General features: G+C 38.0%; 5 protein-coding genes and 1 long non-coding RNA gene across 13 annotated transcripts; 5 read left to right on the top strand and 1 right to left on the bottom strand.

Annotated features, from left to right (window-relative positions):
- Positions 1 to 5,371: 5,371 nt before the first annotated feature.
- LOC5571895 (1-phosphatidylinositol 4,5-bisphosphate phosphodiesterase) lies at positions 5,372 to 370,724 on the top strand. 4 transcript variants are annotated; one of them, XR_002501399.1, is made up of 14 exons: positions 5,372 to 6,517; positions 219,332 to 219,549; positions 241,440 to 241,499; positions 263,771 to 263,908; positions 283,196 to 283,275; positions 354,245 to 354,321; positions 354,387 to 354,546; positions 354,606 to 354,772; positions 354,842 to 355,146; positions 355,206 to 355,370; positions 355,436 to 356,841; positions 356,899 to 357,259; positions 357,321 to 357,850; positions 369,935 to 370,724. XR_002501399.1 is itself a non-coding variant. In XM_001653754.2 (14 exons), exons 2-14 carry the CDS (start codon positions 219,379 to 219,381, stop codon positions 370,001 to 370,003), a joined length of 3,249 nt encoding a protein of 1,082 aa, XP_001653804.1. In that variant the 5' UTR covers positions 5,372 to 6,517; positions 219,332 to 219,378; the 3' UTR covers positions 370,004 to 370,724. The 4 variants fall into 4 exon arrangements, 3 of the variants coding, with proteins under 3 accessions (XP_001653804.1, XP_021706110.1, XP_021706111.1); XM_001653754.2 differs by lacking the exon at positions 283,196 to 283,275 and adding an exon at positions 327,235 to 327,314 and having other exon boundaries at positions 357,321 to 357,410; XM_021850418.1 differs by having other exon boundaries at positions 5,373 to 6,517; positions 357,321 to 357,410.
- On the top strand, positions 24,623 to 26,534 carry LOC5571893 (microfibril-associated glycoprotein 4). The gene is made up of 4 exons (XM_001653753.2): positions 24,623 to 25,384; positions 25,458 to 25,556; positions 25,623 to 26,225; positions 26,288 to 26,534. The coding sequence occupies exons 1-4, from the start codon at positions 25,257 to 25,259 to the stop codon at positions 26,400 to 26,402; spliced, it is 945 nt and encodes a 314-aa protein (XP_001653803.1). The 5' UTR covers positions 24,623 to 25,256; the 3' UTR covers positions 26,403 to 26,534.
- A 12,077-nt stretch (positions 370,725 to 382,801) lies between the features above and the next one.
- Positions 382,802 to 383,406, bottom strand: LOC5571889 (39S ribosomal protein L33, mitochondrial). Its single transcript, XM_001653757.2, has 3 exons — positions 383,247 to 383,406; positions 382,969 to 383,072; positions 382,802 to 382,900 (listed from the first exon to the last, which is right to left on the bottom strand). The coding sequence occupies exons 1-3, from the start codon at positions 383,285 to 383,287 to the stop codon at positions 382,848 to 382,850; spliced, it is 198 nt and encodes a 65-aa protein (XP_001653807.1). The 5' UTR covers positions 383,288 to 383,406; the 3' UTR covers positions 382,802 to 382,847.
- A 59-nt stretch (positions 383,407 to 383,465) lies between these two features.
- On the top strand, positions 383,466 to 387,816 carry LOC5571894 (bifunctional lysine-specific demethylase and histidyl-hydroxylase NO66). The gene is made up of 3 exons (XM_001653758.2): positions 383,466 to 383,593; positions 383,655 to 383,902; positions 386,082 to 387,816. Exons 2-3 carry the CDS (start codon positions 383,660 to 383,662, stop codon positions 387,744 to 387,746), a joined length of 1,908 nt encoding a protein of 635 aa, XP_001653808.2. The 5' UTR covers positions 383,466 to 383,593; positions 383,655 to 383,659; the 3' UTR covers positions 387,747 to 387,816.
- A 7,507-nt stretch (positions 387,817 to 395,323) lies between these two features.
- On the top strand, positions 395,324 to 453,843 carry LOC5571896. Of its 5 annotated transcripts, none has more exons than XM_021855396.1 (11): positions 395,324 to 395,500; positions 402,599 to 403,233; positions 403,297 to 403,555; positions 430,532 to 431,397; positions 431,457 to 431,590; positions 431,658 to 431,733; positions 431,802 to 431,896; positions 431,962 to 432,123; positions 432,183 to 432,348; positions 452,777 to 452,878; positions 452,942 to 453,843. In XM_021855396.1, exons 2-11 carry the CDS (start codon positions 403,119 to 403,121, stop codon positions 453,424 to 453,426), a joined length of 2,460 nt encoding a protein of 819 aa, XP_021711088.1. In that variant the 5' UTR covers positions 395,324 to 395,500; positions 402,599 to 403,118; the 3' UTR covers positions 453,427 to 453,843. The 5 variants fall into 5 exon arrangements, with proteins under 5 accessions (XP_021711088.1, XP_021711086.1, XP_021711089.1 ...); XM_021855394.1 differs by having other exon boundaries at positions 395,324 to 395,496; XM_021855397.1 differs by having other exon boundaries at positions 395,324 to 395,496; positions 402,602 to 403,233.
- Positions 453,844 to 456,184: 2,341 nt separating this feature from the next.
- Positions 456,185 to 462,265, top strand: LOC110678766. The gene is made up of 3 exons (XR_002501923.1): positions 456,185 to 456,226; positions 461,977 to 462,036; positions 462,097 to 462,265. It is a non-coding gene; the product is annotated as an uncharacterized LOC110678766 (long non-coding RNA).
- The last annotated feature ends 9,077 nt before the right edge of the window (positions 462,266 to 471,342 follow it).

Genomic DNA, 471,342 nt, shown 5'->3' on the forward strand with positions numbered 1-471,342 from the left:
AGACGCTTTGTTTTCGGGACGCCGGGAGTTGTTTTTCGTTTCGCGAGTTTTGCTGGGCAGTGTTTCGGAGAGCCAGAACAAGACGGTTCGTTTTCGGGACGCCGAAAAGTTTTATGGTTCGCGTTTTGTGAATGCGAAAAGATATCCGTGTTAAATCGAGGATGGATTACCAACTGGTGAGCTCGTTTCATGCTTATAATGAAACATATTTTCATGAAAACGTTACTTTATTTAATGTTCAAACAAACTTTGTATGGTTCGTCACTACAAGTGTCGGCATTATGTCTGTTTTATATAATTTCAATATACATATATTTTCTCTCTTTAACATTACTAAAAATATCTTTTGAATGGTTCGACATTATGGATGTTGACGTATATTTTAAAACTCCTATCAAAAACTTTTCATCTCGAGACATCGTTCCTCTTTCATATTATTTAAAATATATACATATATATTTTTCTTTTTGCCATTACTAAAAACATCTTTTGAATGGTTCGACATAATGGATGTTGACGTATATTTTAAATCTTCTACCGGAAACTTCTCGAGACAAAATGCAAAACTAGCTTTAAGTTTAAGTTGTATTTTTCCTCCTTATCCATGGATCGCATCACTGACCAATGGTGACTCTCAGATCTTTTCCTCCCTCACTAATAAACACCCACCCCGTGGTGATTGTGGAGATGCAGAGGTATTCTCGGTCTCTAGAAGCAACAATCATTACACATTGTAGGTTTTCGCATGGCCGTCGGAAATTACCGAGCGAACGGTGTTTTGTGAGCTTTTTTTCTCGATTATTCGTAGTGCTGTTTGTTCGAAATCTGTTTAAACAGCAGACGGACAAGTGCAGTGGATGCAGAAAGTTGCAACTATTTTTTGCACGTAAGATGCGGTTTTCCGAATATTGTAGGTGGGCACCAGCCAATCATATCTCATGGGAGATCCGTGTTTTGTTTCGTAGTCTGAGGATTTTTAAGTGTTCTATCGGTGAAATTCAAGCGTGTGTTAGAATAAGGGCGTAAGTCGCATGATCGATTTCTCTTCGTCGTTCCTCTCTTCTGTGAATAAAGGTGACAAGATGCGGGTTTGTTGGCATTTTGTCACTTCAGGACGCTAGGCAGTAATGCAATCTTGCCTCCTGAGGTGAAAAACTGCTGACAAACTTGCGTCTTGTCGTCTTTATTAACGGAAGAGAGGATCGATGAAGAGAAAACGATCATGCAACTTACGCCCTTATTCTAGCTCACGTTTGAATTGTTCTAACACCTAGGCTGCCGTGAATCGCAAGTCAGTCCCATCTGCATTTTCGTCAAAATTGTGTTGAGCTCAGTTTTCAACATATATTCAAATGCTCTATCAGCTACGCTAATGAGATAATATGGTTTGTTCAGAAAAATTAGGAAAAAACAGCAAATTGTCCCATAATAAAAAGTAACGGCATATCAGTCCCACTACAGATTTCCGCACCGTATAACAAACAAATGAACCGTGCTATAAGCAGTTTGTTTCTCATTAAATAGTTCAAAACCTTGCAGTTAAAGCGAAATTAAACTATCGTGTGAACCGCTATTCAATAAGCACCCAAGTTGTTTTGCCATGACTCAAATATTTCCCGCAATGAAATAGCCTCTACCGAAGTAAAATCTAAATGGATTTCAATTTTTTTTTTTTTAACGAAAATAGAGATTTATGTTATGGTTTCATACTGCGAGGAGAACTTATTAGAGAAACATGGTTTTTCTATGTAAATATTGAAGCGTTCAATAATTGGCGGACCGCTAGCAGCTGCAGCCTAATTTATTGGCTAAAGAGTAAACGCCGCGAGGTATGCAATGCCCATTGTTACAAAATATAAACAAAACTGACAGAACAAAATGCAGTTTTGCACTCCTACTGGCTTTTTACTTGGTAAAATCATTATTTGATCGAATTATCAAGCAAAATCATCGTATTTTGTTAAATTTATAGTTAAGAATGTTGTATCACGCCGTCTTCAATTACACTAGCGAGTCAACTCCACGCAAAAAGAAAAAATAAAGATGTGTGCAATAATTGGGTTAAAACTGTGCAATAATAGGATGCGGATGTTTTCGAAGTGTGCAACAATTGGGTTTTGGCGTGGGTTGTTGATAGGGTTACCGTTAGGTTATTTTGCAAGTTTTTTTGAACTTAAAGAAATATCAAACGAAAGAGCTTTTACGATTGCTGGTACCGTTGAAAATGTTCTCAAAAAGCACAATTTGCAATTTTAGTGCAGATTTTACCTGTGTTGGGCGTATTACCACTACGGCCATTTGGTTGATCTTTCAATGAAGTTTATATTTATAAAAATCAAGGCCGACACTACAAAATCAAACCAGACAAATGCTAGGCTCGCATTTCACGACTTCTTGAAAGATCGTTAACAAATGTCTCTCAGAATCTAGTAGATAAAACTGTCGGTTTTCAGTTAAGGTCTGCTAGATATCTATCAAAAACATTGATTGATTTTTTGTAAGAATGTTATAAAATTCTAGCGAGATCTTTAGCGAATTATCACGAGATTTAATGAAATCTTAAAGGAGACTTCTTTGTAAAACTTCTAAGAAGATTCTTTAAAGATTATTTATGATAAATTGCTGGCGAGATTGTTGCAGAGTTTCCTGGACTTGATGTTTTGATCCTTTTTACGCATTTGCGGGCAGACAGAATGAGCAAACGTTTAAACAGATTGATTTCCATCGACATTACTATACTTTTTGAAAAGATATGTTTTGGTGCAAACATTGGCCAAAACGATCACATAGAATACCGTTTCATGGATGTCGAGTAGATTTTCTGTTCCTCAAATGTGGCATTTTTGCTTATTTATTTCGCCAAATGGTGCCTGTTGACCACGATATTTTCAAGGATATGAACGTTGAGTTAGCACAACTGAAATATTATTCACGATGTAAAGTTTTTAAAAATCAATACAAATACAAGTCTTCAAAATTAAAAATTGAAAAAAAAATCTTTGTAATCGGTGCTGTTAGGACTATTTATTTAAAGAATTTGAGACAAAATATAATTAGCGCAGAAAAAAATGAAAATTTCAAAATGTCCTGATTTTGAATTTTCAGAATATGGTCACCCTAGTTGTTGAATGTGGAAAAAAGACAATCAAATCAAATAAAAAGCACAAAAATCTATAGGAAATCAGTTTGCCGAATATATTTTCTAGTTTTGAGCAGAATTTAGTTTAAGTTTAAGGGTTTCTGCCAGATTTGACAATCAAATTACAGACGCTGCTTCCTTAACCGTGCAATAATTGGCAATTTACCCTAATATAAGCTGAACTGCGTCGCGGTCACCAATCGTAAGCTCATGTTTTTTTGCGGAGAAAACAGCTTCAAGTGAATAAAAACCCCTAATTTCATTGATGAAGAGCTACCGATTGTGGGGATGTGGCGCGGATGCTAGTCTTCGGCAAGAGAAGGAATGCAATGTGCTCGCGATAAAACTAATTCATTATTGAAGTATGCTGTTTCAAACATACCCAGTGAACCACGTATCGTATACGAATGTGCATCCAAAATCACATATTCGTGCGTCAAAAATCAAAATCGCACAACATTCCAAATGAGGCGTTATCAATGTCAACACAAGTTGTATATAAATCCCCAATGCAATTCATAAACGACAATCTATGTTGACAGCAAAACATGTCGTATATAGTGCAACTTAGAATCGCGTGAAGTTGTATAAACTGACAGATCATATATCAATCTAGAAAGCGTCATATGAAATCGCAATAGCTTAGCAAAAATTGTCACCCAAACTTGGTATCTGCTGACGATGGGCCTCAAAGAACAACAAAGCAAATGTCGCTGTGCATGAAACATGCATACATATTGGCATATAATCACTCTTCAGATATAAAACCTCTGATGGTACAGTGGTAAGGTGTCCGATTCCATATCCAAAGGTCCCGTGTTTGAGACTTGTTGAGAACTTTGTTTTTATTTGCATCCAAATTTTATGGCATCGTATATCTGGTCGCAGAAAGTCTGAAAAAGTCGTGCCAAGTACATATATAGCCTCCACTTTGGTAGGTATATAGCCTTTTCATGCATTCTATAGGATTGAAATGATTCATATAGAATGATGTATAACAAAAGTTATACCAACCAAAATGTTGACTGGGTATAGGGTGAGGGCCTTGTTTATGTCGGCTGGTTGGATAGTTAGGAGAAGAAGGTTTCTGAGTTATGTTGTCTGCTTCCTAAAATTTCTTTCCCGTTATCGATGCCTGCAAAGACATGAGCTGAGAGTTCACCATCTAAAGATTGTAACGAATTAATTAGGGAAAATATAGTGCAACGTTTAGCATATTTTTGCATGCTCATCCTATTGAACCTTTTTATGAGTTTATCCAAAAGCTGTGAACGGTTTGTCATTACAAATAACGGCGTTGCACTATTGCTTCTTTTATATTTTTACATAAACTATTGTATAGTCTGCCATCAAATATGACGGAACATTTTTGATTCGAGTAATTTTATAACACTTTACAGGTACAGGTTGCATGGATCACATTACTCACCAAGGTAAATCCTGAACATGTAACTTTTTATCCCTTACCACTAAATCTCTCTCCTGTGACAATCATGGTGATCTCGGTCTCTAGTAACAATGGTTGTCACACCAATATTCCTTCCCTTCCCCGATTACCGTAAGGTCGTGGCCAGCGTCGTTATTGACTTTTTGAAAATTGAACTCTCGAATTGTGCACATTGAAAATGGTTCGCTAGTCCCGAGCCCCATTCATTAATTCTCTGTGCGATTTCGATTGGTCTGGTAAATCACGGAGTAGCAACTACGAATTGTACGAACATCTATACTTATGCTTATGCTATGTGCGTATCCACCATCGTCTCAAAGTTCTGGGCAATGATATCAATATCGTCGGCAAGATCAAGTAACTGAAAAAAAACTTCCTGAAAATCGTACCACTTGTGTCTATCCCCGCTCTTCATATAACACCTTCTAAATCAATTTTGAACAGTAAACACGGAAGACAATCGCCTTGCCGTAATCCTCTGCAGAATTCAAATGGGCTCGAGAGTGTCCATGATACTCGGACTACGTACATCATTTGCTCCATCGTCGGCTTGATCAATCTTGTCAGTCCCGTAAACCGTATTCCTGAATAATCTGCCATAGCAGAAAACGAACATGGCCAATATATGGGTTGATATTTTCAAACTCATTTTTCTCGCTTGCACATCCAGTAACATGGGACACTTTTGCGTATAACGACAGGCACAACCTCCTGATAGCCGTAGTCGTCGTGGTCGTCTCGTCGTCGGTCGGCATTGGAGAGTGCTGCTTAGTGTGCCGTTTTATCGCTCACTGTTTTAGTAGGCAGCTCCGTATCGTAGCCAGTATACTTGAGCCCTGACGCGAAAGTCAAACCGGAGTTGTTGAGTTGTATCCGTAGTGGTCCCGTCTCGCGGTGTCAGAATCGAATCAGCCTGGGCCCGTGCAACTTGGTGTACTTACCGATATCTAACCTGCTGCTGACCCAGCGAAGAAGAGCCAAGAAAAAAGCCCCTGTCCAAAGTGGTCCGGCGGAAACCACTCCGGGAGTGATCCTCGATTATTCGAACAGCAAGCCTTGAATGGCCTACTGAAATCCACATATCGAATTTGGGGAATTTGTCGCGAAAATGTCGGTGCAGCAGAAAGGTGATGCAAATTCGGTGGCGACTAGCCTACTAGATACCCCTTTGTCGAGGTTTGCTTCTGAACGCGGAATGTAAAACTTCAGGTGTTGCGGTTTTGTGATTTGCAAGTGCATTCATTATCCAGGTGTGTCGATCGAGCATCGGAAAGTTACGTTCAATAGCGAATAAACGGGTGGATCGTGAAAATTTTGCAAGCCTAATTGCGGAGCCAAAGGAAGAAGGGTGGTGTATTTTCCCAATCGCGAAAATTTTTGGGAAGTGTGAGTTTTCCTTCGTCAGTCGGGAAGCAACACTGCTCCAAGTTCACTAGAGAATCTTACAGAGGTGGTGTGGTCTATGTCTGTGTTTGTGTGGTAGAAGTGCGTGCGGGAAAACCTGAGAAGAAAGCATAGAGGAAGGAAAACTTCAAGTCAAGAGGCGATTTTCAGGGTGTTCGTTTTCCACCGTGTGACCCGTGTAGCCGTGTGTGTAAGTGGAAATTTCGTCGGTTGCAGTAGTCATCCTGTGAGAGCAAGCAGGAGAGAACGAAAATCCCCGAAAGAACTTAATTGAAAATTGATTCATTATTGTTATTATTGGTGGGTTGGAATTTAAACACCACATCATTGCTTTCCACCACCCAACGCCTACTACTGCTACCGGTTGCCTCTGTCAGCCTACAAGAGGGAGTTCAACGTCACCCTGAGGCGTTGCCTGCTTGGGTGCCGAACGGAACGCGGAGGAAAATAATTCCCAATCAGATTCGGCGAAGCCAGCCAGAAAATTTCTTTCTCTCCTGAACGCACGCTATTTAAGCAATTTCAAGGTAAGTTAACAAATATTTACTCTCGTTGATTCTGTGTTTCCTCATCCATGCACACAGCGTCTTCTGTATAAGGTCGTCGTCGTCGTCAGGGGGAGAGGGAGGAGGGTGGCGCGAGAAATGAAACAGAGTCAAACAGCAAATCCGAAAAGAGAGAAAAAACAGAAGAAGGTAAACAAATTTTGCCGGCATCGTTCGTTTTGCTCTTGCTCAAGTCCGTTTTCGCGCCTACTCTGTTATCTTTAGTTGTGAGGCTAAATTCATCGTGCGCGCGGGGGCATATCGGTACAAATAAACAATCGAAAAAAATATATTGCCAACGCGCTGATTAGAGGGCTGTGCAATATACCATAAGCGTACGCAGAAGAGATCAGGGAGGGCCGATGCCCCTTTGGTTAGCCCAAAAAATTAACAAAAACAGTTTTGGGTTCTGACAAAAAAAAAATGTGCTCAACCGGAAAATTGATTTTCCGTAAATTATAAGTTTAAATTAATAGATCGAAAAAATAGTTTGTTTGGAATAAATGAATGTACCATCAGTGCAAAAGTATCCGCTCATGTTCCAGTAGTCCGCTCACACTGAAAAAAGATAAGTTTGCAATAAGTTAACTCGAAAACTACAGCCGCTATACTGTTCAAATCGACAAATTGAATCATACTGTAAACATTGTTTTGTTTATTTACTCAAATTACCTTACTTTTTAAGCTCGTGAGCGGGCTACTGGAACATGAGCGGGTACTGGTACGTTGACGGTATACATAACCAACTCTGTTTTATGAAGTATTCTAATAACCAAAACGGCTGCTATGAAAAACATAGATAGCTCCACCATAGTCTTGTGTGTTTGATGGAACAGCAATTCTGTCACAATGCCATATACTGGGTGGTTTCGAAGCGGTGAGTGCCAAAAAAGTTACCTTCAATGATCCATTGAACAAAATGTTTAAATATTCGCGTAGCGGCGTCGGTGCAGTAGTGGTAAGCATTAATGCCTCTCATCCCAATCGGTCGGGTATCAATTCCAGTCGATGCCGTCGGGGAAAGGGAAGTAAAGCTGTTGATCTCGGCTTATGTATTGATTCCCAGGTCTGTGTGAATGTCTTGTAGGGCGTCTGTGTTTAGACTAAGTACCAGAAAAGACGGACATAACACTGCCAATTGGTGTCCGTTGACCAAGAAAAAAAATAGGAAGCAATATTTGCGTATTGCCCTAGGTACAGTCACAATGCCTAGTTTTGGTACAAAAACTGAAATGTCTCACAATGCGAGTGTTTGCTGTGGTCATTCCTAGGTTATTTCGGTGGTCCAGAAGAACCAAAGTGGTGACTCATCAATAATTGAACTAGAAGAGTTACAGGTATTCAAAATCATGAAGAATGAGCCTAGTTTTGGTACAAAAACCTAAATATCGCACAACACGGGTATCTCCGGTGGCCATTCCTGGGTTATTTCGTGAAGAGGTAAATCGTAGGAGCAGTTGATTATATCCCCACCTTGGTTACCAACAAGTTGTTTATACGTTATCAACTATTGAAAAACTTAGTCAGTAACACGGTGTACTATATTTAAGAAGGTGATATATTCCGAAAACTGACAGCTACTTGACGAAGTTATTCCTATCTACCTCGAACAAATTTGCGAAAAAAATGATCTAGTGGTCCGGAAGGTATATGATTAGGGTGGGGCTTATTTCCAAAAATCTTCCGTAGCCAGGATTTACAAAGTGGAAAATGATCATCGGTCCCAAAATAACATCCTGTGAAAAAAATGAGAATTTTCGGCGAAGGTTTAGAGGTGGCGCAAAGGGCGTAAGTGCAGTTTTCCCATTTTAGAGAACTCTGAAAAATTTTGATATGGTTTTCAGTTTGTTTTGGTGATTTTAGGGCCATTAAGGGCAAAAAATCACCTCAAAATTGTGATATCTCCACTCCTTTAGATGATATTTGACGAAATATATTTTATGCATGCGATTTTTGGCCTTTGAATAGGTTACGCTGACTGATTACTATGGACCCGAATAAGCATATGAATAGCTGGGGAGGATTCGTATGCTAGAAGAATGGAACAAAGAGCAAAGAAGAATGAGAGAAAGAACAAAGAACACAGAAGAATGTAAGGTGGAGTGGGTTAAACAGGTAGGAGGGTGTAACTAATGATATTAAAATTAAAATGACTTGCGGAACCTCGGTTGGATGTATGAGATGTGACTATATGCAAGTTTAACACTAATTTAGCATTTTAGAATATTCGGTTGATATAACTCCAGCAATTGTTCCTATAATCTGAAAGAAATTGCAGAGGGTGTCCTAAATCCATACAGGCTCAAAATCCTAACACTTCATACAAATAGAAGGCGTTTCATATGAAGTGGAAGGGTTTAGATTCATTTCTTAGGTATACGGATTTAGATCCCGCTTATCGTTATTAGGTAAATCCATAAACGATTTCTGCTCTCTAGTAATAATACTTCCTTTTAGAATTCCCACTGGAATTTCTTGATTATGATGCCATTTCAGCAATTAATTACGTTTGGGCTTCCAATACTTCACTTTCGCCACAACACCTTCAACATAACTTCGGACAAACGAAAATGCAGTAGAAGTTTAATAAATTGTTTTACACCTGTATTCAAAATCGATGTATATAAACAACATCAGAAGGAAAAAATCAGTAGTCAAAATTCAAATTAGTGCACGAGCTTCTAAAGGGTGCAAGAGATAAAGCACTTCAGATAGAAAACCTCTCGAATAAAACCAAAATTAAGTCTTCACAGTTCTGAAATATGTTTTTTAGGAATTGCGACAGAGCTACATGAAAGAATATTTACAGGATGTCCTATGTATATATAAATGCTTACATAAATTTCTTATGAATTTAATAAATACTGCGTGAGGCTGAATTTCCAGGATGTATATTTTACAACGGTCTCTTTCGATAAATTGCTATCAACATTCAAGAAAAAAAAAACAACCGAACGATCATTGAACTAAAGCAGTAGAGTGTATTTATGGACATGCATTTATCTATATCTACCAGCAGAATAATGTTGAATCTTCGCATGGATTTGAGGACATTTTAGCCGTTACTACAATTTTTCCATAAAGAGTAATCTAAAATCGTTTGCATGGGTCGAAAACTAGAGATGGGTAAAAAATTGGTGCTCTTCCCCAACTTGAAGAAAAAAATATTTCGAAATATTTCTGAAGTAGGTAATATTAAAAAAAAATCAATATAATCATTGTTTTCTACTGGAACTTTTCTCCATTGCATAAAATCGAGATTTTTCCAGATTTCTCAGTTACACTCAAGATATTACTAGTTTCACCCTTCCACCTGTTTAACACATCCCACCTTACACTCTTCTGTGTTCTTTGTTCTTTCTCTCATCCTTCTTTGCTCTTTGTTCCATTCTACTAGCATAGGAATCCTCCTCAGCTATTCATATGCTTATTCGGGTTCATAGTAATCAGTTAGCGTAACCTATTGAAAGGCCAAAAATCGCATGCATAAAATATATTTCGTTAAATATCATCTAAAGTAGTGGAGATATCGCAATTATGAGGTGATTTTTTGCCCTTAATGGCCCTAAAATCACCAAAACAAGCTGAAAAGCATACCAAAATTTTACAGAGTTCACTAAAACGGGAAAACTGCACATACGCCCTTTGCGCCACCTCTAAACCTTCACCAAAAATTCTCATTTTTTCACAGGATGTTATTTTGGGACCTGTCGTAACTACTTTTCTTTTCGAAATCAAATTTCACTTTTCGCCATTACTTAATTTATGCTGCTGTCGAAAAACCTCGACATCGAACAAAGCACGTCCGATCATGTAAACTTTCGTCAACAGAATGATCTTCCCGTGCCGTCGTAGTACCTTCGACGTTTTTTTTTTTGTTCGTTTTTCTCTCGTATTTATTAGAGTCAATCTTCCGAAGCTAATCTGATTGCTCTCCGACGCGAGGAGGTCGCAGTATAAACGGTCTCTTTTTCCACTACATTCTCGACATTCGCTCTCGCTGACGAAGCGAACTTCATCAACACATCCGCGCATGCGTTCTCACATAAGCCTCCTCAGTACGTTGTAGTTCATACGCTCTCTTTTGCTACGTTTCTCTCGTTGATCGCTTACCATACTTAACATTGTGACATTGCTAATCATCCAAGGCCGAACCACCGGATAATTTCGCGCCAAAACTCTCACTCTTTACTCGTCATGCCATCCGTATTGACCCGAATACAATACCAATGCCCAAATAATATACAAACGCTCTCTGTAATATTTTTCAACAAACGACCCCAAGTTATTCCTTTCGCTCTGTCCTGGACGTTTTAGCATGCTTCGATTTATTTTCACACACGCTAAAATTTGCTAATCATGTGTTGTTACTGTGAGTTATTGCTTCATGTTTACCAACAAACATTTATCTACTACAGGACCGATGATCATTTGCCACTTTGTAAATCCTGACTACGGAAGATTTTTGGAAATAAGCCCCACCCTAGTATATGGTACGTTAGGAGTGACGTCACATGTTTACAATCAAACTTAATATTTACATCAGTGAAGAGCCTGCCTTGTTAATTTTTATGCCGTGGTCAGTAATAAATCAACCTTGCTATAAAACGCACGTTTCTCTACAAAGGTTATGGGCCCAGTTACGTTTGGCCGGTGAAACAAGTATCGAATATTTTTTCAAGATTGATAAGTGCGTTACAAGTCTACGAAGAAGTTACAAGGATGTCGAGTGCTGCCAAGGTTGGAATTGTACAGTTTGCTGGCGAGGGATACGACGTATGGAAGCTCCGAGTAGGAACGCAAATGTCAGCTCACGGAGTCAAAGGGATGCTCACGAAGGATGCACCCACGGATGAAGCACAACGACAAGCTTTTCAAGAAAAGGATGAAAAGGCAAAGGCTCTTCTGGTGGCGTACATTGCTGATTCGCATCTAGAATACGTGTGTGACAAGAATATTGCGAAATAGATGTGGAGTTCCCTAGCGAATACGTTTGCGAAGAAAAGTCTTGCAACGCAAACCTATATTCGAAGATCCCTGGCCACGCTTAAGATGGAAGAAGGAACACCGCTAATGGACCATTTCCGCCGCTTCGATGAGTTGATCCGTCAGTTAAAAGGAGCTGGAGCTACCGTATCGGAGTTGGATGCTGTAAGTCAGTTGTTCATTTCACTGCCATCGTCGTATGATGTTGTCACCACGGCTATGGAGAATCTTGGAGATGCTCAGTTGAAACTGGACACTGTAAAGGCACGATTATTGGCTGAAGAGCTGAAACGATAGGGAAGAGAGAATGGTTCAATCGTTATTGGTGTTTCGGACGGATCAGGAAGTGCGTTTGCAGCGAAGCCGGTGAAAAACAAGCAAAGAAGTAAGTTTCAAGACACGTGTTTCGTCTGTGGTGAAGTAGGACACAAAAAGTTCTCTTGTCCGAAGAACAAGAATCGGCATGGTAAGGCTCAAGTTGCAACCGCACCGCTGGATAGAGAAATTGCGCTTGTACTGTCCCAAGAACAAAAAGATGAACTGAAGAAAGAATCGAGCATTGAATGGATTCTGGACTCGGGAGCAAGTCGTCACATGACATCAAATGAAGACTATTTTCAAGAGCTTTGCGTATTCGATGAGCCGTTGGTGACTGAGAGCGCGAAAGAAGGTGAGAAGTTGATTGCCACATAAGAAGGTACGGTGAAAGGAAAGGTTGTCGTCGATGGAAACGGATTGACATTGTCTTTGGGCAAAGTGCTATGCGTAAGAAAGTCAAGTTCAATTTGCTGTCGTTGTCCCGTTTGCGGACAGATGGAGTAAAAGTAGATTTCAAACCAGATCGAGCAGTATTGTCCAAAAATGGAGCACCTATAGCTGTGGCGATGTTACGTGGAAGTCTGTTTGATTTGAAGATGTTCAGTGTAACACTAAGTTCGACAATGCTAGCGAGAGGTAAGCAAGATGACCTGCAGCTGTGGCATAAACGGTTCAGACATTTAAGCTTCAAGAACGTACGACGCCTGAAGCATGATGAAATGGTTGAAGGACTTGGTGAAAGTGGATTTTGCGAGTGTTGTGCTGAAAGCAAAATGATCCTGTTACCATTCAGTAGACCAAGCACAACAATACCACTTGAGCGGGTTCATACGGATGTCTGTGGCCAAATCACACCGAGGTCAGTAGATGGGTACCGGTTCGTTGTGTCGTTTATCGACGATTATACCCATTTTGCTGTAGTCTATTTGATGACGCGGAAATGTCAAGTCTTAGAGTACTTGAAGGTGTATGAAGCGATGGCGACGGCGAAGTTTGGATACAAGATTGCAAACTTCAGATTTTTCGAGCGAGCAACATGCATACACAGCAAGGTGTTCAAGTGGAATCGACCGTTGGCTACACCCCTCAACATAATGGAGTTGCAGAGAGATTCAACCGAACAATTGTAGAGAAAATGAGAGCAGAATTCGGTGCACCAAAACCTAAGTGGGGAGAAGCGGTATTGAATGCGGTTTACACGACAAATCGAAGCCCAAATGAAGCCCTGAAAGGAAATAGCACCCCAGCTGAACGATGGCACGGCGAGAAACCAGATGTAAGTAAGCTACGAATATTCGGTTGTTATACGAGACGTGAAATTTGATGAGTCAAGTTTCCCATTCAAGACACCAGAGGAAGAAGAGTTTGCGAAACTAGTAATTCCAGAAGTTATCCACAACCCTCAGCCAGACGATGTAGAAAGACTATAAGCAGTTGAACCTGGTAATGCTACAGATACAGATGACATTGAAGAAGACCATACTGATGTTGAAGGTGCATCGACGCTCCTACCACAATTGAAGAATGGGAACAACTGTGAGGAGAATGTTCCGAGGTCCAGTGGTCGGGAGCACAGGACTCGAGGTTGGTTTGCTGATTTCATCGCTCCTTATAGAGGTCTTTCTGCTGCTAATGAATTTCAACAGGTACCTAAAAGCTACGCAGAGGTCAATGGTCATCCGCACGAGACTAAATGGAGGAAGGCTATTCATGACGAGCTAAGGTCCTTGGAGAAAAATCAAATCTGGGCGATAGTGAAGTGCTCTGAAGCCGTGAAACCAGTACCAAGTAAAGCGAAGTATGCACTTCAACAGAAAAGTAATCGCCTATCTCGATGCGTGGGAAATTTCTTGCAAGAAATGCTCAAGAAAAGCATTTTTCTTTGATCGCAGTACGCAGTTGAAACGAAATGTCAATTCAAATGGAGCTCGCTGTAGGAAATTTCTTGACCATTTCTTGGGCAGAAATATTTACTTTTCTTGAGCCGAACAGCATACCTAGCTTAAATGGGTTTTTACACTGAAGACTGATGCAGATGGAAACCCTGAACTTTACAAGGCTCGCTTGGTTGCCAAAGGATACCTGCAGCGGAAGCATGTTGACTATGAGGAAACATTACTATAGTTGTTTTATGGCAGGATCAAAGTAAGCTTACTGGTATTGAAAATATTTGACGGTGATATCAAAACGTCAAAAGGATCCATTCTTGATTTTACAAATTAAAAAAAAAACATTTCTTCATCTGAATTTAATTATTTCTTTTTTTATATTTTACGTCAAAACGTTGCATAATAGCAACTTGCACGGCATACATATTTAACAATAATTAATCATGTACACCATGAGCAACTTGGAGAATAAATTTCTGTTTACTAGGAAGAATTTACATGGATATGCGAATGGGACTAAAGAAAGTTGCTGCAATGATTTATTTGGAGTGACTTTCCACGGATTTTTAACGGTCTGTTTCTTTAGTGCAGAGTTTAGAGGACAAAGGTTTAGAAAGTGTTTGATTTCTCTCCTGAACATGGATATTAAAAAGACGCTTATGTCGCAGTCATGTCGATTGCGGGTCACTTTCTTTCAACGATGGTGCTCTGCTGTTTTTTTCTTTAACTAAGCCTTACTGTGGGGAACACCTACACAATTCCCCCCCTCTCTTTCTCAAAATGATCCTATAATCAACCTTATAATTTTGCATAGACTTCTCGCTTCTAAATGATGATTCCAATAATGTTCTGATTGGGCATAAATTTAAGCTTCGTCATAGCATAACCAATCATGTACTGGCTTATAAAGTACGTTCATCACGACGCTTATAAGTTTTTGTACATTTCAAAACGCATTTTCCTAGTATTTGTTTAAAAATGGATAATTTGTTTTTGAATAGATTTTCGCTGGCTCCTATTATTCGCAGAGTCCATGAGAAATTTACAAACGGCTATCTCAAAGAAAAGACGAGCAGAATTGTGGACGGAACCGTATTAGCTCCGTTGAACACCATTTAATGTAAACATCGGTGTAGACGCTTCAACTCAAATGAACAATGTTATTTAGTATTATTTCGAAAATTCCTACAACTGTGAAGATTATAGTTGTTTCTAATGCTGTATTTACTCGTTCCAAACTTCTAACATTGCTCCACATTGTTCTCCTCGGATTTCTAAAAAGAATTGCAGTAATTTAAAGAAAATGTTTAAAATCAGATATTGAAGCTCCCTAGCTGAAACAAAATGTAAATAGTAAAAATTCTTGACAGTTCAATCAACAAACTTAAGCCACAGTCTACTAAGATCGAGCTATAAAACTTATAGGCAAGAAATATCAAATTCCCCCTGTACTTTTATGGCTAGCGTAAAAAGTTGGATAGCGGTCCATCCAAGGGGTGGATCACTTCTGATGCATCTGATAAATTTCATATATTCAAATGCATTTAAATGCACACCCAGCAAATTTGCAGTTCATGGCTTGCTCCAATGTTTATTTGCTATCCTTGTCTTGGCATTTTGACATAAATAAACTCATTCTTCGAAGCGCTCAAGAAGAAAAGCTTCTGCACTCCTTAAACAAATCACTGCCAATGATACCTCGTGTTCTAACCGGTCTTGATAATCCTTCGTCCCGACTGATAGAGGGTGGTGCAACCCACTTATTCGGAACCAGTGCGAAGGTGCTATTTTTCGATGCTGATCGTAGTAAAGGAACTCCCAAAAACCTTACTGCAGACCGGCAGCTGTGTTGGCGTTTCAACGAAGCTTCAGACGAGCTCCAACTAATTCCTTTGCCATATCTGGAGCGTATCTGGATGCTCCACTTTCGGAATTGGGTACTTAGTATAGATTTTCAGAAAGAACTACACACAGTTTCTAATGCTTTTCCGCGACGACAGTGGTTTTGTTATTTGGAAATGATATTTGCAAAGTGGCATATCACTATCGAAAACCCTTATCTGTTCAGGAAGAAAACAGATCCGATGAGGATTTTATATTAATGTACACTGTTGAGATGAAAGTAGGTATCTAATTTATCAAAATATCCACAAAATAATGTTACGGTTAGCCCCCTGTCACACTTCTTGGATGGGATCTTCAAATAGTTTGTAGGAATGGTCAGAATGAGCCAATTCCCCCTCTCTTGGAGCGTGATATTATTTATGCATGGCTCTTTCTTCGGATTTTGATTGTAGAGCTCGATACAGAGTTTTATGTATCAAACCAAATAATTTCACCTTGCCGTTAGCAAAGTGTGACTTATTTAGACTGCCGTATGCATATCAAAGGTTCCAGGGTCCCCGAGAAGAAGTTTTCTAGACTATTTATTTCTACCAAGCCATCATTCTCCTCTTCTCTCCGTTAAGCTCATTGTTCCTGTATTAAATATACCATCCATGAAATCATATATGAAGTGGTTGGAATACTGATATGCTCCATCAATTCAGTTGGTGCTGCTCAAAGCCTCGGAGGACCGCTTAGTGGCATCGATTAGACCTCGAATAATTAAATAAAAATTTTATCGTATATGATCATCTTGATATGCTGAAAGGAATAAGGTTGATTAGTACAAAAATATTGGAAATGATATATCGGAAACATAAGAATTATGAGAATTGGTTTATCGGAAACAAAGCATTTGAAACATGCACAACAAACAAGGTCTCGTTGCTATAGCACTATGGACCGATGCACGAGTTCACTATCTGACGTTTGAGCGGTGCCGTGTTATTTACGTGACCATGGCAACTAATGAATTCGGCACCGCTCAAACGTCAAATTAGTGAACTCGTGCATTGGTCCATAGTACACCAGGGCTAATTTGATCTCAATGTTGAAAAAATGCATTTGATGCAAATGAATGTACATTTGATGTGCATTGAACAAGTGATCCACCCCTTGGGTCCATCGCAATCTGAAAATTCACCAAATGAATGTAAAAACAGCGTTTCTAAATGGCGTTCTTCAAGAAATAGTATACATGCGAGTTTCAGAGGGGGTAAAAGGCCAGCCAAATGAAGTTTGCATATTGAAGAAATCTTTTAATGGCCTCAAACAATCACCTCGCTGCTGGAATGGTCGATTCAACAAAGCTCTTATCAACATGGGATTTGTTCGTTCTCGGCATGACTATTGTGTATACGTTCGTGGAACGAGCAGGCAGATAGTCTACATCGTGATTTACGTGGACGATTTACTTTTAATAGCAGCCGATGTTCGAATAATAGATTAAATCAAGATTTGTTTGAAGGAAGAATTTGAGATGCCAGATATGAACAAACTTCACCATTTTCTGGGCATCAAGATCAAACGAGACGAAGGTGGTATGTATCTTTTACAAGAAGCCCTTATCCGAAAAATACTTACTGCGTTTCGGGATGGAGAACTGTAGACCAGCAAGTACGCCCGCTGAAACGAAATTACAGCTACGCCCGATGAGTGAAATTGGGAATTATCCATATCGTGAACTGATTGGCAGCTTGATGTTCTTGATGCTCGGGTCCAGACCAGACTTGTGCTATATTGTCGGATATTCAGCAAGGTTTCAAGATGCTTCAAGAGATGAGCACTGGAAACATGCTAAACGAGTTCTACGCTACCTTCAAGCTACCAAGAGTACGAAGGTGACCTTCAGGAGAAACTCGCAAGAACCGCCAGTCTAGATTTTCGTTGACGCTGACTACGCTAGTGATGAACTAGATCGCAAATGTGTGTCTAGATTTTTGATCAAGGCATTTGGCTGTACAGTCCTGCAGTGCTGGGAATGGTAATAGTAGTAGGCTTGAATTTCGCGAAAATCACGTGGCTCTCTCACTACAGCAGTTTAAAATCGTGAATCTCATCAAGTAGCCTATATTGGGTACATGAATTTCACTAACTCAGTAGTGTCATTGAAGGCTCTAAATGCAGGAAATGCAGCGGGAAATAGAACATTTTTCTACAGTAATTTTGGGTTGCCCTTAGCAACGGGTGTTTTGCAATATTCAAGGCTCTTTGCCTACAGCAGCGATGGGCGTGAGTTTCACTGGCTTCGCTGACTGTGATTGGCTTTGTTTGACTACTGTAGAGTGAATTTCAGATTTTTTCCCAACCCTGCTGTCCTGTGGTCATCAAAGAAGCAGCCCGCAGTGCCAATGTCGTCCACGGAGGCTGAATACATTGCGATGAGTTGTGCAGTTAGTGAAACAATTTGGCTTTGTGGATTTTTAATTGACTTGCGAGAATCAAGTTTATACCCTGTTCAAATCTTCGAGGACAATCAGGGGACTATTGCTATGGCAGAGAAAGGGAAAACAAAACGTGTGAAGCATATCGATGTCAAGTTTCACTTTATCCGAGAAGCGTTGCAGAAGGAAAAGTAAAGCTTGTCTACGTGCTAACTAAAAAGCAGGAAGCGGAAATTCTTACAAAGTCCCTTCAAGCTTCTAATTTCAATGCGTTACGGACGATGATTTGATTGGAGACCATCAACTGAGAGGGGGTGAAGAGGTAAATCGTAGGAGCAGTTGATTATTTCCCCATCTTGGTTACCAACAAGTTGTTTATACGTTATAAACTATTGAAAAACTTAGTCAGTAATAAACCAACCTTGCTATAGAACGCACGTATTTCTCTAAATTCAATGATAACAATGAGCCAGAGTGGGCATTCATCTATAATTGAACTAGAAGAGTCACAGATATTCAAAATCATGAAGATTGAGCCGTCGTATGCCTACTTTTGGTGCTAAAACTTTGTGGTCCCATATCACGGGTTTCCCGGTGGCCATTCCGGTGCTCCAAAAGGACCACAATAACCTTCCATACATTCCTTTGGCAAAATACATCCGAACATAAGAAATCGTAAAGAATTGGGCACAATTCATTTGGTTTTGGGGCATAAATCCGAGTAAATTCACCGGATTGTCCAGATTGGCCACCTTCCGGGAGTCCAGGAACCAGTTCCGCATGGACCATGGAAACCCTGGACTGATTTTTTCAGGGGATGTGCGCCGGTAATTGGTTTCTTATCACAGAAAAATTGTATGCCATCAAATATCCATCAACCGAATAGTACCGATGTGAATTACATATTCAAAATTGCGATGGAAACTTACTTTTCGGATATTCCGGGTTTCTGGAACAGGGTATGAATAACTTAGTGATCTGAGAATCTCTATTTACAGACCACGTGAATACCTGTTCAACAATATGAGGATGGTTCAGATTACTTGTTTAATTACAAAACTACTGGTCGTCAAAGTAAGGGTCCTTAAAGGGACTTTTTTCAGATGTAGCAGGTTCCCGGTGGCCGCAGTGACCAAATCTGGATCTTCGGGAGGGTTTCTGAAATTAGACATGTTTGCCCTTCTTTTAAGTCCAACAGAACTAAATTCGATCAACACACTGATTTTTGCGAGCTGTTTGAATTTTAGGGTCGTATTGTAACTTTTTTTATGGAAGCTCCCCTAGGGGTCATTCAAAACTTTTGTTTCCGCAAAAACAAAATTTCCCGCAAAAAAAAATAATTGTCAGAAAATGTCAAATTGCTAGGTTATTTCAATCAAAAGTTACATTGATTTGAATTTTGAAATGCGGCTCCTTACTAAGGTTAAGCAAAAGTTTTGTATGAACAGTAGGGCGATTCAAATTTTAAAAATGGCTGAAAATCCAAATTTCCCATATACTTCTTAGAATGAGTTTTTACTATGAGATAATAAGTTTGTACGTACATTATAGTACTAGCGTGTTTGGAACATATCTCAAAATTTCTCCGTAGTAATTTCCATATAAACCTACATTGTCTTTGGGCCACCTTTAAATCAATATTTTTTTCAGCATTGGTATAAAGCTTGCTAAAACAATCAAAAGTAATAATCGTAATCCTTTGAGCACTGTAACTCGCGTCGAGCAAACAATTTTTCTAAGAGAAACTAATGTACCAGAGGTCATTTCTATTCTAAATGATCTTAATGTCAGGAAAAGCTGTGGACCAGATAACCTTCCCTCCAGTATCATTAAATATAATACTAACAAGTTTTCACATATCTTCATGGAACTCTTCAATCAAATACTTATACAAGGTAAATATCCAGATTGTTTAAAAGTTGCTAAAGTTACACCTATTTTCAAATCCGATGACAAATCTGATCCTTGTAATTATCGTCCTATTTCAACGTTGTCCGTATTTAGTGAAGTTTTTGAAAAGTTGCTTGTCAGCAGAATTACAGATTTTTTGAACAAATATAATGTGTTATATAAATTCCAATATGGATTTAGAAAAGACTGCAGTACGTCTACTGCCATTGTAGAGCTTGTTGATTTTTTGATCAGAAAAATTGATAATAAATTCACTGTTGGTGGCTTATTCATCGACCTGAAAAAAGCATTTGACACGTTGAATCATTATATTCTTTTACAAAAACTGGAATGTTATGGCATACGAGGGTTGGCATATGAGATAATTCGAACCTACTTGTGTGATCGGCAACAATTCGTAATGTTACAAGATGCGCAAAGTTCTCTACAAACTGTTAACATTGGGGTTCCACAAGGAAGTAACATTGGGCCACTTTTGTTTCTCTTATACATAAACGATATTGGAAACTTGCCACTGAAGGGCACTCCAAGGCTGTTTGCTGATGACACAGCACTGTTTTATCCTCATTTTGAAACTTCATGCATTAAAGATTTTATCAATCACGACATGCTTTTGCTTATAAGATATTTCGATACAAATTTACTCTCCCTTAATTTGTTAAAAACAAAATACATTTTGTTTCATTGACCGAGGAAAAAAATTGTATCACACAACAACCCTATTGTGGGAACAACGGCGATTGAAAAAGTAAAAAATTTCAAATAACTTGGTCTGATATTAGATGCCACCCTTTCCTGGAAAGAGCATATAGAGCATCTTCGAAATAAAATTGCTTCCCTTTGTGGTCTAATGCATCGCGTGAAAACATTTGTACCGAAGCATACACTGTTAAGTTTTTATTACAGTTGTATCCACTCACATCTGTTGTACCTCATTATTGTTTGCGGTCATGCAAGCAAATCAAATCTTCAAAAAATTCAAGTTTTGCAGATTAGATGCCTCAAAATCATTTTTCATTTACCGCAACTATTTTCCACTGTTCAGCTCTACTCCAACGTTTCGCAGAACATCCTTCCTTTACGTGGCTTATGTAAGTTACAAACATGCTTGTTTCTTCTTCTTCTTCTTGGCATTAACGTCCCCACTGGGACAGAGCCTGCTTCTCAGCTTAGTGTTCTTATGAGCACTTCCACAGTTATTAACTGAGAGCTTTCTATGCCAAAGTTGCCATTTTCACATTCGTATATCGTGTGGCAGGTACGATTATACTCTATGCCCAGGGAAGTCAAGGAAATTTCCATTACGAAAAAATCCTGGACCGACCGGGAATTGAACCCAGACACCTTCAGCATGGCTTTGCTTTGTAGCCGCGGACTCTAACCACTCGGCTAAGGAAGGCCCCAAACATGCTTGTTTATGTATGATATATTGAAAAAAACAAATATGCATCAGAACCTCAGCTTCACTGTTTCTAATCATGAACACAATACTCGTTACGCAAATAACTTATTGCGCTCACGAGCCAGTACTTGTCTAGGCCTAATGAGAATTTCTTTCTTCGGACCATCCGAATATAATGCACTTCCTGAAAGTTTAAAAACTCTGAATAATCGATCGTTGTTCAAAACCAGTTTAAAACGTCACTACAAATCCAGTATAAGTGATTTTTTGTAGAACCGTATCAGTTGCCACTCTGTCGTCTTTTATTTACAATCTGTCGTGTTTTCACATATTTAATCAATATTAAAATAAATTCTCCTAATTTAGTTTTAAATATCATGAAATAGGGCTCCCTTAAAAGGAATGTTTATTCCACTGGGAAACCCCCTATATATTCATAGTGTATAAATGCCTCATCACTGTTCATCCATTCAATGTAAACTGTTTAAATGTTACGTGTTTAATGTTGTGTTTTTTTTTGGTAAAATATAAATAATACAATAGATGCGTCCACTACCAGGGGGCTCCGAAAATGAGTCTCTTGGTGTGGGGCTGAGACGAAACTCGCAAAGACGGTCTTCTTTTTCTGTGATTGCTGAGTTTTTTTCTTATTCCACTTTGTGTTTATACCAATTATGCGTAAGCCGTTCAAATCCTCAAAGATATCATTAATCTGCTGTTTAGATTTATCAGCAACTTTGGGAAAAACTGCTCCGCTGACTGAGGTTTTCAATAACAATTTTCAAACAACACTTTTCACTTTTTCAGCCATAAAAACGGTGGGCTGCATTTGACGTTTCGTGAGAGGGGAATCAGGGCTGCATATGACGTTGATATTTTTCCTCTTCGCGAGTCTCTCTCAGGTGTGGGGGATCACCAACTAGAAAGCTGAAAATTTCACAGCACACTATTTTTTATGGTAAGGATGGTAAGGAACATATGGGAGATTGGATTCTCAAACATTTTTAAATTTTGAATCGCCATAAAAGCAGTTAACCATACAGTTAAGCGTCAACAAGTATCTTTTTTTAAGAAACTTATGAATAATGTCTTTGAAGACGTTCGAAAAAGCTACGCCCATGCTGTGGTTGCACTGTGTTTACACTTTTAAGAAAATTGTTCCCTCCACTTTCGTTGCCAACTTTGCTGAGTGATTTAAATTATTCGACCTGTCCAGAAATAGCGATAGTTTGCTTGGAGTCGAGCTCGACATTCGGCGGTGTGCGTGCGATTGATTCATTCCATTTCAATTAATCGGCTCGATTTATGGAACCGGTTTCCGGTTGTTAGTAGCTGCTCTGGTGCCAATAGTGGGAGTGCACTGGCTGAGAAGTAAAATTCGAGAAAACCACGCAAAATGGGAGAAAAGTGGCGGTGGGATGCTTGAAAGTATCAAAACAGCCGTTAAAAATCGTTTGAAGGGCAGATGTTTTATTATGGTCGTTCCGTAGAGCAAATAAGCGGAGATTCGTTGAAACGATCGTAAATTAATTTATCGTGATAAAATGTTTTCCGTATCGTACTTCAAAACATGAGACCTGAAAATCTGGTGATGTACATCGTCATTTGGAAGGGTGTAACGTAAATTCAAGCACAAGCCGAGTGAATAGGGTCCTAGAACCCTGTCTCAATTTTAGTACCAAATGTTTAAGCTTAGGGCAAAATCACATGTTTACTCAATTTTCTAATGATTTTCGTTTGTTTAACTCCCAGTTAAGACGTAAAGCCAAGAAAATATGAAAACAACACGACAACATAAAACAGTGTGGCAAGGATCAATGCCTCCAAATGTAACTAAATTCTGAGAAATCGGCTCTCTTTTTTTCTTTGACTTGCTGTAAATAAATGGAATATGGTTGTAGTAAGCTTACGGCCTTGCCTTATAGTCTGATGCATAGGTTCCCAAACTTTTCGGATACGCGACCCACCTTGGCTTTAAGTGTCTTGCTCGCGACTCACTAGGTTAAAATCGAAAAGGAATGGGTTTTGTAGGTCATGGGCTACTTTGTCGAACACTTTGGATCAAAAAGCAAGCATGCTATTACTGAGCCAGCTACCAACCCATGAAAGTGGCGTAAAAATTTGAACAAAAGGAGCTAAATTGTATGCCAAAGCAGCTGCCAACATATTAAAATATTGTCACCAAGACCTTCGTAACCTTCGTAACGTAACCTGCAAAATGAAAACAAACAAATTTGAAGTATATATGTCAAATGTAATTGATTTTTCTATTTTTCTGGATTCAAATTTTAAAGTCATCTATGATATATCATCTTGCATCAAATTTAGAAACTAAACATAGCAACCAGTATCACTGGACAAATAATAATATATGACGAAACAAGTTTACACATTCAGTATTTAATACGTAACTTCAAAACTTGTTTATTGTTTCAAGACTTTTGCGGTCTTATTTTTTATTTAATTTGCTGTCTGAGAAGTTCAGTAAATTGAACGCTTATACTTAAAAATACACTGAATTTCTGATTCGCCGTGGAAACTCCAAAACATCCATCTCAAACAAATTCAGCAAAACAATACAGCTAATGGTGCTAAAGATGGCAATCTATTATACTCAAATTTCCTTAAAATCGTCTTTCATTCACTGTCTACGTTTCAGAAAAGTCTTGGATGTAAATGGCACTGACTCAATGCCTGATCGATCATTGAATCAATTTGCTGAATTTAATAAATGAAACAACTTTAAGAAATCGGCTGTCAAAAATCAAGGACACTATAAAAAAGCTGGAAAACGTATGGAATTAAATATATTTTTCGCGACCCACCAGAAATCAGCTCACGACCCCCAGGGGGTCGCAACGCACAGTTCGGGAAACTATGGTCTAATGTGTAATAGAGGCAAATATGAATCACCTTATCTATACGTTCAGACGAGACCACACTGGTTTTCCCAATGTCCCGAGCAGATAGAATTGATAAAGGCAAACGACAAAACGCATATTGCACTGCATTCTAATATCTTGGCTCGTTATTGGTTTGCAATAGTGAGAGGACTTCTATGTATTAGTGTAAAGAAAAAGGTTAGGAAATTCCCAAAAAAATCAAGAAAGCTGGAGACAACACAACTATTTCATAAGTATAAAAACTTGATGTAAAATTTGCATAGCTGGGGTTGTTATTCAATGTTGTAACAATGTAGTTTGTTACTGTTTTGATATTCTATAAATACTCAATCACATAGAGTAGAAGCACCGGTTTTGGCCATACGCTAGTTGTAGTCATAGTGGATTATACATCGGTTTAGCCAATCAACATGAAACCTTTTGTGTTCAGTAGATAACATTCTCATGATAGAGCTACATTCATTTACTCGTCCGAATTAACTACAACATTAGAAAAATAATTCATATTCCTTATAATTTCAACTTTCATACACCTAATCTGACCAGGGTACTCGTTATTTGGCCACTCTCATAAGAAATAAATGAAATTGGCCAATTCAAGAACTGAAGCTAAATCTCTGGCCGAAGCTGGTTCTGGAGGTTTATATTGGCCAACGAGGTTTTCGAAGCGAAAAAATGGTTTCAACTCAGTTCTGATATTTTTCGCACATAATATTGATTGAAAGCTTGCCTTTGACATGTCTGTAGTATAAGAAGGGCTTCCCACATAAATTTCAAATATATTTTCTCTTTGGCTGGCCAAAATTGGTGCCTTTACCCTATTGTTTTCCTAAACGAATTTTCATTCAATTTTGTTGATTGACTACTTTGGTCTTTCGAAAGATTATAGAATTATAAAAAAATATATATGGTACGGCTACTGTATTTCCAAGATATGGTAAACGTTTGTCACCCTTTTCTGATCGGGAATTCAGTACCATTGTGTTTCGACAGTCGATATTTAAGCAAGAACTACGCATACACGATTTCAGTCCATTTGAAAACATGGCAAAGTTACTTGTTCTGCTAGTGTTAGCAATACTCGGTGCTGTGGCCAACAGTGCCAGTAATGAAAGATGTTCAGGATTCGGTTATGAACTTCTAATGGCAAAGTTGAAGTTCATGGAAGAGAAGTAAGCACTCAACGGCTGCACTAAGATATCGATTCAGTTGAACTAACCGTTCTATCGGCGTTTCGTTATGTAGATTACTTGAACTCCAATCCAATGGGGGATCGAAAAAGGAAGGAAAATTCCGGCTACACAATCGAGACCTCAAAGAACGGAATCTTCCGCAGCAAATCAGGTGAATGTGTGACTTAGTAGTTATGTGATTGTTTTTTTTTAATAAACAAAAATCCCATACACTCAGGAGCGTATTGGATCTGCAAACGGATACTTTGTACGCTGCCTTCATGACGAGCCTGCGGAAACTGCCATCCAACACTACCAAACTGTGGCATGCGTATTTGGAAGGAAAGCTCCTGAAGTCGTGCCAGCAGTCTAGAAAGAAAGTTTCAGGACGCTTTTGGTTGAGTGACCATGGATTCGAAGTCCACTGTGAACTAGCTCAGTACGGTGGTGGCTGGACTGTGATTCAGAACAGATTCGACGGATCGGTGAACTTCTCCAGGGGTTGGGACGACTACAAGGAAGGCTTTGGCGATCTGGACGGCGAGTTTTGGTTGGGACTGGATAAGATCTACCAACTGACCTCAACAAAGAAGTGCGAACTTTTGGTTCACCTGGAAGACTTTGATGGATTGGCTAAATTTGCTCACTACGTTCGGTTCGCCATCGGCAGTGAAGATGACAAATACAAGTTGGCTAAATTGGGTAGATACAATGGGACCGCCGGAAATGCCTTAGTTGGACATAAAGGATTTTCGTTCAGTACTGCTGACTCAGAGTTTGTTGGTGCGCATTGTTCTAGAACTGAACCATCTGGATGGTGGTATCCCAGATGCTATTTTTGGTAAGAAACTGGAAGTATTAGTTCATTCTTCTCGGGTAACTTTCTACATTATTTTTTTTCAGCAATTTGAATGGATTATACCGGAATGTGAAAGACGTAGATGCAATGACGTGGTATAGTTTCCATAGTTATTATCGTGGACTGCGTGTTTCAAAGATGATGATTCGAGAGATTTAAATTAAGTTCAGATTTAATAATGATGCTAAGTTGCTACCTGTAATGTAAACGAAGACTATTATAGACGGATTTCACGCCAACTCGACACGCGATTGGCAGCACCCTTTCAGAATTCAATGAAACTTTCTGGATGTCAAAAGTATGTTAAACTAAGATACTTTGCATATTTTGTATTTTCAAAATCGATCTAGACTAACATTTGAAAAGGGTCAAAGTTTTTTTTTACTTTTTTTATAAACCCATATAACTCGAAAACGGTAAGACCTACAAAAAAATGTTGTATGGGGGACTGTCGTGAAATTTCCTGAAGTTTTAGAAAAAAATATTGAAAAAATAAAAAAACATTTTCTACACCGAAAAAACAATGATTCAAAACTTTAAAGTCGATTTAAAAAAACGGCCATTTCAGATTTTGATCATCCTTAAGGTGATTATAAAACGAAGCCAAATTTTGAATTTTTAAAGTGCACAAGACGAGAGAATCTGACAACAGTTCGCGTAGAAAACCAATCAAATTGCTTGTTTGCTGGTGGGGACCAATGGGATAGATTTTCTACGCGGAGCACTGTTTCGTTCTCAAGTCTTGTGCTCTTGAAAATTTGAGGTTTGGCTTCGTTCTATAATCACCTTAAGCAAAAAGTTTCGTAATTAAATTTACTAAAAGTCGTCCATACATTGCAAATTGGGCATATTTTGGGGAAAAAAGTTTTTCTAACAACGATTTTTTTAACCCGTATAGGCCTGAGTGAAAGCAAATATCCTAAAACCCTCACCGCTCAGCGAATTCTTAATGGATTCCAATGATTTTTTGTCAGTATACTGGCACACATATCTAGTTTCCAGAAGTGGACAGAGGAACGCGGGAATATTCTTGTGGCCGGAGTTATTCCGGTGGATCACTGGGTCAGGTCGGGTGAGAAGGGTACTGTGCGTTTGTGCCCCTGGAGGTAGGCAAATTTCAAGTCACAGATTTTTGCCGGATTCGGTTATAATGTGGCCACTACATGACGGAATTTTAAGAAAATTGCATCAGTGTAAACCTTTTGAGAAACGTTTGAATTGGATAACTATGAGTATTGCATACGATAAATCCTACAAATGATCATTTTTGGGTCCCGGGGCGCCTCAAACTTACGATTAAGTGGCCAATTTGTATCTGAACATCTGTGCCAAGCTTATGGGAATGCATTTTAGTGCACAATTGTGTTTGATTTCTACTTCTCGAGAATTGAAACGAATTAGTATCCAACAAATCTATAGCCGGGTTTTCCAGGCATTATGTCCGAATGGCCACATCCGGTATATTTTAAACGGTGCAAAACTCTTCATTTATAATGTTGAATGTCAGATCTTAATGATTTATGCAAATTAAAATGATTGTCATTACAAATAAATAAAGGTAACATGGCATGTCCCAAAAAATAGCCCTTTTTTACCTGACTTGACCCAGTGACCCACCGGAATAACTCCGACCACAGGAATATTTCCGAGTTCCTCTGGCCACTTATAGAAACTAGATATGTGGGCCAGTGAACTGACAAAAAATCCGTTGAGAGTTCTCTGAGCGGTGAGGGTTTCAGAATTTTCGCTTTCACTCAGGCCTATACGGGTTAAGTCCAAAATTTTTTTTTGATTTTTTTTTATTTCGCTTTAAATAGTCTAGTTTGCTTATATTTTGAAGTGATAAATGAGTTTTAATCACAAAATAGATTATATTTGTTTTATTGGGAGTAGTTAAAAGAAATAAAACGGAATTATACAGAGTTTTTTTTTTTTTTAATTAAATACAATTGATCTCGCACCAAACCGCTTATGAGAAAATGAACTCCGTCTAACAATCCGATGGGTTTTAATGGTTGGAAAGATATAAAATAAATAAATAAAAAAGAAAGATATAAAATAAATAAATTCAGTCGACAGCTATCGTTCGTAGCGTACGGTTGTGCTTTTCAACCTGCCTGAATAGAGTGCGAGTCTATTGTTTCAATACAGTAGTGATATAGTAGAGCGGTGCCTGTAGGTAACAATTGTGACTCGGTGCTCCCCAAACTACGGGGCCAATTTCAACGTTGCGAAAAGTTTGTTGGGACTAGCGGGGCCCAAAGCGTAACTGCCTGCTGTGGAAGTGCAAGTCATCATATCATCACCAACGATCATCCGAAGTGTGCAAATAGGATACACCACATCAAAAGGTCATCCCGTTCGCTAGCATGGCGCTAGCGAACGGTTTCCCACCCCTTCTGGGGGATCCTGGGGGACCTGGAGGAGGAGGAGGAGGTACAGGTCCATCAAATAAAATCAATGGTGAGTACACTGGACGTTTACTACCAAGCTTTATGGACCATGCTGGAACGTCGGGAGGGTTACGGTTCTTGAAGATGGAGGCGGTTTCCGGCTCGCTTCCACAGGATCCGTTTCTTTTGCGTCTATCCGTGGAGAAATTTATCAATGGACCAATCGACGGCGCGTACAAGGAGAACAAAGGAATAGCATATGTCCTCAAGGTCCGGAGCAAGGCGCAGGCTGACAGCTTGCGTCGCATGACGAAATTGGCCGACGGAACATCGATTCGAATCAACGAACACGATACTTTGAACCAGCGAAAATGCGTGGTGTCTAACTACGACACCATTGGTCTTACGGAGGAGTACTTGCAAAGTCAATTATCTGCGCAAGGTGTTAAGGAAGTCCGCAGGATCAAACGCAAAAACGCAATTGGGGAGCTGGAAAACACACCAACGGTGATTCTCACAATATGTGGTACGGTAATCCCCCCGCACATTGACTTCGGTTGGAATCGATGTAAAACGCGCAATTTTTACCCTGCTCCCATGCTTTGTTTCCGTTGCTGGGAGTACGGGCATACGGGCAAGCGATGTCGAGAGCCTCATCGCATATGTGGGAAATGCAGCAAGGTGCATCCGGAGGACAGGATCGTAACCACAGCTCCAGATTTAACTGAAGAACCAACAGTATCAGCTGGCAGTAGTAACCCGCAATCCGCTATTGAACGCAATCGAACGCCATGTCTTGAAGCTGCTTTCTGCAAGATCTGCCAGAGCGACGATCATTCAGTGTCGAGTAGAAAATGCCCCGCGTACGTTAGAGAATGCGAAATTCAGCACATTCGTGTGGACATGGGCATATCATACCCCCAGGCCCGCCGTGAATATGAATCCCGTCAATCTGCTAGTAGTTGCAGTACCGCATATACCGGAGTAGTTAATGCCAGTAAAGACAAGGAAATTGCCGATTTAACAGCGAAGGTCCAGAAACTGCAGTCTGACACAAAGATGAAAGAGCGACGAATAGAAGAGATGGAACGCCAACTCCAAAACAGAGGTGTCGGAGATAGACTGGAGACAGTGCAGCAAAACGGAACAATTGAAGATTTGATCCGGAAAGTGACAGCTCTTACGGCCACCGTGGAGAAACTAGAGGAAGCATTAGTGAAAAAGGACGAGACTATAAAAAGGCAGAAGAAAGAAATAGCGCTATTCCGAGCCATGGAAACTAAGTCTGAATGCTCTAACGTCACCATTCCTGAAACACAGTCGTCAACGGAGACAGAGTCGATTATTCCAGGTACCGTCGAACAAGAAACAACCGAACAAGTTGCCGAATGGGTCAAATGTAACTCTAAAAAACAGTCAGAAGAAAACTGCCAAAAATCCTCGAAAAATAAAGACAACAGCCCCGCTGTGAATTCGATGACGGACTTGCATGGAACGCGGAATTTGAATACACCACACGCCTTAAACCTCCCAAAGAGAAATCGCGAAGAAGAATCTAGTGGAGACTCATTATCCATCAAAGCCCCAGCCATCAAGCGAAGTATTAGAGCTCGCAAGATGAAGGGAAACCAAAAGTAATCCGATCCTTCGAAACGCTCAGTCGCTCTATGAACAGTCCAACCTTAAACAGCCTCTTGATAGTCCTCATAAAACCTTCACCTCCGACGAAGAAAACGAATGCTCAACAAGCAAAGAATTGACTGAGCGATACGAGACACAACCTGACAAAAACGTTGCGACTTTTGAAAAAGAAAGACACCACGACAGCAATACTAATACGAACAATCAGCTACTTCCCGACCAAACGAACCACAGCACTGGTGAAACAATGCCAAGACGATACCCACTGCGTACTCGTCGTAAGCCCCTGCGTCTCAGATACCCCATCCGTGAAACAAAAATTCCTAAATACTTTCCCCCCCTTGGTGAAGAAGTTTCCAATGCCCAGCGATATGATGTACTACATAAGACCCGCTATGGACCATCTGCGTCTATTATACCAGGTACGTCTAGACTTACTCACAAAAAAACCAATGCCCCATCGTTTTTGCCAGCTGCAGATCCCGAATGGAATTCTTTCCCTGACGAGACTGTATGCTATACCCAGATTACAGAACATGCTCCTTTGCAAGTATCAGACTGCTGTTCAAGGGATGCGTTGGAAGGACACAGTAGTAGAATCTCATCCGGCTCAAGCTCGCATAGTCGAACAGTCTTAGCAATACAATGGAATATTAACGGGTTTTTCAATAACTTGGCTGACTTAGAACTGCTAGTTAATAACTTGAAGCCTGTTGTCCTAGCCCTACAAGAAATACACAAAGCGTCTGTATCTTCAATGAATAATAAGCTAAGGAAGGGATACAACTGGATAGCAAAATCCGGTAACAATATATACCATTCGGTCGCGCTGGGTATTTCGTCCGAACTCAAATTTACTGAAATCCCCTTAGACACCGATCTTCCTATTGTTGCAGCAAGACTAGATTGGCCCTTTTCGGCATCGGTAGTATCCTTTTACCTACCGAATGGAAATATTCCAAATCTAGAAAATCAGCTAAGAAATGTAATACAATCAATCCCTACACCGATCATTATGCTAGGTGATTGCAATGGGCATCATCAAGCATGGGGAAGTCATGATTCAAATGCTCGTGGTTCACTTGTAGCTGAACTAGCCAGTTCATGCGAACTTTCGATTCTAAATGACGGTTCACCCACCTTTATCAGAGGTCTAGCTGAGACTGCTATAGATATCTCTCTTATTTCGACTGGAATACTAAACCGAATTCATTGGACGGCAGGCACTGATCCGTTGGGAAGCGACCATGTACCCATAACCTTGTATCTGGACACAGCAACTCCAGAAACGTCTCGTCGACCTAGATGGTTATATGAAAAGGCCAATTGGGCTGAATTTCAATCTTCTTTTGAAGCTGCGATTGAAAATTCCAAGCCAAATTCGATAAATGAGCTTACTGATTTGATTATTGAAGTCGCTACAGCTACAATTCCTAAGACGAGTAGTACACCTGGTCGCCGAGCCCTTCCTTGGTGGTCGGACGAAGTGAAGGCGGTGGTGAAAGCTCGTAGAAAAGCTCTTCGAGCTTTTAAGAGGCTGCCTTCTAGTCACCCTGAAAAAGAAGCAGCAAGCCAGCGATACCGTGAAACCAGAAATCAATGTCGACAAACAATTAGGGAATCAAAGGAAAAATCGTGGTCCGAGTTTTTGAACGGTATTAACGAACATCAATCCACCACAGAACTGTGGAGTCGCGTAAATAGAATCCATGGAAAAAGACGGGTGAAGGGCATGGCTCTAAAAACAAATGGAATAATGACCAGGGATCCGGCATTGATTGTAGACGCGCTTGCTGACCATTTTTATGAACTTTCTTCCATTAAAAGATATCCTGAAACATTTCTGAAAAAACATCCTTCACCTGATAAGGCGATAAAGAATTTTATGGTTCCACCTGGAATGGGTCAATGTTTTAACCTTCCTTTCACAAAGACGGAATTGGATTTTGCCCTCCAAAAGGCATCAGGGAAGTCGGCGGGTCCCGATGAAATAGGCTACTCGATGCTTAAACATCTTCCAACAGAAGGAAGAATAGTGTTACTGAATGCAATAAATAAAGAGTGGATAGACGGTACCCTTCCCGATGGCTGGAGGCATGGTTTTGTAGTGCCTTTACCCAAAACCTGTGGTCCAGCAAATGACGTCAAAAGCTACCGACCAATTGTGCTCACGAGTTGCACTGCAAAACTTATGGAACGAATGGTCAACAGGCGACTCGTTGAATATTTAGAAACCAATCGTAAGCTTGACCGAAGACAACATGCATTCAGACCAGGCCAAGGTACAGGAACATACCTGGCTACGCTTGGACAAGTCCTCAACGATGCTCTATCACGGAACGAACATATAGAAATCGCATAATTAGATTTATCAAAGGCTTACAATCGAGCCTGGACTCCAGGCATACTACGACAGCTAGCTCAGTGGGGTATCACGGGAAACATGCTGACATTCATAAAAAATTTCCTGAATGAACGTACCTTCCAGGTAATGGTGGGCAATAGTAAATCAAAATTAGTAGCAGAGGAAACCGGTGTACCACAAGGCTCTGTTTTGGCGGTAACCCTGTTTCTTGTGGCAATAAATGGGGTTTTCAAAGTTCTCCCCAAAGGAATTTATATATTCGTCTATGCGGACGATATTCTTTTGGTAGTTTGTGGAAAATACCCAAAAGCTACTAGGAGAAAACTTCAATCAGCAACAAACGCAATCGGTAAATGGGCTGACCTCTCTGGTTTTGATATTGCATCTGAAAAATGCGCCAGACTTCATATTTGCTCCAGCAACCACATCCCTCCCCGAAAACCAATCACAATCCATGGGAAACCAATCCCAACGAAGAAAACATTGAAAATCCTTGGAGTAACACTAGATCGTAACTTCTGCTTCAAAGAACATTTCGAAACAACCAAGAAAAAATGCAAAAATCGACTAAATCTCCTAAAGGTTATTACCAACAGATGTACCAAAAACGACAGAATGACCCGAATAAGAGTTGCGGACGCGATTTTATGCAGTCGGCTCACCTACGGCATTGAAATAACCTACCGGGCTTCGGACCGTCTCATCCAACAACTAGCGCCAGTATATAACAATGCCATAAGAACTATAGCGGGGTTGCTGCCATCAACGCCGGCCGATGCTGCCGTTGTGGAATCCGGTGTCCTTCCCTTCAGATATAAAATAACCATTGCCATCTGCAATAGGGCAGTTAGTTTTCTGGAACACACCAAAGATGACGGATCGGTGGCTTTCATTGCCAGTGAAGCCAACCGAATCCTGGATTCTGTGGCCGGTGTCACACTCCCCCCGGTGGTAGGACTCCACCGCAACGGACCAAGGAGTTGGCAGGCCAATCTTCCTAAAATTGACAAAAGATTGAAGAATCATTTCCGCAAGGGTAATAACCCAATCGAGGCACGAGCGCTGTTTTTTGAACAACTGAGAAGCCGATACTCAAATACTGAAATCAGATATTCTGATGGCTCTAAGGCTGTGGGTAAATTAGGAATTGGTGTGTGTGGCACAGGACTGCGCGAACACCGCAGTCTGGCCGATCAATGTTCCGTATTTTCAGCCGAAGCTGCAGCTTTGTTTGTAGCAGCGTCTAAACCGAGTGATAGACCGGTTCTGATTGCCACTGACTCGGCTAGTACTCTGCTTGCACTGGAATCTCCTAGAACCAAACACCCATGGATTCAGGCAACCCAAGTACTTATCGATGACGAAACTAAGAATATAACTTTTACTTGGGTTCCGAGTCACATCGGCATACCCGGTAACGAAGATGCGGACAAACTAGCAAATATGGGGAGATCGAGCCGTCGTCTCACACGCAAAGTTCCTGGATCAGACGCAAAGCTTTGGGTAAAAAACACCGTTCAAGACGCATGGGAAAGAGAGTGGAGAACGAACCGCCTTCTTTTCATCCGAAAAGTTAAGGGAACAACCAGAATCTGGGACGACAGACCGGACAGAAGGGAACAGGTTGTGCTATCTCGACTCCGCACAGGGCATACGAGGTTATCACACGACTACACTGGAGGCCTTCCTTTTCGGCGAACCTGCGAGACATGCGCGGTTCATAACACTGTGGAACATATAATCTGCGAATGTCCCACCCTGGAACAACTCAGAACGCGCTACCAACTAGGTAGCATCCGAAATGCTCTCAACAACGATAAGGCAGGTGAGACCAGCTTAATATGTTTTTTAAAAGATGCAGGCTTATTTTCACAAATTTAATCCCAAAACAAACAGCAACACACCTCACCGGATGTGGGTTCCATTTGGAACCTACATCTGGCAGCCACGAAACAAACCAACAACCAGCGAAAACAGACCTATGGCATGAAAATGGACAGCGATAAGGAACCAAAGATACCCACGACACAGATGAGGATTTATTTTAGTTTAACGCCAGATAAATCAAGTTATGACTGTCTCTTTCTATGCGAAGGTCCTTCTGATCTTCTTATCTCTATTTGTACCATTATATAATAAGTTTATTTCATTCAAACAAACTCTGTACATACACATTATTCGCGAGGTTGAATCCTTCAGGTTCCTCCTCCTTTTTTATTTTTTTGTCGAGGTGAACCAGCCACGGGCTGAAAGCCTCGTTAATAAAGACAATAATAATAATAATAATAATAAATAAATAAATAAAATCACATAATTTTGCAGCTTCTATAACGCGCTTAACGTAGGAAGTGTCGGATTCTTCTGAATTTTGTGCCAAAGAACGAAGTTTTTGTCGTTGCATCAAGCTACGTGAACCAAAGTAGTTATCTAATCGCTTGATTGCATTAGAATACGGGTTAGTGATATCGTTAGGCAAATCGTCCATGTTAGAAGTTGCACTCAATATATCTAGCAATTTTGGACCGGCTTTGATTTTGAAAATACTCATCTTAATATGTTCTTCAGTAACACCAACCAAATTCATCGATGCTTCCAAAAGATCCTTCCATTGCTCGAATGATTTTTTATCAATATCTTCCTCGCCAGCAACAGGCTTACATTTCGATACATTCAATGAAGCAAACGATAAATTGTTCATTGAAGTCTGTAATGCTGATTCATCTAATCTGGACTTATTTTCTTGCATGGTTGAGTGCCTTAATTCCATTTCCTGTTGATTATCAAACAGTGATAATTCCGAACAGACTTCGCTATTTGTGTTGACTTGCTTTAATTTTTTTGAGAAAAGAGCATTACGTTTCTTTTCCGTCATCAATGCATTCTTCAGAGGCCTTATTTTCTGTTTAGCAGCAACCATTTTTTTCTACAAAAAGCCAAAACAAAATCGAATAGGAAACCGTCGGTCGACATTGGTTTTACAACTTTATTCCAAATTTTTCATTCACACAAAATTTGTCAAAAACTATTATCGCAACAAATGGTATCACATATTTAGAATCCATTTTGAATTACAAACCAATCAGATATTGATGCATTGTTGAGTCCAAACCCGCTCAGAGGTTTTAGGAAGAATTCGTAAATAGACTTCATACAACCCACGCAGAGGTTTGATAGTCCATTCCTTGCTGTGCGCTTGAACAAGCCAGTTCAGTTTTTGGCAGTCGGTAGTTTTTTGGTTTTTTTCTTCCACCGCCCGTGTGGTTTTTACCAGTGCAGTATTGTACCGTAGTGCTTTAAACCGCGCATCGTGAAGGAAGCGAACCAGATTGACAAGGGTCAACTGGTATCGTGCCACAATAAAACATTGTCACCTTCATCCCCCGGTGATTGGTTCCCCCGTATAAATCAGCAGTGAGAACGGCGATACGTTTTTTCTGCCTACCTACAGTGTAGAAGACCAGCTGCTGTGCGGTTATCGAACGGGAACGGATAAGTATCTATTGTATAGATCTAAAGAATTGCTTTCGCATCTCCGAACAAATAGCGTTGAGTTCAAGGTTGTTTTTCGCTTCACTTCTGTCTCTCTCCCGGTGCAAGTTTTGCTCGTATAGGGGAGGCGTGTACAAAATAGTCCACTAATTGGTTAAGTTTTTTTTCTCGTTTTTTTTTTATTATTATTATTAGTATTTTTGTTGTTGCCCGTACAGGGGAAGTGTGTACAAAATAGTCCACTGATAGGTTATTTTTTTTCTGCATATATTTTGTTTTTGTTTTTTTTTTCTTATTTGGTTGCGGTTGATTTTTATCCCGCATGGACGAATCGGATGGAGGCGATACGCCTCCTAAAGATCTCGTTGCTCGAACGCGGTTTTATCAACCGTCTTCGGCTGGGCCTTGGGTTGTCTATTTCCGGCGCAAAAACAAGATTTTGAATGTGCTCTCGATTTCTAGAGAGCTGACGCGTAAATATCCTGGGACCGTTATTCACCAAGTGAAGCAATCCAAGCTGCGTGTAACTGCACCTAGTTACAAAGCAGCGAATGAGATTGCTCAGCATGAGGCTTTTACTGTGGAATATTATGTGTATATTTTGGCCAGAGAGGTTGAGGTGGAAGGGAAAATTATCGACGCGAGTCTGACCTGTGAAGACATTAAGACAGGCAAAGGCGTTTTTGAGAACCTGTCCATTCCTGATGTGGCTATACTGGATTGTAAACAATTACAATCAGCTTCCATGGAAGGAAATAAGAAAGTGTTTTCACCGTCAGCCTCGTTTCGAGTGACTTTCCCTGGTTCCGTCCTCCCAAAATTTGTTTGCATCGATAGTGTTTTTTACCCAGTGCGTCTTTACGTGCCGAAGGTATTCAATTGTACCAACTGCAAGCAGCTTGGTCATAGTGCTAGCTTTTGCGACAACAAGTTCCGTTGTGGCAAATGCAACCAAGCTCACTTGGAAGATGGTTGCACACAGGAAGCTGAAAAATGCAGCTACTGTCGTGAGGATCTTCATGACTTGCAGAAATGCCCGGCATACAAAAGGCGCATTCGAAATGAGAGTCGCTCCATTGTGAAGCGCTCCAAGAAGACGTATGCGGAAATGGTGAAAGCTTTGAATCCGCCTGCAAAAGAGTCTTCATCAGCCATCCCAGTTGGTAACTCTTTTCAAGAGTTGTCTTCCGATGAAGCGAACGACGACGAAACCGATGGGGGAGATTCTTCGGAGGTACACGCACCCGGAAAAAGGAAGTCTCCATCTTCTCCGGGACTGCGCCGTAAGGTATTGAAATCTTCCCTCAGAAGTTTGCCTAATTCCAAAGGAGGTGGGGCAAATTTGAAAATCCCGAAGAAACAGGTCTTTGATGCTTCCGTTCCGTGTTGCAGCAAAGATCTGCCGCCCCCGCCTCCACAGATAAAATACACTTCGAAAAGAAGCTCTAGACAAGAAAGCAAAAGAAATGCTACTGAAGTCCCTCGCTCTTCCTCGAAAACCCCCCGGGCTAAGCGAGGAGTGATAACTTTTACGGCCCTTGTGGATCGCATATGTAATGCTCTCGGAGTTTCAGACTCATTCAGAGGCATACTCGACCTTTTTCTCCCCGCAATAGAAGAATATCTCAGGGAATTGACTATCTCGTGGCCCCTCCTTGCTTCGATCATATCTTTCGATGGCTAATTCATCAAGTGAGGTACAAGATATGATCACTGTGCTACAGTGGAACTGTCATAGTCTAAAACCTAAATTAGACACATTTAAGTTTTTGCTTCACAATTCCGATTGTGATATATTTGCACTCTGTGAAACATGGCTTTCTTCTGAAGATGATCTTAACTTCTACGACTTTAACATTATACGCCAGGATCGAGATGATAATTACGGGGGTGTGCTTTTAGGGATCAAAAAGTGCCATTCATTCTACAGAATCCCCATCCCGACTCATCCAGGCATAGAAATCGTTGCTTGCCAAATAAACGTAAAGGGTAAAGATCTTTGCGTAGCTTCTGTTTATATTCCTCCAAGAGTTTCAATAAACCGCCGTCATCTTTGGAATGCAGTCTCCATGCTTTCATCTCCAGTTTTAATACTGGGTGATATGAACTCACATGGTACTGGATGGGGCGAATCTTATGACGATTATAGAGCGGCTATTTTCTATGACTTATGCGACGATTTCAACTTGAACATTTTGAACACAGGTGAAGTGACACGTATTTCATCCGACGGCAAAGAAAGCCGTCTTGACCTGTCTTTGGGATCAAGTTCATTATCATTCGATTGCATGTGGAAGGTGATCGATGACCCCCATGGTAGTGATCACTTGCCCATAATAACTTCTATCAGAAATAATTTTGAAAGGTCAGAACAGTCAATTCAGGTTCCTTTTGACCTCACTAGGAATATCGATTGGCAAAAATTTGCATCAGCGGTAACTTTTGGTATCGAATCATTCAACACTCTGCCACCGTTGGATGAGTATCGATTCCTAACAGAATTGATTTATAAAAGTGCATTAGAATCCCAAAAGCAACGAGTTCCAAGTGCATCCTTCAAAAGACGACCAGCCACACCTGGTTGGGATGATGAATGCACTCAGTTGTATCGAGAAAAATCTAATGCCTTCAAAGCTTTTCGTAGATATGGTACCTCAGAACTTTATTTAGAGTACTCGAAGCTCGAAAAGAGACTGAAGAATCTTATTAAAGCGAAGAAGCGTAGCTATTGGCGACGTTTCATCGATGGCCTCTCACGAGAAACTTCAATGACGACGCTTTGAAGAGTGGCTCGCAACATGCGAAACCGCTCATCCTCAAATGAGAGTGACGAATACTCCAATCGTTGGATATTCAACTTCGCAAAAAAGGTCTGTCCAGACTCAGTTCCAGCTCATCCGCCTTTTTGGGAAACTCCAAGAGACGATTCTTTGGACAGACCATTCACTATGCTGGAATTCTCTATGGCTCTTCTTTCATCAAACAACTCCTCTCCGGGACGCGATATGATTAAGTTCAATCTTCTTAAAAATCTCCCTGATATCGCTAAAAGACGGTTGCTTGACCTGTTCAACTCATTCATGGAACACAACATTGTTCCACCTGAATGGAGACAGGTCAAAGTAATAGCTATTCAAAAGCCTGGGAAACCAGCGTCTGATCATAATTCGTACCGCCCGATCGCAATGTTATCATGTTTAAGGAAATTGTTAGAAAAAATGATCCTATCCCGACTCGATCACTGGGTCGAATCAAACAACATGCTTTCCAGTACACAATTTGGCTTTCGCAAGGGCAAAGGAACAAACGATTGTCTAGCGTTGCTTTCATCAGATATTCAACTAGCCTTTGCTGACAAGGAGCAATTGGCTTCGGTTTTCTTGGACATTAAGGGCGCTTTTGATTCAGTTTCCATAGAAATATTGTCAGAAAGCCTGCACAATAGTGGACTACCTGGAATGTTGAATAATTTCTTGTACAATTTGTTGTCAGAAAAACACATGAGCTTCACTCTCGGTCAACTGACAACTTCCAGAATTAGCTATATGGGTCTTCCCCAAGGCTCATGTCTAAGTCCCTTGCTTTATAATTTTTATGTTAAAGATATTGACAACTGTTTGGAAGAACCATGCACGCTTAGACAACTTGCAGATGATGCTGTGGTCTCTATGAAGGGCCCACGAGCAGAAATTCTGCAAAGACCATTGCAAAATTCCCTTGATAATCTATCCAATTGGGCTAGAAGCTTAGGGATCGAGTTTGCTCCGCAAAAAACTCAACTGGTTGTATTTTCTAGGAAGCGGAATCCTGCCCAACTAAAGCTTAAGCTTTTGGGAACAGACATCGACCAGTCTTTGACTTCAAAATACCTTGGGGTCTGGTTTGATTCAAAAGGCACTTGGCGAACTCATATTAAGCATTTAACGGAAAAATGCCAACAAAGGATCAATTTTCTACGAACAATTACCGGGTGCTCACCCGGAAGACCTCATAAAACTCTATAAAACAACTATTTTATCTGTTCTAGAGTATGGCTCTTTCTGTTTTCTCTCAGCAGCAAACTGCCACCTGATTAAATTGGAACGAATTCAATATCGTTGTTTGCGTATTGCCTTAGGGTGTATGCACTCAACACATAATGCGAGCCTAGAGATTCTGGCAGGGGTTTTACCGCTACAGAACCGATTCTGGGAGCTCTCGCTAAGAATACTTATTAAGTGTGGAGTGAGCAACACACTCGTTATCGAAAATTTCGAAGAATTGCTCAAACTGAATGCTCAGTCAAAATTCATGAGAGTTTATCTCTACTACATGTCATCTGACATTAGCCTTCCATGTTATAACCCCCCACGTGTACGCTTCACCAATGACAGTTCCTCTGTTGAATTTGATCTGTCCATGAAACAAGCTATTCATGCAATTCCAGATCAACTTCGATGTATTACTATCCCACGTATTTTTAACGCAAAGTACCAGAATGTCGATTCCTACAGGAGATATTTCACTGACGGGTCCCGTATAAATGGATCCACTGGTTTCGGTGTCTTCAATGAAAACTCTTCCGCCTTCCGAAAACTTCAGGAACCTTGCACGGTTTATGTTGCTGAGCTGGCAGCAATCAACTTCGCTTTGGGGGTGATCTCAAACATGCCCGCAGACCACTTCTTCATCTTCTCGGATAGCCTCAGTTCTATTGAGGCACTCCGATCGATGAAACCTGTAAAGCATGCATCTTACTTTCTTACAAAAATAAGAGAGCAGATGTGTGCACTGGTCGAAAGATCATATAAGATTACCTTTGTATGGGTCCCCTCACATTGCCTAATTTATGGCAATGAGAAGGCGGACTCTCTCGCAAAGGTGGGCGCTGAGGAAGGTGAGATTTATGATAGACGAATTTCACACGATGAATTTTTTCATTTAGTACGTCAAAGTTCTCTTCACGGTTGGCAAAGCGATTGGCTAAATGGCCAACTGGGACGGTGGTTACATTCCTAGAGTTTCCTTGCGAGCCTGGTGGAAAGGTTTGGACGTAAGTCGAGATTTCATTCGCGTGATGTCAAGACTTATGTCCAACCATTACTCGCTAGATGCACATCTACACAGGATTAACTCGCGCTGAGCAATATTTGTAATAGGTGTGGTTCCGGTTATGACGACATCGATCACGTAGTTTGGCAGTGCCCGGATATGGACGCCTCCAGAGCGCAACTTTTGGATACCCTTGCGGCCCGAGGTAGACAACCCTATGTTCCAGTTAGAGATGTGTTGGGCACCCGCGGTTTCATTTATATGGTCGCAATTTACGATTTCCTTCGCTTGTCTTGTATAAAAGTTTAATTCTCTTGCGTTCTCTTCTCCAGTTTTTTTTTTCTCTTCTGTGTTGTCCCTTTTGTGTTGGATTGAGGATCCTGGCCATCCGGCAGACGAATACCGGCAAGAAATTGGTACCAACACCATGACACGATAATAGAGCTACCACGCTATACCTCCCGGATGAGGTGCAGGGAACCCTAAACCCAATCCTTACCATGTCCTTCCCTTTCAAAATTGTGACCATTAACCTCGAGCTGCCACGAGTACCCTGGCTCCATCCCATACTAACTTTGACAATGAAAAAGTAAACAAATTGTAAATAATACAAAAATGAACTTCGGCTCCGTAAAGCGTTACACGCATTTGAGCCCCAAATAAACGAACTAGTTAAAAAAAGAGGTTTGATAGTGAACCATTCATTGAGTCCTTGAGTCCTCATCCACCTACGCAGAGGTTGATGCAGTATTGAGTCCAAACCCGCTCAGAGGTTTTATAATGAACCCGATTGGGAACTTAAAATGTAACTTTATAACCCACGCAGTGGTTTAATAATTGAGTCCTTGAAGCCTATCAACCCACGCAGAGGTTGATGATTGAGTCCAATATAGAGTCCAAACCCACACAGAGGTTGATGATTGAGTCCACTCAGAGGTTTTATGATGTATCCGTTAGGAAATTTCAAATGTGACTATATAATCCACGCAGAGATAACGAGACATTAATTGAGTTCTAGCTTCATCTAATGAACCCACCCAAAGGTTGAAAACATAATCACGAATGAATATTTGAGATTTTACCAAGAGCAATTCAATAAGTTAAATATGAAGAACTACATTTGATTTCCTATTTTGTAAAAAAAATATATGTCTAAGCTCCTTTTCAAATTCAAAATATGCCACAAACGTATCACTGCCCAGTGTATTATGATACCACTTGCTTTAACATAATAATACTTTTTATCACAATGACAAACTTTTTCATTTTTTTCTTTGCAAATTTTAAACAAAATTATGGTAAATCTTTAATTACTTTAACTTTTCTTTCGTTTGAATTTCGTTCCAATAATCATAACTTGGTTGAAAAAAAAAATCGTGCAACCACGCTACTGTAGTAACTACAAACAGTTGGTTTCCACCCAAACATGTCACCCAAAGTTGTCATGGAAAAGACAACTGATCACTAATTTTGCATCTTTTCAAAACAAAATTGAAAACAAGATCGAAAATTTCTTTAAAACAATATTTTGCAGTTACCTTACACTCGCGTGAAGAAAAATCAGTTTTACTCACTTTTTTTTGAACTTTGACTGCGCCAATGTGGTGACCTCCCATGGTTTTACTGGCAAACGGTCAACAAATAGATTGCGACGGATCTTGACGAACGGACAGGCAAACCGTTTGACTGGACTACGGTGAGATTTTACCAAACTTCAGATGCTCGTCAGCAACGTGGACGGAACTTGATTAACGGTTGGACAACGATCGGACTTCAGACGACAGGTAGCGACAGGAACGAACTTCAGACGACAAAGAGGAACTGAAATGAATCTTGATGACGGGACAAACGGACAAAATTATGAAATGAGAACCACGAGTTTTCGTGCTTTCTCTCCAAGATCTCTGTGAGAACGATTTATTACATTTCGTTTCCTATACTCGACTCCTAAGATCATCTTTCTTTTCCGCGATTGCTGTGATCAATTATAAATTGTTCAATAGCCATTAATTATATTCCCTACAGTCATCATTATGGGTTTGCCGTTATTTCCACTCTGCACAAGCAACGGAATACGGCTCGGATGTATCTTTTTTGTTCAAAATCGAGCTATTTATCTTCCAAAAACCTTTTCCCTTAGATATAATGTCGGTTTGGTTCACCCTAATTTTCATCAAAATTCCACAGTGGTCAGAAAAAGCCACCAGAACCGTACAAAAATCGCAAATATTACTGATAAAAGAAGCATGAGTATAAAATCTATCAATCCGCGAGGCTGAATTGTTTCTGTGAAACGTGAATTAGTTTTTTCTCAGCGATAGCGCAACATCTTTCCATCCACACATATCTACTAACTGTCTTAGGCCCGTGCAATATTTGTTTGTCTCACCCACACAATCAAATCCATTCAATATGCATTTCAAATCTCCGCCCACAACATTCGTGGAGGCGCCTGGTTTGTTAAGATGTACAGTAGACTGATGCAAACTTTGAAGTTTTTGCTCTCCCTATGCTTAAACGATGTCAATTAGGATAAAAATCATTCTCACAAAATTTGAACTGATTTGGAATAAATTTGGTTGTGCACACGCCATTTGAAGTTTATATGGAAATTACTATGGAAAAGACAAACCTTTTGTGTTCAGCCCTCTAACTGCTCGTAATAATAATCTATGGAAAATTGAACATACTCTTCTCATGTGAAACCCTTTCCAGCTACAACTTTACCAAAAACCACATTTTTCTTGGACGCAAGGATAAATTGTTATCATTGATAACAATTTATCCTGACGTCCTATCAGAATGTGGTCTTCGGCAAAGTTGTAGCTGGGAAGATTTCACATGAGAAAAGTTTGTTCACTTTTCCATAAAATATTATGACGAACAGATAGAGGGCTGAACACAAAAGGTTGGCGTTTTCCATAGTAATCTCCATATAAACATATACTGCCGTTATACGCATAATTGTCCCATGTTCCAAAATATGCAATTGAGAAAAACGCGTTTAAAGATTTTAACACATTTAGGCCTGGTATCGACCAGGTGTCTGGTAAATTAAATTAAAATCTTTACAGTAGTATAAAGAATAGCGTGTTCATTAGAGTCAAGAGTTTGTGTTATGGGAAAAATGTTAATTTAGCTACTAAATTCATAGTGGGACTGTTATGCCTAGAAATACGGGGTTTTTGGTGTATTTCTACGCATAACAGATAGTAGTGATCATTAATGTGCTAAGCATACTGCTGTAAATGACCGTTCCTACCCAAGCAGCACAGATTGTTTCAACTCAAGAATAAAATAATCTCTTGAAACTAATCCAGGTTGTCAATGGTTGAAAATATGACTTTCAATTACACTGAATAGCAACGCAAAAAGCGCAAGAGGTGGAGTCTGTTTGCAACATATTTAAGTTATATCGAAATTGCTTATTTGTGGCAAAATACTTGAGAGAAAAAAAAAATGAAAACAAAAATATGAACGAGAACCAAACTTCCGACCTCAAGATCACCAAACTTCTCCTCTACTTACTACTCCACCAGCTCTTCGAACAAGTGCTTCGCCAATGCACTATAAAAGCGACCACATGGCCCATTAATCAAAGCTTATTGCTTATAACTTTACTGCACCCTTCGGAATACAAGTTCATACTGTCGAAATTAGACCACGCCTGATATAATCTTTACTTTTTGCAAAAACTTCCGCGCAACATATGAGAAAAACCATTCAAACAAACAAACTGTTGCTAGACCATGTTTTCGTTGTTAGATGATACATAAGGTGCAACTCAACCATATTGCAACTCGATTCAAACAAACAAACTTCTAGCTGTCATACACGTAGTTTAGTGCAACTTGATCGCAACTGGGATGAATCTTCTTGAGTTGTGGGTATGGAAACGAAAATTGAATGCAAGTTGCGGATGCTTTAAATGAAAGTAAGTTGAAACATAACTTTAAAACCGGCATTTAGGGAGAAGTTTCAAGAGTTTGTTTGAAAAGTTGCTGGAAACATCTTGACAAACTTGACTTCATTGCTATTTGCAAAGGACATTTGCAGCAAATCTTGTCGTTTCAAAAATGTTGAACGTCAAACAAGAAGTGAAATGCATGTTCATTGGAACGAAAATGAAACTTTATGAGCCTTGATATTGATATGCAACCGAACTAGAACCATGTAAGTTACAGATGCTTTTATTGATACGCGATTGAAACCATTTTTGAAAAGCATCTCTTTGGAAGATGTTTCGTGTGCTACTTGGGTATGTATATATGTACCGAATGTAGAGGACGTATATCCTCAAGACTATGTTAAGGCACCTAATGAAGGCTCAAGTGGCATGTGCCAAACGGAGCCACGTGTAGGGAAGTGAAGAAACACGATTTTATAGTTTGAGATGGAAAGCAAAGTTTTCTGTTTGTGTGATAATGAGAAAATGTATGAGTTAGTGAAAGAAAGGGTGGATGAGTAAGTTAGAGAGTTTATATGATGTAATAAATTCCATTCCAAATCATTGCAAATTAAGTTTAAGAACCGCCAACATATTTGCCACTTGCACCGAAGAACCAGTTATCCAGAATAACCAGGTCATCCAAAACCTCTTAAACTATTCTTCTTTTGACTTGATTTGCAAATTCATGAAGTTTGGGAACTAAGTTTCAGAACCGACAATTTAGTGGCCATATCTCCCAGCAAACCAGGAATTCGGAACAATCCGACATGTGGTGAAGTCATTCAAATACATCTGAACCATCTTTAGTGAAAATTGATATGTCGCAATCCAGGTTTCAGATTCGCCAATATGATGGCCTCTTCCACCAGTGAACCGGTATTCGGAACAACCCAGCATGTGGCAAAGTCATCCAAATGATGGTCGAACCATTTTTATTTAGACTTGGTTTGCTTAATCAAGAAGTTGATTTGTCGCAAGCCATGGACTCGTTTTTTTTTTGCTTTTTTATTGAGGGATTTTCTACCGTAGGCAGGTTCATCCCCAGTCTAATAAGCAGGACGAGTCAGAAGGACTCGCCTGAAAAAACTACAAAGTATTTTGAATTAATTTTAGGCTCTTAACACAGTTATTACTTAATCGTGGGACATTTAAAAAGACAATAGCCACATATTAAAAGATTGCATCACAACAATTAAGGGTAGTCACGGGACTACCAAAACATGAATTGAAATAAAAGTTCAGAACGGACGATATCCGAGGTGTTTGAAAATCACGAAGTAAATTAAAGCAAGGTTTGCTGCAAAACACTGACTCAGGATGTCAAGGAAAACTAAATTTTAAAGTACAGTCCGGCTTCTTTGATGAAAGATATTATCGATGCAGTCGAGGTTGGGTCGTCTCCGAGAGCGTCTCGGATGCTGCCTGAAATCCCAGACTATGTGTTCAACTGTGTTGTTTGTTTCGCAGACCTCGCAGATTCGGTGAAAACGTGTCCCTTCAAGATCGTGGGAGACCCTCGTATGGCCGGTTCTCAGCCGGGAGATGACTTTCTGGTCCTTCATTGACTTGGTATCTGTCCAAGCATCGACACTTCCTTTAATTTTCCGCAAGTAAGGCCCTCGCGCGTTAGTCCACTCAGCCTGCCATGCCAGGTGCATCGTTGAATTTACCCAACGTCGAATATCGGCCAGGGGTACTGTTGTTGTATACCGGCGGCCGGAAAAGCCGGAACCTGCAAGGTGATCGGCTCTACTATTACCGGGAACGCCACAGTGCCCTGGAACCCACATAATAGTAACCCCGGGCGGTGCGTGTCGGATTATCCCCTGAATCCACGGATGGCGGGGAGCTTCCGATTGGAGAGCGAAGAAGCAACTTGCTGAGTCGGTGATTATGACGATCGGGCGGGGAGTTGGCTTGGTAGCAGCGTAAAATATAACCGCTGCTTCCGCGGAAAATATTGAACACTGTTTGGGAAGGCCTAAGCTTACTGCGAGCTCGTCATCCGCAATGCCTATTCCAACTCCTTGAGTTGAGAGGGAACCATCTGTATAACGCCGCTGATGTGTCGTATAATCGGACCGTAGGAGCTCGGCGACGGATTGTCGCAACCGTGTTGATGAGTCTCCTGCCCTGAAGTTGTCCTTTATTCTGCCGTCGAATTTTAGAGAAGAGTGGCGCCAGTCACGGCCACCATACCAGTGGATCTTGGCGACAGGAGGGAGCGTCACGCCAGCTATGCTGTCAAGCAGGATGTCGGCCTCTTCTAGGAGGCGGGTTCTGTCGTTTCCAGCGGTCCTCTCCGTAACAGCGGCTGCTTTCGTACAAAGTGTAGCAGTGATCAAGTAGCGGAAGGGAAGTAGGCCAGCCTCGACGCAGGCTGCGTCGGCTGGAGTGGACGGTAGAAGACCCGAAACTATTCGTATGTAGCGGTTATAAATGGGAGACAGTGTTTCAATCAATCTGTTCACCGCAAGGAAAGTGGTTTCTAGACCATAAAACAGTCGACTGTCAATGAGAGCGGCGGCGACACGGAACCGGATACCTCGGTTGTTGCTGCGGTGCGGTCTCGAGAGAGATTTCAGTAGGTTCAGGCGGCTACGACAGTTGGCTCTGACTGCTTCACAGTGGGGCTTGAAGGTCAGGTCGTGGTCGAAGATGACTCCAAGGACTTTTGCTGTCTTACGAACAGGTATAGCTTGGTTGTTGATGTCGAGCATATGTGGCATCGAATGCTCTTTGGAGCCGACATGGAGAAACCAACGGAGGCAGCCCATTTGACTACTCAAGAGACGGCTGCTTGGGCTTTTCTGCGTCGGCAATTGTCGGTCCAGACACTACTAATAGAATATCGTACGCGTATACAAATATTTGGACTCCAGGAGGGAGATCCTCGAAAACGCCATCCATCATGATCAGGAACAGGGTTACCGATATGACGGATCCCTGCGGAACACCGGTTTCCTCCTTAAAGGATGCAGACTTTGTGTCTCCAATGGCTACCCTGAAGCAACGGTTAGTCAGAAAGTTTCGGATAAAATGCAGAATATGACCGGTAAGGCCCCAGCTGACCAGCTTTTCTAGTACGAAAGGCGTCCAAGTCCGGTTAAAGGCTTTCGAGATGTCCAACGAGATCATCTCGGTGTGATGGTTCTTATGCTTCGCTTCTTGCAAGACCTCGCCAAGGGCCGCAAAGTAGGTATTGGTTCCATACCCCGGCCTGAAGGCGTGTTGCCGGTGGTCGAGTAGACCATGTTGCTGTAGGTAGTGCGTTAGTCGGCGATTTACCATTCTCTCGATTACCTTTGAAAGGCAGCAAGTGAGGGAGATTGGCCGGTAGCTTGCTGTTTCCTGCATTTGATTTCCGGGTTTCGGGATAGGAACGACGAGACTTTCCCGCCACTCAAGTGGGTAAGTGTTACCGGTCCACAGGTTGTTAATCAGCTCTAGCAGTACTAGTTTACCTGATCCGTCGAGCCTCTTCAACATAGGGTAGCCAATGTCATCAGGACCGGCGGACTTTCCTTTACTTCGGCTTAGAGCGTATTGCAGTTCGTCTACCAAGAATGGTTTGTTGATGGAAAGTTGGATGTTGCTCTCAGGTACGTTGAAGTTTACTATGTCATCGGTCGTAACACCAGATCGTCGGATAAACTCCGGATCGTAGCTGTCGAAGGCAGCAAGGTTAGCGAAATATTTGCCAAGACCGTTCGCTATAGCCGTTGGTTCCGCAGTTCCGATTCGTTTGCCGCTAAGGGCATTAACTTTGGCCCACAGATCGGCTGTTGTTTGAGTAGCGTTAATGCTGTCGAGAAAGTCTTCCCAACAAGCTCTTTTGGCGTCCCGTATAACTTGCCGGCATTCGTTGCGCTGAAAACGATATCTGACAATCGTCGCATCTCGATAAGGATGGTCAGGCTCCATTCTTTTGACAGCACGAAGGGCTTTTCTGCGCGTTTTGATAGCTTTTTTAACCTCTGGAGACCACCAACGGAGTGCCTTCCGGCCAGGCTTATTGCTTGTTTTCGGGATTGAAACAATTGCCGCTTGGGCGAGGACGGTGGAGAACTCGGATATGCTACTCGGCTGTTGGGTGCAGAAAGATGCATTTATGCTGTTATTGTATGCAGCCCAGTCTGCCTGGTCATACAACCAGCGGGATCGTCTAGTTATGGTGGGAGCCTCAGCGGCTACAGAGATTTGTATAGGATGGTGATCGCTTCCGTAAGGGTCTGCATTAACATTCCAACGGAATCGCTGGACCTCCGACCGGGTAACGGCTGAAACGTCGATTGCCGTTGAATAAAACCTTTGAAATACGTGGGAGAGCCGTTATTAAGGATAGCGATGTCATTGTTCTCCAGGAGGTCAAGCAAACTATTGCCTCTAGCGTCAGAGCGAGAGCAACCCCAGGCAGGGTGGTGTGCGTTGAGGTCACCGACGATCATTCTTGGTTCCGGGAGTTGATGAATGCAATTTTCTACCTCCCTACGTAGGTCAGGGACATTACCACATGGTAGGTAGACGCAAGCTACAGTTATTGGAAGACTTCCCTGGAGCTTAACTCCGACTACTGGTAGTTGGGAATCGATGTTGAGAATGGCGAACGGAATCGATTTTAGCACTCCGAGAGCGACGGAGCGGCGGATATTGCCCATTCACTTCATAGTCCACATGTATTTGCCACCAAGGGAGCGGTTGAGCTGTTCGATTGTAACACGATTGGTCTCCTGTAGAGCCAGGATCCAAGGTGGGTCGTTGCTTGTCAGGATCTCAAGGTCACTTAGGTTGTTGAAGAAGCCATTGATGTTCCACTGTAAGCAGAATTTTGCCGGCTTTGGTAATGCTGGAATGGAGTAGCTTCTATTGGCGTATGGAGTTTGGTAACGGATGTTGTCGTTGCTCGAACAAGACAGAGCCCCACATAAGGCAGGTCCAGGAGTTGAACCCACCAGATGCAAAGGTGTCCCGACGGCGTGAAAAAATGGGTTGGCAAGAGGCGATAGTCGACTTGTTCTGTCATCCGGATAGGACTGGTTGTTGGGGCTGAGTGATTGGACGATTCCTTGCGTTAATATAGCTTCACTTCCCACGTCGTCCATAGGGGTAGCGGGTAGAGCCCGGCGCGTCCCTAGAGCTTGCAAGTCTTGACTTCCCACGTCGTCCAGGGTTGCAGGCGTAGGTGCCAGACTTCCCTCTTCCAGGTCTCCCCCCAGCGCCGGGGGTTTTCTTCAGTTCCGGTGTGGGAGACGTCCGCACTAACGGGGCCTCGGCCACCAGGGGATATAGCTGGGCAGCGGTGATAGTTTTGCAGGAGCTCTTCATCTGAATCACTTCCAAGACGCCGAAGTCGGCCCAGCGATTCCGGTTGGGGTAAAACTTCCGGTAAGCTGGCGCCCCGACTGTCAGGGAAAATGAACAGACTATTGCGGTCGGCCAGATGCCGGGGTCGACCCGGCGATTCCGATTGGGACAAAGCTTCCGGTTCGCCGGCGCCCCGACGACCTGAAACCATTTGTTCTGCGCTGCGCTGTTGATTGGAGGACTCGTGACGGGACGGCGAGGTATGGATGGTTATCTTGTTTAGTTGCCACCCCAACTAAACAAGGTGTGAAAAGGAAGTAGGGTTGATGGTCTTACCGTGACTTGGGAATGGTCCCTAAGCTATCCGAGGGGCTTTTGAATTTGGATTTTTTCTGCTGTTGTGAGAGAGATTCTTTGCGAGATAGCGTGCTAATAGTTCGCTTATTCCGCGTCTTCATCGAATTGGAGTTTATCTTAGCAGCTTCAGCGGCCGAAATCCTAGAAAGGGTAGTTTTAGGAGTATGTGGCGAAAGCACGGATTTCTCCGGTCGGGGGGAGAAGAACTCATCGTTTAGACTGAGTTCCGCAGGGGTATTGTCGGAATCAGCAAAAACGGTTTCCAGTAGCGGATCGTTTTGTTGATTTGTTAGTTCTAATTTAGTCACTACCGCGGATACGTCAGTGCACAGTGGTCCAGGAATCAGTTTTACGCGGAAAGATGCATTTTGAGCTTTAGAATGAAACATTAGACAAAAATGGTCTTCTACAAAGTTGTTTGTATTAGTTAGGCCCTTTGTTTGGTGTTATTGAAAATTAGGGTGGACCACATTTTCATAGAAATTGTGTAACTAACTTTCTTATTTGTAGAAATTATATTATACATGCTTCAGCAAAGTTGTAGACCATTCAATTTCAAGCAACTTTGCCAAAAAAAAGTTTTTTTGTATCTCTTAAATTGACCGATTCAGAGCTTTTTTCCTGCAGTGACATAGGGTGGTCCGAACAAAACTGGTTTTCTGGCTCTAGAGTTTTCAATTCAAATTTCTCATCAAAGTAGTCTATGAAACACTTTTAGAGCTTTAAAAAATGCGTAATTTGGTGAGTGAAGAAACTCGCTATCTCTTTCCGTTTGGGAGTTATTGTTGTTTTGAATTGAAAACTCTAGAGCCAGAAAACCAGTTTTATTCGGACCACCCTATGTCACTGCAGGAAAAAAGCTCTGAATCGGTCAATTTAAGAGATAAAAAAAAACTTTTTTTGGCAAAGTTGCTTGAAATTGAATGGTCTACAACTTTGCTGAAGCATGTATAATATAATTTCTACAAATAAGAAAGTTAGTTACACAATTTCTATGAAAATGTGGTCCACCCTAATTTTCAATAACACCAAACAAAGGGCCTAACTAATACAAACAACTTTGTAGAAGACCATTTTTGTCTAATGTTTCATTCTAAAGCTCAAAATGCATCTTTCCGCGTAAAACTGATTCCTGGACCATAGTGCAGTGGTAGCGGCTATAGGAGAATTGGAGGCATTGGAAGGTGGCACTGGGGTTGCTGTTACGGGGGCAGTGGTTGATGGCACAGAGGTTGCTAATACAGAATGGATAGTTGGTGTCACAGAGGTTGTTGTTGATGAGGCGGTCGAAACGGATATGTTGGCATCTGGCATTACAGCCTTCAGGAAGACAGAGATTTGGTCCGTTAATAGTTGAATTTGCTTCGCTTTTGACTGGCGACGACTGCTTTCAGGGATTCGATCTCGTGAGTGATGGACGCCGGAGGAGTTGGCCGGGTTGCAAGAACTGCGCGGAGATCGGCAATTTCCGCGTCTTTCGAAGCAAGAACAGCGGTTAGCTGGTCGATTCTTTCATTTGTCTGTTGGAGTGCATCATTGGAAGGAGGCCCTACAACTTTGACGAAAGATTTCCCACTACGGTTCTGTTCAACTATTCTACGGGCTGCTGGGTATGAGATGCCTTGGTCAACTTTCACTCGTTGAATGGAATTCTCAAATTGCCAGAGGGGGCAGGAACGGCTAGATATCTGGTGCTCATTACTGTTGCACGTCTTACAAAACTGGTCAAGACTGCATTCCTTGTTCTCAGTTATCGGGTGATCTTTGGAACAAGTCCCACAAATTGCCGACTTGGCCTGACAGCGCAACTTAGTGTGCCCGAATAACCAGCAGTTGAAGCACTGCATGGGGCTCGGGTAATACGGTCGCGTCCGGCAACGAACATAGCCAAATTCGATTACTTCCGGTCGATTTGTACCGCGACACGTAAGCACAATCGCCGGTGTGTTTTCACGAGTCTGTCCGTTCTTTCTTGTAATTCTTCTAACTTCCTTTATTCCCTGCTCTTTGAGTTCTTCAAGAAGCTCATCATCGGGCATATCGATGACATCTCGACAGCTGACGACGCACCTAACTGAATTCAGGGTCGGGTGTTCAGTAACCGTGACCGCTGTTCCATCGTTGAGACTCTTCATGGTCAGCAACTGGTTGAACTGCCGTAGGTTCCTCACCTTTAGTGCATATGTTGCCTTGTTAGCCTCGGAAAAGGCACCTTCTATTTTTCCACCGACGTACTTCTCCACCGATCGCCTAATATGGAATGGCCTGTTAGGTAAAGGGCCATTGACTCCTGAAATCCTCAGCAGATGTAGTTCTCCATACATTCCTTCCGGGTCCATGAATGTCGGCAGAGTCGCGCCAACAAACGTACCATCAACCCTACCTAAATTGGAAATACTCGTGGAATCATCCCCCCAAGATGTGGGGGGTGGTCCACAAGAACTCGCCGCCATGGCGGCTCAAAAAAATACCGCCACCACCAACTAACCTGCGCTTTTTGATGCTCCTCGTTGAAAAAATAGACAGCGGCTTACACACGAACAATCACTCGAAAAGTCACTTGCCGGTTTTATTTACGGCTCACTCGCGCACGACTCAAGTGTCTCTAGCCTCGAAACCCCTTTGCGTGGGGGAGGAAATAACTTTCCGTACTTTTCGTTCGAAAACACTTATTTTCCAAAATTTGGAGTGGGACAACTTTGTCCACGTGCTTCATAAGTACGCTTACAAACAAGCTAAAACAATAAAAATCACTTGCAAAAAACTAAAGCGACACGCCCGCACGTCTACTTTAGTTGAAGATACAAGCCAAAACTGGGGAGAGAGCCATGGACTCGAAATTAAAGTGGTTACTGATTCTTCAAGTGGGGTTACTTCAGTGCTCCCCGCGATGAATTCAAAATTACGGTATATTTCTAATTCGAATCGAAAACCGAGGTTCCAAAAACTAGAAGAATTTTGTGATTGACCCTGAAAATCCAACTAAAATTAATTGAAAAACAGATGGGAAATAATATTTTGATATAGAAAATTTCATTCAAAATTGACATTGGGCTCGCATGAATGATGAATGCATCCCGATAATACAAACACATAAAACAGGTTGTGTTCCACATGGGATGTAAAGCCAACGTAAGAAGATATTCAAAACGATTTTCCCAAACTCCAGCTAAACAAAAACTGCCTACTGAATATTTTGTTCGAGATCAGCGCAGCGAATTGTATAGTGTGACAGTTATTCGTAGAAATACAGTAGTGGGACAGTTATGCGTGGAAATTCATCAATGGGACAAATTGACTTGGCTTGCTTTTCATTGAGTTTCCGAACAAAGTTAATTTTTGGTAAATGTTTTCTAAAACTATACGTAAAAATAAACTGTTTGATGAAAAAAAGCCAAAATGCACAAAAAGTAACATGGGACAATTATGCGTATAACGGCAGTATAGGGGAGCTAAAATTTCAAAATTTGCATCACTCTAATGTGCAGTCAGATCATTCAAAAATAAGGAGTCTCGTTCTTACTTGCGATTTGTTCCCGAATATGCATAAACGTTTACATATTTAACGTTATTAACTACTATTGATGTTATTCTATTACCGATATCAAGCAATGGCTGCGCAATATCGAAAGAAGTTCTCACAAGTAAAGCAGTTCCGGAGCCGTTTTCATCAACGTTAACAACCGCATGATGAGACGGAACAAAGGAAAAGTTCGCGTATCGCACTTCTTGTAAAAACAAGATGTCGATATCATTGATATTAATAAAATAAGCAAAAACTTATTGACAGTTGTCATACTGCTATTCAAATTAACCTACATTAAGAATAAAGTTCATGTTGTCTTTCAAATACTATTATCACTCAATGATTCAACAGAAATTTCCTCCATCTCTTCCTCATTTGTCCCTTCGACTGGATCCTCTTTGCTTGCTTGCTCACCTGACATAGAAAGTTTTATCTGCTTCGTTTTGCTCCGCGTTATGCGGTCGAGCGCATCGCTCACGTTAGCGATCGTGTTGCTCGATTTGAGCTGCTGCTTCCAGTCTGTGTTTGAATTGTCCGAGTCAGACAACTGATTTGTACTCTGCCCTTTGTTTCTTGCACTTTTTGATGAACCCTTTCCGCTTCCCTTCGCTTACTCTTTTACCACCGACCCGGCGTTTCCATCTCCATCGACGATCGCTTTTTCCCCTCAGCCATTTCTACAATTCTGTTTTCACTTATCCACTTCAAACCAGAAACCTATATAATAATTCAGCTGAGCTGAAAAACGTGCTCAATATTTCTCACCGCGCGCTATTTATATGCGTCCGTTCTATACCGAGTCACCGCACAAACTACGATTCAACGGATATGTTTGATTTTTAAACAGCCAATATCTCAAAAACTAGACTTGCTATGATATTTTTGAAAACGGCAATGGATTCAGCAACCCTTATCTAAGTACCTAATTAGCGGTATATTGGTGCTTGAGACAAAAACGTGTGCAGTGTAAGCAAAGACAAATTAGTGTAACTGTGGATGTGCTAAATGAATAGTAAGCTGAGAAGCTGGTTCTGTCCCAGTGAGGACGTAATGCCAAGAACATTAAAAAGCGTCTAAGAGGTTTGTATTTTGGGCTATAAATACTCAGTGTTTGAATAATCTGTACGTAGTTTCAAGAATTTGTTTGAATAGATTTCACAAAACGAGTTACTCAAGATTCTCAGATCTGGCATCGCTGAGGAAAAGTATACTTGCCGTTCGTCTTAATCGCAGTGCACCCGCGCGATCAATACGTTCCGCTATAAACTGAAGACGATGATGGGGACGGTGTAGCGGCAGGGCATCGGAAACCCAGGCGAAAGGCACGTTGAAGTACTAAACATGCTCGTTAGCGCCAGTGCCAGCAAAGTGTGAACTATTAGAATAAAACGACGTTCTCCCACATGATTTACACGGAGAGGTAGCTGGGTTAGGGATGGGAAGGACGAATCCATCTCCAACGACGAGGATGATGACGATGATGCACAGATGCCTAGTTTTCTAAGGAGCTGGCTAAAACTCGATTTCCAAGCATGTTTTGCATGAAAAAACAAAGTCAAACAGACAATTAGGAACTCATGCAAACATTTTCAAAAAAAAATCTTTTCTTCATGGTTCGATCCTTGATAGGTGCACATGTCCGAAAAAACCTCATTATTTGCTTTAAAATTCAACTATTTCATCTTCATCTAATTTGGTGGAGCCTTACTTAGCCGAATGGTCAAAGTCCGCAGCTACAAGGCAAAGCTATGCTGAAGTTGTATGTGTTCGATTCCCAGTCGGTCCACGATCTTTTCGTAATGGAAATTTCCTTGACTTCCCTGGGCATAAAGTATCATCGTACCTGCCACATGATATATGAATGAGAAAATGGCAACTTTGGCAAAAAAAGCTCTCAGTTAATAATCATGGAAGCGCTCACTGAACACTAAGCTAAGAAGGAGGCTTTGTCCCAGTGAAGGTAATTCATTTTTTCGTAGATTCAGCATTCCCGAATGTAATTTCATCTGTCGTTAATCATATTTAATTAAAAACATTTTTTTTAATTTATTCAATTATAAAAGTTTTATTTTTAATAATGAGGGGCTAAAATGCCTAACAGAATCTTACATTTGATGTTTGGTAAAAAAATATTCCTTGAAAATTTAAAGCCCAAAACAGCTGAAAACATGTTCCGCAACACCAGCCATGATCAAAACTAGTAAAATATTAAGAATGCGTGAAATTTGCCACGATTTGTTCAATCTGGACCACTGTGTGCGCCGGATGACGGTGGTGAAATGCGATAAGTGCGCGTGAACAACTTTTTGTGTGGTTTTTCTTCGGAGCGATGGCGGTTGGGCCCGGGTTATAAATAATTGCCAGAGTATCGATTTGAGTGGCTTGAAATTGAAATTCCATTACTTTTCCTCACTCCCACCCTCGGCTTTTGATGGTGGTTAAGTTCAAGAGCGAGTAGTAGGCCGCGATCAGCCAACAGCAACCCCTTGAGCACGTTCCGAAATTGGTCGATATTGTTTCACTTGGATTTGTCTGGGATTGCTTGGATAGATGGGCGTAGCTAGGATTTCTATTCGAACGATCTCCAATTTTTCACAAAACGGAAATTTCCTAAACTTTCGCTATATGGACGCTATATGGTGGATGAAAAAACACAATTTTCATGATATTTAGACAAATTGAGAATATTTTGCCATAATCACTTGTTCGGATGTCCCAACTACAATCAAAGAAGTCAGAGTATTTATAAATGACCTCATCTTGCTTGAAAATATTTGAAGGAAAACGAATATTATTTGATGTGGATGCCAACAATCAAAGCTAATTGTGGTAACTGAACTGAAACTGAACTGAAACTGAACTGAAACTGAACTGAAACTGAACTGAAACTGAACTGAAACTGAACTGAAACTGAACTGAAACTGAACTGAAACTGAACTGAAACTGAACTGAAACTGAACTGAAACTGAACTGAAACTGAACTGAGACTGAACTGAAACTGAACTGAAACTGAACTGAAACTGAACTGAAACTGAACTGAAACTGAACTGAAACTGAACTGAAACTGAACTGAAACTGAACTGAAACTGAACTGAAACTGAACTGAAACTGAACTGAAACTGAACTGAAACTGAACTGCAACTGAACTGCAACTGAACTGCAACTGAACTGATACTGAACTGAAACTGAACTGAAACTGAACTGAAACTGAACTGAAACTGAACTGAAACTGAACTGAAACTGAAACTGAACTGAAACTGAACTGAAACTGAACTGGACGATGCATCGTCACAATCAAATCATAAATTGAAGTACCGCCGTGCGGGGTGACATTGGGCCTAGGGGGTAACATTGACCGCCTCGATGCATCTCATAATTAGAGGGAAAGTCAAAAAACTAATCTATGACCATCTATTGGCTATTTATAAAGTATTCTTTAAGTTTGACACATTGTTTTCATTGTTCTGGCATTAGCTTGCTGTAAAAATATTGGCCCAAAGTTAGATAGCATATATTTTTTCAAAACAAATCCAATTTAATATAAAAAATAAGACGAACACTAATTTTGTTTAACGATTTTCGATAGAATGAGAAGATCTTTTAGAACTCTCTCTCTCTCTGTTTTCCAGAACTCAGTTGAAATTCTCATTATGCTTCATATCTTAATTTTGTACAGTTCATTCATGTCCAGGTGTGCTTCCACATCAATGTGTCCAATTCAAGTAGTTGAAGGTATTTTTGATCAAAAAACTCGTAACTGTACATGTTTTCTCGTATATCACACAGTACTATAATTTGGATACTTTGTATCAAAAATTAAATCTAAGTTTTTGATAGATATACAGCATATTTTGTTATATTTATGTTGTCATACAACTTTTTGTTATCTTTTAGTTTTTTAACAAACTCCTGCATCAAGTTTGTAACAACCTATGTTCGATGAAATCTTTACATTATTATAACATACGCTGATATAATTTTGTTAAGTACCCATAGTCAGGTTGCTTTGCAAATCTAGTGCGAACATTTGTCCTACGACAATTGCAAAAAATGACTCCTTCTAAAAGTACTTAATTTTTTACGCCAAATAAAAAGCAGTCACTCAAAAATTTAAAAGAGTTTCCAAGCTTTTTATAAACTTATACCATCAAACATTCTCATTGAACATTTTTTCAGTATGCTATTCTATTCTATTCTAAGCGCTTGCACAGCCAATATTGAAAATCATCCTGGAAAGCCTATAAAGTGCTTTCCCAGATCATCTTCCGCCGTCTATCGCCACTGGCAAGCAGATTTGTGGGAAGTTATCAAGCCTGTTTTGTCGCGAGCCAAAAAGGTTGAAAACCCCTGCGCTAGAAGATGTTATGAAACGGGCGGGCTTCAACAATAGAAATATAACTAGTAGAACGCTAATGGCGCTGTTCTCACAAAACTGAATTAGGTTATTATCACCTTTAACTGTATCTTTTCATTGTTTGTTCGATGCCATGTTGTAGTGGATGATTTTAAAATTTATTTGACACTTTGAGGACCGGTACTCAAGCTGTCAATGCGTGGCAAACTAGATGTTGGTAACACGAACAGTAGCGACATTAGCATTCTTAGGTTAATGCTTCTACTGCTTCCACATGCAGGGCACGTGGACATTGTCGGAAGAACGTTCTAGGTGGTTTCTGAACAGTATACCAGGCTGAAACGTGAAGCTGATCGGGTTGGATTGAAGGTAAATACGTCGAAGACGAAATATCTGCTGGCTGGAGGAACCGAGCGCGATAGAGCTCTCATTGGCAGATGCGTGATGATCGACGGAAATTCACGGTGATTCCCAAACGCCCACGATTTTCTCAACATTTAGGATAGGATGTCCGTTCCGCACTACTCATCCAAACTTGTGTTTTGGGCACTACTTAATCAACAAATAAACTTGCTCAATTTTTAAATTTATAGACACTTTTTCCAAAAACTACACAAGCAGTTTCACCTGCCGAAACATAAAAACCAGCAGAGACGAGAAATACGTGACAGATCCATTTTAAACTCATCCGTTCGCGCGCGCTGCCTACTGCGATCATCCATTGAATACTTTTTCAGTATAAGGTCAAAACCGATTGAAAACGACTGAAACCACAAATTTATCTATAACTTCGTATATTGTTTGTGTTTAGCAGACTCAATAAGGCGCCAAATCCACACAGTGTTGCCTGTGTTTATATCTCTTTGCTGAAAAGGATCCACTGTGAACTATTGCCCCTAATTATTCTATCGTATTGAATTGTTTTCTGGAGCAGTGAGTTCCTGGAGTCCTGTACTAATTTAACTTTGTGATGAGTGCTTAGGGTACCATTAGGAATAAATCTTAGACATGACTTATCGAAAAACCTCTGATGGTATCGAGGAGAACTGTCTGAAGATAATTCTGCAGGTACCACTGTTGGAAGTCATATATGTAGTGCCTCAAAGTATTTGGTTCAAATTTCAGGAAGAATAATAAATACGCGAAAAGAAACATTTCAAATTTCAGAAAAATACTTGGAAAAAACCTTAGGAATTTCGAAAAAATCTCTGCCTGTAGAAATGCTTGTAGGTGTTTTTGTGAACTTCCTGGTAGACTGCTTCAACGATTTCCATACAAATTTTTCAAGAATCCTCGAAAGAATTTATGGTGGATTATTTATACATATTCTCGAAATCCCTAAAAGATTTTCTTGTAAAATGCTTTGACATATTGAAGAGCTTCTCTCTCAAATTAATAATTAGGGTAAATTTCATAAAAAAAAAACATTTATGTAAAAGCGCTTTGCGACATCGTAACGTGTTTTTTTATTAATCTTTGGTAGAAGCTTTATTTTCAATTGTACAGTAGGAAATTGGTCAAAACCGTTTTGTTTGAACGGTTATTAGCCATTATGATAATAAATCACTGGAGTACCGTAAAACGGGGTAACTTTGATAGATTTTTCGAAGAAAACTTCAATATTTATGCATGCTATTTCAAAGAATTACAATTTATATTTTTAAAACAAGTACTGATACGCTAGCTATCGATTGCACTTGATAGATTGCCAAAAGATTTATTCTGAATGGATATATAATTTTTCATATAATCGATAGTCGGTTTTCTGTTTTGGGGTAACTTTGATAATGGAGCATAAATCGAAAAAATTGAATGAATTACGTTACATTTGTAGGGCATTGCATACTTCTAGGCGTTTAACGTTATATGCACGGAGAAATATTTTTACCTATTTTTTGAGATTACTTTACCTAAAATTAAGTATATCGATTATAGTTTCAACCCAAAATCTCTCGGTTTACTCTTTCTCCCACACGAATGTTGTCAAAAATAGAGAGAGCTGCATCTACCCAATGGGGGTACTTTGGCCCAATAAGCCAAATTTGGGTAAATGCAACTTTTTTTAGGTTTGGGTCGAAAGAACTCAATTTTGCGTTAAATCAACCCAAAATTGAGTATATTTTTCTAATGGAATTAAAGCCAAACTACCTAGTGGGGACCTTGGAAATTTAGCCAAAATTGAGCTCAACTACGGAATTGCGCACAAACAACCCAAAATTGAGTTGAATTCCGTCTCCGTGTGGAAATTTTTGACTTAGATTACAAAAATGGTCCCAGTTTGTAAAAATGGGTTTCGCTAAGAGATTTGAGAGCGAATTCATGTTCCACTATAGCTAGGCTGTCATGGATAAGTGACGAGCTCATTATGACATGATCAAATAATGATCGTAGAACAGATTGTTTGTAAGCGTTGCAGAAATGCTAAAATCTTGTAAATTTTTAATATTTGCATATAAATCATCAAAAGCACTTGATTCCAACGAAAATTGCTATGACATGAAGTGTCATACTAATACTCTTTACTTTTGCATTCGTTTTTCTTAACTGATTAACAGAAACTTCGTTATTTCGTTTAATATGTTGTGGGTCTCGCACTATCAAAGTTACCCGCATTACCAAAGTTACACCGTTTTACGGATTGTACCCCGTTTGGCATAAAGTCGTTTCGCATAAGGTCGTTTGGCATAAAGCCGTTTGGCATAAAGTCGTTTGACATAATGGTCGTTTGGCATAATGGCCGTTTGGCATAATGATTGAGTTAGAATGAATATCGGCATTTTCGAAGCTTTTACCGAGATCAACACCACTGAGCCCATAGAATTTTTTTTTTTTTGGACTTTTCTCAATAAGCGAGGTAGTCGTTCAGAGATAATCCAAGCTATGAATGTCAAAAATTGGAGTGACATTAGAGAGCATAACTAAATAAAACTCGTGGCGGGTCTGGTGGAAGATCTTTTCGGAATAATAATTTTCTTCACATACCAGAACATAAAATATCGTTGAGTTGTTGCGATATACATATTTTAAAATAGTAAATTGGCAAATAAAGTTTGCAGTTATCAATAAAGAGAACGCACATACTTTGCTGCAGATCAAGCTCTGTCCCAGTTTGTACGTAACACTTGATAAATATTACTTGGTAGAAGAAGGAAAAATTTATTTGCAAAATATTAAAAGCTCTTATCCAAAGATCTACTATTGCAGCATAATGCAAAATAGCCTATATACAAGAGCAGATTATTTTTCGTTTAAAATGTTTAAGGCTCTAACACTAAATATCTTCTCACAACATAACTCAAATGAACAACACATTTTTGAAAGAAAATATATGTGGCAAAACTTTTGAAAGATTCAATATAAATTTTAAATTTGAAAGTGTATACCAAAAACACTGTCTATTATCGAAAGGAGGGAAAATTTGTGATTGAAATAATACTTTTCTAGCATATCTTGAAAGGAGATCTTCTGTTTGCAAAAAATATGTTGAATATTTACAGGTTTCAAAGTAATTATTATTCTAACAGCACATCTTGCAAGAATTGCGAAATATATAAATAGTGAACATTTAGCTTGACTAGATAATAAAATTTAAAACAGTATAAATATAAAGAAAAGCCTATTTTTAGAAGAAGGCAAAATTTATGATTGAATCAATAGAAGATTGAATCAAAAACTATTGCGGCATAATAAAACGAAAAGACATAAAAAATGCGTTAAGAGTCATAGCTCTTGTCCTACTTTTACCCGAATGTCGTTTCTCTGAATGTCGGTTCCCCGAAGCAGGTATTCTGTCATTCTTGGCTATACACATTAGAGTGGTTCAAAAAATCGTTTTTGCTCCACACCGCTCATTCGATTCTAGATCAAATTCTGAATGTCCTCCCAAAATTTGAGCACATTTGGATGAAAACTGAGACTGCACAAGCCCTTTAAAGTTTATATGGGAATTACTATAGGAAAAGCAACCAGTTCATTCGATCGGTCAATGTGTTTCCCCACTTGCTCTTGGGGATTAGAACTATGTTGATACTGTGAGATAGAATAATCAGCTACAACTTTGCCGAAGACCGTTTTTAAATCGGATGCCCCAGTAATTAGTTATTGATTTTTGAATGAGTTGTAAAACTTTGGCTTTAATTATTGGGCTGTTTTGCAGGCATCACTGGATATATGCAGTAAAACATAGTAGCCATGATTTGTGCGTGCTATCTTTCGCGCCAGGTGCAGCAATGTTGCCTGTTCAGAAGTTAAATGAGCACTGCTGAAGAATTGGTGACTGGATCCGATTTGATAACGGTCTTCGACAAAGTTGTAGCTGATGAATGTATCTCACAGTATCAACGTATTTCTAATCCCCAAGAGCACATGGGCAAACACTATGAGCGCTTGAATGAATTGGTTGCTTTTCTCATAGTAATTCCCATATAAACTTTGAAGGGCTTGTGCAGTCTCAGTTTTCATCCAAATGAGCTTAAATTTTGGGAGGACATTCAGAATTTGATCTAGAATCGAATGAGCGGTGTGGAGCAAAAACGATTTTTTGAACCACTCTAATACACATGTTGGCAAAAATATTGAGGACGGTAAAACTCGAAAGAACCGCCAATTAAATAAAGAAGGGTGCATATCAGATGGCCAGTTCGTTCACCACCCTGAAATGTTAAAAGTTACGACAAGTATCAGTGCCACAACATTTTCGGGGAATTGGACTTTTTGTTGAAGCGGGATATTCGGGGAACTGGTATTCGGGATACTGGCGTTCGGGGTAACGACATTCGGGGAACCGACATTACGGGAAAAGTAGTACAACCCATCAAAGTAACTGCAGTAATCGATTTATCTTTTCGCTGATAACTGTTATCAATTGCCGCCATTTTGCCAGTTGGCAACAACAAAATATCTAAAAAATAAAGAAATCTTATAAGAACAGCCTATGTATAAAAGAAGGTGAAATTTATTTCAATATCAAATCAACAGTTTTTATGCCTATAATTTGATTACATCATATTTAAACAAATCCAATGTTTGAAAGAAGGGTAGATTAGTGCTAAATATATCAAAATCTTCAGTGCAAAAAATTAAAGCGGAACTCAAAAGAAGAATTAATATTTGACAGAACGGTAATTTCTGCATAAATTATAAAATATTATTTACAATAACTTCCCAAAAATGCTTTAGTTTATTCAAGAGCATATGATCCACAACAAGCCTGATGTCATCAGAAAGATTCAATAGAAAAGTAAAAACGTATCTCATCTTAAGAAATTCTTGGTTTCAGACTCATTATGCCAAACGACTATTATGCCAAACGACCATTATGCCAAACGACTTTATGTCAAACGACTTTATGCCAAATGACCTACCACCGTTTTACGGTACCTAAAAGTAAATGAGAACCGAATTTAGTACTATACCATTTACTTCCACTTGAGTTTATATCCTTTGACAGATACGCGTATTTCGACCTCAACTGTACATTGAAGACGGCCTTATAGTTGAGGTCAAAATACGCGTATCTGTCAAACGATACAACTCAAGTGGATTAAAATGGTACAGTAATTCAGATTTCATCTACTTAAAATATTAGCCTTTGTAACAAATCTATTTATTTTGAATTTATTTTCCGGGCTCTTGTCCCCTTCTGGCTACGCTCATGCTTGGATTGTTACCGTAAAAGAAAGGCACGACCCACTAGATGACGTTTGAGCGATCAATTTTTGAAGAAAGCTTCTTCCTATACCAACGTGTCTGTTTCACACACGATTACTTGGATGCTAAAAGAATTTCGGGTGTCACTGACACGTTGCCTCATCTCAAATTAGAGTGTATGTCAAGGGGTGTGACATCGTGTTCCAGTTTCGACAGGTCTCCCGATTGACACTAGCGTGTACTCTTCTTTGCAGACATTCTCAAGAATTGAACATTCTATGCCCTTCCGCAAATCCTTCGCCACCGCCGCTGGGACATGAATCAACCATTTGGATCAAAAGTATTAATATGGCATAAACCTATGTAGATATGCTCCTTGAGACAGGCCAAACAGGCGCAAACATGTCGGAATCCAGAAATACACTAAATGATTTATTTATTTTGTTCTCCCATGTCTGCCCGATGTGGCAAAGTGGTTTTCGAGAGTTTTCTTGCTTGGGTAAGATGTTTTGGTTTGACTGAGTGAACGCTGGTTGGCGGGTGTGGAATAGACTTTGATGGGAATATTTTCTGGTAGGTAATCAATTTTTGGCGTCGCCGATGATCTACGTAACAATTTTTTTTGGGAGACGAGTTATACTCCAGTCTGGTTATAATGACGCACTTATTCAAAATTGTGGTTGATCCAATGCTGAGAAAATTATCCATGTTTTTTCAAGTAAAAAATTAGTAAACTATGTTCAAAAAACTATTTAAGCTAAAATGCCTACAAAGCTACCATTGTCTTTCAAATGAGCCATAGAGAGTTTCAATTACTTGTGTATGTTTTAGAGGGGGTTGTACCAAACTTTCGTACGAAAGTGTTCGTATTATACATATTAATTCTACATTTAGGCTATTCCAGCCTGTGGAATCATAATGTTTTAAATGGTTTGACGTTTACTGTTATGCAATGATAGACATGATTAATTAGGCTAAAAAAAAACAACGACAAAATATATCGAAAAGTTATGTCAATTTTTCGAAGGCTTTCCCCGTATCGTTAACGTACGAAAACATTTCTGCGGTTGTTCATTTCGAAGAACGGTACGGTTCGAGGGATTGGAGGAACAGATTGTTGTCACTTCCATGAAGTTCTGCTGAAATCAACCCGGCCGGTATGTTTGACGTCGGTAGAGAATTTTACTTTTTTAATTCCAATAATGGGGTTCAGGTTTCTCAAACACGGACCTGACAGGGTGACCAAATGGGATTTGTGATCAATTTCTAAAACAATTTTGCAAATTTCACAAGGTAGTTGTCACTAGATGAAGTCAAACATCATCTGTTGAAATCTCTGATCCCCAAAGGATGGTAACCCTATCCGACATAGAATACTTACACAGTGAAACAGAAAAAAAAATCACGCATTTCCGTCGAAACCCACGTGACGTCGACGGGGCATTAAAGTAAATTAAAACGTCGCGCGCTCGTGTGTCTCTCGCTGCGAACGGAACGAGCGAAAGTCTCGACCTGTCTGTCACAGGTTATGCAAAACAATTTTCATTCGAGTGAATGGATCAATTTCTAATTTCCCCGTGGAGGTTCCGGAGAAATTCATTGCTCCACATGATTACGCTCTCGAACCAGATTATACCCTATGCGTGCGTGCGCTGCGGAGCTGCTTTCATTTGTATGTAAACTTGGCTCAATTTATGTAGATTGTGCTGTGCAGGGCTTCGTGGAGATTTTTGTTTGTTGCTGCAAAACAACGCGGGCCGTGGACGTATTTCGGGATACAGAGGACGAAATCAAGCTGAACTTCAAACATACCATAGCGATGGTTTCCAAGATGCTTCAAAGGAACGAAAAGAAGCGTCAACTATTGGTGAGCTCGTTTTATACCATTTTTACTGTTTACAAATTTTTTTAGTTCAGTCGATTTTTCAAGAATTGACGCATTCTTGGACGATTCTAATAAACGATTTGGTCCAAACTTAAAACCAAGTCACAAGTTGCAGAATATACCCTAAGATTAATCCAAAAATAGTTCTTTGAAAATTAATCATGCCAAACGTTCAACCAGGAATTTCTCAGGGATCCCTTCGATAAATTCCACAAAATACCACTAGAAATTTCTCCAGAGATTCCTTCGCTCTTTTTTCCGATTATTCGTATTCTGATAGCTTCAAGAAATTTCTCAAGGATTGTTCCATGAACACTAGGGTGCCAATGGAATGTATGGGAAAATTTTTGCCATCGAATTTCAAAAAATGGTAGCGCTCAAAAGTTTTGTCTCCTCGAAAAAAGTGCCCATGCAAAATCTGAGCTCAATCGGACTTCATTAAGTGGGCCCCCAAAGCGGTCAAAGTTTGGTTTTTTTTTGACCTATGAAAAATCTCCAAAGGGGGAGGGTACATGAAATTTCCGAAATCAAATTTTTTATTTTGATGCCAGATGTCTTAGAAATGCAAGAAACGTCGAAAAAATCGATCTTTTGGGACTTAGTAAATTTTTGAGTTGGGGGAGTGAATTGAATTTGAAATGAACGATTTGAATTCAATTGCTTAGAAATTCAAGGCAATAGTATTGAAACATATCCTATATCATTGTTGGCCACTGAAAGCATATGATATGTGATATTTCATTAGGGTGGTTCATTTACTTTCCATTAGGGTGGTCCTTTTTGTTAAAAAATAAAAAAAATAAAAAATAGAATTTTAATTGAATATTGAAGACAATAGTATTGGAACATCTCTCACATTATCGTAAGCCATTTTCTACATTTAATATGTGGTATTTTATTAGGGTGGTTCACTTATTATCCATTACGGTGGGCCTTTCTGTCGAAAAATCATAATTTGAATGGAATATTAAAAACAATAGTATTTTATCACCTCTTTCATCATTGTAGGCCATTTCCTTCGTTAGATTCGTGATATTTCATTGGGAAGGCTCACTTATATTCCATTACGGTGGTCCTTTAAAAAAAATTGAGAATTTGAATAGAATAGTAAATACAAGAGTAATTAAATATCTCCTATGTCATCGTAGGCCACTGTTAACATATAATATGTGATATTTCATTTGGGGCTATTGTCCTCCGTTTTGCATAATGGTGATCATTTAATTTGTAAATCAAAAAAAATATTCTCAACAGATCTAACAAATCAACTTTGTTTGTATAGTTTTGAATCATGATTCTTCATTGGCATGCAACTCTTCGTTAAGATATTTTCATTAAGGTTTTCTTTTGAATAGTTAAAATAAAACGTTCCAATAACAATAATCAGTGAATTCAATAAAGCACAACTATAACTGCCATAATCAAAATACAGATAAAAAAGGAATGAAATATTTTTTGATGTATTCAATAGCTTGATGGGCGACGATGAAGGGCAACAAAAGTGTTTAGTTTATATTTTCAAAAGAGATTCTCAGCCTTGGGCACCTTCATTCCCGAAACAAAAGCACGTTGCCTTCTGCTTGCTATAGTACACGCGATTCGGTTGTGACAACGTAGGCAATTCCAGTTTTAACAATCAGTTCTCGTTTATTTTTCGAAGATGTAACAAAGTTCCTTATAGAAATTTCGTCGGAATTTCATATGGGTTTTTTCGTTGGAGTTTTCAACGGAATTTTCTTTGGAGTTTCCTTTGGACTTTTAATCGGAATTTCCTTCGAAATTCCTTTTAAAAATTTTTATTGGACTTTTCTACGACATTTCCTTTGAAATTTTCTACGGAATTTTCATCAAAATTGGAAATTTATCCTGAATTTGCTTCGGAATATCCTGTGGAATTTTCTTCGGTATCTTTAGAAGTGCCATTTTGAATTTTTTGTGGTATTTCCTTCAAAATTTCCTATGAAGTGTCCTTCGGAATTTCGTTCTGAACTTTTCATTGGAATTTTCTTCGAAATTTACATAGAGTTCCTTTTTGAGTCTCCCTCGAAATTTGCTTTGGAATTATCTTTGGAGTTTCCTTCCGAATTTCTTCTAGAGTTTGATTTGGAATTTCCTGTGTAATTATCTTTGGAGCTTCCTTCAGAATTGTATTCGAAATATTATTTGGAATTTCTTTCGAAGCATTGGAATTTACTTTGGAATTTCCTTCGAAATTTTCTTCAGAGCTTTCTTCGGAATTTCATTTGGGATTTCTTTTGGACCTTTGAAATTTTGTGCGGAATATTCTTAGAAATTTCCTTTACAATTTTCTTTGGAATTTCTACAGAGTTTTCTTGAGAATTTCTTTACAAATTTGCTTTGGATATTCCATAGAAAATTCCTTAGAAATTTTCTACGAAATTTCCTTTTAACTTCCTTTTTTCATTGCTATTTGCTTCGGGATTTGCTTTGGAATTTTCTTAGAAATTCCCTTTTTAATATGCTTTGGATATTTTTCAGAATTGTCGTCGGAATGTCTTTTGGAATGCTTCAGAATTTCTTTTAGAATTTTATTCAGTTTTTTTTTTTAATTTTTTTTGGGATTTTCCTTATATTTTGAAAGTTTCCATCGAAGTTTCCTTTGGAATTTCTTTTGGAGCTGTGATTTTTTCTTCGAAATTTCCTTAGAAATTCCTTTTTGAATTTCATTCGGAATTTGCTTTGAATTTTTTTATGGAATTTCCTATGGAGTTTTCGGAATTTTCTTTGGAATTTTCCACAAAATTTTCTTCGGAATTTCCTTTGGATTTTTTACGGAATTTCCTTTGGAATTTTCTACGCAATTTTCGTCAGAATTTCCTCTGAAATTTACTTCGGAAATTCCGTTGGAATTTTTTTTAGTTTCCTTCGGAATTTACTTTGGAATTTCCGTCGAAATTTCCTTAGGAGTATCCTTTAAAATTCCTTTGCAGTTTTCTCTGAGGCTACTTATCAAATTTTCTTCAGAATTTCCTTTGGAATTCCTTTATTACTTCCTTCAAAATTCTCTTTGCAATTTCTTTCAGAATTTCGTTTGAAGTTTACTTCCAAATTTGTTATAGAGTTTCCTCGGAATTTCCTTTGGAATAACCTTTGGAATTTCCTATGGAGATTTCGGAAATTTATTTAGAAGTTTTGATTGGAATTTTTTACGAAATTTTCCTTTAGACTGTTTTACGTAATTTTCATCGGAATTTCCGTTGAATTTTCTCGGAATTTACTTTAGAATTTCCTTCAAATTGTTTTTTTTTTGGAATTTTCTTAGGAGTATCCTTTAATCCTTTGTATTCTTCGGAACTTCATATCTCATATACTTCAGAATTTCCTTTGGAATTTCTTCATGAATTTCTTTCAGTAAGTTGCTTCAGGAAGTTATTTTGGATTTCTTTGGAATTACTATCGGAATTTCCTTCTTCAGTTCTTCAAAATTTTCTTCGGCGTTTCCTTTGGAATTTCTTTCGGAATTTCTTCTGGAAATACCTTCGAAATTTCCTTTGGAATTCGCTTCGGAAGTTCCTTTGAAATTTCTTATGGAATTTCCTTTGCAATTTCTTTTAGAGCTGGCTCCGTAATTTCATTTGGAATTTTCTGCGCAATTTTCGTCCGAGTTTTCTTTGGAATTTGCTTTGGAACATCCTTCAAAAATCGATTTGGATTTATTTTTATGGAATTTCCTTTGGAATTTCTTTTGGAGCTACCTTCGGGATTTGATTTGGAATGTTCTACGTTATTTCCATCGAAATTTACTTTGCAATTTGCTTCGAAATTTCTTCTAGAGTTTCCTTCGGAATTCCTTTTGGAGCTTCATGCTAAATTTGATTCGGAATTTCTTTTGAAGCTTTGAAATTATTTCAAATTTTTCTTCGGAAGTACCTCTATAATTTTCGTTTCCTCTGGAATTTCCTTCGGTATTTCCTTCGGAATTTTATCTGGAAATTCCTTCGGTATTTTCTTAGGAATTTTCTCTGGAATTTCCTTCGGAATATCCTCTGGAATTTCCTTCGGAATTTCCTCTGGAATTTCATTCGGAATTTCCTTAGGAATTTCCTTCCGTATTTCCCTTAGATTTTCTTCGAAATTATCTCTGAAATTTCCTTTGGAATTTCCTCTGGAATTTCTTTCGGGATTTTCTCTGGAATTTCCTTCCGAATTTTCCCTGGAATTTCCTTCAGAATTTTCTTTAGAATTTCCTTCGGAATTTTCTCTGAAATTTCCTGCGGAATTTCCTCTAGAATTTCCTGCGAAATTTCCTCTGAAATTTCCTGAGAAATTTCATCTGGAACTTCCTTCGGAATTTTCTCTGGAATTTCTTTCGGAATTTCCACTGGAATTTTCTTCAGAATTTCCACTGGAATTTCCTTCGTAATTCCCTCTGGAATTTCCGTTGGAATTTCGTTTGGAATTTCCTTCGGTATTTCCTCTAGAATTTCCTTCAGAATTTTCTCTGGAATTTCCTTCGGAATTTGCAAAACTAAATTGGAAAGGTCACTGAGGCTTAATGCTTGATCTCTGAGATGAGTGCATCTGAAATCACGAAGTTGCGTGAAAATCACGCAAAACTTTTCAAAAGGACCTTTCTAACAATGAGAGGCTTTCTAGAAAACTCTTTTATTGTTAACTTAGTTACCTTTATATTTTTCGTCGAACATCACGCAAATATTATGTAGTAGTCCACAGCCCCTGGGCTAGTTCATCTCGGAAGCAATGGCTTTACTTCCCTTCCGAAGGAAGTCGTCATTATAACTTTGAAGTCATAAGTGACTATCTCGGGGATGTGATTCGATCCCTGGTCGAGACCAGACCCATTCCGTAGGAGAGGTTTAGAGTGGAAAATTTATGAAGAAATCCTTTGAGTATTCAATGAAGGTATCTCAGTATACATTTTTAGAGAAATCCCTGGTGAATTTTCTAGAAGACAACAGTGGATGAATTCTTGAAGCAATGCCCAAAGAGAATTTCTCGGAATACCTATAAAATCCCGGATGATACTCTAGAGCATCGATTGCTGAAGGAATACCTGTAAGAAATTCCTTGGAGAAGTTTATTGGAATCGTCGCATATTTATTCACTGAACGAACCCTTCAAAGCATGTTTTGAAAAACACTTGCAGGAATCTAATAGATGAAATTCTTTCCGAATCCTTCCCAGTAAGCCAGAGGTCTCAACAGAAAACTTTAAAGAAATATCAGGAGACATCTCTAGAAGAATTCCTGGAAAAAACAGGAGAACTTTTTCTAAAGAACTTCCTGATGGCATTTCAGAAGGAATCCAAGGATGAATCTGCGTAAGAATCCCTGAACGAATTTCTGCAGGAATTCATCCAGAACCTCCGTCTCTGATAGAGCTCTTGGAGGAATCCATGGTAAAATTTTTGGAGGAGTCCTTGGTGACACTCTTGAAGAAATCTCTGTAGAACATTCTTGGAATAATCTGTGCTGATATTTCTTAAGAAATCTCTTTTGGGAATTTTGCAGGTGTAGCTTATGAAATTCTCGAAGGAAATATATTCACTTGTTCCTGGAGGAACTTCAGGTGGAACTCTTGAATAAATTTCTGGTAGAATTTCCACATGAATCTCTAGTGATATTCTGAAATTATTGGAGAAATCTCTGATAGAATTCTCAATGGGATTTCTGGACAAATTGTTAGTAAAATAATTGTTGAAATCTCTGGAAAAAAAATTACTGGATGAATACCTGCTGGAATCACTTGGAGGAATATAATTAGTGATTTATGGAGAAATTCCTAATGGACTTCTTGAGCATTCTATACAAGGGTAATTCTAGAAGAAATCTCAGGTAAGGAAATTCCTATAAAATTTCTTGGAGGAATCCCTGACAGAATTCCTGAAGAAAATTTATTGGAGAAATACCTGATAGAATCCTTGGAGAAGTTCTTAATTTTTAATAGAATTTCTGGATGAATTCCAGTTAAAATTCTCGAAGAAATTCCTGTTTTTATTGGAAAAATATTTGGAGGAATTCCTGGTAAAATTCCTGAAACAAAAACCTTGATGGAATTCTTGGAGTAATCTCTGATAGCGTCCTTATAGAATCCCTGGCAAAATCCCTATTAGAATTCATAATCATTCATTCATATCAGGGATGCCTGATAGAATCCTTCCAAGAATTCCTGGTTAAATTCCTAATACAGTTATTGAATGTATTCCTGTTAGAAATCATAGAGAAATTGTAGGATTTTTTTTATTGAATCACTGAAGAAATACCTGGCAGAAATATTGGAAGAATCTCTGATAGCATCCTTGTCATCCATTCTCACAAAAATCTCTAGAGCAATCCTTGCGGAGAGAATCCATGATATAATTCTTGGGGAACATTTCTGAAATACTTCCAGTTGGTATTTCTTAAGGAATCACTTTTGAAAATTTAGCGGGAATCGCTGTTGAAATTCGTGAAGGAAATTTATTCACTCATTCCTGATGGAATTCCAAGTAAAACTCTCCTCCAGTATTTTTTTCATTATTTTTTCAGGAATGTTCCGGAAGATCCCTCTATAGATTATTTCCAAAATTCCTTAATATTTTTTCTACAGGGTTTCTATAGAGATTCCTTCTGGAATTTCTTCCAAAAATTTTTCAGGGATTCTTCCAGAGATTTCTTAAGAAATTCATCCAGAAAGTCCTTCATCAATTCTTCTAAAGACTCCCTCAAGAATTCTTCGAGAGGATTTCCTTCAGAGATTCCATTGCGAATTCCTTCAGAGATATCTTTAGTGACTTCTTTCGAGAATTCTTTAAGTGGTATAGAGGATTATAGCAGGAATATTACCACGAATTCCTTCAAAAATATCACCTCTTATCTTTCAGGAATACATAATAATTCATAAATTTGTCGGGGAGGTCTCTAGGAGAATGGCTGAATACATTTTAGGACCCCTGAAGGAATATCTAAAGACATCCCTGGATAAACTCATGCAAGAATTCAAACATGAAGCAGACATTTTTAAGGACTCCATTCCATCAGGAAGTTCTTCGAGGATTCAATCAGAAAATGCTTCGTGGATTCCTGAAAGAATCAATGGAGAGATTTCTGAAGGAATCCCAGGAATAAATTGCTAAATAAATCCCTAAAGAAATCCCCGAAGGAATTCTTGAAGAAATTTCTGATGAAATTGCTGAGGAGCTGGAGAACTCCTTAAGGGTTTCTTAAAGCAATTCCTGAGATTTCTTAGGCGAATTTTAAAGGAAACGGGAACAGTTCCAAGAATTCCTCCAGGGATTTCGTTATGAATTCCACCCAGAATTCCAACAGAGATTGCTTCAGGAATTTCTTCAGATATCATCTAAGCACTTCCTGGATGAATCCAAAAAGATGTTACTGGAAGGATTCCTCTAGGAATTCCTTCAGCGAGTTTTTGAAGGAAAATCTGAAGTAGTTCACCGAGCGAGAAAAGGCGCTTAAGCCTAGGCTTTTGAGCCAGTGCACAAGGAAGAAATACCTGTGTCCCATTCCAAGAAAAGGAGAATCAACACATGGGGTGCGCATTAACATTCTTAGCAACGCCACTCCCAACGATTTTATATATGATAAAAAATCCTCGGGCTGTTTGGTGGAATGCCTATAAGTAGATGAAAAACCGGATTTAATACTATACCATTGAATTCCACTAGAGTTTGTATCCTTTGACAGATACGCGTTAATCGACCTCAACTATAACTTCTGCATACAACGTATTCCTCTTAAATCGAAAGTTTTGCAGCTAGAATTTTTCAAATAAATTGCATGCCAAAACTCATAGGCCATTTATGTAACAATGGAATACATATTCTAGCGAACTGAAAAAAAAACGACTGAATATCTGTAGTGAAAGTGAGAAGACAAAAGTCATGGAGCTATTTTATTTTATTGTTTTTTTTTTTACCTGAGAAATTCAAGCAAAGATTTCTTCATGAATGTTCTCAGTAATTTGTGTACTAGTTTCGACAACAATATTCTGAAAAAAAAAAAAATATTTGGGTTATACTTGCCATTATGTCAGATTTTTTTCCGGATTCCTCCAGATTATTTTCAGATAATTTTTCGAAAATTCTACCACAACTTTTTTAAAGCTCTTCTAGAAGTTTTTGCAGAACTTTCGCATTGTACATGCATGTGTAAACAAAGTGCGGAATTAAAAGGTACAAGGTACTCCATCTACTTATAAGTCTCTCTATTGAGATTCTGCTCAGAGGATTCGAATACATTAATAAGATGTGTAAACATATTAAATGAGAAATTACTTCAGGAATTCCTTCTGAACCATTTTAAAAATAATTCCACAAACTCTCCCAAAATTTGCGTCTATAATTATTGCAAAATAAATATTTATATTTTTAAAAGTTTCTTTAGTAATATCCACAAAAGAACTTCATTTTTTTTTCAAAGATCTTCAATATCACCAAACAATCTTCTATGAATCTCTTCAAGGAGTATCTCTAAAAGTAGCTCACGAATATTTTGAAAACTTCTTCAAGAATATCTTCAATGTTTCCTCGGGAATTTCCCCAAAAGTTTACTTTGCAATATTTTCAAATGTTACTGCAAAAATTACAATAACTCCTTCATAAATTCTCTTGAAAGTTACTGAGATGATTTCTCCGAGAATTCCAAATTTTGATATATTCTCAAATAGATCATTCAGGAATTCCACCAATCCGTCTCTCAGAAATTTCTACAATAGTCCCTTCACAGTATTCTTCAAATAACTTTTGTTTTTTTTAAGCTACTATAGAATTGAATAAAAAATTTCCTTCGGAATTTTTTTTTCCGAAATTCTTTCATGAATTTCTCCGAACAAATCTTCAACTATTTCGCCAATAGTTCCTTTAAGAGGAAAAAAACCGTCATCGTTCTACAAATTTTCAAAACTAGTTTTTTGCTCAAAATCAAAGCAATGTTCATGAAAATCTATCATTGCATTGCACTTGCTATCCAATCCAAACCAATGGATAAATTTTCGTAAAGATTTCTTTAAATTTGAACAAAAAAACTTTTTTTTTTCTAATTCTCTATGGATTTTTTTTTTTTTCAGAAGTTTGAGAGGGTTTTCCAACAATTATTCAGAAAATTCCTCATAGTTTCCTTTAGAATTTACTACAAATGCTTCTTCGGGAATTGAAAAAAAAAACAATAATTACTTTACAAAGCTCTTCCAAAATTTCTCCTGATGAGCTTTAACCCTTAAAAGCCCGGGACTTTCCTTGAATTTTTCAATGGCCACATTTCAAAGGCTAGTAGATCAATTAATTTGAAATAAATTAAAAAAAAGGCACAGACACCGTTTTTAGCCATTTAGCTGCACAGACTGTACACTTAACACAAGACAACGGACAAACATGCTCCCATGGTACAGCCGACAAACATATCTGACGAAAAGTTTCAATGGTTGCAGCGGAAATCGAACCCACACCCCATGACATGATGCGCTCATTGCCTGACGACACTAACCGCACGGCCACGAAGCCCACCTAGAGTGAATACGGTTAACTGGTCTTACAATCCTTGGGTAAGACTTGACCCTCCCCCTTTTCTAGGTAACGGAAAAGCATGGACACGATGGGTCCAAAATTGGTCTCAAACTGATACATCAACAGCTAGAAAGTTAGTGTCTTCGATACAGTTGTTCAACAGAGCAAGGGCTACCTGGTGGTGAAAAATGTGGTTGAGAATTCATTCGCTAGGTGGCGCTAGTGATGAAATTTATTCAATCATCTGTATCTCAAATTTTGACATATAGAATGACATTACCCCACATTCCAACAATATATTGGAAGATAATTGCAAATTCGGGGAAATAGCATTCGGGGTAATGGGGTAGAATCAACTAAGATAAGATTGAAGATCTCTGTTTATTAGCCCCATCTAATGGAAGAATTCCAAATCAGATTCTTCAACACTGGATAGCCCTTGATCCAGTGGCGTAGCTAGGGTTTTGGGGGCCCGGTGCGGAGGTAGATTTGGGGGCCCCTCAAATTAAGGTTTTCAAAATATGTCTTATTAGCTTACACATACCTACATTTTTTTTGACCAAATATTAATAATACTTTAATATTAAAAAACAAGTGAATTAAAGGTCAACATATATTCTGCTAGTAAAAATAAACCCATTCGAGGACTTAACCAGGATTTCTGTCAGGAAGTAGATTTTGATGTAATGTCTTGTAGAATCAAAAAATATCTATGAAGCAATTGTTGCAGAAGTTCCTACAAATTTCTGTTTTAAAGGATCTTTGAAGACATTCTTGGATAACTTTCTGTATGATGTTATGATGCTTACGGTTATACCTAGACGAACGCTTTGAAGGCTCGTGGAAAAATATCTTCATTCAAAGCAATATAGCTGATGAAATCACTCTATTTTAGTATTGCGCAAATAATTGAATTTTGTTTGTGGTTTTTTATGCAGATCTAGGAGGCAATCAAGATGAAATGTTTGATATTATTAATGATATTATTTTATGAGAATCTGTGAAACTAATAGAGGCATCATGTTATAAAATTTTGGAATATACCTTAAAAACGTGCAGGAATTCTTCTGAAGTAAAAATATTTTCCTGGAACTCTGTCAAAATTCCTGAAGTTTATGGATTCTTTTTTATTTTTGAGAAATTCCTTATAACAGAAGTCTTGTAAGAATATATAACAAAATCTTGAATAAACTGGTAGAATCGCTTAGAAGTTTCTGGGAATATTACTGCTTTTATGGAGATGAACCAGCCGTGTGCTGAAAATCTCCCTAATAAAGATAATAATAATAATAATACTGCTTTTATCACTTCAAGAACTCATTGTTGTAATGGATGAATCCATGAAGAGCTCCCTGGAAAAAATGAGAGACGTATCTAGAAGGATTTCCAATTATCTAAGGTATTCAAACTTCTCAAATAAATACCAGAAAAAAAATCCTTAAATAAATTTCAGAAAGTGTTTGAAATAAATAAAACAAAGAAACCCTGAAGCTAGTGGTAAAGGAATACTTAGAAAAATCACGGGATTTATTGGCCAACGGTACGCCAAGAAATCCCTCTAGTGGTTTTCAGAGGCCTCCTCAGTGGAATTTGTGGTTAAAACCTTGATAAATTCCTAGTATGATTTCTGTAGGAGTTCTTGAACGATCCTTGAGAAAATCCGGGTATATATTTTCGGTTTTTCTCTGGCAATTTCGTTCAACATCCCTTAATGAATTAACAACCATATAGGAACGCCAGATAGATTATTACTAGCAATATTATAGTGTATTTTTTTTTCAAAAATATTTAAAAAATCCTACTGACATTGCTTAGAATATTCTGTACAGTTTCTACATGAAAGCACTAGAAAAAGTTCCCTGATATGTTGCTTATGTTTATTCCAAAAAAATAAACAATTTCTGCAAAAATTACTGCAAGAATTCCAAAATGAATAATTGGAAATATTTTCTCGTTTTTTCAACGTAATAACGTAAAGGAATCTCTGGATACGTTTAATAAAAAATAAAAATAAATCTATGTCATAATTTTAAATATTTTTTAAAGAAATGTCCTGATGAATTATTCAAGGATATTGGGCATATTAGCAAAGTAATTGGGCATGTTTGTAGTTCCCTACCAAAATTTCAAGCCGATTGCTCATAGGGTAACAAAGTTACAGCATGCCAAAGATGAGAATTTTGTGTGAAAATCGGCTTTCACTACTAGTATTCTGAACCAGGGATAGGGTGCGACTCAAAACTCTTTCGGTGCAGCACGCGCCGCCGGGAGACAGCACGTTCAATTTGAAAGAGACGTGCTATTGCAATATGAATTGTGTTGCACCCATTCTTTTTTGTGTGCTAAAACTCCCATGTGCCGTTGCTGAAAATCTCTCTGAGCATTAGGCAAGGTTCTCTCAAATAACATCACTTTGCTTTGATGATAGAGTACGGATGGACGCCACTCTCAAACGAACCACACAAACGTTTGTTTACTTCAAATCATACACGATTTTGCCTCACATATACTTTGATAATTTCGACGACTTCGGTACACTTTTCGTGTTGACTAGGAGTTTTGACAATTTCCTGGAAAAACGATTGCTTTGATTAGATTCAATATACCTATCTGACAAAATTTTCGCGTTATCGTTTTGTTTATTGCAGTGCTGGAAAGCGTCAATGTAAATGGAGGGTGTTGCGAGACTTTTACATAGATGCTTCTCTCAATGTCACCGGACGGCGAGACAATGACAGAAGTTTCCCTCAAATTCTCTTTCATTTTTCCGTCTCTACGACTTGTGACTGAATTGTAAACAACACAATTTCTAGTTCATTAGCTGGTATACTGTTATTAAAATCGCTGGAATCATGAAAGGTTATCCATTTTACTTATCGAACACATTTGCTTCCCAAAATTCTCCAACACGAGATAGAAATTTTAAAAGCAAGACAACATTACGATTGCTTTCGTGAGAGCCCCGTCATTGCGACCTGACGGAGTGAGCACATGAAATATAGTTTCGCCTAGTGACAGTGAGAAGACTGTTTTCGTCAGTGTCGCAAGCCGGTCATGATTCTTAACAACCCTGGTTTATTGTCGTTTTTGCTTTTATGAACTGGGTCGGTGATCAACACATAAACAAACCAACAAGCAAATTGTAGTTCGGTCGAACCTGAATCAGGTTGGTATTGAAACTGTGATTTAGAACGGGTTGCGCCAGTTTCAACGTAGGTTTAAAATCGAATTCGACATATGTTATTGCTGTGTGCGTTTGAAACGCAAATATCAAATGCGGGAAGACCAAACGCGGTAAGATTTTTTTTTTTGCAAGGAAGGCGAAGTCGAGAATTGCATTTCCATGGAAGTGTCAAGAGTTTTGTTGGTTTTTTACACCCCCCTCTTCCGAGGGAAGATTTGTTGTATGAAATTAAAAATAATTTGTCTGGCACAGGGTTCTAAATTTTCGTATCAATGATGCGATATCTACGATTTATCGCACGTATGGAGAATGCTTTTTTGCTTCCTCAAGTGAATATTATTTTTTCGCTCACACTTATTTTACCGAGTTACGATGGAGAATAACCGAAAATCATTCCACTATAGGGATAATTTCTTTATCACTCCATCACCAACTCCTCCTGAGGATTATCACTATGTTATAAAAACTGGTGCCGCCGACGGGATTCTAACCTACAACATAGCTAAAAACGACCGCGGATGTGTGCACGCTAACCATGCTACCACATTAACTTGACGAAAGCAGTGATAATTTGATGCATAAAAGCGCCTGCTGCTTGTGGAGATGAATACATGAAAAGTTCTACATGGAGAGAAAGAGAAAATAATATTCTCACAGCTGCGGAGTTGTGCCATAATCAATTTTCGCTATGTTTTTTAGACGGATCCAATCGAAATCCATTCTCGTGGAAGCTTGGTCTGGCATGTAACAAGCAACTTCCTCCCCCCTCCGCATGACTCACCCTACACATAACTCTTTATTTAATTAATGAACGGCCTCTAATAACAAAATAATTTCCGTACATTGTAAGAAATATCCTACGTCCTTCTTTCAAATTCACGTCGGGCCCGTTCACAAATTTCATAACGCTGAAGGCGGGCTTGGTTGGCCTTAAGATGTTACAGCTCATACAAAATTCAAAAAATATTCATACAAAATGCGTTAAAGGGGGTGGGTGGGTGTCAAAAATGGCCATTTTTGGCGTTATGAGATTTGTGAATGAACCCTTAAATGATTTTGAAGTGTAGAGCAAGCAAAATATGATACGACACCGCCGTTAGTCACATTTGTCCTCGATTATGTTTTCAATGCAAAGCACCAAACAAAGCACATTGTGCTTTACTCCATGCGTTTCAAAGAGTAGAGCTGGAGTTATCTTTTGCCTCTCACACAGTTGCGGCAATACTCGCACCTTCTTTTGTGTCACTCAACAAAAACAGGAGACGCACGCAAAAGTCGGGTACAGCACATGCATATTTTGCACCGCTCCGAGTTTTCTGCCATTCTCTGTTCTGAACACAACTGTACATAAAGGTCCCGTTTAGCTATTAGAAGACTCGGATTTCTCATGCGTGCTACCCATTGAACAACAACAAGGGAAATAACTTACAATACAAATATTCGTGGAGGCCCCTAAAATTCATTTCATTTAATTAGTTAACATCTAAACAGATAACACTGAATCAACAATTTCACGCCACAAAACTCGGTTCGTGGCCGCATCTCTATATCCTCGGTTCTGCCTCACGCTCGCCAAATCGATACGCACTTGATCCGCCCACCTAACTCGCTGCGCTCCACGCCTTCTTGTACCAACCGAATCCGAAGCGAACACCATCTCCGCAGGGTTGCTGTCCGGCATTATTGCAACATGCCCTGCCCATCGTATCTTTCCAGCTTTGGCCACCTTCTGGATACTGGGTTCGCCGTAGAGTTGGGCGAGCTCGTGGTTCATCCTTCGCCGCCACACACCGTTTTCCTGCACACCGCCAAAGATCGTCCTAAGCACCCGACGTTCGAAGACTCCAAGTGCTTGCAAGTCCTCCTCGAGCATCGTCCACGTTTCATGACCGTAGAGAACCGGCCTTATGAGCGTTTTGTACATGGTACATTTGGTGCGGGTGTGAATCTTTTTTGACCTCAGCTTCTTGTGGAGGCCATAGTAGGCCCGACTTCCACTGATGATGCGCCTCCGTATTTCACGGCTAACGTTATTGTCAGCCGTCAGCAAGGATCCAAGGTAGACGAACTCGTCGACCACCTCGAACGTATCCCCGTCTATCGTAACACTGCTACCTAGGCGAGCCCTGTCGCGCTCGGCCCCACCAGCTAGCATGTACTTTGTCTTGGACGCATTTACCACCAGTCCAACTTTCGCTGCCTCGCTTTTAAGGTGGGTGTACAGGTCTGCCACCTTTTCAAATGTTCGGCCGACAATGTCCATATCATCCGCGAAGCATACAATTTGTCCGGATCTCGCAAAAATCGTACCCCGGCTGTTGAGCCCGGCTCTCCGCATAACACCTTCTAGCACAATATCAAAAAAAAAAACAGGCACGAAAGTCCATCACCTTGTCGTAGTCCCCGGCGGGATCCAAACGAACTGGAATGTTCGCCTCAAACCTTCACACAATTTTGCAGAAGCCCCTAAAATGTGGGATGGATTTAGAGTGGGCTGAGGGCCCCGGGAGGACCGTGCCTGTGGGCCCCACATTTTAGGGGCCCACAGTCACGGTCCTCCCGGGGCCCTCAGCCCACTCTAAATCTATCTCTAAAATATTAAAAATAAGGCATAATCAAGGGGCCCCTGAACATCGCAGATCCAAGTCATCTTCGAAACTTATGCTTTTCATGCTCATTTTCTTTTTGGGATCTTACAAATTGTCAGTTTCTCACAAGCTATGTCGAACTTTTAATGCTATGAGATATCCGTACTGCGATTTTGGGGCCCCTAGAAGCTCGGGGCCCGGTGCGGACCGCACCCACCGCACCTCCCTAGCTACGCTACTGCCTTGATCTGCTAAATATCTTTGCCGAAGACACCACATTCTAGCTGATAAAGATCTCAAGATACAGACAATAAAAGAAAATTTATTATTAACGCCACCTAGCGGATAAATTCTCATTCAGACTCTTCACCGTCAGATGGCCCTTGTTCTGTTGAACAGCTTCGCCGAATACACCAACCTTCTAACTAATAAAGATCTTGGGATACAGACAATTGAAGGCAATTTGTCACTAGCACTACCTAGCGGATAAATTCTCAATTAGATCCTTCTCCGTCCGATAGCCTCCAATCTGCTGAACATCTTTGCCGAAGACACCAACCTTCTAGCTCACCTGGATGTTGAGATATTCGATTGAGGCCATTTTTTTATTCCTTGTATCCACGCTTTTTTCCGTTCCGGGCGAGGGGTCAGGGGGGATGTCTCATCCAATTGTAAGATTAACTGACCGCATTTGCTTCAAAATTTATTTCAAAATATTTGATCTACTAATCTTTGAACTGTGGACATTTAAAATTTCAAGGTTCGTTTCGGGCTTTTAAGGATTGAAGAATAACTGAAAAACTATTTCAAATACTCCTCCAAAACCTGTTTCAGAAATCTTGTTTCAGGTATTTTTTTTTATTTAATTTTTAATGTTCTTAGAACTTTCTTAACCTTCCTAATGCATTAAGAAAAAGTTACACATTATGCATTAAGGGTCAAAAATGACCCATGACTTTAAAACGCTCTCAAAAAGATTGTACGACATTTCCCAGAATGACATTCCCCAGAATGACATTCCCCAGAACGCCATTCCCCAGAATGAGACATTCCCCAGAAAACCATTCCCCAGAATGAGACATTCCCCAGAAAAAAATAATAAGAGATTTTTGGGCTGTTAAAATCGAGGTAAATTGTGAATAGTAAATAGTGAATACATTTAACTGAAAAACTGGAACCGTTTGGACGATTTTTATATATTTTGACGTTTTTCTCCTTACAAACTTCAAACTCGTTTAGCCCCTCCTTACAGTTGAAGGGTTCTGTTCAAATTTTTACAGTAGTTTATTGCAGGGATGATAAAAGTACTGGAGCAAACATTTACCGCCTCTACATTTACATCTTCCTACACGACCATCAAAATCCAAAGCAAACCATGACGGTTCAAAACAAAAAATGTCACGGCTCTTCAAAAAATGTAATCTTCTTCTTCCTAACGTTTTTCAACCCCGAATGCGAAATGACTCGAGCACAGTGGTGACACGATTTTTTCGGTTTTCGGGGTTTTGCATTTTTGCTCGATAAAGGCAGTATGAAATTGAACTTGTTTATATGTAACGTAACGGAATGATTGTGGTCTTTCTGTTAGAGCTAATAGATTTCAATTAGTTGAAAACACAAGCGAAATATTAGCGATTGAATGATTTAACACTTTTTTCAATCATTCTGCTTGGAATGGCTGCCCGAAAATGGTCATAGTGGAGAGACAAAAACAGTCAAGCAGTGTGTGAACCGTTGGCAGCGCAACGCCTGATGGTATTGATGCTGCTGCTGCTTTGTGTTTTGGTGGAATGGCAGAATCGATGAACTGTGGTGAATTGTGGTCACAGTTCCCAATACTGGTTTATTGTATCTAACTAATATGGGCCACCCTAGTGCATACATACTACGATATTTTGTAGCTATTAAGTTTTGCTGTAAAAAGAAATTATAAAAGACAAGAGAAATTTTCTAGTGTAATTGTGATTCATTAATCTACATAAATACGAAGACAATAAACCTAGGAAGAACAGCATAAGTTCAAAAGAAGGGAGAATATGCTATGAAAGCCAAAAATATTTTGTACATATGAAGAATATTAGACTAATATAAATCACCCTTCAAAAATACAGTTAGAAAGAACAGCCAATTGCGAAAGAAGGAAGAATAACTATGAAAACAAATCAAATATCCAATATTGGGTCAAATTAGATCATAAAACATAGTCAGAGCAGCTTATTTTAAACGGTTGTGCTACTTTTTTCCGAATGTCAGTTCCCCGAATTTCGTTTCCACGAACGCCAGTTCCCATAATGTCAGTGCCCCGAACACTTTGTTTCCCGAAAGGTTTTTAGCTCTCATACTGCCCATAACTGCATGTATGTAACATTCGACAAAAGTAGGCATTGAGTAAATGGAATACCAAGTGTGCATTTTATGGCAGTATGGGACGAAACTAAAATTGCCAAGAACTCAAAAGTGCCAAGAGTGATTTGAGTATGTTGATTGAAAATATTTATCATTTGATGACTTTCCCCGGTATTAACTCGAAATTGTCAAAAATTTCGACTGTGACAGACATGCAGTTATGGGCAGTATAATTGTCATGCCTTGAAGGTGAACGAACCTGTCATCTGATATGCACCCTTCTTTGCTTGATTTGCGGTTCTTTCGAGTTTCACCATCATCAGTATTTTTGGCTAGATGTACTTACATATTTAGTCGAGGATAACCTTATAATCTATATTATCTTCTTTTAATTGCTCATCATTCTTTCAAGTTCAGCACCCAGTCCCGAAAGACTATTCTATATAGAACTGCATTACTTTTTGGGGAAACGAGTCATTCGGGTGCCTTTTGGAGAAATGGGTCATTCGGTGAACTGGCATTCGGGGAAATGATGTTCAGGGAAACGACAATTGCGCAATTATGTTAGGCAAATGTAAAATTGTTAAACAGTATTTTTCCCATACGACTTTGGTTGGTGAACCACGTACTCATTTATTTTGGATTTTCGCACCCCCTCCTACCCCCTTCTTTCGTCTTTTGTCCGAACAAACATTTTGAAATTTGTATGGGCCGTGGTCTTTGGCCAAACCATGCACCCCCATAGATGACCAAGTGGTTTATAAACGGTCCCTTAGATGGTTTGCCTAAGAAAAGGGAAGCAAACAATCTCCTTTTAAAATGTTTTTTGGACTCCATTCCGGTTTTATTTGCTTGAGATCCATAATAATGATTTTGACCAAATACACTGGTAAAAATGTGTTCCTGAACCCACGAAAATTATTCACAAAATCATGAATATGCAAATTCATAGCACTCTTTTCCATATAAAATCAGACCATGGACATGGATATTCATGATTCCAGGGACAGATTTTTTCCGTGTAATATATTGGGTGAATTGACGCCTGTGTCCGATATTCGAAGCTTCTGGGAACTCGAATAAATTCAGTAGGTACATTTTTTCAACGACAAAATAAAACTAATATTATCGTTCTCCACCCTTCTAATACGTATAAAAACGATTCTGGGGAATGTCCTATTCTGGGGAATGTCCCATTCTGGGGAATGGATTTCTGGGGAACGTCATTCTGGGGAATGTCGTTCTGGGGTTTGGCTTTCTGGGAAATGTCCTACAACCCTCAAAAATCCAATTTTGAACCGATTTTGGTTCTTTTAGCTTTCTATGAACGATATAGAACTCAAGAATGAAACCCTGGAAATTGTTTGTCAGTATGGCCATTCTGGGCACAAGGGCACAAGGGAACCTGGAACCTGGACGATGATCAGCCGCCCCTGACATGTGGAACAGACGCTGTTGTGAGCCGCTCCTAACATGGTGTACAGACGCTCAAGGTTTGCAGAAGCAAACCTCCCCTTCCCTGTCAGCATACGACCAAAGTTCCCACCGGGGGTTGGTTACACGATCTTCCCTAAGGTTACTCGTACCCCGGCCAGTACCGCGAGAAGGTAGGGATAGGAGTTGCTGGGAAAGAGGCTAAGGACCGCACAGAGGGGTCTATTTTATTCCTTCAGGTACGCGAGGTACCAATGGTACGCCATGCCCAGCCATTTACCAACCCAGCAAATTTATGCAAAAAAAAAAATTAAACGTTTTTTGTAAGATCTAATGATGCTTTTTGATGTGCAATATTCAAAATGGCGGCGACATGACGCGACAAGAGTTGTTTTTCATGTTCAAAATCATCAAAATTACTAAAGTATAATATTGGATAGTATTAAAACTTCAACCAATTATATTTTTTTTTCCATCCTCGTGCTCGATAAAAGTATTGAACCATAAGCATAACTTTGGGGAAATATTGCATTTTTTAAATAAAATTGTGTAAGTAGATGAAAAAACCGAATTTAGTACTATACCATTTAATTCCACTAGAGTTTGTATCCTTTGACAGATACGTATTTTGACCTCAACTAAATTCGGTTTTTTCATCTACTTATAGGTATTCTACTAAACAGCTCGAAGATTTATTAAAATTGTGTACTTTATTTTATTGTTACCTTATCAATTTTTTGACTTCGGCCTTTTTGCGTCATAAAAGTCAAAGAAATTTAAATTTTAGTTCAATTAATGTATAATATAATACATGAGGTGTATTTTAAAATGATAAAAAAACATAAAAATCTAAAAAAAAGTTTTTGGTGGTTTTGGCTGCCTTTTTATATGGAGCCCGACCATTGCGCAATGACCACGGCAAATGCAATTTTTAAAATTTTTGTGTGGCAAAAGACCACGATGGGAAAAGGGGCAGTGTCTGGTAATTCGAAAAACATGACCTCGTGGTTTATGAACAGCTCCATATCTCTAAACGTTGTTTCGGAAGTTTATCGAAATGATTCATAAATATTTCTTCCACAGTTTCTGCAGGAATATCATCAATAAAATCTTTGTGAATGTCTGCAAAAGTGCCCTTATAAGTTTTTAGAAAGGTTACTTTAGGTTACTGTTTGAAACGTTCCGTGTAGAACAACTCCAAAAGTTTCCTCTGAAACATATCTCAGGATTTTTTGTAGAAATTCCTTCTGGAATTCGTCTAAAAATGTCAAACAAAATTCCTTCAAGAAACTCTCTGAAAGCTTGTTCTGAATTTATTTTATTCAGAAATTTTGCCGTAAGTTCTTCTAGAAATTTCTAAAAATAAATTTACGAGCATTTCTACGGAAGTTCTTTTAGGTTAACTCTAAATTCTACAAATTCGTCTTCATATTTTTTTCATATTTCTCAGAAATATCGAAATAAGTTTAAGGAGGATGCTTATGTTTGGTACACCGCCTATGAACCAAAATTTGACTGTTGGGATACCTTATTGTTTTACCTTCGTATGCGTTACGACGATCCCAATCGAGATCGATTCATTAAGGAAGAATTGCGAAATAGAAAACTCGAATGGCTCTCGAAAGAATTGAATCGTTGGAACATCTAGCACAACTTTGCTATAAATTTGACGCTCTGGAAGGAAATCTCTACCATCCTCGAGGTCCAAATAGACCTCCAGTGGTCAATGAGATTGATTATGAGGAACCTGATATTGCAGGTCATGCATCGGAACCTGAAGAGTGGGAAATCGCGGCTCTTCAAGCACGTCGGGGACAAACTGATCGTTCGATAGATCAATCTACTCGCAGAACTGAGGAAAGCGACCGTTCCTGCCCTCTGTGTTGGAATTGTCGAAAAGTAGGACATTTATGGCGGGGATGTGACAAAAAGGAAGGCTATTTTCTGTCACATGTGTGGACATCCTGAAACCACGGCGTTTCGTTGCCCACAGCAGCATGAAGTCAGACCAACCTTCGACCCTAAGTCAAAAAACGAGTACATAAGGAGTTTATCGGGAACCGATCTCCTTCAACTCCTACCGACACGGTTCCCCTGAATGCTTTTACACAATTCAACCAGACCTACTTGATCCAGACTTGTTTCAGGCGCTGCCCTCATCTTACCGTATCCATACTAGATGTAGAAGTTGAAGGGTTGGCGGACACTGGGGCAATTGTGTCGATTATTAGTTCAACCCGTTTGATTGATCGCCTTGGTTTAAAAATCCTTAATTGCAATATGAACATTTTAACGGCGGATCGCAAATCTTATACATGCCTAGGCTACGTCAATGTTCCTTATCGATACCAAAATAAAACAAAAATAAAGCCGACATTGGTGATGCCGGAGATTTCAAAGGTTTTAATCTTAGGAATTGATTTCTTGAGAGCTTTCGATTTTCATCTTGTTTGCAACTCGGACCAAAACCTGTCCCATAAGTCGTTTGTCGAAGCATCGGAACCAAATTCCTCCCTCAATTACGTCCAGAATTATTTTGGAGATGACGAGGATCAAGTATGCTTTTAAATGACTCCGTCTATCGAACCCGGTTCATCCAAAGAGGTTCCGGAGTTGGATGAAAGTCTAGGGATGCCTACCGTCGAAATTCCTACGAAAATTATTGAGCATCCTGACGAAATTGAAACGGGACATAATTCAACGGCAGAACAGCATTGGCGTAGGAACAGGGCCCCCCCCCAGAACGATCCAGGCCCCCTCCAGATTTTTGGATGCTGATAAATAAAATAAATATAAAAAAAGAACAATTTATATGATTTTAACGTAAATAAACATTTTCTGATCAATTGACATGACTCTTATTATTCAAAAATAACTCTTCATTAGTTACGTTCTTTTATTTTGTACAACAATAGTGGGAATGATTCTACCCCATTACCCCGAATTCCATTACCCCGAATGACATTAACCAGAACGCCATCACCCCGAATTTCAAAACCCCGAACGACCCATCACCCCGAATGACATTACCCCGAATTCCTATATCGTGGGGAAATGTCATCAAAACCATCATGTGAAGATAATTGTAAATTCGGGGAAATTTCATTCGGGGTGATGGAATTCGGGGTGGTGGCATTCGGGGTAATGGGGTAGAATCAGTGGGAATACCTCGCTAGTCGTACACAGCATCAGCATGGCGGTTCTGACTTCGGTAAATCGCACGACCACCCAAGGATTAACCGTTCGGCTGTCGCTCGATTGGTTACCACTAGAACCAGCTTATTGTTGTGTGAAAAGCGTTATGTTTCAATTGCAAAAAATACCATACCTAAGCTTACTATTCTATTTCTGCCTGCACGTCTTATACTTGTCTATAGCTGTAGCTAGATAGAATAAGTTTCTAGGGATGATCGAAGAAAATCAAGAATTGTAAAATTTAAAGTACGCAACTTTGCGTAAAATCATGGTTCTATACTCTATAGGATGCCCGACTCGAGGTTTCCAGTGATGATGATTACCCTTATATGAATTGACTGAAGAAATCCACATTAATTGAAAAAATAAACAAAATTACTAAAGGAATTTCTTAGACAGTAGTTAACGGGAGTTTTGGTGAAAATTCATAACAAATGTTTTCGAGGAATTTCAACCTTCAGATAAGATGGCAAAAAATCAAACTGGTGTGAATAAGTATAACAAAATAGACCATTGTTTTTATTCCAGCAGGTATTTCTTTCTTTTATTTTGCTTAAATTTTTCAAGATAATTTAACTAGTTTCCTATAAATTTGTAGCAAAATGTCTAAAGCCACCCTTCGATATTCCTGTAAGAATTTTAGTATAACCGAATTCTATAAGGAATGTCAAAAGGTGGCTTCACAGCTTTTGCTACAATTCTCTTGGAAATTATTCAAATAATATTGTGAGATTTGTTCATACTGTCAATGTGAATTCATCCAGGAGGACAACCGTTCCTTCTATGTGTACTTTTTATTCTTAAATTGGTTTCGAAGCATGTTTCCGGATTGAACTATGAAAAGTTCATAGTTTTCACTGGGGTAGCGAATACTGGACCACTTGCACCAGTATTTGCCATGATTTTAATTTCGGTTCCTGAATTCGCCACCTACGTTGATTTTTTATGGAGGATGACGAATCAGGAACACCATGGCGAAAAATAGGCGCAAAGGAGCAAAAATTTAAAGGAAAATGATTTTTTTTCTATAATTTTCTGAGAAAATTTTGCAGTTTACAAAAATGTTTCCGTATCATCTTGAAGCAATTTAGCGAACACTAAACAATTGGCAATCATATATGTCGTAAAACGGTATATAATCTGGGGTGGCGAATAACTGGTACATGGCGAATACCGGTACACCTTCCCTAGATGGTTGCGCGAAGTTCATCATAAGTTCTTTAAAAATATTCCCGAAATACATTGCAAATTGCGTCAGAAATTCTTGCAAGAATTATCTACGAGAAGTGTTTTTAAAATGTCGCTTGCCTTCGAATGTACAGAGGAATTTTGTTGAAAAGTCCCAGTAACACTTTTGCTGCACAAATTAGCATAAAAACTGTGGAAAAATATTAAATAAAGTATTTTGTAGAAAGCTTCTTTAAAACATTTCTTTAGAAATAGTTTAATCAATTATTGACAGCATCCATATTCTGAGATTGAATTCTTGTTCAATATTAAGTCGGAATTCTTAAAGGCTTTCTGGTGGGGTCAGGCAAGGAATTCTGATAGTTTTCAAGGATAATTTTTAATGAAGCTTCCGATGGAACTTCTTGGAAACCTTGTTTTTTTTTCAATTTGTTAGAGAGGTTTTATTTCATTTATATCATTCACATCTAGAGAAAAGATTATGAATAATCACTAAATTTTCGTTGTTCCGGTGTCCCTCTGTTGTTTCTCCTAGCTTCAACATTTTGTTGTTTCTTCTTCCTACGTTAAAAAAAAATTCATATTTTAAAAAGTAACGCTTAACAGAATCTAATGATAAAAGTTAAATTCTAGAACTTTTGAAAAATTGCAAAAGTTGTATACTTATGGTTCCTGAAAGTCAGATCTTGGTGAAGGCCCATAAAGAATTTCTCTACATTTTTTTAAGGACATATAGGAAGGAATCCCAGTCATGGCTGGAAAAATGGCTTCCTCACACATACAAACACATTTGACGGTGGTTAACATTTATTTCTCAAATTATTTCACTTACCTACAATTAATCGATCCCAAATTGCTAAAGGAACATCAGACTGCTTTTATCTTTCAATTTTCATAGTTTGGTAACTAGTAATTAGTCAAAATTACACAATTCGTGCTAATTTTCAACACGAGCGGCGAACGTTGCTACGTTTGTATACGCTTATCCACCCGCGAACGGAGGACACTTTTCGCACAATTGTATCACTTTCGGTGCACGTAGGACATCGTACACAGTTTACTTTCAAGACTTGTATATGGAAGAACACCTTCCAGTTGATTTCTTAAGGAATCAACTTAAAACTTTGCAGAACCGTGCTTAAAACAATCACCCGACCACAATTTTTCGCTTTTTTCCTTTTTATAATTTTGGGTCGGTTGATCGCTTGCAGTGCTGTCAGGACTGTTGATGTTTAAAAACAACATCAAGCAATATTATTTAGTCGAAGTGAAAAATACTCAAACTGAGGCAATGATAACTGGCAACAATATCTTATTAATTATAACTTCACTATTACCAACAGTTACGAGAATATTTCTTGAGTACCACTACTTTCACACAGAAATTCACGGATTCAACGGAGTTTCACCTTAAGTAATGTATAGTTCACTCCAAGATTCAGTATTCCACCAATATTTTCGCCTTAACCCGTATAGGCCTGAGTGAAAGAAAAAATACTAAAACTCTCACCGCTCAACGAATACTGAACGGATTTTAATTATTTTTTGTCAGTATACTCGTACACATATCTAGTATCTAAAAGTGGTCAAAGAAACTCGGGAATGTTCCTGTGGTCGGAGTTATTGCGGTGGATCACTGGGTCAGGTCGGGTGATAAGGGTTTTGTGCTTCTGTGCCCCTAGAGGTAGGCAAATTTCAAGTCACAGATAATTTCCAGAATCGGATATAATGTAGCCACTATATCAAGGAGTTTTAAGAAAAACGCATCAGCGTAAGCCTTAAGATAATCGATTAAATTGAAGAATTATGTCAACTACATTTGATTGATCCTACAAATGACCATTTTCGGGTCCTCGCGATGCCTCAAATTTATGATAAAGTGCACAATTTGTATCTTAACATCTGTGTCAAGATTATGTGAACGCATTTTAGTGAACTATTATGTTCGATCTATACTTTTAGAGATTTGAAACGGTTTTATACCTAACAAATCTAGAGCAGGTTCTTCAGGACATTAAGCCCGAATGGCCGCATCTGGTACACTCTAAACGGTGCAAAACTATTCATTTGTAATGTTGAATATCAGATCTTAATGAATAATGCAAAAATAAAATGAATGACATTGGAAATAAATAAAGATAACTTGGCATGTCCCAAAAATCGTGTTTTTCTACCCGACTTGACCCAGTGACCCACCGCAATAACTCCGGCTACAAATGTACTCCCGAGTTCCTCCGGCCATTTCTAGAAACTAGATATGTAGGCCAGTATACTGACAAAAAATTATTTGAATCCGTTAAGTATTCGCTGAGTGGTAAAGGTTTTAGTATTTTTGCTTTCACTCAGGCCTATACGAGTTAAACTTCTACAGTATAATAATTTAGAACATTCTCACAAAAAAGTTAAATTAAATCAAAGTAAAAAGTATTGAAATGAAACATTTTTTTTTGTAGTAAATCCTTAAAAACACTTAAGATTTTTTGCGAGGTATATTGATAGGAATTTCAGTGAAAATTTTCAAAATTTCCACGTAGATTTCTTGAAATTTCTTACAAGAATTTTTTTTATCAAATTTAATTCTGGTTAAAATTACCGAACCATTTTTGAGAAGTTCTTCCAAAAATTTTGTCTGAATGTGTACCTGATTTAAATTAGATATGAATATGGAGTGATTCGTGAAGTTATTTCTAAAGATTTCTCTAAAAAATATTGAGTAATTTTTAGAGCTGAAATGGAGAGTAGATTTCTAGATGTTATTTATGGAAGAATCGCACATTAATTCGGAAAAAATACAGGTTAATTTCTAGAACCTAAAAGAATACGTGATGGATTTTCTGGATATTTTTTTGAGAAGTTCAAGAATGCGAAATCCTTAAGCAAATTCGTTGGAAAGTTTCTAAAAAATTTTCTCCAAGAGAATCACTAGTGCTAATTTAAAGAATCTCTGGAAAATTATTGGATGAATCTCTTTTTTATAGAAGGACACAGTAATATAATTCTCTGAAGAAATCCCTCATAAACTTACTCGGGTAACTTCTGAGTATTTTCACGGATTTTAGAAAAGATCTAAAAAAACACTTAGAAAATTTTCTGCGAAAAAATGTATAATTGTAGTGAGATTCCTAGAATTTCTCGAAGAAACTCTCAGTAATTCCGGAAAGTCATTTACAAATTATTTTGAGCAACTAGATGATATTTTAGACTAACAATTACAGTTTATATGTAATAAGCAGAGTCTTCTTGGAGAAATTTTAAAAGAATTTCTAAAGCGTCTCGGTGAAGATCCTTCGAGATTTGTTTTGGAAAACTCAGAAAGCCTAAAGTAACATCTGGAAAAATATTGAACAATAACTATTAATCCCGGAAATGATTTCCCGTGGGAATCACAGGAGGAACTCAGTGAAAACTTCTTTATCTGGAGTTCTCGGAGATAGCAGTGAAAACGTACGGAAATAATTCATGAAGTAATCCTTGTGGGAATTCTCAGAGGAATCCTTTGAAACACATGGTTGAATATCTAGAAATTTTGTTGAAGAATCACAAGGAATATTCATCTTAAGTTCTTTAAGAAGACCTCTTGAAATTTTTTTTTTTTACTGGATTAGAAAAAGAAAGAGTATTTTTCGTAGTTTAAATATAAATTTACAAATATCACTGATGTGCAGTGATATCAGACAAAATAACAAAGAAGTAAAATCTATACAAACTATGTAAATTGTGAACATTGATTATTGCGAACGACGTTACTTCTATGAAAAAAATAATAATTTGCTAGGCCCCCCCTAGGCCTCTTCCAGAAAAAAATCCTAGCTACGCCAATGCAGAACAGCAAGCTAAATTGTTCCTTGCTATTCAGTATCTACCAATGACTAAGGAGGGAAATTTAGGGCGAACTCATTTACTGAAACATACAATTGAATTGCTTCCAGGAGCAACGCCTAAACGAGTTCCTTCTTACCGATGGTCACTTGCCGTAGAAAAGGTAATTGATGATGAAATGGATCGATTATTGCGCCTAAATGTGATCGAGGAATGTGAAAGTTCCGCAGACTTCATCAACCCTTTGCTGCCCATAGAAAAACCTACCGGGAAATGACAGATCTGTTTGGATTCCCGTCGGTTAAATTCATTAACGAAAACGGCCTTTAGAACCAATAAAGGTTTATATAGGTTCAAAGTCATGCATTTCGGGCTGACCAATGCGCCAGCCACCATGGCTCGCCTGATGGTAAAGGTTTTGGGGCATGATTTGGAACCATTCGTTCACATTTATTTGGACGATAGTATAATCACGTCAGAAACGCTGGAGGAACACCTTCGCTTAATCCAGCTGGTAGGAGAACGATTAAACAAAGCAGGATTGACAATCAATATTTTGAAACCTAAGTTCTGTCAGACTAGCATTCGGTATCTTGGGTACGTATTATCCGAGGAGGGCCTGTCAATGGACGTGGTCAAAATCCAGCCAATTTTAGATTATCCGGCACCTCGTACTGTCAAGGAAGTTAGACGCTTACTTGGTCTTGCCGGATTTAATCAAAAATTCATCCAAAACTATTCCGACATCACAGTGCCCATCACAGACCTACTAAAAAAAAGGGACGTAATAAGTTCGTATGGACCGTTGAAGCGGAAGAGGCGCTTAAAAAACTTAAAGAAGCTTTAGTTTCGGCCCCCATACTAGCCAATCCCGATTTTTCCCAAACTTTCATAATTGAAACCGACAGCTCGGATCAGGCAATCGGATCAGTGCTAGTCCAGATACAGAATGGAGTGCGAAAATGTATAGCATACTATTCGAAAAAACTGTCGAGCACTCAGCGAAAGTATAGTGCTACTGAACGAGAATGCCTCGCTGTCTTGCTCAGTATCGAGAACTTTCGCCACTTTGTCGAAGGGCATAGATTCATAGTTCAGACCGATGCAATGAGTCTGACCTTTTTGCAGACAATGAGCATCGAATCAAAAAGCCTGCGTATTGCTCGTTGGGCCCTAAAGTTGTCCAAATATGATGTTGTCTTGCAATACAAAAAAGGATCTGAAAATATACCTGCAGACGCTTTAAGTCGTAGCGTGTATACGATAGACTCAAAACTGGCAGATCCGTATGTCGAAGGCCTGAAATACCAAATAGAGAAAAATCCAGAACAATTCCGGGACTTTAAAATCGTCGATGGAAGGATTTTTAAGTTTATTGTGAACTCCACTGTACCCGATGATCCTTTTTTCAGGTGGAAGGAAGTTCTTCCCTTCTCAGAAAGACCACTCATAATCGAGAAAATTCATAGTAATGCACACTTAGGTTTTCACAAAACTTTGGAGAAGGTCCGTGAGCGATATTATTGGCCACGCATGGCGACTCAGATCAAGCAATTCTGTGCCAGCTGTATAGTATGCAAAGAATCTAAAGTCCCAAATTTAAACGCACGGCCACCCTGTGGCAAACCTAAGTTGTGTAGTCGTCCATGGGAATTAATTTCAATCGACTTCCTTGGCCCCTATCCAAAGACTAGGAAGGGAAATGTTTGGATATTAGTAGGGACAATGGAAATTCGCAATTTCGCGGAAGCCGCGAAATCCGCGAAATTTGGACTTCGGCGCGAAATTTGTTAAATTTAGTTAATTCATATGAAAATCGCAGTAAATTTCAGTTTTTTTTTCCTATGAAAATGATTAATTTATTTTGAAGTCAAGGTTGAACCAATAATTTTTGTACCACTTAGTTTTAAATTGCACTTCTTCAAATTTGCTTATTTAGGATTTAATTTGAAATCAAGTTTAAAACTTATTATTATCAGAGAGCGAGCAATGGCGCTTAAACCAAGGCTCCAGAGCCAGGACATTGGAAAGAAATGTCCCTGTCCCATCCTAGGAGAATAACAATGGAATGTGCAATAACTTTCTTAGCATCGGCACTCCCAACGATTTTACCTATAACCCTGAATTGAAACGGTTGGTATGGTTGTCCCCGTTTCTTCTTTCATTGAATTGAAGATTTTTTGTTTATCAGTTTATTCATACGTGAATAACCAAATCGTCACGATTTCTTTAATTACCTTCAACCCCAAAGTCTGCATAGTGGGCCTGGCCATTTTAATATTTGTATCATATCGCTGATATTCTGCAAATATTAATGCTGACAAGAAAATACCTGACTTTATTTAGGTATTTCCAGGATGATTTTCAATATTGGCTGTGCAAGCGCTTGGATTAGATTAGATTAGATTAATCTGTAAATAAAAATTATAATTACTAAAACTTTGCTTAGTTTACACATTTAAAATATATTTTCTCTGAAAACATGCTTTTTAGTGTGAATTTTGACCCAAAGTATGAGACCGTGACAAAGCCGCGTAATTTTGGTTTTATCGCCTAAGCCACCCGCGAAATTTAAAGAATTTTGCCGCGAATTTCCATTGTCCCTAGATATTAGTGATCTGCGACTTCTTCTCGAAGTTTGTAGTAGTACAGTGCATGAAAGCTGCCACAGCGCCAGGCCTATGCGCAGTTATGGAAAACTTAGTATTTAATCTCTTTGGGGCACCCTCGGTATGCATTAAGGATAATGCGAAAGTATTTCAATCCGAGATGTTTCAAAAACTTTTGGCTCAGTATGGAGTAACGCAGTGAAATCTCGCGATTTACCACCCGAGCCCAAATCCTGCGGAACGCGTAAACCGTGTCATCGTGACAGCTATTCGATGTGCACTAAACCGCCAAACAGACCACCGAAATTGGGACGAATCCGTCCACAAAATTACGGCAGCGATTAGAACAAGCGTGCACGAAAGCACCGGTTTCACACCGTATTTTGTGAATTTCGGTCGCAATATGATAAGCACCGGAACTGAATACCACACTTTCAGCCCAGGTGATATTGTGTACAAGCGTGATATGCACCTGTCAGATAAAAATAAGCAAGTCGAGTCTAGTACACGACACTGAAGACGGCCTTACAGTTGAGGTCGTAATACGCGTATCTGTCAAAGGATACAAACTATAGTGGAATTAAATGGTATAGTACTAAATTCGGTTTTTTCATCTACTTAAAAATAAGCACTTTGTCGGAAAATTTGGCACTAAATACAGTCGTGCAAAAGTTCAAACTGCTTTAGGCACAAATACATATATCCTGGAAGATGAGAAAGGTCATCGGATTCCCGGCACATTTCATGGGACTTTTCTTAAAAACGGCTTAAAAGATTTGAGACTAAGATTACCAGATTTTTTTGTATGTAAGCACTGCTTTACGTCTACCGGGTATCGCACACACTATCAGTAAACCAAGAAAAAAAACACAAATTTGTGGTGATACGGTTTAGTCACGTCCTAGAGTTCTAACTCGGTCGTTGACCTCGATAGATTTGCATTCAGTTGCGCAGATCACCAGCTATGAAAGTTCATAAGCCAACATGCACGAACAAAACAAGCAAAAATGGCAAAATTGAAATACTCATTGAGGTGCACAGGCAAATGGTCCAGCGGTTGAAATGTCCTATGGTTTCCTCCCGTTTAGGGTTACCATATTACCTCTCACCGAAAAGAGTACATTTTGTTAAACTCTGTAAAAGAGTACTAAAGAGTACACTAGTCTGAAAAATTGAAAATGCACTTTGTATTATTGTGTTTGTCCAAACTCTTGTTTTCACTATTTTTATTTGTTTTCAATTTTAAAATGGAAGCATTAATTTTATTGACGATCAAAAGTTAGATTTCAGAAAAATAATAGAAATAATTAGTTATTATGACTTTTTCTCGTCTGAATTGGTCTGAATAAAGCAAACAATTGTCAGATTCAAATTTATAGCCACTTTTCCTAAATTGTATTCAAATTTTAATTTGTCAGGAAGACACTATTTTTAACTTTTCATTTTAAATTTAATCGACTTTTTGTTATATCATAATCTTCCCAAAATAGTTTTTTAGTATCTAGCAAGAAAGTTCTTCACAAAATGTGGAACAATATTTGTTTATAAAGGCAACTGGAAGTGATATGAATGATTTCCAAACTTTAAATCTGAAAAGAAACTCAAGCATTGTCTTCAATTTAAGTTTTGCTTGTTAAAGACTTATTGAAAACTATACAAAAGTTGTAGCAAACATGGTTTGAATAAATCACATTAATATTTTTAACTGAAAATTACAGTTTTATCATTATTTTATTATTTCAATATTTAGTAACAAAAATGAGCATACTTCAAAATTTTCGTCAGTAATATATAAAAAAGAGTACACTTGGGCCCATTTAGCAAAAAAGAATAGTACACAAATTTTTAAGGCAAAAATGAGTACATGTACTCTAAAAAGAGTACGTCTGGTAACCCTTCTCCCGTTGTTGAATAAACTCAGTTTCTCACGAATAGGAGTCAGCCTAAAGTCTGCTCAGCCAGACAAAGGTCGTTGACCCAGCGTTGCGAAGCAAAACTTTCACAATAGAGCAGACCTCCTTTGTTCTCAAGGGAGAATCTTGGATCATTATATTGTTCTTTCTGTAATATAGTCACTTTGAAATTTTATTATTTGTCCACGTAAACCACAATTTTCTCGTAATTCTTCATATGCACTAGGTCCGTAGTAATACAGAATAGTTTTCCACACTCTATTATAGCCGTAGTTCATCCAGCAAATTTGTTCAATAGTCCAGTGTACTTACCGCAATAGCATTCTCACAACCATCTCCGTCGAAGTTACTTTTCCATCTGACACTTCTTGTCAGCACTCACGTGAAACTCACCCCATGATAGTTACTATGTTGTCAGAAAGGCACGATCAGGGCGCGAATGAGACCGGTACGGGCGTCGATAATTCGGTTCGAGTGGGATATCTTTAGAAGTTAGTTTCCAATTTCTTAATCGGTTTCCTGATATTTCAGGAGTAATTCGGATTAGGATAACGTCAGTTTTCAGATATTTCTGAAGTCATAAGTGATAAAAAGTGAAGAATGTGTGAAGAGCATGAATCAGATCAGTCAGGTATTCGGAAGGAAAGAACATAGATGGAACAGTACGACATAGTGGATCAAAGGGAAACATTTTTTTCAATAATTTGCATAATTTGTAATTCCAACCTTAATGTCTTCAAATATTCAGTATAGATAATTTTGAATTAACTCAACCAAACTTAACTACATCCAATACAATTGTTCGTGTGTCTATAGTTAAAATGTACCTATTTTACCAATTATAACTAATAAAAATTTTGAAATTTTATTTAAAATTTCAAAATTTTTATTCTTTTTAGCATGCGCGAGAATGTAACGACTTTTGTCCAATGTACATGAAATTCCTTAGGAATTCCACGTAAAATGCAACTGACAGCATGTGGCGGTGCCATCTTTCAAGAAAAAGGGAGAACTTCTACACTCGCGTTACTAAAAGCTTGGCACCACTCAAAGTTCTTCCACATTTCCAAATCAGGTTGCGAAACGGATCAAGAGCATGAGTGTCAGCGAAATGAGATGGCTCACTCCCGAGTGATGTGGATCACGATTGGGTTCGCGGCTTAAGACAAAAGGGAATGCGAAAAAGAGCATCCCTGGATCGGGTTACGCGGCATCTGATGATTGGTCAGTTTTTATCTGCATTGCAGATACTGCTACCTAAATGCGAACAATAGGTGTTTACCAAAAACCTCCAATTCGTTTTGCTAGGCCTAGATGAGGCAAACAATATTTGAAAGCGACAATCTTTTTAGTGAAGCCAAGCAGTCAACACGTTCCTTGAAAAAAGTTAGATCAGTGATCATTAAAGTTTTGAATTATCATCGGTGCCTAATAATTGGAAACTGTGAGGTGAGACTTGTTAGTCAAATGTGCCAGATAATTTTATAGTGCTAGTTTTAAAACAGTTTCAGAATTCCGATAGCATCTACGGAGTAGTAGATTACATTGTGTAAGCAATTAGATCAAAAAACATAGGTAAGCGTGAATGAGAATTCGGTGATTTGACCACGGCCAGAAGCGATCGCCGTCGTTTGCTCACATTCAAACTCTCATCCCATCCGAGGTGACGACGCCGCGTGAACCCACTGTGCAACATCCCCTTGTTGCGTACCTGTCGCCTGTGACACCGTCGCCTATCATCTTGTCGCCGGCAGTGCGACGCATCCGTCGCACGCCACCGATTGAAACCACCTCATTACCACAACAAAATTTGCACCGAAACTGTAAGTCTAGATAATAAGGATAGATAGATCTTTGAGCTCAAAGTAGGGACCTCTATGTACGTATATGAATCCAAACAACGTTTGAAGGTCCAAATATAACGCTTGCTTCGCTAGATTGTTTGAAACTTTCAAAATTAAATTATTCTATTTTAATTACGGAATCTTTTTTTTTTTTATTTTCTATTCGGTTGAGCTTCCGTTTGGGTTTGTTGACGAATACGAAGTGTTTGAGCCACTAGATAAACTCGCCCTTAGACAGAGTCTTAAGCCGGACTTGAGAAAGCGTCAGCAGTCTATCTAACCCGAGAGTGGCGCTTAAGCTGCTGTACGTTGTGTGCGCGACACAATCATTACACGATGTCATAGAGAAACAGCAATCTCGTTCCAGAATACCAATTAATTAATAATAATAATTACTATTAATAATGAAACCTAGCTACAGCGCTACGATAGCCTACTTTACCACCTTCCATAAAAAAAAAATAAAAACTTCGAACTGTATTGCATTCGCTTCAACTCTTCTCGTTATCTTCGATGTGATCCTACCGATCTCAGATGTAGGTACACGTACAGACAGCAAGTGTCATTCCGTTCCTGTCGCATGTAGATGATGTACACAAAACAACTTCGCATCTGCAAAAAAAAACTAGCGCTATTTTTAAAACCCATTTGCCTGGATATGTTTCTGATCTCATTCCCATCGGTGCAGAGCGGTTTTGTTGCACATCACATAACCTACCTCTGCTGTGTTTTTCATTATCTGGCAAACTGATAGATAGATAGGGGCACTACGGGCGATCAGGTGGTCAAAAATCGAAAAAACTTGCTTAGATAAGGACTTTTTTTTTGTTGATCACTCCATAATTATCCATAATTAATATTTCTAATAAGATATTACTGAAATATAAAATCAAAATCTTATGTAGTTTTTTTTAAAACAGTATGCCAAAATTTAAGTTTTCAAGAAATTTAATAAATTGAAAGCAAACACAAGGTGTTTCTTTGAAGAAACATACTGCATTATCGTTATATTTTATACACATCTTTATAAACTGTTCCAAAGCTCATTAAAAAGGCTTTCTTAGGAAAATAAAATTAATTAAAATTGTCGTGCTTGAGTGCTGGTAAATGCAAGGACTACACTGAACAAAATATACTTGATTTTTTTTGTCGAAACTTTACACCTCCAGTACTTTTTGTCCCAAATTGGCCCAGGCTTAAATTTGTTACTTTTAGATGAAAACAAAAGGATCGTGCACAATTTAGCTGTACATATTTGCTGTTTTATCATTTATGGCTTATTAACTTTCGCAATCGAATCTGGATCGCTAAACGTATATGTATGTCATAAGAAAGTAAAAATATTTTTGGCAGCCAGACTATATAGAAACTGCCCATAGTGAGATGGCTAGTTGGTACAACACTATACAGAAACGGCCTCCGCAAGTCGCTGCCGGCTGTCGTCCTCCTGTTCAAACAAGGGGCAAAAATGAAAACCAGGAAAAAACCGAACGCAAACAGTGTCCCAGCCTTTTTTTTTGTGTGTGGTGCCTACATTGAGGCGCTCCAGTGGCCCAACCCAAGACCCCATACCCTATGCACTGACTGCTGACTGCCCGCAAACTATTTACGGATATAACCTTGGGTCGCGTGGTTGCATCTCACAGTCGGCAGGTGGCACCACTTTTGCCGCTTGTCCGCATGGCCTACTTGGATGCGCTTCAATTGACCGCATAATAGGGAATAAAAAACCAGTACAAAACGGGCTACTGCGCTATATCTAACTTTGTATCGTTTGCTGAGAGGCAGTGAAACTGTTGCTACGGAATTATAAATGATGATCAATGTAACTAGGAGGGGGACTTCCTGAAGCTAGATGCAATATAGACGAATCAGGAAAAAAGTCGTTACTCGAACAACGTGATTACGATGACTTTTATGTATCGAAAGATTATGAAAGTTATACTATCATTATTAACTATCTAGATCATTTCTGTCACCTATAATTCTGAAAGGAGAATTCGAATCGCTCGGCAATGCTTTTTATTCCACAAAACCTTTAATTAGGCTCAAGCGCCGTCTATCACACAGAGTCCAAATCCCACCAAATCAGAAACATTTTAATCGTTAATTCAACATCAGTCAGTAGTCTTTTTTTTTCTAATTGACAACTACTGTTCTAGTAAAAGTATTCTAACACAATTAAACCATGTTCACCTTTGAATGCAATATTTCTTGCACTCGCATCGCACACATCCCCAATCCACCTACTATCGAATCACATTTCATAAGCCGTTTTTCTCATCCCCCGGAAGCATCGTTACCCCGAACAGCTTCAGGCAAGCCACAAAGTGAAAAAGGATCAGCATCCGGATTTTTCTCCGAGTCGACCCCGTATTTTCCGCTGGCGGCCTGAGTGCGGTGTCATTATACTCGAAAAGCGGGCTGATCCGTTATCATTCACCATCTGGGTGGGTTGGGACCTTGGAAAAGAAGGAACCTTGGCCCATTTTCTCTTTCCACTTTGTTGCCTCCATAAACCTATTTGATGTATTGATGCATCGTAAATGGGACCATCGCGCCGGAAGATTCACGTTTGTGATAACGATGGAGTGCTAAAGGCAATATTTTGTGGGAAAAATTGAATTTTTCATAAATGGATGCCATTAGCTCCTAGGTTGTTCCGATTAGGGAGCTGTATTCAATAAATTACTTTCATTCACGGGACATTGCAATAGTTAGGTATTGCAGTATTTTCAATTTCAGGAACTACCGCAAGCAAAATTTGATGACGTATTGAAAAAAATAATATAAAACGAGCTCACCAATTATCATCTTATAAAAGCTTATCATTAAATCAATCGATACTGCCGAGTACACGACACTGAAGACGGCCTTACAGTTAATATCAAAATACATTTGTCTGTTAAAGGATATAAATCCTACTTAGAATTAAATGGTAAAGTACTAAATTATTATTTTTTGTTTACTTACAGGTATTGCACTGAACAGCTTGAAAATTTATTACAATTGTTTTATTCATCAAAGGTAATTTTACACTGCATTTAAAGTGTGCAGAACTTAAGCACAATTCACACTAATTAATGAGTTCTAGAGTAGAGGCTATACTGGTACACGAGGTTGGTTCCAAAAATCTGTTTTGTTTTCAAATAAGTTACATATGAAACCCGAATATTGTTTATATCATATCAATGCACTAGACCACTTTGCATTTAGATGCATTTAGAGCTTTAGAATGAAACTTACATATTCTACAAAGTTGTTCTAATTGATTGAAACAATACCGTCGGGCGGACTTGCAATACTTTTCAACTTCAATTAACCAAAACTATGATATCTTAACGTCATCTAGTCACTTATGCTGTAAAAGTTATAGTGCTAATTCCTTCGGAAGAAAAGCCCTTGGTTCCATAATTAACTAGCCCAGGCTAAAAATCTCGATAATAATGATAGAAAAAAAAAACACTTGGAAAAGGGGCATCATGTCATTTTTTGCCGGGTGTTTGTAGTTGTTTGATGAATTACTGTCAACTCTCCTTAACTCGATATTGAAGAGACCTTACAATTTTTACAAACACATTCAAAATAGTAATTTTAACGTAAAAAATACGAAAGTTTTAACCAGGGACGAAAATACTCAATCTACCCTTGCCTGCATCCATACCTTATGGGTAGAATCTTCGTTGAATTTTATTTGTTTTAATCCTCACCTTGACAACACAACAAAGATTGGCAAAGCGCTTGCTCAAGATTGTCAGTTTCCTTTCGACTTGCTGCTACTCAACCGCTTTGTGATAATCGGAAACAAAAAATGATATTCATTCCAACCAGTTTGACTTTTTTACATTCCGCTTCGGGAAGTTGTAATTTTTGCACGAGGCACACTAAACACGCGTCAATATAATCGATTCCGTGCATCGGATCGTTCATTACCCGCATAGTAGCATATTTTTAAATTAATATGAACCTTATTGATAATCAATTTTCTAAAACTGACACTCTTCGGCTTCTGATAATCTAAAACAACGACGACATACATCGTTGTTTGTTTTGCTCATCTACTTTTGTGCCATCTTCATTGGTACAATCATATTGGTGGTGGTGCAGTTGCTTTGATGGTGGCATAAATGTCAGTGAATTGAGTATAGTGAGCATGATTTTTTTCGTCCCTGGTTTTAACATACAGTCGGGTCTCCTATTAAACGCATTCCTATAACGTGCACTCCTATTACACTCACTCCTAAAAGACACACCAGAACGTTATAGGAGACCCAGCGCTTATGGGATTTCATCACTTTGGGGGTGTCGTTGAATATCTCGTATGCCAAAAGAGATAGCACAGTACTGTCTTCGGCGAAGTTTCAGTGCTAAGTACGATCTACCTTTAGGAGTTGAGAATCATCCTTTTAGTTGAGAACTAGGCCGGTAGGGGCGCTTTTTGGGATTTGTGCTATATGAACCATGAGGGATAAGAATGCAAAATTTTGTAACATATGATATCTCTAGATTCTGATGTTTTGGAAGGTTGGTGTCTTCGGAAGAGTTGTTCAGTAGCTCAAGGGCTGACATGCGGTGGTCATTCTGATACGGAATTTCGCCACTAGGCGGCGCTAGTGAGCAAAGAATTTTTGTTTCGCGCATAGCTCAGTAGCCTGACCACATAGAAAGATGGCGACTTCGACAAAGTTGCTCAGTATCACAAGGGCTAACATTATTTGAGCCGAAAGTTTCGAAATTTTGCCACTAGGCGGCGCTAGTGAGCATGAAATTTATATTTTGCGGATAGCTCAGTAGCCTGACCAAAGTTGTTAAGTATGACACTAGGCTATCGATTTTCCTCGCATTGTCACGTTTAAGTAAAAGTGTCTAGAGAAAAATACATACATTATTTTTTACAATCGGATAAAAGTGTGGCTAGTATTTTAGTATTTTCGACGAATTGGGAGAAATTTTGATCAATTATTTGATATGAGAAAAAGTGAGGATCCGTTTACTACTCAAATGTGTGATCATTAGCTATTTATATGAACCAAAGAAAATATATGTATGTTTATTTTTATTTCGTAGTTGCATAGGCTCCACATTTTCCAAGATATGGATTGGATAGAAATGAAGTTGGGTTGGAATGTCAGTCATTACTAATAAATTGGGAAATCCATTCGCTAGCAATCTTAAAGAGATAACCAGGGGTGGCCATATCTCTTTAGTTACACGACACTCTTGTTTGAATATTTTTAAAATATAAACCCTCTTTTTCAAAACGATAATTGAATCCTATAAAAAACTTTATATATATATATATATATATATATATATATATATATATATATATATATATATATATATATATATATATATATATATATATATATATATATATATATATATATATATATATATATATATATATATATATATATATATATATATATATATATATATATATATATATATATATATATATATATATATATATATATATAAAATCTCGAAACTCTCGGCTCAAATAATGTTTGTCCTTGGGATACTGAGCAACTTTTCCGAAGACGTCTTTTTTCTAAATGATCAGGCTACTGAGTAATCCGCAAAGCAAAAATTCAATGCTCACTAACGCCGGATGGCGGCAAAATCTCGAAATTTTGGCTCAAATAATGTTAGCCCTTGTGCAACTTTACCGAAGACGCATTCTTTTTAAGTGGTCAGGTTACGGAGATATGCGCAAAACTAAAATTCTTTGCTCATTAGCGCCGCCTTGTGGCAAAATTTCGAAATTATCGACTCAAAAAATGTTAGCCCTTGTGATACTAAGCAACTTTGTCAAAGTCGCCATCTTTCTATGTGGTCAGGCTACTGAGCTATGCGCGAAACAAAAATTCTTTGCTCACTAGCGCCGCCTAGTGGCAAAATGTCGAAATTTTCGGCTCAAATAATGTTAGTCCTTGTGATACTGAGCCGAAGACGCCGTCTTCCTAAGTGGTCAGGCTACTGAGCTATCCGCACAACAAAAATTCTTTGCTCACTAGCGCCGCCTAGTGGCAAAATTTTGAAACATTCGGCTCAAATAATGTTAGCCCTTGTGATACTGAGCAACTTTGCCGAAGACGCCATCTTCCTAATCGGTGAGGCTACGGAGCTGCGCGAAACAAAAATTCTTTGCTCACTAGCGCCGCCTAGTGGCAATATGTCGAAATTATCGACTCAAATAATGGTAGCCCTTGTGATACTGAGCAACTTTGCCAAAGACGCCATCTTTCTAAGTGGTCAGACTACTGAGCCATATGCAAAACAAAAATTCCATGCTAACTAGCGCCGCATAGTTGCAAAATTTCGAAACATTCGACTCAAATAATGTTAGCCTTGTGATACTGAGCAACTATGTCGAAGTCGCCATCTTCCTAAGCGGTCAGGCTACGGAGCTTCGCGAAACAAAAATTCTTTGCTCACTAGCGCCGCCTTGTGGCAAAATGTCGAAATTTTCGGCTCAAATAATGTTAACCCTTGTGATACTGAGCAACTTTGCCGAAGACGCCATCTTCCTAAGCGGTCAGGCTACGGAGCTGCGCGAAACAAAAATTCTTTGCTCACTAGCGCCGCCTAGTGGCAAAATGTCGAAATTTTCGGCTCAAATAATGTTAGTCCTTGTGATACTGAGCCGAAGACGCCGTCTTCCTAAGTGGTCAGGCTACTGAGCTATCCGCACAACAAAAATTCTTTGCTCACTAGCGCCGCCTAGTGGCAAAATTTTGAAACATTCGGCTCAAATAATGTTAGCCCTTGTGATACTGAGCAACTTTGCCGAAGACGCCATCTTCCTAATCGGTGAGGCTACGGAGCTGCGCGAAACAAAAATTCTTTGCTCACTAGCGCCGCCTAGTGGCAATATGTCGAAATTTTCGGCTCAAATAATGTTAGCCCTTGTGATACTGAGCAACTTTGCCGAAGACGCCGTCTTCCTAAGTGGTCAGGCTACTGAGCTATCCGCACAACAAAAATTCTTTGCTCACTAGCGCCACCTAGTGGCAAAATTTTGAAACATTCGGCTCAAATAATGTTAGCCCTTGTGATACTGAGCAACTTTGCCAAAGACGCCATTTTTGTAAGTGGTCAGGCTACGGAGCTATGCGCGAAAGAAAAATTCTTTGCTCACTAGCGCCGCCTAGTGGCAAAATGTCGAAATTTTCGGCTCCAATAATGTTAGCCCTTGTGATACTGAGCAACTTTACCGAAGACGCCATCTTCCTAAGCGGTCAGGCTACGGAGCTGCGCGAAACAAAAATTCTTTGCTCACTAGCGCCGCCTAGTGGCAAAATGTCGAAATTTTCGGCTCAAATAATGTTAGTCCTTGTGATACTGAGCAACTTTGCCGACGCCATCTTTCTAAGTGGTCAGGCAACTGAGCTATGCGCAAAACAAAAATTCCATGCCCACTAGCGCCGCCTTGTGGCGTAATTCCGTATCAGAATGACCACTGCATGTCAGCCCTTGAGCTACTGAACAACTCTTCCGAAGACATCAACCTTCCAAAACATCAGGATCTAGAGATATTATATGTTGCAAAATTTTGCATTCTTATCCCTCATGGTTCATATAGTACAAATCAGAAAAAGGGCCCCTACCAGCCTAGTTCTCAACTAAAAGGATGATTCTCAACTCCTAAAGGTAGATCGTACTTAGCACTGAAACTTCGCCGAAGACAGTACTGTGCTATCTCTTTTGGCATACGAGATATTCAATGACACCCCCAAAGTGATGAAATCCCATAAGCCCTGGGTCTCCTATAACGCAGATTCCTATTACGCCCCCATCCATGATCAAGTATGAAGATATCTTATACTCCTTCTTGATGCTTATGTCCATTATTTACGTCGGAGAACCACTGAATGCAGCAAAACAAGTACGACGGTGAGCCTCATTGACTCATAATGGCTGATATTTCCATACAGATGTGATTTTAGTGCTGAAAATCGCCTCTAAAATAAAATAAAAATCAAGGGGTCCCATTTCGGGGTAAAATTGATCACTTGTCAGTTATTGTTAGTTGCGAAAACAACTTTACTTAAAATACACCGGGGCAAGTTGAAACGGGTGGGGCAAAATGAAATGCAAAGTTCTTAACAATGCAAGATTTATGGAAATAATAACAATCCAGCTTTTTACGCTTGCATGCTATAAAATTTTAATCACCCCTTTCTGACATCTCTTGCCAACACTATAATTGTTTTATGGCAGGATCAAAGTAAGCTTACTGGTATTGAAAATATTTGACGGTGATATCAAAACGTCAAAAGGATCCATTCTTGATTTTACAAATTTAAAAAACATCTCTTGCCAACACTATAATTGTTTTATGGCAGGATCAAAGTAAGCTTACTGGTATTGAAAATATTTGACGGTGATATCAAAACGTCAAAAGGATCCATTCTTGATTTTACAAATTTAAAAAACACTTCTTCATCTAAATTTAATTATTTCTTTTTTATATTTTAGGTCAAAACGTTGCATAATAGCAACTTGCACGGCATACATATTTAACAATAATTAATCATGTACACCATGAGCAACTTGGAGAATAAATTTCTGTTTACTATGAAAAATTTACATGGATATGCGAATGGGACTAAAAACAAGTTGCTGCAATGATTTATTTGGAGTGACTTTCCACGGATTTTTAACGGTCTGTTTCTTTAGTGCAGAGTTAGAGGACAAAGGTTTAGAAAGTGTTTGATTTCTCGCCTGAACATGGATATTAAAGAGTCGCAGTCATGCTGCTGTTTTTTTTTTAACTAAGCCTTACTGTGGGAATCACCTACACAATTCCCTCCCTCTCTTTCTCACAATGATCTTATAATAAACCTTATAATTTTGTATAGACGTCTCGCTTCTAAATGATGATTCCAATAATGTTCTGATTGGGCATAAATTTAAGCTTCGTCATAGCATAACCAATCATGTACTGGCTTATAAAGTACATTCATCACGACGCTTATAGGGTAAAAGCACCGGTTTTGGCCAGCCTAAGAGAAAATGTCAATAAAAATTAAATGGGAAGCCATATTTTTTAAAATGATTTTTTTCATAAGGCACTCTGTGTTCGTGGCCACTACTGTGCCGGAATCAGTAGATCTGTAGCTACTTCTTTACCGATACAGATCTATTTTCAACTTATCTATATTTATATCTTACTTTCACTCTCTCCTACTCTTTTACTCTCACACTGAGCAGGTAGGAGAAAGCTCTGCTGTTAGTGAGGCTAGCTGCCAGCGAAGAGGGTCAGTTTGTCTCAGTCACCATCTGATACTGTCACGGTCCTCCGTGAGGCTTCTTCTGGTGGCTGGACGGGTTTTTTGTGGAGGGGCTGAGGATCGAACCCGTGACCTTCCGCTTATGAAGCGAAAGCGTAACCTCAAGGCTACAGACCCCCCTAGGGAAGCCATATTTATACTAGAAATATGTCAAATGCAAGCTTTTATTCCATATTATGTGTGTAAAATATCAAAACTGAGCTAAAACCATATTTTAGCTTTGAAAATCCCATTGGTCAATATAGGCCAACGGAACCAGTTTCGGCCAGAGATTTAACTTCGGTTCCTAAATTTGCCAATTGCATTGATTTCTCATGAGAGTGGCCAAATTAGGAGTGCCCTGGCCAAATTAGGTGTATGGGAGTTAAAATTATAAGGAAAATGAATTGTTTTTCTTATGTTTTGAATCAATTTCGTCGAGTAAATGAATGTAGCTCTATCATATGAATGTGATCTACTGAACACAAAAGGTTTCATGCTGATTGCTTATGTCAAACGGTGTATAATCCACTATGGCTACAACAGGCGTATGGCCAAAACCGGTGCTGCTACCCTACGTTTTTGTACATTTCAAAACGCATTTTCCTAGTATTTGTTTAATAATGGATAATTTGTTTTTGAATAGATTTTTGCTGGCTCCTTTTATACGCAGAGTCCATGAGAAATTTACAAACGGCTATCTCAAAGAAAAGACGAGCAGAATTGAACACTATTTAATGTAAACATCGGTGTAGACGCTTCAACTCAAATGAACAATGTTATTTAGTATTATTTCGAAAATTCCTACAACTGTGACGATTATTGTTGTCTCTAATGCTGTATTCACTCGTTCCAAACTTCTAACATTGCTCCACATTGTTCTCCTCGGATTCCTAAAAAGAATTGCAGTTATCTAAAGAAAATGTTTAAAATCAGATATTGAAGATCCCTAGCTACACGAAACAAATGTAAATAATAAAAATTCTTGACAGTTCAATCAACAATCTTAAGCCACAGCCTACTAAGATCGAGCTATAAAACTTATAGGCAAGAAATATCAAATTCAATTCACCCCCTGTACTTTTATGGCTAGCGTAAAATGCTGGATTAAATTTCAAGAATACTGCACTGCACTGTGACGTCACGCATCAATTTTGACAGGTAAGGACTGTCCACTTTATAGGACACCTTGTGCATGCTGTATCTTTCTTATTAATCAATGAAATTTCAATCGGTTTTTTGCACATCGTTCGACTAGTATTGTACAATGTTGTGATAATAAAAATTCTCCATAATAATTAAATTGCACACGAATATGTAACAACGATTAGATCGGTCGATTTTTTGAGGTTATCCAAATCAATAATTGTAATAAATTGGCTGGAAAATTCTATAATTTATATTTTCTATTTTCAAAAAAGGCTCACTGTACGGCAAATCCTCCAGAAATGCCGTGAATACCAAGTCCCAACGCATCACTTGTTCATCGATTTCAAAGCGGCTTATGATAGCATCGACCGCGAAGAGCTATGGAAAATAATGGACGAGTACAGCTTTCCCGGGAAGCTCACAAGACTAATAAGAGCAACGATGGACGGTGTGCAGAATAGCGTGAAGATTTCGGGCGAACATTCCAGTTCGTTCGAATCCCGCCGGGGACTTCGACAGGGTGATGGACTTTCGTGCCTGCTGTTCAACATCGCGCTAGAAGGTGTCATGCGGAGAGCCGGGTTCAATAACCGAGGTACGATTTTCACAAGATCCAGCCAATTTGTTTGCTTCGCGGATGATAAGGATATTGTCGGCAGAACATTTAGAACGGTGGCAGACCTGTACACCCGCCTGAAACGTGAAGCGACAAAAGTCGGCCTGATGGTGAATGCGTCAAAAACAAAGTACATGCTGATAGGCGGAACCGAGCGCGACAGAGCCCGCCTGGGAAGCAGTGTTACGATAGACGGGGATACTTTTGAGGTGGTTGATGAGTTCGTCTACCTCGGATCCTTGTTAACGGCTGATAACAACGTTAGTCGTGAAATACGGAGACGCATCATCAGTGGAAGTCACCCTCGCACCAAATGTACCATGTACAAAACGCTTATAAGACCGGTGGTCCTCTATGGACATGAAGCATGGACCATGCTGGAAGAGGACCTGCAAGCACTTGGAGTGTTCGAACGAAGGGTGCTTAGGACGATCTTTGGCGGAGTACAGGAAAACGGTGTGTGGCGGCGGAGAATGAACCACGAGCTCGCTAGGCTCTTCGGCGAACCCAGTATCCAGAAGGTTGCGAAAGCCGGAAGGGTGCGCTGGGCAGGGCATGTTGCAAGACTACCGGACAACAATCCTGCAAAGATGGTGTTCGCGTCGAATCCGGTTGGCACAAGAAGGCGAGGAGCACAGCGAGCGAGGTGGCTTGATCAGGTGCAACAAGATCTGGAGAACGTGGACCAAAATCGAAGTTGGAGAGACACAGCCATGGATCGAGTAAATTGGCGTAACATCGTTAACGAGGTTTTATCAAATTAATTGATGTAATACCAATTAAATAATAAATAATTTTCAAAAAAGGCTTGTTCTTTGAAAGCATCATCAATCAGAAGCCTGATGGAAAAAATCAAGTTATTTTTGGAGCAACTATTTTACAGATATAATAAAATCAATTTTCCCGTATATTTTTAAAGATTTTTTTTAATTTGATGGGAATTGATATGAGTAGAATTTTTTGTGTAAAAGTACGTCCTAACGGAAGTCCTAATATAGTATTAATATGAAAAATAACTTACGCCTTCATAGAGTTACTTAGTAAGTCCCCACGTCACATTCAAAGCACAACAGAAACACAATTGTTTTATTCTTAGAAGACCTATCAAACTACATTGACAATCATCAAAATTGGCAACACTGCTGTAATAAAATCGATTTTATTTTCCACATATTATTTTCATAATATGTTATTCTGAGATTACCAATTGAAAAATTCGGAGAAAACTGTTTACAATTTGCTGTAGATCGATAAATATGCGTACATGATTTTAAAAGTATGAGACTTTTTAGTAAAACTACCATAAACAGTAAAATTTATACTTAAGACTGTAGTTTAATCTCACGATTTAGCTTTTGTTTATACCAGTGGCGCGGGAAGTGGGTAGGACAGGTAGGACATGTACTACCCACAAAAATACCTGGGTAGGACAGTCAAAGGATTGTCCTACCCACGATTTAGCAAAAAAAAACTAGATCAGCAGAAAGCTTGAAAATAAATTCTACTAGGTATTTATCATCGGTTCCTTAGACATATCTACAGCCAACCGTAAATGTTCTGAAATAAATTGCCATGAGCGTTCCTGGAAGTAATTCTTGAGAAGTTTCTGAAACATCCATAGTGAATTATCAGAAGATTATTGAAGAATTTTTGAATGAAGTTATAAATTAATCGCATCGTCGAGCACGAGTGTGATGGTGCTAGCGATTTCTGAAAGTGCGATCACTCTTGACTTGATGTTATCTATCAAATTATTACTGAATTTCTTAACGATTTGTAAGGCAATTCCTATAGAACTTCCACAGTTAGATCTTGAAAAATGATTTCATCAAACTCCCTCTGAGATTTGTGGAATAAGTCATAAAAATATTTAGAGCAGATTATGACGATTTTCTGAGTGTTTTTTTTTTCTTTGTTTTGCAGGATTGTTGATGATATTCCAATGAAATATATGAAGGAGTTTCTGGACGATGAAACATTCTTCAAAAGACTTCAGTTTCTTACGAAACCTTTGGATTTTAACCACTTAAGGGGAATTCCGGGGCAAAAAAAACTCCATAAATTAACAGAATTTTGGCTGTTCGTCAATTTGCTATCGAGGAAATTAGAACAATCTGGCTGGTTGTAAAGACAAGCAGTGTGGTCTACTCTTGTCTAATTTGTTTAATAAAATAGATTTGAAAAGGATATTATAGGCTGATTATAGGTTTTTTTTTAGAAACTTTGTCCTTTTTTATGCAAGTCTCTAAAGTCTCTTTTTAACAAAAAAAAAAGTGATATCAAAAGTCTCATTTTTCCTAAAACTGCTTGCATTGAATTCTGAAGCAAAATTGTACAGGCTGCAGAGAAACCTTCAGAGACTTTAACGGGTTCAACAAGCTCTTCAGTCTCAGATTCCCCTAGGAATAGCTTCAGGAATTATCCTACAGGAATCTCTTCCGAAATTTTTCTAGATATTTATTTACCGATTCTCCCAGAAATTATTTCAACGATTTCCCAAAGGATACTTAGAAGAATTTCCACCGAATTTGCTCCAAAGCTACTACCTCCAGTAATTTATTCAGGTATTACCTTGATTTTCTTTTCCAAAACAAGCCTAGAATTTCCACCAGATATTTTTTCACTAATCTTTCAACTGCATTCTCCAGTTGTTCCTCAAGGCGATCTTTCTAAGATATCTACACAATTTCTCCTGAGGAAATCCCCAAAAGGTTTATTTCAAAGTATCTGAAAAACTGGTCTACCCCGTTTGGCATAATGCCGTTTGAAACACAGTCGTTTGGCTTAATAGTCATTTGGCATAACAGTCGTTTGGCATAGTAGTCGTTTGGCATAATTTGAAAAAGGAAGATACTGCAGTGGTACAGTAATATGCTGTACCATAAGATGCATCATAAAATTCCATGTTCCTTTTTTTCAAATGACATGGAATAACTTAGGCGTTGGATATATTTTTGTTAAAAATGCGCCATAATATCCCGGACTTAATGACTCCGGAAGTCATGTATGATGCAATTCCAAAAGAGCTTTAATGGATATTGGTTTCCTTGAAAAATGATGATTAGAAGTATGTCCTATCCCTAACTGACAACGGAATGTACGATCGTGAGCAGTTTATTGCTTAATGGAAGGAATTTGATCAAATTCAATGTTTTTCACAATTATGCCAAACGGCTATTATGCCAAATGACGATTATGCCAAACGACCGTTATGCCAAATGGCATTATTTCAAACAGCTATTATGCCAAACGACTGTATGCCAAACGGCATTATGCCATATGGCATTATGCCAAACGGGGTAGACCCCTGAAAAACAATAGCTAACGGGTTTTTCAAGAAATCTTGCAAGAATTCATCCTTCTGTTCATGAGGATTCTTTCAAAAATTCATCCCAGAAATCCAAAGTTCCTTGAAGGGTACTTAAAAAAACACAATTATTTTTCTAGAAATTTATCCAGCATTTCATCTAAAACTCCTGCAGTTTTTTTTTTCCAAACACCAGCTAATACTACAACAATTTTCTCAATAATTCCTCCGAACATTCCTACACAAACTTCTATAGAGATTCTATACAATGTTTTTCGATTACAAAATCCCGCGAAAGGCTATCTCAAGATTCGATTGATTTTGTTTTAAGATTATTTTAGCAAATTATCTAGGAAATCTGCTGAAACTTTCTCAAGAGTCCAGGCGTTATATTAAAGATCATTGTTCTTTAAGAGTGCCCTTGAAACTGTGAGTGCCACTAGTTTTGGATGAAACATTGGATAAAATCTTAAAGGAGTTGGAACTTTCTTGAAAAATTCCACAAAGAATTTTTGAAGGCATTCTGATGAGTCTTTGGGGAAATTCCATTTCTGTTATTCTCTTGGGTAAATGCAGGTAGAATTCTTGAGGTATCCAACACAAAATTCTTGAAGAAATTCCCTAGTAAAACTCCTTTAGAAAATTTCGTAAAGTAATATCTGAACATTTTATCTAAATGAATTTCAGATGAAATTCTAGGAGAAAATCAAGTAATTCAAAAAAAGTTAGATTTTCAAGTGTCTGTGTTCAAACTCTTATCTCCTGCTCCTAATAGGTTTCGATTTTTTGGGTTGGATCCTGTTTGGTCTCTTTTCAGCCTCTTTCTGGTTCTTTTGGTAACGAAGAAAAACTAGTTTTGAGAAAATATACTTTCAATACAATTTTCCATTCTATACAAATTGTATCAGAGTCAGAAAAGCTTGATTTCTAAGAATCATGTTATTTCTTCTGTTAAGCTGGAAAGTCACTTGAAACCATTGTAAGAATGCTTGAAAACAGAAGAATTTCCTCAACTCACTCAAAACCGACCAAAATGTAACTAACACCTCTTTGCGTTTGAGCCCTTCAAAAAATGAAAATTCCAGTCTAGGATTCCATAGAATTAAAATTTTTCTTAGCTTCAATGTGCACAAAATATTTGCCAACGTTTGTCCTACCCATGGTTTCGAACGTGGACGCGCCTCTGGTTTATACTAATATAGTTTCTTTAGTAATCCAAACTAGTTTTGAACACGCTTTTTACTTTTCTCTTTTGCTGGGAGTGAATGGATGGTGTATCAGCAAATTTGGTCATAAATGGGTAAATCACTAAAGTTACCTAGTGTCATAGAATGGTGGAATATAATTGATATTTTTAAAGCTTTACCTTTAGTAGAATAGTAAAGGATACAAACATACAATTTGTTCATAAAAATAAGGATTTTTGTTTTGCGAAAAATAATGTTAAACTTTGACGGACAGCTTTTTTTAAGAGTTTTTGGAAAAACTATTTAGCTCTTCAACCAAAAGCATTTTCAAAGATTTTATATTTTCATAGCATTTTAGAATAATAGGTCAACGATACACAGAAAACCGATTACGATTTTATCAATAAATAAAAAAGATATAGCATAAACAAAGTGTCCACTTTATAAAATGAACAGTCCTTACTGGTCCTGTTGTTTACATTTTGGACTTCTTTCAAATCATTCTTAATTTCGTGAAAGTTTGCTGCGAGGAGAGGTCAAATCCACTGCAGATACCCACGGATCGTATTATTCTATCATCCTACCGTGGAAAATCGTCACCATCAACATTCTGGTGATAGAAATGAGAAGATGAAAAAATGATGGAAAAAACGACTCCGAAGTCCGAAACGTAAACAACAGGACCAGCAGCTATCAAATAAGTGAGGTTAGGCTCGTCATATGCAGCGCTCTATGCCGCAGAAAACGCCTAAATGTAGGAAATTTTCAAAGGTATCTTCTGCTATCTATCAAAAATTCAATTATTTTATCAAAATGAGTGAATTGGTACGAATTTAGATGATAAAATCTGTTTTGGGGATAGTTTTCAAGCATCCTTACAAACTTCCAGGTTGACATCATGTCCAAATGCTTGTTTAAAACTAGAAGTTTATAGATGTCTGCCAATGCGACAGCGAACACGATTAAGGAATTTAACATTATTTTCATAGAAATAAACTTCCTTTAACACAAAAAACTACGCAACATGCAATTCGACAATAGTTGAGACAAACAACGTTCGTTTACTATAAGTTCCATTGGGTTTTTCACCCTACCGATCAATTTGACCCGAACTTACGGTATCATTCTATACTGTTATAGGACAAAGTTTGTATAACATCGTTACAAATACAAAATTTGTAATACAGTCAACTCTCCCTTACTCGATGTTTCGTATCTCAATATCGAGTTAGAGAACCACTGTAAAAGTTGGTTTTCATAGCTACCTCGATGGTCCCTTGGATCGCGTTTGCACTGCTTTTGTGTTCTGTAATTCAATGCCAGCCGTAACTCGACGGTCCATTGAAGGGACGAATTATGAAGAGTTGACTGTAAATCCTTATTATTGCTGATATAAAGCTTCACATTTTCTGTATATGAAAGGATTCAATCCATATTTTGAATTAGGTCTTGTTTTCATGTGTACATGCAAACAGGCATAAATCAACTGGATTCGTCGAAGTGATTGGTAATAGTGACTTGACCTCTGGAACCTTCCACTACAGAAATCAAATATAGAATAACAAAGTAAGACACATGTAAAGGCATCCATTGCAAAGGAAAGGTGTCATCCAGTTCCAAATGACAGGTGATATGTGATGTGGAAGGGGGAATGGTAACGTGCGACACGTGAGACTTGCCATCAGAGAAGCCTTGTAAGGCTTAACACGTCATGTGGCCGAATTGTAGGCAGCGGAAACCACACTTTCCACATTGTTTCGGTGTTTCGATTCTCCACTTTCCTGACTTTCTGTAACGCTGAAGCTCAAGAGCCAGAAAAACAACTTCTATTACTGGAATGTACAATTGCATTTCTTGTGGTGTTCCAAAGGCACGTTTGTGGGATGAAATGCCTTAAACACCGAAAAACTGCAAACTTTCACCATCCATTTTTATAGATTACAAATTTTCAGTTTCACCAGACTAAGGATGATATATTTTCAAATATACTTAAATATATTTGAGTTTTCGTTACGAATAGATGGGTTTTTACTCCATTCTCAAAAAGGCATAATCTCATTCGCCCGAACCTTTCGCAACTGTCTTGAAAACCAAATGTCCCGAACATCAGATACTATGCGATGTTGCAAGTGGGTTTAACATTCTTCCTTCATAGGAGTATGTCTGTCCTCCCACTCCTGTTCTGTATCACGTAAAGCTAACAGCACAGGTAATATGCTTAAAAGGGAAGCCCTTTGAGGAAACATGCAAAAATAAAAACGACCAATCCACTGACAAAAACTATGGGACGGTCGACTAGTCTTTGGCAGACAGTTTCTTGTTGCCTTCCGTATCGAACGGACGGACGGACCGACACATTCAATCGTGGCAGGCTTTGGGCGTTTGTTAAAGTTTTTCCCCGTTTTCCTCGAGTCCTCAAGACTCACAGCCTACTATAAGGGTGGGCAGGACATTTATCGCGTGATTCGAAGCACTTTCGCAACCGTGCAGACAGAGAAAAGGACATTGTTGCACACATCAATCGTGTATCGCGTGTTGGAGTAGTGGATTGTGGAAACAGTTTCCGGATTTTCAATCTTAGCGCAAGGATTTGTCGTCTTACGTTGAAAGGTTGGTACTCCCGCAAAAGAACCATGCGTCTCCATCCGCCATCGTTTGATCGGCCGCTTACGAGTGTAAAGTTTTGAATAAGCAATCAAGTGAACCCGGCGGGAGGACACTATATCGGCACAAACATTTCGAAGGGGCGTAACTGCTCTTGTAGACAACAGCTTGTTACTACATTGTGGATCATGTTCAAGCTCACCCTTTTCCCGAGAGGGGTTTGATTGCGTAAGAAAATTTGAAGAAAGAGGTTGCTTAAAAAAGCAGTTACGCCCTTCTGAAAAGTTGGTGCCGATATGATGACCTGATGAGCGCCTCATTGCACAGTCAGTGTTTGACCTAGATATCTGCCGGGAGATGATGGTGTTTGCCTGGTGTGCTTGATTAAAATTTACTGGTCAACCGAGACATGAATCGATCATTTACGTCCATTACATCGCCCGTCCGTGTCACAGCTATTGGGAGGGCAAGGTGGGAGATGAGGAGGAGGTTGAATCTACAGTAAGAAGAATGGTCCCCTAATGGATAACAGGGACTTTACGTGGCATTCAAAGTGGCTTACACAACATGTGAAATTCAAAGTGCACGAGAGTGAAATTGCCGTTGGAGCCAACAGCCCCGGGGGAAATTGGATAGTTTTGCCCTAATTGGAATTACGTGATGATAGGATACAACACACAGCTCAGGGGCTTTATCGAACTTTACCGGTGTGGATGCTTCCACAACGAGGTTCGGGTGCTGAACTATTGATTTTGCTCCAATGTCGATCAAATTATACCGTATACTACTTGTCAAGCATAAAAGTTTTAATGACTTGGAACTGTTGCATCGAAAGTTAACTCTGTCGCAACTTGATACTTAAAAGACCGTCGAAAGCGAGAAGTGATGATGTCAATGAGTACTAGATTGTGAAATCCTCCAAATGTTGGCATGTAATGTTGTGATGTAATCTAGCAACCTCTAAAAACAGCGTATTCTTACTCAGATCTTTAATCTTGAACCTTGGTCAGCCAAATCTTCATATGGTTCTTTTTTTTTGTGCTGAATTTCTACTTGGCGGTTTCTTGGAAGTATTTGTGACAGAATACTTTCGGAAGCTTATGTCGTAGCTCCTGAATTTAAGGTGATTATAAAAGAAAGCCAAACTTTAAATTTTCAAGTACACAAGACTGGAGCATCTGACAACAGTTCGCGTAGAAAATCAATCAAATTGCTGGCTTGCTGGTAGTGACCAATGGGATAAATTTTCAACGCGGAGCACTGTTTGGTTCTCAAGGCTTGTGCTCTTGAAAATTCGAGGTGTGGCTTCGTTCTATAATCTCTGAAATTATGCGTCAACTTGGTCTGTATTTTTTGATATTTTTCGCACTGTTTAACAGTCCCAGGCAGTATTGAGTGATTTTCAAAAGCGAAAAAGGGGATTTTTTTTATTATCGTACAAATTGGGCCGAAGGGTCTCAGATTTTCATGAAACTTTTTCCACAGGCAAGGCTCATGGATATATGATTAAAAAAAAATTGAGAAAAATTCAGGGTCGCCTATTTTTCCGGAAAACTCAGGTGGATATTTTTTGTTTTCCCTTGACACTACTTACTTTGAAAAATCATAACTCAAGAACGAAGCATCGAAGAAACAAAGTTTTTATATGAAAATTTAAGCAAATTTTATCAAAAATCCAAAAAAATATGAACTGGAAAAAGTTTTCCACAAAATTTTTCACCGTTGGGGCAATTCGTGAAGAAAAGCCGGAAAAACTATGCCCGAACTCGTGGAAAATTTTCAAAAAAATATTTTCGAGAAGGTAATTTTATAAGCTTTAATAATAGAAATTTTTGGAATGCACTTTTTTTTTCGTTTTTGAGTTATGGCCAATTTTGTGAAAAATGTCCAGATGTGCCATATAAGACTTTTCTTTGAAAAATCATAACTCAAGAACGAAACATTGTAGAAACAAAGTTTTTATATGAAAACTTAAGCAAATTTTCTTAAAAATCCAAAAAAAATATGAACTGGAAAAAGTTTTCCACAAAATTTTCCACCGTTAGGGAAATTCATAAAGAAAAGCTGGAAAATCTATGCCCGAACTCGCGGAAAATTTTTATTAAAATATTTTTGAGAAAAAAACTTTATAAACTTCATTTCTAGTAACTTTTAGGATGTACTTTTTTTTGTTCCTGAGTTATGGTCAATTTTGTAAAAAATGCAAAGATTTGCCATACATGCCTTTTCGTTTAAAAATCATGACTCAAGACTCATCATGACTTGTCGAACCGGTAATGGAGCACTTCACGCAAATTTTCATCTTTTCCGTAATCCACCGAACTCCATTCGAATGAAGCTTACTGATGAGGCCTTGGCTGATTGATCGTAGATTTGTCCTTACTGATTTGTGGCCGTCCAGTCCAAAGGGGTTACAGCATAAAGAATTGTATTCGTAATATTCAGGGCTGGTAGCATGAAGTGGTACCGAAAAACGTTATTTTAGTGACCAGATTTGAGAAATAAGTGACTAAAAAGTGACTTTCGATTCTCGAAAAAGTGACTAAAAGTGACTTAAAACCGTAGTCAGTTTTATTTCAATTCTGTTACACTGTTTTACGATCGATATTCAATATGTTAGGGTATATTATATATGATCTAATGCAGGTAGTAGGTCTAGTTGAGTACAATATTTGGAAATTTTTATTGTACTTCCAAAATTTCAATATATTGCCTACAATTTTTTCAAACAGAAAAAATAACATATAGGGGAATTAGGGGCATAATGGACACGTTAAGCAAATGTTCGTTTTAAGACCATTAAATGGCAATGTTTTTAATTTACCCCCGGCTAGTTTTCAAGTTTGATGTTAGTACGACGTGCCACATTCATTCATAGTGATAAAAATCATATTATATGTCAGAAAAGCAAGATAGAAAATTGGGTCGTAAACAAGGCTGGTAAAAAGGTATCGGGGCGAAATGAACACCTGCATCAAATTTAGTTATTCCAAAATATTCAATGACTGTCAATCATTCCGATATGGAAAAGGGCTCTCCCTCAATCATAATAGCTAAAAAGAACCTTTCTGGGTTCGTTACTTTGCTCAAAAATTAGATTCTTCCACGGTCTTGCTCATATGCCAATTTGAAACTGAGAAAAATTATAAGTCAAATTTTGAAGAACAATTGAAGCAAAAAATAAACTTTTATACCGTCAAACATTTCAAATGCAATACAGATTTCATGCAGTGAATGAACTTTTGATGACGTATACGTATTATCAGATATTGAGAGGGTGTCCATTTCGCCCCGTATGTTCATTATGCCCCTAATCCCCCTACGTGAATAATATTTTTAACAGATTTTCAATCGTTTCAAAAAATTATCCAAGTATTTTATTTTGTAAATTTTAATAAGAATTAGGAACATTTGTGAAAACAATTTTTTTGTCTTTTCACATTTACATCCAAACTCCCAAAAAATTACATCTTAAAATTCATTGAATTTATTTTAAACTGTGTAGATCCCAAAACTTTTCTTTGACTTCAAGTCGATAAGAATTTAAGATTCAGTCTAGAAAAATTCCGTTCAAATGTAATATTCACAGAAGAATTTCATATTTAGCTTTATTAGATTCTACTTTAACGCTTCAACCTAATAAGATAAATATTTTGTGTAACTAGATCAAGATTACGGAAAATGTAATAGGGTGCAAAGCTACTTGGGCACTTTCATGATTCATTTTGTAGGGTTTTTTTTCTCGGCAGAATTATCTAAAACTTTGCTTTTTAGAAGCACTTCAATACGACGCATATTATGGCCAATTATGACCTCAGTAGCTTAAAAAAAAACTTACTACTAAAGGACGATTTCTTCACCTTCGCTTAAGCCGTAAACCACGTTTACCAATACGATTAAACCTGGTTTAAGACCTAAGCGGTGGTGAAGTAACCACTTATAAGTGAATCAAAAGTGCCAAGAATAGGATCCGGCTCTTTACTTGGGCATTAGTCAATATTTCAAATAAAAAATTATCATAAAAGATCGGATATGAATGAAATACTGCTTAAAACCAATGTATTAAAGATGCTTCCTTTGAACACCCACTAAAAGAGAACACATGGTTGACATAATCCTGAGTGTCATTGAAATGTTCCATCAGTATGTTTAATGGGAGGTACGTTTGGCCGAATGTACAATTAGCATAAAGACGATAGGCTTAATAGGCTGTTTTTCTGAGTTATGCTATTTTAGTAATTATTAGCACTAAGCTTTTACTGACACGAATGCACCTGTTCGGTGTAAAGTGTCGTTAATAAAACAAACAACAACAAACTAAGCTTTTAATATTTAAATCAAAATTACGTAGACACTTTCATGATTCACTTGCCTTTTTGGGTTATAGTTGGTCGAATTGTAATAAACTCCCAGACAACCAGAAGTCGCATAACATAACGAACAAAGTCGTTCATTTGTGCAAATTGCATCGCACCCGCACTACATGGTGTGCGAAATCGTTTGACAGACAAGTTTCCTCGCATAAAATGCTTTTTTCATGGGTTCATATGTACATTTCGTTTCGTCCCGCATACACTTACAAAGTAAGTCAGATCAATCCGTTGCAGCTGTCAAATCAACTTTGTTATGACAAATTTAGTCGCATAAGAGTACAGATTAGTTCGCAATAAATTCTACACACTCGCATTGCATGCTACTTTTTATCATATAAAATATGCACGTATATCGCCTCCACTTTTGTACGTATAAGGTCTTTTCGCGACATCTTATACATGAAAATTTGCGCATATAAGCATCGCATAACGCAAAAGGTGATTTCGTTATATGTACATTCTGGTTGTGTGGGCTATGCAACGGAAATACTTAAACGCGCATATTATTGTCAAATAAGATCTCTTTGCCATTAAAAAAAAAAAAACATCCTGCTGTAGTGAATCAAAAAAAGCCAAGAAGAGGATCCGACACCAATCATTTCTTTGAAGAAAGCATGCATGATTTCATGAACGATTCAATGAAAACGATAAATTCTTCGAAGCATTTCGGAATTAACATTCTTATTTATTAACCCATGAATATATGTTTTGGTATCATTCTCAAAAAACTTCGAAAGAGGTTCTGAAAAAAATATGTTTAGAATCAATTGCTTCTAAACATAATTTTTTTAAGAACCTCTTTCGAAGTTCGAAATACATTCCTAAATAGATGCTTAAAAACATGCATAATAAAAAAGCAGTGCACTGAAATTTTGCTACGCGGTACCACATAAGAAACCCACGTATTTCAAAAAACGATGAAAAAAAAACTAATTGTAAGTCAAAATTTTTATTTCCCTGTTAAAACAATGTCGAGGTCTTTTTTACGTATAGTTTTTTTTCTCTAATAACGCGGTACGTCTACCGACGTAAAAAAACCATAGTGTATACTCTAGCTAACATCTATCCGGCCATTTTTAAAGGTTTGGTTAGCAAATAAAATCTGTGCTTAGAAGTATTATAAGTTTACATATTTAAAGTGTTTGACAATAGAAGACATACATCTAATTATCCACCACCAAGTTTAGAAAATAGAACAATAAAAGAGAATGTACGAGATATTAAAAAATAATACTAAATATTTAAATCTTAAGTTTTATTACAATGAACTAATAATAACTATAAAATAACTTAGATATTTCAATAAATTACGTGGAACTCTATTAAAGATTAACTTTTTTCCAAGCTTTTTTCACAAGAAAACCATGGACCATAATTTGATACTGACAAGAAGTTGTTCTGGTGACGACTTTAAATTTAGCCAAAAGGCTAATTCATAATTTTCTCCCAAAAATTTAGTTCAAAATAGTTGAAAAAAGTGACTTTTTGATGAAAAAAGTGACTTAAGTTGAAATGGCATCAAAAAAGAGACTTTAAAGTGACTGGCCTAAAAAAAGTGACCAAGTCACTAAAAAGTGACTCGCTACCAGCCTTGCAGTAATATTGAACTTTGTCCATTTCAACAGCTTCGGGAAAACTTTTTTCACTTTCCAAAAAATAATAACGAGGAATATACAGCTGATAGACAACACTTGCACTTTCTCACTGCTCTTTGTTAGTTTTTGGTAAACTTATGATTCTCAAGCCATTTCAACGCTTTAAACTTGAATTGGTAAATACCTATTTGTCATATTGTCTACCCATTTATTTAACTGTCAATTTTGTAGTTACCTAACAGGAAAAACTTGCCTACATTCTGATTGAAGAAAACTTTGTTTCTATGTAGTTTCGTTCTTAAGAAATTTTGTTTATGAACTTATAAATTTGTAAATATATGGTTCAAGCTCATCCTAGCAATATTTGATCATGTTTTAGGAACGAAAAATGAGCGTATTGAAAAATATTGTAGGATTGGATCTTATTGATCGCTCTTTTCAAATATACTCTGTTTGAAAGCTGGAATCGCTATTCGGGTTTTCAGTATTTGTTTTCATAAACAGTGAAAAATGTCCTGGGAAACTGATTCCATTTCAAAAATTTCATATTTTTGAGATAATTTGAATCCGGTTCGACAAGTCATGATGAGTCTTGAGTCATGATTTTTAAACGAAAAGGCATGTATGGCAAATCTTTGCATTTTTTTTACAAAATTGACCATAGATCAGGAACTAAAGAAAAGTACATCCTAAAAGTTACCAGAATTGAAGATTATAAAGTTTCTTTCTTAAAAATATTTTATTAAAAAATTTCCGCGAGTTCGGGCATAGATTTTCCAGCTTTTCTTTATGAATTTCCCCGACGGTGGAAAATTTTGTGTAAAACTTCTTCCAGTTCATATTTTTTTTGGATTTCTGAGAAAATTTGATTAAATTTTCATATAAAAACTTTGTTTCTACAATGTTTCGTTCTTGAGTTATGATTTTTCAAAGAAAAGTCTTATATGGCACATCTGGACATTTTTCACAAAATTTGCCATAACTCAAAAACGAAAAAAAAGTGCATTCCAAAAATTTCAGTGATTAAAGCTTATAAAATTACCTTCTCGAAAATATTTTTTTGAAAATTTTCCACGAGTTCGGGCATAGTTTTTCCGGCTTTTCTTTACAAATTTTCCCAACGGTGGAAAATTTTGTGGAAAACTTTTTCCAGTTCATATTTTTTTTGGATTTCTGAGAAAATTTGCTTAAATTTTCATATAAAAATTTTGTTTCTACGATGCTTCGTTCTTGAGTTATGATTTTTCAAAGTAAGTAGTGTCAAGGGAAAACAAAAAAATTCCACCTGAGTTTTCCGGAAAAATAGGCGACCCTGAATTTTTCTCAATTTTTTTTATTCATATATCCATGAGCCCTGCCTGTGGAAAAAGTTTCATGAAAATCTGAGACCCTTCGGCCCAAACCCGTACGGTAACAAAAATAAAATCCCCCAAAACGACATTTTTACAACGGAAACCATCGAATGATCCTTCCAAGGGTTTTTCAAAGTCATTTTCCCTATGCCTCTCTCTTCCGTATTAACAGCATATAGCAAGAACTTTATTTATAAGGCAGCTTCAGTAATCAACAAGGAAAGCTTATTACTTGTTGTACATTATTCACGGCTTACTACGTTTGATGTGTTAATAATACATGGCAAGTGAGGGGGAAGCCATTTGTACATCCCTAATCCCGCAGGTTGTCTTCTCCGGCGAAGAAACGTGCTAATTTTCTATACGCAGGAAGCACACACAGTACCGCAGAATGGGGTAAAATTGATCACGAAGTCATTAAAAAGTAATGAGATATTTTATCCTGTAAAGAAAATCATCCTGAAGAAGAAATTCGGCCTATGTAAGTTGAAAAATGGAGAATGATTTTTCAGCAATGCAAAATTGGAAACTTTCGAAAAGTAACGTCTGAGTGAAAAACAATTTTCATTGCTCTCGGAAGTTTTTAAAACCACAATAAAAAAAAAAGCAATAAAGCAATAAAACAGTACATCTCAGTGCTACTTTTTTTTCTAATTGAGAGCCACGAACTTTACCACACTACCAATTTATCGTGTTGAATTTTGAAGTTTGTCGTCTTTAAATTGAATTGTTATATTATTATTATAGTTATCTCCGAAACAAACCATGAATATAGTTCATTTGACATATATTAGAACAAACCATGTCTTTCGTTCTTCGTGTTTCTGAGATATCTGCAAAATCAATGTTTCATGCTAACTTGTGCCACCTGGTGGCAATATATACAATCTTTTGTCTACAAAAATAATAGCCCTGTAGCTACTAAACAACTTTGCAAAGAAGCAATCTTGTTAAGGCTCCACAGAAATCCGCAAAACAAAAATTTCATGCTCACTAGCGCCGCCTAGTAGCAAAATTTTGAAACTTTTGTCTCAAATTATGTTAGCCCTTGTGATACTGAACAACTTTGCAGAAGACGCCATCGACGGATTTCACGCCAACTCGACACGCGATTGGCAGCACCCCTTCAGAATTCAATGAAACTTTCTGGATGTCAAAAGTATGTGAAACTAAGAAACTTTGCGTACTTTGTTTTTTCAAAATCGATCTAGACTAACATTTGGAAAGGGTCAAAGTTTTTTTTACTTTTTTTTTTATAAACCCGTATAACTCAAAAACGGTAAGACCTACAAAAAAGTGTTGTATGAGGAACTGTCGTGAAATTTCCTGACGTTTTAGACAAAAATATTAAAAAAATAAAAACACATTTTCTACACTGAAAAAAAAATATTCAAAACTTTAAAGTCGACTTAAAAAAACGGCCTTCAGATTTTGATCATCCTTAAGCACAAAGTTTCGCAATTAAATTTACTAAAAGTCGTCCATACATTGCAAATTGGGCATATTTTAAAGAAAAAAGTTTTTAAGTCCCAAAGTTTTTTTTTCACTTTTTTTATAAACCCGTATAACTCGAAAACAGCAAGACCTACAAAAAAGTGTTGTATGGGGGACTGTCGTGAAATTTCCTGAAGTTGGAGAAAAAAATATTGAAAAAAATGAAAACACATTTTCTACACTGAAAAAATAAATATTCAAAACTTTAAAGTCGATTTAAAAAAAAAAGGCCATTTCAGATTTTGATCGTCCTTAAGCAAAAAGTTTCGTAATTAAATTTACTAAAAGTCGTCCATACATTGCAAACTGGGCATATTTTAGAGAAAAAAGTTTTTCTAACTTCAAATTTTTTAAGTCCAAAACTGATTTTTTTTTTCAAAGATTTTGTTTTAAACTGTCAAATATGATCGTGTATTCAAGTGATAAATGAGTTTGAATCAGAAAATAGATTGTATTTTTTATTGAGAATAGTTAAAAAAACGGAATTATACAGTGATTATGTTTTTCAAATGCAGGCAATCAATGGACTTCGCCTCTGCCTATGAGGAAATCAACTCCGTCTAACAATCCGACAGATTTTTATGGTTCGAAAGGTATCACAACAGTATTGCAAACATTGAAAAGTAACAACCTTATCCATATCCCATTAAAATCTCTTCTAGAAAAAGTGTTGTGAAAAAAAACTTACTAAACGTACCTGCCTTAAACGCCAGATGAATAAGAAATAATGAATATGTTTGTATTGTTATCTACCTAAAAAAAGTTGATAAGCTCATAACTCATGATTTTATTTGCAAATAACAGTCTTCTTTTCTACGAAACAAAAAAGACAAAAAAGAGTCAAGGACGAAGGTTAAATACTGGTAATGAGCAACTTTTCTGAAAATTCTAACGCTGCTCAAGGATATCACTGGAATACTTCCCAAGCAGTGATACACCAATTCTAGATTTACCATAAAAAGATAATAAATTGGAAAATGTTAGTTTTATTATAATATCAGACCCATGACACAGTAGCAGTTCAGCTATTTATTTCAAAATTGATAAATTTTTTTAAACAAATCAAAAGTTATTTTTAAGTCAGATGGAGCTGCAGCTCATTATAAAAATAAAAAAAAATTCCAGCTTATGTAATTTCAAGCAAATACTTGGATTGGAAGCAGAGTGGCACTTTTTGCCACATCCCACGGCAAAGGCCCCGGTGACGCTATGGTGGCACTCTCAAGCGAATGGCAAAAAGAGCAAGCCTTGCAAAATACTATGGAAACACAATCGCAACTCCGCGAGAACTATTCGACTGGGCAGTGAAACAAACTGATACATGTATCACCAAATTAAATTTCTGTTATAAATCTAATGAACAATATGTTAAAATGTCAGAGGAATTGGTGGAATTGTTTGATAAGGTTAAAACTGTCCCTGGTTTTCTGCCTATTAGTGATACACAAATTGCAGCCAAACGGTATACCAATTCAGAGGATGAACCAAAAATATTCAAATTATTCAGTAAAGCCCAAAAATAATGTAAAAATTCATGTGCAGATATTACGTTTTAGGATATATAGCAATAATAAAAATAAAAACAAACCACGACTTTTTTCATGAGCATAATATTTCCAGACACCTGTTAAGATTGGCTTTGACCAAATAAGAAATTAAATATTATTGTGATATCTTTCCAACCATAAAAAAAACCATCGGAATTTTAGAAGGAGTTGATTTTCTCATAAGCGGTATGGTGCGAGATCAATTGAATTTAATTAAAAAAAAACTCTGTATAATTCCGTTTTATTTTTTCTAACTACTCCCAATAAAACAAATATAATCTATTTTGTGATTAAAACTCATTTATCACTTGAAAATATGATCAGACTAGACTATTTAAAGCGATATGAAAATTAAATAAAAAATTCATTTTGGACTTAAAAATTCGATGCTAGAAAAAAAATTTTCTCTTAAATATGCCCAATTTGCAATGTATGGACGACTTTTAGTAAATTTAATTACGAAACTTTTTGCTTAAGGATGATCAAAATCTGAAGTGGCCGTTTTTTTAAATCGACTTTAAAGTTTTGAATATTTTTTTTTTCAGTGTAGAAAATGTGTTTTTATTTTTTTAATATTTTTTTCTTAAACGTCAGGAAATTTCACGACAGTCCTCCATACAACACTTTTTTGTAGGTCTTACCGTTTTCAAGTTATACGGGTTTATAAAAAAAGTAAAAAAAAAACTTTGACCCTTTCCAAATGTTAGTCTAGATCGATTTTGAAAAAAACAAAGTATGTTAAGTATCTTAGTTTCACATAGTCTTCACACCCAGAAAGTTTCATTGAGTTCTGAAGGGGTGCTGCCAATCCTTTTGTCGAGTTGACGTGAAATCCGTCCTTTCTACGGAGCTAGGCGCAAAATAAAAATTCCATGCCCACTAGTGTCGCCTGGTGCCGTCATTCCGTATCAGATTGACCACCGCATGCCAGCCCTTGAGCTACTGAACAACTCTTCCGAAAACACCAACCTTCCAAAGCATCAGGATCTAGGGATATCATATGTTACAAAATTTTGCATTGTTGTCCTTCATGGTTCATATAGTGCAAATCAGAAAAAGCGCCCCTAGCGACCAAATTCTAAACTAAAAGGAAGATGCCCAACTCCTAAAGGTAGATTGTGCTTAGCACTGAAACTACGCCGACGACAGTACTGTGCTATCTCTTTTGGCATACGAGGTATTCAACAACACCCCCAAAGTGATTAAATCCCATAAAACCTGGGTCTCCCTGTACTTTAAAGCGTTTTAAGCTTATATTTCATTTTGATTATTATGCACATTAATTTTCTACAATTCTTCCAAAATTGACTGATAGCTTGAGTAATTTGATTTTAAATTTTGAAGCTATACTACTGGGGTCCAAATAATCATTGGCTGTATGAACAAAAACAAACAATCCTGAGATTGATTTGACAATTTTTTTGCTGGGTTTTTACAGAATATAACAAAATGTTTGCAAAAAGTAGCAGAATTTCAAGGTTCTGTCTAAACTCAAAGCACGATCCATAAATACTTCTTAACAACCTTCGTCAAGATTTTGAAAACACTATTTGCAGGATTTTATTATAATCTGACAGTATCCTTTCCGAATTTCAGATAAAAATAATTATTAATATTTTTATAAAATTATTGACATTATTCTCGTCGAATCAACAATGTAACATAGATTTTGACGTAATCGTGCTCATAACTCTAAGATTCCGAGGCAAAAATGTTAACGAAATTAGAGATGAATTTCTACAGAATAGTATGCAGACTGTTCGTCAGAAATGACCTCTGTTACATCTTAATGAAACAAAAAATAATTCATTTATTTTTAATAGATTTTGCAAAAAAAATTGGAGTTATTAATTTTTTGTAGTACAAAAATTTGTCTCGCCGCAAAAAAAAATGTTTCTGAGATTAGACCCGCGACCTGAAAAAGTTGGGCGGAGCTGTAAAATTCCTAGGAGAATCAGTAAATAATTTCCTATCGTAAAAACTCCTAGGGAGCTTTCTGAAGGATTTGTTACCACATAAAATGATTGAAGAAAACTGTAGCCACACAGTGGTCCTTAGGATAATTGATTATGTGGGCCACTGGTCGTAAGGTTTGTGAGGATTATTTTTAACGACTTTCTATTGCAAATATCTTTTTATAATGCTAGTTTGAGATTTCTGGGCTGAGCAATTCCACCGAACATGACGAATTTATTTTTTAATTTAATTTTTGTATTTTTTGAATCGCCTGAAAATTTGCATACAGATTCTTTATGACCAAAAATGCCATTTTGTACCTTCAGACCGCCATTTTGAACCTCGCTTTATTTTTGAGAAGGACGTATCGGAAAATGCATAGCAAATCTTTTAAAACTGTAACTCGAAAACGGTTTGTCCGATCGATTTGAGATCTTCTACAAAGTTGTAGGTATTGCTTAGGACTATATGGAGAAAAATATGCACGGTAAAAAAAAGTTACAGATTAGTTTTAATTTCAAAAACAAAATTTTAAAATCAATTTTCTCCAGAAACGCAGTTTCGATTTTATTTTTATTTTTGGATATGTTTTAGGGGACAACTTATGTGATTTATTGCACAATGTTTCAAAATGGAAGAATTGTGGACAAAAAAGATATGATTTTTTTTTTTAAATACAGATTTTGAAAAAAAAATCGAAATAGAGGAAAACAATAATTTTTTATGTGATTATTTGAAAGTACAGAAAAATTGCAATCGAAAAGTACTTAAGTAAATTTTTTCTAGGTTGCATCAATTTCGAGATATACTCATACAGTGGGATTCCGTTTTTGGCATGCTCCGTTTTTGGCATGCTCCATTTTTGGCACCCCCCGATTTTGGCAAAAAAATGAATCCGTTTTTGGCAACATTTTTGAAAACCATTAAAATATGTAAATTTTTGTAAATATTTTTGTGTCTGTTGCTTGAGTCATTTGAATAACAGGTCAACTCCACACCGATAACATACCAGAGCTCAATTTTCATCGATATTCCCCCAAATCTTACCAACTACTAAGGGCTCCCGTGTGCGCGTATTATCTTCGGGATGGTTCACAAGATTTCATGAGGTCAATAATCTCCACTAGAATCTCAACTAGAGACCAATTTCTTTTCTTAGGCATTCATACTGAGTGACCAGCCCACTTGAGTTTGCCAGTAGGTGATACACTAAACAATACTTTTCTTCATATTTGGAACAGGTTGTTTGAGCACAAGCACAGCACAAGAGTAACAAATATTTTATGACTCACTCAGTGTTACAATCTAAAATAAGTCTCAACTTTTAGGTTCACTGTTTTTATTATTATGGATTTACATACATTGCGTATGTAAAAAAAAATACAAACACAGATATAAATACAGAAAAACGTCGTTTATCATAACTTTTAAGGAATTTCATTAAATATATTGCGTTATTCTAGAGATTTGCAGAAGTGTCAATATATAATCCATAAATAGAATGGATATTTTATTACATTCTATATATTTTTAAGGTGGAATCACCGGCACCATGCGAACACAGTTCAAACTACACTTTATTCTCAAAAATATCATTGAAGCGTGCGATAAAACTGATTGACAGTGTTTTAACTTTTTTTTTTCTGTGGTATTGGTATGTATATTGATCTTTCTGCGTCAACTATTTCGAGCTACATTCCCTCTTTGTTAGAGATTCTGTGAGACGTTTGATTTGTAAAGAGACGATCCAGAATTCTATATAAGATTTTTAATAAAGGATACGAGTCTGAACATAAATAAAATGTTCCTTACGAGCTGGGTCTATGAGAATCCTTTGGGTATTCAGGATTCCTGGGGGATATCTGCAGATTACTAGTGGATACTGAGGGTTTCTGGTGGGATCCTGAGAATATTTATTTGGTTATTAGGGATTAAATCCAAAATCTGGTTATTCCTAATAAACTCTTAAGATTGCTAGGGCGTCCTATAATTTTCTTGCGGGATAATGTGGATTTCTAGTGATATTTTGTGTATTTCTGGTGGCTCCATCCCATTACCCCGAACGCCATTACCCCGAACGCCACTACCCCGAATGAGCCATTACCCCGAATAGTTTGAGATACAGTACAGTATCTTGTTTTGCGTGCAAAAATGCGTCTCTAATGAAGGCTGGTAATTAATGGCATGTAAAATTCGTCGGTAAATATCTTGATGGCAACTTTATTCTTCTCATTCTTTCTGAGACAGTGCCTGTTTATCAGCTCAGTGGGCACCTTCGCAATTCAAGGGTTCATTCACAAATTTCATTTCGCCAACAATTGCCATTTTTAACACCTACCCACCCTACTTTTTTTTTTGTATGGAAACTCTACATATTGTGAATGGGCTGTAACATTTTGAGGAAAACCACCCACAAGCTTTTTTGCTCCCTTCAGCGTTACGAAATTTGTGAATGAGCTTTAATAAAATAGGCCTTTTATTGACTGAAAGGAATTCGAATCCATAACCATCAATATGGTGTTGCTTAACAGATTCGTAATCACCGGTTATCGGACTTGTTGGTGGTGTTCATATTTCAATTTTGTTTTTGAACAAATATTTTTCTTTCTTATGAATATAGGTTGTGTCATAGCATCACGTTGTTACAGTGATCATTCACGTCATAGCTGCAAACATTTCACCAGAAATTTACCCTTCTTTTTTAAATAGGCTGTTCTTTTACGTTTTTGTTGGATAAGCTAGTCACTAATATTTCCATAAAGAACAGCTTTTTATAAAGGAATATATCTTGAAGGCATTCACTAAAGTGATTCCTGCTATAATTCTAATCGGAAATTTTCCCTTTCTTTTATCTTCTTGTATTAAAACAGACAGGTCTCTTATGAATTTACTCACCACTTTTCTGCCATCATCATTTCTTCATTATCTTGAATAAAAAAAATTGTTGTGGTTATCCCACAGAAATTCAAATTAATGATCCCACAAATCAACAAAAGTTCTTACTGTAGCGTCAATCAGAGGCCGCCGATTTTTCTAACATGTACAAGTGTACAAGTGCCGGGTTCCATAGAACAACACTTGCAGCGACTATCTCAGGGTGAACTTCCATTACCATCGTTTACAAAACAAAATCTTTAAGAAGAGCTTAATCTTAATGCCCGACACCTATAAAAATGAGTAAAAGAAGTGACTACCGAGTCCAATAAGAGACTTTACTACATCCTAATTTTGTGCATATTATAGCTATCCTTCTCATAATAAATTCACCCTTCTTTTCGAAATAGGCTGTTCTTCAGAGCATTGCAATGTGGCTGTGTGAATCTTCCCAAAATTAGAGGACAAAACTTAGTGTGTAAAAATTATTTGCTGAACAACTAGCTGCTTTTTTATCTTCTTATATTTAAAAAATACATTTTTGAGCCAAACTCGTGAAATACTCAAAAGGAATCGTACAATTATCTCCCCACTCTCTAACTAGAATATGTCTCAAAATGTTATCCATTCGGGGTAATGGCGTTCGGGGTAGTGATCCATTCGGGGTAGTGGCGTTCGGGGTAATGACCCATTCGGGGTAATGGCTTTCGGGGTAATGGCGTTCGGGGTAGTGGCATTCGGGGTAGTGGCGTTCGGGGTAGTGTCATAGAATCATTTCTGGTACAATCTTGGTGATTTTGAAACGGTTTCCAGAGGAATTTAAGGAGTGCTAGCCTAATAATAATATACTTTTGAAAATTTTCACCGGAGACTTGAAAATTTTCAGCAATATCCCAGCGGAATCCAAAGATGCTATTTCCTAGCAAAATCCGGTAGTCAATCATTCATAATGAAATGCTATACCACAGACAAACAGACGTAACACTGACGAAATTTCCCTCGACCACTCATTTAACAATCATTTCAAAATCGTTATGTTACAAATGTCACAACTAGAGGCACGCGCATCGTTTTTCTTCGCGTTTGACGTTTCACACTACCGCCATCTGCCGGTCTTGTTGCACGAAACACCTTTTTGTGTTACGTCTGTTTGTCTGTGGCTATACTTTATGCGCAACATAGATTGAAGGGGCAAGTCTTAACCTACTGAATTTGGTCAAATTTACCGCTAAAGTCTAAAAGTTAAACTGATTTTTAATGTTCATCAAACACAGCGCTTTTGTTTTGTAAAAACGTCTTTGTAAGAACACCGTATTACATTCATTTTTTTCATATTCTTACACAGTTTTAAGAAAATGTCGAGTTCTTGAATAAAGGTCACTTATGCGATTATTGATTGTACGAGGCCCAGTCATACAAATAGGTTCCAAAAAAATATTGAAGATTTTTAGGAGTAAAAAGTATGTAAAACGTTTGCCATAATATATATTACGGGGCTATAGATTCAGAGCATAGTACAACCCTACGAAAAACTGCTTCGAAAAGAACCGTTCAGAAGTCTCGATGCCATATGATTCCATAAGGATCATGTAATAACATTCTAATGATGGTTTTCAAAACCAATAGTTGAAAATGAAATTTAAAATATGGGTTCCGATTTTGGCACGGTTCCGTTTTTGGCAACTGAAAATTTCGACTTTGTTGCCAAAAACGGAATCCCACTGTATTTATATAAAATTTTCAAATAAAAAAAAAGTAATATAGGCAAAAGTGATGAAAACCCTTGTGGAGCCTGTTTAGTAGAATGCCTGTAAATATACAAAAAGATGAGTAGTACTGTTCCTTTTAATTCTACTATTGTATCCTTCGACAGATACGCGTATTTCAACCTCAACTGTAAAGCCGTCTTCAGTGTTGTGTACTTGACTTGACTTGGTTTGTGTTGTTGAAATCAAAACAAAATATTTCTGGAATGGAGAAACACGAAATATGTTTGAAAAGGGCCTATTTTTCTTTTTTATTTGAAAATTTTATATAAGTATGAGTATACCTCGAAATTGATGCAACCTAGAAAAATTTTACTTAAGTACTCTTCCAATGCATTTTCTGTACTATCAAATAAATACATAAAAAATATTGTTTTCCTTTATTTCGATTTTTTTCAAAATTTGTAATATTTTATAAAATTATAACTTTTTTGTCCATAATTCTTCCATTATGAAACATTGTGCAATAAATCACATAAGTTGTCCCCTAAAACATGTACAATAATAATAAAAATCACAGATGCATTTTCATAGAAAATCGATTTTATTTTTTTAATAAAAAAATCTGTCATTATTTTTTACCGTGCATACTTTTTTTTCCAAATAGTCCTAAACAATACCTACAACAATTGCAAAATATATCCAAAAATTAAAAACATCAATGTTGAAGAACTATTGGCTTCAAATTTTCATTTGAAAATTTCGTTTGTATTTTTTACCGTGCACTCTTTTTTCAATACTTAAGCATAAATGTTTTGATCATACGATAAACGATTTAGCTACGATTCGCTCAATCAAAATATTTTTTTTTCTGGAATGGAGAAACACGACATATGCTTGAAAAGGGCCTATTTTTCTTTTTTTATTTGAAAATTTTATATAAATATGAGTATATCTCGAAATTGATGCAACCTAGAAAAAATTTACTCAAGTACTTTTCGATTGCAATTTTTCTGTACTTTCAAATAATCACATAAAAATTATTGTTATCCTCTATTTCGATTTTTTTTCAAAATCTGTAATTTTTTAAAAAAATCATAACTTTTTTATCCATAATTCTTCTATTTTGAAACATTGTGCAATAAATCACATAAGTTGTCCCCTAAAACATATCTAAAAATAAAAAAAATCAAAACTGCGTTTCTGGAGAAAATCGATTGTAAAATTTGTTTTTGAAATAAAAAATAATCTGTAACTTTTTTTTACCGTGCATATTTTTCTCCATATAGTCCTAAGCAATACCTACAACTTTGTAGAAGATCTCAAATCGATCGGACAAGCCGTTTTCGAGTTATAGTTTTTTAAAGATTTGCCATGCATTTTCCGATACGGCCTTCTCAAAAATAAGGCGAGGTTCAAAATGGCGGTCTGAAAGTGCATAATGGCATTTTTGGTCATAAAGAATCTGTATGCAAATTTTCAGGCGATTCAAAATGTTTGCGAAACGGCGTGGAACCGCTCGGCTGGAACATCATGATCATAACGATTCATGAATATTTGATGGCATCAAATATCTGGATTCACACGGCTTTCATCTTTGAACTTGGAAAATCGTTCAATATTAGCAACAAAGTCATAACTTAAACATTTCTATATTATCTTGAATACTAGTACTGATTTTAAGGTCCTACGTTCAGCTTGAACGTTTAAATTACTGCGTAACAAAGGCATTTTTAGATACCATTTCCAAAAATAATTTTCGGTTATTTCGGAAAAGTTCTAAATGAATCTAAAGAGGAATTTCTCAAATCATAATGCGGCTTTTTCAGAGCTATTTTTGGCAATACTCGTGGATGATTTGATGACGAATCTCTCTCGATGGAATACTTAAACAATTGCATGGAGTAACTGCTTAAGAAAATCTTGTAGAATGCCCTTGAAACATTTCTGATAAAATTCCTCAAGGAATCTCTTTTTCACATAAATTATTAGAGTATTTTTAAGAACTGTTATGGGAATTTTAAAGGAAATTCCTGATAGAATCCTTGGAATTATTTTGGAAGGAATTCTTAGTTTTATTCATATAATAAATACAAAATAAAACCATGGAAAATTGTGCTGGCCAAATTAATCAAAAATTCTGAAACAATATCTGGAGGTAGCTAGAAACTTGGATGAGGACGATAAAACCAGGGCAGGCAATCGTCAGATTCGTCACGACGAAATATAAAAAGACATCGTCATCCAGTACAATATTATTCACACAGTTGCAAACCGGAATATTTGACACGCGAAAAACGGATTTTCTCCAAACGTATGCTTCGGAGCTATGTCGGACAAGGTGCGCTGGGTAGTCCACCAGATCCGCTGTCCAGCGCACTATGCCCGACATTAGGTTCAACGCATAGATTTTGAGAAATGATTCTGGCTTCCAACTGGAGTCACGATAACTCTGACAGGTCGTCGTCTCGTCATCGACGAAAGAATGCACGACGAACGTTAAGGGTTCATTCAAATATTACGTAACGCAAAATTTGCCAATTTTGGACCCCCTCCCTCCCCTACGTAACAGCTTTTGTATGGAAATTTTTAAATTTTTGTATGAACCGTAACACTATGTCAGACCCCCTCCCTCCCCCTGTTGCGTTACGTAATATTTGAACAATCCCTAATCCAAAATCGTCAACGAACCACTTTGTCTTCATTCCGTTCGCTCCCCTTTCTCAAACAAAGGAGGTGTTTATTGTATATTCGCTTGCTATGCACAAAACGGCGAATGCCATCCCAGAATTGCTTGTATTGGCAATTTAACCCGTACTCCTCAAGCTTCAATAATAGCTCTGTTGGTAAGCGCGTGAAGTTGACGTTTCAGAGCTCGTTTGTTCAATTCCGGACACGTTTTGTTGTTTTGTTTTTGTTTTATTTTTTTCAAAAAAGACTCATAATCTATCGACGCCACGGTTCATATTTTTAGTCGGCTCAGAGCTCCCGAACGAAGATTCGACCATAACAAAGGAGGCTTCTTTGTTCGTCATAACGCCGAGACTTTGTGGTGGACAACTGCAGCAAATCGTCATCCAACGCTGGTTGAGTGACGATGACGATTCTTTTTTTTAGTTTCGCCGACGACTTTTTCCATTTGACGGTGACGAATGCCTGCCCTGGATAAAACCCTTGCAGATATTGATGGACAAATCTTAGCATAATTTACTGGATGAAATTTCAGGAATCGTTTCCGGGAACTTCTCGGGAAGAATTCTCAATGGAAGCCGTAGAGGTTATCATGGAGAGATTCTTAGAAATAACCTTCAAATAATATCTCTAAGAATTCTTGTAGAAACTTCCAAAATAATAAATGGATGATTGTCCGGCGTGAAAATCCAAAATTGGCGGCGTGTTGCCGATCGGCGTATGGCGCGCCGCCGATACCACATTCGGCGTCGGCGGCGGCGGCGTGGCGGTGCACAGGTCTAAGTCCAGGCCCTTCGATTCAAGTGAAGAAACAAAGAGCGCCGTATCAGTTGTTCCGAATTTTGAGGATTTAGGCAAAAGATCTTGAACTCCATTCCATTAGGGGAATCAAGGTTTCCTTCCAAATCACACATAAAGCAGACTGTCGCGTTTTTCCGGAAACTTTTGTAAATCGCGGACTTCTTCTCAAACATCTTGATGAGCATATAATTTTTAACTTGACAAAGCTGAACGTTTGTTCAAAGTTGTCCTCAAAGGTATCTCAAGTGGCTATAAATTACCTTAAGAGATCAAAAATGGAATATATGATTTACTTCGATTTTGTGCAGTCCAAGTAATCATTATGAAAAAGAAACCCCAACCTGGCATTCGTCGGACATGGCTTCCCCAGGAATGTTATTTAGTTTTGTTTAACAACTGTGATCTGAACAATACTGAAGCTTAACCCTCTAATACCCAACCCCGCCTTTAGACGGGGTACACTTTGGAATTTTGTGTATTTTTTCGTAGCTCGGAAATCAAAATGATTTTATTTTTGGCTTAAACCTTGACTCATAACAAGCATATGAGTAAAGTTTTTTATGACTTTTGAAACTTTTTTGTATTTTTGAAAATTGTTTGAAAAATTGTATTCTTATATAACCTACAAATGCCCGGAGTTTATTTAACGTGTAATATACAAAATCGTACCTTTTATATTTTTCTACTATTAACCTATAACAGAAGAAGAGCTTGATGGTATTAAAATAATTTCAAACCTGTTTTTCCGTTAATTACACGGAAAACAAAAATATTTTCAGAAAAATATTTAAAATTTATTATTTTTAAAGGTACCGTAAAAATTTGAATTTTTATTATTGCCAAAAATCAGTAACTAGAAAAGGCTTCAAGAAAAAATTAAAAGGGATAGGGATGTTCAAAAATAAAAATTATAAAAATCAAAAACCAAAATTCAAAGATTTGCGAATATAAATAAATCATTGCCCAGAACGTGTTTGGAACGATTTTAGATAACTAAAAATGATATATAGATCGAAAATAAAAATTTGGGTATTAGAGGGTTAAGAAAAAGCAAGACTTATGTGCGATGTCCGTGTGACATGGGAACATTTCCGGAAATCTGGAGGAAATTTCCAAAACTCCACTCAGTGCCGCCAGTCCCAAACATTGCCGCATCGATGCCAAATGCATGATTTACGGAAGTTCTTCTCATGCTAAGGACGTCTGTCATGTGAATGAAGATACCAAAAAGTTTGTATGCGCAAATTGCGGGGGTCATCATAAGTCTAACTTTTGGGATTGCCCTTCGCGCAAACGAATCGTTGAGTCTCGTACTAGGCAGATGAATGGCAACGTTTTTCGTAGCCGGAATTCCCCACGCAGAATCTCCAACAATTCTCATTTTTTCAGTAAACGATCGCTTGCTCAATAATCGTACCCATCAGGTACCCCCATGCTTATGCCACTGCTGGTAAGTTCTATCCTATCTCTTCATCAACGGAAAAACTCAATATTAAATCATCAAAAAATGCAAATACTACTAGTAACATGTCCCCCTCCTGATTTTGATATTCAGCAGGGTGTCTATCTATCCGGGAACAACCCGGGAGAAATACGGGAAGCACCCGGGAAATTACTCAAGAACTCACCGGGAAAAAAACACTAGAAATTTTTGCCAAGAGATGCACGACTGCTAGAGAAATAGTTAACGGTTTTTGGTATGTGTTTAGCCAAAAAATCAATGGTTACAAAAAAAAAGATTTGTGGCAATTTTTTTCACAATTGTCACCGCTTTCTTTTGAAACGTTTTGTGAATTTCTGACTGAAAATATTAAGTACAGCCAAACCTCTTTTTACGCAACTAACTGGAGGAGCGCAAAAATATTTGGATCAAAAGGGAGCGTTATTTGGAATTTGGAGCGTAAAAAGAATTAGCCGCTAGAAAAAGCATTTCGTCTGTTCTCAAGGGGTTTTGCGAAGAGGTGGAGTTTATCCGTGGTTCTTCTCAAGGGTATCAAGAGGGATGACGGAAACCATAGTTCGACGCCATTTTGTAATCGAAGATGGCGTCTTCCGGTTCTCAAAAATTACTTTAATCCCATGAAGTATTGGTATTTTTTTTTTTTTCAAAACTTCGTTTAACACGTATTTTTTATGAGAAAATGAATCTAAAATTGATATTATTCACTTAGCAGATATTTTCAGTCACTCTTACATATTTTTTTCAATATTTTTCCCTGTTTAGTCTTTTTGTTTTTTTTTTATATATATATTGTTTTATTATTACGTTTCTATTGGAGTATTCTTTAAAGAAATTATCTCCGGAAAAAATCTTAGGATCGATTCTTGATCACTCTGAGAAACTCTGAAAGAAATCCATAGATGAGATCTTTCAGAAATCTATAACGAAGTTTATGTTGAGCAGTTCATGAACATTCATTGCCGGCAGTTATGGAATTTCACGAGTTTTATTATGAAAAATTCATTGTAAAATTCTAAACACAAATCCATTATAAATCTTGGAGGAATATAAGAATACATTTCCCACGAATTCTTTAATACAATGAGTATGATAGTTCATGAAGAACTTAGTTGAAAAACTTTTTCAAAATCAGAACTCTTCTAGAGAGATGAGTTGTTCTCTAAAAGGGGCCGCTGGAACAGTTAATGAAAAATTGCTGGAATAATTAATGAATCTCTGGACAGAAACACCTGCAGAAACTCTGGGAAAAAATTGTTGGTATCGTTGGCTGAATGATCTGAATAATTCATAGCAGACTTCATTTTATGTTCTGGACAAATTGTTTGCTGATATCTTGATCCTTGATCTAAGGCACAGTAGAATTTAAAGATGTATTAAGAAAACTGTTGAAGAATCTAGAATCCACTGGAAAGAGCTCTTGGACATAAAGAAATTCCTGAAGGAATATTTGGACCATTTCTAGGTTGAACTCAATGAGAATCTGAACTGCTGCGGCAAATGAAATTTAATATTGCAATTTTAGGGAAAACTTTTATGGTTCACCGAAAAGCTACCGCAGCAGTCACATCACTGAATTGCTCTGGGAAATCATCAGTAGGTTTCAATGATACCTTGGATACCGTCTTGATGATTTTTGTTTATTGCTATTTTTCATAGCGTTTTCTCTTTCAAGCATACTATGATTAAACTGTTTGCTTCAATGATATAATGATTTCGAAGCCTGCAGTAGAACTTTGACAGCTGCGGTAGAACTCTGCGGCTACCGTAAACCGGAAAATTTTCTTATCAACCGTAATATGTTGTTAACAAAATGTTGATAAAAGCTTAATTTAGTTTTAACAAATAAGGATAATAGTTTTTTTTTTAACACAGAACCCCTAGATATAATAAATGAATGCAAGTAGGAGATATCGATTACCAATGCGATTATATCATCAAAAATCACATATCAATCGCCCCCCACCTCACGGTATGTTCCAAAACGGAGCAAACAGCGCTTTTATCGCAACAACAGCAGCTCTGACATATCCAACACACAGACTGGGCCCTCCAAGGCACTCACTCTCAACGTGAAACTCCAGAGGCGAGATTTTTGCTTCCCGAGGCTCATCGTCATGATTACCATTAATCATAGAAGCCCGTGAGTTAAGTAGGCGTTGCGTAGGATGCGATGATGTTGGGAAGAGGGTGGATTTGGAGGCAATGTAACAAAAGCCAGGAATAACAAACTCCACAATTTCCGGAGCGTGGAGCCGTGGAAAGAAAAATACGGATTTCGAACCAGAACAATAAGCACCGTTCTGGCGTAAAATAAATATCCCGAGGGAGAGCGCAATCATAATCGCCAACAGGACCTAGCTAAGGATTTGCTTCTTGCGCCATTTTCCATCGGATTGTATGTTTAACTTTGATTTCAGTTTTTCGCTGGAGGAACTAGATTGAGCTGTGGAGCTTCAGCTTCTAGTAGAATGAAAAAGGCAGAGTGAGCTTTTTGCTAGATAAAAATGAAATATGTACCCGTCTTCGTCCTCGTCGTTGGTTGGTTGGGCGGGTAGTTTTAATAAGATATTTCACAACTTTTCAACACTCGTCAGCTTGTTGGTAAGGAGGATGAAGACGGGGGTGGAAATGTGTTGACAAAAACGAAACGTTGATGTAGCAAAAAAGTAGGCGGAAAATGACTTTCAACATGTACCTTCATGGCAAAACACAGATGCAAAGTAGGCTTTGCGTGTAACGTGTCAAATTGTCAAGTTATGGTTGCCCGTTGGCTGATGAGGTTAGCATGCACGGTGCCCCGACAGACCGTTATTATATAAAAAATTGTCCATCAAATCTGAGTACAGGGCTCGATTCTGCACATCTGGACCATTTTTTTTTTTAAATCCCTAGGAGGAATCTCAAGAAATCTTGATTTGAAGTTTTTGACTAAAAATTTCGTTATAATAGCACTGAAAAAACCTACAAATGCGCATGACTTTGATGTTGGTAACAATTTAGGAATCTTGCAATATGGTTCGAATGTATGCTATACTTACCTTGGAGTGCGACAAGTAAAATAGCAAAAAAAATGTCCAGCGTATTTTTTTTTTGCTATGTAGGGTGCCGGTACCAATGGTTGTAATCTGAGACGAGACTCGCGGAGACGGTCTTCTTTTTCTGCAATTGCTAAGTTTTTTTCTTATTCCACTCAGTGTGTACATCAATCTTGCGCAAGCCGTTCAAGCTCTCACATGATCATCTCAGCAAAAAACTATTGCGTTTGCATCACACCAAAGTATAATCGGCATTTAGTTTATAAATAACTAGTCTTGTGTTTAGATTTATCAGCATTTTTGGAAAAACTGTTCCGCTGGCTGAGGGTTTTAATAATAGTTTATTTTGAATACAATACTTTTCACTTTTTCAGCCATAAAAACAATGGTGCATTTGACGTTTCGTGACAGCGGAATCTGGGCTGCTCTCAGGTTGTAATGTACCAGTAATAACATGAATATTTTTCTAAAAATGAATGCCTCTAGTTTAGTAACAGAATTATAAGTAGTAGAACGCTAGTGGCGTTATCACAAAACATAATTATTTTATTAATACCTTGAGATTTTGATTGTTTAATTAGTGCCATGCTGTAGAGAATGTTTGGTTAAAACATTTGATTTGACACTTATAGACCCGGTACTCAAGCTGTCAGAACGTGGCAAACTAGATGTTGGTCACTCGAACAGTCGCGATATTAGCATTCTAAGGCTAATGCTTCTACTAGTTTAGTCGATTTGCCTAATTTCAGCTTTTTATCTTTTCAAAAAGTTATATAAACAATGAAGTTTGTGCAAAAAATTGCTCTCTTACACCAATAGTTGTCATCGTGTTCCAGTAGTGGATCAACTGGAGGCAGTTCTTTAAACTAATGTATAAATACAAAAAGTATAATTCCGCCAAAAATTTTCATATATTTCAATTTCTCTTGGACTTCTTCTGATTGCTTGTTTTGTTTTAAATTTTAAATTGCTACTATTATCTTGATCTGTAAAATACAAATCAAAATTATTAACACACCGTTGAGTTCACACATTTGAAATGCATTTTCACTGAGAATATGTACTTTAGTGCCAATTTTTTACCAAAAGTATGGTACCGTGAAAAAACTGATAAATTTTAGTTGCATCACCTTCGTCACCCGTGAAATTGAGAGAATTTTATTGCGAATTTCCATTGTCCCTCCTCACAACTTATTATACTGCCATCCTCTGCATATTTATCTCACAGTCGCTCAGGTTTGTAGAGAACATGGCACAAGAGGGCATAGAGGGCAAATCTATTAAAATATTTTTACAAACATATATATATATATCCCTTTCGGGACGAACCAGCACAATTGTGCTGTTCGGCACCCTTGACATCGAATGACTATTTCAGCCAATAAATCATTGTTTTACTAAACTTTTTCGATTTCGATTATTGAATTATCATTGATACTTGTAATCAACAGCTTTTGTTTACATCGTGTTTAGAAAACACCAGCTCAGGGTAAACAAAAAGTAAACAAACACCGTAAGAATTGAAAAAGTTTTATCTGTCGCAACTTTTCAACTATTCGTTATTTCTAGGTATGCACAAATACGAATCGAGAGTGAAAGAGTCATTCTTTGAAATGGTGAAGACCAAATGAGAATTGATTCACACAGCAAATATTTCTGGAGGGACAAAGTGGGACTAGCACAATTGTGCTGGTGCCGGCACTTACCCGGTCGATGTTCGTTGTAGACTACCAATTTTCATTTTCAGTATTTCGATCGAATTAAGTGGCTGAATCTGGTTCTAATGTCTACAATAGTGCATAATATTGCATTAAAACATGAATGAGTGATTTCATACGAATCATAAGGATGATGTACCGTTCGAAAACTATGTAACAGAAACTCATAGCTTTGGTTTAAAAACTTTTATTTTTTATACGTCCATATTTGAAATAGATTGGGAATCACATTTAAAGTTTTAAATCTCCTTTAGCAAAGTTTAAGACAAAGTAAAAGTTGAGGGGAACGTTAAAAAATTACGTCATTCATTTGAGGGAGTAGAGGTGTATGAAAGTGTGACAGTGCATGTGGGCAAAAGCGTGATAGTGGACATGGGGAGGATTTAGATTGACTTAAAAACAATGGACGTAATTTTTGAATTTCCCCTTGCTTTGATAATCGATCAATACCATGTTGACGCCATCATAATCCATTTTGGTGTTCTACAATGTATGCCGGTTCAATTTCTGCCATAATATTAATGAAATTTGACAACTGAAACTGAACACCTTTACTTACTATTTGCTTCCAAACCACAGAGTCCTTTGAATGGCATACTATTGATGTATGCAGCCCATGCTAGTCTCCCGAGCAACACACATGTTATAATAGTGCATTATCAACTTATATATGACTAATTTTGGTCATATATCTGTTGATAATACACAATTATAACATGTGTGTTGCTGGGGCTTTTTCTTCTTCTTATTCTTGGCATTACATCCTCACTGGGACAGAGCCTGCTTCTCAGCTTAGCGTTTAATGAGCACTTCCATAGTTATTACCTGAGAGCTTCCATTGCCAAAGTTGCCATTTTCACACACTTAAAATAAATCGCAGTATCCTGTGAAATAAATCACCGAAATTGAACTGTAAACAACAAAATTATTGAAATCTATTATTTTACCGGAAAAAATCCGTGAGACAAACAAAACTGTAACCCTGTGACATACTAACGAACAGTTCGGTAACAGCATTATTTCCACCGAACTTCTGTGAAATCGTGTGACAGTCGCTCTGGCAGGCATGAGCTTCCTTTTGTTGCAGTTTTTGCACATCACCAACAAGCAGTGTAAGTTGGCTTAGTGGTAGCAAGGCTACTTCCTGATCGGTAGGTCGGGAGTTCGATCTCCGGTCTGAGCCATTTTATTATTTTTCTTTATGATCTCGTTCAAAGATTTTACAGATTGTTCGGTGATTTTTCACCGAAACTTCAGCTGTTGAGATTACGGTGAAATTTCACCGTAATCCGTAATTTTTTTTTAAGTGTGCACATTCGTATATTATGTGGCAAGTACGATGAAACTCTATGCCCAGGGAAGTTAAAAAAATTTCCATTACGAAAAGATCCTGGACTGACCGGGAATCGAACCCAGACACCTTCAGCATGGCTTTGCTTTTTAGTCGTGGACTCTAACCACTCGGCTAAGGAAGGCCCCTGCTGGTATTACTCGCAAATATGTTGTTTATGATGTATGAAATGCGTTTGAAATAGTCTACTTAACTATTAAACAATGTATGAAGTTATGGAGTCTAGATTATCCGCTCATATAAAAAATATCGTTTCATTCCTTTTACGTTTAAAAATATATTGTCTAAATCTGGAATTTTGAGACTTAGATAAGCTGATATATTAAAAATGAAAATCTGTACTTTATTGCCGTGCGTATAGTGTTGCAAAGTAACTAGCAGTATCGATCAAAGAAGTTTAGGTTCAATTCCCGCTGCAGTATTTTTTTCGTCAGATACGTATTACGATTGTGCCATTTGGCGTTGCATGCTAGTCCGTTGATTCGTGTGATGCTTTCTTTAAAGGCCATAATCGTACATAATGCTTTCCAGGAAACTTTCCACGGTAGGATTGACAGCTAAAAATGTACATGCAATCGAAACGAAAGGGAAAACAAAACTTACGAGTATGGTCGAGCTTTACATTTTCCTTAGTAATCTAACGGTCACACCGATTGCGAAACTTTAAAAGCACATGGAAAATCAAAAAGTCTACTGTTTGCAGCTGTCTAGCTGTAAGAAAAATGCTTAGATAATTCAACGGTTAGGTAGAAGATTCTAAGATTCAGATTGATGCCGGTTGTATTACAGGCCAGAGCAAAACTGCCGATCAAAGGGATCCTTTGGCGTGAAATTTGAGAATGAAATTGTGAGGGCCGCTTTTCTCCCCCTGATAAACAAAAAAAAAACCTGACTACGCCCATGTCCCTCGCCCCCTTTAAAAGCTATGTAGGTCGTAAACGTAGTTCTTAAGCAAATATTGACATGTTAAAATTTGAAAAAACAGAAACAAAATATATGTCCCGATTTTGTCAGGTTCCCCATTTTATCAGCCTAAAATTCATCGGGGGCTGACAAAATCGGGTCTCTACTGTATTACAATGACTTAAATTCCATTTTAAGCAAATATGTAAAAAATAAAATAAAATAAATTTGATATTGGGAGCCAGATAGCCATACGGTATACACGCAGATACTAAGTAAGATCATGCTGAGGGTCGTAGGTTAGAGTCCAGCCGGTCGAGCATCTTTTCGTAAAGGGAATTTTCTCGACATTCCGGAGCGTAGAGTATGATCGTGCCTGTCACACGATATAGACATGAAACATTGGTCGATTGACAAAGATAGCTGTTAGTTAATATCTGTGGAAGTGCTCATGAGAAGTTGAGAAGCAGGCTTCTTTAGCGTCAGAAAGAAGAAGAAGAAATTTTATGGTAATTATTTGCACTTAAAAACGTCCAAGCTGTCGGGCACATATGACGTAAATTTACATGAATTTTCAGGAAAGCTGCTTACGCAGACTGAATATTTTGACGTTTCCTTTTTAGCTCTAGGAATAAAATGAATGATTCCAGTTATTTAAAATAAATTAGTTCCATGTTACCAACCTTAACAAAAACATCGTTCAAGCATCATTTGAAGGAGGGCTATGTGATTTCAAAAGTGATAGTGTATATGTTAGGTAAAGTGAGTGAAAGAGGTTGGAGGGAGTCTCTAAAAAAATAATTTAATTTTCGAGTCTAGTACAAGACTCTGACAACGGCCTTATAGTGGAGGTCGAGTTATGCGTAACTGTCAAAGGATACAAACTGCAGTGGAATAAAATGATATAGTTCTCAATTCGGTTTTCATTTATTTATAGGTATTCCACTAAACAATTCGAAGGTTTATTATTATTTTCAATTTTAATTTTTATTGCATAATTATTTTTGAGGAAAAATCCCACATAATTTAGGAGGATATAAACAAACATAGCAAAACAAAGACGATTTGATTGAGCCAATTAGTTTTCAAGTTATTCACACATGTATTTTTACCCAATTTTATATGACGTAGACTAGTTCTTGAATAATCTCGATAAACGTCATCGTCACGTGATGCTTTGAATCTTAGAGAGAATATGAAGTATTTTTATCTCTCGTACATTGTTCTCGTTCCATTTATAAAAAAATCATATTAATTAAAATACATTATTTTTTAAAATTTCAATGTGCATTAAAAAAACATAATTATTTCTGAATTTTTGGGTCATCCTATCTCACGAAAGAGCACCCTAATGACGAAATAAAAAAATACGGGTCCAATTTTTTTTTAAAAGGCATGACTTAAACAACTTTCTAAAACAATAAAAAAAATATTATTTTTTTCGAACATCGACCGCCTTGGGGACGGACCAGCACAATTGTGCTGGTCTGAATTTGACCCTAAAAAGTTCATGGAGTGATAGAATAACCAAAATAAAGAATGTTTTGTTCTACGAGATGATGAGTTTATAAGGTAAATTTTAAAATAATTACTCAAATATGGTCCGTCCCGAAAGGGATATGTTAAATCAAATTTAAATAATGTAAAGTTGCATCCAAGTGCAACATTACTGCAGTATTCCTAAAATTGTAAATAGCTTAAATATAATTTGAAAGTTTAATGCTTTCTCTCATCAAAACTTATGAAAAAAGGCAAAAAACTTGGAGATTGTTATTGATATGAAAAATTGAATTATGAAACGTGTTATAGATCAATGTTATGGAAAATACAAAAAAAATGGCATATTTATTGTTCGAAACATGTTGATTTTACGGATTTATGTGGCATAAACATGGTTTTGCAGCATATGAGTATATAAAAATGATAAATTTACCTGAATTTACGCTAAACCATCTCCATAGAAAGCCACAAGAATCCACCTAGAATGCTTAGGATCTTGCTTAAGAAATTAATATAAATATGCCGCTAGGAATTGTGGGAATATCGCTTAGAGTTTTAAGATTGCGCTGTAATATTGCTAAAAATAGTCAAGTCTTCGATTTTAATGTCTTAAAAGTATGTTACTGCTAGCTATCCCTAAATTCTACTGAGAACCTAATCAGAATCATCAGGATTTTGCAAAAAAAAAACTTATAATCCCCAGTATACCGCTATAGAATCTTGGAAGCTCCATTTTGCATTTGAACGCGTTCAGTTTGCGTTCCAGTTCAAACTTTTGAACGAGGGATCAAGTGGGCTTGTACAATGAGCAGTTCAAAAAAAATGAACCCGTGCGAGCTGAAAACTGTCGTCAGGACAGGTCAGGACATATACACGACATATTTCAATGCGGAAGTTTTGCAAAGATCCTAGGAAACCTTTATGGTTCCATACATTTGTAATGATATGAGTTCAATATGTTCTGATATATTTTTTTATGGTTTTCAGCTTCATTGTGCATTTTGAAGCGAAGTTCATGAGTAGGTGCAGAATCTTGTACGAGAGTTCAACGCTTACTAGGTTCTCGTGCAAAATTGGAACGCGTTCAGTTCATTTTTGGCTCGCGTTCTGATCAAAATGCATTACTGCCTAAGAGTTTTCTAGGAACCGCCTGAACTTACGTCATTGGCGTAGGAACAGGGGGGGCCAGGGGGCCTGGCCCTCTTCAGGATCATCCAGGCTCCCCCAGAATTTTTGATAATAATAAAAATTAAAATAAAAAAATAACAACATAACACGAACCAAAAACTTTTGAATCAATGTACATGGCTCTTGTTATTGACAAAAATCTCTTCTGTAAGTAGATACGTTATTTTAGAGAAAACCTCGCTTGTCTTACACAACATCAGCGTGGCGGTTCTGACTTCGGTGAATCGCGCGACAACCGAAAGCTTAATCGTCCGGCTGTCGATCGATTAGTTACTGTTGGAAGTAGCTTCTTATTGTATGAAGAATATATATTATTAAGATTACAAATACAAGAACATTAACTTCAACTCGTAAAATGTCCGAAAAACTAGACAAAACTACTAAAGAAATTTTTTAGACAATACATAGCGGGAATTTTTGTTGAAAAATGAGGCTTAACCTTCAAGGAATTTCGGAATGGCCAAGTTTACTTCAGATAAATGGCAGTGATTTAACCTGGTGCGAAAAAAATGTAACAAAATCGACCATAGTGTTTTATTCCAACGATAAATTCTTTTCGATTCAATGTTTGAAGTTTTTTCACAAGAATAAATTTATTGCTCAACTCAATTTAAAATAAAAAAAAACTTATTATTTCATCGATTATTTGAATGATTTTCAGCAGATTTGTAACAAAATTTTGTCTTAAACCTTTTCGATATTCTCAATAGAATTTAAGTATAATCAAAATCCTCAAGGAATATTGAAAGGTGGCCTCAGAAGTTTTGCAAATCTCTTGAAACTTAGTCAAATAATATTGTGGGACATGTTCACACTTTCAAAGCTTCAATTCCTCCTGGTGGACATATGTCTACTTTTTTTTGCTTTTTTCAGGTTTATTCAAAAATTTGAAAGAGAGATGTTTTTGAAATGTCTCTTGCCTTCGAATCTTCAGAGGAAATTTGTTGAAAACCCCCAGAAAAACCTTTGCTTTCGAAATTAGCATAGCGGTAAAGGAATCTGTAGAGAAACGTGTACCGAAATAACTGGGAAGAGGGAAACGATTTATTAAGATATTCATAAAGACATTTGTATTGGTCTTCCTTAAAACACTTCTCTAGAAATAATGTTACCAATTATTGTCAGAATCCATATTCTTGGTTTGAATTTTTGTGCGATACGAGGGCAGAATTTCTAGAGGCTTTCTGGCAGGATTCTAGAAAACCAGCGGTCAAGGAAGGATAGATTTCAAGGATAAATTCTCAAAAAGATTCTGATGGAACTTCTTGAGGAAATTGTTTTATTTGTAAATTCATTACAGAGGTTTAACAGTCATGTAATTTATCTTTAGAGAAAAGATTATAAATTATTTTTCTTTGTTATCTTTTGTTCCTTCGCATGACGCTTTGAGGAACCTTGTACAAAAAGCTTTCCATACTTCAAAAAGCATCATTTTCAAGAATTTAAAAATAAGCTAAATTATAGCAGTTTTGAAAAATTACCGAATTCTAATAGTATGGTTCCTGTTTTTTGAAAGTCCATCCGGAATTCCTCAACAATTTTGCAAAGTAATGCAAGAGTTTCTCCTAAGATTTAAATTCATTAACATCTTACACTACTAATATAATCTCAATACATCTTTGGTAATGTTCTTAAAAAAAACCGGCAATATTTTCGCGTTGAACTTCTACAGTACTACAAAATAATCGATAATAGACACTTTGAAAAATTTTGTTTGAAATTTCCAAAGGTATGGTTCTTTCTACATCAATATGTTCATGAAACTTCAACAAATTTACCAACAAAATTCTCTTAATTTTTTTTTACATGTGTTTCCCTGGAATTTCCAGGGAAATCTGGTATGGAGTGATTCGTAGAGGAATTTGTAAAGCAATCCCTAAAAATATTAATAATTTCCTGGAGTAGTTTTTGAACCAAAAAATAAAGAGTGTATACATTTTTAAAAAATATTTACGGAAGAATTCTGAGATTACCATTGGGCTTTTTTTTAAGATGTTCAAGAATGAATTGCGAAATCTTAGTGAATTTGATGGAAAATTTCTTCAAAAATTCCCAAAAAAAATCGTTAGAGTGATTTAAAATTCACTGGAAAATACTTAGATAAATCTCTGGTAAATTTTTCGCGAGAATCTTAGGAAACAATAGTGAAGTTTTCTAAGAAATCCCTGAACAAATTACTCCGGAAATCTTTGAGTATTTTCACAGAAGAGTTTTCGAAAGAACTATTGAAAGTTTTCAGCTAGAAATTTTATAGGAAAGTTAGAATTCTATAAATATTTCTTAGTCAGGGGTTTCGAGAGGGTTTTGAAGGAATGCGGGATGTTGCTCATTGATGGTAGAGAATTCTAAAAAATAATTATCTGTGAAAAAACGCCGATAGATCTGCGGAAAACTTCTTTGAGAAACACGTTCCCCATCGAATTCCTTTTAATTACTCATGAAAAACTTGTGGAATTTTACAAGGAATCTTTGGATTAACACCTGGAAGAATCATTTGTTTTTGCAGGAAGTCCGGATATTTTTTCTGCGATTTTTTCAAACACTCCTGTAGAGAATCTTTAGCATGAAGTTCTAAACCAAAGTTGGATAAACTTTTGGCAAACTCTTTGAAGAATTCGGGGAATGAACCCTTGCTTGGTGATATTGATGACATTTTTCGTGAGACTTCTAGAATTTGGTATACTATTTTGTTTGGAGAAATCGTCAGTAATTCCTGAAAATCATTAACAAATTATTTTTTTCGGGAATCTATCCCGACTTTTTGAAAAAGGCGCTCGTTTACCCTATTTTCAAAGGTGGTGACCCTAAAAATCCCAGCAACTATCGGCCTATATCTGTTCTTCCTGCTATCAACAAAGTATTCGAGAAGCTTCTGTCTGCGCGTCTCCAAAGTTTTTTGGATAGTACTGCTCTACTCAATCCCAAACAATTTGGATTCAGACATGGATCTTCAACAGAAGTAGCTGTTTTGGAGTTAGTCGACGATATTGCGAATTGTATGGATAAAAAATCGGCAGCTGGGGTAGTGTTCTTAGATCTCTCAAAGGCCTTTGATACGATTAACCATTCGATTTTTAAAAAAAAACTAGACGCATATGGCATACGTGGCGTTGCTAATGATCTGTTGCGAAGTTATCTGCTGAATCGTCAACAAAAAGTAAGAGTCTCCGGGATTAGCAGTGAGTACCGTAGCAGTAACTGTGGAGTGCCTCAGGGCAGCAATCTTGGACCTCTGCTGTTTCTTAAAGGACACCCTAGACCGTTCGCCGATGATACTGCAATCATGTATAAGAGCAACTCCGTAACAGAACTATTTGCAGACATGCCAAACGATTTGCGTCTGGTAACGGCATATCTAGAGAACAATTTACTATCATTAAATCTGCACAAAACAAAATTAATGGTCTTTGGAGCTAGAAAGAACCATGCTGCACCTCATCCAACATTGACAGTAAATGGCGTAACGATTGAAGAAGTTTCGTATTATAAATACTTGAGCATCTACATTGACAACAAGCTACGTTGGGATTGCCATATACGGAATACTGTTGATAACTGTGCATCGTTGTGTGGAATTCTAAGAAAGCTGTCGAAATATGTGCCATAACATGTTCAACTAAAAATATATTTCGCTTTTATCCATAGTCGGTATCAATATGGTATAACGACTTGGGGTACAACCTTCAACACATACCTTAAAGACATCCAAGTTCAGCAAAACAGATGTGTTAAAGCAATATTCAAATTGGATTACCTGCACCCAACAAATCAGCTTTACAGCACCACTGAACATAATATTCTGCCAATACAAGGACTGTACATCATGCGAACAGCCACGATAATGTTTAATATCCTAAACAATCTCAATCTGCATCATAACTGGAACTTTAATGCTGCTGCACATAACCATCAGACTCGATATGCTCATTTGCTGCAGAGAACTGGTTTTAGAACGGAAGTTGGAAGAAGAAGATTTCAAAATTTTGGGCCGGCAACACACAATCGATTACCAGAAGAAATCAAGAGTGCTCCAACGATTCAACAATTCAGGCGTAACCTTATATTTTATATAAAATCTAATATTGATCAATTCATTGTTCGATAGTATTTATGTAGAACTTTCTCTAAACTGAATTCAATAATGTAACTCGACTAATTTAAATAGCTATTTCAATAAGCTCTAACGTCCCTTTTAAGGAACACTAGTTCGATAGGGATTGTAAGTATTATTCTTATTGCTTTGTAGCATGATCATAAATAATAAATAAATAAAATAAATAATAAAATAAAATGAACAACTGGAGGATACTTTAAAATAACAATTGATATAAAGTAGATTGTAACAAGTACGTAGAGGACCTTCCAGTCGAAAATATTAAAAGAATTTCTAACGAATTTCTGGTGGAATATTTCAACAGATTTTTACGCAATTCGATAGAGATTCTTCGACAAATTTTATGGTGATCAAAAAGTCTGGGAATAATTTTCTTTGGGAATCCCAGGCAAACTCAGTGAAAACTGGTAAAGGAGTCATGGAGAAAGCACTGAAAAGTACGAAAATAATTCATGAAGAAATTCCCGTAGGAATTCACAGAGGAATCTTTTCAAAGCACATGGTTGAATACCTGAAAAAATCGTGGAAGCATCACAAAGGACATTCCTTGAGAGTTTTTTTTTGTTAGGATTCTTAAAGGATTTTTAACTGGATTATAGCAATAATGAATCTTTTCTTTAGCGAAAATTGAAATTTACAAATATAAATGATGTACCACGAAATGAGAAAAATAAATAAAACAATACAAATCTGTTAAAATCGCGAAATTTGTAAAATCTTGTTTATTGCGACCGACATTACTTCTGTAAAACAAGTATTTGCTAGGCCCCCTCCAGAAAAATCCTAGCTACTCCAATGATTTACGTAGGGGAAAAGCACTAATTTTCGACCTACAAGAATTCTGTGCTAATTTTGGGATTTCCATACAAAGTAGGCCTAAATCGTATGAATGGGTTGTAAACTAGTGCTTGGTCGAAAATTGGTGCTTTTCCCCTAGCATCCACAATAACAAAATATACATTCTCTGGATCCCACAGGAAACTCCAAATGTCAACTAAGAAACCCCAGATCCCGCTCAGTATCCTTAGGAATCCACTGTAAATTCTCAGAAGTCCACTAGAAACACCTAGGATCCCGTAAAAATCTCTAGAATCCATGATGATAATAAATCTCCGAGCTGTTTAGTAGAATACCTATAAGTAGATGAAAAAACGAATTTAGTACTATACCATTTAATTCCACTAGAGTTTGTCCCCTTTGACAGATACGCGTATTTCGACCTCAACTGTAAGGCCGTCTTCAGTGTCGTGTACTAGACTCGACTTATCTCTAGTGGAATTAAATGGTATAGTACTAAATTCATTTTTTCATCTACTTCTAGAATCCAGTTTGGAAACTGCTAGACTCAGTTAAGGATGACCAAGATTTCTTGATTGTTTTATACGGTTCGTATCGTCAATAAAAATTTCTTGATCTGGCATACTGCGTGCCTAGACTGAGTACCATTGCTATAGAATGTTGGAACGTCTTAAAAAAATCTAACGCCATAAAGAATCTCAACTAAAGAGGAAACAAACATCTACATTATATCTACATTATACATCCATATTACAGCTAAATTGTATTTATCACATGCTTTAGTTATTTTATCAAAAATAATGTATAGTTTGTACCTGTGATTGCATTTGTTAACGTTAAAACGGCATATTTTATCGCTAAAAATAATGTGAATTCAAAATTATTTTCATCGACACATTGAAAACACAAAGATTATCGTACATTGCAACTGGCCATCATTTGATTTCAATAAAATTTACACATAATTTATACGATCATGTAAATTTAATTATTCTCAATTGAGAATTAAATGCAGTAAAAAGTGTAACCAATCTTACTATCCCCAGTACGATCCACTATATTTATTTTTACAGTGCATAGAACTCAGAACATTTTATTAAGTAATTGATAGGGGAAGTGGAGGAAAAATGAACAGGGGTTGTAAAATGAACACCGTGCCTTTTACCAAGAAAAAACAATTGAATGAATTTTTATCACGCACGGATGATTTAGAGCAAAAATTGAAGTGTTCAGGTTGATAGCGAGGTCAACTAAAGTGAAAATATGAACGAAATCTAAGATGAAAATTTGCATCGTTTATTGCTAGCGATAAAAATGCGTGAAAATTTGGCCGTTTCAGTTTGAATCCGTGTCGCTGCTATAGATTATATCCCTATGTTTGATGTTGAGCGATAGAACTATACAAATTCCTCGTTTTTCTATCAGAAATATCCTAAAGGTGTTCATTTTACCACCCCTTCCCCTACATTTTGTTTTACTGACTTCCGTTTTGGTCTGTACGATTTCGCTTATATCATCACATAAGAATTTTTTAACGCATTTTAGGTGTCGAAATAAGTTGCACAACGCACTCAGAAAGAAGCCGGTGGGTCATCTATATCTCTAGCTACTGTCAAATGTCAAATGACTATGTTTCTCTTAAATGTGTCATTGACTTTTTGTTGCTCTTGTATCAGTGTTTGTGCTTAGTTCAAACGGGTTGTTCCAAATCTGAAGAACGAAAGAATGATATTTATAAAGTGTATCAATTGCCGACAGACTCAAGTGGGCTGGTTACACAGTGTGCATGTCTGAGAACAAATGTTGGAACGATAGTCGAAATGCTTATTAATGGCTTTAATGTAGTTTTTAATGGGTTTAAAAAATGAAGATCAATGGCTTCATAAAATGTAGCAAAAACAAGACCATTCCGAAGCAAACATTCGCGTGTGGGATCCCTAGTGATTGGTAGGATTTGATGATATATCGACTGAGATGAAGCTCTGGAATGCAATGGACGTGAAACTGACCTGCTGTTTGAATAATTAAAACAAAAAAAAAAACGATGATGTTTACAAAAAAAAATCATAATTTTGATGGAAATTAGAAGTGTTGCCAAAACCGGATCCATTTTGTTGTCCTACCTGATCAACGACGGTTGTATTCTATGTCTATGCATTAGGTGTACAGCTTGCTGATTTGAAAGGCTACATATTCACTTAGAAACTGATTGCCTCAATGATTCATAAATGCAAAATTCTTAGAAAATGTGTACTGCCATGCGACCTAGCAGAGTGTTGGACAAGTGTGTCATAGAGGCAAGTTGGACCACTTTTTATAACAAGTATAAGTATAAGATAAATTGCGAATAGATTTTCCTTATGTACGATGCATCGTGCAACTTTTCAAATGTGTAAGTTAAAGTGGCATTCAAGCGAAACAAAATATTAAGTTTTACTTACAAAATTCAAAATTCTGTGTGGTTGAAATTGGTTTTACAGCAATTGTGCAACCTCTTCGGTAATAAAAAAGCGTTGGAGTAAAACTTTCATAATGCGAGCTTCAGCAACAGAATAATAAAAGTAAACCAGGATGAGGCATCAGAACATGTACACTTAGCTCAAACTGCCGAATCTTGGCTCACTTTAACCGAGATTTGCACAGCCGAGTAGTCGGCAAACAAATTTCATAAGATTTCAGGATCCAAAAGCCGAGTATAGGGTATCCGTCTTATTATGAAGAACTTAAGCATGGTATTGACATTTAAATCATATTTCACTGTCCAAAACATAAATATTATAGCATTTTGCAATGTGAAGTGTTGAAACTATCCTTTATCTGGAGTATAGTGAAGTAAAAAGTAAATTTTGGAATCAAACATACATTTTTTTAACATAAATCTGAAGCTCTTCCTCTGTTTTTGCGATATACCAAAAATCATATATTTTATTACATTCAGTATACATTCAACGCCACACAATGTTCGACTATTGAAATTATGCTCCATCCATGTTAATCACACTGTACGGTACTGTCAGTTTGTGTGACTTTTGACGTATCTAAAAAGAAAAGTAATCCGTTACATTATATCACGATTCGAAAACAAATCAACAGAGTCGAAAGATTTTCTGCCGGTTCCGTCTCCACTTCCTTCGTAGCTGGACAATGTTAAAGTAAATAGACAAGGTACTTCCATCTGAGACCACTAGTCGCTATATAAGAAATGAATCTGTTGATCTAAGTATAATTTACAATTCTGATGCTTTTAAAAATATTTTCCACTAGCTTTCACCAAAAAAAAAAAAAAAGATTACTTCCCTGCGATCATCTGGTATCTTAGTTTTCCAACGCATTTTTGGCATATGTTCCGATATTCAACCAGTTTACTTGATTTTTCGGTAAAACACTGTGTTTATTTGCAATATATTTGCAAATAAAAGAAACTACAGGGTTAAAATAAACAGAAATCTTTTGTTTGACTGAATAAATGTATAAATGACCCAAAAATGTGTCACAAAATAATATCCTAATAATTTAATTAATGTTGTAAGCAATTACATTTAAAATGACTATTGAAATATTGAATTTTTGGATCACATCCAAAGATACCGCAATAATAGCCAAAAAGCTATTTTTATTGTCCTATTATTGCGGTATATGAAAAATATAGAACTTTTATTCAAAATTTAAGATCTATCTTGTAACTACATCTATACTGAACTGATATACCCACTGCATATATATGTTTTGGTTCTAAACTTAAAAATTCACGCTTATGAGAACTCGCCCGTAGATAGAGGGACTGGTTAAAAATTTAGGCTTTTCTTGATGCATCATTCAAAACTGTTCTTCAACCGATCAAAACCGTTTAATTTTAAAAGCATTTATCTTGGGAATACTATAAGCTTTCATCATCATCAATAATTTCCATAGAAAATACAGTTTTCGATTAATAATGAGGGTTTAATTCTTATACCGTAATACTGGGCAAGTAACCCTACGTATATTGTGATGCGTAATTTAGCAATCTGAGCATTTGTTATCTGAATCGTGGTTAAAATTGAAAAACCGGAATTTGCACAGCCGAGCTCGTGAAAACAGAACCAAGTGTGTGATAAACCTGGTTATAACGCAATCCCTTGTGATGGTAATCTTAAATAAATGTCTTAAATTGGCTCTATAGGTAGTATACAGAAAGTATGGGCACGACTTTACCATACTGCTATTTTAAGATTAGTGCAGTTGAAAATCTGATTTTCAAACATTTTATTCTTGCACTTATCAAGAGCAGAATATGAATTTTGAGCGATTTTTTAGCTACCTGTTTGATGATGGAAACTCCTCTTATCAGTTTTGCACAAATTGCGTTTTATCTGAGCGACTTTGTTGCACGAAACGTGTGCTAAGTCAAAGAGTACTACTTGATACTTGATAGACAACAATTCCTTGCTATTGCGTTGAATCTACGCCGAATGAAGAAGCCTTCTCCATTGGACCCGGTCCTGGGCCAATCGCTTCCAGTCGCCCTGAACGTTAAGCGACCTTAAATCCTCCTCAACTGCAAAAATCCATCTGGTGCGCGGCCTTCCACGGAGGCGACGGCCTCTCCCTGGTTCTCTGCTGAATATTTGTTTAGCTTGACATTCCTCCGACATGCGAGCTACATGCCCAGCCCACCGCAGCCTGCCGTGTTTTATACGCTTAACCCTCTAATACCCAACCCCGCCTTTAGACGGGGTACACTTTGGAATTTTGTGTATTTTTTCGTTGCTCGGAAATCAAAATGATTTTATTTTTGGCTTATACCTTGACTCATAACACGCATATAAGAAAAGTTTTTTATGACTTTTGAAACTTGTTTGTATATTTAGAAATTGTTTGAAAAATTGCATTCTTATATAACCTATAAATGCCTGGGCTTCATTAAACGTGTAATATAAAAAATCGTACCTTTTATATTTTTCTACGATTAACCTATCACAAAAGAAGAGCCTGGTGGTTTTAAAATCATTTCAAACCTGTTTTTCCGTTAGTTACACGGAAAATAAAATACGCTCCGAAAAAAAATTAAAAATTTAATATTTTTAAAAATACCGTAACAATTTAAATTTTTATTATTGCCAAAAATCAACAACTAGAAAAGGCGAATCCAGTGTGGCAGCTCATGCGTTAGATTCCAACCACGAAATAGATTGGAAAAGTGCGAAGCTCATCAAAAGTATACGAAAAGCCTCGCACTAAAACGCATGGGAATCAATGTTCATCAGCAATAACCTAGGGCCGCTGATGAATGAAGACGATCCTCCGATCGTTTCGTGTCTGTTCGAGCTGGTGAATACGACACTTCAGTAGCAGTTTTTCTCTTCGGACGTGTACGAACAACGTACAAAACGCAATTAGTCGGACATTGTCCCGTAGATGGGCCACATCGCGCCCGAAACCGGTCGGCAGAAAGGTAATTTTTAAGTTTTCTTGACAATAGTAAGAACTATAAGTGTTATGTCTTGTCTCGCGTCGCGTTTCGTGAACTAGAAAAGGCTTCAAGAAAAAATGAAAAAAGCTGGGGATGTTCAAAAATAAAAATTATAAAAATCAAAAACCAAAACTTAAAAATTTGCGAATAAAAATAAATAAATACCCAAAACATGTTTAGAACGATTTTAGATAACGAAAAATAATACTTAAATCGAAAATAAAAATTTGGGTATTAGAGGGTTAACAATATCCATTTCATTTGTAGACTTGGTATAACTCGTGATTCATGCGACGCTGCCAGATGCCATTGTCCAATTCACCGCCGAGTATTGTTCGCAGCACTTTACGTTCAAAGACCCCAAAAGCTCTCCGGTCGACCTCTTTCAACGTCCAAGATTCGTGGCCGTATAGAGCTACCGGAACAATTAGAGTCTTGTACAACGCGAGTTTGGTCTTCGTCTGTAAGCTGCGGGACTTCAGCTGGTTACGAAGTCCGTAAAAAGCCCGACTCGCAGCTGCAATACGCCTTTTAACCTCGCGGGTAACATCATTATCGCAAGTCACTAGAGTTCCAAGGTACACAAATTCTTCAACTATTTCAAAAATATCACCACCTCACAAGTCAAAGAGTACCGACAAAAAAATCTGAAAAAATATATTTATTATTTCTGATTCGATTATTTATCAGACTATCATTTATGATATTGTAAATTAAAAACTTAAATATATGAAATTTGAATAGAAACATAAAACCGGATTTCAGCAGTGGTCGATTTTTAAAAGGGTCAAAGCTAAGTCCTTATACATTTGTTAAAACATGTGAAAATCTAACATTTTTGTAGCCTATCCCTAAGTAAGGACTGTTCATTAGACCTGTTCATATTTAAAAAAATGTCTGGAAATCTACCGGTCAAGCAGTATTCGGAATTCTCATGCTAAGAACAAACTCTGGTCAAATTTTCAGCTCATTTGATAAGGATTTCAGTATGCTTCAAGTTGAAAATGTGTTTTTGGGCTTATTTCAAGGTTTGAAAAATCATAACTAGCATGTGGAAAATCAAAACCACTTGCTATTACCACTATTTGAAAGCTAATTCTATTCTGTTAAAGTTTGTCGAACACGCTAACAAGATTAAATTGAGTTTTAACATTGTTTGATCCAAATTTGTACTCCGCAGTATCCAGAAATTACAGTTTTCTCAATATACATGGTATATAAAACATGCATTGGTATTATTTTTTCAGGCCCTAGTCAACGGGAATCGAACATAATACATTTATGAATTCATTGACCATCAACAGATTACATGTTGCTAAAGGCAATAAATTACAATAAATGCCCAAAGATCGAGCACCGCATCGCAACCTGATGATAGTTAAATCATGCATGACCAGTGAATCAATTGTCACCCAACACGCAACAACAAAGACATTGTCATCTCCTGTTCTTGTTGCAACAATTTCATTCCGCAACATCAGTTTATCATCACTTGAACAGAATATGACAATGATCGATCATCACCTGCTCAGCAATTTTCTGGGCTTCGCAATGCGATTTTCGAGAACTTTCTCCGTGTTAGTGAATTTTGACACATTCTCTAACAGATACATAAAATAAATTTGGTTTAGTATTTAAAATAACTGATTAATCGCGAGTTAAAAAAGTTGCAACAATGTTGCGCCCTGTGATTGTCATGACAATATTGCTTCTGATTATATCCTTGTCCGCAAAAGTTAGGACAAACGGTTGTGAGTGAGCCTGATTTGTTGTTTGTTTTTCGTCTGTTTTGATGACAATTTGATTCACTGTGCATGACACATGTACCGGAAACGAATGAATTGAACAAGTTAGCATTGCTTTTTCTTTCCGAGTGATGATTGTTTTGATCGCATTTCACTGATATTTTAGAACGATTTGAAAACAATCATCATCATCGACTGAGAAAAGGCAGTGCTAACGTGTTCATTTTTTGTATTCATTGAAGCTCACAGTAATGCTCTTGGCTCACCCACAGTGGATTTACAAATGTGCTTCATAATTACCTATTTTTTACAATTTATTTTCGTAAGATAAATGGTTACTTTGAACGGGATTGACTTTGAGATATGCATTGTCATCATGTCTGGAAATTAAAAATCCGAAATTTTCATGCAGGCATGCTGTTCAGTGAAAACAATTCCCGAAAAAAGAGATTTTCAAGAACCTCGAGATACAAACCTCAACCAAACTATGTTAAAACTTGCTCCAATCATAAAATTGTGTTCGACAAAAGTTCGTAGAATTGAATAATCTACTATGTAGAAGTATTTCCGATAAATTTTGATGCTTCGTTCGGTAGTTATGATTTTTTAAAGCTTGAAAATAGCCCAAAAACACATAATTGATTTGAAGCACAACTAAATTTACTCTAAATTGAGTGAAATTTTGGCCAGAAGTTCATTTCACAATGAAAAATCAAAGTATTGGTTGACTGGGGAGTTTCCAGACATTTTTGAAAATATGAATAGGTCTACTGTTCATTTTATAAAGTGGACACCTTGTGCATGCTGTATCTTTCTTATTAATCAATGAAATTTCAATCGGTTTTTTGCACATCGTTCGACTAGTATTGTACAATGTTGTGATAATAAAAATTCTCCAAAATAATTAAATTTCACACGAATATGGAACAACGATTAGATCGGTCGATTTTTTGAGGTTATCAAAATCAATGATTGTAAGAAATTGGCTGGAAAATTCGATAATTTATATTTTCTATTTTCAAAAAAGGCTTGTTCTTCGAAAGCATCATCAATCAGAAGCCTGATGTAAAAAATCAAGTTATTTTTGGAGCAACAATTTTACAGATATAATAAAATCAATTTCCCCGTATATTTTTAAAGATTTTTTTTTTAAATTTGATGGGAATTGATATGAGTAGAATTTTTTGTGTAAAAGTACGTCCTGACGGAAGTCCTAATATAGTATTAATATGAAAAATAACTTACGCCTTCATAGAGTTACTTAGTAAGTCCCCACGTCACATTCAAAGCACAACAGAAACACAATTGTTTTATTCTTAGAAGACCTATCAAAGTACATTGACAATCATCAAAATTGGCAACATTGCTGTAATAAAATCGATTTTATTTTCCACATATTATTTTCAAATTATGTTATTCTGAGATTACCAATTGAAAAATTCAGAGAAAACTGTTTACAATTTGCTGTAGATCGATAAATATGCGTACATGATTTTAAAAATATGAGACTTTTTAGTAAAACTACCATAAACAGTAACATTTAAACTTAAGACTGTAGTTTAATCTCACGATTTAGCTTTCGTTTATACTAATATAGTTTCTTTAGTAACCCAAACTAGTTTTGAACACGCTTTTTACTTTTCTCTTTTGCTGGGAGTGAAAGGATGGTGTATCAGCAAATTTGGCCATAAATGGGTAAATCACTAAAGTTACCTAATGTCATAGAATGGTGGAATATAATTGATATTTTTAAAGCTTTACCTTTAGTAGAATAGTAAAGGATACAAACATACAATTTGTTCATAAAAATAAGGATTTTTTTTTTGCGAAAAATAATGTTAAACTTTGACGGACAGCTTTTTTTAAGAGTTTTTGGAAAAACTATTTAGCTCTTCAACCAAAAGCATTTTCAAAGATTTTATATTTTCATAGCATTTTAGAATAATAGGTCAACGATACACAGAAAACCGATTACGATTTTATCAATAAATAAAAAAGATATAGCATAAACAAAGTGTCCACTTTATAAAATGAACAGTCCTTATGAATGTTTCACATAAGTAAACTTGAAACAAACAATTTTTATTTATATTGAAAATATCTTAAAATCTATAATTTCATGAAGATATCTTATGTGGAGAGAAAAACTAGCGATTTTTTAGAATTTTACCATTTTGTATATGAACTCACCACATCGAAGGATTTTGATAGAAACATTCATTACTATTTAAGTTCCAGCAAAACACAAAAGTGGGCCTGTGCTGGCTAGATAAGAATTGATTTTTTTTTAAACAAAAATTTTCAATAAAAATGTTATTTTATCAAACTAAATTTTCATATGAAGTATTTAAAATGTCCCAAGAAAAAATACAAAAATGTAGAAAATTGTGTTTGTTTGAAAAAATATTGTGATTCTCGTTATCAAAGTCGTGCCCATACTTTCTGGGACGCCCTATAAAACTCAACTTTGTAAGTGATTTAAATACAAAATAAAGAAGTTGTTATTGCACTTATAGTTTCATTTAATATTTTTTCGTATTGCCGCACACCAGTGCTGAAAAATACGTTATTTTGGATCATATATGAGAAGCTTTAAACAAGCACTTATAGAATTTCTTTTCAGTTATAAGAAATACAGAGCTTATGAGAAGATGTGACAGTAACAATATGATGCTACATTGATGGGTTTGATTAGCTTTGGACAAAGTTAGAGAATAAATTGCTCAAGGTAACACACTTGCCCCAAATTCCGCTAACACTGGTAAGTGAATTGTTCTTAGCATCTAATAATTATGTAGTTACTACTTTGTACCGTACGAACTGGCATGCGAACAACAACCATCGACAACCGTATCGAAGCTACTAAATCTAAGTAGTGACATATGGGGGGGGCGCTCAACAAGGTAATCTCAAGTGTTATTCGTCGCGCTTTTAATTAGTCCGACTGACTGAATGACGACCACTAGCATCTGCGTGAGCTCGCGTGCCTCATCTAGGTAGGCCATTCCCAAAATGGCACGCGATTGGACGGGTTCCGTTTTGGCTAGGTAAGGCATGTGGCACTCAGCAGGCGTTGTTAAATCTCTGTCTTAACAAGCGATTAAACGCGCCAAATTCAATCCAACGACCAAACTGCCTATAAAAGCATAACTGTCCCACATGGATTTTTAAACCAACACCGGTTTTTATCGCATCATAGATGTTTAAATATAATCTTTCTTTTGCATATACAAATTGATACACTTTGTTTGAAATTGTTGGACAAAAATAGGAAGTTTGTGTAGTCCCATGTGGAACAATAACGGCTGAAGTCTATATATGAATTTTCAACCCAAAAAACAACTACAAAACGAGAATTGGGTACAAGTTTAGATTTTTACAATAAGTTATCTGTGCGGTAATGCCTACTTTTTCCATATGGGACAGTTATACTTTTATGTACACCAAAGGGGGTGACACTAACGGAGGTCGAAGCCAGTCAATTAAAGTGCCTTTTTAAAGCGCTAGCAAAAGCAACACGTTTTACGATGGCATCTGGGTTCCCTGTTAAGGAAGTGGCCATTTGCACTGGATGGGTGCAAATTGCTGCGATAACGTCCCTGGAAAAAAGCAATCAAACGATAAGCCTTTTTCGATTGGGAGGTGAAAGGTTGGCTCGCTGGTTATGACGAAGCCAAAGCTTTCCGTTTACAGGAGAAGCTCATTTTATGACGCTAAATCACTTTCCCCCGGGTTAGTTTCGATAACATTGAGTGCCGACGTGGAAAAATTTATATCCCTCTGATAGTGTCAATGAATTTGCCGTACAAATTGCTGGGGGGAAGAGGACTCACGGTAGCAGCGCGAAAAATAATAAAACTTCCGAAACAACCCTCATCAAGTGGCGATCGGACAGCTGTTACATCCATCGAAAGCAATATCCAACATGTGGCGGTGGCGGAGCGAATGGTTGTTGTTTTTTAGTTATTGGCAGCACCTCTATCTCGCACTTTTGTTTCGCGCGCCTGATGGTGTTCCCCATTTGCTTGAGTGTAGAAAATGCGGCACTGTTGGGGTTGGTCGGGTGAAATTGTAGCAGAGCACCAGTCGGGAAATGGCTATGTTAGCCCATAATGGGCGTTAAATTTAGCTTGCTTTGTTGGCAATTTTTCCTCTTCGTGGTTTTCACTGGTTGAGTTGAAATGTCAATTTTAATTGATTTATTATTTTATTTTTGTCCCTCTCGTACTGCAAGGTGTACAAGAGAGCTGTATGTTGAACATTGTTCACTTTAAAAACGTATTACCGTTACATGGTATTTGTCCTTCACAGTGTACCGTTTGGGACCGAAATCCGTACACCTAAGCACTAAGCCAAATAAAAACCTCTGTTAAAAATATTTGAATTTGTAAAAGGCAATTGATCACTCTTTTTATATGTCTTTCGCATCTTTAAAAACATAATTAATCCCAAAATGAGTCTGAAGTTGGGTAGAAACCTTAAATTTTAGGATCTAAAATCACTTGTCTAGGATCGAAATCCTTACACTCTAATGAGGTTGAATCAAAATCCGTAGAGTAAAGTGGGGCAAAAGTTCGAGTGGGGCAAGAGTTTCTTTTTAAGATTTCTAGCTCAAATCAAATCAAAACTTAGAAATGTCATGGTGGTTCGAATGCTATTCAAGTAAGAGACTTTCTCTCCAAATATCATAAAAATCGATTGAGATTTGGAAAAGTTATGGCTGTTTGTTGTTTTTCGACGTAAATATTGTAATATTTGGTCAAACTTTCGATGTATGGAATCAAATGAAGATAAAATATTTTTCAATATTTTAAGTAAGGGCGTTTCTAGGCCTACCATAAGGATGCTTTGACGTGTATTAGTTTTTCCATAAATAGTTGGGATCAATTTTTGGCCCATAGCGGGGCAAAAGTTCGAATATGCGGGGTAAAAGTTCGACCCATGTATAAACCCACGGAAAAAATTTCGAATTGCCTGAAATCCACATATTATCTTCAAATTTAGTGAAATTTGCCTGATCGTGCGAAAAATGTCACAAAAATTTTACATTTTCATTTAGTTTTGCGAAAAACTGCTATTTTTTGGGTGTATTACAATTAACCCTGTTTTGGGCATTTTTTGATGAAAATTTAGTGTGTATTTTTCGGCAAACATAAGTTTACGGCTGGTATAAAGTATGCCTGGCATAAAAGTATTGATATTTTGTGTTTTAGCCAACGAACTTTTGCCCCACACTAGATTCGAACTTTTGCCCCACCGGTGGGGCAAAAGTTCGTTTAAGACAATCAATTTTGAAACAGTTATAACTAAAAATGGGTAAATATTTTGACACAAGTTTGTTCAGCAAAGTTATAGCCAATATGTTGAAGGTTCGCTGTATGGTATTTGTTTTGTTTCATCTGCTATTATTTTCCTGGAAATTTTGATTATACCACTAAGGTCGAACTTTTGCCCCACCTTACTCTACACCCGTGATTCAAAACCCGTACGGCTGCCCAAAATTCAAAACTTAAAGACGTCAATTTTATCTTAGTCTTTTCATTACAAGTGAGCATCAAACTTCATCCAGCAGCATATTCAGAACCATTAGAAGCCCTGACCACTCTATAGTAGGTTCCAGATGCCCTGGAGGAAGTGGTCAATTAGAAACATATTTGAAACCATATCAATATGGGCATCGAACTTCAAGATTTCAAGTCAATCTTTGTATGACTGATCATATTTTCCGGAACCAGTTTTACGGAAATGGTCATATATCTGAGGATTTTTAACAAATCTGAATGCATTCACAGACATTAAACTTCCGATTAGTTCTAGTTTCAAGAAAAACTGCAAACATCTATCGCACAAAAATACAAGCGACAGAAAAAAAATTAATTTGGACATGATCTCGGAATATTCGGAACATCTCCGGTTTCCTAATGCCAATTTGCATGGCCAAGCAAGTTCCTGAAACTAGATCAAATTTGCCATCGACTGCTTCTGGATGCATCCAACTTCATCCATTTTTCATGAAGTTGAAAGCATTTGAGTATAGGCAAAATGTTGCCTATCTCAATCATTTTGCCTATACTTGCTCCAAACTGACTTGCGAAAATTGACTCGCAATAAGTCAAAATTTTTTGTCATTGGTGACTTTAATGCTAAACATCGGTTATGGAATAATTCTCAAAGTAATTCCAACGGCAGAATTTTATTTGATGAGTGCTCTTCAGGATATTTCTCAATTCAATACCCTGATAGCCCTACATGTTTTTCCTCTTCTAGAAATCCATCTACGATTGACTTGGTCTTAACCGACACTAGTCATCTTTGTAGCCAATTAGTTACTCATGCTGATTTTAATTCTGATCATGTCCCTGTTACATTTCAAATATCGCATGGAGCGATTCTCAATCCTATCAGCTCCACTTTCAATTATTTTTGAGACGACTGGAATATATATGGAACGTATGTTGACTCTAATCTTGCTGTTAACATTTCTTTAGAAACTAAACTTGATATTGACAATGCTCTTGAAACTTTTACAAATTCCATTGTTGAAGCCAGGAGCATTGCAATTCCAAAATGTGAAGTAAAATTTGAATCCGTGATTATAGAAGATGATCTTAACCTTCCGCGGATGTTAAGAAAAACAACTTAATAAGATACTGGGGTCATTATGACCCAGAAATGTATACCCCTATAAATCAGCGAAATATCAACCGAATAATGAAATTTATGCCGCATTCGAAAGATATACTCCTCAAGATTCTTATCACTACCTGGAATAGCGGTTCTGGATCCAGTGGCCACCGGGAATCGGCTACGAAGGGGACCATGTTGGCCACGTGGAATTTCAGTACATTCAGTCCAGAAATCTGCAGTCATCACTAAATTGTATAAGATGCAGGCCATATAGGAATGTACTTTCTTCAACAAACTTGCTTCGGGGACCAAGAACTTCCACATGGGATACAATTTAGTTCAGAACTCGACCACCGCGTGGCGCTAGCGTCGATATGAACTTCCGGTAGGGGCTAATTATGCGATAACTCGAGATTGCGAGCACATAGAAGGATGCTGTCTTCGGCAAAGTTGCTCAGGAGGATAAGCACTTCCACATGAGATACAATTTAGTTCAGAACTCGACCACCGCGTGGCGCTAGCGTCGATATGAACTTCCGGTAGAGGCTAATTATGCGATAACTCGAGATTGCGAGCACATAGAAGGATGCTGTCTTCGGCAAAGTTGCTCAAAAGGATAAGCACTTCCTCATGAGATACAATTTAGTTCAGAACTCGACCACCACGTGGCGCCAGCGTCGATATGAACTTCCGGTAGGGGCTAATTATGTGATAACTCGAGATTGCGAGCACATAGAAGGATGCTGTCTTCGGCAAAGTTGCTCAGGAGGATAAGCACTTCCACATGAGATACAATTTAGTTCAGAACTCGACCACCGCGTGGCGCTAGCGTCGATATGAACTTCCGGTAGAGGCTAATTATGCGATAACTCGAGATTGCGAGCACATAGAAGGATGCTGTCTTCGGCAAAGTTGCTCAAAAGGATAAGCACTTCCTCATGAGATACAATTTAGTTCAGAACTCGACCACCACGTGGCGCCAGCGTCGATATGAACTTCCGGTAGGGGCTAATTATGTGATAACTCGAGATTGCGAGCACATAGAAGGATGCTGTCTTCGGCAAAGTTGCTCAAAAGGATAAGCACTTCCTCATGAGATACAATTTAGTTCAGAACTCGACCACCACGTGGCGCCAGCGTCGATATGAACTTCCGGTAGGGGCTAATTATGTGATAACTCGAGATTGCGAGCACATAGAAGGATGCTGTCTTCGGCAAAGTTGCTCAGGAGGATAAGCACTTCCACATGAGATACAATTTAGTTCAGAACTCGACCACTGAGTGGCGCTAGCGTCGATATGAACTTCCGGTAGAGGCTAATTATGCGATAACTCGAGATTGCGAGCACATAGAAGGATGCTGTCTTCGGCAAAGTTGCTCAAAAGGATAAGCACTTCCTCATGAGATACAATTTAGTTCAGAACTCGACCACCACGTGGCGCCAGCTTCGATATGAACTTCCGGTAGGGGCTAATTATGTGATAACTCGAGATTGCGAGCACATAGAAGGATGCTGTCTTCGGCAAAGTTGCTCAAAAGGATAAGCACTTCCTCATGAGATACAATTTAGTTCAGAACTCGACCACCACGTGGCGCCAGCGTCGATATGAACTTCCGGTAGGGGCTAATTATGTGATAACTCGAGATTGCGAGCACATAGAAGGATGCTGTCTTCGGCAAAGTTGCTCAGGAGGATAAGCACTTCCACATGAGATACAATTTAGTTCAGAACTCGACCACCGCGTGGCGCTAGCGTCGATATGAACTTCCGGTAGAGGCTAATTATGCGATAACTCGAGATTGCGAGCACATAGAAGGATGCTGTCTTCGGCAAAGTTGCTCAAAAGGATAAGCACTTCCTCATGAGATACAATTTAGTTCAGAACTCGACCACCACGTGGCGCCAGCGTCGATATGAACTTCCGGTAGGGGCTAATTATGTGATAACTCGAGATTGCGAGCACATAGAAGGATGCTGTCTTCGGCAAAGTTGCTCAAAAGGATAAGCACTTCCTCATGAGATACAATTTAGTTCAGAACTCGACCACCACGTGGCGCCAGCGTCGATATGAACTTCCGGTAGGGGCTAATTATGTGATAACTCGAGATTGCGAGCACATAGAAGGATGCTGTCTTCGGCAAAGTTGCTCAGGAGGATAAGCACTTCCACATGAGATACAATTTAGTTCAGAACTCGACCACTGAGTGGCGCTAGCGTCGATATGAACTTCCGGTAGAGGCTAATTATGCGATAACTCGAGATTGCGAGCACATAGAAGGATGCTGTCTTCGGCAAAGTTGCTCAAAAGGATAAGCACTTCCTCATGAGATACAATTTAGTTCAGAACTCGACCACCACGTGGCGCCAGCTTCGATATGAACTTCCGGTAGGGGCTAATTATGTGATAACTCGAGATTGCGAGCACATAGAAGGATGCTGTCTTCGGCAAAGTTGCTCAAAAGGATAAGCACTTCCTCATGAGATACAATTTAGTTCAGAACTCGACCACCACGTGGCGCCAGCGTCGATATGAACTTCCGGTAGGGGCTAATTATGTGATAACTCGAGATTGCGAGCACATAGAAGGATGCTGTCTTCGGCAAAGTTGCTCAGGAGGATAAGCACTTCCACATGAGATACAATTTAGTTCAGAACTCGACCACCGCGTGGCGCTAGCGTCGATATGAACTTCCGGTAGAGGCTAATTATGCGATAACTCGAGATTGCGAGCACATAGAAGGATGCTGTCTTCGGCAAAGTTGCTCAAAAGGATAAGCACTTCCTCATGAGATACAATTTAGTTCAGAACTCGACCACCACGTGGCGCCAGCGTCGATATGAACTTCCGGTAGGGGCTAATTATGTGATAACTCGAGATTGCGAGCACATAGAAGGATGCTGTCTTCGGCAAAGTTGCTCAGGAGGATAAGCACTTCCACATGAGATACAATTTAGTTCAGAACTCGACCACTGAGTGGCGCTAGCGTCGATATGAACTTCCGGTAGAGGCTAATTATGCGATAACTCGAGATTGCGAGCACATAGAAGGATGCTGTCTTCGGCAAAGTTGCTCAGGAGGATAAGCACTTCCACATGAGATACAATTTAGTTCAGAACTCGACCACTGAGTGGCGCTAGCGTCGATATGAACTTCCGGTAGGGGCTAATTATGTGATAACTCGAGATTGCGAGCACATAGAAGGATGCTGTCTTCGGCAAAGTTGCTCAAAAGGATAAGCACTTCCTCATGAGATACAATTTAGTTCAGAACTCGACCACCACGTGGCGCCAGCGTCGATATGAACTTCCGGTAGGGGCTAATTATGTGATAACTCGAGATTGCGAGCACATAGAAGGATGCTGTCTTCGGCAAAGTTGCTCAAAAGGATAAGCACTTCCTCATGAGATACAATTTAGTTCAGAACTCGACCACCACGTGGCGCCAGCGTCGATATGAACTTCCGGTAGGGGCTAATTATGTGATAACTCGAGATTGCGAGCACATAGAAGGATGCTGTCTTCGGCAAAGTTGCTCAGGAGGATAAGCACTTCCACATGAGATACAATTTAGTTCAGAACTCGACCACCGCGTGGCGCTAGCGTCGATATGAACTTCCGGTAGAGGCTAATTATGCGATAACTCGAGATTGCGAGCACATAGAAGGATGCTGTCTTCGGCAAAGTTGCTCAAAAGGATAAGCACTTCCTCATGAGATACAATTTAGTTCAGAACTCGACCACCACGTGGCGCCAGCGTCGATATGAACTTCCGGTAGGGGCTAATTATGTGATAACTCGAGATTGCGAGCACATAGAAGGATGCTGTCTTCGGCAAAGTTGCTCAGGAGGATAAGCACTTCCACATGAGATACAATTTAGTTCAGAACTCGACCACCGCGTGGCGCTAGCGTCGATATGAACTTCCGGTAGAGGCTAATTATGCGATAACTCGAGATTGCGAGCACATAGAAGGATGCTGTCTTCGGCAAAGTTGCTCAGGAGGATAAGCACTTCCACATGAGATACAATTTAGTTCAGAACTCGACCACTGAGTGGCGCTAGCGTCGATATGAACTTCCGGTAGAGGCTAATTATGCGATAACTCGAGATTGCGAGCACATAGAAGGATGCTGTCTTCGGCAAAGTTGCTCAGGAGGATAAGCACTTCCACATGAGATACAATTTAGTTCAGAACTCGACCACTGAGTGGCGCTAGCGTCGATATGAACTTCCGGTAGGGGCTAATTATGTGATAACTCGAGATTGCGAGCACATAGAAGGATGCTGTCTTCGGCAAAGTTGCTCAAAAGGATAAGCACTTCCTCATGAGATACAATTTAGTTCAGAACTCGACCACCACGTGGCGCCAGCTTCGATATGAACTTCCGGTAGGGGCTAATTATGTGATAACTCGAGATTGCGAGCACATAGAAGGATGCTGTCTTCGGCAAAGTTGCTCAAAAGGATAAGCACTTCCTCATGAGATACAATTTAGTTCAGAACTCGACCACCACGTGGCGCCAGCGTCGATATGAACTTCCGGTAGGGGCTAATTATGTGATAACTCGAGATTGCGAGCACATAGAAGGATGCTGTCTTCGGCAAAGTTGCTCAGGAGGATAAGCACTTCCACATGAGATACAATTTAGTTCAGAACTCGACCACCGCGTGGCGCTAGCGTCGATATGAACTTCCGGTAGAGGCTAATTATGCGATAACTCGAGATTGCGAGCACATAGAAGGATGCTGTCTTCGGCAAAGTTGCTCAAAAGGATAAGCACTTCCTCATGAGATACAATTTAGTTCAGAACTCGACCACCACGTGGCGCCAGCGTCGATATGAACTTCCGGTAGGGGCTAATTATGTGATAACTCGAGATTGCGAGCACATAGAAGGATGCTGTCTTCGGCAAAGTTGCTCAGGAGGATAAGCACTTCCACATGAGATACAATTTAGTTCAGAACTCGACCACTGAGTGGCGCTAGCGTCGATATGAACTTCCGGTAGAGGCTAATTATGCGATAACTCGAGATTGCGAGCACATAGAAGGATGCTGTCTTCGGCAAAGTTGCTCAGGAGGATAAGCACTTCCACATGAGATACAATTTAGTTCAGAACTCGACCACTGAGTGGCGCTAGCGTCGATATGAACTTCCGGTAGGGGCTAATTATGTGATAACTCGAGATTGCGAGCACATAGAAGGATGCTGTCTTCGGCAAAGTTGCTCAAAAGGATAAGCACTTCCTCATGAGATACAATTTAGTTCAGAACTCGACCACCACGTGGCGCCAGCTTCGATATGAACTTCCGGTAGGGGCTAATTATGTGATAACTCGAGATTGCGAGCACATAGAAGGATGCTGTCTTCGGCAAAGTTGCTCAGGAGGATAAGCACTTCCACATGAGATACAATTTAGTTCAGAACTCGACCACCGCGTGGCGCTAGCGTCGATATGAACTTCCGGTAGAGGCTAATTATGCGATAACTCGAGATTGCGAGCACATAGAAGGATGCTGTCTTCGGCAAAGTTGCTCAGGAGGATAAGCACTTCCACATGAGATACAATTTAGTTCAGAACTCGACCACCGCGTGGCGCTAGCGTCGATATGAACTTCCGGTAGAGGCTAATTATGCGATAACTCGAGATTGCGAGCACATAGAAGGATGCTGTCTTCGGCAAAGTTGCTCAGGAGGATAAGCACTTCCACATGAGATACAATTTAGTTCAGAACTCGACCACTGAGTGGCGCTAGCGTCGATATGAACTTCCGGTAGAGGCTAATTATGCGATAACTCGAGATTGCGAGCACATAGAAGGATGCTGTCTTCGGCAAAGTTGCTCAGGAGGATAAGCACTTCCACATGAGATACAATTTAGTTCAGAACTCGACCGCTGCGTGACGTTGGCGTTGCTATGAACTTCCGGTATTGGCTAATTATGCGATAACTCGAGATTGTGAGCACATAGAAGGATGCAGTCTTCAGCAAAAGTTGCTCAGGAGAATAAGCACTTCCTTATGAGATACAATTTAGTTCAGAACTCGACCACCGCGTGGCGCTAGCGTCGATATGGACTTCCGGTAGAGGCTAATTATGCGATAACTCGAGAATGCGAGCACATAGAAGGATGCAGTCTTCGGCAAAGTTGCTCAGATGGATAAGCACTTCCACATGAGATACAATTTAGTTCAGAACTCGACCACTGAGTGGCGCTAGCGTCGATATGAACTTCCGGTAGGGGCTAATTATGTGATAACTCGAGATTGCACGCACATAGAAAGATGCAGTCTTCGGCAAAGTTGTTCAGGAGGATAAGGACTTCCAAATGAGATAAAATTTAGTTTAGAACTCGACCACCGCGTGGCGCTAGCGTCGATATGAACTTCCGGTAGGGGCTAATTATGCGATAACTCGAGATAGCGAGCACATAGAAGGATGTAGTCTTCGGCAAAGTTGCTCAGGAGGATAAGCACTTCCACATGAGATACAATTTAGTTCAGAACTCGACCACCGCGTGGCGCTAGCGTCGATATGAACTTCCGGTAGAGGCTAATTATGCGATAACTCGAGATTGCGAGCACATAGAAGGATGCTGTCTTCGGCAAAGTTGCTCAGGAGGATAAGCACTTCCACATGAGATACAATTTAGTTCAGAACTCGACCACCGCGTGGCGCTAGCGTCGATATGAACTTCCGGTAGAGGCTAATTATGCGATAACTCGAGATTGCGAGCACATAGAAGGATGCTGTCTTCGGCAAAGTTGCTCAAAAGGATAAGCACTTCCTCATGAGATACAATTTAGTTCAGAACTCGACCACCACGTGGCGCCAGCGTCGATATGAACTTCCGGTAGGGGCTAATTATGTGATAACTCGAGATTGCGAGCACATAGAAGGATGCTGTCTTCGGCAAAGTTGCTCAGGAGGATAAGCACTTCCACATGAGATACAATTTAGTTCAGAACTCGACCACCGCGTGGCGCTAGCGTCGATATGAACTTCCGGTAGAGGCTAATTATGCGATAACTCGAGATTGCGAGCACATAGAAGGATGCTGTCTTCGGCAAAGTTGCTCAGGAGGATAAGCACTTCCACATGAGATACAATTTAGTTCAGAACTCGACCACTGAGTGGCGCTAGCGTCGATATGAACTTCCGGTAGAGGCTAATTATGCGATAACTCGAGATTGCGAGCACATAGAAGGATGCTGTCTTCGGCAAAGTTGCTCAGGAGGATAAGCACTTCCACATGAGATACAATTTAGTTCAGAACTCGACCGCTGCGTGACGTTGGCGTTGCTATGAACTTCCGGTATTGGCTAATTATGCGATAACTCGAGATTGTGAGCACATAGAAGGATGCAGTCTTCAGCAAAAGTTGCTCAGGAGAATAAGCACTTCCTTATGAGATACAATTTAGTTCAGAACTCGACCACCGCGTGGCGCTAGCGTCGATATGGACTTCCGGTAGAGGCTAATTATGCGATAACTCGAGAATGCGAGCACATAGAAGGATGCAGTCTTCGGCAAAGTTGCTCAGATGGATAAGCACTTCCACATGAGATACAATTTAGTTCAGAACTCGACCACTGAGTGGCGCTAGCGTCGATATGAACTTCCGGTAGGGGCTAATTATGTGATAACTCGAGATTGCACGCACATAGAAAGATGCAGTCTTCGGCAAAGTTGTTCAGGAGGATAAGGACTTCCAAATGAGATAAAATTTAGTTTAGAACTCGACCACCGCGTGGCGCTAGCGTCGATATGAACTTCCGGTAGGGGCTAATTATGCGATAACTCGAGATAGCGAGCACATAGAAGGATGTAGTCTTCGGCAAAGTTGCTCAGGAGGATAAGAACTTCCACATGAGATACAATTTAGTTCAGAACTCGACCACCGCGTGGCGCTAGCGTCGATATGAACTTCCGGTAGAGGCTAATTATGCGATAACTCGAGATTGCGAGCACATAGAAGGATGCTGTCTTCGGCAAAGTTGCTCAAAAGGATAAGCACTTCCTCATGAGATACAATTTAGTTCAGAACTCGACCACCACGTGGCGCCAGCGTCGATATGAACTTCCGGTAGGGGCTAATTATGCGATAACTCGAGATAGCGAGCACATAGAAGGATGTAGTCTTCGGCAAAGTTGCTCAGGAGGATAAGAACTTCCACATGAGATACAATTTAGTTCAGAACTCGACCACCGCGTGGCGCTAGCGTCGATATGAACTTCCGGTAGGGGCTAATTATGTGATAACTCGAGATTGCGAGCACATAGAAGGATGCTGTCTTCGGCAAAGTTGCTCAGGAGGATAAGCACTTCCACATGAGATACAATTTAGTTCAGAACTCGACCACCGCGTGGCGCTAGCGTCGATATGAACTTCCGGTAGAGGCTAATTATGCGATAACTCGAGATTGCGAGCACATAGAAGGATGCTGTCTTCGGCAAAGTTGCTCAAAAGGATAAGCACTTCCTCATGAGATACAATTTAGTTCAGAACTCGACCACCGCGTGGCGCTAGCGTCGATATGAACTTCCGGTAGGGGCTATTTATGTGATAACTCGAGATTGCGAGCACATAGAAGGATGCTGTTTTCGGCAAAGTTGCTCAGGAGGATAAGCACTTCCACATGAGATACAATTTAGTTCAGAACTCGACCACCACGTGGCGCCAGCGTCGATATGAACTTCCGGTAGGGGCTAATTATGCGATAACTCGAGATAGCGAGCACATAGAAGGATGTAGTCTTCGGCAAAGTTGCTCAGGAGGATAAGAACTTCCACATGAGATACAATTTAGTTCAGAACTCGACCACCGCGTGGCGCTAGCGTCGATATGAACTTCCGGTAGGGGCTAATTATGTGATAACTCGAGATTGCGAGCACATAGAAGGATGCTGTCTTGGGCAAAGTTGCTCAGGAGGATAAGGACTTTCACATGAGATACAATTTAGTTCAGAACTCGACCACCGCGTGGCGCTAGCGTCGATATGAACTTCCGGTAGAGGCTAATTATGCGATAACTCGAGATTGCGAGCACATAGAAGGATGCTGTCTTCGGCAAAGTTGCTCAGGAGGATAAGCACTTCCACATGAGATACAATTTAGTTCAGAACTCGACCACTGAGTAGCGCTAGCGTCGATATGAACTTCCGGTAGGGGCTAATTATGTGATAACTCGAGATTGCGAGCACATAGAAGGATGCTGTCTTGGGCAAAGTTGCTCAGGAGGATAAGGACTTTCACATGAGATACAATTTAGTTCAGAACTCGACCACCGCGTGGCGCCAGCGTCGATATGAACTTCCGGTAGGGGCTAATTATGTGATAACTCGAGATTGCGAGCACATAGAAGGATGCTGTTTTCGGCAAAGTTGCTCAGGAGGATAAGCACTTCCACATGAGATACAATTTAGTTCAGAACTCGACCACTGAGTAGCGCTAGCGTCGATATGAACTTCCGGTAGGGGCTAATTATGTGATAACTCGAGATTGCGAGCACATAGAAGGATGCTGTCTTGGGCAAAGTTGCTCAGGAGGATAAGGACTTTCACATGAGATACAATTTAGTTCAGAACTCGACCACCGCGTGGCGCTAGCGTCGATATGAACTTCCGGTAGAGGCTAATTATGCGATAACTCGAGATTGCGAGCACATAGAAGGATGCTGTCTTCGGCAAAGTTGCTCAGGAGGATAAGCACTTCCACATGAGATACAATTTAGTTCAGAACTCGACCACTGAGTAGCGCTAGCGTCGATATGAACTTCCGGTAGGGGCTAATTATGTGATAACTCGAGATTGCGAGCACATAGAAGGATGCTGTCTTGGGCAAAGTTGCTCAGGAGGATAAGGACTTTCACATGAGATACAATTTAGTTCAGAACTCGACCACCACGTGGCGCCAGCGTCGATATGAACTTCCGGTAGGGGCTAATTATGTGATAACTCGAGATTGCGAGCACATAGAAGGATGCTGTCTTCGGCAAAGTTGCTCAGGAGGATAAGCACTTCCACATGAGATACAATTTAGTTCAGAACTCGACCACTGAGTGGCGCTAGCGTCGATATGAACTTCCGGTAGAGGCTAATTATGCGATAACTCGAGATTGCGAGCACATAGAAGGATGCTGTCTTCGGCAAAGTTGCTCAGGAGGATAAGCACTTCCACATGAGATACAATTTAGTTCAGAACTCGACCACTGAGTGGCGCTAGCGTCGATATGAACTTCCGGTAGGGGCTAATTATGCGATAACTCGAGATTGCGAGCACATAGAAGGATGCTGTCTTCGGCAAAGTTGCTCAAAAGGATAAGCACTTCCTCATGAGATACAATTTAGTTCAGAACTCGACCACCACGTGGCGCCAGCGTCGATATGAACTTCCGGTAGGGGCTAATTATGCGATAACTCGAGATAGCGAGCACATAGAAGGATGTAGTCTTCGGCAAAGTTGCTCAGGAGGATAAGAACTTCCACATAAGATACAATTTAGTTCAGAACTCGACCACCGCGTGGTGCTAGCGTCGATATGAACTTCCGGTAGAGGCTAATTATGCGATAACTCGAGATTGCGAGCACATAGAAGGATGCTGTCTTCGGCAAAGTTGCTCAAAAGGATAAGCACTTCCTCATGAGATACAATTTAGTTCAGAACTCGACCACCGCGTGGCGCTAGCGTCGATATGAACTTCCGGTAGGGGCTAATTATGTGATAACTCGAGATTGCGAGCACATAGAAGGATGCTGTTTTCGGCAAAGTTGCTCAAAAGGATAAGCACTTCCTCATGAGATACAATTTAGTTCAGAACTCGACCACCACGTGGCGCCAGCGTCGATATGAACTTCCGGTAGGGGCTAATTATGCGATAACTCGAGATAGCGAGCACATAGAAGGATGTAGTCTTCGGCAAAGTTGCTCAGGAGGATAAGAACTTCCACATAAGATACAATTTAGTTCAGAACTCGACCACCACGTGGCGCTAGCGTCGATATGAACTTCCGGTAGAGGCTAATTATGCGATAACTCGAGATTGCGAGCACATAGAAGGATGCTGTCTTCGGCAAAGTTGCTCAGGAGGATAAGCACTTCCACATGAGATACAATTTAGTTCAGAACTCGACCACTGAGTGGCGCTAGCGTCGATATGAACTTCCGGTAGGGGCTAATTATGCGATAACTCGAGATTGCGAGCACATAGAAGGATGTAGTCTTCGGCAAAGTTGCTCAGGAGGATAAGAACTTCCACATAAGATACAATTTAGTTCAGAACTCGACCACCACGTGGCGCTAGCGTCGATATGAACTTCCGGTAGAGGCTAATTATGCGATAACTCGAGATTGCGAGCACATAGAAGGATGCTGTCTTCGGCAAAGTTGCTCAAAAGGATAAGCACTTCCTCATGAGATACAATTTAGTTCAGAACTCGACCACCACGTGGCGCCAGCGTCGATATGAACTTCCGGTAGGGGCTAATTATGCGATAACTCGAGATAGCGAGCACATAGAAGGATGTAGTCTTCGGCAAAGTTGCTCAGGAGGATAAGAACTTCCACATAAGATACAATTTAGTTCAGAACTCGACCACCACGTGGCGCTAGCGTCGATATGAACTTCCGGTAGGGGCTAATTATGTGATAACTCGAGATTGCGAGCACATAGAAGGATGCTGTTTTCGGCAAAGTTGCTCAAAAGGATAAGCACTTCCTCATGAGATACAATTTAGTTCAGAACTCGACCACCACGTGGCGCTAGCGTCGATATGAACTTCCGGTAGAGGCTAATTATGCGATAACTCGAGATTGCGAGCACATAGAAGGATGCTGTCTTCGGCAAAGTTGCTCAGGAGGATAAGCACTTCCTCATGAGATACAATTTAGTTCAGAACTCGACCACCACGTGGCGCCAGCGTCGATATGAACTTCCGGTAGGGGCTAATTATGCGATAACTCGAGATTGCGAGCACATAGAAGGATGTAGTCTTCGGCAAAGTTGCTCAGGAGGATAAGAACTTCCACATAAGATACAATTTAGTTCAGAACTCGACCACCACGTGGCGCTAGCGTCGATATGAACTTCCGGTAGAGGCTAATTATGCGATAACTCGAGATTGCGAGCACATAGAAGGATGCTGTCTTCGGCAAAGTTGCTCAAAAGGATAAGCACTTCCTCATGAGATACAATTTAGTTCAGAACTCGACCACCACGTGGCGCCAGCGTCGATATGAACTTCCGGTAGGGGCTAATTATGCGATAACTCGAGATAGCGAGCACATAGAAGGATGTAGTCTTCGGCAAAGTTGCTCAGGAGGATAAGAACTTCCACATAAGATACAATTTAGTTCAGAACTCGACCACCACGTGGCGCTAGCGTCGATATGAACTTCCGGTAGAGGCTAATTATGCGATAACTCGAGATTGCGAGCACATAGAAGGATGCTGTCTTCGGCAAAGTTGCTCAAAAGGATAAGCACTTCCTCATGAGATACAATTTAGTTCAGAACTCGACCACCGCGTGGCGCTAGCGTCGATATGAACTTCCGGTAGGGGCTAATTATGTGATAACTCGAGATTGCGAGCACATAGAAGGATGCTGTTTTCGGCAAAGTTGCTCAAAAGGATAAGCACTTCCTCATGAGATACAATTTAGTTCAGAACTCGACCACCACGTGGCGCTAGCGTCGATATGAACTTCCGGTAGAGGCTAATTATGCGATAACTCGAGATTGCGAGCACATAGAAGGATGCTGTCTTCGGCAAAGTTGCTCAGGAGGATAAGCACTTCCACATGAGATACAATTTAGTTCAGAACTCGACCACTGAGTGGCGCTAGCGTCGATATGAACTTCCGGTAGGGGCTAATTATGTGATAACTCGAGATTGCGAGCACATAGAAGGATGCTGTTTTCGGCAAAGTTGCTCAAAAGGATAAGCACTTCCTCATGAGATACAATTTAGTTCAGAACTCGACCACCGCGTGGCGCTAGCGTCGATATGAACTTCCGGTAGGGGCTAATTATGTGATAACTCGAGATTGCGAGCACATAGAAGGATGCTGTTTTCGGCAAAGTTGCTCAAAAGGATAAGCACTTCCTCATGAGATACAATTTAGTTCAGAACTCGACCACCGCGTGGCGCTAGCGTCGATATGAACTTCCGGTAGGGGCTAATTATGTGATAACTCGAGATTGCGAGCACATAGAAGGATGCTGTTTTCGGCAAAGTTGCTCAAAAGGATAAGCACTTCCTCATGAGATACAATTTAGTTCAGAACTCGACCACCGCGTGGCGCTAGCGTCGATATGAACTTCCGGTAGGGGCTAATTATGTGATAACTCGAGATTGCGAGCACATAGAAGGATGCTGTCTTGGGCAAAGTTGCTCAGGAGGATAAGGACTTTCACATGAGATACAATTTAGTTCAGAACTCGACCGCTGCGTGACGTTGGCGTTGCTATGAACTTCCGGTAGAGGCTAATTATGCGATAACTCGAGATTGCGAGCACATAGAAGGATGCTGTCTTCGGCAAAGTTGCTCAGGAGGATAAGCACTTCCACATAAGATACAATTTAGTTCAGAACTCGACCACCGCGTGGCGCCAGCGTCGATATGAACTTCCGGTAGAGGCTAATTATGCGATAACTCGAGAATGCGAGCACATAGAAGGATGCAGTCTTCGGCAAAGTTGCTCAGAAGGATAAGCACTTCCACATGAGATACAATTTAGTTCAGAACTCGACCACTGAGTGGCGCTAGCGTCGATATGAACTTCCGGTAGGGGCTAATTATGTGATAACTCGAGATTGCACGCACATAGAAAGATGCAGTCTTCGGCAAAGTTGTTCAGGAGGATAAGGACTTCCAAATGAGATAAAATTTAGTTTAGAACTCGACCACCGCGTGGCGCTAGCGTCTATATGGACTTTCGGTAGAAATTACACAAATATTGTCCGTGCATCAGAATCGTAGTCCCTACTTCTTCAAACTAGAGAATCAAATGAATGAAGGATTATGAAACAAATAGTTCAATTCGACTTCATATTTTTCCTTGTCTCGATCATTGTCAGATCATTCTCTGCAACTGGGAAAACCGAGACTTGTCACTTTCAACAAGGTTTAAAATGTAACAAGGACTAATACGTGTTCCTTTCATTACTCGAACTTCCTGTTCTCTTCGTTTGAAGCAGTCAGGACTAGGGTTCACTGGTATATCTTTTCTCCATAACGCACCACAAAACTGTGACGTACCCGCGTACCCATAATTTAGAAGGATGCTGTCTTCCACAAAGTTGCTCGACCACCCGGTGGATTTGACGTCTATTTGTATATCCGATAGAGGTTAATTATTAGAGGGGGGTTTCACATTTTTTGAGCCCGAACACGACCCGTACCCGACTTACTTTATTTTTTTTAAACCCGGACCCGACCCTTTCTCAGACCTGACCCGAACCTGAAAAAAAATCCGCTGTTCAAATCCGAATCTGACTCGAAACCTAAACATTTTTTGTAAGAAAAGACCGAGTTTTAAAAATAGATAAATTTGTGATGCATAAGGAAGCTTTCTGGTTGTTACTCTTACCATAACTCTTACTAAAGTCCACCTAAATCTGAATTTTTACAAGCCCGATTCCGACGTACTCGAAAAAAAATTTCTAGCCTTCAAATCCGACTCGAACCATTCGAGTTCGGGTTTGAAAACCCGAGACCCGACTTATAGAAGGATGCTGTCTGTGGTAAAATTGTTTGAGAGAATAAGGAATTAGTCATGAACATACGTTCAAAATTTAACCAGCATGTGGTGCTGGCGTCTATATGTATTTCCAGAAGGAACTCGTTTTTGATGGTTTTATCTTCGGCAAAGTTGTTCAGTTTTTTTTTTAATTCTGCGTAGTAAATTCCGCGTGACGCTCGTCATTATATTGCTCTTATATGATATGAACTACACGATCCGACATGAAATATATGTTACGATATAAACTACAGTCGACTCTCTATAACTCGATATTCAAGGGACCATCGACTTATAGAATTATGGTATAGTAGAATATACCGACACAAAATCGAAGGAACAAATTTCTGTATTTACAATATTTTTATTATCATTTTTGTAAGAAAGCAATATTATTTTGTTGATAGTATTTTACAAACTATTATTTGAAAACATTTTTCGAAGCTCGAAAAATCACGTTATTTTTACTGACAATAGTTTTTATCATTTTCATGTCATTACAACTTGTAAGTATTTATTCACTTTCAAACAAAAATTAGATCACGTTTCCCCAAAAAATAAAAAAAATAAAATAGATATCGAGTTATGGAGAGAAATTCACATCTCACGTAACATCAACTTGTGGAGATATCGAGTTACAGAAATATCGACTTATGGAGAGCACAATGTATGGAAATTTGAAGAAACCGGAAAATCCACCTAGTTATAGAGTATATCGGGTTATAGAATATTGAGTTGTGGAGAGTCGATTGTATGTACAGTAATACCTCGATATAACGTAACTCGATTTTTATTTTCGTTACGTTATATCGAGGTTACGTTATATCGAAGCTAAATATTTTTTTTCTAAGTTTCGTTCAAAATGTATATTTTATGATAAAATAAATCTAAAATTGATACTATTCATCTAGCATGTATTTTCAGTTCTTCTTACATATTTTTTCAATATTTATTCCTATTTTTTTTTTTGTTAGTTTTTTATATATTTTTATTTTTTTATTTTAATTATTACGTTTCAATTAGAGTAATCCTTAAAGAAATGTACGCCTGAAAAATCTTTGGATGGATTCTTGAACATTCGGAGAAACTCCAAGAGAAATTCATAGATGAGATCTTTTAGGAATCTTTAAAAAAAAGTCATGGTAAGCAACATTTATTGCAGGCAATTATGGAACTTCAAGAGATTTATTATTAGAAATTTATGGTAAAATTCTAAAACAAAAATTATTCAGCACAATGGATGAGAGTATTCATGACGAAATTGATGTAAAACTTCACCCAAAAGCAGAACTATCCTTGAGAGATTTTCCAACATAAAGTTTCTAAACGAATACCTGTTGGGATTATTCTGGTATTCAAGGAGAATTCTTTGAGGGATCAAGGGAAATTGTTCAGATTTTGGAGGAATTTCTGCATAAATTTTTGTGATAAAAAAAATCCGTTAAAAAATCTTTAAATACGAATACTTAAATATCTTGGAGAACTCACTGAGAAAATCAGAAAGAACTTTCTTAAGCAAAACCTTAAGAAGCCTGAAAACTGAAATGAGTAGCAGGCTTTGTTCCAGTGGGAATGTAAATTCCACAAAGATAAAGAAAAATTATGTTTACAAATGTACAGCAATGCCAAATGTTTATTGTAGTTCATGAATTATGTTTACAATTAAAAATAGACAAATAAATGGGAACCAAAAAAAAAAGTTACGTTATATCGAGGTTAAAGTTACGTTATAAAGAGGTTACGTTATATCGAGGTTACGTTATATCGAGGTACGACTGTAATATAAAATGAGCTCTATGATATGATATGAACTATATTGTAGTCACTTCTAAAATTCCAACAAGAGTTCAGATACAGATAACGTCATGAAGTTGCAAAAAAAATAAATTCTAGTTTTCTTTAGAAGTTGTTGCAGTAACTGTGCACTTGAGTTTTTAATTGGATCCGGAAGAATCTTATAACTTTGTACCTTCTGGATTTCTTCCAAAAAGTTATCTGGATCTCAAGACGTAGTTCACATCGGAGTTATTCAAAGGATATAGTCCAGTAACCTTAAATGATTTGCATGATGGGTTCTACAGTTATTTACCGAGAGCTCATCCGATGGAATACAAACCCATGCCCTTCTGTCCTCATCCTCTCGAAATATCTCCAGAGACTCCCCCAAAGATTTTTCCAGGAAATCTTTCGAAGATTCCTTCAAGCATTTTACTAGAAAATAATCCAATCTATTCTGTACCTTAATCTCTACAATGATTTCTTCTGGGGTTCCCTAGGACTTTTGCCAGAGATTCTTTCAGGAAGAACTTTTGTTCGCCATGCATGGAATAGCTTCCTCCAGGGAGTTGACATGGAATTTTTACAAGGATTCCTACAAGAAAAAAATATGTATAAGGATTTCTTTAGAGATTTCGCAAAGGTTTCCAGCAGAAATGTCTTAAGTGATTCCTTCGTAGATTCCTCCAGAAAAATCTTTATTGGGATTATTTCAGGATTTTTTTTCAAGGATTCGTTTCAGGAATACTTCGAAATTTCTCCGGAGATTTCTCCAGGGATTTTTTAAGTTATTTCTTCTGGTATTCCTCTATCAAATTTTCCACAGATTTTTGCAAGGATTTCTCTAGGAAAGTGTCTTCAAGGATTCTTGCACAGATATCTTCAAGGCTTGCTCCAGGAATTCCTCCAAGAGTAACACTTAAAACAATCCCAGTCAACATTTTGGTTGGTATATTTTTTGCTATACATCATTTTATATGAATCAAATTACTCGTATAAAATGCATGAAAACGCTATATACACACCAAAGTGGAGGCCATATACGCACTTCCCACGACTTTTTCAGATTTTCCATGGTCAGCAATACGATGCCACAAAATTCCAATAAAAATAAAAAAAAAAGTTTCCAGCGAGACTCGAACACAGGACCTTTGGATTCCTTACCCGTTACCATACCACTACACCAAAGACCGCTTCATGAATAAAGAGTGATTATTTGCCAACATGAAAGGAAGTTTGCTACACAGCACACACGCTTTGTTGTTATTTGAAGCCCACCGCCAGAAGAGACCAACCTCTCGGGTGGCAAATTTTGCTAAGTTATTACGATTTCATTTGATGATTGTCTGCATTGATATATGATCTGTCAGTTTATACAACTTGACGCGATTCTAGATTATACTATTTACGGCATGATTTGTTGTCAACAAAGTTTGTCGACAATGAATCGTAGTGGAGAATCATATACAATTTGTGTTCACATTTATTCGTTTTGATTTGGCATATTAAGCGATTCTGATTTTTGACGTATGAATATGAGATTTTTAGCGCACATTCTTATACGATACGTGGTTCACTGGGATTTATTCAAGGATTACTAAAGATGTTTCTCTAGTGATATCTTCAGATTTTTTTCCGATAATTCCTCCACGGATACATACAAAAATATCCCCAAGCAGTTCTCTCGAGATTCGTTCAGAAATTATTCCGGGATTCCTCCAGGGATGATTCTACGAGGAAATTCTACAAGGATTCCACATGGAATTTCTGCAGGTGTTCTAAAACTCATGAATTCCTCAAGGAAATTACATGAAACGCCTCAAGAATTTCTCAAGATAATCTTCCAGGGATTCCCCAAGAATTTCTCCAGAGATTCGTACTGGGTCTTCAATAATACTCCATGGATTCCCCCAAGAGTTCTTCTTGAAATTTCTTTAGAGATTCTCCCATTAATTCCTGCTAGAATATTATCAGAACTTATGCTAAAAATTTCTCCATAGATTTCATTAAAATAATCTCTACATATCCTACAGTTAAATCACTACAACTTTTTTTTTTGAAAATCTATTCATGGATTTCTTTAGATATTTCTCCTTGGATTTTTCGAGAAATTTTTCTATTTAAATATTCTTATAAGGATTCTTTCAGGGATTTATCCAACAAAAATCTATAGGGGTTTTTCCAGCAAAAAATCTACAGGGATTTTTTCCAGGGATTTCTCTAGCGATTCCACCAGCAAAATTTCTACATCGATTCTTCCTGGGATACCTCCATTCATCAGTGATTCCTCCAAAGATGTCTCCAAGAGTCCTTCATGGATGCCTACACTGCCCATAACTGCATATTTGTCACATTCGACATTTTTGACAATTTGAAGTTAATACCATGGAGAGTCATTAAATGATAAATACTTTCGATCAACTTACTGAAATATGTGAGATTGTTCTAGAAAATTCGAAAAAAATACTAAGTTGTTTTGTCACATTGGTAAATATAATCGCATAACAGAAACATTGAGATTATAAATGAGCCTCGTAATGTAACGGCAATGAAATTTCTACCAGAATCATTTTCTGACTATTCACCTAGTATGCGATATGAGTTGTACAAAATATCAGCCTCAAATAAACACTTTTGAGTTCCTGGTAATTTTTAAAAATTTTAGTTTCCTCCCATACTGCCATGAAATGTACTCTTGGTATTCCATTTACTCAATGCCTACTTTTGTCGAATGTTAAAAATATGCAGTTATGGGCAGTACAGGAGTCTATCCAAAGACTCCTACAGAGATTTCTCTATGCAAATCTTTACAGGAATTCCTGCAGAAATTTCTCCAGCTTTTTCTTCAGGAATTTCTCCAAGGATCGCTTCAGAAAAATCACTACATGGTTTCCTGTAGATATCGTTTCAGGAATGAACTGGTAGAGATTTGACTGTCTATATAAATGAAATATGAGTTTCGTCTACGCAGTCTTCATTATAAATATAACGTTGAAAAAATAAAGATTGCGTAACTGAAAAGCATATATGATGTTCCGGGGATTCTTGTAAGGAATTCCTCCAGAGCATTCCTCGAGAATCCATTCTTGGGCTCTTGCAAGAATTTCTCCAGCGATCCCTATAAGAACTCATAAAATAATTTCTTGTAAAATCCCAAATTGAATGGGAGAATCTCTGGAATAATTCGTTATAGAATTCCTGGAGCGGTCTCTGGAGGAAATCTTAGAACTAAATCCTAGAGGAATCTTGAGAGGACTGGATGTCTGGAGAATTCACTGTGGAAATATTTTAAGTAATCCTTGAAGAAATGTTACTTAGAGAAACCTCTGACATTCTGCAAAAATCTCTGTAGAGATCTTCTTGGAGGAATCCTTAGGGGAATCTCTTATTTTTTATAAGAGGAATGTCAGGAGAAATCGCTTGAAGAATCTTTGGAAAAATCGCTGGAGAAGTGCTTGAAATCTATGCAGTAATTCCTGGAAAAGTTCCCTGAGGATGGATTAATTCCCGGAGAAATCTATCTGGAGTGAATTCTTCAGTTTTTGCAATTCCCTCACATGTCTTTTTTTTATTGAATCCTTCTACGATCTGATTTTAAAATTGTTTTCGGTATTTCTCAAGTTATTATTTTTGGATTTGACGGAATAATAGTCTGATTTTTTTTTCTAAAGGATAATTTTGAATTTTCTCAAGAGGATTTTTTAAAAACACTTCAAAGTACTTTTTAGTAATGCGTCCCAATGAAGCTATTTTTTGAATTCCTCCAGTTGTTCTTTCTAGTATTAGTCCATTAGATATTTCCAACATTCGTTCGAGTTAATGTATGAATTCCTCCACGGTCATTTATTAAATTGTTCCAGAAATCTACTGAAGGTCTCCTCGAAGTTCTACATGAGTCTAATTTGATTCTTCTAATCCTTTATTATATAATTCTACGAGAAATTTGGATTTTTGAGATTTTTTCATTGGTTTTTGCGAATTGCTGATTTCTTTTAAAAATCTTTTTTCAAGATAATCTGACGAAGTTTTTCTGAGTTCTTCCTGCCAAAATTGTTATCATACAAAACCTTTATGCAAATTCTTGTTGAAATTTCTGCAGAAGCTGATTCTAAAGAAATGTCCAGAAGTTAACGGAGAAGAATGTTTTATGTTGGCGTTACTATCCTGTTAATTATTTTTACTTACGCAAAAATAATTGATTCTGAATCAAATCAACTACTTCAGCACTAAATTTTACGTTAAATCAAATTCACACACTCTATTGATTTTACAGTGATACCTCCATGAGTCGATGTTCCATGACTCGATATCGACTCATGAGACCATAGTAAAAACAAACTTTCATGGTTACAATGATGGTCCCTAGATCCAGCTATCCAAAGGAATGCTGTTCCATGACTCGATATTTCCATGAGTTGATAGTCCCTTCAATATGAACTCATGGAGGTTTAACTGTACTATAAACTTTAAATTATCTCAATAATAATATTGATAATTATCACTATCCGAACACATTCACATCTTTATACTTCAAGTCATGCTCGCAAATCTACTAACTCTAACTTGCGAAGAATAGTGTAGGTGATTAGATAATCACAACTCAAGCAGAAGATTACGTTCAAATTAAATTTTATGACGTGCACTTTTTTAAGAACGGGTAAGAAAATGTTGGAAGTTTCTTATGAAATGTGCTCAAGAGTTTCTCTCGGAATTCTATCTCTTATTTCTTCTAGGGAAACGCCACAGAATTTTTTTCGGGGACATCCTTTTAAATTATTTCCTAGGAGAGACACCCCAGTACTTCTCAAAGCGTAAGTTTATCAATTTATTTATTTATCCAATGGTTTTAAAAATTACTCCTTAAATTACTGTTTAGGTCTTTTTGGAGTTTGTCACGAATTTCTTTCAGCAATTTATTTCTATGTTTTCATAAAAAATTAGCTACGTGGTGGTCGAGTTCTGAACTAAATTGTATCTCATGTGGAAGTCCTTATCCTCCTGAGCAACTTTGTCGAAGACAGCATCCTTCTATGTGCTCGCAATCTCGAGTTATCGCATAATTAGCCCCTACCGGAAGTTCATAGCAATGCCAACGCCACGCAGCAGTCGAGTTCTGAACTAAATTGTATCTCATGATGAAGTCCTTATCCTCCTGAGCAACTTTGCCGAAGACAGCATCCATCTATGTGCCCGCAATCTCGAGTTATCGCATAATTAGCCCCTACCGGAAGTTCAAATCGACGCTAGCGCCACGCAGCGGTCGAGTTCTGAACTAAATTGTATCTCATGTGGAAGTCCTTATCCTCCTGAGCAACTTTGTCGAAGACAGCATCCTTCTATGTGCTCGCAATCTCGTGGTATCGCATAATTAGCCCTTACCGGAAGTTCATATCGACGCTAGTGCCACGCAGCGGTCGAGTTCTGAACTAAATTGTATCTTATGTGGAAGTGCTTGTCCTCCTGAGCAACTTTGCCGAAGACAGCATCCATCTATGTGCTCGCAATCTCGAGTTATCGCATAATTAGCACCTACCGGAAGTTCATATCGACGCTAGCGCCACGCAGCGGTCGAGTTCTGAACTAAATTGTATCTTATGTGGAAGTCCTCATCCTCCTGAGCAACTTTGCCGACGACAGCATCCTTCTATGTGTTCGCAATCTCGTGTTATCGCATAATTAGCCCCTACCGGAAGTTCATAGCAACGCCAACGCCACGCAGCGGTCGAGTTCTGAACTATATTGTATCTTATGTGGAAGTGCTTGTCCTCCTGAGCAACTTTGCCGAAGACAGCATTCTTCTATGTGCTCGCAATCTCGAGTTATCGCATAATTAGCCCCTACCGGAAGTTCATAGCAATGCCAACGCCACGCAGCAGTCGAGTTCTGAACTAAATTGTATCTCATGAGGAAGTCCTTATCCTCCTGAGCAACTTTGCCGAAGACAGCATCCATCTATGTGCCCGCAATCTCGAGTTATCGCATAATTAGCCCCTACCGGAAGTTCAAATCGACGCTAGCGCCACGCAGCGGTCGAGTTCTGAACTAAATTGTATCTCATGTGGAAGTCCTTATCCTCCTGAGCAACTTTGCCGAAGACAGCATCCTTCTATGTGCTCGCAATCTCGTGGTATCGCATAATTAGCCCTTACCGGAAGTTCATATCGACGCTAGTGCCACGCGGTGGTCGAGCTCTGAACTAAATTGTATCTCATGTGGAAGTCCTTATCCTCCTGAGCAACTTTGTCGAAGACAGCATCCTTCTATGTGCTCGCAATCTCGAGTTATCGCATAATTAGCACCTACCGGAAGTTCATATCGACGCTAGCGCCACGCAGCGGTCGAGTTCTGAACTAAATTGTATCTTATGTGGAAGTGCTTGTCCTCCTGAGCAACTTTGCCGAAGACAGCATCCTTCTATGTGTTCGCAATCTCGTGTTATCGCATAATTAGCCCCTACCGGAAGTTCATAGCAACGCCAACGCCACGCAGCAGTCGAGTTCTGAACTAAATTGTATCTCATGAGGAAGTCCTTATCCTCCTGAGCAACTTTGCCGAAGACAGCATCCATCTATGTGCCCGCAATCTCGAGTTATCGCATAATTAGCCCCTACCGGAAGTTCAAATCGACGCTAGCGCCACGCAGCGGTCGAGTTCTGAACTAAATTGTATCTTATGTGGAAGTGCTTGTCCTCCTGAGCAACTTTGCCGAAGACAGCATTCTTCTATGTGCTCGCAATCTCGAGTTATCGCATAATTAGCCCCTACCGGAAGTTCATAGCAATGCCAACGCCACGCAGCAGTCGAGTTCTGAACTAAATTGTATCTCATGAGGAAGTCCTTATCCTCCTGAGCAACTTTGCCGAAGACAGCATCCATCTATGTGCCCGCAATCTCGAGTTATCGCATAATTAGCCCCTACCGGAAGTTCAAATCGACGCTAGCGCCACGCAGCGGTCGAGTTCTGAACTAAATTGTATCTCATGTGGAAGTCCTTATCCTCCTGAGCAACTTTGTCAAAGACAGCATCCTTCTATGTGCTCGCAATCTCGTGGTATCGCATAATTAGCCCTTACCGGAAGTTCATATCGACGCTAGCGCCACGCAGCGGTCGAGTTCTGAACTAAATTGTATCTTATGTGGAAGTCCTTATCCTCCTGAGCAACTTTGCCGAAGACAGCATCCTTCTATGTGCTCGCAATCTCGAGTTATCACATAATTAGCCTCCACCGGAAGTTTGTATCGACGCTAGCGCCACGCGGTGGTCAAGTTCTGAACTAAATTGTATCCCATGTGGAAGTTCTTGGTCCCCGAAGCAAGTTTGCTGAAGAAAGTACATTCCTATATGGCCTGCATCTTATACAATTTAGTGATGACTGCAGATTTCTGGACTGAATGTACTGAAATTCCACGTGGCCAACATGGTCCCCTTCGTAGCCGATTCCCGGTGGCCACTGGATCCGGAACCGGTATTCCAGGTAGTGATAAGATTCTTGAGGAGTATATCTTTCGAAAGCGGCATAAATTTCATTATTCGATTGATATTTCGCTGATTTATAGGGGTATACATTTCTGGGTCATAATGACCCCAGTATCTTATTAAGTTGTTTTTTTGTGGCGCCATCTTAGAATCACCTTAAGAAAAAATTTTTTTGGTCTTGCGCTTCGTTTCCACAAAATATTAAAAGTCAGGGAATTTCAGAAAGATCCGTTTGATAACAACAGAGATATTGCAGGTTGAAATTCGATTTTGGGTCATTATGACCCCAGTATCTAACTAAGGTTAAACTCTTGATCCGTCTTAAAAACGTGAGGAGAAGGCAATTTCAACGCACTCGCGATCCTGCTATGAAAATTATATGGCAGGATTTGCAGAAAGAAATCAAGAAACGTTTTGCTCAATTGAGAAACAAAAATTTTGAAAATAAAATTTCTCAATTGGACCCTGGCTCTAAGCCCTTTTGGAAATTATCGAAAATCTTGAAAAAACCTCAGATGCCAATACCGGCATTGAAAGAGGAAAACAAATTATTACTAACTAATTGCGAAAAAGCTCAAAAACTTGCTATGCAGTTTGAAAGTGCGCACAATTTTAATTTAGAACTTACTAGTCCAATTGAAAATCAAGTTACTCAGGAGTTCGAAAATATTCTCAATCAAGAGAACGTTTTCGAAAATGCCTGGGAGACTGATTTGGAAGAAGTGAGAACTATTATTAAAAAATTCAAAAATATGAAAGCTCCTGGCGATGATGGAATTTTCTACATCCTCATCAAGAAACTTCTAGAAAGTAGTTTATCATTTTTAGTTGATATATTTAACAAATGTTTTCAATTAGCATATTTTCCTGACAAATGGAAAAATGCTAAGGTTGTTCCAATTTTTAAACCAGACAAAAAACCTGCAGGAGCTTCTAGCTATCGTCCAATCAGTTTGCTATCCTCCATCAGTAAACTTTTTGAAAAGGTTTTTTTGAACAGAATGATGGCCCACATCAACGAAAATTCAATTTTTGCCAATGAACAGTTCGGATTCCGCCATGGACATTCGACCACTCATCAACTTTTACATGTAACAAATTTGATCCGTTCCAACAAATCTGAAGGCTACTCTACTGGTCTTGCTCTTCTAGACATAGAAAAAGCATTCGACAGTGTTTGGCATGAAGATTTAATCGTAAAATTTATAAACTTTTATTTTCCAACATACATTGTTAGAATAATTCAAAGTTATCTGTCAAATCGTACACTTCAGGTTAATTATCAGAACTCCAGATCTGAAAGACTTCCTGTAAGAGCTGGTGTTCCTCAAGGCAGCATTTTGGGACCAATATTATACAATATTTTCACATCTGACTTATCTGAGTTACCTCAGGGACAGTAGCGCAACCAGGATTTGGCTTTAGGGGGGGTTTTGTGAACTTAAAGATAATGTGTTTTCGGAAAAATAAAACGGATATACAACATTTCGGGCGTAAAAATTTAAGATTATTGCGAGATAACCATAAAAAACGTAACACCATATGCAAACTTACAGCATTGCAGAGATTGAAGCATTTCCATATTGTAGACGAAAATTTGTGATTTCCAGCTTAGCAACGGAACCACCATGTCCCATAATAGGGGAAGACGGGGTAAGACCGCCCGCCTAAGCAATTAAATTCATATGTCGAAATCAAGAATCCATAAATCCTTTTTCGATGTAGCATGTCGTTTTTTAAAGTATTAGGCATGTTAAAAAATATCACAGGTGTTGTTTTCGTAAAAAAATATTTTTTTCTTGAGGTTTGAAAAAGTGATGTCTTATCACGATTATTTTTAGCGACGGGGTAAAAGCATCGTGGTGGTCGCTTCGTACACAATTTTGCTAAAAAATATATCAGTTCCCTGTGATTCTAGAAAGTGTAATGTTTTATTAATTCTACATTGATTAACGTGAACATTGAATCATTTTTCGGGTTAATTTATTTACAAAAACTTAGTTATATACTTGTTATCATCTTGAGACACCCATATTTTTGAAAAATATGCGGATTTGACTTGTATTTTTAACAAAATTGATTTCATTTTACTTGAATAGTAATCTACAACGTAGTTATAACTTTTAAATGTTTAAGACATTTTATTTGGTATAAATTAGGGGTGGCGGTCGTACCTAATCAACAGTGGTCGGTTTTACCCCGCTTGTGCAATTTTCACATTTAGCGCCTTAATACTTATAATTCATATTTCACTTAACTAATGCATATTTCACATTTTTGTTTAAGTATGGACGGGTAATTTGTTATGTTTGTACAAAAAAAACCCTCCCTGAATCCTTGAGATAGCATCTGTTAAATTTAGATCAAATTCAATATCAAAAAGCAGAAACTTTGTTTTTGACATTTGTTATGAAAAATTTAATATCACCCTTAATGGTTGGGTATGACAAAAATCTTGTGTTTATGGAAAGTGCTTGGTAAAATTTCAAGAAAACCGCCATTTCCATGCCAAACTGAAGGTGGTCCGTCTTACCCCGAAGGGCGTTCTTACCCCGTCTTCTCCTATTTCCTAGGATTTTTATTTGCAATCATTAAAAACTAAAGAATCGCTTCTACGGAAATTCACGTGCTCACGTGCTCAGTATAAGACCAAACTTCGGCAAAATGCTAAGCCAACTAAAAGATTTTTCAAATCATCGAATTTAATATCAAACAGCGTTTTAAAGGGCAAAACAAACTTCTCTTCAAAGTTCTGTAGCTAATTTATCAGTAAAAGCAAGAAAAAACTACGTTTTTTAAATCTTAAAAGGTTTTCAAATTAGAGAGCCACAACTTGAAACAACATAAATGTTAATAAAACTTACTGCTTCGGAGTGGATTTCAGTGTTGGGTTTCATAAATATATTTAAATTTTCTTATGATAAATTATTGCTCTGGGGGGGGGTTTTGACCCCCAAAACCCCCTTGGTTGCGCCACTGCTCAGGGATGTCAAAAATCTTTGTTTGCGGATGACACAGGCCTCTCCGCCGAGACGACTAAACTTGGCAACAATTATCTGATGATTGATTTTATCAAAAGCTGCTGAGAAATCCGTATAGATGGAATCTACTTGATGACCTTTTTGAAGCTCTTTTGCAATGAATGATGTATACGCTACTAAGTTGGTATTCGTTGAACGCTTCGGCATGAAACCATGTTGGTGTTCCGATATGAAATGAAGGCAATTGTGCAGCAAAAAGTTGTGAACCACTTTTTCGAACAACTTAGACACAGCGCAAAGAGCAGATATACCGCGATAATTTTTGACATCACGTTTGTTGCCTTTTTTGAACACCGGAAAGACGAACGATTTTTTCCAACATTCCGGGAATGATCCTGCTTGTAGAGATAGGTTGAACACTTGTGATAGGGGCACGGATAGAATGCTTGAGCAATTCTTCAAAACTATTGCAGGAATACCATCCGGACCACAGCTAGTTGACGCCTTCAAAGCAGAGCAATTCTTGCAGACAAATTCTGAATTAACGAATGGGTGATCACCAACTGGAGGATAAACGGGAACATTGTTCGCTGCTAAGAAAACCTGTTGTTCGTCCAGATACTCCGATGTAAAGACGCTCGAAAACTGACTAAGAAAGAGATTGCAGATGCCTTCTGTAGACGATTCCTCAACGCTGTCTTTGAACATGGCCGTTGGGAGACCAGATTCCTTCCGCTGTTCGTTGACGTGGTTCCAAAATGCCTTGGGATTATGACGCAGTTTCTGTTGAATTTTCCGTTGATGCGAAAGATACAGGTTCTCATTTAGTCGTTTGTAGCGAACATTGGCGGCATGATACTCTAGCTTACAGCTCAGGGTTTTAAACTTCGAATACTTGCGTAAGGTAGACCGTTTCAACCTTTTCAACTGCTTCAAACGGTAATTACTCCAAGGTGGATTTGTAGGAGGTCTATGGATACGCTTAGGAACAAATTGGTCTATAGCATAAAGAACTATGTTGGAGAATGTTGCGACTGATAATTCGAGATCCTGATTAATAACATCCAGCCAGTTAATATTGGAGAAAAAGGTGTTCATACCAGAATAATCACCATGTTTAAAATCGTTGTAAAGCGATTCGACTGGTTCTACGAAAACACAGGGCGTTGCACCTATTACTTCGATCAGCAGGGACGGGTGATGTGTTGTTGGTTTAACAAGACAAGAAGGGGCCTCGATCAATGAGAAACGCACGTCTCCATCAATGCTCCCAAAGCATAAATCCAGTATTCGGTTGTTGTGATTTACAACGTAATTCAACTGAGAAACCCGTGCCATGTTTAAACTATCAATGAGCGTAGCATCTGATGATCTAATTGAAGAGCTAGTAACATCCGGATAGAGATAATTCGATGTGCTGAATTTCCAACGAATGCCGGGTATGTTGAAGTCCCCAAGTATCAGTAAACTGTCCTTAATTTTCATCTTATCAGTGATCCAATTAAACGCGCTAACATGTTGATCAATTACATTCATATCGTGAGAGCGGTCTGGAGGAATGTAAAGGACACAAATGAACAACGTGTTAGTTTGAAAACTGATAGCAACCCATAATTGTTCGATAGTTTCTGAATTCGGAACTGATAACTGCCTAGGTTTAAAGCTGGCTTTTACTGCTAATAATACTCCTCCACCTGAGTTTTTCAAGCTATTTTGAGGATTGCGATCCAAACGAAAAACGCTGTAAGTATCGCTGAAAATCTGACTGGATATCGTATCACTATTCAACCATGTTTCAGTGAAAGCGTACGCGTCGTAGCTAGAGTCCGAACACGCGAGGCGATAATCACAAACGCGAGTGTTGATTCCACCGACGTTTTGGTAATAGACAAGCAGACTACACTTCTTATCGTTAAAACCGTTCCGAGCATTGATGGTTGGTAATATGATGTTGTGGTCGTTGGATGATGATTCACAGACCGCCCTGTCCGTTTGATCAATGCAGGTTGCAGTTTCGTGGTGTTGCTGGAAATTTGGATATCTCATCATATTTTGTGCAGCATCCTTCCCTGCTTCGGCGGGACATATACCACTGTATAACTCACCTGATGACACAGGAAGTGCAGCAAAGTGGTACGCTGTTGAGACATCAGCCGATTTGGCAAACGGATGGATATGATGCTCACCATATGGGTTGATATACGCGATAGGATGTTCGGTAGACTGCAAGTTTAATACTCGATTCAGGTTTTGAGTAGTATCTTCCCCTGCTTCGGCGGGACATATACCACTGAAAAACTTACCTGGTGACACAGGAAGTGCGGCAAAGTGGTATGCTCCAGGGTCATCAGATGACGAAAACTCGCCAAAATGTTGATCAGAATGATCCCCAGATCGGATGAAACGGGTGGTAAACTCTTCAGAAACTTGGAGACATGGTTGAAAGTAGAGATCCTCGGTTCCATTGATGGAAGTGGCAAGATTCCCAATGAGCTGCAAATTAATTTCACGACTTAAATTTGGTGCAGCATCATTCCTCGCTTCAGCGCGACATATACCACTGTCAAACTTACCTGGTGAAACAGGAAGTGCCGCTAAGTGGCACGCACTTGGGTTGTCAGCGGACGAGAATTCGATAAACGGTTGATCATCAATACGGCGGTAGTTGGAGACATGAAGTGGCTGTAAATTTGAAACGCGAACTAAATTTGGTGCAGCATTCTTGCCCGCTTCGGCGAGACATATACCACTGTATAACTCACCTGGCGAAACAGGAAGTTTGGCAGAGTGGTACGCTCTTGAAAGATCAGCCGAGGCAAAATCCGCGAATGGTTGGACGCGTTGGGTGTCAGTGGAGTTTGTGATGTTTGTGGAATTTTCATTGGACTGAAATTTTTTAACTTGATTCAGGATGTGTGTAGCATCGTCCCTTGCTTCGGCGGGACATATACCACTGTAAAACTTACTCGATAAAACAGGGAGCTTGTCTGCGTGGTATGATCGATGGTCGGAGGAATTCCTGGATAACGTGAGTTGTGGAAGATTCGTAGTTTCTCTATTTATTGAATTACTGGAAGACGTGTTGCAGAACCGTTTTTTGGATTGGGCTCAAAAGTACGTACAGTAATTCCTTCCGGCCAATACCAGGGATCACCGACCACATTCGAGACAGTCTTACTGACAGTCACTTTAAACGACACGAAAGAAAGATCTTCGGCGTTCCTACCCCTAGGTACCAGTTTGACCACGTTCACTAAAGATGTGTGGACATTGGAAATTTCTCTGACATAACGTTTTACTTCTTCCTCGTTTTGATCAGGTGCGAAAGGAGTGACGTAGAAGGACTCCAGTTCGTGGGAATCGGATGTGATGTTGGCGACTTTCAACGATGGAGCTTCAGGTCGAGTCCTAGACACTCCATTCTGCGATCTATCAGAATTCGTCACCGACATCCTATCACCGGGAAGTACGGAAGGATTGGTGATTCTATCCGTATGTCGACGAGAAAATCGGTCATTTTGAGCAAACGTTTGCTTGTTGGTAGCGGCAGGAGTGGAAACAGTGATACGAGGTGAATTTTCACTACTTCCTGAGCCACTGGACGGGTTTGCGATAATTTGCACTCGTTTATTCGCACCGACGACAAACTTATCTGGTAGGACTGCAATAGAGCCATTCACTTCATCCAGCACCTCAAAAAATGAAGTATTTTCGCAAGACCTCGAACGATTTATCGGGTCATCAGTCGTATCGTCTAATGTCATCTCATCAATTTGTTGCAAAAAGTTTGACTGATGAAGGAGTCCGTTGACGATTTAGATTGTTGCTTTGGTCCAAATATCGTACTATTAATTTTACGCAGATTTTCTCCGTAGCTGGCTAGACGCGTGTCCATGGAATTTGTGCGGATAAGCAACTCGCGTAGAGCCTTCATAATAGTTTTATCCCGATCGTACACAGCCGGCTCGAAATTTAGACGGCAGGATTCGCAGAACCAATATAGTCCAATTTTTGCCGTCCACGCGGTATATTGGGATTTACTCATCCCTACACAAGTGAAATGGTAAAGCCGGCCACATGTTCCATTGCAATTTATTACTCTACCCGATTCCATAAGGGTTGAACAAGCATGACAGGCTTCCATCGTCGCAAACGTTTCGATACGACTCCGCAAACGCCTTTTGGTAGACTATTCCAAGTCAGGGATTTGCAACTTGTATGAAACTATGCTACCACTTGTATCCAATACAGCCGAGTAGCTTCCAAATATTGCCGCCAGATATCGCTTTCAAAAAAAAAAATCGAGCGAGTGGGAGTGTGTTATAGTAAACAATAACAACTCAGATCACGAAATAAACACTTGCACGGCGTTGTAATGGGAGAACAATCACTACACACTTAAAAAGACTACTACTGTACGCCGGAATCACCAGTCACTGATAATTTTCGACATAAATTGCACGACAAAAACATACAAAATCGAGCACCGAAAAATAGCAAGAGCGGAAAGGTAACAGTGTTGCCAGTTGACCCTATTGCCTATTGCCACGATTAATGCGTTATATGTTTAGGTTAAGTTAGGTTAAGTATATTCAAAACTTTTTTTCTCTCTTATAAGCAGGTGAAATCAACTCACCTGTAAAAAAAACTGAACTGCTACGGCTAATGAAATGTAATATGTTGTTAACAAAATGTTAATAAAATCGTAGATTTGTGTTACCGTTAAACGGGGTAACTTGCAACAATTTTCAACTTCAGAGCTATATGGATGAAAAATTTGAGGATACAGATGAGATTAAAACCATCTGGTACCCTTATCGCTACGTAAAGAATACTACGCGATATTAATTTTGTCAGTATTTGGTTTTCTGGGATCAGGAGAGACGAAAAATATACATTTTTAATGCTACCCCTGATGAGGGGTAACATGCAACACACAGTGCTACCTAAAGTAAACTATTAAAAGCTTAACTTATATCGTGTTATTAAGATCATTGAATAATTTTCTGCAGTAAAAGCATGAAAATAAACATAAACAGGCTACTCTACTCTTAGAGAACTAATTGTTTTTGATTAAATTATGAGCAATAAATAAATTCCATTGAAAACTCTATAGGCATTGTATAGGGTGTGCACACAGCGAAATTTTAGCGTACCATAAGTCTTGAAGTTATTGAAAAGCCATTGAAACGTTTTAATGCAACTTTTCTACAAATGTAATGGTATTTTAGGTTATACTTCACATAACTTATTTTGATACATATTTAAATCAAATCAACCTATCACAAAGCGTCTTAAAATGGTGTCTGTTGGTGTTTTGACATAACTTTCATCATATTTCATGCAGTCAATTCCCAGTGGCTGATCTGCAAGCTAATTTTTATACAGATTTTTCAAAATTATTCATTATTTTCATGAATAAAATAAAACTAAATCTAATAATAATGTTGTTTATGTAAATTTCCTTATATTTAGTATCAAACGTGTATTAAATAGATTGAGCTGCTAAAATTTCAATGCAACTCAACAAATGTATGTTCAATTTTGCCTTTTCATATGTCTTCGATGACAAGAGGCAACATATGTCAAACAATTGAGATCAAAATTGCTGTTGCAAGCTACCCCATTAGGGTAGTCAAAAACGTTTTTGAATTTTTATAGTGTTTATGTATCAAAATATCTAAATTTTTATATTGTCAATTTGTACACTACTAAGTACTGTAACTAATAGTAAATACCTCGAATGACATATTTCTACCGTTTGTGTTGTACGAGGAACGTTTTTCAGCATAAGTTTCATACAATCCAACGTTTAATATGATTTTCACCTCCAGCAAACCACCCAAAAAAGAAACAATACCCAAACCATCGCCAAATTCTTCTGTTGTATATCTAAGATCAATAAACGGCGGAATAAATTATTATAGTTTCACTCAAAGCTAAACGAAACGAAAATTCGGTAACATGTCGAATTGTTGCATGTTTCACCCCTGTTGCAAGTTACCCCGTTTGACGGTATCAAATTAGGATGATAGTGTTGTCGAATAACACAGATATAAAAAATAATGAATGTAATGTTTGGAATGATACTAATAAAGAGAGAATCATTTTGCTTATCCCCTGAATTACCGTTCTGATTCAAATTCCGGACAGCTTTAAATTCCGGACACTTAACTTTGTATGGGAAAGGTTTCAATTGAAATGTTTCAAAATATTCCGTTCAAAAATTCCCAATTTAGAGGCTCGTTTTAATATGATTTATCCATAGCAACCCATGAAAATTTACAATGCTCAACTAGTTTTGACGTTTTTCTAAAGGCTGGCAGTGTTTATTTTACAATACAACTTTTCCAACTTTGCTTTTCACGAGCTGTCCGGAATTTGAATCAAAGCGTCCGGAATAGAAAGCAAAAGTGATGTGGTGTCCGGAATAAGAATCATGAAGAGGGCACACATTTCTATTTATTGAAATTAATTGAAATTGTGAAATTCAAATCTTCACCTACCATTCGAAAGGTGAGTGGCCTGATAGCATGATAACGCTAAGGAATCGTAAAGATTGATTTAATTTATATACTTTTAGGTGGCATACACTTCAAAGAGGCCTTAAGTGTCCGTAATATGAATCAAAACGGTACCGCATCTCTGTTTTCAAAACACCTAAAGCATTCGCAGCTTTCGGGAATTATTGATTATTGTACACTGCTTCAACGCTTTATCTTAAATCATCATCGTTATATTTCAGCTTCACACTATCATATTTATTGACTACAACGTGATGAAATATGTTAAAGTTTTGCACTGTACGGATTAAGATTCTCTCTCAAACAGTTATTGTACTTTTCTGAACAAGCATTTTCTCCTGCGGAATTACAAATACTCACTATAAGAAGTTATCATGATCAACAGTTGATTCAGAAAAAGAGCGAACTTGACTATTAACATGTTGGAAACTATTCTCACTCTTCTTAGCAAATCACTAAGAAAGCACACAAACCAATCATCACAAATATGAGCGATTACATTTTGATTTTTTTTTCTTCTTTTCTCTGGCGTTACCCGAAAGCTATTAACTGAGAGCTTTCTTTGCCTGTGTATGTCGTGTTGCAGGTACGAAGATACTATGTGCCCTGAGAATCGAGAAAATTTCCTTTACGAAAAGATCCTCGACCAGCGTGAATCGAACCCATGACCCTCAGCATGGTCATGCTGTATAGCTGCGCGTTTACCGCTAAATATGCTACCGATAGATGAGTGAAAATTTGTGACAGTCCTGTGTGAACAGTATTATAGCCTACGTGATTAAAAACTCTGAGTCGATACTACACGTGGATGATTGTCCATGTGGGTTGTCTTATGTTTCCAGATATAATTAAACTAGAACGGCATTTTTTTTTGTAATTGCAAAAAATGTTGTATGCAACGCGTTGCAAAACTCGATTTTTTCAGCACTCGTCATATTTATCCAAGTCGGCAAGCTTCGTGCTGAAAAAACCATCATTTTGCAACTTGTTGCTTAAATAACTATATTGTAATTAGATGTGTAATTTTAAAACTGTATATTTATTCATTTTAGTATTCAAATAATGAAAAATCAATCAAATGTACGGATTTCGGTCCCACACGGTATTCTGTGCTTTTTCTTGTTTGATGGCTCTCTTTTTTACTGCTGTTGTTTTCCGCGTCAGACAGCTACGAGGAAGATATAGAGGTGATAGTGTTGTCTAACACAGAACACCTAAATATAAGAAATGAATGAAATGTTTGAAATGGTACAGATGAAGGAATTAAAAAAAAAAGAAAATTCGATAGCTCGACCTACCATTTCTGCAGGTTCAGAAAATGAAGAACTATAGACAACTAAGCTTCCAGGCGAGATAGCATACTTACCTACAAGGAGGTATTTATAGTCGCCAAACAACATACCTTCACATTCTATTACGCAACGATTTAACCGACCAACCTATTGCCCTAACCGGATGAACTCTAGCCTGTCAGTGGCGAGTAATGGCACCTCCGCCAAATGCCAGTCACCACCAAGGGGTAATGAGACAACTATTTATGGGGGTAATTATTTTCTATTGCCGGATGGAGCGCGGCCCCTCCGTTCGTTCATCAAGCAAGCACACATTTTCCCACCGTTCCCGAGAATACAGATTCGCGTCCCCCTCGAGGGTTTTGGCTATTTGCGTAATCGGTTGCCTGATGAGTTTACTTTTGCTTCCCATTAGGGTAGGTGCTTGAAAGAATCGTGGCAATAACAGTCGGAATAAGAAATTGAAGAATCGCTTCTTGCTGCAGCGATTGTTTTCTTGAATGTTTGATGATTCATTTGTATCACTTATCAGCTGTTCGTGGTGACTTGCGACCACATCAAGCGACGAACCTCCCATTTCCTCAAATCTTTATTCGCAATGAATAAAACGTGCCGCAGCCATGTGCACGTCTACCATGGCGCGCTTGAATGAAAAACGTGGAAAAATTTCCGGAAACTTTTCTCATTTTCAACTTGCACAACGGATCTCGCTATGATGGGTAATGATGGTGATGATGGCTGTGATGATGTTACTCGAGGGCTTTCCCCGTGACCAGTTGGGAGATTTATGAATGCAAATAGCGCATCCTTTCTTGGGCCAAGACTGAGTGGAGCTGGGAGAGCTGCCAGGTGGAATAAGTATAATAGATTCGACTTCACGTTAATGCTAAGTAGTGTTTTGACAACCATGTTGATTTTGAAGCTTACAATTTCAATGTACTGAAACTGAGCCCTCATGATAAATATTATATCGGAAAAGTATCACTAAATGCGCTTATATGCAGAAAGTATGCTGATCCTTTTCCAGCAATGTTAGTGCACAACTAACTGGTTTTCATTAAGTAGATGAAAAACCGAATTTAGTACTATACCATTTAATTCCACTAGAGTTTGTATCCTTTGACAGATACGCGTATTTCGACCTCCACTGTATGGTCGTCTTGAGTGTTGTGTACCGGACTCGACTTCTTTCATTACTTCAAAATTGTATTTGGTTAAAATCTATACTTATTGGGGCAATTGGAAAACTAACATTTTTAGCGTGAAATTTATGAAAAAGTAAACATCACCAACAAAATCATAATAATAAACCAAAATTAGGCACCAGTTGTGGTTTCTGAAGTGGAAATGATTATAAGGATACACTGTCTGCTTACCAGTTTAAAGGTTTGTTTTTCTCGGACATTACAAAGTTGCTGTTTCAACGACTTTGAAAAGACGTCAGAAATCACAATCAATATTGGCATTAAATTAAATTGAAGTGTTATCAACGATAATTACTATTAAAATGACAAAAAAAATAACAGCTAATAGAGTTTTTGTAATGGTAGAAAGGAGCAAGATTGAAGTGCATAATTACCTACAATTGATTCAAAATTTTGCAAAATAAGAAGCATTGCAAGTGGAAATGCATCTTCGATGTATCACCCGGCATATTTGACAAGTATGACTACATTTCGCTCAAGTTAGTTTTTGTGCTGTTCCAAAACATACAAAACGAAATGACGAATATTTATATATTGTCTACAACGAAAAAAAGAAATAGTTTAGTCTGGATGCACCACATGGATTCAGTAGTTATTGGTACGACAGAAGACGTAAAAAGTCAGCCAAAGGAGAAGCGATACTTTTGAGGAGCTTCTGTTGTGATCTGTGTTGGATTCAGCTTGGAAGGAAAAACACCAGAGCGAAATATCCCAGTTGTTACTAGAGTTTAACAGAAAAAATATGTTAAAATTATGCTTTAGGATATCACGCAAATACATAAGCCTGTTCAAGAATCTGAAAAAAAAAATATTTTTTTGAGAATTCTTTCAGAAATTTATTTTCAGAAATTTACTTTCAGAAATCACCAGGCTCGGTATTTTATGAGTATTTTGTGGAATTCTCTAAAACAATATGTTAGAATGTTGTCCAACATTTTGTGAGAGCCCTGCTCAAATTTTCCGTGAAAATCATATACTCAAAATCCTTATGAAAATTTTGCCACAGATTCTGTGAAAAATGTGCATGATTTTTGTGCAAATCTTTCCCTGCATATATTTTCCTGTATTGTGGGAAATTCTTGCTCGGCGTTCTGTGAGAATTCAGCCTTTGCACTATGGGCCAGAAATCAAAATTTCGCAACAGAAGTCCAAAAACATTTAAAAAAAAAATGAATTATTGAGATGAATTTAACATTATTGAGAACATGTGTGAACGTATACCAACTATCTTATTTGGTTAATTACATTATTTGATTGCACTTAATGAAGGTCAATATTGTCTAAACTAAAAACTTGAATTTCAGCCTATCATAAAAAAATATGGATTGAGGGGGAAAATGGCAAGAAAAATGTTTGTGTGTACATTTTTGGAAATCATATTAAGTGCATTTTACATGTCTGGTATAAAAAAAATGTTAATTATTAATTTTGGAATTGATTTTACAATGATTTTACCTGTAATATTTACAATATTTTTACTAGTTCACCTTAAAATTTAAGATATTCCACCGTATTCGGCTTGCAACCAGTTTGAGGTGAAAGCCTAGACTCCACTCTTTCATGTGCTACCAAAAGTTTTTGCATATAGGGAAAGTGTACCAGTTATGACCATAGTGGTTCCCTATTTGGCCATATGTGATATTCTGATAGCTTTAAGATTTTAAAATTCTTTGAATGTTTTAACATCAAGATATATCTTAAATCTTACTATTAAAACACACAAAAATTTCCAAAAATTAAAGACGTTTAAGTAATCAAGTATGGCGAAATAGGGAACCATTATGTCCATAACTGGTACACCTACCCTATTTGCGGATGGCCGAGATACATCGATTCAAGTACATGCGATAATTTAGTCGATTTTTCAACCCCCTAGTTCTGCTGTTCATACAATCAACAAATTAAATAAGTTTGATTGGTATAAAACATTTAAAGCAGTCATGATCTACTACTTTTGAGCAAGTTTTCGTTCATGGTGACATTCATAAAGCTAGGTTGAATCGGTTAAAAAATTATTAAAAAAAATATATTTTTTCTATTTTTTTTTTCGGGGTTGTGATTTATATAGTATGATAAGGCCAAAACAGAGCAATCTTTCTGAAGTTCCTACTATAGAATGCGTGGTTTTTGGACTACATCCATTTATAGATTACATACTTTTGAAGAAATATGAAACGAATGAAATTGTTATGTGCCTATGTTTTTGTACAAATCGTAATGGATCCAATTGATTATAGACATTTAGTAAAAATGTTCTAAAAAAGTCATTCAAACTCTGCTGGTTATTTTTCAACCGGGATTCAATCATTGGTATAACATTTTACGAAATTTATAAAAATCGAGTAGAAACCAGAGTTGCTTATTATCAATTATATCAGCTGATGGCTGATGCTGTAAAACTATCGATATCACTTGCGAGCTATCAATATCACTTTGATTTGACAACCAACAGCAGTGATGCGACATCGCACTCTAGATCATCATCACTTCAGAATGAGTGATCACGTGGTAATTATCCATGCTATTAATGTTTTTCAGTGACCAACACATTGTTTCAAACTACCTGTAGCACTGTCAAAAATATCGTACTGATAAATTGCCATTTTATGTGCTTAATTAAAGGCTAAACTTAGCCCATCAGTGATATCCATAGTCGATCGCCATCAATGCACTGGTGATGGAGTAGACAGCATGATGTTGATGTGATATAGATTGATCCGAATTGTATCGCAGTCGGCCTGTACAAATCAGCAAATTTTAAGCGTTGATAGTGACAGCGAGCAACTCTGGTATAAACATCGAAAATTTTTGCTCGTATTTAAATTTGATGGTTCACTAAGAGGGAATGATATTTCCAAATAAATTATAAAATAAATAAGCAATCTCCTATACTATCTTCCTTAACTACGTTGTAATATAAGAGGAATATAAGAGAAATACAGTTTAAAAGGGTAAAAGAAAATAAAAAGACGGCATCAAATGGCCAGGTCAACGGTCATCAATGAAGAATATTAAAAAAAATCATTTTAATCCTTTCAAATGGCTGCCAGAAATATCGGAAACTTAATCGTAATGTTGTCGAGAGAATGTTAGTAGTTTAATTATATGAACTATTCAATTATGCATAAACGAATCATCTAAATTCTTTGAAAGAAAATGAAGATTAAGAACTTTACTAAATTTATTTCAATTTAAAATCAATTAAATACAGATCTGGACAAAATATCATGATTCTCCTTTAATAGTTTGCTGCTTGTAATCATATAATGGATTCCAGAAGCTGGTGTAAACCAGCTACTCTGATGTTTTAACACATCTAGTAAGGCCTCCATTACAGCTAATATATATATATATATATATATATATATATATATATATATATATATATATAACAATAATGTTTCGAAAGCGAATGTGATTGAAACGCTTCGAACAATGTGAATTTTCACCTGCTGTTTTACATAGCATCTTCAAATATGTAATTCATGTTATCTTGTTCCATTTTGAACCATGCCTATAAAGCCTGTCCACGATAAATTTCAGACACGGATGGCGGGTGTACCACAGAATTTTACAGAAAGAAGGATTAACATTCTTGTCAACTGTTTATTTTGTAGATATAACTCTTTTATTCTGAAATAAACAATTGTTTTTGTTGAATTATGAGTAACTTTTTTTTGCTGCCATTATTTGGGTGTCCGAAATTTAACGTGGACAGGCTTTATGACTCTCTGATGATTTTATGGCTTTGTTATAGATTATGTACAGTGAAAACAATGCGTTATAAAATTTAAATAGAGCAAATGATGAATTGAATGCAAATGTACTGCCAAAAAAAAAACTAAATATATCAAATAAATAGTTCCCATTGCATTCTAAACAACTATAACCACTATGATCAAATTTTTAAGAAATTTTTCAACTATTCTGAGAATCTTTATAGTGTATCTTCAAATGTATGAATTATGTATTTGAATATGTACTATATATTTTGTAATATGAAGTATGAGCGAATTTCAATTAATAATGCTTTAATTAAGATATTTTTCCAAATATTTATAATCCTTGCAAACATGCTCAATTCAATTCAAAATGCATCTCAGTTGTTCCAAACACGTCTTTTTCATGCTTTCTTTAGTTTGTATTACTTTTAGGTTGATTTTCGTTAATTATGGAGGTGTTTGGAATTTTGTCGCGAAATTTTGATATGGCCCATAGTGCTTTGATGTCGTGAGATTCTGATTGAGATTGGAGTTCAGTAATGTATATCAAATAGTCTGAAAATTTATGAAAAAAAAACAATACTAACCTTTGACAGATACGCGTATTTCGACCTCAACTGTAAGGCCGTCTTCAGTGTCGTGTACTGTCAAAGGATACAAACTCTAGTGGAATTAAATGGTATAGTACTAAATTCGGTTTTTCATCTACTTATAGGTATTCTACTAAACATCTCGAAGATTTATTATCAATACTAACCTCTTTGACATTAATTTTAAAACATTGTTTTATTCAAATAAGTTTAGAAAATTCAAAGAAATAATGTAGAGAATTACAAACTACAATATTGGCTTGAAATTAAATTTAAGGTGAAGATGAATCGAAGCCATACCTCAAATTTTCAAGAGCACGGATCTGGAGAACCAAACATCCTTTTAAGCTGAAAACTCAATCGATTGGTCACTCGCTGAAGGTGACTAATCGATTAAGTTTTCAGCTTAAATGGGTGTTCGGTTCTCCAGATCCGTGCTCTTGAAAATTTGAGGTTTGGCTTCGATTCATTTTCACCTTAAATTTGAAATATTTGGCCAAACTAAGAATAAAATATTACCTTATACACCGTGCACAAGTTAGAATAGGATATGAGTACATGTCCATGGAGAGACAGTGTTAGTAGACATGAACATAGCACAGGGGGGCAGGGATAGGGTGTGACTCAAAACTCTTTCGGTGCAGCACGAAAGAGGTGCACTTTGCGAAAAAGAACCACGTGATTATTGAGCTGAAATCGAATTCAGGTTAACTTCTGCGTTCATGAGTCCTCTCATGGCGTAGTAGTTAACGCGCCCCAACTAGAGATCGGGGAGTCGTGAGTTCGATTCTCACTGAGAAGATGTGTAACTTTTTCGCAAATCTTCACATCAATTTGTCCATCTAATCCAATTGCAAATTATATGTAATGTTTAGCTTTTCGGTAGTTGTTAAACTTCCACTCGGCTGGTTAGCCGTAAACCACGATTCAAATTAAAAACAAAACATCACTTTGCTTTGATGACGGAGTACGGATGGACGCCACTCTCAAACGAATCACACAAACGTTTGTTTACTTCATAAATCATACATGATTTCGTCTCACACACAGGGTAGATGTACCAATAGTGGAGGTACTAAGCACGATTGATATTCATTTAATCGCTTAAATTTAAGAAGCAATATTGATGAACATATTAATGTTGTAACGGGAAGAAACGACCATTAACTTAATGAGAAAAATGATTTCATCGCAGTAATCAACGGCATGTCAGTTAAAAATAGTACCTACACTGTTCCTTTACTTGCGATATATTTTTAATTTGCGTTCCTATAGTTGCGGTATCCGTTGTTTTCTTATGGGATCCTCCACTATAGGAACACTTCACCACAAATATGAGTTACGAGGGGGTGGGTGGGTTTCAAAAATGGCCATTTTTGGCGTTATGAAATTTGTGAATAAACCCTAAAATGATTTTGAAGTGTAGAGCAAGCAAAAAGTGATTCGACACCACCGTCAGTCACATTCGTTCTCGATAATGTTTCCAATGAAAAGCACCAAACGAAGCACATTGTGCTTTACTCCAAGAGTTTTAAAGAGAAGAGCTGGAGCTATCTTTTGTCTCTCACACAGTTGTGGCAATACTCGCACCTTCTTTTGTGTCACTCAACAAAAACAGGAGACGCACGCAAAAGTCGGGTGCCGCACATGCATATTTTGCACCGCTCCGAGTTTTCTGCCATTCTCTGCAGGGGGGCAATAGGAAAAATCTATAATTTCCTAAAAATCTTTGTAAATATTTTATAAATAATTTCTCTAAATATTGCAAAGTTTTTTGGGATTCCTCCAAGTACAGTCAGGTCTCCTATTAGACACATGGTTGGGGGGCGCAATAGGAATCTGCGTTATAGGAGACCCAGGGCTTATGGGATTTCATCACTTTGGGGGTGTCGTTGAATATCTCGTATGCCAAAAGAGATAGCACAGTACTGTCTTCGGCGAAGTTTCAGTGCTAAGTACGATCTACCTTTAGGAGTTGAGGATCATCCTTTTAGTTGAGAACTTGGGCGGTAGGGGCGCTTTTTCTGTTTTGCACTATATGAACCATGAGGGATAAGAATGCAAAATTTTGAAACATATGATATCTCTGAAACCTGATGTTTTGGAAGGTTGGTGTCTTCGGAAGAGTTGTTCAGTAGCTCAAGGGCTGACATGTGGTGGTCATTCTGATATGGAATTACGCCACCAGGCGGCGCTAGTGGGCATGGAATTTTTGTTTCGCGGATAGCACAGTAGCCTGACCACTTAGAAAGATGGCGTCTTCGGCAAAATTGCTCTGTATCACAAGGGCTAACATTATTTGAGCCGAAAGTTTCGAAATTTTGCCACTAAGCGGCGCTAGTGAGCAAGGAATTTTTATTTCGTGGATAGCTCAGTAGTCTGACCACTTAGAAAGTTGGCATCTTCGGCAAAGTTGCTCAGTATCGCAAGGGCTAACATTGTTAGAGCCGAAAGTTTCGAAATTTTGCCACTAGGCGGCGCTAGTGAGCGAAGAATTTTTGTTTTGCGGATAGCTCAGTAGCCTGACCAAAGTTGTTCAGTATGACACTAGGCTATCGATTTTCCTCGCATTGTCACGTTTAAGTAAAAGTGCCTGGAGAAAAATTTATACATTATTTTTTACAATCGGATAAAAGTATGGCTAGTATCCTAGTATTTTTGACGGATTGGGAAAAAAATTGATCAATTATTTGATATGAGAATGAGTGAGGATCCGTTTACTACTCAAATATGTGATCTTTAGCTTTTTATATGAACCAAAGAAAAAAATATGTATGTTTATTTTTATTTCGTCATTGCATGAACTTCATTTCTTGAACATTTTCCAAGGTATGGATTGGATAGAAATGAAGTTATATTGGAATGTCAGTCATTACAAATAACTTGGGAAATCCATTCGCTAACAATCTTAATGAGATAACTATGACTGGCCTTATCTCTTTAGTTACACGACACTCTTGTTTGAATATTTTTAAGATATAAACCTTCTTTTTCATAACGATAATTCAATCCTATAAAAAAACTTTTTCTCCCGATTTCTACGTATATGTAAAATCTCGAAACATTCGGCTCAAATAATGTTAGCCCTTGTGATACTGAGCAACTTTGCCGAAGACGCCATCTTTCTAAGTGGTCAGGCTACTGAGCTATCCGCAAAACAAAAACTATTTGCTCACTAGCGTCGCCAAGTGGCAAAATGTCGAAATTTTCGGCTCAAATAGTGTTAGCCCTTGTGATACAGAGCAACTTTGCCGAAGTCGCCATCGTTCTAAGTGGTCAGGCTACTGAGCTATGCGCAAAACAAAAATTCTTGGCTCACTAGCGCCGCCTAGTGGCAAAATTTCGAAACTTTCGGCTCAAACAATGTTAGCCCTTGTGATACTGAGCAACTTTGCCCAAGACGCCATCTTTCTAAGTGGTCAGGTTACTGAGCTATCCGCAAAACAAAAAATATTTGCTCACTAGCGCCGCCTAGTGGCAAAATTTCGAAACTTTCGGCTCAAATGATGTTAGCCCTTGTGATACTGAGCAACTTTGCCGAAGACGCCATTTTTCTAAGTGGTCAGGCAACTGAACTATGCGCAAAACAAAAATTCCATGCCCACTAGCGCCGCCTGGTGGCGTAATTCCGTATTAGAATGACCACCACATGTTAGCCCTTGAGCTACTGAACAACTCTTCCGAAGACACCAACCTTCCAAAACATCAGGATTCAGAGATATCATATGTTACAAAATTTTACATTCTTATCCCTCATGGTGCATATAGTGCAAATCAGAAAAAGCGCCCCTACCGGCCAAGTTCTCAACTAAAAGGATGATCCTCAACTCCTAAAGGTAGATCGTACTTAGTACTGAAACTTCACCGAAGACAGTACTGTGCTATCTCTTTTGGCATACGAGATATTCAACGACACCCCCAAAGTGATGAAATCCCATAAGCCCTGGGTCTCCTATAACGTCCTGGTGTGTCTTATAGGAGTGAGCGTAATAGAAGTGCACGTTATAGGAATGCATTTAATAGGAGATCCGACTGTATTATTCTAAGATCCAACCATCGGGAACTCCTCTTTGTAGCATGAAGAGATTATGCATTATATCTTGGACACCCATAATAACGCTTTGGGAATTATACTTTTTACAAATCACTTCGTCAAATATCTTCAGTTATTCTTCAAAGTATTGCTTTCGAAATTTATCCTAACCCCATTACTGCCCATAAAAGCATAACTGTCCCATATTGGTTTTCAAACCAACACCTTTTTTCATCGCAACATTCATGTTTTAATATGCACTTCACTAGGCATATGGAAATGTATACACTTTGTTTGAAAATGTTGTGGATAAATATGAAGTTGGTGCAGTCCCATATTGAAAAATAAAGACATAACAGTCTCTATATGAACTTTGAACCCCAATAGCAACTGCAAAACTGGAATTATGTTCAACTTTATATTTTTTACTGATCAATATTAGCAAATTGAGTTTTCTGTGGGGTGCAGCTAAATGAATATTGCATTCAAAAATTTACTAGAAAATTATGAACATTTGTATGAAAATGCAAACATCAAACTTTGAGCGCTGTTTTCTCAATGCATACTAATTCCATATGAGACAGTTATGCCTTTATGGGCAGAATTAAGTCCTTCAAATATCCAATTTCTCTGGATATCCTTAATAACCTGTGCTTGTTCCTTGGCTTGTTCTGAGTAACCTGTGCAGGGCTGGTAAGTGTCATGAATTTCACGTGACTATGACAATTGAAAATCTCTATGAAAAAAGCCATTAGAAAATGTTACAAATCCTCGCTGGAGCTTATTTTAGGGATTTCCTAAAAACTTCATCAAAAAATTATATAAAGCCAGCGTGCCAAGAATTTATCAAGAAATACCTAAGGTATTATGGTTTGGTTTCCTTCAGATAATAAACCAAAGTTCATCTACAACATCACGAATTCATCCCAATACATAAGAAAATAGACCAAAGGAAAATACAATTTTCAGGGCTTCATTCAACGCATCCTTCGGGTTTTATTTTCATAGTTAAGAACACTACAAAAATTTATTTCGCGGAATCTAAGAAAAAGACTTAAGACATTACTTCCATAAATATCTGTTAAGTAAATTTTCAGAAAATTCCTTGGAAAACTTCCTGAAAGAATTTCTGAAGTAAAAAACCCTGAAAATACTTTTGGATAGATTTTCCTGGAATAGCATAGCATTGGGGGCCCAGATAGCCGTAGCGGTAAACGCGCAGCTATTCAGCAAGACCATGCTGAGGGTCGTGGGTTCGAATCCCGCTGGTCGAGGATCTTTTCGTAAAGGAAATTTTCTCGATTCCAAGGGCATAGAGTATCTTCGTACCTGCCACACGATATACACATGCAAAAATGGTCAATCGGCAAAGAAAGCTCTCAGTTAATAACTGTGGAAGTGCTCATAAGAACATTAATCTGAGAAGCAGGCTCTGTCCCAGTGGGGACGTAACGCCAGAAAGAAGAAGAAGAAGAAGCATAGCATAGCATTAACGACTATACAAATCGTGGGTGGTTGTACAAATAATCAACTCTATTGATTTTGAGAAATCTATATGTTGTGTCGCAAACAAATGTTTGGGATGAACGTCTTTTTCGACATAATAGAAATACACAAAACAAGCATCACATTGTACACCTGGCCACGTCCTCACAATCACTAGGGGAAGGGAAGGAATGTTAGTTCAACGTCTACTTAAGAAGATACAGGGAACCCAAACTATCTTCATCGACGTCACGGGATAGGGGGATTGTGTTAGTAGGGTAGGGTGTATATAAGGATCAGCTCAATTCGATAATTCAGAGCATTTTTGGTAATGGAAATAATAATATGTATTTATTTTGCATTTACCTGATTTTTGATTTACCTGATCACTTCTGAAAAAGAACTTATTATTAGTACAATAGAAATAAAACACGATGGTCGTCTCTTCAAGACTAAGCTTGAAGCACTCTAACGCGACGACGCACAGTGGCCACATCCCATACAAATGCTGGCCAAAAGTACAAATATCACTCAAAACGTTCAAAAATGCTAATTATTTGACAAAACATGATTTTTAGACGTAATTTGATAGAAATAGTCTCTGAAACAGAAAATCGATATTTCCAGTACATTTGAGAATTAGTTTAAAATAGCTCATTTTTTTAATTCAATCAATGAAATCCGTATTCAGATCAAAATCGAATCAACCGTCATTATTTCGATGCCAATTTGAAGTTGAATATCTTACGCAAGCTCGAGGTGGTTTTTGAATCTATTCGGGAGCTTATAATGGAAAAAATGCGACAAGTTTGATGGTCTTATGGGCTGATTCGCAGTGTAACTAAAAAATATTTTTTTCTTAAAATGGCGCAAAAAAGCGCAAGTAAGGCCATAGTACATTGAATATTATGGAACATTTGCCAAACATTGAGGGGTAAATGATCATTTTAGAGCGTTTCCCAGATAACTTGCACTACCTTTGAAAAAATGCCTTATTTTCGAAGGAGCTCCATGTTATACACTTCTTAACATTCTCATATGGTAAACATGTCAAATATGGTTTGAAATATCTTCAAAACAAAGCCTAAGGTATATTCTTTCGAATGAGACCGGTTGAGAAAGATTTGGTTATGATTTAGTACAGAAACTGCAATTTATATAGAACAATCTTCACGAAATTTGAAAAACTCAAAAGGGTCAATTTAAGCTGACATCTCTCCAGGTCACATGCTGTGAAAAATCGAAATATACACCGATCGATCTGAAACTTTGGGGAGTTGTTATTCAATACTGAAGAAATCAAGGAAAAATATTCGAGAAGGAATTTGCAAACTTCATTTTTTTGACTTTTGACCAGCTTTGGGCCACTGTGCGACGCGCGACATGTTCGATCCTGCCCTCGTTGCCCGCCCCCGCAGGAGCAAGCAACAAGGTCAAAGGATCAAACACTCTTTTGGATAGATTTTCCTGGAATAGGGTCCTAAAATGTTTAATGAAATCTTGTTTTCATTTAATAGCACGAAAGAGCAAATTGGGAAAGGCCCCGTTTCCGTATTTTTACAAAACTTTTATATTTTTCCTACAAAGTGTGGATCAAAAACTTCCGTAATTTGAAAAAAATGTTTTAAATTCATCAAGTATTTCGTATAATAAAAAATAGTTTCTCTCAGTAGTTCTACTACAGGAATAATAGGTTTACTATAGGCGCGATGCAGTTCAAATTTTAAGCAAAACTAATTATCTCGATCATTTATGAACAAAATGAAGCTGTGTATCAATGGCAGTGCTGGGAATGGTAAAGTAGTAGGCTTGAATTTCGCGAAAATCACGTAGCTCTTCTCAGTACAGTAGTTCAAAAACGTGAATCTCATCAAGTAGCCTATGTTGGATGCATGAATTTTCTGAAACGTTAGTGTCCAAATGCGGGAAATAGAACATTTTCTACAGTGATTTTGGGTTGCCCTTAGCAACGGGTGTTTTGCAATTTTCAAGGCATGTTGCCTACAGCAGCGATAGGCGTGAGTTTCACTGGCTTCGCTGACTGTGATTGGCTTTGTTTGGCTACTGTAGAGTGAATTTCAGATTTTTTCCTGCTCCTGGCCTTCAGTTCAAAAAATCTTTAGAAAAGATTTATAGCAAAACGGCCGTAAAAAGCCACTAGTGCGACTATAGGGGACTGTCGACTAAGGGAACACCGACCCTATTAGAAAATTCATTGGAAAACTTCCTGAAAGAATTTCTGAAATGAAAAAAACTTGAAGTTAATTTTGGATAGATATTCCTGGAATTCTCTAGAAAATGGAGTTTTTCAGGACTTAATAGTGTTAGTGTTAAAAGATCTCAAGAAAGAATTTCTAACAAAATATCTAAAGTTTTTTTACAGTTTTTCACAAAGATCCCTGAAAGTGCTTTTGAAGATGTTCTTAGACGTTTTGCATTGAAAATCATAATTTCATAAAATATTCACCTTGGAGCGCGATAAATGAATCGTTAAGAGAATTGTGGAACCTGTGACTTGAAGAATGAGTTTCCAATATGGGATGATAAATTTCTACTTACATTACAGTACTAGCGTGTATGGAACATATCTCAAACTTTCTCCATTGTAATTTCCATATAAACCTACATTGTCTTTGGGCCACCAAATCACCACCTAGAAAGAGCACTATTTTTATGGTAAGGATGGCAAAGGGGCATATGGGAGATTGGATCTTCAAACATTTTCAAAATTTGAATCGCCCTAGTACTCATACATGTGCAAAAACTCATGCAACTCGGAAAAGGTAGCGTTTACGCAATTTGTGTAGCTGGATATGTTCTTTTAATGAAAAAATTTAAAACAAAACTTGACTTCTTGGGTTATAAAGTTTTTGAACTTTTATAAATTGGCAATGACTTGAAATTGACATTTATAAAATACAATGAATCAAAATACTGTCGGATTTCCATTCAATTTAGGCCCACTACCATATTAGCATATGGTAATTCAAAAAGAAAAATGTAAATCACTATCGCCCAATTACTTCCGCATCCACGTCAATCTCCCTGTCAAATCCAATTTCGAACCGTAGCTTCCGCTCCCTGTCATAATGCAATAAATATGACGACAAAATTGATACACGGTTTTGCCGTTCGTTCATTTGCTGCTTTTTATGCGCTCTGTTGAAGAGATCGATTACCGCCTCCTACGACCACATCCGCTTTCCCACTGACAGTACCGAGTGTTTTTCATGGCACACTATGCAAGTACTATCGACCGACCGACAGGGGAGCAAACGTGACAACCGACATGCGTCGTGTACTATATGCCAAACCGGCACGGGACGACGGTTGTAATGTTTAATTTAATAAACTTGCTGTTTGATTTATTTAATTATCACCAATAAGGAGCGTGAGGGGAGGTCCATGCCGGCACTTGTGCGGGCTCTTCGCTTTCGGGCGAACGCCCATAGGAGTAACCGGAACAAATTTCTGGTTTAAAATTGATTTTTTTGTGAATTTTTAAATGCTTTTTATTTTAAGAGATACTCAATGGTGTGCTTTATAAGAGACGGAGTTGGTGGTCTAATAACTACCGCTTTTGCATCATAAGCTGAAGGTCATGAATTCAATCCTAGGTCCGTCCCTTTCCAAGTACTTTGTTTGTCTATACCAATTGCTAGAATCAGAGACGGACATGAAACCGTTTCCACGCTTCAATTCTTCTATATATAATGTTGATGCACGCCTGATACATAGGCAGTCTGCTAACCAAAAGCAAGCCTCTCTGCCATATTATTACCTTACCCATATACCTACCGCATGAACTGGCGTAGATGTAGGGGTACATCCGCTCTACTGTGGGTCAGTTTTAAATGTAACATCAATCCATTGTTGGTTAAATGCACTCCAATGAGTGGAATGGGAGGTATTGATGTTGCAATCATACTGGCAAGCACAAGTTCAAGCTCAATATCAAATAATATATCCAGCGGTATTATTTTTACTTCATGGGAAAACTTTTTATCTGGGTTATGTAGTGATATTATGAAACTTACGAAAAATATTTTTTTTTATTCAATTTCGCTTGAGCCACTATAGGAACACATGTGCCTGTAGTAGCACTATTTCTAATTTTTCTTCCTAGCACTAGCTTCATGGCGCAGGCAAAACACGAGTCAAAATCTTATTTCTGCAAAACTTTCATATTTCTTCCAAAAGCTTTCGATTGATGTAAAAAAAACATATTTAATGATTCTTCCTCCATCTAGTTTAGTAAAAAATAGTTTCTTCTAGTAGTGCTACTGTAGATACAGAAGAGCTTCTGTGTATGAGCATCTTTATATAATTTTTGTTTGTAATAATAAATGGTCTTTTGGGTCCTAAAATGTTTAATGAATTCTTGTTTTTATTTAACAATACGAAAGAGCATGTTCTTGCAACTCAAATAACGGCTATAGCATGTTTAAAGTTTAATTTTAAAAATGGTTCCAAATATGAACCTTGACTTTTTTTATCATGTTTGACGTTCACTTTGTCGACAAAAATGCCTCAGGGCTTTTAGTTTTAACACTGGGGTAATTGCTTTCTGACATTTCGGAAGGGATATGAAAAACAAATATATATACCCAAAATTTAAGTTTAAACCAAGGGGTGTGACAAAATCTATAAAAATGTTTTTTGGACTTAAACCATCAAAAAACATTTAAAATTGAGTAAACATTTGTTTTTGACTAAAACTTAGGCGTTCAGTACTAAAATTGGAACAGGGCTTTAGAACCCTATTATGAAACAAATTGTGATTTCTAAATCAAACATGTTCAAAACAATATGATCTATGCTTTTGCAGCTTATTCATGTTGCTATACATCAATAAGCTGTAACAGCATAGATCATATTATTTTGAACATATATTGAACTAGAAATCACCATAATGTTTCATAATTGGCCTTTTACGTACAACATTTTGGTTATCAAATTGGTCCTGTTACTCCTATGTGGAACAAGCGTTTGTCTATTAGTGTGTGACACTCTGCTTCATATTGAAAGGGAAATTGTTCCGTTATTCATTCCATCCTTCTACTTCATATGTTTGGTGAGATCAATATTCGAACAAGATACCCTAAATGACCTTGCCGGAGGAGGAGCGTACGCGGCAGTACCGCAAAAACCTATCGGGTAGCAGCTTCGGAAATTTGATCAACGCGCGCGCCAAATCCCACTTACCGTTTTATCAATAATCCATTAATTAAAACCATTATTGGAGGAAGCAAATTTCATTAACTGGTCCTTTTCGGTGTCTTTCTTGCAGATCTCACAACAACTAGTCGTCATCGTTAAGCGAACCGAGGAAGCACCATGACAAAGCGATTCGAGTTCAACTGGCAGATTCCGGTTCCGGAGGCTCTGCAGGCCGGTTGCGTCTTCGACCGGTGGTACGAGGATAAGGATAATAACGAGTTCGAACCGGGCTGCACATTCAAAGTGGACGAGTATGGGTTCTTCGTCTACTGGAAGAGTGAAGGACGGGTAAGTTTTCGAAGGAAAATTGGCATATCAATTATTGAGATTTGACATATAGGATTTCGTTCTACTTCGTCGTAAGCGCTATTATTCGTCGTATCAAACTTAAAATGTTCCACTACGGCGGATATTCAAACTTACCTTTCCAAGTGTAACTTTGAGAAAGCTGTTATGGTTCGTACACTACAATAAAAGTACTGTATTTCGATAAATAACATCAGTTCAATTATCCACTTTGAACTTTTTCACCGAAATCGGATGGACGAATACGATTTGAGAGAAATGCTTAGCTATCGACTGAGCCACACCACTTAACGATACAAGTTTTTTACCGCCCCCGCCCCCTTGTATGACTTACTTCGCCGGGCACTTATTTTCACTATGGAAAACCTTCGTACTTCTTCACTGAAGGATTTCATTCCAATCACACGCCGTAAAAGTTATATAACTCACGAAATTTTATGAAATTTCCACAATGAGCGCGTATAATTGAGAATGCAAACAAAATTCAATCCGTCGTTCTGATAAATAAAAAAGCTTGTGCACATTAATGTGTGCGCCAGCATTCGGCGTAGCAAACGGTTCCTTTGATTGTGTTGTTTTTGCTGTACTGTGAGCAGCTATTATGATTGATCGGTCAAAAGCAATTGTGTTTATATTTTTGAGCTGAATGTTGACGGCGAACAATTAATTTTATAGGAAATTAATATATTTCACCATGCCGAAGGAATGGAAGGAGATGCGCACTATTTATAGGGGGACTGGGGGTAGTTTGCTAACGTTAAGGAGAACAGCGATTTTAGATGTGAAAATCATTTTATGATCTTTTTTAATTATGGTTGGATAGACAAACATGTTTTCTACCAAATAGTAGAAACAGGTATCCATTTTAACTTTTCTGGGGTTTATAAATTAATTTTAAAAAAATGCTTGCTTAACTGCATATGTATTGTTTTGCGGGGTAAAACGCCCCACATGAGTTCGGCGTTAGCCATGCTGTAAACGAACGCACACAATCATGCTTGTATATGGGTTGCATACATCCGGGCGTTTGTTCAGATGTTATTGTTCAATAATAGTATACATGCTGATGCGAAAAATGTGCATTTGTAAGGTCCCTTTTTTGCGTAACTTCAACGTGGCATTACGTTTGGTAGAATTTGAATTCAAACGGCTGTTTTGGTGTTATGAAATAGGGGTGGGCGTTTTGCCCCCAGAGTTGATTAAAGTTTAGGTCCTTCAATAAGCTTTTTGAGGGCAAATTTAACATATGTTTTGCACGTAATACATACTATGACAGTGCACAAGTTGGCTATCGGCAATAGTTTCAGAAATTTGGTTATTTATCGACCTAAAAAATGACATTGAAAATCGCACAAAATTGCAACGAAAACAGCGAAAAACGTTTTTATTCAATTTTATTGATTTCACCATGATCATTATCACACTCAATTATGACACTAATCTTCCTAATTTGTACTAAAAAATATATTTCGGCTGAATTGCAAATTCATGTAAGCGAAAAAAGCGTACTGTCATTAAAAAACGCAGATGGTGCTCTGGAATGAGGTCGGTATGAAACTGACCTATTTTTTAAATGTCTGAACCAAAAGACACCATGATGATTTAAAAAATACAATTGTTCATGGTATTCAAATATGTTGCCAAAAACGAATCCGTTTGACAATTTCAAATGATTATTTGATTTTTCTATCTATGATTTTAAAAGCTGTCTAGAATTCGTATCAAAACTTCCGGAATATGAGTTAAAAGTATGGAAGTGTCGTGAATAAGAATCATGAGAAGCCCACACTATTATATTTTAAAAAAAAAAAACTAGTGGTCCCGGGAAACTTCGTCTTGCCACCAAGTAGGCAGTTTAAAAATGACATGTACCCATACAAATTAACAGATATGTTTTCTCTGGATACGAGTAACTGACACTGAAGAAGACTCAGGTAGTCGAAATACGCGTATCTGTCAAAGATAAGCATTTAAAGAAGAAAAGACACCTACACGTTAATACTACTTGGGCTGTTTGCCCTTTGAAGGAAGCACCACACTAGACAACGCGTTGCAACGCCCAGTGGCACAGTCGGAAAATATTCCTCTCGAAAAGTTTTTCGGCCTGAGGCGGGAATCGAACCCACACTCTTTAGCACGATGTGGCTAAATGCCTTGGTGACACTAACCGCACGGCTACGAAGCCCACAAGCATTTAAAGCGGAATTAAAAGGTACAAGGTACTCCAATTTACTTTTTAGTTTCTCTATTGAGATTCTAATCAGAGGTTTCTAATACATTAAAAAAAAACTATGTTTTCTCCCGTTTATTCAACTATTCCGGGGACTTTTCTAAACCTTCTCTTCACACGAATACGTTGAAACCCTAGATGAATAAAAAAAAATGTGCATCTACGTTGACCAATTTGAATACAATTTCGTGACATACAAACACCACCCAGTAAACATTTTGGTTGGTATAACTTTTGTTATACATCATTCTATATGAATCAATTCAATCGTATAGAATGCATGAAAAGGCTATATACCTACCAAAGTGGAGGCTATATACGTACTTGGCACGACTTTTTCAGACTTTCTGCGACCAGATATACGATGCCATAACATTTGGATGAAAATAAAAAAAGTTCTCAGAAAGACTCGAACACGGGATCTCTGGATTTGGAATCGGACACCTTACCACTGTACCATCAGGGGTTTCATATCTGAAGAGTGATTATATGCCAACATTAAAGCATGTTTCATGTACAGCGACATTTGCTTTGTTGTCCTTTGAGGCCCATCGTCAGCAGATACCAAGTTTGGGAGACAATTTTTGCTAAGTTATTGCGATTTCATATGATGCTTTCTGGATTGATATATGATCTGTCAGTTTATACAACTTAAGGCGATTCTATGTTGCACTATTTACGACATGTTTCGCTGTCGACACAGATTGTCGTTTATAATCGTATTGGAGATTTATATACAACTTGTGTTGACATTGATAACGCCTTATCTGGCATGTTGTGCGATTCTGATTTCGGACGCACGAATATGTGATTTTGGATGCCCATTCTTCTACGATACGTGGTTCACTGGGCAATCCATTTTTATTTATTTAGATAGATGGATGGATTATTCAAGTTGAGAAATTAAAGCCTTCACCCACCATTCAAAAGTTAATTGTTTTGAGTGCTCGATAGTGTGAAGGCATCATACAGAATGATTTGTTATATATGCTGTTTGATAAGTACTCCACTGAGGCCTTAAGTGTCCGGTAATATGAATCAAAACGTTAGAACCATTTGACTGAAGGCAGTGGCGCGGGAAGTGTGTACCATTAAGTCACCAGTCACCGTGCGGCCTCCATTCACCGTGCACATATACAAATGGCTACAGAATATTCATACAATTTTCACAAATTATTCTTTTGCCAGCAAAATAACATAAAACTGATGAAATGAAGTAGGTTTTGTCACAAAGCATTTTGAAAAACCTTATGTAGTCAAAATCATGTGAATTCTGTTTGATAATGAGAATTTTCAACACACGGGTAGAAATCAGAATCCAAAAACAAGATTATGACTCATGATATCATGATTCCAGCGTGTTTTCGTCTTATGAAAATACACCATGATTTGGACTCATGATATCATGAGTCAGATTGCCGTAACGCAACACATGCGTTAGGTTTTTGTAGCTGATTGCTCGGAATCATGATACAAATGCCAAAAATGCTGAGTCGCGCATCCGTTTATGATCGACAAAATAAAAAAAAAGTAAAAAATAGCATACATTGTGATTCGAGCTAAGAACCTTCCGATTGCGAGCCACGTACTCAAACACTCAACCACTTCGTCATTTTGAATTTAGAGTGATCGATACGAATGAGATGAAGCAAAGTGCGCCGCTTAGTGTTTTCACACTGGATGTTACGCTTATGAGGAATCATAATTATGACTCCAGGAACCATGATTTGTGATCCTGATATTATGACCTAACCAATTTATGAATTTCATGATTTGTAAATCATGGTGTTGGGATCAGATTTTTATCCGTGCACTCTTAGTAGAAACGCCAAAAATTGACATTTTTCATATAAACGCCAGAGTATGATTTTTTTTTAATTTCAACAAGTTTTCACTGTAAATACCATTCGTATAAGCAATGAGATTTCATGCAAATTAGAATTTTTTATTGTGTCTCAGTCGAAACCCAAATTCACGGTGCATGGACCCTTTTCAATATATATGGTTTCTATTACCGTGCATTAGTGTGAAAGCCATGAAATTATTCGGTAGTATTAGATTTATTGTTTTGTCGTGATTAAACTACTTCATATTTAGTTTTTGAGTGAATATGGAATGGCTTGGACAATACAGTCAAACCTCCTATAACGGTTTTAGTGAAAAAATAATTATTTAGACAATTTTTAACCTTTTTATGGTTTTTATTGTAAATGAAGATTTGAATACTCCTAAAAATGAGTGCGCACACTATTAGCAACATAGTTGCTCCATCAACAACGTTTTTTCAAGATACAAAATAAAATCAAGACTAAAACTATATGCACGGTAAATGGTGACATAGAACGGTAGTGTCTAGTGTCATATAGAATTATCAGAGATTCAAGAAGAATCTTTAAAAGAAGTTATAGATTAAAATCAAACCAATCACATCGTGTTATATACTGCACAATTGTGGTGGTTCTAGCAATAGGGTCCTAAAGACCTCTCCCAATTTAAATGCCAAACGCTTAAGTTTAGGCCAAAAACACATGTTTACTCAATTTTTAAATGTTTTTCTTTGGTTTGTGTCCAAAAAACATTTTTTTTAGACTTTGCCACAATCCTTGGCTTAAACTCAAATTTTGGGTGTATTTTGCTTTCCGTGTCCCTTCCGAAATGTCAGATAGGAACAACCCCAGTGTTAAAACTAAAAGCCCTGTGGTGTTTTTGTCGATTAAGCGAACGTCAAACATGATCAAAAGTGTCAAGGTTCGTTTATGGACCCAATTTTAAAATTAAAGTTTAAATATGATGTAGCCGTTATTTGAGCGGGAAAAAAATGGTAAAATAGTTGCAGTAACATGCTCTTTCGTGTCATTAAATAAAAACAAGATTTCATTAAACATTTTAGGACCCAATTTCTGAACGTGTAATAACTCTTAATATAATCTTTTAAAAAGAAAAAAAACACTACACGTTAATGCTTCCAGTGGGCTATTTGCCCTTTGAAGGAAGCACCACACTAGACAACGGACTAGCATGCAACGCCCAGTGGCACAGTCGGAAAACATTCCTCTCGAAAAGTTTTTCGGCCTGAGGCGGGAATCGAACCCACACTCCTTAGCACGATGCGGCTAAATGCCTCGGTGACACTAACCGCACGGCTACGAAGCCCACAAATCTATAGAAGCATTGCTGAATCTCTTGACGATTTTCAGAGCAATTTCTATAGAACTTCTACAGCCCACTTTCCAGAAATTCTTAAGTAATTCAGAACTGCCGTAAAAATTTCTGGATGTAGTTTTTAGTTAATTTCTGAATAATTGTTTAATTAAATTCCCACTCATGTTTTATGGCATTTTTTATAGAAATATTCAGAGCAGATTAAAAAGATTTTCCAAAAGATTTTTTTTTTTTTCAGAATTGTTGGAGAAGTTCCAGTCATGTTCTTTGACGGTTTTTGGATCCTACATGACTCTACATTTTGGCATGTTCTTTGACTTGGTTACGCTGTGCAATTAATTAATTGGGACAAAAACTAAAATCACTTCCTTAGGGGGTCCAAAATACGACCGTTACCCTATCTCTTGAAAATTTTTGCGATTATACGGGTCACTTTTATGAAAAAAAATTAAAAGTACACAAATACACAGACGTGTTGCTGTTCATTAATCTAGATATAAATGAGGAGAATATACCAACCTCACCAATTGTAAAGGCGAGCAGTTTGGTTTATTTTAGTTTTTTTTAGTGAAACAAGTTTAAAATTGATTCAAATATAAAGTATATTCATTAGAGTTGTTCAAAAAATTATATTCATAAACATAAATGATTACAAAAGTTGACAATGAATGATGAGCGGTTCCACAGAAAATGACGACTTTTTTCCCAAATTTCATTTTTATATTTTTTGATTTGGATGAAATTTGCACATGCTTGCTTTATGCCCAAAAATGCCTTTTTGCATCATCGGTTCGCCATTTTGACTCTAGCCTTACTTTTGAATTGTAACATAGAAACGGTTTGTTCGATCAGTTTGGTGTCTTCCGCAAAGTTTTAGGTTATTCTTGGGACTATCTGGAAAAAAATATACACTGTAAAAAAATGCTGTATGTTTTTATATTTCGAAAATTAAGCTTGAAATCAATTTTCTCAAAAATCGTATTTATTTATTTTTTTTTTTTTTGTTAAAGTAGACAAAAATGAAATCTTTTGCACAGTGGGTCAAGATGGAGAAATCATGAACAAAAAAGTTATGATTTTTTAAAAAAGGTGAAGTTTTGGTAATGGTCATAATAAACGTTTTAAATGTTTTTCAACTCGATTTTATGAAAGTACGCAACATTTAAAACAAAAAAGGTATACTAGAAAATCAGGCTAACTTTTACCGTTTTAAAGATACAGCGATTTTAATACAAAATTATGATATAATTTCCAATTTTCGGTCATTTTCGAATGTTTTTCGAGGCTCATAAGCCTAGAAATCTGTTCATTGTCCTAAAGAGCAGATACTTTTTGACTAGAATGTTTGAAAAAATATTGATTTGGTAATTTTTCATGCTATGAGGCGAAATAAGAAATGTGCCCTGTAAAAATGATTTATTTATATTTTTAACGAAACACAACTTCAACATTCAACATTGTGATATTTTGAAATGAAATTACCAAGAAAATATGGAACAAAATGTTAAAAGTTAAAAATATCGAATATTAAGCAATCAATACGTGAAATGCATTTATATCGATATAAGATAATGAAATATTTCCATTCAAAAACAAAAGCTTTATGAGTAGAGGAGTAGCGTGCCCAGTTGTCTCACACAAATATACCTGATGTTTTCTTAAAGTACAGCACGTTGGTATATTTTTGTGGTCGGACAGAAACGTACCAGTTAGCACCACCCTAGTAACACACCAGTTAAGCACCAGGCATCGACGATCCCAGAACCGACAGCCAGTCAAAACATCGTTTGGAATTTATCAAAACATAAACATAAATTAATATCCAATAAAAGAGCATGTGGCTCGATAGCGACAGCTTGTTCAGTTCGTTCAGTTCAAATAGCTAGTTCAGTCTTAAGTTAGTCATCCGAAATCATTTTTTAAAAATTAAGTTTTAGTTCTTAATTTATTAACTGGCGCCCGAATAGGGACCAGCGCGAGTGTAGGTTAATTGTGTCGTGAGTGTTAAAATATCGCGAGCATTATCCGAAAATTTCAACTTTACCGCAGCACAAGTGGCGACCGCTACTACAGCAGCAGACGTGAAGAAAGCGCCCCTAGTCACCACCATATAGGAAAAACGGGATCAGCGCATCTTCGCTGGGACAGTTGAGGCTCGTGTCTGGTCTTAAAACAACAGGAGTTCCGACGTTAGAGGACGGATACCCGAACTAAAGAGTTTCGACGTAACAGGACGGAACCGACGGACAACTGAAGTACTCGCCGTTACAGGAATAGAGTATTCAGAGTATGATAAGAATACTATTGTAAGTATAATTAACAAATTATTATTTTTTCAGAGTAGAAAGAAAAATTAAGTGCATAAGTGTATTAAGTGTTTGCAAGTGTAGTTTATAATTGTGTAACTAAATAAAAAAGTTCTCAAATAATTCCAATCAATTAAATAAAAAAATCTGGATCAAATAATAGAACAATTCGGCTCATTAAATCTAAATATGCCTAACGATATTCAGAATATACTCGATCGCTTAGAATTTTTGGAAAAACAAAATGTGGTGCCAACGGAATTGGATTATAATGATCCAATTCTTTATTATTTAAACCCGGATGGTTCACCAGCTGATCCATCTTCAATAGAAAAGATTCCGGATTTAATAAACACCATACCTAATTTTGAAGGTTCATCAAACGAGTTAAGCAGCTGGATTCGAGATGTGGATGCTCTTGTCAAAGCTTATCAAGTTAATCCCTCAAGTTCTGTGCAGCAAAAAAATAAATTCTATGCAATCTGCACAACTATACGTAGAAAAATTAGGGGAGAAGCAAATACGGCTCTCGTAAATTCAGATGTGAATATAAATTGGAATCTCATAAAAAAAACATTGTTAACATATTATGGTGAGAAACGAGATCTCACGACTTTGGACTACCAACTGATGAATATCACGCAATCAGGAAGACAATTGAAAATTTATTACGACGAAATAAATAAATTACTTTCTCTAATTGCAGGACAAATTAAAACTAATCAAAATTACCAGCATCCAGAAGCTTCAAAAGCTATGATAAGTATGTATAACAAAAAGGCAATTGATGCGTTCATTAGGGGTTTAGATGGTGATATTGGTAAGTTTCTCAAAAATTATGAACCTGAATCTTTAGCTAATGCATATGCGTATTGCATAACTTATCAAAACATCGAGTTTCGAAAAATAATGACAAAAACAAGAAACCATGAAATGCCTTCAACGTCAAAAGGTTTTTCATCTACAAAATTGCCACCTTTAATTCCACCTAAAGTACCATTTAGGATACCGAATAGCAATAATATGCAAAATAATCCATTTCAACACAGACAAATGCCAAATTATCAGTTTCAAAATAGGCAACCTATGATACCACACATGCCAAAACCTACACCACACTTCCAATTCACAAGACCACAATTTCCTCCACATATGAATTTCCCACCTAGAACACAATCAGTTCCTCAATTCACAACTCAGCTAAAACAACAACCAATAAATCAACCCAATACTTTCCAACCAAAGCCAGTTCCAATGGAAGTGGACCCCTCAATTAGAAGTAATATGGTAAATTATGCTAACCGACCTCGTAATTTCCATATTGAATCTGATGATTCTGAAAGTTATTTTCAAGAACTACCATATTTAGTAAATAATGAAGATCCAGAAATGACTTCTTTTGAAAAATATTGTAAAAATTTTGAATATCAACAACCAATTGATGATCAATCCAATGAAGAGATTGTAGAAGATTGTGAATTGAATTTTTTAGAATAAAATCATCATTACCATATTTTCTACATTATGGTAATGGAAAACTGGAAAACCCATTGCAAATTTTAGTTGACACTGGATCGAATAAAAATTTTATTCATCCTAAATATACTAAAATATCCCATGCGGTTGAAAATCCTTTTTATGTTTCATCAATAGGAGGAGACATAAAAATTGAGAAATTTTCTCAAGGTAAAATTTTTGCACCATACTCAAATGTTAACGTGAAACTTTTTCATATGCCTAAACTAAAATCATTCGATGCAATAATAGGTCATGACACGCTTAAGGAAATAAAAGCTGTTATTGATACATCAAACGAAAAATTAATAATTGATTCAAAATTTGAAATTCCTCTATTACAACGTAAGCTACAAATAATCAATCAAATAAATATTCGGGATGACCATCTTCAAAAATTTGAGAAAGAAAAAATTCATGAATTATTACAACAATATAAAGACCTTTTTTTACCTCCGGATGAGAAATTGACATTTACAACCAAGATAAAAGCCGATATTAGAACCGTTGATGAAAACCCTGTGTATTCAAAATCTTATCCATATCCTCAAGCTTTTAAAAGCGAAGTTTGTAACCAAATTGAAAAAATGTTACATGATGGAATAATAAGACCATCCAGGTCTCCATATAATTCTCCCGTATGGATAGTTCCCAAAAAGTTAGATGCCTCTGGCAAGAAAAAGTTTAGACTTGTTATTGATTATCGCAAATTAAATCAAAAAACGATAAGTGATAGATACCCGATTCCCGATACGTCTACTATTTTGGCTAATTTAGGTAAAATGAAATACTTCACAACCCTTGACTTAGCATCTGGTTTTCACCAGATCCCTCTGAATGATAACGATATTGAAAAAACAGCTTTTTCCGTCAATAATGGAAAGTATGAATTCGTTCGGCTACCTTTTGGATTGAAAAATGCCCCTGCCATTTTTCAGCGTGTAATGGATGATGTTTTACACAAATATATTGGAAAAATATGTTATGTCTATATTGATGACATAATTATATTTGGAGAAACTTTAGAAGAACAACTGAAAAATTTAAAAATAATTCTTGAAACACTTCGTAAAGCAAATTTTAAAATACAATCAGACAAATCTGAATGGTTGAAAACAGAAGTTGAATTCCTTGGATTTATTGTATCCAAAAATGGGTTGAAACCAAATCCTAAAAAAATTGAGAGTATTCAAAATTATCCAGAACCACGAAACTTAAAAGAATTAAGAGCATTTCTTGGATTATCCGGATATTACAGGAGATTTGTAAAAAATTATGCTAAAATTGCTAAGCCACTCACTAGATATCTAAAAGGAGAAAATGGACATAGACAAATTTCAAAAAATGAATCTAAAAATTTTAATATAACATTAGATAGTGAAGGAAAGAAAGCTTTTAAATTACTGAAAGAAATCTTGTCATCAGAAGATGTTTTAGCATTTCCTGATTTTAATAAACCTTTTTTACTTACAACTGATGCATCAAATAAAGCAATAGGTGCTGTGTTGTCTCAAAACTTTCATGATGGAGAAAGACCAATTACTTTCATTTCTAAAACTTTATCAAGCACAGAAGAAAATTATGCAACTAATGAAAAAGAGATGCTTGCAATAGTTTGGGCATTGCATACTCTTAGAAATTTTATTTATGGTCATAAAGTTGTAATTTATACAGACCACCAACCTTTAACTTTCACAATATCTCCAAAGAATAATAATGCAAAGCTTAAGAGATGGAAGGCTTTTATTGAAGAGCACGACCATGAGATTTTATATAAACCAGGCAAAGCTAATGTAGTAGCTGATGCCTTATCACGTATTCAAATAAATTCTCTAACTGCGACCCAACACTCAGCAGATGATGACGACAGCTCTTTTATTCCATCTACAGAAGCTCCAATAAATGTTTTCAAAAATCAATTATTTTTCAAAATTGGAACCAAATCAAGATACGGTTTAGTTGTACCATTCGATAATTACAAAAGACATATTTTCATTGAACCTAGATTCTCAAGAGATTTTTTGAAACAACAACTTAAGAAATATTTAAATCCAAATGTTATAAATGGTATTTATACAGATGAACCTATTATGGGTGAAATTCAAGAAATTTTTAAAGAAACGTTCAATCCTAGATTGATGAAAGTCAGATATTCTCAAATCAAAGTTCAAGATTTAAATAACCAGGAAAACCAATTAGAAGAAATAAAAAAGATTCATCAATTCGCTCATAGAAATGCAAAAGAGAATGCAGAACAACTTTTGAAACATTATTACTTTCCTAAAATGACAAAAATGGTTGAACAATTTGTAAACACGTGTGATATATGTAAAACAGAAAAATATCAAAGAAATCCACAGAAATTTATACCATTCAAAACACCAATTCCAACTTATCCATCTCAAATAATTCACATAGATATTTTCACATATGATCAAGATAATTTGTTTTTGACTTCAACAGATAAATTTTCAAAATATTTGAAATATAAAGCAATTGAAAGTAAATCACTTCTTGATATAGAAGATGCCTTATTAGATTTGATACACGAATGGAACATACCAAAAACAATTATTATGGACAATGAAAGTTCTTTCAACTCAAATATTATTGAACAGCGGTTAAGAGATTTGAATATTGAAATTTATAAAACTCCTATAAACAGATCAGAGACGAATGGACAAATTGAACGTTGTCATTCGACTTTAAGGGAAATAGCAAGATGTCTTAAAAAAGAGACACCTCAAATAGATATACCACAATTGATTCGTTCATCAGTTTACAAATATAATAACACTATACACAGTTTTGTAAAAAACACGCCACACAATATTTATATCGGTGAAACGAACCAAAATTTGGATGAACAGGAAATAGCCAGAAGAAAAACTAAAAGTCACGAGAAAATTTTGAATTTATATAACGAAAAAAATGAGAAAATATTAGATAAACAATATCCAAATTTTCAACCAGGATCTTATGTATTTGAAAAAGCGAAAGAAATTTCTAAAAGAAAAAGTAGGTATAAAAAGATTCAAGTTAAAGAAGATTTCGACACATATATTATTGATTCAAATAACCGTAAAATTCATAAAATGAATATCAGAAAAAAATAACACATTAATTTTTATTCTTTTATTTTTAGAACAATTCTTGTTTACACGATGTACAGCCATGTGGAATCAACTATCAGAATACACGACTTGAATAAAAATCCTTTAGCCATCATACCCATAGGAAAAGCCAAACTTCAATTAGGACATGTAAGAATAATCCAACCAGTTAATTTCACATACTTTGAAGACATAATTGAAAATTTTGATGAGATGTTAAGAACTAATAAACTAAGTGGAAAATTGTATCAAGTATTGAAGAAAAAACATGCACATTTGTATAACACTTATTATAAACTAAAACCTAATGTTCATCGAAGAAAACGTTGGGATAGTCTAGGCACTGCATGGAAATGGATAGCAGGAAATCCAGATGCTGAAGATCTAAGGATTATCAACCAAACGATGAATAATTTGATCGAATATAACAATCAACAAGTTTTTGTCAACAATGCTATGGATACAAGGATTCAACAAATCAGCAAAATTACAAACGACCTTCTTGAACTGGATTTCAAAACAAAATTACAACATGAAGTGGAAATGAATATACTTATTGCGATACTCAATATAGATGCTGTACAAAATCAACTAGAAGTTTTGGAAGATGCGATATTACTAGCGAAACATGGTATTCCAAGCAGCAGAATTTTGTCAATGACAGAATATGCCAAAATAAAACCATTTTTAGAGCAGCAAAATGTTCATGTTACAACATTTGAAAAACTCTTATCGAAATCATCAGCCCAAGTTACAATGAATAATACACATGTAATTTATATGCTAAAAATACCTCAATTATCATCAGAAACATATGAATATGAATTCATAGACTCTTTGGTACAAAATCAAAAAAGGGTACATCTTTATTCAAATTACATTCTCTACAATTCAACAAAAATATATGAAATCAGCAATGAATGTACACAAGATGAAACTCTCTATATTTGTGATACCAAAATCCTAAAAACTCCAAGTCAATGCATCCGCAATCTCATCAGAATACAACACGCCAACTGTACATATGAAAAAGTGTATACAACTGGAAACATCAAACACATAGATGAAGCAACTCTTTTACTCAATGATGTAAATGTTAGTTTACACTCAAATTGTACTAACAATACTCAGAGGTTAAAAGGATCTTATATAATTCAATTCGAACATTGTGAATTATATTTGGACAATAATATATACCGCAACTCTATCATCAACCTCAACAGCAAAACCTTTAGACCAACAACAGGATTATTGGTAGAAGAAGATTCAATAATCGATATTCCATCACCGGAATTTTTGGCAAATTTAACGCTAAACCATAGAGGTATTTTGGAACATGTGTATCTACAAAATGAGTCACTAAAATGGAAACAGCATATTTTTGAAATAATGGGTAGTTCTGGAATACTTATTATAATCATAATGCTAGTAATTGGAATAATTATCAAGTATTGGAAACCAAAACAAACAAATATCAATATCAAAATAAGTGAACAACCAACTGCTACAGCTCCCATATCAGAAGAAATTCGTAAACCTGAAAATGAATCATCAAGTTATACAGACATTTCTACAGAACGTTTCTTGGAAATTCAGAAATTTTTAAACATGCCGACACAAGAACGCTCAATAAGACTTTGAGGACAAAGTCTTTTGAAGGCGGAGGAGTTAGCACCACCCTAGTAACACACCAGTTAAGCACCAGGCATCGACGATCCCAGAACCGACAGCCAGTCAAAACATCGTTTGGAATTTATCAAAACATAAACATAAATTAATATCCAATAAAAGAGCATGTGGCTCGATAGCGACAGCTTGTTCAGTTCGTTCAGTTCAAATAGCTAGTTCAGTCTTAAGTTAGTCATCCGAAATCATTTTTTAAAAATTAAGTTTTAGTTCTTAATTTATTAACTTACCTAATAGTTGATTCAAGTACCCATGTTGATATAAAAGAGAGCTGATGCAGCAAAGGCACAAGCAAGTGATAATCAAGTGAAAAGTAAAAGATAGCTTAGAACCATCAACAAAGGTTGTGTAAATGTGTTTTCGAAAAGTGTTCAAAAAGTTACCGAAATCTCACGGAAACTAATATTGCCAAATTAGTTGAACTAGGATTTGCAGATGAAAATCAGCTTAATAAACAATTTAAAATTTGCGATTCGTGTCGTTTACACGGTGTGTTTCGTAGAACAAGTTTATTACAAAAAAATAGGTAAGTCTGAAACTTCTCCACAATAAAGTCTAGGTTTCTCGCGTTCATTTGCTGCTAAAACCAAAATAATCGGTCGGGGGGTCCAGAGTATTTTTTTTTTGTTTGATTTCGAGAGACTTGCACATATGTTTGAATTTGCCTATCTATGTGTTTATGTACATTAGGGCGGTTCAAAATTAAAAAATGTTTGAGAATTCAATCTCACATATGTTCCTTACTATCCTTACTATAAAAATAGTGTTCTGTGAAATTCGCAGCTTTCTAGGTGGTGATTTAAGGTGGCCCGAAGACAATGCAGTTTTATATGGAAATTACTATGAAGAAATTTTGAGGTATGTTCCAAACACGCTTGTACTGTTGTGTAAGTACAAACTTATTATCCCATTGTAAAAGCTCATTCTTCAAACCATAATAAAGAAATTTGCAGAAGAGAGAAATTCAATTCGACAGATAGCAGAAGAGATATTCATGAGTTTGTTTGCTATTATTTTGCTTAACCCCTCTACCGGCAGCTTCATTTTTTCAGCACAAAAATATATTTGAATCGCGATAACTTTTTTGTTTCTCTATATTTTCCACCATTTTTTCACAACTTCTCAAAAAACTCTTCTACTTTTGGAATCTATGTCGGTATTGACCATTGGTCAACTGGTTTTAAAAATATTTTGGTGTTCCTTGGGGGACCGACACTTCCCATATAAAAATGCAATATGATGTTTTAATAAGTTTTCAAGATCTCGTTACGGCTAGAGTGATACCAAAAACATAAAAGCTCATTGCTCAAAAACAGTTACACCAATTTGTTTAATTTCTTCACAATAGACTTTCATCAAAGTTTAGTTTTTGAAAAGCGAATAACCGAATATGAGAAAAAATCTGTAGCCAGTGATAATTACGAGAGTTATGGCTATGCGTCGGTCCCCCAAGGAATTTTGAAATATCTCCGAATATAGATGACCAATGCTCAAAACCGATACAGATTCTGAAAATTAGAGAGTTTTTTGAGAAGTTGTGAAATTTTTTTTCACAAATATTGAGAAACAAAAAAGTTATCGCGATTTGAATATTTTGAAAAAATGAAGCTACCGGTAGAGGGGTTAATATGGGGTTATAGTACTGCAAACAAGTACCTTGGCTTATAACAAGGTTTATCACATGCGAAGCCCTCTACTAGTTAATTCGAATAACTGAAATTGTGTTGTTTGAAAGGCGGATAAGTCACTTTTGTATCTAGGGGTCATGCACAAATTACGTCACGCTCCAAAGGGGGGGTTAAGGTGAAGATGAATCGAAGCCAAAGCTCAAATTTTCAAGAGCACGGATCTGGAGAACCAAACATCCGTTTACGCTGAAAACTTAATCGATTGGTCACTAGCTGGTGGTGACCAATCGATTAAGTTTTCAGCTCAAACGGGTGTTTGGTTCTCCACATCCGTGCTCTTGAAAATTTGAACTTTGGCTTTGATTCATCTTCACCTTAAGCCATGCGTGACAAGCCATACAAAATTATCGGAGGACTCATACAGAAAGTGTGACAAAGGGGGGGAGGGGGTCGAAAAAATTGAAATTTAGCGTGACATAATTTGTGTACCATCCCCTACGAGTAAAAAGAGAAATCTCGCATAATTTATGATCTCGTCCTAAATGCAATAGCTTGTTATTACTGAGCAAACGAATGGATTAACACTTTATTTCACAATGCTACGACGAAGAGAAGATCCTCCTCTGTCTCCCAGCGGTAACAGTTTTTATTTTGGACCGTTTATCTGCCTAATAACAACGAGCTACACACTCGGTTATCAATGGTTTTAAGGGTGAATATACATAGAAGCCAAACGAATTTTCAAAAGCACAAGTCTATAGAAGCAGACAACCGGTAACTCACTGGTCACTCGCTGGTGGCGACTAATCAATAAAATGTTCAACGCAAAAGGTTGTCAGGTTCTCAAGATACAAATCTACAAACAAGCTCTTGAAAATTTGAGGTTTGATATCGATGCATCTTCACCTATTAAAAATATTTCCTAATAACTTCTTACATCATTATGACCAATTTAAGTACGATTTTCAAGGTTTTTCGTGGAAAATAATTAAAATGACGTTTGAGACAGTTTTGCAATTATGCGTATATCATATGTCATATATGCTTATTACAGCTCTTTTGAGCAAGAACAACTTTATCTTCCAAGCCAAGGTGTTCAAATGGTTTGATCTTGCAGTTTGTCCCGTATCTATGTTCAACGCAATGTGTGTCGGTACAAAAACACATATCCATGAATACTTCACACAAAATAAAAAAAAAATGTTCTGGACCCCCCGACCGATTTTTTTGATTTTGGTCGCAAATGAAAGAGCAAAGTCTAATTGTTTTTAGTTCGAAATTTCAGACTTACCTATTTTTTTGTAATAAAGTTACTCCACAAAGACACCGTGTTTACAATTGGCCAAAAGAACAGCATTATCAAGCAGTGAAGACTTATCAAGTAGTAAAGAGGAAGATGTTTGCATGGAAGAGGAAACAATAGAAGCATCAGCAACTTCAATACAGTCAACGGATTCCAATATGAATATTCCTAGTCAGGAGTCATTGGAAGCAACGTTAGCAACTTCAATAGAATCAACGAACTCCAACTTGAATGTTTCTAGTAAGGAGACATTAGAAGCAACGTCAGCAACATCGATTGAGACAACGGATTCCAACGTCCCTGAATACATTCATTAGGGGGAACAATAAAACGCATGGCTACAAGGGCTAGTCTAGCTAAAGAACGTGAACATCCCATCAAAAATGCCAAGGAATTATTTGTTTGGGCTCAAAAGCAAAAGGAGGAGCAACTAACACAAATTTTCTTTTCTCATGCAACTACAACAGAGTATGAACATATCAAGGAGCAGCTTAATGAACAATATTCGAAAGCAATAACTATTCAGGGAACACAAAAATACCATTCATTTATTCCAGTTTCCGTAGATAAAATAGAAGTTAGGCAATTTTCATACTGTAATGATAGTAAAAAAAATGTAAACATTATGAAAAAGTAAGAAATCTGTATCAAAATAGGACGCTCCATCATTGTATAAGAACATGAAATAAAATGCTTTCAGAAAAAAATATTCTTTATTTTATCAACTCGAAAAACATCCGCATCCGAGAACAAACAAAAGTTGTGAATTTTCAGTAAATTTAATTTTAAAATCGCTGTATCTCGGAAACGGTAACAATTAGCGAAATTTTCTCATATACCTTTTTTGTTGCAAATTTTGCGTACTTTCATAAAATCGGGTCGAAAAGCATTCAAAAAGTTTATTTAGACCATATTAAAAAATCAACCTTTTTTAAAAAATTATAACTTTTTTGTCCATGATTTCTCCATCTTGACCCACTGTGCAAAAGACTCCATTTTTTGTCTACTTTAAAATATAACAAATTATAAAATAAAAAAAAAAGATTTTTGAGAAAATGGAATTTTATGGTTTATTTTCGAAAAAAAAAATTACAACATTTTTTTACAGTGTATATTTTTTCCAGATAGTTCCAACAATAACCTAAAACTTTGCGGAAGACACCAAACCGATCAGACAAATAGTTTGTGAGTTTTAATTTTTTGAAAATTGTTAAGGCTTTTTTTCTTAGGCCCTTCTCAAAAGTAACGCTAGGGGAAAAATGGCGAACCGATGATGCAAATAGGTATTTTTGGGTATTCTTCTTCTTTTTTCTGGCGTTACGTCCCCACTGGGAGAGAGCCTGCTTCTCAGCTTAGTGTTCTTATGAACACTTCCACAGTTATTAACTGAGAGCTTACTATGCCAATGACCATTTTTGCATGCGTATATCGTGTGGCAGGTACGATGATACTTTATGCCCTGGAAAGCCGAGAACATTTCCAACCCGAAAAGATCCTCGACCGGTGGGATTCGAACCCACGACCCTCAGCTTGGTCTTGCTGAATAACTGCGCGTTTACCGCTACGGCTATCTGGGCCCCTTTGGGTATAAAGAAAGCATATGCCAAATTTCAGCCAAATAAAAAAATACAAAAGTAAACCGACATTCGAATTCAAATGGAACCGCTCTGATCCGAAAGATGAAAAGCTTTCTTAGTCTTGTGGTATGAAAATGAGAGTTTAGAAACAAAGTGGTGACAATGTTTTGTTTTGGGAAAAACTACTTTGAAGTTTTTTCAGAAATTTTACGTTCTACACAAATTGTAAGGGAGTTAAAAATACAAGCTAATCTTCAGAATGATGTTATTTTTAGCTGTTGAGCATGAACATCACTTGAAAATATCATTAGAAAGCTTAAAAACAGTAGATTCACTTACACCCTTTTGCGATTGGGCCCCCAAAATATAGTCACTTTCAATTTCCAGATCAGAATTCCATAGAATTAAAATTTTTCCTAAGGCTAAGTAGCCCGTCTTTCGTTTTGGCAACAATGATGAATTTTCAGCTTGCATTGCAAAGTGATAAAACTAAGTCTTGATAGTTTTAATTGACTTCAAAATGTATCACTGTAGCGGAATTTGGGGCAAGTGTGCCACCTTAAGCAAATTGTTCTCTAACTTTGCCTAAAGCTTATAAAATCCACTAATTTAGCCTCATGATGTTAGTTTCACATCTTTTCATAACCACTGTGCCATTTAAAAAGAAAATAATTTCAAAAAGTATTAGTTTTGGAGCTTTTCAAATATCATCCAAAATAACCGATTTTTCGACAGTGTGGGGCAAGACGGCCACCGAATGAACATCGTATGTAATTCTACTTGAAATGAAATTTTCTTTATTTCCTATCAATATTACTTACAAAGCAGACGCTAATCGATAATTTAAAAAATAATTTTAGGTTTACCGTAATAAGGGGATGCTTTATAACAAGGTTCAAAACATGCGTAATTCCCTATTACTCAATTCATATAACTAAAATGGTTATTTTTGTCTGCATTTAATACAATATATGTTTTACCCTTACATTACGGCGAATATGTATAATATCAAACAAGATAAGCATTAAATAACGGTAAAATAGTGATATAGATATGTAAAACGGTACTTAATAAGCCGAAAAACATGTTATTATTGAATATTTTGAGAAAAAATCACTTTGGGGGGCAAACATGTCAGTTATTCCTCTACTATACTTCAGAAACTACTACTGGTGCCTCATTTTGGTTTATTATTATGATTTTATTGATGATGTTTACATTTTTATACATTTCACCCCAATAATTTTTGTTCACTAAATAGGTGGCATTCTTGCCCCAATAAGTATACATTTCAACCAAATTGGATTTCGTGTGTAAAACTAAATACTTTTTTCGTTCAAATGCAACAATAAGTTACACAATTGAATAGTTTCACGTTGTACAGTACGTTATAAAAATCAGTTAATAATTTACCCTTCACCATGGTATTTAGAAACAACGAAATCTTATAAAAATCCACTCAAATTTGGTTGCATTTGCACAAGTTGATGTAAATACGTGAAAAATAGAGCAATTTTCATCATATTTTGATCATTGTATTATGAATTATAGAGGAACATATTGTTGAGCTCAAAGAGAAAATATATATTGTAGTTTTTATAAAAAGCAGGGGTGGCACACTTGCCTCTATGGCACACTTGCCCCAAAGTCCGCTACGCGCTAACATGCATAAAGTATGCTGATACATTTTCAGCTGTGTGAGTGCAAAACCAACTGATTTTTTTTTGATTCGAAATCGTGAGATGAATTAGTAATAATCATCAACGACACGTACAAATTTCAATGACGGCCTACTTCGCCTTAACTTCATTGTGCACAAAATATTTGCTAAATATCTTATCCAAGGATTCAAACGTGGACGCGCCTTAAATTTGTACGCGTCGTTGATGATTGTTGATTGATTATCACAATTTCAAATTAATGAAAATCAGTCGGTTTTGCACTAACACATCTGAAAAAGTATCACCATACTTTCTGCATGTCAGCGCATATAGTGATACTTTTCCGGGAAAATATAAACTATGAGCACTGAGAGATCGCAGCAAGCCATGCGCGCGGGCGGCTGAGTTTTGAATTTTCTGTCACGTTTACCTCTGCTCCGCGTTTTCGGATAGTGAAAAATAGATTCGGCTGATGGTGCTATGCCACCTGAACATTTTTTGTGTGTGTTCCCGTTGGTCGCGATTCCGCCGATATTGGCAGGTGCAATGTTATCCGGGTTGTAGTGCTTTGTGCAACGCTAAATAGCTGCAATAGAATTGGGTGATTGTGCTGTAATCAAAGTGTATTTTTTGAGGGAAGATTTTGAAGATGGCTTGTGGCGCCACCCGGATAGTTTTTGTTTCGTTTGAGAAAAATGTGATTCTGACAAATTAAGAAGATTAATCATATATTTCCATGCCGTTAAGTTCTATTTACAACGAAACCATTCAGAGGATGTCGATTCAAATTCCCTATAGAATCGTTGATGTTTTTTGAGAAAATGGTTTTCTACTCGGCGTTTAGACATATGAATGTATTTGGTGAGTTTGTTCCGATTAGACTACATATATAAATGCAATCTAGGCTTTTTCTGTATCATGGGGTCAGGCCAATTTATTTTCTCGTTTCAGAGAGCGAGTAATGGCGCTCAAACCAAAGCTTTTTAGCTAGGTGGAAATACCTGTGTCCCATCCCTGGAAGACGAACGCGCATGGAGTGACATTAACTTTCTTAGCTGCGTCACTCCCAACAATGATGAAACCATTACATTCACACTTACACCCAATTACAAAAAGTATACTTAACTACACCTACACTAAATTTCAACCCAGTCGCATCACTCGCTTATAGTGAACCCTAAACCATCACCCTTCCCTTCATCCAAATCCTTGACATCTATGAGGGCGTCGGTGCGTCGCTGGCCTCTCTTCAAGTAGGTGTCATATCATCATTTTCCTTTCCTTTCCTCGTAACGGATGGGCGTGGCCGGCAATGGACATTGTCATGTCTTTTCATTCCTGACTTCCGATTGGATAGCTATTCCATCCAAAATAGTTCTCCATGAGCAATTGGAACAAGAGTGGTAAAGCAACTAACATGACAGTTTTCAGTATGAATTCTACGAAATACTCCGTTACCACGCAACGCAACGCAAAAAATATAAACTATGAGCACTGAGTTTTTTAACTGCGACAATGCGAGCTGCAATGTCAACATGGCTGCCAAAGTAATTGATGGGCTATTTAGCCTGACCTACAATTTGTTTCGTGGAAGATTTAAACAAAAGACTCGCTTCCAGTCCTATTAGACGGTGGTTCAAGTTGAATTACACACTAATAATCTCAATTTATGTTTTGCTTCTTCTTTACAGGAAGGTGACGTAATCGAACTGTGCCAAGTCAGTGACATCCGAGCTGGAGGAATGCCAAAGGTAAGTTGAATTCGGTTTCGGTTGTGTCCGTGGATGAACCAAGCTCGGCTCAAAAAAAAATAACTCAAGTGAATGTTTTTATATAATTTTAATAAACACCCTTTGTGTGGTGATTTTGGAAATACATGTAGGGATTATGAGAGGCTAGAAGCAACAATCATTACTCACTAACATTCCTTCCCCATCCGAACTGACTGTAAGCATTTGACTTACGCCGTTAGTGATCAATAATATGAGATCTGCAAAAATGTGCAACTCGAGAATAACCGGAAAGTCTCCACTATTATTCATTTGGATCGAAGTGCTATTCTTACCAGTTAAGAGCAATCTCGGAGTTGCAACATTTGACAAGTAGGTATAGTCAGTCTATGCAATGATACGGTTTCTACCAATTCAATTTTAATTTCTCGAACAATAAATTTTATGAACCAACTCATAAACAAAAAGAAGTCCCCTTAGAAGGCCAAAGCCTTCCAGGACTTTTTTGTCGTACCACTCTCAGTCCTTCCCAGAACACCAAGAAGGCACATTGCATTATTGTCGTAACCATCATCTACCACCCCGTGCTCGTGAGCGCTTTCGTGAGTTTAAAACCTACTTTCCAGTCGTCAGTCAGCCGCGCCCCGTCGATTGCTCCTTCTAGAGCCCGAGATGCACTATTATATTTGTTTCAACTTCTGCAGAGTTTCCCATTCAGGATTTACCTATGGCTATGGCTGTGAATATCTATTTATTGTTCACCGTCGAGTGAATCGCGTGCAGGCGCGGATTTGATGGAGGAATGCATTTGCCCCGGGGCCCCCGAGGAACTGAAATCTAAAAAAAAATTGAACTCTGATGTTTTAGTACTTTAACTGACTCAAAACTGACCAAAATGTCACTTACACCCCTTTGCGTGTGGGCCTCTCATTTTTCAGTAGGAATTCGGAAAACAAACATGAAAACAATTCATTCTATACTCACGTTGATGGATGATGTCATCATTCAACTTGCTTCTTAAAACATTTTTTGCTGTGTAGTGGTATCGAAGTACTAGATTCGGTTTTGATTTACTTATCAGGAGATTGTTTCTATCGCAAAGCTACAAATCCGTAATTGGTTGATGATGCAATAATCAATAATATGTCAAAATCTACAAGGTGTAAGATTTTATGTATTTTTGGGAAATGCTATCACAAATTTATTATCTACAGTTAGTTCTTCTAGTTCATTTTGTATTTGGGACCCCCGGCAACCAAAATCCGGCACTGATCGCGCGTGATCCTCTTATTCTCCCGACAACGTCGAAGAAGAAAAGGAACGCCAAAAGCAGCAGCAGCAGTGCCTTTTGTGTCTTGAAAATGGGGAGGATGGGACTTTGATTCACTGTGCGGTGCAAAGTCCCAGGAAGCTTTCGAACCCTATTCAAATCTCGCTGGCAAGCTCTCCTAGCATCGCATCATCGGGAGACCGCCATCCACTTGAAAGCCAAGCGAGAGCGAGGCAGTTTTGTGAGGGATAAATTTAGCAAGTCAACCCAACCGACTGAATACACCAACGACTTGAAATGAATGTGAAAGTATCGATGTCAAATGCAGATTCTTCCGTAGTTTTCAAACAATTGCTTTCCATTTCGCCTGTTTTCGCATCAGACGCCACTGTTGGTGATAACTCTTTGACATTGGAACAATGGAAGTGCATTGATGCGAATGGGTGAGCGGGTTGAAATTGAGGGAATATTGCATACCGATCAATTCAAAGCTTTAAAAGGGAGTACGAAAAGACGTAAAAACTGCATCCCACATTTTCATAGGAGCTACCAAATAATAACTATTGAAGTGCTTTCTCATAGAATACTAAGCTTAGAAGTTTTTTTTTTCAAATGTTAAATTGAAGATCGAATCGTAGTGAAAATTAATTATCTCAGTGTATAAGTGGAAAGTAGAGGAAGGAATTTATGTTGCATTTAAACTGGCCCACACTAGATCGGATATACCCCTTCATCTACGCCAGTTCATGCGGAAAGGTTTAGGGGTAAGGTAAATTTATGACAAAGAGGCTTGCTTTTGGTTGACAGACTGCCTATGTATCAGGCGTAAGGAAAAGCATGCCATAATGACAAAAGAATGGAAGCATAGAGAAACGGTTTCTTTGTCCGTCTCTGGCTCTAGGGATTGCTATGAACGGCTATTTCGTTTGTTTGTTAGGGCGTAGAACCGCTGTGTCCATTGAGTTGATATTTTGTGGTATACCCCAGTTTACTATTCGCATCTAAAAGGTTGATCACACTTTTTGGTTGCCACCATCCTTTGTTCTTTCCAAGATTTAATTCCATTTTTATGATACAGAACGGCTCACAGCCTGGAGACTGTAACTGTAAGTTTGCACCTTGATTTGTCAACTCGTCTGTTCTTTCATTGCGATCAATGCCACAATGTCACGGAACGCAGCATAAATTTACGTAGTTTTCTTGGCACACCTCTCGCAGTAAAGGAATGCATTCCCAGACAAGTTTTGAAGAGTATTTATAACTACTCAATGCAGTAGCGCAACCAGGATTCGGCTCTAGGAGTGGTTTTGGCAGACAAAGCGGAAGTTAAAGTGGAACATTTAAATATGTTTCGAGACAAACATTAACAAATGGCGAAACAAAAGTTTTAGTTCTTCTTGGCCGCTTCAGGCATACTTCTTCTTCTTATTCTTCTTTTTCTTCTTCTTCTTGGTAGTACGTCCTCACTGGGACAGAGGCTGCTTCTCAGCTTAGTGTTCTAAGAGCACTTCCGTAGTTATCAACTGATCAAATCGTGTGACAGGTACGATGATACTCTATGCCCAGGGAAAGTCACGAAATTTTCTATTACGAAAAGATCCTGGACTGACCGGGAGTTTGAACCCAGACACCTTCAGCATAACTTTGCTTTGTAGCCGCAGACTCTAACCATTCGGCTCAGGAAGTCACTTCAGGCATACCTTTTTGTATAAACTTACACCATAAATTGAAAAAAAGTCTGTTTAGAAATGAGCTTGAGCTTGAGCTTGATTGGCCGCCCGTGGATGCACTCCAGTATCGCCAGATCAGCTGCACTTACACAAGGAACCAACCGAATGACTGCTTGGGACTAACAGGCATCCTCAATGTATAAGTGCTGGTGATCTTCTATTTTTAGGCAACAATGGCACCTGCCACGTCAGAATGCAGACCAATGAGGGGAAGGGGGAGGAATTGATGATGCATTGAACTGACTCCCACGTAGACCGTATATTCCACTGCATCCACGTCAGTTCATGCGGGACTGTATGGATTGGGGGAAAGGCATGGCAGAGAGGTTTGCTTTTGTGGTTAGCAGACTGCCTATGTATCAGGCGTAAGAAAGGCGTGCGCGTGGAAGTAGGAAGCGTTAGGGAAACGGTTTCTTGTCCGTCTCTGGTTCTAGCGTTTGCTATGAACGAATAGTTTGAGTGTGATATATTTAGAATGGAAGATAGAAGCAAGTGAGAGATATACAACTACAAAGTACGAGGAAAGGGACGGGCCTGGGATTGAACCCATGACCTTCTGCTTATGAAGCAGAACCGGTAGCCATCAGACCACCAACCCCGTCCAAAAAGTCTGTTTAGAAATGAATGGTTAAAAAGTTCATATGAAATTAAAATATTTGTAATAATTATTGAAATCTTCATCCATTGTGGTTTATTCGGAAGTTCATTCAAAACTGTTTCTTCACTTATAGTTATATTTGAAAGCATATATATAAAATTGATAGCGATGCTTTACTTTTCGCCTATTGACCCCCAAAACCCCCCCTTGATTGCGCCACTGACTCAATGCTTTTAGTGTCGTTTGACTGTCTTTAAAAATACAAATATTTGCATATTTATATTTCCTTTCCAAACAAACATTTGTACATTTGCTTTTTGTGAAAATCTTCGTTTGGAACATCGTTGGGTAGTGACTCATTTCCACTGAGATTTGTACCACAGGGCCGAGATTCCTGCTCCCGCCTTTGTTCCAAGTTTTGAGCCATCAGTAAAGAATTCCCAATCTATACTTGACGTATCACGTATAGATAGGGGCGTAGGGTCTTCTTTAGCCGAGTGGTCAGAGTCCGTGGCTACAAAGCAAACCCATGCTGAAGGTGTCTGGGTTCAATTCCCGGTCGGCCCAGGATTATTATTTGTTTATTTCGTTTTTAGCTTTATAAAACCTTGCCAACAATATTTGCCCGTAATTCACTCGGTTCATGGCCGCTTCTCTCCATCTTCGGCTGCGGCCCACGCTCTGCAGGTCCTGGTGCACCTGCTCAATCCATCTAACTCGTTGAGCCCCACGCCTTCTTGTTCCGACCGGATTCGTGGCGAATACCATCTTCACAGGGCTGTTGTTCGGCATTCACGCAACATACCCTGCCTAGCGTATCCTTCCAACTTTAACCATCTTCAGGATACTGGGTTCGCCATAGAGTTGAGCGAGTTCGTGGTTCATTCATTGCCGCCAAATGTGACACGATGACATCCAATTCACAGTTTTTTGTGCTTATCGATTCTACCGCTCGTGCTGTGTGTGAGAGCTGACGGTAGCGGACGAATGCATGAAAATAAATTGACTGCTGACTATGATAACGCAACGAACGTCACGCAAAATGTCAAATTTTTACATTACTGATCAGATCATCCAACAGGTTCTCCGACATTACCCGGAAAACCATTACCCGGAATGCAATTTACCGGAAGGCCATTAACCGGAAAACAATTTACCGGAATGAACCATTTACCGGAAAATTATTTTTCTATTTCTCGTCTTTTTCATTAACGTCCTTTTAACCGTTTTACGGTCCTTCAGGTCAGTATTTTGACTTGAAATATTTAAAATGATCACCAACGATAATGGACATGGGATGTTCTTCCTTCAAAATACGTAAGCATCGAAGAAGAGTCTAAGATATCTTCGTACTTGATCATGTCAATATGCACCATCTTCATATATTTGCATTTCATAGATGATTCACCCTTCTTTTAAAAATAAGCTGTTCTTTCAACTTATATTTGAAGCTTGTCTTGACTGAACTGACTAAATTTGGCTACAACTATGTAACTCTACTTTTGACATTCGACCGTCGGTTCTCCAAGTGTCCAAATGTTAATTCAAGCAATGGTTAGAATTTTTAACACGATTGGTTGAGCTACTTTTCGCTGAGTTTCAATTCACCGAATGTCGTTTCTGTAAACGTCAATCAACCGAATGGAAATCCTACGTATATCTATTTTTCTAGAATGACCCATTTCGAGTCATCTGATATTCACCCTTCTTTATTTGGTTGGCGGTTCTTTCGAGTTCCACCGATCTCAGCATATTTGGCAAAATGTGTTAGTCTAAAATGAGCAAATATCTTCCTTTAACGATTGCTTACTATTCTTTCTAGTATATTATCCTGGATTCAGAGTTATGACACTCGTAGAAAAATAGCAAAATCAAGGAAATTCAAAGGAAAAGATCTATTGAGGTTCAATATTCCGGAATCCAGAGATGGACGACACTATGGCGTATAGTGTCCCTACTCTAGGTCACCAAGGCACTCTTAATTTCGTCTTGTTTTTTTAGATTTCCTCAAACTATGAAGGCTCCCATAAATCAAGGCGATTTTTTTATGGCGACAGCGGCATGCACCTGCGCTGCATGCACAGTTTGATAAGCGTGTCTAATCCACAGCAACGCAATTTCGCAGCGGTTTTTGTATGTCACTTCCCTCGCAAGATTAGTGTTTTTTTATTTTATGATACAATATTTAAAACGGATTCTAAACTGTTTTAACTGAAGGGAATAAGAAAACTGTCATAAATCCAAACATTTTCAAAGGCTGGGATGTTCCATTTTCTCCAATGCACCCTACCTTGATTGATAGGCGTTTTTTCGATTTACATTGACCTCGTTGATATTTGATATCAGAAATATATAACAAAAATAATTCTGTAATGTTTAGTTTTATAGTCTAAATTTGAAGACATAGTTTTTCGATCTATAGAGAGTCGGATCCTATTCTTTTGATTCACTTCGGCAGTGTTTTTTTTTCGAAAGCTACTTAGTTCATATTTGGACACAATGTACGTCGTACTATAGTGCCTCTTTTTGCAAAATTTCAGATAATTCGGCTGAGAGAAACCTGCCATGCCAAAGTGTCCAAGAAGCTCTGTACCCTATCAGGCGATTCTATTCTAATTAATTCGCAAATAAATGACATGTGCAATTAAATTTTGGTATCGTAATATTCGTTACGGCAAAGTGAAGCTATTCAGAAAGGTCAAGCTGAGGTTGGTAGAATTGAATACCACCGGTTCAAAATTATTTCGTGTTGGCAAGTTGGACGACGTTTCAGAGCTAGAGTACTTACATACTTATCAAACTATGAACGAATGCAAAAGTGGTCGATTGATATAGGCTCTCAGCTATTAACTGTAGAAATGCTACTAGAATAGCTTTTTCTCAGTTAAGTCTTTTTGATATTATATATTGGCTTTTCTCGATGACAACAGACAAAAACAGCATATTTTGCGTTACGCGTTTCGGCTTACTTCACTTTAGCCCTCATTAGACGCAACATACTGAACGCAACCTTACAGCTTGGTCTGTCACAACTATACTATACAAGTATACTAGTATAGTTGTGACAGACCAAGCTGTAAGGTTGCGTTCAGCATGTTGCGTCTGATGAGGGCTGAAGTGAAGTAAGCCGAAACGCGTAACGCAAAATACCTATGCTGTTTTTGTCTGTTGTCACCTAGAAAAGCCAATATATAATATCAAATAAAAGTTCACGGTGATCAATTCAACCAATAGTTGAGTCGTCGTTACGCCGGCAAGAAGAAAAACATATTTGGTCCATAGCTGTTTGAAGATATCTTTTGAAAGAGTGTTTATGGAAGCTTTACATAAGTCGTGCTGAGCATCAATGAAAGAGAATAAATATTGTATACAAGTGTACTGAAAAAGGCCGTCGAAAATGGAAGATTTGGCTTTCCGGGTAATGGTGCATTCCGGTAAATGGTACATTCCGGTAAATGGGTTTTCCGGGTAATAGTACATTCCGGTAAATGGTATTCCGGTAAATTGCATTCCGGGTAATGGTATTCCGGGTAATGGTATAGAATCCATCCAACATTCTTAGGGGAGGCAGCACAGTCAGCTACTGTCTTACCTGTTCTGCTCTCCAACAAGGAATATAGATCTGATACCGATAAGAACGAGAAAAGTACTACTGTATCACAGCCTACGATTGAAAAATTTCGAATTGATACGCATGGATGTATGTATGCAGGGACGTAAAAAAGCATGCTCACTATACTCAATTCGCTGACATTTATGCCATCAAAGTAACCGCAACACCACCAATATGAGTGTACCAATGAAGATGGCACATAAGTAGATGAAGAAAACAAACAACGATGCCCGTATGTCGTTGGTGTTTTTGATTACCAGAAGCTGAAGAGTGTCAGTTTTATAAAATTGATTATCAATGAGGCTCATATTAATTAAACAATATTCTGCTATACGGGTAATGAACGATCCGATGCACGGAATCGATTATATTGACGCGTCTTTAGTGTCCTTCGTGCAAAAATTACATCTTCTCGAAGCGGAATTTTAAAAAGTCAAGCTAATTAGAATGAATATCATTTTTTGTTTCCGGTTATCACAAAGCGTTTGGGTATCAGCAGGCTAAAAGAAAACTGACAATCTCGTGGCAAGCGCTTTGCCAATCTTTGTTGTGTTGTCAAGGTGAGGATAAAAACAAATAAAAATCAACGAAGATTCTACCCAGGAAGTGTCAATATAGGCAAGGGTAGATTGAGTATTTTCAACCCTGGATGTATGTCCATGCATGTGGATTCTCTTGAAATGTTTGTTTGAGCTTTAAAAATAATTTAGGTAATGCGGTATTTTTCGTAATAGCAAAAACATTTTTTTTTGCAATTTTTCATCGTAATAGGCTGTATTTATGACGCCAATCTGTCATGAAACGGCCTACTTTCCTACACTGAATTATGCAGTGCGGCAGTAGCGTAACCAGGATTTGGCTCTAGAGGGGTTTTGTGAACTTGAAGATAATGTGTTTTTGAAAAAGTGAAACGGGTATGAAAAATTTCGAGTGAAAAAAAAATTGTTTGATTAACATTAAAGAAAAACGCAACAACATATGCAAACTTAAGCTTTTCTCGTCAACCCTATCCATATTTTTTTATATTAATTTACAACGCTACTCAAAGGAAATCTATTATGCCTGGTAAAACACATTAGTAACATTCGTTACTAACATTGCATTAGATTCTGCTTTTAAATATGAATGGTTAAACGGAATCTGATATCGTTCAAATTTACTTTTTTCGTCGATGATTCGAAAGTTTATCCAAGCTACATTTGGATGCACGCACCTACATGATAACGTTCAACCAATCTTCGTCTGTTCTGTTCCTTACATACGTTTTCAAGTTTCTCAACGAACAGAATGATCTTTCAGTGCAAGTAACAGTAAAAAGCATTGTGATTTTCATTAGCAGTTTGTTGAAGGCAAATGAGCATTGCAAAATTCGAAGCATTTGCTGATTGTTGATGAAAATTTGTGATTTTTCAGCATAGTCACGGAACCAAATTCTCTCCAAGAATTGTTATTTGTTATTATTTAAAATTGATTTTCCAGAAATTCATCTGTTCTCTGGAGGTCATAAAATTCGGCTAAATGCTGATCCAACTGAAATATTTTTCAAAATATTGTATCTTGAACCAAGCGATCTTTTCAAACGGTCTTCATATGCATACATATCTACATGTTTGTTTGACAAAATTCTGTTGAAAACCCTGTAGCTTATTTATCAGAAAAAGCGAGCAAATTACGTTATTTCAAATTCTTTGAAGGTCTTCAAACTAAAATTCCTCAACTAAGAACTAAATAATTGGTAAAACAACTTACTGCTCCGGTGTTTGTGGATTTTAGTGCTGAATTTCAAAAACATATTTTATAATTTTTAGAAAAAAAAAGCTGCTCTGGGGAGGGTTTGAACCCCAACCAAGGGGGGTGATTGCGCCACTGCAGTGCGGTAATAGTGACTTGCGTAATGAATATTACGCAACACTTTTTCATTACGAAACTATTCAGCGAGCCTCGTTTGATAAATGTATAACTCGTGCTGCATAAAACATCATCTTGCAACTTATTGCATAAATAACTAGGGTCAGTGTTCCCTTAGTGGACAGTCCCCTATAGTCGCACTAGTGGCTTTTTACGACCGTTTTGCTATAAATCTTTTCAAAATATTTTTTGACATGGAAGTCAGGAGCTATTTATCTAAGTACCATTGATACTCAGCTTGATTGTGTTCAAAAAATGATGGAAATAATTGGTTATGTTTAAAATTTGAGCTCCCTTGCACCTATAGTAAACCTATTGTTCCTATAGTAGCACTACGTTAGCGTTATTTTTCGATTTTATACGAATATTTGTTCTTAACAACCCAAGTAACCACTAGCCCGCTAATTCGCCTTTTTGGCCTTATAGGGCTATTATACGGCTAATATAGAGTATGTCAGCTGTATAATAGTACTATATTGGCACGGAGGGCGAATTAGCGTTCTAATTGATTACTTGGGAATGCGGCTATTGGTACATCGACCCTATTGTGCTCGGGAATCTTTGACAGCAGCTTTTTTCATTCTCAAGAGAAAAACAATCTAAGCACTGTCGGAATCGGAATTATCATGCAGTAAATTTATGTATATGCTGATATGGAAATGTCCCGAAAAATTACAAAACACTTTTCTGATTTTCGTCATTGTAAAATATGTTCTTCTTCTTTTTGTTTGCATTACATCCTCACTGGAACAGAACCTGCTTCTCAGCTTAGTGTTCAATGAGCACTTCCACAGTTATTAACTTAGAGCTTTCTTTGCCAAAGTTGCCATTTTCGCATTCGTATATCGTGTGGCAGGTACGAGGATACTCTATGCCCAGGGTAGTCAAGGAAATATCCTTTAGGAAAAGATCCTGGACCGACCGTGAATCCAACCCAGACACCTTCAGCATGACTTTACATTGTAGCAGTAGACTCTAACCACTCGGCTAAGGAAGGCCCGTAAAATATGTGCGTGACTATTTTTATCGTGAATATTATGATGAAACACGCAATAAACAAACGGGCCATAATAGTTTATTCATTATTATGCAGAATTATAAGACTTTTTACAGCACTCAGAAAAATCAATTTTTACAATCTAGCGACAGGAATTCTTAAATATAAAATGTTTTAAACATCAAGTATAATGATTTATAGTAATATAATGCCCGTTCAATGTTGGTACGGTTCGTTTTTGCCTCGGTTCGATTTTGGCAACACGGAAATACATATAGAGTGAAGTGGGGCAAAAGTTCGAGTGGGGCAAGAGTTTCTTTTTAAGATTTCTAGCTCAATTCAAAACAAAACTTATAAATGTCATGGTGGTTCGAATTCTATTCAAGTAAGAGACTTTCACTCCAAATATCATGGAAATTTATTGTGATTTGGAAAAGTTATGGCAATTTGTTGTTTTTCGACGTGAATATTGTAATTTTCGGTCAAACGTTCGTTGCATGGAACCAAATGAAGATAAAATCTTTTTCAATATTTTATGTAAGGGCGTTTCTAGGCCTATCAGAAGGATGCTTTGAGGTGTATTAGTTTTTGCATAAATGCTTGGAAACTAATTTTGACCCATAGTGGGGCAAAAGTTCGAATCAGCGGGGCAAAAGTTCGACCCATGGATGAATTCACGGAAAAAATTGCAAATTGCCTGAAATCCACACATTATCTTCTAATTTAGCTAAATTAGCCTGATCGTGCGAAAAAATTCACAAAAATTTAACATTTCCACTTAGTTTTGCGAAAAACTGCTATTTTTGAGTATATTACTATTACCCCTGTTTTGGGCAATTTTTTGATGAAAATTTAATGTGTGCTTTTCGGCAAACTTAAGTTTACGGCTGGTATTAAGTATGCCTGTCATAAAAGTATCGATATTTTGTGTTTTAGCCAGCGAACTTTTGCCCCACACTAGATTCGAACTCTTGCCCCATCGGTGGGGCAAAAGTTCGAATAAGGCAATCAATTTTGAAACTGTTATAACTAAAAATGGGTAAATGTTTTGACACAAGTTTGTTCAGCAAAATTATAGCCAATATGTTGAAGGTTCACTGTATGGTTTTTGTTTTGTTTCAACTGCTATTGTTTTTCTGGAAACTTTGATTATACCACTAAGGTCAAACTTTTGCCCCACCTTACTCTACAAAGAATTGATCATGGGTCACCAATCTTTTTAATACCAATGTTTCTGTGGGCCTCTTTGAGGCTAATCATGTTCAAAATAGGTAAATTGAATTCGTGGTCATTATAACGATGAAAAATGCTTTAACCTTAGTAAGGACCTTGGGTCTTTTTCGACCCATTTCAAAATTCAAATCAATGTAACTTTTGATTGCAATAACCTAGCAATTTGAAACTTTCTGACAATTATTTTTTTGTGGGAAATTTTGTTTCTGCGGAAACAAAAGTTTTGAATGACCCCTAGAGGAGCATCCATAGAAAAAGTTACAAATTGTGACTTAGGGTCGTTTTCGACCCGAAAATTCAAACAGCTCGCAAAAATCAGTGTGTAGACCGAATTTAGTTCTGTTGGGCTTAAATGAAGGGCACACATGTCTAGTTTCAGAAACCCTCCCGGAGATCCGGATTTGACCACTGTGGCCACCGGGAACCTGCTACATATGAAAAAAGTCCCTTTAGAGACCCTTACTTTGACGACCTGTAATTTCGTAACTAAACAAGTAATCTGAACCGTCCTCATATTGTTGAACAGGTATTCACGTGGACTGTGAATAGAGATTCTCAAATCACTTAGTTATTCATACCCGGTTCCGGAAACCCGGAACATCCGAAAAGTATGTTTACATCGCAGTTCTGTATATGTAATTCACATCGGCACTATTCGGTTGATTGATATTTTGGCATATTTTTTTTTCTGTAATAAGGGACCAATTACCACATTCCCTGAAAAATTCGGTCCAGTACGGTCCCAGCGGAACTGGTTCCTGGACTCCCGAGAGGTGGCCAATCTGGACAATTCGATGAAATTACTCAGATTTGAACCCCAAAACCAAATTAATTGTGTCCAATTCTTTATGATTTTATGATTTTTATGATTGGTCATTCCTGGGCTATTTCGGTGAGTCAGAAGAACCAAAGTGGTCATTCATCAATAATCGTACTAGCAGAGTCACAGGTACCCAAAATCATGCAGATTGAGTCGTCGCATGCCTAGTTTTGGTACAAAAACTGAAATATCCCACAATACGGGTATTTCCGGTAGTCATTCCTTGGTTATTTCGGTGGACCAGAAGAACCAAAGTGATCATTCATCTAAAATTGAACTAGAAGTGTCACAGGTATTCAAAATCATGAAGATTGAGCCGTCGCATGCCTAGTTTTGGTACAAAAACTGAAATGTCTCACAATACGGGTATTTTCGGTGGCCATTCCTGGGTAATTTTGGTGGGCCAGAAAAACCAAAGTGGTCATTCATCAATAATTGAACTAGCAGAGTCACATGGATGCAAAATCATGAAGATTGAGCCGTCGCATGCCTACTTTTGGCGCTAAAATTTTGTGGTCCCATATTACGGGTTTCCCGGTGGCCATTCCGGTGCTCCAAAAGGACCAGAATAACCATCCATTCATTATTTTGGCAAAATTCATCCAAACATAAAAAATCATAAAGAATTGGACACAATTAATGTGGTTTTGGGGTTCAAATCTGAGTAATTTCATCGAATTGTCCAGATTGGCCACCTCCCGGGACTCCAGGAACCGGTTCCGCAGGGACCATACTGGACCGAATTTTTCAAGGAATGTGCGCCGGTAATTGGTCCCTTATTACAGAAAAAAATAATGCCAAAATATCAATCAACCGAATAGTGCCGATGTGAATTACATATACAGAACTGCGATGTAAACATACTTTTCGGATGTTCCGGGTTTCCGGAACCGGGTATGAATAACTAAGTGATTTGAGAATCTCTATTCACAGTCCACGTGAATACCTGTTCAACAATATGAGGACGGTTCAGATTACTTGTTTAGTTACGAAACTACAGGTCGTCAAAGTAAGGGTCTCTAAAGGGACTTTTTTCATATGTAGCAGGTTCCCGGTGGCCACAGTGATCAAATCCGGATCTCCGGGAGGGTTTCTGAAACTAGACATGTGTGCCCTTTATTTAAGCCCAACAGAACTAAATTCGGTCAACACACTGATTTTTGCGAGCTGTTTGAATTTTCGGGTCGAAAACGACCCTAAGTCACAATTTGTAACTTTTTGTTAGGGACTAAGGAAGGTTAATAAAAACAATCGCTCGATTTTGGTACGGTTGAATTTAGGCAACATGAAAATTTTTGGCTTGTTGGTTAAATCAAATGGGCACAGTAGCCATCATAAGTTAAGTTTATTATGTTATAAACATTTTACGCTCGCTTTGAATCATCTGATGTTTCCATGAGCTAAACTAATATTTTTGAAAATTTTTATTGCATTACCGAATATACAGTAATACCTCTTTATAACGTAACTCGATATAACGTAACTTTCACCTCGATATAACGTAATTTGTTTTTGACTCCCATTTATTTTTTCCATTTTCATTAAAACATAAATTATAAAGTACAATAAACATTCTCCAAGATTCAAACACCAACCAATATTAAACCAGAGGAATTCAAGCACTGAATACAGTCATACATCGATATCGAGTGAGATATAAGTTCAATGCACATTGGTCCCAAAGCCATATCTAGGTAGACAAAAATGATTGCACCTAAACCGTCAATTTTAGATATATGGTGTCTTCGGCAAAGTTTCTCCATATTTTTCAGACATTTTTTTCAGAGATATAAAATTAGGGTGGCCCACATGGTTTACTAGATCAGCACATAAACTTTTTTGCTGACCCATTTAGGACTACACAATGTTCTACAATGTTTTAAAACAACCGATTTGGAGCAACTTTGCCGAAGAACCTAAATTTCTATCTCCTATGGTTCGCGAGTTATGATTTTTTTTTAACAAAAAAGTTAGGGTGGTACTGTAAAATCGTGTTTTTCTTGATAACTTTTTATACGATAATTTCTCGCAAAAACTTTGTTCCGAGCACTTTTAGAACTTTTGATTGCGCAACTTTTTGCCGAAGAAACTTTTGTTCTATATCTTATGGTTACAGAGTTATCATGAATTTATTCGAAAAAAATGTTGTTTTCTAATGCCGATATCTCCGAAAGGCGTTAACGGATTTTCAATCTTTTGTCAGCATTATAAAGATTATCTTTTGCTCTGTTTATGGTGAAAAAACTGTGAGGACGTTTTTGTTTGAAACGATTGACAAAATTTTGAAAATAATATGTTTTTTAACCGAAAATTGTCCATAACATGAAAAATATTCGAGATAGCTCTTTGGTGCCTTCAGCAAAAATGTGCAAAATTGAAAGTTCTGGAAGTGCTTCATACAAACTATTCATAAAAAATTACCGCTTTAAGATATATTCACCATAAACCGAATTGTATATGATAAAGAAAGCGAAAAAAGAGATATTTGCTGGAACAACCGAAATAACTGTATGTAAAATCATTTAAAATTGAAAATATATGTAATGAAATAAGATCGATCACAGTAAGCGAAATCTTAAAAGTTAGGGAAAGTTAGTTGCTGAAGCAGTTTTAAGGGCGCAGGATCCGTCATTGATTTCAGAATTTTCAAAAGCAGTTTTTTCGTTCAAAATCAAGAAATTTTTTTTAGGAAAATGTGTTCACTATATTCTATTCTCCAATCGAAACACAGTGAACACATTTTTATCGAATAATTTTTGTTTTCGAACAGAAAAATTGCTTTTGAAGTTTCAATGATGACGATGATTACGATGACGGCGCGTTGAACGTTAACAGTGATCCAAGGAACATTAATCCATAAACGAAGTCTTGTTATTTCTCGCGACATAATGTTTGTCCCGCTAACGTGGTTGGTTATAAATTGCTACCGCTTCGGCTTACTAAGCAGAAGGTCATACGTTCAATACCGGTCCCATTTATTATATTATCAATCCTAAAGGATAACAAAACGTATACTTTGAAGAATTCCTTCAAATTACCAAAACCTTACTTCCCGTGATATCCTCCCATTGAAATATAGAAGTATCTGCAATTGTTCTATCTGGGCATCCAACTTATCCCTTTCAATTCAATCAAATCCAATAAATCTGCCACAACGAATTAGTCAGGGCAGCATTCGCCTGGTGAAGAATGTATGAATACTTGTCTGAGGTAACGAACCAGAAGGTGGGTCTTGATCACTCGAAAACTGCTTCAGCAAATAATTTTCCTCTTTTCAACTTCTCAGATTCCGCTTACTATGATCGATATCAATACATGATAATTCAATTTTAAATGACATACATACAGTTATTTCGATTGTTCTAGCAAATATCTCTTTGTTCGCTTTCTTCACCATATAAAATTCGGTTTATTGTGAATATATCTTAAAGCGTTGAATTTTTATGAATATTTTGTATGAAGCACTTTCAGAACTATCAATTTTGCACATTTTTGCTGAAAGCACCAAAGAGCTATCTCGAATATTTTTCATGTTATGGACAATTTTCGGTTAAAAACATATTATTTTTAAAATTTTGTCAATCTTTTCAAACAAAAAACGTCCTCACAGTTTTTTCACCATAAACAGAGAAAAAGATAATCTTTCTAATGCCGACAAAAGATTGAAAATTCGTTTGCGCCTTTCGGAGATATCGGCATTTGAAAACAACAATTTTTTCGAAGAAAATTTATGATAACTCTGTAACCATAAGAGATAGAACAAAAGTTTCTTCGGCAAAAAGTTGCGCAATCAAAAGTTCTAAAAGTGCTCGGAACAAAGTTTTTGCGAGAAATTATCGTATAAAAAGTTATCAAGAAAAAACCGATTTTTCAGTACCACCCTAACTTTTTTGTTAAAAAAAATCATAACTCGCAAACCATAGGAGATAGAAATTTGGGTTCTTCGGCAAAGTTGCTCCAAATTGGTTGTTCTAAAACATTGTACAACATTGTACAACATTGTGTAGTCCTAAATGCGTCAGCAAAAAAGTTTATGTGCTGATCTAGTAAAACATGTGGGCCACACTAATTTCACATCTCTGAAAAAAATGTCTGAAAAATATGGAGAAACTTTGCCGAAGACACCATATATCTAAAATTGACGGTTTAGGCACAATCATTTTTGTCTTCCTAGATATGGCTTTGGGACCAATGTGCAATGTGGAAACCAACATTTTGTCATTGCTGTACATTTGTATACATCATTCTTCTTTATTTTTGTTGCATTTACGCTCCCACTGGAACCAAGCCTGCTACATATTTCAATTTTCTATGTAAACTTTGATAATTATTCATTTAGACTTTGCATTCAAAAAGACTAAATCAAACTCGGATTGAACTTGTGTGTTGATGGGCCACGCTGCCATCGCCAAACCATTTGACGTATATTTGGTATATTCCTTTTTTTTTCTAAAAATGCGTTAGGACATGTTTAGCTAGTGCTTTAGGAGTTCCTACAGATATTCTTTAAATGATTTCTTAAAAAATGATGTTTCTCCTGGAATTTCGTCACGGATTTTAACTAGAATCATTCCGAGAATGTCTCCAGAGATTCCTCGAATAATTTCTTCACGGACTCATCTTAAACCCTTCTAATAGTCATGTATCAAACTTGAAACATTTTGCTTTAATTATTCCGATAGGGATCCCCATAAATTCCACCAGTTTGCCTCCTGATATTCATGTATAAATACTTCTGAGTTTTTCTTTAGAAGTTATTCCAGGGATTCTACCAGATGTTTTTTTAAAGCGACTTCAGGGATTCCTCCAAGAGTTTTAGGGACATTTAATCAGTAATGACTTAACGAAAAATCAGAAAAATCTCATTGAATTCCACCAGTAAATTGTTCAAATATTCCTCCAGAAATTTATATAGAATATGTCCAAGGAATTGTGATCATTTTGAATTTAATCAAGAATTTCACCAAATAATTTCTCCAAGTTTTCTAATGTTCTCTTCATGAAATCTCTTCTTTGTTTAGGAAATTTGTTCTAGAGTTCTGTCAAGAAATTATGATATGATTTGTTTTAAGAGTTTTACCACGAGTTCCACATTCCATTCCACCATTTCACATCCAGCTTTGCTGCATCGTCTGGAGTTCCCCAAGGAAGCCATTTGGGACCGTTATTATTCATCCTCTATCTGAACGATGTAAATAAGCGTTTGGAAGGACCTCGCCTATCATACGCAGACGACTTCAAAATTTTCTTGAAAATTGCCAAACCAAACGATGCGAGTTTTTTAAAAAAGCAGTTGCTCATATTTGCAAATTGGTGTGATCTGAATAGGATGGTTTTGAATGCTAAGAAATGCGCTGTAGTTTCCTTCTCTAGAAGTCAGAACCCAGTTTTCTACGATTACAGTTTGTCTGGCGAAAGATTAAGCAGAGAAATCTGTATGAAAGATCTTGGTGTGAGACTGGACTCCAAAATGACTTTCAGGCAACATGTATCCTACGCAACTGAGAAGGCGTCAAGGAATCTTGGACTCATCTTTCGGATAGGGAAGGAATTTAGAGACGTGTATTGCCTGAAATCCCTGTATTGTGCCCTAGACCGTTCAGTGCTAGAATACGGATCAGCTGTTTGGAACCCTTGCTATCTGAACGGATCTGATTGTCCTGCTATTCTAAGATATCTACCGTTCCAAGCGAGAATCCGAAATTTGCGAAACAATTCACTTCTTAGGATTCAGTTCCGCCGCACAAACTACAGTTTAAATTGTGGAATCACCGGTCTGCTGAGAATTTTCAACCGCGTAGCATCCGTTTTCGATTTCCACTATTCTAGGGCTACTTTAAAGCAATTGTTTGTCACGACATTTAGACGATTTATGTAAACCTAGATTAAGTTTTATCATTGGGACTACCATAAGGTCTGTTGATAATAAATATAAAACTAAACTTTTAACCTGATACCTGTCTCTAACGATTGACTTTTCTACTCAAGTTGAAAGAGTGTAAATCATTTAGTAAATTATTTTGCACACCTCAAACTGTTTGTGAGTAATGTTGTTATGATTGTCTTGTAATCAAAGATATCCATATTGCGTTAAAAGTGGTTTAAAAGTTTGTTAGCGATCACCTGATTGTTGTAACATCATTTAAAATTAACGATCCTAAAGAGCGTATTGTGCTAACAAAAAAGATCGTAAACAAAGACCTATTAAACCAGCGCTTCAAACATTTTCTGGATACTTTTACTTGCCGCCAAGATGTGAACGATTCGATTATAACCTTAATTTCTGCATATAATAACATTCTGCAAGAATACACAAAGATTAAAAGCGGAAAAATAAATGCTAAGGCGAAACACTGCCCATGGCTTAATTACTATATTTGGCAATGGATAAAACTCAAGAATAAATATCTGAAAAAAGTTAAAAATGACCCTAACAATGATAACTTAAAGGAAATGTTACGACATGTAACTAAGAAAACCGATGAAGCAAAAAAACGATGTAAAACGAAATATTACAAAAGTCTTCTAGATCATACATGTCAATCAAAGATGTGGAAAAATTTAAATGAACTTATGGGTAGGAAAAAATCTAATACTAAAATTGAATTGAACAATGAAGGTTATAAAACAAGTAATAGCTTGGAAGTATGTGAAATATTCAATCAATATTTTTCCAACATTGGTATAAAGCTTGCTAAAACAATCAAAAGTAATAACCGTAATCCTTTGAGCACTGTAACTCGCGTCGAGCAAACAATTTTTCTAAGAGAAACTAATGTACCAGAGGTCACTTCTATTCTAAATGATCTTAATGTCAGGAAAAGCTGTGGACCAGATAACCTTCCCTCCAGTATCATTAAATATAATACTAACAAGTTTTCACATATCTTCATGGAACTCTTCAATCAAATACTTATGCAAGGCAAATATCCAGATTGTTCAAAAGTGGCTAAAGTTACACCTATTTTCAAATCCGGTGACAAATCTGATCCTTGTAATTATCGTCCTATTTCAACGTTGTCCGTATTTAGTAAAGTTTTTGAAAAGTTGCTTGTCAGCAGAATTACAGATTTTTTGAACAAATATAATGTGTTATATAAATTCCAATATGGATTTAGAAAAGACTGCAGTACGTCTACTGCCATTGTAGAGCTTGTTGATTTTTTGATCAGAAAAATCGATAATAAATTCACTGTAGGAGGCTTACGAGGGTTGGCATATGAGATAATTCAAACCTACTTGTGTGATCGGCAACAATTCGTAACAAGATGCGCAAAGTTCTCTTCAAACTGTTAACATTACAAGGAAGTAACATTGGGCCACTTTTGTTTCTCTTATACATAAACGATATTGGAAACTTGCCACTGAAGGGCACTCCAAGGCTGTTTGCTGATGACACAACACTGTTTTATCCTCATTTTGAAACTTCATGCATTACAGATTTTATCAATCACGACTAGCTTTTGCTTGTAAAATATTTCGATACAAATTTACTCTCCCTTGATTTGTCAAAAACAAAATACATTTTGTTTCATTCACCGAGGAAAAAAATTGTATCACCCTATTGTGGGAAAAACGGCGATTGAAAAAGTGAAAAATTTAAAATACCTTGGTCTGATATTAGATGCCACCCTTTCCTGGAAAGAGCATATAGAGCATCTTCGAAATAAAATTGCTTCCCTTTGTGGTCTAATGCATCGAGTGAAAACATTTGTACCGAAGCATACACTGTTAAGTTTTTATTACAGTTGTATCCACTCACATCTGTTGTACCTCATTATTGTTTGGGGTCATGCAAGCAAATCAAACCTTCAAAAAATTCAAGTTTTGCAGAATAGATGATTTATTTTTCATTTACCACAACTATTTTCCACTGTTCAGCTCTACTCCAACGTTTCGCAGAACATCCTTTCTTTACGTGGCTTATGTAAGTTACAAACATGCTTGTTTATGTATGATATATTGAAAAAAACAAATATGCATCAGAACCTCAGCTTCACTGTTTCTAATCATGAACACAATACTCGTTACGCAAATAACTTATTGCGCTCACTATCCAGTACTTGTCTAGGCCAAATGAGAATTTCTTTCTTCGGACCATCCGAATATAATGCACTTCCTGAAAGTTTAAAAACTCTGAATAATCGATCGTTGTTCAAAACCAGTTTAAAACGTCACTACAAATCCAGTATAAGTGATTTTTTGTAAAATCGTATCAGTTACCAGTATGATTTAGTATGATTCACACTCTGTCGTCTTTTATTTACAATCTGTCGTGTTTTCACATATTTAATCAATATTAAAATAAATTCTCCCAATTTAGTTTTAAATATCATGAAATAGGGCTCCCTTAAAAAAAAATTATTCCACTAGGAAACCCCCTATATATTCATAGTGTATAAATGCCTCATCACTGTTCATCCATTCAATGTAAACTGTTTAAATGTTACTTGTTTACTGTTGTGCTTGTTTTATTTTGTAAAATAAAAAAAACAACTAAAATGTCATCAGAGATTATCGCCAGAGTCACCACAGTGGAAGATTTAGGTGTGCTACTCGACAGTAAGCTTAACTTTGCTCAACATATTGCTTCAACAACGGCGAAGGCGTACGCGGTATTGGGCTTCATTGAACGTAATGCACAGCAGTTTGAAGACGTTCATTGTTTGAAAACACTCTATTGTGCTCTGGTACGCAGCATACTAGAATATGGTGTGCTGGTGTGGGCACCCTATGCGCTAAGACGGTTACCATGGACTGATCCTATCCGACTGCCGTACGAACATCGCTGTAACCTGGTGCACCTGACGACGTTGGCTAGCAGGAGGGTTCTTTTGCAACGACTTTTCGTTTTCGATATTTTAAAACACAATATTGACTGCTCTATGCTATTGTACAAAGTTAATTTTAATGTTCCAATCAGAATTACTCGACACAATGAATTTCTACGTTTACCTGTTTACCGTAAGTGTATCTGTCTGTACGGTTAAAATCGAAGACAAGTAAATAAATAAATAAATAATGAGTCTCTTGGTTTGGGGGATAGTGGTGGGCCAAAAAATAAATAAATAAATTATACCACAAAATATTTTTAGAGATTTCAGAAAGATTTCATTCATGAATTTCATTTGAGGATTCTGTGTGTTCAAGGATTCCTCCAAAGATTTTTCCGGACTACATTTTTTTAAAGGATGCATATTGAACGAAATTTAGAAAAGAAAATATTTTGCTTCGATATAACGTAACCTCGATATAACGTAACGAAAATAAAAATCGAGTTACGTTATATCGAGGTATCACTGTACATCCATTAAGCATTGTAATCCATTCAAAATGAAATCTGTAGGTATCAGATTTGACATCATATCATAACGATGTCAACTCACTGAAAAAACCATTAGACCTCCGAGCGAAAAGTTACGTCAGTTCTACTATTCATACGTGGTTTTCTAAAATCCTAGTTTTCGTTGTTATATTCACTTCAATCGACCTCCGTATCGACCCAAATTTTTGCTCTAAATCGTCCGTGCATGATAAAAAATCATTGAAATATGTTTTTTCTCTGTAAAAGGCAAGGTGTTCGTTCATTTTACCACCCCTGTTCATTTTGCCACCACTTCCCCTAATTGTTTCTTGAAAAAAGCATCGAAGAAATTTTTGGAGAAACTCTAGTATTTCTTAATTTGTAATTCGTGTACCATATCATAAATGGGTAGGCCGACCAGCTCATGATTGGTAATCCAGTAGGTGAATACAACCACACATTTTCAACGAAGAGAAGAAATTTTCTTCCATAACTCACTACATGCTTTCGTGGAATCAATCGTGTCCTCTAATCTCTATCGTTGACATGAATATCAAAATTGAACATTTTCACAGCTTTCGTGTTTGAAATGTATCCAAATAATGAAAACGGTTGAGTGTGGAAATTTCCAGAAAACACTAAGCTGTGAAACACGTTCTGCCCCAATCTATGATGAAGGCGACAAAGGCCTTCGTTTTACGCACTTCTGCACTCAAATTCACAAAATTAGGTCCGTTTTAGGACGATCGCATTAATTTTAATAACCTTTTCTATTTTCCTGTACTTACCGACATTTTTTGCTCTGTTCTTCTCACGCAGGACCTAAAACTTTTCAACCAGATAGTCAACAAACATGGAGAGAACGTGGAAGAGAAATCCCTCACCATTTGCTCCGGAACGGACTACATTAACATCAATATGCAGCACGTGATCTGCCCGGATGCAGCAACGGCCAAGGTAAGCAAAAGTATACGACCCTTCTTTCAATTAACCGAATCGAGTTTCCATCTAAGTCGAGGGTCAAAGAACCACAACCGCCAAATCATGGAGACGCATGGTACTTTTGCCGGAACTTTGCTTTCATCGGACACCGTCTTCCTTATCTGATTGCACAATAATAGCCCATTAGGGGCCCACAATCGTGCGAATGGATTTTCCCAAGTGGACATATCATTAGATGAGTAAGCATGAAGTTTCCCCTTCGGTTACGAAAAAAGCACACCGCGGACAGCCAGCCAGACCGGATGGAACGGAACAGAGCGCCACAACTGTTTGCTTTCGTTTAACCCATGTTTCCTCCTTGTCCGATGCTTCCGTTGGTTGCTTCGAACTGAATGGAGCCATCGCCGCCGTTGTCGTCATCGTAATCATCATCAGCAGCAGCAGCACCATCGTGTGGAAGCTTGTTCGCGTGCCAACGACTATCGACTCATGGGCGTAATCAGATGGAAACAGGGGACAGGTGCGTAGCCTCCTTCAAGAAGGATAGAAGATTATTTCGTCAAAAGGTTTGCCAACGGGTTGAATTGGATATTCCTCCTAATGTTTTGCCATAAATGCCTCTAAAAATTACTCCAACAAATTTTCAAGAACAAATCGGAATATTTTGAGTCTTCAGCGGTGTCTCAATTTATTGTTACAGTAAATTGTCCAAGAATTCTTCTAGAAAATCATCCATGAATTCCTTTTTTTTTTATTGAGAACGTTCGTCCACCCCTGAAGGAAACCCTAGCAACGCCCATGACTCATACCATCCTTCCGTAAGTTGGTTTTGATTATGAAACTACCGAACCCATCTTCAGATTTACCACTCGGTCAGAAGGGATTCGAACGAACGATGGAGCACTCTTGAAAAGCCGGCAGGTGTCATCGGCTCATAAAATCAACCACCATACACGTACAAGATATGTACGTATAGTGGCAATACGGTCATCATTATCAGCATCCGCCTCACCGTAATCATCGTCAACTTGACTCCGTGCTATAACTGGGTCTCGTTAGCCCCATAAAGCTCCGAGCACACACGCACGAAGCCTGATCTGTGAGTGAACCCGACCATAACCGCTGTTGCCGGTGCCGGTGCTGCGTCAAGGTTCACTGAGCAAATTATCTGCCAAAGGACATTACACACATGTCAGCCAGTCCTTTGCCTTTATCCTGTGTGTGTGTCTCTCTTTGCACAATCAGTTCTCTTAACACTTGAATACTGTGTTGCCTTTGCCCAACCACCAACGGCCGCGGCAAGAATGGTACGCTTATAAAACCACAAGCACTAACTGAAAACTCGTTGAAACCGCGACATGCTTGAGACATTCAATAATGAAAAATGCCAGAATGGATAACCTTTTTTTATGGAACAAAAATGTTTACAGTTTGTTATACACTACGTGAATACCCTTCCTTAACCTATTGGTAACGGCTATAAAGCAAAGCTATGCTGGGTTCGATTCCTAGACGGTTCAAGATCTTTTCGTAACAGAAATTTCCTAGACTTCCTTGTGCTTGCAAAAATTTAACTTTGGCAAAGAAAACTCGAGCGGTTCCATTTGAATTCGAATGTCGGTTTACTTTTGTATTTTTTGATTTGGCTGAAATTTGGCATATGCTTTCTTCATATCCAAAAATGCCTATTTGTATCATCGGTTCGCCATTTTTACCCTAGCGTTACTTTTGAGAAGGGCATAATAAAAAAAGCCTTAACAATTTTCAAAAAAATAAAACTCAGAAACTATTTGTCTGATCGGTTTGGTGTCTTCCGCAAAGTTTTAGATTATTGTTGCAACTATCTGGAAAAAAATATACACTGTAAAAAAATGTTGTATTATTTTTAATACGAAAATAAAGCTTAAAAATGCATTTTCTCAAAAATCGTTTTTTATGGGTCAAGATGGAGAAATCATGGACAAAAAAGTTATGATTTTTTTAAAAAAAGGTTGATTTTTCAATATGGTCTGAAAAAACTTTTTGAAAAATTTGCAACAAAAAAGGTATATGAGAAAATTTTGCTAATTGCTACCGTTTCCGAGATACAGCGATTTAAAAATTAAATTTACTGAAAATTCACAACTTTTGGTTGTTTTCGGATGTTTTTCGAGTTGATAAAATAAAGAATATTTTTTTCTGAAAGCATTTTATTTCATGTTCTTATACAATGATGGAGCGTCCTATTTTGATACAGATTTCTTACTTTCTCATAATGTTTACAATTTTTTTTACTTTTATTTTTTAGATGTTTTGTCTAATGCTGTTGACTATCTCGTGATATTTTTTCGTGACATATTTAGTAGAACTAATTTTTGTCTTATCGATCGGCGCTACGAGTATACTTGATATTGACTCATTGAAAATATCGATATTCACTTTTTGGACTTGTGGAGGCCCCTTCGTCAGCAATCCCAGCTGATGCTAGCTGATAGGGCCTGAGCCTTCAGTAGGCCAAATTGCGAAGCCCGGAACACCACAGAACGGTTCAGGGCCGACAAAGCTCGAAGCTGCACCCTGTCTTGCTAGATTGTCGGCGATTCCATTCCCCTCAATTCCACAATGGCCGGGCACCCAGTACAATGTTACTTCGTTCCTACTGGCCAATTTCTTCAGAGAAAGAATGCATTTCCACACTAACTTTGATCTACATGTGAATGCCTTTAGAGTATTCAAAGCTGCTTGAATGTCCGAGAAAATACAGATCTTTGCAAACCTATAGTTTCTTTTGAGACAAACGTTTGTACAGTTCATGATGGCTTCTATTTCAGCTTGGAACACAGTGGGACTACGACCCATAACGATTACCTTGCTGATACCAGGGCCGAAAACTCCAGCTCCAGTATTGTCGCCCATCTTTGACCCGTCGGTATAAAATACAATAGAACCTGGATTTATTTATTTTAAACTTGAAATTTTGGAAGAGGGAAAAACCCCTTTGAGTGATTTCTTACCGAAATCTTTCTCAAAAAGGCACAAAACCTCTTCATCTTTTCTAAAAACATTACAAAATAAATAATCTTAACAATAAAAGGTTCAAGCGGCATTGATTCATAGCAGAGCCAAATCCTTGAAGAAGTGAAAGGTCCTAGGAGAGGTCCATAATAGTTAAGGTACCACATATAGAAAACTGTTGTTCAAAGCTGAAAAGAATCGTACGAAAAAAAGACAAGTATCATACATAATAGGAGATTTCATTCAAAAGCTGAAATAAAAGTTTCAATATTGGAAGGCACATATTTCCTATAATATCTCGAACAGATATTGGAGTAGTATGATTTAAATTTTGAATTTGTTTTAAAAATTTATTCCTTGGTATAATGTATCTTGAACAATGAAAAATTATATGATCAATGTCTTCATAGAATGGTCCACAATCACATAAATTTGAATCTTTTATGTCGATTCGATATAAATGACTGTTACAATTATAATGATTTGAAATCAGTCTTGAAATGTTACAAATGAAATTTCGACTAACTGATAAATTTTTAAACCATGGATTTAGACAAACTTTTGGTTGAATAAAATGACACCAACGTCCTTTATCACTAGAGTCCCAAGACGCTTGCCAATCATATAAGGAAGATTTCTTAAATTTTGTATGATATTCAGATGCAAAAATACTACGGTTATATGTAATACCACAACGGACACCCAATTTAGCTAAAGAATCAGCTTGTTCATTACCATAAATTTTTGAATGAGATGGAGCCCATACAAATTTAACGATAAATCCTAGTAAATTTAGTTCAAATAATAATTGTTTTATCATTAGAATAAGATGATGAGTTTTAGCATGAAAATTTACGGATCTAATGGCTCTAAGACAACTGAAACTATCAGAACAAATAAAAAATATATTTGGTGAACGATTTTTTATCAAGCTGCATGTAAAATATGATGCAGTTAATTCGGCAATAAAAATAGAATATGGAGATTGTAATTTAAAAAAATGTGCTGCAAAATGATTGTATACTCCGAACCCTGCAATGTCCTTCATTAAAGATCCATCTGAAAAATAAAGTTGATCGACATTTACACCAATAAATTTAGGATGAAAAAACAAACTAGCAAACCGAGGATAGTCATTATGTGAAATTTGTTTCAATTTTTCATGTAAAGATAAATCAATTAAAGGTTGGAACGAGTGGATTTGAATTTCATATTTATAAAAAAAGTTTGACGAATCAGCTATAATATTTTGATTTATACAATGATTGAAGGAGTCTAAAATTTTACTTGTTGGATTAATTTCAGCTAATGATTTTCAAATTGTGATTATCGGATGATTATTCGAAATACATTGTGTAATATATTTGCAATTTAATTCATGAAAACGAATTTTCAATGGAACAATCCCTGCTAAAACTTCCACAGATTTTATATGAGTGGAATTCATTAATTTTAAACAAATTCTCAAACAACGATATTGATTTTTTTCAATTTTAGAAAAATGTGTAAGAGCAGTACTTCCAAAGGTAACACAACCATATTCCAGTACAGAACGTATTGTCGTTGTATAAAGTGTTATTAAATCAGACGGATGAGCACCCTACCAGGCACCAGTAATTGTTTTAAGGAAATTTATTCGCTTCGAACACGTTTATTGAATATACTGAATATGGTACTTCCACGTTAATTTGGAATCAAACCATATTCCGAGGTATTTATATTCATCAACCTGTTCAATTTCAATATTATGAAAAAATAAATTAATGTTAATAACAGAATGTTTACGCGAAAATATTATAAATTTTGTTTTAACTAGTGATAATGTAAAACCATTTTTATGTGCCCAGCTACAAATATTATCCAATGCACATTGCATAAAATGACGAATCACTTCTCTATTTTTGCCACTGACAGATAAAACCTTGTCATCAGCAAAATGATAAAAATAGCAACCATTTGGTATAATAGATGCTTTATCACTTGTAAATAAATTGTACAAGAAAGGACTCAAACAAGATCCTTGAGGTAGACCAAAATAGCTATAACGAACCATTTTAGAAGATCCACTGTAAAAAAAAATCATAATTTTGAAAGAAAACAAATTACATATGAAATTTGATAAAACAATTGGAATTTTGAAATTTAACATTTTTTCATATAATAAATCAATAAGAACAGAATCATATGCTCCAGAAACATCAAGAAAAGTGGAAACCATGTCTTATTTTCTATTGAATGAAAGATGAATTTGAGATGCTAAAAGAGCAGTACAATCACGAGTACCACAACCTTTCCTGAAACCATATTGTGATGAAGCAAAAATGTTATTCCTCTCAGCCCATAATTCAAGGCGATTCAAAATCATTCGTTCCATAAGTTTACGTACACATGATAATAAACTAATAGGTCTTCTACTGTCAGCCAATTAAGGATTTTTACCTGGTTTTAATAAACTAATAACTTTTACAAAACGCCATTATGATGGGAAAATATTTTGAAGAAGAAAAGAATTATATAATGATAGTAAATGCATTTTGCCTTCAAATGGTAAATTTTGTAGTACAATAAATTTTACTTTATCAATTCCTGGAGAAGTATTATGAGTAACAGATAGAGCTAAATTCATTTCTTCCAGAGAAAATAATGTACAAAGTTCAGGAAAATAGTTAAATGTTTGATGAGTTTTAAAATTAATATTTTGAGATGCAAAATTAGGACAAATATTTGATGCAAATTTTTCTGTCCATTCTGTAGAATATTCCAAAATATGTTGAGTTGAAAATTCGTAATTTCTTAAATTTCTTGCAACCTTCCATAGAGTGGATAATGAAGATTCTTTATCAAGATTATGAACAAAATTTTTCCAATAATTTCTTTTCTTAAATTTGGTTATCCTAGTAAATTGTGTTTCAGCTTTGCGATATAAAAAGTAATTATCCCTAGAACCAAACCTTCGATTTTTTTTTAAATGCATCAGATTTATTTTTTAAAGCTAATGAACAATCATTATCCCACCATTATGTCGGACGGAGGAATGTACATACAAATAATTGAAAACTTTCAGTGCGCATCGTACCTTCGTGCTGTGCGTAACACGAATTCTCTCTGCTCTTTGAAGTTTTCTTGAAAACTACCTAAAGCAATAAAACAGTACTTTTCAGTGCTAAAATTAAAAACGGTACTTTTCAGTACTATTTTCTACTATTGATCCCTTTACGATCCTTGTTTGGACCCGTGCCTTCGATTTTTCGTTGGACCCGTTGACGAAAGCTAGCGGTGGTAATCCTTCTTGGACACCGTCTTGGGAAAAAACCTCTCGAAGGTCACGTCTTCTTTCGTTTATTAATTAAACATGGTATCAACAACAACTGGGTTGGTAAATGGCTGGGCATGGCGTACCATTGGTACCTCGCGTACCTGAAGGAATAAAATAGACCCCTTTGTGCGGTCCTTAGCCTCTTGCCCAGCAACTCCTATCCCTACCTCCTCGCGGTACTGGCCGGGGTACGAGTAACCTTAGGGAAGATCGGGTAACCAACCCCCGGTGGGAACTTTGGTCGTATGCTGACAGGGAAGGGGGGGTTTGCTTTTGCTTTTGCTTCTGCAAACCTTGAGCGTCTGTACTCCATGTTAGGAGCGGCCCACAACAGCGTCTGTTCCCCATGTCAGGGGCGGCTGATCATCGTCCGAGTGCCAGAGAAGGACTCTAAGCTAAACTGCGCACTATGGTCCTCCGAACATTTAGGGGGAATGGTCCTCCGGAAATCTAGGGGGTTGGTGTCAGGCCCTGCAAGCCAGCCGTAAAAAAATCAAGCAACGAATAATCAACGAGAGAATACGAACCGGGACAATCGGCGAAGACCACAGCGACGTAAAGGGACTAGCGATTGGAAGCTCGGTACGTGGAACTGTAAATCTCTCAACTTCATCGGGAGCACACGCATACTCGCCGACGTGCTGAAGGACCGTGGATTCGGCATCGTAGCGTTGCAGGAAGTGTGTTGGAAGGGATCAATGGTGCGAACGTTTAGAGGTAACCATACCATCTACCAGAGCTGCGGCAATACACATGAGCTGGGAACAGCTTTTATAGTGATGGGTGATATGCAGAGGCGCGTGATCGGGTGGTGGCCGATCAATGAGAGAATGTGCAAGTTGAGGATCAAAGGCCGGTTCTTCAACTTCAGCATAATAAACGTGCACAGCCCTCACTCCGGACGCACTGATGATGATAAAGACGCTTTTTACGCGCAGCTCGAACGCGAGTACGACAGCTGCCCAAGCCACGACGTCAAAATCATCATAGGAGATCTAAACGCTCAGGTTGGCCAGGAGGAGGAATTCAGACCGACGATTGGAAAGTTCAGCGCCCACCGGCTGACGAACGAAAACGGCCTACGACTAATTGATTTTGCCGCCTCCAAAAATATGGCCATTCGTAGCACCTACTTCCAGCACAGCCTTCCGTACCGATACACCTGGAGATCACCACAGCAGACAGAATCGCAAATCGACCACGTTCTGATTGATGGTCGGCACTTCTCCGACATTATCGACGTCAGAACCTATCGTGGCGCTAACATCGACTCTGACCACTATCTGGTGATGGTCAAACTGCGCCCAAAACTCTCCGTCGTTAACAACGTACGGTACCGACGGCCGCCCCGGTATGACCTAGAGCGGCTCAAGCAACCGGATGTCGCAACGGCATACGCGCAGCAACTCGAGGCTGCATTACCGGAAGAGGGTGAGCTGGACGAAGCCCCTCTTGAGGACTGCTGGAGAACAGTAAAAGCAGCCATCAACGATGCAGCTGAGAGCAACGTCGGGTACGTAGGACGGAGTCGACGGAACGATTGGTTCGACGAGGAGTGCCAGGAGGTTTTGAAGGAGAAGAATGCAGCGCGGGCGGTCATGCTGCAGCAAGGGACCCGGCAGAACGTGGAACGCTATAAACGGAAACGGCAACAGCAGACCCGCCTCTTTCGGGAGAAAAAACGCCGCCTGGAGGAGACGGAGTGCGAGGAGATGGAACAGCTGTGCCGGTCTCAGGAAACGCGTAGGTTCTATCAGAAGCTCAACGCATCCCGCAACGGCTTCGTGCCGCGAGCCGAGATGTGCAGGGATAAGGATGGGAGCATTCTGACGGACGAGCGTGAGGTGATCGAAAGGTGGAAGCAGCACTTCGACGAGCACCTGAATGGTGCTGAGAGCACAGACAATGAAGGACGGGACAACGGAGGAAATGCCTTCGTTAGTACTGCGGAAGATGGAAATCAACCAGCCCCCACTTTGAGGGAGGTTAAGGATGCCATTCACCAGCTCAAGAACAATAAAGCTCCTGGTAAGGATGGTATCGGAGCTGAACTCATAAAGATGGATCCGGAAAGGCTGGCCATTTGTCTGCACCGGCTGATAGGCACAATCTGGGAAACAGAACAGCTACCGGAGGAGTGGAAGGAAGGGGTAATCTGCCCTATCTACAAGAAAGGCGACAAGTTAGATTGTGAGAACTTTCGAGCGATCACCATTCTAAATGCGGCCTACAAAGTATTATCCCAGATCATCTTTCGTCGTCTGTCACCCGTAGTTAACGAGTTCGTGGGAAGTTATCAAGCCGGCTTCGTTGACGGCCGATCGACAACGGACCAGATCTTTACTGTACGGCAAATCCTCCAAAAATGTCGTGAATACCAGGTCCCAGCGCATCACCTTTTCATCGATTTCAAGGCGGCATACGACAGTATCGACCGCGTAGAGCTATGGAAAATCATGGACGAGAACAGCTTTCCCGGGAAGCTCACGAGACTGATAAGAGCGACGATGGAAGGTGTGCAAAATTGTGTGAAGGTTTCAGGCGAACACTCCAGTTCGTTTGGATCCCACCGGGGACTACGACAAGGTGATGGACTTTCGTGCCTGTTGTTCAATATTGCGCTAGAAGGTGTTATGCGGAGAGCCGGGCTTAACAGCCGGGGTACGATTTTTACGAGATCCAGTCAATTTGTTTGCTTCGCGGATGATATGGACATCGTCGGTCGAACATTTGAAAAGGTGGCAGACCTGTACACCCGCCTGAAACGCGAGGCAGCAAAAGTTGGACTGGTGGTGAATGCGGCCAAGACAAAGTACATGCTAGCTGGTGGGGCCGAGCGCGACAGGGCTCGCCTAGGTAGCAGTGTTACGATAGACGGGGATACGTTCGAGGTGGTCGACGAGTTCGTCTACCTTGGATCCTTGCTGACGGCTGACAATAACGTTAGCCGTGAAATACGGAGGCGCATCATCAGTGGAAGTCGGGCCTACTATGGCCTCCAGAAGAAACTGCGGTCAAAAAATATTTACGCCCGCACCAAATGTACCATGTACAAAACGCTCATAAGGCCGGTAGTCCTCTACGGGCATGAAACGTGGACGATGCTCGAGGAGGACCTGCAAGCACTTGGAGTCTTCGAACGTCGGGTGCTTAGGACGATCTTCGGCGGTGTGCAGGAGAACGGTGTGTGGCGGCGAAGGATGAACCACGAGCTCGCCCAACTCTACGGCGAACCCAGTATCCAGAAGGTGGCCAAAGCTGGAAGGATACGATGGGCAGGCCATGTTGCAAGAATGCCGGACAGCAACCCTGCAAAGATGGTGTTCGCTTCGGATCCAGTTGGTACAAGAAGGCGTGGAGCGCAGCGAGCTAGGTGGGCGGATCAAGTGCGTATCGATTTGGCGAGCGTGGGGCAGAACCGAGGATGGAGAGATGTGGCCACGAACCGAGTATTGTGGCGTGAAATTGTTGATTCAGTGTTATCTGTGTAGATGTTAACTAAATAAATGAAATGAATCAACAACAAACAAAAGGAAGGGTGAATCTCTGAATTCACTACTTCCTTCCAAAAAAGTGGGTTTTAAAACTGTCACTACACGTGGCAAGAATGGAAGAAAGGACGTTTCCCTGGAATGCGAACTTTCTTCCAAGGGTGAAATGAATAATTGTATCGAAATGAGCAATCAGTTCGATGCTCTAGACAAATTTTCCGAACACCAAATCGAAGCAGCCTCTAGCCCAGGCTCTTTGATTCAAGTGAGGAAGCAAAGAGTGCCGCCTATCGTGGTCAGTTGTTCCGAATTTGGGGGATTTAGGCAGGAGATCTTGAACTCCATTAGGGGAATCAAGGTTTCCTTCCAAATCGCAAAGAAAGGAGACTGTCGCGTTTTGCCGGAAACTCTTAAAGATCGCGAGCTTCTTCTCAGACATCTTGAAGAGAAGAAGCACAAATTTTTCACTTATGACGACAAAACTGAACGTTTGCTCAAAGTTGTCTTGAAAGGTCTCTCAAGTGACTATAAGTCACCTGAAGAGATCAAAAATTGAATAAATGATTTACTTGGATTTTCCCCGGTCCAAGTAATCATTATGAAAAAGAGAACCCAATCTGGCTTTGTTCGGAAAGGGCTTTCTCAAGAATTTTATTTAGTTCACTTTAACAAAGAAGAACTAAATAATATTAAAGCTTTAGAAAAAGCAAAACTTTTGTTTGATGTCCGTGTGACATGGGAACATTTCCAGAAACCTGGAGGAAATTACCAGAACCCCACTCAGTGCCGTCGGTGCCAAAAGTGGGGTCATGGTACAAAAAATTGTCGCATGGATGCTAAATGCATGATTTGCGGAGGTTCTTCTCACGCCAAGGACGTCTGTCCAGTGAAGGAAGATACCACCAAGTTCATATGCTGTAATTGCGGGGCTAACCATAAGTCCAATTTTTGGAATTGCCCTTCACGCAAAAGGGTCATTGAGGCTCGTGCCAGGCAGATGAAAAATAATATCCGTTACGATAACGGTCGTTTCCGGAATTTGCCTGGTAGAGTATCGAACAATGCTCATTTTTCAGTTAACGATCGCTTGACCATGAATCATACCCATCAGGAAGATCATAATCATGCTCATTCACAAACTAATTTTAATCCGTCGGGTAGCCTTTCGAATCTTTCAATTTCGAATGTATCTACCCACGGTAAATCCTTTGCCGATATCGTAGCAGGAAATTCGAGCTCCTCCCCTGTTCGATCCATGGGTACCGATTCTACTTGTTTCAAATCAAATGGAAAAAACCCTACCGCCACAGGTAACTCCGCTTCTTCGTCTATCGGAAATTCCAATGGGAAATCACATGACATGTCTGCCTCTGATTTTAATTTTCTAACTGAACAATTGAATCTAATGATTGATGCAATGTTCAAAGCCACCACTATGGCTGAAGCAGTCCAAGTTGGTGTAAAATTTACAAATCAAATTATTATTGGATTACGTTTTTCTAATGGATCCAAATAATAATTTAAATATTTTAAATTGGAATGCTCGTTCTCTGAATGGTAAAGAGGACGAGCTGTTTAATTTTCTTACGGTTAATAACGTACATATAGCAGTTATTACCGAAACGTATTTAAAACCTGGATACAAACTCAAAAGAGATCCTAACTTTTTTGTTTATCGTAATGATCGACTTGATGGGGCATGTGGGGGAGTTGCAATCATCATTCATAGGCGTATAAAACATCAACTGTTTTCATCATTTGAAACTAAATGTTGAAACACAGTTTGGTAAATATACTTTCATAGCTGCCTATTTGCCTTTTCAATGCTCTGGACAGCAAGTTAATCTGCTCCAAACTGACTTGAAAAATTGACTCGCAATAAGTCAAAAATTTTTGTCATTGGTGACTTTAATGCCAAACATCGGTCATGGAATAATTCTCAAAGTAATTCCAACGGCAGAATTTTATTTGATGAGTGTTCTTCAGGATATTTCTCAATTCAATACCCTGATAGCCCTACATGTTTTTCCTCTTCTACAAATCCATCTACGATTGACTTGGTCTTAACTGACTCTAGTCATCTTTGTAGCCAATTAGTTACTCATTCTGATTTTGATTCTGATCACGAGGACATGTACGACCAATGCTAAAATTGATGTGTTTGGCCGACGGGCCAACAGATGTGTAGTGTGTAAACGTCGAACGCAAACAAAAACGATGTGAGTGGCGGATTGACCATCTAGGGGAAGGGGTGGTAGAACACCTTAAGGAAATCATCTTGTTTCTGATATAAAAATGAAGAATTTGTATAGTTCTATCCTGCCCATAACTGCATAACAGTCACATTCGACATTTTTGACAAATTGGAGTTAATACCATGGAGAGTCATCAAATGATAAATACTTTCGATCAACTTACTAAAATCTGTGAGTTTGTTCTAGAAAATTCGAAAAAAATACCAAGTTGTTTTGTCACATTGGCAATTGTAACCGCATAACAGTCACATTGAGATTATACATGAGCCTCAAAATGTAGTAGCAACGAAATTTTTATCAGAATTATTTTCTGACTATTCACCCAATATGAGATATAAGTCGTACAAAATTTCAGCCTCAAATAAGCTCTTTTGAATTCTTAATGATTTTTTGAAATTTTAGTTTTCTTCCATATTGCAATAAAATGCAAACTTGGTATCCCATTTACTCAATGTCTACTTTTGTCGAATGTTACAAATATGCAGTTATGAGCAGTAATCCATAACATCAAAAACAGGGATGTTATGTATAGCAGCGACACGAATTCAGACTAAAATAGCTGAATTTTCACATATTTTTGTCGCTAGCAAAAAACGATGTAAATGTTCATTTTACCTGCACTATGTGTGTAAAATGAACAGCTGTTGGTGGTAAAATGAACATCATGCAAAAAACGTGAGCAAAGCAAATATTTCTGAAAATTTTTGATGCCCTACCGAAAATATATCCATTAATGATTGTAACTCATTCAAAAAGAATTCTAAAGGTGTCAGATTTGACCTCATATTATAACGATATTCACCTCATTGAAAAACCTTATGTCTTCCGAGCTGAAAGTTACGTCAGTTCTAATTTTCAAACGTGGTTTTCTAAAATCTTGGTTTTCGTTGATATTTTCATTTCAATTGACCTACTTATCAAATCAAACACTCTGATATATGCTTTAAATCGTCCGTACGTGATAAAAATTCATCAAAATTTGTTTTTTCTTGATAAAAGGCAAGGTGTGCATTTTACCACCCCTGTTCATTTTACCACCACTTCCCCTACCATATTTTCGAATCGACCGTAAAAAAGGTGGTCGATGGACATTATCCATTGGACAATGATTAAGAGTATGACGTCTGTTTGTCTGAGAGAATATTTTCATAACATTTGTACCCGGGCATAATCAAAAATATGAAAAATAAATAAATCAAATCATAATATGAACATTTTTTGGGACCTTCCTTAGCCGAATGGTTAGAGTCCGCGGCTACAAAGCAAAGCCATGCTGAAGGTGTCTGGGTTCGATTCCCGGTCGGTCCAGGATATTTTCGTAATGGAAATTTTCTTGACTTCCTTGGGTATAGAGTATCATCGTACCTGCCACACGATGTACGAATGCGAAAATGGCAACTTTGGCAAAGAAAGCTCTCAGTTAATAACTGTGGAAGTGCTGATAAGAACACTATGCTGAGAAGCAGGCTCTGTGAGGACGTAATGCCAGGAAGAAGAAGAATATGAACATTTACCATATGACACGATCTAGTAAAATTTTTGAAATAAGATGAAATAACTGTATATGTAAATGTACTCTACATTCCGGTTGACGAAATAAATTTCCAAATAAGCTCCTTACAAAAACATGAAGCGCTTTTGAGATGGCATTCTCCTAATGCCAAACCTTCATCATGTGAAACATACACGTATAATATTCAGCAAAGTGACGAACGTATTCTTTAGAGGGTTCACTACACAGTTAAAAATAATGAAGATTACACGTCATGTAAAAATGTGTTATATGTCATGTAATCACACAGAATCCTGCTGGATTACATGACATATAATTGAAGTTTACATGACATATCATGTAAATATCCATGATATTCCACGCTCCAATTATGTGCATTATATGTCACAGAAATTTACACGTTTCGTTCGAACTGTGTGTGGTTGACGTTTATCTTGAGCATACCCTTATGTTTTCACTATTGACGCTATTGAAAGAAAGTTTAAAATATCGTCTCTTGTAACATTTAGGAGTCGTTTTGCACAGAACACTTAACCATGTTGACTTAGCCATCGTTGACTTTAAAAGTATGTGTTTTATTCTTGCATTTATCATTGAGTCGGTTATCGCAAACCCACTCTAAATCTAGTAGCCATAACTCCTCCATTGAGGTGAAACCGATTGGAACCCTTACTTCTATCCGGTAAAGCATGGTTACATTCCTATTACTTATACTCATTATAAACCTGAAGTTCGCTGTCTCAGATCCAATGCAGTGTACTGGTGCAACAATATCCAAATGGCTATTTTCTGCCTAGTGAATCAAATTGTCATCAAAATAGACGAAAAATAAATAAAAAAGCAAGCTCGCTCACAACCGTTTGTTGCAACTGTTGCAGATAAGGACACAATCCTAAGCAAAATTGTCATGACAATCACAGGGCGCAACATTATTGCAACCTTTTCAACTCGCGATTAATCAGTTATTTTAATCACAAAACCAAATTTCTTTTATGGATGCTGTTCGATAGTGTATCAATGTTCACCAACACGGAGAAAGTTCTCGAAAATTCCAATGCGAAGCCCACAAAATCGCTGCGCACGTGGTGATCGATCTTTGTCATATTCTGTTCAAGTGGTGATAAACTGATGTTGCGGAATAAAAATGTTGCAACAAGAATAGGAGATGACAATGTCTTTGTTGCCGCGTGTTGGGTGACAATTGATTCACTGGTTCTGCCACCATCCTCCGACCATGGCACTCTGCGATTGTTCCTATCAAACTCAGGAGCCGCTGCACTGATAGCTCGCTAAATGTTCCTCGTTGAACTCTGTAGCACAGCGGTTCGATTTATGAAACCTTACGCTAACACAGAACACAGGAGGACCAAAATAGGTCAGCATCGGTAATCACCAGAGGGAACCGGCTCATCCAGTAGTGGGCGCAAAATATCTCGCACGTGAACACCCAACGCAACGGATGTCACAGCACATCAAACGGTGACCGACTTTTAACCTCTTCATGTGCATGCGATTAGGATCTTAATTACACCCCAACCTCTTTTTACGACCGTTATCGGGGGGTCGTAAAAAAAATCGGTCGTAAAAAAAATCAGGGTTATAATTATGTTTTTGAAAAATGCAACGTCTAGATGCTGAAATACTGGTTCGAGATGTTCGGCAAAGTTAAAGCATGGGTTGAGAACTTTCCAAAATTGCCGTTCAAGTTTTCATATTTTGGTAATAGATGGCAACACTGCTCGATTGTTATCAAAAGAGCCAATTTAATGGGGGTGTGATATGCAAAAACCAAAAAAATTTAGAGATAACGATACCGAATGTTCACCAAAGTTGAAGGAAGTGTTGCGTGCCATACATACGGTCGAATCACAAATGTTCATGTGGCTGGCAACACTGTTTAAGAAGAATAAAGTAAAGATCAAAACCATCAAACTTGAGCGGAACAGAAAAATATAATGTTTAGCAACATAGCAATTCTCTTCAACTGTAATCCAGTTTTTCATGAAGGGTTCAAAATTTTTGTCGTAGCTGGCAACACTGCTTAAGTGAAATTGCGCCACCAGGCAGTACAAGTGTGCATGCAACTATTGTTTTGCGGATAGCTCAGGATCCTGACCACTTAGAAAGATGGCGTCTTCGGCAAAGTTGTTCAGTAGCTCAAGGACTATCATTATAAACGCTATGAGGTTCAAAATATTGCCACCAGGCGGCGCTAGTGAGCATGAAACTTTTGTTTTGCGGATATCTTAGGATCCTGGCCACTTAGAAAGATGGCGTCTTCGGCAAGGTTGTTCAGTAGCTCAAGCGCTATCATAATAAAAGTTGGCAAAATTTCGAATCTCTCAACTTTTGTAATGATAGTCCTTGAGCTACTGAACAACTTTGCCGAAGACGCCATCTTTCTAAGTGGTCACGATCCTGAGCTATCCGGAAAACAAAAATTCTATGCTCACTAGCGCCGCCTAGTGGCAAAATCTCGAATCTCTTGGATTTTATCATGATAGCGCTTGAGCTACTGAACAACTTTGCCGAAGACGCCACACAGTATTTCGATCGGCCAAAATCGTGAACTTAATTCTGTAGCACCTTTAAACGTGATTTTTTCGGAATGGTGTCTTCGGACGAAAATTTTCTAAAAATATAGCGCATATATTGACGGTAAATGTTAGTTCGCAACTTTGCCACGGGCGGCGCTGTGAAAATATTTTTTTTGAAATGACGATCTTTAAATATGATGTCTTCGGCAAAGTTGTAGATAATTCAAATACAAACAACTTTGCCAAAGACACCTAGTGTGTATTCAGCCGCATTTCCAAAATACGAGAGTATTTTATGAACGACCCCCTAAAACTAGTTTTTCTCCGATATTTTGAAAATGCGAAGATTCCGGTAGCAACAATGTTCTACAAAATTATGTAAACAGTCAAAATGAATCATTCTCTAGAAGACACTAGTCTTCTAAAGATCAAGGAAAAGCAGTTATAACCGTTTAAGTGCAAAAATCAGTCATTTTTAGGGTCCGTGTATTTATTCGGGTGGCAGCTGGTGGCAGATGAAACCTAGTAGGATTCAAAATACATCATTAGTAGTTGTAAATGTCGATAGTGTCATTAGTATCCACGAGTATCCCTTTTACTTAGAGGAAGTTTCATCAATGACTCTTATTACCCTGTAGTACTTAGTTATATGATGGGTAGAGGGCTATGTGGCTCCATACTTCTTCTTTTTCTTCTTCTTGACACATTCTTCATCATTACGCACAACCAATAGGTTCCAAATACATTTTTGAAGAAAGTTCTCAATCTCCTGAAAAGACGCTTTACGAAATGACTCGCCCTACAATTATTTTTCACTTGAGATTTTTGCGTTTTTCGTACATCCCAAGTAACCAAATAGCTTTTTAATTCGCTCTGCGTGTTAGCATTATACAGCTGACACGCTTAATTGGTCGAATAATAGCACTAATAGACCAAAAAGATAAACTAGCAGGCTAGTGTTTACTACATGACACGTGCAAGAACGATGCGGTGAGTAGCAAATTAAGTGATGTATTAAATTCAAATCCAAAATCAGGCAAGTGCCTCAATATCAGATCATTTTGTAAATGAGTGTTGCAACCATAAGAACTGCGTTAACATTTAAACACTTATTTGATTCACAGAATAGTGATTCAATGATTTATTCTTTTCTCAACAGAATATTTCACCGAATTTGCATAGCTTGCACTTACTATAGTGTCTATGTACGAAAAATAGCTGAAACTGCAAGCGAAAAATAGTTGTATGATGAGTCATTTTGTAAAGACTAATTGAGAACCTTCTTCTTAAAAGTATTTGGAACCTATTGAGTGTGTGTATAAAGATGAAGAATGTGTCAAGGAGAAGAAAAAGAAGAAGTTTGGAGTCACATAGCCCTCTTCCCATCACATAACTAAGTACTTCAGGGTAATAAGAGTCATTGATGAAACTTCCTCTAAGTAAAAGGGATACTCGTGGATACTAATGACACTATCGACATTTACAACTACGAATGATGTATTTTGAATCCTACTAGGTTTCATCTGCCACCAGCTGCCACCCGAATAAATACACGGACCCTAAAAATGACTGATTTTTGCACATAAACGGTTATAACTGCTTTTCCTTGATCTTTAGAAGACTAGTGTCTTCTAGAGAATGATTCATTTTGACTGTTTACATAATTTTGTAGAACATTGTTGCTACCGGAATCTTCGCATTTTCAAAATATCGGAGAAAAACTAGTTTTAGGGGGTCGTTCATAAAATACTCCCGTATTTTGGAAATGCGGCTGAATACACACTAGGTGTCTTTGGCAAAGTTGTTTGTATTTGAATTATCTACAACTTTGCCGAAGACATCATATTTAAAGATCGTCATTTCAAAAAAAATATTTTCGCAGCGCCGCCCGTGGCAAAGTTGCGAACTAACATTTACCGTCAATATATGCGCTATATTTTTAGAAAATTTTCGTCCGAAGACACCATTCCGAAAAAATCACGTTTAAAGGTGCTACAGAATTAAGTTCACGATTTCGGCCGATCGAAATACTGTGCGCCATCTTTCTAAGTGGCCAGGATCCTGAGCTATCCGCAAAACAAAAATTCTATGCTCACTAACGCCACCTAGTTGCAGAATTCCGCAATTCAATGACCACCATATGTTAGCTCTTGAACTACTGAACAATTTTGCTGAACATCATGATCCTCTATTTTGAATACTTTCTAAGATAATGATCATTTATAAAAACGGTCGTTAATCTGAATTTCGGTCGTAAAAAAGTGGTCGGAAAAAGAACCGTCGGTTAAAAAACGGTCGTAAAAAGAGGTTGGAGTGTAGTAGCCTCACAGCAGTGCAGTGCTGAGAACGGTAGCCTATTTGATGCCCCAAACAAACATGAAAATGCCAATAGAAAATTAAAAACCGGTGAAACCACTTGCTCTCTAACGTTAAGTGGAAAATTGTGTCGATAAATAATTTTCAAATACACCATTAATATAAAACCCATGAAAAACACCAAATATACTCATAGTTTGTGAAGCAAAGGTCCATAAAAAATGTGTTTTTTTTTATAGAATTTACAACTATTGTATTATAAAATTATTATGTAATGATATAATTTTGAACTTTCAATTACATTTTTCTTTGGTTTTGTCGGTGCCATTGATGCTATTTATCTAGCAATTTCAATTATTAATGGAACATGAAATAAATTGTTATCATGTAGCTGTTTCTGATTATGAAGCATTTTGGTCACAAAACCTTTTGCCACCGAGAACGTATTGAATGTAAGGGGAAGCCTTACCTACAAGCTTGCTGATGGTGCTGATGATGATGATGATTACGGATGATTATGGATGGTGACAGTGTGGGTCGAACGGTAACCGGATATCTCTGTCAACTTACAGGAAGTCATGTCATTTCGTCGAAATGGAAATTTCCCAGATATGGGTTCTTCTGGGAAAATTATCTAATTCAGCTGAACGATTGTCTTCCCAAAGATAACCGTAACACACACGTTCATGCGGGAGATATCTTCCCCGCAGTCGGCAAAGGGCAAGTAACCATGCGTCTCTCCATCCAGAGTATCAGGGCTCCGGTGGTTTTCCACGAATGACATCATAATCCCGCAGCTCGGCTTGTAGATATTCATAAAGTTTTCCTATTTCTTGGCCCCCACCTCGGGTTCCTCTTCCTCTACGTTCCATTTCCGCAGATATGGGTTGATGGGCTGAGGAAAATCACACACAACGGCAAGGCAAACAACGTGTGTCCGATGACTGCCCTCAAGAAGCAGTAAGTTCTCCATCACGTGGCGCATCTCATTGCGATTCTACACGATTTTCGTACGGTTATTCACCTTGGTTGTGGCCATTCGGTTTTCGGTTCTGCATGATGTTTTAATATGCAATGTGCATGGCGTTTTTTATGTTGTTTTCCAGCATGCAGTTATTATTATTACATTTCCATAGGTATGAAAATATTTTAAATTTCTCCGTTCGTCAACGAAGTATGTCATGAATCGCAGAAAGTTATTTGTTAAGGTTACACAGGAGGCCATGATATTTTTCCTAACCTTTGTCTCATTCTAATCGTTATTATCAAAAGTTTTGAAGCAAATCGTTTTTAAATAAGAATCTTTATTAATTACTATGTTACTATGATGGTACGGATATTATCCACTGTAATAAAAGAAGTAAAGCTTTTCAATGCAGACCTCAGAAGCTCAGACGGTAGGACCAACATTGACTCCGCCGCCAAGTTAGTCAATCCGATGTATGTTGATGCAACCGTTTGTTTGACCGACCGTCAAAGTTCGTTGCAGCAACACTATTTCTACGATTTTTGGGCAGAAATCGTAGTTAGGAAAAGCAAAACTTTCAAAGTTCGTTACCGCAATAAATGTATATTGATGAAGCTATAATTCGCACGAAGTATTCAGGCAAAACTGTAAAATTATAAGGTGTCTCTGTCGAGGATTATTCTGAACAGTCATCGATATGGAAATGGCTATGGGAATTCCTCCAAACATTCTATCCAGAATCTTTAAGTGGTTTCCTCTAGTTATTATACTTTGGAGGTTTCTCAAGAATCCATGGGTTATACTAGGAATTTCACCAGAAATTCTTCCTGGGATTCTACAAGGAATTTATCAAGAATTCATCTATAAATTTATCCACATATTCAACCAGAAATTCCTTCGGAGAAAATCCTTCAGAAATTCATCCTGGCATTCTTGCAGAGTCCTTCAAAGAACTTCAACAAATTATTCAGGATTTTCTCCACTGATTCCTTCAACGATCAATCCAAAAAAAAAAAGTCCTAAAGTGATTTCTTCAGTAATTCTTTAGGGATTACTCCAAGTCTGCCATCAAAAATTCCTCCAGAGATTGCTATAATAATTTCTTTAAAGATTCCTTCAGGAATTCCTCTAGAAGTTAGTTACAAGGATCCCATCACTCATGGCCAGGAATCACATCACGTATTCTTTGAAAAACTTGTCCAAGGATTTCTCAAGATATTCATTACCATAAATTCCCTCACGGATTTCACCAGGACTTTTGTCACGGCTTCCTCCTAGGATTCCTACTTAAATTCCTCCAGGAGTTCCAGACATTGTACCAGGAATTTGTTCAGCGATTCTTTCTGGTAATTTTTCTACAAATTTCTTCGGAGATTTATTCAAAAACACCTCAAGGGATTTCTTCAGTGATTCATCCAATGCTTCCTTCAAGAATTCTACAAAAAATCTTTCAAATGTTCATATAAGAATTCCTCCAGTGAAGCTCTAGAAATTCCTAAACGGATTCTTTCAGGATTCTTTTCCTGTGATTCCATCTGGAATTTCTCTAGAAATTCTTAAAGAGGTAGCTCAAGAAATCCCTCCCAAGAAATTACTACAGATATTCCATCAAAAATTCCACCAGGAATTGCTCCTCAAAAATCTTCCAGTGGTTCTACTAGTGATTTTCCAAGGAACTTCTCCACAGATTCATCCAGAGAATCCTTCAGCGATTAATCCAAACATTCTTCCAGGGATTGCTTCAAAGATTCCTTCACGATTGTCTCTAGAAATTCTTTCAAAAATTCCTACAGAAATACATGCATGAGCATGAGCATGATTGACCGCCCGCAGTTGCTACTCCGTTATTGCAAGAACAGCTGTACTTACACAGGGAACCAACAGATGCAACTCAGGATCAGTAGCATCTTCAATGTGTAAGTATTGGTGCTCTCTTAATTATAATAAACAATACCGGCTGCGTCCGAATGCAGGTCAATTTGGGAATCGGAGGGAAATGTTGACGTGTTACTTGCTCTATGGAAGCCGAGGAGTCCTCTGCACTTCCACAAGAAAACACTGGGAGTTTGGATATGGGAAAGGATTCGTTTTGGTAAACGATAAAGATATAATTTTAAATGAGTACGTGAACACGGATGATCGATACCGATACCTTTTTTTCACCCGCCTCTTTGTTTTCGTTTTTTTTTTCAATTGATCCGGATTCCGTCGCTCGCCCTCAAAGGAGCATGCAACAGATTCAATGGATCAAACACAACTGACGCGTCGATTCTTTTTTTTTTTTCGCCCGCACACTTTGTTTTCGTTTGATTTCTTCCGAAAAAACGCGAACTGGACACAATTGATCCGGATTCCGTCGCTCGCCCTCAAAGGAGCATGCAATAGATTCAACGAATCAAACACAACTCAATTCCTACAGAAATACATGCAGCGATTTACTCCAGGAATTCTTACAGTGATTCTACCCATAATCTCCCCAAGAATTAATCAAAGAATTCCTTCAGGATTCCACCACAAAGCCTATGAGGATTACACAAGAAATACTACAAAATAATTCACCAAAACTTCCTGCACGGGATGCCATCAGGAATTTCTTGAGAGAATCCGCTTGCAATTTTTTGAGAGTTCCCTCAGGTTATCCTCCGGGGAATCTTTTAGGGAATCTACAATGAAATCTTTTATAATGTTTCCTTTGAAGATTCTTCCTGGTATCCCTGAAGGGACCCTACGAGGCAATCGACCTGGGATTTCTACAGGAATTGCTCCAAGAATTTACTTCAAGTAATTCCTCTGAGGATTCCTAACGGAATTAATGCATCAATTTTTCCGAGTATTTCTTGCAGAATCTGGAGGAATCTGTCAAGAATTAACTTACAGAATCCTTTTAGAATTCCTTCAGGGATTGTTTCAAAATTCTTCCACAGTTATGTTTAGGAATTTCTCCATGGAATTCTCTGGGCATTTCTCCAATGATTTGTTTGGTGATTCCTCTAAGGATTTCTCAATAATTTTCAGAAAAATCTTCCAGATTACTAAGGGGATTCAAGGCATTGAGAGAAATTCTCTGTTTAACCCTCTAATACCCAAATTTTTATTTTCAATCTAAATATCATTTTTAGTTATCTAAAATCGTTCTAAACACGTTTTGGGCAATCATTTATTTTTATTCGCAAATCTATGAATTTTGGTTTTTGATTTTTATAATTTTTATTTTTGAACATCCCAATCCTTTTTCATTTTTTCTTGAAGCCTCTTCTAGTTACTGATTTTTGGCAATAATAAAAATTCAAGTTTTCACAATACTTTAAAAAATATTTAATTAAAAAATATAAATAAATTAATTTTTTTCCTGGGATTTTTTTATTTTCCGTGTAATTAACGGAAAAACAGGTTTGAAATCATTTTAATACCACCAAGCTCTTCTTCTATGATAGGTTGATCGTAGAAAAATATAAAAGGTACGATTTTTTATATTACACGTTAAATGAACCCCAGGCATTTGTAGGTTATATAAGAATACAATTTTTCAAACAATTTTCAAAAATACAAAAAAGTTTAAAAAGTCATAAAAAACTTATCTTATATGCGTGTTATGAGTAGAGGTTTAAACCAAAAATAAAATCATTTTGATTTTCGAGCTACGAAAAAATACACAAAATTCCAAAGTATACCCCGTCTAAAGGCGGGGTTGGGTATTAAAGGGTTAATCCTCTTAGTAAATATCAGTGGAATCCCTGGATGACTAATCTTTTGGAGTTTTGTAGAAGCTTCCTGATGGAATACTTGGAGTAGAGAAAACAAAAATTTCTAGTTCAATACTTCGACTCATTCCTGGTAGATTCTCTCGCGGAAATATTGATGGTTTTTCATAAAAAAAAAATCTTGTTTGCTATTAGGAAATTTGTTGGTTGATTCCCTGGCGGAATTATTGATAACACTGAAAAAAAATTGAGCAGAGAAATCCTAGTCAAATCTTTGAAGTATTTTCTGGTAATGCCTCTGACGAAACTCTGGTAAGTTTTTCTTATGGGAATTCTGGCGAAACTATGGTGATATTTCCAGAGTTAACCCTAGAAGAACTTTTGGATAAATTCCCTTAAAAAAAACTTCTTTCCCGAAAAATTACTGGTGAAATAATTAGAGAAACTGGTGAAATTTCTAAAGGAATAACTGGTGGAATCTTTATTGAAAATTGTAGTAAATTCCTTTGAGAAATTTGCTATGGGATCCTTGGAGAACATCTTAGCTGAATCCTTGGAGGATTTTATCCAGAATGTTTTGAAAGAACCTCTGGAGGATTTTTTGGATTTCCGCAAAAATCACCGGAAAAGTATTGGTGAAGTTTCTGAAAGAACTTCGAGTGGAATCCTCATGAGAATATCAGCTGAAATCCTTGGAAGTTTTCCTAGCAAAAATCCTGGAGAATTACCTGGGCGAATTCCAGACGAAATCCATCTCTGGTGGAATCCTCGGGAAAATCTCCTGAGGATATATGTAAGGGATTTTCAGTTGGAATCCTAGGAGAAAATCCTAATGAAATTCTGGAAGTAATTCCTGGTAGAATTACTGAAAGAATTCTTGGAGGAATCCCTAAAGTAATTCCTTTTTTGAATCCCAGGAGAAACTCCTGATAGAGTCACTGGAGGATAAATTGGTGGATTCCCAAATTACTGATGAAATCGTAATAAGAAATTTCTGGTAATATTGCTGGAGAAATTCCTGATAACCCATAAGAATCCCTGGAGAGATCATTTCCTTGAAAAAAATACGGGAGTAATCTGGAACTTGTGAAGTAGCTCCTGTAAGAATTCCAGGTAGAATCTCTGGAGGAACTTCTGATGATGATTCCCTAAAAGATCTTTTTTTTTTTATCTTTATTAACGAGATTTTTAGCCCTGGGCTAGTTCATCTCGGGACCAACGGCTTTACTTCCCTTCCGAAGGAAGTCGTCACTATAACCTTTTTGTCATAAGTGACTATCTCGGGGGTGGGATTCGATCCCAGGTCCTCGGCGTGAGAGGCGTGTGTTCTAACCACTACACCAGGTCCGTCCCCCTAAAGGATCTCCTATTAAAATTTCTGGAGGAATTCTCAATAAGATTCCTGGAGGAATTCCTGATGGAATCTGTGGAGCAATTCCTTATGAAATCCCCAAAAGAAACTTTTATGCATTTCCTTGAGGAACTCTTGTTATAATCTCAGGAGCAATTCCAAGTGAAATCTCTGAAGCTTCTGATGGAATCTCTAGAGGAATTCCTGTTGTAATCCCTAGAGACATTCCTGATAAGATTCCTAATGGAACTCCTGATGAAATCCCTAGAGGAACTCCTTATGATATCCCTAGAAGAAATCCTTGAGGAATTCCAGGGAGAGTCTCTAAAGGAACACTTAATGGAATCCCTGAAAGATCTCCTAATGAAATCCTTGGAGGAATTTCTAGAGATATTCTTGAAGGAAATTCTGATGGAATCATCGGAGAAACTCCTGATGTAATCTCTAAAAAAACTTCTGATGTGATATGGAGGAGTTCCAGGTGGAATCTCAGAAGGAACTTATTACGTAATCTCTAGAGAAACTCCTGATGAAATCCTAATAGAGATTCTATCAAGAATTCCATCAGGATTCCTGAAATTTCTGGAAGAATTCCTGGTAAGACTCCTGAGAGGGAATTTCTGATGGAATCCGAGAAGGAACTCCTCATGAAATCCCTTAAAACCCCAGATGCATTTCCTTGAGGAAATCCTGATATAAATCCTGAAGGAATTCCAAGTGCAATCTCTGAAGGAACTTCTGATGGAATCTCTAGAGAAACTCCTGATGGAATCCCTGAAGGAACTCCTGATGTAATTCCTTGAGGAAATCCTGATGTAACCCTTGGAGGAATTCCAGGTGGAATCTCTGAAGGAACTCTTAAAAAAATCCATGGAGGAACTCCTGAAGAAATCCACAGAGGAACTTTTATGGAAGCCCTAAAGGTATTCCTCATGGAATCCCTTTTGAAACTGGGGACGGACCTGGTGTAGTGGTTCGAACAAACGCCTCTCACGCTGAGGACCTGGGATCGAATCCCATCCCCGAGATAGTCACTAAAAATTTCAGTGACGATTTCCTTCGGAAAGGAAGTAAAGCCGTTGGTCCCGAGGTGAACTAGCCCAGGGCTAAAAATCTCGTTAATAAAGATAGGAAAAAAAACCTTTTGAAACTCCTGATAGAATCCCTGGAGGAACTTTCGATATAATCCCTAAAGGAATTTCAGTTGGAATATCAAAAATAACTGTCAATGAAATCCCTGAAACAAAACCTGATGAAATTCCTAAAAGAACTCATGATGTATTCCCCAGAAGAAGTCCTGATGTGATCCCTAGTAGAACTTTTGATATGATCCCTGAAGGAATTCCAGGTGGAATCTATAAAGGAACTTCTCACGGAATCCCTGAAGCTATTCTTGAAGGAATTCTTAATGGAAAAAGGAGTAATTCCAAATAGAGAAACTTTTGATAGAATCCCTGCAGGAATTCCAAGAGGAATATCTAAAGGAGCTGCTAATAAAATCCCTGAAGGAACTCCTGATGAAATCTCTAAAAAATCCTGATTTAATCCCCAGAAGACCTAGAAGAAACTCTGATGTAATCCCAGAAGGAGTTCCAGATGGAATCTCTGAAGGAGGCTCCTGATGGAATTCCTACAGGAAATCCTGATGAAATCCCTGGAGGAAGTCTATATCAGGACTGTAGAGGAATTCCAGGTGGCACTTCTGCAAGAACTTTTGATTGAATCTCTGGAGGAACTCCTGAAGAAATCTCCAGAAGAACTCCTGATGGAATTCCTGTAGGAACTTCTGATGGAATCCCCGGAGTAACTCTTGATGGAATCTTTGGGTAAATTCCTAAAGATATTCCTGATGGAATCTTTGGAGGAACTCTCGATCAAATCCCTAGAAGAACTCCTGATGGAATCCCTAGAGGAACAACTGATAGTATCCCCTGAAAAAATTTCATGTGGAATCCAGGAGTTCCTGGATGGAACTGATGGAATCCCTGGAGGAATTTCAGATGGAATCTCTGGAGGAACATCTATTGGAGTGCCTGGAGGATTTCCGAATTGATTCTCTAGAGGAACTCCTGTTGAAATCTCTAAAAAAACTTCTGTTGAAAGACTTAGATAAACTCCTTATGGAATCTCTGAAGGAATTCCAGGTAGAATCTCTAAAGAAAATTCCTAATGGAATTCTTGGATAAACTTCTGATGAAATCCCCAAACTCCATGGAATCCCAAGTAGAATTGCTTATGTAATTTCTGGCGGAGTTCCAAGTGGAATCTCTGAAGAAACTCCTGATGAAATTTTATGAACTGCAGGAATTTCTGATAAGATTCGTGATGGAATCCCTGGAGGAACTCTTGATATAATCTCTGGAGAAATTCCAGGTGGAACCCTTTGAAAGAACTCTTGATGGAACTCTTGGAGGAATTCTTAAAGATATTTTTGATGGAGTCATTGGAGGAACTTCTGATAAAATCCCTAGAAGAACTCCTGATGGAATCCCTAGAGGAACTTCTGATAGAATCCCTGGAAGAATGCTAGACGGAATCTCTGAAAACACTCCTGGTGAAATCCCTTGAGAAGAATCTCCTGAAGGAATTTCAGATGGAATCCATGCAGGAACTCCTCATGGAGTCCCTGGAGGAATTTCGAATTGAATATCTATAGGAAATCCTGGTGAAATCTCTAAAAAAAACTCCTATTGAAAGACTTAGAGAATCTTCTCATGAAATCCCTAGAAAAACTTTGATAGAATCCCAGGAGAAATTCAAGGCGGAATCTTTAAAGGAACTCCTAATGGAATTCTTGGAGAAACTTCTGATGAAATCCTTAAAAGAACTCTTGATGTAATCCCCAGAAGAATTTCTGATGTAATCCCTAAAAGAATTTTTTATGTAATCCCTGGAAGAATTTCAGGTAGGATCGCTTAAGAAACTTCTGATGAAATCTCTAGAGGAACTCCTGATGGAATTCCCATAGGAAATCCTGATGAAATTCCTGGAAGAAAACCTGATGGAACACTTAATGGAATCCCTGCAGGAATTCCTGATAAGACTCCTGATGGAACTCTGGAGGAAGTCCAGGTCGAACCTCTGAAAGAACTCTTGATGGAATCCCAGGAGGAACTCCTCATAGAATCCCTGGAGGAACTCTTGAAGGAATGGCTAAAGATATTCCTGTTGGAAATCCTGATGGAATTATTGGAGGAACTGCTGATAAAATCCTTAGAAAAACTCCTGATGGAATCCCTAGAGGAACCTCTGACAGAATCCCTGGAGGGACTCTAGGCGGAATCTCTGGGAACACTGGTTAAATCCCTAGAAGAACTCTTGATTGAATCCCCTGGATGAATTTCAGGTGGGATCTCTGAAGGAACTCGTGATGGAATCCCTGTACGAATTTCAGATGTAATGCCTGACGGAACTCAAGAAGATCTTCTGATGAAATTCCCTGAAGAACTCTTGATGGAATCGCTAGAGGAATTTCCCATGAAATCCCAAAAGGGGCTGCAAATAGAATCCTTTTTGGAATTCATGATAGAATCTTTATTGCTGGAATTCAATCCCTAGAAGAACACCTGATGGAATCCTTGGAGGAACTTTTAATGGAATTCCAGATGTAATTTTTACAAGAACTTCTGATGGAAATTTTTGATATTCTTCTTACGGAATCCCTGGAAGAACTTTTATAGCAATCCCTCGAATTTTCAAGAGCACAAATCTGGAGAACCAAACATCCGTTTGAGCTGAAAACGTAATCTAACGGAGCTGAAAACGTAAAGCTAACCACCAGTTAGCGACCAATCGATTAAGTTTTCAGTTCAAATAGATGTCTAGTTCTCCAGATTCGTGCTTTTGAAAATTTTAAGTTTGGCTTCGATTCATCTTCACCTTAAATCAAACTCGTTTGGTTCTGGCCGACCTATTCGCCAACCGTCAAACATGTTTGGCAAACTGCCAAATTGGTTCGTCAAGCAGCAACACATACGGTCAATGTTGGTCAAACGGTCTGAGTCGTCTGTGTGCTGCATTACAGATGACTTCCACGACGAGACGGTTCAGTAAGGCATTATGTTAAAGTTTTGTGCTCAATGGTACTAGAATTCTTCAATCATACGTTTGAATATAAGCGGCAGCTGCCATCTTCATGGTAAAGAAGGTGGTTTCATTGATACTCAATTTTTGAATTTTCGATTTTTCCCCATAATCACGAACCGGGAAGGCAATTGTATCATATTTCGCTGCTTTGTATCATATTTTGAATTTTGACCACAATTCGATTTCTTTTCGAACATTTACATGCTTCAATGAACGCATCGCGATAAATTAATCAACATAATAACAATTTAATACAACATTTAAGGAAAATGTTAAAAGCTATCAGTTCTTTATAAATTAGCGTTGCATATTCAGAATGCCGAATCTCGGCTAATTTTAACCGAGATCCGCACAGCCGAGTGGTCGGCAAACAAATTTCCTGGGATCTCAGCAAATAAAAGCCGAGTATCAGTAAATCGTGCTTCGTTGCTAAGCAACCGGACATTTTGTTAGCTGAGTCTCGGTTAAAATCGGGAAACCGAGATTCGCACAGCCGAGCTCGTGAAATAAATCTAAGTGTGCACTAAGGGTTGTCGCAAAATCTCAATTAAACGATTACTTGGTAATCGATTACAGTCCAAGAATGCCGATTATCGATAACGATTAATCGACTAGTATTTTTTGATTAATCGAATTAATCGTCATTTTTTCGGTAAATATGAGTTCTTACTGCTATAAGATACACCGGAGTAAGCTAAAACGGGTGGGGCAAAATGAAATACTAAGTTTTAAACATGATGACAATAAGTGTTAGCAGGTTTTTTGTTCCTTAAAGTTGGTTTCATTTGTTAGCACAATATTTTAAAATTTTAAATTATTACGAAATTTTACATTTCATGTAACCCCAGCCGTTTCAACTTGCCAGAAATTCAATTGAAAAAAGGTTTTGAAAATTGCTCACAATAGATAAATCCTTGTAATTTCGGATCGATGTGCACGATGAAATTATTCCAAAATTTAATAGAACATATTAAATTTTCGAAGCATGAAGCTGAGGTTCGTGGCTTAGAAAATTGTTTCTTTAAGTTATTTTTTTTAAATCAAGATGAATTTAAGTATGTTATTAGTATACAGTTTCGTTGAACCAATGGCCTACTTTTATAATTCTGAAGCTTATCCTTTCCTGTCCCATTTTTTCATGATTTCCAGTACGAAAATGAAAATAAAAACACATGGAACTGACCCATTTATGCAGAACATACATGATCGAGCTTTGTAGAAAATGTCTGTTTTGCTTCCCTTATTCCTAGAGAATAATTGGATCCAATTTCCATTGAAATTTGTGATATTTTGATTCATGGTAAATTGTAGGGAATAACTTAAAGAATTTGTAAAACAATTCGTATTTATCAGAATAATGAAAAATGTTTACGGAATTGTTACAAAATTCTAAGGATATTTTGAAATTCATTTTTCAAGAATTTTTAATATCCAATATCTTAATATTGAAATTCAATTTTCTCAAGTAAGCTCTGTTTAGGTTACTTTAGAGTTTTCTACCTTTGATTTTTTTTTTCACATTTCTGCAGGGAGGAGAACGGTAAAGATTAATAGAATTTTTACTATTAATCTACGCGTTTGATTTTCTTACATCATAACCTAGCTATCCCAGCATATTGCACGTTTATGGGCGTTTATTCTACAAATTATAACACACAATTTCCCCTCGCATGAGTCTGAGTCCTGGACAAATGCATCAGTAAAAAAAATACAAATCCGTTGATCCGCTCTCATGTCAACTCTTGACTAGGACTGATATACTGCCCATAACTGCATATTTTTCACATTCGACATTATTGACAATTTCGAGTTAATACCGTGGAAATTCATCAAACGATAAACACTTTCGATCAACTTACTGAAATTTGTAATGTTCTAGAAAATTGAAAAAAAAATACCAATTTGTTTTGTCACATTCCCAATTGTAACCGCACAGCAGTCACATTGAAATTATACATGAGCCTCGTAATGTTATAGCAATGAAATTATTTTCAGACCATTCTCCCCATATTCAATATTGTCTGTAGAAAATGTCAATCTCAAGTAAGCAGTTTTGAGTAATTTTTAGAAATTTTACTTTCTTCCCATACTACCATAAAATCCACATTTGGTGTTCAATTTATTCAATGCCTACTTTTGTCGAATGTAATAAATCTGCAGTTATGGGCAGTATAGTACAGGAACTTTATAGTTCTTTCCTGAAAAAAGACACCAAACCGACACTAGAAAAAAAAGCAATAAGAAACCAAACAAAAGTTAAGAAAACAAAGAGATACTTAAGGTGAAACATCTCGGAATCCAAAGATGGCCGGCACAATGGCCGACTTCTCACCCTACTCACGTTTTCAAATGCACAAAACTGGAGAAATAGTTGGCAAACGTTCCTGATCTTCTTATTTTAAGCTTTCTGCTAGTGCACAAAGCCAAAATAAAAAGTGCACTGTTGTGGGATGCTTTCTTCGCGAGATTTGTGCCTTTAAAGTTTTAGTACAATCTTAGAAGTTGATTCCAAACTGTTTCACCTTAACAGGAAACAGGGGATATAAGATCGATTCATAAGAAGAAGAAGAAGAAGAAGAAGAAGAAAAAGAAGAAGAGATCGATTTATCATAAAATCTGACCAAGAATTTCGTTAAGAGTATTTTGATTTTTTTTTTTTGCTTTATTCGTGACATTACCATAAATGTTACTTTTCGGATGTTTTTCAGAAAGTATTAGTATATGAAAAACTGAATTTAGTAATATACCATTTAATTCGAATAGCGTTTGTACCCTTTGACAGATACGCGTATTTCCACCTCAACTGTAAGGCCGTCTTCAGTGTCGTGTACTAGGCTTGGAAATTATTGGGTTATTTTTTTTTGAAGTGCAGATTTTTTTAAATGCACGGGAAATGATAGCTTGAGGGTAGTTTAAAAATAAACTTCTTGATACTTTTGAAAGACTTTTGACCCATGAAAATGTTCAGGCAAAACTGCAAGAGAAATCTTCCCTAAGGAAATGTTGGAGAAATTTCTAGAATTTAATCGTTTAAGAATTCATTTAAAAGATTTTGATAAAAAATAGGGGAGAATATAAATGGAAACTACTGGCAGAATTCTTAGAGTAAGACTTGGATATTTCCCCTTTTCCTCAGGAAACCCGGATATTTTTTGTTGATCCTTTGTTAAGGTTATGTATTAAATAAAAATTTCACATCAAGCATTGAGGGGGAAAATGGCCATTGGCTTTGAAACAATTACAGTACGAATTCTACCAGACCCTCTTTTAGGAATTCCACCAGGGATATTACCGACAGGATTTTTTTTAGGGATTTCCCCCATAATTTCACCATCATTCATGCTTCCAAATATTCCTCCAAAACATACTTCTAAATTATTTCAAGAACGCTTTCAAAGATTTTTCCATGCATTCTACAAGGATTTGTTTCAGATCATAGTTTCCCATACTTTGGTTTCGCGACCCCCAAGGTCTCGTCAGCTCGCACTCGATAGTTCAGACAAAACGTGGCGCTGACTGGCCGGGGGGTCGTGAAAAATAAGTTTGGGAAACGATGTTCCAGATATTTCAGGCTCCATCAGCATTTTTTACAGTAATTTCTCCCAGAATTTCTCTACAGATTCCTCACGGAATTCCCTAGAAAAAAATCTCACAAGAATCTTTTCAGGGAGTTCTCTAGAAATTCTCATGATATTTCTCCAGCAAAAAGAGTCTCATGAAACCCCTCCAGAGATGCCTTCATGAATACTTCAAGAAATTTATTTTAGAAATATTTTAGGGAATTATTTCAGAGTTTGATTCAGAAATTCTCAGAATTTTTTTCAGTTATTTCCTTAGCGATTTTTTTTTTCAAAATGTCTGCCAAAGATTCCCCTAGGCATTTTGTGTCAGGAGCAGCTTCAATGTTTTGCCATGAAGAAATATTGAAATCGCTATAACTTGTTTTGTTTCTCAATATATTTGCACCACCACAAGTTCTCAAAAAACTCGTTTATTTTAATAATCTGTATTGGTTTTGATCATTGGTCATCTGGATCCGGAGATATTCCAAAATTCTTTGGGGGACCGACGCGTAGCCAATGACTCATGTTAATATTTCAAGTTGCAGATTTTGCTCATGTTCGGTTATTGGCTTTTAAAACTATACGTTGACGAGAGTCTGTTGTGAAAAAATGAAACAAAACGTTGCAACCGTTTTTTGAGTAATAAGCTTTTATGTTTTTGGTGCAACTCCAACCGTGACAAGATCTTAAAAACTTAAAAAAACATCTTATTGTAGTTTTTGCACTTCCCGAAGGAAACTCAGTGAAGCTCCTTATTACCTGACATTGTAAAGCTCGCATATTTATTTATTTTTTTGATAAATAAAAACGAAAACAAAATGGCGGCCTAAGAAAATTTAAATGAGAAATGTCGGTACCCCAAGGAAACCGGAATATATTCAAAACTAGATGACCAATGGTCAATACCGACACAAAATCCAAAAATAGAAAAGTTTTTTGAGACCTTGTGAAAATTGGAGAATCAAAAAAGTTATCGCAACTTGAATATTGTTTTGTGGTGATAAGAAAAAGCTGCCGGTAGAGGGGTTAAGAATTATGCTTGGAATTATTCGAGTCGTTTCTTTTTTGATACTGCAGTTTTTCTTCTTCGGATTTTACTATGAATTTCTTTTGGGATTTCTCTAAAAATTCCTGCAAGTATTTAAATAATTCACCCAAGGATTACTTTATAAATGGCTCTAGTAGAACTCTCAGGGATCGCTGATGGGTCTCCTTATGAAATTTCTTCAGAGATGGCTGCAAGTATTTTGTTTGAAATTCCTCTAGGGATTCCTTTAAAATTTCTTTTAGAAATTTGTTTAGGGATTTCTCTAACCATTGCTTCAAAAAATATCACTTGGCTCCTCCAAAACATTTTCTTGTGGTTCTATCAAGAGTTCCTTCAGGAATTTTTTCAAAAGTTTAAAAAAATCTCTTTGAGTATTCTTTCAAGAAATTCGTAGGATTTTCCTTTATAAATTTATCCATTGATTCCTCTACGTCTTATTCTAGGGATTGTTCCAGATTTTTTTCAAGGGATTCTACCTGTTTTTTACAGTCATTTCTCCTAAAATCGGCTAGAATTTCCTCATGTTTTTTTATTTTTTTATTTCAGGAATCCCTTCTTTGTCCTTACAAGATTTCCTTGAAATCTATCGATAATTCCTCAATAAATTCATCCTGAAATTCCCTCCACGGTTTCTTTAGTAAAACAACAAGTATTATTCCTGAAATTCTTTGAAGAATGCCTGTAAAAACTCATACATTACATTGATACGTCTGAAAACTCCTCCTGGAATTGACAGTTTTTTTTTCCTTAGGAATTTCTCCAGTTATTTCTTCTGGGTTTTTTTTTTCAGATATTTCCTCCAGAATGTTTCCTGTAAATCTTTCAGGAAATACTCCAAAAATTTCTCCAACAAATCCGAGGAAAAGTTTTTATTAGATACCCTGGTTGAAACGTAGAAGAAATCTCTTTGTAACGTCTGGAGGAATTTCTGGAGTATTTCTCGCAGGAATCCTAATAGGATTTTTTGGGGGAATCCCTTGAACAATTCCTAGAAAAAATCAGGAGGAATCTGTGGACGACTTAGATGATTTTTTGTAAGGATTCTTGGGACAAATACTTCAGGTGCACATAGAGGACGTCGTGTACGGTTTCATGAGGGTTTTCTTGTAGTGCGTTCCATAGGAATCCTAGATGGAAGTGATAGAGATATATTTTGGAATGTTTTTGGGAATTGCTATAGATTGATTCGACAGTATTTTTTCTTTTCTTTTTGGAAAATGCCTGGAGGAGTCTTGAAATGAAATTCGAGTCAATCTCTACCAACTTCCTGGATAAATTCCAAGAATCCTTTGAAGAAATGCCTGGACCGAAATAATTTAGGAAGGAATCCATTAAGGAATCTTTGAAGCAATCCCTGAAAAATATGAAGGAATCTCATATTTGAGCTTCATGTTGAATTTCTAGAGACATCTACATGGATTACACAGCTATAAATATGCATAGAGATCTGTATGGAAAAATCTTTGCAGTGTGATTCCTGGAGCAATTTTTGGATTTATCTGTGGAAAAATCCATACAAGTTTATAAATCTAGGAATTTCTGGATAAATTGACGGGAGAATCACTCTGGAAATTTTTCATGCAATATTTGTTAAAATTCTGGAGAAATTTCTGTAGCCATATCTGTACCGATTCTATGATCCTAGTTATTGATCGTAGGTTTTACTTTTTTTTTACTTTTGTGAGTCATACACGCTTATAAAATTCTGACCATAGGTGTATAGGGGAATTAGGGGCATAATGGACACGTTAAGCAAATGTTCGTTTTTAGACCCTTAAATGGCAATGTTTTTAATTTACCCCCGGCTAGTTTTCAAGTTTGATGTTAGTACGACGTGCCACATTCATTCATAGTAATAAAAATCGTATCATATATCAGAAAAGCGAGATAGAAAATTGGGTCGAAAACAAGGCTGGTAAAAAGGTATCGGGGCGAAATGAACACCTGTATGAAATTTAGTTATTCCAACATATTCAATGACTGTCAATCATTCCGATATGCAAAAGGACTCTCCCTCAATCATAATAGCTAAAAAGAACCTTTCTGGGTTCGTTACTTTGCTCAAAAATTAGATTCTTCCACGGTCTTGCTTATATGTCAATTTGAAACTGAGAAAAATTTTAAGTCAAATTTTAAAGAACAACTGAAGCAAAAAATAAAATTTTTTACCGTCAAGCAATTCAAATGCATTACAGATTTCATGCAGTGAATGAACTTTTGATGAAATATGTGTATTATCAGATATTGAGAGGGTGTCCATTTCGCCCCGTATGTTCATTATGCCCCTAATCCCCCTACCACTTCCTTGTGTGCAGCATGATCAATTTTACAAAAACTGTTCAGAACTCCATTCTAGGGTCTCATACCATTTCATTAGAGCGAAAAAAAAACTAAATTCGGTTAAGAAATTAATTTTTGAGAGCGGTTAAAAGCTTTGTAGCGCCGCTCGCCGAGGTCACTGAAAGATTTTTTCAGCATGTATATGTTCGTTTTCTTAAGTAAGGGAATATCAGAACTATCTCTTTTTAGGAGATTGAAACATGTTTGGATATCAATGAAACATTCACATTTTGTTTACCATTCTGATACCTTTTGAGATAAATATTAAGATGATCAAAACACCGTTATTTTTTGTAAAACGCGTTACAAAGCTTGCTGTGGCACTGTAATGAGGTTACATTTCTTTATGGAAGAATTCGACTTGTTGTTTTTTTTACAATTTTTACCGAACAAATTATGTAGTCTCGTTAGTGTAGCTGAAAGATCATAGGAATATATGTTGAAAACTTGTATAAACTAAAATTGGACACAAATGCAGATGGGACTGCCTTGCGATTCACGGCAGTATAGGACTATAGGACCGTATTTATCGAAAACAATTCTCGCACAGATGGTCTTGGAAAACGACAATTTGGAGTTAATGCACAGAGAATATCAAAATAAATAAATACTAGGTAAAAGTATTCTAGAATTGGTCTCATATATTACATATGTAAGACCATTTCTGGAATACTGTCACCTAGTGAAACCTTCAACTAGACATGTTGTCACGATGAGAAGGGTTCCAATAAAATGGTCAGATGAAGTTAAGTATCTAGGGCTCATGCTAGATAAGAATTTAACTTTCAAAAATCACATTCAAGCCAAATGTAACAAATAAGGTACCGTGGGGTAAATGGATACAGAAAAATCAATAGTCAACTTCATTGTTATGTACAGCTAACGTTAATAATGTAATTCAAATTTTTTTCTGTGGATTACAAATAAGGGACTAATGTACTGCAAATCGTCAATTATTTTGATTTTTCTGATTGTTATGTATTGAGTATGAAGGACTTGGAAATGTACGCCAAATGATCCACTTGCCCCACCATGGTGGGGTAAGTGGATCACCAATAAAAAAGTCTATTCTCAAAACAAATGAGGTGTAATTATGTATAGTAAGAATGTTTTTACTCTCGTTCTTGTTATTAGTGCTAGTTATATTACATTTTGATACTTTTGAAATTGAAAAGTATCTTTATTTTTTCAAAATATTATGAAAAATATTTATACATTAATTCACACTAAAAGAAATATTGTAACTAGAATAATTTGGAGAAAATCCATCTGTTTTATTCTCATAAGGTAAACAAAGGTATTATAAGATTATTCCTAATGATGTTTTCGAAAAACACTCGTAGTTTAAAAATATTATTAACATTTACTTTTGTTTAACAAACTGAAATCTGTTTATTCCATTCATGAATATAATTGTATCATCTGTATAGAACAATTTATATCGTCAAATAAGGTACGATAATATGCTTTAAATTGTAAAATTTGTTTATTTTGCTCCCTCACAATTCGGCTCAGATAATCCACGAAAAGTTTTGTTTGAATTTTGCAATATTTATTCTTTAATATTTTTCATACCAGAAAGAAAGATTCAAAATACTTTTAGGTGGATTAATTCAAATTTTCTATGAAACTTTGACAAATTTAAGCTGGGAATGAAAAAAAAATTAAGGAAAACAACATTTGAGGATAATTGAACTAATTCAAATTCGCATTAGCATTCTGGTAATATGCGATAACAATGCTTGATCCACTTACCCCATACCATTAAAAAGTAGGGGGAAGTGTACCATGTGCAATATATCAGTATTTATTTTTTAAAACCACATATTTTTCATTGTGATTCATTCAATTAGAACTGAAATGCTCACCATGTGTTGAAAAAACTAATAGTATTCGATTTTAGACAGTTATGCAATGGATTTTTGAATGATAGAAAACAATTTTGAAATTATTTGATTTTTGCAGCTAATAAGTTTGTTTGTGTTAGTGTACGTGTAGTACCAGTTTTGCAATAGTATTAGTGTGGATGTAAGAATATAACCTAAAACGAAGCAATGGTGCAAAAACATTCAACATATTCAAGTATTTATGCTTAATATGGACAAGTGATCCACTTACCCCACTGCTACACTTCCCCCACTGTACCTTATGTAAAATGTCTCTATCCCTTTATTAATAGAAAATCAAAACTTTGGCATAAGAACAAGCTTTTCATATTCAAACAAATTTTCAGGCCAGCCATGCTGTATGCTGTACCAATATGGACTAGCTGTTGTAATACCAGGAAGAAAGCTCTGCAGAGAACTCAAAATAAAATTTTGAAAATGATTCTGAAGCTTCCTCCCTGGTATAGTACAAGTAGTTACAATCTTCTATTGCCACGATTCATGCGTTATATTGTTAGGTTAAGTTAGGTTAAGTAAATTGAAAACGTATTCTTTTTCTCTTATAATCAGGTGAAATCAACTCACCTGTAAAAAATATGAACTGCTACGGCAAATAAAATGTAATATGTTGTTAACAAAATGTTAATAAAGACTTTAATTTGTTTTACCAAATTAGGATGACAGTGTTGTCTAATAACACAGAACACCTAGATATAAGAATTGAATGTAATGTATGGAATGATACTTATAAAGAATTAAAAAAAACTGCTAGATCTATGAACATATTCGTGGTTTTTTGATTGCCTGTGCGATAAATTTTGTTGGTTTGGTTTGCTACTGACAAGAAAAGGAACCGCCTATATCGAAGCGTGGAGAATTTCTTCCCAGAAATGGTCCAGGAAATCACATTTCTCTGATCGCAGTACGCAGTTGAGAAGAAATGTCATTTCGAATGGGCCTCTCAGTAGGAAATTTTTGACCCATTCAGTAAAGATTTTTTTTTTACTTTTCTTGAGCGAAACAGCATACTTAGCTTTATACACAACACAGTGTTATACAGGAAAACATCACCGTAGTTTGAATTGGACATTTTTTTTTTTTTTGGAAAAAATGTCAAATAATCAACGTTAATTAATCGATTATCTCGATTATTGAGTGAGCCAGGTATCGATAAAAAATTAATCGATTAGTGAGTCAATTAATCGATTAATCGAAATAATCGATTAGTTTGCGACAACCCTATGTGCACTTCTAACTAGACGTTAACATCTCCAAGTCATGCTTACAGTATAGCAACGCGGTTTGAATCAGAGCTTTATCCATACTATTCGTTGTCCATACACGTCGTATGTGAACTATTGCAAACAACTGACATTTCATCAGAGTCGACATTCTGTCATTCTGTTCAAATGCCGTAAGTAGTAATTCATGACCTATTGCATAATCCCATGTATGAGAACATTCCAAGGGAACAGTAAACGTTTCTACTATACTAGTAAGATGATCAATCTGCCATTAGAAACTTGATTAATGATGTTCATTCCAGTACTGAGTTGCCTCCTCTGCCATAAACATAAACACAATGGAGCCATCTTTTCTTATATCTGCTAACAGCGCCTACTGCGATCGCACGAATCCCCTGTTATATTCTCCCTTATGTCAAGTACAAGTTTTATGAAGAAAATGTAAATTGCGTCGATCTGTAGCTATGAATTAACTATTATTATTTGAACGATGTCGAAATTTACAGCAACACCTGGATTGCTTCCACTGCTTCTAGTGTAATTTGTAGCTCTTAACAGATTCCAATCACTGAACTTACGGAAAGCTCAACCGTGTCGCCGGGGGCTTTCCCTTCGTTTCCGTAACTATTCCTTTCCAAGATTTCCTGTTCGGTAATTGCCACCTTTTTTCAAAACCGGCACGTGTTCGTCACTCATCCCCACTCCTATATCGAGTGTAATCAACGCTCAATCGAGAAGCTGTTTGTTGCTGTCACGTCACCATTGACGACAAAGACTACTTGGACCGAACCCCCGTTGATGGCTGCATCTCAATTCATGAACTATTTATCACTTTGTTTCCTTGCAAACAAGTGCTTTTCTCTTCCATTGCATTGCATAGCTCTATCGATACCCAGAAACCACCTCTTGGGAAATGGTGGCATGGTGCGATCAACTCATTCGAAACGGCACACAGGAGTCAATTCGAAATGGATTTCATATTGAATAACAAGGAAACTCCTCTTGAGCTGCTGCCCTGCCCTGTCCTGACCCAATGCAAACCATTTCCTCCCGGTCTCGGGTGGCTGTTTGTCGTCACCCGTTGGGTTTCTTCGTAAGGACTGTGCACGAAAAAATATCCAATTTTTTTTTAGTTTATAGCTTTTTATTTCATGTGCAAAAATTGATGACATTTTTAATAAAACGATAAATGGTGCGGGAATCACGTTAGGCGTGCTTAACCACAAAATAAAAGTTCACGGAACAAGTTGCAGAATGATGAATTTTACAGCACGAGTCGTAAATTTATACTACGAGGCTTGCCGAGTATGATAATTACGACGAGTGCTGTAAAAATTGAGTTCTGCAACGAGTTACGTACAACATTTTTTACAATTTCGTCAACTTAAGAGTAGCAGAAATGATATCGGAATGCATTCACCATTATTTCACAATTTCTGAAAAAGTGTTGTGTAATGATTCATTACGAAACTCAAAAAACAGCTGCGTAATGAGGACGCGTTGCGTAATGAATCATTACAGCACTGATTTCAGTTGCGTAATGACTATTCCCGCACTGCATACTTCAGTGCTGAAAAGTAGGCCGTTTCATGACAGATTGGCGTGATAAAAAACAGACTATTACGATGAGAAATTGCAAAAAAAAACTTTCCCTACTGCTCCTATGCCACGATCTCCCCCGGTTGCGTGATGTAGGCAACTTCATCGAGGAAGTGCTCTGCCCATAACTGCATATTTGTAACATTCGACAAAAGTAGGCATTGAGTAAATGGAATACCAAGTGTGCATTTTATGGCAGTATGGGAGGAAACTAAAATTTCTAAAAATTACCAGCAACTCAAAAGTGCTTATTTGAGGCTGATATTTTGTACAACTCATATCGCATACTAGGTGAATAGTCAGCAAATAATTCTGATAGAAATTTCATTGCTATTACATTACGAGGCTCATTTATAATCCCAATGTGACTGTTATGCGATTATAATTACCAATGTGACAAAACAGATTGGTATTTTTTCGAATTTTCTAGAACAAACTCACAGGTTTCAGTAAGTTGATCGAAAGTATGTATCATTTGATGACTCTTCATGGCATTAACTCCAATTTGTCAAAAATGTCGAATGTGACTGTTATGCAGTTATGGGTAGTGCTGTGCTCATGCACTTCATCATTCTCACCCTCTAGCTGTTCTGCTAGTTCGCTATTGGAGCTTAATGTCGCCAAAAACGCTGCTCACTACGACATTTCTACGGTATCTCAGCGACTGCCCAATTGGCAGTTGCACAGTAGCCTGGGACACGGTTATATGAAAAATTTAGATTCTCGCTCCAGTCCACTTTTTGGATTGCATTTAGGTCCCATAACAACTGTGCAAAATTTCAGCTCGATCGGTGAAACTATATATTAGCGCCAGCCGTTCAAAGTTTGTATGGGATTTACTATGAAAAAACTTACTTTTGCAAAGAAAAATCGCCAGAGGTCGCCCATTTACCTCTATAAAAATTCTGAGCACAGATCTCCATAGGTATTTCTACGATTGAGGTTTGTGTTCAGAATTTTTATAGAGGTAAATGGGCGACCTCTGGCGATTTTTCTTTGCAAAAGTAAGTTTTTTCATAGTAAATTCCATACAAACTTTGAACGGCTGAAGTTTCTTAGATCGAGCTGAAATTTTGCACAGTTGTTATGGGACCTAAATTCAATCCAAAAAGTAGACTGCAGCGAGAATATAAATTTTGTCCCACACTATTGCACAGCTTTCTGTGCGTCGACGAATTCTATTCTTGGGCTGGCCTCACGTCAGAGCCCTGTTCAACTTCTACTGGACGCTCATGTGCATTTCGCTACTCTACGATACGTTTACTAGCTCTCCTGGTTGACCAGTTGGATGCCGAAGTCAGTCCAGCGATTCCGGTTGAAGGATGATTTCCGGTTCACAGGCACCCCAACGACCCAAAACTGGTGGTTTGTGACGATCGGTGCTACTCGGCCTAGTCCCCGACAGTGGAGCTAGCCTACTCCGGCTACGCGTTTCCTTATGCTACCGATACTACGCTACGCCCTTTCTACCCGGTCCAGTCCTCGACGGAGGATCTAGCCTACTCCGATCGCGGCCCGGAGCTCGCTAGCCTTCACGCCAGCTCTGGTATCTTTTGCAGTACGACATAATCTGCCTTATCCCTCTGTTCACCGTCTTTCAAGTGCTTTCATGCTGTCATATGTACTGCACGATTTTGTCCGGATTAAGGATGCTTGCGGTTTCCGACAGCATCTCGCTTCGTATATCCTTGAACCGTGGGCAGTAGGGTGCCAATGGAATGTATGGGAAAAATTTTGCCATCGAATTTCAAAAAATGGTAGTGCTCAAAAGTTGTGTCTCCTCGAAAAAACTCCCCATGCAAAATTTGAGCTCAATCGGACTTCATTAAGTTGACCCCCAAAGCGGTCAAAGCTTGGCTTTTTTGACCCATGAAAAATCTCTGAAATTTCCGAAATCGAATTTTTTTTTGATGCCAGATGTCTTAGAAATGCATGAAACGTCGAGATCTGGTGTTTTTTGGAAAATTTTTTTTTTTTTTTAAATCGACCTTTTGGGAGTGATTGAATTTGAAATGAACGATTTGAATTCAATTGCTGAGAAATTCAAGGCAATAGTATTGAAACATATCCTATATCAATGTTGGCCACTGAAAGCATATTATATGTGATGTTTCATTAGGGTGGTTCATTTACTTTCCATTAGGGTGGTCCTTTCTGTTTAAAAATAAAAATAAAATAAAAAATAGAATTTTAATTGAATATTGAAGACAATAGTATTGGAACATCTCTCACATTATCGTAAGCCATTTTCTACATTTAATATGTGGTATTTTATTAGGGTGGTTTACTTATTTTCCATTACGGTGGGCCTTTCTGTCGAAAAATCATAATTCGAATGGGATATTAAAAACAATAGTATTTTATCACCTCTTTCATCATCGTAGGCCATTTCCTTCATTAGATTCGTGATATTTCATTGGGAAGGCTCACTTATATTCCATTACGGTGGTCCTTTAAAAAAAAATTGAGAATTTGAATGGAATAATAAATACAAGAGTAATTAAACATCTCCTATGTCATCGTAGGCCACTGTTAACATATAATAAGTGATATTTCATTGGGGCTATTGTCCTCAGTTTTGCATAAGGGTGATCATTTAATTTGTAAATTAAAAAAATATATATTCTCAACAGATCTAACAAATCAACTTTGTTTGTATAGTTTTGAATCATGATTCTTCATTGGCATGCAACTCTTCGTTAAGATATTTTCATTAAGGTTTTCTTTTGAATAGTTAAAATAAAACGTTCCAATAACAATGATCAGTGAATTCAGTGAAGCACAACTCTAACTGCCATTCTCAAAATACAGATAAAAAAGGAATGAAATAATTTTTGACGTATTCAAATTATGACAATAGCTCGATGGGCGACGATGAAGGGCAACAAAAGTGTTTAGTTTATATTTTCAAAAGAGATTCTCAGCCTTGGGCTCCTTCATTCCCGAAACAAAAGTACGTTGCCTTCTGCTTGCTATAGTACACGCGATTCAGTTGTGACAACGTAGGCAATTCCAGTTTTAACAATCAGTTCTCGTTTATTCTTCAAAGATGTAACAAAGTTCCTTATAGAAATTTCGTCGGAATTTCATATGGATTTTTTCGTTGGAGTTTTCAACGGAATTTTCTTTGAAGTTTCCTTTGGAATTTTAATCGGAATTTTCTTCGAAATTCCTTTTAAAAATTTTTATTGGACTTTTCAACGAAATTTCCTTTGAAATTTTCATCAAAATTGGAAATTTATCCTGAATTTGCTTCGGAATATCCTGTGGAATTTTCTTCGGTATCTTAAGAAGTGCCCTTTTGAATTTTCTGTGGTAATTCCTTCGAAATTTCCTATGAAGTGTCCTTCGAAATTTCATTCTGGACTTTTCATTGGAATTTTCTACGAAATTTACTTCGGAGTTTCTTTTTGAGTTTCCTTCGAAATTTGCTTTGGAATTTTCTTTGGAGTTTCCTTAAGAATTTCTTCTAGAGTTTGTTTCAGAATTTCCTATGTAATTATCTTTGGAGCTTCCTTCAGAATTGTATTCGAAATATTATTTGGAATTTCTTTCGAAGCATTGGAATTTACTTTGGAATTTCCTTCGAAATTTTCCTTGGAGCTTTCTTCGGAATTTCATTTGGGATTTCTTCTGGACCTTTGAAATTTAGTGCGGAATATTCTTAGAAATTTCCTTTACAATTTTCTTTTGAATTTCTACAGAGTTTTCTTGAGAATTTCCTTACAAATTTGCTTTGGTTATTCCATAAAAAATTCCTTAGAAATTTTCTACGAAATTTCCTTTTAACTTCCTTTTTTCATTGCAATTTGCTTCGGGATTTGCTTTGGAATTTCCTTAGAAATTCCCTTTTGAATATGCTTTGGATATTTTTCAGAATTATCGTCGGAATGTCCTTTGGAATGTGCTTCAGAATTTCTTTTAGAATTTTATTCAGTTTTTTTTTATTGGTTTTTCGGGATTTTCCTTATATTTTGAAAGTTTCCATCGAAGTTTCCTTTGGAATTTCTAGTATCCTTTAAAATTCCTTTGTATTCTTCGGAACTTCATATCTTATTTACTTCAGAATTTCCTTTGGAATTTCTTCATGAATTTCTTTCAGTAAGTTGCTTCAGGAAGTTATTTTGGATTTCTTTGGAATTTCTTCTGGAATTGCCTTCGGAATTTCCTTTGGAATTCGCTTCGAAAGTTCCTTTGAAATTTCTTATGGAATTTCCTTTGCAATTTCTTTTAGAGCTGGCTTCGGAATTTCATTTGGAATTTTTTGCGCAATTTTCGTCCGAGTTTTCTTTGGAATTTGCTTCAAAAATCCATTCGGATTTATTTTTATGGATTTTCTTTTTGAATTTTCTTTGGAATTTCTTTCGGGATTTGCTTTGGAATTTCATTTGGAATTTCTTTTGGAGCTACCTTCGGAAATGATTTGGAATTTTCTACGTTATTTTCGTCGAAATTTACTTTGCAATTTGCTTCGGAATTTCTTTTGGATTTTCCTTCGGAATTCCTTTTGGAGCTTCATGCTAAATTTGATTCGGAATTTCATTTGGAATTTCTTTTGAAGCTTTGAAATTATCTCGGAATTTTCTTCGGAAGTACCTCTATAGTTTTCGTTTCCTCTGGAATTTCCTTCGGTATTTTCTTCGGAATTTTCTCTGGAATTTCCTTCGGTATTTCCTTCCGAATATTCTCTGGAATTTCCTTCAGAATTTTCTCTAGAATTTGCTTCGGAATTTCCTCTAGAATTTCCTCTGGAATTTCCTGATAAATTTCGTCTGGAATTTCCTTCGGAATTTTCTCTGGAATTTCTTTCGGAATTTCCACTGGAATTTCCTTCAGAATTTCCACTGAAATTTCCTTCGTAATTCCCTCTGGAATTTCCGTTGGAATTTCCTTCGGTATTTCCTTCGGAATTTGCAAAACTAAATTGGAAAGGTCACTGAGGCTCAATGCTTGATCTCTGAGATGAGTGCATCTGAAATCACGAAGTAGCAAGCGGATTTTGTATGAGACGAGGACTCCGAACTGGTTCAGCTTAGTGAAGTGTTGCATTCCGAATGAAAATCACGCAAAACTTTTCAAAAGGACCTTTCTAACAATGAGAGGCTTTCTAGAAAACTCTTTTGTTGTTAACTAAGTTACTTTTACATTTTTCGTCGAACATTACGCAAATATTATTTTTTTTTTTTTTTACTAGTTCGTTTATTTGGGGCTCAAATGCGTGTAACGCTTTACGGAGCCGAAGTTCGTTTTTGTACTATTTACAATTTATTTACATTTTCATTACCAAAGTTAGTATGGGATGGAGCCAGGGTACTCGTGGCAACTCGAGGTTAATGGTCACAATTTTGAAAGGGAAGGACATGGTAAGGATTGGGTTTAGGGTTCTCTGCAGCTCATCCGGGAGGTATAGCGTGGTAGCTCTATTATCGTGTCATGGCGTTGGTACCAATTTCTTGCCGGTATTCGTCTGCCGGATGGCCAGGATCCTCAATCCAACACAAAAGGGACAACACAGAGAAAAAAAAAAACTGGAGAAGAGAACACAAGAGAATTAAACTTTTATACAAGACAAGCGAAGGAAATCGTAAATTGCGACCATATAAGTGAAATCGCGGGTGCCCAACACATCTCTAACTGGAACATAGGGTTGTCTACCTCGGGCCGCAAGGGTATCCAAAAGTTGCGCTCTGGAGGCGTCCATATCCGGGCACTGCCAAACTACGTGATCGATGTCATCATAACCGGAACCACACCTACTACAAATATTGCTCAGCGCGAGGTTAATCCTGTGTAGATGTGCATCTAGCGAGTAATGGTTGGCCATAAGTCTTGACATCACGCGAATGAAATCTCGACTTATGTCCAAACCTTTCCACCAGGCTCGCAAGGAAACTCTAGGAATTATGGAATGTAACCACCGTCCCAGTTGGTCATTTAGCCAATCGCTTTGCCAACCGTGAAGAGAATTTTGACGTACTAAATGAAAAAATTCATCGTGTGAAATTCGTCTATCATAAATCTCACCTTCCTCAGCGCCCACCTTTGCGAGAGAGTCCGCCTTCTCATTGCCATAAATTAAGCAATGTGAGGGGACCCATACAAAGGTAATCTTATATGATCTTTCGACCAGTGCACACATCTGCTCTCTTATTTTTGTAAGAAAGTAAGATGCATGCTTTACAGGTTTCATCGATCGGAGAGCCTCAATAGAACTGAGACTATCCGAGAAGATGAAGAAGTGGTCTGCGGGCATGTTTGAGATCATCCCCAAAGCGAAGTTGATTGCTGCCAGCTCAGCAACATAAACCGTGCAAGGTTCCTGAAGTTTTCGGAAGGCGGAAGAGTTTTCATTGAAGACACCGAAGCCAGTGGATCCATTTATACGGGACCCGTCAGTGAAATATCTCCTGTAGGAATCGACATTCTGGTACTTTGCGTTAAAAATACGTGGGATAGTAATACATCGAAGTTGATCTGGAATTCCATGAATAGCTTGTTTCATGGACAGATCAAATTCAACAGAGGAACTGTCATTGGTGAAGCGTACACGTGGGGGGTTGTAACATGGAAGGCTAATGTCAGATGACATGTAGTAGAGATAAACTCTCATGAATTTTGACTGAGCATTCAGTTTGAGCAATTCTTCGAAATTTTCGATAACGAGTGTGTTGCTCACTCCACACTTAATCAGTATTCTTAGCGAGAGCTCCCAGAATCGGTTCTGTAGCGGTAAAACCCCTGCCAGAACCTCTAGGCTCGCATTATGTGTTGAGTGCATACACCCTAAGGCGATACGCAAACAACGATATTGAATTCGTTCCAATTTAATCAGGTGGCAGTTTGCTGCTGAGAGAAAACAGAAAGAGCCATACTCTAGAACAGAGAGAATGGTTGTTTTATAGAGTTTTATGAGGTCTTCCGGGTGAGCACCCCACCATGTTCCGGTAATTGTTCGTAGAAAATTGATCCTTTGTTGGCATTTTTCCGTTAAATGCCTAATATGGGTTCGCCAAGTGCCTTTTGAATCAAACCAGACCCCAAGGTATTTTGAAGTCAAAGACTGGTCGATGTCTGTTCCCAAAAGCTTAAGCTTCAGTTGGGCAGGATTCCGCTTCCTAGAAAATACAACCAGTTGAGTTTTTTGCGGAGCAAACTCGATCCCTAAGTTTCTAGCCCAAGTGGATAGATTATCAAGGGAATTTTGCAATGGTCTTTGCAGGATTTCCGCTCGTGGACCCTTCATAGAGACCACAGCATCATCTGCAAGTTGTCTAAGCGTGCATGGTTCTTCCAAACAGTTGTCAATATCTTTAACATAAAAATTATAAAGCAAGGGACTTAGACATGAGCCTTGGGGAAGACCCATATAGCTAATTCTGGAAGTTGTCAGTTGACCGAGAGTGAAGCTCATGTGTTTTTCTGACAACAAATTGTACAAGAAATTATTCAACATTCCAGGTAGTCCACTATTGTGCAGGCTTCCTGACAATATTTCTATGGAAACTGAATCAAAAGCGCCCTTAATGTCCAAGAAAACCGAAGCCAATTGCTCCTTGTCCGCAAAGGCTAGTTGAATATCTGATGAAAGCAACGCTAGACAATCGTTTGTTCCTTTGCCCTTGCGAAAGCCAAATTGTGTACTGGAAAGCATGTTGTTTGATTCGACCCAATGATCGAGTCGGGATAGGATCATTTTTTCTAACAATTTCCTTAAACATGATAACATAGCGATCGGGCGGTACGAATTATGATCAGACGCTGGTTTCCCAGGCTTTTGAATAGCTATTACTTTGACCTGTCTCCATTCAGGTGGAACAATGTTGTGTTCCATGAATGAGTTGAACAGGTCAAGCAACCGTCTTTTAGCGATATCAGGGAGATTTTTAAGAAGATTGAACTTAATCATATCGCTTCCCGGAGAGGAGTTGTTTGATGAAAGAAGAGCCATAGAAAATTCCAGCATAGTGAATGGTCTATCCAAAGCATCGTCTCTTGGAGTTTCCCAAAAAGGCGGATGAGCTGGAACTGAGTCTGGACAGACCTACGCAAATATTATGTAGTAGTCCACACCATAATCTTTCGGTCTGTAGATATCAAGGTTGAAATTTTTACTATGACACCATAATTAAGGAAAGTGGACGAGACTTTTTCGAGAAATCATGGTTTCAAACTGTACGAAAAATGATGCACCCTAATGGAAAATGAGTGAAACTCCTTAATGAAATATGTTAACAGTGTCCTACGATGATGTCGCATATCAAATGGAACTTGAGGCGCATGAATTCAGAGGAATTTAAAGCCTCTCTAAACAAAAATGAAGACAATGGCCTATGATTATAAAAGAGGTGTTAAAATACTAAGAGGATCAAATTCAAAATTTCATGATTTTTTTTTTTTAATTAAACACCAATGGAAAATAAGTGAGCCACCCTAATAAAATATCACGAATCTAATCAAGGAAATGCCTTACGATGATGGAAGAGGTGATAAAATACTATTGGTTTTAATATCCCATTCAAATTATGATATTTCGACAGAAAGGAAAATAAGTGAACCACCCTAATAAAATACCACATATTAATAGTGGTAAGCTCCATCGAAGCTAATACGCCAATCGCGTATTATCCTCGATTTTACTATAGTAAAATCGAGAATAATACGAGATTGGCGTCGTAACTTCGATGGAGCTTACCATCATAAATGTAGAAAATGGCTTACGATAATGTGAGAGATGTTCCATTACTATTGTCTTCAATATTCAATTAAAATTCTATTTTTTATTTTTTAACAAAAAGGACCACCCTAATGGAAAGTAAATGAACCACCCTTATGAAATATCACATATAATATGCTTTCAGTGGCCAACAATGATATAGGATATGTTTCAATACTATTGCCTTGAATTTCTCAGCAATTGAATTTAAATCGTTCATTTCAAATTCAATTCAACCCCAAAAGGTCGATTTTTTCAAAAAAAAAAATTTCCAAATAACACCAGATCTCGACGTTTCATGCATTTCTAAGACATCTGGCATCAAAAAAAAATTTCGATTTCGGAAATTTCATGTCCCCCCTCTTGGAGATTTTTCATGGGTCAAAAAAGCCAAACTTTGACCGCTTTGGGGGTCCACTTAATGAAGTCCGATTGAGCTCAAATTTTGCATGGGGACTTTTTTCGAGGAGACAAAACTTTTGAGCACTATCATTTTTTGAAATTCGAAAAATCGATTTTCATTGGCATTGCTCCGGTGTCTCCTAGATATTTGGACAAGTCGGTCAATGTGGAGACTCTGCGTATCCGAATCTGCGCAGATATTTAAGGAAGCATCCATGGCCTGACAAACACTGTGTCAGGAAGAAGTTAACTTCTCCATGCTTTCTGGTCGTCCACACCGACGCTTTAGAAATGAGCCTGTGGATCCACCTTCCTTTCTCCAAGTTATTCCACTCCTTGGCCATTGTATGGAATTTACAGGGTGTCCGCATATTATCCGAACAGAAAAATATTGGAAACACGATCTCGCATTGAAAACAACGAAAAATCAATGTCCATGTACCTTTTATAATACATCTATATGTTGACACAAAATACAACTTTAAATAATTTCGAAATGATTTTTTGTTACTGAGATAGCCAAATTTAAATTTTTCGGAGACGTTTTTCTTGAAGGCCGCTAGTCATACTGCAGATGAGTTATCCCTAAAATCTAAAAGAGATGAATCCAAATGTCCTATTATTGTTTGAAGTTACTTGCAGTTCAGTGGCTTCAAGCTAGACTGGAAATAGAAAATTTTACGGTTCAAATTCAGTGAGTCCTAATTTATTATGCTTGATTGTAAAGAGCCATGTCTTCAAAGTTTGTACGGATAATTTGCGGACACCCTGTAGTGGTGTTCCTTGTTGAAATAAGGCGACTAAACAACCAACAAGGGTTCTGCTTCCACACCGCAGGCTACTACGACTGCGACTGATATTACTACCACGTCAGCACACTCCTGGCCAGCTGCACCATCGTCCTCATGGTCAACCACGCCGTCCTCCAAGCTCTTCCTGACTTTCGAGTTCCTCCAGCACTTCTCGTCGTCTGATCAGCCAGCATCCGCACCTTCAGCCTCGTTCTCAGCATCTTGGCTTCCAACTCTTAGGCACCTCGTCCAAGCCACCTCCCATCCAGACTCCACCTCCCGTCCAGTCTCTACCTCCTCACCGAGATTCTGCCACCTCATCCAGGTGCTTCCTCGTGGTCCGTCATTGAAGATGCCTCAGCGTCCTCCAGGTATTCCTGGGCCCATAACCTGTTGAAATAAAACGAATAAACAACCAACAAGGCTCCTGCTTCCACACCACAGGCTAATGACTAATATTGCTACCACGTCAGCTCCTCTCTTTTATTCATTGTCTGGGTATATATTACAATTCTTCTCTTACCACATTCTTACAATATGTGTATCTCCAGACACCTCCGCTACAGGGTGTGTTATGTACCTGCTCTCCAACATTCCTCACATTTCTTGTGTCTCTTCGCTGGTAGCATGCTATGTCCTCCAGTGTTGGGAAACTCGTGCTCGCGAGTAAAAAAATACTCACTCTCGTACTCGTTTGCGAGTAATACTCACGCTGTGAGTCACTCATTCCTTACTCTAACTCACGCGAGAGTATGACGTCATAACTCACTGCGAGTATTACTCACGTAAAGAATAATACTCGCAGTGAGTATGACGTCATTACTCTCGGTGAGTGAGCAAGTTACTCTTTGTGAGTATGGTGAGTAACCAATTTCCATAGCAAAATAAAATTGTACATTGGTATGTTCTATACTAGGTGGAAGACTCTAAATGTAAATAATTCAAAGTGTTAAAACAGCTATCGACTTCAGTATGTATTGTGATATGCAGTTATATAGTATGGTTGTTTAAACTTTACCAAATTCAGAGCCAGTTTTTCAAAATGAATAAACAAGTTATGATGGCGAAAGTCCGGTTGTGTTCAAATACTTTCCAGACCAATTTATTTCGTTTAGTGGCATAAAAAAACTGTAACTTTTTCTGAACGCGTTTATGTTATTGATATTCAAAGTTGAATTGAAATACAGTCATCTCTCCCTTACTCGATATTGAAGGAAACATCGATTTAGGGAGGTATCGAGTTACAGAACACAAAACCAGTGCAACTGAGACTTTTACTATGGTTCTCTAACTCGATATCGAGTTACGGAATATCGAGTAAGGGATAGTTAACTGTATTAGTAAAAATGGAATAAGGTACCGTGGGGCAAGTGGGTAATGGAAATCGTATAGTTGAGATTCTTCGAATTCTAAATACTTTAAATTGAAATAAATGAGGTCGTATTTATTTTTTAACTTGACTTTCACCAAATATAAACAGTATGTTAAAATTGATTTTTATGTAAAAACTAGTGGCCCCGGCAAACTTCGTCCTGCCAACAAGTAGGCTGTTGTTAAATGGCATGCAATGTCCCGTACAAAATGACACATTAAATATCGTCCGTTTTTACAACTATTCCGACGACTTTCCCAAACTTTTTCTACGTACGAACACGTCGGAACCCTGAACGAATGCAACAGTGAAAGAATTGTAAAAATTGGTTGTACCGTTCTCAAGCCATTTTGTGACATACAAACACCATTCCATTTTTATTTATATAGATGAAAAAAAAAATACAGAAAGTTTTTACAAAATGTCATTTTTCACTTGCTCCACAAGTTTTTGAACAATAAATTGAAATTTAGTTGTATTCACGATTTCTATTAACTTCAACATTAGTTAAGGCGTCCTGTTCCTTAGGTAAGTAACATGTAAACAAAAAAAATGTTATTCTTGTCAATTCAATTTTTTTCTGTTCAGTTTCGGCTCTGTAGAATTTTTACTGGTCGTTATTTGTTTCTAACAAAGTCGGATATGACATAAGATAACTCTTCGGGAGAAATTATTTTTTGGAACGGAATCCTTCAATAGTATTCGGATTCTTTTTTGTGTGGATAGACCCATACCCCATTTTTATGTTTTGGACTAGCTTTACATTTACATTCCATGAGATTCCCGTGCGTTCTCTTATATTGCAACTTTTCAATCAACGTTTTCCTTTCAATCGGCTGTCCGAAGTAGACACATCAATATCGTCTGGCAATCTCTTTTAGAGAAGTTCCATGATTAGTAATAGCTTTTATCGCTTTGAGTATTGTGTTTCTTGAATTTGAAGCACGTTCCGATTTTCTATGATAATTGCGAACCTTGTTTACTAATAGCTACCTAAAAACAAAACACAAATTCAATCTCTAATGAGAAACTTTTTACTTGCCCCACGTGATTAGAAAATTGATGGTGTTTTAATTTAGTTATTTTTATGTCTAGGTGGAATTAATCCCAAAACTTTTATATTCAGTATAAAACTGTCAGAGAGTACAACTTAGATGTGGTACAGAGAATTATTTTCTGCAACTTTTTTCTATTGAACATATCAATCCAAAATTGCACGCCGCCAACTTGTAACGGAGTAATAGTTGGCAGGTAGACAAACTTTCACTCTTTTATGCAATAATGGTTGAAAAATCGCAGGAATCTTTTATCTATCGTAATGCTCTGAATGGCCTCAAAGGTTTACGCATGAGTTTGAAACGTGAATACATATATTCAGTAAAATATACAATTTTTTTCACTTACCCCATTTACCCACTTGCCCCGCGGTAGTAACATAAATTTGGTTTGCGAATGGCATCTGGCCCATTTCATATGAAATTTCGCTTTTGAATATTTTCAGCAAACCTTATGTAATTTGCAAGTTTGTTCTAGAAAACTTGTATGCAACGTTGCCGAATAAAGATTTCTGATCAGAAAAATGTTCGGAATTTATTATATTTTGCTTGGTTTCTATATAGATACTGAATGATAAGTTTATCCTCATCAAACCATTATACGGGCCTCTGATTATTGTTTTGTTATTACTGTTATGTGGTAATAGCAAGTTTGCATAATTTTTCAATATAGAATTTTCAATAGCGCTGTTCAAGGAACAGACATTTAAAAATGTATCATTTTCAACGTTTAATCTAGTCCCATAATGGATAAAAAATAAATTAAAAATAATTTTCTGAAATATTTTTAGAACTTCTTTTGTTCGATTCTATCTAAGACATGTGGCACCTGACTTATTGTAGATTTCTGCTCCTCTTTTATGATCTATCTAAGGGGATGGTACACAAATTATGTCACGCTAAATTTCGAATTTTTCGACCACCTCCCCCCCCCCCTTTTTCACGTTTTTTGTATGAGTCCTTTGAAAATTTTGTAAGGCTTGTCACGCTTGCCTTGACCCCCTCCCCCCCTTGGAGCGTGACGTAATTTGTGCATGACCCCAAACCGGAAATGAAAGTTGAAAAGCTGGTGCTGAAGTTGTCGCACAAAATATTGCTGGCAACGCTGTTTGGCAGACCAATCAGCGGCTTATTAGTTTTGGCACGAAACTCATACGTTTTGTCGAGTCTCTGTCTCAGGTTTTTATTATTGCAGTAGTGCTGCATATCGTAAAGTAGAGAATAAAAAAAAAAAGTTAATTGGCAAATAAATAAATCTCATAGTTGATAAATGTGGAAATGCTCATATCATAATTACATTAAGCCAGTAGCGCAACCAGGATTTGGCTCTAGGGGGGGTTTTGCAAATTTTGAAATACTTATTGAGAAGAAATTTGTTTAAGGAAAAAAATGGTTGAAGAGTTCAAGTATGTTTTATTTTCTGCATGGTTAAAATTAATTAAGAAAGATTACAATAAATTAGTGTGATGCCATTAAACAGCTTTTCTTCTGTGTTGTTATTTAAATATGTTTTCAAGTTTTTCGACAATGAGAATGACTTGGAGAATAATCTTTATGCGCAGCAATTTACAATAGAAATCATTACCACTACTGTTGCAGTAGGTCGAAAGCAGATCAGCATTGCAAAACTCAACTACCGGTAAAAAAGTAATTGAAACATTTTTAAGAATTGGCATTCTAGAAAATCGAGTCCAAAGGTCAAAAATGAGTTCTGCTTTCATGTAATGACTAAATATATGATAACATTTCAAAATGTTCAATATGATCATTAGAATTTTTTTTCTCGATGACTTAGTAATAAGATTGATTTACTTTTTTCATGTTTTACTCAAAAACTAGATTGTAACTCATGATTAACAACTACAAAATCTCAAAATTGTTTAAATTCCTGATGGGGCCGAAATGCTTTTACCGGTAGATAAATACTTCATCAGCATTCGTAGACTTTTTCCTCCGTAATCTTTGATAGTAATGGAATTCGGTAAAATGTTGAGGCAACTATAAGAATTTTGATATTTCAGATGATGCACCAATGAAAAGTTTCCATCATATATAAAGGTTCAACAAACTGTTGATAGAACGCCATCAGTTTGTTTTTTATACAGGCTAGAAAATTTTGTTATTTATTAGTTGTTGTAGTTAAAATTTTGTTTTTATTATACTACCTGGAAAGGTTTAAAGTTGAAAAATGCAACTTAAAACAATTTAATCGTGGAAGACTCTGGTATTCTCTGTGTTAATACGAATTAAACTAAGTTACTGCTCTGTAGTTGTATTGTTGTATAATGTCTAATGCTGAATTTAAAAAATATACTTGGCAAGCCTTATATTTTTTCGGCTTTGGGGGGGGATTTGACCCCCAAAACCCCCCCTTCGTTGCGCCACTGCATTAAGCTAAAAAGCAGAATCTGGCCCAGTAGAGGTGTAACGTCAGAAGAAAAGAGCATTTACGATGCAACATGCGCAGCGAAACACCAAACATAAATTACAGCTTGTGTTAAGAATTCATATTATAATAACGTTTTGCGTGCATCAAATAGTTTTCAGAATAAAATTTTCATGTTATCATTTGAATAAGGTCACCCCAAGAATAGCCTTACTTGTTACTTATTATTTATTTGAGCCATTCGCATACTTTTAGAATATTTACAATATTTCAAGTGAGTAAAATTACTCACGAGTGAGTAAATGTTAGTCGAAAACTCACTCACGAGTATGAGCTGTACAACTGGAACTCACGACTGAGTATACTCACGCGAGAGTTCAAGCTGTACAACTCATACTCGCGAGTGAGTTTGCAGTTTTCAGTGAGTACTCACGAGTTTCCCAACACTGATGTCCTCAGCCAGAGTGATGCAGATGGGGATCATTCCGGCGATAACGCACACTGCCTCCGACGATATAGTACAGTAGGCGCTCGCCACCCTTATAGCCATGAGCCGGAACTCCGTATCTCAATATGGACAATGATATGGTCGCCAGAAGACGCCTAGTAGGTTCTTCCAATGTAGGGCATGATCCTAGCTACAGCATCAGCTGCTTTCGCTGCCTTTTCGCAGGCATAGTCTACGTGGCTATTGAAGTTTAGCCTGTCGTCGACCATTACCCCAAGGTGCTTCAGAGAGCACTTCAATGAGATGGTGGTAGGTCATTTGGCATAAAGCCGTTTGGCATAAAGTCGTTTGGCATAATGGTCATTTGGCATAAAGTCGTTTGGCATAACGGTCGTTTGGCATAATAGTCGTTTGGCATAATGAGTCTGAAACCAAGAATTTCTTAAGATGACATTCGTTTTAACATTTCTATTACATCTTTCTGATGATATCAGGCTTGTTTTGGAGTCAATTGACATAAAATGACACTTTGTTTAACAATTATATGCTCTTGAATAAACTAAAAAATATTAGGAAAGATATAACCAATAGTATTTTATTATTTATCCAGAAATTACCCTTCTTTCAAATATTAATTCTTCTTTTGACTTTCGCCATTGGACTTTTTGCACTGAAGGTATATATTTAGCATAAATTTACCCTTCTTTCAAATGTTCTATGTTTTTTTTTCTAAATATGATGTAATCATAATTATAGCTATAAAAACTGTTGATTTAAAATTTAAACAAATTTCACCTTCGTTTATTAATAGGCTGTTCTTTGGAGCTATATGGAGAATGTCGGTTCCCTGAATGTCGTTTCCCTGAACGCCAGTTCTCCGAACGCCAGGTCCCCGAATGTCAGTTCCCAAAATATCCCATTTCCCCGAAAAGTTTTTAGCACTCATAACTGTCGTAACTTTATACATTTCTGAGTCGTTCACCACTGGCCATCTAATATGCACTCTTCTTTATTTAATTGGCGGTTCTTTCGAATTTCACCATCCTCAGCTTTTTTGTCTACATGTGTATAGCCGAGAATGACGGTGGTATGGCATTTGGCATAAAGTCGTTTGGCATAAAGCCGTTTGGCATAAAGTCATTTGGCATAATGGTCATTTGGCATAAAGTCGTTTGGCATAACGGTCGTTTGGCATAACGGTCGTTTGGCATAATGGTCGTTTGGCATAATAGTCGTTTGGCATAATGAGTCGGAAACCAAGAATTGCTCAATTTTTCGTTTTTACGTTTCTATTGAATCTTTCTGATGACATCAGACTTGTTTTGGAATCAATTGATACAAAATGACATTTTATTCAACAATCATTCGCTCTTGAATAATTTTAAGCGTATTAGAAACGTTATTGCCAATAGTATTTTATAATTTATCCAGAAATTACCCTTCTTTCAAATATTAATTCTTCATTTCAGTTTCGTTATTGGAACAAATTTTTGCACTAAAGATTTTTATATTTAGCACAAGTTTACCCTTTTTTAATTGTTCTATTATTTTTTCTAAATATGATGCATCCATAGTTATAGGTATGAAAACTGTTGATTTATAATTTCAACAAATTTCTCCTTCATTTATTTTGCTCTTTGGAGTCATATATTTAAAGTATTTTTTTGTTTCCAACTGACAAAAGGGCGGCAATCGATAACATTGATCTACTCAAATTATCAGCGAAAAGATAAATCGATTACTGCAGTTACTTCGATGGGTTGTGCTACTTTTCATCGAATGTCGTTTCCCCGAACGCCAGTTTCCCGAATGCAAGTTCCCCGAATATCCCGTTTCCCCGACTAGCCCACTTCCCCGAAAAGTTTTTGGCACTCATAATTGTCTTACTTTTGTACATTTAAGGGTGGTGAATGAACTGACCATCTAATATGCGCCCTTCTTTATATAATTGGCACTTCTTTAGATTTTTACCATCCTCAGTATTTTTTCCAACATGTGTATAGCCGAGAATTACAGAATAGTTCATTCTTTTGACTGTTTATCGTTCTTTCTCGTCACCACTTCTCGGGAAACCAGTCATTCGGGGAAAAGTAGCATAATCACTTCGATGATTCTGAACGCACATTTCATTTCTTTTCGTTTTATTATGCCGCAATAATTTTTGGCGTCCATTCTTCTATTGGTTTAATTATAAATTTTGCCTTCTTTTATGAATAGGCTGTTCTTTATATTTATACTGTTTTAAATTTTATTATTTAGTAAAGCTAAATGTTTACCATTTATATATATATATAAATATATATATATATATATATATATATATATATATATATATATATATATATATATATATATATATATATATATATATATATATATATATATATATATATATATATTAGAATTTATATTGAACCGTTGGCCGTTGAGTTTCGCCACAAATATTTTCTTTTAAAGATGTGTTGTTCATTTGAGTTATGCTGTGAAAAGATTCTTTTGCGTTAGAGCCTTAAACACTTTAAACGAAAAATAATCTGCTCTCGTATATAGACTATTTTTTGCATTAGGTCCCACTGATAGATCTTTGGATCAGAGCTTTTGATATTTTGCAAAAAAACTCCATTCTTTTATCAAGTAATTTTTATCGAGTGTTACGTCCAAACTGGGACAGAGCTTGCGAAATATTCTATCAGCGTTCTTTTGATGAACAACTGTAATAAAATATGTTTATCGCAACCTGATCAAGGATACTCTATATTCTCGTGTTGAACTAGCATAATGTTAAAACACACGTTAAAGATGATAAATAAACTCTATGTTCTGATATGTAGAGACCCGTCACGAGTTTTATTTAGTAATGCTCTCTAATGTCACAACATTTTTTGAAAATTTTTGCTTGGAAAATCTCTGAACGAACACCACGCTTGTTTCGAACCTACCAAAGTTGTTTGCTATGGGCTCGGTGGTGTTGGTCTCGGTTAAAGCTTAAAAAATGCCGATATTTATTTTAAGTCAATCATTATGCCAAACGTCCATTATGCCAAATGGCAATTATGCCAAACGGCCGTTATGCCAAACGACCATTATGCCAAACGACTTTATGCCAAACGGCTTTATGCCAAACGACCTTATGCCAAACGACTTTATGCCAAACGGGGTACAATCGAGAATGACAGAATAACTCCTTTTTTTCATTGCTTATCGTTCTTTCTCGTTCACTATCCAGCCGCTGAAGATTATTATAGCACTTATTTAAACTGCACCACTTTTCATGGAAACCGGTCATTCGAGGACTGACATTCGGGGAACCGACATTCGGAGAAACGGCATTCGAGGAAAAGTATTACAATCACTTCGTTGATTCTGAACGCAATCGTTAATTTCTTTTCGTTTTATTATGCTACAATAGTTTTTCGCGTCCAATCTTCTATTGGTTTAATCATAAATTTTGCCTTCTTTTAAAATTAGCCTGTTCTTTATTTTTATACTGTTTTAAATTTTATTATTTAGTAAAGCTAAATGTTAACCATTTTTATTTTTTGCGGTTCTATCAATTCTTACAAGACGCTGTTATAATGATAATTATTTTAGAACCTGCCAATATTCAACATTTTTTTTTACAAACGCATGATCTCATTCCAAGATATGCTGGGAAAAATATTATCTCAATCACAAATTTTCCTTCCTTTCGATAATCGACGGTGTTTTTGATGTACACTTCCAAAAATAATTTTTTTTCGAATCGTTGAAAAGTGTTGCCACAAATATTTTCTTTTAGAAATGTGTTATTCATTTGAGTTATGCTGCGAGAAGATTTTTAGCGTTAGAGCCTTGAACATATTAAACGAAAAATAATCTGCTCTCGTACATAGGCTATTTTTTCATTATGCTGCAGTAACAGATCTTTGGATTAGAGCTTTTAATATTTTGCAAATAAGTTTCTCTTCTTTTATCAAGTAATTTTCATCAAGTGTTACGTCCAAAGTGGGACAGAGCTTAATATCTGCAGCGAAATATTCTATGAGCCTTCCTTTTAATAATAGCTGCGAACTTTCTTAGTCAATTTACTATTCTCAAATTTACTAGTCTCAAATTATTTGAGTCAAATATGTATATCGCGACAAGCTCAAAGATAGCCCATGGTCTGGGATGTAGAGAAGATTATTATTCCGAAAAGATCTTCCATCAGACCCGTCACGGGTTTTATTTAGTTATGCTCTCTAATGTCACAACAACTTTTGATATTCATAGCTTGGAAAATCTCTGAACGAACACCACGCTTGTTGAGAACCTACTAAAAAAAATGTATGGGCTCGGTGGTGTTGATCTTGGTAAAAGCTTCAGAAATGTCGATATTCATTCTAAGTCAATCATTATGCCAAACGGCCATTATGCCAAACGACCATTATGCCAAACGACTTTATGCCAAAGGGCTTTATGCCAAACGACCTTATGCCAAACGACATTATGCCAAACGGGGTACAATCAATGAGATTGCGTGTCCTCTGACGTTGATCTCGAACTGTTCAACCGCCTTGCAGTTGCTGCTTGACTCCAGTCATCAACGATTCAATGATGTCTAGCGATTCCGCCGTCAGCATCTCTGCCTCATCCGCAGTCTCGCCAGTTATCGCAAGAACGACCTCATCTGCGAATCCGACGATCTTGACTCTACACGGCAGTATAAATGTTAGCACTCTATCGTACATCATATTCCACAGTGTTGGACCAAGTGGAACTCCTGCAGTCCCTGGTTTTTGTCGTAATCTAGGGCCAAATATAAAAAGAAGAATTCTTCCAGAAGCGCTTGCTGTCCTTCCTCTGGTCTTACGATGGCGATGCTTTATAGCTGGATCTGGCTTCGTGGACGAAGCCGATGTTGTGCTTTTTGCGCTTAAAGGCCGGTTTGCTACTGACAAGAAAAGGAATCGCCTATCTCGATGCGTGGAAAATTTCTCCCAAGAAATGGTCAAGAAAATCACTTTTTTCTGATCGCAGTACGCAGTTGAGAAGAAATGTCACTTCAAATGGGGCTCTCTGTAGGAAATTTCTTGACCCTTTCAGTCAAGGAATTTCTTTACTTTTCTTGAGCGAAACAGCATACTAAGCTTAAGGAGGAAAATCCGCCAAACTAACCAGAACTTCACCCAATAGGAAAATTCTGGGCGATTGTGAAGTGTAAGTTCCGGGAACAGCAAGCAGCGAAAGTCCTAATAAAAGAAAGGGATTTGAAGACCGAGTGGATGAAGGTGTGTAAAAAAAAGATGGCGCAAGTGTTTCACAGAATTTGATGCGTACCGTTGCGTCCAAGGTGCGTGCATTTTACCTAGGAGAGAGGTTTCTTTTACTCATGTTTTACGAGTACAGTCCTTACAGCAGAGGCAAAGTTGGCCTTGAAAATCAGAAGAACCTACTTCGCACTATGGCAGCGCAACATAATAATAGGCTGGGGAAGATGGGACCGACTGCATCTATTGCGGTTGACAATCTTTTGTCAGTGCATCACACTAGATACCTACGATCGATGGGTTGACAGATGGTTTCCACTTTGGAACAGCTTTCCCTGATTGTGCAAAAGTTCGGTACATGCAATCTCAAGTCTTAACTCACAGCTTGCTCGGCTTTTCGCAAAACAATTTCTTCGCTCCGGTTCGAACGTGCACCTTAGCCTACTTCGATTGAATGGTTAGCAGCCTACATACCTACGGAACGTGTTCGTTAGGGGTGGTCGCATCTGCCGGAGAATTGCATTTGCATTCATACCATGCGCATTTTTTCCCCGTTGAAACGGAGCAGCAGCTGATTGAATGTAATAATACCGGAAGGATGCTATCGGATTCAGCCTGCCTGTATTGTGGATTCGGAAAGATATGAATGATTCTAACGCTTTTGCAATTAACAAGGAAGTGAAGGTAAATTCTAAGCTTTCTTATAATTTGTTGATCTCTCAAACCTCCAGACATCTTGAATGAAGTCACAACTGCTCTAGCAACTGAATGTCCATGGCGGCGGTCCAATTCCAAATCAATTTACGGAAACAGGTTATTTTTAGTCCTTTTCTAAACTTAGCTCACCCATTCTGAACCTCCTACATTTATCGCAAGCTTTTCAAACCTAACGACGGACACCTCCGGGCCGGGGGTGTCTTGTTCGTTGCCATATTGTCGCAAGGATTAGACGCCTCGGAAGGTAGTCAGTCAACTCCGGAGAGCAGTGACGGAAGCTCATCGTTTATGGAGTGGAAAAATTGGTCTCCATGTTAAAATCTACAAATACGGATGACAACCGCCCGCCCACTCCCAACGCCTGCTGGGTGCAGCTTTTGATTGTTGATTCCTTGGCTCCTTGGCTCTGCTGTCACTCATCTACATACATTGCGCATCGAAGTAGGCGCTCTCGTTCGAGAAGCCGTTGGAAAATTTCAAAGGAAAGCAAAAGTCGTCATCGTCGTAGTGTGCCATGATGATGAGTGAGGAATAATTGAATTTCCGTCTCCGTTCGAGCGGAATGGCAGGCAAGGCAAGTCGAGGTGAGGTGATGATGGAGACACTTTCCGAACGGCTCCCGGGATCTGACGGCGGGGCTGACTGATTGGTGATAGGAAATTTTCACAGGATGAGCGAGCATGTGTCGTCCTAGTCGTCCAAAAGGATGTGGTGGCAGAGAACCGTTTTGTTCAAAGACGATGGGGGGTTGAAATAGAAGACAGATGAACATAAACGCCGTCAAATAGATGGCCTAATTGAATCATCTGAATCTAACTGGGTTACTTGCCTTCCGGACGACGCCATCGGGCACGTGGCGTCGAAGCTTTGAACTTGATTGGTTAATTACCGGGATGAATATTGAAGACTACTATAGAAGAAAGTTCACTTCTTAAACTGAAATCATTCGAAAAAGGAACCCAGCGAATGATGATGCAAGGGTTTTCGGACGCTTCCAAAGGTTATCCAATAAGTTTCCCAATGGGGTTTCCAAAAGATAATCAATAGCTCGTGGTCATTCCGGACTTTCAATTTCTGAGGGCTTTCCAGAGGCATCCAAGGATTTTTCTTATTCACAGGTTCACAGAGCGTAGAGTATTCCAAGGGGTACAGAGATTTCTGTTGAGTTTTGAATGAGGACAAAGGGGAGTTTCCAGGGGTTCTCAAACGCTTCTTAGGTATCGTTGTAGCTTTATAGTATTGCTGTTTGCGTTTGACGTGCAAATCCACTCTAACTAAGCTCCAAATGCGGTAACACAAAGTAACCAAAGGATACTTAGCAACCATGATCCATATCACCGCCAACCTAGCAAATAAAATCAACTTTTGACTTCGCCTTTCTTTTTAAAAACCTTTCCGCATTTGCTGTTCCCGCATTTGCTGTTCCCGCATTTGATATTTGCATTTCAAACGCACACAGCAATAAGTTTAACAAAAAGTAAATCGCTAAATGTCACATGCATTATACGACAACGGTCGGCATTAGCAATCGACGTTAACTAAACTCGGAAAAGATATTTGCTGATGACATTTTACGCCAGAAATGAAGATATTGGAAATCTTAAATCACGTTATATTCATGACATTTAGGACTTTCAATCTAGTTTTCACTGACTTTGCATGGGTTTCCGGAGGTTACCGAATGGTTTACAGCTGAGAGAGACTCGCGAAGAGGAAAAATATCAACTTCATATGCAGCCCAGATTCCGCTGTCACGAAACGTCAAATGCAGCCCGTCGTTTTTTATGGCTGAAAAAGAGTCTCATCTCAGGTTTACAGATATTTTAAAAGGTTTGGATTATTTTCGAGGGTTAGTTCCAAATGGGACGCCCTATTCTTTTACCTATTGAACTTAATTTCCTGTTTTTCTATATGAATTGAAAACAATACTCTCAGATCACGTTCTGCAATATCCTCATAAACACGAATAATAACTCTTTCACGTTCCATCCTTCAACGCCATTCCGAAACGATTACCATCAGCTGTGGCAACAAGGGCTTCGGGAGGTTACTCACAACAACAAGATGAACAACGTCTGCCCTCGGACGAATCTCATGAAGCAGTAAGTCTCCACTCACAAAAACCCCCCGAAAATGGTCTGTGTTTGTTGCGTCCCAGTAGTAGCAGTTGCTCCTCACCTCAAATCAGCGCACCGTGGTAAAATTTTACGCTAGAGTAATGCTCACAGCAAATTATCATCATTTACGGAACAGCAACGGTACAATTACCATACTTAGCTCGGAAGCAGCACTTTTACCGCACTCATTATGGCCCGGAGCAGTAGGCGGCAGCGTTTGTTCCTTTTGCAGGTCATATTCATCCCCGTCCATCGGTCGTTTGATTCGAGCTCGCGCCATTAAACACGTGTGTATGCGTGAGCAATGACCGTAAATGGCCGATCACATGGGTTAGAATTCGCACCTTTGATGTCTCGGTCCTTCCCCATTAGATCCTGCTGTAGCCATCCTCTCTCGGTAATTGCTAAATCATGGCTACGATTCTATGACACTACCCCGAACGCCACTACCCCGAATGCCATTACCCCGAACGCCATTACCCCGAATGGATAACATTTTGAGACATATTCTAGTTAAAGAGTGGGGAGATAATTTTACGATTCCTTTTGAGTATTTCACGAGTTTGGGTCAAAAATGTATTTTTTAAATATTGAAAGATGAAAAAGCAGCTAGTTGTTCTGCAAATAATTTTTACACACTAAGTTTTGTCCTTTAATCTTGGGAAGATTCACACAGCCACATTGCAATGCTCTGAAGAACAGCCTATTTCGAAAAGAAGGGAGAATTTATTATAAGAAGGATAGCTATTATATGCACAAAATTAGGATGTAGTAAAGTCTCTTATTGGACGTCGGTAGCCACTTCCTTTACTCATTTTTATAGGTGTCGGGCATTAAGATTAAGATCTTCTTAAAGATTTTGTTTCGTAAACGATCGTAATGGAAGTTCACCCTGAGATAGTCGCTGCAAGTATTGTTCTATGGAACCCGCCTAAAAACCAACCTAATAGACGACCGTTCCGCTATCGCACTTGTACACATGTACATGTTAGAAAAATCGGCGGCCTCTGATTGACGCTAAGTAAGAACTTTTGTTGATTTGTGGGATCATTAATTTGAATTTCTGTGAGATAATTACAAAAAAAAAATTTTTTTGGTTCAAGATAATGAAGAAATGACGATGGCAGAAAAGTGGTGAGTAAATCCATAAGAGACCTGTCTGTTTTAATACAAGAAGATAAAAGAAAGGGAATATTTCCGATTAGAATTATAGCAGGAATCACTTTAGTGAATGCCTTCAAGATATATTCCTTTATAAAAAGCTGTTCTATATGGAAATATTAGTGACTAGCATATCCAAAAAAAAAAACGTGAAAGAACAGCCTATTTAAAAAAGAAGGGCAAAGTTCTGGAGAAATGTTTGCAGCTATTCCGTGAATGATCACTGTAACAACGTGATGCTATGAAATAACCTATATTCATAAGAAAGAAAAATATTTGTTCAAAAACAAAATTGAAATATGAACACCATCAACAAGTTCAAATACCGGTGATAACACATCTGTTAAGCAACATCATATTGAGGATTATGGATTCGAATTCCTTTCAGTCAATAAAAGGCTTATTTTATTGACGCCCATTCACAAATTTCGTAACTCAATGGTGAACACTGATCTTTCGAACTATTCAATACGGGTCGGCAGGACCGCTACAAAGGGAGCAAAAAAATTTGTGGGTGGTTGTCCTCAAAATGTTACAGCCCATTCACAATATGTAGAATTTCCATACAAAAAAAAAAGTACGAGGGGGTGGGTTGGTGTTAAAAATGGCAATTTTTGGCGAAATGAAATTTGTGAATGAACTCTTGAATTGCGAAGGTGCCTACTGAGCTGATAAACAGGCACTGTCTCGGAAAAAATGAGAAGAATATAGTTGCCATCAAGATATTTCGAAAGGATTCTATGACACTACCCCGAACGCCACTACCCCGAATGCCACTACCCCGAACGCCATTACCCCGAAAGCCATTACCCCGAATAAGTCATTACCCCGAACGCCACTACCCCGAATGGGTCACTACCCCGAACGCCATTACCCCGAATGGATAACATTTTGAGACATATTCTAGTTAGAGAGTGGGGAGACAATTGTACGATTCCTTTTGAGTATTTCACGAGTTTGGCTCAAAAATGTATTTTTCAAATATTAGAAAATAAAAAAGCAGCTAGTTGTTCAGCAAATATTTTTTACACACTAAGTTTTGTCCTCTAATTTTGGGAAGATTCACACAGCCACATTTCAATGCTCTGAAGAACAGCCTATTTCGAAAAGAAGGGTGAATTTATTATGAGAAGCATAGCTATAATATGTACAAAATTAGGATGTAGTAAAGTCTCTTATTGGACGTCGATAGCCACTTCCTTTACTCATTTTTATAGGTGTCGGGCATTAAGATTAAGATCTTCTTAAAGATTTCGTTTCGTAAGCGATGGTAATAGAAGTTCACCCTGAGATAGTCGCTGCGAGTGTTGTTCTATGGAACCCGCCTAAAAACCAACCTAATAGACGACCGTTCCGCCATCGCACATGTACACTTGTACATGTTAGAAAAATCGGCGGCCTCTGATTGACGCTACAGTAAGAACTTTTGTTGATTTGTGGGATCATTAATTTGAATTTCTGTGAGATACCCACAAAAAAAAAATATTTTTTTGATTCAAGATAATGAAGAAATGATGATGGCAGGAAAGTGGTAAGTAAATCCATAAGAGACCTGTCTGTTTTAATACAAGAAGATAAAAGAAAGGGAAAATTTCCGATTAGAATTATAGCAGGAATCACTTTAGTGAATGCCTTCGAGATATATTCCTTTATAAAAAGCTGTTCTATATGGAAAAATTAGTGACTAGCTTATCCAACAAAAACGTGAAAGAACAGCCTATTGAAAAAAGAAGGGATAATTTCTGATGAAATGTTTGCAGCTATGACGTGAATGATCACTGTAACAACGTGATGCTATGACATAACCTTTATTCATAAGAAAGAAAAATATTTGTTCAAAAACAAAATTAAAGTATGAACACCACCAACAAGTCCAAATACCGGTGATTACGCATCTGATAAGCAACACCATATTGAGGGTTATGGATTCGAATTCCTTTCAGTCAATAAAAGGCTTATTTTATTAAAGCCAATTAACAAATTTCGTAACGCTGAAGGGAGCAAAAAAGTTTGTGGGTGGTTGTCCTCAAAATGTTACAGCCCATACATACAAAAAAAAAGTACGAGGGGGTGGGTAGGTGTTAAAAATGGCAATTGTTGGCGAAATTAAATTTGTGAATGAACCCTTGAATTGCGAAGGTGCCCACTGAGCTGATAAACAGGCACTGTCTCAGAAAGAATGAGAAGAATATAGTTGCCATCAAGATATTTCGAAAGAATAGCTGGCATTTAAAAGAAGGGAATATATATGATGAACATTTTACCGACGAATTTTACGTGCCATTAATTACCAGCCTTCATTAGAGACGCATTTTTGCACGCAAAACAAGACACTGTACTGTATCTCATACTATTCGGGGTAATGACCCATTCGGGGTAGTGGCGTTCGGGGTAGTGGCGTTCGGGGTAATGGCGTTCGGGGTAATGGGATGGAGCCCATGGCTACCTATGTTCCGCGTAGCGAGCGAGGATGACCCGTTTTGACGTATGCTTACAGTCGTAGCAGACGACGACGACGCTTTTGAAGGTTGATGCAACGCCCTGCTGCCATTGCCGACAATAAACGTGTCACAAAGAATCATGACGAAGGATGACAAATGACCGCATCGAACGGCCGAGGACGGACTAATAAAGTCAACTGCAAGCAAACTGTGTCAAATCAAAGATCATCGCGAGGGGGTCGTCGGGGGAACCTATGTTGCGTATATAACAGTCATTGGGATATGCTGTTAATTAGTTGAAATTATCACATATTTGGTTTCGTCTTTTGCGTTTTACACAGTGTATTCTGTGCTTTTTCACCTTCGACGACTGTCAATAGATACCGATTTAGTAGTTTAGTAAATATGACGGTGGCACAAATCTCCTAATTGGCGGGGAACGTGTTTCTGGAGCCGGCCTTCTAATACCTGACAGCTATCTGTCAAATCATTGATCATCGTTGTGCTTGCGAAGGGATCCAGAAAACCTATGATGCGTCTAAAACATTCTTTAAAGGATGCCAGAACGGCCAACACGAAGTAATCCAGTAACGCAAAAGTTCACTTCTAACGTGATAAAGCCCTATCCGGTACTGATATATACAGCAGTTAACTGACAACGATTCAATTTACCGTAGGTAAACAGTACATCTGACCCAATCGCCTTTGTGGGCAGGTCGTTTCGTGAAAAGAGATCCCCTACATTTATCCTAATCCAATTGACGCTCACCCTTCTAGTCCAGAGGACAACTACTAACGTGTGGCAAACGGCTTTACTTCCTCGTCCCTCAGCAAATAGAATTATAATCTACTCCCACTCGTCCCCACTCTGTGCGATGAAGAAATAAGAGACACGAATCGTCCTTTTTTACTTCCTATCAGTTGTGGAAATAGGGTGAGGGGGACAAATTATGGTATGACGGAATAGATAAGTGGGAAGCTCGACAAAACTAGAGACATCTATACCGCAAAGGTGTCCTTTTTTGGTTTGAAAAGGATTCTTTTTGATTGAATTATACTGCGATGCTATTGATCACAACGGGTTATGATGGGTGATGCCGAAAAACTAAACAATGTTATGGGTTTCGTATATCAATCCTTTGAAACGAACAAACCATCACATCCTAAGAGTCATGTGAGAGTTTGGACGGCTTGCGCAAGATTGATATAAATACTGAGTGGAATAGGAAAAAAACTCAGCAATCGCAGAAAAAGAAGACCGTCTCCGCGAGTCTCGTCTCAGATCACATCCATTACACCAGAAAAGGCCCTCTTGGATGAAAAGGGTTCCAGCTGTCGAATCCAAACGACATGCACATTTCTCATCAAAGAAGTCGTTTGCTTGATACGATTCATTCAATACAATGTAGGACAAATCTAAACGACACCCTCTCGAACAAATTACTTCAATTGAAATATTCAATTCCCCACCGTCCATCCATATAGGGTTACCAGACGTACTCTTTTTAGAGTACATGTACTCTTTTTTGCCTCAAAAATTCGTGTACTATTCTTTTTTGCTAAATGGGCTCAAGTGTACTCTTTTCCAGATATAATGAAGAATTGTCGAACAAATCCAATAATCTGTTGAAATAACCATCCCAACAAACATTTATGTTTATTACGAGTAAAATTAACCACTTCAGCTTATAAAGTTACATGGGAGATTAATTTCTTTCCAATGATACCACAGATGATCCACCAATTAACTGAACCGTATTGATACGATTAACTTAATAAAGATTAGGAAGTACTTATACGCTCATTTATCTCATTACAGAAATAAGTGATCCAACAATAATACTATTGATAAGTAATCAACTAGTTGATTTGGAATAATTTCTCGCACAGGCGTATCTGCCTGCAGTGATCGAGTTCTTTTCGCCGACTTTCTCTTCGGATTAGTACTGGATATCAATTTGCGGATCTTTCTACGATGCAGCATGACGAAGGACTATTTATTATTATAACTACAAATATCAATCAAAAACATTCTCCCGGACAAGTATTTAGCTGTAGTTACGCCCTTATGATACTGGAGATTAAACCAATTTTCGATCATTTTTTTTTTATTAAAATCATGTTTTGGCAATGCAATCGTTGAACAAGGTCTGGCAATGAAAAGGATTGACAGTAAAATATAATATTTATCGAAAAAACAAAAGTGAGCTGTTAAATTAGTCAAGCTACTATTTCTCAAAACGGTTTTGAAAATTCCTTTATAAAACTTAAAGTAGAGACAACATTTTTCTGAAAACAAAACTTATGTAAAAACCAATATTGTTTCAAAAGGTCGAACGACTTTCTGTATAATCCTAGTTATTTTAAGAAATTTTGGTATATTTAATTGATTCTCTCAGAGTCAGTGTCCAATCTAGTAAAGCTGTTTCTATAAAAATTTAAATGTGAATAATATGTGATGCTGTGATTGTGAATTTGACAATAGTTTGTATTCATTAGACGAAAAAAAGCCGCAATTAGAAAATGTTTCCATTTTTGTTTTCGAAATCTAGCTGTTGGTTATCCATACGGGGAGTGTGATCAACGACTTTAAAATTAAAACAAAACAAAAACAAAAAAGGCCATATTACAAAAAAATTAAAAAGTGCTTTTTGAATTTTTCAGGAAGGCTAAGTGTACTCTTTAGTATTCTTTTACAGATTTGGAAGAATGTACTCTTTCCGGTGAGAGCAAATTTGGTAACCCTACATCCATACCAATAGAAGCAATTGAATTAGGATCACTTATAACGCTGCCACAGTCCGCCCCAACTGATACACAATTGCGATCCAACACGCGCTCCAATTTGCTAATAATGATCGCCATTTCAACGATATGGGAGCTTGAAACGATGACCTTCTTCTACGAGATATCTTCGAGCGGCTCAGAGGATAGTTTGTTTACTGACTGCATTCAGAATCTTTTCATATAGATACACTCCCATGCAAAAGTTTTATGTCACCCTCTAAAAAAACATACAAAAGTGTTTTGTCTATTTCTCTGTAAATACACTTTCAATCAGGCCCGGATTAGGGGGGGGGGGGGTGTCAAATGCTCCTGGCCCCCCGATGAAGGCCCCCCCCCCACCGAGGAATCAAAATTAAGAACAAAAAACATTTTTAAAATACCTTACATAGTTTCTCTTTAGACATTTCAATACAGAGTCAGAATTAGGGCGAATGTGAAGCCTAATACATTCTCAAAAAAATAGAGTTGAAGTTCAGCGGATGTAATTTTAATTCTATATTATGTTTCCGACAATTTAATCGCATGATGCATTTTTGTAGGATCCGTAACAATATTACTTTTGCAGCAAAACATTTGATTTATTTACATATTATGAATAACATGTTAAAATAAATAAAAATCCATCATGCGCCATTCATCAAAATTTAGAATTGTTGCGCCCCTCGGTTTTTCGTCTCCTTCAGTTTGACAGCAGCGATTGCGCCTTTTGACCTCGTCTTTCTGGTTTGACAATAAGCCATTTTACGAGACAGTCGGTTGACGTTTTCTGGCGGGCCGCACATTGTTATTGTTTTAAAAACTAGCATGATATGTGAATGGCGCTGGTAACGTTTTTGTTGGTGATGACACTTTCGCCTCATTCTGGTTATTTTTCTACGCGGTTACATGTCTGATGTTACCAGTAAATAAAATAAATTCTTCCCTGCCTGCTAATTTTTATTTTACTGGGGAAGATTGAAAATCTCGTTGCACGCCATTAATAAATGAGCTCCTCCCAAATGTGGCACTAGAAGAAACGTAAATAAATGGGCCCGCCAGCAAGTTTCAAAGCTGGTAAACAAACAAAAAACATATGTTTCGAAACGTCTCATAAAATGGCTTATCATCAGCTTCGCCGTTTTCCTAGGCTCTTTCACACGAACCTTCTTCACTATCGACCTTCTGCACACTCAGTTTTAAATGCGCCCTGCTGCCATACTCAATCTCAAATGCGCCTGGTTACCGCAAGGGGGGAAGTTGGGCGAAATTGACATCAGAGTTTGTATCGAAAGAGAATATCAAATGCGCCTTTATGTTTTTCTCACTTATTTCGTGAAAAACGTTATTTATAAGGAACATATGTGAATTATATGATTGTAATTTACCAAGCAAAGTGTTAGGTGAATAAAACTCAGTTTGTTTACATTTGTCAGTTAGGCCGTTAATCTGGTACTGTATTGATTTGGTCATATAATTCTACCCAGGTAACCATTAAGCACTGCTATAAGCGGCATATGAGCCATTTAACGGCTTTTCAGTGCCTACTACCTTCATAAAACATTTTCTGCTAATAGGCACTGTGACCCTCAGACACTGATATTGGCCCTATATGGGCATATAACGCTTTATTTTAGTGCTTGTAAGCCCTGTGCCAATAAGCAGTTCACATCGGCCGTCAATGCTGTTCAACGGCCTAGTGTCATGACGTTTGCAAAACACTACAAAAATAAAAATGAATCGGGGTTGCGAAGCCAAAAAAGATTTCATATCACGCTCGCACCTACGAAAAATATCGTAAGCAACTGGCAACGCATGAGAGAAAAAGTGAAACAGATTTATCTGCCTCTTTTTCGCACACCCAATGCAAATAATGTATCCTCGAATGTATCAGGACCTTCGAAGTCCCGAAAATCTTTCAGAACGAATCTGCGGCGGAAGACGTTGCCATGAATGCTTTGATATATGCTGCATTGATGCACTATTATGATGCTGGAGATTTTTAGTTATGAAACAAAATATAAACTAAATCGATTGTAAAGGTTTGGAAAGGGGAAGGGAGGAGTGTTGGTTGATAAGCGGTTAGTTTTTCTGTGGATTTTGCTTTCGCTGCGCTGCTATGTGGTAATAAATATCTCTAGACACATTCCATCAGAACCTCGCCGACATAACCATGATTGCTCATGATTTAGCTGGAAAAATATACACATGCCGCTGCAAAGTTATCTCTTTCAAATACGATGTTAAACCTACTAATCCACTTGTGCAGCAATGGAGCAGATGGGAAAACGACGAGCATTATCGATAAAAACACCGACAACTGCAGTTTGAGCCTGGATCACGCAGCAAAAAAAAACAACATCACAGAAGAGAGCATGAGAAAAGGAAAAAACCAATAAACGATAAACTTTTTTTTTCTTTTTTGCTGCTTGCTATAAAATTTTGACATCTCTCATTTCAGTGACTCGGTACGAATAGGCTGTTTATCAGCCGAATAATTCGCCAAAAGTGGCTTTTTAACAGCCCTTCATTATGATATAGTTCCTGTTAGCCCTGTTGGCTATGCCTTTTATTCGACTATAGAACCGAGTTGGTGCCAGTTTTTACGGCTTAGTGGTTACTTGGGTAAAGTCAAAGCCAACTTTCCAATATTTTAGTTAGTTTTTTTTTATTACCTAATCTCACAGTATGGTTTGATAAATTTTTATCCTTCAATATACCAAGAATATTAAGCTCAAAAAATACTTGAATTTAAAATGCGCTTAAAGTTTTTGCAGGATCCTAAAATATACGGATAAACCTCTAAAGGCCTTCTCAGTTCAAAGTGTTTAAATTAGTTCTATAAGAACTTTAAAATTTAAACATATTTGCAATTCTATCAGAAACATAAAGCGCAAGAAAAATTCTTCTGTGCCTATTTTTAAATATTTTTATATTTTGTATTCCGTAGTTGAAGAGGTTTTCTTTGAATTTAGTAATGACTTAGAGTAAACTTTGAATATAATTACAGTGGGATTCCGTTTTTGGCAATAAAGTCGAAATTTTCAGTTGCCAAAAACGGAACCCATATTTGAAATTTTATTTTTCAACTATTGGTTTTGAAAACATCATAAGAATATTATTACATGATACTTATGGAATCACATGGCGTCGAGACTTCGGAATGATTCACTTTGAAGCAGTATTCCGCAGGGTTGTACTATGCTATGAATCTATTGCCCCGTAGTGTTAATTGTGGCAAACTTTTTACATACTTTTCACGCCTAAAAATCTCCAGTGATTTTTTGGGAGCTTTATGTACACTATTTGTATGAGTGGGTCTCGTAATATCAATAATCGCATAAGTGACTTTAGTCAAGATCTCGATATTTTTTTTAACTATAAAATAATATGAAAAAAAAAATGCATAACTGCCTTCTTACAAAACGTAATTACAAAACAAAAGCGCTGAATATTGCTTTTTTAATGTGATGAACATAAAAACCAGTTTAACTTTTGGACTTTAGCGGAAAATTTGACAAATTTCTGTAAGTTAAGAATTGCTACTTTAAGCTATGTTTCTGATAAATTGAAGCATTTCATAATAAATGATAGACTGCATTCAAAAAGGCAAACATAAATATTAGGTGCGCCATAATTGCGGCTTATAATTTTGTAGACATCATTTTTACTTGAAATAAGTTATAATTGTTTATGTTTTATATTTACCCTATGAGATCAACAGGAATTTACAGGATGCCGCTATGAAACCTCAAGAGCCTGATAGGAATCTTCAGGTGCTCGTAAGGAATCTACAGGAAAACGCTAGGGCTCTGAACCATCTCGCTAGAAATCCGTATGATCTCGCCTATAATTCTCAGGATCCCGCTAAGGATTTTGCTAGGAATTGGCATCTTTGGATTCCGCTGCGATATTGCTGAAAATTTTCAAGTGTCAATTCTCAAGAATCACCAGATTTTGGACATAACCCCCAATTATACATTCAAAGGATCCCGCCAGAAACCCTCAGTGTCCGCTAGGAATCTGCAGATATCCTCAAGAATTTGTTAAAATTTCTGAGAAGTCTCCCAAAAACCGAGAATGCCCGAAGGATTATCATAGATCCATCTCGTGGGAACATCTTGACTATGTTCAGACCCGTATCCTTGATTAAAAATCTTGTATAGAATTCTGGATCGTCTCAACATATCTAACGTCTTACAGAATCTCTAACAAAGAGAGAACGTAGCTCTAAATAGTTGACGCAGAAAGATCAATGTGCATATCAATACCACAAAACACTGTCAATCGCTTTTATCGCACGCTGCAATGATATTATTGAGAATAAAGCGTAGTTCCGACTGTGTTCGCATTTGTCATGGTGCCGGTGGAATTCCTAAAATATAATATAGAATGTACTAAAATATACACTCTTTTCATGGATTATATATTGACACTTTTTCAATTCTCTAGAATAATGCAATTTATTTCATGATGTTCCTTAAATGTTATGATACACGACATTTTTCGGTATTTATATCTATTACAACGGTGTATTTTCAGATACGCAATACATACAGTGCCATAATAAAACAGTGAAAATTTATGATTGTAACTCTGTATGAGTCATATAATTTTTGTTCCTCTTATGTCGGTGCTTGTGCCCAAACAATACTAAGGAAAGTGTTTTTTTTAGTGTATAGTCTACCACTAGGTGGGTAGACTCAAGTGGGCTGGTCTCTCAGTATAAATGCCGAAGAAAAGAGGTTTGTCTCTAGTTGAGATACTAGTGGAGATTATTGGCCTCATGAATCGTTGCAAGTGCATGGCCAGTGACCATCCCGAAGTAAACAAGCGCGTACGGGAGCCCTTAGCAGTTGGTGAGATTTGAGGGAATATCGACAAAAATGGTGCTCTGAAATGTTATCGGTGTGGAGTTGACCTGTTATTCAAATGACTAATGCAACAGACACGAAAATATTTACAAAAATGTACAAATTTTAATGGTATTCAGAAATGTTGCCAAAAACGGATCCATTTTGTTGCCAAAATCGGGGGGTGCCAAAAATGGAGCATGCCAAAAACGGAGCATGCCAAAAACGGAGCATGCCAAAAACGGAATCTCACTGTAATAGAATATACAGTACTGCCAAGAATAAAGTACACGAAGGCCGATTTTCCAACAAGTTTAGTCAAGTTGGTCAAGTTTAGGGATCTGTATAACAGCATCTAACAAACCGATTGACCTGAAATTTAAACGACATCTCATAAATAACTTTATGAGGAACTAATCAAATTCTATTCAAGAGTGTGAAAGCTAAAAAAAATTATGTTTTGAAAAAAATTTGGAAATTTCTGTCAAAATGAGTGGATTTTAAGAACTTAGATAGGGGGAGATCCCCCAGTGCCGGACAGCACCCAATACCGGACAAAGTCGAAAAATTGAGAAATCATGGTCCAATCAAGATTGTGTATTAGTAGAAAAGGAAGCTATTATGGAGACTAATGTATGCGTAGAATAACATATCCTTGAAATATGCACGCCTTTTCAAAAAAGTACAAAAGTTTGAAAATTTTAAAAAAATTGACGTATCGCCTTAATTTTGAGCCTATTAGTTATTACTTTGATTATGGAAAAATAATTTGGATCACGCCAACTTGTTCGAACATAATACTTAATTGATAGTATGAATGTATTTTGTACCATCATTGAACTAAACATGGACAAATTACAAGTTTGGTTGAGCATATCCTGTCCCCCAGTTTTGGACAGCTTGATTTGTTATTTGATATCTTTGTAATTATTGGACCATTGTCTCAAAATACATTAATTTTTCATGGATTCCGTCAATCATGATATCAAACATGCAATAAAATTAAGAACAATGAACATTCAGAACAACATCGTAAAATGTGCTATTTTTCATCATATATGTAAGAGGTTTTCGTTGTACATCTTGCAAACTAAGAAAAACTCAAATTGTTCTTGTAAATGTTGCAAATGCATTGAATTGGCAATTATATACTATTCCTATAGTAAACACATTCAAAGATGTTCAAATTCACATAATTCGAGGCATTTCCAGATCGTGTCCGGTATTGGGTGCCACCTTTCAAGATCGATCAATTTAGTACTAAAATACATCATCAAAATGCAATGTCAAAATTCATATTTATATTTTCAAATTAACTTTTGTACACCATAAAAATGATAATATTTCTCGCGTAACAACACTAAAGGACCTATCTAACATTGAGAGGCTCTCTTTGTTTACTTTCTCTTTCATTAATAACTGAGTCACATTAATCTCATCTATTGCGTTTTTTGTATGAAACGCTAGTCAAGGAAATTGACTTTCGATCTATAGTGAAAAACTTCCCAAAATCTTTAGTGTTCCACTGTTATAATCGAAAGAGAACGAGAGAGGAGAGATCTCTCATTTGTACATAGGTCCTTTAGTAATGTTACGCGAGATTTATCATAAATGGGTAACACGAGCACATGAAATTAATGTTTTTCGAATTATGAATTTAGTGGCTTAAGTGTCCGGTACTGGGGGATCACCCCCTACTTTTGCATAGAATTTGATGATTTGAAGTTTTTTCCAACGTGCAGCTCAATTTTCAGGTCAATCGGTCTTGTGTACTGTATTCTTGCCAGTTCTGTAAATATTTTTTTTTTCAAAGAATGTGGCAACCAGAGACAAACTGGAAACTTGTACTAAATAGAATCTAAAGGAGCTTTAGAGACAAACGGCTTTGAAGATTTTCAGCAATTTTCCACTCTATATAAATTATTAGGCCAAAAAATGAGCCAATCTCCTATGAATTATGAATATTTTTCCCTTTGGATGGAAAAATCACCTCAAAACAATATTGGAAAGCTTAAAATAGTCGAATTTTCCAATGTGTATAGCTAACAACCGAAAATGTCAGCACTACTTTGAATTTGAGCCCCTCATATGTTTGAACCCACAATCTCATTCAGAACTCCAATCCATTACCGTAAATTCGGGTGAAATTGATCAGTAGGGTGAAATTGATCACTGTGTCACTTGATTTTGTTTCTTCCTAATGGCGCACAAATATCAATGTAACCTGCAGTGAATGAACGTTGTTTGTCGTAAGTATGTCCAAATTGTGTGTTGTGAAGTTTTTTGCGTTCAAAAATGTTCATTTCTATGAAAATAATGCAAAATTTCAAAACCATGTACGGTGCAGTATTGACAAACGTAAATAAACTTCTGATCCTAGACAAGAATTTGGACATGTTATAATCCTGAAAATTTGTGAGTATTCTTAAGAAATATCCCCAAACTATAACTATAACTATAACGTATAACTAAAACTCGTACCAATTCGATGATTTGGTTGAAATAAATGAATTTCTGTTAGATATCAAGAAATTCCTTAGGAAATTGCATACTTTAAGGCGCTTTCTGCGTTATTCTTGAAATTTAAATATTCATTATTTCTATAAATATTGTATTGTTGAGAATTTGGCAAGCAGATTCGGATTCAGGAAGCTAAAATTTATTATGTAGAGTTGTTTTGATAACTAACAACAATCGCATTGATAAGTGATCAATTTCACCCCGAAATGAGATCTCTCAATTTCTTATTTTAGAGATATTTTTTAGCGTTAAAATTACATTTGTTAGGAAATTTCGGTACTTGAGTCAATGAGGCTCACCTTCATACTTGTTTTCCTGCATTCAGTTGTTTGAGATTGTCAACATTATAGAAATCAGACAAGAAAAACCGTGAAAAGTGATCAATTTCACCCGAAATTACGGTACGTTAGTTTGTGGAATCCCAAAACGTGCTGATTTTTTTATAAAAGGGGCCCCTCTATGATATCTGACCCGCGCCACAAAAGCCCAAATCCGGCACTGTTTCAATTCAAACTCTCAATGGCTTATTTAAAATGCAATGATTTAGTCTTAATTCGTATTTATTTTAACTATTTTGACAACTTTTTTCAGTTTTGTTTACTAAAGTTTTACTTGAAATTGTGATATTTTTCAAAAAATACCCTGGAAAATGATGACTAATTATTCTCTATTTTATTATTTATTTTTTATTTATAATTAGTAAATGATGTTCACGACTTTTCGAGTTTTACGTAAATTACTGGCACTGGTTTCAAATTTTAATCGATCCAATGTTAAGAAAATTATCTAGTTTTTTTATATTGTTTTTAATAACACGACTTAGTATACGAAAAACAAAAATTGTTTTTATAAAAATACCTACAAGATAAGATTAACTTATTGCCTTTCGAATAGGTCATAGAGAGTTTCAATTAAGCGTGTAATCCCAGAGATATGGACAAATCATTTCCGTATGTTATTTGAAGGGTGATCTCACACTTTTGTACGGGAGTGTACATATGAAATTCAAAAGGTAGAGCAACGAAGGAACATAGTGGAAGTATAGTGGTCATCGCTCGAATGCGATCGTTTTCATCAACCTGACCATATTGCGCTCAAACAAATTGAGTCAATATTATATATATTGCGCACTCTGGTCGCCTACTGATCAACGTTATTGAGATGGATTTCTTCATACATACTGGAAATAGATTTAGGTATCAACTCATTCGTTTGGCTGTGGCACAATCGTGTGTAATGCTTTACTTCCTAAGTAATTTGAAACGCTTACCGTAGACGTACCATATTTGACGCGATTAAGAAAATTCTAAATTCAAACATTTGTCAAATCGTCAAAATCTGTCCGACTTCGTTGAAATTTGAAGCTATGCTAGCTCAACTATTATAGAATAAGGGAAAATCAGTAAAAACTATGTAAATTTGTATGGATGTTAATATTTTCTCAAAAAAAAACTAGAATTATTTGAAAATTGAATTTCAGTGGATGCATTAAGATTAGTTGTAAATCATCCGAAACATGGTCATTTCCGTACAACATATTCCGGAAAACATGGTCAGCCACGTTTGTATTTCCGATCATGCATATATTATCCGGAACTATGTCCAAGTGGGCATCAAATTTCAAGATGATACTTGAGGAAATATATTCAGAACCATTATATGCACTGATCACTCTATAGTAGGTTCCAGGTACCCTGAGGGAAGTGGCCAATTAGGAACATGTGCGGAACCATTTCAATATGGGTATCAAATTTCAAGAACTTTGAAAGTGATTTACGGAAATGGTCCTATTTCAGAGGATTTCCGACGAATCCTAATGCATCCACCGGCATTCATATTTCAATTGGTTCTGTAATTCGGGGTCAGATGGGGTCAGATTGGAGCCCAGATAGCCGTAGCGGTGAACGCGTAGTTATTCAGCATGACCGTGCTGAGAGTCGTGGGTTCGAATCCCACCGGTCGAGGATCTTTTCGTAAAAGAAATTTTCTCGATTCCCAGGGCATAGAGTATCTTCGTACCTGCCACACGATATACACATGCAGAAATGGTCAATCGGCAAAGAAAGCTATCAGTTAATAACTGTGGAAGTGCTCATAAGAACACTAATCTGAGAAGCAGGCTTTGTCTCAGTTGGGACGTAATGCCAGAAAGAAGAAGTAGAAGAAGAATCCAGGATCAAACTGATCAATGGAGTGAATTTGATCAATTCGGTACCAAATACAGTCATCTCTCCCTTACTCGATATCGAGTTATGGCGTATTCGGTTTTGAACCTGGGGTCAGAGCTGACCCGACTCGCAATAAACGAACGAAAACGGATCCAGGTTCGAGTCAAATCGAATGTGTCATACCTACATTCGAACTGTCAGCCACACAGTTTCATGAAATGTCGCTTTTCTGAGTGCAAAATCACAATATAAAGTCTTAATATTAATGCAATAAATATTGCCGAATGCTTTCGTAAACATCTCCTGTTATTAAAATGATGGTTTGATCGTTAATTTTGATAATTATAAAAATGTAAACAATCAATTTTTGACAGTTGAACCCCGCTCAGGTTGGATCTCAAAAAATCGACAGAGCGAACCTCGTTGTGTTTGGGTCGAACCTGGGGCGGATCCGGGTTCGACCCGACCCAATAAAAAAACGTTTTGACAGCTGTTAGAGCGGATCCAGGGCGAACCTAGGTTCGCCCCATCAATAAACGAAAACGCCATTAGAGAACCATAGTAAAAGTTGGTTTTCATGGCTACCTCGATGGTCCCTTGGATCGCATATGCACTGGTTTTGTGTTCTGTAACTCAATACCTCCCTAACTCGATGGTCCCTTCAATATTGTCGCGCGCCCACCAAATCGGAACGCGCGTGTGGGACACGCGACGTGTGACTCGTTCCCGACATAACTGTCATAATGACATGTGTGGCGCTGCATTCTTACGATGTTTATGAACACAGCGCACCATTCAATTATCAGTCGCGACGCTTAGAGATTAAGAAAAATATATTTAAAAAAATATGTTTATCCTTATTTCAATCGGATCCATAATATCGAGTTATGGAGAGTTAACTGTAGCATTTCCTTAGAAGGATGGTAAATGTTTCGTTGATATCATTAACATTCCATATTTCCTAGTTCATTGAAAAAAGTCAGTACTATACAACTAGCTAGTGCTAAGCCTACATGCAAACTTCGAGCGTTCGAAATTTTGAGTAAGCTTAAGACCTACTGAAAATACAGTGGAATTCCGTTTTTGGCACCCCCCGATTTTGGCAACAAAAAAATGGATCGACGCGCTTATTTGCTTCGGGATGGTCATTGGTCATGCATTCGCAACGTTTCATGAGTCCATCAATCTCCACTAGCATCTCAAATAGAGACCAATATTTTTTCGTAGGCATTCATACTTTGTGACCAGCCCAATTGAGTCAGCCATCAGGCCGTTTGGGCACGTCAGGAGTTAATCATCAATGTTAACTTCCTTTTCCCGAACAGCCTAGATAGCCGTGTAGTGTCGGTAGCGGTTGTTTCAATTGGCTAAGAATTAACACTACGGACTGCCTGTTCCGGTGGTATAAGTCCATCTCACAGGTGACCCCTAATTCATGCCGCTTTAAGCTTACCGTGCCTAAGAATGAATGGTTAGGGGGGTCTAAAAAAAAAACCTAACCGCAAACGGAGCCTGTGGAGTACCAGGGCGCCCTCTACAGTATTGTGCCCTTCCTGTGCTACCCGGAGCAATGGTGTAGGTGACCTTGTGTTTCTCCGAGACAATCGGCTTCCCTTCTTCAGTCTCAAACCTGAGGCTAAATAAGGGTGGGATTATAAGGATGTTGTAAATTAGTTTAAATTTTTCACCCTTATGGCTTCGCATTATGCGTTTTTTTTGTTGGGGCAGCAGGGACGACAGTCCAGGGGCTTAACGGACCCCCCCCCCCAGGACCTTTGCGAGTTGGGGAGTTGCCCAGGATGTGGTGAAGTTCGCAGTGGGCTCTGATGAACCTTCATAAAAACCACAAAAATCCGAATGCAACTCTGTCACAGCGACCGGTGCCGCTTAAAGTACCCTAGCCCAAACTAACAGGAGTGCCAGCCGGCACATCAGGATTGATACCAGTGAGATCCTGATTATGGCATACTGGTCGCGATACAAACGGACAAGGCATGGAATTACGAGTAGGAGTGCTTCGAGCACATTGGGACCAACGCCAGTACGGCCCCAATTATGTATACTGGCAGCGCACGACAAAGGACAAGTAACGGTATATGTACTGGATAATATGCTTTGAGGCTGACAGCGGCGACATTCTACTCCCTTAGTAGGGTCGGGTGACACTGGCCCGAAACGGCGAGTGGGTTAATGGCGCAGGCTGCCCCCGTCCCGTAAAACCGTGGCAGGCCTTAGAGTACGTTCCAAATCCGTCGCCTGGTTGTTCCAACTGGGCGGGAGTAGGCTCAGATGCCATTACCTGACCTGCGCCGATCCGGCTCTGAACATAGTACCCCATAAAGGACTATGTCAACCCTAGCATGGCCTCCCTGCTTGCATAGATAACCATGGGATTATAAAGGCGACTATTCCAGCGGAGATGGATAGCGGCTCTTAGGGGGACCCATAAGAGATGATCAACCAAAACAAACAACTAGCGGAATGTGAAGGAGAGGCTTCTGGACCTATCAGTAACCGGCTAAGGTTCCCGCCAAGGAAGGAGGCGACCAACTTTATTGAAAACAGTGTGGGCAAAAGCCTAGATACTGTGACGACGGCAGGCACTGGCCGCTCCAGTGCAACATGTGTGGTGACCGATGGCCCGGGACTAATCGAGGCCATGGATCGCAATAGGGAGTACCTCCCTAAAATGCAGGTAGCTGCTGAGCAACTTGATGTCATCATCGAATATGTTAAAAGCAAAACAAATATCAGCAAAGACTTGAAAACAAGTCTACTGAAATTGCGACAATCAGTCCTAGCTGCAAAGCAGGACTACGAGAAAGCCAAAGAACAACTGGGCAAGGTAGAAGGCCAAAAAGACACTAGGTCGTGTCAGACCGAAGTGTTTTCCTTCACAGGCAACTCGAATATATCTGATGATATTATTCGATACGCGATGCGGAAGAGGGAAGCTTCCGGGGATGAATACGTGGCGAAAAGACGTATGGTTGCTAAGGGAAAAGTGACCTACGCGGCCGTCCTCCAAAGCGGAAAAGCTGGCACGAGCCAAGCCCCGCGATCAAGAGGACATGGCAACAAAGGAGAGGCCAACACCAATCCTAAGGCCAAGAAAGCCAAGAAAAAGGAGCCACGGGTTAACCGGAACCAGGCAGTGCATCCACAGGAACCACGGGCGCAAGGCAACAGCAACCCGTGGATACGAGTTGGAAATAAGAAAAAACAGAGGAAACCGAAAACGGAGCCCAAGGAGAGCGCTAAACCGAAAACAGCGAAACGTAGGAATTTAGGCGAAGCCCTCGTTATCAAAACAGAGGAAGCAAAATACGCCGAGGTTCTGAAGGCGATGCGAAGCACAGAGAAGCTATCGCCATTGGGCGCAGACGTGCGAAGCATAAGGCGAACTAGGATTGGTGAAATGATCCTAGTCTTAAAGAAGGACGCCAAGGAAAAGGGTGCAGTCTATAAGCAACTGGCACAAGAAGTACTTGGTGACGAGGTTGATGTAAGATCCCTTACTGCTGAAGCGACTCTCCAGTGTAAAAATCTGGATGAGGTCACCGATGCAGCGGAGGTCTCGGCTGCCCTCAAAGAGCAGTGTGACATCGACGTAGCCAGTAAGGCCATCCACCTTAGAAAGGGCCCGCAGGGCACCCAGGTGGCGGCGATCAGGCTGCCGGTCGCAGAGGCCAACAAAGCGAAGAACTTGGGCATACTCAAGGTAGGCTGGTCGGTTTGCCGGCTGAGCATACAACAGCCTCCTGAAGTTTGCTTCAAGTGTTTCGGGAAGGGCCATAAGTCGTGGAATTGCAATGGTCCCGACAGAAGTAAGATGTGCAGAAAATGCGGCGCTGAAGGCCATAGGGCAAGCGATTGTAAGCAAATCGCTAAGTGCCTAATATGTGTCGACAGAGCAGACAACGGACACTTAACGGGCGGACCCAAATGTCCGGGCACAAGCGGAGTATCAAAGCAGCCAAAACGGAAGTAACACAGTTAAATTTAAACCACTGTGATGCAGCCCAGCAGCTGCTTTGGCAGTCAGTCTCGGAAACCAAGACTGACGTGGTGTTATTATCGGACCCATACCGCATACCAGCCAACAACGGGAACTGGGTGGCGGATAGGTCTCAACAGCTAGCAGCTATAGGGACGACAGGACGATACCCAATCCAAGAAGTAGTCTCTAGCTCAAATGACGGTTTTGCGATAGCAAAAATCAACGGCGTGTTCTATTGCAGTTGTTACGCGCCCCCAAGGTGGTCGATTGAGGAATTTTCCCACATGGTTGACAGGATGATGGCCGAACTAGCTAATCGGCAGCCAGTAGTGATAGCTGGCGACTTTAATGCATGGGCAGTGGAGTGGGGTAGCCGCTGCACCAATCAAAGAGGCCAGCTATTGTTGGAATCCCTGGCCGCATTAAATGTAGAGCTGGCAAATGTGGGTACAGTGAGTACCTTCCGCAGTAATGGTGCAGAATCGATCATCGACGTGACGTTTTGTAGTCCTAACCTTTTAGGTACCATGAACTGGCGCGTTGATGACAGTTATACTCATAGCGATCATCAATCGATTCGCTATAGTATAATACCAGGCGGGCAGAAGGCAGCGCGATGTAACTCGACCCAAGCCCGAGGATGGAAAACAGCGCGCTTCGACGGCGAAGTATTCACTGAAGCCCTGAGGCGCGAACGAAACACTCTGGACCTAAACGGTGAAGAGCTAGTTGCTATGATATCACGAGCGTGTGATGCTTCCATGCCGAGAAAAGCCCCTCCTAGAGAGAACAGGCCGCCAGTGTATTGGTGGTGCGAATCAATTGCAAATCTTCGAGCAATCTGCCTTCGGGCTAGACGAAGAATGCAACGCGCACGCACAGAAGCACAAAGAGAGGAACGCGGTGCAGCATTCAGAGAGGCAAAGTTGGCTCTCAAAAAGGAAATCAAGAGTCGAAAACGGGCATGCTTTGAAAGTCTATGCGAGAGTGCCAATTCTAGTCCATGGGGTGACGCCTACAGAGTGGTAATGGCTAAGACCAAAGGAGCCATAGCGCCCCAAGAGAAATCGCCCGAGTTGCTGCGATCGATAATCGATGTACTCTTCCCGCACCATCCCATAAGCCCATGGCCCCCAGCGCCGTATGCGGCAGATGAAGGAGAAGAAGTGGCGAGAGTGACGAACGAAGAGCTGGCAGAAGTCGTGAAATCATTCGCGTCAAACAAGACACCGGGACCCGATGGTATCCCGAATGTTGCCTTAAAAGCGGCAGTGAACACGGATCCGGACATGTTCAGAACCACGATGCAACGCTGCATTGATCAAGGAATCTTCCCGGATGTATGGAAGCGATAGAAATTGGTGCTACTACCAAAGGCGGGGAAACCACCAGGTGACCCGTCGGCGTATAGTCCTATCTGTCTACTAGATACGACGGGCAAGTTATTGGAGAGGTTGATTCTCAACAGACTAGTACCGTATACGGAGAGTGCGGACGGCCTGTCCAACAACCAGTTTGGATTCAGAAAAGGTAAATCTACTCTGGACGCCATCCAGTCGGTCGTTCAAACAGCTGAGGTGGCAATCGAGCATAAAAGGAGCGGCATCCGTTACTGCGCGGTTGTTACTCTGGATGTGAAGAATGCGTTCAACAGCGCAAGCTGGGAAGCAATAGCACACGCGCTTCACCGCCTCAAGGTACCGGTGCAGTTGTGTAAGCTTCTAGAAAGCTATTTTGATGGTAGGATTCTACTGTATGACACAGAGGAGGGGCAGAAAAGCGTTCGAATTACCGCGGGAGTACCTCAAGGTTCAATCCTGGGCCCGCTGTTATGGAATGCGATGTACGATGACGTACTGAGGCTGCCCCTTCCGACGGGTGTTAAGATTGTTGGCTTCGCCGACGATATCACCCTAGTGGTCTATGGTGAATCGATGGAGGAAGTAGAGTTGACAGCAGCGCACTCTATTTCCCTGGTTGAGGAATGGATGAAGTCTAGGAAACTAGGACTGGCCCGTCACAAGACTGAGGTGGTGGTGGTCAACAACCGCAAGTCCGAGCAACGGGCGCTTATCTCGGTAGGTGATTGCACCATAGAGTCCAAGCGATCCCTTAGGCATCTTGGGGTAATGATCGATGACAAGCTGAGCTTCGCTAGCCACGTTGAATATGCCTGTAAAAGGGCATCTACGGCTATAGCGGCGCTTTCGAGGATGATGTCTAACAGCTCTGCTGTAATTGCCAGCAAACGCAAGCTGCTGGCAAGCGTGGCGCTATCCATACTAAGGTATGGAGGACCAATCTGGTCAAAAGCGCTTAGAACGAACAGAAACCTAAAGCGGTTGGAAAGCACGTACAGGATAATGTGCTTAAGAGTAGCAAGTGCATACCGGACGGTATCTAAAGAGGCCGTGTGCATCATAGCCGGGATGACGCCCATCGGGCTCATCATCAAGGAAGATGTTCAATGCTTCAACCAAAGGGGTACCAGAGGAGTCCGCGACACGTGTAAAGAGGAAACGCTCAGAAGCTGGCAGCAGGAATGGGATAACTCCACTAAGGGTAGATGGACCCATCGACTAATACCAAATGTGTCAAATTGGTATGGTAGAAGCCATGGGGAAGTGAACTTCCACCTGACGCAGTTTCTGTCAGGACATGGTTGCTATAGACAGTACCTGCATAGGTTCGGGCACTCAGAATAACCACTTGAGCAATTCTAAATGAATTGCTTATGCACAGTGCATAGGCTGGTTTTAGCGGGTCGTCGTTGGTGCGTCATCCCGCATTCCCTGAGTTATCTTCTCAGGGGATCTGTTTGCAGATTTCCCCCTTGTAAAAAACAAAAAAAAAAAAAAATTGAGTCAGCCAGTAGGTGATACACTGAAAAAGAAAAACTTTTCTTCAGATTTGAAACAGTTTGTTTGAACTAAGCACAAGCGCCGACATAAAAGCAACAAAAAGTCTATGATTCACACAGAGTTACAATCATAAATTTTGCCTCACCTTTAAAGCTCACTGTTCTTATTATTACGGAGTTACATACATTGCGTATGTAAAAACACACCGCATTAATAGATACAAATACAGCAAAATGTCGTCTATCATAGCTTAAAAAACAAATCATTAAATAAATTGCGTTATCCTTGTGAATAGCAGAAGAATCAACATATAATCCATAAAAAGATTGCGTACTTTACTATATTGTATTTTATTTTTTAAGAATTCCAATGTACCATTTATTGCCGGCACCATAACAAATGCGATCACAGTCCAAACTACACTTTATTCTCAACAATATCATTGAAGCAAGCGAAAATACGATTGAGAGTGTTTACATTTTTTCCGTGGTATTAGTTTGTATATTGATCTTTCTGCGTTAACTATTCAGAGCTACGTTCCCTCCGTTTTAGAGATTCTGACGTTATATTTGTTTAGAGACGATCCAGAATACTATACAAGATTTTTAATCAAGGACACGAGTCTCAACATAATCAAAATGTTCCTTACGAGCTAGGTCCATGAGTTTCCTTACTGTAGCCTAGAAAATTCATAGGGGATTCCTGGTTCTTAGGGGACTTCTCAGAAATTTTAACGAATTCTTTAGGGTGTCTCCAGATTCCTAGAGGCAACTGGAGGTTTCTTGCGGGATCCCTAAACTCTTAAGATTTCTAGGGCGTCCTGTAAATTCCTAGCGGGATAATGTGGATTTCTAGTGGTATTTCTGACGAAATCTTGGGGATTTTAAAAAGGTTTCCAGAGGAATTTCAGGAGTACTAGTGGTAGCCTAAACATTAATAATTTTGAAAATTTTCATCTGAGACTGAGATTTTCAGCTATATAGCATCGGAATCCTGAAATGATAATTTCTGCAAAACACGAGATCAAGAAAATTCTAGGCGATATCCTACGGATTCCTAGCAAGATGCTTCAGAAACCTAGCGTTTTCTTATAAATTTCTTATGAGCACCTAAAGATTCTTATCAGGATCTTTAGGTTCCATAATAGGATCCTGTTGTAAATGTTCCGTTGATTTAATAAGGTAGGTGTAAAACATATCGTTTATGGATCATGAGATGTAGTTGTTTATGTTTGCCCTTTTGTTTGCAATCAATAATTTATTATGAAATCCTTAACTTTATCAGGAACATAAATTAGAGGAACAATTCTAAACTTATCGAATGTCAAATTTAGCTTTAGTTTTGAAGTTAAACTGATTTTTAATGTTAATTACAAAAAACTAATGCTATTTTGCAATACCCAGTGCTTTTATGTCAAATATGTCTTTGTAAGAATGCAGTAATACAATTTTTTTCGTATTCTTACACAGCTTTCAGAAAATGTCCTGTTCTTGAATAAAGGACACTAATGCGATTATTGATGTCACATAGCTCACTCATACAAATAGTGTTATGAAGCTTCTAAAAAATTATTGAAAACGATGAGGCGTAAAAAGTGTGTAGAACGTTTGCCAAAAAAACACATTATGGAGTTATAGATTAATAGCATACTTAGTACAACCCTCCGGAACACTGCTCCGAAGTGAACCGTTCTGAAGTCTCGATGTGATATGGTTCCACAAGGATGATGTAATAACACTCTAATCATGTTTTCAAAATCAATAGTTGAAAAATAAAATTTTAAATATGGGTTCCGATTTTGGCACGGTTCCGTTTTTGGCAACTGAAAATTTCGACTTTGTTGCCAAAAACGGAATCCCACTGTATGGTCTAATCCACCGGTGTACTAAATTTACTCGGTCTGAGAATTGTGACATTTGAGCGGGGCACGCTCCCGTTTGATCCCCACGTGATCCGGACCCGCTCTAGTGTCAAAATTCTTCGACCGAGCTGGTTTAGTACACCAGTGGATAAGACCATTAGCGAAATCGTGCAGCATCATAATAATTATAGTTTTTCAATAATAAAAACGCGTGCTCGAAAAAAAGGTACATACGCCTACATCTAGGCTTATTATACTGATTTCAAAAGTTGGATTCTGCTATAATATGATGAAATACACAAGTTGTAAGAATTTTTACAACAACTTCAGATTCAAGGGACCCAAAATTAGTAGATAAGGAATGTTTTGATTCTTGAACCTTTTTTGTTACAATCACCATTTTGCTCCAATGTGTCATTTTGTTATTTAATTTAAAAATCAGAGGGGGTTGTGTACAAGACATGACCGCATGACGTTAACTACGCCAAGTGATTTTTTGCATTTGAAGTTTAGTCGATTCTCATAGTCACAGCCTTCCTTTAGTTCAAACTCTAACATAATATCGTGACGGTCCCAACATTTTAGATTTTTAATTGACACCCAGTATATTGCCGTAAGACGTAGTTAACATCAAAAGAAGAATGAGCGAATAAGCTGAAAATGGTCTGCTTTTATAGTGCGCTTCCCAACCCAAAAGAATCGTGGAAGACAATATGAACGAGTTTGGTTGCGTAAGAAAGGGGTCGACATTTTCCCAATTTTCGACAGTCTATCGTCAAAAATCAAAAGTTTTCTCCATTTGAGTAAAATGTTGTATAAATTTCCGACCGATTGGTGGGAAAATATTGAAAATCTACAGATAAATGGCTGAGTTATTACCATTCAAAATCTTACATAATTTCGTGACGGTCCCAACATTTTAGATTTTCAATTGACACCCAGTATATTGCCGTAAGACGTAGTTAACGTCAAAAAATCAATTACGCAAACTGACAGAGATCAACGGAGTATTGGATTTTGCGAAATCATTTTGACGAATTCCTAAGAATAATATAACAAAAAAAAATAAAATTATGATCAATTTGCTCCCGGTCTACGGTTCTAGTTTCTTGGAAAATTGTAAACATCTAACAACTCCACACCACAAAAAATACAAGTGACAGAAAAAAATGTGATTTGGATCCCGAGTAACACACATATTGCAATTAAATTTTATCAACTGGTATATAACCAGATTTGGTTATATAACAACAATTCTGCCTCTATTATAACATGTGTGCTACATGGGATATGATCTCGGAAAATCAGGAACATCTCCAGTGTCCAGTGGCCAATATACGTACGTCCAAGTATATTACTGGAACTAGATCAAATTAGCCGTCGAATGTTTCCGGATGCATCTAATTTCACCCATTTTTTCAATCATGCTTATAACCATTTGAATTTAGGTAAAAAAATCCTATCTACATGCATTTCGCCTAAATTCTTACAATTACCCCATGGAAAAACTCTTGAATTCTACACTAAATTATATTAAGAATATTGTTAAGGTAAATGTGTGCTCTAGTGTCTTTGTTCCGAGAAATGCATTACGAATTTCCTTTTACTTGCGTTTATATAAAATCAATGAATACTTAAATCATCAGTAGATTGTTGAAACAACCAAAAATAATTGAGATGATTATGCATGTTTGCCCTAAGCGATGAACTAGGTTAGAACTAATAGTAAAATAGGTCATCCAATAAGTATGGCATGCTCCCAACAAACTACAATCTGTTTGCATGTCACTTAACGATTAGAATGAACGTTTTGTTTTCAGCTTCCTCTCGATTACACCACCAATAGCCATACATGTAGATATACACTGCCGAAGCAACCGCCGCGATGCCTGTTGCTCATTACTGTTAGGCTTCGGTGTATATCCGTACCCTGCAGAGCACAGCCTACATGTACAAATCGCTCACCGTTAAAAGCTTCATTGAGATGCATGCTCTCGCTTTTTTTTTTCGTCATCGTATTTTCGCTTATCGTAACGCCCCATCTAATTAGAACTAATTATATTGATTACACCGTTATTGACACCTCATTAGTTTTGTGCTTCGTGTTTCACGTGCCGCTTGTTTCGAGTGTTTTTTTTTTACGTTAGGCTTGTTGTATTCGTTCGTATTACTTAATTCATCATCCATTAAGGATTTCACTAATTTCATTGGATCGCTAATAAAAATAAAAGTCTTTTATCTTGTCACTTATACTGATTCGACTTTTTATCCCGTTTTCGTTGTTCAGTTGGATGCGATTGGGATTCCTGGTGGATCCACGTGGAAAAGTTCCCGTCAAAGTCGTTGCCAGAACATTTGCCTCCGGTAAGTGGGTGATCTCATCACTTGAGAGACGGGGAAGATTAATTGGATTTCCTGGTTGCTTTCAGGTAAAACGGAAAAGCTAGTCTATCAAATTTTGTCAGATTTGGGCCTACCCAGCGGCAAGAACGATGCCATCGAAAGGGCGGACTTTACGTTCGAGAAGTTCTACGAGTTGTACCACAAGATCTGTCCCAGGAACGATATCGAAGAACTGTTTCGATCGATGTGAGTGCCTAATACTTGACATACGAGACATCTAATAACCGCCATTTTGATACTTTCAGTACCCAGGGCAAGAGCAATACTATCAACATGGACCAGTTCATCAACTTCCTCAACGAAAAGCAACGTGATCCTCGGCTGAACGAGATTCTCTATCCGCTGTACGACGAGAAGCGAGCGCTGGAAATCATCAACACCTACGAGCAGGACGAAGCGGCTCGTGAAGCAAGTAGGTGTTCGGTCATTAGAATGTCTAACTCGCATAGATAACTTTGAACTTCCGTAATTCCATCCGCAGAAACCCTCACCAAAGACGGTCTCATTCGGTATCTCATGTCGGACGAGAACGCGCCAGTATTCCTCGATCGGTTGGACATCTACATGGACATGGACCAACCGTTGTCTCACTACTACATCAACTCATCTCACAATACGTACCTGTCGGGTCGCCAATTCGGCGGCAAGAGTTCCGTCGAGATGTACCGCCAAACGTTGCTGGCCGGGTGCCGTTGCGTCGAGCTGGACTGCTGGGACGGCAAGGGTGAAGACGAGGAACCGATCATCACCCACGGAATGGCCATGTGTTCAGATATTCTGTTCAAGGTGAGTTCGCTCGACAACTAGGAAATAATGTCTACTCAACTCCTGATGACTGCTTGCAGGACGTAATATACGCGCTTCGTGATACGGCGTTCGTCACCTCGGATTATCCTGTGATCTTATCGTTCGAAAATCACTGCTGCCGATCGCAGCAGTACAAACTAGCTAAATACTGTGATGAAATCCTCGGTGATCTACTGCTGAAGGAGCCACTGCCCGATTATCCGGTAAGTAGACCCCATTTCCAAGTCCTCCGGAATCCCTTCTAACAAGCAATTCTTCATCACTACAGTTGGAACCCGGTGCTCCGCTTCCGCCTCCATCTGCCATGAAACGCAAGATCCTCATTAAGAACAAACGACTGAAACCTGAGGTGGAGAAACGTGAGCTGGAGTTGTTCCTGCAGGGTGAATTCGTGGCGGAAGATGACGTCAAGGAGGATGCCAGCGCCGTGCGTAAACCGGAGGCTACCGAAGAGGTCGCAGCTGTAGCGACAGTAGCGGCTTCTCAAGATGGCGGTGAAGAGGTTCCTGCAGTACAGTACACCGGTTCAACGACCAACGTCCACCCCTGGCTGTCGTCGATGGTCAACTACGCCCAGCCGATCAAGTTCCAATCGTTTGACTACGCCGAAAACAAGAATATCCACCACAATATGTCCTCATTTGCCGAGACGACCGGAATGAATCTTCTGAAACAACAGGCCATCGATTTTGTAAACTACAATAAAAGGCAGATGTCCCGTATCTACCCGAAAGGTACCCGAGCGGATTCGTCCAACTACATGCCCCAGGTGTTCTGGAATGCTGGTTGCCAGATGGTGTCCCTTAACTTCCAGACATCCGATCTACCAATGCAGCTGAATCAGGGTAAATTCGAGTACAACAACAACTGTGGTTATTTGCTGAAACCGGATTTCATGCGGCGAGCTGATCGAAGTTTCGACCCATTCGCCGATGCTCCGGTCGATGGAGTGATTGCCGCCTCTTGCGCTGTACAGGTCATTGCCGGTCAATTCTTGTCGGATAAGAAAGTCGGCACGTACGTCGAAGTCGACATGTACGGTTTACCCTCAGATACCGTCCGAAAAGAGTTCCGAACCCGTTTAGTTCCGGCGAACGGTCTCAATCCGGTCTACAACGAAGAAGCATTCCTCTTCCGTAAGGTGGTGTTGCCGGATCTAGCCGTTCTGCGATTCGGCGTCTACGACGAAAACGGTAAACTGCTCGGACAACGAATCCTACCGCTGGACGGTCTCCAGGCTGGATACCGGCATATCTCCCTCCGAACCGATGCCAATTTTCCGATGTCCCTGCCCATGTTGTTCTGTAACATTGAGTTGAAAATTTACGTTCCCGATGGATTTGAAGACTTCATGGATGCCCTGTCCGATCCACGTGCTTTCATGGGAGCAGCCAAGGAACGATCGGACAACATGAAGGCTATGGGAATCGAAGAATCGAGTGCTGGAGGTGCAGCGGACAACAGCAAACAGGCGAAGAAGGACGAATACTTGGAACCACCGATCGTATTCGACCCGATTACGGTGGAATCGCTCCGACAAGAGAAAGGCTTCCAGAAGACGGCCAAGAAGCAGCAGAAGGAACTGGATAGCGTCAAGAAGAAGCACGCCAAGGAACGAACGGGAGTGCAGAAGCAGCAGAATACTGCCATTGAAAGACTGATCAAGGGAAAAAGGTAAGAATCAAGCCTGACCGACTGAAACGCCTTTTATAATTTTCTTTCGTATTTCAGCAAGGAGGAAATCAAGGCGGACCCAGCAATCCGGAAAGTGATCCAGGAGCAAAATGCTCAGTGGAGCGAGATGATCGAGCGCCACAAGAAGGAAGAGTGGGATCTGCTCAAGCAACAGCTGGACGACCAGCGAGATATCCTGCGGAAACTGATGGAAGCCACGCAGGCTTCGCAGATGAAACAGCTGGAGGCGAAACACGAACGCGAAATCAAGACGCTGAACAGCCTGCAGGCCAAGATCTCAGTCGAAACCTCCAAGGAGGTGGCCAATGATAAGACCCTGAAAACCAAGGGCGAGAAGGATCGTCGGTTGCGTGAGAAGAAGCAAAACAACATCAAACGGTTCATGGATGAGAAGAAGGTCTTGAAGTTTTTGACATCCCCAAAATCATGTTCTCAAAACACTCTTTTCTACTTCACAGACGGCCACCATCAAGCAGAACCGCGAGAAGGAGAAGCTCAAGGTGACACACGACAAGCAACTGGAGGAGCTGGACAATGACGTTCAGAAGGTACAGAACGCCTACCGGGAGATTGTAACGCTTGAAACGGTGGTGTAGCGTTCGCACCTCGAACTCGCGCCATCATCCCCCCGTTCGATCTCTTAGTCCCACCTGAAGAAAAAAAACCTGATTCGTGGAGTGAAACACGTGCCGTGTTGCACCGCAAATTGCCAAGCTGATCTGTGTTATATAATCGTGTAGTAGTTTCTGTTTTAGGTTTATTGATTTTGTTTTTTTTTCGTACGTTAAGTTTCGTTTATCAGTAGTTATGCGCACAATGCAGCCAAAGCCAGTTATTTATTTTCCTATTAGAACGAGTTTTTGTTTTGCTGTATTTGGTGTAGAAGTTTTACCGTGTACCTTACATCGCCTTATAAGTTCGACTGCTGTTACTGTTAGAGTGTTTGTGTTAACCGAAGCTGGAACGCCTCATTTTCACTCGAAATCAAGTAAGCTATAATTTTAGTTTTAGTTTAACATTGGTTCTTTCATTTTTATGTTTAGTGATTTTTTTTTTTTGTTATCAATAAAACACAAATCAGGGTTCTGGGCAATTGCTGACTAAACATGATTGAGCAAAAACTCTCTGTTCAATCACTCCATATCAGTTCCATTTCCAAATGGAAAAGCAATGCAATTATATGTAGTATTTTTGACTAACTCTTGGTATATTTAATAAGATATAAAACATAGACAGCGATCCCAATATGCAACGTCAACGTCGAGAGCCTAATCAGTTTCGCCTGATAGCCATGGTCAGGCATTATACACCCCTCTTCACTCGTCTACTTACCGACTAGAACTTGTCTACCTTTTTCTAACTTGCAGACCCTTTCACTCTTAGCCAAGTTGAGACCGCTGTCTCTAAACTACAGGGTCGCTGCGCTTATGGCACTCATTTCCCTGTATTTACGTGTTCTTGACAGTCTAAGCCGATGCCGCACTTCTTTTGTAATTTTCTCGGACATAAGCAGACAAATTACAGATTCACACGGATAGATTTGTTAAAAGCTTTCTGGCAATGTTTTTTACAACGCATGGAACAGGTCTTGTCAGTGTGACTATTGTCTTCAGTCTCATTCTCTTCGGCAACTTTGCCATAAGAACTTCAGGCGAATCTCTTCGGGTAGCTCAAAATCAGTGTCACTTTGAAACGAATTCATTTGAATTACTTGCATCTTTGGCAAAACTTTTTGTTCAGTCTCGACAATCTCGTCAGTGGGAAGATGACAGAACAACGAATCATTTGAGTGTTTTGATAGAAAATTACTGTGTATTTGGCGTTTGAAATTCGGTTGCCAACAATAGTCGAATGATGCCGAAGCCGTAAATTACACTATGATGAATTCAATTCGATGGTTACTGCGCCTACATCCCCCCTTATCCGAGAATCCATCCAATTCCAATAGGGTCTTAAAATGTTATGTTCTTGTTTTTATCAAATAACACAATAGAGCCTACCCTTGCTACTACTATGGCAAATTTTTCTGCTCAAAAAACGGATCTATCATAATAAATCTGCGAGCTGTTTAGTAGAATACCTATAAGTAGATGAAAAAACCGAATTTAGTACTTTACCATTTAATTTCACTAGAGTTTGTATCTTTTGACAGATACGCGTATTTCGACCTCAACTGTAAGGTCAAAAGATACAAACTCTAGTGAAATTAAATGGTAAAGTACTAAATTCGGTTTGGATCTGAGCAATTCTCGCTGAAACCAGGCCGCCATCGGCACCCATCGTTAGAATTCCAATTTTATGTCACTGATCGCTAGTTTTCGATAAAACTTAAGGGTGGTCATTTCTTTTTTCTCATATTGGTGGACCCCTCGTACGCCAGCTAGCTGAACAGTTTGCGAAAAAGCCCATTTTTTGATAAATCTTGGGTATTTCGTCACGTGATATGTCTCATATTTCGCTTGAAACACATAGCAAACTTAGTGGCATCGTATAGAGAAAGGATATAGCTTTTATTTGAAATCGAAAAAAAAATTGGCGGCCATTTTGAATTTGGCCGCCTTCTTGAATTTTGGTAGAAAAATCGTTTTTTCACCATTAGCGCACCGCTAGTTTTGAATTCTGAGATCACCATCAGAAAGCTGAGGAAAAATTGCGTAAGATAGGCTGCAGAAACTAGGTGAGCAATGGTATTTACCCTATCAAATGAACGATTTTCTAAATCATGCTCTACGATTTTGACGCATATGACGAGTGCAATCAATACAAAAACCTTTTTTGTGCAACAAAGAAACAAGTTTTCAACCTTTGTTGTTTTATTGGAGTCGAGTAAAGAATAAGAATATTATTTTAAGTGAAAAAAATTGGCGGCCATATTGGATTTTTGATTTTAAGTAGAAGAATGAATTTTTCACCTTGATAGCACTTAGCATGTCGAATTTAGTGACCACCAATAAAAAAGGTTACGTATACTCTTCTTCTTATTATTCTTCATTTTCCTGACGTTACGTCCCTACTGGAACCGAGCCTGATACTCAGCTTTATTAGTAATAAATCCAGGTTATCAGACAGGAATTTTCTTTTATAATGCGATTTCAGAATAATTCTACGACATATCTTTGAATTCAGTAATAATGAATAATTATTGAATTTATATAAATGAAAACCGGCCAAAAACATTTTTGAACCATGGTTGCATTCATTTGTTGCATGCATTCATTGAATGAAGTTTATAGATTGGGCAACGAGACATTAGTAAGTCTTGTTGTAATATCTGTTGTACTAACGTAAAACATTGACAAAAGTGCATTAATTTAGAATGTAAATCTTACATTTTGAAGCAAAAAAACATCCTTGATTTTCTGAACCATAAAGTATCGTTTTTACTACCGCCCAAAATGCATGTGAAAAATAGCGAAATTGGAAGATGAGAAGCAGGTTTTGTTCTAATGTGGACGTAATGCCGAAACGCATGTGTATTATTTCGAGGTTGTAAAATCTGGCGGCCATCTTTGATTTCAACGCCATCTTGGTTTTTAGCAGTTAAATGATGTTTTACAATCTCAGTGCTCATTATGTTGAATTATGAGGTCTCCGTTAAAAAATAACAATCAGGTTCTATTTTTCTTATCTTATCACAGCTGTTCAACTGATTGTTCATTTCTATCAATGGTTTAGACCAAATACATAAATGAAAGAAATAATGCTATTTTTCAACTCGAAGATATGCAGAAGAATCATTCAGGTAGCAAACAAGCGTTAAAAAATCATATTTGATCATTTGTTTTTAAAGCTAGTTAAGCTGAGGGGCTGGCTCTGTTCCAGTAGGGACGTCACGTCAGGAAAAATAAGAACAAGAAGAATAATAAGTGTAACGGTAGCATTAAAGTTCAACATGTTGAGTGCTATCAAGGTGAAAAATCATTCTACTACTTAAAACCAAGATGGCGTCAAAATCCAAGATGGCCGCCAGATTTTTTCACTTAAAATAATATTCTTTACTCGACTCGATAAAACACCAAAGATTGAAAACTTGTTTCTTTGTAGTACAAAAACAGATTTTTGTATTGATTGCATTCGCCATATGCGTCAAAATCGTAGAACATGATTTAGAAAATCGTTCATTCGATAGGGTAAATACCATTGCTCACCTAGTTTCTGTAGCCTATCTTACGCTTTTTTTTCAGCTTTCTGATGGTGATCTCAGAATTCAAAACTAACGGTGCGCTAATGGTGAAAAAACGATTTTTCTATCAAAATTCAAAATGGCCGCCAAAATTTTTTCGATTTCAAATGAAAGCTATATCCTTTCTCTATACGATGCAACTAAGTTTGCTTTGTGTTCCAAGCGAAATACGAGACATATCACGTGACGAAATACCCAAGATTTATCAAAAAATGGGCTTTTTCGCAAACTGGTCAGGTAGCTGGCGTACGAGGGGTCCAACAATTTGAGAAAACAGAAAGGACCACCCTTAAGTTTTATCAAAAACTAGCGATCAGTGACATAAAATTGGAATTCTAACGATGGGTGCCGATGGCGGCCTGGTTTCAGCGAGAATTGCTCTCTATCATATTTAAATTTTAATTCTAAAAATTGGTTCAAATTTGAACCTTGACAGTTTTGATCATGTTCGACGTTCACTTCGCCGACAGATTTGCACTGGGGTTTCACTTTTTTGGGGTTGTTCCTATCTGACATTTCGAAAGGAACACGGAAAACAAAATAAACCCAAAATTCTAGTACTTTACACCCACCTGCGACGGAGTGCTTTACTTCCAGCGGCGATTCAGCGAGCTCCCAAGTCTGATTCTCCATCTGTGCTCGATACTCCTCGACCAAGTCTTTCGAACGGTCGCCATCTCACACGAAATCGCTTCCTGGAACGTCTGAGGATCAACGCTCGCATCACCTGGTACATCGCAAAGCTGTGGAATTTGGGAACTTTCGTCAGGAAGAGTACTCCCGTGCAAAAGTTTGGGTTCACCCCATAAAAAAACATACAAAAGTGTTCTGTCCATATCTCTGTGATTACACGTCCAATTGAAACTCTCTAAGCCGCAATCGAAAGGCAAAGAGTTATTCTTACTTCGCATGTATTTTTCCAAAAACATTCTTTGAACTTTGTATACTAAATTTTTACTTAAAGTTGTGACATTTTTCAAAAAAACACACTGAAAAATCATATCTAATTTCCTCAGCATTGGATCGACCAAAATTTTAAATCAAAGTGTCATTAGAATCGTAATTTTATATTCTATGATGAGACCCCACGAAATTCTGGCGGAAAAATCTGGAAAGTATTCAAAATCAATGAAACAGTCAGTCGAGTCATCGTGCAAAAGTTTGCGTTCACCCCTCAGTATGGTGCAAATCGTGATAAAGTTTGGGTTCACCTGAGCCGCACGCACATCATTTTTGTCAATAACTCTGCCATTTGTCAACTGATTTTAATAGTTTAAAGCTTTTCTGAGCGCAAATAATGGCGCGTACATGATTGGTTTGAGATTTCACAGATTTAAGTAAGTTCAGGTGTGCCCAAACTTTTGCACGATTATTCGACTGACTGTTTCATTGATTTTGAATACTTTCCAGATTTTTCCGCTAAAATTTCGTGTGGTCTCTTCAAAGAATACAAGATTAGGGGAACTGGGGGTAATATGCCCATAGGGGCAAAACGCGCCACCCTCGATTTGGACGAACAGTGTGGTATATAATACTTTTTTTCACCCTATGTTATAGAAAATGGATAAAAATGCTTCTCTTAATATGCATGCCATATTGAAGTTACGCGCAATTTGGAACCTTACAAATGTACATTTTTCGCATCAGCCTGAACAAACGCTCGGATGTATGCAACCTATAAACAAGCATGATTGTGTGCGTACGTTTACAGCGTGACAAACGCCGAACTAAAGCGGGGCGTTTTACCCCGCAAAACAATACATATGCGGTTGAGCAAGCATTTTTACAAAAAGGATTTATTAATCCCAGAAAGGCTAAAATGGATAGCTGTTTCTACTATTTGATAGAAAACATGTTTGTTCATCCAACCATAATTAAAAAATGAGTATAAACTAATGTTTTACCTCTCAAATCACTGTTTTCCTAAACGTGGGCAAACTACCCACAATCCCCATACGATTCTAATGACACTTTGATTTAAAATTTTGGTCGATCCAATGCTGAGGAAATTAGATATGATTTTTTAGTGTATTTTTTGAAAAATGTCACAACTTGAAGTGAAAATTTAGTATACAAAGTTCAAAGAATGTTTTTGAAAAAATACATATGAAGTAAGAATAACTCTTTGCTTTTCGAATACGGCTTAGTTTAAATTGGACGTGTAATCACAGAGATATGGACTGAACACTTTTGCATGTTTTTAAAGGGGTGAACCCAAACTCATTCACGGGAGTGTACTTGCCTGGGGTTATGCGCTTCCTCGCACTGTGCCTTACCAACTGTTGTGGAGGAAGCGCAGGAGATTGTAGACTGATTCCTCGAACTCGAATTCACAGAGCTCGTCATCTTTCGCGTGCAGATCATTTACATCACCATCAACGGCCTGTTTCTCTGTGTAAATTGTTCGATACTCCGACCACACAGGAGCTTACGCGCGTTACGTCTGATCTCCTCTAGCTGTCGTACTCAATTGCCTCAACCTTCGTTCGTGCATTGCATCGTACCACAATCCAGTGTTTCCAATTGTAGAACATTTCCTACACTGAAACTAATGTATTATTTCAACTCTTGTATATCGTTACATCCCTCCTATTTTTAGACAGTAAAACAAATCCCAATAATACCTCTCTTATTCCATTATCTTTTATTGCTGAATTCCAATCATCCACATCAAGCCTTAGATTACCTACTCGTTAACAACCATTACATAATCCTGAAACTTATTCGGCAGTTTGCTTGCGCGTTTGGCTCGTAGCTCTCTCTTGTCAGTCACACCATCTGTGGTTGCATCTACCTGTTCAGTAGACTCACCTGAGGCGCCTGCATATGTGTCTCCATCCCGTGATTCAGTCTCAACTGGTCCTTCAAAGCAATATTGTTCTGTCGTATCATTCAACACCGTTTCTGAGTCTTTCAGCTTCTTAAGGTGTGAACTGATCCATAGGTAAACTTTTCCAGTATTCATTGATTTCACTGTGATTGCTCCCTTATCCACCTGTGTTACCTCAAACTCGTCTTGCCTAAAGTTAGGCTGCATAGCTCCCGGATTTAGATCGCGCATCAATACTACGTCTCCCCTCTTCAATTTATGCTTTTTCGCATGACGTTCTTGGTTAGCGTGACTTTGATGATACTCTTTGATCATCATGTCCTTGTCTTTCGCGGCTTCTAATTTCAGTTTTGGAGGTTGGTGAATTGAAGGAATGCGATTACGAATTTCTCTACCAAACATCATCTGTCCAGGTGATAAACCGGTGGTCTCCTGTGGCGTTGAATGGTACAGAGTGATGTATTCGTATGAATCGGTCTTCCAGTCCGTATCCTGTATAGCACTGATCTTCAAACGTTTGCCAATGTTCCTCATCTGGCGTTCCACTGAGCCGTTTTGCTCTGGCCAGTACGGTGTTGAAAGATTCAAATGAATCCCATAGCTGTTGTAAAATTTCGAAAACTCTGTCGCCCTGAATTGCGGTCCATTATCCGCTATGATCGACCGCGGAATCCCAAAACAACTAATCATTCTTAACAATGCTCCGATCACTCGTTGTGTTGTCGCCGGCTTCATTGGTTCTACTTGGACGAATCGACAAGTGTAACATACCACTACTAACAACGATATACCGTGTACCTTTTAATTCCGCTCCTAAATGCTTATCTTTGACAGATACGCGTATTTCGACTACCACTTGCAGTCTTCTTCAGTGTCAGTTACTCGTATCTACTGAAGAAGACTACAAGTGGTAGTCTAAATACGCGTATCTGTCAAAGATAAGCATTTAGGAGCGGAATTAAAAGGTACACGGTACTTTATCTACTTTAAAGTTTCTCTATTTGAGATTCTGCTCAGAGGCTTCGAACATTCATTAAAGAGAACGATATACCATCCGGCAGCCCTTCTTTGAAATCGATGGCGAGATCTTGCCAAGGATCTGTTGGAATCCGACGAGCCAAAGGATTTGGCTTATCAGGAATGGACGTCATTAAGCATGGCTTACACTTCCGAACAGCTGACTCTACTGCTTTGTCCATCTGTGGAAACCAAACTTTAACCCGTAGCTGAGCTTTCATTGCCGTGGCTCCTTGATGTCCCAGGTGTGCAATTTCGATCACTTTGGCTCTCAATGGTTTAGGCACAACGATCCTATCACCTCGAAGTACTAGGTCACCTACAAATTTAACTCATCACGAACGGTCGCAGTTCTGAACTCGGCTAGTACTCCATCCCAATCATCTGTACCTAGAGCTTCCTTAACATTCTGTAGCTCGTCATCTTGTAGGGTCGCTCTTTAAATTTCCTCGATGGACATCGCTGATGGTTTGATTTCCTCGGATAACCAAGATAGGACATCAGCACCTTCCTCTGTACTGTTGTTGATCTGTGAGTCGAGGCTCCGCAAGGTTACTTTCCCCAGGCCCGTATTTGACCGTAAAATCGAAGCTTTGCAGTCGCAGAATCCAGCGCTCAATTCTAGCTGATGGTTTGGATTGCGCTTTATTGAAGAGGTACTCCAGCGGCTTACAGTCAGTGATGAGCGTAAAGTGCAGTCCGTAAAGGTACATGAACAATTTCTCCATAGCCCAAATGATCGCGTAACATTCTTTTTCAGTTTGACAGTACTTTTTTTCATAAGCTGTTAAACTCTTCGATACACACGATACTGGTCTCGGAGAACCATTTTTCATCTGGATCAGTATGCAGGCGCCTAGTCCAACAGGACTAGCATCGGTAACCAGAAACGTTTCATATAGCGGGTCAAAGAAAGCCAACGATTCCACCTTCCCCAACAGTTCCTTAAGCTTATTGAACTCCTGATCATGCGATACTTTCCATTCAAACGTATTACTTTTGACAAGCAGCTGACGCATGTGGAAAGTTAGATCTGCCAAATTTGGAACGAATCTACCAAGAAAATTAATCAATCCTAGCAGCGATCTCAAATCAGAAACTGATGTTGTTGGCTGCAAATTGCGTATGGCTTCAATTTTGTCTTCTGTAGGGCGAATACCATCCTGAGAAAGATGGTATCCTAAAAAAGACAATTCGGTCACTCCAAACATTGACTTTTGCGAGTTGATTTTTAAGTTCATCTCCTTGATTCGCTTCATAACCTCTTCTAATGTACGATCATGAGCCTCTTCCGTCTCGCCGCGAATGAGTATATCATCCATATACACAATTAGTCCCTTGATGCCACGGAATAAACTTTCCATCTCACGTTGGAACAACTCCGGGGCAGATTTGATCCCAAACATGAGACGACAGAAACGGTACACACCACTCCTAGCTACAAACGTTGTAATGTCCCAGCTATCTGGATGTAATTCAAAGTGGTAGTACGCGGCTTCCAGGTCTATTTTCGACATCTTCACGACCTAACCAATTTAAACAGAAATAGGCTCATCTTTTTTTCAACAGCAACAATTGAAAACTTACTTTAGTGATCATTGCCATCGCGCTATCGATGTTTGGCATAGGGTAATTCTCGCGCATAACCGCTCGATTGGCCGCCCGCATATCCACGCAGAGCCTAATTCTTCCATCGGTCTTCCTGATGGGGACCAATGGTGACACCCAACTTAAAGGCCCCTCAGCTCTTTCTACGATCTTCTTTTGGACTAAATCGTTTATCGCGTCCTCCACATCTGCTTCCATGGCGACTGGCAACCTACGCACTGGTTGCACAACGGGATGAACTGTTTTGTCCACCTGAATTTTCAACATCGCATTCGGAATCTTTGGGAATTCGTCTTCCAAGATCTTCGATACCTGATTCACCTTATATCCGATTTTAAGGACTCCTAACGCAAACGCCGTTCCTTTGCTCAAGAGATTAACTTGGCCTTCCGGGGCAACTAGAACATGGGACCAAATTCCGCTTTCTTCCTCCGGAATCTTTATCTCGATCTCGAATACTCTGCTGAATCGTATCTATTTATCCGACGCAAAAGATTTCAGCCTTAGCTCTTCTTGTCGAGGTGTTCTATCGTTCATCATCATCGCTCGTTCTGCTTTCAGTAGCACGTATGTCTCATTGTTGATGATGTTCGCCGGAGATCCCGAGTCCACCAGCATTTTTGCTCTGACCCCTCCCAGATCATCAATGTGGTGGCGATATGCGTACGTCTTGCATTGATCCTTATGGTGCATGTACGTATATCGCCTCCACATTTGTACTCTTATGCGCTATCTTATACGAGTTCGTGTTTACTGGGAAATCTTCATAGATTCTTTAAAATATTATTTAAGGTTTCTAATCCATCCGATGTTTTTTTCTATGTATTCCTTCAGATATTATCCAGAAATTCGATTTTTCAGTTCATTCAGTTTATCTTTATATTCATAGCAATTCAGGAGTTCCTACAGGGATACTTCAAGAGTTATTTATATCTTACACAAGTTTCATTAGAAGTTCCTTCAGGATTTTTATTAGAATTACCTCCAGGTAGTTTGCTCCAATAATTTATGAAATATCCTTGGGCGTTGGATAATTGTTTGGATATATCTGGAGTAATTCCTGTACATATCCTTAGAGAAATTCGAGGTTGAAATCTCAAAAAAAAAAATTAGCAGGAAGCCGTAAGAAATTATATATGCATATTTGGAGAAATTTTTGGATGAATTTTGGAAGGAGAAAGTCCTAGAGAAATCAATGGAAGAATCACTAGATAAATTCCTAGAAGACTTAGGACTTTCATGAACCATTTTTGAAAGAGTCTTTGAAGAGACAATTGGCTTGTTTAAAGGTATCAAGTTTTCTACATATTGTGATTCTACATTGAAAATCGAACCACAACCCAAAGTTTTAAAATTAGTGTAATTATTCTTAGACAAATTCCAGGTTGATTCTTGAATGTATATGTAACGAAATTTTTTTTGAAATTCCTCACTAAGTCCGTTAAAAATCACTGAATGAACTTCTATAGCAAATCTGAAGGAAATTTTTAATAAATTTTATTTTTATTTTTTGACCTTCAATTTTTTTTTCAATTTGTAATTTGATTTGCAATGATCAAATCCCTGTAAAAAACATAAAAATACATACAGTGGTTGATATTTGTCTCAATCTCACGAGGACTTTCCAAAACAAGTCTTAGAAATAATTTTCGAGAGATGTGTAGTTAAATTCTATGAGAAATCCAACTTTCACCGTTTCGTTCTTTTAAGTGATTTTTGTTTTGTTTTCTTTTTCCTTGTTTAGATTGTTTTTTTTTAGGTTAGTGATTTCTAAAGTCAATATTTTCAAAACACTCAATCGCTGTTATCCTAGCTTCATCGCATCTAACGTACCAACGAGCTTGAGGTCTCGTCTACAATCCCTACACATGATTTCGCTAGATTAATTAGTTTTGCCGGAAACTCATATTCTGACATTATCTGCCACAGCTCATTTCTATTCTTTACGCTGCCTTAGAATCATTAAACAAATTATTGATATTCAAGTTGTACTTTCGGAACTCTGATCAAGATTCTGAAATACTCTTGCAAGAATCCTTCGAAAACTTCAGCGTTAAGGTGAAGATGAATCTAAGCCAAAGTTCAAATTTTCAAGAGCACGGATCTGGAGAACCAAACATCCGTTTAAACTGAAAACTTAATCGATTGGTCACTAGCTGGTGGTGACCAATCGATTAGGTTTTTAGCTCAAATGGATGTTTGGTTCTCCAGATCCGTGCTCTTGAAAATTTGAACTTTGGCTTAGATTCATCTTCACCTTAATCTCTGGAATAACTCTTTTTAAAAAGTTTTGGAGAATGCCATGGGTAAAGTGTTAGAGTTATTACGGTGTTGAAGAATAACTACAATAATGACAAAATCTCTGGAATGAGTCGCTGGATTCAGTTAAAGAATCATTCAAAAATTGGTTGGAAAAATGTTTGAAGGAATTCCTGGAGTAATTCCTGCAGATTGTTTTGGAATCCTTGGAAAATTAAGCAATTTACGCAAATTCTAAGGTGGCACAGCAGAGAAATTAAACGAAAAGATCCTAAATTGCATTGGGATTTGAACCTATACACCTGTAGTATATTTTTTCGTTATACACAGAAATAAAAATTCATGTAAATTTCAGCGTAAAATCATGCGCATGGAGGTAATGCCAGATATGTCGCAAATTTACACGTCACATCGTGTAAAATTACAATAACATCATGTAAGTTTCCGCTATACATCGTGTAATCTAGCATGGACTCTAACCGATTACGCGACAATTGGCATAAATTTACATGTTGTTGATGTAATTTTACACGATATGTCATGTAAATTGGCGACAAATCTGGCATTCCCTTTATGTGCACGATTTAACGCTGAAATTTACATGGATTTTTCTTTCTGTGTATTCATGAAAGGTTTCTTTAAAAAACAATCCGTGAGAGTAATTGTTGCTGTAATTCCCAGATGATTTGCTAGAGCAACTTCTGGAGAAATCTCTAAAAGAATCCCTATAGCAATTCGTTTGTTGTATCTTGGAGGATCTTAAGAAAATAAAGTAATCTACGGAACATCTAAAGAAATCTACAGAAAAAATAGCAATTATCTTCGAAAGAACTTTTGGAGTTTAGTCTTGAAAAAATCTTGAAGAATTACCTGGCCAAACCGATTGGGTTATCCCTGAAAAACATCCTGCTTACAGCCACGGACGTTTTCATACGACTAACAGTGTTACCGAACATTTAATAGTTGGTCATCTACTGAAGACAGCTTTATTCAAAAACATCATAGAATATGCTCTTCCTAGAGAATTTGATGAATGATGCGGAGCAACTAGCATAGAGATTGTCGCAAAAACTGGAATCTTCTACGTTCATTAGGAAGTTGCCTCTTACTAATCCAACTAATTGTACAGATTATAACAAAAACTTTATCTCTATAACTCCTTCCTTCCCCAACAGCTGATCGACATGTACAAGGTCGACGAGGAGGAGTACAAGATGACCAGCAAGATGGAATTCTACGCCTGAATGTTGGCCAACGGTTCGCCACCTCCGGACGAATCTACGAAATAGCCCTAGCAAAAGGGAAGTCGGACAGCTGCACCACAGAAGAACTGAACTTTATTTTCGGAAATGTCTCGTATTATATAAGAAAAAAAAAGATAAGCAAGACAAAACCAATCCAACGTGTATTTGTAGTAAGGCAGTAACAACAAGTTGAAACATCAAACATCATCAAGATCACAATGTGTAGATCGAACAGGAATGAACCAGCAAAACATGTATTGAGAGTACGAAAAACCCCATATTTTAGATGATAAACTAAGTGAAAAATAAGCAGCTCTACTATCAAAAGGGAAAAATGTATCATTTTGAGCGGAACAAAAAACTAGGTGAACCAAAAAAGGAAAAACAAAACAACTAAGAAACTATTACTACTTAGTATTAGCAAAAAGCAGTGTAAACAGAACCTATCAAAGAGTAGCATCATTTTAGGACAAAAGGAAAAAAATAATATGAAATGAAATGAAAATCAAAGTGAGATTAGTTGTTTCTTATTGATCGTTATTTATTTTGTGAACGTGAAAGGAAATGTACGCGACCAGGAGGCAGTGGAGGAATGTTAGGATTGTTCTTGTTGTTGGGACAGGGAACTAACACATCCAAACAAATACTTATCCAACTACGAATGAGCGGGATCAAATGAATATTTTACTTTATTCAGTAGCAGGTGAAACTACTAGGGAGATACACATAGGAATCATAATCGATTAGACATTCACTAACAGAAAAGAAAAAAATCACATTCACAACTAACAAGTAGACAATTGAGACTGTTCGCTAAATAATTTGGAAAGTGATGGCTATTTGTTCCCGTAAAAATGTGGAAGTGTGTAGTATCTTCTTTGGTAAAAAGGGAGTAAATGCTTTCTGAAATTTAAGGTACAGTGAGGTGAACTAAAAGTGGTCAATTCAGCTCCGATGCCATCCTTACTAGCAGCTTGGTTGGTTTCCATTGTCCGTAGTACTGACATTTTCTCCGTTGTCTCGAGCGCAAGCAAGAGCTCTAAGCGCCATTCAGGTGTTCGTCGAAGTGCTGCTTCCACCTTTCGATCATATCACGTTCGTCCGTCAAGATACCCCCGTCCTTAACTCTGCACACTTCGGCTCGCGATACGAAGCTATTGCTGCTAATAGAACTTCCGCGTTTCTGGAGACCGGCACAGCTGTTTTTGGTATAGAAGGCTGTGCTGGAAATAAGTGCTAATTCTTGGAGGCGGCGAAAGCAATCAGTCGCAGACTGTTCTCGTTCGTCAGCCGGTGGGCGCTTAACTTTCCAATAGTCGGTCTGAACTCCTCCTCCTGACCAACCTAAGCGATTAGATCTCCTATGATGATTTTGACGACATGGCTTTGGCAGCGCGTAAAAAGCGTCGTTTCCTCAATGTTTTATACAAAACATCACATTGAGGATAACTTATATAATCTAAGCCATGCTGCTTCAACATCCGAATTTGCAGTCATTCCGCTACACGTAATGTTTGTTGGTATTCTAGAATTCGCTTTCAATGTTCTCACATTATTCCAGTAAAACACAGGATTTAAATTTTGAAAATTTCCTCGGGGTATAATATATTACGTCTGTCACAAAAATTGACAAATATGGCAAACGAAACTCTCCGATAATAACTGTGGAAATGCTCATAGAATATTAAGCTGAGTAACAGGCTCTTTTCCAGTAAGGAAGACATGCCATAAATAGGAAGAGGATTATTTGTCAAAAATCTTGTTAACTTCAAGTTGAGCAAACAATTTAACAAAGTTAAAAATAATTTTGTGAAAATTATATATACTGACCACACTACTTTATAATATAAGCACCTCACTGTACCTTCTATATCAATTGCTAAATTATTGTGTTTAACATTTAAAATTATATTTCTAGATAATCAATTATGTTCATTAAAAAGTCAATTAGAAAACGACCAAAAGTCAACACTTATTTTCTATTCATTCATTCAATAGACATTGGTGGCATTTGATCAAAATCAAATTCAAACTCTGACATCGGATCGCAACGAGGAGCAGCCGGTTCTTTTGTCGCATTTCTTGAAGCAATCAAAACTGTTTTTAAATTCAGCAAACAATCAATTATTTTATTACCCCATTCAGCAGAGTGAACTGGACGGAAACGATAACAAATAACAAGTGAAAAACAATGATAACCCCAAAATATATAAGAATATATATAATTATTGCAGAAGTGTACGTCTTAGCCATTTTTAAAATCATTGAATGAACTTATAGGTATAAAGGAAACAGAGTTATAAACCAACCAAATTTTAAACAAGTTGCAAGCCGCAAACAAACATCAATCTAATATACATAGATTTTAGAGCAATTAAGAAACAATGAAAAACTAAAGAAATGAAATAAGTATTGTAACCTTCACCTTTTCCCAACGTCCCTCCCGTGAGCGTTAGTTCCTTTCCATCTCTAGCGAAAAGCAAAGTCTGTCTCATCCAAACCCCCATATTGTCGCCATTCCTCATCAAATAGCATCAAATAGGAAAATGTGAATTCGAGTTGCTGTGGAAGTAAACCAGAAACGATATAGAAATCCAAAAAATATATTCAAAAGAGAACTACAAGAATCATGAGTGCCTATAATACAAAAATCATCCCTTTATACTTTTTTATCGTATAATCAGGAGTCGAAGAGACGACCCTCAAACACACACTACACTACATTACACGATCGTCTCTCACGTGTGTACTTTAACACACACAAAAATCTCATCTCATCCGATAAGGATTCAAACCACAACTACAAAGACATTCAACGAACTTATAACTCCTGAGCAACATGAACATACACAAAAACACACTCACACTTAAACACTAGACACTGTAACCACTGTTATGTAGAATCATATTTTTTTCGAAACAGGAAAAAAACACGTTTTCTAGTCGTTACATGTTAAGGAAACTCCCTATAATATAAGCACGTTATAAACTGACTCTAGAGCTCCTAAAGAGAATATCAAGAAAGATAGAAGAAACACCTCGTGTAAAAGGAAACTCTCGTAAACTAAAAAGTATTACAATTTTTGTTAGGAATACAAACAGACCAGAGGAGAAAGCTATATAACGTGAGAATGTATGCTAGGAAAGATTGCAAAAAAATGAGTTAAAAATGGACAACATTGTTGTGTTTGAAAAACATTACCAATTTCAATCAGTCCGTTGTGGAAAAGCAGGCATTTAGTTGAGCGGAGGAAGGGAACGAAAAGGTCAAATGGAGTCGAATCACAATGTAAAAATTAACTAGAAAAGAGAAACAAGAGAAAATTTAGACAAACAACCAAAGCAACCCAGAAAATGTAAGGTATAATAAAGAGCATCCATTAGCAAAGAGGGTTTGTTGCGTTTGATGAGCTGTGATATCACAAACCATACGGGTTTTTTAAGACTACCTACCTTTACCTTGATGGCTGCAGCGTAGCGTCACGCCATTGCCGGGCGTATTGTAGAGCTCCATCTTCGTCGGTCTTGGGCGAAACTTTTCCAGTTACCCCGAACTTTTAGGGTCGCCAGGTCCTCTTCCACTGCGTACAGCCAGCGTATTCGTGGTCTTCCCCGAAGCCGCCGACCTCTACCTGGTTCCCTGCTGAATATTATTTTCGCAATTCTTTCTTCCGACATTCGCACTTAGTGACCAGCCCACTGAAGTCTGCCGTATTTTACACGATGGATAATATTCGCATCTTTGTACATAATACTCGCATCTTGTACATGAAAATACCGAAAGCTTTCCGTCTACCTCCTTCAACGTCCACGCGTCCACAACGTCATGCGTCTGCGCTACACACCAGAGCAGCGAGCTCGATTTGGCGCCGGGGGTCATCTCTACATCTAATACCTTTAGGGTCGTTGGGGGACCACTTAGCGTCCACGTACGGACTTTGAATGTTTACCTGATTTTTTTTTTCTTACCAAAACGAGCACTTTACAATGACGAACTTATAACATTTCGCAATTTCGAAAAATAAGGGACAACCTACTACGTAACCGGCTTAGGTTCCGCAGCTTGCAAACGGAAACAAAATTCGCCCTGTATAAAACATTGATTCTTCCGGTGGCTCTCTACGGGCACGAAGCGTGGACGTTGAAGGAGGTAAACGGAAAGCTTTCGGTATTTTCGAGCGTAAAGTGCTGTGGACAATACTCGGTAGGAAACTCGAAAATGGTGTGTGGCGCAGACGCATGAATCATGAGTTGTATCAAGTGTACAAAGATACGAGTATTATCAAGCGTGTTAAATACGGCAGACTTCAGTGAGCAACATGAATACGAAAAGCCACTAGTTACAAATTGATAATCAGCATAAAATTTTAGGTAAAATAATATTTTCTACTGTAGATATCTTTATTACACTACACGCTGACATAAAATTAAAAAAAAAATTCCATACAAAAGCTGTTGCGTGGGGGAGGGAGCTGGTCTAAAATTGGCAAATTTTGCGTTACGTAATATTTGAATCATCTCAAAGAAAACAAACTTCTATGCTGATAATCAACGCACGCAGAACAATTTGTTACTGGTGGCTTTTCGTACTCATGCTGCGTGCACTATAGTAGCGAGCTCGATTTTTTTTTCTTACCAAAACGAGCACTTTACGATGACGAACTTATAACATTTCACATTTTTGAAAAATAAGGGACGGCCTACGCAACACGTCTTTTTACTTCGCGGGAAACGTTGTCACATGTCACAAGTGTTCCAAGATAAACAAATTCTTCAACAACTTCAAACACATCTCCATCAAACACTACCTCAGCATCTACATCACCATGCCTGACTCTACCTCTACCTGCAACCATGTACTTCGTTTTGGTAGAATTAATGATCGGGCCTATCCTCGCTGTCTCCCTCTTCAGAGGCACGAAGGCCTATTCCACTGACCTACGATCCAATTCCAATTAGGTCTATATCGTCCGCAAAGCCAAGGAGCATGTGCGACCTTGTGATAATAGTGCCATTTCTCTGTACGCCAGATCTCCTGATAGCATCCTCGAGTAAAACGTTGAACAGTAAATTTGAAAGTGTGTCTCCCTGATTCAACCCTTCTAACGTCACGAACGAGGTTGACACCTCATATGCGATCCGAACACTTGATTTCGAACCATCCAGCGTAGCACGTATCAGCCTAATTAGTTTCGCCGGAAAACATTATCTGCCAAAGCTCATTTCTTTTCACTGAGTCGTACGCCGCCTTGAAATCAATAAACAGATGGTAAGTCTGCAAGTTATACTCCCGGAATTTATCTAGGATCATTCGCAAGCTAAACATCTGGTCCGTTGTGGAACGGCCCTCACGAAAAATAGCTTGGTATTCGCCGACGAAGGACTCCTCGAGCGGTCTCAGTCTGTCAAACGAGACGCGCGACAGAATTTTGTACGCCGAATTCAGCAGGGCACTTCCTCTGTAATTGGCACACTCCAGTCTGTTTCCTTTATTGTAGATTGGGCGTATGAGGCATTCAACCAGCCGGTGGGCAATTTTTCGTCCTCCCATACCTTCAGAAGTACTCGGTGGATCGACTGATAAAGCTGCAGTGCTCACTTCCGTGCTTGAGAAGCTCGACCGGGATCTCGTTCTTCCCAGCAGCCTTACAGTTCTTTAGCTTGCTGATAGCTGAATTTTTAACCTCTTCTACAAGGATGGAAAAAAATAGGACCTGGGATCGAATCCCATCCCCGAGATAGTCACTAAAAAATTTCAGTGACGACTTCCTTCGGAAGGGAAGTAAAGCCGTTGGTCCCGAGATGAACAAGCCCAGGGCTAAAAATCTCGTTAATATAGAAAAAATCGTCTCTCACGACAAACAACACGGTATTCAAACGGTCTAAGAGGGCCGTCGCTCTTGCAGCAGCATGATTTGAAAATGATTTGAATGATAAAACAGTGCAGGGTGGCCACCAAATGTTCATTTTGAAATTCCCGCTTTTTTCCCGGTTTTCCCGGTATAATTTTCAGAATTTTCCCGGTTTTTAATTGAGGAGCCTTCGATCGGTTTTTCAATTGAGTACACCAAAAATTTTATTTCAAACTTTTCAACGGTGTTTTTTCGTCGAATAAGAAAAAAAATATTCGTAGAAGACTGCCTTGTATTTTTTGGCTCTCGTACAATTGGTATGGAATGACAAATTGTTGAAAAAACTTAAAAAAAGTTAATGTCAAATTTGCTTTCTCGAAGGATTTCACAAAAATATTTTTCCACTCCACTGAAGAAAACAAAAGTGAAAGAATACTTCAAATCAGTCGTCCCGTTCTCAAGCCAACTCGTGACATACAAACAGCATTCCATTTACATGTCTAGATATGCCCTTTTTGTTCCCTATTACCCTATTTAAAGTATTTCAATTTTCAATCTTACTTTTTTTCTTCATACACACTTAATTTTTTTTTCGCGAGCTCGGCATTTTTAAATGCTAAGTCAACTCGGCTTTTGTCCATTTTGCTGAAAACCCAGCTAAAAATAATTTTAACCGAGATTCGGCAGCTTCTGAAACTGAAATCTCGGTTAGTTCTACATTTTACCCGTATCTCGGCAATATTGTAAGCCGAGCACCAACGTTAACAACGTTTTCACCGAACTCAGGTGGCTCGAATGCTGACATATCGGTTTCTATCTAAGTTTACCGAGATTCTCAGTACCGTGATGCTACCATATTTCGCGCACGCTCCTAATTTCGCTCACTGTCATTTTATCCACATTTGTTGATACATATTGGACTATCTAATTGCACGTTATGCAACCATGGCTGAAGTAGAATTATTCAAAATACTATCCAACAAAAATGTCTTTCGCAAAACATGTTTAAAATATCAGTGAGCGAAATTAGGAGTGCGCGCGAAATATGGGTACTTTACGGTATTTTGTTTTACCATCTGCCATCTTGTTTTCATTTACATTCGGAAAAGTGCATCGGTTTTGTGTATACGTAGAAAAGTAGTGAAAATATCGTGGAAAAGCTTCTACAGTTGACTAAGTGCCTGAAATTATAAGTCTGGAAGAAGTTAGATTGTACGAACTCTCCTGTAAGTATGCTCAAAGTTGTTGTTTTTTATGAAATTTAGTATACAATGTCGTTCGTTTTCTGCCGGGAAGTAATTATGGAATAATAAGTCGAATTTTAAGGACATTTGAATAATTATCTTCAATTATGTTTTATGGGCAGCCCAAAGTTAGCATTGCTTAAAAACACAAATGTAAACTAAATAAATTAAGAATATATTCTGCGGCCAAAAGTGCCTCAATAAAGATTGTTCACAGAGAAACAGACGTAACACTTAGAACAAATCTCGATCAAAATCATAGTCGCGAAATCATGTACGCCCAATGCTAAAACCACTGTAGTTGGCCGATGGACCAACAGGTGGCGGTAGTGTGTAAACGTCAAACACGAAGAAAAACGACGCGAGCGCTGCGGGTGGGCGATTGACCACCTACCCAATATTTGAATCGATCGTTAAAAAGTTGGTTGATGGACAGCGATGAGAGTGTGACGTCTGGGATCTTTTCGTAGTGGAAATTTCCTTGACTTCCCTGGGCATGAGGTATCATCGTGCCTGCCACACGATATATAGGGGGGCTAGGGGTAAGAAGGACACCTTAAGATATATAGGTTCAAATCATGGTTTATTAGCACAATTTTTGAAGATTATTTCTGTGTAGGGGTAAGCTCACCTCTTGTTCTAAATGATGTTATCGATAGATTTCAAAAATATAAGAAACACATGATGATTTGAGATTTTTGAAAATGTCCCTTCTTATGAGGTTTTTAAACGAGGCACGGGGCAAGAGTGCAGCTCGTATGGGGCAAGAAGACCACCAGAGTAACATGCCACAAATTTTGTATATTATTATTTCACCGCCTAAACGATAAATACTAGAGAAAGTAAAGATAAAAACTGAGGGATAAAAGTTGACTTATAGTTAAAAAGTAATTTTACGAAATTAATTTAGTTCTCATCTTATCTTATCGTTGACTGTAACAATAATAGTAAAAATTTTCAGAAACCATTTTGAATGTCCAAAATGGGTTATTTTGATTTTATTTAGTAGAAAAGTAGAATTTAGTAGAATTTAATGCAATAACAAACAAGAAAAATAAAAGTTCATTTGATTTTATATGAGAAAATTGCGGTGTCCCTCTTGCCCCATAAGACATACTGTTTTTATATATGTAAAACTTAATGTCAAAAGGACTTTTTCGAAAAAATTTCCTCACAGCTATATTAAACAATTGAAAATCATCAATACTATACGGAAAAACCAATATGTTTTGTATTTATTGGGAGTCAAACCTTGTTTTCCAGCCTTACATTCTTATAATATTTCGCATTTTTCGCGTTGGTAAAACAATTAAATTGTTAGATTCTATGAGATAATTTCACAACATAAAATAGGGTGCTCATATCACCCCATCGACAGAAGAATCGACAAAAAATCATTCGTGTTTTTTTTAAGACGACGGAAATCGTGCGTATCTAGTGTATTGATCTAAAAATTTCAATTATTACGACTTTTCTTAAGATGGCCTAATTGCCCCACTTTCCCCTAGACGAAATTCACACGTACCAATGCCACGGTTTTGGTTATCTTTATTTCATGTGATAGACAAAAAGTTAATAAAAAAAAACTGAACGTAGACTAAAAAGTTACGGTTCATACAAAACTCTACGTTTTCTCATACAAAAAGTGTTACGCAAGGGGAGGGGGTTGAAAATTTTCAATTTTAAGTGTTACGTAACTAATGGATGCAGCCCCTTATCAAAATTGATGTTAATTTGATTGTTTCATGAGTGCGCGGAATTGGGCATTCTTCTGCGCGGAATATGGAAAAGCGTTAAAAAAATGCGCGGAATTAGGCAATTTCAACGAGTGAACCATTTCAAAAAAATCACAATTGTAAATTATGAATACAGTCTAGTTTATATTTTTCCCATAATCTTGAATAGATTTGCTAGCGATCCACCCATAAAGCTTTTTTGTTGATGCAATACTAATTTTTAATTAACAATTTGAATCGTTTTATTCCTTAACTGCGCTGAATTACGGCACTTTACGGTAGCTAAATTCTTTCACAGAAACCGACTTAATCAGCTAAAACTATTAAACCAAGATAACTGCCGAGCGCTCGGCTGTGCGGATCTCGCTTTCCGAAAGCCGAATTTCGGCATTTTCTTCTAAGTGTGTAAAAATGAAGAATTCACTAAAGCTAATTAATAAGTTTAAGATGAGGATGAAACAAAGCCACACTAAACTAAAGTAACTAAAGAAAATAATGAATCCAATATGTTACTTTATGCAAGAAGTTTTAATATCTGATTCAAAACTTTGAGTCAAATAAGATAAAGAAAAAAAATAAGCCCTGATAGTAAGAGATAAAACAAATAAAATATTCCAAAACATTACCAACCAACTTGAGTGTAGCAAACTAGACTGTTTCAACAAGAAAATTTAAAAGTTTTTTGTCCAAGATAACAGATGCTTAATAGCAATATGATCAACCATATCAACTTTCTACAACTTATTTTTGATGATTTATAGATTTATAGCTTGAAGATGTTGTTTCAAAATAATTTTCCCGGTGACCATCTCAAATTCCCGGTTTCCCGTCTTTTTCCCGATGGATTCAAATTCCCGTCTTTTCCCGCTTTTCCCGTTTTTTCCGGTTCGGTGACCACCCTGACAGTGACTCGCGAACACTTAATCGCTAGCACACATGCAGAACGATGCAATAATCGCGGAGCGTAGTTTGTTGGGATATCTTAACGACAAAAGGTTAATCGTTGTTGCTATTGACCATTGCACGAATTTTTAGATTCTTATGAAATTGTTCATGTGCTAGATACAATTTGCACACTCACTAACACCAGCAGGCGTATGCCTCGAAAGCTATTTATGACGTTTCAAAAAGATTCCAAGCAGTGAAATAGATTGCATGAAAACATCTTTTAGTTATGTTTATTAGAAAGTAACCAGTATTGGTAAAGAAAAGTATCTACCGTATTGCCAGCTACACCCCACTAACAAATTTCTTTTCCCTTGTTCCTTTTCCTGAGTTTTTGAAATCGCGAAAGACAGCCAATAGCCAGCAGCTGTATGGGGATGGGCATATTTTTTTTCTTTGTGAAGTTTTTGTCTGATGGATCCACAATGATAGCATCATCTAAATCGTCTTCGGAATCAGAGTAGATGCAGGACGTAATCGATTAGCGATTCAGCATTCCTCATAGAGGAAGAATTTTAAGCAACAGATCGCTGTCCAACGACTCACCCAACTATTCCACGTTGAGGATCGAACTTAACTGGTCATCTAGAGGTATATCGGTATTGCATTCCTGGACCAAGAAAATTTAGTTCATCGGATGAAAATCTCAGGTTGAAAAGTAATGCTAATCATTCCCCCAAATCAAAACAAAGACGAAAAAAGTTAGTATCAAAGCATGCTGTCAAACTCAAAAGTTTTGGATGTGTGAGGTGTGCAAATGTTCACTGTGCAAAAATGTTCTGCACAGTAGTCTAATAAGGTGCAAAATGCAACACGATAAAGAACAACCGCGATGCATCGTTTATTTTGTCATGGTCACTAGATTTCCATTTTTGCTCTTCTATGATCGATGGGTCCAAAGCTTGATCGTCATCATCAATGTTCATCCTGTTCCTCGCTACATTTCCATATTCACCGTTCAACAATAGCTGCTCCTTCAACCTGGCAGCCACCGCCGTTTTATCGGTCAGCAAATTCCTTTTTCGATCATTGCACATTTTACTGCTATTTAAGTTTATGAAGCTGATCTTGATTGTCGTTGATCACATCAGATCACAAAAATAGTGACTTTAGTAACCATTTATATGAAAAAGCGACTTTAGTGACATTTTGTTGCAAATAGTGACTTTTTAGTGACCAGGTCGAAAAAAGTGACCAAGTCACTAAAAAGTGACTCGCTACCAGGCCTGGTATATAAAAATTATATGAAATAGGGCTTATACCGACACTTGTAGTGACGTACGTACGTACCAAAATTTTGTTTGAAAATTATACGAACGTGGCATTGCAACAATAAAATGTGTTATCATAAGCATGGAACGAGCTCACCAGTCGATAATCCATTCTCAACTGAATACGAATATCTTTTCGCACTCGCCCAACGCGACCCGGAAACGATTGATCATGATTTCGTCGCCCCACAGGAGAATACAAAAAAAAAAAAAAAGACCACACACTACTCCGAATCGCGCGCAAAACAAACCAACATCCCCTCCGCTGACGTGGAAATCCCGAACTTAACCTTTCGGTCGTCGCGCGAATTTTTGTAACGCGAGTAGTCGCGCGTTGTACTTTGTACAACATCCTTGGTTTTGCGAATATCCCAGGAGTATGAACACTTAGAAAGATGAGGTCTTCGGCAAAATTGTTCAGTAGCTCAAAGGCTATCATTATTTGAACAATGAAATTCGGGATTTTGCCACTAGGCGGCGCTAGTGAGTATGAAACTTTTGTTTCGCAGATCTCAGGATCCTGACCACTTAGAAAGATGACGTCTTGGGCAAAGTTGTTAGGTAACTCAAGGATTATCATTGTTTGAGCTAAGTGATACAAAATTTTGCCACCAGGCAGCGCTACTGAGCATAAAATACTTTTTTCGCTAATATCTCAGGAGCCTGATCACTTAGAAATATGGCGTCTTCGGAAGAGTTGTTCAGTAGCTCAAATTATTTCTTTGTTTAATCCTTAAAGTTCGAGATTTTGTAAAATAATGATAGTCCCTGAGCTTGTGTACAACTTTGCCGAAGGTGCCTGTCTAAAAAGTCAAGATCTTGCAGTATCCGCAAAACAAAAAATTAATGCTCACTAGCGCCGTCTGGTGGCAAAATATCCTATTTTTTGGTTCAAATAATGATAGCCCTTGAGCCACTGAATTAATTTGCGAAGACACTATCTTTCTAAGTGGTCAAGCTCCTGAGATATCTGCAAACAAAAGTTTCATGCTCACTAGCGCCGCCTAGTGGCAAAGTTTTGAATCAACTAGCTCGAACAATGATAGTCCCTAACATACTAAACAACTTTGCCGAAGAGGCCATCTTTCTAAATAGACAGGCTTCTGAGATATCAGCAAAACAAAAGTAAAACTTCCATGCCCACTAGTGCCACCTAGCGGTCGAATTCCGAATTGAATGAGATACCATCAGATAACGCTTCAACTCCAGAACAACTTTACTGAAGACCCCAAGTTTCTATACTATCTGGATTTTGAGATATAACGATTTGAAACTGTGGTTTCCTTGAACCGTATATAGTGCGTTCATTATTATGCGACTTCCATGTACATTTGTTGATTTTACCGTATTATAAAGGGCCATACTGTAAATAAAAACTGTCGAGTATTGTTCTTAAGAAGTTTCTCGAGGAATACATTTTGGTTTGGTGTCGATAGATATCTTTGTTGCAAAATGATAGCATATAAATCACAACTGTTGTACAAAATACAACAGCGCGACAGCCCGAAGGTTAAGAAACAAGAGCTTGGGCCTCAACTAAGGAATCCCAAAAACAGAGTGAGACCAATCATGAGCACGGCATGACGCGGAAAAATAATGATTCAACTAATTCTTAACCAATCCCTTAAATTTATGATGGCATTCGATATCTCTGCTGTTCAAAAACCCAGTAAAATTTTACCGACTTCGGTAATAAAATCTTAGTGTGTACGAACAAGCAAGGCTTTCGAAGAAAACATGTCATACCTTCTATAAGCAGAATAACGCTTATATATTACATCCAATCCATACAGTTACTAATTCAAGCTCCTTACACGCTTACGTTCCTTGTACAGACTGTTTCGTTGAACTGAAATCAATCAATCACAATAAAATAATTAATATAGGAAGCATACTTTTTTTTAAACCGGGACTTACTGTATGGATCGAACCGGATCATCTCCAGCTTATCGGCCAATCGTTCGCGAATCTTCAGGAACTGATGACCACTGACGGCACTTTCCATCAGCACCAGGACATTCCTTTAAAGAATTATGAAACTTAAGAAAATTGATGATGATAAAATCGAGTTGCTACTGTACTGGCCCGAGAGCGGAATCGTGGTTACGATGGGAATTATGAAACCAAAGTTGTGCGACACTAGTACAGGTATCGAATTTTCCGCTAGCTTTTTGAATGCTACGTGACCTACTTACTTGCTTTTCGCTTTCTTCAGTAGAAGATTTGTGAGAAACATTCTGATTTATTAGATATTACGCAAAAACTGTTTTCGGCACGATCACGCACGTCTTCGACTCCAATGTTTATTTTCACGTTTCTCGAAAACTGGCAAACGCTTGCTTCCTGCATGCCGAGAGAGAACGAACGCTTCAATTCTGACAGTTGACCTAATAACGCGCAACACTTCTCTCGAGAGGAAAACCGCGTTCAAGTTGAAACCGGGATCATTGTAAACAATCACACGTTTTCCTGAAAATAGAATCAATTTGTTTCGTTTTTCGTTGTTTAACTATTTGTTAGCTAAAATTTATGTTTCAATAAGGTAAGTTTAAAGTTTTTCAACTGTTCAACTTGAACAATAATCAAATAATACCACCTTTCAGCAAAAATGAGTGCCGTTTCATCGATCTTCGATACGCCCATTCCGAGTGCAGCGAAGCCTTCGCCCTCGGGATCGACCAAGCGACCATTGGCGCAAAATGGGCACCACTCGGGGGAAAAGCAGTCCAAAAAATCTAAGAAAGCTAGCAAGAAGCAACTGATCGATCTCCTGGTGCAGGAACACGCCCGGGAATTGAGCCAAAACGATTCCAGCGCTTCCACGGTTTCGACTCCGAAGAAGAAAAAGAAGGTGAGTATCATGCTTAAAGGGTGAGGTGCTTAATTCTATCATGGGACTCGATCACGTCACATCTCTAGTTTTGTTGAATTATTTATCAAATATTTTTGACATGAAAATTTTAAACAGTTATGGGCAATTAGAATATTAGCATTATTAGAATTATTAGGCAGTTAGAATACATATATCTGTTGTTGGCAATTATTTTGTCATATAGGGGTTGTTCATATACAGTCAAGTCTCTATAGCTCGATGTTCAAGAAAATATCAACTTATAGAACATAACGGCACACAAATGACTACTCGAAATATATTGTTCTTTACTGCTAATTCATGTTTGTATTTTCAAGACTTTCAAATATGCAAGTTTTTATTGATTCTAAACAATCAACTGAACAATTCACTGAATAAGAATTTTTGAGGGCACGTGGTAGCTCTATTTTTAGATATTTGGTCACTATTTTACCAACGACGTCATTAACTTTACTGCAAGTCCCAATCTGTGTTTAACGGAAGTCTCTATTCTTATTAAAGTGGTCTCTAGAGTCACTTTTTTCATTCTGATGCTAAATTTCAGAGGTTCCAGAGAAACCTTCAGAGACTACTACGCGACAAATCAGCAGCTTTTTCAGAAATTTTTGTTCTGTGACTCGATACCTCCCTAACTCGATGGTCCCTTCAATATCGTGTTATGGAGAGTTGATTATACTCTGAATATTGTCCAATAGAATTTATCCAACGATTTTCTTCAGGTATTTTCCATTTATTCAATCGATTTCTCCAGTTCGTGGTCTACGAGATCTTTTAAAGATCCCTTAAAGAGTTCTTCCAGGAAAATCTTCAAAGGTTTATTCCAGAGTTTATGAAGACATTCGTTTAGGGGTTTTCCCAAGAAACCAACAATTCTTTCGTCGATGCTCTTCTGCAAGGAATTTCCATTAATATTTCTTCAAGATCTCATGAACAGAATTGCTCTGAACAGTTTCCGGGATTATTTGAGAAAATATATTAAAAGCTATTACAGGATTTCCACAATAAATTGGAATAGGAGCGATTCCTCATAAAGTTCCTCCATGACTTTCTCTAGGAATTTATCCAGCATTGCATAAAAGGATTACTACTGCAGTTCTTCAAAACGTTTCCTCGAGTGAAATCTGCGTGGGTTTTCCATTAAAGGTCCCACGCAAGGTGATTCATTCCTACACAAATTTCTTCAGGAATTTCGTTCGATGTTTTCCAAAGATTTCCTTCAGAAAATTCTGTAGGATATTCGATTGATTATTTTCTTCCAATTATTTTTGCAGTTTATCTGGTAAATCTTCTGGGAGTTCCTCTAGACTCCAGGAGTTCTTTTAAAGATCCTTGTAGGAGATCATTGACGGTTACTTTAAAACTTAACAAGTTTCATTAGTAGTTATTATTATTATTATTATTATCTTTATTAACGAGATTTGCTGCCCGAGGCTGGCTCATCTCGGAAACATTAGTAGTTACTTAAGACATATTTTCCAGATATTTTCTTAATATCCAAGGAAAAATGCCTGGTAGGGATCTTGGTCTTGGCACTTTTGATTCACTTCGGTAGTGGAGTTTTTTTAAATGCTACTGTGTTCATATTGCAAAGTTTCAGACGATTTGGCCGAGAAAAATCCCCCATGCCAAAGTGAATCATGGAAGTGCCCAAGCAGCTCTGCACCCTATCCTAATTGTTAGTGATATTTCTGGTTGAAATCTTAAATAAATCCCTTATTTCTGTACGAGATCCTATGAAACTTCAGGAGTCATCTCGAGATAAATTACTTGTCGAATTCTTGAACATGTTCTAGACGAGAATCTTCGAGAGAATGCTAGGGAAACCGTTGATAGAATCACTGGATGAATTCCTGGAGGACTTAGGACTTTCTTGAAAAAATATTCTGAAAGAACGTGATGAAATTTCTGAAGTAAAAACACTAAATCATCTATGTTTGCTCTACTTGACTCTCCCGTAGTTTCATCCAAAAGTATACAAAAAAGTCCGTCTCTTTTTTTTTTTTTGTACAATTACGCAGATTTATACAGAAAACATGTCGATTACTATTGCCTTTATGAAAACTGTGTTGATAGACTCACACTCTCATATTAATCATTTAGATTTTCGCAACGCTGAACGAAAACAGTATTAATTACAGTCTATCAATATAAATTTCAGAAAAATGCTTCTGCTTCAGACATAAACACTAGTGCTTCTAAAAATGTAAATGCTGCCAAGAAAAAGCCCAAAGAGGGACTTAAAATAAATCTTCAAGGCTCAAAAAAGAAAAGGAAGAATTTTGAAGTGCTGAACAGTTCGCAACAGCAAGCCGAAGATGCGCTAGTCGAAACATCATTCAATGGTGAATCGTTGAAAAATAACTCGAACCATTCGACACCTGTCTCCAAAAAACCCAAGAAGAAGAACAAGCAAATGCCCCATCCACTGGCAGGCACTCCAAATCTAGCCATCAAACAGGAGCCCCAAACTCCTAAGGCAAATGGCATGCAGCGCACCTCGGCCCAGGATAGTATCGTTGCTGGTCGGGAGAAGTTCGCTTGGGTAATCCACCCGACTCCGGTGGAAGATTTCATGATCAATTACTGGGAAAAGAAACCCCTGCTGATTCAGCGCAAGAACCCATCTTACTACAGCAATCTACTCTCGCGAGCGGAAATCGATGAAATGCTTCGGCAGAACAACATCGAATACACCAAAAACATTGATGTGACCTCGTACCGTGAGGGCCAGCGAGAGACTCACAACCCTGATGGTAGGGTTCTCCCTCCGGACATGTGGTCTTTCTACGAAGAAGGTTGCAGCATTCGAATGCTCAATCCGCAAACCTATCTCCCCGGAGTATACGAAATGAATGTGAAACTACAGGAGTTCTTCCATTGCATGACCGGAGCCAACTTCTACTTAACACCACCGAACAGTCAAGGATTTGCCCCGCATTACGACGATATTGAAGCATTCGTACTTCAGGTCGAAGGTCGCAAGCACTGGAAACTATACAGCCCACGAGAACCAGCCGAAATGCTAGCGCGCATATCGTCCCCGAATTTCACGCAGGAAGAAATCGGCAGTCCAATATTGGAGGTTGTTCTGGAACCAGGAGATTTGCTGTATTTTCCACGAGGAATCATCCATCAGGCGAGTACCGTACCCGGTCATCACTCCCTGCACGTAACGATGAGTGTATATCAGAAGAACTGCTGGGCCGATCTGCTTGAATTGTTCTTCCCGCATGCTCTAGCTCAAGCAGCCGAAACTCATTTCGACTTACGGCGGGGAATCCCCTTGAACCTGCATCAGCACTTTGGCATTGTGCATTCGGATAGCGAAACTCCCGCGCGGAAACAACTGATCTCTCACATTAAATCCTTGGTTGATAAGGTTTTCAGCGAAGATGCCATTGATAGTGCGGTGGACCAACTGGCTAAGCGCTTCCAACATGATGCCCTCCCTCCACTAATATCGAACACTGAACAATCCACCACAGTATACGGCTCCAGCTTCAACCATAATGCCGATGGCACCGTTAGTCTGCGGGTGCCGTTCACCGAGAACAGCACCGTTCGTCTGCTTCGCTGCAATGTGCTCCGGCTGGTGAGCGAAGAGGAGAAACTTCGCATTTACTATCACACCGATAACTCACGTGAGTATCATGAGTATGAGCCCAATTTCCTTGAAATCGATCAGGACGCTGCCCTCGGTGTGGAATTGCTCGTAAAGATGTATCCGCATCCGGTGGCTATTCGAGATTTGCCAGTGGAGGACAAGATCGAATTTGCCAAGAGCTTGTGGGAGAAGGGACTGATTGTCGTGCATGGGCAGTGAACGCTCTGAGTCGTTAATTGTAAATATTTCCATTATTCATTGCTACCAATACAGTTTAGTTGTTTATCTATCAAGATGTTTTATTTTGAAAGAAATTATCTACTCAGAAGTGGGTCTACAAACCTCAAGACCTGTCAGTCACGGTCGCCATGTATAATAGATTCTATGAATGGAAATGTTTACCTTGAAAAGGTATCTCTAATATTTGTTTTGTTTTTTTAACAAACTTCAAACCAATAACTTGAACATTGTAGTTCAAGCAGTCCAAATGATTTTCCCCTGCTAGCTGGCACTTCTTTATATCATTTGGCCCTTATGACACACTGAAGTCTGTACTATTCCTGTTTTACGGTCAAATTTCTGAGTGTTCATATTGAAACAATCATAGGGCTCGTTTTCTCTTCATATATATTGAATCGAAACCACATCATGAATTTTCAAGAGCACATATCCGGAGAACCAAAATACGTTCGAAGTTTGTGCTCTTGAAAATTCAAGGTGTGGTAGATCTTTGATGCATATTTACCTTAGCACTCGTAAAAGAATTAAAATGATGTTTCTTGGCAATTGAGTATTACAATCAAAGAAAAGGGATTTTCTTATCTATTTCTGTAAAGAAAAATCCCTCGCATCGAGATATGCAATTGCTTTTTTATGTGTATAGTACTAACGAATATTTTCAAATTACCATCAGTGCACCAGATTCCGCTCATTTAAGGGAAGTTATGTGTTCAAATGTTTATTATAAAATAACTATTGTGTCGATCATTTCTATTTTTATGTCACAATGTAGCTTCAAGTATAGGTAATAAGCGGCAAAATAAAAATGATTTGAAAAATTTTCTTAAAAAAATATTTAATTGCATTAGTTATTGCATCTAAGTGTTCCTATTTCCGCTCACGGTAAACAGATTTTGAGACGAACTTACTAAAAAATGCATTATTTTAAATTTCGTTGTTTACTCGGATATTTTTTATGGTTAAACTATAGCTACTACTGCAATATGGTATGGTCGTTTTCTGTAAGAAGTGCCGTCAGCATTCATAAGCTCCCACAGGTGGTAAAATTCAAATGTTATAGCATGTTTTATGCTCGTTCGCTTCGATTTAGTATGAATTCATCTTTGGAAAACATTTTACTTGAATTTTTATTCAAAATACCGCATATTAGCACTTCTAACTAGTGATCCATAATATGGACCAGGAAATGATTGTTTACCACGGTTATGGATCACTTCTGGAGAATGTAGATTTCTGCTATTTTATGCATAGGAGATGAACCAGCCTATGGCTGAAAATCTCGATAATAAAGATAATAATAATAATATTTTATGCATTGGATTTGACATTTTCAGACAATAGCACTAAGGATAAAACTAATAGAACATCAAGGTTTGTAAATTTCATATTTTAGCAGACAAAAATGGGTGGAAAACTTGGTGTGGAGCGGAAACAGTTCATGTCTCAGTTACTACAATGCAGTATCACAAAAAAAGGGCATTTTATCCTTGTTTCCAGCTCTAATACTGCTATTTTTGCAGTAATATATGACACATTGTTAACTTTCGCCATACCATGCAATACAGATGCATTGAGTTGAAAATCTCTTGATTTTGCGCACTGATCCGTAATATGTCACAATTTGATCCATAATATGGTTTTCAGGAACAGACACAATTTTTAATTTTTATGCAATCCTATGTAAATATTACACTCAAAACAGTTTACAAACCGAAGTTCCAATTTGAAACGATTCGATTCGTGCTTTTAAATTACAATTTTACGTTTTCCATGTCGTTTTATAGAATTTTATAGGTTGGACTCCACACTATCTGATCCATAACTGTGGGGTCATGGTACAACATATCCGTGTGAAAAATGTTGGTTTTTGACACGATAAATCAATTTTTACACTAGTGAGCGGAAATAGGGGTATGAGCGGATACTGGCGCACTGATGGTATATTTTTATTTTGTTTAAAAATCTGCAAGAAATTACTCTGAATTAAGCTATTAAAACAATTATGAGTATTTTCTTTTGAAAAATCTCGCGAGCTCATTTCAAAAACCGCCAGAAAAATCTATAACAATACTGTCCTAAAATGTGTCATTGAATTTCATGTTTAATAAATAACATAATACACTAATTGAATTTCACAAGTAAATTTACCGAGAGTTTTGTCCAACGTTCACTTCACCAGAAGCTTCTCTAATAGCTCATTAAAAAAATTCTACATGTTGCTGGAACTCCATTAGAAACATCACCAGCATTTCGTTCTAAAGTTCAACAATAAAAAACGTAAAAAAAAAACTCCTCTTAAATTTTACTCAATCTGTTTTGAAACATGCTCCAATATTTTTTTATTCAAATGTCAAATGTAATTATCAACGATGATTATTATTTGATATTAGGTCAGGCTATAACTGCCGTGAAACGCGAATCATCTGTAAAAAGTAGTTATTGCGTTTTCGATGCGAATATTAAAAAAAAAATCTTCATTACACCAAGAAGCAACCACATTAAGTTTGACAAATTGTCAATGACAATACAATAAAATTTTCACATTTTACTTTTCACTCTGATGTCTCCGAGAAAAATATGACGAAAACACGATCCATTTTTGTGTTACGCGATGTGAAAATCTGATGTGGGACTGATATACAATTTTTATTCATGATAAGACAATTAGTGTATTTTTTGTTCCTAACGTTACCGATTGATTCTTGTGGTCTTATTATTATAGCTAAAAGATAAATGTAAATGAGTTGAAAATCTTAGACTATAATAATTGAGCTGCTCTGTAGGCATCGCTGGATACATATAATAAAACAAATTACCGTGTACGTACCAAACTTTGCGCATTTAAGAAATTATCATCCTATTTTTGCTTCAAATAAGGCTAGAATATGTATTTTTTTTATTCAAACTTCTGCCAACGATAGGCTTTTAACCCTCCAGTAGAACACATGATTTAAAAAAATAATTCATAAAAAATAAATACAAAAGGTGATACAATATCTTGTGCCTAACATTGCGCACAAAATCTGAATTGTTCCTAACTTTGCGCATGATTTGTCTTACTTTGCGCATACCTTAAAATGCTCGTTTGCTCCAAATAATGTTATTTTTTTACTGGTTTTGTATTAAATAAAAAGGTACAACTAATATACGTAAGTTTCATCAGGAGTTTTTCCGTGAATTTCAATTAAATTTGTTCATCCACCCCAAACATAGAGTGGCTACGAATAGTGATTTACTCTGTTCTTCATTTTTTATCATATATTCACAAGATTACAATCTGAAAAATATAGTTTACAGCCGTAGTTTAAGCTTATTTGTTTTCGAACGTTGCTTTATATAATTTATTCTTTTGTTTTTTTTTTTAATTCTCAACCTTTTTATGTTCTTGTTGTTTCTTATTTCATTCCATCTCTTTGAATAACTATCCAAATTCGACGTTCGTATGTACTGCTAAAGGTCGTGAACTATTCGATTTGGCACAATTTGTAAGCTTTTTAAAGAAAATCTTCTCTGTTGTACATGTCGTCAGCTGGAAGTGGAGGATTTCCAGATAAACTTGACGATTCTTTAGCAGTGATGTGCTTCAACTGAAGCTCAGGAGAGCTATGCTCGAGAGTTTTCTCGTTTGCAATACTGTCCATTAGTATTTCAAGCTGCAGGTTGTTTAGGGGCTGTCTCTTAATGGACGGACCCTTACTTTCCACTGAAATCGAATCCATAGAAAGCATCAATTAGCTCGGAATCATTAGCGATTTTTTTTTATTGCCATACGTACCGGATTTTCCATAACTGAATGAGCTTTTCTGCTAGATGACTGGAACGTAGATGTGTCCATCAACTGGGAAACCACCCGCTATCAATTATCCATGTTTACAGTAAAGTCTCCTCCTGCGTCAATACAGTGGGTTTTCGGTGATTTTTCAGCTTCATACAAAAGGTAGGCATATTATATGTAGCCGTTGCCTTATGAATTGAGTGATCATTCCTTGTAAGATCGACAGCTTTTATCATTTGCAATGACGAACATGTATTTACGTGCCATTTGGAATTGCTAAAAGTGCGCAAAAATTAAGACCCTCATGTAAAAAATGGGTCCTAACATTGCGCATCGCTTTTTTCAAATAAAAATTCGACATATTGCATGGAGAATTAATCGAATTACTAGAATATTACCTTTTTTTGCAAATGAGCATTGTTGAAGAATTTTCGATTGGCTATAATTCAATAACTAATTACTGAGTCATCAGATTCAAAAACGTTCTAGTTGTAACTGACAAATGTAGCTAACAGTATCAGCGCAGCTCTAATCCTCAAGAGCACATGGGCAAACACTATGACCGATTGAACAAAATGCTTGTGTTTCCCATAGTAATTCCCATATAAACTTTGAAGAGCAGTGTGTGCAGTCTCAGTTTTCATCCAAATGAGCTAAAATTTTGGGAGGACAAGAGGTGTGGAGAAAAAACGATTTTTTGAACCACTCTATTGCAGACACTGGTTACAGCTCGTATAAAAATTGTAGAATATTCATACAAAAGAAATGCTCAAAAAAAGTAATTTTATTTGCTTGCAGTACTCAGTTGAAAAGAAATGTCAATTTAAATGGAGCTCACTCTAGGTAAATCCATGACCATTTCCTGCGTAGAAGTGCAGCGGAACAGCATACCTAGCTTAAGAAAGGCTTCAGTTGAAACATCGAATGAATGACATAAATTCTGGACAAACATTTCAAAAGGGCACATCGACATTGGTAAACATTGGCTTTGCAAGACGCTGTTGAGCCAAGGGGTGGATCACTTTCTCAATGCACATCAGATGTACATTGAACTGCATCAAATGCATTTTTTGGACTTCTACATCAACTTAGCCCTGACTACAATCGTATCGTGTTATAGCAACGCGTCATTTTTTGTTGTTAGAGTCTCTATATTTTCTAACTAATCAAAACAGTTATTTCTTTCAGCTTATCAATTATCTATGCCATGTTGCCTATGAATTGCTCTTAGGGCATTTACCAAGTCCACTCCCTTCATTGTTGAGTAGCATTTAAAGCAGATTTGAAAAACGAAACAACTGTTTCTGGATATTAATCTTCCTAGGTAGGGATAATCAGCAAAAACTTTATTTTTAATAATATCCTTTGTGTTAACTTATGCGGATTATGCCAGATAAGGAAACGAATATTTTGATTTTTAAACTTAGAACTTTTTACATTTTTTAACTTTAACTTCGTTGAGCTTGTCTACAGGCCACCTATTTGATGAGACAGAATCCGTGCTCGCAAACGTGGCACATCCAGTCTGTCGGTTTCCAAAGCTATAATATATAAAAAATGACAATCCGAAACAACGCTAATTATATTTGAGATATTATAAGGAACTGAGACTGATGAGATTACAATGATACGGTGAAGCAGTGCATGATACTGTAATTCTTCCTTTCCAATAATTTGCCAGCTTTATTATTCACTAAGAAATTTACAACTTTTTGCTCGTTACGTTTTCTAAAAGGAAACTGGTTTTCTCAAGTTGGCTAAGAAAAAAATCAAACTGACAGTTTGACAACAACAACAGAGAATAGTTGAATCAAGCCGTGAATTACGCATTTTTCGAAATGTGCATTTAAATGCATTTAATTTTGTTGTTGCATCAGATGCATCAGGAGTGATCCACCCCTTGTGTTGAGCCCAATTCAACTTGATCATGCTCACCAATACCACTATCAGCAAGAGCTAACGCCAATGTTTCTGATAGAGGTGTGAGTTTGCGTGGGCGGGCTTAAAAGGGCTCAGCAGCAATATTTCTAAAAAAAAGGCTCAAGACCTCTTGAGCCCTTTTCAAATGTTTGTCCAGAATTGGTCCAAGAAAAAGGAAAGTCACTGTTAAAACCAGCTCTTAGAGATTTACATAAAATAAAGAAATCAAATTTGGAGATTTACTCTGGAACTTTAGCGAATTTTACTTAGTATAAACGCTTTATTGATTGAATTGTTCAGACAAATTGAAAGAATATATTGCTAACAACTAGCGAACAAATCTTAGTATCTGATAAGAGCTGATAATTTCACATGTGAATGTTCAGCTTATTATCGTGCTTTCTTTTTATCGTGCTAAATTATTATTTGTCTCGTTATTCTCATTAGCTCCTTTTGTTTCAGTTTTTTTTCATACCTCTTTCATATAGTGTTAACATGGCTGCTTCCTAAGCGTCAAATGGAGAGTTTATTTCTAAGTTTTACCATGTTTGAGCTTTTATTTATGATTTTGTACAACAGTTTTACAGATTATTTGATGATTTTTTTTACGGAACGTTCCACTGTTGAGAATTTGGCGTTATTTCTCTCCAAGTAACATTGGTAACTGGATAACAGCTTATTCAGCTAAAATGCTGTTAATTCAGCCTCTTTTCAGCTGAATAAGCTGTTATTCAACTACCAATGTTATCTGCGAAACAATCTAAGTTTCGAAAAGTTTTGGGACCTACATAATCACAATAACACTACACCATAGTGGTATTGTGACAATGTACTTAAAAATTTTTTTGCAGTCTTGAAAAAAAAGCTAGATTTCATCCAAATCTAATTTTTTATCTAAAACTTTAAGGATCTGTCCATTAATTACGTAAGAAATCTCAGACCCGCCCCCCACCACTCCATAATCCCTTACGTAATTAATGGACGTCCGCTTAAGGAGCAGAATAGCTTTGTCTAGAAATGATCAGGTGAGATTCACTGGGTTTATCGTTTTCTTGAAAGATTGTAAGAGCCAATTATTGTTTGACGTAACTTATGGACGCTCACTGAACGAAAATAATGTCGTTTTCGTTTTTTATGAACTGGGTCGGCGATCAACACATAAACAAACCATCGTTAAGCAAATTGCAGTACGGTCGAACCTGAATCGGGTTAGGGTTGAAATTGTGATTCAAAACGGATTCGCGACAACGAAACAAAAAGAGATTTCTAAAGCACTCGCACTTATGGAAAACCTCGTTAGGAACTGTCATCGTGTACGTGAAAAAAAGCAAAAAATATATCTCTCCTTGTTTTTCTCGAAGAAAACCGAAGAAAACATCAGCAGCTTCGTAGTCCCGAATTGCGCCAGTTCCAACATAGGTCCAAAACCGAATTCGACATATTATGTTATGTTATTATTCAACTTGTTAAGTTCACCCTATGCGGCAGCAACATTTTGTTTTCCATACAATGTTGCGTTGAGTTGACCTAATCGTGTTGCAACATATCACTGCGCATGTGACAAACGCTTGCATGATATTCGGTGGTTTAGATTTTATTTATATTTAAAAATTTTCGACCTTACCAATCTGGTCTTGTATTTATTTTAAACTATGAACAAAATTTATGTCTAAGTTCTCATTAAATTTTAATGAAATATATTACATCGCCTCACAGACATCCTGTCTGTGTTCGTAGACTCTTTCAACCATTACGTGCTTCCGACGACAATGGCAACACTTGCGGTTTTTCTTTCTTCAACTGTCAAAAATCGCCACCCTTTCTCGCGCTCCGCCCGACCATTCCCACCCACTTCACCCACATCGGAACAAAACACAACCCAAAACGTGCACAAAACCGAACGCTGTTTTCTTTCCCGTCCGCATCAGTGTTCTTTCTACCTATCCTAAATCCAGAAGTGTCAGAAATTTTACACGGGAAGAGTGCGCGCGGTCCCGTCTATTAGTAGGCCTTGGCGGTGTTCCTCCTTTTGAAGTGTGTAATGGTTTTCCTCCGACAATAAGAGACATTTTCAGTGAAATTAGTGTGGAAAAGTGGCGGCGTTCGCTTGATTATCAGAGAGAACCGTGCAACAAATTGTGCACCGACGACGGGAGACAGATTTACGACCATTTATTGCCGTAAAAGTGATGATAAGAAGAGCCAACAGACCAAGAGAGACGACGGCCATCCCGACGCTCTGATTCTCGAAGCGATAGTGTCCTTCTTTAGTGGTAGGGGGACCTGGGCTAAAATGCACCAGTTGAGGAAGATGTGTCAAAATGAAGAAGATCTAACAAAGTGTATTTAGTGATTCAATAAGCGAATCTGGTTATGGTTGATTAATGTTTATTCTGATTGGTGCTGGGTGAATTTTTAACCCAATTAAAGAATTTTTTTTAAATTAAAATTCTCCAAACAAAATTTACGTGTATTAGTCGTTTACGCATCACTAGGGTATCGTTACGCAACTGTTTTGAGTTGCGTTGAATCATTTCACAAGAAATGGTTAAATAAAGGTAAATGCATCCTGATATAATTCATGATACCCTCAATTGATCTTTTACGAAATTGTAAAAAAAAAACGTTCGCAACAAGTTGCAGAATGATGATTTTTACAGCACGAGTTGTAAAATAATAACTAAGAGTGCTGTAAAAATCGAGTTCTGCAACGAGTTACGTACAACTTTTTTTTTTTTTTTTTGCAATTTCGTAGAAGACCACTTGAGGGTATCAGAAATTATATCGGAATGCATTCACCATAATTTTACAATTTCTGAAAAAAATGTTGTGTAAATGATTCATTACGCAACTCAAAACAGTTGCGTAATGAGAAAGTGATGCGTAATGAATCATTACAAGACTGGTTTCGATTGCGTAATGACTATTCCCGCACTGCATACAGCCTATTACGATGAGAAATTGCAAAAAAAAATGTTTACACGGGACAAGATGCACTCTTTTTTGGGGCAAAACGCATCACAACATGAAACACTATGCATATGAACAGAGGGGCATTATGCACCACAACTATCAGGCAAGATACCTCATTAGGTTTTAGAGTTGGTCTCTATTTCAATGTTAAGTCACCGTTTTCCTTTTCCTTGTAGTGAATTTTGATTAGGAATAATTAATCAAGAATTTCCACAGGGATTACTATAAAACATGTTTAAGTCAATTTTTACATCGATTTCCCGTAGTTACTTCAGCAGATCATCCAAAGATTCCTACATAAGTTCTTCCAAGACAAATCTCAAAGGTTTTTTTTTTTCCTGAGTTTTTGAAGATATTTGTTTGTAGTTTTTTTCCAGGAACCTCTACAAGAATTTCTCAAGGAGTTCCGACGCCGAATTTTTCAGTTATTTATACGGCCATTTTCACATGAATCCATCGTGACTTCATATCTCAAGAACTGCTCCAGCATTCTTCCAGCCAATATTTCGAGAAATCTATTATGACCTACCTTACCTTGATGGCTACAGCGTAGCATCACGCCATTGCCGGGCGTATTGTAGAGCTCCATCTTCGTCGGTCTTGGGCGAAACTTCTCCAGTTGCCCCGAACGTTTAGGGTCGCCAGGTCCTCTTCCACTGCGTACAGCCAGCGTATTCGTGGTCTTCCCCGAAGCCGCCGACCTCTACCTGGTTCCCTGCTGAATATTATTTTCGCAATTCTTTCTTCCGACATTCGCACTAAGTGACCAGCCCACTGACTATTATGACCAGTGAATCATAATTGAGTTGCTCCAGAAATTTTACTATAAATTTCTCCAATATTTCATCTACGAATTACCCACGCTTTTTTTAAGAAGCTCTTGAATAATGTACAAAGTGAAATATCCATGGAATTTCAGTATTTCATTTGAGGTTTCACAGCAGCAAACACCGCATCAATTTTGTTCAACGTGATAATAAATCTTCGAGCTGTTTAGTAGAATACCTATAAGTAGATGAAAAAAACGAATTTAGTACTGTGCCATTTAATTCCACTAGAGTTTGTATCCTTTGAATGATACGCGTATTTCGACCTCAACTGTACGGCTGTCTTCAGTGTCGTGTACTAGACTCGACTTGTCGAGTAAGTCGAGTCTAGTACACGACACTGAAGACGGCCTTACAGTTGAGGTCGAAATACGCGTATCTGTCAAAAGACAAACTCTAGTGGAATTAAATGGTATAGTACTAAATTCGTTGTTTTCATCTACTTGTTCAACGTTTTTCAAGAATGCTTCTAGAAAATCCTGTAGGACTTTTGCTATTTGAAGACCGTGTTTACCTCTGCATCTCCACAAAGGTTACTAGAAGCGCTGTCTGTTAATACGAAGGATCGTTAGGTCATATGATTCACTTTGATAAGTAATTAGATCTAGATAAACAACCATTTTTTGAGATATAAATATGCTAGTGAATATAATATTTTAAGTAAACAAAAAATATCAAATGGAACAAAACTAATGCCGACACTTGGAGTGAGAAACAATTCAACGTTTGTTGAACATTCATATGTATGCAACATTCTTACCGTTGTCATAACAGGGTACCTCCTACCTGGAAAACCTGGAACTATCATGAAATTTTGACCAGCAACAGGGATTATTTAGAACCATTAATACATGATAGAATATGTCCTTTTTGTGACAAAAATCCTTTTCAATGAATACAAATATTCGTCCTTTATTTATTCAGCATAAAACCTGTTTAGACAAAAGAACAGAATTTAAGATTTCCAAGTTGGTAAAGGCAAGTACAGTTCCCAGTTCTTTGTAGGAAAAAAGTCTATATTTTAATCAAAATGATCTCTTGAGTCACTTATTTGCCTTAACCTACTTGCAATGAATTCTGGTACAAAAATCGGTTCGCTCCAGAGAAACCTTCAAAAACTATTACGCGGCTTTCCACAATACAGAGATTCTAGTGATTTCTCCAGGGATGCAGCGGCGATCTTTTATATGGAGGTGTAACATTCAAGCTCTCTTTAGATGTATTTATTTGATGTGATTGCGAAAAATACAAAATAATGGCATCTGGTGCGCCCGCGATCGCGAAAACTTATAAATCACAAGCTGACGGAATTCAAGGGATGAAAACTTTTTTTCTGTGCTTGGGAAACTCCTTTTGTACAAGCATTCGACAAATTGATAGAAGAGGACGTCTACGTTCCCTTGCAGGAGGAAATTCTTAGGAATTTGATGCAGAAAATCCAGCGCTTTTACCTCCAGTAATTTTTACAGAGATTACTCTGAAAAATCCTAGCGATGCTGTTGTTTTTCGACTCTAGTTGTTTTTTTTTTTCGATTTCTCCACTTGTTTTTTATGAGTTTTCCAACAAATGCTACTAAAATTTTTTCACAAATGTTTATTCCAGAATTTTGAAAAAAAAAACAAAAAATCGTTACGAAATTTTTCCTAAAAAAAAGTGCCGTAGTTCGCAAACCAATTTATTCATTTAATCTGGTCATTTTCATAAAGATTCTTTTGGAAATTCATCCACGATTATTCTCATGATTTTTTCAGAAAATTCCTTCAGGCATGATTCGATGAAATGTATTGTAAACTTTTCCAAAAATTCCTCAATCAACTCGACCTGGGAATTAAGTTCCTCCAGAAATTCATCTCGGCTTTACTCCAGCATTTCATCAAAATATTACAACAATTATTATAGTCATCACCCTGATCATAAATTCATGGAATTCATTCAAAAAGTCCTATAGTACGTTATTCGGAGATTCAATTTTTTTCAGTTATTTCAGCAATTTATCACGAAAATCCTAGGAAGAACTTCATGGAGAATCCAGGAGATCTTCCAGAGATCCTCGTAGGATTTCATCAGAGATTACCATGAGATTTTTTTTAGAAATTCCTCATGGATGTTACGAAAAAAAAATGGAAAATTGTCTTGACATTTCCTTGAAGAAATTCCTGTATGAATGGCTGGAAAATTCTTTGAAGACTTCCTTGTTTTTTTTTTAAACAATAAAAATGGGGGAATTTTTGAAGGAATTTTAAATTCTTGAAAATGCTCTAATGTCTAATGAGAGTCTTGGAGGAAATCATAGGGAAATTAATGGATAAATTTATGGAGAACTTGAGACTTCCATGTAAATTGTTTAACGATTTTTAGAGGAATTCCTGACGGAATCTCCGAAATAATATCTGCTTTTATCCCTAGGAAAAAATGAGACATTCTAGGTATTCGAAAGTATTGCGGAGAAATACTTAAAAAGTTCGTGAAAATCACAAAACAAACTTCTGAACAGATCTTCGAAGTAATGTATGGAAAAAAAAACTACGGTTAAGTTGATTGCTACAAAACGAAGCCAAATTTCGAATTTTCAGTTCATAGATCTGGATAACTTAACATCCGTTCGCGTTGAACATTTGATCGATTGGTTGCATGCTGGTGATGATCAATTGATCAAATTTTCAACTCAGAGCGCTGCTTGGTTCTCTGGGCTAGTGTTCTTGGAAATTTAATGCTTGGCTTCGTTTCATAATCATCTTAAACAAGTAATAATAAATAAACGAAAAACCAAATTTAGTACTACACCATTTGATTCCGCTAAAGTTTATATCCTTCGACAGATACGCGTCTGTCCCCCTCAACTGTAAAACCGTCTTCAGTGTCGTGTACTAGACTCGACTAGACTCAAAAGGCTAGTACACGACACTGAAGACGGCCTTACCGTTGTGGTCGAAATACGCGTATCTGTCAAAGGATATAAACTCTAGCGGAATTAAATGGTGTAGTACTAAATTCGGTTTTTCGTATATTTATAGGTATTCTACTAAACAGCTCGAAGATTTATTATTAGCAACAATACTTGTCGTAATGGGGCCTTCCTTAGCCGAGTGGTTAGAGTCCGCGGCTACAAAGCAAAGCCATGCTGAAGGTGTCTGGATTCGAATCCCAGTCGGTCCAGGATCTTTTCGTAATGGAAATGTCCTTGACTTCCCTGGGCATAGAGTATCATCGTACCTGTTACACGATATACAAATGCAAAAATGGCAAATTTGGCAAAGAAAGATTTAAGTCAATAACTGTGGAAGTGCTCAAAAAGTACACTAAGCTGAGCAGCAGGCTCTGTCCCAGTGGGGACGTTAATGCCAAGAAGAAGAAGACGACTTGTCGTAATGTCACAAGGCATTTTCAGGCGAAAGATCTCTAAAATTCTTATTGTCAAGACAATCAGTCGCAACCAGCCCTGATTTCTCCAAGATATCAGCTAGGAAAAAATACAAAACACCCTCCAGAGAAAATTTCCTTGGTACGTCGTTGACACTCAATATTTTGAATTCCATTTCAAGGGAAATGATTTTTCTTTATGATTATATAGAAGAGACTATATTTTTTTTTATTTCTGACTTAATTAACCCTTTTTTTAGCAATTTCTATTTTTTTGCCATAAAGAAATATTCAAATCGCTATAACTTTTCAGTTTCTCGATATATTTGCACCATTTTTGAGTGCTTTGCGAAGGCCCAAGTTGTCCGATTCGTTTTTCGCGCGCTTTGAGTATTTTTTTTTTCTGTGTTCGCTTCATTCACGCGTCAGTTCTCAAAAAACTCTTCTATTTAAATAATCTGTATTGGTTTTAATCATTCGAGATATTCCAAAAATCGATGGGGGACCAACGCGTAGCCGCCCATAACCAACGTGAATATCAGTTACAGACTTTTTCTCATGTTCGGTTATTGGCTTTGATGGCTATACCTTGACAAGAGTCTACTGTGAAAAAATAAACAAATCGGTGCAATCGTTTTTGAGTAATAAGCTTTCTTTTACGTTTGTGACACCACTACGGCCATGATGTTTCTTGGAGTCAACTCAACCGATTTGAATGATTTTTTCAGGGAAGCTATTTATTACCTGACATTGTAGAGCTCGCATTTTATTTTTTTAATAAATCGACTAAAACAAAAATGGCGGCCAAAGTAATAGGGAAATGTCGGTCTCCCAAGAAATACCGGATTATCTTCAAAACTAGATGACCAATGGCCAATACCGACACAGAATCCAAAAATAGAAGAGTTTTTTGAAAACTTGTGAAAAAAAATGGTGCAAAAATATCGAGAACCAAAAAAGTTATCGCGATTTGAATATTGTTTTTTGGGGAAAAATGAAGCTGCCGGTAGAGGGGTTAAAGGCACTTTCAGATCATTTTAGAATTTTTTTTAATGAAGATGGTGTATTTTTATATAGTTTACACATTTATAATTCTTAGAATTAAAGTGAAAATTGTTTTAAAATTATTCTTTAGATATTTTTGTTCAAGTGTTTCGAACCTAAACTATGTACCTATCTTTGAAAAAGCATGAAACGAGCTCACCAATTGCTAATCCATCCATGACTGAGCAGCTTTAGAGATCATTCAAATATTACGTAACGCAACATGAGGAAGGACGGGGTGTTGCATATTGTTACGGTCCATACAAAAATTTGAAATTGTCTAAAAATAACAAATTCAACTTTACGTAACGTTTGAATGACCCCCTAACGGAATTTGCTCGTCATACTGGTCATTTTAAGTATTTTATTTTTTCAAAGTGAAATGTTAAAATTCAATTAGTTTTTCATATAAGTTTTTCCTATATTCTAATAATTCTTCAAATAATGAAGGTGTGGTGAAGGTGCGTTTTGCCCTAACAGTGCATATTACCCCAGGCACCCCTATATTTGGTTTTTGCACGCGACGTGAGTGATTAGCACTGCCCATTGATAACGTCACATAAATCGCCTGAACCTGCTTCGGCTTTCCGATCTGTTTGGATTCCGTTTTCTTGCGGGCGTAATTTGTGGAAGTGGCTTCAATAGCAACATTAGTGATGTCGTAAAAGTGTGTCCAGAAGAGGATGATGAAGCGCTGCTAATATAGTACTCTAGCAGCTGTTCTTCCCCAAGACCGAGAGATAGTTGCATCCTGAGATCACGCGCTTCATACAATCCCCAATAATCATCGGACGACTGCAGACAGAGGCGCTTCCTCCCGATATCACTTCATTATAGTTGGGGAGTACGATAACGATAAGCGTTATCATCTGTCCCTCCTTTGCTTTCGTCGGACCGAATGCTAAAAAGTAGCAATCTCTATCTATATCAGCAGGCAGACATCTGCAGAACCCGCCCGAGGAGAGAGAGTGTGAGATGAAGCAGCAGTGATTGTGTCTGATGCTGCATAGAAGTGATTTGCAATCCGTCTGCCGCCGCCAATAAGCGAAAAGTGCCGCGCGAGGGAAGAAGGCAAGTGAAGGTCGTTCGGAAGTGAAGTCCACTGCGACGAAATATAGGAAGAATCCGCCTCGGGGGGCTTTCCAACTAAACAGCTGCTGGAATCCGATTCCGGAGAGAGATGTGGATCATCACAAGTGCGGTTCATTTCCGTGGTTTAGTTGTTCGTTGATTCGGTTTAATTTGTTCTCTTATCAGTTTCATTGACTCTTTAGAAAATAGTTTGTTTTCGGTTTCGGCGATCTTCCGATCAATATTGTTTGTGTAAAATTAATTAGTTTCGTCATCGGTTTTAGTTGTATTGCATATACAGTATAGCTAGTTTGTTCGTGTTTCATGTTGGTTTGATTTGTGTTACGTTTGGAAAGATCGCTATACAAGTACTTTAAACCATGCGGGTCGTGGCACTTGTGAGCGGTGGCAAGGACAGCACCTACAACATGATGCAGGTCACTGCCGAGGGGCACCAGGTGATCGCCCTGGCGAACCTGCATCCGAAAGACAAAGGTATATAATATCATATCATTTACCGTCAATTTGGCCTCTCTCTTAAAAATCCCCAATCCGCAGATGAGCTCGACAGCTACATGTACCAGACGGTGGGCCACCAGGGCATCGAGAAGCTGGCCCAGGCCATGGAACTGCCTCTGTATCGGCGGATAACGCGGGGGAACTCGATCAATACCAAGGGCAACTACGAGCCGACCGAGGACGACGAGGTGGAGGACCTGTACGAGCTACTGCGGCAAGTTAAGGAGGAACGGAACGTGGAAGCGGTCGCGGTCGGGGCCATCCTGTCCGATTACCAGCGGGTGCGAGTGGAAAATGTGTAAGTAGAAGATTTCCTGCAACTTCAATGCTCTGCTCGATGCAATCCAAAACTACTTTTGTTGCATGCTTAGCAAATTTCGCGGGCTGACAACAGCTGGATGGTTTATTTTACTTTTTAGCACAGCGATACGATTTGCGATTGATTTGAACCAATTCGACACTCTTGGTATTCACCGGTGTTTAATCAACTACACTCTAGCGTAGTGCAAATTTGCTAGTCATTTGTTCGGTCTGTTGGCGCCATCTCTTGATGCCATGAATACAAGATTAATGCATCATCCTTTGCTAGAACTTTTAAAGGCATTTTTTTTATTATTTAAAATCAGGCGAATGCTCTTAGAAAATAAAGTGTATGCCGTGCCCAGGCAACGCACAGTTATGAATCAGTGTTAGATTAAACTCAGAATATCTCGTCAAAAACGTTTGCAATATCACAAAATTTGTTTTTTTTTTCTACGTGATCTATCAATCTATACAGCTTTGAATTCAATTAAATTGGACCTTTACACATTTTATCTGTTTCTGGAAAATAAAATGTTTATCATATTTCTAGAAGCGTTGATTCATATCTATGAGGTATTGAAAACCTTACCACGGTTATGAAGCAAAGATAAGGCGGAAGAAACGCCAACACGTATGCTTTAACTAATATCCCATTCATTTACATCGCAGGTAAATTTGCTTCAACAAGTAGAGAGTTGGGTCAATATTTAGCCCAATTTTACTACATTCAGAGCATATAAATTAAATTCGTTTGGCACAATAGTCGTTTGGCATAATAACCGTTTTGCATAACTTGATAAGGAAGATAGTGCAGTGCTACAGTAATATCCGGAAACATAGGACGCATCATAACATATCATAAGTATTCCTTCTTTTTTTAACTAAATGTCATATCTTTGAGACATTTTTGTTAACAATGCGCTATTGGCGATCAAAAGTGAGGTTAGGTTGTAAAAGTCTTTTTTTTTTTTTTTGTCGGTAGCGATAGGGGTAGTACTGGCACTCTTAATCTGCCCTAAGCTCCTTCCCAGCATTTGCTTTTATAAGCCTCTATTGCGTTCATCACACAGACGTTCCTAAGCAATGTTGCTCAAATGGTCACTGTGTACGCTAGCAGCAATCAGCCCTTGCCGTAGTTTTGCAGTCTAGTAGGGCGTCTGTACCAGTGATAGTGGTAATAGTAACGGGTTGAGGAATAAAAAAATCGCCAGAAAATAACGGAAGCTCGTTTTTTATATCTGAATATGTCAAACGAAAGCTTTTCTATTCTATTTTACGTAAAAAATAATCTTAGAAGGATAAAATCATTGAATCTTTCAAAAAAGCATTTCCTCCATTACTGGAACATGTTCCAGTGATAGTGGTATTTGCTAACGTCTGTTCCTATAATAGTGGTTTACATTGATTTCCCATTGAAACCCACTATTATAGGAACGTCTCACTATTACTGGTGCAAAGGAGCAAAAAAGTTAAGGTTTTTAATTGTTTCCTACTATTTCCTTACTGATTTCCAAACAAATTTTATACACATTCATATCAATTTTACAAGGGCCATGTTAGAAAAATACAAATAAAATAAAAATTGACTATAACACGCTTGAAGCCGCACTACCACTATTATTGGTACACACACTACCACTGGATCAGCCACCCTAGTTCAAAATACTATCAAACTATGATAAGGCCTGAAATGCTACTAGAGTGGTTAAAGCAGGGTGTCCATCCATCCGGGAAATCCGGGAAAACCGGGAAAACCCCGGGAATCACAAATGACCGGGAAAAATACGGGAAATACCCGGGAATATAAAGAACACCCCGGGAAAATATGTATTCCAAACGTAAGACTACCGGTTTCTTTAAATTTTAAGCGCTGTGGGCGAAATATCTTCTAGAAGGTGCACAACTGCCTTACACTTGTACTTCCTACTATCACGAACTTTTGGTGAGATAGTTAACAATTAAGATCTATGAAACATTTTTAGTGGGGTACTTAGTGATTCATGGCAAGGTTCTTGGCAAATTTTTTGTTTGATTTCTGTTCAAATTCATAGTTAATTTTAATGAGATTTTTCCTGGAATCCTAGCGGGATTCGAATCGTTATTAGTAGATTGCTCATAAGGTTTTTAGTGGATTCTAGAAAAGATCCTAGGCTGATTCTGCTTGAAACTTCTAGTAGATTCGTAGTTGTTGATGAAAAGCTAAGCTAAAAAAAACTACATGGCATATTTCTTGGGAGATCTGCTGAATCCTGGACAGATTCATGAAAAGTTTCGTTTGGCGGATTTCTGGGATTATTTATGAAATTGATTCTTGATGAAGCCTCTTCTGGATTAGGTACTAGTTTGACTATGACAAAGTTCTTATGAGGCCCCGGACGAGATTTTTTTGGGATTCCTGCAGATTTCAGGCCTGGTAGCAAGTCAATTTTTAGTGAATTAGTCACTTTTTTCATTCTGGTCACTAACAAGCCACTATTTGCAACAAAAATCACTAAATTTCTTTCAAAAAAAATATCACTAAAGCCACTTTTAAACAGCAGAATAGTGATGTTTTACTGGTTTCTAATATTCTAATGAAAACATTTTTTATCAGTACATTGAAGTGTCTGGAGAGGTTAATAGTGCACAGACATTTCTAACAGAATAACTGGAATTTATTTGCTGGGTTTTGTGATAAATATTCTGATAAAGTTTAAATTCGACGGCCTTTTTTAATATTTTTGCATCATTTTTCCACAAGTTAATAAAACAATCTTCTTCTTTTGGAAGCTGTGTTGATTTTAATCATTGATATTGCAAACATATCGATAAACAAAGAAGTTATAGCGATTTGAGTATTTTTCTACGTTAAAAAGTTGAAGCTGCTGGTAGACCCTGGGCTTGGGATTATATTTTCCAGGGAGCGATGAATTTTGATAATTGATCGCTGTTGTTAGTAGTTTTGATTAGATGTTGGGTGAATTTCAAAGCAATGGCAACCTTTTTATTACAAAATTTAGATTTTATCTTCTGACCTAAAAATTCTGGTTAAACTACTGGACTATGCAGTTGGGCTGCACTAGGCTATCACTCATCAAAATTACTTTCACTTCGGGAAAATATAATTTCAAACTGGCGAGAAGATTACGAACTGAGGGTGGGTTAGGAGCACAATCAGACCCTTGAATGTGCAATGTGGGGTAGTAATTGGGAATGCCATTGACGGTTTGTAATCTTCTACGAGGTTTTCGAAAACCAACAGGGCGCGTGCACCGGGTTGCGGATAGGAGCAAAGGGAGATCAATAGCATCTACCTAAAATAATAGAACAAAAAGCCGTTCGATGATTAGGTAATGTTTAGCGATCTTCTATGGTGTTCTAGTACTATAAAATTCTTCACTCACTGGGAATTTTGGCCTTGATAATAACAATAGTGATAAAACATAAAATAATACCTAATACTTGATAAGTACAATGTAGCTTCAATATAGTAATAAATGAAATAAAATCAATTTTCTATACTTGACAAGGTTTTGAAGACAATCAATGAGTGAAAGAACTACCTATTAGAAAAGCCACATCAGCTAAGGCTATACATATACAAATGTTGGTCATAGGGTCATGGCGAGCATTCGGTATGTACGTCTATGATTGATTCTTATCTAATAGGGGCACTAGAAGACCACGCGGACAATTTCGAAACAAATTATTTTTATACATCGGTCTTACGATCCGAAAGGCTCAGCTATGCTGCAAAGTCATTTTAAAAGCTATTCATTACTACTGTTTAATTGTTTATAATTCTAACAAAACTACATAATTAACTCATTACTAATCACTGTTTCTATATTCTCTTTTTCTCTCCTTCTTATCTGTTGCATGATTATGAGCATCACTAATATAACGCATGAGCATGCACAATAAGAATAATTTCAGGATTGAAAGCAGTACATGGATACCTGGATAGAATAGCTTCGAAAAGGGCGCTCAAAATATAATATTTCTGATCAGGGAAGTATTATTATTAAGGGTATGTAAAATTTTTCCATTATTAACACTTAGATCACACAAACAAATGAACTAATAATATCAAATATTTTTAAAATATTTTTATTTGAATCAGCATCGTCAATCAGTGCAAAAACAGATAAAGGTTGTAAAGTTATCACCATCGATTGAATTGCGCTCTGTATAGTAATGTTCAATCAGTATCAAAATCTCCTAAAGCGTCGCATTGTGCCATCAGCAGCCCACATATTGTTATTATTTTGTTGTTTATAAAACTTCTAGAAAGCGATCAGCATATTCTTTCTTACTTGTACAATGGCCGATCTAATTGGAATTTTAATAAGTCAAATCTAACTTCAAAACTCAAATTTAATTGCTTTCAGCACATTTACATTTTGCAGCATTAATCGCATTACTGTGTCAAGTCTTCTCCATTCCCTATACCCTACCCCAACCCTTCTTATCCTTTCCGATGGTGTTCAAGTGGTCCGCATAGACTATTACGGCCATTACCTATCCCTTCCCCCGGCTTTGGACTGACTTGCGCTCTCATTGCCCCACCAAACGCTGCAAAATGAAAATGAAAATGAAAAAAAGTTGAAGCTGCTGGTAGAGGCGTTAATGACACGTTTGTTTTGGATACTTCAAGTATTGAAAAATATCAAGTCTAATCATTCTCTAAATACTAAAGCCTAGTAATCACCTAATTTAGTTTTTCTTGAGTTCATCGAAAACAAATAAGGCTACCTTGTCAGTGAGTGAGGGTAAAGTTTTAATATATTTTGTCTGGTATGTTTCCTCTTCTATTCCAAATTCTCGATTCTGCTGGAATTTCCACAAGAACATCTAGGAACTTATCTGAAATTTTTCTGTTAAACAATCTTCCTTTATCATCGTAAACTCTTCCTGAAAATTAAATTAATTAACTCATTACGCGTGGTAAAGATGGACAAATTATGGGTGAAATTATGAAAAAAATCCACGTGCTCGGCTGGGATTTGAACCCAGGACTCTTGTATGCTAGACGAGCGCTTTACCAACTAAGCTACCGAGCCACTTGGTGACCCAATAACTGAGTTGATTACAAGTTTAGAATTCAAATCCCTACAGACCACGCGGACCCCTTTCATAACCAATATCCATCCATCTCTTGTTCCTACACACGCGGAGCGAGCGAGTGCGATTTATTTAGTGTTGAAACTGTTTGCCTATCGTACCTACATCGCTTCCACAACAACTGTATTGTGGAAGAGTAAAGATGTGGGAAGGCTATCAACGTGTCGTTCTCACTCAAGTGACGACATGACTACTACAGAGAGGCAGTACACTCTAATATAAACTGACACTTATATTGAGCTGTTCGGTAATCCAATCCGCATGGTTATTAAATTAATTAACTCATTACGCGTGGTAAAGATGGACAAATTATGGGTGAAATTATGAAAAAAATCCACGTGCTCGGCTGGGATTTGAACCCAGGACTCTTGTATGCTAGACGAGCGCTTTACCAACTAAGCTACCGAGCCACTTGGTGACCCAATAACTGAGTTGATTACAAGTTTAGAATTCAAATCCCTACAGACCACGCGGACCCCTTTCATAACCAATATCCATCCATCTCTTGTTCCTACACACGCGGAGCGAGCGAGTGCGATTTATTTAGTGTTGAAACTGTTTGCCTATCGTACCTACATCGCTTCCACAACAACTGTATTGTGGAAGAGTAAAGATGTGGGAAGGCTATCAACGTGTCGTTCTCACTCAAGTGACGACATGACTACTACAGAGAGGCAGTACACTCTAATATAAACTGACACTTATATTGAGCTGTTCGGTAATCCAATCCGCATGGTTATTAAATTAATTAACTCATTACGCGTGGTAAAGATGGACAAATTATGGGTGAAATTATGAAAAAAATCCACGTGCTCGGCTGGGATTTGAACCCAGGACTCTTGTATGCTAGACGAGCGCTTTACCAACTAAGCTACCGAGCCACTTGGTGACCCAATAACTGAGTTGATTACAAGTTTAGAATTCAAATCCTGAATTCTTCCTGAAAACCACCAAAAAATTCATATAGGGTCGGTGTTCCCTTAGTGGACAGTCCCCTATAGTCGCACTAGTGGCTTTTTACGGCCGTTTTGCTATAAACCTTTTCAAAACATTTTTTGACATGAAGGTCAGAAGCTATTTATCTAAGTACCATTGATACACAGCTTGATTTTGTTCAAAAAATAATCGAAATAATTAGTTTTGCTTAAAATTTGAGCTCCCTTGCGCCTATAGTAAACCTATTGTTCCTATAGTAGCACTACTGAGAGAAACTATTTTTTATTATTCGAAATAATTAATATATTACAAACTTTTTTACATCAAACGAAAGCTTTTGATCCATACTTTGAAGGAAAAATATAAAAGATTTGTAAAAATATGGTTTTGATTAGTATTTTGCCAACGCCGTGATGCTAGTGCTACTAAAGGAACAGAAATTAGAAATACAGTCGCCTCTCCACATTTCGATATCGAAGGGACCATCGAGATAGGGAGAGATCGAGACATAGAACAAATTTTTAACGAATACTAGATTGAAAATCACTCCGTTGCCAGGAAAATCAAAAACAAACAGATGTCATTTCGTCTTCGCAAATTGTTTTGAATCTCTGAAATCTAGTCTAGTAACCTATGATAACGGGCATATCGACATACGTAGAGAAAATTGGGAACGAAAATCACATCGAGATAGGGAGATATCGAGATAAGGAGGATATCGAGATATGGAGAGTGAAAATGTATGCAGAGAGAAGGGACCGAAAAAATCATCGACATAGGGAGAGATATCGAGATGTAGAACATCGAGATGTGGAGAGTCGACTGTAGTGCTACTATAGGCACATGTATTCCTATAGTGGCACACGCGATAATAAATGCAAACATTTGAGTTTTCGTAGTTTTCATATTTTTCCCACAAAACCAAGTTAAAAAGCTTTCAGATGATGAAAAAATACTGACGATAGCGTTATTTTTCGATTTTATACGAATTTTTGTTCTTAGCTATGCGGCTATTGGTACATCGACCCTAGCATTTTTTTTTAGATATTTGTTCCACAACTCAGGCATGTAAAACAGTTTCAATGAAAGAATTTTGTTAGAATTTATTTCTTCAGAGTTAATGCATTTTGAATTTCCAGGAGATTTTCTCTACTGACTGGAAATTTAAAGTTGCTGCGTATGCCTAGCTCTGCGACCTAGCTTTTTTGCGGATCGTACAAGATTTACCAGTTTTTTAAAAGGCACTCTCTGCCCCTTGATGATGTTTGATATCTACTGTAATTCGGTGAAATTATTAGCAACTAACTGTTGTTAAGGGCAATGTCGAAATGTCTTTTTCGAATTATTAAAGGTAATTCCATTTTTATTTTATATACTGTGTAGTCTTGCTAATATTCTTGGCTATGAAGACTATGTTTTGTGTTTAAACTTCAATTTTGAACTAATGTTCGTAGTTATTAGGTAACTTTTTTGATAATTTTAGTCAGTAAGTTCAGTTATTCAGCTATATGGCCGCTACCAGCCTTGAGATTCACAACGAATTCCTCAAATCATGCTCAACACATTCAATGGCAAGATCTTCGATGAATAAATAAACAGCAAGGTTTTTTATGTACTCTTGGCCAGTTTTTTTGATATTTTTTTGACTAGATTCTTGACCAAATCTTTTAAGGATTACTTGGAAGATGCAATCCTACAATACCTGGTTCATGTCTAACGCATTTCCGAAGGCATTCTTAAAAGTTAAATGGCTTGGCTATTGAACTTTGCTCTTTTGTGGTAGTTCAGATACACAGAGCAAAAATGTGTGTATAATTCCTAAATCTTTCTGAACTTCCTATGAATTGTAAGAGAGGACGATCTTTTAGATACTTCAACAAATAGTTTAAATCTCTTTGTCCAGAACTCTTTCAAAATTCAAATCGTTTTAAGCTCACAGTATTTTATAAAATTGATTAAAAATAATTCAAAAATAAGTTAGATCAAGTCTTTCAAATTTGTTCACATTTTATGCAAGTCGCAGGATGATCATCCGCAGGATTGTCAACCGTGTTTTCAATTTATTGGACGTACGGGAAAAATCCGGGATTTGGAAAACTGATTTTGAATGGGCACCCTGTTAAAGTGAAGAACGAAATAGTTTTATTAAAAGGTCCTCATTCCCCATTTCATTTCATCACTCACTATCGTCACTTTTATTTTCGACACTATCACGTATATCACCGATTATCACTCATCAACTTTCGTAATACACTTCAGATATACTTTCTATTATATCACTTTTCACATCACACCATTTTCATATAAATCTGTTAGCATTACCATCTGTTAGCATTACTAAGTAATTTAAAAATATTCAATTTAAATGTATCATTATTTTTGTTGCTGTAGAGTCATTACTATTCAAACTACGATTTAGCACTATGATCAAGAAAGTTACATTAAAAAAAAATCAATTCGATCCATTCTTATGCACTCGCTGTCATTATGTATTAATACTTTTATCATGCACGTTTGAAGAACTAGGCAATTAAGTTTATATTCAGAAAAATGATTGCACAATGTATTATGGCCATTATTAAATTAGTAGAGTTCACATCATTATTATTATATTTTTAACAAAACTATCAGAATCACTTCACCTTAATTTTCAAATTTTCATCACTATATATTTAATTATAAAATCACTATTAGCACCTTCACAATCACTAAATTTAATAACGACGAGTGTAACGCACAATTCCACCAAACACCCATTCTTATGTTGCATTATAAAACGATTGATCACACGTTGGCTTCGAAACTTAACCACCATTGCTGATTAGTACAAAGGATGCTACAGCTCGTGTAAACGAATTGAAACATCAAACAACCAGCACTGGTTTATAAGTAACTAATGAGCCCTGGCGGTCCCTCCGTTCGAAGAGGACCTGATAATATGCCGAAACATATTAACAGATCCTCCGCCTGAATGCAGCAGTTTCATGATGAATCATGAACCGTTGGAGGTGTGCCAAAGTATTGGGAAGGTGATATGTTTCACAGACGGGTATTATTATGGTGCACCTTCTACTTTGGCACCGTCAAACCCTGTGATCGTGGCCAGGGAGGTTAGGTTGTAAAAGTTTTTCAAATTTAAATTGATATTTACGGTTTCCTGTGCCCTAAGTTGCACAAATCTTGTCAGTTAAATGATTGTGGAGATTTTTCCTCCAAATTTATCACTAGAAACTTAAATAATGAATGATGAACTAATCCCTATTCTAGAAGAGCGCTATCTACGCATTTTGCTTTGCGTTAGATCACCAATAATTTACTGGACATAATGGCCCCGAAAGTCATGTAGGATGCAATTCAATAAATTACAACGGAATGCACGATCGCGTTCATCAACCCATTTACTTGAATTTCCGGAGATGCGATTCTTTGGTTTTTAAAGATGGAAGTATATCTGTCAAATTAGACATTGCAGCAATTTCGAGATTTAAGCATGTTGATATTGATCGTTAATTACAGTTGTTGGCTTTATCCTACTACAAAATTCCCATGAGCAGTGCGCTTCTGAACGCCCAAATAAGCAGTTTCGTTTTTTTCAGCGCTAGGTCCGGAATGAATGTTTTGTTTCGGTTTTCGCGTTTTGCTGGGCAGTGTTTGGTCTTTTGACTTCGTTGCATGCTCCAGAGGGACGATTTTTGATTATTTCAAAAAATCTAAAGATGTTCCTTAATAAAAGCACAGGGTTTACTCCGGAAATTTCAAGGTACTTCAAGGGTAAAGTAACCAAACGTCGTTTCGCAAGACAGCACAATTTTCAACTTGATATTACAGTTTCAAATTTAACAAGATTTTTCCACTGAATTTCAATCATGATTGTTACGACCATAGAATTAATTTATGTTTAGTTCAATGTTTGTTGATCAAACCGTATATATATATATATATATATATATATATATATATATATATATATATATTCTTTATTCTTTATTCTTTATTCTTTATTTGGAGCAGGGAAAAGCCCGTTTGAGTTGAGCACCACAGCTCTATCTCAAATGGGCGCAAAACCTCCTCATCTTTTAGTATCAACAGAAAAACATACAATCCAAATGATACAATTTAACTTAATACTATACACTTATTTTCTTAATAGTAACATAAAAACGATTTAATTTGCTAGCCTTAAAAAGAGTTCAACGAGAATTTTGATAAGACTCTGAAATAATCTGAGAGAATTTCGTTCGGAGCGTAGTACGGGGGATATGAAAATCGAATTCATGTGAGCAACGATTAAAGGAACGACACATAGCGGAAAACGGTTCGTTATATCCGTAATTAGTACGAGCACCAAGGAGAAATATGAAAGTACTAGAACGAAGAGGACGATGAGGTACGTTGAAATTGAGAAGCGACAGCAAATGTGGACAATCAATTTTCAATTGCAGAAGATCTGATACAAACAAAGATTTTGAAATTTCACGGCGGACGCTTAACAACTCCAAACCAATCAGTTTACAACGGTCTTCGTAAATGGGTAAGTTAGTTGGGTTGTTCCATGGCAGATGGCGCAAGGCAAAGCGTACAAATCTGCGCTGAATTGCCTCTATGCGAGAAATACTGTTTTGATAATAGGGCGCCCAGACTACTGACGAGTATTCTAATATTGACCTCACTAGCGAACAAAACAAAGACTTTAAACATTGAATGTTTTTAAACTGCTTTGCAACACGAAATATGAAACCGAGTGTTTTAGATGCTTTGGAGGCTACGAAAGCAATGTGTTCTTTGAAGGACAACTTAGAGTCCAATAACACACCCAGATCTTTAACCACCGATTCTCTCCTAAGGACAGTACTTCCAATCTTGTAGTCAAAATTAAACGTAGAGCGTTTGCGGGAAAATGATATTACTGAGCATTTGTCTGCATTTAGCTCCATGCGGTTCGTTTTACACCAAACTGTAAACGCGTCAAGCTGGGATTGAAGGAAACAAGCGTTGTTGACATCGTCGACGATACAATACAGCTTAAAATCATCGGCAAATGAAAGCTTGAACGACTTAAGCAGCGAATGCACATCATTGAGGTACACTAAAAAAATCAATGGCCCTAAATGACTGCCTTGTGGTACTCCAGAGGTAACAAGAAAGTATGGCGAAGTGCAATCTCCAATTTTGATGGCCATTTTCCTACCAGTCAAGTAGGATTTCAGCCAATCAATAAAAGATCCGGAGAAACCGAGACGACTAAACTTGGCAACGATTATCTGATGATTGATTTTATCAAATGCTGCTGAGAAATCCGTATAGATGGAATCTACTTGATGACCTTTTTGAAGCTCTTTTGCAATGAATGATGTATACGCTACTAAGTTGGTATTCGTTGAACGCTTCGGCATGAAACCATGTTGGTGTTCCGATATGAAATGAAGGCAATTGTGCAGCAAAAAGTTGTGAACCACTTTTTCGAACAACTTAGACACAGCGCAAAGAGCAGATATACCGCGATAATTTTTGACATCACGTTTGTTGCCTTTTTTGAACACCGGAAAGACGAACGATTTTTTCCAACATTCCGGGAATGATCCTGCTTGTAGAGATAGGTTGAACAGTTGTGATAGGGGCACGGATAGAATGCTTGAGCAATTCTTCAAAACTATTGCAGGAATACCATCCGGACCACAGCTAGTTGACGCCTTCAAAGCAGAGCAATTCTTGCAGACAAATTCTGAATTAACGAATGGGTGATCACCAACTGGAGGATAAACGGGAACATTGCTCGCTGCTAAGAAAACCTGTTGTTCGTCCAGATACTCCGATGTAAAGACGCTCGAAAACTGACTAAGAAAGAGATTGCAGATGCCTTCTGTAGACGATTCCTCTACGCTGTCTTTGAACATGGCCGTTGGGAGACCAGATTCCTTCCGCTGTTCGTTGACGTGGTTCCAAAATGCCTTGGGATTATGACGCAGTTTCTGTTGAATTTTCCGTTGATGCGAAAGATACAGTTTCTCATTTAGTCGTTTGTAGCGAACATTGGCGGTATGATACTCTAGCTTACAGCTCAGGGTTTTAAACTTCGAATACTTGCGTAAGGTAGACCGTTTCAACCTTTTCAACTGCTTCAAACGGTAATTACTCCAAGGTGGATTTGTAGGAGGTCTATGGATACGCTTAGGAACAAATTGGTCTATAGCATAAAGAACTATGTTGGAGAATGTTGCGACTGATAATTCGAGATCCTGATTAATAACATCCAGCCAGTTAATATTGGAGAAAAAGGTGTTCATACCAGAATAATCACCATGTTTAAAATCGTTGTAAAGCGATTCGACTGGTTCTACGAAAATACAGGGCGTTGCACCTATTACTTCGATCAGCAGGGACGGGTGATGCCGGGTGATGCAAGACAAGAAGGGGCCTCGATCAATGAGAAACGCACGTCTCCATCAATGCTCCCAAAGCATAAATCCAGTATTCGGTTGTTGTGGTTTACAACGTAATTCAACTGAGAAACCCGTGCCATGTTTAAACTATCAATGAGCGTAGCATCTGATGATCTAATTGAAGAGCTAGTAACATCCGGATAGAGATAATTCGATGTGCTGAATTTCCAACGAATGCCGGGTATGTTGAAGTCCCCAAGTATCAGTAAGCTGTCCTTAATTTTCATCTTATCAGTGATCCAATTAAACGCGCTAACATGTTGATCAATTACATTCATATCGTGAGAGCGGTCTGGAGGAATGTAAAGGACACAAATGAACAACGTGTTAGTTTGAAAGCTGATAGCAACCCATAATTGTTCGATAGCTTCTGAATTCGGAACTGATAACTGCCTAGGTTTAAAGCTGGCTTTTACTGCTAATAATACTCCTCCACCTGAGTTTTTCAAACTATTTTGAGGATTGCGATCCAAACGAAAAACGCTGTAAGTATCGCTGAAAATCTGACTGGATATCGTATCACTATTCAACCATGTTTCAGTGAAAGCGTACGCGTCGTAGCTAGAGTCCGAACACGCGAGGCGATAATCACAAACGCGAGTGTTGATTCCACCGACGTTTTGGTAATAGACAAGCAGACTACACTTCTTATCGTTAAAACCGTTCCGAGCATTGATGGTTGGTAATATGATGTTGTGATCGTTGGATGATGATTCACAGACCGCCCTGTCCGTTTGATCAATGCAGGTTGCAGTTTCGTGGTGTTGCTGGAAATTTGGATATCTCATCATATTTTGTGCAGCATCCTTCCCTGCTTCGGCGGGACATATACCACTGTATAACTCACCTGATGACACAGGAAGTGCAGCAAAGTGGTATGCTGTTGAGACATCAGCCGATTTGGCAAACGGATGGATATGGTGCTCACCATATGGGTTGATATACGCGATAGGATGTTCGGTAGACTGCAAGTTTAATACTCGATTCAGGTTTTGAGTAGTGTCTTCCCCTGCTTCGGCGGGACATATACCACTGAAAAACTTACCTGGTGACACAGGAAGTGCGGCAAAGTGGTATGCTCCAGGGTCATCAGATGACGAAAACTCGCCAAAATGTTGATCAGAATGATCCCCAGATCGGATGAAACGGGTGGTAAACTCTTCAGAAACTTGGAGACATGGTTGAAAGTAGAGATCCTCGGTTCCATTGATGGAAGTGGCAAGATTCCCAATGAGCTGCAAATTAATTTCACGACTTAAATTTGGTGCAGCATCATTCCTCGCTTCGGCGGGACATATACCACTGTCAAACTTACCTGGTGAAACAGGAAGTGCCGCTAAGTGGCACGCACTTGAGTTGTCAGCGGACGAGATTTCGATAAACGGTTGATCATCAATACGGCGGTAGTTGGAGACATGAAGTGGCTGCAAATTTGAAACGCGAACTAAATTTGGTGCAGCATTCTTGCCCGCTTCGGCGAGACATATACCACTGTATAACTCACCTGGCGAAACAGGAAGTTTGGCAGAGTGGTACGCTCTTGAAAGATCAGCCGAGCCAAAATCCGCGAATGGTTGGACGCGTTGGGTGTCAGTGGAGTTTGTGATGTTTGTGGAATTTTCATTGGACTGAAATTTTTTAACTTGATTCAGGATGTGTGTAGCATCGTCCCTTGCTTCGGCGGGACATATACCACTGTAAAACTTACTCGATAAAACAGGGAGCTTGTCTGCGTGGTATGATCGATGGTCGGAGGAATTCCTGGATAACGTGAGTTGTGGAAGATTCGTAGTTTCTCTATTTATTGAATTACTGGAAGACGTGTTGCAGAACCGTTTTTTGGATTGGGCTCAAAAGTACGTACAGTAATTCCTTCCGGCCAATACCAGGGATCACAAGACAGTCTTACTGACAGTCACTTTAAACGACACGAAAGAAAGATCTTCGGCGTTCCTACCCCTAGGTACCAGTTTGACCACGTTCACTAAAGATGTGTGGACATTGGAAATTTCTCTGACATAACGTTTTACTTCTTCCTCGTTTTGATCAGGTGCGAAAGGAGTGACGTAGAAGGACTCCAGTTCGTGGGAATCGGATGTGATGTTGGCGACTTTCAACGATGGAGCTTCAGGTCGAGTCCTAGACACTCTATTCTGCGATCTATCAGAATTCGTCACCGACATCCTATCACCGGGAAGTACGGAAGGATTGGTGATTCTATCCGTATGTCGACGAGAAGATCGGTCATTTTGAGCAAACGTTTGCTTGTTGGTAGCGGCAGGAGTGGAAACAGTGATACGAGGTGAATTTTCACTACTTCCTGAGCCACTGGACGGGTTTGCGATAATTTGCACTCGTTTATTCGCACCGACGACAAACTTATCTGGTAGGAGTGCAATAGAGCCATTCACTTCATCCAGCACCTCAAAAAATGAAGTATTTTCGCAAGACCTCGAACGATTTATCGGGTCATCAGTCGTATCGTCTAATGTCATCTCATCAATTTGTTGCAAAAAGTTTGACTGATGAAGGGAGTCCGTTGACGATTTAGATTGTTGCTTTGGTCCAAATATCGTACTATTAATTTTACGAAGATTTTCTCCGTAGTTGGCTAGGCGCGTGTCCATGGAATTTGTGCGAATAAGCAACTCGCGTAGAGCCTTCATAATAGTTTTATCCCGATCGTACACAGCCGGCTCGAAATTTAGACGGCAGGATTCGCAGAACCAATATAGTCCAATTTTTGCCTTCCACGCGGTAAATTGGGATTTACTCATCCCTACACAAGTGAAATGGTAAAGCCGGCCACATGTTCCATTGCAATTTATTACTTTACCCGATTCCATAAGGGTTGAACAAGCATGACAGGCTTCCATCGTCGCAAACGTTTCTATACGACTCCGCAAACGCCTTTTGGTAGACTATTCCAAGTCAGGGATTTGCAACTTGTATGAAACTAAGCTACCACTTGTATCCAATACAGCCGAGTAGCTTCCAAATATTGCCGCCAGATGTCGCTTTTAAAAAAAAAATCGAGCGAGTGGGAGTGTGTTGTAGTAAACAATAACAACTCAGATCACGAAATAAACACTTGCACGGCGTTGTAATGGAAGAACAATCACTACACACTTAAAAAGACTACTACTGTACGCCGGAATCACCAGTCACTGATAATTTTCGACATAAATTGCACGACAAAAACATACAAAATCGAGCACCGAAAAATAGCAAGAGCGGAAAGGGTTAGATTGAGTAATATAGGGTTAGATTGAGTAATATATATATATATATATATATATATATATATATATATATTTGATTTTGATTTATTTGATCAACTCTCGGAGGGTCTTACGAGTACCGCAGACGGCCGTTCATTCGACAGTGAACGCACCGCTGGGCGAAACTAGCGTCGATGGGTGTTGGTGATGACGCTCTCCGACTCTCTTTCTCCGGTTGTGGACTTATGCGACGGGGACGGCCGACGCAACGCCGGCGGTGAACTCCTCTTCACGTTTGGCGCAATTTCTCATAAATGCTGGGTGCCTGCTACCTTTCGCCTGGGGCGTGAATAACGTGCGCAAGCCCCCTTCCGGTTTCCGTACCCCCGGGATAACCTCGTAGCTGACGGTGGGGTCAGAAGCGATCTTGAAAAGGTGTGATGTGTCCGGTTCCGCAGGAAGCCACAAACCTGATATCCTAGACACTCGCACGTAATTTCGGCTCCACCAAATGCACACAAATCAAAGTTGCAATCCTAGCTGCTAAACTGATCTCAACAAACACATCACGGCGCGAGACATTAATTCTGATCACTCCTGCCTCTTCCACTAGCCAGAACGAAGTGCCCGATCAAGGTCAGGTTATCCTCAGATATGTCGCGAGATGCATTCCTCCTCTATTGGGTTCACCAGTTCATTATCCCTTGAATGCATTTCTTAGGGGGTCAATGCTCAGAAGCACGCGCGCAAATCTGGCTAGAGCGCTATTACTGTTGCTTTTTGGGCGGCACATAACATGTGCGAATTGGCTTCAGACGGAACTCATTTACCATGTGGTTTGGAGGATGCTACTCGTGAACTCGAAAGAATGTTCATGCAGAGGGAAGATGTGTTTATTTTAGACTGGTTCAATATATTTAAGCTAACTATGTGAATGGATATCTTGAAGTGTACGAAAACATTGAACTAAACATAAATTAATTCTATGGTCGTTACACATTGGTCTCTCCATGAATTGTTAAAAAGGTTATTCTAGCGATTCTCCCTGGTGTTCGTCTTGAAAATTGGTAAATGATTTCTCAAGATATGTTTAAATGAATTTCGTCAGAATTTTCTTCAGGTAATTCTTCAGCAGCCCAACAATTATATTTTTTTCTAGAAAGATTATTTCAAAAGTTATTCTATCGTTTCTTAAGTACAATGCATGTAGAGAATGTATACTATTCTCAGATTACTAATTGGAGAAATATTTTCGCAGGTCTGCCTCCAGAAAAAATACTAAGGATAGAAAAAAATGATGTTGATAGTTTTCAGATGAATCATACAAGAATTCCTCGAAAATCTCTCATGTCGTTTTTCCGTAATACTTCCAGTCTTTAAAAAATAAACACTTTTTCATAAATAACCCCAGTGATTATCGTAGGAATTGTTCCATAGATTATTTCAAGGATTATTTCACAACATCTATTAGAAATTCTTCCAGGAACTTCACAATAAATTCAACCTGGGATTTCTCATAATTTTCCCCTGAAGTTTTGAGATTTGTTGAACAAATTTTCAAGTAAATTATCCATGGATTCTTCAGTTTTTCGTGAGACTTATCCAAGACTTTCTCAAGAGTCCAGAAGAAATCCGAAAATCTTCAAAAGACTCCTCTCTTGTAGGAAGTTAGCATGTTTGTCATCATGGTCAGTGATATCTTTAGGATTTTGTTTAGAAATATCTTTAGAATTTTGTTTAGAAATATATCCCGAATCTATTTTTATTTAGGATTTTCCCACATTATTTTTGCAATATTTCCACAGTATTTTCTTGGAAATACACTACCCACCATAAGTATGGAATCGTATAATTCAGTATTGCAACACCCTAGTTGAATATTGCAGCACCCCGAAAAGTTTAGCATCACCCGTAAACTGTAACACTAATAACGCAATGTCTTGGAAACCTTATTTTCTAGAAAGCTGCGGTCTTCAGCAAAGTTGTTCAGAAGCCTTACGGCGTTCATCAGCTGAAATTTTTAATGCGCCATTTTGCCGCTACGTGGCGCTAGTGTGCATGTAATTTGGTCATATTCTAGCAGGCTGTAGCTCATGAACCTGACCAGTTAGAATGTTCGTGTCTTCAGCAAAGTTGTTCAGAAGCTTAAAAGCAATCTGAGGCAGCACTGATTGGTTAGCAATTTTGCCGCTACGTGGCACTAGTGTGCATGTCATTTGATCATATTCTAGCAGAATCTAGCTCATGAACCTGATTACTTAGAATGCTTGTGTCTTCAAAAAAGTTGTTCAGAAGCTTAAAAGCAATGTGAGGCAGCACTGATTGGTTAGCAATTTTGCCGCTACGTGGCGCTAGTGTGTATGTCATTTGATCATATTTTAGCAGGATCTAGCTCATGAACCTGACCACTTAGAATGTTCGTGTCTTCAGCAAAGTTGTTCAGAAGCTTAAAAGCAATCTGAGGCAGCACTGATTGGTTAGCAATTTTGCCGCTACTTGGCGCTAGTGTGTATGTCATTTGATCATATTCTAGCAGGATCTAGCTCACGAACCTGACCAGTTAGAATGTTCGTGTCTTCAGCAAAGTTGTTCAGAAGCTTAAAAGCAATGTGAGGCAGCACTGATTGGTTAGCAATTTTGCCGCTATGTGGTGCTAGTGTACAGCTGAGAGAGGAGACAGCTCACTGACAGTTGGCATGTTTTCTTGCCTTCTTAGATTTCTTTCTTTAGTTCTTGGGTTGTGCACAACGGGCTTATGATCTTATTTTGGTCAAAATCATTCACTTTTTGTTGTTCACTATGAAAAAGGTATGAATAAAAAAAACAATATCAGTTTGCCAACACACGACTATATTTAAGCATTCAACTTTTTAAAATGTGCAGTCATCGAAAAGCACCTAGAAAGTTTAATTACCTTTACTTAAATTTTGACGGTATTTTACGCTTTGCTCTTCAAATGTGTGGTTTTCCAGTGTCAGTTTCCCTTGTCTTTTGGGAGTTCGCAATCTAAGTCATCTGTCTCCTCTCTCTCAGATGTGCAGGTAGTTTTGGTTATATTTTCGCGGGCTCTAGCACATGATCTTGACCACCTAGAATGTTCGTATCTTCAGTAAATATTTTGAAGAAGGCATTTTCTACGAACCTGTTTACTTAGACAAAATTCAAAACATTGTGGAATATAATACATTGAGGACACGATTTTGTCAGCCCCTCGATGAATTTTAGGCTGACAAAATGGGAAACCTGACAAAATCGGGTCATTTTATTATGTTCCTGTTTTTCAAATTTCGACGTGTTAATGATCGCTTGTGAACCGCGTCAAGAACTTGCATGGACTTTTAAGAGTTCATTAAAAAATTACGTAACGCAAAATTTGTCAATTTTAGACCCCCTTTCACCTCCACGTAACAACTTTTATATAGAAAATACTCCCTCCCCCTGTTGCGTTACGTAATATTTGAACGGTCCCTAAGGGTTCGATGACTATTGGCGTAGCCAGGTTTATTTCATCAGGGGGGGGGGGGATTGAGAAGATCGGTTCTTAACATTTCATTCACGATTTTCACGACAAAATGATCATTATGCATTACACTCTTTTTGCATGAAACATAAAACTATACAAGATACCCACCGTATTTTTTCATAGTTAGCTAATTAAAGTCCTAAACGCGTCTTATTTCAGTGTTGAGTGACGAGTCTATTTAAAGTCTTGCAGATTTACCTATTGGAAAAATTCCAAATATTCTATTCGTTGTGGTCCCTTTGCTCGGCAATTTTGCAAATTTGTCCAGTAAGACAAATGGAATCAACCTGAGTTCCTAGTTATACATGATCGATGAATTATCTAAGAATTTCTCACAGAACACAGAAATTCTAAAACAGGTTCATATTAAAATTCCTCTTGATTTAGAAACTTCTTCGAAATAGCATAAATAATTGCCTCGAAGCTCTTCTTGGAATTCATTTTAGTATAATTCAAAGAATGTGTCATACGGAGTTTTTATATAATTTTCCCTGAACATTGTTCTAAAACTCAATGTTTGGAAATGGAATGTATGTAAAAATATTTCTTACTGTATGAAAACCAAAAAATTTTCTTTAGTTTTCATGGATTTTTTTTGCTGGATTTTTAAAGCAGAAGTATTCATAAATTACATAACATGAAATTGTGAATAAATCTCATAAATTATTCCTTTACCTAAGGGATGATTTAATGCTTCAAAATGATTTTGGTGAAATTCCTAGTCAAGTTCCTGAAAATCTCGCGTGCAAATTTTGAAGTTTATCTCGAGACATACTGAAGATAAAAATGGAATGAATTCAACAAGGACTAGATAGAAGAAGATAATTATTGAAGTAATTAATTGAAAAATAAAAATATTCTATTAGAATTTTGAGTGAAGTTTGTGGTCGAGTTCAAGTTCAAGCAAAAATAAATTTTAATTTAGACGAAAAACCCTTTCTGTGTACCCAGTATGTTTCTGGAACAATTTATGAAATTATTGCTTGGAAATTTTTGAAAAAAAAGTTTTAACAGGAATCCATAGATTAATTTTTGAAATAGTATTGAGAGAAATTCTAGGAGGAATTCATGAATAAACCTACACACATGTTTTTTTTGTCATAAACTCGGCTGAATGAATCCCGTTTTTTTTTTTAATTTTAAGCATGATTTAACTAGTGAATTGCCAAGTTGCTTAGTAACGAAACCCAGTCTTATGATACCTGAGATCGCTGTACATAACTCGTTTAATATTTGGCATGCTAAATTGAGTTTTATGGAAGAATTTTTAGAATCACCTTCAGAAAACACCTTTAAATTTTGTTGAGGAATTGTTGAGGTTCAGCCAGGAACGATTTATAGAATAATTTCAGGAATAATTGGAGAAACACGTTGGAGAAATATCTGGAGGATTATGAATGATATCTCGAGTGAAATTCCTGTGGGAAATACGAGGAGTTTTATCCGATTACTCTATTGATAATATTCTGCTGACAATATATTTTATAGAAACTTTTTGAGTTTCCCAACAGATTTGACAAACCCTTTGAATAATTTATGGCAAGAAGTTTTTCAAAAGGCTGATTGTTTGGTATACTCCATAAGTTTTCTAATCAATCATCATGTAACAATTTCATAAATATGAGTGCTGGAGACAATCTTTTAAGAATACAAACACATGATTAATTCCCGTAATACTGTTTTTAGAATCGTCCAAAGGGGAGGAGGCATTCCCATTGCCCCCTCTGGCTACGACCATGCGTGCATGACATTAAACATCATCATCAATTTTAATGAAAATGTGGTAAAACATGTCGAAAACAATTTTTTGATAAATTTAAAACAGGCTGTCAAAATCGGGTCAAAAAGCTGACACAATCGGGGGCAGACAAAATCGGGGACTGACAAAATCGGGTCAGTACTGTTTAATTATTTCTTCTTCTTTCTGGCGTTACGTCCCAACTGGGACAAAGCCTGCTTCTCAGCTTAGTGTTCTTATGAGCACTTCCACAGTTATTAACTGAGAGCTTTCTATGCCAATTGACCATTTTTGCATGTGTATATCGTGTGGCAAGTACGAAGATACTCTATGCCCTGGGAATCGAGAAAATTTCCAACCCGAAAAGATCCTCGACCGGCGGGATTCGAACCCACGACCCTCAGCATGGTCATGCTGAATAGCTGCGCGTTTACCGCTACGGCTATCTGGGCCCCTGTTTAATTTTTTACTATGTGTTAAAAAAAAAACAAAATTTGACATTTTTTGTTAAAATAGGCTATATTTAATGCCTTAAGGAATCGTACACAGTTTTAATTTAAAGTTATTTCCAACATTTAGTTCAAATTTCGGATCCATCATTTCGCTAAAAGCAGAGCCACCGTCGTCAAAATTGCTAACCAATCAGTGTCGTCTCACATTGCTTTTAAGCTTCTGACCAACTTTGCTGAAGACACGAACATTCTAAGTGGTCAGGTTCATGAGCTAGAGCCGTCTAAAATATGACCAATTTACACGCACACTAGCGCCACGTAGCGGCAAAATGGCACATTAAAAATTTCAGCTGATGAACGCCGTAAGGCTTCTGAACAACTTTGCTGAAGATCGCAGCTTTCTAGAAAGTAAGGTTGCCAAGATATTGCGTCATTAGTGTAGTAGTTTACGGGTGATGCTAAACTTTTTGAGGGGTGCTGCAATATTCAATTGAGGTGTTGCAATACTAGATGATGCGATTCCATACTTATGGCGGGTAGTGTATTCCACGATAAATCCTGGATGAATTCTCTGAAAAATTTGTAGTAAAACCTGTTGAAGAATTCCTAAACGAAACTTGGGAGAAATCGCTCAAAATAGCTTTGGACAAATTTCTAGTTGGAATATTAAAGAAATTCTAAATGAACATTAGAGTAGATTCTAAAAAATCTCCGAAAGAATTTCTGGAGTAATTTCTGAAACCTGTGGAAAAACCGCTCGATGAGTAAAACATCACTACTTTCAGAAATTGTGGGACGGATATTTGATGAAAAGCTTGGTTCAATTTCCAAGGGTATCCTTGGAACAATTTCTGGACAAATTCTTTAAAGTATCACGAATACAATATTGGGGAGAATTCCTTAGAAATTTGCGAAGCAATCGCTTAATGAACTCTTGAACGAATGTTTGAATTAACCCCTCTACCGGCAGCTTCATTTTTTATCCCAAAATTATAACTTATAACTTTTTTGTTTTTCAATATTTTTACACCATTTTTTCACAAGTTCTCAAACAACTCTTCTAGTTTAGGAATCCGTGTCGATATTAATTATTGGTGATCTGGTTTTAAAGATATTCCGATGTTCCTTGGGGGATCGACATTTCCTATATAATGTCTTTGGCAGCCATTTTGTTTTTGATCAATTCTCGATTACTTTTTCAAATCAACGTAAAGTTACTTAACGGTTTTGAGAAAATTAATTTGGAAAAATCACAATCTATCTTCTAAAACTGTTTTAAAATGAATCATCTTTTTAACATTTTTTGCCGTGTACTTCGCTCTAATTTTGCATACACTCAGCTCACGTTCAAAAACTAGGTAGTTTCTATTATTTCCCACAAAAATAATTATAAGAAAATGATAAGCCGTTTCATTCAGTTACTTTCGACGTTTTTCTACCAGTGTAAAATCGGCTTAAGTAGTGTTTTGTTTTGATTCGTGGTTAAGTCACTTTGTCTCTCCATACAGCGGGGCGGCGAAAGTAGTGGTTAGGTTGCGAAAGTTGAAAATGTTACTTTCGTCGTTTTGTAAATCCGGAAATTAAACGTTCTAAAAGTGAAAAGTTGAGTTGGTACAGAGCGGTACGTGTACAATTCCGCCTGCTTAACACGTAGGATCGATAAAGTAAGTTTGTATACTTTTTTAACTTGAGTCTGTATGAATAAGTTTTCGAGAATTTATCAAAAAAAAAAATAAAATAAAATGTGGGCTATATAACGCCAGGTATTTATTTATTTCGTCAAGCGACGTAGACTAGTACATTTTACATATACATATTTTTGTTTTATTTCTTAATACTAAAATTATGAAATTTATAAAAAATTTTGAAAAAAAAAGTGTAGTGTAAGTAATGTTAATTTCATTTTGTTTTATTTTATGTGTTGCGATTTCTAGTGGATTTGAAGTATGTTTTTAGATTTTGCCGAGACATGGTAAAGTCAATAGTTTCGCAATGTTGATTGTAAATGGCCATCATTTGATTTAGAGGCCCGTTTTTGGCATAATTTGTTCGATGATGATTTGTCAAGAATAAGTTACGATTTTGTAGTTGCCTAGAAGGAGCGTAGAAATTTAATTTTGATAAGATTTCTGTAGAATCAATACGTTGCGAAACGATATCATTTACAAATGAAACTCATGCGATTTCACGCCGCTCTTTCAAAGTTTGTATGTCAATAAGCATGCAGCGTGCTTTGTAGGGTGGAAGTGGAAATGATGTCCAACCTAATTTACGAAGAGCATATAGTAGAAATTGTTTTTGTACAGATTCTAATCTTTCTTCGTGTGTCATTGAGAAAGGAGACCATACAATGCTGCAGTATTCCATGATTGATCTTACATATGCAATATATAGAGTTTTAATTGTGTATGGGTCATGAAAGTTGTAGCAGAAGCGTTTAATGAACCCTAGCATGTTATTAGCCTTGTGAATTATTGTATTGTAGTGGTCTACGAAAGAAAGCTTAGAGTCTAAGATTACTCCTAAGTCCCTTACTCTTTCACATTTTTCTACATTTTGATTTCCTAATGAAATTGAAATTCGCGGTGTTGTTCTTTTTCTGCTAAATGATATTAGGTTGCATTTTTTTACATTCAGTTCTAATAGGCTTTTTTTGCACCATATGTAGAATATTTCTATTTCATTGCGGAATACATTGATGTCTTCTTCATTTCTTATTTCCAGGTAGAGCTTCATGTCATCAGCATATATTAACACTTTGAGTTTATTAAAAATGAAGGAAATGTCGTTTACATACATAATAAAAAGAAGAGGTCCCAAATGAGAGCCTTGAGGGACACCCGAAGTGACTTGAATTGGTTTTGATTTGTTTCCTTTGAATTTTATTATTTGTTGGCGGTCAGTTAAATACGATTCAAGCCATTTCAGCAGTCTTGGCTCGATTCCAATTTTTTTTAGTTTGAAAAGTAGCATTGGTATGTCTATGCGATCAAATGCCTTGCTAAAGTCCGTATAAAGAGCTTCTACGTGGTTTCCATTGTCCATTGCATTCAATGAATAGTCAACAAATTGAAGTAAATTTGTTGAGGTCGAGCGACCTTTAAAGAAGCCATGTTGTGTGTCAGTAATTCTATTTTTGATTTGAAGAAATAGTTTTTCGTTGACGATTGACTTGAAAAGTTTTGGAATACAAGAGATAATGGCTATACCACGATAATTACGTATGTCAGATTTTCGGCCAGATTTAAAGATAGGCACTAAAAAGGAGCTTTTCCATATTTTTGGGAAGATTCCGGATTCAAGGGATTTATTAAAATGCCAAAACAATGGCGCTGTAAGTTCTTTTGCTAAATTTTTCATAAATATTGGTGGAATCGTGTCAGGACCGGGACATTTTGAAGCGTTCAAATTCATTAGAGCGTCTGAAATTTCCCGCACATTGATTTGATTCACACCAATATCTCTAGAAAATTCCGGGTAAAACGCAAAATAATTGCGATCGCGGTCTTCTTCCGAAAATGTAGTATAGATTTCTTGGAAAAAATTTGCATATAGATTGCAAACTTTTTCTGAGTTGTCGCCCACATTTTCATCAAGGTGCATAACAGATGGAAAATTGTCAGATTTTAGTTTTGTTTTTACGTAATTGAAGAAGTTCTTTGGACATGACTTTATTTCAAGTTCAGTTTTTGAATTATATTCTTCAAAAGCATCACTGATGGCAAGATTCAATTGAGTGCAAATGTCCAAATATTTTGCTAAGTTTTCATCTTTCTGGTGTTTCTTATAAATTTTGTGTGCCTTTTGCTTCCGATTTTTCAGATTTTTTATGTGGTTGTGGTAATAAGAAGCTACTCTGAAAAAATCATACAAATCGGTTCAGTATTCTTGAGGATATCTGAAAATTACGATATGATGTTTTTTGAAGTTTTTAAGATCTTTATTTGGCCAGCGTGGTTCCAGAAACCTAAATGCTCATTACTTAAAGACGGCTGCACCAAATTGCTTCATTTTTTCACAATATACTCTCATTCATGAATTGTTCCGAAGAGTGAATATCCGAATACGATTGAAATTCTATAGCCTGAGAAATTACCGGGGGTTCTAGTAACGGGTCGGTCCCCCAAGGAATTTTGGAATATCTTCAACACCAGATGACCAATGATTAATAACGACACAGATGCTAAAACTAGAAGAGTTTTTTGAGAACTTGTGAAAAAATGGTGCAAAAATATTGAAAAACAAAAAATTTATAACGATTTGAATTTGAATTTTGCGGTAAAAAATGAAGATGCCGGTAGAAGGGTTAAGATCTGAAACTTCCATCAAATACCTAGATTAATTTTGTTGTTGTTGTTTCTTTGAAGAATCCTCTTTAAAACGTGGTTCATATTCAGTCACCTTTTGGTCACGTTTTACTGGCATGAGGTTCCTAAAGTGCATATTTAACTTAAGTTTAGGCCAGAAACAAATATTTTTTACGGTTTTTTGAGATTTTGTTACACCTCTTGGTGTGAACTCAAATTTTTGGTATATTTTGTTTTCCGAGTCCCTTCCGTCAGATAGGAACAACCCAAGTGTTAAAACTAAATTCCCTGTGGCATTTTGAGCATGATTGACCGCCCCCAGTTGCTACTCCGTTATTGCAAGAACAGCTGGTACTTACACAGGGAACCAACAGACGCTACTCAGGATCAGTAGCATCCTCAATGTGTAAGTACTGGTGCTCTCTTTATTATGACAAACAATAACGGCGTCGGCTGCGTCCGAATACAGGTCCGAATGGGAAGGAAATGTTGACGTGTTACTTGCTTTATGGAAGCCGAGGAGTCCTTTGCACTTCCACAAGAAAACACTGGGAGTTTGGATATGGACGTCACGACGAGCGTATCGATTTTCACACGGAGCTTCAAGCCCAGCGATACACTATACGGTCTTAGATTGGTCCTGGGCATTAGGCCTTCGTTTGAAGGAAAATCTTCAAACGGGTTTACACAAATATTTAGCACCGTTCTATAGGAACACAATTTGATCATTTATCTGTTATTCACAAAACGTGGTGAACCTTCGGGCTGTCGCGCTGTTGTACTTGGACACCCAACCAAAATGTATTCCGGAATTTAACCGTTAGGTGGCACTAGTGGACATGGAAATTTTACTTTTGTTCTGGATCCATTTGGTGGGCATCTTTGGCAAAGTTGTTCAGTAAGCTAAGGATTATCTTTGTTCCAGCTAGTTGATTCAAAATTTTGCCACCAGACGGCGCTAGTGAGCATGAAATTTTTGTTTTGCAGATACTTCAAGATGATGACCTTTAAGAAAGATGACATCTTCGACAAAGTTGATGTGTAGCTTTTAGCTTTTTAGCTAATCTCGAACTTCGAGGATTAAACAAAGAAAGCATATAAGCTATGGCACACATGTCTCATGCTCTATAGCGTCACCTGGTTTGAAAGGAAAGAAAATACACAAGTTTACCTTGTTTTAAAAATCATCATGCAATTATTGTAAAAACCACATTGCCCCTACTAACAATAACCTTTCCTATCTCCCAACAGTTGCAACCGTCTCCAGTTGATCTCGCTGGCCTACCTATGGCGAAGGGATCAAACCGAACTGCTGCAAGAGATGATCGACTGCCAGGTGTACGCGATCATCATCAAAGTGGCCGCCCTGGGGCTCATCCCCGACAGACACCTAGGCAAATCGCTCAAAGAAATGCAACCACATCTGCTCAACATGAAGGACAAATACGGGTTGAACGTTTGCGGCGAGGGTGGCGAGTACGAGACCTTCACACTGGACTGTCCCCTGTTCAAAAGCCGCATCGTTGTGGACGACGTTCAGACGGTGATAAGTTCGGCCGATCCGGTCTGTCCGGTTGGGTATCTGAACTTCACAAAACTTCGACTGGTGCCAAAGGAACGGACTGAAACGGTTGTAGTGAAGAACTCGCTTGACTTCATTGCTGATCTCAATGAAAGTAGCTACAGTGACTTGAGCGATCCGGACCTAAGCGAAACGGAGCTGGAGTTGATCGAGAAGGTGACCAATGCCAAGGTGGCAACGATGCGCAATTCCTTCAGCAAAGACGATCTGAACAGTGCCACGGCGGTGGATGGACAGACCGGAGTGTCTCGCAGCAATAGCATTACCAAAGATTTCACCACGGAAGTGATTCAGCTGCCGCGATCACCGGTTAAGATCATTACCAAGCGGCTCAGCATAGATGGGAGCAGTGGGGGCGGGGGCGGAGGAGATCCCGGCCAGGGTGCCAAGCTGGTGTACAAACGGGAACACGAAGCGCTGACGAATCAACCGCGGGCGATCGTCAACTCCAAGGGATGGATGTGGGTGGCGGGGGTCCAAGGGATAGCTGAAACATCTAGTCAGGCGATGGAGATCGCTCTAAAAACTTTGGAAGGTTGGTTAAAGCTTGAACCGTTTTTTATCTCATTTCTAGGATTTGCTTTACTCTTGCAGACCTTATAACCTCGAATTCTTTTACACTTCGTCAAATATGCTACATTACCTTGTATGTGCGGGATATGAATGAATACTCCTACCTTAATGCGATCTACTCGGAGAAATTCGGCTTCACAAATCCTCCCACTAGGGTAAGTTTTTTGTGGAAGGATCCCCACAAACGTTCCACTTATTCGAATATTTCTACCCATTTTGCAGGTTTGCGTAGAATGTCCTCTTCCCGAAAATTGTCACGTCGTACTAGAAGCTGTCGCGTTCAATTCTGAAAAATCTAGTAAGTATTCCAAGCTAGGTATGGATTGTTAACCGTTTACTCAATTTTACATTACTATCTCTCTGCAGTATCTGAGCTGGAACATAAAAGACACACGATGCATGTACAAGGTATCTCGCACTGGGCTCCCGCCAACATTGGCACGTACAGTCAATCGACAAAGGTAAAGCGCGATCTCTTCGCTTCTTTCGCAAAACGATTCACTCTGAGTTTGTCATTTGTCCACAGGTGGGTCACATAACCTATATATCGGGGCAGATTGCGCTCGTGCCGGGTAGTATGACCATCGTCGAGGGAGGAATCAAGCAGCAATGCAAGCTGACGCTACGACACGTTAGTCGGATAGCTAAAGCTATGCACGCCCAGGGTCAGCTGCGGGATGTCGTTCAGGTAAGGCTTCACCGATTCGTAGTTCATAGTATCAGTTGAAGGAGTATTTATATTTTTAGGGAATATGTTTTGTAACTCATCCGAGCTACATCTACGAAGCCCGGCGGCAGTGGGAACGGCGGACGGCGAACGCAATCATGGATTACATTGTAGTACCGGCATTACCTCGTGGAGCTCTTGTTGAATGGCAGGTCTGGGCTCATACGCACAACGATAAGTTTGATTGTGAGTATTTGTTCCTGGGATTTGTAATAATAGATTTGGTTCAGAACTCAACAGTTAACAGTTAACTTTTAAGTTCGAGATAAAACTACTGGCTCGATTGCTTCCTAGCTTTCCTGCATTGTGTAGCTAGTCAAAATATGCAGGGATAACCTCGATAGAATAGCATGTAGTGATCGATAGGTGGAAGCAGTACCACGAAAAACACTTGAATGGTGTCCGTGAAAGTAGTCATTCGTCTATCTACACTTGTTGGTACCGTGAAGGCCCCATATTCTGCGCACTTAACATGTTTTAGAATTCATTTAACTGTAAAAAAGTCAAATCTCACCCAAATTGGTTGAAATTTTGAGGATAAATGCTGAAACGTTTTGAGAATGTGGGAAAAATAAAATTTTTTTGTAAACTTTAATGTTTTTTCATACATTATTGAAAAAGTTAAAACATTACAACGTTCCTTACTCTGCGCACTTTTTTTACAAAGTTCCTTATTCTGCGCACTCGGGTTCCTAACTCTGCGCACCCAGAAAAACATCTATACGTAATTTTATTTATTTTTTTAATCGTTTCCAGTATTATAAATGAGAATAACAATATTTCATAGTAACTTCAATTACATAGGCAAACTCCAATCCGCTTTAGGCTACTTTAGACAAGTTTCTTTTTCTGCTTGCCGGTTGCTCCGACGCCTCTTTTCTTCGCCGATTCTTGCTTTTTCTTGCGATTCTCAGATTTTATTTGCAGCTTCTGCTTTGCTGCCGACTTTTTTTCTTCACGGACGATTTTTTTTTGTAGTTTTTCTTGCTCTTGATTATATTTTTCAGCTTCCATATCTTTCAGATATGCTTTAAATGCTTCACTGGTTGCCACAGCAGGGGGACGTGGTCGATACTTTCTTGTTTGACCCGTTTTTCGGGCAGCACCGAGTGGCGTTTGAAATGCTCTATCGAAAACATCATCTTTGATGCTGTGCTCTGACCCTGCATTGGGAGCGATGTGAGGTATACCGAAGGACATTGTATTGGGAAAGCTTCCTAGCGTTACGTCAGCTAGTAACTTTTGATTTCCATCTGAATTTAGCACAGGACCTCCATTGATTGCTGGTTTAACGGGAAGTTGTTCAACAGGATGATCGTCTGAAATTTGTGAATGTTTGAACACTTTATTATTTCAAAAAACAAATTACTAATACTAATACTACCGATGCATTCCTCGGGAGACAACGCTTTTTTCAGTAGAGCCTTGCTTTGGTTGTCACTAACCATTTCCTGTGGGGATGTCTTCTGTTCGTCAGTGGTTCGATATTGATACTTTTTAATAAATTCTGTTCTTTCAGCTGAAAACAATAAAGAAAATATAGTAAATCAAATCATAATTTATAAAAATATAAAAAATACCTTCTAGCTCAGATTCATTAAATCCACAGAACGAGTTCTCTTCGGATGAACTAGTTGTGTCAAATTGCAGTAATTTTTCAGCAACGACATCTCTTTTAACGCGTTTCCACACGTGAAACAAACTAGCGTCTTCAACTTGTCCCGGCCATGTGATCTTATTTTGATTTTGCTCAAAAGCCTTCAACTGTCGCAAAGTAAGATGGGACTCAAGCCCTTGCAGAATAACAGTGGCACTAGGAACCGGCGAAGTTTCGGTTGTTTCCTGATTTGTGGTGTTTGAATGGGTTTGGTTTTCTGCATTTAAAAGCATGGCATAATCGACAGCGTCCGGATTCCAGGGCGACAATCCACATTTACGAAAACCGTTCACGAGGGTGTTTGCCATATTTGGAATATCATCAACAGCCTGTTTCAAAAGCGGTGCGAACTCATGTCGCTTTATGGGTTCGCCGGCATGGAAAATGCGCCACTCTATTAGATGTTTATTCCATTGCACTTTTAATCCCATGAAAAACGCCACATCTAACGGCTGCAGCACATGTGTAGAATTTGGGAATAAACAAATCAGGACAATATTCTTAGCTTGGCAAAATTCTGTTGTTTGCAGTGATACATGCGACTTGTGACCGTCGACGAAGAGCAGAATGGGCTGAGGAATATTACTCTTGACAATCCATGGATAAAATACGTTCTTCAAGTAGTAATAGAATGTTTCTTGATTCATCCATCCTGACGCATTTTTACCTATAGCCCATCCATTTGGTGCACTGTTAATGATATCTGCAGGGAGCCTCTGCTTGTACGGGAACAAAACTAAAGGCGGTGCCAACGTTCCGGCCGCATTTGCCGAAAATAGTACGGTGTAGCACTCTTTCTCTGAGTTTGCGTTGGCCGTGTGGACATATTTCTGTCCTGTTTCCGCCAATACTTTCTCTTTTGTGGGTACCAAACGTATAGATGATTCATCCATGTTGAAGATGCGTTGTTGGTTTTGCCAAACATCCTGCAATCCCTCCTGATTAATAAAATTATCAATTTCACGAAACCATTCGCGAATTTTGTTCTCAGTGACACATGTTCGCTGTTTAGACAAGGCACTGGGAATTCTTTGAGAAATATTCGGATGTCGTCCCAGAAAATGTTTCAGCCACTTCTTCCCAGGAGCTTTGTCGCGGAAAGGGTTGTTGGATTTTCGAGTATTATTAAGATAATGTCCCACTGATGTTTTTAGCCGCAGTGAATCTACTGGAAATCCAACTTTTCCGGAGTGAATTATCCATCGAACTATACGGTCCTCCTCTTCCTTTGTTAGGACTGTCGGTTTGCCTTGTTTACAAGATGTAGAACCGCGGGCCAGCACAGCTCTCAGCGTACTTTCCGGAATATGCTGTAACTTCGATGCTCGTCGAATAGAAATACCTCTTCTTATCATTGAAAGAGCCGATTGAACTTGCTGCGGGGTATACATCATGTTTTTTCGTCCGGAACCCATGTCATCAACCTGTGCGCAAAGTTAAGAACATACTGTCAAAACGAGTGCCATATTCCGCGCAAAAAAAATGCTTTTTTTTTCTAGTAGAAACACTAGATATGAATCAAAATCCACCGTAATGATGAAGAAAATACTTACTTTTAACGATCACCACACATTGAATGAAGAAAATCACCTTTTTTCGCACGAAAATCACTAAATTTTTCCTAGCAGCTTCTTAACGATTGTGCTAAGGGAAGCCATTTTTTGACGTTTACAATGTTTTTGTTTCAATGTTTATTTATTTTATCGTCGATGGTTGCGTTTATGTTACTTCGAATTTATGTATGTTGCAGATTATAAATATAGCGTGTTTTGAGCTTAAAATATGAATGATTAACATGATGGAAATGTTTAAAATAATGATTTTGTTGAAAAGTGCGCAGAGTTAAGAGCCGCGCAGAGTAAGGCGCCCTCACGGTAGTCTGAACACTGTCTCAGATCATCTTCCTCCGTTTATCATCATTTTGTACATACATCGTGAGAACGGCTGCTTGGTGGTGGATTAAATCTGTCTTTCAGATCCTAACGCACCATTTGTTCATCGATTTTAGAGCAGCATACGATTTCGAAGTGGTAGTGATGGGTGATATGTAGAGGCGCGTGATCGGGTGGTGGCCGATCAATGAGAGAATGTGCAAGTTGAGGCTCAAAGGCCGGTTCTTCAACTTCAGCATAATAAACGTGCACAGCACTCACTCCGGAAGCACTGTTGATGATAAAGACGCCTTTTACGCGCAGCACGAACGCGAGTACGACAGCTGCCCAAGCCACGACGTCAAAATCATCGTCTAAACGCTCAGGTTAGCCAGGAGAAGGAACTTAGACCGACTATTGGAAAGTTCAGCGCCTACCGGTTAATGAACGAAAACGGCTTACGACTACCTAAATGATTTCGCCGCCTCCAAGAATATGGCCATTCGAAGCACCTACTTGCAGCACAGCCTTCCATACCGATACACCTGGAGATCACCACAGCAGACAGAATCACAAATCGACCTCGTTCTGATTGGTGGGCGGCAATTCTCCGACATAATCGACATGAGGACCTATCGTGACGCGAACATCGACTCTGACCATTATCTGGTGATTGTTAACCTGCGCCTAAAACGCTCCGTCGTCAACAACGTACGGTAACGACGGCTGTCCCGGTACGACCAAGAGCAGCTTAAGCAACCGGATGTCGCTGCTGCATACTTGCAGCACCTCGAGGCCGCATTACCGGAAGAGGGTGAGCTGGATGAAGCCCCTCTTGAGGACAGCTATGCAGCTATGAGCAGTGTTGATAGACTCACACTCAAAATCTCAACCAATACGCTCTTCCGTGAGAGCAAACTCATTAGAGATCTGCTTCGCAAATCTCACGCTTGAGATTTTGATGCAAAATCAACTCAATCAACTCAAACCGTAAAAAATGATTCAGTCGCAAAACCCGGCAAAAACTCATGAAATCCGAATGTTGTTGTTTACGTTAGAAAGGATTAACATAATTTTACCAGACTAACAAGAAATTATTGCCGTTTGTGAGTAAACTGTGGAAATATGAGACAATGAGTTAAAAAGGTGAGCCAACTCATCCATGATTTTTTGTCTGCTGAGTTGCATGATTGACAACTCACGCATGAAAAAATCTCAAGCGTGAGTTGTGAGAAATTGAGTTTTTCACAACACTGGCTATGAGAAACGTCGGGTACGCTGGACGAAGTCGACAGAACGATTGGTTCGACGAAGAATGTAGGTAGATTCCGAAGGAGAAGAATGTAGTGCGAGCGGTCATGCTGCAGCAAGGGACCGGACAGAATGTGGAACGTTATAGACGGAAACGGCAACAGCAGACACGTCTCTTTCGAGAGAAAAAAACGTCGCCTGGAGGAGACGGAGTGCTATGAAATGGAACAACTATGCCGGTCTCAAGAAACACGTTTAAAACAGTTTTATCAGAAGCTCAACGCATCCCGCAATGCCTTTGTGCCGTGAGTTGAGATGTGCTGGAATAAGGATGGGAGCATTTTGACGGACGAGCGTGAGGTGATCGAAAGGTGGAAGCAGCACTTCGACGAACACCTGAATGGCGCTGAGAGCACAGGCAATGAAGGACGGGTATCAGGTATCAGAAGGCCGGCTCCAAAGGCACATTCCCCACCAGTTTTGTGCCATCGCCATATTTGAGCCTATTTCATCATCTACCTGATGGGAGAGAAAAGGAAAGGGAAAGATGGGAGGAAATAGGAGTGGGGTTCCTTGACGAGGGAAGATCGCATAAGCGAAATGAGAGCATGTAGCTCCATACCACAATGGGTTCGAACAACGCCCTAAAAATGGGGCTGTAAAACGCATGAGCGTAAAGCGGGCTAAGAATAACATAATGTCCTGAAGATTTAGGCTTCTAAATTCAGTTTCACTTAATAAGTGTTTACCAAGTAATTGGAATCGCATTTGCGCAAAAACTGGACAGTTATATATCAGGTGATATGAAGTTCCATAATCGGAATCACAACTATCACACACAAATGAGTCAGCACGCTGAATATTTGCCATGTGATAGTTGAGTTGGCAGTGGCCTGTCAACGCTCAGACCAAGGGACTGCAATTCTGCTTTGACAGATTTGTTAAATACTTCGCCACCCTTTGAGATAGCTCAGTAATGTACAATTTTGTTTGACGACATGACTCCAAACTATTCCAATATTGCTTGTGCTGAGTTGCCGCCCAAGAGTTTATCTGAAGTTTCACCCAGCACTTCGAAATTGGAATAGCCGGCTAAGGGCTAATGAAGTCATGCAATGCTCCATCGCGAGCTAGCTCATCAGCCAATTCATTTCCAGCGATGGAAGAATGGCCAGGTACCCATAGAATCCATGGAATTTGGTTACAATCAATTCCCAGTTTATGGAGTATAACAAATGCAAAGTCTGCGAATTTACATTCGTATGTTCATATAGAGATGTAGCGATGATCAGATAACAATTCATCATTTGATACATGCCAATACATGCCAATTTGTCAACTCGTGAATGATTCTGTTCGAGCAGAGCATTATGTCTAACACTTCTTCTCTAGCAGATACCATGAAGGTTGGGCGATTTTTTATAATAAGCAATCCAAGATTTGAAATACTTAAGCATTCCATCAGACTGGAGCTTCTCAAATTGATATCTAAGCTGCTCCAGATGATGTGATGAGTATCAGCATCACTGCCCACAAAAAGCAGAACGCCTTTTTTTGGGAGTAAACTCGTTTGGAATCATCCATTGGGATGGTTCATCATGTGGTAAATACACCACAAAACGAAAGACGTATTTCCTATTGAGGTCACCAACAGAAATATCAATTGTGACAGCACATACATCTCTGTTTGTTAACTCAGAAATGAGTGTAGCAACGTCAGCGCTATTTACGAGCACTCATGCACGAGGTATGGCACGCGAGTTTGTCATTTCATGTTTCTGAAAGTAGCAAAAACTGGGTCCACTAGGTTACCTAGATAAAAGTTCACAAAAGTAAGGTTTTTGAACTAGCGCTATTTGAGCTGTACCATTTACATGAGTCTACAAAGATTGATCGTTGCTGATATTTTATGCTGAAGATTGGTCTAACTAAGCTATCCTAACCGTAGCCACTACTTAAACTAGGCAGCATTAAGCTTTTCGCAGTTTCAGAACGAAAAAGACCAGCTGCGAAAAAAACAGATCGGTATCTCTTAAATTTCGCCATAGGCGAAAAGCACAGAATACACTGTGCAAAACGCATAATGCGGAACCATAAAGGTGAAAATTTAAACTAAAGTACAACGTATCAATAATCCCACCCTGATTTTGCCTCAGGCTTAAGTCTGAAGAAGGGCAGCCGATTATCTCGGAGAAACACAAGGTCATCTGCACCATTGCTCCGGGTAGCACAGGAAGGGCATAATACTGTAGAAGGCGCCCTGGTACTCCACAGCACTATGGGCGGTTTCCATACAGACTGGCGGCCAAAAATATGTTTTCCATCTCATGTCGTATTTATGAGTTTTATGATACAAATTTGATGTTTTATTTTCAAAAACAAGTTTTCGAGACTAACTTTTGAATAGGGCCTGTAGCGAAATATTAAACTTTGTTACTTATTATGTATATAAGCCATTTATGCGATTAACATTGTGCAAACCATTATAAATATTAAAACTTATATAGAAATGATGATATAAATGATTTAGCGAAATTCAGTTATTTTCTAAATTAGTTTTTAGCTGTTTTCAATATAAAATGGTTAAAAATATTGAAAAAATTCAAAAAGCCTTATATTAAAAAAGTGCAAATTTGTGTAGCTAAATTCTTCATGATCGTTTAGTTTACATCTCAAAGTACCCTTGAAACTGAGTTTAAGCCTGGGACAACTTGGGACAAAAAAGTACTCGATGTGTTAACAATAAGCTTATACGATTTTTTTAACGCTTTATAAAAAAAAACATCATAAAAGCCACTATTTTGAAGCTTCTTTTTTATTTTTTTTTATTGTTTCTAGGAAGCCTTTTTTGTAAGCTTTTAAATGGTGTAAAAACATTTTACGCAAGTATTAAAGAAAAAAAGTTATATTCATTTGAATAAACCATAGTTTTTGTTAATAACAACAAGTTTTTCTCCATAGGCTCAACTTTGGCACCTCATATCTGAGTGTGCAATGCAAATCATGCTCTAATATTTTGGGGATTTCTTAGCAGACATGTTTACTATGAAATGGCGAACAAGAATTAAAATTTGGGGCACATCACTTTTTTGATTATTGGCCACCTGATAAGCCATAGTGCACAGGATCCGTTTGAAGTTAGGTTTTATTTAGAACCCCCTAACCATTCATTCTTAGGTACGGTAAGCTCAAAGCCGCATGAATTAGAGGTCACCTGTGAGGTGGACTTTTACCACCGGAACAGGCAGTCCGTAGTGTTAATTCTTAGCCAATTGAAACAACCGCTACCGACACTACACGGCTATCTAGGCTGATCGGGAAAAGGAAGTTAACATTGGTGATTAACTCCTGATGTGCCCAAACAGCCCAAATAGACGGAAACGGCAACAGCAGACACGTCTCTTTCGGGATAAAAAACGTCGCCTGGAGGAGACGGAGTGCTATGAAATGGAACAACTATGCCGGTCTCAAGAAACACGTTAAAACAGTTTTATCAGAAGCTCAACGCATCCCGCAATGGCTTTGTGCCGCGAGTTGAGATGTGCTGGGATAAGGATGGGAGCATTTTGACGGACGAGCGTGAGGTGATCGAAAGGTGGAAGCAGCACTTCGACGAACACCTGAATGGCACTGAGAGCACAGGCAATGAAGGACGGGACAACGGAGGAAATGCCTTTGTCGGTACTGCGGGCGATGAAAATCAACCAGCCTCCACTTCGAAGGAAGTTAAGGATGTCATTCACCAGCTCAAGAACAATAAAGCTGCTGGTAAGGGTGGTATCAGAGCTGAACTCGTAAAGATGGGCCCGGAAAGGCTGGCCATTTGTCTGCAACGGCTGATAGGGAAACAGAACAGCTATCGGTGGTGTAGAAGGAAAGGGATATATGCCGTATCTACAAAACACAACCTGGACACACAACTTTGAAACCAAATCGACCATTGTAGTACCTTGTACCTTTGAATGTCGCCCTAAACGCTTATCTTCGACAGCTACGCGTATTTCGTCTACCACTTGCAGTCTTTTTCAGTGCCAGTTGCTTGTATCCACTCATTTGATACGAGTAACTGATACTGAAGAAGACTGCAAGTGGTAGTAGAAATACGCGTATCTGTCAAAGATAAGCATTAATTGTGGATTTAAAAGGTACAAGTTACTCCAATCTACTTTTAAGTTTCTCTATTGAGATTCTACTCAGAGGATTCGAATACATTGAAAAGAGCAAATCGACCATGTTCTGGTATACGGTCGACATTTTTCCGATGCCATCTATGTTAGAACTTTCATGGGTCCTAATATCGACTCAGACCGCTATCTCGTTGTAAGCAAAATTCGAGCGCGTTCTAGAAATCGACAATCGTTGCGTTTCAATATCCTACGCCTGTCAGCAGATGGTGTAGCAGCGCACTACTATCAAAAGCTCGACGAGCGGATTAGCGAAATCAACGAGAGCATCAGCCTCAGTGATCTGTGGGAGTCAGTCCACGGAGCAGTGTGCACAGTAGCGCGAGAAGTGGTTGGTACTGCTCAACGAAGACCAAGGAACAGTTGGTTTGACGAGGAGTGCCAGAGAATGGCGAACAAGAAAAACGTGGTAAGAAGCCGGATGCTGGTGTCTGGTAGCCGCCAGAGCAGAGAGCGGTACAGGGAAGCAAGGGCAGCCGAGAAACGGATTCATCGCAGAAAGAACAGAAAGAAAAAGGAGCATGAAGATGCAGTAATTGTTCAGGCGCAAGAAGCTATGGAACAGAACGACATGCGACGGTTCTACGAATTTGTCAATGGTGTGCAGAGAATTCGCCACCACGAAGGAAACTTATTTATTTATTTATTTATTTTAAACTTCAATTTTGAAAGAGGGAAAAACCCCTTTGAGTGATTTCACTTCGGAATCTTTCTCAAAAAGGCACAAAACCTCTTTATCTTTTCTAAAATCATTACAAAAAGAAAACTTAAGAACTAAAGGCTCATCCGGAATTGATCCACATCGGAGCCGTCGTAATCATCATGAGGGACCTTTTGTATCCAAGTGACTGGAACTGAAACAACTAAAATCTCCGAAGAAAAACAAATTATACGGAAGGTCCACTATCTAAAAATATATAAAAACGTATCAACTAAAATAAGAAATCTCATTAAAATACCCATATAATTTTTTTAAAATATTCAAATTTTAACACGCCAGAATATCTCGGATAGAATTTGGTATATTGTAACCCAATTTTGTAATTTTTTTTTTCAAAAATAGCCTCTCTTGGCAAATTAAAACGAGTGCAATTAAATACAATATGATCTATATCTTCATATGACTCACCGCATTCACAAAGATTTGAGTCTTTGATATTTATGCGATATAAATGACTGTTGCATATATAATGATTAGACATAAGTCTAGAATAGAAACAAATAAAATTACGTACAAGTGTTAATTGATCAAACCAAGGCAAACACTTTACCTTTGGACAAATAGAATAACAATAACGCCCTTTATCACTTGCATTCCAAGTATTTTGCCAATTGTCCATAGAATGTTGTTTCAATTCAGAAAAGTATTCGGATGGATAAATTACACGATTATAAATTACACCACGAGAAACACCTAATTTTGCTAAAGAATCAGCTTGTTCATTACCGTAAATATTACAATGTGCTGAAACCCAAACAAATTTTATGATAAATCCTCTGCAAAACAATTAATTTAATATTTCTTTAATAGATAAAATAATATTACTTGTTTTAAAATTAAAATTGATAGTATTCAAAGCATGAAGACTACTAAAACTATCAGAGCACACCATATAAATGTTTGGGGCACAATTTTTGAGCAAGCAACAAGCAAAATGAAGAGCTGTTAACTCAGCTATGTAAATGGAACAAGGAGTTTCTAATTTGAAAAAAATGTGCTATATAAAAGTTAAATACTCCAAAACCTGCTACATTATTTATCAAAGATCCATCTGTAAAATAAATTTGTTTGGGTTCAACCCCAATAAATTTACGCTGAAATAATAAATTAGCAAAAGAAGCACGAGCATTTGAATGAATATTTTTCAATTCTTCATGTAAGGTAAAATCAATATGAGGTCGAAAAGAGTGAACATTCATGCTGTATTCATGAAAACCAGGAGTTGTATCTAACATGACATTATGAGCAGAACAATAAATAAATGAGCTCAATATTTTACTGGAAGGATAAATTCCATACAAAGATTTCAATATATTTATTATTGGATGATTATTTGAAAAACATTGAAATAAAAATTTACAATTTAATTCATCAAAACGAATTCGGAGAGGAGTAATACCAGCTAAAACTTCAACAGATTTAGTATGGGTTGAATTCATTAATTTCAAACAAATTCTTAAACAACGAAATTGATTTTTTTTTCCAATTTAGAAAAATGTGATTAAACAGCACTACCAAAAAAAAAACAACCATACTCCATTACAGAACTAATAGTTGTTTTATAAAGTGTAATTAAATCACTGGGATGAGCTCCCCACCAAGTACCAGTGATCGTTCGAAGAAAATTAATTCTCTTGGAACAAACGGTTTGAATATATTGAATATGATTATTCCATGTTAATTTAGGATCAAACCATATTCCTAAATATTTATATTCAAAAACTTGATCAATATGGTGATTATTTAAATACAAGTCAATACCAATTGGAGAGTGCTTTCGAGAAAAAATAATAAATTTAGTTTTTTTGCAACGTGCCAGATGCCAGATCCATTTTTTCAATAGAAAATTCAGTACAAAGATTAGGGAAATAATTATATGATGAAGAATTTTCATATTTTATATCTAATGGTGTAAAATCAGGACATATTTTAGAAGCAAATTGATCAATCCAATCTTCCGAGTATTCCAAAACTGGTATATTAGAAACATTATAATTTCTCATATTACGAGCAACAGTCCACAATTTTAATAAAGATGTATCAGAATCAAGATTTTCAATAAAATTTCTCCAATAGTTCCTTTTCTTAAATTTTGTAACTCTGGTAAACTGAGCTTCTGTTTTACAATACAAAATATAATGCTCCCTAGATCCTGAACGCCTGAATAATTTAAAAGCATTAGATTTACTTTTCAAAGCAATGGTGCAATCCTTATCCCACCAAAATGAAGAGTGTTTTTTCTTAGATGAAGATTGCATTATTTTTTTGGTTTGTGATTTTTTTAAACATTCAACTAATAATTTTGAAAAATTATCATAATTTTCAATTGTGGAAAGTGAATTATCAAAATTTAGTAATGCAAGGGAAACTAAATCAGAAAATTTAATCCAATCTACATTTTTTGTCAAATCAGGAACACAAGGTTCTTGAATATTTTGATTAAAATTAGGATTATAAATACAAATCAATATAGGAAGATGATCACTTCCATTTGCATCTTCAATAGTTTCCCAAGAAGAATTCATGGATAAACAATTGGAACAAATAGATAAATCAATACAAGAATGACGACCAGGAGGTACAATAATCCTGGTGAAAGAACCATCATTAAGAATATTTAAATTTAAGTCATCAATTACATCCATAATAAGTGAACCCCTACCATCAGTTTTATGGCTACCCCAAGCCAAGTTATGAGCATTTAAATCGCCTAGTATATAAAAAGGGAATGGCATATTATTCAAAATTGTTTTAAACTCCAATAAAGAAAATTTAGTTTGGGGAGGAATATATATGCAAATGATTGAAAATTCCAAACCATTATGTTTAATAGAAATAGCTAAATATTCAATTTCTGAATCTATTGTAAAATCCAAATATTTGAACTCAATATTTTCCCGAATCCCAATAAGCACACCACCATATGCAGTGTTGCGATCTTTCCGGATAATGTTGAAAGATGGAATTCGAAACGATTTAGTTTCCTCTAACCACGTTTCATTTAAACAAAATATATCTACATCACAATTAACAACTAACGCTTTTAATCTATCAATTTTGGGAATTATGCTTCGACAGTTCCACTGCAAAATGTTTAAGTTATAATTTTTGGATGAAGCCATTACGAAGAAAATAAAGAGCAAATGAGGGGTCCAATTCAATTCAATTTTTCAAAAATGGAGGCCAAAAAAGGTAAAATTATCTTAATTATTTTTTTTCCAAAACTCATTCAAACCTAGAAACTCAATCAATTCTTCCAAAATATGTAAAATAGAATTATCTTCACCTGAATTATCAGTTTTTTGAAAAGTAGAATTAGAATTGATATTCTTTTCATTAGTGTTCTCTTCAGAATAAGTCATATTTTTCTGAAAACCAGGAATAACTCGAGAAGTAGGAGAGCTAAGAGGAGGAAAATTGGTATCAAATGATGTTGATGGTTGAGGATTTGTAAAATGATAATTTTTTATAATTGATTTTATAATTCTTTTTCTTTTATTGGGAGGTTTATATACAAAATGTTCATGATCATCATTTGATACCTCATTATCAACATTCTGTGAAAGAGGAGCAAAAATATTCGTTGAGAGTAAATCAGAAATTGTTTTAGTTACTTCAGAGTATGATAATTTGCTTCTATTTTTAATTTAATGATTTGATTGTGTTTGGTGTGCAATATAAACGGAACATTCTTTTAAGAAATTATGTTTTTTACCACAATAAATACAAATATCTGAAGATTTGTTACAATCAACAGATGAATGACCTTCACCACATTTAGAACATTTTAGTTTGTTCGAACAAAATTGCGATGTATGACCGAAAAGAAGGCAACGATTGCAATGCATAATCTTCGGATAATAAAGTCTAACTTGAAAAATAACATTGTCTATATCTACATAATCTGGTAGAACAGACCCATTTTTACATTTTTTATGCAATTGGAATGCATGTATGATGATTTTTTATCAGAAAATGTTAATTTCGATAATCGCATGCAATCTAAAATTTTCACAGGTGGAATAGCTTTATTTTTAAATTTGCCAGAACCAAAATTAATAATATCATTACAATCCAAATCTTCATCATAAATGATCCCGTTAATTTCACACGAGTCGCAAGGTGCGTAAACTCGATATGAATTACAAAATAGTTTAGATTCTAGTAATGAATTTGCATCATCACGAGATCCGAAAATAACCCTCAATTTGTCAAGTGAAATTTTTTTAATTTCCTTGACGGATTTATACAATTTATAAACTTCCGAAGATATTAAAAGGACATTTATAGGTTTTTCCTTTTTGCGAAAATAAACAACAAAAGGAACTAAAAAACTGGAGGGATAAGTTTTAATACGAAAACGTTTGGTAGAAGATAATACACTATTTTCACCGGATGTCCCATCCCCGTCAGTCTCCATAATGGAAAATTGACGGGATAATTATAAAAAATAAACAAATATAATAATAATATTGATAATGTATACCAGTAGTAATAATTAGAATAATAAAATAAATAAAATTATACTTAAGGAACTTCAATCTGATACAACGACTTGAGATCGTCGATGACAATCAAGTATTTTCACCAGCACAAAAATTAACTTGATTAGTTGAAGCTTGATTTTTTTTAGTTTGTTTCTATTTCATCAAATCCTTAACGTTATCAGCTTGTTCGAGTTTCTTCCTTCAAATTCTAATTCACACCACCGGGCCGTATGCAGGCCGTCTAAGCCAAACAGCTTTTTTCCACAAGCACCAAACTTGATGTCTAGTCAGTGCAGCTCGTCTTTTGCAAATCTTCGATGATTCAGATCGTTAAATGTCCACCTTCGAAACCAATTGCTTGGAAATGAAATCCACCTGAAAAATGGAAAAAAAATGACAAGCGCAGAAAAAATACCGGCAACCCGGTCAAGGCCTACTTACCAAAGATGACGAAGGAAACTTGCTGATGGATAAAACAATTGGTGGCCGGTAGGTGGAAAGAGTACTTTGAGTCATTGTTGAATGGAGGTAACGGAGGTGGATCTGGTAGCAGAATACAAATCGATGACGATAGACAGGCTGTGGAACCTCCAACGCTAGATGAGGTAAAGAAGAACAGACAGGCTGCTGGTAAGGACGAGCTACCGGCCGTCAAACACGGAAGTGAGCAGCTGCTCCTTCACCGTATCATTTCGAGAATATGGGAGGAAGAACAAATGCCTACGAGTTAGATGGTCTCATTTGGTATTTGTGCAAGGAAGTGCAACGATTGGAGTGCGCCAATTACCGAGGGTTAACACTTCTGAATTCGGCGTACAAAATCATGTCTGGGATTCTCTTCAACAGATTGAGACCGCATGAGGAGTCCTTTGTCGGCTGATTAGACTGATTCGTGGTGGACGAGGTTTTGTCATCGTTCGTAACCTTAGATGGATTGAAACAGGGTGACGCTTTTTCTAACTTGCTGTTTAGCATAGTGCTCGAATGTGCTATCAGGACAGCCGGTGTGCAGAGAAGCGGTATCATTATCACACGTTCTCATATGCTCCTTGGCTTTGCGGACGATATCGACATTATCGGGATTGACCGTCGGGCAGTGGAAGAGGCGTTAGTGTCTTTCAAGAGGGAGACAACGAGGATCGGACTATCGGACAAAGTACGTAATAGGTTCAGTTCAGTCATTCGTCGGAGGTAGACGCGTTTTTTTAAGTGCTCCGTAATTATTTTCATTTAATTTTTTTTATTGACAAACATCGCGCGCGACCGGCAAAAATGCAGTGTAATGTGAAAACCTGTAATATCAGTGACGATCGGTTCCTATGGAAGTGCGAGTTTTGCTCCAAAAACTACCACGCGGCGTGCATTGGAGTACAACGGCACCAAGAGTGTTTTATCTTGTCCTACATGGTACCTCTATGTGACGATTGTCAGCATAATTTGAAAACCGGCATTGACACCCGCAAAGTGCTGCATCAACAGCAGCAGCTAATTAATTCAATTAGGGCGCAAACTGACGCCAATCTTCGAATAGCTGCTGATCTGAAAAAGCTCAGCGCAATGGGTCAATTATTTGACCAAATTGAGCTTCAGCTCAAGGAATCGGTGCTGTGCATTAACAGCAGCACATCGTCGAGCGTATCAAATGCTGTATCGGCATTATCGCGTGTGGCCGAAAAATATTCAGGAAATACAAATGATATGCCCAGCAACGATTTGATTGCTCTAAAAAACCATTTAACTGGCCTTTTAGATATTTCAATGAAATCTTCAAAACAACATATTGAAGATTTTGTTGAGGCGTTAACGGTGGATCTGACTGATAAATTGAAAAAGATCTGTACCGAGGTTCAGTCGTTGAGCAGCCTAACCATTGAAATGGCTGCTCATTCCAATGAACATAACGCTAGCATTGGTACTGCCCGATTTGTGGAAAATGAGTCACCGCCAAGCCTATTACAAGAGTTGGCTGAAACTGCTGATTTAATCTCTGGTACCGCAGGTTGGCGTTTACTTGGAACTAAAAAAGTTTGGCGTTCGGACTGGACGGAATATGACAAACGTCAGAAACGCCGTGCACTACAGCAAAAAGCCAAAGAAAAGGCCCAAAAGCGGAAGAAAGCAAAGAAAAGCTTCAACACTTCTAAGAGCACGACAAATACTAATATGAACAACAAAGAAAAGCCGTTAAATGTTTTACCAAACTTTATGAACTATAACGACAGTCACTTCAGGGGCAGAAGTAACGGAAAGTGTGATCATGACAACAGCCAAAAATCAAAGGTGTTCATAAACAGATGTCGAAAAGGAAACAATTTCCTTCCACCTGACAGGGAGCTTCTGGCTGTAGCAAAAGATCGATACTCGAGACCGCCAACGAACTGCCCACCTATACAATTCCAAAGGGGGGAAACTCTAAACCCCTAACCAGTCTGCAATGGTCAACAACGTCACGTTCCCGCCACCAACCAACCAACAAACTGGATGGAGCCGAGCTGTCCTTCAACATCAGCTGCATCATGCAAATCGTGTGGATGTACCGTTATGATTCATATTACGGACACTTAAGGCCTTAGTGAAGTATAACTTAGTATAAGGCATACAAAATAAATCATTCTGTATGATTTCTCAGCGTTATCGAGCGTTGGAAACCCTTAGCTTTCGAATGGTGGGTAAAGAATACGTTTCCGCAAGTTGAATAATTTTAAATAAATCTAAATGTGTGGTTTTTCATGATTTTTATTCCGGACGCTTCCTCACTTTTGCCTCATAATCCGGGCACTTTGATTCGAATTCCGGACAGCTCATGGAAATCATTAATTGAAAAGTCAAACTATTAGTAGAAGTCGTCAAGCCACTGAAGAGACGTCTAAGGCAGTTGGGTATTATAAGTTTGCATAGATTGTTATAGAATAAGCTTATTAAAACGAGCCTCGAAACTTAGAAATTTTGAACAGCAAAAATTGAAACATTTCGTGTGAAATGTTTCCCATACAAAGTAGAGTGTCCGGAATTTGAAGCTGTCCGTAATATGATTCAAAACGGTACTAGGTACTCGTGTTTTCAACGAAACTGACGCTCTCCCTAGATGAAGAAAACAACAATGACGTGTTAGATCTAAATATATCTTCAAATTTAATAAGTACCGAATTGCAAGATGAAGAGGTAACTAATCTAAGTAAATCAGATTGTTCTACTACTTTTAAAACTTCTTCACAGTTAGGTACAGAAGTTTTGGTTTATTGCCAAAACTTTAACCGTATGAAAAGCGCTTTTAAGATGAAAGAAATCCATAGTAGAATTTTAACATGTACTTACACAGTTATTTTGGCAACAGAAACTAGCTGGGATGAAACTGTGAATAGTGAAGAAATTTTTGGAATTAATTATGATGTTTTTAGGAATGATCGTTACTGTCAAACGCCTGAGAAGAAGTCAGGAGGAGGAGTCTTAATTGCTGTCTCTACATTGTTTAGTGCAGAAATCATAGAAACCACTAAATTTAAAGAGTTCGAGCATGTATGGGTGAAAGTACACATAGCAGGCGAAACGCATGTGTTTGTGTCTGTGTATTTTCCGCCGAAAAACGCTTGTAAAATAGTTTATGAGAAATTTTACTATATTGTTGAACATGTTATTGGCGGATTTCCTCCCGAAACAAAAGTGCATATACATGGAGATTTCAATCAACGTGATATTGATTTCTTCCCAGACGTCGACAACGAGAGCATCCTGCTGCCAATATTTGGAGAAAATGAGGCTTTGCAATTTATATGTGATACATCGGCAAGTCTAGGTCTAAACCATATTAACCACGTTAAAAATCAGCAGAACTGTTATTTAGATCTCTTAATGACGAATACTGATGAAGATTTCTGTGTGGTAGAATCATTGACTCCCTTGTGGAAAACCGAACTTTTTCATACAGCTATTGAGTTTTCTTTATTCGTGCATGGAAATAACAGACCTAAAGATTGCGACTTTGAAGAAGTTCATGATTATCGTTCAGCAAATTATGACAATATAAGACAGAAAATCAATCAAGTAAGTTGGCAAAATGTGTTAAGAAACGAAGATAATGTTGAATCTGCCGTTAAAATGTTCTACAAAATTTTAAACGACATAATACACGACGATATACCCTTAATAAAAAGAAGAAGGAATCATAACTCAAAGTATCCTATATGGTTTAGTGGAGAAATCAAAAATTTAAAGAATCGTAAGCAAAAGGCACATAAAATATACAAAAAATGTAATAATGATGCAAATTTAATTAACTTTTTAAATATTTGCGATCAATTAAATCTTGCCATTGATACCGCATTTGAAGAGTATAATGAACGAACTGAGCGTGAATTGAAATCATGTCCTAAAAATTTCTTTAATTACGTTAAAACAAAAACCAAATCTAACAACTTTCTATCTGAAATGCACCTTGATGATAAAATTGGTGTGAACCCTGAAGAAAGCTGCAATCTGTTTGCAACATTTTTTCAAGACGTTTACACTACTTATTCGGAAAATAATCGAGATCGTGAATATTTCTCATTTCTTCCGGAAGCCCCAAATGACATTTGCGTCAATCAAATCAAAGTACATGATATTGTAGATGCACTAAAAAGTCTAGATGTCTCCAAAGGTGCTGGACCTGACGGGATTCCACCTGTGTTTTTGAAAATGTTATCAATCGAACTTGCATCTCCGCTATTTTGGCTCTACAATATGTCTCTGCAATCAGGTAGTTTCCCTGAAACATGGAAAAGCTCATTTTTAGTGCCGATCTTTAAAAGTGGCAAAAAATCTGACATACGTAATTATCGTGGGATAGCCATTATCTCTTGTATTCCAAAGATTTTCGAGGCAATAATAAATAAAATTTTATTTGATATGATTAAAAACAGAATAACTCATACTCAGCATGTTTTTTTTTTTAAGGGACGCTCAACATGCACAAACTTGCTGGAGTTCATTCATTATTCTTTGACAGCCATGGATAATGGTAATCACGTGGAAGCTCTCTATACAGATTTCAGTAAAGCTTTGACATACCAATGTTGCTTTTTAAGTTAGAAAAAATAGGATTTCAACCGGACCTTCTTAAATGGGTAGAGTCTTATCTTACTAATCGTCAACAAATAGTTAGATACAAAGGAGTAAAATCTATTCCAATTAAAGTTACATCGGGAGTTCCTTAAGGGTTTCATTTAGGGCCATTATTCTTTATTTTATACGTTAACGACATTTCCTTCATTCTGAAAAAAGTGAAAGCTCTCATATATGCTGATGACATGAAACTGTTTCTTGAAATAGTAAACGATGAAGATATACATACTTTTCAAAATGAAATTGATATGTTTTACAAATGGTGCAATAAAAGCCTTCTTCAATTGAACGTGAAAAAATGTAATTCTACATCCTTTAGCAGAAAACGTAGTATACCTAACACAACAGTCTACCTAGGGAATCGACTAGTAGAAAAATGCGTAAGAATAAGAGATCTAGGAGTGATTTTAAATTCCAAAGTTACTTTTATAGATCACTATAATACAATTATCAGCAAGGCAAACAAGATGTTAGCATTTATAAAACGATTTGGCTATAATTTTCACGATCCATACACTATAAAAACATTATACATAACCTATGTGCGTTCAATTTTAGAATACTGTAGCATAGTTTGGTCACCATTTTCATCAACCCATGAAAATCGTATAGAATCAGTTCAAAAACAATTTCTGTTGTTCGCACTTCGAAAATTAGGTTGGACAAGGTTACCTCTACCATCTTATGAAGCACGATGCATGCTCATTAATATTCAAACATTGAAGAAACGTCGCGAATTTGCAATGGTCTCGTTCGTAAACGATATAGTTTCGCATCGTATTGACTCGATGACACTTTTATCAAAATTAAATTTTTATGCTCCTTCAAGGCAACTGCGAAGTCGTAGTATTTTTTTATACAAACCATATGCCAAATTTTAACCTTTAAATCAAATAATGTCTGTTTACAATAAACATTGCGAAACCATTGACTTTACTATGACGAAATCAGAACTAAAACAAAAATTTATGTCATATCAAAATTCGAACTAGATTAAGAAAATAACGTTTTCAAACTATATAATATTAAGTGTAAAATTGTAACAAAATGGTCTACTTCTGATTGACGACATGAAATAAATAAATAAAATAAAAGGTGGTGGTCAACGTGGGTCCGGACATGTTTGTGGTAGCGAAATGGTGCAAGGTGGTCAAAAGTTCGAAGTGGTGGAAGAATTTGAGTATCTTTGAACACTAGTGACGTGCGATAATGATGTTACCCGCGTAGCCTACGAACGAAAACAAAATTCGCGTTGTACGAGACACCGATCCTTCCGGTTGTCTTATATGGCCACGAATCATGGACATTGAAGGTAACTATAATTCTTTTATTATATTTTACAGACGAAGAGACTGGCTGTTCTATAGGAGATTATTCGATTTCGATAAGGAGACGTTGGAACTATGAAAACAATTGTGCATCTGTAGTGTGCTATGTTTCTACTGGTAAGCATATCTTAGTCAAAACTGCTTCATAAGTTCCGTTAATCTTCCCATCTATCGTTTCAGGCCTAGCAACATCAACGACCAAGCTGGCGGAATTGAGTGACGACTTTCTGCAGCACCACAATCAGCTGGCCCAGAGCATTAGTCGGGAGCAGATCCACGACACGATAGCGTACGTACTACGGAAACTGCTCCAAGACTACCCGGTCGGGAATAGTCCCACGAACGAGTCCGGGTCGTCATCTTCGGACGAGCAGAACAACCACAACAGTCATCACCATCACCCGCACTACTATCACCAAGTGAGTCACCACAGAACCACGGACGGAGCAGAACCCACAGCCGACAGTGGCAAACCGACCGTTCACCTGCGCATCTTCTATCAGGTATCGGCGATTGGATCCGTCCAGTCGCTAGTGGAAGCAATCGAAAGTTTTCTCAGCTTACCGTCCAACACGGTCCGGATCGCGTACACCGTCGTTCCGGCGTGCCATTTGCAAAATTTTAGCACCTTTATATCGATCTGTGGCCTGCGGCATCACGAATAAATTCAGAGGAAGCTTACAAGGTTTGTTCTGTCATCGACCAGCGCTTCTTTGCTATCACATTTTTTACACAAATACGACGTTTTCCAATTTTACGTGTTACTCAAAGCTAAAGTTTAAGCAGAATCAGTTGTAAGAAATCCTTAATCGAAACCGTGAAAAAAAATTTAAAATAACAAGCGGAGGTATTCCCTGATGCTGTTGCAAAGTACGAAACTGAAGGGAGTGAATCAAACAGTTGAAAACAAATTTATATGCAAGTTCTAGCGGCATGTCAGCATGAGAAAATATTTACGAAGAAGGAACCTAAGCGAAGACGGATTGTTCATAGAATGCTACTCTTAATCAAAGTCAGCTAAAAGTATATATAATATATTGAATGTTAATAAAGAAAAGTAATTTGATGAACCAATGCAAGAAGTAGGACGTGGAAGTGGTGTTATATTTATCCGAAATGACAGTTTGAAGGATAATCATTTGAGACGCCGACGTATGAATCACGATCTATATCGGAGGTTGCCCTTTTATGCACTGATAAAAATCCACACGTTTGATCTGTGTGTTTAAACTTATGGATCGTGTGTACACTTTAAATTTTTTAGTTTTGCTTTATGGACTGATTCAACATCCGACAACACTGATTCCATAAATTTTCCACATAAGTTCCAAAAGCTTTCCCGTTCAGATTTGTATGCGTCAACCTATGGGTGTGAAGGGACTAGCGATTGGAAGCTCGGTACGTGGAGCTGCAAATCACTCAACTTCATCGGGAGCTGGTTTACCGGAAGAGGATGAGCTGGATGAAGCCCCACTTAAGGATTGCTGGACAGTGAAAACAATCATCAACAATGCAGCTGAAAGCAACGTCGGGAACGTGGGCCGGAGTCGACGGAACGATTGGTTCGACGAGGAATGTAGGCAGATTATGAAGAAGAAGAATGCAGCGCGAGCGGTCATGCTGCAGCAAGGGACCCGGCAGAACGAGGAACGTTATAGACGGAAAAGGCAACAGCAGTCCCGCCAATTTCGGGAGAAAAAAACGCCGCCTGGAGGGGATGGAGTGCGAGGAGATGGAACAGCTGTGCCAGTCTCAAGAAACACGTAAGTTCTATCAGATGCTCAACGCATCCCGCAACGGCTTCGTGCCGCTAGCCGAGATGTGCAGGATGGGTGCATTTTGACGGACGAGCGTGAGGTGATCGAATGAGGAAAGCAGCAATCCCACGAGCACCTGAATGGCGTTTAGAGCACACTGCATTGGTAGCCTTGGCCACCGCTGGCGGCTCAAAGTGGAGCAAACGATGATGTCACTTCGGGCAGTCGTTGATCCCGCAAACTTCGCCTTTGCAAGGCCAACGGGCATGGGAAGTGAGGCATCGAGCACAAAGTTTACTGCCTTCCACCTGCCATCCAAATCCAGGCTTTTGAAAGATGTACAATGCTCAATCTGGTGGCTCCCTGCGTTGCACATCGAGCACGATTTGACATTGATATTGCCAGCATCTCTTTCGTTCTGCTTTCCGTTGTTTGTTACGGATTTATTGACCTCTTCTCTTCGATTCGCTTTTGGTCAGTGAATCCATTGTCACCCAACACGCAGCAACAAAGACATTGTCACCTCCTATTCTTGTTGGAACAAATTTATTCCGCAACATGAGTTTATCATCACTTGAACAGAATATGACAAAGATCGATCACCACGTGCGCAGCGATTTTCTGGGCTTCGCATTGCAATTTTCGAGAAGTTTCTCCGTGTTGGTAAACATTGACACATTATCAAAAAGCATCTATATAACAAATTTGGTTTTGTGTTAAAAATAACTGATTAATCGCGAATCGAAAAGGTTGCAACAATGTTGCGCTCTGTGATTATCATGACAATTTTGCTTTTGATTGTGTCATTATCCGCATGCGACAAACGGTTGTGAGGGAGCTTGCTTTGTTGTTTGTTTTTCGTCTATTTTGATGATAATTTGATTCACTGCTTTTGGTTGATTCATTGAGACGTGTGTGTTCACAAACGATCGCTCTTTCTGACGACTTCGCTCATCTTTTGGTGCTTTCTGCGGGAAGCTCGCAAGCTGGGTGACGCCACTAGTCGCTGAGGATATCTTCGCCATGTATTCGCTGAACACATTTAAGTCCACCACTGGAACTTGTTCCTGATAGAGTGCCCAGCTGAATTTTACTGTAGCCGGCAGCTTATCGACCAACTCTTGTAGCAGAATCGGGTTTGCAAGATGTCTTTCTATGCCAACCGCTTTCAAATGCCCACAAAGGTTTTGAACCACCAAGCCGAAACTAACAAGCGTCTCCAAACGATCGGGCTTCGGTGGTGGTGTCGCACGAACCTTAGCAATCATATTGTTAACGATCTGTTCCGGTCGTCCATACAATTGTTGTAGAGTGGACAAAACTTGTGGCACCGTCGACGGATGAAGTAAGAAGCTACTGACGGAGTCTTTCGCACTACCCCTCAAACTGCGCTGTAGCCGCAGAAGATTTTCCGAATTAGTGTACCTACATGTATCCGTTGAGTGCTGATAGCTGCTAATAAACAGCGGCCAATCAATTGGATCCCCGGAGAAGACCGGAAGCTCTTTGGTGACCACTTGTCTAGCGGCAATTTGTTGAGGCGATGGTCCACACTGATTGCTTACATATGGAGGCACTAAATGGTGGGATGCTAGTTGCGGGTGAACCTCGGGATGAACGGTGGTGGATGCGAATGGAATTGGAGCAGGAATATTGATTCTTTCACCAAAGGCTCCAACATTTGCGGTGGTTTCTCGTCGATCGTAAGGTAAACCATCATCAACACAAATTGGAGAAGGAGGATGAGGAAGAGAAGAAGTATCTGTATTAGACGCGTTCATGGATTCAAACCTCGACAACGCACAGTGATTTTTTTTGCCGATTTTGTGATCGAAATGAAATAGCGTCTAAACCGTTGGTTTTAACGAAAAAGGTTGTTCAGGGAAGTTTCGTGATTTGTAAAAGCGCTTTTTTTGATACTAGCGGCCAGGTGATTAAATCACCTAAAAGTGAGACAAAAAAAACTTTTTTTTTATCTGTTGAAGATAGACGGTCGGTGTCTTCAGCAAAATTATAGCACATGTTAATTCAAGACACTTTGTCGAAGACACCAAATTTCTATCTCTTATACATTACAAGATATGTAATTTTTTCTTAAAATTACACTTAAAAATCAAAATTTAAGTATAACTTTTTTCTAATATTTTTGACATTTTTTGTGCCTTCTACAAAGTTGTTCATCTACCAAAACTACGTGTTTTTGCTGAACATTGCAACTTGCTATCTCTTATGGTAAAATAGTTATTTCTAAATAATCGATTTTTATGGGGCTTTATTGGACTAAGAGCATTAGTTTGGACGCACTTAGCGATTTGTGAATTTGAAAGAACTATTTTATGACTTTCAAATGACACAAAGAACTTTTGGCCAGAAGCGGTCTATTGATTGTTTTGTTTTAACTAGTTAAACCATAAAAATGCATTTAATTGCGGTTTTACGACTTTTTTCTCATTTTCATTGCGTTATTTCATATGACACATGCTGCATTTGATACGTTATGGTCATTTTCATTATTTTAAATTTATTCTCTCACCTACAGACTTCATTTAGCATGGAAATGTTTTTCTTTTTTATTTTTGTTTAAGTCATAACGTTTGACCCAACTTTTTACTCTCCATAGAGCGTTACGTAATATGTGAACGATGCCATTTGTTTGTCACGCAATTTTTATTTTTGTTGCTGCCATGTAATGTCCTTGTTCCTTCGAAAATCTCACGACACGCGACATAGCTAATAAAAATCGTTTTTGTATTATACAAATTCTTCTATGATGTAGGGACAAAATTTAAACAAAACTGATCGTGAATAATATGTGTGCCGACATTTCTATAGTGAATGTAAATTTAACTAATGCAAACAAAGCATTTACTGATTTAAAATAAAACTATACCAGTGAGCGCCAACTGCATATGAATCAGAACTTTAACTTCAGTGTTTTTGAAAACTCCGCGAATTCAGTGAGAGCTGTTGAAAAATGTCTGGTTTAACAAATACAATCATAAATTTTATTAAAATTTAGTTGTACCATTCCTTATTACAATGTTGCGTATCGCGTTACGCTCTGCCACTAACAAATAATAGTTGCGTGACAAGCAAATGGCATCGTTCACAAATTACGTAACGCTCTATGAAGAGTCATAAGTTTGGTGAAACGTTATGATTCAAACAAAAATAATAAAGATAAACATGTCCATGCTAAATGAAGTCTGTAGGTGAGGGAGTTAATAAAAATATATTGAAAATTACCATAACGTATTAAATGCAACATGTTTCATATAAAATAACGTAATGAAAACGATAAAATGTCGTGAAACCGCAATTTAATGCATTTTTATGGTTTAACCAGTTATAACATAACAATCAATAGACCGCTTCTGGCCAAAAGTTCTTTGTGTCAATTGAAAGTCATAAAATAGCCCTTTCAAAATTGCAAATCGCAAAGTGCGTCAATCTGCGTCCAAATAATGCTATTAGTCCAAAAAAGCCCCATAAAAATCGATTATTTAGAAATAACTATTTTACCATAAGAGATAGCAAGTTACAATGTTCAGCAAAAACATGTAGTTTTGGTAGATGAACAACTTTGTAGAAGGCACAAAAAATGTCAAAAATGTTAGAAAAAAGTTATACTTAAATTTTGATTTTTAAGGGTAATTTTAAGAAAAAATGACATATCTTGTAATGTATAAGAGATAGAAATTTGGTGTCTTCGACAAAGTGTCTTGAATTAACATATGCTACAACTTTGCTGAAGACACCGAGCGTCTATCTTCAACAGATAAAAAAAAGTTTTTTTTATCTCACTTTTAGGTGATTTAATCACCTGGCCGTTAGTATCAAAAGAAGCGCTTTTACAAATCAAGAAACTTCCCTGAACAAACTTTTTCGCTAAAACCAACGGTTTAGACGCTATTCTATTACGATCACAAAATCGGCAAAAAAAATCACTGTGCAACGGAGGGGGTGGTAACGGAGGAGAACAATCGCCGCTTGTTGAATGATCTTCGTTTCGATTGATGATCTGTTAAAACTCGTCGTGCAGGTCCCAGTATTCTTTCGCTGCTACACGCCGCAGAAGGATGGCTTCGTTTTCACGCTGACGACTTGAATCAATTTGAGATTGTAGCTGCAGCTCCGCCTCACGCAGGCACTGGATTTCACTCTCCAGTTCTGCCAATAGACATAAAGATTAGACCGCTATTGTCGCTGCTAATGCTGTGACAATAGAAATATTAGTAGTAGAACGCTAGTGGCGCTGTTGTCACAAAAATGAATTCATTTATGATTACCTTCAACTGTACTTTTTCAATGTTTGCCCAATGCCATGTTGCAGAGTATGATTTGTTATGTTATTAAAAATTCATTTGACACTTTGAGTCCCGGTACTCACGCTGTCAGCGCGTGGCAAACTAGATGTTGGTAACACGAACAGTAGCGACATTGGCATTCCTAGGTTAATGCTTCTACTGCTGTGACCAACATCTAGTATGTAATTTTTGGATGTGGTACTCAAAGTGTCACTTTTTTTCAATTTCACCATAGCAACCTGCTTTCAGAACCAAAACATTAACCCCGTCCGGTTTTCTTGCCTTCGCGCGCCTTTCGTGGCTTGTTGAAACAAATAGTTTTTCGTGCGTCCTGAACATTATATTCTACCTACAGAAGATACTCTCGATTAGGTGTGCTGTTGCACAGGTGATTATTGTTTTAGATGGATGATCAGTCAAACATACGACTGAAATATTAAAATGCTTCTTCATTATTCTAGGTCGCTCGTAGATTTAGCCCTCACAAGGTATGGTGCGTATCGCTTGCGTTCGTGGGACACACGAAAGCTTTCATGTAATTCAAATTGCGGCCAATGGAGTACGTCGAACTGCGACTCAAAAGACTTCTTTTCATGTGAGTTTTCCATCCGTTGTTGTTCCGGGGACAGAGGTCATTTTACCTCTCTTTCCGCGCCAACACATAAGTTAAAAACAAAACAATCAATTTGACACTTTGCGTACCGTTGGATCGCGCCAATAAAAATCAAGGCTACTGTGGTTGATTCATCATCATCACAGCCACAGTATGGGACACACAGCGCCTCTAGCGTTCTAAATCTAATACTTCTATTGTTCTGCCACCTGAAGCCGAAGAGCTTCGCATTCTCTCTTGCTTTCCATGAGCTGATCGTGCAAATCTTTTTCAGAAGTGCACATTCGCTCCTTTTCTTCAACAAGCCGCTTCTCGAGAATTTGAATTTGTGTTTTCAAATCTATCCATTCATTGTCTCGCTTGTTCAGCTGAATACGTAATCCTTCCTCCGAATTCCGAACTAGCTTCAACTCGGCTTTATGTTATAACTGCATACTTTTAATCCGATGCATCAGATCGACTTCTCTTTGCCGTCTTTCGTCGATGTCAACCTGATGTTTCACTACAAGTTCCTGCATTGCCCGGCGTTCCGCTTCCGTGTGCTGTTGTTGCTGTAACGTAATCTGACTTCGGAGCTCACCAGTTTGAACGCTCCAACGCTTGTAGCAATGGGAGCCGAAACGATTAATCCTCGGATCTACGCCTGCTAGCGGTAATTCCTCAACCTTCAACAGATCAGTGTATGGCTGCAGATCAACGAAAGGCAAATTGGATGGTCCTTTGTCTTCATTGTACGTATCTCCTCCAACGGCGCCTTCCAGAGACACTTCTGATTCATCTCCAATCGTAATGCTTCCAAGCGTGCGTGCGATCGATTTTGCCTCTGATCCTGCATCCCGTATAGCGTTACCAGTGAGTGGTGGAACTGTGGATGTGCTAGCCTTCAGTGGTGTTGAGGAATGTTGTACAATCTGCGGATTTCCTGATCGTACGTCGTCTGGTAGGTCAGAGATGGTAGCGATTGACGTAATCTGTTCTACGACATTCCGGCCGGCATTCTCGGGCGTTCTACCAACTGACTGCCTGACCCAATCCTCCGTGCGCTTGGTACTACTCCGGCTACTACGCATACTACGTACGCTACCCTCTTCACCATCTTGCTGGCTTAACAACTCATGTTTCCGTGCGATGAATTATCTTTCTCGGTCCAATTTCTCCTGAAGTCGACGTTCTTGCAGAGCTCGCTCCATCTCGATCCTTTCACGACTCAAATCCTCCATAAGCTTCTTTTGTTCATCCAGACGTTTCAGCTCACGATCGATTCTGGCCCTGCGTGCACTAGATGAGCTAGAAATTCCCCTTGCTACGCTCACCGTTCTCGCCGGTACAAGCGGATCACCGCTTGGCCTACATTTCTCACACTCGAAAGTAGTCATACGTATCACTCAAAATAATCCAAACGTCATTGTTACGTGAAAACATACGTGGTTTTTTTCCATCGCACTTTCCACGTAGCTCTTACGTTAATCATAGGTAGCCCAGAATGAACGCATGAACTTTTGAACTTCGTCCATTCAACCGGCGCAACACGTAAGAGCTACGTGGATTTTCCGGAAGCCTTTACGAAGCGTTTTAATAGGACCTAGATGGTTTTGCATTAAATTTAACTGGAATAAAGACCAAACTTATCTCTAATAGGCTTTGGAAGAAAACTAATTCCCAATTGGAAAATGTAAACAGACCTAAAAAAGATTGTGATATTTTTATATTCAATCTGAGCATTGTGAATCCTGTTTCCCAAATGTTGTGAGTTTGTGCTGTCTTGTTGTAGCCTTCGCCTTCGGCGTGCTATAATTGATAGAGGTTATAAATCAGGTATAAAATATGAAATAATGCAGGGATTCTTCGGTATTCAAAGCATATTTACCTTGAAATCAATCTAACACAGGGTTTAAAGTTCAGCAGCTTCTGAAGTTCCTCAAAAATCAAGCGGGCGCCATCTTAGGATTTGCGCTCAACACCGAATGTACGCACAACATGCAGATGTCAAAATGAACTTAGGCACTTACGTGAATTTCACGTAAGTGCGATAGGTAACCTCAGTAACAATTACCGATTCACTATTTGATGGTTATGAATGGCTTAGTGATCTTTATCTTAGTAAGGTAAAGTGGAGGCAAAATGAATTTGGAATGATCTACGTGATTTTTCACGTAGCAATGACGTTTGGATTTTTTTGAGTGTACCGTAGCCGTGCTGACATTCGCACAGGAGAAATGGTACCACAGAGTACACTGAACCAAGAAATATCATAGAAAACATTAAAAACCTCACATACCCTTGCGATAATTGAAATCCGATTCATTTCATGTGCATCCATTGATATTCATTGAAAGAACAAATAAAGCTTATTATGATATTTCATACCATTCATTTACCACCACTGTGGATTGTATATGACATAAAGTCATGTATGTCATACGATGAATGTTATGTGATTTTCCAATGTGAAAAAATTTACTCTTATTATTTTCGTATTTGATTCGTACTTTCGTGATGGCGAATTTGGCTCTGATAATTTCATTGGATTTAAATCAGTTTAATTGTAAGCGACATGAATTGGAACTGTGAAATAGGTAACGAATATGTAATACAAGGGTAAGTAAAATATTCAAAACACAAATAGAACGTAAATAAATTTTGGAATTAAATTTACAGGAAACATCAAAAACTTTGGAACGAGAACGAAAGGGACAGAAAGTTCAGCACGGCCAGAAGTATGGGATGTGATTTTTTAAGTTATAATTATATCAATTAAAGTGATTAGCTATGAAATGTAATTGATAATTTATTAAAAAAAATTCATTATACTATCATTTAAAAACCATTGACAATGTTTATATTTGTCATCGGAATATAACATAACATTCATTAGCAACATATAATGGTTCATATCTTCAATTTTCATGAAATGTATGTGTTTTATCAGATGAATCTAATTAAAACGAAATCTCACAAGTTTATGTGATAAGTTGATGAGCGTTATGTGAAAAGCTCTATGGAAAAAAACTATATGTGTTTTCAGATAAATCGGACATGATTACTTGGTTCAGTGTACACTTCTGACATTGTACCATGCACGGTAAAAAATCAGCACGTTCGATTGAATAGATTGATCACTTGACTCAATTCAAAACACCTATCACCATGATTTGAAGAGTTTCAACTTTGGATTTGCTCTACTGTCTCTAGAACTAGACTCTGAAGTGAAAAGCCGTTGATTTTGAACATCATGTCTTTTGTATGAGAGCAAACATTGACAGCTCGTTGTAGAAACTGATGGAAGTCAATTCAATCCCTTTCAACAGATGCGAGTTGGTGTCAAGGTAAGACACTAGACTTGCACTCCGAAGGTTGGTGGTTCAAATCTGGGTCAGGCAGAAATGTTTGTTTTAACTTTTTTTTTATTTAAAATCGAAACATGCAACGTTGTATTCAAGTGCTGTTACCTTGATTTTGTCAAGATTCAACAGTAGTGCAAATCCAAGTGCAGAACTATTGATAGCATGGTGCTTATTTTTTACCGTGTGTATTTTTCTGCGTTGCTCGGCCGATCACAACCGACACAACACCGTATCTCACCTCCATCGTTGTCTACCATGGATGGAACGAACGAAAAATCCGACGACGCATTCGACACCTTATTGTCTTCACCCGGCAGAGTAGGGTTAGCATTCTCCTGCTGGAAAGCCCTCGTTCTCGATCGAGTCTGCCGCACGTTACTCTGGAGGTTCATTATGGACCGGTTAAAATCTTTGAGAATCTGTTGCGAACGGATTCTTTCGGAGGTCTAGCAGCAGAACACTCGTTTTAGGAGTAGATTAAGCTCAAAGCTGTAAATAGTAATTTTATTGGCAATCAATTCAAATTCTCTTGACTTATATTACGACTCACATTTTAGTCTCCGATTTAACTGTATCACTACCGATTCGCAAACAGATGATAAATTTAACTTCAAAAAATGCTATAATAAAAATGTACTAGGGGAACTTACGTACACACTTAAAAACGAAATCGCTGTTCGGTAAATTATTTTACGGTTTTGATCAGTAAATCGCAAAAAATACTGAGATGCCAGCATTTTTTAATAGAAATACTGATTTTTCGGTAATATTTTTCTTTATTCGCTGAAAACGGCAAACGCTTGTGCTGATAGCACCGTGAAATTTCAAATAACCGAGAAAATGTGAAATGTCAGTAAAATTTTAGTACCGACTTATCAGTATCAAATATTTTTTACCGAGTTTTCGTTAAAATGCAACATAAACAAGTACATAACCAAGTTTGCAATCTGTTATAAGAAAAAAATTCTTTTAGTAAGAAGCTCCTGCAACAGAATTTCTTTCGATGAGAACATTCATGGAATGGGTGGACGCAAATTTAATTTTATCGATATTTCTGCCCTCATAGCTGCTCATGGTAAGTATTCAAAAATCTTTCGACGGACCAGAATTGCAACCGTTGCCGCCAATGTTTGCACAGCTAAACTCGCACAGCATCGAACTGGCTAGGAAGATAGCAGATCAGATTCTTTTGTTGCACAGATTTGTTATCTTTCGTGAAATATAACGCAACACCAACAGGTTAGTCCAGCATCACATGTTTTCTATTCCATATTGCCGAGAGGCCGTTCTTTTCTTATATGACCGCGGATTTCAAGCCTCTTGTCGGAGGCTAGTTGGGCCCATATGGTGTGCGATCTTCCGACAAGCCAGACGTCGCGAAAATCGAGTTTGGGATGCATTACAATAGGATACCAGATTCAAACCATGAGCAATCGACAGAGGCGAAATATGAGAATTATGAAGATGAATTTGAAATCAATAAAATAATGGTCAAATGCAGGACAACTGAATGGGATTGGGGCCGTTGAGAAAACTGAAAAATCAGCAATCAAAGTAAACAAAAAGAACTTTTTCGGTAAAGTTCTTTTTGTTTACTTTTGAAAGTAAAGTTATTAACAGATTGTTACTGACTTTATCGGTACTTATTTGACATTTCAATATTTTCTAGTTTGCGGAGTTTACGGTACGACTTAACTCTGCTGTTCAAAAACCCAGTAAAATTTTATCGACTTCAGTAATAAAATCTTAGTGTGTACCGACTTAACTCTGCTGTTCAAAAACCCAGTAAAATTTTACCGACTTCGGTAATAAAATCTTAGTGTGTATTCTCGGCAGTCTAAGCCGATGCCGCGCTTCTTTTGTGATTTTCTCGGACATCAGCAGACAAATTACGTGTTCGTTTGTTTACATTTATGCGCTGCTCAATCCTCTATCGATTCACACCGACAGACTTGTTAAAATCTTTCTGGAAACGTTTTTGCAACGTAAAATGTTTTAAGTTCCGGAACCAGACCGGATTGGGGTGTAACTTTTACTCACTTCTACGGACAACGGCAAACCGAACTGGGAGATTATCACTCAACTAATACAGGGGGAACTTGGGGGTTTTCTCACTTGGGAATAAACACGACTTGTACGTTTGAGGTGTCAAACTGAAGAGAGCCTCTTTGGGCTTGTTTATTGTAAATATAGTTCGACAGCAGTGTTGCCAGTTTCTGCTGAATAGTTTATGGGGTGCTGAATACACTCATAAATGTTTTTATACAAAGTATATAATTTCGATATACATCACAACGCTGCGAACATCTGTTGTCAGTGTGACTATTGTCGACAGCTTCATTCTCTTCGGCAACTTTCCCATAAGCGCTGCAGGTGAATCTGTTCGGCAGCTCTAAATCAGTCGCATTTTGAGGCGTGTTCATTTGATTTGATGACATCTCTGGCAAAATTGTTTGTGTCGTCTCGGAAATCTCGTCAGCGGGAAGCTGACAGAACGAAGAATCATCTGAATGTTTTCATTGGTGTGCTCTGATAAAAAATACTGCCGAAGCCGTAAGTCTCCCTATTAAATACTATTTAAATTCAGTTTATTTTCAAACTTTTGTACCTTTTCAATTCAGAAAATTTTACAATCTATCAAATGAAATTTCTCAATACAAATAATCTCCTACGCATTTAATTTAAATTGTCATACCAGAAGATCTCATACTGTCTGTTGACTTTTAGGTAGCTCACCATGGTTCTCAGTAGAGGTGTTCGATACGAGGGGCTGTTGCGGCGAACAAATAACTAATGAATAACTAAAAAAAATGGCCTATTTTAATATTTTAAAAATATTATTGCATTAAACTCGATATACTTCAAATATTATTATGATTCAGAATAGTTTCAATATTCTCATTGTATCATCAAAACGTATTTATTTTGACATAAAATATAAAAATTTTGAAAATCAGCCAAAAGTTGTTCTTAGAAAAACTTTTTTATTAAAAATTTCTCCGTCATGAAACTTTGTCCCAAACATCTGTTTACTATCAAGATTCTACGGTGAAAATTTAAAAAAAATATTAAAAATTGGGTTTTTGTGTAATTTAAAATTTAATTTTATTTTTGAATTTTTCATGTAAAAACATAAAATATTTTATCGGTGTATATTTATTTTTTGGAGGCCAAACGGTTCACTACAACTTCTTCATAGAACATTTTTCTCTAAAGTCAACAGTTTCGGAGTTAGAATTTTTCAAAAAAGGTGCATGCAAAAAATTATAGGCCATACCAAAGACATAAGCATTAAGCATTTCACACAAATTCGTAGGTGGTACAGTCCTAGACCATTGTATGAGGGTTGCCTCCTTCCCGGCCGTTACCAAAGTCAGAAATTTGGGACTAACATCTAATTCTTAGACAAGATTGACGCATCCTCCAACAGTCGAGAGCTGTCCTAGCCACGTCCTTGCGAAAGCTGGGGAATGGGAAAGGGTGATTGATTGAACGCCTACTTAAGAAAGATGCAAAAAATTCTACGACCTCTCATAGATGTTAAGGAATGTTGATGGAAAGGGTAGCGCAGTAGGGTACGTATGGTAGACGTTCGGGCCGACTAATATTTAATACTTACGCATTGTGATCATGCGCTGCTGATCAGAACAAACTCACCAAATTCCTTTTTCGAAACTCTTCTGTAATCCGTCACTCCTCTAGCAATGATCACTATATAACATAAACGGAGGAGAGTCGGAATAATCCCAAAAGACTTCCCCACGACCCAACTTTCAACGACTCAGCTGGACGTTCTCCAGGAGGCACTGCTGCTTCGGGTAGAACAACAACGGAACTCGACAATGAAGCCCAAGTTCTCTAATCTTATCTACAAGTCTGGCCATATGGTTCTTATTTGTAAGGATCAGGAGACTGCGGAATGGGTAAAGGAGATAACACCTGCATTAAAACCCCTGGAAGGCGTTGAGTTGGTTGCAATGGATGAGGATAAGATTCAACGTCCAGAACTGATTCGAGCCTTCTTCCCTCAAAGCGCACAATACACCGATGATCGTATCAAAGCTCTCATCGAGAGTCAGAACAATCTGATAACCAACAATTGGCGTGTCATGCAACGGCTCACTCCTAACAACAAGCATGTGGTGTTGGTCTTTAATGTAGATGGACCGTCCATGGAAAAACTCCTTCAATCCAAGTTCATTCTCAACTACCGCTTTGGAGAAATACAGTTGAGGAAAGTAAAGAGCACAACCCCAAACTCCAATGACAATTCAACTGGACAGCCGACCCAAGAGAAATCTAAGGAGGCCTCTAGTAGCATCCCACAACCAACACCCACCATACAGGCTAGCTTGTCTTCCTCTGATGGAAAAGATGCATGTTTGACCTCACTTCCTGGCCCAAGCGGTGTCACCCAATAAGGGCAGTGGAAATGTCAATAGTGTAAAATTGACCACAGGGGATAAACCAGCAGGCCTAGGTAAGGGAAAGGACAAAAACCAAAATCTAAGACATCCCCCAAAATCAAAAGTTGATGATCCGCAACATCCAAGGAAGGACGGCAAACGTCCGGGAAATGCGGAACGACTCAGCAATGATTAAAATCCTCCAAGTGAATCTCCATCATGCTCAGTGCGCAACAGATGTGCTTTGCAGGAGGTTCACAAAAGAACACCTTTCCATGGCACTGATTCAAGAGCCATGGGTCAACAAAACTCGAATAAAAGGTATTCAACTAAACTCGTGTAGGTTGGTATATGATGACAGCCAGCTCTCTCCCAGCTCCCAGCAGCTATTCTAATACGCAATGATACTAAATGTTTTCCGATTCTACCCCATTACCCCGAATCCCATTTCCCCGAATGCCATCACCCTGATTGCCATTACCCCGAATGTACAATTTCCCTGAATTCCATCACCCCGAATGCTATTTCTCCGAATTTACAATTATCTTGTATTATGACGTTGATGACATTTCCCCATGATTTTGGGATTCGGGGTCATGTCATTCGGGGTTATGGGTCGTTCGGGGATTTGGAATTCGGGGTAATGGCATTCGGGTTAGTGGGATTCGGGGTAATGGGGTAGAATCATGTTTTCCAATTACAGAATTCATCAAAAGGGACATCGTGGCGGTCAGGATGGAGGTTTCTACTGCTAGGGGCAGTACTGAGATCATTATGGTTTCGGCGTATTTTCCTGGCGACGCAGAAGACATTCCTCCTCCAGAGATGGCTGCTCTTGTCTCTTACAGTCAAAAACACAACATCCCCTTCGTCATCGGTTGTGACGCCAATGCTCATCACCTTGTATGGGGAAGTACAAACACAAATATCAGAGGTGAGCATCTTTTGCAGTTTCTTTCCTCCAAAAATATTGACATATGCAATGTCGGTGATAAGCCTACATTTGAAAACATCTTACGACAAGAAGTCCTTGATCTGACTTTATGCAGTCAATCCATCTCGGATAAAATAAAAAACTGGCATGTTTCTAATGAAATATCTATGTCAGACCATAAACATATAGTCTTCGAGTGGGAAGGAGGTCTAATGACTCAAAAGTCGTTTAAAGATCCCAAGAAAACTGATTGGGAAACCTACTCAGCTATTCTCCGTTCTGAAGACTATATAATAGAGCCGAATATTCAGACTATTATACAGTTAGAAGCAGCTTCGGATTCTATTAAAAACAAAATTCTAAATGCTTATCAAGAGAGCTGTCCGATCAAAACAGTTAGTACGAACAGAGATGTTCCATGGTGGAACTTCAACCTTGATAAACTCAGAAAAACTGCTCGGAAGGAATTCAACCAAGCCAAACGCACTTCTGATTGGAGTCTATACCGAAAGGCTCTGACAGAGTATAACAAAGAAATGAGGAGCAAAACGGAAATCATGGGTTCTCATGTGTGGAAGCATTGAGAAAACTCCCGTAGCTGCTTGACTTCATAAAACTCTTTCGAAGGATCACTCCAATGGTTTGGGAAGTCTTCAAAGGACTGACGGTTCACTCACTGTGGAACCTCGGGAAACTAAGAGTTCACTTTCCTGATTCAATCCCACAAACGAGTCTAAATGCTGAAGGTGCCATACTTGACGTCTCAGTTCCACACGGGTTCCTATCAGGGGACTCAGGAACAAAAAGGGACGCAATAAAGGTTGCCAAAGAAGCTTTTACTCGCGATAGGGTTGTTAGGGCAGTGAGATCTTTCGAGCCATTCTGCTGGCATGGATGGAATCTTCCCAGCGCTTATCCAAAAAAAGGAAGAGACACTGATTCCACACATGGTAGAGATTTTTAAGGCAAGTTTAGTTCTGGGACACATTCCAAACGATTGGCGTCAAGTTCGAGTTGTATTTATTCCAAAATCAGGAAAAAAGGACAAAACCAGCCCTAAAGCATTCCGACCGATAAGCCTATCCTCGGTAATGCTTAAAATCATGGAGAAGGTATTATGCGAGTATATAGATTCTAAATTTATGAAAACTATGCCTCTTTCTAAATCCCAATTTGCTTATCAAAGAGGAAAATCAACGGTCTCAGCACTGCACACGCTAGTGAACAAGATCGAGAAAACCTTTAATGCAAAAGAAATCGCTTTTATAGCATTTCTTGATATTGAGGGCGCGTTCGATAACGCTTCTTATTCGTCTATAGGTTCGGCAATGTTGAGGAGAAACTTCGACCCATGCATTGCAACCTGGGTACATGCTATGCTAGCAAATCGACAGATCTCATCAGAGCTGAGTGATTCGCGCATTACTGTAATGGCTACAAGGGGATGCCCTCAATGGGGAGTACTCTCTCCCTTATTGTGGTCATTAGTGGTGGACCAACTGCTAGATAGCTTAGAAAGAAGTGGTTTTGAAGTTGTTGGATACGCAGATGACGTTGTCATTATTGTACGAGGCAAATTTGACAGCGTTATTTCATCAAGGATGCAAATTGCTCTCAATCACACACTCTCCTGGTGTCAAAAAGAGAAACTAGGAATAAACCCTTCAAAAACAACAATTGTACCGTTCACAAAAAGACGAAAGGTTCAACTCCACCCTCTTTTCTTGAACCAAATACAATTAGTTTACTCAAATGAGGTCAAGTATCTTGGCATCACACTTGACGCAAAACTAAATTGGAACACCCATCTTCAAACAATCCTAAATAAAGGTCTCAATTCACTCTGGGTTTGCTCAAAGACCTGTGGTAAAACATGGGGTCTAAAACCCAGTATGATCATGTGGATCTATAAAACAATCGTTCGGCCTAGAATAACCTATGCGTCCCTTGTTTGGTGGCCTAAGACAAAGGAAGCTACGGCTAGAGCTAGGCTGAACAAAATTCAACGTACTGCCTGCATTGCCATAACCGGTGCAGTTCGTAGTACCCCCTCGTTTGCCCTAGATGCTATACTCAATCTGCCCCGGCTGGATCAATTCATAAAGCTGGATGCTGAGAAAAGTGCTCTTCGGCTAAAACGATCAACAGTCCTACTGTCAGGGGACTTAACAGGTCACCTCAGTATATTAAACGAATTTTCGATAAATCCTATTGTTGAGAAATGTAGTGACTGGATGGAAAAAGTGGTAAACTATGACTCGCCATTCACGGTGCTCTTTCCTTCTCGTGAGGAATGGGAAGGAGGTGGACCCACTATTTCACCGGGATCTATTGAATTCTACACAGATGGTTCAAAAATGAATAATTTGACAGGGTCTGGAGTATACGGACCCAAAACCAAAATCTCTGTCTCTCTTGGACAGTGGCCTACAGTTTTTCAAGCAGAAGTCTATGCAATCAAGGAATGTGCGCAGCTGTGTCTGAAAAGAAATTACAGACATGCCACCATCTGTATTTTCTCTGATAGTCAAGCAGCGCTTCAATCTTTGAAGGCTTTCACTTGCAACTCAAAACTTGTGTGGGAATGCATTCTTGCACTGAAATCATTAGCTGAACGCAATCGAGTTAAACTATATTGGATCCCAGGACATACGGGTCTAGAGGGTAACGAAATTGCCGATCAGCTAGCAAGGAATGGATCAACCAATATGTTCATTGGTCAAGAGCATTCCTTGGCATTCCAAACTCTGCACTAAACACGGAATTGAACAACTGGTTGTTCGATCAAATTCAATCAAATTGGAATACAGTTTCCAATGCGAATCAGTCCAAAAGGTTCGTAACAATAAACACGACACAAACACAAAAACTTATAGGTCTCAACAAAAGGGATCTCAGCACATACATCGGTCTAATAACTGGTCACTGCCCAAGCAGATACCACTTATACAAGATCGGTGTCGTCCAAACCACAAAATGCCGTTCCTGTGACGAGACGGACGAAACCTCACAACACCTTCTCTGCTCTTGCAGTGCACACATCCATCGTAGGTTCAAAATATTTGGCAAGCACTACTTACAGCCAGCTGATATTTGGAACGCATCCCCCAGGGAGGTGGTAAGCTCTATTAGGCTGATCACGCCAGATTGGGGGAACTACAACACTGCAACCTAGGACTTCTGCCCATCAATGGCAGATAGTTCAAAGTTCAGTCAAATG

The sequence above is a fragment of the Aedes aegypti genome, chromosome 3 (genome assembly GCF_002204515.2).
Source record: "Aedes aegypti strain LVP_AGWG chromosome 3, AaegL5.0 Primary Assembly, whole genome shotgun sequence".
NCBI classification, from domain to species: Eukaryota; Metazoa; Arthropoda; class Insecta; order Diptera; family Culicidae; genus Aedes; species Aedes aegypti.

Bases quoted from the DNA above. Each gene is read 5' to 3' on its own strand.
- LOC5571895 (XM_001653754.2), top strand. From the start codon at position 219,379: ATGACAAAGCGATTCGAGTTCAACTGGCAGATTCCGGTTCCGGAGGCT. The intron at 355,371-355,435 runs GTAAGTAGACCC...TCATCACTACAG, and splicing joins AGCCACTGCCCGATTATCCG to TTGGAACCCGGTGCTCCGCT. The intron at 357,411-369,934 runs GTACAGAACGCC...CTTCCCCAACAG, and splicing joins TGGACAATGACGTTCAGAAG to CTGATCGACATGTACAAGGT.
- LOC5571894 (XM_001653758.2), top strand. From the start codon at position 383,660: ATGAGTGCCGTTTCATCGATCTTCGATACGCCCATTCCGAGTGCAGCG. The intron at 383,903-386,081 runs GTGAGTATCATG...TATAAATTTCAG, and splicing joins CTCCGAAGAAGAAAAAGAAG to AAAAATGCTTCTGCTTCAGA.
- LOC5571896 (XM_021855396.1), top strand. From the start codon at position 403,119: ATGCGGGTCGTGGCACTTGTGAGCGGTGGCAAGGACAGCACCTACAAC. The intron at 431,734-431,801 runs GTAAGTATTCCA...ATCTCTCTGCAG, and splicing joins GTTCAATTCTGAAAAATCTA to TATCTGAGCTGGAACATAAA. The intron at 431,897-431,961 runs GTAAAGCGCGAT...ATTTGTCCACAG, and splicing joins CGTACAGTCAATCGACAAAG to GTGGGTCACATAACCTATAT.
- LOC5571893 (XM_001653753.2), top strand. From the start codon at position 25,257: ATGGCAAAGTTACTTGTTCTGCTAGTGTTAGCAATACTCGGTGCTGTG. The intron at 25,557-25,622 runs GTGAATGTGTGA...CCATACACTCAG, and splicing joins AATCTTCCGCAGCAAATCAG to GAGCGTATTGGATCTGCAAA. The intron at 26,226-26,287 runs GTAAGAAACTGG...ATTTTTTTTCAG, and splicing joins TATCCCAGATGCTATTTTTG to CAATTTGAATGGATTATACC.
- LOC5571889 (XM_001653757.2), bottom strand. From the start codon at position 383,287: ATGTTTCTCACAAATCTTCTACTGAAGAAAGCGAAAAGCAA. The intron at 383,073-383,246 runs GTAAGTAGGTCA...AATTCTTTAAAG, and splicing joins CTGAAGAAAGCGAAAAGCAA to GAATGTCCTGGTGCTGATGG. The intron at 382,901-382,968 runs GTAAGTCCCGGT...GATTGATTTCAG, and splicing joins GATCCGGTTCGATCCATACA to TTCAACGAAACAGTCTGTAC.